Raw genomic sequence first — 491,331 nt, 5'->3', positions numbered from 1 at the left:
TAATCACTTCTGCCACACTGTCTTCATGTCAAAGACTCACTTAGTAGTTAATACATGGCCACAAATAATGAGCGGTTCAAATAGATCGGCTGGGGACTTGACCCTACAAATGACTCCATGAATGATGCCTGACCTGCCCCATAACAAGTTCTTTCTTAGTAGTCTCTCTCTCTTAATCTCCACACAAATATCTAACTGGACAGAGTGTAAGTGGCCTTACCTGACACTCTCAGTGTCAGAAACATCATAGTCTTGTTGTTCTACGTCCTCCAGGGACATCTCAGCTACAGCAGACGGGGCAAAGCCCGGGATGATCTCTCAAACTGAAAATAATGACTGTTTATGTGAACTGAACCATTTACAGTGGCTTGCGAAAGTATTCACCCCCCTTGGCATTTTCCCTATTTTGTTGCCTTATAACCTGGAATTAAAATAGATTTTTGCACTGTCAACTGTGGGACCTTAGGTATGTGCCTTTCCAAATCATGTCCTATCAATTGAATTTACCACAGGTGGACTCCAATCATGTTGTAGAAATACCTCAAGGATGATCAAGGGAAACAGGATGCACCGGTGCTCAATTTCGAGTCTCAAAGCAAAGGGTTTGAATACTTATGTAAATAAGGTATTTCTGTTTTTTTCCGTTTTAAATTGCAAAAATGTCTAAAAAACGTTTTTGCTTTGTCATTATAGGATATTGTGTGTAGATTGATGAGGAAAATGTTGTATGTAATCCATTTTAGAATAAGGCTGTAACGTAAAAAATGAAATGTGTAAAAAGTCAAGGGGTCTGAATACTTTCCAAATGCACTGAAGCAGTCTATAAGATATATCTTATTACAGTTTAGGCCTACCTTGTTATTTTCTTCCATCTGGCAATATCATATTAATGGATTAAATCTATTTAGTTTGTTTTGTTGCTAGTATTTTTATTAATTGTTTGAAAACACAAGTATTATCAACTTTCTGAAGGACAGCCAAGTTGATAGGCAACATAGAACCTACAGACAATTATGACATCATTAGAACACATGCACGTGTCACAAACACCTTTAGCCCAAAAAAGCAGTGTAGCAGTGCTGCCCAAGCTGGGGGCAATACACTTTTATTAGGCTTTTATTCAGATTCACAAACAATGCTCTACTTGAAGTCAATGAGTAAACATGTAGCAACATGGCTGAGCTTTAACGTGTAAGTAGAAGTTGACACTAACCATATGTATAATCCTAAAATGCTTGCCCTAAATACCTTGAACCCAGGTATGTCTCCTGCTATTTATTGTATCTTTCAAGTACATCTTATTACAGTTTAGGCCGATCTTATTATTTTCTTCCATCTAGCAATATCATTTTAAGGGCAAATACACACACATATGTTGTAGGCCAATGAACTCCATAGTTTTAATCAGAGTTTATAATAAGGAAGGGGAATTCTGTAACAGGTTATGACATCAAAGGTATGGCAGCTATGGAGAATCATTTTCAAAACAATGTCCAAAGCGGGAAATCATTGGATGTGATTCATTCGATTCTATGCAATTTCATCTTTGAGGACTGACATGGAAGCAACCATTACACAACCCTGAACTCAATAACCCCACCCCAGTTTCAGAAGAGATATCAAACCATATCTTGTCATTCTGTATTACATCCATCACAACTGGACAGTGATGGATGGCTATATGGAGCATCCTTGTCCATCATGTTCAGTGTGTTAGTGCTCTCACCACAGCGAGGCAGCAGAGTACCAGTTGAGGTAGGTGCAGGCAGAGCGTAGTAATTAAAGGCAGTGGTAGCCTATCCATCCCCATATCAACACCTGCAGCATCTCATGACACGCGCTCACACTCCCCCATTTACCACAACTTCCAAACTAACTGGACCTAAAACAATGTGTAACTTCGTGGCCATTCCAAGTCAGGATCACACCTAATACCAAATAGCTAGAGAGGATAAACCACAAATAAATTCATGTTTTGTAGGGGGGAGTTGACGATTATGTGGTGGTTGTTTCACTATCGATGATGAAATTGCATTAAATCAAAAGAGTCAGACCCAATGATTTACTGTTCGTAAGGACAGAGTGCCACTAGTAATATTGAACATTAAGTCGAAATGTAGCTAAGGGAGTTCAAGATCCAAGATCACATTTTCTTTCTATGGATTAGCCCATCTGTCAAGTGTTGGTTGTCCAGTAAAAAACTCAAACTTCGAATTAAGATTATCAATCAGATTCTGTGATCAATGTGAATCTGTGAACAGTCTTGTGAATCTTTACTAGAGTCCCCATTAGCTAACGCTATAACGTTAGCTAATCTTCCTGTGGTCCAACACCAATTGATAAGACATTACAAACATTTACAAATTAAGACTTTACAAACATTTAACAAGTAGACAATACAGACAATTAAAATACCTGACATTCAACATTCAGTTGATGCTTTGTAGGTGATGCAATAGCTGTAAACTATAGAGCTCGTGGCCAAGGTGAGTTAAGCGGCTAGAGTGGTTTCCTGTATGCCCATGCTGCACATAGCCCACCCCAATGCACTAGTTAGCCTAGTAAACCAGCCTATACACCGCGGGTAAATTGCCACTATTCACTGTTACAGTGGTCAGAGATCACAGCCAGAAGCCTACCACTACCAACGGGCTACAACTGTTCAGTATTGTTGTCTAATTTATGGACATCGTCTATGTGACTTTTTTTTAAATTATCAAGTAGGCCCAACACAGCTTCAGAAGATGTAGGTACATTTGACCAATATTCATGTATCCATTTTTCAGTTAGCATGGTCATGTTTCCTTTCACGTGAGAAATATTAACCAAAGCATCATTTTCCCTTGCTTATCTCCTTCAAAATACTGCAAGCTACAGAGCTATATAAATAATGACTTATTGGCATGATTCCATACCTTATTATTGACTTCAATTGGAGGTGCAATTCACTCCTTTTGACGAGTAGGTTTGGTCCTCATTTCCAGAGCAAATGTGCAACAGTTCTACACACACATATTTAACTGTTTGTTTTCATTACATCATCAGCTACCTTTGTTACATCACAAAGCCAGCTGGCTAAATCTGGCACATTTACAGAAATACAGTAGATTGTCCCTGTCAAATACATTTGATAAAAAATAAATGTCCAAAACAAACAGTGGTGGAAAAAGTCCTCAATCAGTCAGTTGCAAACAGTATGACTCAAGTAAATGTGAAAGTTGCCCAGTAAAATACTACTTGGGAAGTATTTGGTCTGAAATATTCTCAAGTATCAAAAGTAAAAATAATTTAGAAAATTAAGCAAAGCAGACAACACAATTGTATTGCTTTTTTTGAATGTAAGAATAGCCAGGGGCACACTCCAACACTTAGACATAATTTATAAACTAAGCATTTGTGTTTATTGAGTCTGCCAGATCAGAGGTAGGGGATGTTCTCTTGATAAGTGTGTGAATTGGACCATTTTCCTGTCATACAAAGCATTCAAAATGTACTTTTGGGTATCAGGGAAAGTGGATGGAGTCAAAAGTACATTTTTGTCCTTTATGAATGTACTGAAGTTGTCAAAAATATAAATAGTTAAAGTACAGATACCCCCAAAACGATTTAAATCATTTTTACTTAAGTACTTTGCACCACTGAAAACAAACCTTTTCTAATGTCTCTATATCACTGGCTTGCAGGGTTTTCACCATTGACCCTTCATGTAATGGTATCGAAGTTCAAGATCCATCTTGGCTTAATGTAGGTAACAAGTATTGAAGGTGTATAACTTCAACTTTTGTTAGTCAACGTTCACGTTCGTAATGATAGTTTATTACACTTGTCTGAGCAGTCAAACTGGTATGAAAAATATCCCATTCATAATAGAAAAGACAATGTTCAGAATACCTGGAGTGACAATTGATGGAAAGGGTTTACAGCATTACAAAAGTTTGATTAAAAACTGAATATTTATTCACCCACAATTTATTCTTGGCGCACTCTTCCAACTTGAAAATTAAGTTATGTTCAAGGATATTTAGATTTTTGTGGCTTAAAAATAGAGTACAAACTCAGTCTGTACATCACTTTAATATTAATAACCAATGTCAAGGCATCATGATACAGAGAAAGACATACAAATGCTACAGTCTACCAACATCAAATAAATGCTGATGATAGACATATTTATGCAAAAAACAGGGGGTAAATTAATTTAGATACAGTCACAAGCTCCAATCTGAATGGCAGCAGGGAGAATGGGCGAGGGGACGGTCTAAAGTTACACTGATACACATGTACCAAGGAAGGGCATGCTCTCTAAACCGGTACCTAGGAAAAAAATACAATGATCGCAGAGTGTACAATAACATTCAAACTTGCCATTTGACACCTATGAAGTAACTTTTACTATTTTTCAGGGGAACTGCCTGTTTGCTTCGAGTACCTAATTCCTCACCCCCGATAGTTTTCCAAAGACGGTTCACTTCACTCAATGTCGGCCATGCTAACATGCTACATTTTGTAAAGCATGTTTGAAAATTGAATGGCAAACGAGGAGAGTAAGGTGAAAGCAACACTTTGTTGTGGAAGGAGATATTGTATGAAGGTGGTGTGTTGTGTATGGAAGCTCCGTACCAGTAGACCCGTCCAAAGACATCCTTTCTCCAGACCCCAGGTCTTGCTCTCTCCTGACCTGTCTGGAGCAGGCGGAGAGCGTCTTCTCTCTCCTTCACCACTGTGTCTCTTCATGGACCTTTCAATCTGAGGACATAAGGGTTGTCTCAATTTCTGTGGACTGGAGTATCTGCATTCATATTTAAAGGTACTAGTTGGACCAATAACACTTCTCAAAAAGAGACCCATTGATAGCTGTCATTGACATTAATCCTTCCCCTTTGATATTCTTGTATTATTACCTATGCCCTACTAGACATATTTCCAGATGTTTAATAATGGAGAACCTGGTCAGATGTTTAATAATGATGACCCTGGTCAGATGTTTAATAATGATGACCCTGGTCAGATGTTTAATAATGATGACCCTGGTCAGATGTTTAATAATGGAGAACCTGGTCAGATGTTTAATAATGATGACCCTGGTCAGATGTTTAATAATGATGACCCTGGTCAGATGTTTAATAATGATGAACCTGGTCAGATGTTTAATAATGATGACCCTGGTCAGATGTTTAATAATGATGACCCTGGTCAGATGTTTAATAATGATGACCCTGGTCAGATGTTTAATAATGATGACCCTGGTCAGATGTTTAATAATAATGACCCTGGTCAGATGTTTAATAATGATGAACCTGGTCAGATGTTTAATAATGATGACCCTGGTCAGATGTTTAATAATGGAGAACCTGGTCAGATGTTTAATAATGATGAACCTGGTCAGATGTTTAATAATGATGACCCTGGTCAGATGTTTAATAATGATGACCCTGGTCAGATGTTTAATAATGATGACCCTGGTCAGATGTTTAATAATGATGACCCTGGTCAGATGTTTAATAATGATGAACCTGGTCAGATGTTTAATAATGATGACCCTGGTCAGATGTTTAATAATGATGACCCTGGTCAGATGTTTAATAATGGTGAACCTGGTCAGAAGTGCCGTGTCATCTACCTTCTTCAGTCGCTCTGGACTTGGCATCTGAATCCTTTGCCTTTTGGACTCCTGCTCAGTGGTAAGCAGCATGTTCTTCTCTTTCAGGAGCACATACCTGTGAGAACAGTTTAGTTCATGGATATTCATTCTGGAGGTCAGTGCTCTTCAATGAGCACTGTTACATGCGCACAATAATGCGATTGTGATAGGTTAATATAATAGTTCTTTAATGTTTACATGCTTTGCAAGAAGAACGATTTCCTTAATAATCCTGTTTACATGGACACATCTGAAATGAGGCTACCTGATGGGATTTTGACAAACGCAGAAAATCGCCAATCAAACGTTCTACCATGTTATTTTTGTGAAAACTATTTGATTCGGAGTTCGGACATAAAGTTGGCATGTGAAAACTATAAAATACATACTTTCAGTTTTTCCAAACACACTTCACTTCACATGGTGCTGACACATACACAGATCACATACACCGCTGGAAAGCAGATTAAGCTGTTTACATGTCCTAATAATTTGAAAGTTGAATCAGAAAACCAGGTGTTTTAATCAACTTATTTTATTCAATTATTTTACCTTTATTTAACCAGGCAAGTCAGTTAAGAACAAATTCTTATTTTCAATGATGGCCTAGGAACAGTGGGTTAACTGCCTGTTCAGGGGCAGAATGACAGATTTGTACCTTGTCAGCTCGGGGGTTTGAACTTGCAACCTTCCGGTTACTAGTCCAACGCTCTAACCACTAGGCTACCCGGACCTTACGCATATAAGCAGAGTAAGTTGTTACATGGCTAATGCCATACTCTGCCTACTGCCATAATCAGTTTAATATCAAATTATTAGTGTGCATGTAAACATACTTAGTGTCAACATCCACCACCTACCAGAGCTTGTGTAAGTCCTCATTACTTTTTGTTCTTAGTTGCTTGGCCATCCATGGTGCTCCTACAATTAATCATGAAAATAATCCATTTCATACTCAGTCCCTTAGTCGGAAGAAATTTATTCATTTTTAAAAAAAAAAAAAAAGCTTTGCTGATCAGATATACTGTCAAAAGGCTAACCTGACTCCCCAGTTTTCAGGTATGTCAAAACTCCTCAAGTCCTCTCCTGCTGATGGTTGTGTGCAGAGGCCGACACTGACGGACAAGGCCCACATGACAGTGCGAACTTGAGCTAAAAAGAGGAGATGTTAGCCTAACAGAGGGGACAACAGCAGATTTAGGTACTTGGTAAAATACATTTATCAGCATCCTCACCATTGCATTACATTACATTACAGACAGTGCCATGGTGGTGATAGCCCATGGTAATGACACACAGTTCCATTACATTACACATAAGAATCATTGAACGAAGGCATCTTCTGTACCTGGGAGTTTAGTTAAGAGCTGCTAAACTCAATCTAAACATTAACATGCATATCTTGTGGTACGGTTTTGGAAGTATATTGAACTATATCTTTCAAATCAACGATAAAAGATTTTCATAAAACAAAGATTACATTGATACATACCTTTTATAGGGTTAGGGTTCCCACACGGTCATATGTTACGTCATGTGTTTACAGACAGAAAACAGAGGGACCACATGTGCTAATTATCTATCTAACAGACACTGAACACCTGAGGACGGCTCATAATAAAGACTGGAATGGCGTGAATGGAATCAAACACATGGAAACCATGTGTTTGAGTTCGATACCATTCCATGAATGTCATTCCAGGCATTACTATGATTCCGTCCTCCTCAATTAAGGTGCCACCAACCTCCTGTGGTGTACAGTAAGTGCATATTTTGCATTTGTGAAATTATTTGGATGTGATATTAAAGTTAAGGGCTTTATGTTTTAGAACAATATCGCAATTGAGAATCAAATCACGTTTAGATCGAGTATTTGGTTGTTAGAAACGGTAGGCTTTAGATTCTTACCTGTGAGTATAAGACTGAGATTTGGTCAAAGTGAGAGCAGACTGTTGAGCTGATAAGGGTGTAGATATCCTAAAAGCGTTTTGAAACTGTCTGCAAAGTGTTAAAACACATCCTGTTGAGGTCACCGCATTGTTTGCTCTAATACTCTACCCAGGATGCATCATCAAAATAAGTAAACACACGTAAATACTTTTAGCAATTTTAATCGTGAACAAAAGCTAATAAAAAGCAACATATTGGAAATTAAATATTTACATAAATTCTTTACTTTGTTTTTCGCATATGTTTTCCCTTAGTACATATGGCTGCTTCGACTCTACATGGTCGAGCCAATCACAGAGGCGTCTGCCAATCTGCTTGCCCTCAGTAGCGATGGTGGGCATGAGTGTTCTTCGGTCTGCCGCTGCTTTTGCAGCCAGGCTAAATCCTCTAAAATCGGGGAATTCTGTGGTGAATTTGCTCAGCAGAACTGCACAACGCACAGATAAAGGTAAATGGTATTCCACGTTTCCAACATCTACAATTCCTTCTTTCGTGGTGGGCATTTCTTATTGTGACCTTGTAGCTAGTCCTGTGTGACTGGCTAACGTTAGCTTCCTGCTAACGTATTCTTATCGTTGCTAGTTGGCTAGCTAGCCATGGCATGACCTAGTTAGCCATCTTTCTCTCAAGTGTCTCCTCTTGCCAGCACTACAAACGACAACATACAAATGTAATTTTACTGATTGATTTTCATAGTTTTCAAACGACTTGTGATGCTCATGAACTTGACGTGTTGTTGACCTGCTTAGTGGACAAACGATAGCTGCTAAGCTAGCTAGCAGCCAAGCTAAATACACACAGCCTTGCTAGCACAACACACACCAAAACAACTGAATTTTCTTTCATCCAAGTGTCACAGTGATGACAGAATTTCATTTTTGACAACACTGAACAATAGTTAGCTAGTTGAATGGTAACTAACTAGCAACCTTTCCAACCTTTTCCTCTCTAGGTGCAGCAACACAGTAATGCAATGCTTTATATGCACACATAAATAATGTGTTGCCGTGTTTAACATCCCTGAAAACGTTGCTTTGCAGTGGCAGTCCGCTGGGGAAGCCATGGGAAGCAGATGTTTATCATCAAGCCCACTGGCTTCTATGACCGGAGGTTTCTGCAGTTATTGGTAAGTTTCTAGTTATTCAGACTAAAACTAGTTCTCAAACTCTAGGCACAATTTGATTGAGAGTAGCATTTGTCACTTGTGCAGAATACAACAGGTGTTGGTTGACCTTACCCTGAAATGCTTACTTACAAGCCCTTAGTTTTAAGAAAAATTCTGACTTCACTCTGCGGTTTTCAGCGGTTAGCTTCAGCCAAGACTGGCTCATGTGAACTACAATCCCGATGCTGTGTTATAACGTTTAGAAAAGTCAATCATCGGCTTTAGAAACAAATGGTCCTCAATTTTCGTCAGCGAGAAAGAATCTGTCAAATAAGAAACATTAGCAGTTCACAAATCCATACAGCTATGTGCCTCCATCTGACGAAAATACACTTACGCTTACATACAGGTGTTCGGAGCATGTTAGATAGCTATTTAGCATAGGTGGTCGCCTCTGTTGTCCGTAAACAAGCGCTGTAACATGGAGATATGGCTGTGTGGGAATACTAACTATATATAGTTGTGTATCAATTTGAGCCTTTTTTGTTTTTCCTTATGCTTCCAAAACTGTACCGCAAGCAGTGCGTGTTAATGTTCAGACCAAGCGTCAGGGCTCTTAATAAAACTCCCCCATACAGAAGATGCCTTCGTCCAACTACTCTTACGTGTAATGTAATGGAACTGTGAGTCATGATCAAGGACTGGAACTATCCTATTTACATCACTGTCCACAGCACTGAACCACTTCATTCACTAACTTATTCACCCCCCACTTTTCTTCCTAGAAATTCTATATCCTGCTTACTGGAATCCCAGTTGCGGTCTTTGTGACATCCGTGAATGTGTTTGTCGGTGAGTGTGTGTAGATATTTCCATTGTACAGAAATGTTCAATTTTTATATGGGACAGGGGTGATGATGAAGACACTGGCACTTTCAGTTCATGTTTATGGAGAAATATGGTAAAATATAAATTAACTTAAATATTTTATTCTGTTTTTTTAAGGTGAGGCTGAGCTGGCTGGAATTCCTGAAGGTTATGAGCCTGAGCATTGGGAGTACTACAAGGTACTACGATCCCACGGTTATATTCACTCATCACAATCCATGCCTTATTAGCAAATATCAGAAGTGACTAGTCATTCTATCAGAAAATGAAATGGCATCAGCTAGCCTTTAAATCTGAACAAAACATTCACATTGGAGATACCACTGGAGATTGCTTACAATAGGACTTGGGCAAAGTTGATTGTGAGTCCTATTGTTGTCCCTGTATTTGCAGCATCCTATCACCAGGTGGATCTCACGGACCTTCTATGACTCCCCAGTGAAAGACTATGAGAAAATGATGGCTCTGATCCAGATTGAGTCTGAGAAGGGTGAGATGAGGTGAGTGTCACACGGTAATAAGCTGCCACTGACTGCATAACCTGTATCTAATTGGTTTGCTGCCCTAACATTTAGGTCCTCTTGCAACATAGTGCTTGCATTCCTTAAGTTTTCTATTAACAAAAAATGGAAAGTAAAATATTAAAGAAAAGACTGTTGACAATACACATCTACAATCTGTACAAAGGATTTTTTGGCAAATTTAATGTTTTTGTACCTGCAGACTGAAACAGCTAGAGGTGCGTAAGCAGATGAGAACGAAGGGAGATGGACCTTGGTTCCACATTGAGACACTGGACAAGAATCTGATCGACAACAGCATCAAATCAACGCCTGACAATTAAACCAACCGGTCCAACCACCCAGTCTAAACTGTCAGTGCCACGTGTTGATGGTTCACTGTTTGTATATTATTTTCTTCATGACTAAAATAAAGTAAATGTCAATACTTTGAAAGGCTGTTTTTCATCTTTAGACATGTATTTTCTGTTAATGGGCTTCACAATTACAATTTGGTTTTGCCGGGGTGCGTTCATTTGGCTAAATGTTTTGCAACGGTACGTACTGAACGGCCCATTCTCTCGCAGTGATGCACAACTGTCTTTCAACTTTCTTTTGAGTTATTGCTCCCATTTGTTGTGATGAAATTACAATGTTCACCGACAGGTCGTTTATGCTTCCTCATAGCTAAAGAAAAGTGACGTTGTCATAACCAATGAATGTCTACTGGATGGCTGTGCTGTGAGGAATGTTTCTCCCTCATTCTGCATTGATATAGAAACAGTGAAAGATATGAAACGAAGTGAAGGCGCGATCATGTAATGATCGATACTCTCGGGACATTTGCTTTCACAACAATGCAGATCAGATAAGCCTTTTGAGCTGCATCCTTGGACTGATTACAGGAGTTGGGGTAAACTGAAATGACAGGAAACAGACTATGGTAAAAGTTTGCAAGCCAGAACGACTCAGATAGGCAGGAGCCTATCTGCTGTTTTCTGTAGTGTTAGGCAGATTGATGTACAAGTACACCCTACTGGACAGGGCGCTAGTCTATCGCGGGGCCTTACCCCGAGTCTAACGCAACCCGTTCACATCCTCTAAACTTAGTACAATATAAAAATGTGCCACAACAAATTATGTTTGGTGTAAATGCATGTAATTTGGTGTTAGTATAAGTGTCTAGACACATAGTAAACCTCCAGTGTGGGGATAATAGCATATGTATTTTGAAATACATTTCAGAATGAAATTGTTAAAGAATTATATATTTTAACCTATTCTGAGCCCAAAAATGCCAAATATATTACTCAACTCATTGGTGTGCATGGATGTCTCATGGTGGGGTATAGGTCACCGAGCACTTTCTGACCATTTCTACCATCAGCAAACATGGAAGTCAAAAAGGGATTCAATTCATAAGCAAAATATATATTTTTTAAATATTTTTTTACAGTTCCCACAAACTAAACATTCAATCAAAGAAACCCCAGGACATCAGACTAAACAACATTATCGTCAAAGACGTTTATTTGTAAATACATTCAGAATGGCTGGCCTTTCCCACCATGTTGCTTGTAGTAATAACAGGTTAAGTTACAAATACCTCGTTCACGTGCTAGTCAGAACTAGGAAACTCGATTACTTCACACTTATTAACTGGTTGTAATTCATCACGTACCGCGTTCAACGAATTAGCAAGTTGGAAAGTTCAGTTTCCTAGTTCCGACTAGCATTTGAAAGCAGTATTAAGACACTGGCTCGAATCTAAAGGTACACATACCACAGTGGGTGCGAGGCTATGGCTTTAAGGCCTCCCAAGGTCTCGCACTCACTGAAATTTGGTGGAGGATCGGTGATGATCTGGGGGTGCTTCAGCAAGGCTGGACTCGGGCAGATTTGTCTTTGTGAAGGATGCATGAATCAAGCCACGTACAAGGATGTCCTGGAAAAAAACTTGCTTCATTCTGCTCTGACAATGTTCCCCAACTCTGAGGATTGGTTGTTCCAGCAGGACAATGCTCCATGCCACAGAGCCAGGTCAATCAAGGTGTGGATGGAGGACCACCAGATCAAGACCCTGTCAAGGCCAGCCCAATCTCCAGACCTGAACCCCATTGAAAACCTCTGGAATGTGATCAAGAGGAAGATGGATGGTCACAAAGCATCAGACAAAGCCGAGCTGCTTGAATTTTTGCGCCAGCAGTGGCATAAAGTCACCCAACATCAATGTGAAAGACTGGTGGAGAGCATGCCAAGACGCATGAAAGCTGTGATTGAAAATCAGGGTTATTCCACCAAATATTGATTTCTGAACTCAAACTAAGTTAAAACATTAGTATTGTGTTGTTTAAAAAGGAATATTAACTTTTTTCTTTGCATTATTTGAGGTCTTACAAAACTGCATATTTTTTGTTATTTTGGCCAATTGTCATTTTCTGCAAATAAAGGCTCTACTCTACTCGACAGCATTTTTTATTTGGAATTTTGGAGAAATGTTGTCAGTAGTTTATAGAATAAAACAAACCTTTTCATTTTACCCAAACATATGCCTATGAATAGTAAAACCAGAGAAACGGATCATTTTGCATTTTCCAGAGTTGTATATAAAAAAAGAGAGCAGAGCAATGTGTGGGGATTTCTTCATATATTATTTTTTATATATATTGTTCCAGACAATTATTAAGATTTGAACATGTTTAATTAAGATCTGAGAAAGAGAGAATTCTGTAAAATGACTCACTCTCCAGGCTCCATTGAATTTACATCTACTTGATTTGCTCTAGGGGAGAGAGAGAGTGGATTTCTTAGATATTGTTTTATGTTTTTATAGAGCTGTATATTGGTCCAGGCTATATACTATGCAAGTCTCCATTGAGTTGCATTGGATTTGCTTATACAGAATATACTCTAGCGGGATGTGTGTGTGTGAGTGTGTCAAAGCGTGTGTGTGGATTTCTTTACATATTGTTTTTATATATACACTGAGTGTACAAAACATGCTCTTTCCATGACTGACCAGGTAAATCCAGGTGAAAGCTATGATCCCTTATTGATGTCACTTGTTAAATCCACTTCAATCAGAGTAGATGAAGGGGAGGAGACCGATTTAAAGAAGGATTTTTAACCCTTGAGACAATTGAAACATGGATTGTGTATGTGGGCCATTCAGAGGGTGAATGGGAAAGACAAAAGATTTAAGTGCCTTTGAACGGGGTACGGTAGTAGGTGCCAGGCACACCGTTTTGTTGCAAGAACTGCAACGGTGCTGGGTTTGCACGATCAAACAGGTTTCCAATGTGTATCAATAATGCTGCACCACCCAAAGGACATCCAGCCAACTTGACACAACTGTGGGAAGCATTAGAGTCAACATGGGCCAGCATCCCTGGGGAACGCTTTCAAACACCTTGTAGAGTCCATTCCCCAAAGAATTTAGGCTGTTCTGATGGCATGACGTGATTCATGAAATGTATAAAGAACAGTAACCCCTTGTGTCTAGAGACTAAATATAGTACAATATCACAAACTTACCTTGTTTATACACCCAATATTGATAAGATGCAGACTTGTGGTACAAAGATAGCATACATTTGAAAGCATTAATCTATGTAGAAAATTAGTTTTAGCACTTATTGTACTCTCAGTACCAACCCTGAAAAGTCACTGTGGTCAAATAAGCTGTTTTCCCTTCATAAAGAGTACACTACATGACCAAAAGTAAGTGGACACCTGCTTGTCAAACATCTCATTCCAAAATCATGGGCATTAATACGGAGTTGGTCTCCCCTTTGCTGCTATTTTTACCTTTTCTTATTTCACCTTTATTTAACCATGGAGGCCAGTTGAGAACAAGTTCTCATTCACAACTGCAACCTGGCCAAGATAAAGCAAAGCAGTGCGACACAAACAACAACACAGAGTTACACATGGAATAAACAATAACACAATAGAAAAAATCTGTATACAGTGTGTGCAAATGAGACTGCCACCAGACTGCCAGAGAACGGGTGTCCACTGCTCCATAGTCCACTGGTGGCAAGCCGACGCTTGGCATTGTGCACGGAGATCTTAGGCTTGTGTGAGGCTGCTCACCCATGGAACCCATTTCATGAAGATCCCGATGAACAGTTATTGTACTGATGTTGCTTCCAGAGGCAGTTTGGAACTCGGTAGTAAGTGTTGGAACCGAGGACAGATGATTTTTGCACGCTACGAGCTTCAGCACTCGGCGGTCCCATTCTGTGAGCTTGTGTGTCCTATCACTTCGCAGCTGAGCTATTGTTGCTCCTAGACGTTTCCACTTCACAATAACAGCATTTACAGTTGACCGGGGCAGGTTTAGCAGGGCAGAATTTTGACCAACTGGAAAGGTGTCGTCCTATGTTGGTGCCACGTTGAAAGTCACAGAGCTTTTCAGTAAGGCCATTCTACTGCCAATGTTTGTCTATGGAGATTGCATGGCTGTGTGCTCGATTTTATACACCTGTCTGCAACAGATGTGGCTGAAATAGCCAAATCCACTAATTTGAAAGGATGTCCACATACTTTTGTAAATATACTGTATGTAGTGTCGGCTATATCTGGACAAAAAGTAGACCTGTTGTTACAGTAACGCTTTTATCAGACCTCAGGATAAGACCCAGATGCAGACAGCTAGAGTCACAGATGTTTATTGACCCAAACAGGGGGCAAGCAAAAGACAGGTCAGAGGTCCAAGAAGGTACAGAACAGTAGGCAGGCTTGGAGTCAGGGCAGGCAGAATGGCCAGAATCAGGGAAACTAGGAAACAGAACTTGAGCATGCAGGGAGATGGGACAACACGCTGGTAAGACCTGACAAGACGACCTGGCAAAAGACAAACAGAGAACACAGGTATAAATACACTGGGGATAATGAGGAAGATGGGGGCCACCTGGAGGGGGTTGGAGACAAGCACAAAGACAGGTGAAACGGATAAGGGTGTGACAGCTGTTACCTATAGAATATAAAGTATTGTCTGAAATAATTTATTTATCTTACAAAAACTTGAAGCAAATTTGGATACATAGGCCTATGCAGCTTCTAAGTAGCCTAGTATGGACTTGAGCGTTTGGGCAAAATATGTCAAATTTATTTCACAATCATAAGGTAGCCCTACGCCTATAGCACAAGCGGTGCAATTTGTAGCCTTCTTCTTCTTCTTCTATGATATTCTGGTGGTCCGCAAACAAACGTTTAAAGTGCATGCCACCAACCAATTGTGCTATCAATCATGAGCTGTGTTCAAATACCCATACTAAAATACTGTATACTACATAATTCATGAGTAAATACTACATACTATTAGTTCATTTTAGTATACTGTAAAGAATGGGATCCTTTCAGTTGAGCGTACTAGCTCTTTGCCTGTCTACCGGAAGTTGATGCTGTTGCTATGCAACCTCTTGCTAGCTAGTTAGCATAACACATGACGAGTTAGACATTTTACGACTTCGGGTGTGTTCTTAAATTCAATATGGAGTGCCAGAGTGCGCTCGTAAATTCAGAGCATTGTCAGATTGTCCGTTTCACTCTCCGAGTGCACACTGGACACTCGGGCCGAGGAGTAGGGTTGATTTGAGCGTTCTGACCTTACAATGGCAGTCAAGCATCCAAGCTAATGTTGGCTAGCTTGCTAGCTACTTCCAGACACAAATGAGACCACTCTGACCATTTTACCCACCCTAGCAGAGCTGGTTAGGCAATTTTCATGTTATCCAGTGAGTTGGTGACTGTAACTGTGCTGCTGGCAAAAATGTAAGTACGCTTTTTTGCCAACCTTTACTGACACCAGCCATGTTCAACGGGTGTTGAGCACTTGTAAATTCATTATTCTGCACTCTGGTAGTCAGACGAGAGTGCTCTGAAATTGGAGTAGATAGCGAGAGCGAATTTAAGAAAGCACTCAAATGTCCATTGAGAACGCACAATGATATGCTATGTGGTTCGTAAGGACAGCGTAGCTAACAAATTGTCAGCCAACATAAAGTGTAAGGTAACTTATTTGAAAAGTCATTATTTGATTACATTGATCAACATGTTCTTAATATTTGTCATAATTAGTTAAAGCAATGAATTTGTATCTGCTGTTGTTGAACTTGGCTGCATATTTTCCGCCATTTTCTTAAAATCTGAAAACGATGTGAAACCACGCCCATTTCATGAAGAATTGCATTATGGGCCCTAAATTATGGAAATAGTGTCCTCTGCGTCTATACTTCATATTTTGGCGAATTTAGTACGACATCCGGGAACTTTTGGCATACTAACTATATCCATACTATGAACAATAAGCATACTATATACTCAATTCACGCCACAAATAGTATGGTTAGTGCTGTTAGTATGAGTATTGGAACACAACTATGGTCTTCCTAATTACGTACTACTAAGAAAATACAATTTAAAAACCAAATAAATCCCTACTAGTTTCTACCACACCCTCCCCTCCCCCAAAACCACTTCAAAAACCAATTGGTAGCCTAATCTAGCATTTCCATTTTAATTTGAACAGAGAATGGTCCTCAGAAAAACAGTGAGGGGTTTAGCCATTTGTATGGGTGGTTTTATCAATCAAGTGTGTGGGACCCCTCGTTTGAGTCAAACCGTTCAGTGCGTGACTGCGCCTACGGTAAATACAGCGTTATAATTCTTAAGCAACAGACATACGCAATTGGAAAGGAATTATTGATTACATGTTTATAGAGGATAGCTCTCGCATAAAATAAAAATGACTTCCCCCTCCGTTATGTTTTCAGCGTCATATCCCTCGCCGCTGGAGGAATGTCGAGACCGAATGATTTAAAAATAGCATCATCTCTCCTCTGACAGCCTTCTCTAGTGACTCCCTTAGCATTGTGGTGCGAGAAGCAGGAATGCGAAGATGGCTGCAGATTTAGGAGAGCTGCTTGTCCCTTATATGCCCACCATCAGAGTTCCCAGAGCAGGAGACAGGGTTTTCAAGAGCGAATGTGCCTTTTCCTACGATTCTCCCGTAAGTGTCTCCCCGTATAATGGGGTGTTTGTGTGTTCCAAGCTGTCCTTACTCATCCCGTAAACTGCCCTAACACACGTGAATAGCTGCGCAGTTTTGTGGCAGGATCTGGGGCTTCCATTGCCACCATTCTCTTGAGCTTGAGAAAAATAAATAATTAAATGTTGTTTACATCCCGTGGAATGGTATTTCCTTTGTGAAATTGTACTTGTTCACTGTGCGCCTGTCTACTGTTTTGTCAACGTAATTAATGACACCTACGTGGGGTTGGGCTGTGTTTTGGTGCATTACATTATTTTGTGTCCCCCCTTCTGCATTTTAGGCTACACACTCTTGAGTTCTTTCAGTGTGTTTTGTTGTTGTATTGAAAGCGTGACTCACCAGCCACATGTAAAATCACTAGAATAATGTTATATTGATATGGGAGCTATTTCTAATGGGGTTTTTTTGTATTAGAGAAAATAATGTCTTAGGTTTTTTGGGGGGTCCGGCATTTTATTTCAATGTGATTGACTTGCCATCTGCAACAACCGATGAACTGAAACGCACGCGCTATTACAAACTGTTGGGAGTTTGAGGTTACCATGTGTTGGGCTTTTAGGACCAACTACTCACACGTTTTTTTGATGAGGAAACATATTTTATAATCTATCATTGCTCAACTGAAACAATTTTAAAGGTGAGTGACTCAGCTGTCTGGAGTTCATCATGTCAGACTGAAGACTGACAAGTTGGTTATTTTTATCCCAGCGCGGTTGAAGCTTGTGTGTAACTCAGCGCTTTAAAGTGTCATCAGGGCCTATTGGCCTAATCCGAGCTGCAGATTTTGGTTAATATAGAGGGTTATTTGTGTTACACCTCCGTCGTTGAGTGTAGGAAAGAGAATCATGTAGGCCTGTGTAACGGATGTGAAATGGCTAGCTAGTTAGCGGTGTTCGCGCTAAATAGCGTTTCAATCGGTGACGTCACTTGCTCTAAGTCCTTGAAGTAATAGTTCCCCTTGCAGCGGCTTTTGTGGAGCGATGGGTAACGATGCTTCGTGGGTGACTGTTGTTGATGTGTGCAGAGGGTCCCTGGTTCGCGCCCGTGTATGGGCGAGGGGACGGTCTAAAGTTATACTGTTACACCTGTGCCTCGAAGGTTGAGTGTCAGTTGCTCAAGGCATAAATTACATGAACACGTGACATTACTTTGATACTCTGTGGCTGTTGCTGTTTTTTTTTTTGGTAGGCAATTACAGTTAAACTATTTGCAGTCTGCAAAAGCCGTACTGGAGTTTCACTGTTTCAAACATGAACCCATATTGTAGACATATTTCAGAAAATAACGTCCTAAATGCAAGACCACGTCTGCTTTAGTTTACATGAAAATCACATGAATTAAAATCAAATGATAGAATCCACCTGCCACAAGTGTGTGTGTCACTGGCAATGACATTGTATTGGCACAACCCTGCTAACAAATCCCAATATACTGGAAACTGACATCCTTTGCGCAGTCCTTTATTGACCCCAAACGTCATTACACCTTGGGAAAAACAATCATAATATAGAATGCAGACAAAACTGAGAAAATTGCAATTTCCATGTACTGCCCTTGTATCTCATTTATGAATGAGTTCTATCTGGTGAGTCACCATTAGAGACCCAAAGTAAGCACGCAGTAGGAACCCAAACATTGGTATTTTCGTGTGTGTGTGGGGAGATGCTTATCTGAATTTCAGATTGTTAAATCACCTCACTTGACATTGTTTTGACAAATACACATCATTGTTCCTTATACATGTGCTACCTCGTGTGTGTGTGTGTGTGTGTGTGTGTGTGTACCTTGCATGTTGTTCACCACATGTTGTTTTTGTTCACAGGAGTCTGAGGGAGGCTTGTATGTGTGTATGAACACATTCCTGGGCTTTGGCAGAGAACATGTGGAGAGACATTACCGTAAAACCGGACAGAGTGTTTACATGCTCCTCAAACGGCATGTCAAAGAGGTGAGGGGTCATACCATATGCTTCTATATTGGTCTACACACCGACAGTGCATAGTGTACGTACATTTGACAAATTATATTATTTAATAGTACATGGGACTTACATAGCACTTTTCAACCCAAAGTCGCTTTACAATAGTATTTATTTATATTTTTTAAATGTAACCTTTATTTAACTAGGCAAGTCAGTTAAGAACAAATTCTTATTTACAATGACTGCCAAACCCAGACGAAGCTGGGCCGCCCTATGGGACTCTCAATCACAGCCAGATGTAATACAGCCTGGATTCAAACCAAGGTCTGTAGTGATGCCTCTTGCACTGAGATGCAGTGTCTTCGACCGCTGCGCCACTCGGTAGCCCAATAGTAGAACCTAAAGAAAACACAGAGATCCAAAGCAAGACAACACTAAACTAATAGCAGGAAGAAACAAAAACATGAAACAAAATTAAAGGGAGGGGCTCAAGAATGGAAAGAACTTGTGATGTGTCAGTGTATGAGTGAGCGAGCGAGCGGTTTTGTGTGTGTGGGAGAGAGGGTGTGAGGGGGGGGGGGCTTCAAGGGATACTTCAGGAGTCTGATGAACTCGTGCATACCATTTGTATGCCTCTGTGCAGTTTGAAGGAAGTTGCTTACTAGTGCAATTTCTAACTAGCGTTATCGCAATGGCTTAAAGTCTATGGGTATCTGCTTTCAGTCACGTTAGCATTGGCTCGAAAAATGAGCTCTAACTTCCTTCATACTGGACACCGAGACATAAAACTGGTATCTACATGTTCATCTGACTCCATTTCCAAAATCCCAAAGTATCCCTTTAAGGCTAGGCAATGGTGAAGAGCTGGGGCTTATGGAGGGACTTAAAGATGGTGATGGACTCGGTCACAGATGGCTGGAGGGAGGGAGTTCCATACCTTTGGACTCAGTCACAGATGGCTGGAGGGAGGGAGTTCCAGAGCTTCGGACTCAGTCACAAATGGCTGGAAGGAGGGAGTTCCAGAGCTTTGGACTCAGTCACAGATGGCTGGAGGGAGGGAGTTCCAGACCTTTGGACTCAGTCACAGATGGCTGGAGGGAGGGAGTTCCAGGGCTTTGGACTCAGTCACAGATGGCTGGAGGGAGGGAGTTCCAGACCTTTGGCGCAACCCTGGAGAAGGCCCTGTCACAAAAGCTCTAGAGCTTGGACCTAGAATGAGACGGTAGTAATATTGTTGTGCCATGTTTATTTGTTCAGTTTGTGTGAACGATTTTCCCCTCTTTTCCCTGATTGTAAGTTTTATCAAATCAGTGACATATTGTTATTAGTTGCAAGTACATTAGACTTTGTGTGTTCAATTTTGGCACAAAACATTGAAGGAAAATATATTTTGAGCTGATAAGAGGCTGGCTTGTTTCAACTTCATATTCATCATCTCTAGCATCACCTCAACATCAACTTGTGAGAATTGTGCATTTCTATGTTTTGGAGACAAAAGGATGGAGAAAGAAACGTTTTTCAGAGGACATAGTCCGGAAACGCTATTGATATTTTCTGGTACTTTTCAGAAGATAATTTTATTTATTTATTATTTATGTTCACCAGATTATTTTATCACATTGAGACTTAAGGTTTCTTTCAACAGGGAGCACTGCATACACATAATTTAAAGAAATACTATATAAAATAAATATACAAAAATTACAAATACAGTGCCAGTCAAAAATGTGGATTTTACTATTTTCTACATTGTAGAATAATAGTGAAGACATCAAAACTATGAAATAGCACATATGGAATCATGCAGTAACCAAAAAAGTGTTGAACAAACCAAAATATATTTTACATTTGAGATTCTTCAAAGTAGACAGCCGTTTCCTTGATGACAGCTTTGCATACTCTTGGCATTCTCTCAACCAGCTTCATATGCTTAGCACTTGTTGGCTGCTTTTCCTTCACTCTCAGTTCAACTCATCCCAAACCATCTCAGTTGGGTTGAGGTCAGGTGATTGCGGAGGCCAGGTCATCTGATGCAGCACTCCATCACTCTCCTTCTTGGACAAATAGCCCTTACACAGCCTGGAGGTGTGTTTTGGGTCATTGTCATGTTGGAAAAACAAATGATAGTCCCACTAAGTGCAAACCAGATGGGATGGCGTATCGCTGCAGAATGCTGTGGTAGCCATGCTGGTTAAGTGTGCCTTGAATTCTAAATAAATCACTGACAGTGTCACCAGCAAAGCACCATCACACCACCTCCTCCATGCTTTACAGTGGAACCACACATACAGAGATCTACTCATGCAGAGACATCTACTCTGCGTCTCACAATAAATTTAAAAAAATGAAATATCACATTTACATAAGTATTCAGACCCTTTACTCAGTACTTTGTTGAAGCACCATGGGCAACGATTACAGCATCAACTCTTCTTCGGTATGACGCTACACGTTTTGGTGCACCTGCATTTGGGGAGTTCGTCCCATTCCTCTCTGCAGATCCTCTCAAGCTCTGTCAGGTTAGATGGGGAGTGTTGCTGCACAGCTTTTTCAGGTCTCTCAGAGATGTTCGATCGGTTTCAGGTCCGGACTCTGGCTGGGCCATTCAAGGACATTCAGAGACTTGTCTCGAAGCCACTCCTACGTTGTCTTGGCTGTGTGCTTAGGGTCGTTGTCCTGTTGCAAGGTTTCATCAATGATCTCTCTTTACATTGCTCTGTTCAACTTTGCCTCGATCCTGACTAGTCTCCCAGTCCCTGCCACTGGAAAACATCCCCACAGCATGATGCTGCCACCACCATGCTTCACCGTGGGGATGGTGCCAGGTTTCCTCCAGACATGACACTTGGCATTCAGGCCAGAGTTCAATCTTGTTTTTCATGGTCCGTCAGTCCTTTAGCTGCCTTTTGGCAAACTCCGCGCGGGTTGTCATGTGCCTTTTACTGAGGAGTGTCTTCCATCTGGCCACTACCATAAAGGCCTGATTGGTGGAGTGCTGCAGAGAAGGTTGTCCTTCTGGAAGGTTCTCCCATCTCCACAGAGGAACTCTGAGTGACCATTGGGTTCTTTGTCACCTCCCTGACCAAGGCCCTTCTCCCTCGATTGCTCAGTTTGGCCGGGCGGCCAGCTCTAGGAAGAGTCTTGATGGTTATAAACTTCATCCATTTAAGAATGACGGAGGCCACTGTGTTCTTGGGGACCTTCGATAATGCAGAATTATTTTTTGGTAGCCTTCCCCAGATCTGTGCCTTGACACAATCCTGTCTCGGAGCTCTACGGACAATTCCTTCAACCTCATGGCTTGGTTTTTGCTCTGACATGCTCTGCCACCTGTGGGACCTAATATAGACACTGTGCATTTCCAAATCATGTCCAATCAATTGAATTTAACACAGGTGGACCTCAATCAAGTTGCAGAGACATCTCAAGGATGATCAAGGGAAACAGGATGCACCTGAGCTCAATTTCAAGTCTCATAGCAAAGCGTCTGAATATTTATGTAAATAAGGTAGTGTTGTATATATATTTTTGTTTAATACATTTTCAAAAATCTCTAAACTTGTTTTTGCTTTGTCATTATGGGATATTGTGTGTAGGTTTCTGAGGAATTTTTTATTTATTTAATCTATTTTAGAATAAGACTGCAACGTAACAAAATGTGGAAAAGTCAAGAGGTCTGAATACTTTCCGATGGCACTGTATGTGGATTTTTCAGTAGGGCTGGAGAGCATGAATACAAAGTAGAACATTTTTGACGTTTCCCTTTTAACTAATGGTTTCTGTTCACTAATTAATTTGGAAGTTCCCTAACTTCAGATTTGTTTTGGTTCAACCATTTGTTTGGTGGTATGGCACTGACAGGTACACTGTAACCACAACATTTATGGTGAAATTTCAATTTAGTCAGTGATGGATCGTCAAATTAAATCAATGTTTATTCGTCATGTGCACAGCATACAGGGATTTCAGTGAATAATCTTTGAGTCATCTGCACTTTGCATAGGCCTATACAGTAGTAATAAGTTACAATTGCACAGTTGGGGTGGGAATACGAAGCCCTCAAGCCTGCACTCTAGGATGCGTTATTCAAATTATATTATTGTAATACTACAGATCCTGACACAAAAGCTTCAAAATAGGTAGCAACCTGCTTATTATTTATATGTTATCACTTATCATACCATCATGGCCACCTAATCATCCCCAGCTTACAATTGGCTCACTCATCCCTCTTCTCCCCTGTAACTATTCTACAGGTCGTTGCTGTAAATGAGAATGTGTTCTCAGTCAACTTACCTGGTAAAATAAGGGTAAAATAAAATATCACTCACTTGCCTGACAAATGTCACACCTGTTTTTGCCTGACAAATGGATCTAGCCAAGTAGATCTTCCCTACGTCTCCCAGCAACATAACAATCCAGATCAGAATGCTGTTCTCTGTTCTGTTTACAATCGATTAAGGAAACTGCATGTTCAGTTTAAAATAAAAACAACCTTAGCTGCCACCGTTTCCGTTCGGTCCTAATTGACCCCCAGATAAGTGCATCTATTTTCATGCCTGGATCTGTCCAGAAACAGCTGTCCTCATTCCACCGGCTCGTGTTTCTGTTGTTTTCCCATGATGCTAGTTAGTCCCAGAGTTCATTCTTCGTGTCTGTTCGATGTGTTGATGGGAGTCGGTCTGAACTCGATTTGGATCAGAAGGATCCAGTCAGTTCACAGTGAATGGTCTTGTAACCCTAGCATATTCACAGTCTACTGACTCTACTCTATGGAGTTTATTAAGGACATGCTTCCAGTATTTATTCATATACTGTTATATTTGACGTTTTGTCAGCCAGCACTAACTAGGCTGTTGTATTAGTGTTGGAAAAAAACGACTGTAAATATATCAAAACTGTTTTAGTATTCTAATTTATAAAGGTAACCATTTTGTATTTTAGAAAACTAGTAGTTTCATGGCTTGCTACCGCTGTCTTTGAGAATAGGCCATTTTTAAGAGATATATTTGCTTGATATATATAGCTTTATACGACATATTTTGCTCCGTTAATAACCTTTCTACCTGTTAACTTGTTTTCCACAGAAAGCCACAGGTGCCGCAGGAGGCGCCATCTCCAGAAGAAGAAATGGCAGAGTGTTCCTAGGTAAGCCTGATATTGTCCGGAAAATATCCTCATGGGGAGTTCCCCTTAAACTCAGTCTCCTTAATGGGTTATTTACAGTACAGTCACATTTAGTCTGTTTGTCAGCCCATCTTGAAGAGAAGGACAAGACTCTCCCATCCTTTACTATAGGCCTTCATTTCCCCCTTTCTAATGCGATTATTAGGGGAAATTGTCTGTCATCGTGTCATGCTGTTATTGTTTTTATTTGGTTATATGGTGTTTGCCCTACACTGGCCATACACTCTCTGGCCTAAAGTGACATATTCCCATGTCCAGAGCCCGAGGCCTGGCCCCCCGTTCCTTTCCTGCCAGGCAACTCTAAATTTAGCTAATTTATTCGTATATGCAGTTAGTAACCATTCTAAATCCAAAGTGCCACATGCCCGGCCTGGTCTACTCTCCTCCTACACGGGGGTTGGTTTACAGTGGGCCGCACCTGCCTGTCGCTCGGCTGGCCTCAGCTGTTGTGCCCCGTCATCTCCCCCGGCCATCGGCCACAATGACACGTGCAAGGGAGGGCCAGGTGGTGGATTCTCCTCTCGCGCTAGTGTTATTTAAATAATCAACGCTCGCTAGTTACCTCCCTTGTTTATCTGCCCCTGCAACGTTCCCTTACCCTCCATTCCCTTATCTCCCATTATCCACTTAAACCTGTGTAGCCGGCCACTTCAGTGCCCTGCCTCGGTGTAGCCTACATACCTAGAAGCACCAGGCTACAAGATTCACTCTCCCATTATTGGACATGCTGGATTGTTGTCTTTTCACTCTGCAGGCCTGGACACAGAGGTTCTTCCAACCTGATGTGAACTGTATCCTCCCTCCCTCCTTTCCAAATCTCCTCTCGACTTTGATGGCCATTGGAACCCAAGCTAAAGCTCAATGTTCTTTGGCATTTCCATACCAGTGACGATCTAATCAGTCAGCCAGCAGCCCACACGTCATCATGTAACCAGAGGCTTCTTAACAAAAGCCATAGAGGAGAGAGGACTAGGGTTGAAAAAGAGGGGGTCAATGTACGCAGTAACATTATCTGGCTACTTACTATATGACTCAACAATTCGTCATCAACTATTTTAAGGTTCTGGACATCGTAGAAACAATAGGGAACACAATTCATTTGACTCAAGGTTCTACAAGCGCTGTCTGAAAGTCCCAAATGCATTTCAAACATGTATTGACTTATCGTCAATTATGCCTTGATGAGTATTCTATTAAATTGATGACATTCTATTGTGAAATTGTTAAAGGAGGACTTCACATCCTACTACTCCTCAGTAGAACTCAACAGTTCAGCATAGAGAAGTCCAGAGCACACCGTGGGATTTTAACATACAGTAGTATTCACCTGACCCTAGACCTCATTAAACAATTGGATCTTTTGACCCTTGTTGACAATGGATATTTATATTACATTTGACCTCTGTTCTGCAGCTGTGACTTCTAACCCTAAACCTCAAGTCTGGGTTACCTCACTGGATGTATACTGTATCTTATCAAGCCAGCTAACATGGAAGCTCAAATATTCAAGAAATACATACACACCCCATTTATTATTGGATAACGCACCTTCTAACAAATCACATGATCTCAGAAATGCATTAGATCACCTGAAGCAACTACCATATTCTAATTGGATGCTTTTCCAGAATTGATGTGAGTATTTGATTCTGTCATCTCACTTTTTTCCTGTATAGCCAAGACAAATGCTCAGTGAAAGGCCAATCAAGTGTATGAATCATCAGTCACTGTTTCATGGGAACTGAATGCTGACGTCTGCTTCCTCTCTCTCAGATTTAGAACTGAACCGTGATTTTAACGGGGATGAGTATGAGTGTGAAGACGAGGCCAAGCTCGTCATATTCCCAGACCACTTCGAGATCCCCTTACCAAATATTGAGGAGTTGCCTGCACTGGTCAGTGAGTGTGTACCCATGCCCTCTGTGTGCCATGCATGCTGAATGGAAACAGTGGATCACGTACCACCCTTCTCGCCATTTGCCTTTTCCAGTGCAGTGCTTCCTTATCCTATTTTTCGTTTTTGTATGCCATAGGTATCCTGTGCTTCTCTTTTTTTGGGGGGGGGAGGCATCCTGTGTTAATGGTTTGTTAATCGCAGGGTCTAATTGTTGTGAAAGCCTTTGACTGCATGTGTACCACTGGTTGTGTTAACCATATGCCGATGTACATCTATTATAATGGGCAGGACAGTAGCTTAGTAGTAGTAGTAGTGACATCACAATCTGATCTGATTATTCTAACCAATGACCAGTCATCTTTTATTTGCATACATATCCTCCTACTTTGAACGGGTAAGTGTGGTAAGCTAGACGATACTATCAGCCAATCAGGACTGTGTATGTAATATATGTACATTTGTATTGATACGCCCACATGATCAAACCGAGCATTTCAATGGCAAAAGGAGGCTCGGGGTTATGTTAATAAATTATTTTCATGAAATAAACACACAGCGTGAGTTATGAGACGTATAGTGATGATTTAAAATAATAAGACTGCATGGGGGCTTTAAAAGTTACATTATTTGGTGTTATTAATCCTCTGTTACAGGCTTACTCCGCTATCGGTGCTAGTAAAATAGACATATCAGTGAGGAACTACAGTGATACTCTATTATATAATTATCTTAGTTTCAGGAACATATTTATTGTCTCTTTTCCTCACTGATCTAACTGGAATCAGGTTATCTATCCTCCTGTATGCACCACAGTCCTAGACCTGTTACCATAGCTACCCCCAGAAAAATCACAATGGAAAAAAATATATATTAAAAAGGAAATTAAAAAATATATATTTTTCTCAGAAAAGTAGTGCACTGGGCCATTAATAGTCCGGTAATAGGGGACAGATAGAGCCGTCTCCAACGCAAACAAAAATTGTCCCCCCCCCCCCCCATCAACAAAAACATTATCGGCACCCCCAAACTACTACTAGTCTTATGTCAGTGAAACACATCTCCTCAATCAGTAGATCTAATGGCTCCTGTGTGTCCTGTGACTCCCAGGTGACAATAGCCTGCGATGCCGCGCTCAACGCTGCGTCAGCCTACAAAAAGCAGGAGTCTGACTCCTGGGACGAGGAGATCCAGGTGTCCAAACACGCCAGGAGTCTCCGACAGCAGGACAACGGAGTGAGGATCCCACCCAGGTAACAGCCCACTGATTGGACTGACAAGAGTTACGCAATGATTTAGGAAACACCAATATTGTAGACATTGGCTTCAGAACAGCTGCCGTCTCGGTCAGCCTCTAGAGAATATGTATGTCTGCTGTGTCATATCATTTTGTGTTACTTATGCTCTTGTGTTGCTGCTAGTTTGTGGGTCCTCCTGTGTTTTTTGTATTGGGGGGGTCGTTCTGGGTTACTTGAGCTACTTGTGTGTCCCTCCACCTTACTTGTCGGATTCTGATCCCATTATAAGGAATCTCTCCTTTACCATGATCAAATGGTATATTCCAGTGGACAGACACTAAAAATAACCCCAAGCAGACAATAATCACAGATGGACACTAAATATAACCCCAAGCAGACAGCAATCACAGATGGACACTAAAAATAACCCCAAGCAGACAGCAATCACAGATAGATACTAAAAATAACCCCAAGCAGACAACAATCACAGATAGACACTAAAAATAACCCCAAGCAGACACTAAATAGAACCCCAAGCAGACAACAATCACAGATAGACACTAAAAATAACCCCAAGCAGACAACAATCACAGATAGACACTAAAAATAACCCCAAGCAGACACTAAATATAACCCCAAGCAGACAACAATCACAGATAGACACTAAAAATAACCCCAAGCAGACAGCAATCACAGATAGACACTAAAAATAACCCCAAGCAGACAGCAATCACAGATGGATACTAAAAATAACCCCAAGCAGACAACAATCACAGATAGACACAAAAAATAACCCCAAGCAGACAGCAATCACAGATAGACACTAAAAATAACCCCAAGCAGACACTAAATATAACCCCAAGCAGACAACAATCACAGATAGACACTAAAAATAACCCCAAGCAGACAACAATCACAGATAGACACTAAAAATAACCCCAAGCAGACACTAAATATAACCCCAAGCAGACAACAATCACAGATAGACACTAAAAATAACCCCAAGCAGACACTAAATATAACCCCAAGCAGACAACAATCACAGATAGACACTAAATATAACCCCAAGCAGACAACAATCACAGATAGACACTAAAAATAACCCCAAGCAGACACTAAATATAACCCCAAGCAGACAACAATCACAGATAGACACTAAATATAACCCCAAGCAGACAACAATCACAGATAGACACTAAATATAACCCCAAGCAGACAACAATCACAGATAGACACTAAATATAACCCCAAGCAGACAACAATCACAGATAGACACCCATGTGCAGCTGCATCACTCTGAGGTGAACAAAACATGATGGGACATACCAGAGCAACTCACCAGCTATTTTCTTAAGTGTCTGAAACCAAGTTACTCTGTAATGTATCTGAAGCCAAGTTACATTACGGAGTATCTTAGGTATCTGAAACCAAGTTACTCTGTAATGTATCTTTGGTATCTGAAGTCAAGTTACTCTGTAATGTATCTTAGGTATCTGAAACCAAGTTACTCTGTAATGTATCTTTGGTATCTGAAGTCAAGTTACTCTGTAATGTATCTTTGGTATCTGAAGTCAAGTTACTCTAACATTACAGAGGCTTTTGTGTAACATGGAGGTTACTCTTATTATGTACATGTAGCATTAAGAAGCACTAGCATTAAGATGCACTAGCATTAAGAAGCACTAGCATTAAGATGCACTAGCATTAAGATGCACTAGCATTAAGAAGCACTAGCATTAAGATGCACTAGCATTAAGAAGCACTAGCATTACGAAGCACTAGCATTAAGATGCACTAGCATTAAGAAGCACTAGCATTAAGAAGCACTAGCATTAAGAAGCACTAGCATTAAGATGCACTAGCATTAAGAAGCACTAGCATTAAAAGCACTAGCATTAAGAATCACTAGCATTAAGAAGCACTAGCATTAAGATGCACTAGCATTAAGGAGCACTAGCATTAAGAAGCACTAGCATTAGGATGCACTAGCATTAGGATGCACTAGCATTAAGAAGCACTAGCATTAAGATGCACTAGCATTAAGAAGCACTAGCATTAAGATGCACTAGCATTAAGAAGCACTAGCATTACGAAGCACTAGCATTAAGATGCACTAGCATTAAGAAGCACTAGCATTAAGAAGCACTAGCATTAAGAAGCACTAGCATTAAGATGCACTAGCATTAAGAAGCACTAGCATTAAAAGCACTAGCATTAAGAATCACTAGCATTAAGAAGCACTAGCATTAAGATGCACTAGCATTAAGGAGCACTAGCATTAAGAAGCACTAGCATTAGGATGCACTAGCATTAGGATGCACTAGCATTAAGAAGCACTAGCATTAAGATGCACTAGCATTAAGAAGCACTAGCATTAAGAAGCACTAGCATTAAGATGCACTAGCATTAAGAAGCACTAGCATTAAGATGCACTAGCATTAAGAAGCACAAGTATTAAGAAGCACTAGCATTAAGAAGCACTAGCATTAAGATGCACTAGCATTAAGAAGCACTAGCATTAAGATGCACTAGCATTAAGAAGCACTAGCATTAAGAAGCACTTGCATTAAGAAGCGCTAGCATTAAGATGCACTAGCATTAAGAAGCACTAGCATTAAGATGCACTAGCATTAAGAAGCACTTGCATTAAGAAGCACTAGCATTAAGATGCACTAGCATTAAGAAGCACTAGCATTACGAAGCACTAGCATTAAGAAGCACTAGCATTAAGATGCACTAGCATTAAGAAGCACTAGCATTAAAAGCACTAGCATTAAGAATCACTAGCATTAAGATGCACTAGCATTAAGGAGCACTAGCATTAAGAAGCACTAGCATTAGGATGCACTAGCATTAAGAAGCACTAGCATTAAGATGCACTAGCATTAAGAAGCACTAGCATTAAGAAGCACTAGCATTACGATGCACTAGCATTAAGAAGCACTAGAATTAAGAAGCACTAGCATTAGGATGCACTAGCATTAAGGAGCACTAGCATTAAGAAGCACTAGCATTAAGAATCACTAGCATTAAGAAGCACTAGCATTAAGAAGCACTAGCATTAAGATGCACTAGCATTAAGAAGCACTAGCATTAAGAAGCACTAGCATTAAGAAGCACTAGCATTAAGATGCACTAGCATTAAGAAGCACTAGCATTAAGAAGCACTTGCATTAAGAAGCACTAGCATTAAGATGCACTAGCATTAAGAAGCACTAGCATTAAGAAGCACTTGCATTAAGAAGCACTTGCATTAAGAAGCACTAGCATTAAGATGCACTAGCATTAAGAAGCACTAGCATTAAGATGCACTAGCATTAAGAAGCACTAGCATTAAGAAGCACTAGCATTAAGAAGCACTAGCATTAAGATGCACTAGCATTAAGAAGCACTAGCATTAAGAAGCACTTGCATTAAGAAGCACTTGCATTAAGAAGCACTAGCATTAAGATGCACTAGCATTAAGAAGCACTAGCATTAAGATGCACTAGCATTAAGAAGCACTAGCCTTAAGATGCACTAGCATTAAGATGCACTAGCTTTAAGATGCACTAGCATTAAGAAGCACTAGCATTAAGGAGTGTTTTACAATGAGAAACAGTAACACAAAAGTCTGTCTTACCCTGTTCTGGTCATGTCAATCAATTAACTCCAATGAGAGAGAATGCTTTTTGGCCATTCTTGAAGTAAAACGACACTTCAAGAAAAACGACACTGAACAAATGTAATAAGAGCTCATATATTATCATATCAACATGTGATATGACTCTGTGAATGTTTTCCCCTGTCCTTTCTCTCCTCTCAGTGGTTGGAAATGTCAGAAGTGTGAGATGAGAGAGAACCTGTGGCTGAACCTGACGGACGGAGCGGTGCTTTGTGGGAAGTGGTTCTTCGACGGTGCTGGAGGAAACGGCCACGCCCTGGACCACTACAAAGACACCAACTTCCCTCTGGCAGTCAAACTGGACAACATCACCGCAGATGGAGCAGGTCAGTACCCACTTCCTCTGGCAGTCAAACTGGACAACATCACTGCAGATGGAGCAGGTCAGTACCCACTTCCTCTGGCAGTCAAACTGGACAACATCACCGCAGATGGAGCAGGTCAGTACCCACTTCCTCTGGCAGTCAAACTGGACAACATCACCGCAGATGGAGCAGGTCAGTACCCACTTCCTCTGGCAGTCAAACTGGACAACATCACCGCAGATGGAGCAGGTCAGTACCCACTTCCTCTGGCAGTCAAACTGGACAACATCACCGCAGATGGAGCAGGTCAGTACCCACTTCCTCTGGCAGTTCAACTGGACATCAGAGCAGGTCAGTGACACATATTGGGCTTCCGTGCTTCTACACCTGCATTGCTTGCTGTTTGGGGTTTTAGGCTGGGTTTCTGTACAGCACTTTGTGACATCAGCTGATGTAAGAAGGGCTTTATAAGAAAATTTGATTGATTGATTAATATTGGGGAAAACATGCAACAATACATTGTAAATGCTGATGCATTCATCTAACACAATAACGCATCATATCTGGGTTAAACCTTTCCATTGGTAGAAGCATAGAGATCCTATTAAATTCATATTCTATCTATACAAGTAACAACCATCCTATTAATATGAAGAGGCCTTGGCCCTTGTTTTTTTGATGACCAGTAACAACCCCCGTTTCAGATATATATTCATTTGATGAAGAAGAAGCAGTCCTGGACCCTCACATATCCGAACACTTGCAACATTTTGGAATAGACATGCTACAGATGCAGCAGGTATAAGTCTCGCCATCGTTGTAGGAAAGATTGAGAAGCTCTCATTTTGTCTGTACTCTACCTTTTTCAATAATACGTAACATTTGTGATGTTCAGCACACTTTCAAACAGCCACTTCCATGTCACATAGATCAATGTAAGCCTAGAATAACATCAACCACGTCTAGATTAATGTGACCCCTTTATTTTGAACCTCTACTCCCTCATTTTGTTCCATTGGTCGAAATAGAATGGAACAGAAAATGGCCACCTCAACACAGACAACACAGAGAGTGTTCGGCCTCGGGTCAGCGAGTGGGAGGTGATCCAGGAGTCGGGCATGAAGCTGAAGGAGGTGTATGGCTCAGGTTTCACGGGCATCAAGAACTTGGGTAACAGCTGCTACCTGGGCACCACCATGCAGGTTCTTTTCAGCATCCCAGAGTTCCAGAGGGCGTGAGTATAACTAGCATATGGGAGGGGCGCGCGCGTGTGTGTGTGTGTGTGTGTGTGTGTGTGTGTGTGTGTGTGTGTGTGTGTGTGTGTGTGTGTGTGTGTGTGTGTGTGTGATATATATAGAGAGGGGGGCCTCTAGAATAGACCAGAGTAAACATACAAAGTCAGGACACTGCGGGGGTCATGTTCAGCCCTCCTACAACAAGACGAATATAGATGCTGATGACGGAAAACTGACTCATTTGACCTAAAGGTGTTATTACGTGGTGATTGCACAACAATACCTACAGTACTGAGAACAGCAGGCTAATACGAGTGGATGACTGTAGTATTCAATCTCATATTTTCCCTCTTTTACAGTAGCACTGAATGTACTGTCTGGCGTCTGTTTTTGAATCTCTAGGTATGTTGGAAATCTACAGAGGATCTATGACTACTCACCTCTTGACCCCACCACGGATTTCAGCACACAAATGTGAGTCAATACACAGTTTGCATAATGTTGCTTATCATCAGTACAGCGTTTTGACCAGGGATCTGGCCCGCGGGCCCGGGGAGGCTGAGTAAATTATAATGGACCTATACATTTTCGAATAACTGCCTTTGGCGAACTAAAAAAAATCAGCGTGGCCCTCCCACTGAATTTTTAAATCCCGATGTGGCCCTCGAGACAGAATGATCCCCTGGTCTTGTCTCACACCTCCAAACATCTGACCGGTTCACATAATTGCTGACTTGCCGCTAAAAGCCCCTCAATGCCAGCATAATATTTTCTAGCTACACTGTATATACACAAGTATGTGGACATAACTTCAAATTAGTCCATTCGTTGCTGACAGGTGTATAAAATTGAGAACACAGCCATGCAATCTCCACAGACAAACATTTGCAGTTGAATGGCCTTACTGAATAGCTCAGTGACGTGGCACCGTCAAAGGATGCCACCTTTCCAACATGTCAGTTTGTCAAATGTCTGCCCTGCTAGAGCTGCCCCGGTCAACTGTATGTGCTGTTTATTGTGTAGTGGAAATATCTAGGAGCAACATCGGCTCAGCCGCGAAGTAGTATACCACACAAGCTCACAGAACGGGAACGCTGAGTGCTGAAACTCATAGCACGTAAAAATCTAACTGTTCGTCGGGAGCTTTATGAAATGTGTTTCCATGGCCGAGAAGCCACACACAAGCCTCCTAAGATCACCATGCACAATGCCAAGCGTCGGCTGGAGTGGTGTAATGCTGGGCGCCATTTTCCTCTGGTGCAGTGGACACGTGTTCTCTGGAGTGATGCTGTAAATCATGCTTCACCATCTGGCAGTCCGACGGACGAATCTGGGTTTGGCGGATGCCAGGAGAAGCCTACCTGCCCCAATGCATATTGCCAACTGTAAAGTTTGGTGGATGAGGAATAATGGTATTTTTGGGGTGTTTCATGGTTCGGGCTAGGTCCCTTAGTTCCAGTGAAGGGAAGTCTTAATGCTACAGCGTTAACATGATCGTGTTAATGACCTTCACCATGTTAATCTGATGCAGATTGTCTCATAAATCAGGAAGTTGTTTACCACTGATGTTGCCCAATCCATTTTGTTCTTAGCAGCTGTTAGTAGTTAGAGTAGCCGTTACACTGCAAGCATGTGTAATATAGGTAATGTGTGTTTTGGTTGGTCAATCATTTCATTGCTTTCCTTTTGTGTGTGTTGATGGTGGAGACGGTATTGGCGAAGAGCTTTTGTTCTTAGCCAAGTTTTGACAGCTATTACAATGCTTTCTTGTGTATTAGGACAGGCACGCTATTACAATGCTTTCTTGTGTATTAGGACAGGCACGCTATTACAATGCTTTCTTGTGTATTAGGACAGGCACGCTATTACAATGCTATCTTGTGTATTAGGACAGGCACGCTATTACAATGCTTTCTTGTGTATTAGGACAGGCACGCTATTACAATGCTTTCTTGTGTATTAGGACAGGCACGCTATTACAATGCTTTCTTGTGTATTAGGACAGGCACGCTATTACAATGCTTTATTGTGTATTAGGACAGGCACGCTATTACAATGCTTTCTTGTGTATTAGGACAGGCACCCTATTACAATGCTTTCTTGTGTATTAGGACAGGCACGCTATTACAATGCTTTATTGTGTATTAGGACAGGCACGCTATTACAATGCTTTCTTGTGTATTAGGACAGGCACCCTATTACAATGCTTTCTTGTGTATTAGGACAGGCACGCTATTACAATGCTTTCTTGTGTATTAGGACAGGCATGCTATTACAATGCTTTCTTGTGTATTAGGACATGCACACTATTACAATGCTTTCTTGTGTATTAGGACAGGCACGCTATTACAATGCTTTCTTGTGTATTAGGACAGGCACGCTATTACAATGCTTTCTTGTGTATTAGGACAGGCACGCTATTACAATGCTTTCTTGTGTATTAGGACAGGCATGCTATTACAATGCTTTCTTGTGTATTAGGACAGGCACCCTATTACAATGCTTTCTTGTGTATTAGGACAGGCACCCTATTACAATGCTTTCTTGTGTATTAGGACAGGCACGCTATTACAATGCTTTCTTGTGTATTAGGACAGGCACCCTATTACAATGCTTTCTTGTGTATTAGGACAGGCACCCTATTACAATGCTTTCTTGTGTATTAGGACAGGCACCCTATTACAATGCTTTCTTGTGTATTAGGACAGGCACCCTATTACAATGCTTTCTTGTGTATTAGGACAGGCACCCTATTACAATGCTTTCTTGTGTATTAGGACAGGCACGCTATTACAATGCTTTCTTGTGTATTAGGACAGGCACCCTATTACAATGCTTTCTTGTGTATTAGGACAGGCACCCTATTACAATGCTTTCTTGTGTATTAGGACAGGCACCCTATTACAATGCTTTCTTGTGTATTAGGACAGGCACCCTATTACAATGCTTTCTTGTGTATTAGGACAGGCACGCTATTACAATGCTTTCTTGTGTATTAGGACAGGCACGCTATTACAATGCTTTCTTGTGTATTAGGACAGGTACCCTATTACAATGCTTTCTTGTGTATTAGGACAGGCACACTATTACAATGCTTTCTTGTGTATTAGGACAGGCACCCTATTACAATGCTTTCTTGTGTATTAGGACAGGCACCCTATTACAATGCTTTCTTGTGTATTAGGACAGGCACCCTATTACAATGCTTTCTTGTGTATTAGGACAGGCACCCTATTACAATGCTTTCTTGTGTATTAGGACAGGTACCATGGGTTAGCCAAGTTTGTCACTAGTTATATTGGTGTCCTTTTGTTTTTGTTTGTCTTCCAGGGCTAAACTGGGCCACGGACTTCTCTCAGGCCTGTACTCCAAACCACCAATGAAATCCGAGCTCATTGAACAGGTGATGAGAGAAGAATACAAGGTATTAGACTGGGCATGTCCAGCTCCTTATCTGGGAAAAATTACAAACGGGCAACTTGGGAGATCAGAACGTATTTCTTTTGTGTTGCCAGATAAGCAGGGGAAAGAACTGTCCTGTTCTTCTCCATTCATTATTCAGCTGCTAGATTTTCATCTAGTAATGCCAGTGTAATATAATGAGGAGTCTGCATTCAGGTTAGGGCCAGGTTTGGACACACCCAGACATCTGCGTGGAACACCGTTGCCTGGAGAATGGGGAAGGGAGGGGAGGGGACTTGTAGAAATATGAATTCTCTGTGGCAATATTCATTGTTGCTCATATTTTGAGTACCTTGTAGTTTTGACAGTGTGTTGCATGTCTTCAATTTCATAACCCAATATCTTTCCCAAATGATTTTGGGGTTGTAACTCTTAGTAGTATAACTAGTTCCATTAACGTGGACATTGTATTTTCTATTTATAGTATAAACTGAAGCTAACGTTTTGAGATTTGATTGTCTTAGATGCCCCATACATGCTGCAATAACAACCCAATTGTGTTACAAAGTATTGTCTATTCAGGTAGCAAATGTAGTGCCATTTTGACATTTTTCACTGCATAGATACTAGCTGCTGCATATCAACTTGTCTTGCATGAGCAGTGTGAATTGTTGCTAATCCAATCTGACCAATACAGTCCTGAATCCTGAAGTATTTAGTATACAGATTACAGACATACAGGGACACCTGCATTGCTTGCTGTTTGGGGTTTTAGGCTGGGTTTCTGTACAGCACTTTGAGATATCAGCTGATGTACCAAGGGCTATATAAATACATTTGATTTGATTTGACTACACTACAGCACCAACTGTTGTGCGATATATGATTCATCTAACACCCCCATGTAAAGACCCTCTGGATTTCCTGCAGATTGCATGTTTGTTTAGTGGGGAAAGGATCTTGAGGGTTACTGCCAGTATGCATGTTTGTTTAGTGGGGAAAGGATCTTGAGGGTTACTGCCAGTATGCATGTTTGTTTAGTGGGGAAAGGATCTTGAGGGTTACTGCCAGTATGCATGTTTGTTTAGTGGGGAAAGGATCTTGAGGGTTACTGCCAGTATGCATGTTTGTTTAGTGGGGAAAGGATCTTGAGGGTTACTGCCAGTATGCATGTTTGTTTAGTGGGGAAAGGATCTTGAGGGTTACTGCCAGTATGCATGTTTGTTTAGTGGGGAAAGGATCTTGAGGGTTACTGCCAGTATGCATGTTTGTTTAGTGGGGAAAGGATCTTGAGGGTTACTGCCAGTATGCATGTTTGTTTAGTGGGGAAAGGATCTTGAGGGTTACTGCCAGTATGCATGTTTGTTTAGTGGGGAAAGGATCTTGAGGGTTACTGCCAGTATGCATGTTTGTTTAGTGGGGAAAGGATCTTGAGGGTTACTGCCAGTATGCATGTTTGTTTAGTGGGGAAAGGATCTTGAGGGTTACTGCCAGTATGCATGTTTGTTTAGTGGGGAAAGGATCTTGAGGGTTACTGCCAGTATGCATGTTTGTTTAGTGGGGAAAGGATCTTGAGGGTTACTGCCAGTATGCATGTTTGTTTAGTGGGGAAAGGATCTTGAGGGTTACTGCCAGTATGCATGTTTGTTTAGTGGGGAAAGGATCTTGAGGGTTACTGCCAGTATGCATGTTTGTTTAGTGGGGAAAGGATCTTGAGGGTTACTGCCAGTATGCATGTTTGTTTAGTGGGGAAAGGATCTTGAGGGTTACTGCCAGTATGCATGTTTGTTTAGTGGGGAAAGGATCTTGAGGATTACTGCCAGTATGCATGTTTGTTTAGTGGGGAAAGGATCTTGAGGGTTACTGCCAGTATGCATGTTTGTTTAGTGGGGAAAGGATCTTGAGGGTTACTGCCAGTATGCATGTTTGTTTAGTGGGGAAAGGATCTTGAGGGTTACTGCCAGTATGCATGTTTGTTTAGTGGGGAAAGGATCTTGAGGGTTACTGCCAGTATGCATGTTTGTTTAGTGGGGAAAGGATCTTGAGGGTTACTGCCAGTATGCATGTTTGTTTAGTGGGGAAAGGATCTTGAGGGTTACTGCCAGTATGCATGTTTGTTTAGTGGGGAAAGGATCTTGAGGGTTACTGCCAGTATGCATGTTTGTTTAGTGGGGAAAGGATCTTGAGGATTACTGCCAGTATGCATGTTTGTTTAGTGGGGAAAGGATCTTGAGGGTTACTGCCAGTATGCATGTTTGTTTAGTGGGGAAAGGATCTTGAGGGTTACTGCCAGTATGAATGTTTGTTTAGTGGGGAAAGGATCTTGAGGGTTACTGCCAGTATGCATGTTTGTTTAGTGGGGAAAGGATCTTGAGGGTTACTGCCAGTATGCATGTTTGTTTAGTGGGGAAAGGATCTTGAGGATTACTGCCAGTATGCATGTTTGTTTAGTGGGGAAAGGATCTTGAGGGTTACTGCCAGTATGCATGTTTGTTTAGTGGGGAAAGGATCTTGAGGGTTACTGCCAGTATGCATGTTTGTTTAGTGGGGAAAGGATCTTGAGGGTTACTGCCAGTATGCATGTTTGTTTAGTGGGGAAAGGATCTTGAGGGTTACTGCCAGTATGCATGTTTGTTTAGTGGGGAAAGGATCTTGAGGGTTACTGCCAGTATGCATGTTTGTTTAGTGGGGAAAGGATCTTGAGGGTTACTGCCAGTATGCATGTTTGTTTAGTGGGGAAAGGATCTTGAGGGTTACTGCCAGTATGCATGTTTGTTTAGTGGGGAAAGGATCTTGAGGGTTACTGCCAGTATGCATGTTTGTTTAGTGGGGAAAGGATCTTGAGGATTACTGCCAGTATGCATGTTTGTTTAGTGGGGAAAGGATCTTGAGGGTTACTGCCAGTATGCATGTTTGTTTAGTGGGGAAAGGATCTTGAGGGTTACTGCCAGTATGAATGTTTGTTTAGTGGGGAAAGGATCTTGAGGGTTACTGCCAGTATGCATGTTTGTTTAGTGGGGAAAGGATCTTGAGGGTTACTGCCAGTATGCATGTTTGTTTAGTGGGGAAAGGATCTTGAGGGTTACTGCCAGTATGCATGTTTGTTTAGTGGGGAAAGGATCTTGAGGATTACTGCCAGTATGCATGTTTGTTTTGTGGGGAAAGGATCTTGAGGGTTACTGCCAGTATGCATGTTTGTTTAGTGGGGAAAGGATCTTGAGGGTTACTGCCAGTATGCATGTTTGTTTAGTGGGGAAAGGATCTTGAGGGTTACTGCCAGTATGCATGTTTGTTTAGTGGGGAAAGGATCTTGAGGGTTACTGCCAGTATGCATGTTTGTTTAGTGGGGAAAGGATCTTGAGGGTTACTGCCAGTATGCATGTTTGTTTAGTGGGGAAAGGATCTTGAGGGTTACTGCCAGTATGCATGTTTGTTTAGTGGGGAAAGGATCTTGAGGATTACTGCCAGTATGCATGTTTGTTTAGTGGGGAAAGGATCTTGAGGGTTACTGCCAGTATGCATGTTTGTTTAGTGGGGAAAGGATCTTGAGGGTTACTGCCAGTATGAATGTTTGTTTAGTGGGGAAAGGATCTTGAGGGTTACTGCCAGTATGCATGTTTGTTTAGTGGGGAAAGGATCTTGAGGGTTACTGCCAGTATGCATGTTTGTTTAGTGGGGAAAGGATCTTGAGGGTTACTGCCAGTATGCATGTTTGTTTAGTGGGGAAAGGATCTTGAGGATTACTGCCAGTATGCATGTTTGTTTAGTGGGGAAAGGATCTTGAGGGTTACTGCCAGTATGCATGTTTGTTTAGTGGGGAAAGGATCTTGAGGATTACTGCCAGTATGCATGTTTGTTTAGTGGGGAAAGGATCTTGAGGGTTACTGCCAGTATGCATGTTTGTTTAGTGGGGAAAGGATCTTGAGGGTTACTGCCAGTATGCATGTTTGTTTAGTGGGGAAAGGATCTTGAGGATTACTGCCAGTATGCATGTTTGTTTAGTGGGGAAAGGATCTTGAGGATTACTGCCAGTATGCATGTTTGTTTAGTGGGGAAAGGATCTTGAGGATTACTGCCAGTATGCATGTTTGTTTAGTGGGGAAAGGATCTTGAGGGTTACTGCCAGTATGAATGTTTGTTTTGTGGGGAAAGGATCTTGAGGGTTACTGCCAGTATGCATGTTTGTTTAGTGGGGAAAGGATCTTGAGGGTTACTGCCAGTATGAATGTTTGTTTTGTGGGGAAAGGATCTTGAGGGTTACTGCCAGTATGCATGTTTGTTTAGTGGGGAAAGGATCTTGAGGGTTACTGCCAGTATGCATGTTTGTTTAGTGGGGAAAGGATCTTGAGGGTTACTGCCAGTATGCATGTTTGTTTAGTGGGGAAAGGATCTTGAGGATTACTGCCAGTATGCATGTTTGTTTAGTGGGGAAAGGATCTTGAGGATTACTGCCAGTATGCATGTTTGTTTAGTGGGGAAAGGATCTTGAGGGTTACTGCCAGTATGCATGTTTGTTTAGTGGGGAAAGGATCTTGAGGATTACTGCCAGTATGCATGTTTGTTTAGTGGGGAAAGGATCTTGAGGGTTACTGCCAGTATGCATGTTTGTTTAGTGGGGAAAGGATCTTGAGGGTTACTGCCAGTATGCATGTTTGTTTAGTGGGGAAAGGATCTTGAGGATTACTGCCAGTATGCATGTTTGTTTAGTGGGGAAAGGATCTTGAGGATTACTGCCAGTATGCATGTTTGTTTAGTGGGGAAAGGATCTTGAGGATTACTGCCAGTATGCATGTTTGTTTAGTGGGGAAAGGATCTTGAGGGTTACTGCCAGTATGCATGTTTGTTTAGTGGGGAAAGGATCTTGAGGATTACTGCCAGTATGCATGTTTGTTTAGTGGGGAAAGGATCTTGAGGGTTACTGCCAGTATGCATGTTTGTTTAGTGGGGAAAGGATCTTGAGGATTACTGCCAGTATGAATGTTTGTTTTGTGGGGAAAGGATCTTGAGGGTTACTGCCAGTATGAATGTTTGTTTAGTGGGGAAAGGATCTTGAGGGTTACTGCCAGTATGCTTCCTTGTGCCCAGTGCCTCATTATGCACTGTGGCTGTAGAGCTGTCAGTGGGTTTAGGTACAGCACGGATTAGACATTACACTGTTGTCACCGCTCTCATAACCACAGAAATAGACAAGTTGTACTTGGTTTCTCATTGCAGCACCAGTCGAAGGGCATCTCTCCCAAGATGTTCAAAGCCATGGTCAGCAAGGGCCACCCCGAGTTCTCCTCCAACAGACAGCAAGACGCACACGAGTTCTTCCTGCACCTCATCAACCTGGTCGAGGTGTGTATGTGTGTATGGCTTCATATCAATAAGTAGTAGTGAGTTAACCTACTCGAAAGGCATGTAGGGGTGTATACAGTATACCATTGTTGCAGAGGTACAGCAATTGGCAAACAAATTCACTGGTGTTCAACAAAAGGCTCATAACCGTCAATTGTATCAATCAGCACTGGCTTTTCAGTTAGTACAGAATCTGCACTACAGTGTGTACTGGCTTTTCAGTTAGTACAGAATCTGCACTACAGATTATAGAGTGTGTACTGGCTTTTCAGTTAGTACAGAATCTGCACTACAGATTATAGAGTGTGTACTGGCTTTTCAGTTAGTACAGAATCTGCACTACAGATTATAGAGTGTGTACTGGCTTTTCAGTTAGTACAGAATCTGCACTACAGATTATAGAGTGTGTACTGGCTTTTCAGTTTGTACAGAATCTGCACTACAGATTATACAGAGTGTACTGGCTTTTCAGTTAGTACAGAATCTGCACTACAGATTATAGAGTGTGTACTGGCTTTTCAGTTAGTACAGAATCTGCACTACAGATTATAGAGTGTGTACTGGCTTTTCAGTTAGTACAGAATCTGCACTACAGATTATAGAGTGTGTACTGGCTTTTCAGTTAGTACAGAATCTGCACTACAGATTATAGAGTGTGTACTGGCTTTTCAGTTAGTACAGAATCTGCACTACAGATTATACAGAGTGTACTGGCTTTTCAGTTAGTACAGAATCTGCACTACAGATTATAGAGTGTGTACTGGCTTTTCAGTTAGTACAGAATCTGCACTACAGTGTGTACTGGTTTTTCAGTTAGTACAGAATCTGCACTACAGATTATAGAGTGTGTACTGGCTTTTCAGTTTGTACAGAATCTGCACTACAGATTATACAGAGTGTACTGGCTTTTCAGTTAGTACAGAATCTGCACTACAGATTATACAGAGTGTACTGGCTTTTCAGTTAGTACAGAATCTGCACTACAGATTATACAGAGTGTACTGGCTTTTCAGTTAGTACAGAATCTGCACTACAGTGTGTACTGGCTTTTCAGTTAGTACAGAATCTGCACTACAGTGTGTACTGGTTTTTCAGTTAGTACAGAATCTGCACTACAGATTATACAGAGTGTACTGGCTTTTCAGTTTGTACAGAATCTGCACTACAGAGTGTACTGGTTTTTCAGTTTGTATAGAATATACTGGAGGGGAGGAGGGACGGGACGATGTCCCCTCGGCCTGGCAGACACACTTGTGCTCTGAAGTGACTTTCTTAACCAGGTTACATTTAGACCTATCTATCTATCGGTTACACAGGCCTGATAATGCTTCCTATTTTGCTTGTTGTCCACACTTATACTCGAAACCTGCCATTTTCTCTGCTCTTGTCCTTGACGCAACAAAACAATTGATCCAAAATCATTTTACTAGACTTACTATGTATCGTTTATGTTTTAGTCATTTGTGGCGATGTTCTGAATAACAGATAATAAAAATAAAAAACTTGGAGCAGGAAGGTAATGTAAAGTAAGATGCTAAACAGGAGCTAACAAGCCTACTTCATGTTAATGTAAGTAAAAAAAATCAACAGTTTTCTCTCAGCTTCAGAACACCTTTTACGATCAGACGTTTCTTCCATGAATGTTAATAGAGTTGTATTATCTGTGGTGATATTCAGCTGTTCTTAACCTGCGTGGAGGAACTGAGTCGGTTGGACAGAGATGGGCGCACCCGAGTGGCGCAGCGGTCTATGGCACTGCATCTCAGTTCAAGAGGTGTCATTACAGTCCCTGGTTTGATTCCAGGCTGTTTCACAACCGGCCGTGATTGGGAGTCCCATAGGGCGGCGCACAATTGGCCCAGCGTCGTCCGGGTTTGGCCGGGGTAGGCCGTCGTTGTAAATAAGAATTAGTTCTTAACTGACTTGCCTAGTTAAATAAAGGTTAAATAAAGGTTCCATTTAAAAACATGTAAAAACTAATAGGCAGTCTTACAGTAGCCTTCCATCAGCATGTTTAGCCCTGGGTCTGCCTGCCAGACAGCCGGCTGGAATACTTCAATGGTGTTGGGAGTAAAATTATAACCTGAGTATTTCTGTAACTTCTTAGAATAGAAAAGCTGCTGCTTTGACACCCAATACGAGTCAAATGGTTTAATTCAAGACCCATTGCCCCATGAGTCCTCAAATTAACACAACAAACACATTTTAGTCCCCAGTAAACAGCTGCGTACCTCTTTCTGTTTCAGTTTGATATGTTTCCATCTGTCTTTCTTCAGGAGTTTTAACTGTATGTAATTGTACAGTAATCTGTACACCAGTATTTCCACTTGCACATCTATCACTCCAGTGTTCATTTGCTAAATTGTAATTACTTCGTTACTATGGCCTATTTATTGCCTTACCTCCTTACTTCGTTTGGACACATTGTATACATATTTTTCTATTGTGTTATTGACTGTACGTTTGTTTATGTGTAACTCTGTGTTGTTGTTTGTGTCGCACTGCTTTGCTTTATCTTGACCAGGTCGCAGTTGTAAATGAGAACTTGTTCTCAACTAGTCTACCTGGTTAAATAAAGATGAAATATAAGAAATAAATCTTGGCATGGTTCCTCTTGTGATAATTGAGGAGTGTATAAGTTGATGCATATTGTTTCTGTTCAAACATACATGCAATTAATGAAAGTCACAATATTCTCCTGATGTTCAAATGCGATTGAAACAGTTACATTTCCAAACCCTTTTTTAACTGGAAATTCAATAGCATAGCTTGATATCCAGTATATTCTCTCTTTCCTTCCTTCCCCTCGCTCTCTCTCTCTCCATCCTCACTCTCGCTCACTCTCTCCCTCCTTCCTCGCTCTCTCCCTCCTTCCTCGCTCTCTCCCTCCTTCCTCGCTCCCTCTCTCCTTCCTCGCTCTCTCCCTCCTTCCTCGCTCGCTCTCTCCTTCCTCACTCTCGCTCACTCTCTCCCTCCTTCCTCGCTCTCCTTCCTCGCTCTCTCCCTCCTTCCTCTCTCTCCCTCCTTCCTCGCTCTCTCCCTCCTTCCTTCGCTCTCTCTCCTTCCTCTCAATCGCTCTCTCTCCTTCCTTCCTCTCGCTCGCTTGCTCTCTCTCTCTCTCTCTCCTTCCTCTCTCCAGAGAAACAGTGCTGGCTCAGAGAACCCCAGTGATGTCTTCCGCTACCTGGTGGAGGAGCGTGTGCAGTGCTGCCAGACGCAGAAGGTGTGCTACAACCAGAAGGTGGACTACCTGATGCAGCTCCCGGCCCCCATGGAGGCTGCCTCCAACAGAGGTAAGGTCCCACCGGCAGCTGGCCCGGCCCCATGAGAACCAGCAGGGCTGCTTGCTTCCCCCCACGGCCCTCCTCTTCAAATGGCATGGAGGATCGATATCTCGGTATGCAATAGTGGGGTGGGTGTTTGTGTTTTTAAATGCTCAATACTGCCTAGTATAGATTCTAACACATAACTGATACCTCACTGTTGGGAAAACAAAGGCATTTCAAGATGTTCTATATAAAAATCTAATTTTATTTGTCACATGCGCCGAATACAACAGGTGTAGTAGACCTTACCGTGAAATGCTTACTTACAAGCCCTTAAATCTTTTTTTCAATTCTTGCCTAAAATGACACTCAAATCTAACTGCTTGTAGGTCAGGATCTGAAGCAAGGAAATGCATAATCTTCATACCATTTGAAAGGAAACACTTTGAAGTTTTTGGAAATGTGAAATTAATGTAGAGGAATATAACGCATTTGATCTGGTAAAAGATAATACAAAGAAAAAAACGTGCTTTTTTTCATCTTTGAAATGCAAGAGAAAGGCCAATATATGACTGAGGAATCTAGGGACAATTTAGATTTTGGCCACTAGATGGCAGCAGTGTATGTGCAAAGTTTTAGACTGATCCAATCTATTTCATTGCATTTCTATTCAAAATGTTGTATCCAGACTGCCCAAATGTGCCTAATTTGTTTATTAATACATTTTCAAGTTGATAATTGTGCACTCTCCTCAAACAATAGCATGTTATTCTTTCACTTTAATACCTACTGTAAATTGGACAGTGCAGTTAGATTAACAAGAATTTAAGCTTTCTGCACATATCAGATATGACTATGTCCTGTGAATTGTTTTTGTCACAACCTTATGCTAATCACATTAGCCTTCGTTAGCTCAACCGTCCTGCAGGGGACACACAAATCCTGTAGAGGTTTTAACCAACAATGTAGTTCAAGAAATAGAGTTAAGAAAATATTTACTAAATAAACGAAAGTTTTAAAAAATGTATAAAAAATAACCCAATAAAATAACAATAACAAGGCTATATACTGGGGGTACCGGAACTGAGTCATTGTGTGGGGGTACAGGTTTGTCGAGGTAATTTGTACAGGTAGGGGTGAAGTGACTATGCATAGATAATAAACGGTGAGTAGCAGCAGTGTAAAAACAAAGGGGGGGGGGGGGGGGGGTCAATGTAAATAGTCCGGGTGGCCATTTGATTAATTGTTCAGCAGTCTTATGGCTTGGGGGTAGAAGCTGTTAAGGAGCCTTTTGGTCCTTGACTACAATCACTAAAATCCAATCAGTCTGTCGACAACAACAGCATTTCAGTAGAGTTTGTTAAATAGCTTTGTGTTTGTGTGACAGAGGAGCTGATAGCGTATGAGGCCAAGCGAAGAGAGGCAGAGGAGAACATGAGAGCCCCTCCAGAGCCTGTGAGGGCCCGGATCCCCTTCACAGCGTGCCTGCAGGCCTTCACAGAGCCAGAGAACGTCCCCGACTTCTGGAGCTCAGCACTGCAGGCCAAGTCAGCTGGAGTCAAGTAAGAAAATGTCCTGGTCTAAGGCCTTGAAGAAAAGTCAATGCCACACACTATTGAACATTCCCTCAGTTTCAGCAGTGTGTGGGGATATTTCTTTCATGCCTTTGCTTTTTGTACCCTGCACCTGCAAGTTATTTTGCACTGTAACATACAGACAATTACATTGATAGAAGCCACAATCTATCTGCAATATTAAAGCTGATATATTGGTACATAGTATGTAAACTAGGAGGATTTTAAAAGTTTTTAATCTTTTTTAAGTTTTTAATCTTGTAAATTTGTGAAAGATATTTCTTCTTTAAAATATTTTTCTTTACTATTCTCCTCTTTCCAGGACTTCCCGTTTCGCCTCCTTCCCAGAGTATCTGGTAGTGCAGATTAAGAAATTCACATTTGGGGTTGACTGGGTTCCAAAGAAATTAGGTGAGTAAGAGAACTTGATGTCTCTCCACAAATGGTTTGTCTTGTCTGCATCCAAGATTTTCACTAGTACCAAGAGGATGCTGATTTATGTTTTAACTTTTGTGTCTACCCGTATTGTAAAATTATATTAAGGGATTTTATGGTTTTTCATTGAAGGCCTAGAATACACTCTCTCCTTGTAGCCTATTATTAAGTAAGTTCTGTGGATCCCCAGCAGAGGGCGCTGTCACAGTGTTTCTCTGAGGTCCACTGAGGACACAGACAAGACAGTCTGGATCCAAACTGAACTGAAGACTGATTTCATTAAGTAAAACGGAACTATTTAGTTTGGATCCAGGCTAGAAGACGATGCATTGCCCTGAGAAAAAACGGTTAGAGCTCTTGCTCTACCTGTGTTTTTTTTTAAATACTCCCAAATTAAAATGCAAAGGATTGAAGAAGGTTAACTATTTATAAGCAGGAGGTTACTCTTGCATCGTGCCATTGACAATTGAGACCTGTTTTTCATCTGTTTTTCATCTTACTCGACTGAAGTATTAAAAAAGTCTGGTTTCTTTGAGATTCGTGGCTCTTGATCTTATGATGTTTCCATGTGTTTAATATGAAGCTGAGTGCCGTGGTGCAGGGCTACCTGTACAGTACAGATGGAATATGCCTTGAACACCTACCTATGTTCTCTGATACTGATACACTACATCTTGTGTTTGGTACTGTGGCTCTAGTGGTGAACATGAAAGCTATCAGTTTGGTCATGTGTAATTCGCTGGAATCTTCATGCCCAAGTCCTCTCCAGTCTGGTTTTCTCCTCTTCCAGTCCATTCTGTAGTAGAATATCTGTGTTGCATTTATATGGACACACAACCAAAAACGTTTTGCAACAGAGAACTAAAATGATTATTGGACAAATTCCAGTAGTCCCTCCCTGTTTGTCCGTTTGGTGCCTTATGAACACATCCTAGTTGTTTGACCTCTGACCTACTGTTGTTCCACAGATCTGTCCATAGACGTACCAGACTTCCTGGACCTGTCTCGACTCCGGGGCACAGGGCTGCAGGCAGGAGAGGAAGAGCTCCCTGACCTCACCCCCCCAATCGTCCTGCCTGAAGACACCAGAGGTAAGGATCACTTTCAGGTGTGCCGGGTGGAAGCAGGCCTTGACTTTCTGACCAATGGTCTTGGTCCTAAAGGAAAGCTGGTGTTTGGGGCAAGCTAAATCTGTCACACGTTGTCATCCGTCTCACCAGACTCTTTGTAGTCGATGTGCTCAGTATGCCCGTCTACTCTCTTTGTGATCTTTATCTCCATTCTTCCTTCAGATTCGGTTGTTTTGGATGGATTTAGCAACAGTGCACTGTTAATATTTTAGCAGGTACCAGGCACATTATGTGCTGTACAGTCCTAAACCCCAAAACACTTGAAATGTGCTCCAGGCAAACAATAAAAATAACTCTGTAGTGCTCTGTTGTTGCAATGGCTGTCTTGTTGAAGATGCCTCAACCTTGTTGAGAATCTCTTAAGCTGAAAGTCCCCGACATCAGGCTCTAGAATTACTTAGAAAAATATCTATATGTTTACATGCCTTATTTGATTGATTTCCCACCGTTTTATAAGTCAGAAGACAGCCATCCAGACCTTGCTAGGACCTTGTAAACATCCTCTGTCGAATAAACGTGTATTTTCCTCCCTCTGGTGGTCAGCCTCATCATTACATCCATTTATATCACTTCACTGCAACGTTACGTCCAATGGGCGGTCATTATAAAAACATCTATCCAGCTTGAACGCTTTACATGGCAAAGACATGGCTGAATTTGTCTCGAGCAGGCAGATATAAATACACACAATGTTCATAGCTCTACGATGAAAGAATCTGATCTACACACTTCCTTAAACCTAAAATAACTAAGACATTTTTGTGTGGAAGTCAAACATTTTCGGAGGCAGACACATTGCATATGCTCAGAACGACAAAATGGAGCCCTTTAACTTAGCCTTTCTCTCCTTGTCTACAGGACGGCACGCTGTTGATTCAGACGTTCGTAAATGTAACAGATTTTGACCATCACTAATGTATGTTTGGGAAAGTAATAAAGAAGGTGAAATATCTTGGGTAGATGTTCCTAAAACAGATTTTAACTATATATGGACATAGTTATAAAGAATGGAAAAGCTTATTCATTAACAATGTTTTTTAAATTTCTTTATCTTAACATCATATCTGTATATATTGTATTATACTTTTATTGTGTACTAGATCATATGGGTTAAAAAGTTGTTTTCTCAGACATAAATAAACAATTCCAGGTGAAAGCCAAAGGTCATAGCTTTCTGGAGCGAGTACACTATTACATTAATAAAATATTGCCCTCTTGCTAGATGGATGACTTAAAACTGTCAGCTCAACTGATTTTAATCTGTGACTCAGGCTTTAAAAGTTCTAACTCTTTTATTTCAACAGACGAGTATAACCAAAAGATTGTCTTCCCCCCTACCTAAAGTGTTGCTTTTTTGGGGTAATGCCCAAGGGGACCCTAGAGGTGTTTTTCAATGGAGTGATTTTTGAAAACGTTCATATGAGATCTCGTCTTATGGACTTGTAGCTGAAAACTGAACAAAGCAGTTGGAGATTTGTTTTCTTGACTATCTTATATCCTATCTTTGAGGGAGGTGTCCGACCGTCCTACCTACATAATACAAATAGTGATTCACAATGTTGTTTATAAGGCTTTTGGGATTTATGTAGCCTTTGTCAGAGCAGCTTCAAAAATCATATATTAAACACCAGCCCATGTCCCTGGACCTGTATCAATAGATATTCATTACATTTCTGTCTCGGGACAACGCCTAAGGGCTTCTGATTGATTTGCAAGTTTATTTTTTTTAAAACCTTGAAATGCATCATTTCCCATCAATTAGCTTTACGGATTTAGCATTGATTTACCATACGGTACATCAGTTTTTAATAGAGAAAAAAAAACAGTACAAATAAGTTTACCGCCTTTGAGCTATAATAGTCAATACTTGTTTTCAGTGGCACAACATTTGCTATTAAAACTCAAGTGTGACCTGAATTGTAAGGACGCTGTTCAGGTCCCTGTTACCACATATTGAGAGAATTTATCTATTAGGTTTGATGCTGTATACTACACTGTTGGATTTAGCTAGTCAAAAATACATATTTATGTTGTACCTGGAAAATAATCACTTCTTCGCTTTACTTTTCAGATGACTCAATGAATTCCTCAGATTGTAAGTATTCCATCATACCCTTGTGTGTGTGTGTGTATATATATATATATATGTATATATATATGGTATCTAACCCAAAGCAAAGATTTACAACTAGGGAACAACTGTTATTCTGAGTTCTGCAGTAATGACGATATAAGGGAACAGCTGTTATTCTGAGTTCTGCAGTAATGACGATATAAGGGAACAACTGTTATTCTGAGTTCTGTAGTAATGACGATATAAGGGAACAGCTGTTATTCTGAGTTCTGCAGTAATGACGATATAAGGGAACAACTGTTATTCTGAGTTCTACAGTAATGACGATATAAGGGAACAACTGTTATTCTGAGTTCTGCAGTAATGACGATATAAGGGAACAACTGTTATTCTGAGTTCTGCAGTAATGACGATATAAGGGAACAACTGTTATTCTGAGTTCTGCAGTAATGACGATATAAGGGAACAACTGTTATTCTGAGTTCTGCAGTAATGACGATATAAGGGAACAACTGTTATTCTGAGTTCTGTAGTAATGACGATATAAGGGAACAACTGTTATTCTGAGTTCTACAGTAATGACGATATAAGGGAACAACTGTTATTCTGAGTTCTGCAGTAATGATGATATAAGGGAACAACTGTTATTCTGAGTTCTGCAGTAATGACGATATAAGGGAACAACTGTTATTCTGAGTTCTGCAGTAATGACGATATAAGGGAACAACTGTTATTCTGAGTTCTGCAGTAATGACGATATAAGGGAACAACTGTTATTCTGAGTTCTGCAGTAATGACGATATAAGGGAACAACTGTTATTCTTAGTTCTGCAGTAATGACGATATAAGGGAACAACTGTTATTCTGAGTTCTGCAGTAATGACGATATAAGGGAACAACTGTTATTCTGAGTTCTATAGTAATGACGATAATAGCCTGACGACACAAACCCAACAGCTGATGCAACCTCCTCGTAACTTGCCTACTCGCAAAAAATACAACTTTTTTTTGTGGGGCAGGTTGTTTATTGTTAGAGAGTTTTTGATTCGTAAGCTCTGGCTAAGATAGTGGTTGCTTTTTGCTTGTTCTCAGCCCCAGATATAGACGAGTCGGCGGCGATGCAGCTGGCGGAGATGGGCTTCCCTCTGGAGGCCTGTCGGAAGGCCGTTTACTACACAGGGAACATGGGCCCTGAAATGGCCTTCAACTGGATCATAGCCCACATGGAGGAGCCTGGTAAGAGCTAGGAGACCATCACACATAGACAGATCGTACCACATGGATGTTAATCTAGCCCGATTCCCCCAGCCTCTTCTGGGTATGGTGGGCGTGTGCAGTGCACCCACTGAAACATCACTGAAATGACATGTGTGTCAGAGCAGGAGACAGGCCAGTGTGCCAGAGGGATTGTGTGTGTGTGTGTGTGTGTGTGTGTGTGTGTGTGTGTGTGTGTCAGTGGTCCTTTGTGGCTGAGTTGTCAGGGAATACTTTGTCACCCTGATGCTCTGGCTCCTTAAGGGCTAATATCGTTGTATAATTCTCCATGGGTAATTCATAACCACATGCTGTAACTCTCTATTTGTTGCTTATACAAACAATGTAAAGAGATTGTTTTAATGTCCAATACTAAAGCGCTCAGGTAATCGTATTCTGCTTAAAATTAAGATGAATAGGTCACAAGACAGAAGGACACAAGTTTTGGAAACTTGACATAGACAGTTGGAAGAGAAGAAATGTCAATGTTATTCCTAGCAGGCGCAACGGTAATGAAAGCTGTGGTGATAGTTGTTTACCAACACACTCCTCGAGCTGTTTGACCTATCACAACTCTCACTTCCTTTACTTCCTTGTTTAGCATGGAGAGATATTATTAGACCAGGGATGAACTATCCGTTATTAGAAGTAACAAAAGAGACAAAACGCCAACATGGCCGTCCATTCTCATTCTTGTCCATTACTACTCTGCCAGGTATACTTACTGTTGATCATGAAAGCATAATTTAGGATATTTTAGCATATTTTAGGATATTTTAGGATTTTTTGTTTTAAACCTGTGTGGTGTTAAAGGGAAGGTTAACCTTTGATTTCGGGGGAGAAAACAGACAGAGATTAAAAATGTAATCTAATCTCCATAATAATTTTCATAATCACCACTGGACCAAAAGGTTTTCTTCCCGCCTCTGGGAAATAATCATCCTGTGTGCATGAAGAATGCTTATTTACCTAACATTTTGTTTTGAAGTGGGTTGAAAAAAAATAAATATATATATTTAAAAAAGCTATCCATGACTTAAATTCCTATTTTCATATTTACTTTCTAATGACACTTTTGTGTGAATAGTTTGTCCCTTCCTCATTACATTACACCAGTTCCCAGAAAGCTGTCATAAGATGACTAAATAGTTCCCTCCAGATTTTTTGTATTATGGGGTAAATTACTATTCCTGCGACTAGTTAGGTTTCCCCACCTAGGTGGGAATGGAGCATTACCATGGGTCTGTCGCAGCAACGACAACCTTTCTCACATAAACGACACCTTATTAGCAATCCTCTTTTTGTGAAATGACACTGTTCAAGCAAATAACAAGTTATCCTTTGGTAAACAAGAACCTTCAGATAACAACAACCTTCAGACAGAAAAACACAACATTCCGTGCGTGTTTTTTTCAGGCTTCATTACTTGTGTGTGTGTGTGTGTGTGTAGCTGTGTCCATTTGTTTGTTTAAGTTCTTCTAATTGACATGCTTCTGTTTTCAAGAATTTCTAAGTAAAAATGCTTTCCACAGGAACATGCCAGGGACATATTTACAAGACACAATGATTTTTCTTCAAAATATAAGAAATATTGAGTGTGTTTATGCATGCACAGTACACGTGCGGGAATGTACACGTGTTAGTGAGGTTTGTTTTAATAACAGTCTATTTATATGTATGTGGTTGAGAGCACACAGTCAACTTGCACAGGTGTGTGATAACTATGTAAATTAATTGGGCCCTCAACTGGTTCAAACTAGGGTATAACATGTTTATAGAGAATTGACGTCTCGCAAAGACGGGGTTGTATTGTAACTTTTTAAAGCTGCCACCTGTTGTTTTTTTATTTTCTTTCTTCCCCTTCCTAAATCTTTAACTGTTTTAGTCTTAAATCCTTAACTGCTCGTGTCGAATTGCTTTTAAATATGCATGAGTCACCAGCCAGCCTGATATGCTGCATTATGATGACCTCAGTATTAATGTTCTCCGAGATTTACTGGGACAGTCGTTTTCTGACTGTAAACTCTCCTCCTCCATCTGTCTTGTTCTGTTATAATCATATCAATCAGTCCTTTTAACTGGCCTTTGTTTGAATAGGCGATTACTTATTAGGATCAAAGATGATCTATAGATGGAAGGTCGGCGGAAGGAGACGAGGTCAGGTGGGACCATTCTAGCCAATGAGAGGTCAGATGAGCCTGTGAACAACAGACACACCTATGATATGTAGTCGTTTTTAATAAGTTGCAGAAATGCCACGTAAAGTCCACTTTTATACAAGTTTATTCGTAAAACATCCTAACCATTGCGAAACCTATATTCAAAGAAAAATAAGCCTGACCTACCAAATTAGCAATTACCAATTTTTTTACCAAATCCGACACTCATTATTGACCCCTCTCTCTCTCTCTGTCTTCTTCTCCAGACTTTGCTGAGCCCCTGGCCCTTCCTTCCTTCATGGAGCCAGGCCCCTCCATGGCCAGCCTGGGCCTGGCAGCCACCCCCCTGGACAACCAGCCTCCGGAGGAGAGCATCGCCATCCTCACGTCCATGGGCTTCCCCCGCCGCCACACAGTCCAGGCACTCAAAGCCACGGTCAGTGACTCTCTTTCTTCTCCTGCTGCTCACACACTCACTCTGGTGAAAACCACACAAACATATTGTCCTGGCCCAGGATGCGTTCAGTAGGCAGTAGTGCTTCGGTCGTTTTTAATGAAGCTTGTTCAAATGTGAGTTGGCATAATGTAGAGGTGTATGTATTGTATTCAGGAGTATGGACAATAAACAGGATCAAAATATGTCAATAATTGAAAGGGAGGGCTTTATCATGTTTTAGGTAGTTTCATTTCCCAAACATTGCTTAACCAATATATTCTATTTCTCCGTCTGATCTTGGGCTTGCTATTTCTATTTTAGACACATCGTGGCCCGAAATAGTGCCATTGATATGCTGCAGGAATGACGGGGAGTTGCTTTCTATAGTACCGAACCGTGCTGGAGTCAGGAGAACCTGAGAATCCTGCTCCCTGAGCTATAAACAACTTGACTGGCCAGCTTGTTGGCTGATATTTAGCCATTTTAATAACCCCTTCATGTTCTTGGTGGCTCCGAGATCCCTGTTCGACATTCTGTTTACAAATAGAGCAATGAGTCTAGCTATGCGCTTTCATCTTTTCAGTTCTATGAGTCAGATCGGGTGCATGTCATACGTGCAACTATAGCACAGTCATTTTGATGCGTTTGCTTGTGTGTTCCTTAAATGTACCTTTTTCATTTAAGCCAGGAAACAACTAATTTATTCAATTACGTTATGAATTGTATATCACCACAATATATATATATATATATATATATATATATCAGTAGAATTCCATTATAGTGGTTCTGTTTATTTTTGTCACCTTCCCTGTCAGCATTAAAACAGACCCTCTACCAAAACAGACCCCCTGATTTCCTTGTTTACCGTCCCTAACACCCCTAAACCCCTTGCCTTCCAGACTTTTCTCATAAAAAAAGCCCAGGGTCCTCGTGAGTGGAGTAGGGCTGTGAAACAGCAGAGGGTCTTCTAACAATATCCTATCATAATATCCGAGTGAGCAGGCAGGAAGTGTTCGACCTCACTGACCTGTCTGTCTGCCTGTCTGGGCATGGCCAGTAAGAGCAGGCAGCATCAGATCACACCCCACCCCCCCCCCCATGTGCTCTCAGCACTGGCGTCTGTTGTGAATGAATCACACCTCTATTCTGGATTAAAGGCTGAGGCTAATTGAGGGAGTTGACCATACATGGAGAATGAGAGCGGTGTTGGATTATTTATTTTGATGTTACCAATCTTGTTACATTTTGGTTTTGTAACTGTCAATCCTGTTGCATACTGGTGAAGCATGCCAGTCAATCCTGTTACATACTGGTGAAGCATGCCAGTCAATCCTGTTACATACTGGTGAAGCATGCCAGTCACAATTGTCCATCTTCTGAGAGTTTGAGAGAAGATTGAGGGGAGACAGGAAAACATACTCTACTGTATGTCCATAACACAAGGCCACTGATTATCAGATACAGTAATGAAAATGGTAATTACATGACAATTTAGCATACACTCTTTTAGAAAAAAAATAAAAACTAAAAAAAAACTAAAATGGTTCTTTGGCTATCCCCATAGGAGAACCCTTTGAATAACCCTGTTTGGTTCCAGGAAGAACCCGTTTGAGTTCCATGTAGAACCCTTTACACAGAGGGTTCTACATGGAATCCCAAGGGTTCTACCTGGAACCAAATAGGGTTCTCCTATGGAGCTAGTCGAAGAACACTTTTGGAAACCTTTTTTTTGTATTTATGATTTATGATTATACAATTATGACCTTTTATTTTCTTTGAAACAAGCAAGTTGGTTGTCATTTGTGTTGAATTGTTTACCAATACCAGAAAGTACTACTTATTACCAGTTAACACCAGCTGAAATAGGTCTGTGAAATAACATTTGTTGTTTCAGAACAACAACTTGGAGAGGGCTCTGGACTGGATCTTCACCCACCCGGAGAGGGAGGAGGAGGAGGAGGCTAGTGACGACCTTTTGGACATGTCTGACATCATGGAGCCCAACGACAACACCTTCTCCAACGCAAACACGAACAGCCACTCCACGCTGTCCCCAGACCAGGATGCCTCGGGCCCCCGGATCAAAGACGGACCCGGACGTGAGTGACTCTGCATGACCTCTGACCTCATACACTGATCTAAGATCAGCCCCACCCTCCGCAGTCCTGTCCATAACCATTATGAGCACAATGATAAAAGGGAGAAGAGTTCCACACATAGAGATGTGTCAGATGGAGTACAAAGTGAATGTTCTCTCACTGCTTGCTGAACAAAATCAGCCTTTCCCTAATTGTGAAGGGCGAATCTTTCACTTCCATTCTAACACCATTCTGTAAAAGGAAGGTAAGCGCACTGTTCTTTCATCACATTTTGGGTTTAAGATTTTAATTAAACTGAACATGTAAATTCATAGCATGTTAAATTCATAGCATGTTTGAGGAGACTCATGCTATGCAGGGTCTCAGCATTTTTTAAATTTTGAACTCGCAAATAGAAATCATGGACCACAGTCTTTCCAACTACCATCTACATGCTTTCAAGGTAAGAAAGACATCCCATAACACTAGAGATAGGATCAGATGAGGATTAAACACATCCCATAACACTAGAGATAGGATCAGATGAGGATTAAACACATCCCATAACACTGGAGATAGGATCAGATGAGGATTAAACACATCCCATAACACTAGAGATAGAATCAGGTGAGGATTAAACACATCCCATAACACTGGAGATAGGATCAGATGAGGATTAAAGACATCCCATAACACTGGAGATAGGATCAGGTGAGGATTAAACACATCCCATAACACTGGAGATAGGATCAGGTGAGGATTAAACACATCCCATAACACTGGAGATAGGATCAGGTGAGGATTAAACACATCCCATAACACTGGAGATAGGATCAGGTGAGGATTAAACACATCCCATAACACTGGAGATAGGATCAGATGAGGATTAAACACATCCCATAACACTGGAGATAGGATCAGATGAGGATTAAAGACATCCCATAACACTGGAGATAGGATCAGGTGAGGATTAAAGACATCCCATAACACTGGAGATAGGATCAGGTGAGGATTAAACACATCCCATAACACTAGAGATAGGATCAGATAATTGCTGAAAATGATAGTTGTGTTTTATGAGTCAGTTTTACAAGCTACTCCTTATGGCTATACTGTAGGCAAAATGTGTCTGTTCTGTTGACAAGGGAGTTGTAGTTGATTGATTTGACTTCCTGTTTTACAGGTTACGAGCTTTTTGCTTTCATCAGCCACATGGGAGCGTCCACTATGTCTGGTCGTTATGTATGTCATATCAAGAAGGAAGGAAGGTAAGTCCGTCACAGTTTACATACTCTCCATTGATCTCTGCTAGATGATTTTAAACCACAATCTCTTTCACAATGAAGGATTTCAAATGAGTGATTTAAACAGACTGTTTTCCCGAACTAGTCCTTTGGGACCACCAGCCGTTTGCATCATATTTGATCTATTCCAACACTAGCACTCCTGATTCAACTAATCAAGGGCATGATCATTAGTTGACGAGTTGAATCACGTTTGCTATATTTGGAGTCAATCAAGTATTATCTTTGCTTGACCAGTGATCCTCACAGACCAGTTTGGGAAACGCTGTCCTAAGAGACTGGTTAGATCATTTTGTAATCTACAATATGGCATGTAGAAATCAAGACGAAACTAAACGTATAAGATGAGGATTTAACACAATGTGTTACCTATGCTTTATTCTCCCCCCTACGTCAGATGGGTGATCTTCAATGACCATAAAGTGTGTTTGTCAGAAAGGCCTCCAAAAGACTTGGGCTACATCTACTTTTACCGTCGTCTGTCTAGCTGCTAGACCTACCCCCCCCCCCCCCCCCTTTACCGTCAGCTGTCTAGCTACTAGAACCCCCTCCACTCACCCCTCCAACCTTAGAGAACCACAGCCTGGAAAACAGAGGACAACAATGACATCAGTGGAAACCATGGAAACACCTCAGACCAGCCATGACACAAAGGAACCCACTCAACTCATCCAAGTCACTCAAGAGCAACAGGAAAATGCTTCCATACTTCAAGTGCAGTCAAAAAAAAGGGAAAGCAATGTGGGTATTTTTTGTATGTCACGGTGAAAATCGTGTGCTTTTGTGTATTGAAACATGTTATTTTGTCTACGGTGTTGGTACAGAGGGATGTGTGCAATTCTTGTTATTGGAGTGCTCTACACCTATAGTATTAGCCTATCAGATCGTGCTATTCATTTTCTATGCCTTCAGCTACTGTGCCAGTATTTTTATTAATGAAGTGCTACGTTTTATAAACGTGGAGCATGGTCCTGAAGTGGTCACGCATCACTGCCAGGAACTAAAACTCTCTGAAGCGAAACTCAACAAAAACATCACAATGCTGCTCAATGCTGCTAGGAGCTTTGCATGTACAGATGTAGGATCTTAATTTGACCACAGCAGGAAAATAATCCTGTAGCAACAGGAAATGTGAATTGTGTGGATTATAATTAATGGAAATTTTTGTAGGGGTTGATACATTTTTATTTAGGACAAATCATGATGAAAAAACGCATCATACTGTGTTTTGACAGTTCTAGATCTTGAAAGCTTGATCGCGGAAATACAAAACATTTTGGGAATGTATCAAATGTGGCGTAATGCAACGAATACTAAAACAGTTTTCTTAGTGATATTTTCCTTTAACGTGTGACGCAGGATAGAAACATAATGGCATTGAATGCAGAGAAATTGGCAGCATAAGCAAGTTTCAGAATAAGGAAACACATTTGAAAAAACGCTCTCGTCTATGATGAACACTTACACATGGGAACCCAGGAATATGTAATATCCTTATTGGAGAGTCCGATGTACGTACTGATGGTGTCATAATAGTCACATATCTGTCTGGTTTTGACTTGCATATGACATCCTGGTTTCTCTGGGATTCAGAGGAGAAACGGTAACAATTGGACGAATCAAGTTGAGTCAAGTTGATTTAATTTCCCACGAGAACAGAATGTTGTTTTTATTGAAATCTGAAAGCACTTTTCGAACAGATTATTTTATATCCTTGCTTTTAATTAACAGAGAAACAGAGCACTAGCATAGCAGCTACCTTGGCTCAAATACCACAAACTGATGTATTCGCTTCTCTTGAATGTGGTAAAAGCCGTGGGCTGAATGTGTTTTATTTTCAGACCATGTTGCGATTTACTCGTACCGTATTCATACCGTTGTTGCTTCACATATAATTCTACACATAAGTGAAACATGCCTTGGATTGCCGTTTTCCTCAGATCAGATTGGCCATGGTGACTAGCAATGCAGAATTGTTATTTTATTTTAATCTTTTAGATAAAAGGCCCACCCCAGTTTTGCATAATATCTAGAAATATTTTGTATACAGTATTCTAAGGAGATCCACTTTGGTTGCTCGCCTAATTTGATTAAATTTTTTTGTGGAAGGACAGACAACACACTAACTCATGAGGTAAACTTTTGCCCGTTATGGTAGTCCTTAAATGTTACCTAGTTTTGTATTCATATTCGATACTCCACCATCTTTTTAAATGCAGAATGGTATGCATCTGAACACATCCAACTTGTGTTACGTTATTATTATAGCAATATGCACTGGGATGGAATCTCATCTCTTGAGAATACACCATGTACTGTAGGTTGTGATCTACCGCTTGTTTCAGAATGCGTTCTCGTGCTTTTATGACGTGGTGCAGTCCTGAATGTATTCCTTATGGTGCTCACTGCAACCAAAACCTATCTTCAGCTTTAATGCTCAAATCTATCACATATCAAAGACCTCACTGACGCATAGTCACCAACCCTTGTGTATCTATTGATACTGTATTCACCATTTGCTCAAAGACTCTCTGCTCATGCACCGAGTCACTAGGATGTCTTCTTCTCCTGAGCCTATACAGCCACTCTATCAAAGACAGTTTGTCGGCAGGCGTAGTTGTACAAACAAAGTGTTGCCTACAGTTCATTACATATCGACAAGGTAGTGGAGTGCAATGTTACATATCAAAAACCCTCTCATATTTTTTTTTTCTTTCTAAGAATAATTACCTGGGACACTAGCCAATCAAATAATACTTACCTGGGGCACTATTCAAGCAAAATACTTACCTGGGGTACTATTCAATCAAAGAATACTTACCTGGGGCACTATTCAATCAAAATACTTACCTGGGGAACTAGCCAGTCAAAATACTTACCTGGGGTACTATTCAATCAAAGAATACTTACCTGGGGCACTATTCAATCAAAATACTTACCTGGGGAACTAGCCAATCAAAGAATACTTACCTGGGGCACTATTCAATCAAAATACTTACCTGGGGAACTAGCCAATCAAAGAATACTTACCTGGGGCACTATTCAATCAAAATACTTACCTGGGGAACTAGCCAATCAAAGAATACTTACCTGGGGCAGGTTTCTTGAAAAATTCAACATGATTTTTTTTGCATTTTAATACTTCTCAATTAAATTAAAGCACTCCACAACACGAAGGGTTTCAATGTGATATGAAAGAAACTAAAACTGCATAAAAAGTCAAACATACTTTCTTGCTGTGCAGGATGAATCATGTTTTTGGACCCACACCAGGAACCCAGAAAATGGTTTTGATTTACTAGAGCCTTTGGGAGAAGATTACAATTCCCCCTCTCCCTCAAGATCTCCCATCCTTGTCAGGACACTCCTTGATAATTTGCTGTTGTGTACTGCTGTGCAGTGGGGATTCTTCATGGTCTCTATGTAAGTCTTTGTGTTACTGCAATCTCCCTTCCACACGTGATTGTTTTTCTTATAGAGATAGAATGTATAGAGTGAATCCCTCCTCTTTTCCATGTAGATTGCCAAGGGTCCTAGTGGCCCTTTGTATAACCAGGCCTACTTCACTGCCGAAGGTATTTTTTATTTGACTAGGAAAGTCAGTTAAGAACAAATTCTTATTTTCAATGATGGCCTAGGAACAGTGGGTTAACTGCCTGTTCAGGGGCAGAACGACAGAGTTTTACCTCGTCAGCTCGGGGATTTGATCTTGCAACCTTCCAGTTACTAGTCTAACGCTCTAACCACTAGGCCACCTGCCTCCACATCTGATTGCTGAGGGAGGGTGTTCTATGCATTCTAGTTCTTTACATTTGTCCTCTACAGGGGCTCCTCCCACCTTGGCACTCATCCTCTTTTAGGCTGGCAGGGTGACCTCTCACCTTCTCGCTCTCCATTTACAGTGGATAGATTTGTTTTGTAGGATGTCTGGGGCTAGATTCTATCAGTTCTGCCTTAACCCGCAATAACCGACAACTGAATAGCAGTTTCATTGTTTTTATTTAGGCGATGTCGGAGGTGTAACTGCGTTGGCGCTGTCAAATCTGCAAACGTCTCCCGGCGTTAAACCGATCGTGGACATTGCCATTAGATGCACCGTGTCGCATTAGTAATAATCCGATGAATACTGGAATGTGTGTTGTAACCTACACCTCAATTAGGCTGATAGAAATCCGCATTATTCCATAATATGATTTTAAATTTGAGTCATTATTTCTATATAGCCTAGGCTTGCTTTCTCATTGTGAACTTTAACGCGAATGGGTGTGGCTTCGTGACAATGACCACACGAGCCGCTTGCTCACCGGTTTGCCAGCTCTGATACAGTTACACCTCCGACATGGCCAAAACGCCAGCTATGCAGTGTTGATCTGATTTTAAATCTAGGCCCTCGTCTTCTGCCTTTTTTTCCCCCCTTCAGCCCTCCATCATCTCTGTCTCTCCCTCTCCACCACTCGCTCTATCTCCCGAGGTTGTGAATGGTAACTAACGGTTCACCTTTTGTGTCACAAAACGCCTTCGTACTGTCCGCATGTGCACTAAAAGTTGACATTCAGTCATTTGGATTGTACAATTGTACTTGTGTGTTTTCTAATTTAACTAAATGGTCAATGGTACTTCGCCTGTTTTTACTCCTTTTCCTTTCTTTTGGCCAATTCTGTAGTTTTCATTACATACAGATTCCCCGAAGGGATTATTTAAAGTAGACTTTTGTAATGTATGTATTTATCCAAATATTGTTTGGGATATCACTATTGTAATGGAATATGTGAATACATGGTTATCACAACAATATATCTGCTGGTACTGTCAAATAAACTGCATATTTCTTGACATTTTGGACACTTGACACAGTGTATCATCAGTGAGAAACAAGCATGTTTATGGTTCATCATGATGACAATTCTTCAAGGGGTCCAATTTCTTGTTTTCTCCAGTTCTTTACTTCATAAACAGTAGAATAGCATGCATTTCATGTAAAATTTTTAACTGAGTACTGTTTTATTATAAATGAGGTGGTTGTGATTTAGTAGGAAAGGAGAGTTGCAGTATAAAGTACCAAACAATGTAATGCATACACGTTGGTAGACATGCAGTCGATGCGATGATAAAATATATATTAAAAAACAAATATAAAGAGACACTTTGAATATATTACAAGTTTATTTTAAAAGACAACTTTCATATCATATGTCTGAAAGGTGTTGATGCTTGACTAGTGTTTTAGGTACATCGGGAGAGTATTTATTATGCATTGTTGGTACACTGTAAAGTATTTAATTTTTTTTAAGGCATCAAAAATATTAATAGATCTATTCATACTTGTATATCAGCTATAGAAACAAACCAGAGTAAACCAGCAAGGTACAATGAAATGTATCGTACACGAGACACAGAGAAATTATTGAAAATTGTAGGACTTAATGCTATTACACTGAGCAGGAAGCGTTGTGGTCATTCAGTTGTATACACGCCTGAGAGGATCCGAAACCCTTTAGCCAAACGGTTGGCGTGTGGGCCGAGACCTGCACTCGGTAATCAGTTAGAGAGCACTACTTTTGGTTTCTCTCCAGATTCACTGCAAATGTTTTGTTATTGTATGTTGTGCACAATATACAATAGGTATGTTACATTTCATAAAATTAAGACGTTTTAAAAGTGGATTGGAAAAATATTGCTATGTAACATCATGCTATATTTTGTTTTTAGAATTAGGGGAAAGAAAAGCCCTGCATGCATGAAAATATAAGATCATTCAAAATAAAGCATAGAAGATCTAGCATGCATTCAACCTGGAGTATGTTGGGTGTAGCTAGGTCATCACACCTGAGAAGGTCAACTGTTCTAGAAAAGGTACTTTGTCATCGGGCATCCTAACTCAACACACATCAATATAAATTCTACAGTAATATATATATATATATATATATAGTTGGTAATCCAATAATTCAAAAACTGTTAAAAAAATAATTTAATCTTCTACATAACTACATTATGTTTGTTCAAAAAGCACAGGCTTACTAGACCATAAGAAATCAGAGTGATTTTGAAGAAATCACTTGATACAGTAAATCCTGGTTCAGCATTGTACTACAGTGTATATGCTGCTGACAGTAAAGGGCAACTAGGAGGCATGGGGACAGAAAACATTTTCTGTAAATTATGCACTTTGGAATAAAAACAATTCTGTTCTCAATACTATTTTCCATATAAATCTACAGTGTAGAGTTGTCAGCCGTCGTTCTATGACTCACTAAGACGTAGTCAATCATGATCGTTACAACTAGATCTCAACCGCCTTTGCTCGCTGGGTGGGAGTGAAGGAATATCATCTTGTTGGGGTAGTTGGGCAACAGACTAAATGAATGAATAAATGGAAGGATGCCATAACGTGTTGGCCCAGTTGCCTTTGACGTTGTACAGTCCGCAATGTGTTTTCTGGTCTTCAAAGCTAACCTCCTATGCAGATTGCCAGCAGCGTGCACATATGTGCTGTGTCTCTGCAGTTGGCTCTGGCTCCTTGATGTTTTCAACAGTGATTCCATACACAAAAGACTTCTCTGTTTTCCTCGTCTTGCGTTTGCTACTGGACTGTTCCAACCATTTCCCTGTGTGGAAAAATAATATTCATTACGTTTTCAGATCATTTGAGTGGAATAGATTCAATACAAAAAAATACTGAAATTCATCTGTTTTTCAATTACATTTACCCAGCAAGGGGACCACTCTGTAAACTTGAATTTGGGTATGGTGGCATAACAAGAACGTCTTTAGGATAAATTCAAAGTACATTTTCAGCAGATGGCAGTAGTAGAACATGAATCTGACATTACAGCCCCCCCACCACTCTCTACAAGCCAGCCTCAACCGAATGTGTGGAGATGAGTTTGAAATGAAATTAACCACCTTTTCACACACCAAGGTTACTAAACCTGAAGGCTTTGGCTAGTGTGAATGGCAGTTTCCATGTGTTCTCGTCTGCATGGAATTATTCGCCCCATTGACTTTCTTTCTAAATAACGTCTAATATATTTCTGCTAACGAGCCAAACCTTTCCCTAAATACCCATAAACTTAAATGGAGAATGAAAAGTTCTTAGTCATAAAGCAACAACTGGCCAATTTTTTGTTGTTGTTTTTTTGTTGTCTTCTGATAGATTTCCCCAATCCCCTTGGCTGATACAAACCATGCATGACATCAAAGCGGTACAATTTTTGGGAGATTAATTGTCATGGCGATGGTGTCTCTGCCAGACCCTGATAGCATTCTCTCAAAGCAAAGATAGACTTTTCCTTTTGGTCCATTGATTCAGGCAGGGCCATTGACTCAGGCAGGGACATTGTATAATTAAAAATGGCAGTATAAAACTTGACCTTTTGCATAGGATCCTTGAATCAAACACATTTGTTCGGTCGAACAGTAGGCCGGACAGGTTAGCATGCCAGTGCAATGCTACAGTACAGTGGTTGTCTTGCTACAGTACCGTGGTGGATATGATGGTGGCATGTGTTTTCCAGAGTGACTTGCAAACTAACATCTGTGACGCTTCTAGACTACTCAGCCATCTAGCGACTAAGCACACTACTCAGCCATCTAGCGACTAAGCACACTACTCAGCCATCTAGCGACTAAGCACACTACTCAGCCATCTAGCGACTAAGCACACTACTCAGCCATCTAGCGACTAAGCACACTACTCAGCCATCTAGCGACTAAGCACACTACTAAGCCATCTAGCGACTAAGCACACTTAAAGGGATAGTGTTTAGAGTAGAATTCTCTCATAGTAGGGATCTTGTAGAGTAGTAGTCTCTCATAAGAGGATATAGTTCTTTTGGCTTTATTTTAGGGGAATATTTTGGTAACACTTTGTTACTGTGTTTATGTATGACATTCATTAGTATAGCAAAGAACCTCCTACATAAAATGCTTGTATGGGAACATGTTGATATGTCAATGTGTGAACTAGGTAAAGCTGACGTTGACATTTTTTTAATTTTTTTTATTTTATTTAACCCTTATTTAACTAGGCAAGTCAGTGAGCTGACATGAGCTGATGTCATGTTTTATAACCTTTAACAAATTGACCTTTGTGCTGCCTTTGATAAACAATACAGCATATTACACATAAAGATTCTGTATTCTAGAAAAGAGTGTAAGGCCTCTAAAATCCATTCCCTACCACGCTTAATCCTTCGATTTAGTCATTAGTCATGTGACATGAGTGTATAGTTTTAAAGGTCATCCCAGCCATCACCACCAACATGAACAGATTCAACAGGAAGTGTTTTCTGACACGTGTGAAGTACATTACCAGCTCTGAGTGAAAAATACAGGTCCATCTTGTCCAGCTAATGTGTGCTTCTCTCAAACCAGTTAGGGTAAAGTGAAATGAGGAGCTGGAAACACCACAAAACGTGAAGAATTCGGAGGATGTCAGGTATTCGAGGAAGTCAAAAAATGAATCTGAAAATGGCTTACATTGGTTGCCATAAAAATAGTGTAAATCAATTTCGTTTTAGCATGCGTTTACGATAATGCTTTTACAATCTGTCTGTAAGAGGAAATTATCTGTTTGTTTTTCAAAGTGCAGAGTCCCAAGTAAGGAAAAAAAGTTCTTAGCTTTTAGGTTCAGGCAAGTGCCACCGAATCCATTTAGGAACATGCTTTAGTTTCCATGCAGTGTTGTTCCTCACAGAAAAGAGGATAAAAACCAACCCCCCCAAAAAAGAATATTGATTCTCTGCTGAAAACTGTCTCCGAGTCCCACGGCTTATGGTGTAGTCTTTATTGATTTTACTCACTAAATCCTTCCTTTAGGTCAGTGTGATAATCCGGACACTCTAAAAGTATCTGGATGAGGAAACCGTTCTTGTCAAACCTCAACACTGTTCAGCAAAAGCATTCTCAGTATTTCTCTTTCTCTCTCTTGCTCAGTTCCAATGAGTTAGTTTTAATTACTGTGTTCTCTAAGGCATTACTTGTACAGTCTTTGCCCGTCCTTGTGCTCTTCGGGGAAATCACAAATTGCAGTGCAAATCCATCGCAAAATAGACTCTTCGAGCACATGCAGTACTCAAGAAGACTGCAGAGGTACTGAGGAGTAGTAAAGATGTTGTAGTGCTCGCCAAAATAGACCACACACTCATCATTAACTGGACAAAACAGCTCTTTCCAACTGTACACTTTGGGTTTTTGGCATTTGGTAGGAGTGTAGAGACTCTTCTCCCAGGCCTGTTGATAGGAGTGTAGAGACTCTTCACCCAGGCCTGTTGATAGGAGTGTAGAGACTCTTCTCCCAGGCCTGTTGGTAGGAGTGTAGAGACTCTTCTCCCAGGCCTGTTGGTAGGAGTGTAGAGACTCTTCTCCCAGGCCTGTTGGTAGGAGAGAAGAGACTCGTCTCCAAGGCCTGTTGGTAGGAGAGAAGAGACTCGTCTCCAAGGCCTGTTGGTAGGAGAGTAGAGACTTGTCTCCAATGCCTGTTGGTAGGAGAGTAGAGACTTGTCTCCAAGGCCTGTTGGTAGGAGAGTAGAGACTTGTCTCCAAGGCCTGTTGGTAGGAGAGTAGAGACTTGTCTCCAAGGCCCATCTCCACTCACATGTCCAGGTTGAAGGCTTTCATGAGGAGGTCCAAGTCTCCGATGTTGGCTGCCTGGAAGAGCTCCGGCTGGTCCATCATGGAGAGGGCTATCCGCAGGGCGGCCCAGATGTTCCCCGACATGACCTGTTGCGAGAGCTGCTGACTACGGCTCTTCCTCTGCAGACTCAGGGCTGTTAGGAAGTTACTGGCCGCCTCCCTAAAAGACAAAGGGAAGGTTTGACCGTTGGAGAACCATGTGATTAGTTTGCTATCATGATGACCTACATTAAAGCGACTGTTACTAGGTTCAGGCCCGATGTGTTTGATAAGTTTTCAAACAGAGACTTTGCTGTTACTTGTAACATTATAGTTGGTTGAACTGTAAGAGATGGCATTATTAGGCTCAATGTGTCCCCACCTCACCTCACTCCACTGACTCCACCAGAGCAGAAACTCAAAGCCCTCTGCTGAGTTTAGAGAGCACCAGCTGGCTCTTAGTTAGACCCTTCTCCACCCCCACCCCCCCAACCCCCTGCTCACCCACCGGTGTGCTCCTAGGTTGATGCAGCTGATGCCCAGGTTGTAACGGGATCTAATGAAGCCCGGCTGGAGCTCCAGGGCTCGGGTGTAGGCCTCTACCGCCTCCTCGCTGCGGTCCCCGTTAGCCAGCGTGGCCCCCAGGCGGTTCCACAGCAGGTAGTCCTGGAGGGGTCATACAGTGGGTAGGAGTCAAAGCCGGAGGAACAGAATGGTGACATGTAGGATAGTGGTTGGTTTTGACATTTGGTTTCAGACAGTTTGCGGTCTGTGAACCCAGCCACTGTCGACTGAGATGTTTGTTGGAAGGTTAGTGGGGTGTGATTTTTTATTGTTTTCCATCAGATGCTACTGCTAATGCTTTAATTGTTGTGTACTGTAATGGGAAGTCCAATCAGAAAGGAACAGTGCCTGCTTTGGTAGAGAAGATTTGCAAATAAAATGAAGTAGAATTTTGTCTGCGATTAAAAACGGCATCCTTGGAATGTACACAATATAACATGTATGAGAGGAGTGCATCATTTGCGAGTTATTCCCCTGTATCTTTTGTGTGTTAATGACTGTAATGTAGGTACTGTGGTGTGATGGAGTTTTTACACACTTTTTATCACTCTGTGAAAACACACCCTGTGAAAAAAACACCCTGTGAAAACACACCCTGTGAAAAAAACACCCTGTGAAAACACACCCTGTGAAAAAAACACCCTGTGAAAACACACCCTGTGAAAAAAACACCCTGTGAAAACACACCCTGTGAAAAAAACACCCTGTGAAAAAAACACCCTGTGAAAAAACACCCTGTGAAAACTAAGCAAGGCTTAAGTTCCAAGGATCATTTGAGAATGGTTCGGTTACATCACTACGTCCGTCCTTGACTCCATGGTTGTGTGTGTCCCACCTGGGGGCAGATCAACATATACAGGGATACGGTGCAGCAAGCCTTTTGTGCGAAGCAGCAAGCTATCATGATCTCCACTTGTATTCAGCACTAAGTTATCAGCAGGGGAGAGGGCATTACCAAGTCAAATGTAGAGGGGGTGGATTTAGCAGCCACTGCTGTGGAACAGGGTTAAAGGATAGTGGTTGAAGCTGCACCAGGCAGATACTAGTGCAGGGGGGGGGGGGTGAATCAGATGGGAGTTCATGAAACTGGATTTCTCAGCTCAAAGCTCTCCAGTTTGGATGCAGTGTTTCAGTGTTGTGAGACAGTACGGTGCGTCTCAGTGAGATGCAGTGTTTCAGTGTTGTGAGACAGTACGGTGCGTCTCAGTGAGATGCAGTGTTTCAGTGTTGTGAGACAGTACGGTGCGGCTCAGTGAGATGCAGTGTTTCAGTGTTGTGAGACAGTACGGTGCGGCTCAGTGAGATGCAGTGTTTCAGTGTTGTGAGACAGTACAGTGCGTCTCAGTCAGATCGACAATCAGTGTTTTTGTGTTTACACTGCCGTCTTACCTCTGGCCGCACCGTCAAGGCAGCATTGAAGGCCTCCACAGCTTTGTTGAACTCTGCGCTAATGTTGAACAACACACCCAGGCCCGTCTGCAGGTCCGGGTCGGTGTCCCTGTTGTGCTGGGCTGCCTCCAGAAACAGATCCTTCACCTCAGGCAGTAGAGAGCTGTGGGCAGACACACTGGACTTAGAGTCTATAGAGAGTAGAGACACACTGGACCGAGATTCTATAGAGAGTAGAGACACACTGGACTGAGAGTCCATAGAGAGTAGAGACACACTGAACTAAGAGTAGAGCGCAGACACACTGGACTTAGAGTCTATAGAGAGTAGAGACACACTGGACCGAGATTCTATAGAGAGTAGAGACACACTGGACTGAGAGTCCATAGAGAGTAGAGACACACTGAACTAAGAGTAGAGCGCAGACACATTGGACTTAGAGTCTATAGAGAGTAGAGACACACTGGACTGAGAGTCTATAGAGAGTAGAGACACACTGGACTTAGAGTCTATAGAGAGTAGAGACACACTGGACTTAGTCTATAGAGAGTAGAGACACACTGGACTGAGAGTCTATAGAGAGTAGAGACACACTGGACTGAGAGTAGAGCGCAGACACCCTGGACTTAGAGTCTATAGAGAGTAGAGACACACTGGACTTAGAGTCTATAGAGAGTAGAGACACACTGGACTGAGAGTAGAGCGCAGACACACTGGACTGAGAGTCTATAGAGAGTAGAGACACTGGACTGAGAGTCTATAGAGAGTAGAGACACACTGGACTGAGAGTAGAGAGTAGACACACAGGACTGAGAGTAGAGAGTAGAGACACTAGACTGAGAGCAGAGAGTAGAGAGTAGAGACACACTGGACTGAGAGCAGAGACACTGACATGAGAGTAGAGACACACTGGACTGAGAGTAGAGACACACTGGACTGAGAGTAGAGAGTATGACTGAGAGCAGAGTGACTGAGAGCAGAGAGTAGAGAGTAGAGACACACTGGACTGAGAGCAGAGACACTGGACTGAGAGTAGAGACACACTGGACTGAGAGTAGAGACACACTGGACTGAGAGCAGAGAGTAGAGACACTGGACTGAGAGTAGAGACACACTGGACTGAGAGCAGAGAGTAGAGACACTGGACTGAGAATAGAGAGTAGAGACACTGGACTGAGAGTAGAGACACTGGACTTAGAGTAGAGAGTAGAGACACTGGACTGAGAGCAGAGAGTAGAGACACTGGACTGAGAGTAGAGACACCCTGGACTTAGAGTATAGAGTAGAAACACACTGGACTTAGAGTAGAGAGTAGAGACACTGGACTGAGAGTAGAGACACACTGGACTGAGAGTAGAGACACACTGGACTTAGAGTAGAGAGTAGAGACACACTGGATTTAGAGTAGAGACACACTGGACTGAGAGTAGAGAGTAGACACACACTGGACTGAGAGCAGAGAGTAGAGACACTGGACTGAGAGTAGAGAGTAGAGACGCACTGGACTGAGAGTATAGAGTAGAGACACACTGGACTGAGAGTAGAGCCACACTGGACTGAGAGTAGAGACACTGGACTGAGAGTAGAGACACTGGACTGAGAGTAGAGACACACTGGACTGAGAGTAGAGACACTGGACTGAGAGTAGAGAGTAGAGACACACTGGACTGAGAGTATAGAGTAGAGACACACTGGACTGAGAGTAGAGCCACACTGGACTGAGAGTAGAGACACTGGACTGAGAGTAGAGACACTGGACTGAGAGTAGAGACACTGGACTGAGAGTAGAGACACACTGGACTGAGAGTAGAGACACTGGACTGAGAGTAGAGACACACTGGACTGAGAGTAGAGAGTAGACACACAGGACTGAGAGTAGAGAGTAGAGACACTGGACTGAGAGCAGAGAGTAGAGACACTGGACTGAGAGTAGAGACACACTGGACTGAGAGTAGAGACACACTGGACTTAGAGTAGAGAGTAGAGACACTGGACTGAGAGTAGAGAGTAGAGACACACTGGACTGAGAGTAGAGACACCCTGGACTGAGAGTATAGAGTAGAGACACACTGGATTTAGAGTAGAGAGTAGAGACACACTGGATTTAGAGTAGAGACACACTGGACTTAGAGTATAGAGTAGAGACACACTGGACTGAGGGTAGAGCCACACTGGACTGAGAGTAGAGACACACTGGACTGAGAGTAGAGACACACTGGACTAAGAGTAGAGAGTAGAGACACTGGACTGAGAGTAGAGAGTAGAGACACTGGACTGAGAGCAGAGAGTAGAGACACTGGACTGAGAGTAGAGACACTGGACTGAGAGTAGAGACACACTGGACTGAGAGTAGAGACACACAGGACTGAGAGTAGAGACACACAGGACTGAGAGTAGAGACACCCTGGACTGAGAGTAGAGACACCCTTGTCTGAGAGTAGAGACACTGGTCTGAGAGTAGAGACACTGGACTGAGAGTAGAGACACACTGGACTGAGAGTAGATACACACTGGACTGAGAGTAGAGAGGAGAGACACTGGACTGAGAGTAGAGAGTAGAGACACTGGACTGAGAGCAGAGAGTAGAGACACTGGACTGAGAGTAGAGACACTGGACTGAGAGTAGAGACACACTGGACTGAGAGTAGAGACACACTGGACAGAGAGTAGAGACACACTGGACTGAGAGTAGAGACACACTGGACAGAGAGTAGAGACACACTGGACTGAGAGTAGAGACACACTGGACTGAGAGTAGAGACACACTGGACTGAGAGTAGAGACACCCTGGTCTGAGAGTAGAGACACTGGACTGAGAGTAGAGAGTAAAGACACTGGACTGAGAGCAGAGAGTAGAGACACTGGACTGAGAGTAGAGACACCCTGGTCTGAGAGTAGAGACACTGGACTGACTGAGAGTAAAGACACTGGACTGAGAGTAGAGACACTGTACTGAGAGTAGAGACACACTGGACTGAGAGTAGAGACACCCTGGACTGAGAGTAGAGACACACTGGACTGAGAGTAGAGACACACTGGACTGAGAGCAGAGACACACTGGACTGAGAGCAGAGAGTAGAGACACACTGGACTGAGAGCAGAGAGTAGAGACACACTGGACTGAGAGTAGAGAGTAGAGACACTGGACTGAGAGCAGAGAGTAGAGACACTGGACTGAGAGTAGAGACACACTGGACTGAGAGTAGAGACACACTGGACTGAGAGTAGAGACACACTGGACTGAGAGTAGAGACACCCTGGTCTGAGAGTAGCGACACACTGGACTGAGAGTAGAGACACTGGACTGAGAGTAGAGACACACTGGACTGAGAGTAGAGACACACTGGACTGAGAGTAAAGACACACAGGACTGAGAGTAGAGACACTGGACTGAGAGTAGAGACACACTGGACTGAGAGTAGAGACACGCTGGACAGAGAGTAGAGACACACTGGACTGAGAGTAAAGACACACAGGACTGAGAGTAGAGACACTGGACTGAGAGTAGAGACACACAGGACTGAGAGTAGAGCGTGAGAGAGAATCATTTTGTTATAAAAAGGCTACTAAGCTACCAAACTGCTAGGACAGAACTGACCTGGCTGCAACTTCAATTAGCACTGAAGTGAGAGGTGTGACAATTCTGGAGCCTAACAATGGCAGGAGAGTTTCACAGCGCCTCCCACCCAAATGCAGAGGCCTTTGAAGCCCCCATGGCTTGTCCCTGTAGAGAGGTCATTACAATACAGTCCAGCAACACTATTTGCTGACCGCTACAAAGAGGAGAACGTAAGCAACTTAATGTTCCACACAGACCATCCCATGGCATGGCACAGTGCTATAAGAGCACACTACCCCTATGTCAAGAGAGAGAGAGTACTGGCCCAGGGTGGAAACTCAAAATACTAGACATTGAGGAAATTAAAACAACCTCTGTCAATGTGTCTGGGACAGTAATGGTGCAGGGCATCCTCATGCAGTTCCAGCAGGACTTTTACGGGATCAAAGAGAAAGCACAGCAGGAAAAGCTCTCTCTCGGTGACGACTCCCCCACCCTCTTCAAACTGTCCTGCAGACAAGGATAGTCACACCCTAGGTCCCACAACTGCACTGCTCCTCCATCATTGAGAGGGATAAATTCACAGAGCTGGAGAGAGACATGGTGGAGCTCAGAGAGCTAGTCCACAAAATCCAGACAGAACAAACCCACAAAACAGACCAACACCCCCCTCAACAAGACCCGGCGGGCGGAAGGTGGAGATGGACGGCTGTCTGGGAGAGCTGGCTGCTCTACGGACTGAGGTGAGAGAACTTAGAGGCACACATGGCACTGAATGAAGAGGCGAGAAACCTGAGGTGTGACAGAGAGCAGGACACTCCCCCAGAGAATCCAGCAGAACAGCCCACCTCAGACCCGGACCACAACACAACAATGGGACACACAACACAGGACCCACCAACCCAACAGACCCCACCCCCTCCTAACAGCCCCCCTGTCAGCTCCCCTGATAGCTCTCTTGACAACGCACACACATCTACTGAGGACACACAAAAGCCAGAGATTGTGCTCCTCATTGACTCAAATGGCAAATACATTCGAGAGGATAAACTTTTTCCCAAACACAAGGCATGCCCTGGAGCTGTTGTCAGAGGACAGACTAGGGTCCCCCAGCCACATCATAATTAACACAGGCACAAATGACCTGAGGGCCCAGCAGGAAAGGGTGGCCACAGCACTCAAGGGAGTGATTGAAAAGGTTACCTCCAACCTGCTACCATGAAAAGACGTTCACTCTGCCACCATACAGTGTGTGAATGCAAGCATTTCACGAGACTGTGCCTCAAAACCCAATGTCTACCTGGCCCACCACCCTGGACTTGAACAGCCTTTATGACCAGGTCCACCTCTACAAAGCAGAAATCCCAACTTTTGCCAGGACCCTGAAGGACGTCACCCTAAACCGTAGCCATAGCACCTCACACAGGAGCAACAGAGCAACGGACGCCCCGCCCAGACCAGCCAGACCCCCTCCTGAAGAACCTGCATAGAGAGAACCCACGCCAAAAGGACCTACACCCAGACCACAGCATCACCAGCCACACCTCAACCAGCTAATAGGACACCAAACAAACCCTGGCAACACCCTATTCACACTATATTCACACCCTATTCACACTATAACCCCTATTACTAGCCTGTTCAACCTCTTTCATATCGTCTGAGATTCCCAAAGATTGGAAAGCTGCCGCGATCATCCCCCTCTTCAAAGGGGGAGACACTCTAGACACAAACTGCTACAGACCTATCCTACCCTGCCTTTCTAAGTTCTTCGAAAGCCAAGTTAACAAACAGATTACCAACCATTTCGAATCCCGCCGTACCTTCTCCGCTATGCAATCTGGTTTCAGAGCTGGTCAGGGGTGCACCTCAGCCACGTTCAAGGTCCTAAACGATATCATAACCGCCATCGATAAGAGACATTACTGTGCAGCCGTATTCATCGACCTGGCCAAGGCATTTCGACTCTGTCAATCACTACATTCTTATCGGCAGACTCGACAGCCTTGGTTTCTCAAATGAGTGCCTCACCTGGTTCACCAATTACTTCTCTGATAGAGTTCAGTGTGTCAAATTGGAGGGCCTATTGTCTGGACCTCTGGCAGTCTCTATGGGGATGCCACAGGGTTCAATTCTCGGGCCGACTCTCTTCTCTGTATACATCAATGATGTCGCTCTTGCTGCTGGTGATTCTCAAATCCACCTCTACACAGGCGACACCATTCTGTAAACTTCTGGCCCTTCTTTGGACACTGTTAACTCCTTCCGTTGCCTCCAACTGCTCTTAAATGCAAGTAAAACTAAATGCATGCTCTTCAACCGATCGCTGCCTGGTTCTGCCCGCCCGTCCCGAATCACTATTCTGGACGTTTCTGACTTAGAATATGTGGACAACTACGAATACCTAGGTGTCTGGTTAGACTGTAAACTCTCCTTCCAGACTCACATTAAGCATCTCCAATCCAAAATTAAATCTAGAATCGGCTTCCTATTTTGCAACAAAGCATCCTTCACTCATGCTGCCAAACATACCCTCGTAAAACTGACCATCCTACCGATCCTCGACTTCGGCAATGTCATTTACAAAATAGCCTCCAACACTCTACTCAACAAATTGGATGCAGTCTATCACAGTCCCATCCGTTTTGTCACCAAAGCCCCATATACTACTCACCATTGAGACCTGTACTCTCTCGTTGGCTGGCCCTCGCTTCATACTCGTCGCCAAACCCACTGGCTCCAGGTCATCAACAAGTCTCTGCTAGGTAAAGCCCCGCCTTATCTCAGCTCACTGGTCACCATAGCAGCACCCATCCGTAGCACGCGCTCCAGCAAGTATATCTCACTAGTCACCCCCAAAGTCAATTCCTCCTTTGGCAGCCTTTCCTTCCAGTTCTCTGCTGCCAATGACTGGAACGAACTGCAAAAATCACTGAAGCTGGAGACTCATATCTCCCTCACAAGCTTTAAGCACCAGCTGTCAGAGCAGCTCACAGATCCCTGCACCTGTACATAGCCCATCTGTAAATAACCCATCCAACTACCTCATCCCCATACTGTATTTATTTATCTTGCTCCTTTGCACCCCAGTATCTCTACTTGCACATTCATCTTCTGCACATCAATCATTCCAGTGTTTGTTTGGTATATTGTAATTACTTCGCCACCATGGCCTATTTATTGCCTTATACCTCCCTTATCTTACCTCATTTGCACTCACTGTATATAGACTTTTCTACTGTATTATTGACTATATGTTTTGTTTATTCCATGTGTAAGTCTGTGTTGTTGTATGTGTCGAACTGCTTTGCTTTATTCTTGGCCAGGTCGCAGTTGTAAATGAGAACTTGTTTTCAACTAGCCTACCTGGTTAAATAAAGGTGAAATAAAAAATAAATAAAAAAATTCAACCCCCTGACTCAATACAAATTATAATCACATTTGGCAGCGATTACAGCTATGAGTTGTTTGGATAATAGTCTCTAAGAGCTTTACACATCTGCATTGTACAGTATTTGCCCATTATTCTTTTTTTTAGTCTTCAAGTTCTGTCAACTTGCTTGTTGATCATTGCCTCCCTCAGACCTATGCCCCTTCTGCCCACCCCATGCCCCTCACCCCTGCAGCAAAGACCTCAACATGACAGCAGGACATATGCCCAGGCCGTGAGCAAAGCAAAAGGCCCAACCCCCACTATTACACCCACCCAACCCCCACTATTACACCCACCCAAGCCCCATCCTGCGACCTAAGAGGTATGTGACAGATGCTCAACATGCTCTGCTCACACCTACTGTGATGGTCCGGGGCCTAAACCACAAAACAACACAAGACACTATGGAACACAAAGCGTTTACTATCTCATCCTGGAATATATACAAGGTCTGAGGTCATCTGCCTTTGACCTAATGAGCAGGAACCCAGACTTCATCAAAGAAATTGGAAATACAGACATTGTCATCCTACAAGAAACATGTTATAAAGGAGCCGGACCCACTGGTTGCTCCCCAGAGAGCTGGTAGTCCCATCCACCAAACTACCAGGTGTGAAACAGGGAAGATTACTCAGGGGCTATGCTAATTTGTTATAGACCAGACCTAACCCTCTCTATTAAATTAGTCAAAACAGGAACATTTTATATTTGGAAATGAATAACGAAATTATCACAACAGAGAAATGTCCACGTGTGCTACCTATATCCCCACCCCCCCAATAGAATCCCCATACTTTAACAATGACAGCTTCTCCATCCTAGAGATCAACAATTTCCAGGCTCAGGGACATGTACTAGTCTGTGGTGACCTAAATTCCAGAACTGGACAAGAACCTGACACCCTCAGCACACAGGGGGACAGACACCTGCCTGGAGGTGGCAGCATTCCCTCCCCCTGATGCCCTCCTCGGCACAACTATGACAACATAACCAACAAAAAACGGGTCACAACTCCTGCAGCTCTGTCGGACGCTGGGTATGTACATAGTCAATGGTAGGTTCGAGGGGACTCCTACAGTAGGTACACCTATAGCTCATCTCTTGGCAGTAGTACTGTCGTATACTTTATCACTGACCTCAAACCCAGAGTCTCTCAAAGCGTTCACAGTCAGTCCACTGTCAGAGGGCAGCAAAATCACACTCCACTTCAACAGAGCTATGCTCAATCATGAGGCATCAAAGCCAAAGGAACTGAATAATATGAAGAAATGGTATAGATGGAAGGAAAATAATGGCAACAACAAATAGGCAACAACAAATTAAATCCCTTCTAAGAATTTTAAAAAGTATATATCCAACCCCCAGAGCCTACGCCTTCACTATGGTGAATCACTAAAACAATACACCTTCACTATGGTTAATCCCTAAAACAATATGCCTTCACTATGGTGAATCACTAGAACAATACACCTTCACTATGGTGAATCACTAAAACAATACACCTTCACTATGGTGAATCACTAAAACAATACACCTTCACTATGGTGAATCACTAAAACAATACACCTTCACTATGGTGAATCACTAAAACAATACACCTTCACTATGGTGAATCACTAAAACAATACACCTTCACTATGGTGAATCACTAAAACAATACACCTTCACTATGGTGAATCACTAAAACAGTACACCTTCACTATGGTGAATCACTAAAACAATACACCTTCACTATGGTGAATCACTAAAACAATACACCTTCACTATGGTGAATCACTAGAACAATACACCTTCACTAGGGTGAATCACTAAAACAATACACTTTCACTATGGTGAATCACTAAAACAATACACCTTCACTATGGTGGATCACTAAAACAATACACCTTCACTATGGTGAATCACTAAAACAATACGCCTTCACTATGGTGAATCACTAGAACAATACACCTTCACTATGGTGAATCACTAAAACAGTACACCTTCACTATGGTGAATCACTAAAACAGTACACCTTCACTATGGTGAATCACTAAAACAATACACCTTCACTATGGTGAATCACTAAAACAATACAGAAATACACTACTGAAGAAGAAGGAACAGCACTTTATAAATCTGTTCAATGTAATTGAAGAATCCATGAATCTAACCACTTCTGGGAAAATTGGAAAACTCAAAAAAAAAATGTATGGATAACCACTTCTCCAATCTTTTTGTCTCTATAACAAAACAAACAAACAGCAAAACTTAGAATCAACTATTAAAGACTACCAGAACACTCTGGATTCTCCAATTACATTGAATGAACTACAGGACAAAATACAAACCCTCCAACCCAAAAAGGCCTGTGGTATTTGGTATTTGGTATTTTATTAGGATCCCCATTAGCTGTTGCAAAAGCAGCAGCTACTCTTCCTGGGGTCCACACAAAACATAATACAGAATGACATAATACAGAACGACATAATACAGAACATCATTAGGCAAGAACAGCTCAAGGACAGAACTACATACATTTTTAAAAAGGCACACTTGGCCTACATATCAATGCATACACACAAACTATCTAGGTCAAATAGGGGAGAGGCGTTGTGCCGTGAGGTGTTGCTTTATCTGTTTTTGACACCAGTTTTGCTGTTTATTGGAGCAATATGAGATGGAAGGAAGTTCCATGCAATAAGGGCTCTATATAATACTGTACGTTTTCTTGAATTTGTTCTGGATTTAGGGACTATGAAAAGACCCCTGGTGGCATGTCTGGTGGGATAAGTGTGTGTGTGTCAGAGCTGTGTTTAAGGTACTCTGCAAAGAATTTGGGATTTTCAACACAATAATGTGTCTTATCAAAAGAAAAAGTGATGCAGTCAGTCTCTCCTCAACTCTGAGCCAAGAGAGTCTGGCATGCATAGTTTTATTATTAGCCCTCTGACTACAATTAAGAGCAAAACGTGCCGCTTTGTTCTGGGCCAGCTGCAGCTTAGCTAGGTATTTTGTTGCAGCACTGGGCCACACTATTGGACGATAATCAAGATTAGACAAAACTAGAGCCTGCAGAACTTGCTTTTTGGAGTGTGGTGTCAAAAAAGCAGAGCATCTCTTTATTACGGATAGATCTCTCAAATTAAACTGCCTGCTACTCGGGCCCAGAAGATATGATATGCATATAACTGGTATATTTGGATAGAAAACACTCTAAAGTATCCAAAACTGTTAAAATAGTGTCTGTGAGTATAACAGAACTGATTTGGCAGGCAAAAACCTAAGAAAATGTCATTCAGGAAGTCGTTTTTTGTTTTGTTTTGTAGTTTTCTATTCAATGCCATTACAGTATCCATTGAATTAGGACTCAAATTGCAGTTCCTATGCCTTCCACTAGATGTCAACAGTCTTTAGAAATTGTTTCAGGCTTGTATTCTGAAAAATGAGGGAGTAAGAGCAGTCTGAATGTGTGGACCCTGCCGTGTCACAGAGCTTTTTCATGCATAATCCTGAGAGCGTGCCTGTCTTGTTTACTTTTTATATTGACGACGTTATTGTCCGGTTGAAATATTAGCGATTATTTAGGCTAAAAACAACCTGAGGATTGAATATAAACATTGTTTGACATGTTTCTATGAACTTTACTGATACAATTTTGATTTTTTTGTCTGCCTGTTTTGACTGCGTTTGAGCCTGTGGATTACTGGAGAAAACGTGTGAACAAAACGGAGGTTTTTGGATATAATGAGACTTTATCGAGCAAAAGGAACATTTATTGAGTAAATGAATGTCTTCTGAGTGCAACCATATGAAGATCATCAAAGGTAAGGGATTAATTTTATCTCTATTTCTGACATGTGTAACTCTTCTACTTGGCTGGTTACTGTTTGTAATGATTTGTCTGCTGAGCTATGTTCTCAAATAATAGTAAGGTATGCTTTCGCCGTAAAGCATTTTTAAAAATCTGACACCGTGGTTGGATTCACAAGAAGTTAATCTTTAAACCTATGTAAAATATGTTTTGTTTTCTGAATTTTTATAATGAGTATTTCTGTATTTGAATTTGGCGCTCTGCAATCTCACTGACGCTAGCGTCCCACATACCCTAGAGAGGTTAATGAATGATTTGTACCAAATACAATGCTCTTAGTTTTAGAGATGTTCAGGACCAGTTTATTACTGGCCACCCATTCCAAAACAGACTACAACTCTTTGTTAAGGGTTTAAGTGACTTCATTTGCTGTGGATGCTGATGCGTATATGGGCACACATGCTTTGTTTAATGCCCGTGGCAGGTCATTGGTAAAAATAGAAAAGAGTAGGAGTGGCTATAGAGTCAGCTACCATCCTCAGTAGCTTTCCATCTAAGTTGTAAATGCCAGGAGGTTTGTCATTATTGATTGTTAACACAAATTTTCCACCTCTCCCATGCTAACTTTACAAAATTCAAACTTGCACTGCTTTTCTTTCATTATTAGTTTTTTTATACATGAATATAATTGCTCACTGTTTGTCGTGGGCATTTCCTGCCTAAGTTTGCCCACTTTGCCAATGAAATAATCATAAAAATAATTGGCAACATCAACTGGTTTTGTGATAAATAAGCCATCTGATTCGATGAAAGGTGGAGTTGAATTTGTGTTTCCATTTCTGTTTTTGTCCGATGTAACGCTGACCAGAATGAGCGTTTGGATATGTATACCAAACGCGCTAACAAAAGAAGGTATTTGGACAGAAATAACGGATATAATCGAACAAAACAAACATTTATTGTGGACCTGGGATTCCTGGAGTGCTTTCTGATGTAGATCATCAAAGGTAAGGGAATGTTTATCGTGTAATTTCTTGTTTATGTTGACATCATCGTTGCGGCTATTGGGATTTTTACTTCTGAGAGCCGTCTCAGATTATTGCATGGGTTTCTTTTTCCGTAAAGTTTTTTTGAAATCTAACACAGCGGTTGCATTAAGGAGAGGTATATCTATAATTCCATGTGTATAACTTGTATTATCATCTACATTTATGATGAGTATTTCTGTTGAATGATGTGGCTATGCAAAATCACTGGATGTTTTTGGAACTAGTGAATGTAACACGCCAATGTAAACTTATATTTTGATAAATATTAACTTTATCAAACAAAACATACATGTATTGTGTAACATGAAGTCCTATGAGTGTCATCTGATGAAGATGATCAAAGGTTAGTGATTCATTTTATCTCTATGTGTGGTTTTTGTGACTGGCTGGAAAATCTTTTGCTGGAAAAACTGTTGTGTTTTTCTGTGGCTATGTGGTGTCCTAACATAATTGTTTGTCGTGCTTTTGCTATAAAGCATATTTGAAATCGGACACTGTGGTGGGGTTAACAACGAGATTAGCTTTAATAGCTTTAAAATAGTATGAGATACATGTATGTTTGAGAAATTTTAATTATGAGATTTTTGATGTTTTGAAATTGGCGCCCTGCACTTTGTCGTCATATCGCTCCCGTTAACGGGATTGCAGCCATAAGTAGTTTTAACAGGTGCATGTTTATCAATAAATGGAAGAAGCAATTTCATAAATTCATCAAGTGCAGCGTCTGGATACTCCTCATTAATCACATCAGACAAACAAATATTTTTAACATCATCCCCATAAGAGTCACAGCAAAATCTTTTGTATGATCTCTTATACACTATTTTAGGCCCGGCTTTTGGCACTTTGGCTTTACTGGATTAGCCACTATATTGTGATCACTGCATCCAATGGGTACGGATATAAACTCAGCAAAAAAGAAATATCCTCTCACTGTCAACTGCGTTTATTTTCAGCAAACTTAACATGTGTAACTATTTGTATGAACATAAGATTCAACAACTGAGACATAAACTGAACAAGTTTCACAGACATGTGGCTAACAGAAATGGAATAATGTGTCCCTGAACAAAGGGGGGTCAAAATCAAAAGTAACAGTCAGTATCTGGTGTGGCCACCAGCTGCATTAAGTTCTGCAGTGCATCTCCTCATCATGGACTGCACCAGATTTGCCAGTTCTTGCTGTGAGATGTTACCCCACTCTTCCACCAAGGCACCTGCAAGATCCCGGACATTTCTGGAGGGAATGGCCCTAGCCCTCACCCTCCGATCCAACAGGTCCCAGACGTTCTCAATGGGATTGAGATCCGGGCTCTTCGCTGGCCATGTCGGAACACTGACATCCCTGTCTTGCAGGAAATCATGCACAGAACGAGCAGTATGTATATATATTCAGAGCCATATTCCTGTAATGCTTAGAGAAGATTTTATGTCAAGTGTTATTGAAGTGTTGTGGTTGCAGGTTCACTTGGCACATCTAAGAAGGTTCTTACTGTAACCAGTGCCTGAAGATGAAGATCTGTAAAGTTACTTGGATTTGTACATTATCTTTGAAAGACAGGGTCCTGAAAAAGGGACGTTTCCTTTTTTGCTGAGTTTAGCTTTAGAACAAAGTTACAGTATTAGTACAAATGTGATCGATACATGTGGATGATCTTGTTCCTGTAGTGTTTGTAAACACCCTGGTAGGTTGATTAATAACCTGAACCAGATTACAGGCACTGGTTACAGTAAGAATCTTCCTCTTGAGCGGACAGCTTGATGAAAACCAGTCAATATTCAGGTCCCCAAGAAAGTAGACCTCTCTGTTTAAATCACATACACGATCAAGCATTTCACACAAATTATTTAGATACTGACTGTTAGCACTTGGTGGCCTACAGCAAACCCCAAAAGAATAGGCTTTAGATGTGCCAAGTGAACCTGCAACCACAACACTTCAATAACACTTGACATAAGATCTTCTCTAAGCATTACAGGGATATGGCTCTGAATATATACAGTAACACCTTCCCCATAAGCATTTCTGTCTCTTCTATAAATATTATATCCTTGTATTACTACTGATGTATCATCAAATGAATGATCTAAGTGAGTCTCAGAAATTGCAAATATATGAATGTTATCTGATGTTAGCAAGTTATTGATTTCATGAACCTTATTTCTAAGGCTACATGTATTAATATGGGCTATTTCCAGCACTTTCCTGGGTAGCTTATCAGAGATAGACATAATATTGAAAAGAGCAGACAAAGCAAGATAAAAAAATATACAATCAGCAGTCCATTAATCAATTGGTGTGTGTGTGTGTGTGTGTGTGTGTGTGTGTGTGTGTGTGTGTGTGTGTGTGTGTGTGTGTGTGTGTGTGTGTGTGTGTGTGTGTGTGTGTGTGTGTGTGTGTGCTGAGGGGTTGAGACTACGAACCCATAGGCTTGGCTCTCTCATCCCTTTCAGGCTTCTGGGAGGGTGGACATTTCGTAGCAGATGTACGCAATTTCCCCACACGCTCTGGCAGCTCTCATGGCTGGGATCAGTTCTTTCCTTTCTGGCGCACAGCTTCAGGATAGTCCTCGTTGAGGAAGATATACGTTCCTCTCAAGTTCATGGCTCTTTCCAGAACAGCTACCTTGTCCTTGAACCTTGGGAAATTGACCACTATCGGCCTGGGCTGGTGGTGGGTTTTCCAGTCCTGTGGGCACGCTCCACCTCAATCCTCCTGTAGTCCATCATAAATTTCTCAGAGGTCATTTCCCTCACTTTGTCCTCATACTCCATCCAGGTCTCATGTGGAGATTCTGCAATTCCGTCCACAATCATGTTGTTTCGCCTTGATTGTCCCTCATATTCTGATTTATCTGTCATTGCTATCATGGAATCACAGACAGAACAGATGTCCTCTCGCAATGACTTATAGATTGCTGTCAACTTGCCGTCCTCCTGTTTCAACTCATCGAGCTGACCCTGGGAGAACTGCAAACTGTTCTTCAGGTCCTGGACCTCTCTGGTCAGGTCGTCCATTATTTTATTAGTAGAATCCACGAGTATTTGGACAAAACACTTTCAACTATTTTCTTGTTGTTGTAACAACTGCTTATAGGTATCTTTTTGTTTGTTTAAAAGATCCTTCACGTGTGATAGAGAGACACCACTGGCACTGTTCTTAACGGTACTCCCGCCAGCTTTAGTCGTGGTAGCAACGTTGGTTAGGCTGTTACTCCCCGCAGTTCCAGACAAGGCAGATCATGGGGAAAATTGAAAACAACAAACAGCAGGGATATAGACAGCCACAAACCCGGGACAATCTGCGGTTCCAGCCACAATGACTAACTTCGTTGCGGGCTGCATTCAAGAACACCTCGCTAGCTTGATGTCCAGCTAGCTAGCAGCTAGGCTAGCTTGATGTCCAGCTAGCTAGCAGCTAGGCTATCTGTGACGCCAAATAGCTCCTCAGACCCGTCCTTGGTCGGCAGGATCAATGGGAAGATACAAGCAGTCCCAACAACTGATGCCAACTGTGTCGCGGAATCCAACATAAGAAGCTAGGTAGCTACCAAGAACTTTCCAATATACTTCTAAACAACAAACTTTCCAACAAACTTTCCAAACAAACAAAACCAAGCTCTTCCTCGTTCCGCTTACAACAGGAAGTGACGATGATGTTCAAGACCAAAGGACAGATTTCCACCGGTTTAATGTCCATTGCTGTGGGGTTGATGGCATCTTAAATGAAATGATAAAATATACAGACCACAAATTCCAATTGGCTATACTTAAACTCTTTAACATCATCCTCAGCTCTGGCATATTCCCCAATATTTGGAACCAAGGACTGCTCACCCCATTCCACAAAAGTAGAGACAAATTTGATCACAATAACTACTATGGGATATGCGTCAACAGCAACCTTGGGAAAATCATCTGCATTATCATTAACAGCAGACTTGTCACGACTTCTACCGAAGTCGGTTCCTCTCTTTGTTTGGGCGGCGGTCAGCGTCACCGGTCGGCGTCACCGGTCTTCTAGCCATTGTCAATCCACTTTTCATTTTCCACTTGTTTTGTCTTGTTTTCCAACACACCTGGTTTTAATTTCCCTCATTAATTGTTGTGTGTTTAACCCTCTGTTCCCCCCATGTCTTTGTGTGTAATTGTTTGTTGTAAGTGCTTGTGCACATGTTTACTGGTGCGAGTCGGGTTTTGTACCCATGTTTGTTATTTCTTTATGCCGTTGGTTTTGCAATTAAACTGCTCCGGCTATTACCTAGTTCTGCTCTCCTGCGTCTGACTTCCCTGCCACCAGTTACACACCCCTTACAAGACTTGTACATTTCCGCAGTGAAAACAATGTACTGAACAAATGTCAAATTGCCATTTTACCAAATGACTGTACAACAGATCACGTTTTCACCCTGTATACCCTAATTGACAAGCAAACAAACCAAAACAAAGTCTTCTCATGCTTTGTGAGGACCTGCAATACAAATTGATAGAATGTGGTGTTGGGGGAAAAACATACGACATTATAAAATCCATGTACACAAAAAACAAGTGTGTGGTTAAAATTGGCAAACATATCTTCCCACAGGGCCGGGGGTGAGACAGGGATGCAGTTTAAGCCCCACCCTCTTCAACATATATATATATATATAAATGAATTGGCGAGGGCACTCGAACAGTCTGCAGCACCCGGCCTCACCCTACTAGAATATGAAGTCAAATGTCTACTGTTTGTTGATTATCTGGTGCTTCTGTCCCCAACCAAGGAGGGCCTACAGCAGCACCTAGATCTCCTGCACAGATTCTGTCAGACCTGGGTCCTGACAGTAAATTTCATTAAGACAAAAATAATGGTGTTCCAAAAAAGGTCCAGTTGCCAGGACCACAAATACAAATTCCACCTAGACACCGTTGCCCTAGAGCACACAAACAACTATACATACCTCGGCATAAACATCAGCGCCACAGGTAACTTACACAAAGCTGTGAATGAGCTGAGAGACAAGGCAAGAAGGGCCTTCTATGCCATCGAAAAGGAACATACAATTTGACATACCAATTAGGATCTGGCTAAAAATGATTGAATCAGTTATAGAACACATTGCCCTTCATGGTAGTGGGGTCTGGGATCCGCTCACCAATCAATAATTCACAAAATGGGACAAACACCAAATTGAGAATCTGCATGCAGAATTCTGCAAATTTATCCTCTGTTTACAACATAAAACACCAAATAATGCATGCAGAGCAGAAGTGGGCCGATACCAGTTAATGATCAAAATCCAGAAAAGAGTTGTTAAATTCTACAACCACCTAAAAGGAAGCAATTCCCAAAACTTCCATAACAAAGCCATCACCTACAGAGAAATCAACCTGGAGAAGAGTCCCCTAAGCAAGCTGGTCCTGGGGCTCTGTTCACCAACTCAAACAGACCCCACAGAGCCCCAGGACAGCAACACAATTAGACCCAACAGAGCAAACGAGAATGCTGTCTGGCCCTAAACAGAGAGTACACAGTGGCAGAATACCTGACCACTTTGACTGACCCAAAATTAAGGAAATCTTTGACTATGTACAGACTCAGTAAGCATAGCCTTGCTATTGAGAAAGGCCGCCAAAGGCAGACCGAGCTCTCAAGAGAAGACAGGCTATCTGCACACTGCCGACAAAATTAGGTGGAAACTGAGCTGCACTTCCTAACCTCCTGCCAAATGTATGACCATATTAGAGACACATATTTCCCTCAGATTACACAGACCCACAAAGAATTTGAAAACAAATCCAATTTTGATAAACTCCCATATCTATTGGGTGAAATACCACAGTGTGCCATCACAGCAGCAAGATTTGTGACCTGTTGCCACAAGAAAAGGGCAACCAGTGAAGAACAAACATCGTTGTAAATACAACCCATATTTATGCTTATTTATTTTCCCTTTTGTACTTTTAACTATTTGCACATCATAACAACACTGTATATAGACATAGTAAAACAAAATGTGAGTGTAATGTTTACTGTTAATCTTTTATTGTTAACTTGTGTTTATGATCTATTTCACTTGCTTTGGCAATGTAAACATATGTTTCCCATGCCAATGAAGGTCCTTAAATTGAAATTGAGAGAGAGAGAGCTCTCACTGTTGAGTAAAATATTTGATAAAGGCATGCCTTTCCTATAAAGGGGAGAATTCATGAACTGATAAAGTTATTTTCTCCTCATGTGACACCTAAAAGCACTACCTTTAAAGTAAAAAGGAAGGAGAACCCCTGAATTGCGGTTGTTTGACGATGAATACGTGAGAGCAAGCTTGCTTAAATCGGCAATAAAATGACACCCAGACCAGCTGTGCATGAAAGACCTTGAAATAACTTTTCCTTTCATCGATGACAGGGGTAATAGTCATTACACTGAAACAAATGAGTTTCTAAAACGGCCCGGCTAAAGATATCATAACTGAGTGTGCAACATAAAGCACACCATAGCATAAAATATGCATCAATGAGCCATTGTGTAATATTGTCACGGTGCTCAGCCTAAGAGACTGTAAAGGACAGAGAGATCGTGCCAGCCATTTGCTTAAAAAAAAGTAATGGTGTCAGATTTAGTGCTGTCCAATGAAGGGGCCTGACACTTACTCTAGGATGTCATGCTACTCCTGATTGGCCTGTATCTCTTCTCTTTCTCCACATTGTACAGTCATCCTGTAATGTTGTCCTACAAATGAGAATGCACTTACTTACACCTATGGGATCTATGCTAGTCCTATCCAGTCCGTACACCTATGGGATCTATGCTAGTCCTATCCAGTCCGTACACCTATGGGATCTATGCTAGTCCTATCCCGTCCTTACACCTATGGGATCTATGCTAGTCCTATCCAGTCCTTATAGTCTACCTCTCATATCTGCCCACAGTTGAGACACGAGACATCCTACGTTGGGAGCCCGGGGAGCCCGCCAGGTGGCTCTTGCCCTTCAGCAGGTGCTTGTACTTGGAGTTGTGACGGAGCCAGCGCAGCAACGCCTCGCATGCATCCTGCCTCATGCCCGTGTTGGTCAGGCTCACCGCCAGGGCCATGAGGGCTTGGAGGTTATTGGGGTGGAGCTCGAGACACCTGGAGATACAGAGAGAGGAGGCCAAGGGTGGGTTAAGGGTGGTAATTAGTACTTCAAAGGGTTTGACAGACACTAATTGGAACAGGGAACATCAGGAGGCACCTAATGATGCCTGGGGTCAGGTGGCAATGACCACTCACCCCAGATATATTGCCTTCAAAAGCATTTGTTCGTAGGAGTTACTTTGGTGCGTAGACTTGAAATTGCTGTTGCTACTGTTCACATTTAAAGTTAACCGTAGTGTCGCTGTTGCATCAGAGGAAAATAGCACTATGTTGGACAAACACTAAGGATTAGAGAGCACTCAGGGATGAGCCAAAAACAGATTTAGCTTTCATCAAGATAATGTTTCACTGAGATGTGTGACAGACTGACAGTCAATGCTTCAACTTCCTTAAAAGCTTGTAATGACGGGAAAACCAAATCATTTCTGTCAGACTTGCTACTGTGCCATGGGTCACTGGCTGCTATATAAAGTTTGTATACGATAGGTATGCTGTGCAAACGCTCCGTTCATCGTTTTAAGATAAAAATCTGCAACTATTTTTGTTGTTGTTGCCGTTATATGTTTTCCTCAGAGTTCTCTAATCCAGACAGGAATACACATCAACAATGGGCCTGCATTAACTGTCAGCTAAAACACATAATGGAAAATAGAAGCAGTGTAGCATTAATAATAGCAAAGTGCTGGATTTCAGGGGATTACAGTCATTCTGAGAAGATCATTTTTTTATTTTTTATTTATTTATTTATTTTTTTTGAATTTTACCCCTTTTTCTCCCCAATTTCGTAGTATCCAATTGTTGTAGTAGCTACTATCTTGTCTCATCGCTACAACTCCCGTACGGGCTCGGGAGAGACGAAGGTTGAAAGTCATGCGTCCTCCGATACACAACCAACCAAGCCGCTGCTTCTTTAACACAGCGCACATCCAACCCGGAAGCCAGCCGCACCAATGCGCCGGAGGAAACACCGTGCACCTGGCCACCTTGGCTAGCGTACACTGCGCCCAGCCCGCCACAGGAGTCGCTGGTGCGCGATGAGACAAGGACACCCCTACCGACCAAGCCCTCCCTAACCCGGGCGACGCTAGGCCCGGGTTAGGGAGGGCTTGGTCGGTAGGGGTGTCCTTGTCGCCCCACGGACCTCCCGGTCGCGGCCGGTTACGACAGAGCCTGGGTGCGAACCCAGGACTCTGATGGCACAGCTGGCGCTGCAGTACAGCTGAGAAGATCATTTAAAAGCTTACGTTTTAAACCATTGGTTTTAACACCAATAATTAATTAACTCAAAAACTGTTGATTTACTTTTAGTAAATCAACAGTTCTATTGTAGGTTAGAAAGATTTTGTTTAACAAGTAATATATATATATATATATATATATATATATATATATATATATATATATATATATATATATATATATATATATCTTTAAATATGTATAAAATTGTTGCCACCCCTGAATATTCTTAGAAATAAAAATTAACTAAATTAAATCTGCATTAACATTCCACTTTTTAAAATTAATCTAATTTTAAGGAACTGTATTGTGGCCTTCCATTGCTTCCTGTTTCACTGGGGTATAAAAATGAGGTAATGCAATTGTAAAATCTCTTTGTCAAATAACATCTAATTGTATTTGTCACATGCTCCAAATACAACTGGTGTAGACTTTATCGTGAAATGCTTATGAGCCTTTTCCAACGATGTAGAGTTTAAAATAATAATACAAATAAAATAGTAACACAAGGAATAAAATAAAATACACAAGAATGGAGCTATATACAGGAAGTACCAGTACCAGATCACTGTGGAGCTATATACAGGAAGTACCAGTACCAGATCACTGTGGAGCTATATACAGGAAGTACCAGTACCAGATCACTGTGGAGCTATATACAGGAAGTACCAGTACCAGATCACTGTGGAGCTATATACAGGAAGTACCAGTACCAGATCACTGTGGAGCTATATACAGGAAGTACCAGTACCAGATCACTGTGGAGCTATATACAGGAAGTACCAGTACCAGATCACTGTGGAGCTATATACAGGAAGTACCAGTACCAGATCACTGTGGAGCTATATACAGGAAGTACCAGTACCACATCACTGTGGAGCTATATACAGGAAGTACCAGTACCAGATCACTGTGGAGCTATATACAGGAAGTACCAGTACCAAACCACTGTGGAGCTATATACAGGAAGTACCAGTACCAGATCACTGTGGAGCTATATACAGGAAGTACCAGTACCAGATCACTGTGGAGCTATATACAGGAAGTACCAGTACCAGATCACTGTGGAGCTATATACAGGAAGTACCAGTACCAGATCACTGTGGAGCTATATACAGGAAGTACCAGTACCAGATCACTGTGGAGCTATATACAGGAAGTACCAGTACCAGTTCAATGTGCAGAGGTACAAGGTATTTGAGGTAGATATGTACATGAAGGCAGGGTAAAGTGACTAGGTATCAGGATAGATAATAATAAGGTATTTGAGGTAGATATGTACATGAAGGCAGGGTAAAGTGACTAGGCATCAGGATAGATAATAATAAGGTATTTGAGGTAGATACAGTATGTACATGAAGGTAGGGTAAAGTGACTAGGCCTCAGGATAGATAATAATACGAGTAAAATAAAGAACAGACTAGCAGCAGCAAGTGATTAGTGTAAAAAAGTGTATGTGAATGTGTTTGGGTTTTGTGTGGCAGTGTCAATGTAACTGTGTGTCTATGATCTATCCATCACAGAAAAAGAGAAGCGTTGAAGGGAAAATAACCACCTGGTGACCCGATCGTTTGTGTCCTTTCCCCTGGCCATCCAGACTAGGGGAGAATGGTCCGTGACCAGGGTGAAGTGGTAATACTTGCGAATGTCTAGTGCCCACTTCACCGCTAGACATTCTTTCTCAACAATAGAGTACTTTTTTTCTCTAGGTATCAGCTTTCGGCTGATGTACATGATGGGGTGCTCCTCCCCATCGTGTGTCTGGGACAGAAAAGCCCCTAGTCCCGTATCACATGCATCCGTCTGGACCACCATCGGCACCTGGAAATCGGGCGTTACGAGAATCGGATGGGAGCACAGCGCTTCCTTCAGACAGCTGAACGCCGCTTCTGTCTCGTCCGTCCATTTCACTGTTTTCGGGGGGCGGGCCCTGGTTAGATCGGTGAGGGGGGACGCTATAGCCGCAAAGTTGGGGATAAATCGGCTATAGTATCCTGCCAGTCCCAGGAAGGACTTGACCTGTGTCTTGGTGCATGGAACGGGCCAGTCACGTACCGCGTGAACCATCCTCTCCTGGGGCTTGACGTTCCTCCGTCCGATCAAATACCACAGGAACTCCACCTGTGGAGTCCACATTGAGTTGTCCCAGCTTCTCTATCACCTTGTATCACCTTGTGCCATGTTGCCAGGAACTTACTTTCGGCCGTGGGGATTAAGACCAACACCCTGTCTCCCACCTGGAATTCTCTGGGGCTGGGCTCCCCGATTGTAGACCTGGTCGGGTTGGGCCTTCTCCATATGTTCCCTCATGACTGGCCATATGGCTGTCATCCGCTCCCTCATCGTCTCTACGTGCTCTACCACACTGTGTAAAGGGGTTGGTTGGCCTTCCCACACCTCCTTGGCGAGGTCCAGTAGGCCGCGTGGCCTCCTCCCGTAGAGGAGTTTGAAAGAGGAAAACCCAGTGGAGGACTGGGGTACTTCTCGGATTGAGAACATTAGGTGGGGTAGTAGCTGGTCCCAGTTATTCCCGTTCTGCTCGATGACCTTCCGCAGCATTTTGTTTGAGCGTTTGAGCGTCCGGGCAGCTGCAACAGTAGTCTTCCACGGCCCTCCTCATCCCGAGGTAGTGGAACCGGGTGGCGATCCGTTCCCGGGTCTTCTCCATTCCCAGTTGTGCCCCAACAGGTGGGTGTGGGCCAGCTGAAGAATGGTTCCCATGTACCGTCGGGGCAGCAACAATACCTCTCGAAGTTCCCCCTGTTGGCATGACACCTGATACAAAAGGTTATTCTTGATTTGGAACTGGGGGTATCGCCAGTCACTCACCCCCGGAAGTAGCTGTCCATCCACTGCTATCACTTGGGATGCAGCGGCTTTCAAGTTCGGTACCTCCCACTGGGCCGTCCCGAATTGTCCACCTCAGTTGGTCCCCAGCAGGGGTCTAGACTGGCCCCTTGCAATCGAGGAGGGGGAGGCTGGGCTCCTCCTCCAATAGTCCCCCAGGGGGGTCAGGTTCCAATGCCCCTTCAACTCCGGACCCGTAGATACAGGTTGGTCAACCGGTTGCTTCCGGGCTGCACAGGCGATGGGTCATCCCCGTTCTCTTTTTCGGCCGGCTCGTATCTTTTTCTTCAGCTCGTGCCCCCATACAGCGGACAAACAGAGGACAATCCCGTCCCACTAAGAGAGGTACTGGCAACTCTGGTACTGCACCCACCATCATCTGGCAGCTCCCTTGTGGCATCACGATGTTGGTCCATACAGTTGGATACCGTTTTTTGTGTCACCGTGAACACAGGAAATGGACATCTCACTACCACGTTCGGTCTCCCAGTTCAGCAGGCTCGTGGTTACGAGCGTAACCATACTTCCGGAGTCTAATAGAGCTTCCGTGTCGTGTCCGTCAATCTTCTCTGGGACCATGGGTGCAGTTGATTCGTGGTGCATCCAACAGGAGGTGGCATAGTTCACGGCGTGACCCACCTCGCCTCCGGGGCTTGCTGATGTCATCGAATCCTCTCGAGCCGGGCAATTCCAGGCAATGTGCCCCCGGGCGGCACACTCAAAACATCTCCTTTGGTCCCCATCTACCTGGGGTCGTCGTTGACGGGTCGGCCCTTCCCCAGCCGTCTCCTTCCGAGCTTGCGGTCCTTTGACCCTGCCGACTGTCGGTTCGGGGTACACAGCGGTGGAGCTGTCTTTAAATCCCCTCGAACGGGTCGCCGACTCCCTGAGTGTTCTGATGCATCTCCACTGCTCCCAGGAGGAAGGTCTGGGGTGCGCATAGACTCGCTGCCCTCTTCATGTCGTGGGGTAGCGCCCGTAAGAAGCGATCCAGGACCACTTTGTCGAAGATGGGTACGTCGTTTAGGAGCCATATCCTGGTGATGCACAGTAGGTCGCTAATCTGGGCTCAGGGGGATTCATCGGGTACGAACCTCCAGTCGTTGAACAGTTGAGCCCGATGGGCCAGGCTTTACCCGTAGCGGCTGAGTATCTCCCGTTTGAGTCCGTCGTAGTTAGCCGCCTGTTCGTCGTTCAGGTCCCAATACGCCTTTTGGGCATTCTCAGAGAGGAACGGAGCCAGAAGACTTGTCTACTTCAGCCTTGGCCATCCTTCCCATAGCGCTGTCCGTTCAAACGTACAGAGGTATGTTTCGATGTCATCGTCGTCTGTTAGCTTGTTTAAAAACTGGTTGGAGAGCCCGTCGAGACCTGGCACATCCAGCAGATGGAGCCTTCGCCTCGTGAGGTATACTCCATCTGTCACCAGGCCTCGACGAGTTTCCGCCTGGTGGCTGACCTGCTGTACGCCACAGTACATACCCCAACCAGAAGCCATGGATTACAGGCAACATCCGTACTGAGTTAAAAGGTAGAGCTGTCGCTTTCAAGGACCTGGACTCTTACCCGGAAGCTTATAAGAAATCCTGCTATTCCCTCCAACGAACCATCAAACAGGCAAAGCGTTAATACAGGACTAAGATTGAATCCTACTACACCGGCTCCAACGCTCGTCGGATGTGGCAGGGTTTGCAAACTATTACAGACTACAAAGGGAAGCACAGCCGCGAGCTACCCAGTGACACGAGATTACCAGACAAGCTAAATCACTTCTATGCTCGCTTCGAGGCAAGTAACACTGAAGCATGCATGAGAGCATCAGCTGTTCCATACGACTGTGTGATCACGCTCTCCATAGCCGATGTGAGTAAGACCTTTAAACAGGTCAACATTCACAAGGTCGCAGGGCCAGACGGATTACCAGGACGTGTACTCCAAGCATGCGCTGACCAACTGGCAAGTGTCTTCAATTACATTTTAAACCCCCTCTGTCTGAGTCTGTAATACCAACATGTTTCAAGCAGACCACCATAGTCCCTGTGCTCAAGAACACTAAGGTAACCTGCCTAAATGACTACCGACCCGTAGCACTCACGTCTGTAGCCATGAAGTACTTTGAAAGGCTGGTCATGGCTCACATCAACACCGTTATCCCAGAAGCCCTAGACCCACTCAAATTTGCATACCGCATACCTACAGTTGAAGTCGGAAGTTTACATACACTTAGGTTGGAGTCATTAAAACTAGTTTTTCAACCACTCCACAAATGTCTTGTTAATTAACTTCTTAAGGCTGGGGGCAGTATTGAGTAGCTTGGATGAATAAGGTGCCCAGAGTAAACGGCCTGCTCCTCAGTCTCAGTTGCTAATATATGTATATTATTATTATTATCATTGGATAGAAAACACTCTGATGTTTCTAAAACTGTTTGAATGATGTCTGTGAGTATAACAGAACTCATATGGCAGGCAAAAACCTGAGAATAAATCAAAACAGGAAGTGAGAAATCTGAGGTTGGTAGATTTTCAACACAGTTCCAATTGAAATCCCATTGAGATATGAATGAAGTTGCACTTCCTAGGGCTTTCACTAGATGTCAACCGTCTATAGACATTTGAATGAGTCTTCTACTGTGTTGTGGGACTGAATAAGAGCAGAATGAGCCATGTGTCTGGCAGTCAGTCATTTCTTGGTCACGCGCATTCCACATGATATCCACTTGTGTTCCGTTGCTCCTCAAGACACAAAGGTATTCTCTGGTTGGAACTTTATTGAAGATTTATGATAAGAACATCCTAACGATTGATTCTTTACTTAGTTTGAAATGTTTCTTCAAACTGTAATATAACTTTTTGAAGTAACGCTAGACCAGAACGAGCGTTTGGATATGTATACTAAACGCGCTAACAAATGGAGGTATTTGGACATAAATAATGGACATTATCGAACAAAACAAACATTTAATGGGGACCTGGGATTCCGGAGAGTGCATTCTGAGGAAGATCATCAAAGGTAAGGGAATATTTATCATGTAATTTCTGGTTTCTGTTGACTCCAACATGGCGGCTAATTTGACTATTGTTCTGAGCGCCGTCTCAGATTATTGCATGGTTTGCTTTTTCCGTAAAGTTTTTTTGAAATCTGATACACCGGTTGCACTCTTGCTCCTACTTGAGATGCAGACGTCTCATCTAGACACCTGGAAATGCAAATGCGCTACGCTAAATGCTAAATGTACTCGTTAAAACTCAAACTTTCATTAAAACACACATGCAGGGTATTGAATTAAAGCTACACTCGTTGTGAATCTAGCCAACAAGTCAGATTTTTAAAATGCTTTTCGGCGAAAGCATGAGAAGCTATTATCTGATAGCATGCAACACCCCAATATACCTGAAGGGGACGTAAACAAAATAATTAGCGTAGCCGGCGCTACACAAAACGCAGAAATCAAATATAAAACATTCATTACCTTTGATGATGTCACACCCTGACCATAGTTTACTTTGTATGTTTCTATGTTTTGGTTGGTCAGGGTGTGATCTGAGTGGGCATTCTATGTTACATGTCTAGTTTGTCTAGTTCTATGTTCGGCCTGATATGGTTCTCAATCAGAGGCAGGTGTTCGTCATTGTCTCTGATTGGGAACCATATTTAGGTAGCCTGGGTTTCACTGTGTGTTGGTGGGTGATTGTTCCTGTTTTATTTTTATTTTTTTTATTTTTTATTTCACCTTTATTTAACCAGGTAGGCTAGTTGAGAACAAGTTCTCGTTTGCAACTGCGACCTGGCCAAGATAAGGCATAGCAGTGTGAACAGACAACACAGAGTTACACATGGAGTAAACAATTAACAAGTCAATAACACAGTAGAAAAAAAGGGGAGTCTATATATACATTGTGTGCAAAAGGCATGAGAAGGTAGGCAAATAATTACAATTATGCAGATTAACACTGGAGTGATAAATGATCAGATGGTTATGTACAGGTAGAGATATTGGTGTGCAAAAGAGCAGAAAAATAAATAAATAAAAACAGTATGGGGATGAGGTAGGTGAAAATGGGTGGGCTATTTACCAATAGACTATGTACAGCTGCAGCGATCGGTTAGCTGCTCAGATAGCAGATGTTTGAAGTTGGTGAGGGAGATAAAAGTCTCCAACTTCAGCGATTTTTGCAATTCGTTCCAATCACAGGCAGCAGAGAACTGGAACGAAAGGCGGCCAAATGAGGTGTTGGCTTTAGGGATGATCAGTGAGATACACCTGCTGGAGCGCGTGCTACGGATGGGTGTTGCCATCGTAACCAGTGAACTGAGATAAGGCGGAGCTTTACCTAGCATGGACTTGTAGATGACCTGGAGCCAGTGGGTCTGGCGACGAATATGTAGCGAGGGCCAGCCGACTAGAGCATACAAGTCGCAGTGGTGGGTGGTATAAGGTGGTTTAGTGACAAAACGGATGGCACTGTGATAAACTGCATCCAGTTTGCTGAGTAGAGTGTTGGAAGCAATTTTGTAGATGACATCGCCGAAGTCGAGGATCGGTAGGATAGTCAGTTTTACTAGGGTAAGTTTGGCGGCGTGAGTGAAGGAGGCTTTGTTGCGGAATAGAAAGCCGACTCTTGATTTGATTTTAGATTGGAGATGTTTGATATGGGTCTGGAAGGAGAGTTTAGAGTCTAGCCAGACACCTAGGTACTTATAGATGTCCACATATTCAAGGTCGGAACCATCCAGGGTGGTGATGCTGGTCAGGCGTGCGGGTGCAGGCAGCGAACGGTTGAAAAGCATGCATTTGGTTTTACTAGCGTTTAAGAGCAGTTGGAGGCCACGGAAGGAGTGCTGTATGGCATTGAAGCTCGTTTGGAGGTTAGATAGCACAGTGTCCAAGGACGGGACGGAAGTATATAGAATGGTGTCGTCTGCGTAGAGGTGGATCAGTGTGTTTTCACCAGATAGGCTGTTTAGGTTTTCATTACGTTCTTTATTTTGTAGTGTTTGTATTGATTCGTGTTTTACGTTTGTTTATTAAAACATGGATCGCAATCGACACGCTGCATTTTGGTCCGACTCTCCTTCTCATACGGAAAACCGTTACAGAATCACCCACCACCAACGGACCAAGCAGCGTGTCAACAGGCAGCAACAGCAGCGTAAAGAGGAATGGACATGGGAGGACATTATGGACAGCAGGAGTATGGACTATACTACTTGGGAGGAGATCGACAGGTGGGCGGCCGACCCAGGGAGAGTGCCGGAGCCCGCCTGGGATTCGCTGGAGCAGTGCGAGGAAGGTTATCGTAGAATGGAGGCGGTGAAAGCAGAGAGGCGCTGGTATGAGAAGGCAGCACGGCGACGCGGATGGAAGCCCGAGAGGCAGCCCCAAAAATTTCTTGGGGGGGGGCTAACAGGGAGTATGGCTACGCCAGGTAGGAGACCTGCGCAAACTCCCTGTGCTTACCGGGGGGCTAGAGAGACCGGACAGGCACCGTGTTATGCAGTGGTGCGCACGGTGTCTCCAGTGCGGGTGCATAGCCCGGTGCGGTATATTCCAGCTCCGTGTGTCGGCCGGGCTAGATTGAGCGTCGAGCCTAATGCCATGAAGCCGGCTCTACGCAGCTGGTCCCCAGTGCGTCTCCTTGGGCCGGCTTACATGGCACCAGCCTTGCGCTCGGTGTCTCCGGTTCGCCTGCATAGCCCAGTGCGGGCTATTCCACCTCACCGCACTGGCAGGGCGACCGTGAGCATTCAACCAGGTAAGGTTGGGCAGGCTCGGTGCTCAAGAGCTCCAGTGCGCCTGCACGGTCCGGTTTTTCCAGTACCACCTCCACACCCCAGCCCTCCGGTAGCAGCTCCCCGCACCAGGCTTCCTGTGCGTGTCCTCGGCCCAGTACCACCAGTGCCAGCACCACGCATCAGGCCTACAGTGCGCCTCGCCTGTTCAGCGCTGCCAGAGCCTTCCTCCTCTTCAGCGCTGTCGGAGTCTCCCGCCTGTTTAGCGCTGTTAGAGCCTTCCTTCTCTACAGCGCTGCCGGAGTCTCTCGCCTGTTCAGAACTGCCAGTTTGCAAGGAGCTGCCAGTTTGCAAGGAGCTGCCAGTTTGCAAGGAGCTGCCAGTTTGCAAGGAGCTGCCAGTTTGCAAGGAGCTGCCAGTCTGCAAGGAGCTGCCAGTCTGCAAGGAGCTGCCAGTCTGCAAGGAGCTGCCAGTCTGCAAGGAGCTGCCAGTCTGCATGGAGCTGCCAGTCTGCATGGAGCTGCCAGTCTGCATGGAGCTGCCAGTCTGCAAGGAGCTGCCAGTCTGCAAGGAGCTGCCAGTCTGCATAGAGCTGCCAGTCTGCATAGAGCTGCCAGTCTGCATAAACCTGCCAGTCTGCAAGGAGCTGCCAGCCTGCAAGGAGCCGCCAGAGCTGCCAGTCTGCAGGATGCCGCCAAAGCTGCCAGTCTGCAGGATGCCGCCAAAGCTGCCAGTCTGCAGGATGCCGCCAAAGCTGCCAGTCTGCAGGATGCCGCCAAAGCTGCCAGTCTGCAAGGAGCCGCCAGAGCTGCCAGTCTGCAAGGAGCCGCCAGAGCTGCCAGTCTGCAAGGAGCCGCCAGAGCCGCCAGTCAGCATGGAGCCGCCAGAGCCGCCAGTCAGCATGGAGCAGCCAGAGCCGCCAGTCAGCATGGAGCAGCCAGGGCCGCCAGTCAGCATGGAGCAGCCAGGGCCGCCAGTCAGCATGGAGCAGCCAGGGCCGCCAGTCAGCATGGAGCAGCCAGGGCCGCCAGGCAGCATGGAGCAGCCAGAGCAGCCAGTCAGCATGGAGCAGCCAGTCAGCATGGAGCAGCCAGAGCAGACAGTCAGCATGGAGCAGCCAGAGCAGCCAGTCAGCATGGAGCAGCCAGAGCTGCCAGTCAGCATGGAGCAGCCAGTCAGCATGGAGCAGCCAGAGCTGCCAGTCAGCATGGAGCAGTCAGTCAGCATGGAGCAGCCAGAGCTGCCAGTCTGCATGGAGCAGCCAGTCAGCATGGAGCAGCCAGAGCTGCCAGTCGACCAGACTCTTCCAGATCTGCCAGTCGACCAGACTCTTCCAGATCTGCCAGTCGACCAGACTCTTCCAGATCTGCCAGTCGACCAGACTCTTCCAGATCTGCCAGTCGACCAGACTCTTCCAGATCTGCCAGTCGACCAGACTCTTCCAGATCTGCCAGTCTACCAGACTCTTCCAGATCTGCCAGTCGACCATACTCTTCCAGATCTGCCAGTCGACCATACTCTTCCAGATCTGCCAGTCGACCAGACTCTTCCAGATCTGCCAGTCGACCAGACTCTTCCAGATCTGCCAGTCGACCAGACTCTTCCAGATCTGCCAGTCGACCATACTCTTCCAGATCTGCCAGTCGGCCAGACTCTGCCAGTCTGCCAGACTCTGCCAGATCTGCCAGTCGGCCAGGATCTGCCAGATCTGCCAGTCGGCCAGGATCTGCCAGATCTGCCAGTCGGCCAGGATCTGCCAGATCTGCCAGTCGGCCAGGATCTGCCAGATCTGCCAGTCGGCCAGGATCTGCCAGAACCGCCAGCCAGCCAGGATCTGCCGGATCCAACTACCTGCCTCAGCTTCCTCTCAGTGCTGAGCTTCCTCTCAGTGCTGAGCTTCCTCTCAGTGCTGAGCTTCCTCTCAGTGCTGAGCTACCCATCAGTCCCGAGCTACCTCTGTCCCGAGCTGTCCTTCTGTTCCGAGCTGCCCCTCTGTCCCGAGCTGTCATTTAGGAGGGTAACCTATCTAGGGACGCTAAGGAGGTGGACTAAGACTATTATGGAGTGGGGTCCACGTCCAGCGCCAGAGCCGCCACCGCGGACAGATGCCCACCCAGACCCTCCCCTATAGGTTCAGGTTTTGCGGCCGGAGTCCGCACCTTGGGGGGGGGGGGTACTGTCACACCCTGACCATAGTTTACTTTGTATGTTTCTATGTTTTGGTTGGTCAGGGTGTGATCTGAGTGGGCATTCTATGTTACATGTCTAGTTTGTCTAGTTCTATGTTCGGCCTGATATGGTTCTCAATCAGAGGCAGGTGTTCGTCATTGTCTCTGATTGGGAACCATATTTAGGTAGCCTGGGTTTCACTGTGTGTTGGTGGGTGATTGTTCCTGTCTATGTGTTTTCACCAGATAGGCTGTTTAGGTTTTCATTACGTTCTTTATTTTGTAGTGTTTGTATTGATTCGTGTTTTACGTTTGTTTATTAAAACATGGATCGCAATCGACACGCTGCATTTTGGTCCGACTCTCCTTCTCATACGGAAAACCGTTACAGATGATATTATTTGTTGGCACTCCTATATGTTCCATAAACATCACAATTGGGTCTTTTTCCCGATTAAATCCGTCCATGTATGCCCAAAATATCAATTTGTATAGCCTGTCTGGTTCAGGAAAAAAGCTCTCTTCCAACACGCAACGTAATTTTTTAAAATGATATAAGTTGCCTATATTCTTTGACAAAACACTTCAACCTACTTTTGTAACCCAACTTTAGGTATTTGTAAACGTTAATAAGCGATCAAATTGATCACTGGGCGATCTGTATTCAATAGCAGCTACTCAAGAAAACAATGTCCTTTTTCTCTCTTCCAAAATCGATTGCTGTATGCTGGACGGAATGAAGGATCTATTTGTCATTACACAGAGGATTTGTCAATGAAAATTACGTTTTTGGCTACATCGTGTGGAAGTTGTAGGAACTGCAAGCTCCCTGCTATATATTTTTGCTTGCCATACACAACTCAGAGACTGGCGGATTAATACTTTTCTGTGGTTTTTGTGACCAGGTTTTTCTGGGGATTTCGCTTGCTGTTCACGTTCTGTTATAGTCACAGACATTATTTAACCAGTTTTAGAAACTTCAGAGTGTTTTCTATCCACACATACTAATCATATGCATATACTATATTCCTGGCATGAGTAGCAGGACGCTGAAATTTTGCGCGATTTTTAACAGAATGTTCGAAAAAGGAGGGGGTAGACTGAAGAGGTTTTAAGGAGAGGTATATTTATAATTCCATGTGTATAACTTGTATTATCATCTACATTTATGATTAGTATTTCTGTTGAATCGATGTGGCTATGCAAAATCACTGGATGTTTTTAGAACTAGTGAACGTAATGTGCCAATGTAAACTCAGATTTTGATATAAATATGAACTTTATTAAACAAAACATACATGTGTTGTGTAACATGAAGTCCTATGAGTGTCATCTGATGAAGATCATCAAAGGTTAGTGATTAATTTTATCTCTAATTGTGCTTTTTGTGACTGGCTGGAAAAGCTTTGGCTGGAAAAATGGCTGTGTTTTTCTGTGGCTTGGTGGTGATCTAACATAATTGTTAGTGGTGCTTTTGCTGTAAAGCATATTTGAAATCGGACACTGCGGTGGGATTAACAACAAGATTACATTTAAAATGGTGTGAGATACATGTATGTTTGAGGAATTTTAATTATGAGATTTCTGTTGTTTTGAATTTGGCGTCCTGCACTTTCACTGGCTGTCATATCATCCCGTTAACGGGATTTCAGCCCTAAGTTAACAAACTATACTTTTCACAAGTTAGGACATCTACATTGTGCATAACACAAGTCACTTTTTCCAACAATTGTTTGCAGACAGATTATTTCACCTATAATTCACTGTATCACAATTCCAGCGGGTCAGATGTTTACATACACTAAGTTGACTGTGCCTTTAAACAGCTTGGAAAATTCCAGAAAATTATGTCATGACTTTAGAAGTTTCTGATAGGCTAATTGACATCATTTGAGTCAATTGGAGGTGTACCTGTGGATGTATTTCAAGGCCTACCTTCAAACTCAGTGCCTCTTTGCTTAAGATCATGGGAAAATCAAAAGAAATCAGCCAAGACCTCACACAAGTCTGGTTCATCCTTGGGAGCAATTTCCAAACACCTGAAGGTACCACGTTCATCTGTACAAAGAATAGTACACAGGTATAAACACCATGGGACCACGCACCTGTCATACTGCTCAGGAAGGAGACGTGTTCGGACTCCTAGAGATGAACGTACTTTGATGTGAAAAGTGCAAATCAATCCCAGAACAACAGCAAAGGATCTTGTGAAGATGCTGGAGGAAACAGGTACAAAAGTATCTACATCCACAGTAAAACGAGTCCTATATCGACATAACCTGAAAGGTCGCTCAGCAAGGAAGAAGCCACTGCTCCAAAACTGCCATAAAAAGCAAGACTACAGTTTGCAACTGCACATGGGGACAAAGTTTGTACTTTTTGGAGAAATGTCCTCTGGTCTGATGAAACAAAAATAGAACTGTTTGACCATAATGACCATCGTTATGTTTGGAGGAAAAAGGGGGAGGCTTGCAAGACGAAGAACACCATCCCAACCGTGAAGCACGGGGGTGGCAGCATCATGTTGTGGGGGTGCTTTGATGCAAAAGGAACTGGTGAGGAAAGAGGAAGGAAAACAATGTGGATATATTGAAGCAACATCTTAAGACATCAGTCAGGATGTTAAAGCTTGGTCGCAAATGGGTCTTCCAAATGGACATTGATTCCAGCATACTTCCAAAGTTGTGGCAAAATGGCTTAAGGACATCAAAGTCAAGGTATTGGAGTGGCCATCACAAAGCCCTGACCTCCATCCTATAGAAAATGTGTGGGCAGAACTGAAAAAGTTTGTGCGAGCAAGGAGGCCTACACACCTGACTCAGTTACACCAGCTCTGTCAGGAGGAATGTGCCAAAATTCACTCAACTTATTGTGGGAAGCTTGTGGAAAGCTACCCTAAGCATTTGACCCAAGTTAAGCATTTAAAGGCAATGCTATTAAATACTATTTGAGTGTATGTAAACTTCTGACCCACTGGGAATGTGATGAAATAATTAAAAGCTGAAATAAATCATTCTCTCTACTATTATTCTGACATTTCACATTCTTAAAATAAAGTGGTGATCCTAACTGACCTAAAACAGGGATTTTTTTACTAGGATTAAATCTCAGGAATTGTGAAAAACTGTTTAAATGTATTTGGCTAAGGTGTATGTAAACTTCTGACTTCAACTGTATGTGAGAATGCTATTCATTGACTACAGCTCAGTGTTCAACACCACAGTGCCCCCAAAGCTCATCATTAAGCTAAGTACCCTGGGACTAAACACCTCCCTCTGCAACTGGATCCTGGACTTCCTGATGGTCCGTCCCCAGGTGGTAAGGGTAGGTAACAACACATCTGCCACGCTCATCCTCAACACTAGGGCCTCCTTGCGTGCTCAGACCCCCCCCCCCCCTGTACTCGCCGTTCACTCATGACTGCATGGCCAGGCACGACTCCAACACCATCATTAAGTTTGCCGATGACACGGTAGGCCTGATCACCGTCAACGACGAGACAGCCTATAAGGAGGAGGTCAGAGACCTGGCCTTGTGGTCCCAGGACAACAACCTTTCCCTCATTGTGATCAAGACAAAGGAGATGATTGTGGACTACAGGAAAAGGAGTACAGTGCACGTCCCCATTCTCATTGACAGGGCTGTAGTGGAGCAGGTTGAGAGCTTCAAGTTCCTTGGTGTCCACATCACCAACAAACTAACATGGTCCAAGCACACCAAGACAGTTGTGAAGAGGGCACGACAAAACCTATTCCCCCTCAGGAGACTAAAAAGATTTGGTATGGGCCCTTGGATGCTTAAAAAATTCTACAGCTGCACCATCGTGAGCATCCTGATTGGTTGCATCACTGCCTGGTATGGCACCTGCTCGGCCTCCGACCGCAAGACACTACAGAGGGTAGTGCGTACGGCCCAGTACATCACTGGGGCCAAGCTTCCTGCCATCCAGGACCTCTATACCAGGCGGTGTCAGAGGAGGGCCCTAAAAATGGTCAGACTCCAGCCACCCTAGTCATAGACTGTTCTCTCTGCTACCACATGGCAAGCAGTACCGGAGCGCCAAGTCTAGGTCCAAGAGGCTTCTAAACAGCTTCTACCCCCAAGCCATAAGACTCCTGAACATCTAATCAAATGGCTTCCTAGACTATTTGCATTGTCCCCCCCTCATGTACGCTGCTGATACTCTCTGTTTATTATCTATGCATAGTCACTTTAATAACTCTACCCACATGTACATATTACCTCAATTACCTCGACTAACTGGTGCTCCCGCACATTGACTCTGTACCGGTACCTCCTGTATATAGCCTTGCTATTGTTATTTTATTGCTGCACATTAATTGTTTGTTTAAAAACGTTTTTTCTTTTTTTTTTTATCTTAAAACTACATTGTTGGTTAAGGGCTTGTAACTAAGCATTTCACTGTAAGGTGAACCTGTACACCTGTTGTATTCGGCGCATGTGGCAAATACAATTTGATTTGATTTGTTTAGGGCAACAATTAAGAAGTTTAAAACCCCTGGAACAGAGGTCAACATGCCTGGTATTGGATCCATGTGTGTCTTGTTCCTACGCATAGTGAGGAAGATGGTTTGGGAGGGAAAGAAAAATCTCAGGGCCAAAGTTTGGGTCACCAAGTCTACAATTAGACGCCACCTCCATGCCAATTTTCTCTTTGGAAGGGTCGCCATAAAGAGCCTTTGTTGAGAGCAACCAATACATGTAAGTGCCTGGAGTTTTCTGAACGGCATTGGCTCTTAGCATTGGTTCTAATCCATGGTCAGATGACATGAAAATAGAGCTATTTGGCCACGCACAGAAGTGGTGGGTTTGGCTTCGAAAGAAGAATGCATATGCCGAAAATAACCTCATATATACAGAAAAATATGTTGGTGGATCTTTGATGTTATGGGGCTATTTTGCTTCCAATGTTTCTGGGGCCCTTGTTAAGGTCAATGGCATTATGAATTTTTACCAAGTATCAGGACATTTTAGCCCAAAACTTAGTTGCATCTGCCAGGAGGCAGAGGCAACCAACTAAATCTTGCAATGAACAATGTGGAAATTTGAGCAAGTTGAGGTGACTAAACTGCTTGGAGTAACCCTGTTGATACAACAGTAGCTAGGAGGGGGAGAAGTCTGTCCATAATAAAGTGTTGCTCTGCCTTCTTACCAACACTATCAACAAAGTTGGTCCTACAGGTGCTAGTTTTATCATAGCTGGACTACTGTTCAGTCGTATGTTCAGGTGACACAAAGAGGGACTTAGGAAAATTACAATTGGCTCAGAACAGGGCAGCACAGACAGCCCTTAAAAATGTACACGTGGAGCTAACATTAATGATATGCATGTCAATCTCTCCTGGCTCAAAGTGGAGAGATTGACTTCATCACTACTTGTTTTTGTTGTAAGAAGTGTTGATAAGCTGAATTCACAGAGGTGTCTGTTTAAACTACTAGCACACAACTCCGAAACCCATGCATACTCCACAAGACATGACACCAGAGGTCTCTTCGCAGTCCCCAAGTCCAGAACGGACTATGGGAGGAGCACAGTACTATATAGAGCCATGACTACATGGAACTCTGTTCCACATCAGGTAACTGATGCAAGAAGTAGAACCAGATTAAAAAAACAGACAAAAATACACCTTATGGAACAGCTGGGACTGTGAAGAGACACACACAGGTACAGACACATGCATACGAACACAAACGCTAGCACACACACTAGGTACAGCTAATGGGGATCTCTTATAAATAAAAATACACATCTTTAATAGCTGTAGACAAAGCATGAAAAATACATATTTCAAGATGTCTGAAGGACCTGATAAATGTTTTAAACTAAAGAGAAGTGACATGCATGCATTGTATTGCTGTATTCGTGGTGGAGCCTATGGGACCACATTGGGCAATAACTCCTCCTTACCTCTGGAGGGAGACGATAGCTGCCTGCTCGTTTTCGTTCTCGGCCTGGGTGGTCCCCAACACTTGCCAAGCCTGGGGAGATAACAGGGAGCATTGAACAACAGGGTCATCACCTGGGTCTTCACCTGGGCTTACTACCCTCTCTAAGGAGAGACTTCGTTAGGAGAGATGGTGTGGTCTAGATGCAGAGCTCAGCTCTCTCTGAAAAATAGGATGGCTCACTGTCAGTCAGTGCTCTCAGTTCCGCTCACACAGCAGGTAAATAGATTGATTCTGCCGTTGGTAAAAACAAACAAACAGAACAGGCAGGAAGCATCATGCATCTCAAAAAATCTCTGCAATACAAACTTTTGTCTGAGGTTTGTGTGAAGTGAACTTAGGGCACGTCAAAATACAACGGCTGCAATAATAATCGCAAGGTGATTCGCTTTGAGGGGTTTGTCTTCTGACAGTGCTCTGCCATCCAAGTTAATTTAGGATTGTTGAGCCTCCCCTTCCCTCAGGTATTGGGAGTTCCTATTCAGATTAGGCATTCTTGTATTGTATCGTTCTAAAGAGCCAATAGAAATTAATGAGATAATGTTGCAGGGTACATGTCACTTTGGCAACGGATCACTTGAGACATCAAATGATAATTGAGGTCACGACTTCTCAGTCATTGGCAACCAACCAAATTCATTAGGTGTACCTAATGAGTCATGCTTAGTTATTGCTCGATGAATCAGGTTTGGGACGAACTGGAAAGTCATGGTTCAGCATTGTGGATGGTAGCTATTGGACTCCTCTTAGCTGGGGAACCCAACTTTGAATCTCCATACTCTCCGAGTAAATGTGCATTTAGACATCTACGAGTTCTAGCTGAATCTGCAATCCAAAACGACTAGATGTTTTGTCTAGTTTGTCATGTCTATTTAAAGTCAACAAATATGATCTATGTGCGTGCTGGTTTATTTTGTGAAATGACATTGATACTCAATTTTGTAGCACAACGATATAAATCAAGTCTTGAGGAAATTATCTACAAACTATCTAGAGGTCTCCGCAGCACAGATAAGCCACAAAACACGCTGGGAGGAATTTTAGAATCATATTAGTTCCATACACTGTGGGATAATCCTTTCCTTGGAATAACCGGCACAGTTATGAACAGTATATTTTACAGGATTCCCGAGTTCCGATTCTATTAATGCTCTCTGGTGATGTAAGATGTCGCCTCTGTTACGATTGAGATGAAATTAGCAGGAGAGAAAAAAACTGAGAAAATAGCTATTACTCAACACTTTGGGCAAATTGAAAATTCTCATTGGGAGATGAAGACTGGGTAGTTTTGATGCAGTAAACAGCTCTATTAATGGTATAACTCCCCAGTCCTCCACTAGCAATCAGCGTCGGCCACTTAGCGCTCAGTGAATATCCACCTCACGCATGATTTGTGAAGTTCTTTTTTTTATTTTTCATCAGAGCATGGTGTTGTCTGAACAGGCTGATTGGCAGTTGGTGCTAGTACATTATGGTACTGTGGGAAAGTCATGCTGGGAAAGTGTGTGTTTACGGTGCCTGCATCTCATCAGCCCCCTGTGCCTAGTCACCTCTGAGTCCTGGGGGTCCTGCAAGATGGCCCCCTCCAGTAGCAGCACAGCGTTGGGCAGGTCTCCCTCTTTGGACTTTCGAAGACCCTCCTCAAACGCGTTGGGCCAGTCCTTGTAGGGGTTGTCCATGTGGAAGTAGTAACCCTGTCACCAATAAAAAAAAAGTAAAAAAATAAAAAAAAGTTATTGGAGCATCACCAATGTAATCTCTCTGTTTTCAAATAAATGGCCGCGCTGAGCGACCGTCCTCTAGGGTGGAATATTTAAGCATACTCTCAGCATCAATTAATCTTTTCTAGCTTTCTGCTGAACATCAAACCTGGGCAAAAGTCCTGAGGGTTAGCTGTCTCGTTAAATGTTAAACTTTGCATCTTCAGACTGAAATTACCCTGGTGTGTTGTTGCCGAGTTCTGAACACGAGTTTTGAAACGGTTATTCCTCTTAGAACTTGTAGCATTGGGATCAATCAAAAAGTCTGATTATGTACAGTAGCTCAGGTATATCAAAGCTCCCATTGCACTAAAGTAAGCATATGCTTATGAGTGCCAAGTTTGAAACCATCTGGGTTAGCTATTGACCCCAATCGGGTTAAATCAGTAGATACTGTAGTGTATGTGCAGCACATGATCATCTCTAGATCATCGAGTTCATAGGCTTTGTTTCCCCTTCTTTAAGCAGAACATGTTCACATGAGACTCCCTAGTGGCACAGTGGTCTAAAAGCACTGCATCTCAGTGCAAGAGGTTCGAATCCAGACTGCATCACATCTGGCTGTGATTGGGTGTCCCATAGGGCGGCGTACAATTGGCCCAGCGTCGTCCGGGGTAGGCCGTCATTGTAAATAAGAATCTTAACGGACTTGCCTAGTTAAATAAAAATATGAAGGAAATAAATTATAAGCATCTTAACAGGGCATATGGACAGATGATAACGAGTTAAAAGGTGAGAACTGTAACCTTCTCGTGAGGCGACACACTGGAGGGGATCTGCGCCTGCTCGTTCTCCGTTAGCCAGTTCCGTCGTGCTAGCTCCTCCCACTCTGCTTGCATCTTGTCCCAGAACTCTGTGTCTGACTGTGGAGGGAGAGAGCGGCGGGAGGATTAGTACACAGAGGATTGCTAGCTTTGATACCTTGACTATGCTGAGGCCCCCTGCCATGGAAATGTCACATCCATCTCACTCATTTATCGGTGGTGTAACGTATGGACTTCTGATGACTCATCACTTGCACTCAAATGCCAAAAATTAGCTTGACCTTTCAGTTGATAGATTGATGTCTGAGAGGGTTATTATACAAAGCCCTAGACTCAACAAACAGCCACCTTGATTGGTGTTGTAACTATACTGAACAAAAATATAAACGCAACATATAGTGTTGGTCCCATATCTCATAAGCTAAAATAGAAGATCCTAGAAATATTCCATAAGCATAAAAAGCCTATTTCTCTCAAATGTTGTTTACATCCCTGTTAGTGAGCATCTCTCCTTTGCCAAGATAATCCATCCACCTGACAGGTGTGGCATATCAAGAAGCTGAATAAACAGCATGATCATTACACAAGTGCACCTTGTGATGGGTACAATAAAAGGCCACTCTAAAATGTGCAGTTTTGTCACACAACACAATGCCACAGATGTCTCAAGATTTGAGGGAACGTGCAATTGGCATGCTGACTGCAGGAATGTCCACTAGAGCTGTTGCCAGAGAATGTATTGTTAATTTCTCTACCATAAGCTGCCTCCAACGTCGTTTTAGAGAATTTGGCAGTACATCCAACCTGCCTCACAACCCCAGACCATGTGTAACCACGCCAGCACAGGACCTCCACATTCAGCTTCTTCACCTGAGGGATCGACTGAGACCATATAACCGGACAGCTGATGAAACTGTCGGTTTGCACAGTCGAAGAATTTCTGCACAAAGTATCAGAACCATCTCAGGGAAGCTCATCTATCTGCTTGCTCGTCGTCCTCACCAGGGTCTTGACATGACTGCAGTTTGGCGTCGTGACCGACTTCAGTGGGCAAATGCTCACATTCGATGGTCAATGGCATACTGGAGAAGGGTGCTCTTCACGGATTAATCCCGGTTTCAACTATACCGGTCAGATGGCAGACAACGTATTTGGCGCCGTGTGGGCAAGGGGTTTGCTGATGGTGGCAGTGGGGTTATGGTATGAGCAGGCATAAGTTACGGACAACAAACACAATTGCATTTTATCGATGGTAATTTGAATGCAAGAGATTCCATGACGAGATTCGGAGGCACATTGTCATGCCATTCGCCCGCTGCCATCACGTCATATTTCAGCATGATAATGCACAGCCCCATGTCGCAAGGATCTGTACACAATTCCGGGAAGCTGAACATTTCCCAGTTCTTCCATGTCCTGCATACTCACCAGACATGTCACCCATTGAGCATGTTTGGGATGCTCTGGATCGAAGTGTACGACGGCGTGTTCCAGTTCAGACAACTTCGCACAGCCATTGAAGAGGAATGGGACAACATTCCACAGGCCAAAATCAACAGCCTGGTCAACTCTATGTGAAGGAGATATGTTGTGCTGCATGAGGCAAATGGTCAAAAAAATCGCACCAGACACCAACTGTTTTTTTGATCCACGCAACTACTTAATTTTTTAAATTTATCTGTGACCAACAGATGCATATCTGTACTCCCAGTCATGTGAAATCCATAGATTAGGGCCTAATTAATTTATTTCAATTTACTGATTTCCTTACATGAACCGTAACTCAGTAAAATTGTTGCATGTTATAATTTTTGTTCAATGTTGATGATTTCTTGTTCAGTGTTAATGATTTCTTGTTCAGTGTTAATGATTTCTTGTTCAGTGTTGATGATTTCTTGTTCAGTGTTGATGATTTCTTGTTCAGTGTTGATGATTTCTTGTTCAGTGTTGATGATTTCTTGTTCAGTGTTGATGATTTCTTGTTTAGTGTTGAGGATTTCTTGTTCAGTGTTGATGATTTCTTGTTCAGTGTTGATGATTTCTTGTTCAGTGTTGAGGATTTCTTGTTCAGTGTTGAGGATTTATTGTTCAGTGTTGATGATTTCTTGTTCAGTGTTGATGATTTCTTGTTCAGTGTTGAGGATTTCTTGTTCAGTGTTGAGGATTTCTTGTTCAGTGTTGAGGATTTCTTGTTCAGTGTTGATGATTTCTTGTTCAGTGTTGAGGATTTCTTGTTCAGTGTTGATGATTTCTTGTTCAGTGTTGAGGATTTCTTGTTCAGTGTTGATGATTTTTGGTTCAGTGTTAATGATTTTTGGTTCAGTGTTGATGATTTCTTGTTCAGTGTTGATGATTTTTGGTTCAGTGTTAATGATTTTTGGTTCAGTGTTGATGATTTCTTGTTCAGTGTTGATGATTTTTGGTTCGGTGTTAATGATTTAGTTTTTGGTTCAGTGTTGATTATATTTGGTTCAGTGTTGATGATTTCTTGTTCAGTGTTGATGATTTCTTGTTCAGTGCTGATGCTGATTTTTTTTGCCTGCCTCTGTCCAAGCATGCAGGCCATGTCTATTAGAACTCACAGCTACGATACAGCCGAGACCAAAGACCTCAGTGTGTGTCACTGTCAATTACTCCATGGGCCAGTGAGCAAAGAGAGAAATCAAAGTGAGAACAATGACTGCTTTCAAAGAGTAAACGTTGCAGGCACCTCCAGAAACCAAACATTTTAATTGTATTTTGATGCATCTCTACTTGCCAAACAAATTCCTACTTAGACAAATTTTACACTTTAGGCTACTAGGTTGTTTTGTGATTCACTGCAGAGACTGATTATTTCATATCTTAAGTGGATTATTGCCCCTCTGTGCTTTGCCTTAAACTAGGTGGACAATTAAGGATAATTGGAAGACACCTGTGACCTCTACATGGAACCAGGTCAACAAGGCATGTGGCAAATGCCTCACTTACTGAACCAATGAAGAGGCAGCGGTGGGAGACGAAGAGCACTGTTAGCTTCATTAAAACTCAAGCTCTCAGCCTGAGAATTAGAGGCACTGTTGTTGTTTTTCATTCCCCGACATCAGATAGTTGTCATAGTGACTACACAGTGCTTGTTTTTGTACATGACTACACCTGGATTGGATTCTTCTTCATGTTCTATACAACACCAAGGCACACTACATTGTGTGCCTTTAACGGGCCACCTCGCAAATCTTTAGGAAAGACAGAAACATCCATAACAGTTATTGAGTGACGCTTGGATTGAAGTCTGGGGTGAGCAATAACATGACAAGGTGACAGTGAAGAACACACATCCTCTTTCCTTCCCTACTCTCTTCATCCTGACCCAGCTAGCAGGACTACAGTACTTCCTGTAAATAGCATCCTGGTTCTAGGTAGATGGCCCTGGCTATCACTGCAGACATAGGGGTGTATTCATTAGTCGCAGACCGTTACAGAATGTTTGGTCTGTTGCAAAACGTTTTGCGACCTATTTTTTTTTTACTCCAAACAGAAAATGTTTTGCAATTAAAACGAGAGTTTCTATTGGACAAATTCAGGCAGGTACCTCCCCGTTCTGCTTCTGTTTGGTTCCTGGAGTAAACGGTTTACGATGAAAAACATTTTGCAATGGTCTGAGACTAGTTAATACACCCCAGTTGTACTTTATGTTGTTGATGTTCCTGCTGCACGCTGCTGATCGCCACAATATAATTCTATTAGGCCCATGATTCTTAGCTGTCTCCCTGTCAACAAAAAGTCCAAATATAGAGTGGAGCTCAGCTGTATATGACAGTGCAGCATAAGTGGGTGCCTTGGCACCTCAGGGGGGATCGAGTGAGGTATGTGTGCATGTGCTAGTGTGTGTGTATGTGTCAGTGGGAGTGAGGAGGCATATGTGTGTGAGAGTCAGGAAGTGTGTATGAGAGTCAGGAAGTGTGTAAAGGAGGAAGGGGAGGTGGGTGGTCACAGCTCTGTTTCCTCTCTCCAGGTGTATGGCAGGCGTCCACCGGAGGTGAGCATCACCTCCTTAATTGGCTGCTCACGCTGAGACAAATTGCCTGTTAGATCATGAGGTGAAATCTCACTGGCTCTGGGAATGAAACAGGGGGGGGGGGGGGTAGTGGAGCTGGAGCTCTGTGTTTTGGGGGCTGGTAGTGGTATTGAGTTATTTACAGCATGACAGAGGCTTTTTGTAGAATTCAAGGTTTCTGTTAGTCTTTTATAGCTAGATACGGGTTGCTACCGATATGTTGCTATGGGAATGATCTGAACAGTCAAGTCAACCCATGGACGAATGTCAACCCACTAATGATCGTGGGGTGTGGCTCATTTCTGTTGTTACCGTACAGAAAATCTAAATAGCTTTGAGATGATAAACATTTTAGATCCACCAAGTGGCATCCAAAGACTTCAAAACAGTCGTAAATCTTTTTTTCTTTTTTCTTTTTACGGCCCATTAAAGGTGCTCTGGACAAGTTAGCTTCTCCTCAACTTCTCTATCAGCATGCTATCATAAACTGAGACAGAGTTATGAGTCATTTAACGGTCAAGATTATGTGACTAGAAAACTTTTTAATTTGATAAATGTTGATCGTGCATACAACCATACTTCATTCCTTGATTTCACAAGTACAGACCCGGGGTCATTTTATGATTAAAATTATAACATCTTTGAGAGAGGCAATTAGTGATACGGCAATATTTAATTCGGTGACAGTATCCCCGCAGATGCTTCATCCTAACGGACTCCGGAGCTAACAAAGCATGTACCTAGAGAAATACCTGCTATTGTGCACTAGTGTCCAATTACTGTTAATATCATCACAAAATCAGCCATGATGCCTGTGTGGAAACTGTAATTACGTTCTTCGATATTACTTTTATGGGTGACTGCACCAATTATTATATTTGCCACGATACTGAATGGCCCTCAATGGCAATGGCTCGACACGTGACAGTATGATGGTAGTCTGTGTAATCAAAACAAACTGTTGCCCCTTTTTTTTTAAACAAATTGTCAGAAAATCAAACACACTCACTCTGGTTACTTGAAATGTTTGCAACACAGACAAGGGTGTATTTTGTAGACAGATCCAGCATTCTCATTCATGAGATTGAGGAAGGTCATCTATATATCATGCATCAATGAAGCAAGCCCCTGCCTGTGACTCTAATTTGACAAAGATGAAGTTTAAATGTGAAATGCATTCAGTCTTGTTCTGTCTGCCTGACAAAACACGACAAAGCGGGATATAAATGAACTTGGGAGATTAATTTGTTACTTCATGAATAGATTATTGCCAGCAGTAATTATGGAGCCAGAGATAATACTTGTCCTTGGCCGGAACCGTCCGAGTTTGGAACGAAGAGACTTAAAGTTTGGACCTGAAATGCAATTAGGGCTTTCCCTTAGTCACGTGAGGCGATTTATACAGTAAAAATAGATTTGTATGTACAGTGGAGGCAATTTACTGGAAGAAAATCATTTCTGTCTCAGACATAATGTCAAATGTGATAGCTCTAAACATCTTAGTGCAGTATACCGTATTGGTTTTGGACGTCATCATCATGTTGGCAATTTTCTTTTCCAACATTATGAGACAAACGTTTGCTGGTTGTGCAATTATTTTTTTAAATAAGTATGGTTGGTAATGGAAGGAAACAGGAGTCAGGCAGACGTGGAGGTGCGGGGGCACTTTTCCTCCGATTGATGTGAGTGTTCTGTTTTAGATGGATGTGAGTGTTCTGTTTTAGATGGATGTGAGTGTTCTGTTTTAGATGGATGTGAGTGTTCTGTTTAAGATGGATGTGAGTGTTCTGTTTTAGATGGATGTGAGTGTTCTGTTTTAGATGGATGTGAGTGTTCTGTTTTAGATGGATGTGAGTGTTCTGTTTTAGATGGATGTGAGTGTTCTGTTTGAGATGGATGTGAGTGTTCTGTTTGAGATGGATGTGAGTGTTCTGTTTTAGATGGATGTGAGTGTTCTGTTTGAGATGGATGTGAGTGTTCTGTTTGAGATGGATGTGAGTGTTCTGTTTTAGATGGATGTGAGTGTTCTGTTTTAGAGTCATCGTGTTACACAACAGCGGCATGTAGCTACAGTATCTTTTAGTGTTTGATCCCTTATATGGCTCGAACAACAGACCCACAGTTGTATCCCTGGTGTGTCTGTCAAACCAAGGTTCTTGTGACAGCCGATAATGGGATTTTGCACATCAACGGAAGCATAAAGGTTCAGAAATGTATACCTCTTTGAAGAACATCAAACACACTATTTCAGACATGTAAATTGACTGATTTTATGGCTCGTTTTAGTCCATATTTGGCGGGCTGAACTCAATTCAAACGCCACAATGCACTTGATATCCAGTAAATGTATTCAAAAGCGTGATTTTACTGTTTTTCAAATATACATTTCCACACTATGAAGTTGCAGTAATACTGTGAAATTGTGAAAATTATGATAATGCACTTTTAGTGTATTGAACTGTTTGGGTTTTTTGGGGTGGGGTTTTTGAAAAGCCGGTATACGTTAATAGACCAATAACAAAAAAGAGCTTCCTATCCTCTCTGCCAATAACAGCTAGATTTTGTGACACATCCCTCCCATTAGGCTCCTCCAATTAGGTCTCTCTCTCAGACCACTTCCAGACGGTCCTAGAATTATTTTCCTAAGAACCTATTTGCTCACCAGACTGATCGTTATGGAGCACACCTGTCACCATCGTTACGCGCACCAGCGCGTCATCAGACTCACCTGGACTCCATCACTTCCCTGATTACCTTCCCTATATATGTCACTCCCTTTGGTTCCTTCCCTATATATGTCACTCCCTTTGGTTCCTTCCCTATATATGTCACTACCTTTGTTTCCTTCCCTATATCTGTCACTCCCTTTGGTTCCTTCCCTATATATGTCACTCCCTTTGGTTCCTTCCCTATATATGTCTCTCCCTTTGGTTCCTTCCCTATTTATGCCACTCCCTTTGGTTCCTTCCCTATATATGTCACTACCTTTGTTTCCCTCTCTATATCTGTCACTCCCTTTGGTTCCTTCCCTATTTATGCCACTCCCTTTGGTTCCTTCCCCAGGCATTATTGTTTCTGTTTCATGTCTGTGCGTTGTTCGTGTTTCTTGTTTTGTATTATGTTTCATTTATTAAATGATTCACTCCCTGAACTTGCTTCCCGACTGCAATTGAAAACAATTACAGTAAGGTACTTAATTGTTACCCAGAAATGATTTGATATTGAAATATAAACAGCTGCAAAGAACCTTTTAACCTACAGATTGCCCTATTTATTTTCGTGTTGTCTCATCATGTACTGTGCCTTCAGAAAGTATTCACACCCTTGACTTTTTCCACATTTTGTTGTGTTACAGACCAAATTTAAAATTGATTAAATTGAGATTGTGTCACTGATACACAATACCACACAATGTCACAGTAGAACGTTGTTTTTCGACATTTTTACAAATTAATTAAAAATGAAAATCTGAAATGTCTTGAGTCAATAAGTATTCAACCCCTTTGTTATGGCAAGCATAAATAAATTGAGAATTAAAAATGTGCTTAACAAGTGACACATTAAAGTTGCATGGACTCACTCTATGTGCATTAATAGTGGTACCCCATACATACAATTATCTGTAAGGTCCCTCAGTCGAGCAGTGAATTTCAAGCACAGATTCAACAACAAAGACCAGGGAGTTTTTCCAATGCTTCGCAAAGAAGGACACCTATTGGTAGATGGGTAAAAAAAAGAAGCAGATACTGAATATCCCTTTGAGCACGTTGACGTTACTGATTACACTTTGGATGGTGTCACTACAAAGACACAGGCGTTCTTCCTAACTCAGTTGCCGGAGAAGAGGGAAATCGGTCAGGGATTTCACCATGAGGCCAATGGTGATTTAAAAAACGTTAAAGAATTGAATGGCTGTGAATGGAGAGAACTGAAGATAGATCAACAGCATTGCAGTTACTCCACAATATACACCTGCATGTCAGAGTGAAATAAGGAAGCCTGAATACAAAGTGTTATGTTTGGGGCAAATCCAACACAGCACATCATTGAGTACCACTCTTCATATTTTCAAGCATGGTGGCGGCTGCATCATGTTATGGGTATGATTGTCATCAGCAAGGATTAGGGAGTTTTTTTGGGCATAAAAATAAACAGAATAGAGCTAAGCACAGACAAATTCTAGAGGAAAACCTGGTTCAGTCTGCTTTCCAACAGACACTGGGATATAAATTCACCTTTCAGAAAGACAATAACCTAAAACATACACTGGAGTCCAAATGTACACTGGAGTATCTTATCATGACGACATTGAATGTTCCTGAGTGGCCTAGTTACAGTTTTGACTTAAATAAGCTTTATAATCTATGGCGAGACTTGAAAATGGCTGTCTAGCAATGATCAACAAGCAAGTTGACAGAACTTGAAGAATAAAAAAAGAATATTGGGCAAATACTGTACAATGCAGATGTGTAAAGCTCTTGGAGACTATTCCCAAACGACTCATAGCTGTAATCGCTGCCAAATGTGATTCGAATTTGTATTGACTCAGGGGGTTGAATAATTATCTAATTAATATATATCAGTGTTTTAATTTCCATAATGACAAAATATATATAATAGTGTTTTTTTTCCATTTTGACATTTGACATGATTCAAATGATTACATCTTATTAAGTGTCTAGTAGTCTGGGTTCCTTGCAGTATACTCCAAAGAATATAATACTTTCTTCTTTTGATCTCACCTGGGGAGAAAAGACTGGAAAAACGACACTGTTAAAAGTATTTACTAATAGAACCCTAACAGCGGTGCATCTACAGTATGTGGGAGTTGTGTATATATACTACAGCAGTGTTTCCCAGCCCCCAGCACAGCACTTGTTTCATCTGCTCCAGTACTTGCACACCTGATTGTACTGGTTAACTTATCAATCATCGAGCGCAGTGGTGGGAAAAGTACCCAATTATCATACTTGAAAATGACTCAAGTAAAAGTGAAAGTCACCCAGTAAAATAGTACTTGAGTAAAAGTCTAAAAGTATTTGGTTTAAAAATACTTAAGTATCAAAAGTAAAAGTATAAATGGTTTAAAATTCCTTATATTAAGCAACTCTTTTTAATGTACAGATAGCCAGGGGAACACTCCAACACTCAGACATTATTTACAAACAAAGAATTTGTGTTTTGTGAGTCTGTTAGTCCGCCAGATCAGAGGCAATAGGGATTACCAGGGATGTTCTCTTCATTAGTATGTGAATTTGACCATTTTCCTGTCCTGCTAAGCATTAAAAATGTAACGAGTAATTTTGGGTGTCATGAGAAATGTATGGAGTAAAAAGTACATACTTTTCTTTAGGAATGTAGTGAAGTAAAAGAGTCAAAAATATAAAGAGTAAAGTACAGATTCCCCCCAAAAACTACTTAAGTAGAACTTTAAAGTATTTTTACTTTAGTACTTTAGACCACTGATCAAGCCCTTGATTATTAGAACACATCAAATAAGTGGGAGTACTATGGGAGAGGTTTAGGAAACCCTGTACTAGTCTATAGTCTACTAGAAGTGCTGCCTGCGGGGAAAAATCTAACAAAACTGTGGCTGTCGCTCATAAGCTTTGCCCAGAGGATTACATTCAAGGCCTAAAACGTATTTTTTGTATACCAGTCACTGTGGCAGGTAGATTAAAAAAAATCTACCAGCTACTCCAATTTTTTAACAGCCCAAAGATATGCTTTTGCCATTGTTACACAAAAAATAAGGATTATAATGCTTAGTAATATTTATAAAACAAGAAATGGATTACTAATAAGAAGTAATGTGGTTTATTGCTCGATTTAATTTAATATGTACTTTTTACCAAAATATCAGAGAAAAAAAATTCAGCTGCCCCTTTAAGGTTACCTTGGTAACAGGGCCACTCCAGTCCTCACTTGTGCCTGTTAGAATGTCACTAGTTGAGGCTGACAATGCCTCGTTTTGCTAAAGGAGGAAGCAAACTCAAACAATGAAAAGCACCCTAGCTTGTGAAAAAGAAATAGCCAAGAAACGCGAGGACTTTAGAAGACTTTTGAGTAAATTAGACCAACTTTTATGCCTGTACGCATTGCTTCAAAAAACATTTTTTAAGCATTTCACTCACAGCCCCCCAGACGGGCAGTGTTGCTGCGTGAGGTGGGATAGCTATAACGTTAGGATTCAGATTTCTTTGTGCTTTACCAGATATGAAACAAAATGGCAGAAATACTCTGAAAACAGCTACTGCAGCATTTATTAAGCTATAAATCACAACTTGCACTTGTGTGCACAAACTGGCACTGTAGAGCCCTGAGTGTGACCACCTGCCAACGGGGCTGGTGAATTAGTCATTCTTACCCACCAACGTGGCTGGTGAATTAGTCATTCTTACCCACCAATGTGGCTGGTGAATTAGTCATTCTTACCCACCAATGTGGCTGGTGAATTAGACATTCTTACCCACCAATGTGGCTGGTGAATTAGTCATTCTTACCCACCAATGTGGCTGGTGAATTAGACATTCTTACCCACCAACGTGGCTGGTGAATTAGACATTCTTACCCACCAATGTGGCTGGTGAATTAGACATTCTTACCCACCAATGTGGCTGGTGAATTAGACATTCTTACCCACCAATGTGGCTGGTGAATTAGTCATTCTTACCCACCAACGTGGCTGGTGAATTAGACATTCTTACCCACCAACGTGGCTGGTGAATTAGACATTCTTACCCACCAATGCCAAAATCTACCTGCATTTGGCTGGTGTTCATTTTAGGCCCTGATTACTGTACTGGGCTCCCGAGTGGCGCAGCGGTCTAAGCCACTCTACCTCAGTGCTTGAGGCGTCACTACAGACACCCTGGTTCAAATCCAGGCTGTTTCACATCCGGCTATGATTGGGTGTCCCATAGGGCAGCACCCAATTGGCCCAGCGTCGACCGGGTTTGGGCCGAGATAGGCCATCATTGTAAATAAGAATTTGTCCTTAACTGACTTGATAAAATAAATAAATAAGCTCATTATTTTGGACTAGCTCACCATCAATCAGCAAATGACTCAACCTGTAGTGCAGAATTGAGTGATTCATGACCTTTTATAGTACATACAGTATAGGGCTCCACTCCAGCCGATGCTACGCATTGCACATGGTGATCTTAGGCTTGTGTGCGGCTGCTCGGCCATGGAAAACCGTTCCATTAAGCTCCCGATGAACAGTTCTTGTGCTGACGTTGCTTCCAGAGGCAGTTTGGAACTCTATAGGGAGTGTTGCAACGAGGACAGACAATTTTTACGCATTGCACGCTTCAGCACTCGGCGGTCTCGTTCTGTGAGCTCGTGTGGCCTTCCACTTCACGGCTGAGCCGTTCTTGAGCCTAAACGTTTCCACTTCACAATAACACTACTTACAGTTGACTGGGGAAGCTCTAGTAGAGCAGAAATGTGATGGACTAACTTGTTGGAAAGGTGGCATCCTATGACGGTGCCACGTTGAAAGTCACTGAGCTCTTCAATAAGGCCATTCTACTGCCAATGTTTGTCTATGGAGATTGCATGGCCGTGTGCTCGATTTTTTTTTATTTTTTTTACACCTGTCAGCAATGGGTGTAACTGAAATCCACACATTTGAAGGGGTGTCCACATACTTTTGCGAATGTAACAGGAAGCAAACTATCAGAGGTGAATTCCAATGGGTCTATCTTATCATTGATTCAATAGTTGTGTGTTCCTATGGGTCTAACATAATTGATGCAATAGTTGTGTGTTCCTATGGGTCTATCTTATCATTGATTCAATAGTTGTGTGTTCCTATGGGTCTATCTTATCATTGATTCAATAGTTGTGTGTACCATGAGCTCAAGGGTTGGCCTATCAAAGCACAGAGCACCTGCAGTTAAATGGTCGGCATGGAGATGAATTGTAGGTGCTTCGATGTTGGCATATTTAGATCGTTCTCAGTCACACAATCGTAATAACATTCGGGAGCACAGGACCATGTATGACACATTCATCCATCTGATAACCGGTACGCTCTTCAGAGTGAGAGATAATTTTCATACTCAACTTCCTCTGTAACTTTCTAGAAATTTCTCTGTACCAAAACGACAGTAATCACCCTCCAAACCAAAAGTGCCTCAGGGAAAATCAAGCGGTGAAAAGGTGAGGCTGTCCCCTGCAGCTTTAATCAAATACTCGGCCCACAGTGACCTTGATCCGGTCTTTTATCAGAGCTGTGATTCCGCTATCTCTGACTCACAGCAAAACACTGTTCCTCAGAGCAGGAGTTAACCTGGTGGCTTTGTAGCTTGCAGCCGGCTCTTTATTTAATAAGACAGGGGTGCCTTCATTGGCTCAATGTGATTGCCACCGTCCCCAAACAGCTTCAACGTCACGGCACAACCCTCCCCTGTAGACGTCTCTTTATCACCCTCTGTCCTAATTAAGCATCTGAAGGGCTCTGCTTTTCAGCCCATTATCCTTTTATCATCCCTTTTAATGGTTTTAATGTGAAACGCATGGAAGCCACAACTACTCATCTCTCCTATTATTTTAAAATGCATGATATTTTAGGACATAATTCCTTGGTGTCTTTGCTCTGTCTTTTGATAAATTCCAGACATTTGGCAATTAAACTAATTGAATAGATTGGCAGCTAGCCTGTGTGACGGAGAGGTATTAGTTTGAGCCATCTCCTTCCATTTGTCAATAAGTATGAATGCATGCATATGCTCGGCAATTTAAGGGGAGTGATCTGTGATTACAGGGACCGATATCGACAGTCCAAGCCAGAATTGCTGACCGAGCCAAAAGTGTCTCAGGCCGCCAATTGACGCTCCGGGATACTGTTACCAATCGATCCAACATTTGTCCGGGTGCATCTCCAAATATCATCACTTCTCGGAATTACCTGCCCTGAGGCAAGCACTTGTATACTTATCCATGTGATTTGAGAGCCTGGGACTTATGGCTCAGAGTCTCCAACAAGACATCATTAACTCCGACATCACTCACATTGGGAAGTGATCCCTAAGTGGGACAAGAGCTCCTTTTTGGGGAGGACACTTTCTCATTGTATTCCTATCTTTACTCCATTAGTCATTGACCTTCCCAGATACGTCCGTGTGTAACATCGTACTGTAGCCTTCAGTACAGCACATGTAACGCGATAGGCCCCAGGTCTCTCACATCCGTCAAAACGGGAGCACTACTTACACCTTCTCTAAGAGAATAGTGGAGATACAAATGCCTTTATAAAGTATCCTGACCCCTTGACTTATTCAACATTATGTTGTGTTACAGCCTGAATTCGCCCATCTACACACAATACCCCATAATGAGAAAGTGAAAACATGTTTTTAGACATTTTAGCAAATTTATTGAAAATGAAATAGAGAAATATCTCCTTTACATAAGTATTCACACCAATTTGCACTCCAAATTGAGCTCAGGTGCATCCACTTCCATTTGATCATCCTTGAGATGTCACTAGAACTTGATTGGTGTCCACCTGTGGCCAATTCACTTGATTGGACATGATTTAGAAAGAAATACATTTAAGGTTCCACAGTTAACAGTGCATGTCAGAGCAGAAACTATACCCTAAAGTCCGAGGAACTGTCAATAGATCTCTGAGATTGTAAAGAGGGATATATCTGGGTATAATAAAATGTCTAGAGTGTTGAAAGTTTCCAAGAGCACAGTGGTCTCCATCATTGGGAAATTGAAAAAATATGAAACTACCTTGACTCTGCTTAGGAGCTGGCCGTCCGACCTAACTGAGCAACCGGGCAAGAAGGACCTAGGTCAGGGAGTTGAACAAGAACCCAATGACCACTCTGACAGAACTACAGAATTCCATAGCTGAGATGGGAGAACCTGCCAGAAGGACAACAGTCTCTACAGAACTTGTCAAGTTAAATAAAGGTTAAATAAAAATACAAAATTAAACTTCACCAATCTGGGCTTTATGGGAGAGTGGCCAAATGGAAGCCACTCATGAGAAAAAGGCACAGTTATCACACGTCTAGCACCATCCCTGTTCAGAAGCATGGTGATGGCAGCATCATGCTATGTGGATGCTTTTCAGTGGAAGGGACTGGGAGACTGGTACAGATAGAGCGAACAATGATTGGAGCCAAATACAGGAAAATCCATGATGAGAACCTGCTTCAGTGCAAACGACCGTAGACTGGGGGCGAAGATTTACATTCCAACAGGACAATGACCCCAAGCATACAGCCTGAGCAACGCTGGAATGGCATCAGAACAAGAATGTGAAAGAGTGGCCCAGCCAAAGCCCAGACTTGAATCCCATTGAAAGTCTGTGGAAAGACTTGAAGATTGCTGATCACTGCCGCTCTCCATCTAACTTAACAGAGCTCGAGAAAATCTGCAAGGTAGAATGGGAGAAAATCCTCAAATCCAGATGTGTGAAGCTGATACAGACATACCCAAGATGACTCAAAGCTGTAATCACCGCCAAAGGTGCTTCTACACTCAACAAAAATATAAACGCAACATGTAAAGTGTTGGTCCCATGTTTCATGAGCTGCACTAAAAAAATCCCAGAAATGTTCCAAAAGCTTATTTTTCTCAATTGTTTTACACAAATGTGTTTACATCCCTGTTAGTGAGCATTTCTCCTTTGCCAAGATAATCCATACACCTAACAGGTGTGGCATATCAAAAAGCTGATTAAACAGCATGATCATTACACAGGTGCACTTTGTGCTGGGGACAATAAAAGGCCACTTTAAAATGTGCACACAACACAATGCCACAAGTTTTGAGGGAGCGTGCAATTGGCACGCTGACTGCAAGAATATCCACCAGAGCTGTTGCCAGAGAATGTATTGTTAATTTCTCTACCATAAGCGGCCTCCAATGTCGTTTTAAAGAATTTGGCAGTACGTCCAACCTGCCTCACAACACCAGACCATGTGTAACCACGCCAGCACAGGACCTCCACATTCAGCTTCTTCACCTGAGGGATCGACTGAGACCATATCCGGACAGCTGATGAAACTGTCGGTTTGCACAGTCGAAGAATTTCTGCACAAAGTATCAGAACCATCTCAGGGAAGCTCATCTATCTGCTTGCTCGTCGTCCTCACCAGGGTCTTGACATGACTGCAGTTTGGCGTCGTGACCGACTTCAGTGGGCAAATGCTCACGTTCGATGGTCAATGGCATACTGGAGAAGGGTGCTCTTCACGGATTAATCCCGGTTTCAACTATACCGGTCAGATGGCGGACAACGTATTTGGCGCCTTGTGGGCAAGGGGTTTGCTGATGGTGGCAGTGGGGTTATGGTATGAGCAGGCATAAGTTACGGACAACAAACACAATTGCATTTTATCGATGGCAATTTGAATGCACAGAGATTCCATGTCCAACCTGCCTCACAACACCAGACCATGTGTAACCACGCCAGCACAGGACCTCCACATTCAGCTTCTTCACCTGAGGGATCGACTGAGTGGGTGTGATTTTTTTTACTGATTTCGATATTCAATTATTCCATTGCTGAGGCACTAATTCCAATCACAGAATCGCAATCGCCTTCTATTATTGCTCTGAGTCAATGGAATTTGAATTGCATCATTCCCTCAGTACTATTTTCCCATAACAATATCTGGATCTCTCTCTTGAATTAAAGCTGTTTGCAATGGTGTCTCTTCATACCATTGTAGAGCATATCTGTTTTCACCAGACAGACAGCCTTCAAAGGTGAAAACTCATCAATGGACCAAATGAGCATGAGTTTTGAACCAAAATGTATTATTCAAAGCCTGATACGTACTCAGAGACATTTCCATGTTTCATATAATTGCAGCCTATTTGGTCACTGATGGGACCACTAGCTTTGTTCTCCTAATTCTCAATGGATGGGAGCACCACAGCTGAAGAGCTCCTATAATCACATAGTCCTATGATGAATCTACCTAGCTATATCTAATTACGGTGACTGTGCCTCCCCTGCTGTTTTACCTGATATGTCTGGCTCCACAATGGCTGACCCATTTACTTTCCTATTGTTAGATGGTGGAAACTCCCATGACCTCGAGCTGGTGCATTTAGTATGGACTATAATGCTGATAGCGAGTGTCATTGGGAGCGAGGTAGCACACAATCACAACGGAGATAATTTTGCACAGAGATAATCAATCAAAAATAAATCAACCTAAAAGCAGCTTCAAGTAGACAGTGTTATTATACCAACGATGATCAAAGACGGTAAGGATAATGGCCTTGAACAGCGAAGTCGGAAAGTGATATTAGAAACTGTCTCATGGACGTATTTGTCGCTAACGATGGAGTTCAACTTAGTTCTCAGACTTATTGCAGTTTGTGAGATCACTGTAGCTTATTGGTTTAAACCTCAATGACTTGAACCAATCAGCATCAACCTGTATCTGTAGGACAGAAGGGCTGCATTTCAATAGTTTCAAGTGGATTTTTCTCCCTGTCTCATCTGCACTGACCTGTGGACAGAAGCAATATGGTAGATGGATGGCTACTTAAAGTTGTCTAACTGCCCAGTTCTATCACAGCAGCTCTAAATGAAGAGGAGACAAACTATTGAGATTCACCTGAGGGTTAAGAAGCTCTACTCTTTGAGTGTGACCGGCGAGGTTTGACACCCAACATCCGTCACACCATAAGACTGTGTTAGCCCACTGTGCTAAAGTCTAAGCATTAGCTCTGGGAAGTCTTCGCATCTCAGGCAAAGTAACTCAGGCAAATCACATGAAGCAGTACCTTCAATGTGTGCTTCTGCTATATTATGATTACACCTTGTTGTCTCCATCTTCAGGAAAAATTCAAGAGTGAAATACTTGAATGGCCCAGGTGCAGTTGACTGACCTTATACAGATAAGGTGTCCGAAATCTCTCTCCGCTTACCTCGACATAGGGCTGTTATGGTGACCGTATTACGGCCAGTCACCAGTCATGACCGCAGTCAAATTCCATGTGACTGTTGAGTTACAGTAACTAAACTTCTCCAAAACTGCACTGATGCAGCTGATGGTCATTAGAGGCCTACCAAACTTGTTAACTACCAGTCGCTAACTGCCTGGTACTCAGTGGTCTATTGTCCCTCTAATCACTCTGACATCAATGCTAATGCTTTCGAAAATCTAATTAAACACTTCATGAGAGCCCAATGAGCCCATGTTGCGCAACATTTCTATTGGCTATGCAATTGCGTGAGAAAACAGAGTGATGGCCTCTACTAAAAAGAGGAGGATCCCATCAGCTTTCTATAGGCTAGGCCTACTATATTTATTTCTCAACTTTCCTAATCGTAACGTATTTCCTCCGCTTCGTCTGAAGAGGTGTAGCAAGGATCGGACCAATACGCAGTGTAGTAAGTGTCCATGTTTTAGTAGAAAAGACTGAACATGACACAAATACAAAATAACAACATGAAATGCAACCGAAACAGTCCCGTGTGGCACAAACACTGACACAGGAAACAATCACCAACAAAATACCCAAAGAATATGGCTGCCTAAATATGGTTCCCAATCAGAGACAATGATAAACACCTGCCTCTAATTGAGAACCAATCTAGACAACCATAGACCTACATAAACACCTAGATGGAAACAACCCCATAAATCTACAAAAAACCCTAGACAGTACAAACACCCTATATGAGACAAAAACACACATGTCACACCCTGACCTAACCAAAATAATAAAGAAAACAAAGAATACTAAGGTCAGGGCGTGACACTAATATTTAGCACCTTGCTTTGCTTTGCAGCTGGAGTAGCCTACCGGGCTACCTGTCCTCCATTCGCTATTCAAGTGCATACGAATGATGTATGTTTTTACCCGACCGCTCTGAAAGGTGCATGATAATGGCCCATTCAAAATGAAAACTCATTTCACACTTATATTATTTAGTATACTGTAAAAACAAGATTAGATTGAGAATAGTCTGGGTGAAAATATGATCAATTGTGAATTATGCCCAGAGTGTGCAGTCTGAGGCAAGAAACAGCGTATGCATTTGTTTGCAACTTTTTCAAATCATAGTCGCATGCATTATGTTAATTTGTGAATTTTTTATTGAACCTTTATTTAACTAGGCAAGTCAGTTTAGAACAAATTATTATTTACAATGACGGCCTACACTGGCAAAACCCAGACGATGCTGGGCCAATTGTGCGCCGCCCTATGGGACTCCCAATCACGGCCGGATGTGATACAGCCTGGATGTAGCCTAGTCCATAGGCCTATATGTTTTGCTAGGGTTTGCATCAAAACTAAAGTGGCCAAATACTGTAACTCTAAGCATAGCCTATAGGCCTGGGACTCCTGGAACAGGGTTGGAGACATGTGTTTTTACAAGCCCAGTCATTGTGCAATCGCTTGTGAAAACAGTGATGTCCTCTATTAAAAAGAGGAGGGTTCCAGTCCAGTCATTGTGCAATCGCTTGTGAAAACAGAGTGATGCCCTCTATTAAAAAGAGGAGGGTTCCAGTCCAGTCATTGTGCAATCGCGTGTGAAAACAGAGGTTTGACTGGCCACTATTTAAAAGAGGTTCACAGATTTCTTGTGCTGCTATTTTTATTGCTAAATTCTTAATCCAATGAGCCCCACGTGACGCCTTTTAAACAATGGAATGTATTTATTTCTTATGCATCCACAATTAGTCTGTGTGATTAACGGGAGGCTGAGCTAGAGTGGTGTTTGTGAGACAAGGGCGGATACCGCTGGAGCCCGGGGCCAGGTCTTTTTACAAAAACGGCTGTAGAGTCCGAATGGTTTGAGCCACAATCTATTAAAACCTATCTATGAAAAGCTGAGACTCTCACGAACAAATGTGACATGTATGTCGCTCACAAACTAGACAAGAGTCGCTAGAAGGTAAGGGGTTCATCTACACAGAAGATCACAGGTAATCCATGGACATTGTGTCTATAATACTGTAATAAGCTCACATAGTTGCTGTCACAAACTCCACACAGTCGTCACTGAGTAGTTGGATATTAATTTCCCACTGAGTAAATCATTGATGTACTTACAGCGTCATATACATTTTGCTTTGTTTTTGCTTTGGCTCGCCTTATTGTTGCATTGACATTTGTCAATAAAACTCATGAATACAACTGTTTATGTCAAATTGTTTTGTGTTCTACTTGTAGCCCTGGTTGTCCTGAAAAGAACATGGTAAAGCACTTCATTATGAGGCTAAATATAAGGACTGATCAGGCAGATAAATAAAAAGCCCCTTTTTTCCCCCTGGGGTCTCGGGACTGATAGGGACTGATAGGGTTCAACTTAAGCACATTAATCTGCTTTACAACTGGCGTAGCTTACCTGGCATATTCAAAACGTAACCGTGGGAACCGCTTCCTCCATTTGCTATTCGAGGCTACAGATTATTATTATTTTTTTGTGAGCCATTCTAAATCAAAAATCATTCCACACATATATTAGGCTATATGTAAAGAATATATTACATTTAGAATTGTCTGTTGGGTGGGAATCTTATAAAATGCTTGTTGAATTGTGAATGAGAGACTGATGTAAGTGTGTGAAGCCTGCGTAGGAAACAGAGCAGATCAAATACAGGCCTGTCATGCAAAATGTTTCAAATCATAATTGGAGTCGCATCATGCAGCCTTACAATTTATTAGTAATCAAAACATATAGCCTGAGGTTTTTAAAACTAACGTTGCATAAATAACTCTAATTAAGCATAGGAGAACCTGTTTCAAGTTATCACTATGTAAACAGCTTAACGCAGAATAGCAGAATGTGTGCCATCCCTTGGAAATCATTTTGTAAAAATAATGCAACAGGAATTATAAGCAAATCTTGCCTGCTACATAAAAAATAAAAAACTTTACTTAAATGAACTAGTGTATCCCACAGCCATATGACATAGCCAGATCAGGGCCTAACAGAAGGACATCTCAGAGTATACTATTCTGCTACATGAACTAGTGTATCCCACAGCCATATGGCATAGCCAGATCAGGGCCTAACAGAAGGACATCTCAGAGTATACTATTCTGCTACATGAACTAGTGTATCCCACAGCCATATGACATAGCCAGATCAGGGCCTAACAGAAGGACATCTCAGAGTATACTATTCTGCTACATGAACTAGTGTATCCCACAGCCATATGACATAGCCAGATCAGGGCCTAACAGAAGGACATCTCAGAGTATACTATTCTGCTACATGAACTAGTGTATCCCACAGCCATATGGCATAGCCAGATCAGGGCCTAACAGAAGGACATCTCAGAGTATACTATTCTGCTACATGAACTAGTGTATCCCACAGCCATATGGCATAGCCAGATCAGGGCCTAACAGAAGGACATCTCAGAGTATACTATTCTGCTACATGAACTAGTGTATCCCACAGCCATATGACATAGCCAGATCAGGGCCTAACAGAAGGACATCTCAGAGTATACTATTCTGCTACATGAACTAGTGTATCCCACAGCCATATGGCATAGCCAGATCAGGGCCTAACAGAAGGACATCTCAGAGTATACTATTCTGCTACATGAACTAGTGTATCCCACAGCCATATGGCATAGCCAGATCAGGGCCTAACAGAAGGACATCTCAGAGTATACTATTCTGCTACATGAACTAGTGTATCCCACAGCCATATGACATAGCCAGATCAGGGCCTAACAGAAGGACATCTCAGAGTATACTATTCTGCTACATGAACTAGTGTATCCCACAGCCATATGGCATAGCCAGATCAGGGCCTAACAGAAGGACATCTCAGAGTATACTATTCTGCTACATGAACTAGTGTATCCCACAGCCATATGGCATAGCCAGATCAGGTCCTAACATAAGGACATCTCAGAGTATACTATTCTGCTGCATAAACTAGTGTATCCCACAGCCATATGGCATAGCCAGATCAGGGCCTAACAGAAGGACATCTCAGAGTATACTATTCTGCTACATGAACTAGTGTATCCCACAGCCATATGGCATAGCCAGATCAGGGCCTAACATAAGGACGACTCAGTATGCTATTCTGTTCTTCTGAAATAGGCTACGTCATAATGTTTCTTTAGACCTGCTTAAAATAAATCATGGCTTTATTGTGACGGTGTAGGCCAGGGGTAGGTAACCATGGTTCTGGAGTGCCTCATGCACTTCATGTTTTACTTTTTTTTTTTGTTGTTGTTGAATTTAGTCAATAACTGAGCTGATCAATTAGCTCAGTTGATCAGGTGTGGTTTGTAGTTGGAACAAAATCCTGCAGTAACTGTGGCACTCCAGGAACAGTGTTGCCTATCCCTGATATAGGCTATATTAAAATGGATGTATTAGACTTTTTAAAATGTAGATGTTCCAAAAGTCTGCATCGGTGGCTTGTAGACTATGCGTGGAAGCCCAGAGATGCTAAACGTATTTATGTTAATTTATGTTAATGTTACCTTTGCATGGCAGTTACCGGCTGATAAAATTTCATGACCGCCACTGCCCTAGCTCGACAGCTGCCTTGGTATGCTCAAACTCAATCCCCCTCCTCTTACCTTCACAGCTGCCTTGGCTCGCTCAAACTCAATCCCCCTCCTCTTATCTCCACAGCTGCCTTGGTGGGCTCAAACTCAATCCCCCTCCTCTTATCTCCACAGCTGCCTTGGAATGCTCAAACTCAATCCCCCTCCTCTTATCTCCACAGCTGCCTTGGTGGGCTCAAACTCAAACCCCCTCCTCTTACCTTCACAGCTGCCTTGGCTCGCTCAAACTCAATCCCCATCCTCTTATCTCCACAGCTGCCTTGGAATGCTCAAACTCAATCCCCCTCCTCTTATCTCCACAGCTGCCTTGGTGGGCTCAAACTCAATCCCCCTCCTCTTATCTCCACAGCTGCCTTGGTGGGCTCAAACTCAAACCCCCTCTTATCTCAACAGCTGCCTTGGCTCGCTCAAACTCAATCCCCCTCCTCTTACCTCCACAGCTGCTTTGGCTCGCTCAAACTCTTCCTCCAGGGACTGGTTTCTGGACAGGAGGGCACCGCCACCGAACCGCTCTTTACTCAAACGGCCCTGTCACACACACACACACACACACACACACACACACACACACACACACACACACACACACACACACACACACACACACACACACACACACACAGAGCCAGGCAAAAGGAGAGGAGACAGACAGACAGAGAGGGGTGCAGGGTCAGCCATCTCTGCCTTCCCCGGGGAGGGGTAAATACCTCTGCCTCGGCAAAGCCTTTGACATGCTCATAACCCTGAAATGTGCTGATGGTAGCATTGTTATAGCATCTGACAATGCCTCATGCTGCTTTTGAAAAGAAGTGGACTAGTTTGCATTTCTACATGTGTTGTACTTTGTGTATATGTATACGTGTTTTGTGACTGCGCAACATATCTAGCAAAACTGGTACCAAATATTAATTGTGCTGAAATAGCGTAATGTGTTTGGATGTAGTGCATTACTAGAGTAACTGGTGATGTTTGTAGCCTAAGGCTAGGGAATCAATTATGAAGACCAAGGAATTAAAATGAAGTACATGTTCCATACAGGGAGACATTTTGTAGCTCTCAGGTAGAACGCAAGTCAGTGGCCTCCCACTTCCACAGCTGCCTGGTTGTCACATTCTGATGACTAATCTGTTCTGTAAAACCCGGTGTCAGCTCAGCCATTACCTGTAACATTCCATGTTCCATTTCCATAGCTGGCCATTAGAAGGACACGATTTATGCGAGGTCTAATTGAAGTTGGCTTATCTATAGATATTAGATATTAGACATTAATGGCCTCCAGAGAATTAGCTTCCCCCCGCTTAATGTTGCCTACTACGTCATGCGATTTAAAATGGTAAAAAGGAAAAAAACTTTAAAAACGTGCAGTGTCTAAAGTTTGTTTCCCAGCTTTCCAAGCAGTTCTACATGCTGTTGTGTGCAAAATGTCAAGGCCCAGTGGTACAGGAAAGCTGTAGGGAGGTGTGAAGGATTTTAGTCGGTTTTAGTCTTTTTTCATATATAGCCAAGTTATCATTACCCATTGTATTTATTCATTGCAATATCATCTTTCTATTTTTCTCTCTGTGTTAATCGGAACGGGACCGTAAGTAAGCATTTCACTGTTAGTTTACGAAACACCTGTTGTTTACGAAGCATGTGACAAATAAATGTTTTATTTATTTTTGATTTGACATCATTCCTCTGTCAACCTATTGCGTGCGTGACCACCTGCCAGGTAAAGGAAACCAAAGCCGCTGTTTACAGTATCGCTGTCGTTGACTTACAATGGTTCCCCTGGGGTGAAACAAATGTAGCGTTTGTTTGAGTATAACTCCCCATCTTCTGTGGCCATCTTTAATCCAAAATCAATTATTTAGAGGTTGCTTAGCCGGTCTCTGTGAGATACACTGTGGGCTTGAATGGGCTCAGAGTAAGGCTACTGAATTACTCATGATCTATTCATCTAATAATGGTCGGATAGTAACAGGAGTCTCAGGCTAACCTGTATAGAGACCACGGCCACTGAGGAGGGAAGCGCTCAACATTTGGACCTCAGAGCACCACAAAGGAACAATTTAAAACGCCTCTCGGTTGAACTACTTTTGTCATCCAAAACGTTACCCTTGTTGTGAACCATCAACACATATTTCTTCTGTTTTTGGATTCTGTGGTGATGTTGTCTGTTCAGTGCAAATGTCTTTTGATATTATAGGAAAGGATGCGTAGAGGGGCTTACATGTCTTCCACTAATATACTGTCTGTTGAGCTGTAATGGAAGAATATGAGGTGTTAGCACAAGATGGCGGGTTAAAACACGGTCACATCACAGGGATCCAGTACAGTGACTGGAATTATGGTTTGCATGCGTCTCAATTAGGGTTACAAAGGGAGGCCATGTTACTGGTAACTTTAGAAATGTACCAGTAAACTACAGATTATTATATATTTTTTTACTTTGAAGGATTTTTAGTAATTTTCATAACATGTAAAATATACAAAAATAATAAAATACAATGTTTTAAACATGAAAAATAGATGTAAAACATTATCCTTGATATAACCCATCAACTTAGTGAATACTATTATATTTTGTACACATTTTTATTTATTTTATTATGTGATATGTCATATGTTTGTTGTAAATGTCATGGTGCTGAACTGGTGGAAGTTGTGAAAAAAATTCAATCGTTGGAAGAGTTGCAGAGTTAATTGCAAATGATGTCATTGTTGATTCAAAGATTGTTTCATTAATTAGGCTATTTTCTCTTGAGCCATATGGTCTATCCACTAGAAACTCGTGAAAAATACACAGATATACACTACCGTTCAAAAGTTTGGAGTCACTTAGAAATGTCCTTGTTTTTGAAAGAAAAGCACATTTTTGTCCATTAAAATTACATCAAATTGATCAGAAATACAGTGTAGACATTGTTAATGTTTTAAATGACTATTGTAGCTGGAAACAGCTGATTTTTTAATGGAAAATCTACTCCATCACTCCTGTGTTTCAATGGCACGTTGTGTTAGGTAATCCAAGTGTATCATTTTAAAAGGCTAATTGATCATTAGAAAACCCTTTTGCAATTATGTTAGCACAACTAAAAGCTGTTGTCCTGATTAAAGAAGCAATAAAACGGGCCTTCTTTAGACTAGTTGAGTATCTGGAGAATCAGCATTTGTGGGTTCGATTACAGGCTCAAAATGGCCAGAAACAAAGCACTTTCTTCTGAAACTCGTCAGTCTATTCTTGTTCTGAGAAATTAAGGCTATTCCATGCCAGAAATTGCCAAGAAACTGAAGATCTCGTACAACGCTGTGTACTTCTCCCTTCACAGAACAGCGCAAACTGGCTCTAACCAGAATAGAAAGAGGGGTGGGATGCCCCAGTGCACAACTGAGCAAGAGGACAAGTACATTAGAGTGTCTAGTTTGAGAAATAGACACCTCACAAGTCCTCAACTGGCTTTATTAAATAGCACCCGCAAACACCAGTCTAAACGTCAACAGTGAAGAGGCCATTCCGGGATGCTGGCCTAGGCAGAGTTGCAAAGAAAAAGCCATATCTCAGACTGGCCAATAAAAATTAAAGATGGGCAAAATAACACAGACACTGGACAGAGGAAGATTGGAAAAAGGTGTTATGGACAGGCAAATCTAAGTTTGAGGTGTCGGATCACAAAGAAGAACATTCGTGAGATGCAGAAAAAATGAAAAGATGCTGGAGGAGTGCTTGACGCCGTCTGTCAAGAATGGTGGAGGCAATGTGATGGTCTGGGGGTGCTTTGATGGTGGTAAAGTGGGAGATTTGTACAGGGTAAAAGGGATCTTGAAGAAGGAAGGCTATCACTCCATTTTGCAACGCCATGCCATACCCTGTGGACAGCACTTAATTGGAGCCAATTTCCTCCTACAACAGGACAATGACCCAAAGCACAGCTCCAAACTATGCAGCTTGACCGTATGGTATGTAAGACGTGCTTCAGGAAGCATGAGGTGAAGTCTCTTCAGATTACCTCAACAAATTGACAACTAGAATACCAATGGTCTGCAAGGCTGTAATTGCTGCAAATGGAGGATTCTTTGACGAAAGCAAAGTTTGAAGGACACAATTATTATTTCAATTAAAAATCATTATTTATAACCTTATCAACATCTTGACTATATTTCCTATTCATTTTGCAACTCATTTCATGTGTGTTTTCATGGAAAACAAGGACATTTCTAAGTGACCCCAAACTTTTGAACGGTAGTAAAAATATTTATAACAAAATAGAAAGGTACATTTCCAGAAGAAAATGTGGTGTGCTTGCTAGCTTGTTTTAAAGTATGTATGGTTGTTAAATAGGTTATAGTAGTGGTAGTGACTGCAGTAGTAATGGTGGTGACTGGTTATAGTTGAAAAAGTAGGTAAATGGAAAGATTGATTGATTGGTTGATCGGTTGATTGGATAGGATAAGACAGGATAGTATGAAACATGTAAAAGTGGGTTTGGTGTTTCTAGTTACTGTTTGTGAATTATTTTATGCAAATTTGTGCACATTTATATAGTTATAGTTTTGAAGAATTTGACGTTAGGATAGCCTGACCATGAGAAAGTTGGTTTTGTGTCTCTAGCTTGGATATTTTATGCAGATTTGAAATGGTTATAGTAATAAAAAAAACATAACTGGCATAAAAAAAATCGGAATGCAAGGAACATCTCAACGTTGGTTTGACGTTGATAGCTTAAACGATCCAAATCGAATCCAAATACCAAATACCTCCCAAATACCTCCCAATCAAGCCTATGGAGCTTTTATGAACATTTAAAATGATTATAGTTCAAAAAGTATACAAATTCAGAATGCAAGCAATCTAATCTGAATGCAAGCAATTTGAACATCTCAACTTTGGTTTGGTGTTGATAGTTTAAACAGTTTAAGAGGAGAAACGTGCCAAAATGTTCAACCTGGACTCAGGGTTAGACATAACATAGTAAATGTAAATCTATCTCCTCCATTTAGTATAATATGTTACGTTTTGTATGGTATGTATTCATTTATGGATGTCCATTATCTGTTTCGTATGATACTGTATGTTTCCGAATGACAATTTGTACGATATATTACAAATTGAAATTCTTACAATATGTTAAGAATTTGCAATACATATGATGTTACGAATTCCAATTAAGCTAATGTTAGCTAGGTGGTTAACGTTAGCTAGGCTAGGGGTTAGGGTTAAGGTTAAGGTTAACTAAGAAGTTGCAAAGTAGTTAAAAAAGAGAAAATAGTTGCAGAGTGGCTAACATGCTAAAGTTGTCCGTGGTGAGATTCGAACCCGAAACCTTTGGGTTGTTCATATAATATGTTCATATAATAAAGTAAACTTCTGTCTTATGTAACCATACCAAACATAGCATATCACACCAATATGAGTGTATTGTATTTACTTTTACTATGTTACAACTAGCGTATGAGACCAGGCTGAAATTTTCCCCATGTAAATCAATGGCCCTTTTATTGTCATTGAAATGCATTGGGAGCTCATTTAAATATTGTTGTAGTACAAAAAGTATAAATACTGTCAAAAATATTTTCTCAAGGAATCTAAGCTGGGGCAGTCTGCACATTTGAAAGTTGTTTTCATGTTAATAGCCTGAGTCGTTTAATAGCTAGAGCAGGCAGAATAATAATAATAATAATAAGTAGTAGTATGTAAGAAATATAGTTGCGTTGTGTTTTGCCTTCAGCAAGCACATTAATCGATTTTTTTTATATTAATTCATTTCTTAAAAAGTTATTCAAGTATAAATTACAAACTTGACGTATTCATTTCCAAAATGACCCAAATTGCAGGTAAATTGCAGGTTGTTTTACAACCCTAGTACCAATCAACTTCCATCAAACAAAGTAGAATCCTCTCAACATGTCACAAAGAAGCCTAAGACACTTCTAATCAAAACAATACACTTTTTAGGTAAAAAGCTTTCAACTTCAAAGGACTGTTGATTTCAAGTGCAGACGGAAGAGACAATAATGGCCTGACTCAGCAATGACTACTCAGGACTCAAAGGCCAAGGCACTTACTTGAAATGCTAGAGCTGGCTCGGCCTCTGCTATGGTATTTACTTCCAAAGAGCTCTTGGAGGGTGGCTCTGATTGCGTTTTGCAGTCTATGGACCTAAAGAGAAAGGACAGAAAGGACAGTTGAATCAATGACACATGCATTAATTACTCCCCAAACACGATTAAGTCAGAGCACTTTACTTTCTTCAGCTTTCTTGATGATGCTTCAACAGCGTGCAGACCTTCTGAAAGGCTCTTTATTTCCAATGTACTGGTTGTTCTGGGGTTTGTCTTTATAGCGACCGACTGCTCTTAAGCAATGGGCTGCACTACACTAGATGAATTGAATGAGTGTTTTTTGGTTACCTTTTCTGTGATAATGACCATTTCCAATACCACCTGCAGTATATACAGTAAGGCAGACATCTAGTGAATAGGGAGGGGATGTCCTTTAGATGACCGGCGGGTGCCTGACTACCGTCATTAGAATAGCTATGATTGTGGCCCCACTTAGGTAAAAATATTCTCTCATACTTTGAACTACTTCACAATTCAAGTGAATTAAAGTGAAGAGCGATATTGAAGTGGTGAGTAGAGCAGAGTTTCCCAACTCCGGTCCTCCAGTACCTCCAACCCACATGTTGTTGTATCCCCGGACAAACACACCTGATTCAACTTTGATGATTAGTTGACAAGTAGAATCAGCTGTTCTTGTCCGGGGCCATAACAAAAATATGTATTTTTGGGGTTACTGGATGACCGGAGTTGGGAACCACTGGTGTAGAGTATAGTGCAAAGACACAGCAACTTACCAGATTTGTAACTGACATAGATGTAACAGGTGCATGAAGGTTACTTACCACAGAAGTTCACTGGAGGAGTTTTTCGATGAACCCCGTCTCTCCAATTTCCACTTTCTGCTGCTGTTTCGTTCAGTGTGGACATTGAGCTCCTCCCATTTCTCCAAAGGAGAGGCAATGTTGACTGAAAAGAGCAATCACAGAGAAATCAGTTTAACAGCAGGGTACAAGCTAAATAAAATAAAATTGCCAACTGGACAGATCCATGACAGAGACATGTGTTTTTCTTGTAAATGACACCCAGGGTTATTATGAAACTCTATGTCATTAATTAATCAAACTAAGCATTGTCTGACTTGCTACGCATTGTTAGAACTCAGTTGAAGAGTAAAAGGCTTTAACCTCCTCAACTTGCTAATGGGAAACTAATCGTCTGTTACCTCTTAATCTATTTTAAGATGATCTGTTCATTACTTACTGCCTGATCCTCCTTCGGATGATCTTGAACATGAACAAGGTCAACTCCTTTGGACTTCATAAGGTCAACTCCTTTGGACTTCATAAGGGAAACTTTTCAATGTGGCAAGGTTGTTTAAGCGTTTAGGAGACTGGGGACGTGAGGTTAATACCATTCCTGGTTTAATGTTATGAAAATGGCAATGAGTTATGCTCTAGATATTAGGTAGTCATGATGACATGATACAAAGTAAATTCTGCATAACTATTGGCTGTAAGAGATCATCCTTTAAACCTGCACCTAAGTGTTCATCTACACAGCTGTTTGTTTAGTCATACTTGAAAGTGACAATGGCCACTAAACATGATGAGGGACATAGTTGTGGTCCAACAGTCAGTTTAGATCATTATAGTCGGGCAAACCAAAAATGTATCCTGACAAGCGCCATCGAGAGTTTATAGTCAATCCCTCATACATGACATGAGGAATCACTATAAATTGACAATAGTTTCAGTGGTAAACCATCTGGGTAGAAAGAGCAGACGCTCTGAGCTATCCAATCAGGACCAAGAATACTGCTACTGGTAAACCATTTTGGTAGAAAGAGCAGACGCTCTGAGCTATCCAATCAGGACCAAGACTACTGCTACTGGTAAACCATTTTGGTAGAAAGAGCAGACGCTCTGAGCTATCCAATCAGGACCAAGACTACTGATACTGGTAAACCGTCTTGGTAGACAGAGCAGACGCTCTGAGCTATCCAATCAGGACCAAGACTACTGCTACTGGTAAACGATTTTGGTAGAAAGAGCAGACGCTCTGAGCTATCCAATCAGGACCAAGACTACTGCTACTGGTAAACCATTTTGGTAGAAAGAGCAGACGCTCTGAGCTATCCAATCAGGACCAAGACTACTGCTACTGGTAAACCATTTTGGTAGAAAGAGCAGATGCTCTGAGCTATCCAATCAGGACCAAGACTACTGCTACTGGTAAACCATTTTGGTAGAAAGAGCAGACGCTCTGAGCTATCCAATCAGGACCAAGACTACTGATACTGGTAAACCGTCTTGGTAGACAGAGCAGACGCTCTGAGCTATCCAATCAGGACCAAGACTACTGCTACTGGTAAACGATTTTGGTAGAAAGAGCAGACGGTCTGAGCTATCCAATCAGGACCAAGACTACTGCTACTGGTAAACCATTTTGGTAGAAAGAGCAGACGCTCTGAGCTATCCAATCAGGACCAAGACTACTGCTACTGGTAAACTATCTTGGTCGAAAGAGCAGATGCTCTGAGCTATCCAACCAGGACCAAGACTACTGCTACTGGTAAAACTCTCTCCGCAGACGCTGTGAGTAAGGCCTTTAAACAGGTCAACATTCACAAGGCCGCAGGGCCAGACGGATTACCAGGACGTGTACTCTGAGGTTGTGCTGACCAACTGGCAAGTGTCTTCACTGCCTTCACTGGCAAGTGTCTTCACTGGACCCTATTCCAACTAAACTACTGAAAGAGCTGCTTCCTGTGCTTGGCCCTCCTATGTTGAACATAATAAACGGCTCTCTATCCACCGGATGTGTACCAAACTCACTAAAAGTGGCAGTAATAAAGCCTCTCTTGAAAAAGCCAAACCTTGACCCAGAAAATATAAAAAACTATCGGCCTATATTGAATCTTCCATTCCTCTCAAAAATTGTAAAAAAGGCTGTTGCGCAACAACTCACTGCCTTCCTGAAGACAAACAATGTATACGAAATGCTTCAGTCTGGTTTTAGACCCCATCATAGCACTGAGACGGCACTTGTGAAGGTGGTAAATTACATTTTAATGGCATCGGACCGAGGCTCTGCATCTGTCCTTGTGCTCCTAGACCTTAGTGCTGCTTTTGATACCATAGATCACCACATTCTTTTGGAGAGATTGGAAACCCAAATTGGTCTACACGGACAAGTTCTGGCCTGGTTTAGATCTTATCTGTCGGAAAGATATCAGTTTGTCTCTGTGAATAGTTTGTCCTCTGACAAATCAACTGTAAATTTCGGTGTTCCTCAAGGTTCCGTTTTAGGACCACTATTGTTTTCACTATATATTTTACCTCTTGGGGATGTTATTCGAAAACATAATGTTAACTTTCACTGATATGCGGATGACACACAGCTGTACATTTCAATGAAACATGGTGAAGCCCCAAAATTGCCCTTGCTAGAAGAATGTGTTTCAGACATAAGGAAGTGGATGGCTGCAAACTTTCTACTTTTAAACTCGGACAAAACAGAGATGCTTGTTCTAGGTCCCAAGAAACAAAGAGATCTTCTGTTGAATCTGACAATTAATTTTAATGGTTGTACAGTTGTCTCAAATAAAACTGTGAAGGACCTCGGCGTTACTCTGGACCCTGATCTCTCTTTTGAAGAACATATCAAGACCATTTCAAGGACAGCTTTTTTCCATCTACGTAACATTGCAAAAATCAGAAACTTTCTGTCCAAAAATGATGCAGAAAAATGAATCCATGCTTTTGTCACTTCTAGATTAGACTACTGCAATGCTCTACTTTCCGGCTACCCGGATAAAGCACTAAATAAACTTCAATTAGTGCTAAATACGGCTGCTAGAATCCTGACTAGAACCAAAAAAAATGATCATATTACTCCAGTGCTAGCCTATCTACACTGGCTTCCTGTCAAAGCAAGGGCTGATTTCAAGGTTTTACTGCTAACCTACAAAGCATTACATGGGCTTGCTCCTACCTATCTCTCTGATTTGGTCCTGCCGTACATACCTACACGTACGCTACGGTCACAAGACGCAGGCCTCCTAATTGTCCCTAGAATTTCTAAGCAAACAGCTGGAGGCAGGGCTTTCTCCTATAGAGCTCCATTTTTATGGAACGGTCTGCCTACCCATGTCAGAGACGCAAACTCGGTCTCAACCTTTAAGTCTCTACTGAAGACTCATCTCTTCAGTGGGTCATATGATTGAGTGTAGTCTGGCCCAGGAGTGGGAGGGTGAACGGAAAGGCTCTGGAGCAACGAACCGCCCTTGCTGTCTCTGCCTGGCCGGTTCCCCTCTTTCCACTGGGATTCTCTGCCTCTAACCCTATTACAGGGGCTGAGTCACTGGCTTACTGGGGCTCTCTCATGCCGTCCCTGGAGGGGGTGCGTCACCTGAGTGGGTTGAGTCACTGATGTGGTCATCCTGTCTGGGTTGGCACCCCCCCCCCCCCCTTCCTTGGGTTGTGCCGTGGCGGAGGTCTTTGTGGGCTATACTCAGCCTTGTCTCAGGATGGTAAGTTGGTGGTTGAAGATATCCCTCTAGTGGTGTGGGGGCTGTGCTTTGGCAAAGTGGGTGGGGTTATATCCTTCCTGTTTGGCCCTGTCCGGGGGTGTCCTCGGAATGGGCCACAGTGTCTCCTGACCCCTCCTGTCTCAGCCTCCAGTATTTATGCTGCAGTAGTAGTTTATGTGTCGGGGGCTAGGGTCAGTTTGTTATATCTGGAGTACTTCTCCTGTCCTATTCGGTGTCCTGTGTGAATCTAGGTGTGCGTTCTCTAATTCTCTCCTTCTCTCTTTCTCTCTCTCGGAGGACCTGAGCCCTAGGACCATGCCCCAGGACTACCTGACATGATGACTCCTTGCTGTCCCCAGTCCACCTGGCTGTGCTGCTGCTCCAGTTTCAACTGTTCTGCCTTAATATTATTCGACCATGCTGGTCATTTATGAACATTTGAACATCTTGGCCATGTTCTGTTATAATCTCCACCCGGCACAGCCAGAAGAAGACTGGCCATCCCACATATGCTCTCTCTAATTCTCTCTTTCTTTCTCTCTCTCGGAGGACCTAAGCCCTAGGACCATGCCCCAGGAATACCTGACATGATGACTCCTTGCTGTCCCCAGTCCACCTGACTGTGCTGCTGCTTCAGTTTCAACTGTTCTGCCTTATTATTATTCGACCATGCTGGTCATTTATGAACATTTGAACATCTTGACCATGTTTTGTTATAATCTCCACCCGGCACAGCCAGAAGAGGACTGGCCACCCCACATAGCCTGGTTCCTCTCTAGGTTTCTTCCTAGGTTTTGGCCTTTCTAGGGAGTTTTTCCTAGCCACCGTGCTTCTACACCTGCATTGCTTGCTGTTTGGGGTTTTAGGCTGGGTTTCTGTACAGCACTTTGAGATATCAGCTGATGTACGAAGGGCTATATAAATAAATTTGATTTGATTCGATTTTTTGATTTTCAACCTCTCCCAGTCTGTAATAACAACATGTTTCAAGCAGACCACCATAGTCCCTGTGCCCAAGAACACTAACGTAACCTGCCTAAATTACTACCAACCCCAGTGTACCTGAGTCAAGTGACACTCTTTCAGGAGTGTGGGGACAGGGGACAGTCTGCTCTACATCCACCTGGATCAGCTCGGTCTCGTCCGTCGTCTTTTTCCAGTGAGGCATGTTCTTAGGCCCGTCACCACGTGACAACAGAGGGCTCTTCTTGTCCTGCTTGCTGTTCCTTCTCTCTCCGGGCTCGCTGAGGTCCAATAGGTCCAATGTGGAGGACAGAACTGGAGGGAGAAATCATACTATTTTGAACAAAAATATAAACGCAACATGTAAAGTGTTGGTCCCATGTTTCATGAGCTGAAATATTAAGAGCCCAGAAATTTTCTGTACACAGAAAAAGCTTATTTCTCTCAAATATTGTTCACAAATTTGTTTACATCCCTGTTAGTGAGCATTTATCCTAATCCATCAACCTGACAGGTGTGGCATATCAAGAAGCTGGTTAAATTATGATCATTACACATGTGCACGTTGTGTGGGGACAATAAAAGCACACTCTAAAATGTGAATTTTTTTCACACAACACATCTGCCACAGATGTATCAAGTTTTGCGGGTGTGTGCAATTAGCATGCTGACTGCAGGAATGTCCACCAGAGCTGTTGCCAGAGAATTTAATGTTCATTTCTCTACCATAAGCCGCCTCCAATGTTGTTTAGAGAATTTGGCAGTACGTCCAACCTGCCTCAAAACCGCAGACCACATGTAACCACGTCAGCCCAGGACCTCAGGCTTCTTCACCTGAGGGATCATCTGAGACCAGCCAACCGGACAGCTGATGAAACTGAGGAGTATTTCTATCTGTAATAAAGCCCTTTTGTGGGGAAAAACTCATTCTGATTGGCTGAGCCATACTCCCCAGTGGGAGGGCCTGGCTCCCAAGTGGGTGGGCCTATGCCCTCCCAGGCCAATCCATGGCTGAGCACCTGCCCAGTCATGTGGAATCCATAGTTTAGGGCTTAATTAATTAATTTCAATTGACTGATTTCCTTATATGAACTGTAACTCAATAAAATCGTTGAAATTGTTGCTTTTATATCTTTGTTCAGTATAGTTTAGCTTCTTGGTAGATCAGTTCAAATCTTTGCTTTACAGAGACTCATCTTCCTTAAAGCAGTCAAGACAAACCTAATTAACATTCCTCAACAGACTTGTGACTCTGAAATTAGTGACTCAAGGAGGGAATTATTACGAGACATAATTCTTCACGTCATTTTTGATTTACACGCATTTTTTATTTGCAACTCTGGTAAACAATCAGTAACAGTTTTACCTCACATTTCTCTGCACATTGTTGAGTGAATACCTTGTCAAGGGTATTACTTCCATCGGTTGCCCCCTGGTTAGGTACTTCCAGGAGTTTCTCTACCTCACTGAAGATCTAAGTATACTTTGATGGCCAGACTGGGGACAGCTAAGGCAGCCTTGGCGGAGCTTTTCTGTTTGGTAAATTAAGCAATTTAATCCCAGACCATCAGACCGGCAAGGACAAGGACAGGGACCCTTTTTTTAATGGTAAAGACTTTTTTTGTCCATGTTCATTTAACCACTAGTAGCCTGTAGTAACCACTAGCCTGTAGTATGAGAATGAAAACGCCCTTCCCGCCTTAATAATGATGTCTTGATAGTCAGGTTTCATTTTGATAAAGGTAGCGGCGGCAGGTAGTCTAACGGTTAACAGCGTTGGGCCAGTAACCGAAAGGGCGCTGGTTTGAATCCCCGAACCAACTAGGTGAAAAAGCAGTCTGTGGCCTTGTGCAAGGCACTTAACCCTAATTGCTCTGGATAAGAGCGTCTACTAAAATTGTAATAGTTTAATTAACTACCAAGTCAAGGGGCATCTCAGATGCAAACTCAATTTATTGGAGTAAATTAATTTACATTGTGAGTATATTACCATGTTGAGTTATTTAACCCTTGTTTTACCAGGTAAGTTGACTGAGAACACATTCTCATTTACAGCAATAGTTACAGGGGATAGGAGGGGGATAAATGAGCCAATTTTAAACTGAGGATGATTAGGTGGCCATGATGGTATGAAGGCCAGATTGGGAATGGGATCTTTAGAGAACACAGAGGGTCAGGACACCCGTTTAATGTCCCATCCGAAAGACGGCTATTTAAAAAAAATAAAGTACCTTAATTTAACTAGGAAAGTCAGGTAAGAACAAATTCTTATTTACAATGACTGCCTACTGGGGAACAGTGGGTTATAACTGCCTTGTTCAGGGGCAGAACAACAGATTTCTACCTTGTCAGCTCAGGGATTTGATATAGCAACCTTTCAGTTATTAGCCCAACGCTCTAACCACTAGGCTACCTGCATAGATAGATTTAACAGATGAAAACAAATAAAGGCTAGTTTATTGTCAGGTGCTGAATTGCAGTGTGTGAAGAACACTTAATCATGTCCGTGTCGTTCCTTTTGTAAATGCACAATTTTGTGTATTAAACTGTGGCTTTTTTTTGCATTTGTTAAACCTAGTTTGTTAGCGTAAAAGTGTGAGAGAGTATAAAACGCTATCTTAATACAGTCATACATGTTCTTATTTACGTTTCTGCTCTTTTGCTCACCAGTATTTCTACTTGCACATCATCATCTGCTCATTTATCACTCCAGTGTTAATTTGCTAAATTATAATTACTTCGCTACTATGGCCTATTTATTGCCTACCTCCTCATGCCATTTGCACACACTGTATATAGATATTTTTTTCTATTGTATTATTGACTGTATGTTTGTTTATTCCATGTAACTCTGTGTTGTTGTTTGTGTTGCACTGCTTTGCGTTATCTTGGCCAGGTCGCAGTTGTAAATGAGAACTTGTTCTCAACTAGCTTACCTGTAAGAGCTAGCATTATATTGCTGTGATTTCCCTCACCATACAACTGGGCTCCTGAGTGGTGCAGCGGTCTAAGGCAATGCATCTCAGTGCAAGAGGCTACACTACAGTCCCTGGTTTAAATCCAGGCTATATCACATCTGGCTATGATTGGGAGTCACGTAGGACCTTGCACAATTGACCCAGTGTTGTTGGGGTAGGCTGTCATTGTAAATAAGAATTTGTTTTTAAACTGACTTGCCTAGTTAAATAAAGGATAAATTACAGACATGTTCAGCCTCTGCTGTGTGCACACATATCTCTGTAAATAACAGTGTGTGTGAAGAACACATAATAATGTCTGAGTAGGTCCTTTTGTAAATAACACACTGCTGTTTTATGATAAACGAACGGGATGCTCCTCTGAATGTTATCTGAAGGTAATTAGTGTGTGCTGCTTCTTGATATCTCTGTGCTCCTCAAATTAGGAATGCAATTAGAAATCAGAGGAAGCGCTTGTGGGAGATGGAGACGTCGCCTGAAGTGTTATCTGTGTCAGGAGAAAAGCCATGTCCTGAAAGAAACCAAGATGGTTGACCTTGAGTCTACTTGAGATGACCTTGAGGCTACTTGAGATGATGAGGTTGTCTCCAAATAGTCTTGCCAGCTGGAAGGCATATTTGACGTGTATTGTGTGTATGTCATACGAAGGATAGTATACCGTTTCTATCGTAGCGTTCTGAGCTTCGCTATTGAGTCATTGAAGTGATTGAGTCCACATTGTCATGGACATGTTAAAGTTTATATTTCAGTTGTTGACATGGTCTGTTGGATTTTGTGGTCAGTTCACTTTTAGTGAAGATACTGTGTACATTCTATCTGAACACATAATATCTCACAGTTACAGGTACAACGTTCTTTATTGCAGTTTATTGTGGTCAGGTAAAGTCATGTTTGTGCAAATCGTTTTTCAAAATGTGTAATAATATCCACATGGCAGTCATTGACACTGAAATACAGTACATGGATATTGCATTGATAAATAGACAATAAAACACAAGTTAAAAATATAAGTGAAAAACATGACAATATTTACATCATTAACGTTTGGGGATACTCAAGAGAACAATGAATGGAGTCTCAGTGGATCTTTCGCAAGATAGGGTTTTTCTTCTTCTAGCCTATTGGAAATAAAATTGTCCATTGGTATTGTCAAGAGTTGAGAATTTGTGTTAGACTTTTGTATCGTGACAGCTCAACCTGTGGATATTACTGACAAGCGAGTCACTGTTGTTTCCTATGTTTCACTCTCTACGGCGCCACTGACCTTCGGTTGGGAGCCGATCGTCTAAATGACTAATTTTAAATCATCCCAATCTACTCTGTGTGACTACACAGCAGGGAATCAGACCGCCGTAACTCCTGACATTAGCTAGAACAACTGACAGAAAAAAAAGCCCATGCTTTTAGTTACAGTACTTTCCTCGACACACTAACAACAGAATGAACTGGCCGTGTCTGTATACTTAATCATTTCAGACACTGAGACTGAAAACGAGCAGAAGGCGGTGGCCTCTCACCTTATTGGATCAAACAGTAGGTTCTGACAGTAGGCAGGACAAGGTTCATCTATAAACTACCCCTTTATAGAGATGACCTCCATTTAATCGTTTTTTAGTTTGTTGTTTTTTTGACTGTTGTCGTTGTTGTTTAAGGTCTAAATTAATAACGTGGTAAAAACTGAATTGGTAATCTGCTACATGAGCTTCGTTCTGTGACTGTGTCCATACGGCTACCGTGCAACATTGCTGCGATATGTTGTCAGAACTTTGTATTATGCATTGAGTAGAGTAAATGTTGATGACCACGCTGAAACAATAATACAAGTCCCCTGATGTAACTTTAAAGTAATCCTCTATGACATGAACTTTAGTCAACTTATATCCCTTTCACATACAGACCCTGTTACCCAAAAACAGATATGGGGTCTGTGAAAATGGAGCTCTGTTTTCCAGGTCAATTCATTAACAGTTCCATTGTTAATTTTATTTATTTCACCTTTATTTAACCAGGTAGGCTAGTTGAGAACAAGTTCTCATTTACAACTGCGACCTGGCCAAGATAAAGCAAAGCAGTGCGATTAAAACAACAACACAGAGTTACACATGGAATAAACAAAACATACAGTCAATAACACAATAGAAAAATCTATACATAGTGTGTGCAAATTAAGTGAGGAGGTAAGGCAATAAATAAGTCATAGTGGCTAAGTAATTACAATTTAGCATTAACACTGGAGTGATAGATGTGCTGATGAGGATGTGCAGTAGAGATACTGGTGAGTAAAAGAGCAGAAAAAAAAACTAAATAGGGGGGGGATGAGGTAGGTAGTTTGGGCTATTTACAGATGGGCTGTGTACAGCTGCAGCGATCGGTATGCTGCTCTGACAGCTGATGCTTGAAGTTAGTGAGGGGATTTAACAGCTCTCTTATTTGAATTGCAAACAGCCCCCCCCCCCCATGGTTAAACAAAACACACCACCCCTCACAAATTTCTGGTTCAAACTGATATGTATAAAAGGGGGTATACATGCAAGAAAGTTGTAAATAAGGGTCTGTTTGAAAGGGGGTCATATCAACATGGCTTTATTGTTATTATTATTATTATGTCTGAAATAGGTCATCATGTTATGAAACGCCAATGGCCAATGCATGAAGCGGCTACTACAGCCGTCGGGGCTGGGTAGACAGAGAGGAGAGGGAGGTCAGTGGAGGTACCTGCTGTGTTCGAAGTCACTAGGCGGGCAGCGCCATGGCACTTGGTCTCACAGAGAAAGTCGTCGATGGAGGGGCTTAGCAGGGGGCGGCTCTCTTGTTGCTCACTCACCAGCTGCAAGTGCAAACAGACGACACTGCTTAAAATCACACACAAAATATGCCTTTTTGGCCCTTTTCCTGGAAATGTCAACGTGACCGAGACATTATGATAACAAGTAGTGATGTGTAACTTCATTGGCCATTTCAAACAGTGCATCATGTAATTCAAACAAAGTGATGACACAACCTGACGTGACCTACCAATCCCCCACTAGTTCATGAGTGTTCTGTTTAACCCTTTAAGTGTTGACCACATACATGTCATTCAATAATTCCATCCAAACGTCTGGTGCGCGTCAACAAGCGCCTGCGTAGCCAGGTGCTAAAATAGAACGTGATTGTATTTTTTACACTTGATGCGCTGCAAGTCCCGCCTCTCCCATCTCCTCATTGGTTATTAGGAGCATATAGAGTACCCATGTGGGTTATTGGAAGATGAACTGAGGTCCACACTCCAGTCCAGTTGGTGGTGGTAATGCACCTTAAAGTTGGTTGCCAACTGCTATATAAAGTCCACAGAAGAAGAAGACTGAAGGAGGAGAGATTACTAGAAATTAACTCGGTTTCCCCTTTCATCTGTGTATTAATTGTCAGAGTAGAGAACTCACAATTTTGTGTGACTCAAAATGTGTCAAAATTCTACAAAGATCCAGAAAAAATGACATTTTTTCCCCAGTAAAATAACAACCTAATGTTTATATCCCAGGACAAATGATCTAGCAACAGCAAGCTAGCTAGCTAAATGTCCATGAATGTTTAATGCATTTCGACTTGTCCCCAAATTAATATAGTTGGTTCAGAGTTTGTTTTGATATTTCAACTTGAGTCTCCTGAACGTGTCTGGACAAAATCAATATGCGTGCGATGGCAAACTCATATGCTCTGTCTAGTCAGCATGTTAGGCTCAGTTGAATGTTAGCTTTGTGAATCCTTCATCTGCCTCTCCCAGTGTTCTATCTAGACTAGCTGAGGAGTCTAACCTCTCCCAGTGTTCTATCCAGACTAGCTGAGGAGTCTAACCTCTCCCAGTGTTCTATCCAGACTAGCTGAGGAGTCTAACCTCTCCCGGTGTTCTATCCAGACTAGCTGAGGAGTCTAACCTCTCCCAGTGTTCTATCCAGACTAGCTGAGGAGACTAACCCTTCCCAGTGTCCTATCCAGTCTAGCTGAGGAGACTAACCTTTCCCAGTGTCCTATCCAGACTAGCCGAGGAGACTAATCTTTCCCAGTGTTCTATTCAGACTAGCTGAGGAGTCTAACCTCTCCCAGTGTTCTATCCAGACTAGCTGAGGAGTCTAACCTCTCCCGGTGTTCTATCCAGACTAGCTGAGGAGTCTAACCTATCCCAGTGTTCTATTCAGACTAGCTGAGGAGACTATTCTCTCCCAGTGTTCTATCCAGACTAGCCGAGGAGACTAACCTCTCCCAGTGTCCTATCCAGACTAGCTGAGGAGACTAATCTTTCCCAGTGTTCTATTCAGACTAGCTGAGGAGACTAATCTCTCCCAGTGTTCTATCCAGACTAGCTGAGGAGACTAACCTTTCCCAGTGTACTATCCAAACTAGCTGTGACTAGCTGAGGAAGAGACTTACTGGGTGTGTCCCCAAGTGTAATTGCTCAGCCATTAGCAGTTGTTTATCTCAGTTCCCAAACACATGCTGAAGTTAATCACCTTGCCTGTGAGGCATCCTGGACTGTCACTGTAGGTTTGCCAACACTGCTGTGGCATAGGTTACATCCCATCCATTATAATTACCCCTGAAGTAATTGCTCTAGTGACAAAAAAGATTCAAAATATGGATTTGTTTTGATATAAAAATAGCCCCACCATCATTATTGTCTGCTTGTACAATGCTGTCGAAGAGGAAACATGACATTTGCCATCCCTGATCTCCAGAGCAATTTTTTTTCAGGCAGAAACTTAATGATACAAAAGCTGAATAACAGATGCACATCCAGGTGTGTTCAGCAGGTGCTGGAGTTATAGGTGAACTCATGAAAAATAAACAGGACAATGCCACACACTGCTGCTCATGCTCCCAGGTGATTTTTATTATAACAATGTTTTGTTCTTCATCAAGCATCCATATCCCAGCTGGGGTTGGAAGGCCCTATACATAGGGGCTGTGCTCAGTGACATCACTTCCTGAAGCAGGAAGTAAAAACATATAACATAGGTTCACAATATCAACATTCAATATATAAAAATATATAATCATACATGAAGAATGTGATCGATATTTACAGTCAAAAGTTTGAACATACCTACTCATTCAAGTGTTTTTCTTTATTTTTTCTATTTTCTACATTGTAGAATAATAGTGAAGACATCAAAACTATGAAATAACACATGGAATCATGTAGTAACCAAAGAAGTGTTAAACAAACCAAAATCTATTTTATATTTGAGATTCTTCAAAATAGCCACCTTTGCCTTGATGACAGCTCTGCACACTCTTGGCATTCTCTCAACAAGCTTCACGAGGAATGCTTTTCCAACAGTCTTGAAGGAGTTTGCACATATACTGAGCACTTGTTGGCTGCTTTTCATTCACTCTGTGGTCCAACTCATCCCAAACCATCTAAATTGGGTTGAGGTCAGGTGATTGTGGAAGCCAGGTCATCTGATGCAGCACTCCATCACTCTCCTTGGTCAAATAACCCTTACACAGCCTGGAGGTGTGTTTTGGGTCATTGTCCTGTTGGAAAAAAAATGATAGTCCCAATAATCGCAAACCCGATGGGATGGCATATCCCTACAGAATGCGGTGGTAGCCATGCTGGTTAAGTGTACCTTGAATTCTAAATAAATCGCTGACAGTGTCACCAGCAAAGCACCCCCACACCATCACACCTCCTCCTCCATGCTTCACGTTTGGAACCACACATGCAGAGATAATCCGTTCACCCACTCTGCGTCTCACAAATACATGGCGGTTGGAACCAAAAATCTCCAATTTGGACTCCAGACCAAAGGACAAATTTCCACTGTCTAATGTCAATTGCTCGTGTTTCCTGGCCTAAGCAAGTCTCTTCTTCTTATTGGTGTCCTTTAGTAGTCGTTTCTTTGCAGCAATTCGACCATGAATGCCTGATTCACACAGTCTCCTCTGAACAGTTGATGTTGAGATGTGCCTGTTACTTGAACTCTGTGAAGCATTTATTTGGGATACAATTTCTGAGGCTGGTAACTCTAATGAACTTATCCTCTGCAGCAGAGGTAACTCTGGGTCTTCCTTTCCTACGGCGGTCCTCATGAGAGCCAGTTTCATCATAGCGCGTGATGGTTTTTGCGACTGCACTTGAAAAAAACGTTCAAAGTTCTTGACATTTTTCGTATTGACTGAGCTTCATGTCTTAAAGTAATGATGGACTGTCGTTACTCTTTGCTTATTTGAGCTGTTCTTGCCATAATATGGACTTGGTCTTTTACCAAATAGGGCTAGCTCTGTATACCCCCCTACCTTGTCACCACACAACTGATTGGCTCAAACGCATTAAGAATGAAATAAATTTCACAAATTAACTTTTAAGAAGGCACACCTGTTAATGGAAATGCATTCCAGGTGACTACCTCATGATGCTGGTTAAGAGAATGCCAAGAGTGTGCAAAGCTGTCATCAAGGTGAAGGGTGGCTATTTGAATCTCAAATATGAAATATTTTTTGGTTACTACATGTGTTATTTCATAGTTTTGATGTCTTCACTATTATTTGGCAATGTAGAAAATTGTAAAAAGAAAGAAAAACACTTGAATGAGTAGGTGTGGTCTGAAACTATTGACAGGTATTGTGTGTGTATATATATACCGTTGAAGTCTGAAGTTTACATACACTTAGGTTGGAGTCATTAATACACCACACATTTCTTGTTAACAAACTATAGTTTTGGCAAGTTGGTTAGGACATCTACTTTGCACATGACACAAGTAATTTTTCCAAAAATTGTTTATAGACAGATTATTTCACTTATAATTCACTGTATCACAATTCCAGGGTCAGAAGTTAACATACACTAAGCTGACTGTGCCTTTAAACAGCTCGGAAAATTCCAGAAAATGATGTTATGGCTTTAGAAGCTTCTGATAGGCTAATTGACATAATTTGAGTCAATTGGAGGTGTACCTGTGGATGTATTTCAAGGCCAACCTTCAAACTCAGTGCCTCTTTGCTTGACACCATGGGAAAATCAGCCAAGACCTCAGAAAAATAATTGTAGACCTCCACAAGTCTGGGTCATCCTTGGGAACAATTTCCAAACGCCTGAAGGTTCATCTGTACAAACAATAGTACACAAGTATAAACACCATGGGACCATGCAGCCATCATACCGCTCAGGAAGGAGACGCGTTCGGTCTCCTGGAGATGAACGTACTTGGGTGCGAAAAGTGCAAATCAATCCCAGAACAACAGCAAAGAATCTTGTGAAGATGCTGGAGGAAACAGGTACAAAAGTATCTATATCCACAGTAAAATGAGTCCTATATCGACATAACTTGAAAGGCCGCTCAGCAGGGAAGAAGCCACTGCTCCAAAACCACCATAAAAAAGCCAGACTACGGTTTGCAACTGCACATGGGGACAAAGATCGTACTTTTTGGAGAAATGTCCTCTGGTCTGATGAAACAAAAATAGAACTGTTTGGCCATAATGACCATCATTATGTTTGGAGGAAAAAGGGGGAGGCTTGCAAGCTTAAGAACACCATCCCAACCGTGAAGCACGGGGGTGGCAGCATTATGTTGTGGGGGTGCTTATCTGCAGGACAGACTGGTGCACTTCACAAAATAGATGGCATCACGAGGGAGGAAAATTATGTGGATATATTGAAGCAACATCTCAAGACATCAGTCAGGAAGTTAAAGCTTGGTCGCAAATGGGTCTTCCAAATGGCAAGCATACTTCCAAAGTTGTGGCATCAAAGTCAAGGTATTGGAATGGCCATCACAAAGCCCTGACCTCAATCCTATAGAACATTTGTGGGCAGAACTGAAAAAGTTTGTGCGAGCAAGGAGGCCTACAAACCTGACTCAGTTACACCAGCAGTGTCAGGAGGAATGGGCCAAAATTCACTCAACTTTTTGTGGAAAGCTTGTGGAAGGCTACCTGAAACATTTGACTCATGTTGAACAATTTAAAGGCAATGCTACCAAATACTAATTGAGTGTATGTAAACTTCTGACCCACTGGGAATGTGATGAAAGAAATAAAAGCTGAAGTAAATAATTCTCTCTACTACTATTCTGACATTTCACATTCTTAAAATAAAGTGTTGATCCTAACTGACCTAAGACGGGGAATTTTTACCAGGATGAAATGTCAGGAATTGTGAAAAACTGAGTTTAAATGTATTTGGCTAAGGTGTATGTAAACATCCGACTTCAACTGTGTGTATATATATATATATATATATATATATATATATATATATAAATGATAGACAATTTTCAATTAGGGTAAAAACAAGAGACTAGTTTGGACATTTTGGAACTTTAAAAACGTTTTTAAGTCAAACTCCTCGTTAAGGCCAAGAGTAGATAATGTGTTGAGCCGGTGGATCCAGAAAGATTCCCTTTGAAGAAGTTTCCCCTCCCTGTGTGACATCTTGAAGATTTCTATTCCAATGCATCCCAGAGAGCTAATAGGATGTGAGAATCTTAATGATGGCACTAAAATATGTATTACTAGCCATGAGGTTGCACACAGCCTGCCATACGCTTGATATGAAAGGTGATGCCCACGGCTTCATGATCCGTCTGTATGTGCTCAATGTGTGGCTCTAACAATAACAGATGTTCCCGCAACTATATTTTCTGGGAAATAATGATGTGGCTGTTTATTAGCCATTACGGCCAAATTGAAAACAAAAACTTTTAACCCTTTTTAGACAACTTGGACATTATCCAATTATGGTTACGGTTATGAAAAATGTCACATACGTTTGTTTACATTTTACAGTGCCTTGCGAAAGTATTCGGCCCCCTTGAACTTTGCGACCTTTTGCCACATTTCAGGCTTCAAACATAAAGATATAAAACTGTATTTTTTTGTGAAGAATCAACAACAAGTGGGACACAATCATGAAGTGGAACGACATTTATTGGATATTTCAAACTTTTTTAACAAATCAAAAACTGAAAAATTGGGCGTGCAAAATTATTCAGCCCCCTTAAGTTAATACTTTGTAGCGCCACCTTTTGCTGCGATTACAGCTGTAAGTCGCTTGGGGTATGTCTCTATCAGTTTTGCACATCGAGAGACTGACATTTTTTCCCATTCCTCCTTGCAAAACAGCTCGAGCTCAGTGAGGTTGGATGGAGAGCATTTGTGAACAGCAGTTTTCAGTTCTTTCCACAGATTCTCGATTGGATTCAGGTCTGGACTTTGACTTGGCCATTCTAACACCTGGATATGTTTATTTTTGAACCATTCCATTGTAGATTTTGCTTTATGTTTTGGATCATTGTCTTGTTGGAAGACAAATCTCCGTCACAGTCTCAGGTCTTTTGCAGACTCCATCAGGTTTTCTTCCAGAATGGTCCTGTATTTGGCTCCATCCATCTTCCCATCAATTTTAACCATCTTCCCTGTCCCTGCTGAAGAAAAGCAGGCCCAAACCATGATGCTGCCACCACCATGTTTGACAGTGGGGATGGTGTGTTCAGGGTGATGAGCTGTGTTGCTTTTACGCCAAACATAACGTTTTGCATTGTTGCCAAATAGTTCAATTTTGGTTTCATCTGACCAGAGCACCTTCTTCCACATGTTTGGTGTGTCTCCCAGGTGGCTTGTGGCAAACTTTAAACAACACTTTTTTATGGATATCTTTAAGAAATGGCTTTCTTCTTGCCACTCTTCCATAAAGGCCAGATTTGTGCAATATACGACTGATTGTTGTCCTATGTACAGAGTCTCCCACCTCAGCTGTAGATCTCTGCAGTTCATCCAGAGTCATCATGGGCCTCTTGGCTGCATCTCTGATCAGTCTTCTCCTTGTATGAGCTGAAAGTTTAGAGGGACGGCCAGGTCTTGGTAGATTTGCAGTGGTCTGATACTCCTTCCATTTCAATATTATCGCTTGCACAGTGCTCCTTGGGATGTTTAAAGCTTGGGAAATTGTTTTGTATCCAAATCCGGCTTTAAACTTCTTCACAACAGTATCTCGGACCTGCCTGGTGTGTTCCTTGTTCTTCATGATGCTCTCTGCGCTTTTAACGGACCTCTGAGACTATCACAGTGCAGGTGCATTTATACGGAGACTTGATTACACACAGGTGGATTGTATTTATCATCATTAGTCATTTAGGTCAACATTGGATCATTCAGAGATCCTCACTGAACTTCTGGAGAGAGTTTGCTGCACTGAAAGTAAAGGGGCTGAATAATTTTGCACGCCCAATTTTTCAGTTTTTGATTTGTTAAAAAAGTTTGAAATATCCAATAAATGTCGTTCTACTTCATGATTGTGTCCCACTTGTTGTTGATTCTTCACAAAAAAATACAGTTTTATATCTTTATGTTTGAAGCCTGAAATGTGGCAAAAGTTCGCAAAGTTCAAGGGGGCCGAATACTTTCGCAAGGCACTGTATGTTTGCTGGGGAGAACCATTTGAGTTCAAAGATGCTGGAACTGTAATAGCTACTCTATTTCACCCTCTAAACCTCAAAGCGTATCTTCCTACAGTATATTTGCAAGCAGAATATGGGCCCTTAATGAGAAAAGTGAATCATTTCGGAGCCCCCGTCACTTAATTAGATGATCTCCACTTATTCAATTAAAAAAGGCGCCTCTCTTTTGGCAAAAATATAAAAAGATTGCTGACATTAATGGGAATTATTAAAGGGACAGACCTCATCCGGGAAATGACAACCGATGGCTCAGAGAAGCACTGAGAGAAGCCCTGCCGGGCCATTATAGACATGCGGGACACAGAATAACAAACTGCTCTGTTTATTGCTTATTCATCATTATAAACTCGGTGGTTCGAGCCCTGAATGCTGATTGGCTGGTTTATCAGGTTGCCATTCCTGTAATATAACAATGTTGGGTGAATCAGTGCTACCTCAGGCCATGCAAGAGTTACATTCTTGTTATGTCACCAGTAAGCTCCTGATGAAATCAAGTGGACATTTTTCAAATATCAAACTTTAAGCTTAATGTAGGCAATGGCTAGCGAAGTAATCGCACAAGCAATCACAACATACTGTTAAACAGATTTCAAAATGGCAGGCATTTCATCCCTCTCTCTGGTATTGTCAGTTTGATCATAGTTTGTTCCCGTGTTCATCGAAGAGAGAAGAGAGAAGCAGTCTCTTAACATTTCATTCATTCACCATTGTCATTATTGTTGGTCAGACCACCAGTGTATTTCCATGTCCTGACCCTGTGAGTGACATATACAGGGTGGTCCTAAGGCAGGGTTGTCAAATTCTTTCCATGGAGGGCGTAGTGTCTGCTGGTTTTTGTCTTTTTCCTTTTAATTAAGACCTAGATAACCGGGTGAGTGGAGCTTCTAACCTTAATTGATCAATTACGTTTGACACGTGTCCTACACTAAAAAAAACGAGTGTTCTTCTAAGATCCTGAAAGACCCCCAAAAGGTTATTTCAAGAACCCCATAGGAGGTGGGGGTCATCAAGTTGGCTCAAATCTTTCTAGAACAGAAAATGGACACAATTCAATGGATATCGATCAACAAAGAGGTTAAAAAATGTTGGCTATAAGAATATGTTGGCTATAAGAATATGTTGGCTATAAGAATATGTTGGCTATAAGAATATGTTGGCTATAAGAATAGGTTGGATATAAGAATAGGTTGGATATAAGAATATGTTGAAGGCTAGCTGTTTTGTGTTCAGATGACTGAACTGCTCACTTTTGTGTCAGTGTCTGCAGGTATACAGACGAGGAGGCATACAAAGGTATGTCAATTGGTATTGGTATGTTATGCAGATCACATGTACCATCCTCCTCCCTGCCTTCTTCAATGAATATCCCATAGGCCTCTACATTATGTGGTATGTGCATTAAAACCATACAGGCTTTTTCGTTAACATTTTCCACAAAATCTAAAGTGTGAACACTGTTGTGTGCATGTTTTGTTAATCATCTGTATACTTACTATTTTTGGGGTGGGGATTCACAGACTTCCCTACACCTCTGATGAATATAACTGTCCAATCAACATGCACTGTAAAATCATTCTGGCTATGGATACGGAGAACATCAACACATTAACATTAACACACCAGAGGATATACACATTGGACTTGGGGCTCTGCTGGGAGTTTACCTCATATTTAGAATGTTTAATTGTGCTTTGCCACTAAAATCATAATATACACTGACAATTTAAAAAATGGTGCTATTGTTGTTTTATGTGTATTATTATTATTATTAATCATAAGGGAGGGGTTAGTTAAAAAATGTACCCCAAAAGGTTCTTAAAAAGGTTATTTGAGGATCCATTAAAAGGGGTTCTTTGAAGAAGGAGAAGGGGTTCCCCATCAGTTTCAATGTGAAGAACCCCTAAAGAATACTCCAGAAACCTTTTCTTTTTAGAGTGTAGTGTGTCCATGATGGAAGCTATTGGAAAGATGTGTCCATCATGGAGACCCTGGGACATCCCTGTAGATGTCACTCACACAGTCAGGTGAAGGCTAGCGGCACATGTAAATACACTGTGCACACATCGTAGGAAGCCCTTCGAGACCCGGGATATAAAGGCCAATGGCAAATTTAAATCCATTCAAAGTTTAAATTCCATTCATGGACGCATGTGCCTGTGTGACTTTTGACAACACTTTCAACTTTGCCGACGGTGATCAGTGGGGAACATCTGTCGGTGAATAACAATTTATTTCCGTCACATTTGCGTAATGTTCACAGAGGACAAGCATTATGTGATGCATTGTGGAGAGACGGCTTGTGAAACTCCATGATGTTCACGTGATGATAGCCCATAAAGGTAGTCTTCCTTCAATGCCTCCCATCTATTTAGCGTCAAATAAGACAAATTGCGGTGCCAGGATGCAGGCCAAAAACCTTGTCTGTAGACGAGTGTGCGTCGTGAGGTGGATCATCACTAACTGTAGCTCTTAATGGGATTCCTAACCCTTCCTTTCCCTTGACAGAATAGTGTAATTTAAGGTCAGTTTTCACACAGAGGGGTTTCGCAATTAAATTCCCTGACATTTTGAATTGATGAGATAACATACCAATTATGAACTAATTGGATATGGGGTCTCCCTCACACTACTGAATTATATTGTGCTACGTTTTATGGGTTAAGTACGTAGCCTATTGAGCCATAAAGAGATAAATAATTGACATCACTAAGAGCCCTATTGAATGAAAGTTGGTAACTAACTTTCCAGTATGAAGGGGTTTTCTTGCTCGGCACACATGCACGTTGGACACATTCACACAGTGCAACAAAAATAATCCAAATGTCTTATCGATTCAAGAAAATGCTTTCGTACATATTTTATTTCTTATTTCTATTTAATATGTGTTTTTGTTCTACCTTCTGTTATTTTTGTGTGCTACATTGATATCTATTACTGCATTGTTGGGTTTAGAGCTTACCAAGAAAGGTATTTCACAGTACTTGTGCACATGACGTTAAAACTGGAAACTTTTATTCAGGAACCTGGTTAAGCCTATTCCTTTTTCATATTCAGCTTCAAGTTTTATCTCTATATATACGGGATACACATGGATACACCAGTGGAGGCTACCTGACATGTTGACTCCTTGCTGTCCCCAGTCCACCTGACCGTGCTGCTGCTCCAGTTTCAACTGTTCTGCCTTATTATTATTCGACCATGCTGGTCATTTATGAACATTTGAACATCTTGGCCATGTTCTGCTATAATCTCCACCCGGCACAGCCAGAAGAGGACTGGCCACCCCACATAGCCTGGTTCCTCTCTAGGTTTCTTCCTAGGTTTTGGCCTTTCTGGGGAGTTTTTCCTAGCCACCGTGCTTCTACACCTGCATTGCTTGCTGTTTGGGGTTTTAGGCTGGGTTTTTGTACAGCACTTTGAGATATCAGCTGATGTACGAAGGGCTATATAAATAAATTTGATTTGATTTGATTTTATTTGCTGAGGGGAGGATGGCTCATAATAACGACTGGAATGAAATAAATGGTATTCACTCCATTCCAGTTATAATACTCCCTTCCAGCCTTTATTATGAGCTGTCCCTCCCCTCAGCAGCCATCCATCCTCCAACGAAATGCTTACTTGCAGGTTCCTTCTCAACAATGCCACATCAATAACAGATAATACAATATAAGAATATGAACATAAAGTAAAAGGCTCAGTAGAAAATAAAATAAACATTTTGGCATAATTACAATGCAGGAAGGCAACAATTAATAGTGCAATGTTAACACGTGTTTTGTGGAAGTGGGATTGGGGGGAAAGTATTTAAATTATTAAGTATTTAGCCCTCCCAGAGTCTGGAAGCAGCAGCAGATGGGCGAGTGAGCGAGTGAGCGAGTGAGTGAGTGAGTGAGTGAGTGAGTGAGTGAGTGCATGTGCGGAGAATCAGAGCATGGAGGTCAGTCCAGTTCAAGTGTTCAGCAGTCTGATGGCTTGTAGATAGAAACTGTCTCTGAGCCTGTTGGTGTCAGACCTCATGCTGCGATACCGTCTGCTCGACGATAAGGGAGAGAGCAGCTCGTGGCTGGGGTGTGTTGGGGTCCTTGATGATGCTGCGGGCCTTCCTGAGATACCGGTTCGTGTAGATGTCCTGGATGGGTGGGAACACGGTCCCAGTGATGTACTGGGCCATCTTCACCACCCACTGGAGGGCCTTGCGGTCGTGGACGGAGCAATTGCCATACCGGGCCGTGATGCAACTGGTCAGGACGCTCTCGATGGTGCAGCGGTAGTATTTGGAGAGGACCTGGGGTGGCATACCGAATTTCTTCAGACGCCTTAAGAAGTAGAGATGCTGCTGCGCCCTCTTGACAAGAGTGGTGGTGTTGTTGGTCCATGACAAGTCCTCTGTGATGTGGACGCAGAGGAATTTAAACCTGCTGACTCTCTTTACTGCAGTCCCTTTGATGTGGATCGGGGCATGTTCCCTCCTCTGCCTTCTGAAGTCAACAATCAACCAATGTTTGGCTGGCGTTAAGGGAGAGGTTGTTGTTCTGGCACAACAATGCCAGTTCACTTAAAATGCAGTTTTAAGAAAATATTTACTAAATAAACTAAAGTTTTTAAAAAAGAGAGTAAAAATAAAATAACAATAACAAGGCTATACGGAGGTACCGGTACTGAGTCAATGCAAGGTAATATGTACATGTACATAGGGATAAAGTGACTATGCATAGATAATACACAGCGAGTAGCAGCAGCATAAAAAGGGGGAGGGGGGTCAATGCAAATAGTCCGGTTAGCCATTTGATTAGCTGTTCAGCAGCCTTATGGCTTGGGGGTAGAAGCTGTTAAGAAGCCTTTTGGACTGAGACTTGGTGCTCCAATACCGATTGTTGTGTGTTAGCAGAGAGAACAGTCTATGACAAGGTTACTGGAGTCTTTGGCTATTTTTAAGGCTTTTCTCTGACACCGCCTGGTACAGAGGTCCTGGATGGCAGGAAGCTTTCCCCAGTGATGTACTGGGCTGTACGCACTACCCTTTGTAGCTCCTTGCGGTCGGAGGCCGAGCAGTTGCCATACCAGGCGGGGATGCAACCAGTCGGGATGCTCTCGATGGTGCAGCTGTAGAACATTTTAAGGATCTAAGGACCCATGCCAAATCTTCTCAGTCTCCTGAGAATATGCGTTGTTGTGCCCTCTTCACAACTGTCTTGATGTGTTTGAACCATGATAGTGAACCATAATGTGGACACCAAGGAACTTGAAGCTCTCAACCTGCTCCACTACAGCCCCGTTGATGAATGAGGGCGTGCTCAGCCTTCCTTTTCCTGTAGTCCACAATCATCTCCTTTGTCTTGATCACATTGAGGGAGAGGTTGTTGTCCTGGCACCATACTGACAGGTCTCTGACCTCCTCCCTATAGGCTGTCTCATCGTTCTCGGTAATCAGGTCTACCACCGCTGTGTCGTCTAGAAACTTAATGATGGTGTTGGAGTCCTGCTTGGCCATGCAGTCATGAGTGAACAGGGAGTGCAGGAGGGGACTAAGCATGCACTGCTGAGGGGCCCCCGAATTGAAGATCAGTGTGGCAGATGTGTTGTTACCTACCCTTACCACCGCGGGGCAGCCCATCAGAAAGTCCAAGATCCAGTTTCAAAGGAAGTTATTTAGTCCCAGGTTCCTTAGCTTAGTGATGAGCTTTGAAGGCACTATGGTGTTGAACACTGAGCTGTCATCAATTAACAGCATTCTCACGTAGTGTTCTTTTTGTCCAGGTGGGAAAGGGCAGAGTGGAGTGCAATAGAGATTGCGTAATCTGTCGATCTGTTCGTGCGGTATGCACGGGTTTCTGGGATGATGCTGTGTACAGTGCCTTGCGAAAGTATTCGGCCCCCTTGAACTTTGCGACCTTTTGCCACATTTCAGGCTTCAAACATAAAGATATAAAACTGTATTTTTTTGTGAAGAATCAACAACAAGTGGGACACAATCATGAAGTGGAACGACATTTATTGGATATTTCAAACTTTTTTAACAAATCAAAAACGGAAAAATTGGGCGTGCAAAATTATTCAGCCCCTTTACTTTCAGTGCAGCAAACTCTCTCCAGAAGTTCAGTGAGGATCTCTGAATGATCCAATGTTGACCTAAATGACTAATGATGATAAATACAATCCACCTGTGTGTAATCAAGTCTCCGTATAAATGCACCTGCACTGTGATAGTCTCAGAGGTCCGTTAAAAGCGCAGAGAGCATCATGAAGAACAAGGAACACACCAGGCAGGTCCGAGATACGGTTGTGAAGAAGTTTAAAGCCGGATTTGGATACAAAAAGATTTCCCAAGCTTTAAACATCCCAAGGAGCACTGTGCAAGCGATAATATTGAAATGGAAGGAGTATCAGACCACTGCAAATCTACCAAGACCTGGCCGCCCCTCTAAACTTTCAGCTCATACAAGGAGAAGACTGATCAGAGATGCAGCCAAGAGGCCCATGATCACTCTGGATGAACTGCAGAGATCTACAGCTGAGGTGGGAGACTCTGTAGAGTGGCAAGAAGAAAGCCATTTCTTAAAGATATCCATAAAAAAGTGTTGTTTAAAGTTTGCCACAAGCCACCTGGGAGACACACCAAACATGTGGAAGAAGGTGCTCTGGTCAGATGAAACCAAAATTGAACTTTTTGGCAACAATGCAAAACGTTATGTTTGGCGTAAAAGCAACACAGCCCATCACCCTGAACACACCATCCCCACTGTCAAACATGGTGGTGGCAGCATCATGGTTTGGGCCTGCTTTTCTTCAGCAGGGACAGGTAAGATGGTTAAAATTGATGGGAAGATGGATGGAGCCAAATACAGGACCATTTTGGAAGAAAACCTGATGGAGTCTGCAAAAGACCTGAGACTGGGGCGGAGATTTGTCTTCCAACAAGACAATGATCCAAAACATAAAGCAAAATCTACAATGGAATGGTTCAAAAATAAACATATCCAGGTGTTAGAATGGCCAAGTCAAAGTCCAGACCTGAATCCAATCGAGAATCTGTGGAAAGAACTGAAAACTGCTGTTCACAAATGCTCTCCATCCAACCTCACTGAGCTCGAGCTGTTTTGCAAGGAGGAATGGGAAAAAATGTCAGTCTCTCGATGTGCAAAACTGATAGAGACATACCCCAAGACTTACAGCTGTAATCGCAGCAAAAGGTGGCGCTACAAAGTATTAACTTAAGGGGGCTGAATAATTTTGCACGCCCAATTTTTCAGTATTTGATTTGTTAAAAAAGTTTGAAATATCCAATAAATGTCGTTCCACTTCATGATTGTGTCCCACTTGTTGTTGATTCTTCACAAAAAAATACAGTTTTATATCTTTATGTTTGAAGCCTGAAATGTGGCAAAAGGTCGCAAAGTTCAAGGGGGCTGAATACTTTCGCAAGGCACTGTATGTGAGCCATGACCAGCCTTTCAAAGCACTTCATGGCTACAGATGTGAGTACTACGGTTGGTAGTCATTTAGGAAGGTTACCTTGGTTTTCTTAGGTACAGGAACTATGGTGGTCTGTTTGAAACATGTAGGTATTACACACTTGGTCAGGGACAGGTTGAAAATGTCAGTGAAGAAACTTGCCAGTTTATCAGCGCATACTCTGAGTACACATCCTGGTAATGCGTCTGGCCCTGTGGCCTTGTTAATGTTGACCTGTTTAAAGGTCTTACTCACGGAGAGAGTGATCAGACAGTCATCCGGAACAGCTGGTGCTCCTCATGCATGCTTCAGTGTTGTTTGCCTCAAAGTGCATAAAAGTAATTTAGCTCGTCTGGTATGCTTGTGTCACTGGGCAGCACGTGGCTGCGCTTCCCTTTGTAGTCTGTAATAGTTTGCAGGCCCTGCCACATCCGACGAGCATCGGAGCCGGTGTAGTAGGATTCAATCTCAGTCCTGTATTGACGCTTTGCCTGTTTGATGGTTTGTCGGAGGGCATAGAGGGATTTCTTATAAGCGTCCAGGTTAGAGTCCCTCTCCTTGAAAGCGGCAGCTCTACCCTTTAGCTCAGTGCGGATGTTGCCTGTAATCCATGGCTTCTGGTTGGGGTATGTACGTACGGTCACTGTGGGGACAACGTCATCGATGCTCTTATTGATGAAGCTGATGACTGATGTGGTATACTCCTCAATACCATTGGAAGAATCCCAACATATATTCCAGTCTGTGCTAGCAAAACAGTCCTGTAGCTTAGCATCTGTGTAATCTGACCACTTCTGTATTGAGCGAGTCACTGGTATGTCCTGATAAAAGTTTTTGTTTGTAAGCATGAATCAGGAGGATAGAATTATTGTCTGATTTGCCAAATGGAAGTGAGGGAGAGGTTTGTCTCTGTGTATGGAGTAAAGGTGGTCTACTAGAGTTGTTTTTCCTCTGGTTGCACATGTGACATGTTAGTAGAAATTAGGTTAAACGGATTTAAGTTTCTCTGCATTAAAGTCCCCGGCCACTAGAGCGCCGCCTCTGGATGAGCATTTTCTTGTTTGCTTATGGCCTTATACCGCTTGTTGAGTGTGTTGAGGTCTGAGAGCCAGCATTGATTTGTGGTGGTAAATAGACAGCTATGAAAAATATAGATGAAAACTCTCTTGGTAAAAAGTGTGTTCTACAGCTTATCATGAGATACTCTACCTCAGGCAAGCAAAACCTCGAGACTTCCTTAATATTAGATTTTGCGCACCAGCTGTTATTGAGAAATAGACATAGACCGCCACCCCTCATCTTACCAGAAGTGTTCTGTCTTGCCAATGCAGGGAAAACCCAGCCAACTGTATGTCTTTGTTCAGCCACAACTCGGTGAACCACAAGATATATCAGTTGGTCAGATAGTCTTGAATGGAGCTCATCCAATTTATTCTCCAATGATTGCGCGTTGGCCAATAGGACGGATGGTAGAGGCATTAACCACTCGCCGACCAATTCTCACAAGGCACCCGGACGTGTGTCCGCTATATTGGTGTCTCGCTTTCATGCGAATGACAGGGATTTGGGCCTGGTCCGGTATCAGCATTAAATATTTTGAAAAAATAAAGAAAAAATATTTGTGCAGTTCGAGGTGAGTAATCACTGTTCTGATATCCAGAAGCTTTTTTCGGTCATAAGAGACTATGGCAGAAACATTATGTACAAAAAACACACAAATTTGCACAATTGGTTAGGAGCCCGTAAAACGCCAGCCATCTCCTCCAGCGCTATTTGAATTGAACAGTTAATAAACCATCGTTGCACGGAGTCTGCAAAGCACTTACTGTAATTGCCAAAGGAATAACTACAAATAATGATCTTGGTTAACCCTTTTTTTCATAACATGATAGAGACCTCCACATCTTCCTTGCTAATCATCCATCGGTTAATAAGGACAGACAATCCATCCAATTATCTGTAGTGTACAGAGTCTCGGGACGCTACCAGGTAACAGTGGAAAGGCCAATTATAGGTTTACTGTCCTGGCTCAAACTGAAACACGAGGGATTTTGGCCACATTCGCCCTCCCAAACCTCTCTCTTTGCGTCGAGGTGGAGGAGGCTACCATTTTTCAGCATATCACTTTGTACCTTTTTTGCTTGCTGATCCTGTGCAAAGGACATTGCAACTTTGTTTACAAGTGCTCAAGGGGTAATCCTGAAAGGATGTAATGGAAAAACCTCAGCTAATTGCGCCACCTGAGCATGACTCCAAGAGATCTCTTAGATGCTGTTGTCAAGGGAACCCTGAACCGGTTAAACCCATAGGAGGTGGGGGGTTGTGAGTGTGTTCAAACCATTGTGGGAGAAGAGACCATTCCTTTGTCTTTTCTGATATGTCTATTTATGTCTAGCGCTGTACGGAGAACCACTTAACTGGAAGCTAAAGGAGTGCTAGCTAGATATTTCTGATCTGATGTTCCAGCATAACAAACGTCAAAGGCAGCAAAGATGTGCTCTACGGAGCAGCCCTGCCTCATTATGCTGTAATCTCTTGGTGAGGAGGGACATCCCAGTCAGCCTTAGGATACTAACATACTGTACATTAGAACATCTTGTTCCTTGTTTGTAACCATTGTCTGCTCTGAATCTTTGTTAAGTTAGCGTGATCCTGCTAGCTCCTCGTCAGTAGGCCTTTTAAAAAGCCAAAATGTGCAACTTTGGGAGTCAAATATGTGTCCTCTGCCACAACCTGAGGGACAACCAGTGAAAAGTGCAATGCAATGTAATGTCATATAATATTTGCCGTTTTGTTTTGGCTTTCATACCACGTCATGAGGCTTCTCAGTCATGTTGAGACTGGCTTACTACTGTTGCTTTAATGTATTGTTATTCTCATTTCTATGCTTTGGTATTCATTTTTTATGTTGATATCCTAGGGACAGATGCATTCACCAACACCCTACTGTTTGAGCTTTCACACGGATGATATTTTGTTTTATTATCATGCTCATTATATTAGAGCATAATTGTTGCTATACCTAAAAAGATTACCATTGTAATAGAAAACTATGGATCATTGTCCATTCCCAAAGTCATTCATAATTTCTATAAGATTATAAGGGCTATACTGCACTGTAAGCCATTAGCCACTTTGCCTATTGTCTAGCATGAGTGTATGTGACTGTTAGCTATTTGCCTATTGTCTAGCATGAGTATATGTGACAGTTAGCTATTTGCCTATTGTCTAGCATGAGTATATGTGACAGTTAGCTATTTGCCTATTGTCTAGCGTGAGTATATACAGTATGTGGCAGTTAGCTATTTGCCTATTGTCTAGCGTGAGTACATACAGTATGTGACAGTTAGCTATTTGCCTATTGTCTAGCGTGAGTATATACAATATGTGACAGTTAGCTATTTGCCTATTGTCTAGCGTGAGTATATACAGTATGTGACAGTTAGCTATTTGCCTATTGTCTAGCGTGAGTATATACAGTATGTGACAGTTAGCTATTTGCCTATTGTCTAGCGTGAGTATATACAATATGTGACAGTTAGCTATTTGCCTATTGTCTAGCGTGAGCATATACAGTATGTGGCAGTTAGCTATTTGCCTATTGTCTAGTGTGAGTATATACAGTATGTGACAGTTAGCTATTTGCCCATTGTCTAGCATGAGTATATGTGACAGTTAGCTATTTGCCTATTGTCTAGCATGAGTATATGTGACCGTTAGCTATTTGCCTATTGTCTAGCACGAGTATGTGACAGTTAGATATTTACCTATTGTCTAGCATGAGAATATACAGTATGCGACAGTTAGCTATTTGCCTATTGTCTAGCATGAGTATGTGACAGTTAGCTATTTGCCTATTGTCTAGCATGAGTATATACTGTACAGTATGTGACAGTTAGCTATTTGCCTATTGTCTAGCATGAGTATATACTGTACAGTATGTGACAGTTAGCTATTTGCCTATTGTCTAGCATGAGTATATACTGTACAGTTTGTGACAGTTAGCTATTTGCCTATTGTCTAGCATGAGTATATACTGTACAGTATGTGACAGTTAGCTATTTGCCTATTGTCTAGCATGAGTGTATGTGACTGTTAGCTATTTGCCTATTGTCTAGCATGAGTATATGTGACTGTTAGCTATTTGCCTATTGTCTAGCATGAGTATATACTGTACAGTATGTGACAGTTAGCTATTTGCATATTGTCTAGCATGAGTATATACTGTACAGTATGTGACAGTTAGCTATTTGCCTATTGTCTAGCATGAGTGTATGTGACTGTTAGCTATTTGCCTATTGTCTAGCATGAGTATATGTGACAGTTAGCTATTTGCCTATTGTCTAGCATGAGTATATGTGACCGTTAGCTATTTGCCTATTGTCTAGCATGAGTATATGTGACTGTTAGCTATTTGCCTATTGTCTAGCATGAGTATATGTGACCGTTAGCTATTTGCCTTTTGTCTAGCACGAGTATATGTGACAGTTAGCTATTTGCCTATTGTCTAGCATGAGTATATGTGACCGTTAGCTATTTGCCTTTTGTCTAGCACGAGTATATGTGACAGTTAGCTATTTGCCTATTGTCTAGCATGAGTGTATGTGACAGTTAGCTATTTGCCTATTGTCTAGCATGAGTGTATGTGACAGTTAGCTATTTGCCTATTGTCTAGCATGAGTATATGTGACCGTTAGCTCTCCATGAGTGTATTGAATGGTATATTGCCTTGTGTAATCTACTACCCTATTTGTGTTTTTGACCTATGTCTGCTATTTGAAATGTACTTTTTATTGGACTGGAATCTCTGTGACCTTTTAGGGCCTTTTGACTACTTTACATCTGTGTTTCACAGAGCTATCGACCTCCCTAATAGACCAGTGAGACTTTTAATGTACATCTAAATAGTGTTGTGCTCCAACTAGAGCCATATAAAAACATAGCAGTTATGGACCTCACAATATGAGAGCCATACCTGTCTGCAAATTGTTTTAGTTACAAATCATATAATATAAATCATATGGGCTAGTTAATTATGGATCGTAAATACATCCACAAATCCAGACTTTTACTTTGGAGGGAACAGTTCAGGCATAAAATATACACTGCCTGCTTGCTGAAAAACAATGCTGATTGAACAGCAGCTTGCAGTGTGTGTGTGTGTGTGTGCATGCATGCGTGCGTGTGCGGTGCGTGCGTGTGTGATAGTGAACGTGTGTGTGTGTGTATATGTGTGTGTGTGACAGTGTTTGAGCTCAAGAACACATTGAATGGGTGGAGGGTGCACTCTTATGCAAGACATCTTATAGATGCATTGTTTACCGATGCTACAAAGTTGGCAATTGATCCGTGTCACTGTAGGTCATCTGAAAAGAATGGTGCTGCCAGTATGCAGAATAGAATAGACCTCTGTGTTTGTCTGAGGAAAGCAGCATTCAGCTCCTCTCCTGAACACCGGAGTATCTAGAAAGGGAATAAGGCCAATGCTGTAAAGGTCAAATCTTTATCACGAACCTTGTGGAAGGACTGCGGAACTACATTCTCTGACCTTATGGAAGGACTGAGGAACTACTTTCTGTGACCTTGTGGAAGGACTGCGGAACTACATTCTCTGACCTTGTGGAAGGACTGAGGAACTACTTTCTGTGACCTTGTGGAAGGACTGCGGAACTACATTCTCTGACCTTGTGGAAGGACTGAGGAACTACTTTCTGTGACCTTGTGGAAGGACTGAGGAACTACATTCTCTGACCTTGTGGAAGGACTGAGGAACTACTTTCTGTGACCTTGTGGAAGGACTGCGGAACTACATTCTCTGACCTTGTGGAAGGACTGAGGAACTACTTTCTGTGACCTTGTGGAAGGACTGCGGAACTACATTCTCTGACCTTGTGGAAGGACTGAGGAACTACTTTCTGTGACCTTGTGGAAGGACTGAGGAACTACATTCTCTGACCTTGTGGAAGGACTGAGGAACTACTTTCTGTGACCTTGTGGAAGGACTGCGGAACTACATTCTCTGACCTTGTGGAAAGACTGAGGAACTACTTTCTGTGACCTTGTGGAAGCATTGCGGAACTACTTTCTCTGACTTTGTAGAAGGACTGCGGAACTACTTTCTCTGACCTTGTGGAAGGACCGAGGAACTACTTTCACTGACCTTGTGGAAGGACTGAGGAACTACTTTCTGTGACCTAGTGAAAGGACTGAGGAGCTACTTTCATAAAATTTACAAATTCACCCTCTGCCCCTATTCTTTTTTTTTTTTTTACATTGATTAAGATGTTGCATCCTACTTTGCGACATGGCATATGTTGTGTCCTGTGTGTTAGCAGTCTAGTCACATCTTTCCATTTACTTCTCAGACTAGTGAAGGTAGGCAGTTTCCTGCTCATTTAATGCACACGTCTGTTTTTTTATGTAGTTGCTTATCTACGTCCAGATATGCACCAGATCCCAGTCTGATTACGGAATGAGACAGCAAGAATGTTGGCTTAATTTAAGGCTCAGGAAGCTAAAAATGGCAGCTGTTTTAAACTATTTTAAAGAATGAAAAGTTAACTCACAGAAGTAAAAAGGACAGAAAGAGGCCTTGTCTAACAAAAGACAGTCAGCAAACACAGCATTGTTAACTGAACTTTCTGATAGTACTAGTATTTGAATACAAAGAAGCACATGATAAACATATTTGTTGTGTTGCGCAATAGAGTGCTTTGCTGGTTGGGATTAAAAATAAAAAGATCAAAATCCTTCTCTTCAATATATAATTATTAAAAAAACACATTATGGTATTTTATGAAACAACTTAGCATATTGAAGCCTACAGAGCCCATTTTATAACTTTAACATCAGAACATCACTATACTGTCACCACAGCACAGAAATACACACACATGCACGGACACACACACACACACACACACACACACACACACACACACACACACACACACACACACACACACACACACACACACACACACACACACACACACACACACACACACATCAAGTACTTTTCATTTATATCAAGCACAGAAAACAGAAGCGTACAATAGCATCTGCTATAACCATACGATCCACATATTGCTTCAAAGCAACACCGAAAAGCACACTGACAATCAACTGCATCTACAAGAATAGATGGCTTAATTATGTCCTAGCCTAATGTGATGCTGCAAGGTAATGCATTATGGAATTGCATACACATTAGGAAAGTTTAGCTGCTTATGAGGTGTAAAAATCTGCCTTTTCCTAAACTGCATTGGATATGGGCTAAACATTTTGCTGATATAGAACCTAATTTCTAATTATTCTAAGACTACTTGATTGGGTAGATTCACTTGGCAATATGAAGTCCTTCTGCTAAGACTACCTGATTGGGTAGATTCACTTAGTAATATGAAGTCATTCTGCTAAGACTACCTGATTGGATAGATTCACTTAGTAAAATGAAGCCATTCTGCTAAGACTACCTGATTGGGTAGATTCACTTAGTAATATGAAGTCATTCTGCTAAGACTACCTGATTGGATAGATTCACTTAGTAAAATGAAGTCATTCTGCTAAGACTACCTGATTGGGTAGATTCACTTAGTAATATGAAGTCATTCTGCTAAGACTACCTGATTGGGTAGATTCACTTAGTAATATGAAGTCATTCTGCTAAGACTACCTGATTGGGTAGATTCACTTAGTAATATGAAGTCATTCTGCTAAGACTACCTGATTGGGTAGATTCACTTAGTAAAATGAAGCCATTCTGCTAAGACTACCTGATTGGGTAGATTCACTTGGTAATGTGACAGTAAAAGCCCACTAAGGTACACCTGAGGAACTCTCACTATCAATTCCTGCACTACATTGATAAGGTGTTGCTGCTGCAACAGGTACAAGTTACAGCGCATATAATTTAAATACATCAATGAAATGGCATTTAGATAAAATGTCATTCCTGGCTACAGCTGAAATACTGGCTGGTTATTAGTTGGTGATTTGGAATGTAACATGCATTTTATACCACATAGAGCAGCTGAAAAATTAAATAAAATCAATGTTGTTGCTTTTTGCTGTCGTGAGGTTATTGATGTGTGAGAAGGGGTCGAGCTAGGCTCAAGAGTGGAGGGTAGATACGGGATGCTTAAAGCATTGCCATTGATTTTATCATCACCAAAAATAGGAAAATTCAGTTGAGGTGGTGAGAGGGATAGGAGATGTTCGGAGGGGTTGCGATGGTTCTGCCCACCTTGGTTGTCACCGTGAGGAGGGGTTTCACTTCTGAAGACGCCTTACTGGGTATCTCCTTCAGGACCATGGCAACAGTCTTATCTGCAGCCCTAGAATCTCTCCCCTATAACAAGTGAAATCAACAATGACTCGTGTCAGGACAATTGGATCAGTCAATGTTTTTGCCCTCTAGGGCATCTTACCAACTTTACTTTATGATGATGGAATTATATAATAGGCTATGGTGAGCTATCTAGGAAAAAACAGCAACATTGATTGAAAACAAACCCACAAGACTATAACAATGGCTATGGAGGGGTTACTATACACAGAGAAGCATGGTCTCTTGCAGTGGAGGCTACTCAGAGGAGGAAGGGGAGGACCATCCTGCTCAGTGAATTTCATAAAAACTAAAACATTTACAAATTTAAAAGTTATCCTTTTTAGACATTATACTAAATATAAAACACACTGTTTTGGAATGAAGGTCTACAATAGCCTCAACAGCACTCTGTAGGGTAGCAACATGGTGTAGCCGGAGGACAGCTAGCTTCCATCCTCCTCTGGGTACATTGACTTCAATACAAAACCTTGGAGGTCATGGTTCTCACACCCTTCCATAGACTTACACAGTAATTATGACAACTTCAAAGGGATGTCCTCCAACCTATCAGAGCTCTTGCAGCATAAACTGTCATCTTGTCCACTCAATCAAAGGATCAGAGAATGAATCTAGTACTGAAAGTATAAGCTACAGCTATCTAGCACTGCAGTGCATGAATTGTGGTGAGTAGTTGACTCAAAGAAAAACAATAGTTGAACAGTTTTAAATAAATTAATTTCTTCAAAATTAAGGAGAACCATGGGAGAAATAGAGAGTTTATCATTTGTTTTCCAGTTTCACTTACATAGCTAGCAAAGGCAGCTAGATAGTTTAGCCTACTCAAACACCCAGCTCAAACAGAGGAATGCTATATTAGCTTGCTGGCTATGATTATCCAACACAAAACTGGAACTCTTCCAAGTCAGGTAAGCTTTTGGTTTTACTAATTTATTGCCATCGGGGCTTGCCGATGTAACTGCTAAACTGCTTACTGACTATACACTGGAACTGTACTGCAGGATTGTAGAGGGTTTACTAACGTGTTAGTTCTATTAACTATGTTGACTATGGCGTTACTTTAGCTAATATGGTGACAACGATGTAGGCTGTGTGCAGTGGTTATGATATGGTTTTGCGTCCAAAGTTTTTTTTCGCCTGGTCACATACAGCTCATGTGTTGTGCATTGAAGTCCACAAACGAAGAGAAACGGGGAGAGGAGGAGAGCGCATGGATGCGAGAAGGAATACAATGTGGCTGCTATGAAAGTGAACTGTGTTTGTGTGTGATCACGGGTGTATTTATTCCACTGATTCTGTTGAAAAACATTTCTTAAAACGGAAGCAAACAGAACAAAACGGGGATAAACGTACCTGAATTTGTCCAATACAAACTCTCGTTTGCAAGTATTGGTCTAATGATCAAGGCTGTATTTAATGTGTCACTGTCTGTCACCTCAAACCTTTCTCTCGACCTGTGTGCACCTACAGTGTACACTTTCATTCATAGGCTAGGTTGTAGCAACCTCTTGAAAATTTGAGTATCATGTAGTAGCCTAAACCTATCGATGTTACATTGAACTGGGTGAATGGAATATGAACAACAGGCGTCAGGTTACCTAGTGGTCAGTAACCAAAAGGTTGCTGGATGGTATCCCAGATCTGACATGGTAAAAATCTGTTTTTCTGCCCTTGAACAAGGCAGTTAACCCCGGGCGCCGTGGATGTCAATTAAAGCAGCCCTCCGTACCTCCCAGAGGGGTTGGGTTAAATGCGGAAGACACATTTCAGTTGAAGGCATTCAGTTGTACAACCGACTAGTTATCCCCCTTTCCCCAATATGCTCTAATAGAAATAAGGCCATGCTAATAAAAAATAAAATGTCCTCCCTCATCTTAAATGGCACTGACTGCCACTGGTCTCTTGTTACCTTCAGCAGTTTGATCAGATATAGCTACCATCTCTAATGATGACGAGTGGACAATACAGTAGGAATGTGCTAGTCAGTCTCTCATTGTTTAGAATTATCTAGGCTGGGTGATGAACTATACACATGTCTACTGGATGACTGCCAAGGGGACATAGGGCCATACTGGAAAGTAGCAGTCACGTTTCAGCGTGACCTCATACCGTGACTGTCCCTCGCCTTATTACAAGGCTGAAATTGATTTCAAAAGCCCATTGTTATCCTGATTCTAGACCGTAAAACCATAAACAATCTGGCAAAATAAATACATTGTTTTCACAGTACTCAACTGATATTTAAGATGGGCTCATATCACCAGTAGATGTATTGTTGGAGAAATATGAAGGTTCTGGCTATATAAAGGTGACCTACCCTAAACATTGAACATGAATAGCAGAACATTTGTAGTGCATTCATGTTACCAGCATTTCACATACTGTATGTACAGTCATGGCCAAAAGTTTTGAGAATGACACAAATATACATTTTCACAAAGTGTGCTGCCTCAGTTTGTATGATGGCAATTTGCATATACTCCAGAATGTTATGAAGAGTGATCAGATGAATTGCAATTAATTGCAAAGTCCCTCTTTGCCATGCAAATTAACTGAATCCCCCCAAAACATTTTCACTGCATTTCAGCCATGCCACAAAAGGACCAGCTGACATCATGTCAGTGATTCTCTAGTTAACACAGGTGTGAGTGTTGACGAGGACATGGCTGGAGATCACTCTGTCATGCTGATTGAGTTCGAATAACAGACTGGAAGCTTCACAAGGAGAGTGGTGCTTAGAATCATTGTTCTTTCTCTGTCAGCCATGGTTACCTGCAAGGAAACATGTGCCGTCATCATTGCTTTGCACAAAAAGGGCTTCACAGGCAAGGATATTGCTGCCAGTAAGATTGCACCTAAATCAACCATCAGATCATCAATAACTTCAGGTAGAGCGGTTCAACTGTTGTGAAGAAGGCTTCAGGGCGCCCAAGAAAGTCCAGCAAGTGCAAGGACCATCCCCTAAAGTTGATTCAGCTGCGGGATCGGGGCACCATCAGTACAGAGCTTGCTCAGGAATGACAGCAGGCAGGTGTGAGTGCATCTTACTTTTGGAGGACGGCCTGGTGTCAAGAAGGGCAGCAAAGAAGCCACTTCTCTCCGGGAAAAACATCAGGGACAGACTGATATTCTGCAAAAGGTACAGGGATTGGACTGCTGAGGACCGGGGGTAAAGTCATATTCTCTGATGAATCCCCTTTCCGATTGTTTGGGGCATCTGGAAAAAAGCTTGTCCGGAGAAGACAAGGTGAGTGCTACCATCAGTCCTGTGTCATGCAACAGTAAAGCATCCTGAGACCATTCATGTGTGGGGTTGCTTCTCAGCCAAGGGAGTGGGCTCACTCACAATTTTGCTTAAGAACACAGCCATGAATAAAGAATGGTAACAACACATCCTCCGAGAGCAACTTCTCCCAACCATCCAGGAACAGTTTGGTGACGAACAATGCCTTATCCAGCATGATGGAGCACCTTGCCATAAGGCAAAAGTGATAACTAAGTGGCTCGGGGAACAAAACATTTTGGGTCCATGGCCAGGAAACTCCCCAGACCTTAATCCCATTGAGAACTTGTGGTCAATCCTCAAGAGGCGGGTGGACAAACAAAAACACACAAATTCTGACGAACTCCAAGCATTGATTATGCAAGAATGGGCTGCCATCAGTCAGGATGTGGCCCAGAAGTTAATTGACAGCATGCCAGGGCGGATTGCAGAGGCCTTGAAAAAGAAGGGTCAACACTGCAAATATTGACTCTTTGCATCAACTTCATGTAATTGTCAATAAAAGCCTTTGACACTTATGAAATGCTTGTAATTATACTTCAGTATTCAATAGTAACATCTGACAAAAATATCTAAAGACAGTGAAGCAGCAAACTTTGTGAAAATTAATATTCGTGTCATTCTCAAATATTTTGGCCACAACTGTACAGTGTAATCTGTCATGGTATGCGTGAAGGGCTGTAGGAAGTCAGGCGCAGGAGAGCAGATAATTGGTCGCAAAACGGAGCCTTTTATTTGGCGAACCAAAAACACACGGCACAAACGGACACGGAAAAACAATACGGGTTGAACATAACCCAGCGCAACCAGCCTAACGTGCGCATACATGAAAACAGATAAACAATACCACACAAAGACATGGGGGAAACAGAGGGTTAAATACACAACACATAATGAGGGGAATGAGAACCAGGTGTGTGGTGAAACGAGACATTACAAATGGAAAATTAAAAACATTTTTAAAAAGCCTTCTTTGGCTCAATCTGTGTTTCCACTAATCTTTTGAGTGGCTAGTGTATCAAGAAAAATGTCTGCAGGCGAAGGAGGAGTGAGTTGTAGTTGTATGCTGCGAAATATGTCCAAGAAACTGTGGATCGTGTTTTGGGAAGGATTGTCTTTGATGTGTGTTGTGTGCTAGGTCAAGGTGTAGGTTTCTGTGGATCGTGTTTGGGAAGGATTGTCTTTGATGTGTGTTGTGTGCTAGGTCAAGGTGTAGGTTTCTGTGGATCGTGTTTTGGGAAGGATTGTCTTTGATGTGTGTTGTGTGCTAGGTCAAGGTGTAGGTTTCTGTGGATCGTGTTTTGGGAAGGATTGTCTTTGATGTGTGTTGTGTGCTAGGTCAAGGTGTAGGTTTCTGTGGATCGTGTTTTGGGAAGGATTGTCTTTGATGTGTGTTGTGTGCTAGGTCAAGGTGTAGGTTTCTGTGGATCGTGTTTTGGGAAGGATTGTCTTTGATGTGTGTTGTGTGCTAGGTCAAGGTGTAGGTTTCTGTGGATCGTGTTTTGGGAAGGATTGTCTTTGATGTGTGTTGTGTGCTAGGTCAAGGTGTAGGTTTCTGTGGATCGTGTTTTGGGAAGGATTGTCTTTGTTGTGTGCTAGGTCAAGGTATAGGTTTCTGTGGATCGTGTTTGGGAAGGATTGTCTTTGATGTGTGTTGTGTGCTAGGTCAAGGTGTAGGTTTCTGTGGATCGTGTTTTGGGAAGGATTGTCTTTGATGTGTGTTGTGTGCTAGGTCAAGGTGTAGGTTTCTGTGGATCGTGTTTGGGAAGGATTGTCTTTGATGTGGGTTGTGTGCTAGGTCAAGGTGTAGGTTTCTGTGGATCGTGTTTTGGGAAGGATTGTCTTTGATGTGTGTTGTGTGCTAGGTCAAGGTGTAGGTTTCTGTGGATCGTGTTTTGGGAAGGATTGTCTTTGATGTGTGTTGTGTGCTAGGTCAAGGTGTAGGTTTCTGTGGATCGTGTTTGGGAAGGATTGTCTTTGATGTGGGTTGTGTGCTAGGTCAAGGTGTAGGTTTCTGTGGATCGTGTTTTGGGAAGGATTGTCTTTGATGTGTGTTGTGTGCTAGGTCAAGGTGTAGGTTTCTGTGGATCGTGTTTTGGGAAGGATTGTCTTTGATGTGTGTTGTGTGCTAGGTCAAGGTGTAGGTTTATGTGGATCGTGTTTTGGGAAGGATTGTCTTTGATGTGTGTTGTGTGCTAGGTCAAGGTGTAGGTTTCTGTGGATCGTGTTTTGGGAAGGATTGTCTTTGTTGTGTGCTAGGTCAAGGTATAGGTTTCTGTGGATCGTGTTTGGGAAGGATTGTCTTTGATGTGTGTTGTGTGCTAGGTCAAGGTGTAGGTTTCTGTGGATCGTGTTTTGGGAAGGATTGTCTTTGATGTGTGTTGTGTGCTAGGTCAAGGTATAGGTTTCTGTGGATCGTGTTTGGGAAGGATTGTCTTTGATGTGTGTTGTGTGCTAGGTCAAGGTATAGGTTTCTGTGGATCGTGTTTTGGGAAGGATTGTCTTTGATGTGTGTTGTGTGCTAGGTCAAGGTATAGGTTTCTGTGGATCGTATTTTGGGAAGGATTGTCTTTGATGTGTGTTGTGTGCTAGGTCAAGGTGTAGGTTTCTGTGGATCGTGTTTTGGGAAGGATTGTCTTTGATGTGTGTTGTGTGCTAGGTCAAGGTGTAGGTTTCTGTGGATCGTGTTTTGGGAAGGATTGTCTTTGATGTGTGTTGTGTGCTAGGTCAAGGTGTAGGTTTCTGTGGATCGTGTTTTGGGAAGGATTGTCTTTGATGTGTGTTGTGTGCTAGGTCAAGGTGTAGGTTTCTGTGGATCGTGTTTTGGGAAGGATTGTCTTTGATGTGTGTTGTGTGCTAGGTCAAGGTGTAGGTTTCTGTGGATCGTGTTTGGGAAGGATTGTCTTTGATGTGGGTTGTGTGCTAGGTCAAGGTGTAGGTTTCTGTGGATCGTGTTTTGGGAAGGATTGTCTTTGATGTGTGTTGTGTGCTAGGTCAAGGTGTAGGTTTCTGTGGATCGTGTTTTGGGAAGGATTGTCTTTGATGTGTGTTGTGTGCTAGGTCAAGGTGTAGGTTTCTGTGGATCGTGTTTTGGGAAGGATTGTCTTTGATGTGTGTTGTGTGCTAGGTCAAGGTGTAGGTTTCTGTGGATCGTGTTTTGGGAAGGATTGTCTTTGATGTGTGTTGTGTGCTAGGTCAAGGTGTAGGTTTCTGTGGATCTTGTTTTGGGAAGGATTGTCTTTGTTGTGTGCTAGGTCAAGGTATAGGTTTCTGTGGATCGTGTTTGGGAAGGATTGTCTTTGATGTGTGTTGTGTGCTAGGTCAAGGTGTAGGTTTCTGTGGATCGTGTTTTGGGAAGGATTGTCTTTGATGTGTGTTGTGTGCTAGGTCAAGGTATAGGTTTCTGTGGATCGTGTTTGGGAAGGATTGTCTTTGATGTGTGTTGTGTGCTAGGTCAAGGTATAGGTTTCTGTGGATCGTGTTTTGGGAAGGATTGTCTTTGATGTGTGTTGTGTGCTAGGTCAAGGTGTAGGTTTCTGTGGATCGTGTTTTGGGAAGGATTGTCTTTGATGTGTGTTGTGTGCTAGGTCAAGGTGTAGGTTTCTGTGGATCGTGTTTTGGGAAGGATTGTCTTTGATGTGTGTTGTGTGCTAGGTCAAGGTGTAGGTTTCTGTGGATCGTGTTTTGGGAAGGATTGTCTATGATGTGTGTTGTGTGCTAGGTCAAGGTGTAGGTTTCTGTGGATCGTGTTTTGGGAAGGATTGTCTTTGTTGTGTGCTAGGTCAAGGTATAGGTTTCTGTGGATCGTGTTTGGGAAGGATTGTCTTTGATGTGTGTTGTGTGCTAGGTCAAGGTGTAGGTTTCTGTGGATCGTGTTTTGGGAAGGATTGTCTTTGATGTGTGTTGTGTGCTAGGTCAAGGTATAGGTTTCTGTGGATCGTGTTTGGGAAGGATTGTCTTTGATGTGTGTTGTGTGCTAGGTCAAGGTATAGGTTTCTGTGGATCGTGTTTTGGGAAGGATTGTCTTTGATGTGTGTTGTGTGCTAGGTCAAGGTATAGGTTTCTGTGGATCGTGTTTTGGGAAGGATTGTCTTTGATGTGTGTTGTGTGCTAGGTCAAGGTGTAGGTTTCTGTGGATCGTGTTTTGGGAAGGATTGTCTTTGATGTGTGTTGTGTGCTAGGTCAAGGTGTAGGTTTCTGTGGATCGTGTTTGGGAAGGATTGTCTTTGATGTGTGTTGTTTGCTAGGTCAAGGTATAGGTTTCTGTGGATCGTGTTTGGGAAGGATTGTCTTTGATGTGTGTTGTGTGCTAGGTCAAGGTGTAGGTTTCTGTGGATCGTGTTTTGGGAAGGATTGTCTTTGATGTGTGTTGTGTGCTAGGGCAAGGTGTAAGTTTCTGTGGATCGTGTTTGGGAAGGATTGTCTTTGATGTGGGTTGTGTGCTAGGTCAAGGTATAGGTTTCTGTGGATCGTGTTTGGGAAGGATTGTCTTTGATGTGTGTTGTGTGCTAGGTCAAGGTGTAGGTTTCTGTGGATCGTGTTTTGGGAAGGATTGTCTTTGATGTGGGTTGTGTGCTAGGTCAAGGTGTAGGTTTCTGTGGATCGTGTTTGGGAAGGATTGTCTTTGATGTGTGTTGTGTGCTAGGTCAAGGTGTAGGTTTCTGTGGATCGTGTTTTGGGAAGGATTGTCTTTGATGTGTGTTGTGTGCTAGGTCAAGGTGTAGGTTTCTGTGGATCGTGTTTCGGGAAGGATTGTCTTTGATGTGTGTTGTGTGCTAGGTCAAGGTGTAGGTTTCTGTGGATCGTGTTTTGGGAAGGATTGTCTTTGATGTGTGTTGTGTGCTAGGTCAAGGTATAGGTTTCTGTGGATCGTGTTTTGGGAAGGATTGTCTTTGATGTGTGTTGTGTGCTAGGTCAAGGTGTAGGTTTCTGTGGATCGTGTTTGGGAAGGATTGTCTTTGATGTGTGTTGTGTGCTAGGTCAAGGTGTAGGTTTCTGTGGATCGTGTTTTGGGAAGTATTGTCTTTGATGTGTGTTGTGTGCTAGGTCAAGGTATAGGTTTCTGTGGATCGTGTTTTGGGAAGGATTGTCTTTTATGTGTGTTGTGTGCTAGGTCAAGGTATAGGTTTCTGTGGATCGTGTTTGGGAAGGATTGTCTTTGATGTGGGTTGTGTGCTAGGTCAAGGTATAGGTTTCTGTGGATCTTGTTTTGGGAAGGATTGTCTTTGTTGTGTGCTAGGTCAAGGTGTAGGTTTCTGTGGATCGTGTTTTGGGAAGGATTGTCTTTGATGTGTGTTGTGTGCTAGCTCAAGGTATAGGTTTCTGTGGATCGTGTTTGGGAAGGATTGTCTTTGATGTGTGTTGTGTGCTAGGTCAAGGTATAGGTTTCTGTGGATCGTGTTTTGGGAAGGATTGTCTTTGATGTGTGTTGTGTGCTAGGTCAAGGTGTAGGTTTCTGTGGATCGTGTTTTGGGAAGGATTGTCTTTGATGTGTGTTGTGTGCTAGGTCAAGGTATAGGTTTCTGTGGATCGTGTTTTGGGAAGGATTGTCTTTGATGTGTGTTGTGTGCTAGGTCAAGGTGTAGGTTTCTGTGGATCGTGTTTTGGGAAGGATTGTCTTTGATGTGTGTTGTGTGCTAGGTCAAGGTGTAGGTTTCTGTGGATCGTGTTTTGGGAAGGATTGTCTTTGATGTGTGTTGTGTGCTAGGTCAAGGTGTAGGTTTCTGTGGATCGTGTTTGGGAAGGATTGTCTTTGATGTGTGTTGTGTGCTAGGGCAAGGTGTAAGTTTCTGTGGATCGTGTTTGGGAAGGATTGTCTTTGATGTGGGTTGTGTGCTAGGTCAAGGTATAGGTTTCGTGGATCGTGTTTGGGAAGGATTGTCTTTGATGTGGGTTGAGTGCTAGGTCAAGGTATAGGTTTCTGTGGAACGTGTTTGGGAAGGATTGTCTTTGATGTGTGTTGTGTGCTAGGTCAAGGTGTAGGTTTCTGTGGATCGTGTTTTGGGAAGGATTGTCTTTGATGTGTGTTGTGTGCTAGGTCAAGGTATAGGTTTCTGTGGATCGTGTTTGGGAAGGATTGTCTTTGATGTGTGTTGTGTGCTAGGTCAAGGTATAGGTTTCTGTGGATCGTGTTTTGGGAAGGATTGTCTTTGATGTGTGTTGTGTGCTAGGTCAAGGTGTAGGTTTCTGTGGATCGTGTTTGGGAAGGATTGTCTTTGATGTGTGTTGTGTGCTAGGTCAAGGTGTAGGTTTCTGTGGATCGTGTTTTGGGAAGGATTGTCTTTGATGTGTGTTGTGTGCTAGGTCAAGGTATAGGTTTCTGTGGATCGTGTTTGGGAAGGATTGTCTTTGATGTGTGTTGTGTGCTAGGTCAAGGTGTAGGTTTCTGTGGATCGTGTTTTGGGAAGGATTGTCTTTGATGTGTGTTGTGTGCTAGGTCAAGGTGTAGGTTTCTGTGGATCGTGTTTTGGGAAGGATTGTCTTTGATGTGTGTTGTGTGCTAGGTCAAGGTATAGGTTTCTGTGGATCGTGTTTTGGGAAGGATTGTCTTTGATGTGTGTTGTGTGCTAGGTCAAGGTATAGGTTTCTGTGGATCGTGTTTTGGGAAGGATTGTCTTTGATGTGTGTTGTGTGCTAGGTCAAGGTGTAGGTTTCTGTGGATCGTGTTTTGGGAAGGATTGTCTTTGATGTGTGTTGTGTGCTAGGTCAAGGTGTAGGTTTCTGTGGATCGTGTTTTGGGAAGGATTGTCTTTGATGTGTGTTGTGTGCTAGGTCAAGGTGTAGGTTTCTGTGGATCGTGTTTGGGAAGGATTGTCTTTGATGTGTGTTGTGTGCTAGGTCAAGGTTTAGGTTTCTGTGGATCGTGTTTGGGAAGGATTGTCTTTGATGTGTGTTGTGTGCTAGGTCAAGGTGTAGGTTTCTGTGGATCGTGTTTTGGGAAGGATTGTCTTTGATGTGTGTTGTGTGCTAGGTCAAGGTGTAGGTTTCTGTGGATCGTGTTTCGGGAAGGATTGTCTTTGATGTGTGTTGTGTGCTAGGTCAAGGTGTAGGTTTCTGTGGATCGTGTTTTGGGAAGGATTGTCTTTGATGTGTGTTGTGTGCTAGGTCAAGGTGTAGGTTTCTGTGGATCGTGTTTGGGAAGGATTGTCTTTGATGTGTGTTGTGTGCTAGGTCAAGGTGTAGGTTTCTGTGGATCGTGTTTTGGGAAGTATTGTCTTTGATGTGTGTTGTGTGCTAGGTCAAGGTGTAGGTTTCTGTGGATCGTGTTTTGGGAAGGATTGTCTTTGATGTGTGTTGTGTGCTAGGTCAAGGTGTAGGTTTCTGTGGATCGTGTTTTGGGAAGGATTGTCTTTGATGTGTGTTGTGTGCTAGGTCAAGGTGTAGGTTTCTGTGGATCGTGTTTTGGGAAGGATTGTCTTTGATGTGTGTTGTGTGCTAGGTCAAGGTGTAGGTTTCTGTGGATCGTGTTTTGGGAAGGATTGTCTTTGATGTGTGTTGTGTGCTAGGCCAAGGTGTAGGTTTCTGTGGATCGTGTTTGGGAAGGATTGTCTTTGATGTGTGTTGTGTGCTAGGTCAAGGTGTAGGTTTCTGTGGATCGTGTTTTGGGAAGGATTGTCTTTGATGTGTGTTGTGTGCTAGGGCAAGGTGTAAGTTTCTGTGGATCGTGTTTGGGAAGGATTGTCTTTGATGTGGGTTGTGTGCTAGGTCAAGGTATAGGTTTCTGTGGATCGTGTTTTGGGAAGGATTGTCTTTGATGTGTGTTGTGTGCTAGGTCAAGGTGTAGGTTTCTGTGGATCGTGTTTTGGGAAGGATTGTCTTTGATGTGTGTTGTGTGCTAGGTCAAGGTGTAGGTTTCTGTGGATCGTGTTTGGGAAGGATTGTCTTTGATGTGTGTTGTGTGCTAGGTCAAGGTGTAGGTTTCTGTGGATCGTGTTTGGGAAGGATTGTCTTTGATGTGTGTTGTGTGCTAGGTCAAGGTGTAGGTTTCTTTGTGTTTGACATAAATTCACATTTCGGTCAGATTTGGATTTACATCCCAGGTGACGAGAAAACTTAGCTTTATGCTTATACTTCAACTTTTTGTCTATTATCAACACAGCTAAGTAGCGTAAACAGCAGAATCTCGAATAACTCATTATGAAAATACTCTTGACTTGATTGTGCTGAAAATAGGTGGTATAGGTAAAACAGTGGCTTTTATCCCTTCTCTGTGGGGTGTGCAGAATGTGGGGGAAAATAGCTGAAATAGCTTCGAAATATGATGGTGATCATAAACAAGGGGGACCACAAAGCCCTCAATTAGTTAGAGAAAGTTTATTATTTTTCATAAACTTTCAATGACAAATCAGAGAGGTAATTTATCAAACCATATTCACCTAGAAACTACAGGTTTATTATAGCAGCATGGCCTCAGAGCCATACGAAACATACTTTATGTATTTCTGAGCAACTCCAAGATATATGATACCCACTAATGGTCTAGTTGCTTTAGACAGAATGAAGGTAGGGAGGTTTGTTGGGGAGGTTTGTTGGGGAGGATGGTTGGGCATAATCCACGACTGTTTAGCAGTCCAAAGGTTGCATGTTCGAGTGGCATCGGGCACAACTGTAGCATTAAAGCTAACCCTTTCCTATCCCTTAACCCAATTCACCTCAAACCTAATGTTATCTGTCGCATAATTTAAATCACATTTGATTGGTCACATACACATATTTAGCAGATGTTATTGCGGGTGTAGCGAAATGCTTGTGTTCCTAGCTCCAATAGTGCAGTAGTATCTAACAGTTCACAACAATACACACAAATCAAAAAGTAAAAGAATGGAATTCAGAAATATATAAATATTAGATTGAGCACTGTCGGAGTGGCATTGACTAAAATACAGTAGAATAGAATACAGTATATACACATGAGATGAGTAAAGCAGTATGTAAACATTATTTAAATGTTATTAAAGGGACCGGTGTTCCATTATTAAAGTGACCAGTGATTCCATGTCTATGTATATAGGGCAGCAGCCTCTAAGGTGCAGGGTTGAGTAACCGGGTGGAAGCCGGCTAGTGATGGCTATTTAACAGTCTGATGGCCTTGAGATAGAAGCTGTTTTTCAGTCTCTTGGTCCCAGCTTTGATGCACATGTACTGACCTCGCCTTCTGAATGATAGCAGGGTGAACAGGCCATGAACAGGCCATGGTGGTTGATGTACTTGATGATCTTTTTGGCCTTCCTGTGACATTGGGTGCTGTATGTGTCTTGGAGGGTAGGTAGTTTGCCCCTGATGATGTGTTGGGCAGACCGCACCACCCTCTGGAGAGCTCTGCGATTGAGGGCGGTGCAGTTGCCGTACCAGGTGGTGATACAGCCCGACAGAATACTCTCAATTGTGCATCTGAATAAGTTTGTGAAGGTTTTAGGGGCAAAGCAACATTTCTTCAGTCTCCTGAGATTGAAGAGGCGCTGTTGCGCCTTCTTCACCACACTGTCGGTGTGGGTGGACCATTTCAGAACCTCATTGATCTGTACACTGAGAAACTTGAAGCTTTCCACCTTCTCCACTGCAGTCCTGTCGATGTGGATAGGGGCATGCTCCCTCTGCTGTTTCCTGAAGTCCACAATCAGCTCCTGTGTTTATGTTGACATTGAGTGAGAGGTTATTTTACTGGCACCACTCTCCCATGGCACTCACCTAGTCTCTGTGGGCTGTCTTGTCATTGCTGGTAATCATGCCTACTACTGTTGTGTCGTTTGAGGCGTGCGTGGCAACGAAGTCATGGGGGAACAGGGAGTACAGGAGGGGACTGAGCATGCACCCTTGTGGGGCCCCTGTGTTGAGGAACAGCGAAGTGGGGGTGTTGTTTCCTACCTTCACCACCTGGGGGGCGGCCCGTCAGGAAGTTAAGAACCCAGTTGCACAGGACAGGGTTCAGACCCAGGGACCCAAGCTTAATGATGAGCTTGGAGGGTACTATGGTGTTGAATGCTGCGCTATAGCCAATGAACAGCATTCTTACATAGGTATTCCTCTTATCCAGATGGGACATATTTAGCAGATGTTATTGCTGCTGTAGCGAAATGCTACATGAATTCACCTAACCTTTGTTATTTTCTACTAATCTTTTACATAAATTATAACAATTTTTTTTATCTGCCCCATGTGGGATTAAAATGTACAACCATTGAACTGAGCCAACTGTTTTAGCAGACTGCATCACCAATCAGTCATAGCAGTTGGGAAAAAATAAGAGTTGACATGACCACCACTGTCATGTATTTCTTGTTACTATGGATTTAGCTACTCCTCTGACGAGGAGGAGTAGTAAGGATCGGAGAACCAAAGCGCAGCGTGATGTGAATACATTCTTTTAATGTAAGACGAAATACAGTACACTAAACAAACAAAATAACAAAACCACCATGACTGCTATCAACACAGCGTGCAAACATGCAACATCCATAGACCTAGATAATCACCCACAAAATACTCAAGGAATATGGCTGCCTAAATATGGTTCCCAATCAGAGACAACAATAAACAGCTGCCTCTAATTGAGAACCAATCTAGGCAACCATAGACATACAAAACCCTTAGACTGGTTACAACCCCATAAACAAACAAAAGCCCTAGACAGGACGAAAACATATAATCACCCATGTCACACCCTGACCTAACCAAAATAATAAAGAAAACAAAGAATACTAAGGTCAGGGCGTGACAACTAATATTAACGTAATATGCTCATACACAGTAGTTTACATGTTTTTGTTTTTGTTTGTAAAAGCACATAGATCTGTATGAAACGGCAAGCAAAAAACATTGAATTTTGTCATATGCGGAAATGTGCCTTACTGCCTTTTGATTTTCGTGTAACGTCAGTAATCTAGTAAAGGAAACATCATGCGAAATATATTGGCACGCTGTCACCTGCTTTTACAGTAAGCCTTGAAGTGGCACCACCCAGCACATGTAGAAGGGAGTGGATTTCATACCGAAACCCCCCCTTGCGATGACAAAGAGCTAGATTTGCTACTGAAAGACCAACATATATCACTTTTGCAACGAACTGTCGAAATGAAGACCAGAATTGACGTGTTTCACTATAACTAAGCCTAAAACATCTGTTTTTTGATGGGTTTTTTTTTCTTTCTCATGAAAGTTACTCTTTAAAGTAAAATTACATCTCCTGCTAATTACTGCCAATATTTTAATCAAAAGATTAGGTGTCCTTGGTGGCTGAGTAAATAAACGTTTCTGTTAGTTTCGTTACCAAGTTAATGCATTTACAATCCCCTGGTCACCAATCCCCTGGTCACCAATCCCCTGGTCACCAATCCCCTGTTCACCAATCCCCTGGTCATCAATCCCCTGTTCACCAATCCCCTGGTCACCAATCCCCTGTTCACCAATCCCCTGGTCACCAAGACTGGTCATGCAGAGAGCATCATGAAGAACAAGGAACACACCAGGCAGGTCCAAGATACTGTTGTGAAGAAGTTTAAAGCCGGATTTGGATACAAAACGATTTCCCAAGCTTTAAACATCCCAAGGAGCACTGTGCAAGCGATAATATTGAAATGGAAGGAGTATCAGACCACTGCAAATCTACCAAGACCTGGCCATCCCTCTAAACGTTCAGCTCATACAAGGAGAAGACTGATCAGAGATGCAGCCAAGAGGCCCATGATCACTCTGGATGAACTGCAGAGATCTACAGCTGAGGTGGGAGACTCTGTCCATAGGACAACAATCAGTCATATATTGCACAAATCTGGCCTTTATGGAAGAGTGGCAAGAAGAAAGCCATTTCTTAAAGATATCCATAAAAAGTGTTGTTTAAAGTTTGCCACAAGCCACCTGGGAGACACACCAAACATGTGGAAGAAGGTGCTCTGGTCAGATGAAACCAAAATTGAACTTTCTGGCAACAATGCAAAACGTTATGTTTGGCGTAAAAGCAACACAGCTGAACACACCATCCCCACTGTCAAACATGGTGGTGGAGCATCATGGTTTGGGCCTGCTTTTCTTCAGCAGGGACAGGGAAGATGGTTAAAATTGATGGGAAGATGGATGGAGCCAAATACAGGACCATTCTGGAAGAAAACCTGATGGAGTCTGCAAAAGACCTGAGACTGGGATGGAGATTTGTCTTCCAACAAGACAATGATCCAAAACATAAAGCAAAATCTACAATGGAATGGTTAAAAAATAAACATATCCAGGTGTTAGAATGGCCAAGTCAAAGTCCAGACCTGAATCCAATCGAGAATCTGTGGAAAGAACTGAAAACTGCTGTTCACAAATGCTCTCCATCCAACCTCACTGAGCTCAAGCTGTTTTGCAAGGAGGAATGGGAAAAAATGTCAGTCTCTCGATGTGCAAAACTGATAGAGACATACCCCAAGCGACTTACAGCTGTAATCGCAGCAAAAGGTGGCGCTACAAAGTATTAACTTAAGGGGGCTGAATAATTTTGCACGCCCAATTTTTCAGTTTTTGATTTGTTAAAAAAGTTTGAAATATCCAATAAATGTCGTTCCACTTCATGATTGTGTCCCACTTGTTGTTGATTCTTCACAAAAAAATACAGTTTTATATCTTTATGTTTGAAGCCTGAAATGTGGCAAAAGGTCGCAAAGTTCAAGGGGGCCGAATACTTTCGCAAGGCACTGTATATTTATGTTTTCAATCAACATTGGAGAAGAACTATAGTTTACGTGTTATCAACATTCTAAGCCAATCCCGTCTGTTTTGCCCCATAGTTGTGCAAGCTAAACAACCAACCCGTCTGTGACGCTGTTTGATGGATCTCTAGACTTGCTCCTGACCCCTGTTTGATGCATCTCTAGACTTGCTCCTGACCCCTGTTTGATGGATCTCTAGACTTGCTCCTGACCCCTGTTTGATGGATCTCTAGACTTGCTCCTGACCCCTGTTTGATGGATCTCAAGACTTGCTCCTGACCCCTGTTTGATGGATCTCTAGACTTGCTCCTGACCCCTGTTTGATGGATCTCTAGACTTGCTCCTGACCCCTGTTTGATGGATCTCTAGACTTGCTCCTGACCCCTGTTTGATGCATCTCTACGAGAGGTCTGACGATTAATCGGAATGGCCGATTTCAAGTTTTCATAACAATCAGAAATCGGTATTTTTGGGCGCCGATTTGATGATTTAATTTAAAAAAATTATATATATATATTTTATACCTTTATTTAACTAGGCAAGTCAGTTAAGAACACATTCTTACTTTCAATGACGGCCTAGGAATGGTGGGTTAACTGCCTCGTTCAGGGGCAGAACGACAGATTTTCACCTTGTCAGCTCGGGGGATCCAACCTTGCAACCTTACAGTTAACTAGTCAACGCAATAACGACCTGCCTCTCTCTCGTTGCACTCCAAAGGAGACTGCCTGTTACGTGAATGCAGTAAGCCAAGGTAAGTTGCTAGCTAGCATTAAACTTATCTTATAAAAAACAATCAATCATAATCACTAGTTAACTACACATGGTTGATGATATTACTAGATATTATCTAGCGTGTCCTGCGTTGCATATAATCTGACTGAGCATACAAGCATACAAGCATCTAAATATCTGACTGAACGGTGGTAGGCAGAAGAAGGAGCTTAAACATTAATTCAAACAGCACTTTCGCGCGTTCTGCCAGCAGCTCTTCGTTGTGCGTCAAGCATCGCGCTGTTTATGACTTCAAGCCTATCATCTCCCGAGATGAGGCTGGTGTAACCGAAGTGAAATGGCTAGCTAGTCAATGCTAATAGCATTTCAAACGTCACTCGCTCTGAGCCTTCTAGTAGTTGTTCCCCTTGCTCTGCATGGGTAACGCTGCTTCGATGGTGGCTGTTGTCGTTGTGTTGCTGGTTCGAGCCCAGGTAGGAGTGAGGAGAGGGACGGAAGCTATACTGTTACACTGGCAATACTAAAGTGCCTATAAGAACATCCAATAGTCAAAGGTTAATGAAATACAAATGATATAGAGGGAAATAATCCTATAATAACTACAACCTAAAACTTACCTGGGAATATTGAAGACTCATGTTAAAAGGAACTACCAGCTTTCATATGTTCTTATGTTCTGAGCAAGGAACTGAAACGTTAGCTTTGTTACATAGCACATGTTGCACTTTTACTTTCTTCTCCAACACTTTGGTTTTTTAATTATTTAAACCAAATTGAACATGTTTCATTATTTACTTGAGGCTAAATTGATTTTATTGATGTATTATATTAAGTTAAAATAAGTGTTCATTCAGTATTGTTGTTATTGTCATTATTACAAATAAATAAATAAAAATCAGTATCGGCTTTTTTGGTCCTCCAATAATCGGTATCGGCGTTGAAAAATCATAATCGGTCGACCTCTAATCTCTAGACTTGCTCCTGACAGCTCCTCACCTCAATCTATCAGATTCCCGCAGAGACTTAAAAAAACTGCCATGTGGAAATAGCTAGGATTCTCAGCAGACTGAAAATGACCCGGGGTTGAGATAAACACACGACTCAATTTAGTTGAGAGGGAGCGTCAAGGCGTGAGCGGGATGCTTTAAGGCGTAGTTAGTGATTTGTGTGGAGCAGAGACCGATGCAGAGGGGAATGTCCCCGCTGAGCTGAAAAGCTCAGCTGCCAAGTGGGGACCTGATTCATTCCCGGAGTCCCTCCAAATGGGGACCGTTGCAACCAGGTATCCCAGCAACATATCCTCACGCACACATACACTTGGACATGCACACATGGGCAATGCAGCCAGTTTTATCTCAATATCAAATCATTTCTGGGTAACAATTAAGTACCTTAGTGTGATTGTTTTCAATTAAAATGGTCAAAAATAAAGAAAAATAACTTCTTAGCAAAGAGACATTTCTCAAGAAATGATTTTGCTAGGACTGTTTGGGAGTGGTCTGAGTTATTGGCAGAGAGGTTTGGAACACTTTCTAAATTACCGCCCGGTGATGTCATCCCACCAAAACAGGCTGAAATTTAAGGCAGTCTTTTCAAACACTAAAAGGACGTTATCATTTCCACAATTTCGTAGTATTTTTCCAACTTCATAGTGTGAAGAATAAAAATAGGATGGCACTCCTGTGAATAAACTTAAATAAACATGTTTTTTATTGCTGCACGAACGTTTGGGGGTAAGAGCCCTTCTTCAGCGTGCATATGAGGCAATGTTAGGACAGCCTTACAGGCTACACACAGGTAGCCATAACTATAGATTCACAGTCAGTATTGGTCCAAATAAGAGTTCCCAGCAGGGAGAGCTATGGGGGAAAGTATGAAATATTTAAGATGAAATATTTACAAAAAACACACAAAGATACACTATGATGTCATTATAGCCTAAATATTAGGAAGGTATTTTCGGTCTATATATTTATAGATGGCCCCATGTTGGAAGACCAAACTCCAATCGTCCACATGGCTGGCTGCATTTTGCTACCAAGGGAAACTTTGGGAAGATTGCCCATTATTTAGTTTTTCTAAGGACACAGAAAACTGAGGCAGTGGGAAAACGTATTCAAGAAAGGCTACCTGGGACGGCAGGTAGCCTAGTGGTTAGAGCATTAGGCCAGACAACGTAGACATCTGTTGTTCTGCCCCTGAACAAGGCAGTTAACCCACTGTTCCCCAGTAGGCTGTCATTGTAAATAAGAATTTGTTCTTAACTGACTTGCCTAGTTAAATAAAGGTTCAAAATAAATATATTTTGAAAGTGATAAAAAAAGATGTATTATTAGCCAGCTAGCTTGCTACAGACACTTAGTGCGCAGGCTGACTCAAATGAGCTACGAACAAAATGTTGGATAGTTACCGTTAGCTAACTTTACATACGTGAATTAAATATCACCAGATTGCTAACTTCATATTAGCTAGTAAGCTATCTTCATGTATTTATCATTGTAACTCTAAATGCATTTATAGCTAGGTAGCTAGCTAACAGCCATGGAAGAGTGTGAAAGGATTAGCTAGCAGGTCCAGCTGTCAGGGAAGGGAGAGGGCAGGTACCTATGTGGGAGGACATTATGAAACTATTCTCCAGTTCCAGTCCCTAGCGAGAAAAACAGAGGACCGAAAGATATAGCAACATAATATTCAGGGCTGTCTAAGTTGAGTATAATGCTGCCTGTTTCTTTGTGATGTTTTCTGTCCTCAGATACAGAGAGCTGTCAAACCCTGTCTGCAGATGAAAAGGTCCCAAAGAATGTCCCAAGAGAATAAGGGTACATCCTTGTATACCATAGATTATATGTGTACCTAGGTATGCAAATTCTGTGAACAAAAATACAGTTTAAAAGTCACACACAATTTTTTATTTACCTTCATTTAACTAGGCAAGTCAGTTAAGAACAAATTCTTATTTTTGGGTGTGCAGGGTTCTGTTCCAGCCCAGCACGAACACACCTGATTCAATGTATCAAATCTAATGAGTTAATAATCAAGTGTGCTATTGCTGGACTGGAACAGAAGTCTGCTCCCCCAGTAGATCAGTGATCAGTGGAGCGAGGTTGGCCACCTCTGGGTATTCATAGCCTACGTGTTATTAAAATGACTAGCCTTTTACACATGCGTTAGCTTACTTGTACACTGTGAAATGAATATGAAATAGTGTTGATTCTTTGAAGTTAAGTGTTTAAACTTGTTTTAATTGTTAACTTAACTATTATTGAAGATGAACTGGTGTTAATGTTGATTAATCACAGATCACAATCCTGCGATAAAGAGGCGAAGGGAATCTGTCTCTAATTTGTCTGTGTTTCTGTGTTGTATTCTCAAATGAACATTACCTTTTTGTTCAGTCATACGCTCTCCAATTAGTTTTATTTGATTGTCACTATTTTTTTCAGGATATCAGCCATGTGAACCCATTTTGCAGTTGATAATGGCATGCAACGCCAGTGCAGCCATAGGCCTACAGCGGTGTTTCCCAACTCCGGACCTCCAGTACCTCCAACCCACATGTTGTTGTAGCCCCGGACAAACACACCTGATTCAACTCACTGAAGGCCTGATGATTAGTTGACAAGTTGAATCAGATGTGAGTTGGGAACCACTGGCCTACAGTATGATGGCATTAGCCTTATGAGCATTTGCAATGCACCCCTTGACATTGTGCACCTGAACCAGAGAATAGCTTAACTCACACATTGTTTAGATATTGTTCAGTTATAAGTTTTCAATTTAAAAACCATACCAGTAGACAATGTATATGAGGCTAATCATTATACTGGATTTTGTACATGCCTTGTTATGACATAATTTTTTGGGGGTACAAATCCAACCATTGTAATATAGGTGGTGAAATGTCTGGATCCTTAGCATAAAACACGCCTGCTCCCGCTCTCTCCCCCCTGGCACTTGGGGGCGCCAGGCTGCCCTGCATTACGCACTCCTGTCACCATCATTACTGTCACGCCCTGATCTTAGAGATCCTTATTATTCTCTATATTTGGTTAGGTCAGGGTGTGACTCCGGTGGGAAAGTCTATGTTGTCTATTTCTTTGTGTTTGGCTGAGTGTGGTTCCCAATCAGAGGCAGCTGTCTATCGTTGTCTCTGATTGGGGAGCATATATAAGTTGTCATTTTCCTTTTGGGTTTTGTGGGATCTTGTTTTCTGTTTAGTTTCTTAGCCTTACTGTGAACTCTGCACTTTACATTTTTTTGTCTTTGTTATTTCGTTTTGGTGTCATCAATAAAATTACGATGTACGCCTACCACCCTGTGCCTTGGTCCACTCTTCCTTCTACAAATGAGAGCCGTTACAATCACGCACACCTGCATTCCCTCGTCACGCGCATCAGCGATGCATTGGACTCACCTGGACTGAGATCACCTGTTTTATTACCCCCCTATATCTGTCTGTTCCCCAGCTCCGGTCCCGGCTTCTGCATTAATTGTCTTACGTCTGTGTATTACCCGGTTCTGACGCTATTCCTGTCCTGTTCCATGTCTGTTCCGGAGCACCAAGTCTAGGACCAAAAGGCTCCTTAACAGCTTCTACCCCCAAGCCATAAGACTGCTGAACAATTAATCAAATGGCCACCCAGACTATTTACATAACCCCCCCCCCCCCCCCCCCCCTTGTTTTTACACTGCTGCTACTAGCTGTTTATTATCTATGCATAGTCACTTCACCCCTACCTGTACAAATTACCTCGACTAACCTGTACCCCCACACATTGACTCGGTACCGGTACACCCAGTATATAACCTCATTATTGTTATTTTAATGTTACTTTTTATTATATTTTACTTTACTTTATTTGGTAAATATTTTCTTAACTATTTCTTTAACTGCGTTGTTGGTTAAGTAAGCATTTCACTTTAAGGTCTACTACACCTGTTGTATTTGGCGCATGTGACTAATAACATTTGATTTGACTCTCATTGGTGTCACCAATGGTGTTTTATGATTGCGGGGAATCTGTAAACATATTTCCTCAACCGTTGTCTTTCCTGCGTTGTTAGAGCAGCCAAATACTCTACAGAAAATAACCGTGGTGATGAATCAACTGGACTGCTCAAAAAAATAAAGGGAACACTTAAACAACACATTGTAACTCCAAGCCAATCACACTTCTGTGAAATCAAACTGTCCACTTAGGAAGCAACACTGATTGACAATACATTTCACATGCTGTTGTGCAAATGAAATAGACAACAGGTGGAAATTATAGGCAATTAGCAAGACACCGCCAATAAAGGAGTGGTTCTGAAGGTGGGGACCACAGACCACTTCTCAGTTCCTATGCTTTCTGGCTGATGTTTAGGTCACTTTTGAAGCTGGCGGTGCTTTCACTCTAGTGGTAGCATGAGAGTCTACAACCCACACAAGTGGCTCAGGTAGTGCAGCTCATCCAGGATGACACATCAATGCGAGTTGTGGCAAGAAAGTTTGCTGTGTCTGTCAGCGTAGTGTCCAGAGCATGGAGGCGCTACCAGGAGACAGGCCAGTACATCAAGAGACGTGGAGGAGGCCGTAGGAGGGCAACAACCCAGCAGCAGGACCGCTACCTCCGCCTTTGTGCAAGGAGGAGCAGAGGAGCACTGCCAGAGCCCTGCAAAATGACCTCCAGCAGGCCACAAATGTGCATGTGTCTGCTCAAACGGTCAGAAACAGACTCCATGAGGGTGGTATGAGGGCCCGACGTCCACAGGTGGGGGTTGTGCTTACAGCCCAACACCGTGCAGGACGTTTGGCATTTGCCAGAGAACACCAAGATTGGCAAATTTGCCACTGGCGCCCTGTGCTCTTCACAGATGAAAGCAGGTTCACACTGAGCACATGTGACAGACGTGACAGAGTCTGGAGACGCCGTGGAGAACGTTCTGCTGCCTGCAACATCCTCCAGCATGACCGGTTTGGCGGTGGGTCATGGTGTGTGGTGGCATTTCTTTGGGGGGCCGCACAGCCCTCCATGTGCTTGCCAGAGGTAGCCTGACTGCCATTAGGTACAGAGATGAGATCCTCAGACCCCTTGTGAGACCATATGCTGGTGCGGTTGGCCCTGGGTTCCTCCTAATGCAAGACAATGCTAGACCTCATGTGGCTGGAGTGTGTCAGCAGTTCCTGCAAGCGGAAGGCATTGATACAATGGACTGGCCCACCCGTTCCCCAGACCTGAATCCAATTGAGCACATCTGGAACATCATGTCTCGCTCCATCCACCAACGCCACGTTGCACCCCAGACTGTCCAGGAGTTGGCGGATGCTTTAGTCCAGGTCTGGGAGGAGATCCCTCAGGAGACCATCCGCCACCTCATCAAGAGCATGCCCAGGCGTTGTAGGGAGGTCATCCAGGCACGTAGAGGCCACACACACCACTGAGCCTCATTTTGACTTGTTTTAAGGACATTACATCAAAGTTGGATCAGCCTGTAGTGTGGTTTTCCACTTTAATTTTGAATGTGACTCCAAATCCAGACCTCCATTGGTTGATAAATTGTATTTCCATTGATAATTTTTGTGTGATTTTGTTGTCAGCACATTCAACTATGTAAAGAAAAAAGTATTTAATAAGAATATTTCATTCATTCAGATCTAGGATGTGTTATTTTAGTGTTCCCTTTATTTTTTTGAGCAGTGTAGTTTTAGGCACTGTTATCATGCAGTGTGGGATAGTCACTAGGCTGTTGTTGTCAGAAGAATTAATGCAGCGTTCTTCCAACATGGCCGCCAGGAGGCATCGTTTATCAACTGCAAGCCTGCTATAGTTTTTACAAAAAAAACAAGAAAAGGGAACATTCCTCATTGAGACCTGCTGGGGCACTATATCCAATATGACTGGCTTTGGATGAGTCATTTATCCCTATTTCCTCCTCTACGTGGGGCCTTCTCCAATCCAATTCCCATGTAGCGTAAGGCACTTAGTTCATGATTATGAAATGCCTGGCAACAGGTGATTTTTCATTGTGGTTGCGAATGGAGCTCTTATGCTCACAAATCCTTTTCTTAAGTTCACATTTGGTTTTACACACATAATAAATGTTACAGGAGCACTCAAGGAGATATACAACATTTTGGGCATTACAGGTTGTTCTACATCAAACCTTTATCCTCTCACCTGAATGGGGATGGATAAGAGAGTTTCCTCTGATCATAACAGTGGACAGTGCGTCATCAGGAATGATAGAGATAAAATGCAATGCTTTTTTCTTAGGCAAATCTGACCTTACTAAGCAATCCCTTCAATTTGAGGGTCTCTTATAGCAAAACCCTGCGGGGGATTCAAATGCTTTACCAAAACGGGGGTTGTTGTGTAATATGTGCTAATGTCTACTTCCTTGATTGACCTTGACATTGGCCTGTAAGTGGAAACCAAAGTTGAGTCTAAACGTTTTGACTGCACAGAGTTTTTGCGCGCCAGACTCATAGGCACCCTTCCAGTCTATTAACGCTACATTGGGTTCCAATAGTCATATTTGGCCTGAAATTGCGGTGAGGTGAGGTGGCTTCATGACGATGGCTATTAAGTTTGATCTTAAGTTATGATTTCATGAACTTTGAGGGAGTTAATTTCCTTTTTTTTAAAAAGAGTGACAACTGAAAGAAAAATATAACATAAATGAATTGTATTGGGGTGTTGGGGGTTATCATCACATCATTGACACATCTGTCAGACCACCTTTTTGATGTGTCCATGTACAGCACTAAAAGCTCAGTCTAAAGATCTTCAGCATTGGACAAATGTCTCCAGACAGATAAGGGGCCCATTAAACCTTTATACCGATCAAGCCTGACTTACAACCTGCCTTTTGCCACTGGACAGTTATAAAAGCCCAGTACAAATGATTGCCCCTTGCACAACTGCTCATCGTCTGGGAGTACCTTATGTCCCTCCTCAAGCTCCCAGAGTGGTTTATAAAGACTTTCATCTGCAGTTAAAATGACGGCGTTCTGGACGGCTGTCGTTTTGCAAGATCTGGCCCAACTTTGCTATTTTGTGATTATTTTGTCGTTTATTTTCACGAAATGTATCTGTTATTATTTCTTACAACTGACAAGAACGTTTGAACATCAGATCAGCAGTTACTTTCCTCAATTCCGACTTTGACTCATCTGCCTAGGGCTCTTTCTGTAATTCCGACACAATTTTTTGGCTCCCCAATAGGAATTGCCGACGTTACAGAGGCAAGAGAGGGGGGATCCTGGTGAAAGCTAACCACCTCCGTCAGCCGGCTTCATTAGGAAATGCATCGGCGACATTGTCCTCAAAAGGAAGGTTTTCTGCTTCCCCAATCAAAAGCCCTGGATTAACACAGAGGTTGTAGCTAAACTAAAGGACAGGGCTCCTACAGACAACCCTGAGGCTACGGCCGAGGACAGGAATAAGTACAAGAAGTCTCAATATGACCTACGCAGAGTCATCAAATGAGCAAAAGGACAATATACTGTAGGTATAAGGTGGAATCCACGCTACACATGCTTCGATGCCCGCCGCCACGTGCCAGGGGTAACAGTCCATTACGGATGACAAAAGTAGACCCAACCGATCTAATCTGCCCAACGACACCTTTCCACTAGATGAACTCAACGCTCTTTATGCACGCTTTGACAACAACAACATCGTGCCGGGTATGAGGGGCGTCACCGACCCAGAAGATTGGCTGATCTCGCTATCTTTAACTAAGTCAACACCCGCAAGTCAGCGGAGCCAGATGGTATTCCAGGGAGCGTTTTCAGAGCATGTGCAAAACAGTTGGCAGACTTATTCATGGTAATTTTCAACGTCTCCTTGTCCCAGTTTGTAATCCCAACATGTTTTAAGATGACCACCATCATTCCTGTTCCCAAGAACTCTAAGGCTTCGTGCCACAATGACTACCACCCTGTATCCCTCACTTCTGTAATCATGAAGTGCTTTGAGAGGCTGGTTATGGCACACATAAACTCCACCATGCCAGACACACTAGACCCACTGCAATTTACATACCGCCCCAACAGATCCATAGACGACGCAATCTCAATTGCACTCCACACTGCCCTCACTCACCTAGAGGAATACCTTTGCGAGAATGCTGTTCATTGATTACAGCTCAGCTTTCAACACCATAGTCCCCTCCAAGCTTGTCACCAAGCTTAGGGCCCTGGGACTGAACACATCCTTCTGCAACTGGAACCTGGACTTCGTTATGGGCCGACCACAGGTGGTAAGGGTAGGCAACATCACCTCCACGGTGACCCTCAACACAGGGGCCCCACAGGGGAGTGTGCTTAGTTCCCTCATGTACTCCCTGTTCACCCACGACTACATGGTAATGCACGATTCCAACATCATCATCAAGTTTGCTGATGACATGACCATGGTAGGGCTAATCACCGGCAACGATGAGACAGCCTACAGGGAGGAGGTCAGTGACCTGGCTGTGTGTTGCCAGAACAACAACCTCACCCTCAACATCAGTAAGACCAAGGAAATGGTTGTGGACTACAGGAAACAGGGGTGGCGAGCACGCCCCCATCCACTTCGATGGGGTGGCAGTGGAGCAGATAGACAGCTTCAAATTCCTCCGTGTCCAAACCACTAAAGTCTTAAAATGGTCCAAACAAACACGCACATTCATGAAGAAGTCGCGACAGTGCCTCTTTCCCCTCGGGAGGTTGAAAAAGTTTGGCATGGGCCCTCAAATCCTCAAAAAGTTCTACAGTTGTACCATTGAGAGCAGCTTGGCTGGCTGCATCACTGCTTGGTATGGCAATAGCCCTGCGCTCGATCGCATGGAGCTACAGAGGGTGGTGCAGACCCCAGTACTTCACTGGGACCGAGCTCCCTGCCATCCAGGACCTCTATATCAGGCGGTGTGAAAGGAAGGCCTGGAAAATCGTTAAAGACTCCAGCCACCCAAGCCAGACTGTTCTCTCTGCTTCCGCACGGCAAGCGCACGGCAAGCATCAAGTCTGAAACCAACAGGCTCCTGAACAGCTTCTATACCCAAGCCATAAGACTGCTAAAAAACTAACTAAGAGCTAACAAAATGACTACACAGACTATCTGAGTTGACCCTTGTGTGTATATATATATATTTTTTATTTATTTGCACACACACACACACACACACACACACACACACACACACACACACACACACACACACACACACACACACACACACACACACACACACACACACACACACACATACACACACAAACACTCCATCATCTGCTCACTTACCCATAATATGCTCATACATATATACTGACTGTACACAGCCGCACACCCAATCACATACAAGCTACTGCTACTCTGTTTATCTTATATCCTGTTGCCTAATCACCATACACATCTACCTCCATCACTCCACTGCACATTGTAAATATGGTATAGGAACTGACTGACCCTGTATATAGCCTCTTACTTTCTTGTGCTCCTCTTATTTTTATATTTTGTGTGTTTTTTTTCTACCTTGTTATTTGTAGCGCTACATTGCTATTGATTACTGCGCTGTTGGGTTTGTAACTTACAAGAAAGGCATTTCACAGTACTTGTGCACGTGACATTAAAACGTGATACTTGTCAAATAATCGTCTAACCAATAACAGCACCTCAAACTAAAAGCAGCTGCAAACAGCTGTTGTTTGATATCATAGAAGCGAAACTGAACCGAACTGAATTAGTTCAGCTGCAATAAAGCATTCTTGTATTGCAATGCGGGGCCTTCTGCAGTTGATTACATGCTAAATTATCTCAATTTAATTCCAATTACAACAATATTCTCTCTTTCACAACAGTATGGAAGTGTTTTTGCTCATCTTTAAATCATTTCAATAATTCTAATTTTCTTCTCAGCTACAATGCACTTCAGGCTTCTGAACTAATTAAGAGTCGTGGGAGATTAAGGCAGAATTGGCTGTTTTGAATTCAGTCTCATCTCACATCTCATGAAAATATTAGAAGCAGTCGTAACTAAACCAAATAACTCTCTGTGAGTGATGTTTGGACTACAACAGCTTGTGATGTTTGGACTACAACAGCTTGGCAAAATTGAAAGGGCTCTTTCTGGGGGCTAAAGACAATAGGTTGCTTTACCTATAATCTAGAATCATGTGGTCATTTTGTTTTCACCTACAAAATTAAAGCGAAGTGTTAAATGGCCAACATGTGAAAGACACACCTAAAGGTGATGATGCGATCTAGCCAACTTTACTCATCCCTGGTTATCTACTGTACTGGCTACTCTACATGACCACAATCCTATACATCCTCTATACATTCTGCTATTTCCTGTTATTCTGTTAATCCTATCCAATCAAAACAAATTGCATTTGTCACATGCGCCGAATACAACAGGTGTGGACCTTACAGTGAAATGCTTACTTACAAGACCTTAACGAACAATGCAGTTTTAAGAAGAAAAAAAGTGTTGAATAAAAAAAAGATAAATACAAAATAACTGTACAGTCATTTTTACGACCTACTCCATTAATTAAAACCTCTTGGGGCAGAATTTCCACTTTTGGATAAATAGCGTGCCCAATTTCAACTTCCTGCTACTCATGCCAAGAATAGTATTCATAGATTTGGATAGAAAACACTCTGAAGTTTCTAAAACTGTTTGAATCATGTCTGTGAGTATAACAGAACTTATGTAGCAGGCAAAACCCAGAGGACTAACTGTTCAGATTATTATCTTTTTTGCCTCTCTGTTCCCTGACTTGTTATTGCCAAGGGATATTTCTTAGGAACCTGTTTTCAGTTCCCACCGCTTCCACTGGATGTCACCAGTCTTTGGAATTTGGTTGAGGTTATTTCTTTGTGCAATGAAGAAGTAGGCCAACTCGGAACTGGGTACACTTTTGTGAGTTGCGCAAGACGTGAAAAGTGGTGCTGGTTTGTTTTCTTTCCTGTATTGAACACAGATTGCCCCGTCTACAATTTGATCGATTATTAACGTTTAAAAATACCTAAAGTTGTATTACAAAAGTAGTTTGAAATATTGTGGCAAAGTTTAAAGCCAACTTTTGAAATATTTTGTAGTGACGTTTTTTGTAAGCTGTTTTTTTCTGGATCAAACGCACTTTATAAATGGACATTTTGGATATATATGGACGGAATTAATCGACCAAAAGGACCAATTGTGATGTTTATGGGACATATTGGAGTGCCAACAAAAGAAGCTCGTCAAAGGTAATGAATGTTTTATATTTTATTTCAGTGTTTTGTGTAGCGCCTGCAGGGTTGAAATATGCTAACTCCTTTGTTTACTGCTGGTGCAGATGGTGCAGGCTATCAGATAATAGCTTCTTATGCTTTCGCCGAAAAGCATTTTTTAAATCTAACATGTTGGCTGGATTCACAACGAGTGTAGCTTTAATTGAGTATCTTACATGTGTGATTTAATGAAAGTTTGAATTTTATAGTATTTTATTTGAATCTGACGCTCTGCATTTTCCCTGGCAATTGGCCAGTTGAGACATTTGCGTCCCGCCTCTCCCTAACTATTTTTTTAAACCAGTAATCTGTATATAACTGTTTGTCCACCAGGACTACCTTTTCATGCTGCTAGGACGGGAAGTCTGTGTGGGTTAAAACTTTGGTGCTGTGTTAAATTCCCTCAGTCAACAGAAGTTTTTTTTTAGGCGATTTGCTAATAGTTTGTGTACACATACAGAACTTAACCATTTAAGGCCATGCTGAACATAGTGTATATAACGTGAGGGGGATAGAATGTCATCCAGCATCATCCTTGGAGGATCAAATGTCAGCGGTATCACTATGAAGACAGATGGGGGAAGGATGAGGATGAGCTTATGAAATTGATCCCCACCATTTCTGCTTAAATGTGTTTGATGTGTTGTCCTGAAATGAACCAGCTCTACCTTAATGAAACTATGGAATTTATTTGCTGCCAACAAGCAAAGATAAAATCATTTGAAAGCAGCATAGGACAAAATGTTTCTCAGATATGCTTTTAATGGGGACAGAAAAGGCTCGTTATAGCTTGTCTCAAGGGTAGGTGCTGTTTTGTAATGGTTGGATTCTTACTATAAAGGCCAACTTCAGTCTTGGCCCCATAGACAAAACTCAAGGCTTTGATGAAAGAGCTAGATATAAACAACCCCTTGCTGGAGGTGCATTCAGGGACAACATTATACTGCGTTTGCTCCAAATCCCTATAATTCCACTGCTACGTAACTAAATATTTCACTATGGAGAGGACCTGCACATGTATAGTGGACACAACAGTGAAGTGACCTTTTCTCAGTGGGACGGTCCAGTAATGCTATATAATGAATGGGACGTTGGGAGAAACCTGTCCTTTTAGGCTTCAGGCTGCTGCAGGTTGTTAAACCTGTCCCTGTAGACTAGAGGCTGCTGCAGGTTGGTAAACATGTCCCTGTAGACTAGAGGCTGCTGCAGGTTGGTAAGCCTGTCCCTGTAGACTAGAGGCTGCTGCAGGTTGGTAAACATGTCCCTGTAGACTAGAGGCTGCTGCAGGTTGGTAAACCTGTCCCTGTAGACTAGAGGCTGCTGCAGGTTGATAAACCTGTCCCTGTAAACTAGAGGCTGCTGCAGGTTGGTAGACCTGTTCCTGTAGACTAGAGGCTGCTGCAGGCTGATAATATGTCCCTGTAGACTAGAGGCTACTGCAGGCTGATAATATGTCCTTGTAGGATAGAGGCTGCTGCAGGTTGTTAAACCTGTCCCTGTAGACTAGAGGCTGCTGCAGGTTGGTAAACCTGTCCCTGTAGACTAGAGGCTGCTGCAGGCTGATAATATGTCCCTGTAGACTAGAGGCTGCTGCAGGTTGGTAACCTGTCCCTGTAGACTAGAGGCTGCTGCAGGTTGTTAAACCTGTCCCTGTAGACTAGAGGCTGCTGCAGGTTGGTAAACCTGTCTCTGTAGACTAGAGGCTGCTGCAGGTTGGTAAACCTGTCCCTGTAGACTAGAGGCTGCTGCAGGCTGATAATATGTCCCTGTAGGCTAGAGGCTGCTGCAGGATGGTAAAGACATGATGAAGCTAGACAGCAGCATACCACCAGCAGCATACCACCCTGCATACCACTGCTGGCTTGCTGGCTTGCTTCTGAAGCTAAGCAGGGTTTGTCCTGGTCAGTCCCTGGATGGGAGACCAGATGCTGCTGGAAGTGGTGTTGGAGGGCCATTAGGAGATAATCTTTCCTCTGGTCTAAAAAATATCCCAATCCCCCAGGGCAGTGATTGGGGACACTGTCCTGTGTAGGGTGCCGTCTTGCGGATGGGACGTTAAACGGGTGTCCTGACTCTCTGAGGTCATTAAAGATCCCATGGCACTTATTGTAAGAGTGGGTGTGTTAACCCCTGTGTCCTGGCTAAATTCCCAATCTGGCCATCAAACTATCACGGTCAACTAATAATCCCCAGTTTACAATTGTCTCATTCATCCCCCTCCTCTCCCCTGTAACTATTCCCCAGGTTGTTGCTGCAAATGAGAACGTGTTCTCAGTCAACTTACCTGGTAAAATAACGGACAGTCCCTGCCAGGTTATTATACCCCTTAGTCCCAGGAAGCAAGCTCAGGAATACTGTCGGGCAGAGACAGTACTACATGGGCTGAGATACTGGCTGTTCTTTGCTATGATGGTGTCTCAACAACGGTGAAGGGTTGTTTAACATGAACAAAGAAAAGCGTTATATCACACTGCATCCACGGACAGGAAGAATCCAAGTTATAGTGTCGCTAGTCACGGCAGAATGATGTACCGTTGGGCCATACTTGGCATAGCTTCTGATCTAAATAGCATATTCAGGACGAGTCACTGATAGCAAAGCGCCAGTCTGACCTTCTAAAGGCCGTTTACCATACAGCAAGGGCTTTCCAAAAAAGGTGACATCACTCAGACAATGGTAGCATCCTCCCCTACGAGCCAGTCCAGAGGATAGGCTTTCCTCCTGGGCATCCTCCTATTTAAGTCGATCCATGTCACTAATGATAGGTCAAGCATTTTGTCCCCACTTTTCGGGTCCAAGAGATTATTTTGCTGTCAGCCTGGCAAGAAAATGAACAGCTTGTAAGCGAACGGCCAACCAATCACAGCGCCTCCCCAGCAGTATAAACGATTTAGAATGCAGTGTGGGCAAAATAAACACTGCCTAAAGTAATTGGTATCAATGATTTAAGCCATTTTAACACCCCCCCCCCCCCCCCCTTTGAAATCTTTAAATAAATGCTCACAGTGTTAACTATGATGAACGATTTTAATACTTGTATAATGATTCTCTGTAGTAAGCACATAGCCATTAACAACAACTAAGAAATAAACCATCAGTGTTTGTCCTCAATGGTTCTTCTCTCCATTAATCATATGATGTAACTGACAAAACAAAGTCCTAATTAAAAATCTTCATCACGATGAGTTATAATTGCAGGTGTATAACTCCTTTAGGAAGCCAGTATGATGACCAGCGCAGGAAGGGAGACTGATCTATTGCGCCATTAGACCATGCCTTAGCATGCAAAGCCGATACACAGAAGATGATGCCATACCTGATATTTGTTACAAACCTGTCCTGAATTGCAAAGTCACTGTTCTTTGTAAAGTAAGTTTTGAAAACTGAATTAAATGGATTATTCAACCATTGTGGGGACCGTTGTGGGGATACTGGTTAGCCCAACGCACCAACATCTTTGTATCTTTGAGAGATAGTCATGTCAGGGGTTGAATGACTTTGATCCCCATCTTCATGTGTAGCAGAGCTACTGTATATTTTAAAACAACAACAACAACAACATCAACAACGTCAACATCAACAACAATAAAATCAACAACAACAACAACATCAACAACAACAAAATCAACAAGAACAACATCAACAACATCAACAACAAAATCAACAACATCAACAACAACATCGACAACAACAACAAAATCAACAACAACAAAATCAACAACAGCAACAACATCAACAACATCAACATCATCAACAACAAAATCAACAACAGCAACAACATCAACAACATCAACAACAACAAAATCAACAACAACAAAAACAAAAACATTAACAACAACAAAATCAACAACACCAACAACATCAACAAAATCACCAACAACATCAACAACAATATCAACAACAACAGCACAGACAAAACTAAAAAGAAAACTCTGAGGTGAAATGAAGGGACCAAGGACAACTATGGTCTTCATTTACATGTTGGGTGTACCAGACAATCTGCAGGGCCCACTTAGAATGAAACCTTTCATCTGGGTGCATCAAGAGACATTCTACCTGAGGCACAGCAGAGCTCCTGCGGTTTGAGAGGCAAAACATTCAAGCTTAAAAAACAACAACCCAAAACTCAGACGCACTAAGATCATTCTACCCTGCACCATTAGCAATCTCCCCCACCGCTGAAATGCATTTGCCAGAGGGTCACGGAAAGCCTCTAGTTATGTGAATGCAGCTTCAATTCAGCTTTCTTGGGCTTTGTGTTCACAACATAACGAGAAATCTATCTATATTTCTTTTTTTTCTTCCTTCCATTTCTTCTGAGGGCTAGAATACGAAACAGTTCACCTCAGTGTGCCTGAAAAGGACACAGTCTTACAGCCGTAATCACCTTGCAGACTGTTAAATAGCCATCACTAGCCGGCTACCACCCGGTTACTCAACCCTGCACTTTAGAGGTTGCTGCCCCATATACATAGACATGGAATAATGTTAATAATGTCACTTTAATAATGCTTACATACTGCTTTACTCATCTCATATGTATATACTGTATTCTATTCTACTGTACTTTAGTCAATGCCACTCTGACATTGCTCGATCTAATATTTATATATTTCTTAATTCCATTATTTTACTTTTAGATTTGTGTGTATTGTTGTGAACTGTTAGATACTACTGCACTGTTGGAGCTAGGAACACAAGCATTTAGCTACACCCGCAATAATTTGATTTGAATCACCACAAAGACAAGGGAGGATTCCAATGCCTGGCAAAGAAGTGCACCTAAAAAAGCAGACATTGAATATTCCTTTGAGCATGGTGAAGTTATTAATTACACTTTGGATGTTGTATCAATACATCCAGTCACGGCAAAGATACAGGCGTCCTTCCTAACTCAGTTGCCGGAGAGGAAGGAAACCTCTCAGGGATTTCACCATGAGGAAAATGGTGACTTTAAAACAGTTGCAGAGTTTAATGGCTGTGAAAACTGAGGATGGATCAACAACATTGTAGTTACTCCACAATACTAACCTAATTGACAGAGTGAAAAGAAGGAATCCTGTACAGAATAAAAATATTCCAAAACAGTTTGCAACAAGGCAGTAAAGTAAAACTGCAAAAAATGTGGCAAAGCAATTCACTTTATCTTTTAAATACATAGTGTTATGTTTGGGGCAAATCCAAAACAACACATTACTGAGTACCGCTCTCCATATTTTCAAGCATAGTGATGGCTGCTTCATGTTATGGGTATGCTTGTAGTAGTTAAGGACTGTGGAGTTTTTCAGGATAAAAAAGAAACGGAATGGAGCTAAGCACAGGCATTACGGAGAATTGATTGTAGGCTAGTAACAAAATAATCGCTATTTAATCCATTTTTAATTCAGGCTGTAGCACAATAAAATGTGGGGAAAAGTCAAGGGGTATGAATACTTTCTAAAGGCACTGTAGCTCCTCCTGTGACATTAAGTGTTCTAAGCTAGTTCTTGTGTTTTGCTAATGAGTATTGATGACAGAGGAAATTGTATCCCATTGCCCCAACACACTTCCAAAACAATTATTGAAACTTCCTTCACAAGTGTCTCCATAAGTGTCAAATATAACCTCTGGCGCTCAGTGCGGAAGGATCTGGAAGTAAACGCTTAGCAGGTTAGTCCCGGGAGACATTTTCTGGCAGATGAACACTTAATTAACTGGAATGCGATTTGGCAAAGAAAATAGGATTTTCTGAGGTTGTTAATGCAGTCGTAGAGTAGTCTGCGTTAGAGATATTGCTTCTCTATTTCCAGTCATAATTGCATATATGGACACTCCATTGTAAAGTGATATGGTACAGGCTGGACATACTGGTTTGTGGTATAAGACATGCATGGTGGAGATATGGATTCACAAGTAATTCAACTGTCAATCAAACATTCTTGTCCTGTCACTTTGATACAATGCACTTCCTCGTATGTTGTAAGTAAGTGTCTTGCGTTCATATCCTCCCCTATGAACAAACTATGTTAAATAACAATTATCTCACCGCATGCTCAACTCTATAATACGAAAGCTTTGGGGATGACTGACATTTTTATTTTGTCATATCATAACATCAAAATGCTTGTCACATTGTTCATATCAAAGCCGATGTACGAAATGGATTTGGAAATGTAGACAACAAAGTCACCCCACTGGGCACAGACATCAATTCAACATCTATACCACATTGGTTCCAAGTAATTTCATTGAAATGACGTGGAAATAACGTTGATTCAACCTTTGGGTGACCAGTGCGATGGCGTTGACACTGTCTCCCACACTGTCTCCCATTGTTACAAATGCACTTTGCTGGGTTTACTCTTCTATTTTCTTCTCTCTCTCAATCCCCCCCCCACCCCTCTCTCTCTCTCTCTCTCTCTAACCTTTATTTTAACAAGGAACACACTAGCAAGACAACATGGTTAGGGGAGCAATACAAAGACAACATGGTTGGGGGAGCAATACAAAGACAACATGGTTGGGGGAGCAACACAAAGACAACATGGTTAGGGGAACAACACAAAGACAACATGGTTAGGGGAACAACACAAAGACAACATGGTTAGGGGAAAAACACAAAGACAACATGGTTAGGGGAACAACACAAAGACAACATGGTTAGGGGAACAACACAAAGACAACATGGTTAGGGGAACAACACAAAGACAACATGGTTAGGGGAGTAACACAAAGACAACATGGTTAGGGGAACAACACAAAGACACCATGGTTAGGGGAGTAACACAAAGACAACATGGTTAGGGGAACAATACAAAGACAACATGGTTAGGGGAACAACACAAAGACAACATGGTTAGGCGAACAACACAAAGACAACATGGTTAGGGGAACAACACAAAGACAACATGGTTAGGGGAGTAACACAAAGACAACATGGTTAGGGGAACAACACAAAGACAACATGGTTAGGGGAGTAACACAAAGACAACATGGTTAGGGGAACAATACAAAGACAACATGGTTAGGGGAACAACACAAAGACAACATGGTTAGGGGAACAACACAAAGACAACATGGTTAGGGGAACAACACAAAGACAACATGGTTAGGGGAGTAACACAAAGACAACATGGTTAGGGGAACAACACAAAGACAACATGGTTAGGGGAACAACACAAAGACAACATGGTTAGGGGAACAACACAAAGACAACATGGTTAGGGGAGTAACACAAAGACAACATGGTTAGGGGAACAACACAATGACAACATGGTTAGGGGAACAACACAAAGACAACATGGTTAGGGGAACAACACAAAGACAACATGGTTAGGGGAGTAACACAAAGACAACATGGTTAGGGGAGCAACACAATGACAACATGGTTAGGGGAGCAACACAAAGACAACATGGTTAGGGGAACAACATAAAGACAACATGGTTAGGGGAACAACACAAAGACAACATGGTTAGGGGAACAACACAAAGACAACATGGTTAGGGGAACAACACAAAGACAATGATAACATGGTTAGGGGAACAACACAAAGACAACATGGTTAGGGGAGTAACACAATGACAACATGGTTAGGGGAGCAACACAAAGACAACATGGTTAGGGGAACAACACAATGACAACATGGTTAGGGGAGCAACACAACGACAACATGGTTAGGGGAGCAACACAAAGACAACATGGTTAGGGGAACAATACAATGACAACATGGTTAGGGGAGCAACACAATGACAACATGGTTAGGGGAGTAACACAATGACAACATGGTTAGGGGAGTAACACAATGACAACATGGTTAGGGGAGCAACACAATGACAACATGGTTAGGGGAGTAACACAAAGACAACATGGTTAGGGGAACAACACAAAGACAACATGGTTAGGGGAACAACACAAAGACAACATGGTTAGGGGAACAACACAAAGACAACATGGTTAGGGGAGTAACACAAAGACAACATGGTTAGGGGAACAACACAAAGACAACATGGTTAGGGGAACAACACAAAGACAACATGGTTAGGGGAACAACACAAAGACAACATGGTTAGGGGAACAACACAAAGACAACATGGTTAGGGGAACAACACAATGACAACATGGTTAGGGGAGTAACACAAAGACAACATGGTTAGGGGAACAACACAAAGACAACATGGTTAGGGGAACAACACAAAGACAACATGGTTAGGGGAACAACACAAAGACAACATGGTTAGGGGAGCAACACAAAGACAACATGGTTAGGGGAGTAACACAAAGACAACATGGTTAGGGGAACAACACAAAGACAACATGGTTAGGGGAACAACACAAAGACAACATGGTTAGGGGAACAACACAAAGACAACATGGTTAGGGGAACAACACAAAGACAACATGGTTAGGGGAACAATACAAAGACAACATGGTTGGGGGAGCAACACAAAGACAACATGGTTGGGGGAGCAACACAAAGACAACATGGTTAGGGGAACAACACAAAGACAACATGGTTAGGGGAAAAACACAAAGACAACATGGTTAGGGGAACAACACAAAGACAACATGGTTAGGGGAGCAACACAATGACAACATGGTTAGGGGAACAACACAAAGACAACATGGTTAGGGGAGCAACACAATGACAACATGGTTGGGGGAACAACACAAAGACAACATGGTTAGGGGAGCAACACAATGACAACATGGTTAGGGGAACAACACAAAGACAACATGGTTGGGGGAGTAACACAAAGACAACATGGTTGGGGGAGTAACACAATGACAACATGGTTAGGGGAGCAACACAATGACAACATGGTTAGGGGAACAACACAAAGACAACATGGTTAGGGGAGCAACACAATGACAACATGGTTGGGGGAACAACACAAAGACAACATGGTTAGGGGAGCAACACAATGACAACATGGTTAGGGGAACAACACAAAGACAACATGGTTGGGGGAGTAACACAAAGACAACATGGTTGGGGGAGTAACACAATGACAACATGGTTAGGGGAACAACACAAAGACAACATGGTTAGGGGAGCAACACAATGACAACATGGTTAGGGGAACAACACAAAGACAACATGGTTGGGGGAGCAATACAAAGACAACATGGTTGGGGGAGTAACACAAAGACAACATGGTTAGGGGAACAACACAAAGACAACATGGTTGGGGGAGTAACACAAAGACAACATGGTTGGGGGAGTAACACAAAGACAACATGGTTAGGGGAACAACACAAAGACAACATGGTTAGGGGAACAACACAAAGACAACATGGTTAGGGGAACAACACAAAGACAACATGGTTACGGGAACAACACAAAGACAACATGGTTAGGGGAACAACACAAAGACAACATGGTTAGGGGAACAACACAAAGACAACATGGTTAGGGGAACAACACAAAGACAACATGGTTAGGGGAACAACACAAAGACAACATGGTTAGGGGAACAACACAAAGACAACATGGTTAGGGGAACAACACAAAGACAACATGGTTAGGGGAGTAACACAAAGACAACATGGTTAGGGGAGTAACACAAAGTTTTGGTGTCGCTCATGGAAGGGGGTCACTGTATGTATATGGTTGTGATGTGTGGTTGCCCCACCTAGCTATCTTAACATACATGCACTAACTGAAATTCGCTCTGGATAAGAGAGTCTGCTCAATGACTCAAATTTAAAAGTAAATGGCACAACAAAAACAATGAACACTTCCCCTGTGAGAACATGGGCTGACTTGGTTTAGTCTGGTCTCATAGAGTAGACGTGATATAGTAAACATAAATTAGATTAGTAGTGTATGTTACATTTCATAAGGTTATTTAAGACAGAATGTTACCTAAGGCAAAAATGAAAAGAAGGTGGTTTTTCTGGGTGGATGGGTAGGCGTATAATGCGAATATCTAGCAACCCAAATGTTACGTTAAGTTAAGTTAAGTTTAGCATTTTAGTTCATTAGCAACATTTCAACTACTTACTACTTTTTAGCTAATTTGCAACTACTCCTAACTCTAATCTTTATCCCTAACCCTAACCTCTAGATTAGCTAATGTTAGCTACCTAGCTAACGTTGAAATATCATACTTATTCACAAATTTGTAACATTGCAATTCGTACAAATTGCAATTCATAACACATCATAAGACATGGATGATGGACATCCACAAATTAATACATAACATATACATGTACAATATCATACTGAAGGGAGACAGATATATGTTACGTCTACCCCTGAGTCCAGGTTGTTTAACAATAACCATCCTATAGCAACTTCAAATACAACCTACTTTGGACTAGCACTATAAGTATTTATATTGTATCATGCACTTATCCACCTATTCTTAAATGCTGCCTGTGTTTCTTAATCAGATAAGAGACAAACCCCGGTCCAATTTCCTTCATTCTACCTCCTCTCTTGTTGGACCTCCTGTGGTCTCCAATCAGAGCTGAACGTGGGCTGAGATTGTGCTGTAACTCCAGATCCCTGCTGCTAGGACCAGCAATAACACAACCTGTCAGGCAAGGCTTGTAAAACTTAACCACTCTTATTTGTCGCCCAGTTCTAAACCGTCACCATCTATAGCTAATCTGATTGGTATGTGAGGAAAGAGAATGGAACAGGACAGAACTGACCAGAACTACAACAACGGGCCATAAATTGATGCTGGCTTTCTAGACACGACAACAAGGTTTCGCCAGGTGAAGAAATAAAGCTGGTTGGTCAAGCTTTGTCTCCTGGGTTGAACCATTTGTAATGTTGACCACTATTGCAGGTACTAAAAATGTCTCCCCCCCCCCCCCCCACTTTATACAGAACCTATGGTACAGTCCAACATCAGACCAAGTCCCCATTAAAAACATAATGTCAAATACTATTTGAGGTATGCTTGATTTAACTTGGAGTTTGCACTTTGGAACAATTCCATTCCTTTCATTGTGCAGGGCAGACTAAAAATAAAGTACACATCAAAAGTGAGTGAGTGAGAGAAGCAAGACATCATCTTGGGAGGAGTGAAGAATGAAGAGAAGATGGCGGGGGGGGGGGGTGTTGGATACAGTTACTGTAGCACACAAACCTTCTGCCTTCTCCACGCTCGCCTCCCTTTAATCAATGTTTCCCATATCACTCCTTGAACAACCTCAAGGTCTCTGGCATTTCTACCTCCATTTACCTGCCCATTATTAACGGGCGCAATAAAAGAGGGCATTCAGCACATTTTAGAGGCTTCCTGCCCAGAGTCTTCCTGCCCAGAGTCTTCCTGCCCTGAGTCTTCCTGCCCTGAGTCTTCCTCCCCAGAGTCTCCCTGCCCGGAGTCTTCCTGCCCAGAGTCTTCCTCCCCAGAGTCTTCCTGCCCAGGCTGCAGTTTCTAATGAGGAAGGATGGCAGAGTAGAGTGCTCTGCTGGGAGGATCCCCTCTACGAGCCGTGCTGGGGGTAGCCTGATTACTCTTGGCTTGAGTCAGAAATGACAATTCATTCTCATCAGAGAATGAGACCTCGCCTCTTCTACTGTCCTAGATCCGTGCAGCAGAACAGTCTCTCAGTCCCACTATAGAAAGATCCATGCAGCAGAACAGTCTCTCAGTCCCACTATAGAAAGGCTTAGTTATGTGCTTATCCATATGGAAGCCTATGCAATCGTTTAAGGGTGCACATGTCTGTAGGCCTTAAAAAGGATTCTCACACTACTGAGCCAAACCAAGTGGTGCTGAGCTGGCCTTGTTCTGAGCTGGCCTTGTTCTGAGCTGGCCTTGTTCTGAGCTGGCCTTGTTCTGAGCTGGCCTTGTGCTGAGCTGGCCTTGTTCTGAGCTGGCCTTGTGCTGAGCTGGCCTTGTTCTGAGCTGGCCTTGTGCTGAGCTGGCCTTGTGCTGAGCTGGCCTTGTTCTGAGCTGGACTTGTTCTGAGCTGGCCTTGTTCTGAGCTGGCCTTGTTCTGAGCTGGCCTTGTGCTGAGCTGGCCTTGTTCTGAGCTGGACTTGTTCTGAGCTGGCCTTGTTCTGAGCTGGCCACATCCATCATAGTCGCTGGAGCCGTGCTGAAAAGGGCCCATGTGAAACGGAAAATACCAGAGCCAGCAACGTTTGGTTTAGGTTGGTTTCAGGGTTGAGTCAAATGGTCGTCCAACATTATGAAGGATGTTATGCGTGTGGAAAGATGAGCCATGCTCGCCAGCCTCAATGTACGAAAAAGAGATGCTCCCATCAAAGTTGTCAGTTGATCTAATGTAATATGATGACAGAGTGGTTTTCCCAATACAGTCACTGGCAGTTACCGCTGAATGTGATATGGACAATAAGAGACAGTGAAGCCAGTACGATATAATATATATCCTCAATGGGTCCAATCTTCACAAGAGGGTACGTTCTCATCTATTGTAACAAACCTGAAATCATTTGTTTTCATTTGGATCCTTCTCTCCGTGCAAGGACATCCGTCAGCTGCTCAGGTTCAAGCTTTCCCTGGGCTGAAATAGCACTATCTTCATTGTCCCTTGTTCCTGACGTCAACAGAAATCGTATATACTGTATATCAGCCAACCGGAGAGAGAAGCATAATCTGTCAATCAAAAGTGCTATAGCGATTCATGACAGACTTAGTTGTTTACTTCAAGACTTTGCAGTCTTATTATGAGACTGACTAACTTGATAAGCAATTGCTCAATTTACTGTCAGATCACATACCATTCAAGTTGTTCTTTTAACTCATTGAACTTTGTTGAATAGGGGTGCTCGCAATAATCCTTGCTAATTAAAGATGAAAAATGAGTTGAGAAAACCCTTAATGGCTATGATCCGTTTAAAATAAATCTCCTCAAAGACTTCTTGTGTAGTTGTGATATGATATCCCTACCACAATCAACAACAGACACCCTCAGTGTGACGCCAGAACAGTTGACTTCAATACCCCTGTGATTGTGTCTTAATTATGTCCTCCCCACACACACTCACACTCACACACACTCTCTCACACACACACACACACACACACACACACACACACACACACACACACACACACACACACACACACACACACACACACACACACACACACACACACACACACACACACACACACACACACACACACACACACATACAATGCTCCCGGGGGACAGTAGTGTGAGTCACCTGCTGTAATCAGGTTGCCCAGACACAGGCCCTCATGGCCCTTGTTACCTTGACTGACTTTGGCCAATGAAAACATCTGAGAAAGGCATCGGCAGAGGAGGGGCAGGGGAATTAGGTTTTGTGCTAGCATCAGCCTCCCTGGGCTTAGGGGTGATTCTCTGCCTCTGTCTCGCTCTTGTTCTTGTTCCACACCTTAATAGATGACGGTGAGGAGGATCCTGCTGTGTAAACAAGATGGATTGCTGCTTATAGTTTATTGTGTTGGCTGTGTCCTTTGCAATGATAAACAACTAATGTCAATGAGTGTATATATACAGCCTTATATATACAGCCAGGTCCAAAATGATTGGCACCCTTTGTAGTCAATTAACCATTTCTTTGTAGATGTTGATGTGTGCTTGGGGTTATTGTCTCACTGGAAGATCCACTTGCGGCCAAGTTTCAGCCTCCTGGCAGAGGCAACCAGAATTCTGGCGAGAATGTCCTGGTACTGAGTAAAGTTTATGATGCCGTTGACCTTAACAAGGACCTCAGGACCAGTGGAAACAAAATAGCCCCATATCATCAAAGATCCACCACCATATTTTACAGTACATATGGGGTTATTTTCTGCGTATGATTGCTATTTTTGACACCAACCCAACCAACCCAACAAATGTAGTCTGTTTGTCAAGCATCTCATCCAAGGCAGGCTATCTGAACTGATGCCTATTTGGGTTGATTCTGTCAGCAGAATCAGGCCAACAGGCTTTTGGACCACCACCACACAGACAGATCCAAGTGATTAAGTAAACACTTTGAGAAGCCAATAAGTCAAATGCTGAACACCAGGTATAAATAACTGTCTTCAGCCTCTTTGTTCTCCCTCCCTCTCTCTCTGACTGCCTGACTGACGGACGATATAAATAGCAAGTCATTTAACTGTTGAGAAAAACTCACACAGCTTCTTTCATTCCATATAATAAATAAAGATTGTTTTGATGACCCTGCCATGACCCTGTAAGTATACTGTACAAAAGTATAAACGCAACAACGATTTTACTGAGTTACAGATCATATAAGGAAATCTGTCCATTGAAATAAATTCATTAGGCCCTAATCTATAGACTTCACATGACTGGGCAGGGGTGCAGCCATGGGTGGGCCTCGGAGGTCATAGGCCCACCCACTGGGGAGCCAGGCCCAACCAATCAGCATGAGTTTTTCCCCACAAAAGGGCTTTATTACAGACAGAACTTCTGCTCAGTTTCATCATCTGTCGAGGGTGGCTGGTCTCAGACGATCCCGCAGGTGAAGAAGCGGAGGTCCTTGGCTGGCTTAGTTACATGTGTTATTTGGTTGTGAGGCCGGTTGGACGTACTGCCATATTCTCTAAAACTTGAGACATCTGTGGCATTGTGTTGTGCGACAAAACATTTTAGAGTGCCCTTTTTATTGTCCCCAGCACAAGGTGCACCTGGGTAATGATGATGCTGTTTAATCAGCTTGTTGATATGCCACACCTGTCAGGTGGTTGGATTATTTTGGCAAAAGGAGAAAAGCTCACTAACAGGGTTGTGAACAAATTTGTGCTCAACATTTGAGAGAAATATGCTTTTTGTGCGTATGGAACATTTCTGGGATCTTTTATTTCAGCTCATGAAACATGGGACCAACACTTTACATGTTGCGTTTATATTTTTGTTCAGTATAGATAGACAATGTTATAAAGCTACTTTTCCTTCTATCAATCTTGTACATTCTTTACGCCCATTGGGAACCATTAAAACATCATTGTGCACTTTTGGTTGCTCATGTTTCCAGAGCTTTTGAAGAGTCAGGATTCAGTGAGTTCATATTCCACTCTCTCAGGCTGCCATGTCAGTCATTCAACTTGGAAAAGTGGATGACATTCACTTCCTTGACTTTCATTTGCAATGCTATTCAACATTTCACAGGCATTGGATTGAACAGTGAAGAAATGGCAGTTAATAGTTAATAGTGTGGCTCCCTGCCGTGAACATTTACAACAGAATGACTTCCCTGGAGTTTCATTAAAGACACTGTACAGTTACTCACTGCATGGGCTGCAAAATAACTTGCCGTTAAAGCAGTACGAAATACAGCCGGCTATGAAGAGTTTTGCATGATCCATCACTCATCTTACCGGCTGTATTTCTGCCTGCTTGAAGAGCGAATAGCTCAGATACACATGAAAACATGGAACACTGCTCAGAGATGCACAAAAATGATATAACATTCAAAATGGCTGCATCTTAACTTTTTAATTTAAAAAATATTTGTATTTAGTCTTTATTTAACTTTATCATGCCTGTCTCTCTGATGGCTCTCCATAACTCTTGCCAATGGAAAATAAGTTGTTGTCTCAGCAGCCAAAGTGAGGCTAATTCATACATCATTAACTATGTATTAGCACGTTAGCCAGCACACCATTAGCATCTCATGTAATTATGCTAATCTATTAAAATCTCACCCCCTGGCAAATTTACCTACAGTTCCACTTACATGGCTGATGTTCCATGCCAGATTATACAGGGACGTGCTGAGCACAGTAAATGGCTCTTGACCAAGCATTAGCATGTCATTTCAGAGAGGCATTTAGCAACAACCTGCCAGGGCTTTCCTGCCTTACCGTTTAAAATAGCAGGGAAACATGGTGGGGACGGCATTTTGTATTTAGTCGAAAGACGAGGAGCCCTTCCGTGTTTTATCGATAGGCGCTTCCAATTACATTTTACTGTGAAGATTGTGGAAGAAACGGAGAACGTTAATAAGGTGACAACTGATATGCATTGAAGACACAGCAGGATCCATGTGTCTAGGATTTCACGATAGCTTTCAGGTGTTCAGCCAATTCCTCAATCCTGTTTTTAAAACTTCTCTGTCATCTATTCTATTACTAAAGAGTCCGATCACAACGAGTGTCTTGGAATTGATGTGGACTATTATCCATCACTGTTCTTAATGAGCAAAACATCGGAAGAGACAGTACTGTGGCACAATCAGTCCAGGGAGAGAAACTCAACTTGAGGAGTGAGTGAATTATGATTTAGGACAAGGCGCACTCCAAGGCTGTTAGCTCGCTCTGCTGGTTTTTGATGGAGAATGATGGTACTGAAGCAGCAGGTAGCCTGGCGGTTAAGTGCGTTGGGTCAGTAACTGAAAGGTTGCTGGTTCGAATCCCAAAGCCAACTAGGTGAAAATTCTATCTATGCCCTTGAGCAAAGCACTTAACCCTAAATGCTCCTGTAAGTTCATAATGGAAAGGCGATTTTCCAGAACTGGTCATCACCAGTGGATTGGACTAGAGGCTCTTCAGCAACTGGTCATCACCAGTGGATTGGACTAGAGGCTCTTCAGCAACTGGTCATCACCAGTGGATTGGACTAGAGGCTCTTCAGCAACTGGTCATCACCAGTGGATTGGACTAGAGGCTCTTCAGCCATGATTAGATGGGCGCTGAGGCCCAGTGACTATGCTGTGAGACGCACCCAATCACGTCATCTGTCTTCATTCCCAACATATTTGGGGCGGCAGGCAACCTAGTGGTTAGAGCGTTGGACTGGTAACCGAAAGGTTGCAAGATTGAATCCCTGAGCTGACAAGGTAAAAATCTGTCGTTCTGCCCCTGAACAAGGCAGTTAACCCACTGTTCCTAGACCGTCATTGAAAATAAGAATTTGTTCTTAACTGACTTGCCTAGTTAAATAAAAAAAATATTCCCATCTGGCTAGTAGATTGGAGTGCTTACGCAGGCAGCTCTCTGCTAGCCCCTTGGGCAGAGTTCATTTGTCGAGCGGCTTGTACGTAAACTAGGGCTGTCAACAAATTATTATTTTTGTTGCGAGTTCATCGTAGGATTTGCAAATTCAGAATTTACTCAAATTGAGCTGCAATTAAAGATTTTTTTTATACAAAAATATTGATGCCTTGATTTTGTCCAAAGTAAGGTTTAGAAAAATCTGGTAAATTGATGAAGCACACTTTCTTTAACCTCAATGTGACCTTGTTTTGACATCGCATTGTTGTTTTTAGCTGTAGACATTGTGCATTTTTAACACTTTCAGACAAAGCGATTCATCACAATAAAAATAAAGTGTGCACGCAAATGACAAAATAGTTAACTTGAATTACCATAATTAACTTTGACAGCCCTCAAGTAAACACATGAAGAGTGCTGGCTATTTCATACTTTAGATGTTCATTGAAGAGGTGACAACTTCCTGTCTGATGGTTCACTTTAGGAAAAAAAAACTAAAATAAGAGGAAGCTGACACTAGCTCAATGGAAATAGCTGGTATAATCTCAAACGAAGTTAAAGGCATTAACAAGTCCCTTTCATAGACGCCAAAACTTTAATCAAATAAAACATATTACAGTGTTTTGGAAAGAGCAGGAGGCAGGATAAGGTGATGAAAAGGTTCAGTGCATGTTTATTTTTTTCAAGATGCGCGGTACTGCCTTTTAATTGCTAATTACTCAAGAGTTTACATCATAATCTCAACTGCCTGTCAAGCGTATCAGAGGCACTATCTCAGCGTGGATATGGAAGATGGGCATTACTAAGTAATAGACTGGGCTGCTGTTGTTTCTCTATAAATACTACCAGTCATCTCTGACAAGAGGACTGCTTGCCAGGGCTAAGGTCGTGACTGACCTTTCCATGGCAGCTTCTCAAACAACCCAGGGATATATCAAAGCTGGAGAATAGTCTTTAATTGACATGATATGGTGCAGGGCAGAGAGAGAGACAAGCCAGTAGGAAGTAGGAAATGACGAGATGAAACCTAGAGAGGTTATAGCTAGATGAAACATGGACAGGAAATGACAAGATGGAACCTGGACAGGAAATGACAAGATGGAACCTGGACAGGAAATGACAAGATGGAACCTGGACAGGAAATGACAAGATGAAACCTGGACAGGAAATGACAAGATGGAACCTGGACAGGAAATGACAAGATGGAACCTGGACAGGAAATGACAAGATGGAACCTGGACAGGAAATAACAAGATGGAACCTGGACAGGAAATGACAAGATGAAACCTGGACAGGAAATGACAATATGAAACCTGGACAGGAAATGACAAGATGAAACCTGGACAGGAAATGACAAGATGAAACCTGGACAGGAAATGACAAGATGGAACCTGGACAGGAAATGACAAGATGGAACCTGGACAGGTTATGGCTAGATGAAACCTGGACAGGAAATGACCAGATGGAACCTGGACAGGTCATGGCTAGATGAAACCTGGACAGGAAATGACAAGATGGAACCTGGACAGGAAATGACAAGATGGAACCTGGACAGGAAATGACAAGATGAAACCTGGACAGGAAATTACAGGAAATTACAAGTTGAAACCTGGACAGGTTATGACCAAATGAAACCTGGACAGGAAATGACAAGAAGAAACCTGGACAGGTTATTACCAAATGAAACCTGGACAGGAAATGACAAGTTGAAACCTGGACAGGTTATGGCTAGATGAAAACTGGACAGGAAATGACAAGTTGAAACCTGGACAGGTTATGGCTAGATGAAACCTGGACAGGAAATGACAAGATGAAACCTGGACAGGAAATGACAAGTTGAAACCTGGACAGGAAATGGATAGATGAAACCTGGACAGGAAATGACAAGTTGAAACCTGGACAGGAAATGGATAGATGAAACCTGGACAGGAAATGACACGTTGAAACCTGGACAGGAAATGGATAGATGAAACCTGGACAGGAAATGACACGTTGAAACCTGGACAGGAAATAGATAGATGAAACCTGGAGAGGTTATGCTCTTGAGGAGAGTCCTCTGCATGCTAGGTCAAACTAACCATCTGGTTCATAACATCTTCTGAAAACACTTTTCTAGCTTTTTTGTCATGTTTTTAGTAAGTCGAAATGTAAGAAAAGAATGAAAACAGAAGTAGTGTAGATTGGATTTGCATGTAGAATAATGATAGCTACAGTGCTATAATGTTACTGTACTACTACTAAACGATGGTTGTATTCACCCGTCTTTTTCTCTTGTTGAGGCGACAGAACATAGTGAGACGTAATGAGATGACAGCATATTTGGTGTTGTAATATGCAAACAGGATTGTCTTCCGGTGAGTGCTTGAGTGCCGAAGGTGAAAGGACTACTCAGATGGCATTGTGGGATCAATTTAGAAAATGTCATTATGGAGTCCTCGGGTATAACCATGTTTCCCTGCCTCACTGCACCCAATTGTGTTAAAACGTTTATCCATGACCTTTTAATTCAACTACTTTCAGTGGGTTCTCCCTCAGCAATAAGGAATTTGTGTGTGCCAGCTCTCAGCATCCACTTCACTGGCTGCTGGTATGCCTGAGTTATCCATCCTAGCCATGCATCCTCTACTCTAAGCTGTAACAAGACAGTGTTTCAGTTCAGTTCCACCCTCCTACGTCCTTCAGATGAAACTCACTGAACATATCTTCCAGAGTTCACCTGTACTAGTCAGAATCAAATCAAATCCAATGTTATTGGTCACATACACATGGTTAACTGGAACCCAAAACGTTCCTCCTATGGGGACAGCCGAAGAACCCTTTAGGAACCCTTTTTTTCTAATGAGTGAGTGTTAGGAATGTTTTTTTTTTTAAATGGAACCCCCACAACAGTAACCAGAAATGTGTTGAGCACCTCTGTTTGTAGACAAACATACAATGTGTATTGTTTTCCTCAAATTATTTTAGATCTTATGAACTCATTTTTCCTTTTACAATCACATATATTTCAGTAAATGAGCAGTAGGTACAAGTAATCAGAAACGGACACACTTTAATCTACGAGAAATCATCAACTGCCCGATTCAGGCCCGGAAAAATTGCGAACCCAGTTTGTGACTTACAGCTCTGGTGAAGAAGTCAGGAGAAAACCAACAGCTGTTAAACTGCTCTTGAAGCCTCAATAGACGTTTGTGATCAGCACAAAAGGGTTATTCGGCCGTCCCCATAGGAGAAACTTTTTGGGTTGCAGGTAGAACACTTTTTGGTTCCAGGTAGAACTGTCTGTTGAAAGGGTTCCACATGGAACTCAAAAGGGTTCTACCTGGAACCAGAAATGGTTCTTCAAAGGGTTCTCCTATGTGGACAGGTGAAGAACCATTTTAGGTTCTAAATAATTAATAATATTAATTAATTAATAATTAATAATATTTTAGGTTCTAAATAAATTTTCTGAGAGTGCAGAAATAGTTTATCAGATTAGCATCAATTTTTTGGCCCATCTCTTTTTAACTTTGTAAGCCTTCACAGGTAACAAACAAAGAACAAGCTTATGGATGATACATCTTCGTATAGAGATTTACATGGCTGTCTCTTCTAATTTGCTGAGGACACCTCTTTCACAATAAATGGGCTCAACTAGCGAAAACAAACTGCTTCAGCAAGCAGTATCCTGGGGAAACTGAGGCATCATGGGACGTGACGGAACAAGCTGGGCAGTAGGTGGAACCTGGTGATAACAGTACCAAACAAGGCCACAGATAGGCCAGATGTCTGTGTGTGTGTGTGTGTGTGTGTGTGTGTGTGTGTGTGTGTGTGTGTGTGTGTGTGTGTGTGTGTGTGTGTGTGTGTGTGTGTGTGTGTGTGTGTGTGTGTGTGTGTGGAACTGTAATACACATCACAACAGCACACACAATTAACCGCTTTTCCTCACTCACCCTCCTCTCTTCGTTTCTCTCTCTCTTCGTTTCTCTCTCTATTTGTCTCTCTCTCTGTCTCTCTCTCTCTATTTGTCTCTCTCTCTTCGTGTCTCTCTCTCTCTGTCTCTCTCTCTATTTGTCTCTCTCTTTGTTTCTCTCTCTCTCTGTCTCTCTCTCTATTTGTCTCTCTCTCTCTCTGTCTCTCTTTGTCTCTCTCTGTCTCTCTCTGTCTCTCTCTCTATTTGTCTCTCTCTTTGTCTCTCTCTCTCTATTTCTCTCTCTCTCTTCGTTTCTCTCTCTCTCTGTCTCTCTCTCTATTTGTCTCTCTCTCTCTCTTTGTCTCTCTCTATTTGTCGCTCTCTCTTTGTCTCTCTCTCTCTATTTGTCTCTCTTTCTTTGTTTCTCTCTCTCTCTCTATGTCTCTCTCTCTATTTGTCTTTCTCTCTTTGTCTCTCTCTCTCTCTATTTGTCTCTCTCTCTTCGTTTCTCTCTCTCTCTGTCTCTCTCTCTCTCTTCGTTTCTCTCTCTCTCTGTCTCTCTCTATTTGTCTCTCTCTCTCTATTTGTCTCTCTCTCTCTTCGTTTCTCTCTCTCTCTGTCTCTCTATTTGTCTCTCTCTCTCTCTTTCTATTTGTCTCTCTCTCGTTGTCTCTCTCTCTCTTTGTCTCTCTCTCTTTGTCTCGCTCTCTGTCTCTCTCTTTGTCTATTTGTCTCGCTCTGTCTCTCTCTCTTTGTCTCGCTCTGTCTCTCTCTATTTGTCTCGCTCTCTCTCTCTCTATTTGTCTCGCTCTGTCTCTCTCTCTTTGTCTCTCTCTTTGTTTCTCTCTCTCTGTCTCTCTCTCTATTAGTCTCTCTCTCTTTGTCTCTCTCTCTTTGTCTCTCTCTCTCTTTGTCTCTCTCTCTCTTTGTCTCTCTCTTTGTCTCGCTCTCTGTCTCTCTCTGTGTCTATTTGTCTCGCTCTGTCTCTCTCTCTTTGTCTTTTTGTCTCTCTCTCTTTGTCTTTTTGTCTCTCTCTCTTTGTCTCTCTCTGTCTCTCTCTCTTTGTCTCTCTCTAATTTGTCTTTCTCTCTCTCTCTTTGTCTCTCTCTCTCTATCTCTTTGTCTCTCTCTCTCTCTCTCTTTGTCTCTCTCTGTCTCTCTCTCTTTGTCTTTTTGTCTCTCTATCTTTGTCTTTCTCTCTCTCTCTTTGTCTCTCTCTCTCTCTATCGCTCTCAATTTGTCTCTCTCTCTCTGTCTCTTTGTCTCTCTCTCATTGTGTCTCTCTCTTTGTCTTTCTCCCTCTCTCACACACACAAACACACTAAATTATTCTCTATTCCAAATGTATTTTGTCAAGTCAGTGCGGAGATCATTCTTTGCCAAGTCATCATTATGTTTTATTTCATGCCACAACACTCCTTAAACAAGGAACAATGAATACTTATTAATATTGATTACAGACCACAAAACCTCTCCTTGTGCCAGAGAAAAGAGCAAACGGATTAAAACCTTGGTGTCAACAAACTGAGCATTCTCAGTCAGTCCATTTATCAGAGTTTACACCAAGAATTTATAAATAAAATGGACTTTTAAATAAAGTTTGGCCATCGGTTTTGTGTATCAAAATGTAAAAGTTGATAAAGTTACCGATAAAAGCCATGCCTCCCTTTTTAAAGCAACAAAACATGGTGGATGGAAAAAGAAAATGTATCTGGGTAAAATACAAATGTTGAATATGTATAACACACACACACACACACACACACACACACACACACACACACACCACACACACCACACACACACACACACCACACCCACACACACACACACACACACACACACACACACCACACACACACACACACACACACACATACACACACGCACACCACACACACACACACACACACACACACACACACACACACACACACACACACCACACACACCACACACACCACACACACACCACACACACACACACACACACACACACACACACACCACACACGCACACCACACACACACACACACACACACACACACACACACACACACACACCACACACACACACACACCACACACACACACACACACACACACACACACACACACACACACACACACACACACACACACACACACACACACACACACACCACACACACCACACACACATACACACACAGAGAGAGAGAGAGAGAGACTGGGCTTACACTTTCCCCACATGTTTTCAATAATAATACTATATAATCTAAACAAACAACACATAAAAACACACATCAACTATTGTCATCAATTTGCTGCATCAAAGCCCTGGTCTTTGGACTGGATATGATAAGCTGTTACATAATCAGCCTTCATCTTTTAAACATCAAAACATTATATCACACACATCCTTTGGCTCATAGCATTGACCTGGCATATAGCTGCAGCTGGTAGGATGAGAGCCCGCAGCTGTATCAGTCTAATCACTTCGTTTCAGGTGGCTGTGAGGATTCAAAGGGAAACACGCACCAGAATGGACCAAAATAGAGACACAAGCTGGCGTCCTCCGTTACCTGCGAGTCGACGGCAAAAACCAGTTGTTCTGCATCCTGGCCCTCTGTGATGAATGATGGTGACAGAGAAAAGTGAATGGACAGTAATGCCCTGACCAACATCACTGTCTGTTGGACCAGAGGAGAGTAATGCCCTGACCAACATCACTGTCTGTTAGACCAGAGGAGAGTAATGCCCTGACCAACATCACTGTCTGTTGGACCAGAGGAGAGTAATGCCCTGACCAACATCACTGTCTGTTAGACCAGAGGAGAGTAATGCCCTGACCAACATCACTGTCTGTTGGACCAGAGGAGAGCAATGCCCTGACCAACATCACTGTCTGTCGGACCAGAGGAGAGTAATGCCCTGACCAACATCACTGTCTGTTAGATCAGAGGAGAGTAATGCCCTGACCAACATCACTGTCTGTTGGACCAGAGGAGAGTAATGCCCTGACCAACATCACTGTCTGTTAGACCAGAGGAGAGTAATGCCCTGACCAACATCACTGCCTGTTAGACCAGAGGAGAGTAATGCCCTGACCAACATCACTGTCTGTTGGACCAGAGGAGAGTAATGCTCGGACCAACATCACTGTCTGTTAGACCAGAGGAGAGTAATGCCCTGACCAACATCACTGTCTGTTGGATCAGAGGAAAGTAATGCCCTGACCAACATCACAGTCTGTTAGACCAGAGGAGAGTAATGCCCTGACCAACATCACAGTCTGTTAGACCAATGCCCTGACCAACATCACTGTCTGTTAGACCTGAGGAGAGTAATGCCCTGACCAACATCACAGTCTGTTAGACCAGAAGAGAGTAATGCCCTGACCAACATCACAGTCTGTTAGACCAGAGGAGAGTAATGCCCTGACGAACATCACTGTCTGTTGGATCAGAGGAGAGTAATGCATTGACCAACATCACAGTCTCTTAGACCAGAGGACAGAAATGCCCTGACCAACATCACTGTCTGTTGGACCAGAGGAGAGTAATGCTCGGACCAACATCACTGTCTGTTAGACCAGAAGAGAGTAATGCCCTGACCAACATCACTGTCTGTTGGATCAGAGGAAAGTAATGCCCTGACCAACATCACTGTCTGTTAGACCAGAGGAGAGTAATGCCCTGACCAACATCACTGTCTGTCGGACCAGAGGAGAGTAATGCCCTGACCAACATCACTGTCTGTTGGACCAGAGGAGAGTAATGCCCTGACCAACATCACTGTCTGTTAGACCAGAGGAGAGTAATGCCCTGACCAACATCACTGTCTGTTGGACCAGAGGAGAGTAATGCCCTGACCAACATCACTGTCTGTTAGACCAGAGGAGAGTAATGCCCTGACCAACATCACTGCCTGTTAGACCAGAGGAGAGTAATGCCCTGACCAACATCACTGTCTGTTGGACCAGAGGAGAGTAATGCCCTGACCAACATCACTGTCTGTTAGACCAGAGGAGAGTAATGCCCTGACCAACATCACTGTCTGTTAGACCAGAGGAGAGTAATGCTCGGACCAACATCACTGTCTGTTAGACCAGAGGAGAGTAATGCCCTGACCAACATCACAGTCTGTTAGACCAGAGGAGAGTAATGCCCTGACCAACATCACAGTCTGTTAGACCAGAGGAGAGTAATGCCCTGACCAACATCACAGTCTGTTAGACCAGAGGAGAGTAATGCCCTGACCAACATCACTGTCTGTTGGATCAGAGGAGAGTAATGCCCTGACCAACATCACAGTCTGTTAGACCAGAGGACAGTAATGCCCTGACCAACATCACAGTCTGTTAGACCAGAGGAGAGTAATGCCCTGACCAACATCACAGTCTGTTAGACCAGAGGAGAGTAATGCCCTGACCAACATCACAGTCTGTTAGACCAGAGGAGAGTAATGCCCTGACCAACATCACTGTCTGTTGGATCAGAGGAGAGTAATGCCTTGACCAACATCACAGTCTGTTGGATCAGAGGACAGAAATGCCCTGACCAACATCACAGTCTGTTAGACCAGAGGAGGGTAATGCCCTGACCAACATCACAGTCTGTTAGACCAGAGGAGAGTAATGCCCAGACCAACATCACTGTCTGTTAGACCAGAGGAGAGTAATGCTCTGACCAACATCACAGTCTGTTAGAGCAGAGGACAGTAATGCCCTGACCAACATCACAGTCTGTTAGACCAGAGGAGAGTAATGCCCTGATCAACATCACAGTCTGTTAGACCAATGCCCTGACCAACATCACTGTCTGTTAGACCAGAGGAGAGTAATGCCCTGACCAACATCACAGTCTGTTAGACCAGAGGACAGTAATGCCCTGACCAACATCACAGTCTGTTAGACCAGAGGAGAGTAATGCCCTGACCAACATCACAGTCTGTTAGACCAGAGGATAGTAATGCCCTGACCAACATCACAGTCTGTTAGACCAGAGGAAAGTAATGCCCTGACCAACATCACAGTCTGTTAGACCAGAGGACAGAAATGCCCTGACCAACATCACAGTCTGTTACACCAGAGGAGGGTAATGCCCTGACCAACATCACAGTCTGTTAGACCAGAGGAGAGTAATGCCCTGACCAACATCACAGTCTGTTAGACCAGAGGAGAGTAATGCCCTGACCAACATCACTGTCTGTTGGATCAGAGGAGAGTAATGCCCTGACCAACATCACAGTCTGTTAGACCAGAGGACAGTAATGCCCTGACCAACATCACAGTCTGTTAGACCAGAGGAGAGTAATGCCCTGACCAACATCACAGTCTGTTAGACCAGAGGAGAGTAATGCCCTGACCAACATCACAGTCTGTTAGACCAGAGGAGAGTAATGCCCTGACCAACATCACTGTCTGTTGGATCAGAGGAGAGTAATGCCTTGACCAACATCACAGTCTGTTAGACCAGAGGACAGAAATGCCCTGACCAACATCACAGTCTGTTAGACCAGAGGAGGGTAATGCCCTGACCAACATCACAGTCTGTTAGACCAGAGGAGAGTAATGCCCAGACCAACATCACTGTCTGTTAGACCAGAGGAGAGTAATGCTCTGACCAACATCACAGTCTGTTAGAGCAGAGGACAGTAATGCCCTGACCAACATCACAGTCTGTTAGACCAGAGGAGAGTAATGCCCTGATCAACATCACAGTCTGTTAGACCAATGCCCTGACCAACATCACTGTCTGTTAGACCAGAGGACAGTAATGCCCTGACCAACATCACAGTCTGTTAGACCAATGCCCTGACCAACATCACTGTCTATTAGACCAGAGGAGAGTAATGCCCTGACCAACATCACTGTCTGTTAGACCAGAGGACAGTAATTCCCTGACCAACATCACAGTATGTTAGACCAGAGGAGAGTAATGCCCTGACCAACATCACAGTCTGTTAGACCAGAGGAGAGTAATGCCCTGACCAACATCACAGTCTGTTAGACCAATGCCCTGACCAACATCACTGTCTATTAGACCAGAGGAGAGTAATGCCCTGACCAACATCACTGTCTGTTAGACCAGAGGACAGTAATTCCCTGACCAACATCACAGTATGTTAGACCAGAGGAGAGTAATGCCCTGACCAACATCACTGTCTATTAGACCAGAGGAGAGTAATGCCCTGACCAACATCACTGTCTGTTAGACCAGAGGACAGTAATTCCCTGACCAACATCACAGTATGTTAGACCAGAGGAGAGTAATGCCCTGACCAACATCACAGTCTGTTAGACCAGAGGAGAGTAATGCCCTGACCAACATCACTGTCTGTTGGACCAGAGGAGAGTAATGCCCTGACCAACATCACTGTCTGTTAGACCAGAGGAGAGTAATGCCCTGACCAACATCACTGCCTGTTAGACCAGAGGAGAGTAATGCCCTGACCAACATCACTGTCTGTTGGACCAGAGGAGAGTAATGCTCGGACCAACATCACTGTCTGTTAGACCAGAGGAGAGTAATGCCCTGACCAACATCACTGTCTGTTGGATCAGAGGAAAGTAATGCCCTGACCAACATCACAGTCTGTTAGACCAGAGGAGAGTAATGCCCTGACCAACATCACAGTCTGTTAGACCAATGCCCTGACCAACATCACTGTCTGTTAGACCTGAGGAGAGTAATGCCCTGACCAACATCACAGTCTGTTAGACCAGAGGAGAGTAATGCCCTGACCAACATCACAGTCTGTTAGACCAGAGGAGAGTAATGCCCTGACGAACATCACTGTCTGTTGGATCAGAGGAGAGTAATGCATTGACCAACATCACAGTCTCTTAGACCAGAGGACAGAAATGCCCTGACCAACATCACTGTCTGTTGGACCAGAGGAGAGTAATGCTCGGACCAACATCACTGTCTGTTAGACCAGAAGAGAGTAATGCCCTGACCAACATCACTGTCTGTTGGATCAGAGGAAAGTAATGCCCTGACCAACATCACTGTCTGTTAGACCAGAGGAGAGTAATGCCCTGACCAACATCACTGTCTGTCGGACCAGAGGAGAGTAATGCCCTGACCAACATCACTGTCTGTTGGACCAGAGGAGAGTAATGCCCTGACCAACATCACTGTCTGTTAGACCAGAGGAGAGTAATGCCCTGACCAACATCACTGTCTGTTGGACCAGAGGAGAGTAATGCCCTGACCAACATCACTGTCTGTTAGACCAGAGGAGAGTAATGCCCTGACCAACATCACTGCCTGTTAGACCAGAGGAGAGTAATGCCCTGACCAACATCACTGTCTGTTGGACCAGAGGAGAGTAATGCCCTGACCAACATCACTGTCTGTTAGACCAGAGGAGAGTAATGCCCTGACCAACATCACTGTCTGTTAGACCAGAGGAGAGTAATGCTCGGACCAACATCACTGTCTGTTAGACCAGAGGAGAGTAATGCCCTGACCAACATCACAGTCTGTTAGACCAGAGGAGAGTAATGCCCTGACCAACATCACAGTCTGTTAGACCAGAGGACAGTAATGCCCTGACCAACATCACTGTCTGTTAGACCAGAGGACAGTAATGCCCTGACCAACATCACTGTCTGTTAGACCAATGCCCTGACCGACATCACTGTTTGTTGGATAAGAGGAGAGTAACGCCCTGACCAACATCACTGTCTGTTAGACCAATGCCCTGACCAACATCACTGTCTGTTGGATCAGAGGAGAGTAATGCCCTGACCAACATCACAGTATGTTAGACCAGAGGAGAGTAATGCCCTGACCAACATCACAGTCTGTTAGACCAGAGGAGAGTAATGCCCTGACCAACATCACAGTCTGTTAGACCAGAGGAGAGTAATGCCCTGACCAACATCACTGTCTGTTGGATCAGAGGAGAGTAATGCCCTGACCAACATCACAGTCTGTTAGACCAGAGGACAGTAATGCCCTGACCAACATCACAGTCTGTTAGACCAGAGGAGAGTAATGCCCTGACCAACATCACAGTCTGTTAGACCAGAGGATAGTAATGCCCTGACCAACATCACAGTCTGTTAGACCAGAGGAGAGTAATGCCCTGACCAACATCACAGTCTGTTAGACCAGAGGACAGAAATGCCCTGACCAACATCACAGTCTGTTACACCAGAGGAGGGTAATGCCCTGACCAACATCACAGTCTGTTAGACCAGAGGAGAGTAATGCCCTGACCAACATCACAGTCTGTTAGACCAGAGGAGAGTAATGCCCTGACCAACATCACTGTCTGTTGGATCAGAGGAGAGTAATGCCCTGACCAACATCACAGTCTGTTAGACCAGAGGACAGTAATGCCCTGACCAACATCACAGTCTGTTAGACCAGAGGAGAGTAATGCCCTGACCAACATCACAGTCTGTTAGACCAGAGGAGAGTAATGCCCTGACCAACATCACAGTCTGTTAGACCAGAGGAGAGTAATGCCCTGACCAACATCACTGTCTGTTGGATCAGAGGAGAGTAATGCCTTGACCAACATCACAGTCTGTTAGACCAGAGGACAGAAATGCCCTGACCAACATTACAGTCTGTTAGACCAGAGGAGGGTAATGCCCTGACCAACATCACAGTCTGTTAGACCAGAGGAGAGTAATGCCCAGACCAACATCACTGTCTGTTAGACCAGAGGAGAGTAATGCTCTGACCAACATCACAGTCTGTTAGAGCAGAGGACAGTAATGCCCTGACCAACATCACAGTCTGTTAGACCAGAGGAGAGTAATGCCCTGATCAACATCACAGTCTGTTAGACCAATGCCCTGACCAACATCACTGTCTGTTAGACCAGAGGAGAGTAATGCCCTGACCAACATCACAGTCTGTTAGACCAATGCCCTGACCAACATCACTGTCTATTAGACCAGAGGAGAGTAATGCCCTGACCAACATCACTGTCTGTTAGACCAGAGGAGAGTAATGTCCTGACCAACATCACAGTCTGTTAGACCAATGCCCTGACCAACATCACTGTCTGTTGGATCAGAGGAGAGTAATGCCCTGACCAACATCACTGTCTGTTAGACCAGAGGAGAGTAATGCCCTGACCAACATCACTGTCTGTTAGACCAGAGGAGAGTAATGCCCTGACCAACATCACAGTCTGTTAAACCAATGCCCTGACCAACATCACTGTCTGTTGGATCAGAGGAGAGTAATGCCCTGACCAACATCACTGTCTGTTAGACCAGAGGACAGTAATGCCCTGACCAACATCACAGTATGTTAGACCAGAGGAGAGTAATGCCCTGACCAACATCACAGTCTGTTAGACCAGAGGAGAGTAATGCCCTGACCAACATCACAGTCTGTTAGACCAGAGGAGAGTAATGCCCTGACCAACATCACAGTCTGTTAGACCAGAGGAGAGTAATGCCCTGACCAACATCACTGTCTGTTAGACCAGAGGAGAGTAATGCCCTGACCAACATCACTGTCTGTTGGACCAGAGGAGAGCAATGCCCTGACCAACATCACAGTCTGTTAGACCAGAGGACAGTAATGCCCTGACCAACATCACAGTCTGTTAGACCAGAGGAGAGTAATGCCTTGACCAACATCACAGTCTGTTAGACCAGAGGAGAGTAATGCCCTGACCAACATCACAGTCTGTTAGACCAATGCCCTGACCAACATCACTGTCAGTTGGACCAGAGGAGAGTAATGCCCTGACCAACATCACTGTCTGTTAGACCAGAGGAGAGTAATGCCCTGACCAACATCACTGTCTGTTAGACCAGAGGAGAGTAATGCCCTGACCAACATCACAGTTTGTTAGACCAATGCCCTGACCAACATCACAGTCTGTTAGACCAATGCCCTGACCAACATCACTGTCTGTTAGACCAGAGGAGAGTAATGCCCTGACCAACATCACTGTCTGTTAGACCAGAGGAGAGTAATGCCCTGACCAACATCACAGTCTGTTAGACCAATGCCCTGACCAACATCACTGTCTGTTAGACCAGAGGAGAGTAATGCCCTGACCAACATCACAGTCTGTTAGACCAATGCCCTGACCAACATCACTGTCTGTTAGACCAGAGGAGAGTAATGCCCTGACCAACATCACTGTCAGTTGGACCAGAGGAGAGTAATGCCCTGACCAACATCACTGTCTGTTAGACCAGAGGAGAGTAATGCCCCGACCAACATCACAGTCTGTTAGACCAGAGGAGAGTAATGCCCTGACCAACATCACTGTCAGTTGGACCAGAGGAGAGTAATGCCCTGACCAACATCACTGTCAGTTGGACCAGAGGAGAGTAATGCCCTGACCAACATCACAGTCTGTTAGACCAATGCCCTGACCAACATCACTGTCTGTTAGACCAGAGGAGAGTAATGCCCAGACCAACATCACTGTCAGTTGGACCAGAGGAGAGTAATGCCCTGACCAACATCACTGTCTGTTAGACCAGAGGAGAGTAATGCCCTGACCAACATCACTGTCTGTTAGACCAGAGGAGAGTAATGCCCTGACCAACATCACTGTCTGTTAGACCAGAGGAGAGTAATGCCCTGACCAACACCACAGTCTGTTAGACCAGTGGAGAGTAATGCCCTGACCAACATCACTGTCAGTTGGACCAGAGGAGAGTAATGCCCTGACCAACATCACTGTCTGTTAGACCAGAGGAGAGTAATGCCCTGACCAACATCACAGTCTGTTAGACCAATGCCCTGACCAACATCACTGTCTGTTAGACCAGAGGAGAGTAATGCCCTGACCAACATCACTGTCAGTTGGACCAGAGGAGAGTAATGCCCTGACCAACATCACTGTCTGTTAGACCAGAGGAGAGTAATGCCCCGACCAACATCACAGTCTGTTAGACCAGAGGAGAGTAATGCCCTGACCAACATCACTGTCAGTTGGACCAGAGGAGAGTAATGCCCTGACCAACATCACTGTCAGTTGGACCAGAGGAGAGTAATGCCCTGACCAACATCACAGTCTGTTAGACCAATGCCCTGACCAACATCACTGTCTGTTAGACCAGAGGAGAGTAATGCCCAGACCAACATCACTGTCAGTTGGACCAGAGGAGAGTAATGCCCTGACCAACATCACTGTCTGTTAGACCAGAGGAGAGTAATGCCCTGACCAACATCACTGTCTGTTAGACCAGAGGAGAGTAATGCCCTGACCAACATCACTGTCTGTTAGACCAGAGGAGAGTAATGCCCTGACCAACACCACAGTCTGTTAGACCAGTGGAGAGTAATGCCCTGACCAACATCACTGTCAGTTGGACCAGAGGAGAGTAATGCCCTGACCAACATCACTGTCAGTTGGACCAGAGGAGAGTAATGCCCTGACCAACATCAGTTGGTCTGTTTTTTATTGTCATGTGCACTAGTACAGTGAAATCTCTTTGTTGGACCAGAAGGAGATTGCCAAAAGTCTTGATAAAGAGGGAGAGTTTGGCGTGAGGACCAAAGTCCTGATAAAGAGGGATAGTTTGGCCTGAGGACCAAAGTCTTAAAGAGTGTTACTTTCTATCTACACTTCAAGAGAGTCCTGTTGGCGGCTGATTGGAAGGTCTCCACAGTGTCATCCCACACACCCCTTCCTCTCTCTCTCTGTCTGTCTGTCTCTCACTTTTTCATTCTGTCCATGTGTGTGGGTGTGGGCTCAGCATGCAAAGCCTGCGGCTGCATCTTTCATGCATCGCTAGCTGGAAGAGGAGACGGGGGACGTCTCCTCTTTGACCCCTCCCCCTCATGCCCACTGCTGTACCCTCCCTGTCAGCTGATACAGGAATATTAATCATACAGGCACCACCTGACCCCAGGACAGTCCCTACACCCACTCACTCACTCACTCACTCACTCACTCACTCACTCACTCACTCACTCACTCAAAGCAGACACTTCAAAACACAGACACAGCCAACAGCAGCAGATGGGGACCGAGGGGAGTGTTTGGAGGGCAGAATGGGACCAACATGAGCGTTTGGAGGGCAGATGGGAGTGTTTGGAGGGCAGATGGAGACCGAGGGGAGTGTTTGGAGGGCAGAATGGGACCAACATGAGCGTTTGGAGGGCAGATGGGAGTGTTTGGAGGGCAGATGCGGACGAAGGGGAGCATTTGGAGGGCAAATGGGGTGAGGGCATTTCCCTGCTAACTACAGGGTTTAAAGCCTCCTTCCTTTGGGCTTCTCAGCTGGCACTCAGCTGGCATAACGTTGATATTTTAATAATATGGCCCACCTGTCTGGTCCAGGTATATACAGCCCTCTGAATATGGCCCATCTGTCTGGTCCAGGTATATACCTCCCTCTGAATATGGCCCATCTGTCTGGTCCAGGTATATACCTCCCTCTGAATATAGCCCATCTGTCTGGTCCAGGTATATACCTCCCTCTGAATATGGCCCATCTGTCTGGTCCAGGTATATACCCCCCTCTGAATATGGCCCATCTGTCTGGTCCAGGTATATACAGCCCTCTGAATATGGCGTATCTGTCTGGTCCAGGTATATACCCCCCTCTGAATATGGCCCATCTGTCTGGTCCAGGTATATACAGCCCTCTGAATATGGCCCATCTGTCTGGTCCAGGTATATACAGCCCTCTGAATATGGCGTATCTGTCTGATCCAGGTATATACAGCCCTCTGAATATGGCCCATCTGTCTGGTCCAGGTATATACAGCCCTCTGAATATGACATACCTGTCTGGTCCAGGTATATACAGCCCTCTGAATATGACATACCTGTCTGGTCCAGGTATATACAGCCCTCTGAATATGACATACCTGTCTGGTCCAGGTATATACAGCCCTCTGAATATGGCGTATCTGTCTGTTCCAGGTATATACAGCCCTCTGAATATGACATACCTGTCTGGTCCAGGTATATACAGCCCTCTGAATATGGCGTATCTGTCTGTTCCAGGTATATACCCCCCTCTGAATATGGCCCATCTGTCTGGTCCATGTATATACAGCCCTCTGAATATGGCCCATCTGTCTGGTCCAGGTATATACAGCCCTCTGAATATGGCCCATCTGTCTGGTCCAGGTATATACAGGTATATACAGCCCTCTGAATATGGATTATCTGTCCTAGATATATACCCCCCTCTGAATATGGCATATCTGTCTGGTCCAGGTATATACCTCCCTCTGAATATGGCGTATCTGTCCCAGGTATATACCTGGTCCACTGTAGGTTGCCTAACCCATAATGGCTGCAGCAGAAATCATTTAGTGGAGTTGGTATTTCTATAAGTGCTACTCCCACCACTCCTGCCCTCGCCAACCAGCGCCACCGTACAATAAGCACCAGAACATACAGTATACAGTCTGCTCCAAAATGATTAGCACCCTTGATAAAGATGAGGGGGGAAAAAATACTGAAAAATAATACTATTGGGCCCCAGGACTTGAGGAAGCAAAATAGCCCCATATCATCAAAGATCCACCACTATATTTTACAGTAAGTATGGGGTTATTTTCTGCATATGCATCTTTCTATTGACGCCAAACCCACCACTGGTGTGCGTAGCCAAAGAGCTCTGTTTTCATGTCATCTGACCATAGCACCAGTTCCAATGACATTTAGCAAACTTCAGGCATTTAGATTTGTTGGATGACATGAAAAAATAGCTTTTTGGCCGCTCTCACACCAGTGGTGGGTTTGGCTTCGAAAGAAGTGACTGACATGGCAGCCTGAGAGAGTGGAATGTGAACTCACTGAATCCTGACTCTTCAAACGTTCTGGAAACACAAGCAACGAAAATGCATCGCTAAGTACACAATGATGTTTTAATGGATCCCAATGGGCATAAACAACGTACAAGATTGATAGAAGGAAAAGTAGCTTGATAACATAGCCTACGTTGACTATTTTCATGACTCAACAGTATTTTTATTTAAACTAGGCTACATTATGAAGATATGTTTTCAAATAAGGTATTTTTTTAAGGTCTGAAGTGCAATTTATGAACAAATTAATTAATTAATTTCAAAAGAGGAAAATGCCTTTAGGTGGTGACATTGAACATAAATCTAAAAGTGAATTGTGAGAGAGCAGTCTGATTGTAAGGCAAATGGTGCTTCTCATAGCATTTTATGTAAAATGGCTCACAGTTCCATCATGAATGAAAGCACAGCCAACGCAAATGATTGGTTCTGTGTGGAAGACATGATGCTAAAAGCATATGAATGGCAGGGTCATCAAAACAGGGTCATCAAAACAGGGTCATCAAAACAATCTTTATTTATTATATGGAATGAAAGAAGCTGTGTGAGTTTTTCTCAACAGTTAAATGACTTGCTATTTATATCGTCCGTCAGTCAGGCAGTCAGAGAGAGAGGGAGGGAGAACAAAGAGGCTAAAGACAGTTATTTATACCTGGTGTTCAGCATTTGACTTATTGGCTTCTCAAAGTGTTTACTTAATCACTTGGATCTGTCTGTGTGGTGGTGGTCCAAAAGCCTGTTGGCCTGATTCTGCTGACAGAATCAACCCAAATAGGCATCAGTTCAGATAGCCTGCCTTGGATGAGATGCTTGACAAACAGACTATATTTGTTGAATGACATGAAAATGAAGCTCTTTGGCCACGCACACCAGTGGTGGTTTTGGCGTCAAAAATAGCAATCATACGCAGACAATAACCCCATAACTAATGTAAAATGATGGTGGTGGATCTTTGATGTTTGCTTCCACTGGTCCTGAGGCCCTGAGGCCCCTGGTCCTGAGGCCCTGAGGCCCCTGGTCCTGAGGCCCTGAGGCCCCTGGTCCTGAGGCCCTGAGGCCCCTGGTCCTGAGGCCCTGAGGCCCCTGGTCCTGAGGCCCTGAGGCCCCTGGTCCTGAGGTCAACGGCATCATAAACTTTACCCAGTACCACAACATTTTAGGGGACCGTCCACAAGCGCAAGACAAAGGACATTCTCTCCAATCTCATGAAACATTTTATAAAAATGATCCGTGCTGTTATCCTCACAAGGTTGAGGTATTAAAAGGTTTTGAAAACAGGGATGCCAATCATCTTTTTGAGAGAAAAAAATATTACCTGTTTAAACAAAAATGTATTTCTCTGAGCAATTGTATTAGTATAAAATTAAATAAAACAAAAACAACAAAATTATATTATGATTATACCGTCTTTGTTATTCATTGTTATCAAGCGAGCCAATCATTATGGACCTGGCTGTATCTTGAAGTAACAATAATTGGCCATAGAAGTACAATGTGACAACAAAATGAATGTGCAGGGAACCACCTCTGAATTTACAATAATCCTTTTAGATTCCCTCTCCTGACCCATTATTTCTCATTCCGAGAGCATTTCGGGGTGATGAATGCCCTTTAAATAGTCTCACAACAGGGACTCCATCCTGCCAGCTCTATGCATCTGGAGCCTAAAATTTCCCACCAATCGTTTTTGAGATGTGTCTCTCTATGTCGAGGAGCCTCACTTGACACACCGTTTGTCAAATTCCAATATCAATTGATATAATTTCCTCCGTCACTTTCTCCATGAAGACACTTTTTTTCCCCCCTCCATCATATTTAGATTCAGTCACTAACAGTAGCCTAGAATGGGGTAGCTTATAGTAACGTCACAGAAGACCCCCTTTTCAACACTACAACGTTACATAACAGGGAGCTTGGTGTCGTAAAACAAGCCTTTCAATTTCAACTGGGGAAGAAATGACCCACAACAGAGTCTGTTTGTTGTCTCATCTCCTTTAATCAACAGACTGTTTTCTTCTTTTTCCAGAACAGCCGGATTCTGCTCATTAGCACGAGGAAGGGCGTGTAGCAGCAGAATGTGTTCCTTATCATTACTGTTGATCACCACGATGCTTATGAGAGGCCTCTGATTGGTGTGTGAAGAGCCATTGTTAATGACACGATAAGACTGTAAGCGGTTTGCCAGCTTTTTGCCTGTAATTATCTGCAATGATCGCAGGCTCTTGGAGATAGCCATTGTGCTAGGTGTGGGGGTGGAACAAAGAGGTTAAGTTCGGCCGAGTCTAGAGGAAGGGATGGAAAGGTTCAAATTCAAAGGTTGAATATCTTTGTTCAGGAATTCATCTTCCACCATTAAAAGAGAGATCGGCTGTATGGATTATAGAGAAAATGTACAGAATGTACGGTGAAAATGTACAGAATGTACAGTACATTTGTTGATATGCTCCTGTGCCAGAGTTTTTGAAAGTGTCTTTGACTGTTAATTGAAACGGTACTGTCCTCCTAATTTCAGCTACGCTTTCTTACTGTAGCCCTCCCCTTCTCCAGCCACTCTTTCTTACTGTAGCCCTCCCCTTCTCCAGCCACTCTTTCTTACTGTAGCCCTCCCCTTCTCCAGCCACTCTTTCTTACTGTAGTCTTCCCCTTCTCCAGCCACTCTTTCTTACTGTAGTCTTCCCCTTCTCCAGCCACTCTTTCTTACTGTAGTCTTCCCCTTCTCCAGCCACTCTTTCTTACTGTAGTCTTCCCCTTCTCCAGCCACTCTTTCTTACTGTAGCCCTCCCCTTCTCTAGCCACTCTTTCTTACTGTAGCCCTCCCCTTCTCCAAAACAGCTTTTGCCATATGAAAGAAGCATTATACAAGCACTCTCCAGTCACTTTAAATGAAACTCCCTACATGTGAAGTCGCCCTCACATCTGACACTGCGGGGAAACAGGAAGTGATAAATATTTGTTTATCAACACATCTCCTCGCTCTAACCCTTAGTCCCCAAATGACAGGACACATGTTCTCCTCTCGCGGCTGAGGAGCCCGGTTCTGGGGCTAATTAACTCCCTACTGCTGGGGCTGACTTTTATGAATGGGGCGCTCAGGGAGATGGATGAGCTAGCATTCCACCCGCTCCCAGAGAGGCAGCAGTGCTGAGGTCTGGCCTAGTTTTCTGGAATGAGATGGGCTGGGTGGCTCTGGGGAATCACCTGCGTTGGTAAAACAAGCTAGCGTACGCACAAAGGCCTAACTAAAGGTCTACATTTTATCACTACTGTATGCTATCTGCAGAGCTGAGTTAATTCAGCTTAAATGGTGGACGTCGACATTATGAGCTCATTTCCCATGACCTAATCCAGCCTCTTTATCGGAGATGTGTGCCTTGAATTCTAAATAAATCACTGACCGTGTCACCAGCAAAGCACCCCCACACCATCCCACCTCCTCCACCATGCTTCACGGTGCGAACCACACATGCGGAGATCATTCGTTCACCTACTCTGCGTCTCACAAAGACACAGAGGTTGGAATCAAAAATCTCCAGTGGACAGATTTCCACTGGTTTAATGTCCATTGCTCATGTTTCTTGGCCCAAACAAGTCTCTTCTTATTATTGGTGTCCTTTAATAGTGGTTTCTTTGCAGCAATTCAACCATGAAATCCTGATACACACAGTCTCCTCTGAACAGTTGATGTTGAGATGTGTCTGTTACTTGAACTCTGTAAAAAAAAATTGGTATGCAATTTCTGAGGCTGGTAACTCTAATGAACTTGTCCTCTGCAGCAGAGGTAACTCTGGGTCTTCCTTTCCTGTAGCGGTCCACATGAGAGCCAGTTTCATCATAGCGCTTGATGGTTTTTCAAATCAAATCAAATCAAACTGTATTTGTCACATGCGCTGAATACAACAAGTACAGACCTTACTGTGAAATTCTTACTTACAAGCCCTTAATCAACAGTGCAGTTCAAGAAGAGTTAAGAAAATATTTAAAAAATAAACTAAAATAAAAAATAATAAAAAGTAATAGAATAAAATTACAATAACGAGGCTATATACAGGAGTACCGGTACCGAGTACATATTAGTCAAGGTCATTTGTACATGTAGGTAGGGGTGAAGAAACTATGCACAGATAACAAACAGCGAGTAGCAGCAGTGTATGAAGAAAATGGAGGGAGGGGGGATTTCAATGTCAATAGTCCGGTGGCCATTTTAGTAATTGTTCAGCAGTCTTACGGCTTGCGGGTAGAAGCTGTTAAGGAGCCTTTTGGTCCTAGACTTTGCGCTCCGGTACTGCTTGCCATGTGGTAGCAGAGAGAACAGTCTATGACTCGGGTGACTGGAGTCTCTGACAATTTTTGTGGCTTTCCTCTGACACTGCCTATTATATAGGTCCTGGATGGCAGGAAGCTTGGCCCCAGTGATGTACTGGGCCATACGCACTATTCTCTGTAGCACCTTACGGTCAGATGCTGAGCAGTTGCCATACCAGGCGGTGATGCAACCGGTCAGGATGCTCTCGATGGTGCAGCGGTAGATCTTTTTGAGGATCTGGGGACCCATGCCAAATCTTTTCAGTCTCCTGAGGGGGAAAGGGTGTTGTCGTGCCCTCTTCACGATGTTTGGACCATGATAGTTCGTTGGTGATGTGGACACCAAGGAATGTGAAACTCTCAACCAGTTCCACTACAGCCACGTCAATGTTAATGGGGGCCTGTTCGGCCTGCCTTTTCCTGTAGTCCACGATCAGCTCCTTTGTCTTGCTCACATTGAGGGAGAGGTTGTTGTCCTGGCACCACACTGCAAATGCACTTGAAGAAATGTTCAAAGTTCTTTACATTTTCTAAATTGACTGACCTTCATGTCTTAAAGTAAAGATGGACTGTCGTTTCTCTTTGCTTATTTGAGCTGTTCTCAGGAAAATAATATGGACTTGGTCTTGACTGCCTTGTTCAGGGGCAGAACAATAGATTTTTACCTTGTCAGCTCAGGGATTCGATCTTGCAAACTTTCATTTACTAGTCCAACGCGCTAACCACTAGGCTCCCGTCATACCATTTACTTTCGAACTGACTGGAGTGGCCAATACCTCTTCATTGATGACATACAGTGTAAGAAGTGGAGTTCTTGAACGTGCCCCTGTGGGCCCTGTCAGTCCCCTGCTGTAGTGGATCAGAATCAAAAAACTTGTTTTTTTGCTTCTTTCAAGGGATACCTTTACACTGTGAAGTCTGTGTTACATACGCAGAGGTTTATGCAGGCTCATTGGACAAAAACGTTATATTACTTCTGTCTTTACTGAGTCTAGGTTGGTAGTCCATGAGAAAGTCTTCAGTCTTCCTATTTCTTCTTTAGCAATATTCTTCTTACTGGACAGCAGATTCAAATAACCTCTTCAAGCCCTTAAAACATGTGCATGGTCGTGTCTGTGCTTCCATTTTAGTGATTAGTAAAGCACATTTCAACAAATAATTGTTGAAGTGTATTTTTTTGTGTCCAGTTGGCTTTGAGTTTTAACCTGGGTTTTGCATTGCATTTGTGGCCTGAAGAGGCAAACAAATCAGAATCAACTCACTCAAAAGAGCAAAGTAACTCCCTCGTTTGTCATGATATCAATTTCGCATCCTCCGAACCTAAGGAGAAAATTTAAATCTCTAAACGAGTTTACGAGGACCTCCAACGGTAGAGTGCTTAATTAAAATAATATCCTACACCTCTTTCATCATTTTAACACTCAAGACTTTTGTCAGTGAATGTAATAAAATACGCTATAACAGTTATTGTGAAAGATGATCTCCTTTCAATCTCTGGAATCTAACATGAGCATTGCCCACTGTGAAAATGATACCCCCCTGACAGAGTAGGCGTGCTAAAATTGACAGATGGGACATTGTTTCAAGCGTTATCTATCCATCTCTCACTCTACAATATCCTTCTCAAATCCCTCATTGCAATGTATTTCCGAAACAGTGAAATGGCAGAAAATGCTATGACATTTCTGTCTGTTTACACAATGAGTGGATCAATCTAATGTCCTTGAAACAGCAAATCAACGTGTTCATCAACCGCGGACCAATAATCTCGCTGATCCTCCAATGATTTCTGCTCATTATGAGATGAAATAGCTCTCTACTAGCCATGTGCTTCTACTATACCTCTTGCGGAGGCTACGGTGGTAACCTTTGAGGACAACAGCGGCATCGAAAGCGGTTTAGTAAATCAACCAGTCAGTCAGGTACTCTACCTCAGGGTCGTGTTCATAAACAATGCTGCTACGGAAACCGAAAGTGCATTTAAAAAAAAAAAAAATTATTCAAAGACTTTACTGAACATGCCCCAGAAGTGGTCTTGGTTGGTAACATCGCATGGACAAAAACAATAAGTATGACAATAAACGCACAATGTTTTCCTAACTGGCTTTTCTGAAGCTTTGACTGTCTTCAAGTGGCTCAGCTGGTTGGCATTTTCTTCCAACACCGAAGTAGTCTGTTTGATTCTTGCTTGCGACTCATATACTGAACATACTTGTACACTGAAGTAGTCTGTTTGATTCTTGCTTGCGACTCATATACTGAATATACTCATATACTGAAGTAGTCTGTTTGATTCTTGCTTGCGACTCATATACTGAATATACTCATATACTGAAGTAGTCTGTTTGATTCTTGCTTGCGACTCATATACTGAATATACTCATATACTGAATATACTCATATACTGAAGTAGTCTGTTTGATTCTTGCTTGTGACTCATATACTGAATATACTCATATACTGAAGTAGTCTGTTTGATTCTTGCTTGCGACTCATATACTGAATATACTCATATACTGAAGTAGTCTGTTTGATTCTTGCTTGCGACTCATATACTGAATATACTCATATACTGAAGTAGTCTGTTTGATTCTTGCTTGCGACTCATATACTGAATATACTCATATACTGAAGTAGTCTGTTTGATTCTTGCTTGCGACTCATATACTGAATGTACTCATATACTGAAGTAGTCTGTTTGATTCTTGCTTGCGACTCATATACTGAAAATACTCATATACTGAAGTAGTCTGTTTGATTCTTGCTTGCGACTCATATACTGAATATACTCATATACTGAAGTAGTCTGTTTGATTCTTGCTTGCGACTCATATACTGAATATACTCATATACTGAATATACTCATATACTGAAGTAGTCTGTTTGATTCTTGCTTGCGACTCATATACTGAATATACTCATATACTGAAGTAGTCTGTTTGATTCTTGCTTGCGACTCATATACTGAATATACTCATATACTGAAGTAGTCTGTTTGATTCTTGCTTGCGACTCATATACTGAATATACTCATATACTGAAGTAGTCTGTTTGATTCTTGCTTGCGACTCATATACTGAATATACTCATATACTGAAGTAGTCTGTTTGATTCTTGCTTGCGACTCATATACTGAATGTACTCATATACTGAAGTAGTCTGTTTGATTCTTGCTTGCGACTCATATACTGAAAATACTCATATGCTGAAATAGTCTGTTTGATTCTTGCTTGCGACTCATATACTAAATGTACTCATATACTGAAGTAGTCTGTTTGATTCTTGCTTGCGACTCATATACTGAATATACTCATATACTGAATATACTCATATACTGAAGTAGTCTGTTTGATTCTTGCTTGCGACTCATATACTGAATATACTTGTATACTGAAGTAGTCTGTTTGATTCTTGCTTGCGACTCATATACTGAATATACTCATATACTGAAGTAGTCTGTTTGATTCTTGCTTGCGACTCATATACTGAATATTATTATTGAATTGCTATAAACGCTTCTGTCATCTCTCTAAACACACATCTGAGCAGACTGCTGCTAGTGTTATTAGGAGAGTCTACCACTGCAACATGATCCAGCTCTAAATGGCTGTGGTCTTTAGTTCAGGTTGGGAAGTCCCCTAGAATGCCTCTGCGCCCAGGTGTTTCAATCAGGCATGGGTCCTTCAAAGGAAGACATGTGGTGCCGTTAATTCCATTCACATGGTCACATCACACAGAACCTTCACTTGCAAGGTGAGCAGAGGAGGCTGCTTTCATGTATTGTAGACCCACACACACACACGCACACACACACACACACACACACACACACACACACACACACACACACACACACACACACACACACACACACGCACGCACACGCACACACCCACATCTAAAAGGGAGCCCCAGATGAACTGCAGCTCATCTCCTAGTGTAATACATTCTCACAATCACTGTCAGCGCCAAGCACACTTAGTGTACTAAAGGAAATGAGGAAGAGCGACGGGCTCTCGTGCTAAAACAGCATATCAGTGGGGTCTTATCATGTGAATTTATGATACCGGGGCATGGAATAAAACAACACAAAACAACACCAAACAGTGAGGAAATTTAACATGCAATTTAAACTAGCAAATTCTTTCTCTTAACAATCTGACTAAGAAAAGGGTGTTGGTGATAGAACGGATCTTCCTTATTCTCGCTGAAGTCTGCTTTCCAGTAAACAAACGCCCCTAAAACCCTAAAACGCTCTTCCCAGTCAGGGGTTAGATGACAGTGACCCACGGGAGAACAACCAGGGATTAGATGCCAGTGGCCCACAGGAGAACAGCCAGGGGTTAGGTGACAGTAACCCACATAGAGAACTACCAGGGATTAGATGACAGTAGCCCACATAGAGAACTACCAGAGATTAGATGACAGTGACCCACATAGAGAACTACCAGGGATTAGATGACAGTGGCCCACAGGAGAACAAACAGGGGTTAGGTGACAGTAACCCACATAGAGAACTACCAGGGATTAGATGACAGTAGCCCACATAGAGAACTACCAGGGATTAGATGACAGTAACCCACATAGAGAACTACCAGGGATTAGATGACAGTAACCCACATAGAGGACTACCAGGGGTTAGATGACTGTAACCCACATAGAGAACTACCAGGGATTAGATGACAGTAACCCACATAGAGAACTACCAGGGATTAGATGACAGTAACCCACATAGAGAACTACCAGGGATTAGATGACAGTAGCCCACATAGAGAACTACCAGGGATTAGATGACAGTAACCCACATAGAGAACTACCAGGGATTAGATGACAGTAACCCACATAGAGAACTACCAGGGATTAGATGACAGTAACCCACATAGAGAACTACCAGAGATTAGATGACAGTAACCCACATAGAGAACTACCAGGGATTAGATGACAGTAACCCACATAGAGAACTACCAGGGATTAGATGACAGTAACCCACATAGAGAACTACCAGGGATTAGATGACAGTAACCCACATAGAGAACTACCAGGGATTAGATGACAGTAACCCACATAGAGAACTACCAGGGGTTAGAATGTGGCAGGTAGCCTTTCGGTTAGAGCTTTAGGCCAGTAACTGAAAGGTCATTGGTTTGAATTTACCTACATTCTTCTAATCCGTGTCTGTTCTCATGTGGGTCACTGTCTTCCAATCCCTGGCTGTTTTCCTGTGGGTCACTGTCATCTAATCCCTGTCTGTTCTCCTGTGGGTCACTGTCATCTAATCCCTGTCTGTTCTCCTGTGCGTCACTGTTTTATAATCCCTGTCTGTTCTCCTGTGGGTCACTGTTTTATAATCCGTGTCTGTTCTCCTGTGGGCCACTGTCTTCTAATCCCTGGCTGTTCTCCTGTGGGCCACTGTCATCTAATCCCTGGCTGTTCTCCTGTGGGTCACTGTCATCTGATCCCTGTCTGTTCTCCTGTGGGTCACTGTCATCTGATCCCTGTCTGTTCTCCTGTGGGTCACTGTCATCTGATCCCTGTCTGTTCTCCTGTGGGTCACTGTCTTCTAATCCCTGGCTGTTCTCCTGTGGGCCACTGTCTTCTAATCCCTGGCTGTTCTCCTGTGGGCCACTGTCATCTAATCCCTGGCTGTTCTCCTGTGGGTCACTGTCATCTAATCCCTGTCTGTTCTCCTGTGGGTCACTGTTTTATAATCTGTGTCTGTTCTCCTGTGGGCCACTGTCTTCTAATCCCTGGCTGTTCTCCTGTGGGCCACTGTCATCTAATCCCTGGCTGTTCTCCTGTGGGTCACTGTCATCTGATCCCTGTCTGTTCTCCTGTGGGTCACTGTCATCTGATCCCTGTCTGTTCTCCTGTGGGTCACTGTCTTCTAATCCCTGGCTGTTCTCCTGTGGGCCACTGTCATCTGATCCCTGTCTGTTCTCCTGTGGGTCAGGGGTTAGAAGACAGTGACCCACAGCACTGGCTGACAGGCTTCTGGTTCTGTCCAGCCAGAAACCATCTGATTCAAATCATTACTCTACTTCCTGGAATAGGCAGTGAAAGTAAATGGGTTTAATCAAGAGTATAATTATTTATGTTTGGGAGTGTTCCGTGGCCGTCTGAGAGTAAAGCCTCTAGACCTTGTCTTAACACCTCAGGAAACAGGGATGTCTATTGTAGAAAAGGCTAATTAAAAACACATTTGTTTTTCCATAGTATGAGTAAAACATGATACTCATTACACCACCCACAACACCAGACTATCACATTACACCACCCACAATAAAACGTTGGCGTGGCGTTCTGCATTAGCATCGAACAGCCCCCGTGATATGCAGCTGTTCAGGGAAGCTAGAAACCATTATACACAGGCAGTTAGAAAAGCCAAGGCTAGCTTTTTCAAGCAGAAATTTGTTTCCTGCAACACTAACTCAAAAAAGTTCTGGGACACTGTAAAGTCCATGGAGAATAAGAACCCCTCCTCCCAGCTGCCCACTGCACTGAAGATAGGAAACACTGTCACCACTGATAAATCCACCATAATTGAGAATTTCAATAAGCGTTTTTCTACGGCTGGCCATGCTTTCCACCTGGCTACTCCTACCCCGATCAACAGCATTGCACCCCCCACAACAACTCGCCCAAGCCTTCCCCATTTCTCCTTCTCCCAAATCTGCTCAGCTGATGTTCTGAATGAGCTGCAAAATCTGGACCCCTACAAATCAGCCGGGCTAGACAATCTGGACCCTTTCTTTCTAAAATTATCTGCCAAAATTGTTGCCACCCCTATTACTAGCCTGTTCAACCTCTCTTTCGTGTCGTCTGAGATTCCCAAAGATTGGAAAGCAGCTGCGGTCATCCCCCTCTTCAAAGGGGGTGACACTCTTGACCCAAACTGCTACAGACCTATATCTATCCTACCATGCCTTTCTAAGGTCTTCGAAAGCCAAGTCAACAAACAGATTACCGACCATTTCGAATCTCACCATACCTTCTCTGCTATGCAATCTGGTTTCAGAGCTGGTCATGGGTGCACCTCAGCCACGCTCAAGGTCCTAAATGATATCTTAACCGCCATCGATAAGAAACATTACTGTGCAGCCGTATTCATTGATCTGGCCAAGGCTTTCGACTCTGTCAATCACCACATCCTCATCGGCAGACTCGACAGCCTTGGTTTCTCAAATGATTGCCTCGCCTGGTTCACCAACAACTTCTCTGATAGAGTTCAGTGTGTCAAATCGGAGGGTCTGCTGTCCGGACCTCTGGCAGTCTCTATGGGGGTGCCACAGGGTTCAATTCTTGGACCGACTCTCTTCTCTGTATACATCAATGAGGTCGCTCTTGCTGCTGGTGAGTCTCTAATCCACCTCTATGCAGACGACACCATTCTGTATACTTCTGGCCCTTCTTTGGATACTGTGTTAACAACCCTCCAGGCAAGCTTCAATGCCATACAACTCTCCTTCCATGGCCTCCAATTGCTCTTAAATACAAGTAAAACTAAATGCATGCTCTTCAACCGATCGCTACCTGTACCTACCCGCCTGTCCAACATTACTACTCTGGACGGCTCCGACTTAGAATACGTGGACAACTACAAATACTTAGGTGTCTGGTTAGACTGTAAACTCTCCTTCCAGACCCATATCAAACATCTCCAATCCAAAGTTAAATCTAGAATTGGCTTCCTATTTCGCAACAAAGCATCCTTCACTCATGCTGCCAAACATACCCTTGTAAAACTGACCATCCTACCAATCCTCGACTTTGGCGATGTCATTTACAAAATAGCCTCCAATACCCTACTCAACAAATTGGATGCAGTCTATCACAGTGCAATCCGTTTTGTCACCAAAGCCCCATATACTACCCACCATTGCGACCTGTACGCTCTCGTTGGCTGGCCCTCGCTTCATACTCGTCGCCAAACCCACTGGCTCCATGTCATCTACAAGACCCAGCTAGGTAAAGTCCCCCCTTATCTCAGCTCGCTGGTCACCATTGCATCTCCCACCTGTAGCACACGCTCCAGCAGGTATATCTCTCTAGTCACCCCCAAAACCAATTCTTTCTTTGGCCGCCTCTCCTTCCAGTTCTCTGCTGCCAATGAAAGAACTACAAAAATCTCTGAAACTGGAAACACTTATCTCCCTCACTAGCTTTAAGCACCAACTGTCAGAGCAGCTCACAGATTACTGCACCTGTACATAGCCCACCTATAATTTAGCCCAAACAACTACCTCTTTCCCTACTGTATTTTATTTATTTATTTATTTTGCTCCTTTGCACCCCCATTATTTTTATTTCTACTTTGCACATTCTCCCATTGCAAATCTACCATTCCAGTGTTTTACTTGCTATATTGTATCTACTTTGCCACCATGGCCTTTTTGCCTTTACCTCCCTTATCTCACCTCATTTGCTCACATCGTATATAGACTTGTTTATACTGTATTATTGACTGTATGTTTGTTTTACTCCATGTGTAACTCTGTGTCGTTGTATGTGTCGAACTGCTTTGCTTTATTCTTGGCCAGGTCGCAGTTGTAAATGAGAACTTGTTCTCAACTTGCCTACCTGGTTAAATAAAGGTGAAATAAAAAATAAAATAAAAAAACACTATTACTTTACACCACTCACAACACCAGACTATCACATTACACCACCCACAACACCAGACTATCACATTACACCACCCACAACACCAGACTATCACATTACACCACCCACAACACCAGACTATCACATTACACCACCCACAATAAAACACTATCACATTACACCACCCACAACACCAGACTATCACATTACACCACCCACAACACCAGACTATCACATTACACCACCCACAATAAAACACTATTACTTTATACAACCCACAACACCACACTATTACAGTACACCACCCACAACACCACACTATTACATTACACCACACTATTACTTTACACCACCCACAACACCACACTATTACATTACACCACCCACAACACCACACTATTACATTACACCACCCACAACACCACACTATTACATTACACCACACTATTACTTTACACCACCCACAACACCACACTATTACATTACACCACCCACAACACCACATTATTACATTACACCACCCATAACACCACACTATTACATTATACCACCCACAACACCACACTATTACATTACACCACCCACAACACCACACTATTACATTACACCACCCATAACACCACACTATTACATTACACCACCCACAACACCACACTATTACATTACACCACCCACAACACCACACTATTATATTACACCACCCACTCACAACACCACACTATTACATTACACCACCCACAAAAAAACTCTATTACTTTATACAACCCACAACACCACACTATTACATTACACCACACTATTACGTTACACCACCCACAACACCGCACTATTACATTACACCACACTATTACATTACACCACCCACAACACCACACTATTACATAACACCACACAATTACATTACACCACCCACAACACCACACTATTACATTACACCACACTATCACATTACACCACCCACAACACCACACTATTATATTACACCACCCACAACACCACACTATTACAGTACACCACCCACAACACCACACTATTACATAACACCACACTATTACATTACACCACCCACAACACCACACTATTACATTACACCACACTATCACATTACACCACCCACAACACCACACTATTACAGTACACCACCCACAACACCACACTATTACAGTACACCGGAGTCTGATAGTTGGAAGAGGAAATCCGATGAGATACTTGTATGGAAGAACAGTGTGTCCCAGAGAAGAGGCAGTCTTAAGTTTTTAGTAGTGAGAAACAACATTGCAACAGTGCGCTAGGGTCCGTTTCCGTAGGGTATGAATCAGCCTTAACGGGCAGCGGCAATGCAATGGAGACCACCTCCGAAACACAAGCACACACTAACCTGCTAAAATAAAGAAAAACAATGGGAAAGGAAAATGCTAATGGCCAAGTCTTTAAAACACTACAACACAAGCTGTATCAAATCAGTGACCTACTTAAATACAGTACTGTACCAGTGAAGGAGATTTAGTGGCAGAGATAAGAGACAAGCCCTTCAAGAAAGCCATACTACTGTACCTGTAACGAACCTTATAGAGGAACGAATAAGACAATCTATCAATGTACAAACCTTAGAGAGGAACGAATAAGACAATCTATCAATGTACAAACCTTAGAGAGGAACAAATAAGACAACCTATCAATGTACAAACCTTAGAGAGGAACGAATAAGACAACCTATCAATGTACAAACCTTAGAGAGGAATGAATAAGACAATCTATCAATGTACAAACCTTAGAGAGGAACGAATAAGACAACCTATCAATGTACAAACCTTAGAGAGGAACGAATAAGACAACCTATCAATGTACAAACCTTAGAGAGGAACGAATAAGACAATCTATCAATGTACAAACCTTAGAGAGGAACGAATAAGACAACCTATCAATGTACAAACCTTAGAGAGGAACGAATAAGACAACCTATCAATGTACAAACCTTAGAGAGGAACGAATAAGACAACCTATCAATGTACAAACCTCAGAGAGGAACGAATAAGACAACCTATCAATGTACAAACCTTAGAGAGGAACGAATAAGACAATCTATCAATGTAATGAACCGTACAGAGGAACGAATAAGACAATCTATCAAACCATTGCTATATCAAACCATTGCTTGATATGACTAGACGAGACAATGTCTCTCCATTGTGCCATAGGATCTAACTACAATCAGGCATCTATGGTCAGACAATCCCTAAGGTCCTATGTTTTGTAATTGCATGATCATGTTGTCCAGCAGAGCAAGTATGCTGATTGGTGTTGAAGACATGAACGTATACAGTGATTCGCTTCCTTAATAAAATCCACTGTATCTTTGTTATAATAAACGCCAAGAAAAGCTGCCGGCAAGTCTACATTGTGAAGTCTGAACATTATGGTTTGCTGTCCAAAGGAATGATGGCATAGCAGTCCATGCAGAAGAAGAATGCTTTAATGTCCAGTTACTTAGGGAGGAATGGAAATTCCTTCTTTTTTTTTGGAGCCCAACCCTCGAGACACAGTTCAGCGCCTCTGGATCAGTCGAAGGGGAATTGACAGTTTATTAACTCCTCATATGAAACAAACAGGCAATACTTAATATCAGTTCAAATAAAATCACATTTCTAGATAATTTTTCAAAACCAACTTCATAGGTTTTAAAAATAGGTTATATTTGACAAATAATTCCATGGCGTACAGTAAGATATTGCTGGCAGAATAGATGGATGCAGTTCAATGCATGATTAATATAATTCACCAAATTCATTTCTTGGTAGTCCAAAAAATTATTATTATCAGGTTGTGAATCACAGCTGGCCTGTTACATTGTTTGGGTGTTCGGGACGCACTGTTTTTAGTTTCAAACAAAAATGGATGACTGTAACTAAGGCTAGGAATGTCGATCACAGCAAGCAACACAACAGTGTACAGCTTACACTCGGTTTGTTGTTTTTATGAAATAGTGTTCATTAAATAGTTTTCAATCATAGCTAAAGTTTGTATTGCTGTTAATTTTCATCTGGGACTGCAAGTTTGCGTCCCAGATTTCTCTTAAGTTGCAGTTAGCTGCTGGCAGAGTCCTGTTAAGTAGTAGTTAGCTGCTAGCCATCATGAAAATGGAGCAGGCTAGCGCTAGCAGTGCTAGCCCACTGGTGTTTTTATCCAAGGCTGGGAATAAATGCTTCAGGTGTGAGATGATTTTCACATATTCACAGGATGAGGATAAGGTGGAACTGGACAATTGACAGGGATTTGTCTGCCCTAAATGCACTACCATCAAGTATCTTAGTGAAGAGATCCTCTGACTGTTAGCTTGGCTGGGAGAAAAGGAAAACCTGCTTTCTAAGTACCCCGACCTTGCTGTAACCCAGGCAAACTGAATCTCAGTTTTAAATGCCTCCTATAGCAAAGATGTTGAGTCGGAAGGCGTTGATCTGTTACAATCCAACGGACAGATGTTAAACTCAACTCCGCGGCCCCATGGGAGACTGGACACTCGCAATGCGTAGCAGATCAGGGAGGCAGTCTGGCCACCCATCTATCCGAGAAAATCCGATCCAGCTATCAAACAGGTTTGCCCCGCTAGAGACGGACCTACCAGCCCCAGATGTATAGGATCCTGGGTGTATACCAACAGCCAGTGTCCGCCCAGTGGCACCCTCCCTCACAACCACTGCATTTCAGCAGGTTGTTTCCCCCATGGGATTCCATCACTATCACGTTCAATGTGGGCAGCTCGATGAGGAGAGATTTTGGCCTGCCTATGGTCTGTGGACCGACCAAGGTCCACTGTCACCCAGTCAGCTGATACTTTGCTCGAAACGAGTACCTGAACAAACTTGGCAATGACAGGAATGTCTCTTTTTGTGACAACTTTGATTTGCTGTGGGAAGAACCAGCACTTTTTTAAAACAGACAGGATTCACCCTAACCACAGGGGTCCAAGGAATATTTCCAGCAACATCAAACTGTTTAAGAGACTGACAGACAGTGTCTGGTAGTGCTCCAGTACTCCCTGTCAGAATAAACAACAGAGGACATGGAAACCATATCAACTCCTATAGAAATAACACTACTGTTATTGTGAGTAACCTAGTTTATATTCCTTTAATTCCACCTTCTAGTGAGTTTATACAAACTGTCATCTCCTACCATTCTGATAGATTTGAGACTGGCAGAAAAAAATTGTTGTAACGTTAATAATTTGATTGCTAGTCCATTAGGCAGATGCCCCAGGGACAGAGTGGCCCACACTCATTGATATGGCACATTTAAATGTTAGAGCAATCACAGGTAAAACCTTTCTTGTGAATGACCTCATTACCTAGAGCAAAAGTTGATTGCATGATTGCATGTTTCTCACTGAAACATGGCTGTCTTCAGACTGTAATGTCGTTCTTATTGTGCATCCTGTTTCTATTGATCATCCTTGAGATGTTTCTACAGGAGTCCACCTGTGGTAGATTCAATTGATTGGACATGATTTGGAGAGGCACACATATGTCTACATAAGGTCCTATAGTGCATGACAGTGCATGTCAGAGCATGCTCTGAGACAGGATTGTGCCGAGGCACAGATCTGGGGAAAGGTACCAAAACATTTCTGTGGCATTGAAGGTCTGCAAGAACACAGTGGCCTCCATCATTCTTAAATGGAAGAAGTTTGGAACCACCAAGACTCTTCCTAGAGCTGGCCGACCCGGCCAAACTGAGCAAGGGGCTTGGTCAGTGAGGTGACCAAGTACCAGATGGTCACTCTGACAGAGCTCCAGAGTTCCTCTGTGGAGATGGGAGAACCTTCCAGAAGGACAACCATCTATCTCTGCAGCACTCCACCAATCAGGATTTTCTGGTAAAGTGGCCAGATGGAATCCACTCCTCAGTAAAAGGCACATGACAGCCCACTTGAAGTTTGCCAAAAGGCACCTAAAGAACTCTCAGACCATGAGAAACAAAATTCTCCAGTCTGATGAAACCGAGATTGAACTCTTTGACCTGAATGCAAAGCTTCACTTCTGGAGTAAACCTGGCACCATACCTACGGTGCTACCTACCTTACTATAATTCCCAAACATTATATGAATTTATGAAAAAGTGCAAAGGACCATATCTAAGTGCTTGCTTATCAGATAATGTAAAAAGACAAACAAAAAAAAGATTTTCTTCCTGGGGGTGTATATGAGCTGATATTAAGTTGCTAAAATGCTGTCAGATCCACTTTAAGATTACCTTGCTCAAGGCAGGAGATACCATCTAGGATACTGATGCCAACAACCCTCCGGTTGGTTGCCTGTTATACTCTCTACCAGATTTGTTCTTCATTGCAGCTCACTCCTCACCAGACCTGAGATTCAAACTGTCAACCCATTGACTGCTGACTCATCTCTCTATACCTCTAGGCTACCTGCCAACTGTCTGTAACATTCTCCTTACAGAATATTGTAGAAATGTATTTGAAAAATCACATTCAGAGAAACATTTGCAAATACCTCAGAGCTTTTCTGAAATGGATGAGCAGTTTTGCTGAGTCTGCACATTTGACAATTCTGTATGTTGCTGGTTAGTGGTGCTGTATGTTGCTGGTTAGTGGTGCTGTATGTTGATGGTTAGTGGTGCTGTATGTTGCTGGTTAGGGGCGGTGTATGTTGATGGTTAGTGGTGCTGTATGTTGATGGTTAGTGGTGCTGTATGTTGCTGGTTAGTGGTGCTGTATGTTACTGGTTAGGGGTGCTGTATGTTACTGGTTAGTGGTGCTGTATGTTGCTGGTTAGTGGTGCTGTATATTGCTGGTTAGGAGTGCTGTATGTTTATGGTTAATGGTGCTGTATGTTGATGTTAGGGGTGCTGTATGTTACTGGTTAGGGGTGAGTATGTTGCTGGTTAGTGGGGCTGTACATTGCTGGTTAGGGGTGCTGTATGTTGCTGGTTAGTGGTGCTGTATGGTGCTGGTTAGGAGTGTTGTTTGTTGCTGGTTATGGGTGCTGTACGTTGCTGGTTAGTGGTGCTGTACATTGCTGGTTAGGGGTGCTGTATGTTGCTGGTTAGTGGGCTGTATGTTGATGGTTAGTGGTGCTGTATGTTGATGGTTAGTGGTGCTCTATGTTGATGGTTAGTGGTGCTGTATATTGATGGTTAGTGGTGCTGTATGTTACTGGTTAGGGGTGCTGTATGTTACTGGTTAGTGGTGCTGTATGTTGCTGGTTAGGGGTGCTGTATATTGCTGGTTAGGAGTGCTGTATGTTTATGGTTAATGGTGCTGTATGTTGCTGGTTAGGGGTGCTGTATGTTACTGGTTAGGGGTGAGTATGTTGCTGGTTAGTGGTGCTGTATGTTGATGGTTAGGGGTGCTGTATGTTGCTGGTTAGTGGTGCTGTATGTTACTGGTTAGGGGTGCTGTATGTTACTGGTTAGTGGTGCTGTATGTTGCTGGTTAGTGGTGCTGTATATTGCTGGTTAGGAGTGCTGTATGTTTATGGTTAATGGTGCTGTATGTTGCTGGTTAGGGGTGCTGTATGTTGATGTTAGGGGTGCTGTATGTTACTGATTAGGGGTGAGTATGTTGCTGGTTAGGGGTGCTGTACATTGCTGGTTAGGGGTGCTGTATGTTGCTGGTTAGTGGTGCTGTATGGTGCTGGTTAGGAGTGTTGTTTGTTGCTGGTTAGTGGTGCTGTACATTGCTGGTTAGTGGTGCTGTACATTGCTGGTTAGTGGTGCTGTATGTTGCTGGTTAGTGGGCTGTATGTTGCTGGTTAGGGGTGCTGTATGTTGCTGGTTAGGGGTGCTGTATGTTGCTGGTTAGGGGGCTGTATGTTGCTGGTTAGGGGTGCTGTATGTTGCTGGTTAGGGGTGCTGTATGTTGCTGGTTAGGGGTGGTGTATGTTGCTGGTTAGGGGTGCTGTATCTGGCTGGTTAGGGGTGCTGTATCTGGCTGGTTAGGGGTGCTGTACGTTGCTGGTTAGCGGTGCTGTATGTTGCTGGTTAGTGGTGGTTTGCCGGAGGTTCTTGGGGAAACATTGAAAGCATGTTTTGTACTCTGATTAATTATTTGATAAAACAATTTTATTCTTATCTAACAACCTTATCTAACTATTCCCAAGTGTAGCTTTCAAAGTATTTGGATGAGTTTCAAAGAGCATACACACTACGCTCATTGTTATACACAGCATAAAATTGGTAGACCGCACAGTTTTAGTCCAATGACACATGGCAGACACTACTCTCTGAAAGAGGTGTTTCCCAGATGTGGTGGGAGATGGAATGGCGTATGTACTGTAAGCCCTATTGTTGACCTGGCAGTTTAGAACAAATAATCAGGATTAGAGAGATGTGGAGGGAGATAGAATGGAGTATGTAAGCCCTATTGTTGATCTGACTGTTTCAATAATCAGGATTAGAAAGATGGGCAGAAGGTGGGACAGAATTTCTATCAGATTTCTGCCCGGCAATTATGTTTGAGCCAACCGATGAGATTACTCAGACAGTATCCAATGGTGTACACTGGGCCAAAATAAAGAACAGGATGGCGTTATGACATCTATACAACACCAAGATATTAAATCCCCAACATTGTCTCGTTGGCATATCACCACAACCCTGGTTTATTTATGAAAATAATAATCTGTTTTACAAAGGCATAATAACAACCAGGTACATTAAAATGATAATGCCCTCGAAGCCGGTGTTTGGAGGACATATTGGTAAGGGTGTTTTTTTTAAATCACATTTATACAACGGTTTAGCAACACATTCAAATAAGGATTGACATATCTTCATTAAAAACTGTATTTTAATGAAATTATTCATTCTGTTTTATCCTTCCACGAGATATAGTCTCGACACATCTAGGGTTGCAGCCCAAGCCGGCGGGTCGTTCATTCGATCAGTTAGGTTTCCAGAGATGCAACCCAGTCGATGTATTTTTATTCTATATCTATGGACGTGACCTGATTGTTCGTTCTAAATGTACCGTTGCCATGCTGGCTGGCAATGTTCTTATCACCTTGCTTGCTAGCTAGCCAGCCAACTTTGGCTAACACAGTCACGACAACCAGTGCAGCCAGAATAACAGAGAAGTAGCTTTGTTTGCATTTGTTTACGCTGTTTTCCAGTGACATTTATTTGGAAACATCCATAACAGTGAGCTAATGATGCGCGATTTCTCCGGGCATAGAACATTTGCTCTCTCGCCTGGACACTGTTCCGAAGAGCTAGCCAACTACACAGCAGACACAATCACCTCCAACGGATGCTGGAAAGACAGTAAACTAGCTGCATTTCATTTCTTTTGACCTGTTTGAACATTGCTCTGTATATACAGTATGCATGCAAATTTTGGTGATTCATGATTTCCACTGGCTGAGAAAAGCTGCCTGCCTGACTCATCCCGACACGTTCATTACTAGGGGACATCTGGAGATTGAATTTCAATATTGAAACAATGTTGCAAATGTTGGAGAGACATTCAGCAAAGTTTATATAAATCTACGCTGATGAAAACCAAACACTAGTCTAAAAGAAATGGGAGATAATGTCCAGGTTTTATTTTTTAAAGAGGACATCAAGTTTATAAATTGCCTGGTTGGGCTAATGAGATAGTGGACTGCGCAGTGAGATGGAACAGTAAATTGGCATTTCAACGTCATAGCCCTAGCCAGTGGTAACTTGTGGAATAGACACCGGCTGGAAAACGGTTTAAACCAATTAGCATCCAGGATTAGAACCACCCATTGTATAAAGGCATAATAACAACCAGGTACATAGACATAATAACAACCAGGTACATAGACATAATAACAACCAGGTACATAGACATGATAACAACCAGGTACATAGACATAATAACAACCAGGTACATAGACATAATAACAACCAGGTACATAGACATGATAACAACCAGGTACATAGACATAATAACAACCAGGTACATAGACATGATAACAACCAGGTACATAGACATAATAACAACCAGGTACATAGGCATAATAACAACCAGGTACATAGACATAATAACAACCAGGTACTGTATACGAGGGAGTGGAGAGCCAAATGAAGAAAAAAACTATGAGAAATGAGAAGGGAGATGGGGCTTCTTTGTCTGCTCACCCGTTGTAATAAGCCAATGCATTCACACAACTCTGAGAGAGTGGTCGCATTGATTTGCTATGATATCAATTTAAAGGGAAGGTAGACGATAGCTCTGACTAGAAAACCCATTGAAAGGTCCCGCGCTGCTGCAGTAACTTGAAAAAGCATAGCAATCATTGTAATCTTTTTAAGATTCTGAGCTTCAGAATGCAGACAGCACAAGAAAATGATTTATTGAAAGTCTCAAGACACTGTTCAGAGGTCACATCCATTCTATGAATGGTTAAAGGAAAATACAGCCGGTATGATGCATTTTGCAACAAATTATGCAAAACGATGCATCATCTGATTCAAAATGCACCATACTGGCTGTATTTCCATATTTTGAAAGTGTTAGATCTTGAAAACGTAATTGCTGACACGCAAAACACTTTTGTATATCAACAATGGACTAATGAAACAAATACCAAAATATCATTTTTTGGGGGGTGTAATTTTCCTTTAATAGAGTTGAAGTGACCTCTTGACAGGGTCTTGAGACTTACAATAAAACAAATCCTGGCCTGTATGAACTTATATCTAGTTAGAAGGCTGTGAGGCACAGTGTCCAACTGAATATGTGTCCAAGACTTGGCTGTCAAGCTAACCGTTATAAAAATACACTCATCCACATCCTTCCATGACAGAAATGTAGTCCACATGAAGATAACGTACAGACAGATCACTAAGTTCTGGTTATGTTTACAGTACAGTATGCTGTAGTGTGCAGTTCGCTTCTTAACAAAGGAATAAACAGCATAGACTTGAAATTGGCTTCAAGGAGAAAGGTGTCGTCACTGTCAAGATAAATGCCTCCCTTTACACAAGCTGAGTGATGCAGTTGAGAGCCCCATCACTGACAGAGAAAGCGTCCGGTTTGCATCGACTGAACATTTGCAGATAAAACAACATGGAAAATGTATTATCAAGTATTGCTTACTTGTTATGATCTACAAGCAAAGCCAGAGACAAATGTTTTCCAGACATAAGACGGGGACACTTAGGAAGTTTCAGCTAACCAAAATTAAATCATCAGTAATTGTAAATGCTTGGTTATTTGTCCAATTTATGGGGCTGTGTTATTGGAAACAAAGATCAGATTTTTAAAATCGGGGAAAAAAATCTCTCCAGTACTGACACACCTACCCCCTCTTTCATGCACACGGATGCGAAGCGTATACACATGCGAGCACACACAGAGACAGACAGACAGACAGACACACACACACACACACACACACACACACACACACACACACACACACACACACACAGACAGACAGACAGACAGACAGACAGACAGACAGACAGACAGACAGACAGACAGACAGACAGACAGACAGACAGACAGACAGACAGACAGACAGACAGACACACACACACACACACAGAGACAGACGTGTACAGGAAATGGAGGCCAGAAAAACATTCATCAGATATTCAAAGGATGCTCAATACAGAAAAATGACAGTCATTATTGCAGCTTGGATTCACACTCTCCATTCGTAGTATATTACAGTTCTGGAAAGGTGTTCTATCTAATCAAATAGATTCAAATGTATCTATAATTAAATGTTACAATACATTGTTTGACAGTTTTTAATAAGCTCAGCCTGGAGAGGCCTTTGGTACATAAACAAGTTTATAAAAGTGGTTGTTTGGATCCTAGATGGTGATTGGACAAGCAGCATTCCAAGCTGTGCTGTATTGGCCGTCACTGGCACACTATGCCTGCTAACAGTTCCCTCTGAAAATGATCACTGTGCCTCCATAGGAATGTAATGTTCATGTTGCTGTCCAAATCATCTGTTGTATTTATCTCAACTCACTCATTATTTCCCCTGGCTTCCAGCCTAGCATTTAGTTTGGTACAGTGGGGGTTAATATAAGACTAGCATTTAGTTTGGTACAGCGGGGGTTAATATAAGCCTTGCAGTCTCCTCTCTGACCTCGGAAACAATGTTCACTTTTGAATTTCGAACAAAGCCATTTATTTACCTGTGACTGTATTCATGAGACAACACCACCTCGCGTACCTTATTGCTTAAATAAGTGTTGTGTAATGAATTGGTTGTATAATGAATTTAATCAGTGGAGGCTCCTCAGAGAGGGGAGGGGAAGACCATCCTCCTCAGTGAATTTCATAGAAATAGTGAAACAATTTTTAAAAGTATCCTTTTTAGTTAAAACTATATTAAATACTGTATATTCACATGTCATTAAATAATCGATTAAAACACACTGTTTTGCAATGAAGGTCTACAGTAGCCTCAACAGCACTCTGTAGGACAGCACCATGATGAAGCCGGAGGACTGCTAGCTTCTGTCCTCCTCTTGGTACATTGACTTCAATACAAAACCTAGGAGGCTCATGGTTCTCACCACAGACTTACACAGTAATTATGACAACTCCAACCTATCAGAACTCTTGCAGTATGAACTGAATGTTGTCGACCCAATAAAAGGATCAGAAAATGAATATAGTACTAAAAACACAAGCTACAGCTATCTAGCACTGCAGTGCATACAATGTGGTGAGTAGTTGACTCAAAAAGCGAGATAGGCAATAGTTTAACAGTTTTGAACAAATTAATTTCTTCAAAAATGAAGGAGAAGCAAGAGAGAGAGCACCTGACTCTAACAGAGAGGGATGCTACGTTAGCTAGCTGGCTATGGCTATCAAACACTAGAACTCTTCCAAGTCATGGTAAGCTTTTGGTTTTATTAATATTTTGCCACTGGGGCCCGCCGGTTTAACTGCTAAACAGCTTGCTGTTCACTGCACTGCATGATTATAGCGGGTTTATTAAACTTCTTATGGCTGTGGGCAGTATTGAGTAGCTTGGATGAATAAGGTGCCCAGAGTAAACTACCTGCTACTCAAGCCCAGAAGCTACGATATGCATATTATTAGTAGATTTGGATAGAAAACACTCTGAAGTTTCTAAAACTGTTTGAATGATGTATGTGAGTATAACTGAACTCATATGGCAGGCAAAAACCTGAGATCCAACCAGGAAGTGGGAAATCTGAGGTTTGTAGGTTTGCCTATCCAATATACAGTGTCTATGGGGTCATCTATTCCACTAGATGTCAACAGTCTTTAAAACCTTGTTTTATGCTTCTACTGTGGAGGATGAGGGAATGAGAGAAGATTAGTCAGGGGTCTGGCAGAGAGCCACGAGTTCACTCAGGCGCGCCCCCTTGAGAGGTAGCTGCGTTCCTTTTCGTTTCTAAAGACAAAGGAATTACCGGTTGAAACGTTATTGAAGATTTATGTTAAAAACATCCTAAAGATTGATTCTATACATCGTTTGACATGTTTCTACTAACTGTAGTGGAATTTTTTTACTTTTCGTCTGGCCTACGCGTCATGAATTTGGATTTTTGAACTAAACGCCTGAACAAAAAGGAGGTATTTGGACATAAATTATGGACTTTATCGAACAAAACAAACATTTATTGTGGAACTTGGATTCCTGGGAGTGCATTCTGATGAAGATCATCAAAGGTAAGTGAATATTTATAATGCTATTTCTGACTTCTGTTGACTCCACAACATGGTGGGTATCTGTATGGCTTGCTTTTGTGTCTGAGCGCCGTACTCAGATTATTGCATGGTGTGCTTTTTCCGTAAAGTTTAAAAAAAATCTGTCACAGCGTTTGCATTAAGGAGAAGTTTATCTAAAGTTCCATGTAAAACACATGTATCTTTTATCAATGTTTATTATGAGTATTTCTGTAAATTGATGTGGCTCTCTGCAAAATCACCGGATGTTTTGGAGGCAAAACATTACTGAACATAACGCGCCAATGTAAACTAAGATTTTTGGATATAAATATGAACTTTATCGAACAAAACATACATGTATTGTGTAACATGAAGTCCTATGAGTGTCATCTGATGAAGATCATCAAAGGTTAGTGATTAATTTTTATCTCTATTTCTGCTTTTAGTGACTCCTTTCTTTGGCTGAAAAAATTGCTATGTTTTTCTGTGACTAGGTATTGACCTAACATAATAAGATGGTGTGCTTTCGTCGTAAAGCCTTTTTGAAATCGGACACTGTGGTGGGATTAACAACAGGTTTATCTTTAAAAGGGTGTAAAATACTTGTATGTTTGAGGAATTTTAATTATGAGATTTCTGTTGTTTGAATTTGGCGCCCTGTACTTTCACTGACTGTTGTCAAGTCGATCCAGTTAACGTGTTCTCAGCCGTAAGAAGTTAACGTGTTAGTTCTAATAGATAGCTATGTTAACTATGACGTATTAGTTAATACGGTGTCATCGATTTAGGCTGTGTGTAGCGGTTAGCGGTTATGGTATGAAGGTTTGGATTGGAAGTTTTTTTTTGCCTGGTCACAGACAGCTGTTGTAATGTGCACTGAAGTCCACAAGCAAAGGGAAAAGGTGAGAAGAGAAGAGCGCGTAGATGCGAGAAGAAATTATAGAACGAGTAAATGATCATACTGTTTGTATGTGGCTGAACTGTGTTTGCGGTGATCAGGGGTATATTCATTCCACCAATTCTGTTGAAAAACGTTTCTTAAATGGAAGTAAATGGAACAAAACGGGCACTATATTTAATATAGTTCTGAATTTGTCCAATAGAAACTCTTGATTGCAACTGTTGGACTAATGACTACACCTTAGATCAATCAGCTAGACGCAGGCAATAGTGTGTAAGGCAGTATTGAATGTGTCACTGTCTGTCACCTTGATTAGAAAATATATATATATCTCGACCTGTGCACCTACGTTGTAAACCTTAATTCGTAGGCTAGGTTGCAACCTCATGATGGGTATAGGGAAAATGTTAGTATCATGTAGTAGCCTAAATCTATCGATGTTACATTGAGCTGGGTGAATGGAATATGAATGACAGTCATCCAAATATGCTTTAATAGAAATAAGGCCATGCTCATTCATTTTTTTTTACGATCTCCATCATCTTAAATGGCACCGACCACCACTGATTTGAATCCATGAATCAATTATTTATCTAATCAACAAAATCTCGACAAGTCATCAATCTTGGTACAGCTTGTCTTCAAGAGGTTTTATATTGTGATTTGTCATTTTACTGACAAAAAGATTACCATGAAAGGGATGGGACATAGGTTTGGTAACAGTATGACATTCATTCATTGAAAGTGTACTTTTGATTACTTTCATGATATGTTTATTTATTTGAGCACTCTTATAGATATCATGACTACTGTACTACGGTTTCACTGTTTCAAACTCACTGAATTGTATGAGGGCAGAGCTCTCTTGAGGTCAAATGAACTTTTATCATATGTCGAGCATTTGAATGATAATACTTTTGATTGTGGATCATATAAATGTCATAAATAAACTATTCAACTTGAGCAAAGAATATCTTCCCAAAGAATTTGACATCAGATTCCTGTATCTCCCATGCCATTGTTTCCAGTCACGTCGACATAATTGGAACGCTTATTTGACTTTTTTGTGGGCGCAATTATGTTTACATGCAGGAACATGGGCTACTCTGGGGACAGAATTTTATCTCAAATAGAAACCAAGCTGTCGAGACAAAGGTGGTCGTCAAGGTTAAACTATAGGCACCGCAAGTGCCCTGTATCAAGGCGGTGCTCTACATTATTCAATAAAAACGCACATCAAACATAAAAGAGGTTCTAATGTACGTCCCGGAAGTCAAAGATTGCCAACGTGACACTGACTATGAATTGTTTCTTGTTTATTTAAATAGCGCTGCATTTTCTGAAGCAGCAGTTGAAGTGATCATATCATTATCGGAGAGCGCGAGTCACTACAGTCTGTGATGGGACAAAATAAACAGACCCTGTCGCGTTGCTATAAAACATAGGTCCTACGGCCAATTGACAGTTATTTTTACAGTCACGACACCACAGTGGTCATCGTCTAATTGTCTCCTAGTATTCCATTATTAGGCTACCTCATATTCCCTATGTAGAAACGTCCTTGGCATGAACTAGGCTACATGATAAATCCCCTTCTACAGAGTTGACATGTAAGCTATTCAACATCACCCTCATATACACATATAATGTATTTATATTTCAAAAGAACAAAACCTCTTACCTGCAAATGACCCTGGTACATATTGAGCTTGAAGTCAATTCCTGATTCTGCGACGATGGATTTTTAAGCTACTTTAAGGCTCGCAATACAGATACAGTAAGCGACACTGGGAGTGTCCATACGTACGAAGAGTTCTGGAACAAGAGGCAGAATGTTTCAATTCGCTCAGAAGTGCAGGCTCCAATTGAGTCTTTGAATGTTACGCCAAGGAAAGGAGCTGTCCTCGCTTAAGGTGCAGAAACGTAAGTGTTTTTGTCATGTATTTTTTTGCCGGTATTTGAAAGGTAGCCAGGCGACAGCACGGGAGAGATAAGTGCACTACCAGAACCCACTTCAATGCGAGGCGCCCAGAAATCTTCACGGCGCTGCCAAAAGCTTCTGGGTCCTCGGCTTCGGATGGACAACAATTCAGTTAGTCAAGTAAAATCTCCCGTGTTATGTCTTCATTGTGCACACTACCGCTCTCCGCCTCTCGACCGTGGCTTAATAATTGTTTTGACGCTTCTTATAGTGCACTCCTCTCTCCTGCTTTTACCAACCTTCCTCATCTGGGCGCCGCTGGAGCCGCCTCCTGGATTCACGTGCTCTGAAGTAGGAGCAAGTTGAAATTGGGGGCAATTCTGACATTTGGAGCTTGTTTCAGGCGGTGTGCTGCAGGTATTACTATATATTCTGTAGGTATAGGCTAGAGTATGTTTTGGCGCCTACTTATCTATATTTTAAGGTTTATATGAAGCCTTATAATAACTGTTTGCCATCTTGCTGTAGCTGGAAACCAATGAATGCACTGCAATTGGCCTAAACGAACTGGTTGCGTGTGCCCTGAGTCTGTACTATAATTCCAACTCCTTGTCACGTCATGCCAAACCTTTGGTTAATAATTTATATATATATATTGGGCCGACATTATTCTGCTATACTGTACATTGTCCAATTAGTTCTAGTATGAAGGATTACATAACTCGATGTATGCAAATCGGATGATTCTCTTCAAGGTAATCTTGATGATGTAAACTACAGAGTGGAATAAGGCATGCTAGTGCACCGTGATGTTTATCTCTTGGCCAATTAAGAAGTAAGGCAGGATGCTTATTTAACGAGACACGTAGTGATAATGGGGAATCAGTAGCTTAATTACAGTGCAGCACATGGAGTAACAATAATATAATCAACATGAAACAAGAACAACATATGTTTGCAAGAAATTGTAGTGAATTGTTTGACCAATTATAATTGTTGTAGAGTAACAGTGAATGATACCAAAATCTCCGCGTCTTTCGGGTTTGGCCGGGGTAGACCGTCATTGTAAATATGATTTTGTTCTTAACTGACTTGCCTAGTTAAATAAAGGTTAAATAAAAAATATTTAAAACATGTTTTTTTAAAAATATGCCACATATGTAATGTCATTGATATCAGCTACTCTGCTATATGATCACGTGTAAATATCTTTCTCTATAATATACTACATGAGACAGTATAACACCAATAACGCAAATTAACACTTGTTATGCGAACCTGTAAAAACACAATTATGTTGTCAGATGTGGGATCTGTTAATTTAATTTAATTTATAACAGGGTTTGCCAATATTCTTTAAATATTGTTACAACCAAAATCTCTCGTGGACAGAGCTAACTAAACATAATTGTTGCTGTAGAATATGTTGGGAATTACTGGGATGTTCGGGATAAGAGCAGGGGTTGTTGAGGTGTTTAGGTTTTTAGTTACTGGTTATTTGGACAAATCACGATTTCTCATGTGTTAGCGTCTTTCAAATTTCGAAATGGGAGGGGACATTCGGCCCATATACTTGACCCTATCTTGGAAAGATAAAGGGTGCTCATGGACCAAGCCGCCATGGACCAGAACCAAGCTGCCATGGACCGGAACCCAGACACTAGAACCAGAACCCAGCCACCATGGACCTGAACCCAGCCACCACGGACCAGAACCCATCTGACATGGACCAGAACCCAGCCAGCAGCAGCCATGGACCAGAACACAGCCGACATGGACCAGAACCCAGCCGCCATGGACCAGAACCCAGCCGCCATGCGCCAGAACCCAGCCGCCATGTGCCAGAACCCAGCTGCCATGGACCAGAGTCCATCCGACATGGACCAGAACCCAGCCACCATCCACCATAGACCAGAACCCAGACGCCATAGACCAGAGCTCATCTGACATGGACCAGAACACAGCCACCAGGCACCATAGACCAGAACCCAGAACCCAGCCACCATGGACCAGAACCCAGCCGCCATGGACCAGAACACAGCCGCCATGGACCAGAACCCAGCCGCCATGTGCCAGAACCCAGCTGCCATGGACCAGAGCCCATCCGACATGGACCAGAACCCAGCCACCAGCCACCATAGACCAGAACCCAGCCGCCATGGACCAGAGCTCATCTGACATGGACCAGAACACAGCCACCAGGCACCATAGACCAGAACCCAGCCACCATGGACCAGAACCCAGCCGCCAAGGACCAGAACCCAGCCGCCAAGGACCAGAACCCAGCCGCCATGTGCCAGAACACAGTTGCCTGCCTCCATGTGCCAGAACCCAGCAGCCATGGTCCAAAACCCAGCCGCCACAGACTAGAACCCAGTCACCATGACCAGAACCAAGCCACCATGGACCAGAACCCAGCTGTAATGGACCAGAACCCAGTCACCATGACCAGAACCAAGCCACCATGGACCAGAACCCAGTCACCATGACCAGAACCCAGTCACCATGGACCAGAACCCAGCTGCCATGGACCAGAACCCAGCCACCATGGACCAGAACCCAGTCACCATGACCAGAACCCAGTCACCATGGACCAGAACCCAGCTGCCATGGACCAGAACCCAGCCACCATGGACCAGAACCCAGCCACCATGGACCAGAACCAAGCCACCATGGACCAGAACCCAGCCACCATGGACCAGAACCAAGCCACCATGGATCAGAACCCAGCCACTGTGGATCATGCAGGGAGAATCAAATGATTACACCTGCTCTGTATTGCTTGCTTGGAATTGATTAAATAAATTCACTCTAATGTATTTCAATGGATTCTTTCATATTCCCTCGTGTGTATTTTTATCAATCAATATTGATAGCGCATTAATGTTGGCGTGATCCTAGGGTAGCGAACAGGTACATGCTGGTGTCTGATTCTATTTCAAGGCCCCATTGGGCCATGGTCCCGCATTCCCCCATCTCTATGTTCTGACAGGCAGTGTGGCTAACTAATAATTAAGGGCAGATAAGTGGAATTGTTGTTGTGTACTGTGGGCCAAACAGTCAGTGCAGTGTGATTTGAAAAACAAATTAATAGAATGAATTGGAGATAATATTTATGTGGAGCGACCATCGGAGCTGAAAATATGAGCTGCTAGAAGCTATTCTTGCATAAGGCTGAAAATGATTGGGCAAACTTCTTGGACATAAGTGATGCAAAGGTGGATTGGGTTGATTGCTCAGTCTGCATGTATTCCAAGGTCCTACTGATATTTATGCTGCAGTAGTTTATGTGTTGGGGGGGCTAGGGTTAGTCTATTATATCTGGACTATTTCTCCTGTCTTATCCAGTGTCCTGTGTGAATTTAAGTACGCTCCCTCTTATTCTCTCTCTCTTTCTCTCTAATTCTCTCTTTCTCTCGGAGGACCTGAGCCCTAGGACCATGCCTCAGGACTACCTGGCCTGATGACTCCTTGCTGTCCCCAGTCCACCTGGTCGTGCTGCTGCTCCAGTTTCAGCTGTTCTGCTTGCGGCTATGGAACCCTGACCTGTTCACCGGACGTGCTACAGTACCTTGTCCCGGACCTGCTGTTTTCGACTCTCTCGCTCTACGGCACCTGCTGTCAATTCAATTCAATTCAAGGGCTTTATTGGCATGGGAAACATGTGTTAACATTGCCAAAGTGAATATATAAAGTGAAATAAACAATAAAAATTAACAGTAAACATTACACATACAGAAGTTTCAAAACAATAAAGACATTACAAATGTCATATTATATATATATATACAGTGTTTTAACAATGTACAAATGGTTAAAGGACACTTTCAGAGTCTCTAACTCTGAATGATCGGCTATGAAAAGCCAACTGAAAGTTAATCTCAAAGGCCATGGATAGTCAACGTGGGACATCTACTCCTGAGGTGCTGACCTGTTGCACCCTCTACAACCACTGTGATTATTATTGACCGTTCTACGAACGTTTGAACATCTTGGACATGTACTGTTATAATCTCCAACTGGCAAAGCCAGAAGAGGACTGGCCAACCCTCAGAGCCTGGTTCCTCTCTAGGTTTTCTCCTAGGTTCCTGCCTTTCTAGGGAGTTTTTCCTAGCCGCCATGCATCTACATCTGCATTGCTTGCTGTTTAGGGGTTTTAGCCTGGGTTTCTGTATAGCACTTTGTGACATCGGCTGATGTAAAAAGGGCTTTATAAATACATTTTATTGAAGTTTGATTGATATACATATCTTGCATTTGAGGAGGATTAATTTCAGGTTGATTAATTTACTTCAGTTTGATTCATTTACTTCAGTTTGATTCATTTATTTCAGGTTGATTCATTTACTTCATTTTGATTCATTGATTTCATTAAGAATCAGCTCAAAAGGCTACCTCACTTTTGAAATAGGTGTGTGTTACTCAAATGTCTTGCGTAACTTTCCCATAATTGTTTTAGTATCTATGTGTGATTTAGGGGAAAAGTTCTAGTTTGTCAATTAATCAAACTGAAGTAAATAAATCAGTTATCACATAGAAATCACCCCTTAACGATTCATCTCATTACAAGGTAGAAACACAGCTGTGTCAAGGGGATTTAACGTTAGGTAGGCAGCAGCAAGATGATAGTGCATGAAAGGACTCTTGTCTCTATCAATTACTATGTTGACTCAATACATCACTTGCCCGAAGCGCTCTGAGCTGAATAATCCACCTATCAAAGACCACATCAGACTCTGCATTCATTGAACATCATGGTTTTTGATGCTGGACTCAGGAAGTGCTCGCCTATTGTTGTGATGTCCTGTAGGTCACAGGATCCATTGCTGTTTCAATACACACCATATGGCAAATACAACACCGGTGACATCATAGCGTACCATAATTAATTTACAGTGCATTTGGGGAAGTATTCAGACCCCTTCCCTTTTTCCACATTTTGTTACGTTACAGCATTTTCCTAAAATGTATTAATTTATTTATTTTCCTCATCAACCTACACACAATACCCCATAATGACAAAGCAAAAATATGTTTTTGGACATTTTTGCAAATTCATTAAAAACAAAAAACAGAAATACCTTATTTACACCTTTTGCTATGAGACTCGAAATTGAGCTCAGGTACATCCTGTTTCCATTGATTATCTTTGCATTGTTTCTACAACATTATTGGAGTCCACCTGTGGTAAATTCAATTGATTGGACATGATTTAGAAAGGCACACACCTGTCTATATAAGGTCCCACAGTTGACAGTGCATATCAGAGCAGAAATCAAGCCATGAGGTCGAAGGAATTGTCCATAGAGCTCTGAGAGAGGATTGTGCCGAGGCACAGATTTGGGGAAGGGTACCAAAAAATGTCTGCTGCATTGAAGGTCCCCAAAAACACAGTGACCTCCATCATTCTTAAATGGAAGAAGTTTGGAACCACCATGATTCTTCCTAGATCTGGCAGCCCAGCCAAACGGGATAATCTGGGAAAATGGCCTTTGTTAGGAAGGTGACCGAGAACCCGATGGTCACTCTGACAGAGCCCCAGAGTTCCTCTGTGGAGATGGGAGAACCTTCCAGAAGGACAACAATCTCTTCAGCACTTCAACAATCAGGCCTTTATGTTAGTGTGGCCAGACGGAAGCCACTTCTCAGTAAAGGCATATGACAGCCTGCTTGGAGTTTGCCAAAAGGCACCTAAAGGACTCTCAGACCATGAGAAACCTGATTCTCTGGTCTGATGAAGCAAAGATTGAACTCTTTGGCCTGAATGCCAGCGTCACCTCTGAAGGAAACCTGGCATCATCCCTACAGTGAAGCATGGTGGTGGCAATATCATGCTGTGGGGATGTTTTTCAGCGGCAGGGACTGGGAGAGTAGTCATGCTTGAGGGAAAGATGAACGGAGCAAAGTACAGAGAGATCCTTGATGAAAACCTGCTTGGGGCAAAGGTTCACCTTCCAACAGGACAATGACCCTAAGCACACAGCCAGGACAACGCAGGAGTGGCTTCGGGACAAGTTTCTGAATGTCCTTGAGTGGCCCAGCCAGAGCCCGGACTTGAACCCAAATTAACATCTCTGGAGAAACCTGAAAATAGCTGTGCAGCTACGCTCCCCCATCCAATCTGACAGAGCTTGAGAGGATCTGCGGAGAAGAATGGGAGAAACTCCCCAAATACAGGTGTGCCACAATACCCCATAACTACATCACAATGTAGCGTCATACCCAAGAAGACCCAGATGCTGTAATTGCTGCTAAAGGTGCTTCAACAAAGTCCTGAGTAATGGGTCTGAAGAGTTATGTAAATGTGAAATTTCAGTTTTTTATTTGTAATAAATGTGCTAACATTTCTAAAACCCTGTTTTTACTTTGGAGTATTGTGATGTCATTATGGAGTATTGTGATGTCATTATGGGGTATTGTGATGTCATTATGGGGTATTGTGATGTCATTATGGGGTATTGTGATGTAGTTATGGGGTATTGTGATGTAGTTATGGGGTATTGTGATGTAGTTATGGGGTATTGTGATGTAGTTATGGGGTATTGTGATGTAGTTATGGGGTATTGTGATGTAGTTATGGGGTATTGTGATGTAGTTATGGGGTATTGTGATGTCATTATGGGGTATTGTGATGTAGTTATGGGGTATTGTGATGTAGTTATGGGGTATTGTGATGTAGTTATGGGGTATTGTGATGTAGTTATGGGGTATTGTGATGTAGTTATGGGGTATTGTGATGTAGTTATGGGGTATTGTGATGTCATTATGGGGTATTGTGATGTAGTTATGGGGTATTGTGATGTAGTTATGGGGTATTGTGATGTCATTATGGGGTATTGTGATGTAGTTATGGGGTATTGTGATGTCATTATGGGGTATTGTGATGTAGTTATGGGGTATTGTGATGTAGTTATGGGGTATTGTGATGTCATTATGGGGTATTGTGATGTAGTTATGGGGTATTGTGATGTCATTATGGGGTATTGTGATGTAGTTATGGGGTATTGTGATGTCATTATGGGGTATTGTAATGTAGTTATGGGGTATTGTGATGTCATTATGGGGTATTGTGATGTAGTTATGGGGTATTGTGATGTCATTATGGGGTATTGTGATGTAGTTATGGGGTATTGTGATGTAGTTATGGGGTATTGTGATGTAGTTATGGGGTATTGTGATGTAGTTATGGGGTATTGTGATGTCATTATGGGGTATTGTGATGTAGTTATGGGGTATTGTGATGTAGTTATGGGGTATTGTGATGTCATTATGGGGTATTGTGATGTAGTTATGGGGTATTGTGATGTAGTTATGGGGTATTGTGATGTCATTATGGGGTATTGTGATGTAGTTATGGGGTATTGTGATGTCATTATGGGGTATTGTGATGTAGTTATGGGGTATTGTGATGTAGTTATGGGGTATTGTGATGTAGTTATGGGGTATTGTGATGTAGTTATGGGGTATTGTGATGTCATTATGGGGTATTGTGATGTCATTATGGGGTATTGTGATGTCATTATGGGGTATTGTGATGTAGTTATGGGGTATTGTGATGTCATTATGGGGTATTGTGATGTAGTTATGGGGTATTGTGATGTAGTTATGGGGTATTGTGATGTATTTATGGGGTATTGTGATGTAGTTATGGGGTATTGTGTGTAGATTGATGAGGGGAAAAAAACAATGTAATCCATTTTAAAATAAGGCTGTAAACGTAACAAAATGTGGGAAAAGTCAACGGCTTTAAATGCTTTCCGAATGCACTCTATCACATGTCATTCAACATAATTGGATCACGGGTGGCCATTTACAGAAATAGCTACCAAGGATTAGGGTTTAACATCTAATAATGTATGAGAAATATTATAATCATGACCAAATACATCAACCTTTCACACTGCAGTGTCATTAATGAAGTCAAGACTTAGCCAGTCAATTGAAAGGTTATTAATATGAAGCAAGAATAGAATGGCTGGCAGATGGGGGGGAATCCATCATTGATATAAATACACCTAGTTTCAATGTGATGAATATGGCCAATTAAAAATGCAAAACTCCTATTATATCCTCAAGTTCTATTGGGTGGAAAGCTGTGGTGTGGTCTGACTGTTTTTTCTTAACTAAGTTGAACTAAGTTTGTTCATTATATGACGTACACCTGCAAAGCCTAGGGTACAGTCCACACTGCCCTTTACTGTGCACATGGGACTAAACGTGTGAATTGAGTAGGAGTAAATTATTGCTAGTTCATGCATAACTACACCAATTGCTACTTTTCAAATGCAAAACAGCTGCTGTGCATCTCCCAGGTGGGTGCTACATTGATGGAAACATTTAGTCATCCACACAACATTTTTTGGGATTAATATAATCCATTCAGAATGACACTGCATGTTCCTATAGGTCCAGACATCTTCTCTGACGAAATAAACACTCCCTGCTATTTTTGACATGATGGTGGTTGGCACACATCATCCACTCGACAGTGTTGCAGATGCCCACTTGTTGCACGAACACAAGCAAAAGGTTCAGAGGATTTCAACCCATCAACACACTCCTGTATTCTGCTTGTTAATGGATAGGAAATAGCTCTCACCTTGGCTCCTCCACCACATAAACCGCCATCCCTCTCGGTTGTTTTTATGCTTTCCCGCCAGCGAGGGGTACCGACCCTGAGCAAGCACTTTCTGGAGGGTGGATGAGAAAACTAGGGTTTTGACAAACAAACCAATCAGAAGACAGATGGGAGTAAAGATTATTTGTCTTTCCTTGTAGTCATCAAGCACAAATTAGGGGAGATATTTGAAATTCCTTCAGATATATATATATATATATATATATATATATATATATATATATATATAAATAAATAAAATAGACAAAGGATTTCATCATAAAGGTGCAAACAAATGAAACACACTGAAATTTGGATTTAATTGATATGGATTTTTTTCTATTTATATAAAAAACACATAAAAATGAAGAACATCTGTAGTAATGTCACTTTTTAATTTTAAAGATTTGTTCCTTTAAGATTGATCTGTGTATCATATGGGTGAGCGACAACGGTAGAAATTGAATGGCGATGCTACTCCATTAAAGTATTTCAGATAAGTGCTATTTCCTTTATTTGCGCGGCTAAAACAGACCGATTTGGAGGACAGTCAGTCAGTTGTGTCCCACCGACATTGAATCTGATGTGACCCTGGGTGATAGTGACAATGAGGTCATAGAGCAGGAAAACACTATAGCTATACAGAGTCAACCAATCAGTATTCTAGCTATACATAGTCAACCAATCAGTATTCTAGCTATACAGAGTCAACCAATCAGTATTCTAGCTATACAGAGTCAACCAATCAGTATTCTAGCTATACAGAGTCAACCAATGAGTATTCTAGCTATACAGAGTCAACCAATGAGTATTCTATCTACACAGAGTCAACCAATGAGTATTCTATCTACACAGAGTCAACCAATGAGTATTCTATCTACACAGAGTCAACCAATGAGTATTCTATCTACACAGAGTCAACCAATGAGTATTCTATCTACACAGAGTCAACCAATGAGTATTCTATCTACACAGAGTCAACCAATGAGTATTCTATTTACACAGAGTCAACCAATGAGTATTCTATCTACACAGAGTCAACCAATGAGTATTCTATCTACACAGAGTCAACCAATGAGTATTCTATCTACACAGAGTCAACCAATGAGTATTCTATCTACACAGAGTCAACCAATGAGTATTCTAGCTATACAAAGTCAACCAATGAGTATTCTAGCTATACAGAGTCAAGCAATGAGTATTCTAGCTATACAGAGTCAACCAATGAGTATTCTAGCTATACAGTCAACCAATGAGTATTCTAGCTATACAGAGTCAACCAATGAGTATTCTAGCTATACAGAGTCAACCAATGAGTATTCTAGCTATACAGAGTCAACCAATGAGTATTCTATCTACACAGAGTCAACCAATGAGTATTCTAGCTATACATAGTCAACCAATGAGTATTCTAGCTACACTGAGTCAACCAATGAGTATTCTAGCTACACAGTCAACCAATGAGTATTCTAGCTACACTTTCTATTTATCTTGTCTATATTTTGTCTATATTGTCTATATTTTGAGTATATACACAGCAACAACTTGCATTAAAGGCATACTTTAGTCATGCCACCACATCAACGACCTTCGACCAACCAACTATAGCTTGCCTGCCAGTGTCACATGCAGAAAGTCACAGAATGAAAACTTAGTCACACCATCGCCTTCTCACGATCCCCACTAATCCATCTAACATTGGACTATTGCACTGTCTAAATATTTAATACCCCGACGACATGTCCACAAAGGAAGCTGGACTCTTTAAATATTAAGTCTATACAGTTGTTCTCCCAGCTTCATTACTGGGGTATGTACACGCCAACTCATTCATCATTCATGGGTCTCAAGAATTCCTTCAGATGAAGACAGACATGCAGAAATCTTCCCATTCATATCTTATGCAAATATAACATGTTTGTATTAGGAATAGATTAACCAAACCAAGAATAATCATATGCATTTGTGATGTGTTTTCAACACTGCCGAAATGAGTGAACACTGTGGTACTGTATAGTGTTACTGTATAGTGGTACTGTATAGTGGTACTGTATAGTGTTACTGTATAGTGGTACTGTATAGTGTTACTGTATAGTGGTACTGTATAGTGGTACTGTATAGTGTTACTGTATAGTGGTACTGTATAGTGGTACTGTATTTGGCGAACGGTACAAATGGTAGTCTATGTTTGATTCTCACATCTCACATATTCTCACATACTTTTAGCTATATAGACCTAGGCTTTTTTAAACTATTTTAGATAATTGAAAATTGCCAATAATGATTGCTGATCCGTTTACTATTAGACATAATATTGATTCCCTTAACAAGAATGATTTCTGATCCGTTTAGTATTAGACATATTGAGCCCGGAATAATACAAGGGGTCCGTCTCCATGTTCTGAAGATACAGTATGTAGTGTAGCAAAGAACATATTGGATGGGAGGACGGCTAGCTAGTTAATGGTACGCGCTAGTGGTGTTCAATTGGTGACGTGAAGTAGTTGTTTCCCTTGCTCTGCAAGGAGCTATAGGAAACGACGGCAAGACACTACAGAGGGTAGTGCGCACGGCCCGGTACATCACTGGGGTCGAGCTCCCTGCCATCCAGGACCTCTAGACCAGGCGGGGTCAGCGACTCCAGCCATCCGGGACCTCTAGACCAGGCGGGGTCAGCAACTCCAACCATCCAGGACCTCAAGACCAGGCGGAGTCAGCGACTCCAGCCATCCAGGACCTCTAGACCAGGCGGGGTCAGCGACTCCAGCCATCCAGGACCTCTAGACCAGGCGGGGTCAGCGACTCCAGCCATCCAGGACCTCTAGACCAGGCTCTGCTACTAAACAGCAACCAACAAGTCTGTAACCAACAGGACGTTGAACAGCTTCTATCCTCAAGCCATAAGACAGCTAAATAGTTAGTTAAATAGTTAACCAAATAGCTACCCGGACTATCTGCATTGACTCTTTTTGTACCAACTCTTTTGACTCATCACATGTGCTGCTGGTGCTCCTGTTTATTATCTATCCTGGTGCCTAGTCACTTCATTCCTACCTACAGTATATGTACATATCTACCTCAATTACCTCGTCCCCCTGCACATCGACTCGGTACTGTGTGTATAGCCATGTTATTACCTCGTCCTCCTGCACATTGACTCAGTACTGGTACCTCGTGTATATAGCCATGTTATTACCTCGTCCTCCTGCACATTGACTCAGTACTGGTACCTCGTGTATATAGCCATGTTATTACCTCGTCCTCCTGTACATTGACTCAGTACTGGTACCTGTGTATATAGCCATGTTATTACCTCGTCCTCCTGCACATTGACTCAGTACTGGTACCTTGTGTATGTAGCCATGTTATTACCTCGTCCTCCTACACATTGACTCAGTACTGGTACCTCGTGTATATAGCCATGTTATTACCTCGTCCTCCTGCACATTGACTCAGTACTGGTACCTCGTGTATGTAGCCATGTTATTACCTCGTCCTCCTGCACATTGACTCAGTACTGGTACCTCGTGTATGTAGCCATGTTATTACCTCGTCCTCCTGCACATTGACTCAGTACTGGTACCTCGTGTATGTAGCCATGTTATTACCTCGTCCTCCTGCACATTGACTCAGTACTGGTACCTCGTGTATATAGCCATGTTATTACCTCGTCCTCCTGCACATTGACTCAGTACTGGTACCTTGTGTATGTAGCCATGTTATTACCTCGTCCTCCTGCACATTGAATCAGTACTGATACCTTGTGTATGTAGCCATGTTATTACCTCGTCCTCCTGCACATTGACTCAGTACTGATACCTTGTGTATGTAGCCATGTTATTACCTCGTCCTCCTGCACATTGACTCAGTACTGGTACCTCGTGTATATAGCCATGTTATTACCTCGTCCTCCTGCACATTGACTCAGTACTGGTACCTCGTGTATATAGCCATGTTATTACCTCGTCCTCCTGCACATTGACTCAGTACTGATACCTTGTGTATGTAGCCATGTTATTACCTCGTCCTCCTGCACATTGACTCAGTACTGGTACCTTGTGTATATAGCCATGTTATTACCTCGTCCTCCTGCACATTGACTCAGTACTGGTACCTCGTGTATATAGCCATGTTATTACCTCGTCCTCCTGCACATTGACTCAGTACTGGTACCTCGTGTATATAGCCATGTTATTACCTCGTCCTCCTGCACATTGACTCAGTACTGGTACCTCGTGTATATAGCCATGTTATTACCTCGTCCTCCTGTACATTGACTCAGTACTGGTACCTGTGTATATAGCCATGTTATTACCTCGTCCTCCTGCACATTGACTCAGTACTGGTACCTCGTGTATATAGCCATGTTATTACCATGTCCTCCTGCACATTGACTCAGTACTGGTACCTCGTGTATGTAGCCATGTTATTACCTCGTCCTCCTGCACATTGACTCAGTACTGGTACCTCGTGTATGTAGCCATGTTATTACCTCGTCCTCCTGCACATTGACTCAGTACTGGTACCTCGTGTATATAGCCATGTTATTACCTCGTCCTCCTGCACATTGACTCAGTACTGGTACCTCGTGTATATAGCCATGTTATTACCTCGTCCTCCTGTACATTGACTCAGTACTGGTACCTGTGTATATAGCCATGTTATTACCTCGTCCTCCTGCACATTGACTCAGTACTGGTACCTCGTGTATGTAGCCATGTTATTACCTCGTCCTCCTGCACATTGACTCAGTACTGGTACCTCGTGTATGTAGCCATGTTATTACCTCGTCCTCCTGCACATTGACTCAGTACTGGTACCTCGTGTATGTAGCCATGTTATTACCTCGTCCTCCTGCACATTGACTCAGTACTGGTACCTCGTGTATGTAGCCATGTTATTACCTCGTCCTCCTGCACATTGACTCAGTACTGGTACCTCGTGTATATAGCCATGTTATTACCTCGTCCTCCTGCACATTGACTCAGTACTGGTACCTTGTGTATGTAGCCATGTTATTACCTCGTCCTCCTGCACATTGAATCAGTACTGATACCTTGTGTATGTAGCCATGTTATTACCTCGTACTCCTGCACATTGACTCAGTACTGATACCTTGTGTATGTAGCCATGTTATTACCTCGTCCTCCTGCACATTGACTCAGTACTGGTACCTCGTGTATATAGCCATGTTATTACCTCGTCCTCCTGCACATTGACTCAGTACTGGTACCTCGTGTATATAGCCATGTTATTACCTCGTCCTCCTGCACATTGACTCAGTACTGATACCTTGTGTATGTAGCCATGTTATTACCTCGTCCTCCTGCACATTGACTCAGTACTGGTACCTTGTGTATATAGCCATGTTATTACCTCGTCCTCCTGCACATTGACTCAGTACTGGTACCTCGTGTATATAGCCATGTTATTACCTCGTCCTCCTGCACATTGACTCAGTACTGGTACCTCGTGTATATAGCCATGTTATTACCTCGTCCTCCTGCACATTGACTCAGTACTGATACCTTGTGTATGTAGCCATGTTATTACCTCGTCCTCCTGCACATTGACTCAGTACTGGTACCTCGTGTATATAGCCATGTTATTACCTCGTCCTCCTGCACATTGACTCAGTACTGGTACCTCGTGTATATAGCCATGTTATTACCTCGTCCTCCTACACATTGACTCAGTACTGGTACCTTGTGTATGTAGCCTAGTTCTGGTACCTTGAGTATGTAGCCTAGTCTAACACCTGTTGTTGGGAAGGACCCGTAACTAGGCATTTCACTGTTAGTCTACACCTGTTGTTGGGAAGGACCCGTAACTAGGCATTTCACTGTTAGTCTACACCTGTTGTTTGCAAAGCATGTGACAACTACAATTAGATTTTGATTTCATGTTGAGGGTCCCTGGTTCGAGCACAGGTCTGGGCAAGGAGAGGGACGGAAGCAATACTGTTGCACTCACACACTATCTATCAATGCAATGGTGAGGCCTACTACCTCATTCACCTCTGATTATTTAAATGACTACCTATGACAAGTACAACAATGGGAATGAAAAGAGCCCCTGGAAAAGGGCATGCCGTGTATGTTACCATGCAACACATTATCAGATTAAACTGGAATCGACCATTCATGCAAAACAAACAACACTTTCACTTGCATTGTTAGAATAGACAGAACCGCGTATCACTTTGAATTGATTTACTTCTACTTTTAGTTCATTAACAAGGGGAAGGTGCCACTGAAATCATAGCTATGGGAGTTTAACAAATACTAGAATTAAAGAATAGTTCACCCACAAATAATGTAGTAAAAAAATTTTTTTTTACTAATGTTTTTTGCAGACTGCAGTATGGTATACTGTAGTATTTACTAAAGGGTTTTTGTTTTATTGTATTTGACATAGAAGCAGCGGGGCTTTCTCCTCGAGGAGACCTACGGGAGAATACAAAAATGTCCCATAACTTTCAGGTAGGTAGGTAGGACCTGGTTCTGAACAGAGAGTTCAGAGCTTCAGTTCTTTTCTATAACCTGTAGGTAGGTAGGACCTGGTTCTGAACAGAGAGTTCAGAGCTTCAGTTCTTTTCTATAACCTGTAGGTAGGTAGGACCTGGTTCTGAACAGAGAGTTCAGAGCTTCAGTTCTTTTCTATAACCTGTAGGTAGGTAGGACCTGGTTCTGAACAGAGAGTTCAGAGCTTCAGTTCTTTTCTATAACCTGTAGGTAGGTAGGACCTGGTTCTGAACAGAGAGTTCAGAGCTTCAGTTATTTTCTATAACCTGTAGGTAGGTAGGACCTGGTTCTGAACAGAGAGTTCAGAGCTTCAGTTCTTTTCTATAACCTGTAGGTAGGTAGGTCTGGGATCTGAACGGAGAGTTCAGGACCTGTAGGGAACACAATATATGGTCTATACTTGGCATGTGGGTTTCTCACTTACATGTGGCACAAATTTCAATATGGCGGAGGGGAATGGGCAGGTTGTATGCACATTAGATACTGCAGTATTTACTAAAGTTAAAGACAATTTAGTGTTTTTGTGGACTGTAGTGTTTTTGTGGACATTTCTGTAGTAATTACTAGAGTGTACCTTTGTGGATAATACTGTAGTATTCACTATAGTATTATACGTATGCTACAAAATTCTATACGAAGTACTACACATGATCGGGGGATACTACAGTGTGTAGTATAGTAATGTACCGTATACTACAGTTTACTACAGCATTATATAATAAGTACTGTAGTATTTTATAGTAAACTATAGTATTTTTCTATGTGGGTGGGTCAAATTCCTCTTACTTAGAGGTGGGTCTGTGGGCTAGCAGTGACAGCATCCACAATAATATATGAGAAAGTTTCAGCTTGCAATGCAGCTTTGCTAACAACGACCATGGATTACACTATTTATTTTAACATTATATTATTTATTATAACTATTTATATTATATTTATTATAACAATGCTAATCATGCTAACGCCCAGCTGTAAACAAAAGTTTTTAAAAAACTGATTATTGTGGATGCTTTCACTACTGGCCTACAGACACAACTGAAGGTAAAATGAATTTGAAATATCATTTTGGGATGAAGTACCCCCTCTAAATGTATGCCTTATTCATTAGAAGGGTCAACCAAACCTGACATCCTATTCAGTGTCTCTCTACCTGCTATGGTGTCCCTTGGAGCACTGTGTACATTAACCTTTCCCTGGTGTGGGTTAAATCAGGGTCACACAGAGGGATTCTTGGTAGTCTTAAACAAATTTACTTTGAAGCAAAATTATATGTAGCTGAAAACGGGCAGGAAACAGGTGGTTTTAATAAAGAACAAATAGGAGGAGCGTACATAACACGAGGGAAAACAATAGCACCTAGTGACTGAAGGCAACTGAGGGCAAATAAAGGGCAGTAATCAGGGAGAAAATGATGAGCTGTGTGCAATTATGGTTGTCAGGTGTGTGCAATGATGCTTGTCAGGTGTGTGCAATGATGGTTGTCAGGTGTGCGCAATGATGGTTGCCGGGCGTGCGCAATGATGGTTGTCAGGTGTGTGCAATGATGGTTGCCGGGCGTGCGCAATGATGGTTGTCAGGTGTGCGCAATGATGGTTGCCTGCCCGGACCGGTGTTTAGTAGACCGGCAACATGGAGCGGCTGGAGGGAGGGAGCAGGTGTAGGCATGTCAGTATACATCTCACACACATGGTTATGGGCTTAAATAAAATAATTGTACCACCTCCTCCTGGTCACGGCTGGCTGCGACACAGCCTGGGAGCAAACCCAGGTCTGTAGTGACACCTCTAGCACTGCGATGCAGTGCCTTAGACCGCTGCGCCACTCTGGGTGAACCCCGATGTTACACTTTATATACCATCATGGAAGACTGAAACATAACAAAAACTGTTTGGCATAGAAACACCGGATTTCAAACCCCAAAAAACATTCTACACACTGGGCCAAAGAGGGCACTTTAGGGTCACTAACTGCAGAAAAGATCTGACTCCACCTAATGCATTCACATACTAGTAGGACCACTCTAGAGAACTGAATGGAATAAAATGAAAAGGGAGAGAGGGAAGGACCCAGACAGTGGGAGGGAGGGAAGGACACAGACAGAGGGAGAGAGGGAAGGACACAGACAGAGGGAGAGAAGGAAGGACACAGACAGAGAGAGAGAGAGGGAAAGACACAGACAGAGGGAGAGAAGGAAGGACACAGACAGAGGGAGAGAAGGAAGGACACAGACAGAGGGAGAGAGGGAAGGACACAGACAGAGGGAGAGAGGGAAGGACATAGAGTGGTGGAGAGAGAGAAGGACACAGAGCGATGGAAAGAGGGAAGGACACAAACAGAGGGAGAGAAGGAAGGACACAGAGTGATGGAGAGAGGGAAGGATACAGAGTGACGGAGAGAGGGAAGGATACAGAGTGACAGAGAGAGGAAGAGAAAAACTGGGAGAGATAGATAAAGAGACAGAGTGATGGAGAGAGGGAAGAGAGAAACTGGGAGAGATAGCTAAAGAGACAGAGTGATGGAGAGAGGGAAGAGAGAAACTGGGAGAGATAGATAAAGAGCCAGAGTGATGGAGTGAGGGGGTTGTGGGTGATGACAGAACGATAGGTGGGGAGAGGGAGAGAGAAAGAGAGGTTGACAAAGAGAGGGAGAGAGAAAGAGAGGTTGACAAAGAGAGGGAGAGAGAAAGAGAAGAAAACGAGAGGGAATGAAAGAGGGGGATGAAGAAAGGATTAAATGGCAAGAAACAGAGAGAGAGAGACAGTCCTCATGCATCATTGCTGTTTCCTCACTGGACCCCATACTGTAATCCTGTCTGTGGCTGTCAGCAGGGAGAGCCAATCACAGTGGAGCTGTCACATTGTCTCGCTTCCCTGACCTCCCCACCAGCACTGTCACAGAGGGATAATTAGTTTGGGTAGACTTAGCCCTCCCATACACACACACATACACACATCTTGCGATACCCTATATACACACATACAGTTTGTGGGCAGAGCACAACAAGGTAGTCACACACAAACACACGCGCGTGAGCGCAAACGCGCACATAAGATGTCGAAAACAAACTGAAGGTAGACACAGTGTAGACAACTTGACATTCCTTCAAACGCACACACACACACACACACACACACACACACACACACACACACACAACCACACACACACACACACACACACACACACACACAACCACACACACACACACACACACACACACACACACACGGTGGTTTGACTCCATCTATTTTCTCGAAGGAAATGACTTCTATACAATGCCATTGTTTTCCTTAAAAGAGCATTAATCAATGGGAGGTTGAGGCTCAGTAAATGAAACTATACAGATGGTTGCAAACCCATACTGTATTGTTTCAGTTCATTGACTTCCCATTCATTCTTGTCAAATGATGATTGAATTGAGTTTGGGCTCAGTGTTAATTTAGTCTACAATAACTTATGACGAAAAATATGTGTCAACGACCTATTTTTCCGGATGAAAAATAAAGAGGATAACGAGATTACATTTTTTTTTTTTTAAACTGCAACAAACGAGTTTTCATTTTAGTTTACCAAAATGTGAGGAGAATTCCACGTGAGATTAATGGACATTCAATTTGACATTCATCTATTTCATCCAATCATAAGCATGCATGCCTTTGTAGAATATGAAATGCTATCCTCTCATTGGCAGAATTAACATCTTTCAGTTGCACAGTCTAATTCAGCTGATCTGCCCAGCTCTGCCAAACAGCTCCCTGGCGGTTACTTCAGACACTCAGCAAGCTTTTGAACTGATGTGCAGTCAGAACACTTCAATTGTAACTCAAAACAATGATGATTACTCTCTCTCTCTCTTACTTCTCATGTAAGCTGTTTTTGCTTATTGTTGCAGTGTTATTCATCTGTGTTGCTGCTCTCTCAGTTGTTTTTTTCGGGTTGGAAATATCACTGCTTTTTGTTGAATATTAGAAATGCAGTAATATTTCTGACAATGTGTCACTTTTTAAGGAATTTACCTCCATTACTAGTGAAATAAAGATTAAATTAAAATGTATTTGTATTTTTTTTTAATTATCTATTTTTTACTTAACACTTATTTTTCTTAAAAATGCATTGTTGGTTAAGGGCTTGGCAGGAAGCATTTCACTGTAAGGTACATCGGCGCATGTGACAAATAACATTTGATTTGATCCCAATATTATGATTGGGAGAAAAGAGCTATGTGCCTAAATGATTTCACCTGATTTCACCAAGGTTTTGTAGTCAACATGATAAATCATAGTTTGCATTGGTTACAATCTGCCATAATAGCAATGTGCCAGGTATAGTAAAGGAAAAAGGTATTTGATCCCCTGCTGATTTTGTACGTTTGCCCACTGACAAAGAAATTATTATTTCCCTCATTAAAATGCAAATCAATTTATAACATTTTTGACATGTGTTTTTCTGGATTGTTTTGTTGTTGTTCTGTCTCTCACTGTTCAAATAAACCTGCTATTAAAATTATAGACTGATCATTTCTTTGTCAGTGGGCAAACGTACAAAACCAGCAGGGGATCAAATACTTTTTCCCCTCACTGTATATGAGGAGATAATAGGCCTAGCTGGACAAGACTATCTTAATGTGCACATGATGGACATTACAGGTAAATATATAGAATTTCGTGAGAAAAAAATGCACTAACTATTATGTGACTAAAATGACTGTGGCTAAAACTTGACTAAAGTTGTCTAGAGTTTTAGTCGACTGATAATAACTCAAACTAAGAAGGACGAATTGACTCAGATGGGACTAAGACAAAACTACATCTAAAATAGCTGCCAAAATTAGCACTGTTTGTGCTTACGGTGACAGTGCTCAAATCAACCGAAATTCTACAAAAACCTCCTGCTTGAAATCATCACAGAAAATACATATTTTATACTGCTTGTTTAGTACAATGAAATGAAAAAAAAGCTGTAAAAAAATCTTCACAACAAAATAACTTTTTTGAGATCTCATATGATTTAGAGTGCATGCCGTCATCCCCAATGACATTTCTTACCTCAACCCATGACTAGTTAAATAAAGGTTAAATAAAATTAAAAAAATAAAAAAATCCCGACTTTGATGGTTCATAAATTCCATGAATGGAAAGGAAACATCAGGCAGCAGAAATGAGCATATGCCACAGTGTTAATGAACTTTGAAATTACAGTGAGTGTCCAGGGCCATCCATTATGCTAACAGCTCCCCCTCTAGCCCAGAGCCGGCCATATCCATCCCCATTACGGTCTCTCCAGGGTGGGCCTCATTAACCAGGCTTCCACCAAGACCAGGGTCATGTCATGCCTTGCCTTATTAATGGCTTCAACTGTGAGTCAATGGACGATCGGTGAGTCAATGGACGATCAACTTTTGTCCTCCTCCCGCCACAAATTGGTATAGATGGTTAGGGGTTGGCATTGGTGGGATGATTTAGTGTGGGGAATGGGACGACAAGCCAAGTCAATGGCTGAGATGGAGAGTTTCTTGAGGAAGGCCTAAAAGAGTCTTCATCTTCATAGATTGTTTTTATTTATTTTACAAGGCAAGTCAGTTAAGAACAAATTCTTATTTTCAATGACAGCCTAGGAACAGTGGCTAATGTGGAATTTGACTGCCATCATGGCTCATGACCGCCGGTGTGGCGGTAATATGTTACCGTGATAGCCCAGGGTGCAGTGAATGCATTATGAATGTATTGATGATGTCCAAGTGTTATAATGTCAAAATAAGCCAATTAAATGTTAGATATCACCAACAAAGAACCTGACTCAAACCTATGATGTATAAGATCCTCATTGATTCAACCAGACCAGAGTCTATGATCCAAAGTTGTGTAATTCAGACAGCAATGGATTGTTCCCTGTGAAGCAGCAATGGATTGTTCCCTGGGAAGCAGAGCAGCATGGTTAAGTGAAATAGAGCCAAACCTGGATTACTCATCCGTCAATATTAGTCCGATGAAACAAGTGTTCAAAGCAGTAATTAATGAGGCCAAGGCTGCATCCTAAACTGAACCCTATTCCATTCATAGTGCACTACCTGTACTCCTTGTTTTGGAGCTACTCTGGTCGAAAGTAGTGCACTTTAAAGGGATTATAGTGCCATTTGGGATGCAGACAAAGACACAGCAGTTATTTATAGACATGAGTAGGACAGATTGGAGGTGACAGATCAGATTCCTTCTAGATGCAATTCAAGCCTGATTGGAAAAAGGTAATAGATATACATTTGTATTATTGAATCTGATGTGCACCCCAAGGGGAACATAATGAATGTTCAGCAATGGGGGTAGATAAGCACACATGTACTATTCATGGTGGGGTGGGGGGGTGGGGGGTAATTAAACACATGTTAGGTGTATTATATTAATTTAATTGTACTAAACCCCTCCCAGCAAATCACTCCCTGCATGTAACACAATGTGAGACAACACCAGATGAAGCGTTATGCCAGAGTACCTAATTAAAATGTACAATGTTTGGTACGTACTGGAGGAGGAAGGATTGCTCCATCTTGCTTTGGGGCAAGAGCGGTGTATTTAGGATAGAAGGGAATTAAGCGATTTTGATAATTGTTTGCATGTTTTCAGAGTGCCCAATGCCCTGTCAAAGTGGCTTCCTGTTCCACTCATCTTACTAGTATTGTTTTCAGAACAACAGGCCTGAACAGTGAAAGGACACACGAGACGAGATGTCCACAGTGAGGGAATGTCGTGTCTGAGACTCAGAGGTGGATTTATCTTCTAGTACAGTTGTAGTACATCTGTATGAAGGAGCGCCGTGAAAACCCATTTCATGACATCATCTCTTTTATCTGTGACTTCCAGTAGTATAAACAAATCTGGAGTTGCTCAACAGACAAACAGGAACCATTTTTACTGTCAAAGAAACAAAGACTCCACTGCAAACTTTAGAGGAAGTAATTGAAGAGAGTTACATCATCTGATGTTCTAAGCTCACCCCAAGAAAGATAGCTGCGAAAACAAAAACAAGCCTATCAAAAACGACATTATTCATTTAATAACCTCATACTCTTTTGTTAAATTCTAGAATCTTTAGCCGGTTTTCCGCCCTCCACGGTGAAGTTGATGGGATGTACTGTATCACAACCCCACTCACTCTGGCAGCTTGCTGATGTCGTGTCAGGTCAGACCAACCACAACACTATCCCACGCTAACCCCTGACCCCTCACCCACAACCATCTGGCTACTGTCCATCCAAATTAACAATGGGAGTTTTTCACATGGTGTGTGTGTGTGTGCGTGTGTGTGTGTGTGTGTGTGTGTGTGTGCGCGTGCGCGTGTGTGTGCGTGCGTGCGTGCGCGCCCGTATGTGTGTGTGTGTGTGTGTGTGTGTGCAAGGTTGCGTGTGAGTCCACCAGTGTTAGAGTGTGCCAGCCATGTTACTGCCCTGTGGGTGGATTACCTTTGTGGGTGGATTACCTCTGTGGGTGGATTACCTTTGTGGGTGGATTACTTTTGTGGGTGGATTACCTTTGTGGGTGGATTACCTTTGTGGGTGGATTACTTTTGTGGGTGGATTACCTTTGTGGGTGGATTACCTTTGTGGGTGGATTACTTTTGTGGGTGGATTGCCTTTGTGGGTGGATTACTTTTGTGGGTGGATTACCTTTGTGGGTGGATTACTTTTGTGGGTAGATTACCTTTGTGGGTGGATTACTTTTGTGGGTAGATTACCTTTGTGGGTAGATTACCTTTGTGAGTGGATTACCTTTGTGGGTAGATTACCTTTGTCACAGACCTGTGAGTGGATTACCTTCGCTCCCCCTTCCCACCTATGGACTCTTTCTATGACAAAATTCCTCAAATCTGTGCACACATGGAAGGAGAGGAGATTTTGTAGAAATATGTTTGAAAAAGAAGATATGGTCATTTCCATGTAAAAAAAGGACCAATGTGCACTGACATGTAAAATGACCCCTGAGCACCAACATGTAAAGTTCATAGGAGCATCAAATGAAAGCAAAGAGTCTATATTTTTGAGAAATTAAGACATATATACATTTTTCAACAATTTTCCATCCTTAAATGTTTAACATTACGAAGAAGCAAAGGCTTTGAATAAAACAGATGGAAAAGGAAAATAGAAAACGTCTACCAGAAACAGTCTACAAAGGTATTAGAAATACACTATATATACAAAAGTACAGCGCCTTGGAAAAGTATTCACCCCCCTTGGCATTTTTCCTATTTTGTTGCATTACAACCTGTAATTCAAATGGATTTTTATTTGGATTTCATGTAATGGACATACACAAAATAGTGAAATAAATAAAAAAAACTTGTTAAAAAAATAAATAATTAAACTCAAATGGAAAAGTGGTGCGTGTATATGTATTCACCCCCTTTGTTATGAAGCCCCTAAATAAGATCTGGTGCAACCAATTACCTTCAGAAGTCACATAATTAGTTAAATAAAGTCCACCTGTGTGCAATCTAAGTGTCACATGATCTGTCACATGAGCTCAGTATATACAGTGGGGAGAACAAGTATTTGATACACTGCCGATTTTGCAGGTTTTCCTACTTACAAAGCATGTAGAGGTCTGTCATTTTTATCATAGGTACACTTCAACTGTGAGAGACGGAATCTAAAACAAAAATCCAGAAAATCACATTATATGATTTTTAAGTAATTAATTTGCATTTTATTGCATGACATAAGTACCAACCAGTAAGAATTCCGGCTCTCACAGACCTGTTGGTTTTTCTTTAAGAAGCCCTCCTGTTCTCCACTCATTACCTGTATTAACTGCACCTGTTTAAACTCGTTACCTGTATAAAAGACACCTGTCCACACACTCAATCAAACAGACTCCAACCTCTCCACAATGGCCAAGACCAGAGAGCTGTGTAAGGACATCAGGGATACAATTGTAGACCTGCACAAGGCTGGGATGGGCTACAGGACAATAGGCAAGAAGCTTGGTGAGAAGGCAACAACTGTTGGCGCAATTATTAGAAAATGGAAGAAGTTCAAGATGATGGTCAATCACCCTCGGTCTGGGTCTCCATTCAAGATCTCACCTCGTGGGGCATCAATGATCATGAGGAAGGTGAGGGATCAGCCCAGAACTACATGCCAGGACCTGGTCAATGACCTGAAGAGAGCTGGGACCGCAGTATCAAAGAAAACCATTAGTAACACACTATCCAATCATGGATTAAAATCCTCTGCTCAAGGCAGCGCATGTCCCGCATGTCCCATCTGAAGTTTGCCAATGACCATCTGGATGATCCAGAGGAGGAATGGGAGAAGGTCATGTGGTCTGATGAGACAAAAATATAGCTTTTTGGTCTAAACTCCACTCGCCGTGTTTGGAGGAAGAAGAAGGATGAGTACAACCCCAAGAACACCATCCCAACCGTGAAGCATGGAGGTGGAAACATCATTCTTTGGGATGCTTTTCTGCAAAGGTGGACAGGACGACTGCACCGTATTGAGGGGAGGATGGATGGGGCCATGTATTGTGAGATCTTGGCCAACAACCTCCTTCCCTCAGTAAGAGCATTGAAGATGGGTCGTGGCTGGGTCTTCCAGCATTACAACGACCCGAAACACACAGCCGGGGCAACTAAGGAGTGGCTCCGTAAGAAGCATCTCAAGGTCCTGGATTGGCCTAGCTGGTCTCCAGACCTGAACCCAATAGAAAATCTTTGGAGGGAGCTGAAAGTCCGTATTGCCCAGCGACAGCCCCAAAACCTGAAGGATCTGGAGAAGGTCTGTATGGAGGAGTGGGCCAAAATCCTTGCTGCAGTGTGTGCAAACCTGGTCAAGAACTACAGTAAACGTATGATCTCTGTAATTGCAAACAAATGTTTCTGTACCAAATATTAAATTCTGCTTTCTGATGTATCAAATACTTATGTCATGCAATAAAATGCAAATTAATTACTTAAAATCATACAATGTGATTTTCTGGATTTTTGTTTTAGATTCCGTCTCTCACAGTTGAAGTGTACCTATGATAAAAAATGACAGACCTCTACATGCTTTGTAAGTAGGAAAACCTGCAAAATCGGCAGTGTATCAAATACTTGTTCTCCCCACTGTATACACCTGTTCTGAAAGGCCCCAGAGTCTGCAACACCACTAAGCACGGGCAATACCAAGAAAGTGGCACCATGAAGAACAAGGAGCTCTCCAAACAGGTCAGGGACAAAGTTGTGGAGAAGTACAAATCAGGGTTGGGTTTTAAAAAAATACCAGAAACTTTCAAAATCCCACGGAGCACCCTAAATCCATTTTTAAAAATGGAAAGAATATGGCACCGCAACAAACCTGTCAAGAGAGGGCCGCCCACCAAAATTGACTGACCTGTCAAGGAAGGCATTAATCAGAGAGGGAACAAAGAGACCAAAGATAACCCTGAAGGAGCTGCAAAGCTCCACTGAGGAGATTGGAGTATCTGTCCATAAGACCACTTTCAGCCGTACACTCCACAGAGCTGGGCTTTACTGAAGAGTGCCAGAAAAAAAAGGCATTGGTTAAAGAAAAAAATAAGAAAACACGCTTGGTGTTCACCAAAAGGCATGTGGGAGACTCCCCAAACATATGGAAGAAGGTTCTCTGGTTAGATGAGACAGAAAATAGGCTTTTTGGCCATCAAGGAAAACGCTATGTCTGGCACAAACCCAACACCTCTCATCCCCCCGAGAATACCATCCCCACAGTGACGCACGGTGGTGGCAGCATCATGCTGTGAGTATGTTTTTCATCAGCAGGGACTGGGAAACTGGTCTGAATTGAAGGAATGATGGATGGTGCTAAATACAGGGAGATTCTTGAGGGAAACCTGTTTCAGTCTTCAAAAGATTTGAGACTGGGACAGAGGTTCACCTTCCAGCAGGACAATGACTCCAAGCATACTGCTAAAGCAACACTTAAGTGGTTTAAGGGGAAAATTTTAAATGTCTTGGAATGACCTAGTCAAAGCCCAGACCTCAATCCAATTGAGAATCTGTGGTATAATTTAAAGATTGCTGTACACCAGCAGAACCCATCTAACTTGAAGGAGCTGGAGCAGTTTTGCCTTGAAGAATGGACAAAAATCCCAGTGGCTAGATGTGCCAAACTTATAGAGACATACTGTACCCCAATAGACTTCAGCTGTAATTGCTGCAAAGGTGGCTCTATAAGAATTTACTTTGGGGGGGGGGGGTGAATAGTTATGCACGCTGAAGTTTTCAGTTTTTTTTGTCTTATTTCTTGTTTATTTCGCAAAATATTTTGCCTCTTCAAAGTGGTAGGCATGCTGTGTCAATCAAATGATACAATCCCCCCCAAAATCTATTTTAATTCCAAGATGTAAGGCAACAAAATAGGACAAATGCCAAGGGGGGTGAATACTTTCGCAAGCCACTGTATGTGGACACCCATTCAAATTAGTGGATTTGGCTATTTCAGCCACACCCGTTGCTGACAGGTGTATAAAATCGAGAACACAGCCATGCAATTTCCATAGACAAACATTGGCAGTAGAATGGCCTTATTGATGTGCTCAGTGACTTTCAACATGGCACTGTCATAGGATGCCACCTTTCCAACAAGTCAGTTTGTCAAATTTCTGCCCTGCTAGAGCTGCCCCGGTCAAATGTAAATGCTGTTATAGTGAAGTGGAAATGTCTAGGAGCAACAGCGGCTCAACCGCAAAGTGTTAGGCCACACAAGCTCACAGAACGGGACCGGCGAGTGCTGAAATCATTGTAGTCACAAACCACAGTTGGGTTCACAAGTTAGGTATTTTGGTATTTTATTAGAATCCCCATTAGCTGTTGCAAAAGCAGCAGCTACTCTTCCGGGGGTCCACACAAAACATGAAACATAATACAGAATGACATAATACAGAACATCAATAGACAAGAACAGATCAAGGACAGAACTAGCCTACAGCACAGTACAGTACAGCACAGTACAGGACAACACAGTAAAGAAAAGTATAGTTCAGTAGAGTACAGCACAGAATAGTACAGGACAGTAAAGACAAGTATAGTTCAGTAGAGTACAGCACAGAATAGTACAGGACAGTAAAGACAAGTATAGTTCAGTAGAGTACAGCACAGAATAGTACAGGACAGGAAAGAAAAGTATAGTTCAGTAGAGTACAGCACAGAATAGTACAGGACAGGAAAGACAAGTATAGTTCAGTAGAGTACAGCACAGAATAGTACAGGACAGGAAAGAAAAGTATCTTCAGAAAGTATTCGTACCCCTTGACTTATTCCATATTTTGTCATGTTGTTGTATGACAGCCTGAATTCAAAATGGATTAAATTGATTTATTTTCTCACCCATCTACACACAATATCCCACAATGCCAAAATGAAAACATGCTTTTAGAATGTTAGCATATTTATTGAAAATGAAATACAGAAATATCTAATTTAAGTAAGTATTCACATCCCTGAGTCAATACATGTTAGAAACACCTTTGTCAGCGATTACAGCTGTGAGTCTTTCTGGGTAAGTCTCTAAGAGCTTTGCACACCTGGGATGTACAATATTTGCATATTATTATTTTCAAAATGCTTCAAGCTCTGTCAGGTTGGTTGTTGATCATTGCTAGACAGCCATCTGCAAGTCTTGCCATAGATTCTCACGCCGATTTCAGTGAAAACTGAAACTAGGTCACTCAGGAACATTCAATGTCATCTTGGTAAGCAACTCCAGTGTAGATATGGCCTTGTCTTTTAGGCTATTGTCCTGCTGAAAGGTGAATTTGTCTCCCAGTGTCTGTTGGAAAGCAGACTGAAGCAGGTTTTCCTCTAGGATTTTGCCTGTGCTTAGCTCCATTCTGTTTATTTTTATTTAAAAAAAACTCCCTAGTCCTTGCCGATGACAATAATACCCAAATATGCAAAGGAAGATTATTTCATATTTATATCTTTGTGTATCTATTTAGGATACATCACCATTAATTGAATTACATTCATTTCCATAATTATACACTTCTGTGTAGTACAGATCAGGGACTTATGATGAAATTCCGTTACCGTAATTCCGTTACCAGGTGTAAATTCACTTCACTTACTGTAATTCATTAACCAAATAAGAATTTTTCAAAGTCACTGTGTCATGTCATAGCTGATACCCCATTTTTTCTGCAGACAGCGTAGAATCTTATTCCGGAGCAGATATTTATGTTGTTTTTTTAAAACGTAGATGTAACTGATGTGAAATGGCTAGCTGGTCAGCGGGGTGCGCTAATAGCGTTTCAATTGGTGATGTCACTCGCTCTGAGACCTTGAAGTAGTTGTTCCCCTTGTTCTGCAAGGGCCGTGGCTTTTCTGGAGCGATGGTAACAATGCTTCGAGGGTGGCTGTTGTCAATGTGTGCAGAGGGTTCAAGCCCAGGTAGGGAGGGAAGCAAAACTGTTACATAGACACATAAAAAACGGAGGGAAATTCTGTTACCATCTGCACAGTTCTTCCAGAAAATGTTCAGTGTAAATTGTTAAACGTAATCCTAGTGCATAGAGTTGTACGGTTTGTTTTGAAATCAATGGTTTTTGTTTGGCATATATTTTAAGTGAAAAATCTCAGCACAAAAGTCTCAGCGCAATTCTGCTACGGTGGAATTGCCTATGTGTCTTACTTCCTGTGTGCCTCAAGCAAAACGGATTTGAAATGTAACCCACTTAAGGTAGATTCAGTGCTGGGCTTTGACGAAAGTGCAAATGATCTTGTCCTCATTTGCGTTCTGCTATAGGTATACCTTACTGTAGCCCCCAAGTGAAATGTTTATCACCAAGTGTGAATGTGCAGTTGATAGTGCGAGCTTGAATTTGATGCAGTCATACAGACAGTTGTTTGTCACAATTTCCCAAAATGCCCCAACAGCTCTTTTTTTGTTGATAACCACTGCTTTGCAAGCAAACAATGGAAGGACATACAGTACAATCTCAGAAACCATTCAGAACAATGGTCATTATAAAAACACAATCTGACATGCAAAGCTTGTACCACGTTTTCATTAAAACACAACACAATCTGACACCATCAAAGCTTGTACCACGTTTTCATTAAAACACAACACAATCTGACACCATCAAAGCTTGTACCACGTTTTCATTAAAACACAACACAATCTGACACCATCAAAGCTTGTACCACGTTTTCATTAAAACACAACACAATCTGACATGCAAAGCTTGTACCACGTTTTCATTAAAACACAACACAATCTGACACCATCAAAGCTTGTACCACGTTTTCATTAAAACACAACACAATCTGACACCATCAAAGCTCGTATCAACTTTCCATAAAAACACAAAACAATCTGTGTCACGCCTGCTCCCACACTTCCCCCTAGCGCTCGAGGTCGTCAGGCTCCCCAGCATTGCGCACTCCTGCCACCATCATTACGCACACCTGCCTTCCTTTCGTCACACGCATATTAGACTCACCTGGACTCAATCACCTCTGTCATTACCTTCCCTATATCTGTCTGGTTCCCCGCTCTGTTCCCTGCTTCTGCATTGATTTTCATATGTCCTTGTATACTCGTGTGCTGACCCTGTTCCTGTCTTGTTTCTTGTCTGTTCCTTATTAAATGTTGTCTCCCCGTACCTGCTTCTCATCTCCAGCGTCGGCCTTTACAATCTGACATGCAACGCTCGTATCAATTTTTCATATGAAGTGAATATCATCTCAACGGTTGTGTGATACAGTCTTTCAAAATAAAACCATCTGAGATATCATGTCATTGCCATAAACATAAATAAACATGTGGATCCAATAATAGCCTTTAAATACAGTATCTGTGTCAGATATGAGTTGTTGATCCAGGCATGTAATATTAGTAGACTGATGTAATACATGATATATCAAATCAAATCAAATCAAATCAAATCAAATGTATTTATATAGCCCTTCGTACATCAGCTGATATCTCAAAGTGCTGTACAGAAACCCAGCCTAAAACCCCAAACAGCAAGCAATGCAGGTGTAGAAGCACGGTGGCTAGGAAAAACTCCCTAGAAAGGCCAAAACCTAGGAAGAAACCTAGAGAGGAACCAGGCTATGTGGGGTGGCCAGTCCTCTTCTGGCTGTGCCGGGTGGAGATTATAACAAAACATGGTCAAGATGTTCAAATGTTCATAAATGACCAGCATGGTCGAATAATAATAAGGCAGAACAGTTGAAACTGGAGCAGCAGCACAGTCAGGTGGACTGGGGACAGCAAGGAGTCATCATGTCAGGTATTCCTGGGGCATGGTCCTAGGGCTCAGGTCCTCCGAGAGAGAGAAAGAAAGAGAGAATTAGAGAGAGCATATGTGGGATGGCCAGTCCTCTTCTGGCTGTGCCGGGTGGAGATTATAACAGAACATGGCCAAGATGTTCAAATGTTCATAAATGACCAGCATGGTCGAATAATATTAAGGCAGAACAGTTGAAACTGGAGCAGCAGCACAGCCAGGTGGACTGGGGACAGCAAGGAGTCATCATGTCAGGTGAATGAAATTATCATTAGTACGATGAGCACAATCAGTGAGAGTGATGTACCAGTAGTGTGTATTGGAGGTACTCAGATGGGCTGCGATGACATCAGAGGAGATAGATTATGAATAAGTCATCTGGGCATGAAGTTCACTGCAGCTTCTGCGTGCTGCCCTGACCCATGCATCCACCAGCAATGACACATTCCACTGTAGGCAGATATGTATTGGTAATGTTCATGTGATTTCATGCACTGGCTGCATACCAGTCTTCTCACAGATGATATATAAAAAAAAATTAAAAATGAAATATAAAAAAAATGGCACCCTATTTCCTATAGTCTCTGGTTAAAAGCAGTGCACTACAAAGGGAATCAGGTGCCATTTGGGACGCAACCCATATGAAAGGAGCAAAGATAGAGCAGGTAAATCAGGTTGTTACCACGGTACCTGAGGTTGTTACCATGGTACCTGAGGTTGTTACCTGAGGTTGTTACCATGGTACCTGAGGTTGTTACCATGGTACCTGAGGTTGTTACCATGGTACCTGAGGTTGTTACCATGGTACCTGAGGTTGTTATCATGGTACCTGAGGTTGTTACAGTACCATGGTACCTAAGGTTGTTAACATGGTACCTGAGGTTGACAGCATGGTACCTGAGGTTGTTAACATGGTACCTGAGGTTGTCAGCATGGTACCTGAGGTTGTTACCATGGTACCTGAGGTTGTTACCATGGTACCTGAGGTTGTTAACATGGTACCTGAGGTTGTTACCATGGTACCTGAGGTTGTTAACATGGTACCTGAGGTTGTTACCATGGTACCTGAGGTTGACAACATGGTACCTGAGGTTGACAACATGGTACTTGAGGTTGACAACACGGTACCTGAGGTTGACAACACGGTACTTGAGGTTGACAACACGGTACTTGAGGTTGACAACATGGTACCTGAGATTCTGTCGTGTAAAGAAAGCCTGCTGATCTAGACGTAAACATTAGATCACTCGCAATGTATTATTCTGTCACGTTAATATGAGGATGATTCAACTGACTGTGTCCCAAATTGCACCCTATTCCCTATATAGTGCACTACGTTGGACCCTTGCCCATATAGCTCTGGTAAAAAGTTGTGCACTATGAATAGCATGCCATTTGGAACGCATCCGTAGTCTTAGGCAGCTGTCATGGAACGACTGTTTTAATTGGCTCATTATATAGAGCGCTCTGTTCCTTCAATGCTATCCCCTTCACCGCTATATATTATTTACTGCATTAGCATGTCAAGAACCATACAAGGAAGTCAAGCTCTGTGCAACCCTCAAAATTGAACTCTAGCCTACAGTATACTCGATTGACTACGCACGCCACACTTAATACCCTGTCACCCCTGTGTACCTACTACACTGAATATGTTTACTTGCACACTAATAATTCAATATTAAACTGATTACGGCACTGGGCCGAGTATGGCATTTTTTATTTGTATCCTTTATTTAACTAGGCAAGTCAGTGAAGAACAAATTCTTATTTACAATGATGGCCTACCTCGGCCAAACCCGGACGACGCTGGGACAATTGTGCACAGCCCTTTGGGACTCCCAATCACTGCTGGTTGTGATACAGCCTGGATCAGGCATCGGTCATGTAAACACTTTATTTTACTTATCTTTGCCGGCGTAAGGTCATAATCGAATTAAGGATACACCCAATTTAAAAAAAACTGGTTTTCTGAACAATCTTAAGAATTATTAGAACACTTTAATCAGAGTACCAACTGTGTATTTGATCTGCTGCAGGTGCTAGCACGAGCAGCGCTAGCTAACTTCTTTTGCGCGAGTGAAGTGAGTTCGGAAAAACGTAAAATATCCATCTTAGAAATAGTTTTCACATACCAACTTTATATGTCCGAACTCAGGATCAAATATGCTTCCCAAAAACAACACGGTCACTGTGGTAGAACGTTTATTGTGATTGGCCATTTTTTGCATTTATCAACGTCCCATCAGGTAGCCTGATTTCAGATGTGTCCATGTAAACAGGATTATTAGGAAAATCATTCTTCTTGCAAAGCATGTCAACATTTAAATCAAACTGTTATGTTAATCTGACTATTCACAATAATCGTATTATTGTGTGCATGTGACCATACTCACTATGTCTAGTGTGCCTAACATTCTGTTTAGAGTTGAAGTGTAGCAATTGAGGAGGGAACAGCTGGCAAGGGAATTGAACCAGTAACAACTATTTTACATGGACAGGTGTTCCCCTGTACCATAAGAGCCCAGGGACTTCACAATATGTCTCTGAATATGAGTGCGGATCTAGGATCAGTTTGACAGTTTAGATCATAAGGAATTAAGTTTAAATTGACATAAGGTACTGATCCTAAATCAACATCCCTACTCTGACATGCTTTATGAAAACAAGCTCAGACAGAGACTGTAGTCACTTCCATACAGGGAGCCTACTGTAAGTTTCATTCCAGTCACCTCTCTTAGGTGACTCAGCAATGCACAGGCTAATTCGGATGCCACCCACAACAGTCAAACCAAGTTGATCCCTTCATTGCACAATCTGGGAATTAGAATGCGTGCTGGAGGGGACTCCCATGCATTACCTACTAATTGCATCGCATCTCCCCCCCCCCCCCCCCCCCCCCCCTCAATGCTTGGGATGCGTTAGCAGCCAATTACCGGTGACCTTCTCTCTTTAGCAGCCAATTACGGGTGACTTTCTGTGAACTTTGAACTCACCTCATCGGAAAAGATTTGAAAACACGGGGTTTCTGTTTTAGCTCACGCTACAAAACAGGGTTTACAGTGATTTCATTTTGATCCTCTGTCAGTCACAGAAGTCGACTGGTAATGACTCAGGTATTTGTGTGTGTCCTTGTGGGGCTTTTGTCAGTCAGATACCAATATACTCTGCGTATTTTCAAACACAAACAATTCAGGCAGTCTTCTCATAGTTTTTCACTCAAAAAAGATAACAAAATCAATCCCAATAATCCAAGGATAAGCGTATTGGTGATTTTAGATACCAGTTCCTCTCGCAGCAGGGGGCAAGCTTGAATTGAGTTGAATATACAGCATCTGTCCCACTTCCTGTGTATCTTTCAGTCTGAGCTGAAGAAACAATGAGGTGTGTTACAAAGGCAAAAACACACCGATGCCATTCAAATGTCAATAATGATACACTGTGCTGTAACATTTTGTGGTGAGACTGAGGCATTCTCTGCCATAGGAGAACAATGTGACAAAGTGCCGAATGCAATCCAAGGAGATGCTGGTGCCATGTGAATTTATAGAAAAATCCAAAATTATTACCATCCCAAAAACATTGGCAACCTTGTCCTATTGCTTCTGCAGGGAGGCCGCCGTTCCGCTCAGTTCTTTCCCAACAAGCCTCTGGGGAGAAAGCGTGACAAATTCCCCCCTCAAAAACAGGAGGCCGCTGGCTGTTGTCTGCAGATAGAGAAAGGGCTGTTTATATGATCATTGTCTCTCTTAACAACTTATCTAGTAGGTTCATTCAAACAATTGTCCGGGGTTCTTCTGGGGCCCATGATTTCACAGTGGACCACAATGCCTTTATGGATATGTGCTATTAGAAAATACATAATTGCACAGTCATGTCAGCTCATTCCATGTCATCTCCCAATCTAATTGTGTTGGTTTAATTCACTTATACTCGTTGTCATTACAGCTGCACAGCATTGTGTATTTCTATGGCCTGGTAGGTAAGGACCTTTAATGAAATGCCTGAATTGTATTACAGGGAACTCTGAAATGCTAATCTCTTTGGCAACAGACCAATAGCTGCACAAACAGACCGACAGACAATTGGATTAATCAGCATCTGTCCCTGACTACAGCATTAAATAGGCTTTTTTTAATTTATTTTTTTACAAATCTTATCACTGTGCAATGAGAGCTCCCTTTCTTTTGTGTAGAGTGACACATTTACATTTGAGTCATTTAGTAGACAATTTACCCAGAGCGATTAGGATTAAGTGCCTCTCACAAGGGAACATTAACAGATTTTTCACATCGTCATCTCAGGGATTTGAACCAGCGACCTTTCAGTTACTGGTCCGACACACTTAACCCGCTAGGCTACCTGCACCCCTTATTCCCTATGTAGTGGGAGCCATAGGGATCTGGTCTAAAAGAGTGTGCCATGTAAGGAGTGGGGTGCTATTTGAAACAGAGGAAAGTGGTGAGTGATTAATATCTTCTCAGTGCTAGAAGGGGTGTTACAAACACAATCTGCGCTATTTACATTTACAGTGAGCTCCAAAAGTATTGGGTCATTGACACATTTATTGTTGTTTTGGCTCTGTATTCCAGCACTTAGGATTTGAAATGATACAATGACTGAGGTTAAATTGCAGTAAGACTGTCAGCTTCAATTTGAGAGTATTTTCATCCATATTGGGTGAACCGTTTAGAAATTACAGCACTTTTTGTACACAGCCCTCATTTTAGGGGAACAAAAGTATTGGGACAAATTCACTTACAGTGAATTCGGAAAGTATTCAGACCCCTTCACTTTTTCCACATTGTGTTACGTTACAGCCTTATTCTCAAATTGATATTTAAAAAAAAAAATACAAAGCAAAAACAGGTTTTTAGACATTTTAAAACATGTATTAACAAAAATAAAATATGACATGTACATAAGTATTCAGACCCTTTACACAGTACTTTGTTGAAGTACCTTTGGCAGTGATTACAGTCTCGAGTCGTCTTGGATATGACGCTACAAGCTTGGCACAATTGTATTTGGGGAGTTTCTCCCATTCTTCTCTGCAGATCCTCTCATTCTGTCAGGTTGGATGGGGAATGTTACTGCACAGCTAATTTCAGGTCTCTCCAGAGATGTTTGACCAGGTTGAAGTCCAAGCTCTGGCCGGTCCACTCAAGGACATTTAGAGACTTGTCCCAAAGCCAATCCTGCATTGTCTTGGCTGTGTGCTTAGGGTTGTTGTCCTGTTGGAAGGTGAACCTTCGCCCCAGTCTGAGGTCCTATGCACTCTGGAGCAGGTTTTCTTCAAGGATCTCTCTGTACTTTGCTCAGTTCATCTTTCCCTCAATCCTGACTAGTCTCCCAGTCCCTGCCACTGAAAAACATCCCCACAGCATGATGCTGCCACCACCATGCTTCACCGTAGGGATGGTGCCAGGTTTCCTCCAGACGTGACGCTTGGCATTCAGGCCAAAGAGTTCAATATTGGTTTCATCAGAACAGAGAGACTTGTTTCTCATGGTGTGAAACTCCTTTAGGTGCCTTTTGGCAAACTCCAAGCTGGCCACTCTACCATAAAGGCCTGGTTTGTGGAGTGGGGAAGAGATTGTTGTTCTTCTGGAAGGTTCTCCCATCTCCACAGAGGAACTCTGGAGCTCTGTTAGAGTGACAATCAGGTTCTTGGTCAACTCCCTGACCAAGGCTCTTCTCTCCTGATTGCTCAGTTTGGCCGGGCGGCCAGCCCTAGGAAGAGTCTTGGTTGTTCTTCCATTTAATAATGATGGAGGCCACTGTTCTTGGGGACCTTGACATGTTACCCTTCCCCAGATCTGTGCCTCGACACAATCCTGTCTTGGATCTCTATGGACAATTCCTTCAACCCGATGGCTTGGTTTTTGCTCTGACATGCACTTTCAACTGTGGGAAACTTATATAGACAGGTTCCAAATCATGTCCAATCAATTGAATTTACCACAGGTGGACTCCAATCAAGTTGTAGAAACATCTCAAGGATGATCAATGGAAACAGAATGCACCTGAGCTCAATTAAAATTCTCATAGCAAATGGATCTCATTGTATAACACGTGATGTTGTCAAAAAAAACATCCACATAGCAATCATATGTTATAAGTCTATATAAATCTATAGATTTTTTTTTTATCTGAATGGAACACGTTAGGTGTCCAGGATATTGCATTTCTGATCACTCTGTAACCGGGTGTAATTTGCCCAATACTATGCATGTGTATCCATTGCATTACACCTTTTTTTAAATGTGGAGATGTATTGTCTTTTACTTTCTAATACATGGGTAAAATGAATATGTGGTGTTTTCTGTCTGGACTGCATTGAAAACAGGTATATTTGGGGGAGAAGTGTCTGGTGTTTAGACTTGGTAACAGGATTCTATCTGTTTTTTTTCTATTTCTCTTGATTTGTTTGTCTTTCAATGCAGTGCACCCAGTTTGTGACCGAACTCAAGAATGGAACCCTGACAAAGTAAACCTTCAATTAGAGCTGGCAGGTCGGAGACTTGACAACAAGCGAGAGAGAGGATAGACTGGTCTCGTCTCGCCTAACAGTTACAAATGAAAGAGCTGAGCTGTGAAACAGTGATCCATCCCCTTAGATTCCACTTCCTGTGGCACAACCAGAAGTACAATAAAGAACCTCCCCATTTTTGATCTCGCTTGTAGTCCCCCGTGGATATCACTACGCCAAGGGGTCTCTAATGCCTGCGGCAGATAGCCTAGTGGTTAGAGCGTTGGGCACGTAACCGAAAGGTTGCTGGATCTAATCTCCTGAGCAAGGCAGTTATTCTTTTTAAGCAGCTGGTGTCTTTTTTTTATATTGAGGAATATTTCACTTTCTCTGGTCATAGAAGTAACAACATCAGTAGTTGACTTGGGCAGGAGCTCACCAGAGCTGAGTACCGGCACCTCAAATATTCTACTGCTTGATCTCTAGCGCCTCAAAAGTAATTCAACAAATGCTCTATTACCAGTGTGATCATATACCATTTTTTTTTTATATATAATTTCTAAATTATCTGAGAAGAACAACATTGGCAGGGCAATGAATGTATAGCCAATATGCAGTGATAATATATTGGGCCTATAGCCTACTGCACTAACCTCATTGCTACAGAACTGTTTTTAATTGGTTAATGTTGAATAGGCGTAGTTTTTTTTTTAAAGTCATGTTTTAAACAAATCACAGGGGTAGATCTCGGCTTGCATTTTGACTCAGAAAAGGTTGGTGACCATTGTATTAGCCTCATGACAAAATTTGTATAATAGCATTATAAAATATTCATTTTTTTTTGCTGATACCTTCCACCCTCCAACCACCCCCCAAAAAAGGGGAAGTTTTATATTGCTATTTTACACCTTTTGTCATGAGGCTGAGAGAAAATGTAGCAGTTTTAAAGCTAATTTCCTGTAATTCTACACTTTTTGCCATGGGGCAGAGAGAAAAATACCCTGTGGCCCCAAATGCAGTAGTCCGACCCTGAATAGCAGTAAAGACAAGAGTATAATACCAGCCATGTCATTTACATCAAGCCATTATCTAGACAGTGTAATTGTTTCTGAGTTGTCCTACTCCAAGTTGAAGAGCCCAATTTCCCTTTATATTGCCACTTACCGTGACCGCCCCAGCGTGAGGTCAACCCTAAATCCGCCCTGATACCACAAGCAGAACTCCTTTAAAACATTGAGTGAACACAGTCACATTCCACATTTGGCCACTAGCAAGGTTTTTCACCTGGATCAATGAGTCCTCATGGGTCAAGTGACTCTCACTCTGAGGTAGTGGACTGTTAATCTCTTTGGGCTCATATTCAGTTTTCACTGCTATGTACTCTCGCGATTAACAACCCTAACCACAATAAACAGCCATTTTGAGAATGAGAATAGTAGAAAATGTCATGGTGCCGCGTTAACACAGGCAGCCCAATGCTGATCTTTTGCCGAATTATTGGCAAAAGATCTGATCATCTGAAAGGCCAATTAGTGGCGAAAATATCAGATTTGGGTTGCTTGTGTAAACATAGCCATGATGTCATCCACATCAGAGAGCTGAGACCGGTATAATCAGATATCGGTCTCTCTTTCACATCATTTGTAAACATCTTCCACAGCATTCTTTTTTCCCTCTAATTTTTAAGGACATGACCTTCTGGAAGAAGTATCTTTCCGACTGACATTTCATTTCTGATGAGTAATTAAACAGTTGTCAGAATCCCAAGAAGCTGTGTGGTTCTGGCCTGATGTTGCCTACTCGCGGGGAATTGAAAACCCCAGGCGTCTAGACTCCTGGGAGCTCTCATTTTGGAAGACTGAAGAACCGGGGTTTTGATTATGGAAGTCCTTTTAGTACAAGTGTTTTCTTCAGTTTTCACACGACATATTGTCCTGCCACAGGAGCATTCTTCATTTCCACCCCACCAAATGTGCTATTGAATGTTTTGATGCAGTTACAGTCAACCCTATGTGTATTGGCTGCAACAGTGAAGCTAAAATATTCAATTTGGCTCTATACTCCAGCATGTTGGCTTTGAGATTGAATGTTTCATATTCGGCGACAGTACAAAATGACACTTTTTATTTGAGGGTATTTTCATGCATACTCTATCTGTTTTACTGTTTAGAAATGAAAGTACAGTACTTGGTCCCATATTCCTAGCACGCAATTATTACATCAAGCTTGTGACTCTACAAACCTGTTGGATGCATTTGCAGTTTGTTTTGGTTGTGTTTTGCCCAATAGGAACTGAATGGTGAATAATGTCTTGTGTCATTTTGGAGTCATTTTTATTGTAAGTAAGAATAGAAGATGAATAATCATGAATGAATCGCAAACAATGATGAGTGACAATGTTACGGAGGCACAAGCTGATCATAACTCTCCAAAAATTGCTAACCTCCCCTGTTATTGGTATTGGTGAGAGGTTAGGTTTTGTTGTCGCCTCTGTATCATCCTCACTCTCAACTAGACTGCACTGAGCTTCCTGGTTATACATTTAGACAAATACTCTGAATTCTTCCCAATCATTGGTCATGTCATCGGATGACTGCTCTGTAATCATTCTGATCCAGGCTGTATCACATCCGGCCGTGATTGGGAGTCCCATACGTAGGTGCACAATTGGCCCAGGGTAGGCCATCATTCTAAATAATAATTTGTTCTTAACTGACTTGCCTAGTTAAACATTTTTTTTAACAAAAAGACAGTGGCCTCATGTAAGAGGTGTCCCTCCTCCAGAGCCTAACGCTCAAGGTCCTAAATGACATCATAACCGCCATCGATAAGAGACATTACTGCGCAGCCGTATTCATCGACCTAGCCAAGTTTTTCGTCTCTGTCATTCACCACATTCTTATTGGCAGACTCGACAGCCTTGGTTTCTCAAATTATTGCCTCGCCTGGTTTACCAACTACTTCTCTGATAGAGTTCAGTGTGTCAAATCGGAGGGCCTGTTGTCCGGGACCTCTGGCAGTCTCTATGGGGGTGCCACATGGTTCAATCCTCGGGCCGACTCTCTTCTCTGTATACATCAATGATGTTGCTCTTGCTGCTGGTGATTCTCTGATACACCTCTACGCAGACGACACCATTCTGTATACTTCTGGCCCCTCTTTGGACACTGTGTTAACTAACCTCCAGACGAGCTTCAATGCCATACAACTCTCCTTCCGTGGCCTCCAACTGCTCTTAAACGCAAGTAAAACTAAATGCATGCTATTCAACCGATCACTACCTGCACCTGCTCGCCCGTCCAGCATCCCTACTCTGGACGGTTCTGACTTAGAATACGTGGACAACTACAAATACCTAGGTGTCTGGTTCGACTGTAAACTCTCCTTCCAGACTCACATTAAGCATCTCCAATACAAAATTTAATCTAGAATCGGCTTCCTATATCGCAACAAAGCATCCTTCACTCATGATGCCAAACATACCCTCGTAAAACTGACCATCCTACCGATCCTCGACTTTGGTCACCCCCAAAGCCAATTCCTCCTTTGGTCGTCTTTCCTTCCAGTTCTCTGCTGCCAATGACTGGAACGAACTACAAAAATCTCTGAAACTGGAAACACTTATCTCCCTCACTAGCTTTAAGCACCAGCTGTCAGAGCAGCTCACAGATTACTGCACCTGTACATAGCCCATCTATAATTTAGCCCAAACAACTACCTCTTTCCCTACTGTATTTATTTATTTTGCTCCTTTGCACCCCATTATTTATATTTCTACTTTGCACATTCTTCCACTGCAAATCTACCATTCCAGTGTTTTACTTGCTATATTGTACTTACTTCGCCACCATGGCCTTTTTTTGCCTTTACCTCCATTATCTCACCTCATTTGATCACATTGTATATAGACTTACTTTTCTACTGTATTATTAACTGTGTGTTTTGTTTATTCCATGTGTTATTGTATGTGTCGAACTGCTTTGCTTTATCTTGGCCAGGTCGCAGTTGCAAATGAGAACTTGTTCTCAACTAGTCTACCTGGTTAAATAAAGGTGTTCTCAACTAGCCTACCTGGTTAAATAAAGGTGTTCTCAACTAGCCTACCTGGTTAAATAAAGGTGTTCTCAACTAGCCTACCTGGTTAAATAAAGGTGAAATAAATAAAAATGTAAAATACAAATGTAAGACGTGTCCCTCCTCCAGAGCCTCATGTAAGACGTGTCCCTCCTCCAGAGCCTCATGTAAGACGTGTCCCTCCTCCAGAGCCTCATGTAAGACGTGTCCCTCCTCCAGAGCCTCATGTAAGACGTGTCCCTCCTCCAGAGCCTCATGTAAGACGTGTCCCTCCTCCAGAGCCTCATGTAAGACGTGTCCCTCCTCCAGAGCCTCATGTAAGACGTGTCCCTCCTCCAGAGCCTCATGTAAGACGTGTCCCTCCTCCAGAGCCTCATGTAAGACGTGTCCCTCCTCCAGAGCCTCATGTAAGACGTGTCCGTCCTCCAGAGCCTGAAATCTGATTTCAACAAAGTCAGCTATCACTCTGCCATCGCCCAGCCTTCTGTGCACACACCTGTCCTTTAATAAAGGTATGTTTTAAAGCTCAAACCTGCCCATTGAGGAACATACTGTATAGCTGTGGGCATGGTTTATTGTAGTAAAATGACAGACTGTGATAGCGGTCAATACAGTTACAGGTTCACTATCTAAATCTGTTTGATGGTGACTGAACGCTTGGTTCCCAGCCACCTGCCGTCCCTCTGTCCCCTGCAAGCGCAGCATCACAAAGACAGGTGTGGAGCGACAATGTGAATTCACAGACGAGGCCGGAGATATCTTCATCAGCAGCACCCTGTGTTTGTGTGTGTCTGTGTGTGGGTGCGTGCGTGCGTGCGTGTGTGCGTGCGTGCGCACGTGCGTGTGTGTGTGTGTGTGTGTGTGTGTGCGTGTGTGTGTGTGCGTGTGTGTGTGTGTGTATGTGTGTGTGTGCGTGTGTGCGTGTGTGTGTATGTGTGTGTGTGTGTACACGTCCCTGCAGCAGTATGATATAATCAGCCAGATTTGCCATCAAAGGTTATTCAGTAGATGAGACTATCTGGATTGCTCAGAACATTTCTGAGGCTGTTTTATAACACTGAGCATGATGTGACAGAACGGTTTTTAGCTGAATTGTGTTCTGGACAGAATGATTCTTTTAACTCAAAGTGTTCTGGACAGAAAAGCTATTTTAACTCAAAGTGTTCTGGACAGAATGGTTCTTTAAGCTCAGTAGCAAGTAGCACATTGCAGTGAGTGTACATATGCTAAGACTGGGATGGAAAACAGACAGTTACTCACAGAGATCTTTTACCATTAAGACTGGGCTGGAAAACAGACAGTTACTCACAGAGATCTTTTACCATTAAGACTGGGCTGGAAAACAGACAGTCCCTTACAGAGATCTTTTACCATTAAGACTCGGCTGGAAAACAGACAGTTACTCACAGAGATCTTTTACCATTAAGACTCGGCTGGAAAACAGACAGTTACTCACAGAGATCTTTTACCATTAAGACTGGGCTGGAAAACAGACAGTCCCTTACAGAGATATTTTACCATTAAGACTCGGCTGGAAAACAGACAGTTACTCACAGAGATCTTTTACCATTAAGACTGGGCTGGAAAACAGACAGTTACTCACAGAGATCTTTTACCATTAAGACTGGGCTGGAAAACAGACAGTTACTCACAGAGATCTTTTACCATTAAGACTGGGCTGGAAAACAGACAGTTACTCACAGAGATCTTTTACCATTAAGACTGGGCTGGAAAACAGACAGTTACTCACAGAGATCTTTTACCATTAAGACTGGGCTGGAAAACAGACAGTTACTCACAGAGATCTTTTACCATTAAGACTGGGCTGGAAAACAGACAGTTACTCACAGAGATCTTTTACCATTAAGACTGGGCTGGAAAACAGACAGTTACTCACAGAGATCTTTTACCATTAAGACTGGGCTGGAAAACAGACAGTTACTCACAGAGATCTTTTACCATTAAGACTGGGCTGGAAAACAGACAGTTACTCACAGAGATCTTTTACCATTAAGACTGGGCTGGAAAACAGACAGTTACTCACAGAGATCTTTAAATAAGGTCTCTTACCTTTTTTTTGTTGTTGCCAGAAATATGTTGGGGTCCAAGCCGAGCGAAACGGGTCATAAAGTCAGGTCGCTCTCATCTGGGTCACGGCACCAAATGTTGTGGAAAACTCGATCCAAAGATTTAGGCAAAGACTAATTTAATGTATAATAGCGATTTAATACAAGCAGCTGCAAGGTAGATCCGTCTCTGATCTCAGTCAGGGAAGGAGCTTGAAGGGTAAAAGGTTCCATGTCCCTTTAAAATCAGATTGTAAAGGACCTAAACTTTTCAGTAGTTTGTATGTGGAATAGGCCCTACTGTTTTCATTGTGCAAGCAACATCAAGTGTAGGTATTCTGCTTGATTGCAATCTGACAGAAGTGTGAAACCATATGTATTTGGCATAAGTTGTGTTGTTGTGGCCTATGTCAAGCAAATCCACTTTGTTATATGTTGTGTATGTGTGATATCTGTATTTGGGGAACTGTGGAATACAATAAATTCAGTAATTGTTTGTCTGACAGATGTGGTTTTCTATCTATATTCCACTTAATAAGTAATAATAAGTAAATATTACTGTGTACTGAATTGGAGTCAGCCATCATTAGTTCCTGTTTAAATATCAGTGTCAGCTACATACCACATATCTGCTGACTATTTTAGTCCCTTAACAGCTGTTTCATCATGACACTTCCTCAAGTATGAAAGGATGCTATTTTAGAGTCCAAAATATGCAATCTACCAGATCACACAAATCCACCAAAAAACAAAATCATATTTGACAGAACAATGCAATAACAACTTTTCGCAAAAGAAAACCGGGAGTGACGTTTTTATGAAACATAAAAAATAATGTTGCCGTTAAGAAAATAGCATTCTAAAAGTTTTACACGGTGAAGTAGATTGATAAAAACCTGTGTTGGTCTGTCAGCGGCAGTAATTCAGTAATTATCATTAAAAAAAAATGGGTCTCTGTAAAAGTAAAAACAGCAGCTATTTTTCAGCCAAACTATTTTTCCCTCTTGTGGTCATGCAGATCTCGGTAGAAGAACAATTATTTCCCATTGTTTTCGTACAGTAGCAGTGTCACAGATCTCATTAGTCAGACGTGTGTGATCTCGACCTCAGCTTTGCTTTGGTCTCCACACCATTTGAAAAACGAAATCGTGTTTTCCTAACAGACTCAGTCTGGTTAAAAAAACATTGAGGTCAGATTACTTTCAATGACTGTTGCAGTTGAACATCTGGTGATTAATGCTGCAGGTGCTAGCGCCCCTAATGGCTAAACCCAGTTTGACCATAACAACCTAACTAACAATTAAAAGGATTGGTTTTGTTAGGCTCTAAGGTCCAGAGTTGTTCCTGGCCAGGTCACATGGTCGGGACAAAACCCCTAACCCTTATCATAGCCAATACTGAGAGTCATCATTTTTTAATTGAACCCTCATTTGTCAATTAAAAACAATTCATAATTTACAAAGTCGACTATAGAGTCGACTTTGCTACCATGTTGTTGTCATGTTGTGTTGCTACCATGTTGTGTTGTCATGTGTTGCTGCCATGCTACGTTGTTGTCTTAGGTCTCTCTTTATGCAGTGTTGTGTTGTCTCTCTTGTCGTGATGTGTGTTTTGTCCTATATTTGTATTTAATTAATTTGTATTTTAATCCCAGTCCCCATCCCCGCAGGAGGACTTTTGCCTTTTGGTAGGCCGTCATTGTAAATAAGAATTTGTTCTTAACTGACTTGCCTAGTTAAACAAAGGTTAAATAAATATATTTAAATAAATAAATAGAGAGCCCCTGGTAGCAGTGACTGAGAGAGGGGCACGTAGCCAGGCAGAAATTTGACCTCAGGTGCCACTGTGGCACAGAAGAATCAGGCATTGACAATGGAGGCTCCCAGGAGGAGATGTATATGCCAGGTGCCAAGCTCCTACTGATTTCCCACTCTCCAGACAAGGCACCCCTCGGGCCAGGGGAAGATGGCATCTCTGAGCAAGCTGCTGCAGAGCGGCTCTCTGAGAACTAGAGGGCAGCAGTGGCACGAGGACAGAGCCAGCAGTGGGAACAAACTACTGTTGTTGAGTCAGTATATATATATAATATATCCCTGAGTGTAAAAGTGTGTATACTACCATTTCAGTTATCATTTTTTACTTCACACGGCAACAGAGCTTGTATTAAAATTCTAGCCGCATAACCCCTCTTGAGGTAAGAAAACATTTAAATTGCGTTAACACATTTTCTGGTTTCTGAAAACTATCCGTTTAACATGAGCTAGTAGGAAGAGTAAAACAGAAGGGATGAGCTTCGATCTGCAGCTGAGAATAAGTTTCTGGTTGTTTCCAGGCCTATCACTGATATGTGTCTGTGTTTTATAATTTCGTATTTATTCACTCTAGGTAAGGAGCCAGCAATATTCTGCTTCCCGACGGCAGCCATCTTTCAGCACTCATTATTTCTTTAGCTATAATGAGCTCCTCTTAATTTTATGGCCTCTTATGTTCTCTCACAAAGACATTTTCACATACAATTATTTGTTCCTTCAAGAATAATCTAATATTTTTTAATTTTTTAAAGCAGATTATTTCTTGTGGAGAATAAAAACCTTGTGATGCAAAGCCACAGGAGAGGACAGGTTGAGAGCACAAAAGATAACTAGGAATTGAGGTTGACTGAGAGCAGGAATTCATATTTGAACGCCACGACTCAAAGTTTCTCTCAGGCACTATGCAAAGTTATTTATTGTGACAAGTAGGGTCTTGTGACAAGTAGGGTCTTGTGACAGTTGCATATAAGGACACGCCAGTTGTCCTTCTTGTACTTGCTGGATGTTAATTGCCTTGTCAGCCTATCTTCCAGCCTAAATCTACATCTCTAGAAAATGTGAGATCGACAATATCAAGCACCTCCAATTGTTGTTGTCAGAGAGGAAGAGGCTAAGCGAGACATTTCACTCTCGACAACATCTGTCCAAAATAACCCCAATGTATTTTTATGGGCTTATTTTGGACCTAAGCTTGTTGCCTGCCTTCCTGCCTTTGGGACAACGATTTCCATTGTTCGAGGCTGAGACATGAGCATCTCATCATTATATATAGATCTCTGTTGTTGTGTAAAGTCAAAATGGCTATTTCCTTATGCGACGCAGGCTGGCATAATTGACTATTTATCTTCACAAGAGGCACTTCTAAGGGGATCCATGTAAGCAGCTGCATCTGGACTGCTCAGACTAGGTCATCGCATCTGATTACATTTGAACGTCCTTTGCATTGTTTTCTTCAGCTCTGCCCTCTGCCACTTAATCTCTTGAGGATAGCTGTTTTGGATTGGACATCAAGGTAATTTTGTCACTTACAAGAACGTGTCTGACGTGCTGTGCGATCCAAACAAGCTATAACTACCTAGAGATTGGTGTAGACATTTTGGAAGGACAACGGAACCCTGTAAAGATATATCAATTTAAAGGTTTCTGAAGTGACAAATACTCCATTCTCTTGCTGATTGGTCAGAGTGGGCTTGACCTTTTCAAATGTATTGGTCACCCATCAACTCTAATCATGTCATATCAAATCAATTACCGCCTTAAAGGCACAATATCTATCATTCATTGCGCAATCACAATTCCTTCACTCTTACCCTTACTAATTGACATGGTATTATTTGCTATAACTAATATGCTAGCTTCTTACAAGTACAGCATAACCTCTCAGCCCAAAACCATAAGCCTGAACACCTGATCAGCTTGATTTCTCTAAATACTTTGGATAGACATGTGACATGTGACTTACATAAAGTCTCTCCTCAAGTTCCCAGAAGGCTTACAATGCAGCTAGACGAGTCTAACATATGTTTGATTGACAAGAACCCTATTACTCATATAATGTTACGTGTGGTTTTTCTCACCTTTACTGACATCCAAGCGTAAGGCATTATGATGCAGTTATAATGCGTCGTAAGACTAATCATGGGCAATATATACTCATAATGAGCATCCTTTATTATTTATCAAAGTCATCTCACAATGATCCGGGTTTAAATAAACAGTATGTTTGACACAATTGAAAATGCCATACATAGAGAGACATGACATGGCCAAATGACGCAGATGCTACGCTACAGGACTGTTTTGCTAGCACAGACTGGAATATGTTCCAGGATTCATCCAATGGAATTGAGGAGTATACCACCTCAGTCACCAGCTTCATCAATGAGTGCATCGACGATGTCATCCCCACAGTGACCGTACGTACATATCCCAACCAGAAGCCATGGATTACAGGCAACATCCGCATCGAGCTAAAGGCTAGAGCTGCCGGTTTCAAGGAGCGGGACACTAATCCTAAACCTTTATTTAACTAGGCAAGTCAGTTAAGAACAAATTCTTATTTTCAATGACGGCCTAGGAACAGTGGGTTAACTGCCTGTCCAGGGGAAGAACGACAGACGACCTTGTCAGCTCGGGGGTTTGAACTTGCAACCTTCCGGTTACTAGATTTTCCCATGATGTCAAGCAAAGAGGCACTGAAGGTAGGCCTTGAAATATATCCACAGGTACATCTCTAATTTACTCAAATGATGTCAATTAGCCTATCAGAAGCTTCTAAAGCCATGACATAATTGTCTGGAATTTTCCAAGCTGTTTAAAGGCACAGTCAACGTAGTGTACGTAAACTTCTGACCCACTGGAATTGAGATACAGTGAATTATAAGTGAAAAAATCTGTCTGTAAACAATTGTTGGAAAAATTACTTGTGTCATGCACAAAGTACATGCCCTAACCGACTTGCCTTAACAAGTAATATGTGGAGTGGTTCAAAAACGAGTTTTAATGACTCCAACCTATGTAAACTTCCGACTTCAACTGTATATTTATACTCCGGACTTTTAGATTTGTGTGTATTGTTGTGTATTGTTAGATATTTCTACACCCGCATTAACATCTGCTAAATATGTGTATGCGACCAATACAATTTTATTTCAGTTGATTGCGTTCCCAACGTTAATATTCTTGATCTGAGTTCTACCCGCGCCTGTCTTTCTGTGAAAGAGTAGAATAATGATTCAGGTATGCTTGTTATTTTTTCCTGCTTTCCCGGGTTGGCCTCGTTGCAGTGCCTCTTAATTAACTGAAGACGATGTGGGCGATGAAACTATGGAAAGCCATTCATTTCCAATGGAAGATAAGTGAAGTGGAATGGGGACCGTTGGCCGGACCAAGCATTTGCGAGGGTCGTGAACAGTGCGGGACTAAAGTTGGGGAAATCTGAACTTTATGCAAATACACTGCAACGTTGCGGCGTGCTTAACCAATCGAAGCTCACTATAGCTTCCAGCCCCTACTGGATTGGCTGTTGATACCTAGCACTACCTAGCTTGATTTCTAGCTTGAATACAAGGGCTAGTTAAAACGCACTGTTAGCAGAGCTGTCATTCACCACTCTGTCCAGTCAGATGACTGGCTATACAGTAGCAAGGGCTCGGGCTACTGTTGTCAGGACAGGTTAAAATAAAATGGACGATATGGAATGGACAATCACAACTGTCCAGGAGTTTCATCCCTTTGTCATGGACAGTGGTTTCAAGTTTGTATCCATCAAAGTTCATCACAGCGAAAAAGAAAACACTTCGCATTTCCCACTGTGTAAACACATTGCAAATGGGCTCACAATAACTCCTGATAAAGCTGGGAAGATGATATTCAGAGCTTAAATAGAAAATTGGAATCAGGACTAATAAAGCTAATACAATAGCCTGTTTTACAAATGCTGGGCCTAACACATGGATGGGCGTTCATAAAATTCTGTTGTGTCTGACATGGTAGGCTACACCCAAGTAAGCATGTTTTTTTATCGCTGCATCACTGAATACATTATAAAGGCTTGTATAAGGAGAACCTGTCCGGAGAACCTGTTGGTTAGGATTTTTGTTTCAGTTCCAGCCCAGCTGGCACATTTGGTTCATTGGTTTTTGGTCTCGCATTGGTTCTGGGAATGTAGCCATGAGTTTCCTGACCGGTAAAACTGAAAGATTTTTAAAAACGTTCTGAGAATGGAAGTGAACATTTTGCCTGTTCTGGGAACATTCATTTCTAGGTTCCAGGGAGGTTCTGAGCATGTTTTACTATGGTTTCCTGAAAGTTTTTCTGGGAAGAAAAGCAGCCAACAAATGCTCAGCATATGCGGGGGCTCCTTCAAGACTGTTGGAAAAGCATTCCAGGTGAAGCTGGTTGAGAGAATGCCAAGAGTGTGCAAAGCTGTCATCAAGGAAAAATATATAAATATATTTTGATTTGTTTAACACTTTTTTGCTTACTACATGACTCCATATGTTATTTCATAGTTTTTTTGTCTTCACTATTATTCTGCAATGTAAAACCCTGTAAAGAGTAGGTGTGTCTAAACTTTTGAATGGTACTGTATATCAGCACAACCTCCAAAAGGATCACATTCAAATAAGTGTCATACCCTTTTGACATGTATTGCATGTTAAAGTTGCAATATGTAACTTTTTGGTCGACCCAACAAAATTCAAATAGAAATGTCAGGTATAGATCTGTCATTCTTATTGAAAGCAATTTTAAGAAGCACATAGAGCTGTGCTCTAGAGGAGATCTGCATGGAGGAATGGGCCAAAATACCAGCAACAGTGTGTGAAAGCCTTGTGAAGCCTGCCCTTCAAAAATAAAAGAGTGCAATTATATTTCGAAATTAGCAGGTACATCCTCTTTGTCGCGTGCGCATAGACTGATGATACTAAAACTCCAAATTCTTCCTCGTTTGGGAAGAAACAAGCCTGAAACCTTGAACAAAGACTGTTGACATCTAGTGGAAGCCATAGGAATTGCAATCTGGGAGCTGGATTTGGATATGACCCTATATGTTCCATTGGAAGAGCATGGGCTCTCAAATTGTTTTTATTGCCGGTTGGTTTTTCTTTGGGTTTTCTCCTACCATATCTATTGTGTTATAGTCTCATACATTATTTTAATATTTCTACAAATGTCAAAGTGCTTTCTATCCAATGGTACCATTTATATGCATATCCTGGCTTCTAGGCCTGAGTAACAGTCAGTTTACTTTGGGCACATCAGTCAGTCAGAAATTCAAAAAAGGACCCAAGCCTGAAGAGGTTTAATGACTCTTGATAGCCTAGTGTTGAATATCAAACATAAATGTGCATCACATTGTTTCCTTGGGCATTTTACAGATTGGAAGTCTCCATGTGCTGGCTCCATGCATGATTCTGTGAACACATACACATATTGTCTATAGTCTGTTCTATTACCAATGGCAGTTAGGATAGGTGATATCTGACACACAAACAGGTACTATGTTGAAGTTTGAACAGGTCAGATAAAAACCTACCCAAATATGGTCTCCCCATCAAACGACTGAGGCTGCCGTCTGGCAATAGAATCTCCTGTCCATCTGGAGAAATAAGCAGAGTTGAAGCAGAGTTGATCAGTGACACATGGAATGAAAGGGGGAGACACTCGCGACCCAAACTGTTATAGTCCTATATCCATCCTGCCCTCACCAACCATTTAGAATCCCACCGTACCTTCTCCGCTGTGCAATCTGGTTTACGAGCTGATCACGGGTGCACCTCAGACACGCTCAAGGTCCTAAACAACATCATAACCGCCATCGATAAAAGACAGTACTGTGCATCCGCCTTCATCGACCTGGCCAAGGCTTTCGACTCTGTCAATCACCGCATTCTTATCGGCAGACTCAATAGCCTTGGCTTCTCAAATGACTGCCTCACCTGGTTCACCAACCACTTCTCAGATAGATTTCAGTGTGTCAAATTGGAGGACCTGTTGTCCGGACCTCTGGCAAGCTCTATGGGGATGCCACAGGGTTCAATTCTCGGACTGACTCTTTTCTCAGTTTATATCAATGATGTCGCTCTTGCTGCTGGTGATTCTCTGATCCACCTCTACGCAGACAACACCATTCTGTATACATCTGGCCCTTCTTTTTACACTGTGCTAACTAACCTCCAGAAGAGCTTCAACGCCATACAACACTCCTTCCGTGGCCTCCAACTGCGTTTAAATGCTAGTAAAACTCTTCAACCGATTGCTGCCCGCACCCTCCCGCCTGACTAGCATCACTACTCTGGACGGTTCTGACCTAGAATATGTGGACCAATACAAATACCTAGGTGTCTGGTTAGGCTGTAAACTCTTCCTCCAGTCTCACATTAAGCATCTGGAGTCGTATATCTCCCTCTCTAACTTTAAGCATCAGCTGTCTGAGCAGCTTACCGATCACTGTACCTGTACATAGCCAATCTGTAAATAGCACACGGACTACCTCATCCCCATATTATTACTTACCCTCTTGCTCTTTTGCATCCCGGTATCTCTAATTGCACATCATCATCTGCACATCTATCACTTCAGTATTAATGCAAAGTTTGATTATTTTCGCCTCTATGTCTTATTTATTGCCCAGCTCCCTACTCTTCTACATTTGCACACACTGTACATAGATCTTTCTATTTTCCTTTTCTTTTGTGTTATTGACTGTACGTTTGTTTATGTGTAACTCTGTGTTGTTCTTGTCGCACTGCTTTGCTTTATCTTGGCCAGGTCGCAGTTGTAAATGAGAACTTGTTCTCGACAGGCCAACCTGGTTAAATAAAAGTTACATAAAAATAAACATATAAAATAAAAAACAAAAAGAGTGTTGATATTACTGTTCTGTATTATTAGCAATCACCTCAACGTGGGTGTGTTGAGAGGATGTGTTGAGTGGGTGTGTTGAGTGGGTGTGTTGAGTGGCTGTGTTGAGGGGGTGTGTTGAGAGGATGTGTTGAGAGGATGTGTTGAGTGGGTGTGTTGAGGGGGTGTGTTGAGAGGATGTGTTGAGAGGATGTGTTGAGTGGGTGTGTTGAGTGGGTGTGTTGAGTGGCTGTGTTGAGGGGGTGTGTTGAGAGGATGTGTTGAGTGGGTGTGTTGAGGGGGTGTGTTGAGAGGATGTGTTGAGTGGGTGTGTTGAGGGGGTGTGTTGAGAGGATGTGTTGAGTGGGTGTGTTGAGGGGGTGTGTTGAGTGGGTGTGTTGAGTGGGTGTGTTGAGGGGGTGTGTTGAGAGGATGTGTTGAGTGGGTGTGTTGAGGGGGTGTGTTGAGAGGATGTGTTGAGTGGGTGTGTTGAGGGGGTGTGTTGAGTGGGTGTGTTGAGTGGGTGTGTTGAGAGGATGTGTTGAGTGGGTGTGTTGAGTGGGTGTGTTGAGAGGATGTGTTGAGTGGGTGTGTTGAGTGGGTGTGTTGAGGGGGTGTGTTGAGAGGATGTGTTGAGTGGGTGTGTTGAGGGGGTGTGTTGAGAGGATGTGTTGAGTGGGTGTGTTGAGGGGGTGTGTTGAGAGGATGTGTTGAGTGGGTGTGTTGAGGGGGTGTGTTGAGTGGGTGTGTTGAGTGGGTGTGTTGAGGGGGTGTGTTGAGAGGATGTGTTGAGTGGGTGTGTTGAGGGGGTGTGTTGAGAGGATGTGTTGAGTGGGTGTGTTGAGGGGGTGTGTTGAGAGGATGTGTTGAGTGGGTGTGTTGAGGGGGTGTGTTGAGAGGATGTGTTGAGTGGGTGTGTTGAGTGGGTGTGTTGAGAGGATGTGTTGAGTGGGTGTGTTGAGGGGGTGTGTTGAGAGGATGTGTTGAGTGGGTGTGTTGAGGGGGTGTGTTGAGAGGATGTGTTGAGTGGGTGTGTTGAGTGGGTGTGTTGAGAGGATGTGTTGAGTGGGTGTGTTGAGGGGGTGTGTTGAGAGGATGTGTTGAGTGGGTGTGTTGAGTGGGTGTGTTGAGGGGATGTGTTGAGTGGGTGTGTTGAGGGGATGTGTTGAGTGGGTGTGTTGAGTGCCAGGTTTCGGTGCATCTCATGAATCTGTGAACACATTCACACACAGTCACTGTTCTATTACCAATGGCAGTTAGGATAGGGGATATCTGACACACAAACAGGTTCCATGTTGAAGGTCAGACTAAACCTACCTAATTCTGTTCTCCCCAATCGACGTCCAGGCAAGAGGTGAGAATGGAGGTGAGGTCTTTGCCAGAGCCTCATTGATGGGCATAGCAGTGTAGGCCAGCTCCTGGCCCTTCATCAAATACTGATTGGTCACACACACACACACAGTGATCAGGCTGGTTCCGCTAGGCTAGGTTATACCCTGGACATTATATGCATCTAAGAAGTAGAAAATAGACAACAAATAATGTCAGTTTACAAGAATAATGATTTGACAATTGGGTTACCACATGTATCAAAGTAATGAAGTGGGTTACCTCAATATAATAGCCATATCTTGAAAAACCAAAGTTCCAAAGACTGGACCTAAAATTGTGTATAAGCGATCCTGCAAGAGCTTGTGCAATGTTTCCTATGTCGAAGATGTGAAACATATTTGTTGGTCTAATGTGTGTAATGAGGAACAACCTGACGCTGCACTTGAAGCATTTACTAAACTGGTTATTCCGGTTACTGGTAGGAATACACGCATCAGGAAACTTACTGCCAAAGCCACATGGATAGATGATGAATTGAAAAACTGTATGGCTGAGAGGGATGAGGCAAAGAGAATAGCAAATCAGACTAGACAACACAGAAGACTGGTAAACATACAGTAAAGGAGAAATCACATAATTACACTGAATAAAAATAATTAACTGTTCTATGGAGCAGAGAAATTATATAAAGAATGGTAGTAAAAGCTCTGGAGTACTTTAAATGAAATTGTAGTGTAGCGGCCGTCGTCGGTGGAAGAAGGTGAGGACCAAAGCGCAGAGTGGTACGTGTTCATGATGATATTTATTTAAACTCAGAACACTAAACAAAATAACAATGTTACGGTTTTCTTCTGGTGAAAGAGAGGCGGACCAAAACACAGCGTGGTAATTTATAAACATCTTTAATAAAGACGATAACGTGAACAGTATACTTATACAAAACAAGAAACCGTGGCAAACCGAAAACAGTCCTAACTGGTGCAAAACACAGAGACAGGAACAATCACCCACGAAATACCCAAAGAATATGGCTGCCTAAATATGGTTCCCAATCAGAGACAACGATAAACACCTGCCTCTGATTGAGAACCACTCTAGGCAACCATAGACTTACCTAGAATACTATAACACAACCCCATTAATCTACAAAACCGCTAGACAAGACAAACACATAATCACCCATGTCACACCCTGGCCTAACCACAATAGTAAAGAAAACACAAAATACTAAGGCCAGGGCGTGACAAACAAAGAGAACGAAACAAAACCGAAACAGTTCTGTAAGGTGACAACACACACTAGACAGAAAATAAACACCCACAAAACACAGGTGGAAAAAGGCTACCTAAGTATGATTCTCAATCAGAGACAACTAACGACACCTGCCTCTGATTGAGAACCATACCAGGCCAAATGCAAAATACAACATAGAAAACGGAACATAGACAAACCCACCCAACTCACGCCCTGACCATACTAAAACAAAGACGTAATAAAATAACTAAGGTCAGAACGTGACATCTAGGCAAAATAAGCAACAAGCTAAGCTCAATCTCTAATTGATCACATTCACTCTTCACATGTGCAAACACCAATTGTGTAAATGTTCACTTTGCAATCAGAATTTTGGTGTGGATAAAAAGGCCCCAGGTGAGTAATTCTGTGTTTGTAGAACAATGGAAGCAAACTTGGCAGAGAGAAGTGGAGGTAGAGGTAGAGGTGGAGGCGGAGGCGGAGGCGAAGGCGGAAGCGAAGGCGGAGGAAGAGGTGGAGGCGAAGGTGGAGGATGAGGTGGAGGTGGAGGTGGAGGTGGAGGTGAAGGCGGAGGAAGAGGCGAAGGCAGAGGCGAAGGTGGAGGAAGAGGTGAAAGTGGAGGAAGAGGTGGAGGCGAAGGTGGAGGCGAAGGTGGAGGAAGGGGTGGAGCGAAGGTGGAGGCGAAGGTGGAGGCGAAGGCAGAGACGGAGGCGGAGGTGGAGGTGGAGGAAGAGGTGGAGGAAGAGGTGAAGGAAGAGGTGGAGGCGAAGGTGGAGGCGAAGTTGGAGGTGAAGGTGGAGGTGAAGGTGGAGGAAAAGGTGAAGGTGGAGGAAGAGATGGAGGTGGAGGCGAAGGTGGAGGCGGAGGCGAAGTCGAAGGTGGAGGAAGAGGCGGAGGTGAAGGTGGAGGAAGAGGTGGAGGTGAAGTTGGAGGTGAAGAGGGAGGTGAGGGTGGAGGCGAAGGTGGAGGCGGAGGTGAAGGCGGAGGTGAAGGTGGAGGCGAAGGTGGAGGCGAAGGTGGAGGTGGAGGTGGAGGCGAAGGTGGAGGCTAAGGTGGAGGTGGAGGAAGAGGCGAAGACGGAGGCGAAGGCGGAGGAAGAGGTGAAGGTGGAGGAAGAGGTGGAGGCGAAGGTGGAGGTGGAGGCAAAGGTGGAGGTGGAGGCAAAGGTGGAGGTGGAGGCAAAGGTGGAGGTGGAGGCAAAGGTGGAGGTGGAGGCAAAGGTGGAGGTGGAGGCGAAGGTGGAGGAAGAGGCGAAGGCGGAGGCGAAGGCGGAGGAAGAGGTGGAGGTGAAGTTGGAGGTGAAGAGGGAGGTGAGGGTGGAGGCGAAGGTGGAGGCGGAGGTGAAGGCGGAGGTGAAGGTGGAGGCGAAGGTGGAGGCGAAGGTGGAGGTGGAGGTGGAGGCGAAGGTGGAGGCTAAGGTGGAGGTGGAGGAAGAGGCGAAGACGGAGGCGAAGGCGGAGGAAGAGGTGAAGGTGGAGGAAGAGGTGGAGGCGAAGGTGGAGGTGGAGGCAAAGGTGGAGGCAAAGGTGGAGGTGGAGGCAAAGGTGGAGGTGGAGGCAAAGGTGGAGGTGGAGGCAAAGGTGGAGGTGGAGGCGAAGGTGGAGGAAGAGGCGAAGGCGGAGGCGAAGGCGGAGGAAGAGGTGAAGGTGGAGGAAGTGGTGGAGGCGAAGGTGGAGGTGAAGGCAAAAGTGGAGGTGGAGGCAAAGGTGGAGGTGGAGGCAAAGGTGGAGGTGGAGGCGAAGGTGGAGGTGGAGGCGAAGGTGGAGGTGAAGGTGGAGGAGGAGGTGGAGGCGGAGGAGGAGGTGGAGGCAAAGGTGGAGGCGGAGGCGGAGGTGGAGGTGGAGGAAGAGGCGGAGGTGGAGGTGGAGGCGTAGGCAAAGGCAAAGATGGAGGCGGAGGCGGAGGCAGAGGTGGAGTTAGAGGTGGAGGTAGATCAAGAACAAGGAGAGTAATCTCTGATGAAATCCGGGTGACTGTGGTGTACCTTGCGGTCAACCACGGGTTGACCTTGAGAGAGGCTGGGCAGAGAGTCCAGGCCAATCTGAGCCGCTTCACCGTAGCATCCATCATTTGAACGTTCCAAAATGAGAATATGTACGTACTGTAGACATTGGACTTATCTACTACTTTTACTACGTGACAGTAATGCAACGTAAAGCACAGTAAAAACTGTAGACTCCAATACATGATATTAAGGAAAACAAAGTAATGTATGAAATTGGGAGCTATACTACTTTGTAACATGTTTATCTTGTATACTGTATTACTGTACTGTATGCTATTTTGTTTTTGCAGAACTGAACAATGATTACGATGTGGTGGTAGAATGTGTCTATTTACAGACTAACAGGAGGCTGCCATTGTGCAAATGGTAGTTGAAAATAATGCCATAAAACTGCAAGAAATCCAACAACAGATTAGTGAAAACCCTGCCATCTTTCATAACATCAGAGTGAACTTATCAACCATAGCCCGCATCCTTCAGAAACACCATCTCCGGGGTGAAGCAAATCTGTCCCATTTGAAAGTAATTCCCAAAGAGTGAAGGATAAACGGTACGAATATGTGCAAGTAAGTACTGTGCTGTATTACACTCCTGAAACATTAGAGACTCATTGATGTTGCCGGTGAACTTTACTATACAGTAATTACTGTATGTACTGTCATTTCAGAGAATTATGGAGTTGGATGCAAGTCCCATCCCCCAGAAACTCATATTCATAGATGAGGCTGGATTCAATTCAACAAAGACAAGGACGAGGAGAGGAAGGAACATCCTTGGTCAACGAGGTACCAGGCCAGCGCGGTGAAAATATCACCATATGCACAGCTATGAGCCACAATGGGGTCCTCCACCGCTATGCCGCCCTTGGACCATACAACACTGCCCATATCCTTAATTTCCTGAACACCTTACATGAGAATCTTTTTCAGCCAGAGCAGAGAGGGCCAGGTGATCCTGAGCTGCAAATGTATGTTCTAACTTGGGACAACGTGAGTTTCCATTTGGCTGCTCAGGTCCGCAACTGGTATCCATGACCATCCCAGGTTAAAAATTCTCTATCTCGCACCACATTCCTCATTTCTCAACCCCATTGAGGAGTTGTTTTCAGCATGGCAGTGGAAGGAGTATGATCCCAACCCCATTGAGGAGTTGTTTTCAGCATGGCAGTGGAAGGAGTATGATCCCAACCCCATTGAGGAGTTGTTTTCAGCATGGCAGTGGAAGGAGTATGATCCCAACCCCATTGAGGAGTTGTTTTCAGCATGGCAGTGGAAGGAGTATGATCCCAACCCCATTGAGGAGTTGTTTTCAGCATGGCAGTGGAAGGAGTATGATCCCAACCCCATTGAGGAGTTGTTTTCAGCATGGCAGTGGAAGGAGTATGATCCCAACCCCATTGAGGAGTTGTTTTCAGCATGGCAGTGGAAGGAGTATGATCCCAACCCCATTGAGGAGTTGTTTTCAGCATGGCAGTGGAAGGAGTATGATCCCAACCCCATTGAGGAGTTGTTTTCAGCATGGCAGTGGAAGGTGTATGATCACAAACCCCATGAACGTATGGCTCTTCTCCAGGCAATGGAGGAGGCCTGTGGTGTGTGATAGAAAAATTACATATTTACATGATTTTAAAAAATATTAATAGTTAATGCTTATATACTTAACAAATAGTAGGACATTTCTGTTCTGTTTAATTCTGTGTTTCTGTAAAGAGGTGGTTTACACTCTAGCTTCCTGCAGTTAGTCTGGGCGAATGGTCAAGGAAATGAGTTTTGACTTGGTGACTTGGTGATAAAAACCTAAAGCTGGCATTCCATGTACAAGATGTGGCGTGTGTGAGCCGAGATAGAGAGAGCCTGGAAGACTTTAGAACAACGCCTCATTGTCTCATGTCGTGTCTTTACTATCATTAAATGAAGACTTTTAGTTTTTATTAAAGATTCTCTGTAAATAGTATTACGCGATTAAATGGATTAATCATGTAACTGTAATTAACTAGGAAGTCGGGGGGACCAAGGACAAATATTCAGATTACAAAGTTATCTTTTCCTAAAATAACTTGTCTTAAATCATTTATTTATTACTAACTAAGTAATTCACAGAAATGCATAAACAAACAGTAAATATGGTTACAAGAAATGATAGGAGAATGTGCCCTAGTGGGCTAAACCGGCATGGCGGCTTGTTAGACAAAAGGGAAGTGGGGATCGACTAAGAAGTCACTACAGAGTGATAATTATAACAATTGAAATGCTAATCCTTGGCACGTGAACGCTCACTCATTCGGGAACAATTGCAATCAATATATATATTTACACTCAGTGTGCCGTTTTGATCGCTGGTGAAAAGTTTGTTTCCGTTGGAGAGTTTCGTCCTCTCTCTCTCTCTCTCTCTCTCTCTCTCTCTCTCTCTCTCTCTCTCTCTCTCTCTCTCTGTTAGAGGGGATAGTTCAGAGTGACATTCATTCATTTGTTATAGAATGGGTGTATCGGCGGTTGTCATTCTTCGCGTTCAATGATACCGAATTCCTAGCTGCAGACTAGTAATTAATATCAAAGACTTGTTCTTATTCTGTCGGTATCGATAGTATAAGAGTTTAACCATGTGGTATGGTTAAAAGATTCAGCAATGGTTTACAACCTTTGTCCTCTCCTAATGGAGAAAAACATGGTCTGGTGATAATTTCTCAAAGTTGGGTTTTATTCAGAATTGCAGAAAAGGGCTGTCCCAGGATGCCTGACCCTAACTGGGCTCAGGGGCTGTCCCAGGATGTCTGACCCTAACTGGGCTCAGGGGCGGTCCTCTGATTTAGTTAACTCCAATTCCCTTTTTGAGTTTTCCTTCATTAAACAGTCCAAAATCACATTGTAAAATTGTGTAAACAGTATTATACTCACTCATTCATCTTACACAACAATTAGATGTAAACCTCATATCTGAGGCTATTATATAAACAGCGTTATGGTAATGTGGCCACACCGTCTCCCAAGTTGTAACAAACGGACCAGTTCGTAGCTGGATTCTTCACCGATATTCTATACTTTCTCCGGAACATGAAATTTGTTCGGACCTCGAGTTCTGTGAGGTGGAAGAAATTCCCCTGTTCTCTATGAAAATGTACTCTCTCTATACTGTGTGTCCATGATCCTCAGGAATTTACGACGTCTCTCCTACCACAGCAACCTAGTTGAAGGATGGGGCTCACCACACCCAAAGAGGGCAATGTCATGACACTCATCATCCTGGCATCTGAGAAACTAAGCGGCTTGGAAGTTAAACAAGATCTCATGCAGATATAACCAGCAGTTGGACAAAGGTGGCTTCTGGCAGGGGTTGTAAACCAGCCTTTGTAGATCCTATATAATATCTGTTTTTTCATTTTCAGTTAGGCTACTCAGCCCAACAGTCAAGACTGTTGAGTTGACTGGTTTCATTATTGCAATAATTAATCAATATTGAATAAAGATGATTGTTTGAAGAAATGGTATCTCTAACTTGAATAGAATATTCCACCACAGGTGACATTCCAGCAGAGTTCTGTCAGGGGTGGATGCGTCATGCCAGAAGATATTTCCCCCGCTGTCTGGCCGAGGAGAGTATCACCTGTGATGTTGATGAAAAGCTGTGGCCCGGAACAAAACAACAGACATCACTGATTTTGTTTCTTGGCTTATGATTGAGATTTTACTGTATTTTGACAGTTTCTTTATCTATTCTGTGCAATGGATCTAACATACAGTACTGTGGTATAAATAGGCCTATTTTTCTTCCGTTGCGTATTGTTAATAATTGGATATGTAGGAGGGTGAGCCGGTCAAGGATCGATTCAGACAAGGTGGTCTATTGTATGACAAGTGACAGTTTAATTATGAGTAAAGATATCTGGTACAACGTATACGGGCCATTTCATTCGGTTCTTAAGGAACCAGCAGAAAAGAAGCGCAGATAACAGAGTGCACATGTCTCATATACAGAACAGAAAGTAGGTTGATTCTAGAAGATCGGGTCTTCGGGTTGGTTCAGGCTGAGGTGTAGTCTTCTTGGATTGGCCCTGTTGGGCCGTCCGTCATCCCTCTGAGTCTTGTTCTTTGTCACACAATGTTCAGCTAAAAAGGAGATTAGGTGTGTGCGCTGTCCTCAGTCACACAATGTTCGGCTAGAAAGGAGATTAGGTGTGTGCGCTGGTTTCTGCAAGTCAAGGCTGTCTCTTCCTCCCAATGTGTGGGTGTATGTCTTATCTGTGTGTCCTCGGCAGTTAGTGTGTGTAATGTGTGTGTGCTGTGTGTGTGGGTGTGGGAGCTATCCTGTATGGGACCTAACATGTTTTACTGTGAAAATACGTTGTCTCAGTTATAGCAATGTAATAGCAGTAGGCTGGTCACCTGCATAAGAAATAGCACTTCCTTACAAATCCCTCTCTTCACGTCTCCCCAGAGACGTGACACAACCTAACTATATCCAGACACAAAAATAAAACTTTTCCCAGAAGGAAAAGTTTTGTGATTCCCTCTCTTCACATCTCCTAAGAGATGTGACATAAACTAGGCTAACAATTACAAAGTTTAAAATACCTTCATGTTCTCCATTCGATCCCACTATGTACTAGATTGGCTACCAGCCACCTAGGAACTTGCAACCCTCATGTCAAAAGAGAACAACAGCTCATTCAAAAACAGAACAAAAGAAAATGATGTGAAATTTAAGCCCCCCTTTTTGACACCCACTAGGGTGTCACTCATTATCCCTTATTTCAGCAGTCATAGCATTTCATGAAAAGAAAAAACAAAACCTAGTAGGCACTCTCAATCTCATCCTCAAATTCGGGCAGGTCATTAGCAAGCAGAGGAAACATCTGGGAAAGGGGGGAAGGGTCAATAGCTCTAGAGATAACCCTAGTGGTGAGGGAACGGATACATGGAATGCAACAGCATCCACAGAGAACCAAAATGGCCGCGAACACCGAAATGGAGACCAAAATGGAGGAGACCAGGGTTTTATATTTACCAAAGGCACTCATCCAGGAGTCCCACATTGAGGTATCAATCCCAGAATGAGATTTCATTTTACCATTAAGAGTCCTCAAACCTTCTAGGGCTACGGTCAAGCTACCATCACTAGCAGTGTTATTAGGGATGAAAGTACAACACTGTTCACCAAACACAATGCAAGCTCCACCTTTCTCTGCCGGTAGCATATCCACTGCAATGCGATTCTGGAATGTATTCTATCCACATTTTTATTAACAGTGCACCACCAACAAATGGAGGACTCAAACCCAGCTGCCACCTGATCCACCAACTTGTACTCGTCAGGAACTCCCCTTGGGACTCCAATGGCGTCTATGTACGTCGGATCACCACTAGATGGGGTGGTGGCACGCCTGGAACGTCCCCTCCAATATTCAGGGTTCACCCTCTGGACCCTAAGGATGAGGTCTCCAGCCTCTGTAGGGTAGATAGAAACAGGCAAAAGGAGAGTAACAAGTGCACAGCTTCCAGTAGTATTGGAGGGTAATTTATCAAACAGGACAGTGTTGCCACACCACCACCTCACATCTGCTCTGGATATTGGCCTGAAACTCCCAACAATGTTGATTGTATCCAGACACCAATTCCCAGGAACCTGTCCCACATTAGTACCGCCTCCCGTCATTTTGACACAGGTGAAATGTACCCTGGCAACCTTGTTGGAAAACAATGGTTTCCTAGCAGTAGATTTAGTCATGGGATAGACAGCATCCCAGGCAGAGCAATTACAACTGGGGTTATCCATAGTCATTAATGGGATTAAACATGTTAGAGTCACATCTGTAACAGACTTCTTAAAACACGGTATGATGCAAGCAGCACAACACATCAATAATACAAATACAAGAATTAGGGTCAGAAATCCAGTAACCACCATACCAGTGTACTTACCAAACCAGGCTCCCAACCAAAAGAACAGTCCAGACTCCTCCACCCCCGCCATGGTCCTCATCTCAGCAGATAGTGCACCAAGCCCATTAAAGGCCTTAGCTATACCACCATCTGGAGTGGTGTTATTAGGAATATACGTGCAACATTGTTCACCGAACATCTTGCAGACTGTCTGGCAACCCTAGATGTGGCCTCAAGCTGTTCAGACAGACCAGTGAGTGCATCACGGGGGTAATTCACAAAACGCTGTTGATTATAGTAGATATAACTGATCCATGCAGTCTGTCTAGCATCCACTATGGCTGGACCTATAATAGGTAGTAAGTGCCAGAGTCCATCATTCCTACCCAAGGCCTGAAACTCATGAGGAACCCCCACTGGCACTCCCAACAGGTTAGTGTGTATGTCAACTACATCTTCTGTCCATGGAGCACTACATCTATGTCTCCCATGGGATGGAATGTTTTCAGGTCCCCTGGATACAGAACCCAACAGCTGTTCAGAAGTAACATCAACAATGGTCAGTGGAATTATCAAACTGGTCAGAGCACACGTACCTTGCCAGTCTCCTCTAAGAATGGGTCTCAGTACTCTTTTGGGTCCACATATTCACCACACATCAGCCAGACCACTAGTTTGGTTTAGGCCTGTAACTGGCCAAGTGGCATAAATGGTTATGTTACTGCTGCAATCAGCTTCAGGCAATCTCCCATAGTCCATGCCACTACCTGTACCCGTGATGCAACTGTAATTGCCCCCATATGCCTTAACACCCCAAGGGGCCCGATGAGGAGGTACTGTAGGAAACACAAGGCTCAAAGAGGAGCAGAGGGTTGAATTGGGCTGAACCTGGTAAAAACCTCTCAGAATACACAACCACCCCTCTCCTTCTCCTATAGCAAATGGGTGTGTAGCCAGAACAAGTCTAGCATGACTACAAATAGTGCAGTCCTTTCTTCTCATGGTTTTAGCTGTGTACCTCATATAAGACAGCCACAAATTGTCCCTACCATCAAAACCAGTCTCAGTGCCTAATTGATCAATAGCTGTGTAGTCTCTAACATTAATTACCTGAATGGGATTTTTTAACACAGTGGTGGTAGGTGGCAGGTTCGGTCCAGGGGTGGTAGAGGAGTGTGTCTGGCCCTGGTTCGTCTGGGACCTCTGGTTTTGGCAGCTCCCTAATAGAAAACACATCCATCGTGTCTGTCCCGGTCCTTTGTAGTCCGAGGGTGTAAGTGCCTGCATCAGAGAGCTTAATAGTTTTGATGGTTAGTAGGATTTCATCACCTTTACAAAGTTCAACAGTGCTCCCAGGTTTTCCCCATATGATCGAAAACCTATCCACCTTTGTGGGATCCCCTATGCTATAAGAATACCCTCTTCTCCAATCCTAGAATTGTCCCAAGTTGGTTATCATGTAATCCCCATATGGACACCCTCCCCCATTACACAGGTACACTGACACTCCTGTAAAGCCCCACCCTCTCCCAGAGAACACATCACTAGCAAGAGCCAGACACATCTTCACTTCTATGAACAAAAACAGGGGTGACAGGACAGGGAGGGTTACTTCATTCGAGAGATGGCCCCCGGAATCCTGTTAATTCCAGTTCTCCTCTCGAACACTGTTTATTGTTCGACAGTGTCATGTGTCCTACCCTCCCCCGTGCGATATGAATCCGGGTAGCTCTTTCAGCTAGCTGTCACCAGGAGTCCTTGTATGGTCCCCCCAACAAGCCTCTGGGACTGGATTGAGTGACTTCACCTGTAGTTCACCTGTAATGCATAAAATCCTGGACATACAGGCTTGGTTAACAAACAGTTTCTCATATGTTTTATCTGATTATATCTTTAGTTTCTTATCCAGTTCGCCCCATCCTATCCTAGACCACAATTTACCCATCCCCCTTTTGATACCTGGCTCTGCCCAGGTAACAACCTTACCTACTCTAAATAATGACTTAGGTAAGATTAGTATATTATCCTTCTGTTCTGACATTATCATGTAGGAGCGCCCCTTTCATTTTCCACATGTCCAATTATCCCTTTTGTCTCCACTCAGTAACTGTTATCTACACATTCTGTTATCTTTGCTCGTCCTGGCTCCCTTTTCAAACTTCTCCTCTCTGCTCTCCAACCTTCAAGGTCTCTGCAGTGCAGGGGAGGGCTCTTCTGTCTGCCTTTTCCCCTTATCTGTCTGTAGCTCGTTTTCTCATGTTTCCAAATTTGAACTAAATGTCTCACTGTTTGGCTTTATCTAAACTCATGGATTTTTTTTTTTTTTTTTTTAGAAAAACATGTCTATGGTGGCACTTTCTAAAGTCCTTATATAGGTTAATTAAACCCCACTATAATTAATTTACCTTAAAAATAAAAATAAAAACAAACCGTATTACCCATGACCACAAATTAAATATTCAAATGGCACCCCCTATATACAGGTGTTAAAACCAAACACAAATATCTAAATTTCTTCCCTGCCCTGTTGGCTCAAAATATGTCCCAAATACTTAACATGAGTCTACCATAAATAAAACTTATCCTAGCTAAATTTTCACACCACGTTCATCAGAGAAAATATATTGACACTATAATGTAAATTTCACTGCATTTTTGTATTAAATTACCTTAATATCAGTATTACAAATTACCCTAGATTCTCCATCCAAATGGCTTTCCAATGAGGCTGATCAGACCACAAAGGAAAGTTACAATGGAGGTCATAAGTCATACCACCTTCCCTGTGTTTGATTACCAATTTCAAACCAGTTGTAACTTTAGTTAACGTCAACCTGCTCCGCCACAGGAGTGCCATCTGATGCACTGTCCAGCTAGACCAGTCAGGACCAGTCTCTGCCACTAAATTCTTCCACGTCCATTTATTATACCCCCCTTCTGTCATGTACCACACTGATCTAGACCAACTGATTGCATGAGTACCATAACCGCCACCTGGGCTTCCAATAACACCCCAGGTAAGTATAACAGTGGTAGTAGCGTTAGGCGGGATACACAGAGTAGCTGACCTAATCAATTCTGCAGTACACTCAAAGTCATTATTCTGAACTTGACGTTTAGACAGAACATGCGTATCCGAGAATATTGAAGCATTGGTGATGTTTAGCTGGGTAGTCTGTTCCTGGTCAGTGATTATACGCTGGGCTGCCCATATCATTACTCCCAATGTCAAAACAACATTGACTATAATTAGGACAAACAATGGGCCAGAACAACCCAGTCTTTCCCATGGTCTCCTAGCCCTTCTAGCCCATGGTGCTACTCTAGTGTCCCTATCATCTGAGGATGGGAGTCTCCTCCACATGATCAGACGGGAGGGATGTCAGAATTTGAATTCGAATTGGATGTGAGTAAATCACTTCTTACTTCAGCCAGAGTTCTGGCAGGGGTTGGGGCTGGTGTACAATGTGTCAGGTGGTGCCAAGGTGCGCCTAATTTACCTTTGACCTGGACTGAGTGTGAAGTAACCTCCTTCACTTCGTACGGTCCAGTCCACCTGGGATCAGCCCACTTTCTCTTGTGGACCTTGATCCTTTGGATATACTTAGCCCGTCACTGGCTCGTGCCAGTGATGTATTCTTAGGAGACACTATTACTCGTACTCTGTCTTAACTCAGAGCCTCTCCGTCATATATCCAGAATTTTAAACAATAATGTTTTAATGATTAAACACGAGCCACCAATTCAGGAAATGATTATCAACATAAACTATGTTTTAACAATTTGGATAATAGATTTTTTTTTTTTTTTTTTGAATTTAGGAAATACTTTGCTCACAATAATTTTAAATAATGGTAATAATATCAGGGACTTGTGAAACGCCGTTTACATTTAGTCTATAGTCAACACACAAATATTATTACGTGGACATAGTTTTAAACACAATTGTTCAATTAGAACATCTTATTCTATGACATCACACATTAGTACATTTATCACATTCATTCTGGCCACAACACAAAGCGGACTTTTCAGTCCAACATATCTTAATCATACATTAATCTATTGTAGACACCTCACCGGACACTACCAGCTATTGGATTTTAACCTCACCGGACACTACCGGCTGGCTATTGGTTCTATCTAAAACACTAATTGGATTTATCTTTTGCAGATGAATGATCGAATCATACTCAGATGTTAATGATAAAACTGATCACGCCCTTTTTCAGACGCCCGAACGAATATCACTTATACATAGAATATAATCCTGGTCACATCAATACTCAATAATAGACCACCTTACCAGACACAGCTGGACCGGTCACTAGCCGGACTATCGGTGAAAATCTATCCTAGACTATATTATTTATTCCTTACTGGTGTCTGCCACCAGACCGTTCACAGCCGGACTATCAGAATATTCTATTAATATTAGGTCTACTACTAAATATCCCTTACCGGTGTCTGCCACCGGACCGTTCTCATGCCGGACTATCAGAATATTCTAACTACTACTCATCCCTTACCGGTGTCTGCCACCGGACCGTTCTCATGCCGGACTATCGGGATATTCTAATTACCACATATGTTTACTTCACTGTCAATTTCAAGTCCATTATTTACGTAAAATTTACACAAAAATTCTTACCCACACTCGGTACTACTGATCGTAATTTGGTATGACTATTCGACAATATGCAAAGTTTGATAAAACAGGTTTTGCTTACCTTATTTTGTGGTCGACCAGAGATCAGTTTCCCGAGTTGAGCAGAATTGTTGTCCACCCCCGAATGGTTTTCACCTGTCCTCCGGGAACCGTCCTTTCACCAACTCGCCCCCTCACACCCACATCAACCACTCTGGACTGGGTCGTTAGTAAACCATCCTCTGCTACCAAGTTTCTGTTAATAATTGGATATGTAGGAGGGTGAGCCGGTCAAGGATCGATTCAGACAAGGTGGTCTATTGTATGACAAGTGACAGTTTAATTATGAGTAAAGATATCTGGTACAACGTATACGGGCCATTTCATTCGGTTCTTAAGGAACCAGCAGAAAAGAAGCGCAGATAACAGAGTGCACATGTCTCATATACAGAACAGAAAGTAGGTTGATTCTAGAAGATCGGGTCTTCGGGTTGGTTCAGGCTGAGGTGTAGTCTTCTTGGATTGGCCCTGTTGGGCCGTCCGTCATCCCTCTGAGTCTTGTTCTTTGTCACACAATGTTCAGCTAAAAAGGAGATTAGGTGTGTGCGCTGTCCTCAGTCACACAATGTTCGGCTAGAAAGGAGATTAGGTGTGTGCGCTGGTTTCTGCAAGTCAAGGCTGTCTCTTCCTCCCAATGTGTGGGTGTATGTCTTATCTGTGTGTCCTCGGCAGTTAGTGTGTGTAATGTGTGTGTGCTGTGTGTGTGGGTGTGGGAGCTATCCTGTATGGGACCTAACATGTTTTACTGTGAAAATACGTTGTCTCAGTTATAGCAATGTAATAGCAGTAGGCTGGTCACCTGCATAAGAAATAGCACTTCCTTACAGTATGCAAAATATATTCTTTACACAGAAATAGGTTCAGATAGTAGATGCAGGACTCCCAAACGAGCTAAATGCCCTTTATGCTCGCTTTGAGGGTATATAATACAGTGCCTTGTGTGAAAGCCCCCATTTTTTCCGGTTGACTGTGTGATCTCCCTCTCTGTGTCAGATGTGAACCAAGTTTTTAAACAGGTTAACAATCAAACGGAATACCAGGGCGAGTTGTCAAAGCATGCGCAGACCACCGGCAAGTGTGTTCACGGACATGTTCCATCTGTCCTTGTCCAAGTTTGTAATCCCAACATGTTTCAAACTGATCACCATTGTCCCTCTTCCCATGAGCTTCCCAAGAAATCCAAGGTTTGTATCATTCACTACTAAAGTTGCCAAATAACTAAATCTAGCTGGCTTGAGCGTAAAAGCCTGTATTATAGAACCTGTTTCAAACGATCACGTTTACACAAGACATAGCCACTTGATATGCGCACTTGTACCGAAATGGGAAAAATATAATTTTTATTTTATTCAGTGAAATTCAATTATATTCTTATTATAAAATCATATACAATAATGGCACGGGACTGCTAAATGAACAAGCCTACAGCCTATGGCATGGTGTATAGCCAGAGAACGTACACTAGGCCAAGTCATATTCTGTTCTTCTGAAACGTATTTTCTTCATATCATAATGTTTCTTTAGACCTGCCTAAAATAAATAATGGATTTATTGGGATGGTGTATGTTAAACTGATTTATTAGACTTTTTAAAATGTAGACGTTCCAAAGGCAAGCACCAGCGGCTTGTATTCGTCCTGTATGCGTGGAGGCATGGAGATGCTAAATGTGTTTATGTTAATTAACGGTCATTTATCGTGAGACTGGCAGTCTTTTGCATGACAATAACCGTCTGACAAAATGTCACGACCGCCACAGCCCTAGGAATGGGCCCTTGGATCCTCAAACAGTTATACAGTTGCACCATTGAGAGCATCTTGACTGGCTGGATCACCACTTGGTATGGCAAATGCACCACCTTTGACCACAATGCACTACAGAGGAGGAAAGACTTCAGCCACCCAAGCCACAGACTAACTGTTCACTCCGCTACCATCTGGCAAACGGTACAGTAGCATCAGTTTTCGCACAAACAGGCTCCCAGACAGCTTCTACCCCCAAGCCATAAGAATGCTAAATGGTAAATCAATGTTACCCAAACTTTCTGCTCAGACCCTATCTGGCACGGACCCTACGCACACTCACTAGACTGTATGCAGTGCCTTCAGTAAGTATTCACACCTATTTCCACATTTTTTTGTGTTAAAAAGTAGGATTAAAATTATTAAACAGACAAAACATCTAGACCAAACACTCACTCCCTGAACTTGCTTTCCGACTCTCAGCGCACGTCGTTACAGAATGACACCTCACCTAAGGGAATGATCAAGGAGTGTATATTGTTTTGTGTGTCAGTGGGAATGACGTCGGGTCCGGGAGCTTCTACAGGCTCTCATGCCTCAGACAGATTGGCAGGCTCACCTGCCTCCACCAGTTTGTCGGGCTTTCATGCCTCAGACAGATTGCCAGGCTCACCTGCCTCCGCCAGTTCGTCAGGCTCTCATGCCTCAGCTGGATCGCCAGTCTCCCCTGCCTCTGCCAGTTCGTCAGGCTCTCATGCCTCAGACAGATCGCCAGGCTTCCCTGCCTCCACCAGTTTGTCAGGCTCTCATGCCTCAGACAGATCGCCAGTCTCCCCTGCTTCCACCGGCTCGACAGGCTCTCATGCCTCAGCCAGTCTGTCAGGTTCCCACGCCCCAGCCGGCGACAGGTTCCCGCGCATCAGCAGGGGTGACCGGTCCGCTCCTGATCCCCGGGATCGTCCCTTTGGTTGGCGTCCTGTGGCTGGAGCCGAAAGCGCCGGGGAGGGTGTACCATCACGTATGCTCTCTCCGGCGCTCTAGGTCACCATGCTCCATTGTCTCAGCCGGACTGACAGATTTCCTGCGCCTCAGCAGAGGTGACCGGTCCGCTCCTGATCCCAGGGATCATCATTTTGGTCGGCGTCGCGGCCGGTGCCGCGCATCAGGGAGGGGGTACTGTCACGTGTGCGCTCTCTCCGTCCTCTAGGTCACCAGGCTGCTCGTTATGGCGCACACCTATCACCATAGTTACGCACACCTGCGTGTCGTCAGACACACCTGGACTCCTTCACTTCCCTGATTACCTTCCCTATATATGTCACTCCCTTTGGTTCCTTCCCCAGGCGTCACTGTTTATTTTTCATGTCTGTGCGTTGTTCGTGTTTCTTGTTTTGTATTATGTTACCTTTATTTATTATAACACTCACTCTCTGAACTTGCTTCCTGACTCTAGGCGCACGTCGTTACAATTCAACACCCTGAGTCAATACATGTTAGAATCATCTTAGGTAGCGTTTACCATTGCTAGTCTTTTTGGGTAAGTCTCTCAGAGCTTTGCAAACCTGGATTGTACAATATTTGCCCATTATTCTTCAAGCTCTGTCAAGTCGGTTGTTGATCATTGCTAGACAGCCATTTTTATGTCTTGCCATAGATTTTCAAGACAATTTAATAAGTCAGAACTGTAACTAGGTCACCCAGTGAACTTTCAAAATCTTCTTGGTAACTAACATGTATAATTGGCCTTAGGTTTTAGGTTAATGTCCTGCTGAAAGGTGGATTTTTCTCCCAGTGTCTGTTAGAATGTAGAATGCTCCTGGTTTTCCTCTAGGATTTTGCATGTGCTTAGCTCCATTCCTTTTCTTTTTATCTGAAAAACTCCCTTGCCGATGACAAGAATACCCATAACATGAATGTCATGCTTGAAAATTTGAAGAGAGCTACTCAGTGATATGTTGTGTTTGATTTGCCCAAACATAATGCTTTGTATTCTGGACAAAAAGTACATTTCTTTCCCGCAATTCTTTGCACTATTACTTTATTGCCTTATTGCAAACAGGATACATGTTTTGGAATATTTGTGTTCTGTACAGGCTTCCTCCTTTTCCACTGTCATTTAGTATTGTGGAGTAACTACAATGTTGTTGATCCATCCTCAGTTTTCTCTCCACAGCTATTTAACTCTGTAACTGGTTTAAAATAACCATTGGCCTCATGGTTAAATCCCTGAGTGGTTTCCTTTCTCTCTGGCAACTGAGTTAAGCTTATACCTTTTCTGTGACTAGGTGTATTGTCATGTATTGTCATATTATGTCTTGTTCCTGTTCTTTCTCTTCACTTCGTCTCCCTCTGCTGGTCGTATTAGGTTACCTTCTCTTCCTCTCCTTCTCCCAGCTGTTCCTCATCTTCTCTAAACTACCTCGTTCACCCTTTTCCCACCTGTTCCTTTTTTCCCTCTGATTAGGTCTCTATTTCTCTCTCTGTTCCTGCTGCTGTCTTTGTCAGATTCTCGTTTGAGTTTCTCATGCCAGAACCAAACTATCGTCTCGTTTGCTTCACCCTTGTCCTGTCCTGTCGGAATCTGCCTGTTCATCTGATGCTACGTGTGATCAGGTACCTCTGTCCTCTACGACCCGCGCCTACCCAGAGAGACCAGCAGTCTGTCGCCGCTAACCCAGCTATTCTCCTCTGCTGCTAAGAAGGGGACTCTAACCCAGCTATTCTCCTCTGCTGCTAGAAGGGGGACTCTTCTGTAAATATCAGAAGGACTTTATGATTCATTTATCGCCCTCTCTGCGGGTTGTCTATTTTGCCATTATATACATCTGAAGAGGATCTATGTTTTCCCTGTGTTTTGACATTAAAGGACTCTGTTTTTGTTAAACCGCTTTTGGGTCCTCACTCACGTGCATAACAGAAGAATCTGACCAAGAATGGACCCAGCGACTTCGGATCCTCTCCACTCAGCCGTCGAGATCCAGGGAGCGATGCTAGGCAGACACGAGCAGGAATTGTCTGCTGCTCGACATGCCGTTGAGACCCTGGCCGCCCAAGTCTCCGACCTCACAGAACAGATTCACCATCTCCGCCTCGATCCACCGGCCACTTCCAGGGCTTTCGAATCTCCGGAGCCCAGAATCAATAACCCGCCGTGTTACTCTGGGGAGCCCACTGAATGCCGCTCGTTCCTCACCCAGTGTGATATTGTGTTTTCTCTCCAGCCCAACACTTACTCCAGGAGCACAGCTCGTATCGCCTACGTCATATCTCTCCTTACTGGACGGGCTCGTGAGTGGGGCACGGCAATCTGGGAGGCGAGGGCTGAGTGTACTAACCAGTATCAGGACTTTAAGGAGGAGATGATACGGGTTTTTGATCGTTCTGTTTTTGGGGAGGAAGCTTCCAGGGTCCTGTCTTCCCTATGTCAAGGTAATCGATCCATAACAGATTACTCTATTGAGTTTCGCACTCTTGCTGCCTCCAGTGACTGGAACGAGCCGGCTTTGCTCGCTCGTTTTCTGGAGGGTCTCCGCGCGGAGGTAAAGGATGAGATTCTCTCCCGGGAGGTTCCTTCCAGCGTGGATTCCTTGATTGAACTCGCTATTCGCATAGAGCGACGGGTTGATCTTCGTCACCGAGCTCGTGGAAAGGAGCTTGCGTTCTCCGTTGCCCCCCTCTCCGCATCACTACCATCTTCCTCCGCCGGCTCGGGTGCTGAGCCTATGCAGCTGGGGGGTATCCGCATCTCGACTAAGGAGAGGGAACGGAGAATCACCAACCGCCTCTGTCTCTATTGCGGTTCCGCTGGTCATTTTGTCACTTCATGTCCAGTAAAAGCCAGAGCTCATCAGTAAGCGGAGGGCTACTGGTGAGCGCTACTACTCTGGTCTCTCCTTCAAGATCCTGCACTACCTTGTCGGTCCATCTACGCTGGGCCGGTTCGTCAGCTTCCTGCAGTGCCTTGATAGACTCTGGGGCGGAGGGCTGTTTTATGGACGAGACCTGGGCTCGGGAACATGACATTCCTCTCAGACAGTTAAGGGAGCCCACGGCCTTGTTCTCTCCCCAGGATTCAGCGTGAGACGCTACCTTTAACCCTCACTGTCTCTGGTAATCATAGCGAAACCCTTTCTTTTTTAATTTTTCGTTCACCTTTTACACCTGTTGTTTTGGGCCATCCCTGGCTAGTTTGTCATAATCCTTCTATTAATTGGTCTAGTAATTCTATCCTCTCCTGGAACGTCTCTTGTCATGTGAAATGTTTAATGTCTGCTATCCCTCCTGTTTCCTCTGTCTCTTCTTCACAGGAGGAGCCTGGTGATTTGACCGGGGTGCCGGAGGAATATCACGATCTGCGCACGGTGTTCAGTCGGTCCAGGGCCACCTCTCTTCCTCCGCACCGGTCGTATGATTGTAGTATTGATCTCCTTCCGGGAACCACTCCCCCCCGGGGTAGACTATACTCTCTGTCGGCTCCCGAACGTAAGGCTCTCAAAGATTATTTGTCTGTAGCTCTTGACGCCGGTACCATAGTCCCCTCCTCCTCTCCCGCCGGAGCGGGTTTTTTTTTGTTAAGAAGAAGGACGGGTCCCTGCGCCCCTGCATAGATTATCGAGGGCTGAATGACATAACAGTGAAGAATCGTTATCCGCTCCCTCTTATGTCTTCAGCCTTCGAGATCCTGCAGGGAGCCAGGTTTTTCACTAAGTTGGACCTTCGTAACGCTTACCATCTCGTGCGCATCAGGGAGGGGGACGAGTGGAAAACGGCATTTAACACTCCGTTAGGGCACTTTGAATACCGGGTTCTTCCTTTCGGCCTCGCTAACGCTCCAGCTGTCTTTCAGGCATTAGTCAATGACGTCCTGAGAGACATGCTGAACATCTTTGTTTTCGTTTACCTTGACGATATCCTGATTTTTTCACCGTCACTCCAGATTCATGTTCAGCACGTTCGACGTGTCCTCCAGCGCCTTTTAGAGAATTGTCTTTTTGTGAAGGCTGAGAAGTGCACTTTTCATGTCACTGTCACATTTCTCGGTTCTGTTATTTCCGCTGAAGGCATTAAGATGGATCCCGCTAAGGTCCAAGCTGTCATTGATTGGCCCGTTCCTAAGTCACGCGTCGAGCTGCAGCGCTTTCTCGGCTTTGCGAATTTCTATCGTCGTTTCATCCGTAATTTCGGTCAGGTGGCAGCTCCTCTCACAGCCCTTACTTCTGTCAAGACGTGCTTTAAGTGGTCCGTTTCCGCCCAGAGAGCTTTTGATCTCCTCAAGAATCGTTTTACATCCGCTCCTATCCTTGTTACACCTGACGTCTCTAGACAGTTCGTTGTCGAGGTTGACGCGTCAGAGGTGGGCGTGGGAGCCATTCTTTATCAGCGCTCCCTCTCTGACAACAAGGTCCACCCTTGCGCGTATTTTTCTCATCGCCTGTCGCCGTCGAAACGTAACTATGATGTGGGAAACCGCGAACTGCTTGCCATCCACTTAGCCCTAGGCGAATGGCGACAGTGGTTGGAGGGGGCGACCGTTCCTTTTGTCGTTTGGACTGACCATAGGAACCTTGAGTACATCCGTTCTGCCAAACGACTTAATGCGCGTCAGGCTCGTTGGGCGCTGTTTTTCGTTCGTTTCGAGTTCGTAATTTCTTATCGTTCGGGCTCTAAGAACACCAAGCCTGATGCTTTATCTCGTCTCTTCAGTTCTTCAGTAGCCTCCACTGACCCCGAGGGGATTCTCCCTGAGGGGCGTGTTGTCGGGTTGACTGTCTGGGGAATTGATAGGCAGGTAAAGCAAGCACTCACTCACACTCCGTCGCCGCGCGCTTGTCCTAGGAACCTTCTTTTCGTTCCCGTTCCTACTCGTCTGGCCGTTCTTCAGTGGGCTCACTCTGCCAAGTTAGCCGGCCACCCCGGCGTTCGAGGTACGCTTGCTTCCATTCGCCAGCGTTTTTGGTGGCCCACTCGGGAGCATGACACGCGTCGTTTCGTGGCTGCTTGTTCGGTCTGCGCGCAGACTAAGTCCGGTAACTCCCCTCCTGCCGGCCGTCTCAGACCGCTTCCCATTCCCTCTCGACCGTGGTCTCACATCGCCTTAGATTTTATCACCGGACTGCCTTCGTCAGCGGGGAAGACTGTTATTCTTACGGTTGTCGATAGGTTCTCTAAGGCGGCTCATTTTATTCCCCTCGCTAAGCTCCCTTCTGCTAAAGAGACGGCACAAATCATCATCGAGAATGTTTTCAGAATTCATGGCCTTCCGTCAGACGTCGTTTCGGACAGGGGTCCGCAATTCACGTCTCAATTTTGGAGGGAGTTTTGCCGTTTGATTGGGGCTTCCGTCAGTCTCTCTTCCGGCTTTCACCCCCCTTCTAACGGTCAAGCAGAACGGGCCAATCAGACTATTGGTCGCATCTTACGCAGTCTTTCTTTTCGTAACCCTGCGTCTTGGTCAGAACAGCTCCCCAGGGCAGAATACGCCCACAACTCGCTTCCTTCGTCTGCGACCGGGCTATCTCCTTTTCAGAGTAGCCTCGGGTACCAGCCTCCGCTGTTCTCGTCTCAGTTCGCCGAGTCCAGCGTCCCCTCCGCTCAGGCTTTTGTCCAACGTTGCGAGCGCACCTGGAAGAGGGTCAGGTCTGCACTTTGCCGTTATAGGGCGCAGACTGTGAGAGCCGCTAATAAGCGTAGAACTAAGAGTCCTAGATATTGTCGCGGTCAGAGAGTTTGGCTCTCCACTCAGAACCTTCCCCTTAAGACAGCTTCTCGCAAGTTGACCCCGCGGTTCATTGGTCCATTCCGTATTTCTCAGATCATTAATCCTGTCGCAGTGCGACTTCTTCTTCCGCGATATCTTCGTCGCGTCCACCCGGTCTTCCATGTCTCCTGTGTTAAGCCCGTTCTTCGCGCCCCCGCTCGTCTTTCCCCCCCCCCCCATCCTTGTCGAGGGCGCACCTATCTACCAAACTATCGTCTCGTTTGCTTCACCCTTGTCCTGTCCTGTCGGAATCTGCCTGTTCATCTGATGCTACGTGTGATCAGGTACCTCTGTCCTCTACGACCCGCGCCTACCCAGAGAGACCAGCAGTTTGTCGCCGCTAACCCAGCTATTCTCCTCTGCTGCTAAGAAGGGGACTCTAACCCAGCTATTCTCCTCTGCTGCTAGAAGGGGGACTCTTCTGTAAATATCAGAAGGACTTTATGATTCATTTATCGCCCTCTCTGCGGGTTGTCTATTTTGCCATTATATACATCGGAAGAGGATCTATGTTTTCCCTGTGTTTTGACATTAAAGGACTCTGTTTTTGTTAAACCGCTTTTGGGTCCTCACTCACGTGCATAACATGTATAGTTACAACATCCAAAGTTTAATCATTTCACAATGCTCAAAGGGATATTCAATGTCTGCTTTTTATCAATAGGTGCCCTTCTTTGCGAGACATTGGAAAACATCCCCAGACTTTGTCGTTGAATCTGTGCTCGACTGAGGGACCTTACAGATACAGTGCCTTGCGAAAGTATTCGGCCCCCTTGAACTTTGCGACCTTTTGCCACATTTCAGGCTTCAAACATAAAGATATAAAACTGTATTTTTTTGTGAAGAATCAACAACAAGTGGGACACAATCATGAAGTGGAACGACATTTATTGGATATTTCAAACTTTTTTAACAAATCAAAAACTGAAAAATTGGGCGTGCAAAATTATTCAGCCCCTTTACTTTCAGTGCAGCAAACTCTCTCCAGAAGTTCAGTGAGGATCTCTGAATGATCCAATGTTGACCTAAATGACTAATGATGATAAATACAATCCACCTGTGTGTAATCAAGTCTCCGTATAAATGCACCTGCACTGTGATAGTCTCAGAGGTCCGTTAAAAGCGCAGAGAGCATCATGAAGAACAAGGAACACACCAGGCAGGTCCGAGATACTGTTGTGAAGAAGTTTAAAGCCGGATTTGGATACAAAAAGATTTCCCAAGCTTTAAACATCCCAAGGAGCACTGTGCAAGCGATAATATTGAAATGGAAGGAGTATCAGACCACTGCAAATCTACCAAGACCTGGCCGTCCCTCTAAACTTTCAGCTCATACAAGGAGAAGACTGATCAGAGATGCAGCCAAGAGACCCATGATCACTCTGGATGAACTGCAGAGATCTACAGCTGTGGTGGGAGACTCTGTCCATAGGACAACAATCAGTCGTATATTGCACAAATCTGGCCTTTATGGAAGAGTGGCAAGAAGAAAGACATTTCTTAAAGATATCCAGAAAAAGTGTTGTTTAAAGTTTGCCACAAGCCACCTGGGAGACACACCAAACATGTGGAAGAAGGTGCTCTAGTCAGATGAAACCAAAATTGAACTTTTTAGCAACAATGCAAAACGGTATGTTTGGCGTAAAAGCAACACAGCTCATCACCCTGAACACACCATCCCCACTGTCAAACATGGTGGTGGCAGCATCATGGTTTGGGCCTGCTTTTCTTCAGCAGGGACAGGGAAGATGGTTAAAATTGATGGGAAGATGGGTGGAGCCAAATACAGGACCATTCTGGAAGAAAACCTGATGGAGTCTGCAAAAGACCTGAGACTGGGACGGAGATTTGTTTTCCAACAAGACAATGATCCAAAACATAAAGCAAAATCTACAATGGAATGGTTCAAAAATAAACATATCCAGGTGTTAGAATGGCTAAGTCAAAGTCCAGACCTGAATCCAATCGAGAATCTGTGGAAAGAACTGAAAACTGCTGTTCACAAATGCTCTCCATCCAACCTCACTGAGCTCGAGCTGTTTTGCAAGGAGGAATGGGAAAAAATTTCAGTCTCTCGATGTGCAAAACTGATAGAGACATACCCCAAGCGACTTACAGCTGTAATCGGAGCAAAAGGTGGCGCTACAAAGTATTAACTTAAGGGGGCTGAATAATTTTGCACGCCCAATTTTTCAGTTTTTGATTTGTTAAAAAAGTTTGAAATATCCAATAAATGTCGTTCCACTTCATGATTGTGTCCCACTTGTTGTTGATTCTTCACAAAAAAATACAGTTTTATATCTTTATGTTTGAAGCCTGAAATGTGGCAAAAGGTCGCAAAGTTCAAGGGGGCCGAATACTTTCGCAAGGCACTGTATGTGATATGTTACATTATACGTGTGGGGTACGGAGATGGGGTGAGTAGTCATTCAAAAATCATGTTAAACTCCATTAATGCACACAGAGTTAGTCCATGCAACTTATTAATATCTGACTTGTTTAGCGTTTTTGTTACTCCTGAACTTATTTAAGCTTTCCATAACAAAGGGATTGAATACTTATTGATTCAAGACATTTCAGCTTTTCATTTTTTATGAAATTGTAAAAATGTCTTAAAACCTCTTAAGGATCGGACCCTTTTTTTCTGTTTTTTTCCTAAAATGACAGACCCAAATCTAACTGCCTGTAGCTCAGGACCTGAAGCAAGGATATGCATATTCTTGATACCATTTCTAAGGAAACACTGAAGCTTGTGTAACTGTGGAATTAATGTTACAGTATATAACACATTAGATGCAAGAGAAAAGCCATAATGTACTATTATGGCGCAATTTAGATTTTGGCCACTAGATGGTAGCAGTGTAAGTGCAAAGTTTTAGACTGATTCTACTAACCATTGTATTTCTGTTCAAAATGTTGTATCAAGACTGCCCAAATGTGCCTAATTGGTTTATTAATACATTTTAAAGTTCATAACTGTGCACTCTCCCATAGAGGTTAACATAATTCCACTTTGACACCATGGCGTATTGTGTGTAGATCAGTGACACAAAATGGAAATGCAATCCATACCCATGGGATCCAAAAGGGTTTTTTAAATCCTCTGTCCATAGGTGCTTTTTGGCAAATTTGAGTCAACTTTTCGGACGACATGGGTCCCATTATGTCTGGCGAACACTGCATTCCACAGTAAAAACCTCATACCAACGGTCCAGCATAGTGGTGGTAGTGTGATGGTTTGGGGATGTTTTGTTCCCTCAGGACCTGTATGACAGCAGGTAGCCTAAGGGCGGCATGTAGCCTAGTGGTTAGGGTGGCATGTAGCCTAGTGGTTAGAGCGTCTGGCCAGTAACCAAAAGGTTGCTAGATTGAATCCCTGAGCTGACAAGTGTCGTGGAAATTTCCTGTATTTACCAAATCATGAGAGCAAACCACACACAAGTCAGAGTTATCATAAAGTCCATCTTTAATTATATGAGCTCCATCACAACCCTGTGACTCTCAGATCAATTCAGTGTCTATAAATGAATTCTCTGAGAGTCCTTACACATTGCAACTGAGATCCTTTATAGCAAAGACACACATAGCCAGACAGCACAAACCATAAATTATCGTTCAGCTTTGTCTCCTAAACTATGTTATTTTCTCGCTCTCAGAACCATTAAACAAATCCTCATATCAACAGGCATATATCAAATCCACCCCTCCTTGACAAGATCCCAGAGACACATTGACTGGCACACAGACATTGTGGAGCCAAGAGATACACGCTTGACCTCTCCCCTCTCTGCGGCCCAAGTAACTTAGTCCTGACAGAGAACAGATGACTGCAACCCGGCCACAGTATTATACAAAAATAACATTCTGATGAGAAGTAACTTACACACATATAATGAATATAAAACATCTCACCTATGTTACCAACTAATTCTGATTATTCCCCAACACAAGGTAAATCTGTCATTCAGCCCCTGAAAAAGGCAGTTAACCCACTGTTCCAAGGCCGTCATTGTACGTAAGAATTTGTTCTTGACTGACTTGCCTAGTTAAATAAAGGTTTAAAAAAATGTTTTGCCTTTATAGAAGGAACCATGAGTTCTGCTCTGTATCGGAGAATATCCATCCGTGAGCTGAAGAGCAGCTGGGTCATGCAGCAAGACAATGATTCAAAACACACAATCAAGTCTTCATGAAAAATGGCTAAAAAGTAACACATTTTAAGGTTTGGAATGGCCTAGTCAAAGTCCAGACCTAATCCCAATTGAGATGTTGTGGCAGCACTTGAAACGAACAGTTCATGTTAGAAAACCCACAAATGTCACAGTTCTACATGGACGAGTGGGCCAGAATTCCTCTACAGTGACGTGAGAGACTGATCAATAACTACAGGAAGCATTTGATCACAGTCATTGCAGCTAAAGGTGGCACAACCAGTTGTTGAACGGAAGTGGGCAAATAGTTTTTCACACAGGGGAATTGGGTGTTGCATAACTTTAAATAAATATTTGTTATTCATAAACTCAGGTTTCCTTTATCTAATATTAGGTTTTGGTTGAAGATCTGATAACATTCAAAATTATGCACAAATAGAGAAAATCTGAAAGGGGGAAAAGGCTTTTTCACGGCTCTGTATATCAGCATATATAGCCAGTATATTTGATTTTATTTGCACTTTTTGTTTCTACTCATACTCACAGGACTGTACACACTCACTCACGGACACTCCGACACACACAGACTTCAACACTCACTTAATTTGCTCAAACACACATAACATACACACACATTCATACTGACTCTACACACACGCATGCACACTCATATACAATCATCCTTTACACTGCTGCTACTCTCTTTATCATATATCCTGATGCCTAGTTACCTTACCCCTACACCTATCTACCTCTACCACTCCAGTATCCCTGCACATTGTTAATATGGTACTGGAACTGGCCCTGGAGCTGACCCTGGAGCTGACCCTGGAACTGACCCTGGAACTGACCCTTTATATAGCTTCTTACTTTCTTGTGTTCTTCTTATTTCTATTTATTATGTGTGTTTCTTTTCAACCTTGTTATTTGTAGCGCTACATTGCTATTGATTACTGCATTGTTGGGTTTGTAACTTACAAGAAAGGCATTTCACAGTACTTGTGCACGTGACGTTAAAACTCGAAACATAATTTTCTAAACGTGGCTTGGTCTTTTGAGATATTCATTAACGCTGGTATGGCAGAAGCACACTTTTGAGAACAGCCATAATGATGACACTACGCTGTCGTTGTAATGATGCATCTATTAATGTACCTAAAAAATGAGCTCTTGCATAGCATGACATGAATGCGCTATAGATATGCTATGGATATATTTAATTAACCTTCAATAATGTGGCTGGGACCTGTTATGACACGTCCATGAAACGCCTATAGATGTGTCATAAATGCGTTATGGATATGTAGTCAAAGTAAATTGTTACCAAATATTTTGCCGATAATGTGGGCATTTTGATCGTCCTTATTAAAAGAAGGAAATGAGAAAATAAATAAATAAATAAAAACTGCCTGTCTCCTGCCTGTCTCCTGCCTGTCTCTTGTCTATCTCCTGCCTGTCTCTTGCCTGTATCCTACCTGCCTCTTGCCTGTCTCTTGCCTGTTTCTTGCCTGTCTCTTGCTTGTGTCTGTGGCTATTGGAGCTAGAGATATCCTTGTTTTTTTTTATTTATATATTGGGCAAACACATTTGATTTTTTTTGTATGTATGTACGCAACCTCCAAAATTATCCCATTTTAATACGTTTTATACCCTTTTGAAATGTATTACATGTTAAAGGAGCGCAGACCTTCAAAATTCCGACTCAGTACAAACCCTTGGTACACACACACACACACACATGTAAACTGCCTCTATTAACGCTATGTTTGCTTCTGCTGCCAGAAAAGTAATCTGAACTATACAAGGAAGAAGGAAGAAATTTAAAATCTACACAGAGAACCTGTCTGTTAACATTCTGGTTTCAGTGCCAGTAATTCACCTTGCCCTTGGAAACAATGTACTGCATGTTGCAGTTATTCAAGATTGTAAAGACATTGGCTAATCCTTTACTTGAGAAATGAACAAATACCAGTTTTACGCCTAGAACTTCCCATTGTTCTATATAGAACCTTTCGGTTCTTTGGTCAAAATGTAAGAACTCTTTTCAGAAGAAGATTCAAATCATTGATGGTTCAGGTAAAAAAAATATATATATTTAGGGGTTCCATATATGAACCCTTTTTGGTTCTCTATTGGTTCTTCTGTATGCTCCAAAAGTATTGGGACAATGACACTGTACTCCAGCACTTTGGATTTGAAATAATACAATGACTATGAGGTTAACATGCAGGCTGTCAACTTTAATTTGAGGGTATTTTCATCCATATCGGGTGAACCGTTTAGAAATTACAGCACTTTTTGTCCATAGTCCCCTTTAGGGGACCTAAAGTATTGGGACAAATTCACTTATTTGTGTATTCAAGTAGTACAAATGTAACTATTTGGTCACATATTCATAGCACACAATGACTACATCAAGCTTATGACTACAAACTTGTTGGATGCATTTGCTGTTTGTTTTGGTTGTGTTTCAGAATATTTTGTGCCCAATAGAAATTAATAATAAATAATGTATTGTCATTTTGGAGTCACTTTCATTGTGAATAAAAAATATATTATATTTCTAAACACTTCTACATTAATGTGGATGCTATCCTGAATGAATCGTGAATAATGATGAGTGAGATATTTAGACGCACAAATATCATACACCCCAAGACATGCTAACCTCTCACCATTACAATAACAGGGGAGGTTAGTATATAGTTGATAGTTGTGCCTCTGTAACTTTCTCAATCGTCATTATTCACGATTCATTCAGGATTATTGTATAATTTCAAATCCAAAATGCTGGATTACAGAGCCAAAACTAGAAAAAAAAATAGTTGTCCCAATTCTTTTGGAGCTCACTGTACGTAGCACCTTTGTTTCGATGGGACAATTAACATTGAATTCCACATGCCCGTGCAACGTCTCTCCCAATGTTTTAATCACAGGTGAAAAGAGAGAAGGAGGTATCAGATTTCTAGATGACCAGACCACTCCCACTTTCAACCAGTATAATACGACACAGACCTGCAAAAAAAATTAAACAGACACTGAAATAAATACGTTTGTTTGTGTTGCTAACGAACCCTTCTCTACTGCCCACATTCACAATGCTTTATTTGATTCTCTTTGTTGGAACGTTCGTCCTGTCCTCGGGGCAATTCACGAGTAAGTAGCCACTTCTGAATCCTATTTTTTGTGTAGTCAATATATATCAATGTAGGTTTGTTGGTATGTTGAGATTCAATCAAGGCTATTGTGTCTTATCTAGCGAGCCTATACACCGTGTTTTATTGGTCGAAGTGAGCTTCACAAAAAAATCGCTTTGTAGGAATTATGACCCAAATTGTGTTAATTGATAGCTATTTAATGACTTTTGTCCAGTTGTTGTGCACGTTAAACTGGTAATTGGTTGCAGACAATGAAGATTATTTTAACAATGAACGTTGACGTAATCTTATCATCAAATAAGGTGTGTACACATCTATGATATGCTTCTGATATGACGCACAAACCGATCTTTCAATCTACATTGGAATCTTTGTCAGGTTTGAGCATATCTGAATTGCTTACATTATGGAAATACGTTGTTAAACATAGGCTAAATACTATTCGCGCTGATATAGGGGCTAGACCTAGTGTAAATTGCAGTCTGGACATGGACATGCCAAACGTAGTCAATAAACAAGATTAAATTCCCTAGGTTATTGATAAGGCCTAACAATACACTGTATAATTCCAATCAAATTCTAATTAAAACCCCAAACAACTTGTTATAAATATAGTTACAGGCACCGTGATTACTCCCGCGGGTGTAGGCATATAATACAGACAAAGCTATTGAGACTATGAAGGGTTTTACACACATCCAACTTTTCACAGGAGCTGGATAAATATCCAATATAACGAGTAAGGGGGAACATCCACTGACCGGTATACCACTCGCAAATGTCATGTTTTATAAACATCATGGAACCGTCTTACAGATCATATTTGCACTTCTCCGGGAATAGCAGACTAAATAAACCCATGGAAGGTGAATCTTTCTAAAAAATAAATTAAAAAATGTATCAAATTAAAACGATCAGTTTTTTTAAACAACAATCATGTTTATATGGCTGAGGCTACGTAGGCCATCATTGTAATTTGTTCTTAATTGACTTGCCTAGATAAATAAAAGTAAATACATTAAAACAGAGTTTTCGACGCCCCTCTGGAAACGTATTTCTCAAAACTAACACCCTGACTACACTGCTGGCGCTCGTCAACGGAGCATCTGCGTTACCAAGGGCTAAAATAGAAATCAGCTCTATTTGTGACGCAGATCACGCTGCGAGTCCTGCCTCTTCCATCTTCTCATTGGTTCATAGAAGCAGATACCCAAGTGCCATCTCCTTCTTTGGTTATACCCACGTGGGTGCTTGAAAGACAAACTGTGTTGTTGTTGTAATACTATGAAAGTTTAGATGCATCACCATATAAGTTCAAAGAGGAAAAAGCCTGAAAGGAGGAGAGATGACTAGAAATTATTCGGTTGACCATTTTATGTGTGGATTAATTGTCAGAGTAGAGGACCTTGTGCATTTCAGGTAAAATAACAACTCAATGTTTATATCCCAGGACAAATTAGCTAGCAACAGCAAGCTAGCTAAATAGGACAAATTAGCTAGCAAGTGCAAGCTAGCTAGCTAAATTGCCATAAATGTTTAATGCTTTTCGACCTGTCCCCAAATTAATGTAATTGGTTCAGAGTTTGTTTTGATATTTTAACCTGCGTGTCGTGATCGCGTTTGGTGTGGGGGGACAAAATACATTTACGCACGATGGCGCACGCGCGCAGCCGGTTTGGGTTCTGTGTTAGTGCACTGAGCAGCAGCTGAAATGACTCTCGTTCCATGAGCATAAGGCACTCGGTGCACACATAGACCTAAGGGCTCTTCTATTCACTGAATATAGATGATTAAATAGCAGACAGTAACCCTACAATAGGTCTAGTTATAACAACAATATAATCTCTTTTTTTTTTATTGGCTTCAATGTGGAAACATCCATCTACACACGTTTCAGTCTCATTTTGAAAATGCTCTGCATGTTTGAGCCATGGACAGTTGGACGTTGCCCAAACGTTATAATAAGATTCACCTACTATCACTGTGGTTATGGCCTGTTAGTGACTTTGCCACGAGAAAGGTAAACAAACTAACAGGCCAATAGCCATGGCAACAAGCGGATTCAGCACCAAGGAATTACCGCGATTTAACAGTTAGGTCCTAAAGCTTGAAAGTGTAAGATGCCATTTTTTTAAAGAAAATTATGAAGGAAAAACAATATGCATTCTAATAAGCAATTCCTAAACAGACTTTCTACAGTCACTGACACCTTTCATTCTATTGTAATAACTTGACCTAAACAGACTTGCTACAGTCACTGACACCTTTCATTGAATTGTAATAACTTGACCTAGACAGACTTGCTACAGTCACTGACACCTTTCATTGAATTGTAATAACTTGACCTAAACAGACTTGCTACAGTCACTGACACCTTTCATTGAATTGTAATAACTTGACCTAGACAGACTTGCTACAGTCACTGACACCTTTCATTGAATTGTAATAACTTGACCTAAACAGACTTGCTACAGTCACTGACACCTTTCATTGAATTGTAATAACTTGACCTAGACAGACTTGCTACAGTCACTGACACCTTTCATTCTATTGTAATAACTTGACCTAAACAGACTTGCTACAGTCACTGACACCTTTCATTCAAGTGTAATAACTTGACCTAGAAAGACTTCCTACAGTCATTGACACATTTCATTAAATAGGCATCGCACATAGACCTAATGAGTCCAAACGTTTCACAGAAGTTGCAGGGACAAAAAGGATGTCCAATATAAAGAAAACACGTGAATGCCTGTTTTGCTGCTTGTGATATTTAATAAAACATTGGTTAAAGGCTACTGATTAACCTACTCTGTGCGTCTGCTGGCAAGATCAATACCAAAACCACTTGTGTTACTGCCAAGACCAGCTTTTGGTGAGTCTTAAATATCAACAGTAGCGCTGCTTGAAATTGGCACATTGGCCAACGTTTTTAAGGACACACCTCAAATATGTCCAAGATAGCTGATATAAGTCAGGTAAATTGGCGCCAGGGTTGTAAAAGCCAGCGCTCTGATATTTTCTAAATTGAAATTAGCCAAAGAGTGTGCGTTTGACACTAGCGCCGCCTTAACACTGGGCTCCCGAGTGGCACAGCGGTCTAAGACACTGCATCTCAGTGCTAGAGGCATCACTACAGACCCCCTGGTGCAGCAGTCTAAGGCACTGCATCTCAGTGCTAGAGGCATCACTACCGTTGCAGGCCGTCATTGTAAATAAGAATTTGTTCTTAACTGACTTGCCTAGTTAAATAAAGGTTACATTTTTATTTTATTAAAAACGCCAGGCAATCATAGAGCCTTATATGTGTTGTTCAGAACCTAAATTAAATGTCAACTTTTTTTCTAGTCAACTTGTGGTGGTAGAGACGCAAGCTTGTTTGCATTCAGTCAAACAGCATCCACTGTTGCAATGACATGACTGTTACAGTCGTCCGTTTTTGTTATTACAGCATTAACTTATTATTGGACATTCAGGCTATATTTCCTGTGGCAACACATCCTCCACTCTATTCAAAGTCCACAGCATTGCAAACATTTGGGATTGAGTGGTAAACACCAAGTCTTTCACAAAATTGTGCAACAGGCTGTACATTTGTTTAATCAGCATTGATGATAATCTGTTTTTGCTACATCAATTCTTTCTTCACAACCACAACAGCTAGCCCATCGTTTACAACATCAACCACAAGTTCCATAACCTTAACTGCTAACCCGTTGTTGGCACCGTCAACCACAACACCTACAACCACAACTACTGCCCCTGGGGATACAACTACTGCCCCTGGGGATACAACTACTGCCCCTGGGGATACAACTACTGCCCCATGGGATACAACTACTGCCCCATGGGATACAACTACTGCCCCATGGGATACAACTACTGCCCCTGAGGAAATAACAACCACAACTGTTATCGCGGATTTTACAACAACACCCACAGCTGGTGTCCCAGAGGATTCAACAACACCCACAGCCGTTCAACCAACAACAATTCCTACAGCAGGTACGTGGGAATTTAGTTTTTATGTCAAATGTACATTGTGGGCCAAATGTGACTAACAAATTTTGCTTGCCATCAACTTAGTTCATTCTTAATATAGATGTTATTAGGCCAAAGTGATTTACAGTACTAAGATACAGCCCAGATGTTATTGTATTCAATTCCATTTACTTCCTGAGCATGGCATGCAATTCTTTCTGTCTGTGATCTTAACAATCCTAGCCCTTTTGAACATTCCCAGTCATCGTCATGTTATTCATGTACAGTACCAGTCAAAAGTCTGAACACACCTACTCATTCAAGGGTTTTTCTTTATATTTTTTTTTACTATTTTCTACGTTGTAGAATAGTGAAGACATCAAAACTATGAAATAACACATATGGAACCATGTATCAAATGAAACTTTGTGTGTGATATGCGCCGAATACAACCAGTGAAATGCTTTACTTACAATCCCTTAACCAACAATGCAGTTCAAGAAAGAGTTAAGGAAATATTTACCAAATAAACTAAAGTAAAGAATTATAAAAAGTAACACAAAATAACAATAACGAGGCTATATACGGGGTTACTGGGTCTATGTGCTGGGGTAGAGGTTAGTCAAGGTTTTTGTACATGTAGTCTAGGTAGAGGTAAAGAGCAACAGTGGCTCCTTAACAGCTTCTACCCACAAGCCATAAGACTGCTGAACAACTAATCAAATGGCCACTCAGACTATTTACATTGACCCCCCCCCCCTTCACACTTGCTATTCGCTGTTGTAGTTACCTAAAAGGTGTTAAACAAATCGAAATATGTTTTATATTTGAGATTCTTCAAAGTAGCCAGACTTTTGCCTAGATGACAACTTTGCACACTCTTGGCATTCTCGAAACCAGCTTCCCTTGGAATGTTTTTCCAACCGTCTTGAAGGAGTTTCCACATATGCTGAGCACTTGCCTGCTTTTCCTTCACTCTGGTCCAACTCATCCCAAACCATCACAATTGGGTTGAGATCAAATCAACGTTTATTTGTCACGTGCGCCGAATACAACAGTAAAAAGACAGTGAAATACAGTAGTGAGGCTGAATACAGTAGTGAGGCTATAACAATAGGGAGGCTACATACAGACACAGGTTAGTCAGGCTGATTGAGGTAGTATGTACATGTAGATATGGTTAAAGTGACTATGCATATATGATGAACAGATAGTACCAGTAGCATAAAGAGGGGATGGCAGGACACAATGCAGATAGCCCGGTTAGCCAATGTGCGGGAGCACTCGTTGGTAGGGCCAATTGAGATAGTATGTACAGTGGGGCAAAAAAGTATTTAGTCAGCCACCAATTGTGCAAGGTCTCCCACTTAAAAAGATGAGAGAGGCCTGTAATTTTCATCATAGGTACACTTCAACTATGACAGATAAAATGAGGGGAAAAAATCCAGAAAATCACATTGTAGGATTTTTAATGAATTCATTTGCAAATGATGGTGGAAAATAAGTATTTGGTCAATAACAAAAGTTTATCTCAATACTTTGTTATATACCCTTTGTTGGCAATGACAGAGGTCAAATGTTTTCTGTAAATCTTCACAAGGTTTTCACACACTGTTGCTGGTATTTTGGCCCATTCCTCCATGCAGATCTCCTCTAGAGCAGTGATGTTTTGGGGCTATTGCTGGGCAACACAGACTTTCAACTCCCTCCAAAGATTTTCTATGGGGTTGAGATCTGGAGACTGGCTAGGCCACTCCAGGACCTTGAAATGTTTCTTACGAAGCCACTCCTTCGTTGCCCGGGCGGTGTGTTTGGGATCATTGACATGCTGAAAGACCCAGCCACGTTTCATCTTCAATGCCCTTGCTGATGGAAGGAGGTTTTCACTCAAAATCTTACGATACATGTCCCCATTCATTCTTTCCTTTACACGGATCAATCGTCCTGGTCCCTTTGCATAAAAACAGCCCCAAAGCATGATGTTTCCACCCCCATGCTTCACAGTAGGTATGGTGTTCTTTGGATGCAACTCAGCATTTTTTTGTCCACCAAACACGACGAGTTGAGTTTTTACCAAAAAGTTATATTTTGGTTTCATCTGACCATATGACATTCTCCCAATCTTCTTCTGGATCATCCAAATGCTCTCTAGCAAACTTCAGACGGGCCTGGACATGTACTAGCTTAAGCAGGGGGACACGTCTGGCACTGCAATATTACTTTAGTGCCTTGTTGCTAACAGGATGCATGTTTTGGAATATTTTTATTATGTACAGGCTTCCTTCTTTTCAGTCTATTATTTAGGTTAGTTTTGTGGAGTAACTACACTGTTGTTGATCCATCCTCAGTTTTCTCCTATGACGGCCATTAAACTCTGTAACTGTTTTAAATTCACCATTTTCCTCATGGTGAAATCCCTGAGCGGTTTCCTTCCTCTCCGGCAACTGAGTTAGAAAAGACGCCTGTATCTAACTAGTGACTGGGTGTATTGCGGCACCATCCAAAGTGTAATTAATTACTTCTCCATGTTAAAAGGGATATTCAATTGTACCCATCTACCAATAGGTGCTCTTCTTTGCGAGGCATTGGAAAACCTCCCTGGTCTTTGTTGTTGAATCTGTGTTTTAAATGTACTGCTCGACTAACGGACCTTACAGATAATTGTATGTGTGGGGTACAGAGATGAGAGTCATTCAAAAATCATGTTAAACACTACTATTGCACGCAGAGTGAGTCCATCCAACTGATTATGTGACTTGATCAGCAGATTTTTACACCTGAATTTATGTAGGCCATAACAAAGGAATTTAATACTTATTGACTCAAGACATTTCAGCTTTTATTTTTTATTCATTTGTAAAAATGTATAATTCCACTTTGACATTACGGGGTGTTGTGTGTGTGTGTGTGTGTGTAAGCCGATTACAATAAATCTCAATTGAATCCATTGTAAATGTAGGCTGTAACGCAACAACACGTGAGTCTGAATACTTCCTGAAGGCACCGTACAAGGGAAAAATCACAGCGTTGCAGAAATGTAAAGTACATATTCCCTGAACATTGACCTTAACTATTTATGTCTCATCACTTCCATCTTCCTCAGACCTGACCACATTTGCACATGCAATGGTGAATTTATCCAGCTACGAAAATCTGGATAGCGATGCAATCGTTTCAAACATTGAGGAGGTATGTTGGCAATCTGTCTGTCTTCCCTCTGTCTGTCGTCCCTCTGTCTGTCAGTCAGGTTGTTATCAATTCAGAATTGAATGCTTGATAAATTCCAATTCCTTTTGTAATGTGGAAATCAAAATAGTAAACAGGATGAATAATTGGAATTAATAAAAATGTATTTGAAAATTCCAACGTTACGGTAAATGGATAAACTGTAAATCTATAGATTCCAGGTTCTGCTGGTGACTTTCCCAAGATAATCTGTAGATCTCCCACTGAATGTGTAAAGAGAAGCCTTTTGAACAGTGGTAGGCTAATGCAGGCAGATATTATCATGTATGTGCGTGCAAGATTACATTTTTGGGCCATCTTGGTTATTTTAGATCAATACAAAGCGATAGGTTAGATCCACCCAGGACAAGGACCTTCTTTTGTGGGTTTTTTTAATCAGTTTTCTGCTTGCATGTGTTAGATTAATTAATTTTTTGTTTTCGATTTTGCTCACAAGAGTTAGCTATGGGGCATGCAGAGGAGCCTTGCTGGTGGAGAGTTTTGGTGAGAACTTGACACGAGAGCTAAAGCAACATGATTGATAGTGTTGGTTTGACCTAGATAAAATCCCAAAGTTACTTATTTGGCCCAAAATGTAACTTTGCCCCATACACACAGACCCATGCTACTATCTGCCTGCATAAAATCCTACTGATGTTCAAAAGGCCTCTTTACACATTTATCAAACATCTTTGTCTATATGATAAATCTATAGATTCCCCTGTAAATGTGTAGATGAACCAATAAGATGGGGATCTATACATATACAGTGAGGGAAAAAAGTATTTGATCACTGACAAAGAAATGATCCGTCTATAATTTTAATGGTAGGTGTATTTGAACAGTGAGAGACAGAATAACAACAACAAAAAATCCAGAAAAACGCATGTCAAAAATGTTATAAATTGATTTGCATTTTAATGAGGGAAATAAGTATTTGACCCCTCTGCAAAACATGACTTACTACTTGGTGGCAAAATCCTTGTTGGCAATCACAGAGGTCAGACCGTTCTTGTAGATGGCCACCAGGTTTGCACACATCTCAGGAGGGATTTTGTCCCACTCCTCTTTGCAGATCTTCTGCAAGTCATTAAGGTTTCGAGGCTGACGTTTGGCAACTCGAACCTTTAGCTCCCTCCACAGATTTTCTATGGGATTAAGGTCGGGAGACTGGCTAGGCCACTCCAGGACCTTAATGTGCTTCTTCTTGAGCCACTCCTTTGTTGCCTTGGCCATGTGTTTTGGGTCATTGTCATGCTGGATTACCCATCCACGACCCATTTTCAATGCCCTGGCTGAGGGAAGGAGGTTCTCACTCAAGATTTGATGGTACATGGCCCCGACCATCGTCCCTTTGATGCGGTGTCCCCTTAGCAGAAAAACACCCCCAAAGCATAATGTTTCCACCTCCATGTTTGACGGTGGGTAAGGTGTTCTTGGGGTCATAGGCAGCATTCCTCCTCCTCCAAACACGTTGAGTTGATGCCAAAGAGATCCATTTTGGTCTCATCTGACCACAACACTTTCACCCAGTTGTCCTCTGAATCATTCAGATCTTCATTGGCAAACTTCAGACGGGCATGTATATGTGCTTTCTTGAGCAGGGGGACCTTGCGGGCGCTGCAGGATTTCAGTCCTTCACAGCGTAGTGTGTTACCAATTGGTTTCTTGGTGACTATGGTCCTAGCTGCCTTGAGATCATTGACAAGATCCTCCCGTGTAGTTCTGGGCTGATTCCTCACCGTTCTCATGATCATTGCAACTCCATTAGGTGAGATCTTGCATGGAGCCCCAGGCCGAGGGAGATGGACAGTTCTTTTGTGTTTCTTCCATTTGCGAATAATCGCACCGACTGTTGTCACCTCACCAAGTTGCTTGGCGATGGTCTTGTAGCCCATTCCAGCCTTGTGTAGGTCTACAATATTGTCCCTGACATCCTTGGAGAGCTCTTTGGTCTTGGCCATGGTGGAGAGTTTGGAATCTGATTGATTGATTGCTTCTGTGGACAGGTGTCTTTTATATAGGTAACAAACTGAGATTAGGAGCACTCCCTTTAAGAGTGTGCTCCAAATCTCAGCTCGTTACCTGTATAAAAGACACCTGGGAGCCAGAAATCTTTTTGATTGAGAGGGGGTCAAATACTTATTTCCCTCATTAAAATGCAAATCAATTTATAACATTTTTGATGTGTTTTTCTGGATTTTTTTGTTGTTATTCTGTCTCTCACTGTTCAAATAAACCTGCCATTAAAATTATAGACGGATCATTTCTTTGTCAGTGGGCAAACGTACAGAATCAGCAGGGGATCAAATACTTTTTTCCCTCACTGTACAGGTAATTCCATTTGATTTATTGTTTTTACACATTTACAGTAACATACATAAATGTATTTCTTGTATTTCAGTTCTTGAAGCACATCAGCAATAATGCCCTTGGACCTCTGAAGATAACAGTGAACCGTTTCACAAAATGTAGCGGCGCCCAGTGTGGAGACCAGCAACCCTCTACTACCCCTCAACCCACCACTGGCCCTCAAACCTCCCCTGACACTCAACCCTCTACTACCCCTGAACTCTTCGTTGACACTCAACCCACCACTGGCCCTCAAACCTCCCCTGACACTCAACCCTCTACTACCCCTGAACTCTTCGTTGACACTCAACCCACCACTGGCCCTCAAACCTCCCCTGACACTCAACCCTCTACTACCCCTGAACTCTTCGTTGACACTCAACCCTCTACTACCCCTCAATTCTTCCCTGACACTCAAACCTCCACTGGCCCTCAACCCACATTTACATAGATACCGTTCTGGTTTCATAATCACCACTGATTCATCAGACATCTGTATAGCCTACTTGTTGATTTGTTAACTTGTCAATAATTTGAAATGGAGTGGGGTAAATTGAAATGTAGGTACATAAATATATGTCATACAAGTTCATACTCTAACTTTGAAGGAATAGCTATGGTTTTTAAAAGTCAGTGATATTGGTAACACTTTCCATTGAGGTATCCTTTAAGTGAGTTGTAAAAAGGTATATGAATACTTCAACATCAACCGTACTGACTGGGATTAGGATATGTATTTTACTGTATGACAGGGACTGGTAGATATTGCAATCAACAAGTTTAAATCAATCATGTGGAAATATCTCCATTGACCCTGAACTTGGATGTAGTAATTCAAAGACTTTGGCTTTGTGAAGATTGAAACTGCTTTTTCTATAAAGTATGGCAGACTATTTAGAAATATGTTGTTTTTTTTTAGCTAAATATTTTGTAGCTTTTTTATTCTGTTATTTTCATTACTTTTTAAGATGTATTCTTTGTTTTCCTTTGTCAGGTTGGGCCCCTCTCAATCAAACCTGTTCTCAGCCCCATTGTTATTTATTGAAGCTTTATTTAACTAGGCAAGTCAGTTAAGCACAAATTCTTATTTACAATGACAGCCTACCCCTGCCAAATCCGGACGACACTGGGCCAATTGTGCGCAGCCCTATGGGACTCCCAATCCCAGACGAATGGGATACAGGCCTGGAATCAAATCAGGGTCTGCAGTGACACCTCTTGCATTGAGCTGTAGTGCCTTAGACTGCTGCGCCACTCGGGAGCCCAATTGTGGTATGTTAGGTTGTGATCCTCTCAATCAAACCTGTTTTTCAACCCCATTGTGGTATGTTAGATTGGGTCCCTCTCAATCAAACCTGTTTCTAGGTTCAGACAAAACAACTTTCTTCTTGTGCTCATTTGGAATCATTGATAAAAAATAACATGCCAAATCATCTCTTATGTTGATTATATTGCTAACTGACTTGATTTAAAATTACTTTCAGATGATGTGGGCATGACATGCTGTGTGGTTGATTGACTTTTTTTTAATGCATTTGTTGGCAGTGGCTAGTTTAAAGGGGGCCTGAACATACTGATTTCACCTCGGTCTTCCTCCTCATTAAGTAAAATGCATTTTCATTTTGCGGGTGTGGTTTGATGTGGGTGTGTTATGTTCACTATATAAAATAATATAAAAAATGTGATTTGTATTTGTTTTGCCTCTTGGACCCCCTATAGGGGCAGTAGGTAGCTATAGGGGCGGTAGGTAGCTATAGGGGCGGCAGGTAGCTATAGGGGCGGCAGGTAGCTATAGGGGCGGCAGGTAGCTATAGGGGCGGCAGGTAGCTATAGGGGCGGCAGGTAGCTATAGGGGCGGCAGGTAGCCTAGTGGTTAGTGTTGGGAAAGGTTACTCAAACAAATCCCTGAGCTGACAAGGTAAAAAATATGTTGTTCTGCTCCTGAGCAAAGCAGTTAACCCACTGTTCCCCGGGTGCCGAAGACATGAATGTTGATTAAGGCAGCCCCCCCGCACCTCTTCAGAGGGGTTGGATCAATTCAGAAGACACATTTCAGTTGTACAACTGACTAGGTATCCCCCCTTTTACAGACTTGGGCCCAGAACCTGACTCACACAATTGACCAGTCACATGTATTTATAATGGAATAAAAACATATGGAAATATTAATCAGCTACCCAATCAAGGCAGGGCCACCCCAGTTACCCAATGTGGGTCATCCTCCCCCCATCTGACGATTAGCAGAGTGGCACAAGGCAGCGGCAGGTAGCCTAGTGGTTAGAGCGTAGGTGAAAATCTGTCATTCTACCCCTAAACAAGGCTGACCCCCCATGGGCCTGGGCTCAGGGTCTTCAGCCCCGGTAAGCACCTGCATTAATCCGGCCTTGGACATGTGGGCATGATTGAAATCCCATACCCAACTATCAAACCCAACCAGGAAATCGGCATACCAATAGACATACCTATGCCACACTTCCATTTCAGTGATCTCCACCCTGAATGAATAGTTGGGTGAATAGCATGCTATTCTCATGCGTAAGTTCAAGGTGTTATAGAATGCGTTTTTGTTGGTAGGTCACTCTGATAGGCCTACATTATGCTCCAATAGCCAGAGTAGTCTACTTGGCCACTGTCTACAACTGTAACTTAAAGTGGGTACAACCTCAGTGGTCACAGTAAACGTTTGCCAGAAGTTGCACAGAATGCTCATAGCGTTCAAGTTTCCAAGACCATAAAATGTGCTGACGAAAATGAGAGGGAACATTGGTTAACAGATACATAGATGTAGAGGTTGTCCGTCAGAAACAAAGTAGTGTGTTTGTACTTAGAACAGTTGTTTTGGAGTGGGCATTTTACTGTTTTATGTCAATGCTGTATAAGACTACATAAAATATTTATATACTGTAGGGTATAAACATATGTAGGGCATCGTGACTCTATATGTAATGCCTATCAATGCTTTATGAAAGCTACATACAACCACAAAGTGAAGTGTTACTGGAGGTTGCATCAGTATTGATACAGAGCTTACTGTTTTCTGATAGTTTGGATAGACACCAACAATGTGCAGCCAAAATGTTTTCTGATGTTTTTTAAGTTACGCAAAGTATCTCCTCTAGTTTCTCTTTGGCTCCAACGCAGCTAAACTTAAGATCTGAAGGAAAATGTGTTTGATTGACAAGAAGGAAACTACAAAATGTATCTGACTTGTTCAGATCCAGGCCAGGATTCACACTGCTCTGCACTGCGTAGACGTTACATTGCACTTGACTTTGAAAATACATTTACATGACGTTCGTGGCGGTCACATTCACGGTAAACTGTGCGAGAGAAATTACATATTTACCTTATTTGTTTGATATTAATAGTTAACTATTCATATTTAACAAATAGTAAGACATTTCTGTTCTATTAAAGCTGTGTTTTTGTAAAGGGATGGTTTACACTCTAGCTTCCTGCAGTTAGTGTAGGCAGATGGTTGTTTATTTAAATAGGCAAGTCAGTTAAGAACAAATTCTTATTTACAATGACAGCCTACTGGAGAACAGTGGGTTAACTGCCTTGTCCAGGGGCAGAACAACCGATTTTTACCTTGTCAGCTCAGGGATTCAATCCAGCAACCTTTCAGTTACTGGCCCAACGCTCTAACCAGTAGGCTACCTTAGGACATTGGTTTTACTAGAGATAGCTTGAGCTGACAAGTGATCTATGACTTGGTGATAAAAACCTACAGCTGGCATTCCATAGATAAGCTGTAGGGTGTGTGACCCGAGATAGAGATAGCATGGAGGTGTAGAACAAACCCTTATAGTTCCTAATCATCCTGGCATCTTGGAAACTCAGCCGGGGTGGGGTTAAAACAGCATCAGGTGCAGATAACCACCAGATGAACCTAAGATGGCTTATGATACCACCCGATCTGTATGCGAGGGGCCATGGCTAAGCATTTTTAGGTCTCCTATATAAGATCTCTGTTTTTTTTTTTCATTATCAGGGAACTTTCGGTCCAACCCTTAAGAGTGTGAGGTCGACAGTTTCATTATTGCAATAATAATTAATCGATATTAAATAAAGATGATTGTTTAAAAAGATGACAAAGTCTTTCTCACTTGATTAGAATCTTCCACGACAAAACGCTGGGGATTTCTGCTCGTACGTAAATTACCTTTTAAAAGTCAAGTCCAGTGTGCTGTCAGCACAATGCAGTTTGATTGATTCCCGGCCCCAGGCAGTCTTTCGATCAGCTTTCCGTGGCCCTACGAATACAGACCCATTTGATTAGTTCACAATTGATACCACCGCATGAAGATGTGTTATATATATATATATATATTTACACACTATAATATGGGAATAATACTTTGAAATTGTGAAAATTAGGATAATGCCCTTTTAGTGTAAGAGCTGTTTGAAAAGATGGCCTGAAATTTCAGCCTGTTTTGGCCATCCATGGTGACATCACTATGCGGTAAATTAGTTAATAGACCAATAGAGTTCTAAACCTCTCTGCCAATAACAGCTAAGTTTCAATGTTCCACTCCCAGACAGTCCTAGCAAAATTCTTGCTTGAGAAATTGACCCTTGCTAACAAGCTATTGTTTCTTTTTTAACATTTTAATTGAAAATAATTGCAGGAAGGTACAGTATGGTAATTGTTACTCAGAAATGATTTGATATTGAGATTAAAATGGCTGCATTGAACCTTTAAAGACTCTGTCACACACACACACAGTGCGACAGACAGGGCTATTGGAAAACATGTGGCAAGGCAGTATTTTCCACAACACTTTTCAATCATTTTAATAAAATAACGACGCAAAGCGTTAAAAACAGTGCTGTTTTTTTTTTCTCTCGATTTGCCTCATGATTTGTCAACTCGCACACAATTTCTCTGTCCTTCACATCAGAGTGCTACTGCATGTTCTTTGCCCGTCTTCAGATTCACGGAAATCGCAAGGCAAGGCAAGGCAAGGCAAGGCAAGGCCCGCTCCCCGTTTTCCTCCGGCATTTATTTAGCATGGAAGATAACACATCCCTCCCGACAGACACAAACAACAACTCTTAAATGTAGCCGCCTATACCCCTAAACACTAGTGATCTGACATGCTGTATTGCATGGAAAGACAATATTTTTCTGTCTGATCAACTGTCAGCTACTAACAACAGCAGCTGCATACAGTAGCTTAGCCTACTATGCACCCTGTCTCTCTGGCCAGGGTAAACAAAGCAGTGAGGTAGTCATTCAACAATCATGTTAAACACTATTATTGAACACAGTGAGTCCATGCAACTTGTTAAACAAATGTTTACTCCTGAACTTATTTAGGCTTGCCATAACAAAGGGGTTGAATACTTATTCACTGAAGACATTTCAGCTTTTCATTTTTTATTCATTTGTACATGGGGTATTGTGTGTCGACCAGTGACAAAACATGTCATACATTTTACATTTATTAAAACATTTTAAGGTTCCGCCCCTTCTTTTCAATTCTCGCCTAAAATGACAGACCCAAATCTAACTGCCTGTAGCTCAGGACCTGAAGCAAGGATATGCATATTCTTGGTACCATTTGAAAGGAAACACTTTGAAGTTTTTGAAATGTGAATGGAATGTAGGAGAATATAACACATTAGATCTGGTAAAAGATAATACAAAGACATTTTTTTTACCATCTTTGAAATGCAAGAGAAAGGCCATAATATATTATTCCAGCCCAGGTGCAATTTAGATTTTGGCAGTGTATGTGCAAAGTTTTATACTGATCCAACGAACCATTGTATTTCTGTTCAAAATTTTCTATCAAGTCTGCCCAAATGTGCCTTATTTGTTTATTAATAACTTTTCATGTTCAAAATTGTGCACTCTCAAACAATAGCATGGTATTCCTTCACTGTAATAGCTACTGTAAATTGGACAGTGCAGTTAGATTAACAAGAAGTTAAGCTTTCTGCCAATATCAGATATGTCTATGTCCTGGGAAATTGTCTTGTTACTTACAACCTCATGCTAATCACATTAGCCTACTTTAGCTCAACCGTCCAATGTGAATACTTTCTGAAGACACTATACTTGCCAAACAGGAAGAAATTATTGTAATTCCAGGTTCAAGTCAAGTGTTAACATTTAATCTCTAACAAAATGGAAATTCTCTTGCTCAGATTGCAATACGTGACCTAACAGAAAGTTGCATGCACATATTGAAGGATTTAAAAAAAAAAAAAATTCTGTCTTACAATTTTGGCAGAACTTTCAACCTGTTTAGAACTGCATGCTCTTCGTATTTCATCGCTTTGCTATGAATCAAATTTTTTGGGGGGGAGAATGCCAAGAGTGTGCAAAGCTGTCATCAAGGCAAAGGGTAGCTACTTTAAAGAATCTCAAATATAAAATATATTTTGATTTGTTTAACACTTTTTGTTGGTTAATAAAAAGAAACGTCCCTTTTTCAGGACCCTGTCTTTCAAAGATAATTCGTAAAAATCCAAATAACTTCACAGATCTTCATTGTAAAGGGTTTAAACACCGTTTCCCATTCTTGTTCAATGAACCATAAACAGTTCATGAACATGCACCTGTGGAACGGCCGTTAAGACACTAACAGCTTACAGACGGTAGGCAATTAAGGTCACAGTTATGAAAACGTAGGATACTAAAGAGGGCTTTATACTGACTCTGAAAAACACCAAAGAAAGATGCCCAGGGTCACTGCTCATCTTCGTGAAAGTGCCTTAGGCATGTTGCAAGGAGACATGAGGACTGCACATGTAACAACACCTGTACAGGATCGGTACATCTGAAACATCACACCTGCGGGACAGGTACAGGATGGCAACAACAGCTGCCCAAGTTACACCAGGAACACACAATCCCTCTTTCAGTGCTCAGACTGTCCGCAACAGGCTGAGAGAGGCTGGACTGAAGGCTCGTAGACCTGTTTTAAGGCAGGTCCTCACCAAACAATGTCGCCTATGGGCACAAACCAGACAGGACTGGCAAAAAGTGCTCTTCTCTGATGAGTCACGGTTTTGTCTCACCAGGGGTGATGGTCGGATTCGCATTCGTCAAAGGAATGAGCGTTACACCGAGGCCTGTACTCTGGGGTGGGATCGATTTGGAGGTGGAGGGTCAGTCATGGTCTGGGGCGGTGTGTCACAGCGTCATCGGACTGAGCTTGTTGTCATTGCAGACAACCTCAACACTGTGCGTTACAGGGAAGACATCCTCCTCCCTCATGTGGTACCCTTCTTGCAGGCTCATCCTGACATGACCCTCCAGCATGACAATGCCACCAGCCATACTGCTCGTTCTGTGAGTGATTTCCTGCAAGACAGGAATGTCAGTGTTCTGTCATGGCCAGCGAAGAGCCCGGATCTCAATCCCGTTGAGCACGTCTGGAACCTGTTGGATCGGAGGGTGAGGGCTAGGGCTATTCCCCCCAGAAATGTCCAGGAACTTGCAGATGCCTTGGTGGAAGAGTGGGGTAACATCTCACAGCAAGAACTGGCAAATCTGGTGCAGTCCATGAGGAGGAGATGCACTGCAGTACTTAATACAGCTGGTGGCCACATCAGATACTGACTGTTACTTTAGATTTTGCCCCCCCCCCCCCCCCTCCCTTGTTCAGGGACACATTATTCCATTTCTGTTAGTCACATGTCTGGAAGTTGTTCAGTTTATGTCTCAGTTGTTGAATCTTGTTATGTTCATACAAATATCTACACATGTTAAGTTTGCTGTAAATAAGCGCAGTTGACAGTGAGAGGACGTTTTTGTTGTTGCTGAGTTTACATGATTCCATATGTGTTAATTCATAGTACAATAATAGTGAAGACATCAAAACTATGTAAAAATAGTAAATATAAAGAAAAACCCTGGAATGAGTAGGTGTGTCCAAACTTTTGACTGGTACTGTACTTCCCACTGTCGAACAGACCCTTGGCTCACTAGCTATAGCGAAGTTCTTCAGCAATCTCGATGTGAACATGGGCTTCTTTCAGGTCCCGCTAGCTGAGAAGTTAAGCTAACAACCTTCATCACACCTTTCAGACGTTACTCCTATCGGCATTGCTTCAGAACCTGAACACTTCCAGAATAGAAAGGTGACAGAGGTAACTGAAGGCCTGAATATGTGGTCTTTCACATGGATGATGTGTTAGTCTGGGGCCAAACACAAGATGAGCATGATGCAAGACTTCATCCCGCATTGCAGAAGATGGAAAATGGGCGGTGTAACTCTGAACATTAACAAATGGGACCTGTCAAAGCAGGAAGTTAAGTTCCTGGGCCACATTATCTCGGACAAAGGAATACAGCCCAACCCGACGAAGACAGAGGCTGTCAATGAGATGGCAAAGCCATACAATGTCAACTAGCTGCAGAGTTTCCTAGGAATGGTGAACCAGCTGGGAAAGTTCATCCCCCAGTTAACTGAAAAGGACAAACCTCTCAGAGACCTACTCTCAAAGAAAAAACACTAGTACTGAGAGGCCAACCAAGTCAGAGCCTTCAAAGAGCTTAAGGAGGAGATGACATCCACACCTGTTGTAGCCCTGTACAACCCAAACAAAGAGATCAAGTTGTCAGCCAAGCATCTTCCTAAGGACTAGGAGGGGTGCTGCTGCAAAAGTGGAGCAAGGAATGGAGACCCGTTGCCTGCGCTTCCCTGTCTCTCACACCAACCAAGCATAGATACGCTCAATTGGATAAATAAGCTCTGTGACTGATATGGGAATGTAAAAGATTTATAGACTTTCGCATTGGTCAACACTTTCAGTTGGAAACTGACCACCTTTCCTGAGCCTTCTGGGGAACCAACCCTTGGACAGCCTTCCCCCACAAATCCAGCGCTTCAGGGTGAGACTGATGAGATACTCGATTGCTCATGTTGCTGGAAAGAGTCTGTGTCACACCCTGATCTGTTTCACCTGTCTTTGTGTTTGTCTCGAACCCCCTCCGTGTGTCGCCCATCTCCCTCATTATCCCCAGTGTATTTATACCTGTGGTCTATGTTTGTCTGTTGCCAGTTTGTCTTGTCAGGTCTTAGCAAGTTCTGTTTCCTAGTTTCCCCAGTTCTGACCATTCTGCCTGACCCCGACCCCGAGCCTGCCTGCCGTTCTGTACCTGCCTGACTCTAAACCGTTTACGAACCTCTGCCTGTCCTGACCCCGAGCCTGCCTGCTGCTCTGAACCTTATTGACTATGCCCTGGATTATGGACGTCTGCCTGCCTTTGACTGTCTTTTGCCTGCCCCCTGTTTGGGTCAATAAACATGTGACTATAGCTGTCTGCATCTGGGTCTTATCCTGAGTTCTGATACTGTGGACCACAGACACACTGTCACGTGCACCAGTCAACATCAAAGATATGTGGTGGTAGAGTAGTGGCATGAGGGCACACACTTCATGCATTGTGAAATCTGTTTTTTGTATTGTATATAACTTCCTTAATGGGGATCCATAATAAATATAAATACAAATACAGAGCTAGTGCTGTAGAAAAGGAGCTCATCGGATGGATGCCATCATGGAACAGCTTCCTGTGAGTGTTTCCTAAATTGACAATCTGAGAGAACAACTCAAAGCCAACAATGTTCAGCGGATGGACCACTGAAACTATACTGGGCAAAGCACGCTTTTCTCACAGTGCACAGCTGTCTCCTGTTGAAAGGAACAACGCTTGTTATTTCATCAGCTTTACAAAACAATATCCTCACCAAGCTGCACAAAGGTCATCAAGGTGTGGTCAAGTGCAGAGAACGCACACGACAAGCTGTGTGGTGGCCTGCAATTGAACAAACTTGTGATTAACTGCAGGACATGCATTAAAGAGCGCACAAACCACACAGAACCACTCGTACAATCACAGCTTCCAGACAGACCGTGGCAAATAATGGGAGAGCACTTGTTCACTCTGAAAAGCACCACCTACCTGATAGCAGTGGACTACTTCTCAAGGTATGAGGAAATTACAAACATGTCAATAAAAAGTCTGAGACGTCGTTTTCCATCTGAAGTCTATCTTCGCCCACCATGAGATACATGAGGTCCTCTTTTTTTTTTTTTTTTACCTTTATTTAACCAGGTAAGCTAGTTGAGAACAAGTTCTCATTTACAACTGCGACCTGGCCAAGATAAAGCAAAGCAGTCGACACAAAAAACAACACAGAGTTACACATGGAATAAACAAACATACAGTCAATAATACAGTAGAAAAAAGTCTATATACAGTGTGTGCAAATGAGGTAGGATAAGGGAGGTAAAGGCAATAAATAGGCTATAGTGGCGAAATAATTACAATATAGCAATTAAACACTGAAGTTATAGATGTGCAGAAGTTGAGTGTGCAAGTAGAGATACTAAAATATATAACAGTATGGGGATGAGGCAGTTGGATGGGCTATTTACAGATGGGCTATGTACAGGTGCCGTGATCTGTGAGCTGCTCTGACAGCTGGTGCTTCAAGTTACTGAGGGAGATATGAGTCTCCAGCTTCAGTGATTTTTGCAGTTCGTTCCAGGTTATTGACAATGGGCCTCAGTTCTCCAGAAGAACCCTTTTTCTACTTCACTGGAGAACGGATTGGATTTTGCAATGTCCACACTTCCCGCAAAGCAACGGAGAGTTATAAAGCACCATTCAGACGGAGAAGAACCTGCTCAAGAAATCAACCCTTATCTTTCTTTGCTGGCCTATCGGTCAACTCCACTGCTGACGGGGTGACAGCTTCATGCCACAGCGCCAAGTCTCCCATCACTGCTTGACCCATCACTCCCAAACACAGCAGCTGTGGAAAATGAGAGAAGGAGTGCGGATCAGCAACTCCTCAACAAGCGTCACAGAGTCAGCGACCTCAGCAGACTCCCACCTGGAAAACAAGTGTTGGTGAATGACTCAAAAGTCACAGGAACAGTGCTGAACAAGCAGCACCACGATCCTATATGATGGAAATTCCCCACGGGACTGTCTGCAGCTACAAACATCATCTCATCCCTATGGATGGACCTGAGAACAACAACGCTACGCAGGAGAAGATTCAAGTGTCTTCACCACTCCAACACACTGCGTCGTCAGCACCACCAAGGTCATCCTGGATGTACCTGCTACACCCAGAACAGGGTCTGGTTGAGTAACAGTTAAACCTCAAATACTTTTACTGGACAAAGAAAAGTAAAAAATAAAGCCAAAACAACAGCTGTAAAGTTGTTACAGTTGTAATTTCCCTGTAGGATAGATTTGTGTTAAAAGAAATGAGGGATGCATTTTAGTTAAAGTTTACAGAAAATATTTTATGTTTATGACTATGTTGAAATGTTCCAGAAGAACTTGTCAGGAAGGCAAAATAATCCCTTTAGGTCTGTTTAGACTCCTGAGTGGCGCAGCGGTCTAAGGCAGTACATTTCAGGGCAAGAGGTGTCCACTACAGTCCCTGTTTCGAATCCAGGAAGTCGTGCAATTTTACATCTAACTAACTATGTTTGGTGCAGTATTTGTCAATTAAAAAATGTGCATGAAAACGAGTCTTCTCTCGTTGAACGACAACAAAGACTTTACTGAAGAATCCCTACTGTTGACCAAACACCGACGAAGGGGCGTAGACTTCGGGTACCGACTTGCCTCAAGAAAAATATTGTGTGCCCGAACAACCAACAAAACCTATTCCAAACTGTTTTGACTGGGAAGCATGCGGATGCCTTAAAGGTATTCCTGGAAAGTCTCTTGATAAATAGACTCAAGGGATTCTGGACTCTAGCGACCAGGTCAAATTGTGGCACCTGCATTGTTTATGAATGTCTCTAGTCTGCAGAAATCGTCCACTTTGATGTTGACCCTCCTGCACGAAATTGTGTGTATGATCACACTTTCCCCAATGCTTTGATAAAATATAATTTTGCTGGTCTAGGAAATGTGGCCTTCTCAAATCACTAGCAGCAAGGACTGACAGCCCATGGGGAGAGAGGCTGCAATTCAGTCTCGCTTTGTAGCGTACTTACATTTAAAGATCATTTCCAATCATTTCCAATTGAGCTGGCATACTGTATGCATACTGCAGCATTTACCGTGAATGTGATCCCCGAGAACGTGGGAACATTGCCTTTAAAAGATTGTTGACAAACAATGGAATAGAACGCTCAGATGTTGAGTTCTGATGGGGTAAGGTAGTTGTAAAAGCTTGAGGCATTTATAAGTTATATTCTTCATGAATCAATTGCTATATAGCCTATCATTCATTTAAAAACCCAGAAATTTACATACCAATTCCAAACTGTAGCTTTTTCTGGCTCAGTGCTAACTACTACATCAACAGCCATATAGTGTATTTCCAGTAGTAACACATCATTACTGTCTGTGATGTGCGAGATGCCTTGCTTAAGATTGATGTTTTAAAAAATCCACCGGGGCTGATGTGCTTGATCCATTTCTGCTGCAGCTGTCTGCCCACCTGATTGCTGAATCATTAACCTATATTTTTAACCTGATGATTATATCTGGTACTATCCCCAAGGTTTGGAAGGTGGCCCATGTACTCCCCATTCACAAAGGGGATGACTCTTGTGACCTAAAAAAATGATAAATTAGCTTATTATTTGTATCATTTATTTTATTGTCTTTTTTGCTCATCTTAATCAAGGGATCCAATCATTTGGATCCCACTGTACATCCTAATATATTTCTTGTATTTCAGTTCTTGAAGCAAATAAGCAATAATGCCCTTGGACCTCTGAAGATAACAGTGAACCGTTTCACAAAATGTAGCGGCGCCCAGTGTGGAGACCAGCAACCCTCTACTACCCCTCAACCCACCACTGGCCCTCAAATCTTCCCTGACACTCAACCCTCTACTACCCCTGAACTCTTCCTTGACACTCAACCCTCCACTGGCCCTCAAACCTTCCCTGACACTCAGCCCACCACTGGCCCTCAACCCTCCCCTGACACTCAGCCCACCACTAGCCCTCAAACCTTCCCTGACACTCAACCCTCTACTACCCCTCAACCCTCCCCTGACACTCAGCCCACCACTAGCCCTCAAACCTTCCCTGACACTCAACCCTCTACTACCCCTCAACTCTTCCCTGACACTCAACCCTCCACTGGCCCTCAAACCTTCCCTGACACTCAACCCTCCACTGGCCCTCAAACCTTCCCTGACACTCAACCCTCTACTACCCCTCAACTCTTCCCTGACACTCAACCCTCCCTTGACACTCAACCCTCTACTACCCCTCAACCCTCCACTGGCCCTCAAACCTCCCCTGACACTCAACTCTCCACTGGCCCTCAAACCTTCCCTGACACTCAACCCTCTACTACCCCTCAACCCTCCACTGCCCTCAAACCTCCCTTGACACTAACACCTCTACTACCACTCAACCCACCACTGGCCCTCAAACCTTCACTGAGACTCAACCCTCTACTACCCCTCAACCCACCACTGACCCTCTAACCTTCCCTGACACTCAACCCTCTACTACCCCTCAACGCTCCCCTGACACTCAACCCTCTACTACCCCTCAACCCTCCCCTGACACTCAACCCTCTACTACCCCTCAACCCTCCCCTGACACTCAACCCTCTACTACCCCTCAACCCTCCCCTGACACTCAGCCCACCACTGGCCCTCAAACCCCAGTGTGGAGACCAGCAACAACCCTGCACTAGCCCTCAGCCCACCACTGGCCCTCAAACCCCAGTGTGGAGACCATGAACAACCCTGCACTAGCCCTCAACTCACCACTGGCCCTCAAACCCCAGTGTGGAGACCAGGAACAACCCTGCACTAGCCCTCAACTCACCACTGGCCCTCAAACCCCCAGTGTGGAGACCAAGAACAACCCTGCACTAGCCCTCAGCCCACCACTGTCCCTCAAACCCCAGTGTGGAGACCATGAACAACCCTGCACTAGCCCTCAACTCACCACTGGCCCTCAAACCCCAGTGTGGAGACCAGGAACAACCCTGCACTAGCCCTCAGCCCACCACTGTCCCTCAAACCCCAGTGTGGAGACCATGAACAACCCTGCACTAGCCCTCAACTCACCACTGGCCCTCAAACCCCAGTGTGGAGACCAGCAACAACCCTGCACTAGCCCTCAACTCACCACTGTCCCTCAAACCCCAGTGTGGAGACCAGGAACAACCCTGCACTAGCCCTCAACTCACCACTGGCCCTCAAACCCCAGTGTGGAGACCAGGAACAACCCTGTACTAGCCCTCAACTCACCACTGACCCTCAAACCCCAGTGTGGAGACCAGGAACAACCCTGCACTGGCCCTCAACTCACCACTGGCCCTCAAACCCCAGTGTGGAGACCAGGAACAACCCTGCACTAGCCCTCAACCCACCACTGGCCCTCAAACCCCAGTGTGGAGACCAGGAGCAACCCTGCACTAGCCCTCAACTCACCACACCCCCCACTTCCCATCCAGTCACCTGTCCAGTTTCATAATATTCACTGGTTTATTAGAAAACTGTATAGCTTACTTGTTGACTGTTAACTTCGAAAGGCAACTTGAAATGTAGGTATATAAATATATGTCAAGCAAATGCGTACTCTACCTTTATAAAAGGAATAACTATGATATTTAAAGTAAGTGTTATTGGTAACAGTTCATAAACAATTAATTAACAGTATTGGATTGGATTTGGTAATGTTCTGGTAATGTACAGCCTGCTGGTCACCCTAGCAGCACCCACCTGTGGTACGTGCTCCAGCAGGTATCTCTCTCTGGTCACCCCCAAAACCAATTCTTCCTTTGGCCGCCTCTCCTTCCAGTTCTCTGCTGCCAATGACTGGAACGAACTACAAAAATCTCTGAAACTGGAAACACTTATCTCACTCACTAGCTTTAAGCACCAGCTGTCAGAGCAGCTCACAGCTTACTGCACCTGTACATAGCCCACCTATAATTTAGCCCAAACAACTACCTCTTCCCCTACTGTATTTATTTATTTTGCTCCTTTGCACCCCATTATTTCTATCTCTACTTTGCACATTCTTCCACTGCAAATCTACAATTCCAGTGTTTTACTTGCTATATCGTATTTACTTTGCCACCATGGCCTTTTTTGCCTCTACCTCCCTTATCTCACCTCATTTGCTCACATTGTATATAGACTTATTTTTCTACTGTATTATTGACTGTATGTTTGTTTTACTCCATGTGTAACTTGTGTTTACTCCATGTGTAACTTGTGTGTAACTTGTGTTGTTGTATGTGTCAAACTGCTTTGCTTTATCCTGGCCAGGTCGCAATTGTAAATGAGAACTTGTTCTCAACTTGCCTACCTGGTTAAATAAAGGTGTTCTCAACTAGCCTACCTGGTTAAATAAAGGTGTTCTCAACTAGCCTACCTGGTTAAATAAAGGTTAAATAAAATAAATAAAAATGACAGGGACTGATAGATATTGTAATCAACAAGTTTAGATTAATATGGGGAAATATCTCCATAGACCCTGAACTTGGATGTTGTAAATAAAAGGCTCTGCTTTGTGAAGATTTAAACCACTTTTTTCTATAAATGATTGCAGACTTTTTAGAAAATGTTCATTTTTAGCTAAATATTTCTAGCTTTTATTATTTTTATTTCAATACTTTTTAAAGATATATTCTTTGTATTTTTATTATTTATTTAAATCAGTAGTAGTAAGTACAGCACATAAAAACTAAAATGAGATGCCCAGTGTACATGGTAAACATTGCCATCTGGTGGCAACATAGAGATTATGGCTGATAACAAACCTGTTACGAAACCACATTGGGTAACGTGTCAATAAAAACATGTTTCATGGCGTTTCTGATCACATTAGCATATTTCGGGGTGTGGTTTGCGCACAGCTCTTTTTTGGGCAACTATGAGTGAGAGTGCCATTCCAGTTTACCTGATGTGTTGTGTTACGCTACTAAAACGCTATGGCCTTTTACAGTGGTTACTGTCATAGTTACAATACATTTGGAACGTATTAAGACCCCTTGGCTTTTTCTAAAAGGGATTAAGTTGTTTTTTTACCTCAGGGATCTACAGATAGTACCCCAAAATGACAAAGGAAAAACAGGTTTTCTGAAGTTGTCAGTATTCTTTTTTTAAATATCAGAAGTATTTATCAGAGGTATTTATTTACAGAAGTATTCAGACCCTTTACTCAGTACTTTGTTGAAGCACCTTTGGCAGCGATTACAGCCTCGAGTCTTCTTGAGTATGATGCAGCAAGCTTGGCACACCTGTATTTGGGGAGTTTCTCCCATTCTTCTCTGTAGATCCTCTCAAGTTCAGTCAGGTTGGATGGGGAGTGTCGCTGCACAGCTATTTTCAGGTCTCTCCAGAGATATCAAATCAAATTTTATTGGTCACATACACGTGATAAGCAGATGTTATTGCGGGTGTAGCGAAATGCTTGTGCTTCTAGCTCCGACAGTGCAGTAATATCTAACAAGTAATATCTAACAAATTACACAACATATACACAACATATACCCAGTATACACAAATCTAAGTAAGAATGAATTAAGACTATATACATATGGACAAGTGATGTCAGTAGGAATTAATTAAGATGTTCAATCAGGTTCAAGTCTGAGCTCTGACTAGGCCACTCAAGGACATTCAGAGACTTGTCCCGAAGCCACTCGACCGTTCTCTTCACTTTGTGCTTACAGTCGTTCTCCTGTTGGAAGGTGAACCTTAGGACCATCAGACTGGGGCAAAGAGCTCTGGAGCAGGTTTTCATCAAGGATCTCTCTGTACTTTGCTCCGTTCATCTTTCCCTCAATCCTGACTAGTCTCCCAGTCCCTGCCGCTGAAAAACATCCCCACAACATGATGCTGCCACCACCATGCTCTACCGTAGGGATGGTGCCAGGTTTCCTTCAGACGTGACGCTTGGCATTCAGGCCAAAGAGTTCAATCTTGAGAGAATCTTGTTTCTCATGGTCTGAAAGTTTTTAGGGGCCTTTTGGCAAACTCCAAGTGGGCTGTCATGTGCCTTTTACTAAGGAGTAGCTTCCGTCTGGGCACTCTACCACAAAGGCCTGATTGGTGGAGTGCTGCAGAGATGGTTGTCCTTCTGGAAGGTTCTCCCATCTTCACAGAGGCACTCTGGAGCTCTGTTAGAGTGACCATCGGGTTCATGGTCACCTCCCTGACCAAGGCCCTTCGCCCCTGATTGCTCAGTTTGGCCGGGCAGACAGCTCTAGGAAGAGTCTTGGTGGTGGTACCCGCAAAATAGTACCCGCAAAACACGAGTCTCAACGTCAACAGTGAATAGGCGACTAATCTCAGACTGGCCAATAAAAGGAAAAGATTAAGATGAGCAAAAGAGCATTGACACTGGACAGAGGAACTCTGCCTAGAAGGCCAGCATCCCGGAGTCGCCTCTTCCCTGTTGACGTTGAGACTTGTGTTTTGCGGGTACTATTTAATGAAGCTGCCAGTTAAGGACTTGTGAGGCGTCTGTTTCTCAAACTAGACACTCTAATGTACTTGTCCTCTTGCTCAGTTGTGCACCAGGGCCTCCCACTCCTCTATCTATTCTGGTTAGGGCCAGTTTGCACTGTTCTGTGAAGGGAGTCAAACACAGCGTTGTACCAGAACTTCAGTTTCTTGGCAATTTCTTGCATGGAATAGCCTTAATTTCTCAGAACAATAATAGACTGACGAGTTTCAGAAGAAAGTTATTTATTTCTGGCCATTTTGAGTCTGTAATCGAACTCACAAATGATGATGCTCCAGATACTCAACTAGTCTAAAGAAGGCTAGTTTTATTGCTTCTTTAATCAGAACAACCGTTTTCAGCTGTGCTAACATAATTGCAAAAGGGTTTTCTAATGAAACAAAAAACTTGCAGAGGGTTTTCTAATAATCAATTAGCCTTTTAAAATTACAACGTGCCATTGGAACACAGGAGTGATTGTTGCTGATAATGGGCCTCTGTACGCCTATGTAGATAGTCCATAAAAAATCTGTCGTTTCCAGCAACAATAGTCATTTACAACATTATTAACAATGTCTACACTGTATTCTGATCAATTTGATGTTATTTTATTGTACAAAAAATTTGCTTTTCTTTCCAAAACAAGGACATTTCTAAGTGACCCCAAACTTTTGAATGGTAGTGTACATACATTTACATATGCATACAGTACCAATCAAAAGTTTGGACACGTCTTCTCCTTCAAGGGTTTTTCTTTATTTTCAAAACTATGAAATAACACATATGGAATCATGTGGTAACCAAAAGAGTGTTAAACAAATCAAAATATTTTACCGGTCAAAAGTTTTAGAACAGCTACTCATTCAAGGGTTTTTCTTTATATGTACTATTTTCTACACACGTATAATAATAGTGAAGACATCAAAACTATGCAATAACACATATGGAACCATGTAGTAATCAAACAAGTGTTAAACAAATCTAAATATATTTTATATTTGAGATTCTTCAAAGTAGCCACCTTTTGCCTTGATAACAGCTTTGCACACTCTTGGCATTCTCTCATCCACCTGGAATGCTTTTCCAACAGTCTTGAAGGAGTTCCCACATATGCTGAGCACTTGTTGGCTGCTTTTCCTTCACTCTGCGGTCCAACTCATCCCAAACCATCTCAATTGGGTTGAGGTTGGGTGATTATGGAGGCCAGGTCATCTGATGCAGCACTCCATCAGTCTCCTTCTTGGTCAAATAGCCCTTACCCAGCCTGGAGGTGTGTTTTGGGTCATTGTCCTGTTGAAAAACAAACGATAATCCCACCTTGCGCAAACTAAATGGGATGATGTATCATTGCAGAATGCTGTAGTAGCCATGCTGGTTAAGTGTGTCTTGAATTCTAAATAAATCACCAACCGTGTCATCAGCAAAGCACCATCACACCTCCTCCATGCTTCACAGTGGGAAACACACATGCGGAGATCATCCGTTCACCTACTCTGCGTCTCACAAAGACATGGAGGTTGGAACCAAAAATCTCAAATTTAAACTCATCAGACAAAAGGACAGATTTCCACCAGTCTAATGTCCATTGCTCATGTTTCTTGGCCCAAGCAAGTCTCTTCTTATTATTGGTGTCTTTTAGTAGTGGTTTCTTTGCAGCAATTTGACCCTGAAGGCCTGATTCACGCAGTCTCCTCTGAACAGTTGATGTTGAGATGTGTCTGTTACTTGAACTCTGTGAAGCATTTATTTGGGCTGAAATCTGATGGGCAGTTTTAACTCTAATGAACTTATCCTCTGCAGCAGAGGTAACTCTGGGTCTTCCTTTCCTTTGACGGTTCTCAGTTTCATCATAGCGCTGGAAGGTTTTTGCGGCTGCACTTGAAGAAACTTCCAAAGTTCTTGACATTTTCAGAATTGACTTACCTTCATGTCTTAAAGTAATGATGGACTGTCGTTTCTCTTTGCTAATTTGAGCTGTTCTTGCCATAATATGGACTTGGTCTTTTACCAAATAGGTAGGGGTGGTATATCTTCTGTATACCACCCCTACCTTGTCACAACTGATTGGCTCAAATGCATTAAGAAGGAAATATTATATTTAGATATGTTTAACACTTTTTTGGTTACTACATGATTCCATATGTGTTATTTCATAGTTTTGATGTCTTCACTATTATTCTACAATGTAGACAATAGTAGAAATAAAGAAAAAGCCTTGAATGAGTAGGTGTGTTCAAACTTTTGACTGGTGCTGTATATACAGTGCCTTGCGAAAGTATTCGGCCCCCTTGAACTTTGCAACCTTTTGCCACATTTCAGGCTTCAAACATAAAGATATAAAACTGTATTTTTCTGTGAAGAATCAACAACAAGTGGGACACAATCATGAAGTGGAACCACATTTATTGGATATTTCAAACTTTTTTAACAAATCAAAAACTGAAAAATTGGGCGTGCAAAATTATTCAGCCCCCTTAAGTTAATACTTTGTAGCGCCACCTTTTGCTGCGATTACAGCTGTAAGTCGCTTGGGGTATGTCTCTATCAGTTTTGCACATCGAGAGACTGAATTTTTTTCCCATTCCTCCTTGCAAAACAGCTCGAGCTCAGTGAGGTTGGATGGAGAGCATTTGTGAACAGCAGTTTTCAGTTCTTTCCACAGATTCTCGATTGGATTCAGGTCTGGACTTTGACTTGGCCATTCTAACACCTGGATATGTTTATTTTTGAACCATTCCATTGTAGATTTTGCTTTATGTTTTGGATCATTGTCTTGTTGGAAGACAAATCTCCGTCCCAGTCTCAGGTCTTTTGCAGACTCCATCAGGTTTTCTTCCAGAATGGTCCTGTATTTGGCTCCATCCATCTTCCCATCAATTTTAACCATCTTCCCTGTCCCTGCTGAAGAAAAGCAGGCCCAAACCATGATGCTGCCACCACCATGTTTGACAGTGGGGATGGTGTATTCAGGGTGATGAGCTGTGTTGCTTTTACGCCAAACATAACGTTTTGCATTGTTGCCAAAAAGTTCAATTTTGGTTTCATCTGACCAGATGTTTGGTGTGTCTCCCAGGTGGCTTGTGGCAAACTTTAAACGACACTTTTTATGGATAGCTTTAAGAAATGGCTTTCTTCTTGCCACTCTTCCATAAAGGCCAGATTTGTGCAATATACGACTGATTGTTGTCCTATGGACAGAGTCTCCCACCTCAGCTGTAGATCTCTGCAGTTCATCCAGAGTGATCATGGGCCTCTTGGCTGCATCTCTGATCAGTCTTCTCCTTGTATGAGCTGAAAGTTTAGAGGGACGGCCAGGTCTTGGTAGATTTGCAGTGGTCTGATACTCCTTCCATTTCAATATTATCGCTTGCACAGTGCTCCTTGGGATGTTTAAAGCTTGGGAAATCTTTTTGTATCCAAATCCGGCTTTAAACTTCTTCACAACAGTATCTCGGACCTGCCTGGTGTGTTCCTTGTTCTTGATCATGCTCTCTGCGCTTTTGACGGACCTCTGAGACTATCACAGTGCAGGTGCATTTATACGGAGACTTGATTACACACAGGTGGATTGTATTTATCATCATTAGTCATTTAGGTCAACATTGGATCATTCAGAGATCCTCACTGAACTTCTGGAGAGAGTTTGCTGCACTGAAAGTAAAGGGGCTGAATAATTTTGCACACCCAATTTTTCAGTTTTTGATTTGTTAAAAAAGTTTGAAATATCCCATAAATGTGGTTCCACTTCATGATTGTGTCCCACTTGTTGTTGATTCTTCACAAAAAAATACAGTTTTATATCTTTATGTTTGAAGCCTGAAATGTGGCAAAAGGTCGCAAAGTTCAAGGGGGCCGAATACTTTCGCAAGGCACTGTATATCTTCAGCCATTCCTGGACCTGTGACCAAAAACAAGCTACATATGGACAGTACCAAAATAAATGATCTCATGACTTTGTCTCTTCACAGCACAATATTCAGAGCTGGGAAGGTTGTATCCCTCATATATATATATATAACATTCTAATGGTTGCAATAACTTTGTATAATAATTTTAATTGAAAAATGATATGTTTTGAATCCAGCGTCGTTTTGCATATCAGTTCATAAACCATGTGCCATGCAACATCGAAAATCTCTTCCCAGCTTTTTTGCAATCTATATGGCACAGCTGTCCATTTTTTGGTCCTTAAATGAAACTGGTATATTTATTGATCACAATTTTCTTTAAACAATGTTGGTCTTTAATGCCAACAGACAAGCTCCTTACTTTTCTCCCTTCCTCTCCCTGCCTCTTCCATTTATTGCAGTAATACTGCAATTAGTTGGTTGTAATTCTGTGTAGAGCAGACATTTCCATATATTTTTGTTAGCTGCGTGTGTGACATAACTCCACCAGTCATATTTATGATAGAATTTACAAAGTTTATACATTTAAAATAAATAAAAAATATAATGCATTTTTATCAATTGGTATATTTGAGTTCAACCTCAATATTTGTTTTATTATTTGTTCTGTCTTTTATGGTGGATTAAACTGAAATTGCAACCAACTTTCTATGGCTTGTTTAAAAACATAACTATATTTTGGAGATTATTTAATTTTCAAATAATCGAAAGTGAGGCCATTCTTGAACATGGGGTGAGACATTCTTACCAATTACTAAGTATAACTTTTATATGACTGACACCTTTAATGAGAGGTCTTAATGCTTTAATATTTCATCATTTCTGTCCTTCGAATTCATATTCATATTCATTGCCATTCCAAATAAAATGGAATATTCTTTGCTCAAATAATTTTAAAAACAGGTTGCTAGGTGTAGGCAAGGTCATAAACAAATAGGTGAAACTGGGATATGACTAAAGAGTTAATCCAGGTGATTTTCCCACAAATAGACAGGTATTTTCCATTCCAGGGTAGCAAGATCTTATCTATTTTTGTATTGGTATTGGTGTGAGATCATTTCTTTCTTTCGGGATATGTATACCGCGTATGTCCACAACTCCGTCAGACCATTTTATTAGTGAATTACCAGGTAATGTAAAAGTTACAATTTTTAGTGATCCAGTAAGTAATATTTATCATAATTTGGTTTTAATCCAGAGTTTAGAAAAAGTATCTAGATCCTCTATGAGGCTGTGGAGGGATCCAAATTGTGGATTTAAAAGAAAACATGAATCATCAGCGTCCAATGACACCTTTGTTTTTAATCCCTGGATTTCTAGCCCCTTGATATTATTGTTGGATCTGATTTTAACAGCTATCATTTAGATGGCAATAATAAATTGATATGCCGATAGTGGACAGCCTTGTTTTACTCCTTTTGACAGTTTAAAACTTTCTGAGAAGTAGCCATTATTTACTATTTTACACCTAGGGTTACTATACATAACCTTAACCCATTTAATAAGCGATTCTACAAAAATGAAATATACATGGAAATTAATTTCATGAAATCGACATACAAATACACAAACACAACACACTATAATACATGCAGTTTGGAAAACTAGAAAGAGTACCCCAGTCACATATTTTCAAAGTATCTGCGGCTTACGGCCTGGCCTATTGTCTGGCTTACACTGTCTGGCCTACTGTCTGGCCTACTGTCTGGCCTACTGTCTGGCCTACTGTCTGGCCTACTGTCCGACCATGTATTTGTATATGGCTGTACTGTTAAAGAAGTTCAAAGAAGAAAATAGAGCTACACCACAACCATAAAACTAAATATCCGTAAATTGTCCCTGACAAGGATTATTCTGATTAACTTAATATGGACAGTATTAGGCAGTGATGTAAAAGTTGCAGGGCCTTAAATGAGTTAGTTGTAGGCTCAATTAACTTATTATATGATTTGGCCAAATACTGATGAGCAATAATGAACATTTTCCATTATATTTCTTACCCTCTGTCTAAGGGCTTCCCAGAGGTTCCCTCTGTCAAATGGCTTCCCAGAGTTATCCTCTGCCAAATGGCTTCCCAGAGGTACCCTCTGCCAAATGGCTTCCCAGAGGTACCCTCTGTCAAATGGCTTCCCAGAGGTACCCTCTGTCAATGGGCTTCCCAGAGGTACCCTCTGTCAAAGGGCTTCCCAGAGGTACCCTCTGTGAAAGGGCTTCCCAGAGGTACCCTCTGTCGAAGGGCTTCCCAGAGTTATCCTCTGTCAAAGGGCTTCCCAGAGTTACCCTCTGCCAAAGAGTTTCCCAGAGGTACCCTCTGTGAAAGAGCTTCCCAGAGGAACCCTCTGTGAAAGGGCTTCCCAGAGATACTGATACATTGAATCCTATGCCCAGCGTGTTAAACTAATCTTCTCAGGAAACAAGTACATTTCTGAATATGTCACATCCAATAACCTTTGCCCAGTTTCATAGTTTTTCTTCGAATTCTTAGAATTTGGATGATCGTTCAAAACGATTTTCCCAGTCGAAGCTCGTTTTTTACCAGAGTTCCCAGTTTTCTTGGACACACTGAAGTCGGAGATTTACAAGTTGCCAGTTGTTTTGAACGCGACATCATATGTTGCATACATCAACCAATAACCATTCATCATAGACTGACAGAATGAAATAACATGTGGTTAGCTGATACGTAAAATACATATCCAGACGTTGTAAGATCTGGCAGGATTCAGCAACGCCTGGGCAGAGGAAGGTGCCCAGTGTCTCGCCACCATCTGCTGCAGATGAAACAGGTTAGTTGAAAAATAACTTTGCCTACCTTCAGAAATCACTCATTCCTTTGCTGGACCAACTTCCTTTGCTGGACCAACTTCCTTTACTGGACCAACTTCCTTTACTGGACCAACTTCCTTTGCCGGACCAACTTCCTTTACTGGACCAACTTCCTTTGCCGGACCAACTTCCTTTGCCGGACCAACTTCCTTTGCTGGACCAACTTCTTTTGCTGGACTAACTTCCTTTGCTGGACCAACTTCCTTTACTGGACCAACTTCCTTTACTGGACCAACTTCCTTTGCTGGACCAACTTCCTTTGCTGGACCAACTTCCTTTGCTGGACCAACTTCCTTTACTGGACCAACTTCCTTTACTGAACAATCTTTGAGGAAGAACTGGGACTACAATCAGATAATGAACAAAAAAACATTACCACTAGGTCTGAAAAACTATTTCTGCAGACGTGAAATAAATGTTTAAATCAGAAAGACCTCTCAAACCACTTCACCTTATCCACCACTTGGTGATGCATAGCAACCATATTGTGCCAGAACGTTCACTACACATCAGCTATCAGGGTGGAGAGGTGTGTTATAACACATGGGCGTTTGTGTCCTCTTTTTGAATGTACTCCTCAATCTTTGTTGTTGTCTTAGCATGACCTTGTGCTATCTATGCCTGACTGTACTGTGATACCCTGCCTTTAGATTTGGTCCTGTAGCACCTTATTGTACCTAACCACTGTTCACTCTAAAAGGAATGTAGTCTGCACTGTCGGACAACATACACCAAATAAACTGTATGCACACTAAGGTATGACACGTTCAATTGTAAAGCCCCAATCTACCACTCTAGACTTCTCAAGTCAGTCTTTAGTACTAACGTCATCGTCCTTTGTTGTCCTCACATCCCAATCAAACTATGTTTTCAAAAGCATTCAGGTGGCGCAACTTTCACTGGGGACACGTCGGGTAGGCTGTTTGGAGTTTGGCGCCCCTTGACAGCATTTATGCGCTCAGCTGCTACAGACCGGATCATACGTCAACATGACTTAAGCCTCAATCAGTTTGTCTCTTTACCCCAGTTTATCAACAGTGCGAATGAACCCATGCCACCGATTGGATGCTGGAAAACATCGGACACAAGCTTGACACCAAGGCAGTTTGGATGCAGAAAGGGAAGGTCGACGACAGATTCCTTGGTCAGCCTGCTAGACATGAACTCCACTGAGGCAAGCAAGACCATCTGCACTATAATAACAACAGATTGCCAACGCCTTCAAACAAAGTTGACCATACAGTGGTAACAAAGTGCATGATTCAGCTATGAATCAAAGAGTCCATTATCCCCTGAGTCTGTAGCGTCATCTCCAACAGGAAGCAGAGGATGAGGTATTAAGGTACCCTCTCATCGTGGCAAGTTGCAACAGCTGACCTGTTGAGACGCTTCTTAAGCCGTTTTCACATTTGCAATTTGAAGTGACTAAAATAAAATTAAAATGCATACGCAATTCGTATCTGTTCTTTTTCCTGCAGTCTGAACATGCAAAAAGGAATCTGATATTTTGGGCCACATTTCAAATCACCTTCTCAGGTGGTTTTAAATTATACAAATCTGATTCCTGGTCATGTGAACCGTGTCTGAATGTTCAAATCTGATTCCTGGTCATGTGAACCGTGTCTGAATGTTCAAATCTGATTCCTGGTCATGTGAACCGTGTCTGAATGATCAAATCTGATTCCTGGTCATGTGAACCGTGTCTGAATGTTCAAATCTGATTCCTGGCCATGTGAACCGTGTCTGAATGTTCAAATCTGATTCCTGGTCATGTGAACCGTGTCTGAATGATCAAATCTGATTCCTGGTCATGTGAACCGTGTCTGAATGATCAAATCTGATTCCTGGTCATGTGAACCGTGTCTGAATGTTCAAATCTGATTCCTGGTCATGTGAACCGTGTCTGAATGTTCAAATCTGATTCCTGGTCATGTGAACCGTGTCTGAATGTTCAAATCTGATTGATTTGCCCTCAAGTGGTTTTTAGAGTTATTTGGCATATCTTGTTGCCAATTTGTGAAGAACATGTGGTAGGTAGCTAACTAGCTTGTTAATTAATTAGTGAATGTTCCAGAAAACTAAACAGATACCTAGGTATTTTCTTAAAACTGCATTTTTGGTTAAGGGCTTGTACGTAAGCATTTCACTGTAATGTCTACACCTGTCTATTCGGCGCATGTGACAAATAAAATTTGATTTGAGATAGTTGACTACTGTGGCTAGCCAAAAAAATGACTTGTTTTGGAAGTTGGATTATTTTATCATTTAAAGCTTTAAAAATGTTCTAACACTTGATGTTGAACATTCAGAGCAACTGGGAAACGTCCGTGGCAGACATTGTTGTCACCTTAGAAGTCATGTGGCAAGCCGAGTAATCAGAAGCACGAGCTCCACCACCAATCAGCCTACACCACTGCGGCACACACCCCTCGTTACTATGACAACTAGTGTAGCCATGTCAGCAAATTACTGCTGTCTGAACACACACATCTGATTTGGTCACTTGTAACTTGCTGTTTTGGACAGTCAGTATTCAAAAACGGATTTACAAGAAATACATGATTTCAGCATTATGGCCTGTAGTGTGAACAAGGCTTTAGACCAGGCCTGGGCAATTCCAGTCTTCGGGGGCTTGATTGGTTTCACATGTTTCCCCCCCATCCCTACTAAACACACCTGATTTAAGCTAACTGCATTTTTAAGGGAAGATTGTGTTCAACGTGTTCTAGAACAGATGCACTACTAGGTCAATGTGCACTCCATGCAGTTCAACCCAAACAAGTGCAAAGTCCTGCATATTTTCTTTACAAACAACCCACACCCCTTTGGAACCCCTGTACCTAAATGGACACACTGCAAACAACATCTGATATTTAACTGCTGGGACCCTGGAGCAAAGATGTCCAGGTTGACCAGCAGGTGGAGTCCTTGGTGAAAAAGGGGATCCAGAAGGTCCTTGTGGTTCTCTGTGGCTCAGTAGCATGACACATTCAACGCCAGGATCGTGGGTTCGATTCCCACTGGGGCTACCCATTCAGAAAATGTGTGCACAGATGCTTTCGGATAAAAGCGTCAACTAAATTGCATATATTTATTACTTTATATATATATTTGTGCTGCGCCGTCTCAAGTGTTTCAGTGTCAACAGACCCGGCCTGGTGGCCATCTTCACCACCAACTTTAGGTCTGTACTACAATATGGTGCCCAGGCATGGCACTCCTATTTCACCTCAACCATGACTGCACAATTGAGAGTGAATACAGAAGCGTGCATGCTGGAATATTCTTGGACCATGATACAGCAGCTACATGTCAAAACACTCAACCTCTGGCCATCCTCTCCTCCAGTCTGACAACAGGAACCTCTTACCGCAACCAAACATCACAACCTCTGGCCATCGTCTCCTCCAGTCTGACAACAGGAACCTCGTACCACAACCAAACATCACAACCTCTGAATGAAAATGACACCTATCAAAGCAAGAACTGAATGATCTCTAAGATCATCCATCCCCAACATCAGGGATAGGCAACACTGTTCCTGGAGTGCTGCAGCTACTGCAGGATTTAGTTCCAACTACAAACCACACCTGATCAACTGAGCTAATTGATCAGTTCAGTGATTGCCTTAATTCAACACACCTGGTCTTCCAGGTCGGTTAAATCAAAAACATGGCCAGGGTTTCCTACCCCTGACTTACATGAACGCCAACTCCAAACAACATCCACAACAATAGTTCCCTAAATGTATGTTGCATGTATGTTTTTTATTTATTTATCAGAATTCAATTGTATTCTGCCAAGTGAATTAATTAACTAGAACTAGTCCTGTCTAACAGATATGTCACTGTAATTTTAGCTATGAATTTGCCACGAGTCACAGCATACCGATTTTTTTTCTAGATTGCTTGTCATCAGGACACCATATGAGGAGGTCAAGGCTCCCTTGCTCACAATATGAGCGGGTCAACAACGTTATGATAATGGCCTTCAACTTCTACCAATGTCTTTTTAGCTATCGTAAACACAGAATTTAGGTAGAGAAGGAAGGCAGGGGGCTCGAGTGTTTATTTCACGAGTGTAAACAATCGGCTTGTGAAATCGCCCAGTGTGAAGGCTACTATCAGGTCATGTTGTGCAGTGTGCTTTGAATTTGAGGCACAGATCCCAGTGCATAGTGTGAGATGCTGCCACCATTTCAGATTGGTGAAATTGTACTTAACATACTTAGCTTTAACATACTGTAGATCTTTACTCTTCTGAGCCTCTTCTTCAAGTGCCCCCTCTTGACGAGCCTCCTCTCTACTTGGCTCCTGAATTGCTTCATAGAGAGGGAAATATTATTAGATACAAATGTAATTGATCAGATACATCATGCAACATATATACAATTTCAGGTTTTAATAGTAATAGTAATGCTATCACACTACACACACCGAGGAATCAGTCTTACCTTACGATGACATTGCAAGTGCAGATATTGCTCTTGCCTTAAAGCCAAGCCAAAGTATGACCTGTGGTCAGCATCCCAACCCTGCCTATAATAACTATCCTCGTACCTGTAGCTGTGTTGTATATGTATTATATAGCATTCCTACCTGCAACAGCTCTCAGTATATCCAATACCATTCAAAAGTTTGGGGTCACTTCAAAAAATGTATTTTTTTTCTGCAAGAAAAGCAAATTAAAATAACATTAAAATAACATCAAATTGATCAGATATACAGTGTATACATTGTTAATGTTGTAAATCACTGTTGTAGCTGGAAATGGCTGATTTTCAATGGAATATCTACATAGGCGTACAGAGGCCCATTATCAGTAACCATCACTCCTGTGTTCCAATGGCACATTATGTTAGCTAATCCAAGTTTATCGTTTTAAAAGGCTAATTGATCATTGGAAAACCCTTTTGCAATTACGATGGCACAACTGAAAACTGTTGTTCTGATTAAAGAAGCAATAAAAAGGGCCTTCTTTAGACTAGTTGAGTATGTCACGCCCTGACCTGAGTATTCTTTGTTTTCTTTATTGTTTTGGTTAGGTCAGGGTGTGACATGGGTGATATATGTGTTTTTGTACTGTCTAGGGCTTTTGTAGGTTTATGGGGTTGTTTATCATCTAGGTGTTTATATATGTCTATGGTTGCCTAGATTGGTTCTCAATTAGAGGCAGGTGTTTATCGTTGTCTCTGATTGGGAACCATATTTAGGCAGCCATCTTCTTTGGGTATTTCGTGGGTTATTGTCTATGTCTAGTTGCCTGTGTCTGCACGTTTGTAGTATAGCGTCACGGTCGTTTTTGTAGTTTGTTTAGTGTCCGTCTTTATTAAAATATAATATGTATTCAATTCACGCTGCGCCTTAGTCTACTCCATACGACGGACGTGACAGAATTACCCACCTTAAAAGGACCAAGCAGCGTGAATGGGAGGAACAGCGCTTAATGGAGAAATGGACCCGGGAGAAGGACGAATGGGTAACAACCTGGGAGGAGATTGAGAGTTGGTCGATTGATCCAGGGAGAGTGCCAGAGCCTGCATGGGATTCTTTGGAACAGTGTGAGGAGGGATACGGGAGAATGGAGGAGCAGCGAAGATATAAGGGTACACGGCTAGCACGGAAGCCCGAGAGGCAGCCCCAATAAAGTTTTGGGGGGAGCACACGAGGAGATTGGCTAAGTCAGGTAGGAGACCTGAGCCAACTCCTCGTGCTTACCGTGTAACTGGTCAGGCACCGTGTTATGCAGAGATGCGCATGGTGTCTCCAGTGCGCATTTCTAGCCTGGTGTGCTATATTCCAGGTCCTCGCATTGGCCGGGCTAGAATGAGCATCCAGCCAGGAAGGGTTGTGTCAGCTTTACACTCCAGACCTCCCGTACACCTCCACAGCCCAGTACGTCCTGTGCCTGCTCCCTGCACTCACCCTGAGGTGCGTGTACCCAGCCCAGTACCACCAGTGCCAACACCACGCACCAGGCTTCCTGTGTGTCTCCAGAGCCCTGCACGCCCTGTTCTTCTCCCCGCACTTGCCCTGAGGTGCGTGTCTCCAGCCCGGTACCACCAGTGCCGGCACCACGTACCAGGCCACCAGTGTGCCTCCAGGATCCAGTACTGTTCCTGCTCCTCGCACTCGCCCTGAGGTGCGTGTCTCCAGCCCGGTACCACCAGTGCCGGCACCACGCACGAGGCCACCAGTGCGCCTCCAGGGTCCAGTACTCCCTGTTCCTCCTCCCCGCACTCGCCCTGAGGTGCGTGTCCTCGGCCCAGTACCACCAGTGCCGGCACCACGTACCAGGCCACCAGTGCGCCTCCAGGATCCAGTACTGTTCCTGCTCCTCGCACTCGCCCTGAGGTGCGTGTCTCCAGCCTGGTACCACCAGTGCCTCCAGGGTCCAGTACTCCCTGTTCCTCCTCCCCGCACTCGCCCTGAGGTGCGTGTCCTCGGCCCAGTACCACCAGTGCCGGCACCACGCACCAGGCCTACAGTGCGCCTCGCCAGTCCAGAGCATCCGGCAACAGTACCCAGTCCAGAGCGTACTGTTGTAACCAGCTTTGTATAGCTTGTTTAAGAAAGGGCGATACTTTAACCAAAATGTCCAAAATCAATTAGTTGGAAATTAGATATTGTAATCTGTATAAAGGCCATTTTTGAACAAAATATGAGCCTTTCTTAACAATCTACTGGAGAACCATTTTGGGTTTAAGTATAACTTATGGATGAGTGAAGCTTTTAATGAGAGGTTTAAAGCTTTAATATTTAATCATTTTAGCCCCCTAAACTCATGTTCATTTTATAAATTGGCACGTTTAATTTTGTCTGGCTTAGAATTTCCAAAGAAAATTAAATCTTTTTTTTGCTCATATGATTTAAAAAACGAGTCATCTAGAGTAGGCCGTGCCATTAGTAAGTAAGCTGTGATAGGACCAAAGAGTTAATCAATGTGATTTTTCCATAAATAGACAAGCATTTATCGCTCCATGGTTGCAGAATCTTATCTATTTTTGCAAACTTTCTATAGAAATGAATTGTGGTAAATTCATTTATATTTTTTGAGATGTAAATACCAAGTATATCTACTTCACCATCCACCCGTTTTATTGGTAAACTACAAGGTAGTGTAAACACTGTCTTTTTTAACGATCCAATACGTAATGTGGTACGCTTGTCATAATTAGATTTTAATCCAGAGAGGCTAGACGTGAGCTGGGCGTGATCCCAATGCTGCCACCAGTGTAGCGGAAGAAAGTGAAAGCTGCAACAAGGACTCTAACAGCCATTGCCATGAAAAGCCTACTAGGCCTCTGGGCAGTAGGCCTATAATACCGTGTTACAATAGCCTAAGTATATAACATGATTGACACAACTGTAAAAATCATAAAGAAATGGCCTTAGAAGTGCCGTAAGTGTAATTTAGAAGAGCGTATATGTCTCAAGTGCCAAGTCATAAAATATACAAGCGCCACAACAATAGTTGACACTTTCACAGTAAATAAATGATAAATCTGAGTGACTGACCAAAGCTAACATAAACTGCTCAGTCATTGAACTTTAGACATGCTGATTAGTTGTTGACAGGAGGCAGTTTCACTTCGTTTGAGATTTATACCATTGACATTCAGATTATCATCATTGGGAAGTTTTGGGATATATTTTACATTTACCATTATTGTTATTAACATTATTTTAATTTATCAGTGGGATCGCAATAAGTTTGATAATTTGTGTAAACAGAACTAACCTCTTTTTATAGGGCAAGAAGTAACTCAGGGACAATAAATTATCTTGGACCAAAGAGTGCCACATGCACACCTAAACGGACTGAAAGATGTTTTATTTCAAAAGTGTATTAGAAAATGGACACAGTATGAATTCAGCTATTTTGGCCATAGTGTGGAGATGGTCTGGTCAAGGTCAATCGCCTTACAACCTATTTCCACAGAATAACACAAACTCTGTCACAAACTCATTCATTATTAAAAAGTAAACAGCAGATATGAAAAGTTAGCACTACCTGTGATGTTTCTCTTTGACCCTGGATCCTTTTGACTGGCAAAGTTAGTTGGTGGACCAGAGTCTAGGTTTGGGAGGACAGAAACTTCAGAAGGCCTAGACACGGAGTTGTTTCCCTCACGTGCGACATATCTCTCTTCAGTTGTCCATTCTGCAGACAAGCCTGTTGGATATCAGGGTAATATGTACATGTAGGTCGAGGTAAAGTGACTATGCATAGATAATAAACAGAGACTAGCAGCAGCAGCATACAAAAGGGGGTCAATGCAAATAATACAATAACCTGTTTAACTGCATTGATATGGCTTAGTTTGTTTATTTGTTTGTTTGGTCTAAAAAAACTATTTTGTCAAACTAGTCATCTTCGTATTAGTCCCACCACTATTTCAAAAAGGAATCCAGCCCTTTAAGGACTTGCTCCTCTTTTGAGTTGCAGACAAAAGGTAGCTGAAATTACACCCTTTGCAAAAAAAGCTCTGGCCCTTCAGGTATTTTAACTCTATACTCACAATGCCACATCACATTGTGACTGTTGTTGTGACTGTAGTCTCTCAATTGCTACATTTACAATTCTGCTCACCAACATGAGCAGAGAGCAGGCCAATTGGGCCTTTAACAATAGACTCCAGGCCATTTTTGTTGTTGGTCAACTACTTTCCCTTCTACTCTTCAGGACCTATTCTGTGGCAGCAGTAGGTAAGGAATTCAGAGAATTATGTTGATTTGTATTCAAGCTACAATTGAGACTAATATTGTGATTAATAACAGTTGTAAACAGACAAACTGCCATTGGTTGCCATTAATACATTTATGATACAAATTACCTAACTATGCATGACAGACCACTGTTAAGTATTTTGAAATTGGATTCATACTGGTCTAATGTCATTGAGCTGTGCATAATGCCGTCCTATCAGTCCTTTCATAAGAGCAAATCGTTTAAAAAAATGTTTTTTAAAGAGAGTATGTTGTACTGGACATATAACTTAATCAGTATAATGATGATTTGATCAGATTTGGTATAGAACAAATTCACTTCTCCATCTCAGAAACCACTCCAGTTCACCAATTTCTGAACAAAGGATCAACATTACCGGTCATAATAGTTTCTTTTCAGCCTATATTCATAAAAGAAAAGAACATGAATAGCCACCATCTCAATGTTACATTGAACAATGACAACAAGACCTGCTTTAGAAATTATATCCGGTCAAACTACTCCAAACAAATGTTCCTGATACTACTGATAGATCCTGCTAGCTCACAGGGCTAGTCTGATACTACTGATAGACCCTGCTAGCTCATAGGACTAGCCTGATACTACTGATAGATCCTGCTAGCTCACAGAGCTAGTCTGATACTACTGATAGACCCTGCTAGCTCATAGGACTAGCCCGATACTACTGATAGATCCTGCTAGCTCACAGGACTAGCCTGATACTACTGATAGATCCTGCTAGCTCATAGGACTAGCCTGATACTACTGATAGATCCTGCTAGCTCACAGGGCTAGTCTGATACTACTGATAGACCCTGCTAGCTCATAGGACTAGCCTGATACTACTGATAGATCCTGCTAGCTCACAGAGCTAGTCTGATACTACTGATAGACCCTGCTAGCTCATAGGACTAGCCCGATACTACTGATAGATCCTGCTAGCTCACAGGACTAGCCTGATACTACTGATAGATCCTGCTAGCTCATAGGACTAGCCTGATACTACTGATAGATCCTGCTAGCTCACAGGGCTAGCCTGATACTACTGATAGACCCTGCTAGCTCATAGGACTAGCCTGATACTACTGATAGATCCTGCTAGCTCACAGAGCTAGTCTGATACTACTGATAGACCCTGCTAGCTCATAGGACTAGCCCGATACTACTGATAGATCCTGCTAGCTCACAGGGCTAGTCTGATACTACTGATAGATCCTGCTAGCTCATAGGACTAGCCTGATACTACTGATAGATCCTGCTAGCTCATAGGACTAGCTTGATACTACTGATAGACCCTGCTAGCTCACAGGACTAGCCTGATACTACTGATAGATCCTGCTAGCTCACAGGACTAGCCAGATACTACTGATAGATCCTGCTAGCTCACAGGACTGGCCTGATACTGCTGATAGACCCTGCTAGCTCACAGGACTAGCCTGATACTGCTGATGGACCCTGCTAGCTAACAGGACTAGCCTGATACTACTGATAGACCCTGCTAGCTCATAGGACTAGCCCGATACTACTGATAGATCCTGCTAGCTCACAGGACTAGCCTGATACTACTGATAGATCCTGCTAGCTCACAGGGCTAGTCTGATACTACTGATAGACCCTGCTAGCTCATAGGACTAGCCTGATACTACTGATAGATCCTGCTAGCTCACAGGGCTAGTCTGATACTACTGATAGACCCTGCTAGCTCATAGGACTAGCCTGATACTACTGATAGATCCTGCTAGCTCACAGAGCTAGTCTGATACTACTGATAGACCCTGCTAGCTCATAGGACTAGCCCAATACTACTGATAGATCCTGCTAGCTCACAGGACTAGCCTGATACTACTGATAGATCCTGCTAGCTCATAGGACTAGCCTGATACTACTGATAGATCCTGCTAGCTCACAGGGCTAGTCTGATACTACTGATAGACCCTGCTAGCTCATAGGACTAGCCTGATACTACTGATAGATCCTGCTAGCTCACAGAGCTAGTCTGATACTACTGATAGACCCTGCTAGCTCATAGGACTAGCCCGATACTACTGATAGATCCTGCTAGCTCACAGGACTAGCCTGATACTACTGATAGATCCTGCTAGCTCATAGGACTAGCCTGATACTACTGATAGATCCTGCTAGCTCACAGGGCTAGCCTGATACTACTGATAGACCCTGCTAGCTCATAGGACTAGCCTGATACTACTGATAGATCCTGCTAGCTCACAGAGCTAGTCTGATACTACTGATAGACCCTGCTAGCTCATAGGACTAGCCCGATACTACTGATAGATCCTGCTAGCTCACAGGACTAGCCTGATACTACTGATAGATCCTGCTAGCTCATAGGACTAGCCTGGTACTACTGATAGATCCTGCTAGCTCATAGGACTAGCTTGATACTACTGATAGACCCTGCTAGCTCACAGGACTAGCCTGATACTACTGATAGATCCTGCTAGCTCACAGGACTAGCCAGATACTACTGATAGATCCTGCTAGCTCACAGGACTGGCCTGATACTGCTGATAGACCCTGCTAGCTCACAGGACTAGCCTGATACTGCTGATGGACCCTGCTAGCTAACAGGACTAGCCTGATACTACTGATAGACCCTGCTAGCTCATAGGACTAGCCCGATACTACTGATAGATCCTGCTAGCTCACAGGACTAGCCTGATACTACTGATAGATCCTGCTAGCTCATAGGACTAGCCTGATACTACTGATAGATCCTGCTAGCTCACAGGGCTAGTCTGATACTACTGATAGACCCTGCTAGCTCATAGGACTAGCCTGATACTACTGATAGATCCTGCTAGCTCACAGGGCTAGTCTGATACTACTGATAGACCCTGCTAGCTCATAGGACTAGCCTGATACTACTGATAGATCCTGCTAGCTCACAGAGCTAGTCTGATACTACTGATAGACCCTGCTAGCTCATAGGACTAGCCCGATACTACTGATAGATCCTGCTAGCTCACAGGACTAGCCTGATACTACTGATAGATCCTGCTAGCTCATAGGACTAGCCTGATACTACTGATAGATCCTGCTAGCTCACAGGGCTAGTCTGATACTACTGATAGACCCTGCTAGCTCATAGGACTAGCCTGATACTACTGATAGATCCTGCTAGCTCACAGAGCTAGTCTGATACTACTGATAGACCCTGCTAGCTCATAGGACTAGCCCGATACTACTGATAGATCCTGCTAGGTCACAGGACTAGCCTGATACTACTGATAGATCCTGCTAGCTCATAGGACTAGCCTGATACTACTGATAGATCCTGCTAGCTCACAGGGCTAGCCTGATACTACTGATAGATCCTGCTAGCTCACAGGGCTAGCCTGATACTACTGATAGACCCTGCTAGCTCATAGGACTAGCCTGATACTACTGATAGATCCTGCTAGCTCACAGAGCTAGTCTGATACTACTGATAGACCCTGCTAGCTCATAGGACTAGCCTGATACTACTGATAGATCCTGCTAGCTCATAGGACTAGCTTGATACTACTGATAGACCCTGCTAGCTCACAGGACTAGCCTGATACTACTGATAGATCCTGCTAGCTCACAGGACTAGCCAGATACTACTGATAGATCCTGCTAGCTCACAGGACTGGCCTGATACTGCTGATAGACCCTGCTAGCTCACAGGACTAGCCTGATACTGCTGATGGACCCTGCTAGCTAACAGGACTAGCCTGATACTACTGATACACTCTGCTAGCTCACAGGACTAGCCTGATACTACTGATAGACCCTGCTAGCTCACAGGACTAGCCTGATACTGCTGATGGACCCTGCTAGCTCACAGGACTGTCCTGGGTGGAGCACACGCAGAGGGTCAACTGAGGGGCAAAAACTCACATTGGAACCATCAATGTCAACAGGTTACCATGCCACCTGCTCACTGGGACAGATTTACATAGTATAAATACTAAGTACACTTGTTATTTGTCAGAGGAAGTGAATCATGAAATGTAAAACAAAAGTTGAAATGAAGAGGTACAATATAACGGATCGGTTCATGATTTTTTTTGTGTGTTTTATTCTTTTTGCAAACTCCCTGGTAATTAGTATAGTTTCTGGCAACATTGAAACCATATAAAGCTATTTTGACTGGAAATCTGAAACTGAAATACACCATTTATTGGCCCAGCGTAGTCTGAGTTTGGCCGGTGTAGGATGTCATTGTAAATAAGAATGTATTCTTAACTGACTTGCCAAGTTAAATAAAGGTTAAATAAAATAAACAGTTAATCAAATGGCTTCCCGGACTATTTGCATTGACCACCTTTTGTATGCTGCAGCTGCTAGTCTCTGTTTATTATCTATGCATAGTCACTTTACCTCGAGCTACATGTACATATTACCCTGATATCCAACAGGCTTGTCTGCAGAATGGACAACTGAAGAGAGATATGTCGCACGTGAGGGAAACAACTCTGTGTCTAGGTCTTCTGAAGTTTCTGTCCTCCCAAACCTAGACTCTGGTCCACCAACTAACTTTGCCAGTCAAAAGGATCCAGGGTCAAAGAGAAACATCACAGGTAGTGCTAACTTTTCATATCTGCTGTTTACTTTTTAATAATGAACGAGTTTGTGACAGAGTTTGTGTTATTCTGTGGAAATAGGTTGTAAGGCGATTGACCTTGACCAGACCGTCTCCACACTATGGCCAAAATAGCTGAATTCATACTGTGTCCATTTTCTAATACACTTTAGAAATAAAAACATCTTTCAGTCCGTTTAGGTGTGCATGTGGCACTCTTTGGTCCAAGAGAATTCATTGTCCCTGAGTTACTTCTTGCCCTATACAAAGAGGTTAGTTCTGTTTACACAAATGACCAAACTTTATGCGATCATACTGATACTGATACTGTAAAACAAAAAATTGTTAATAACAATAATGGTAAATGTAAAATACCCCAAAACATCCCAATGATGATAATCTGAATGTCAACAGTATAAATCTCAAACAAAGTGAAACGGCCTCCTGTCAACCATTAATCAGCAAGTCTAAAGTTCAATGACTGAGCAGTTTATGTTAGCTTTGGGCAGTCACTCAGGTTTATCATTCATTTATTGTAAAAGAGTCAACTATTGTGGCGCTTGTATATTTTATGGCTTGACACTTAAAAGAGCCATATAAGCTCTTGTAAAGAAAGCCATAATCAATACATTAATAATGTTATCAGAGATTGTGGCTAGTTACAAGGTTTAGGATTCAGTTAGGGTTATTCACACTGAAAAGGCACACAATAGATTAAGAAACACAATGTAGCAAGCAAGCAAAAAAACACTAATACTCAGAGTGCATTAACAACAAAGTAACAGCAGGACACACTATGGATTAACTGGGGATTAATGATACTGTAATAACATAGGCATAGTCAACTGTGTTTGTATACTCAAGTTGTGTTCATAAGTAACTTCATGATCTCTCTGTTCTTTTTGAGAAGCCAGTTCTCTACAGTCTTGGAGAGAACAGAGGGGTGCTTTCCCTGCGAATACTGGGAATAAGAAAGAGTGACCTCTGACCACTGTGATTGCATCACATCATGGATTCTTCTGAACCTCTCCACCTGAAGATGCAGACCCCCTTCAATTCTTTATACTCTGGTGTCTTCTTGTTTATTTATAGTCTATCTCTGTAGTGCTGTCAATATTACTCTCAAATTGGTTTATTTGCCTGTTATATCAGATGTATTAAAAATGAACTTCATTATGATGAAACATTTTACGGTATATTTGTTGGCTCAAAAAACAAGACAACACCGCCCATAAGACTGGCTAACCAATAGCAATAGGCATAGAGTCTTTAATCCCACCCTTTCTTCCGGTGCCTCTTTCCTTAAGCGCTTTGGAAGTTTCTTATGTACACATTTTATGTTTGTGCATGGAGCTCCCAAGTACAATAGTCCGTGTAAATAAAACGTATCTTTTGACGTTTTTTAAACTCTTTGGAGCGTGGTCTGAGCGGTGTGCGTTGTCTTGTAGCTAAATACTAAAGAGCAAAGAGGGCGATTTATTATGGCTTGTCCGATCTATCCAAAGGACACACCGCAGCCCACAGAGGACATCGAATTTCAGCAAGTACTGCGTCAAATTGGAGGTAAAGAGAATATATACTTAGTAAGTGATACTGTCAAATCGGATGAGGAGGACGAAGCCAGTGGGATATTAAAGGAGTTCATTCAGGACATGTTTCATAGCGGGCGCACTGAAAACCTTGGCACGAGCCATACCAACAACAACACTAACGGTCAGATTTATTCCTCTCCAAATAGTCAAGGGGATACTACAAGCGAAAATATTGGGACATGCGAAACAGTAAACAACTGCAAGACTTTGCCTCAAGCCCAGGGGAACGAAATACCTCTGTCAACGAGGCCAAAGGATTTAGTATTGAGTGCCAAGTCTATGGGAGAGGATAAAGGACCACCGAGGCTCAATGGGAACGTCCAAAAGACCAAAACCTCAAGCATGAACAGTTGTAGAGGAAAGCGAATAATAGACTATCCTATTATAATATTCATATTTAGACAGGAGTTTTTCAGTGGCAGTGCAAACGCAATTTGCCTGAAAGAAATTCTGAAGGATGTTAGGTCACGTGCGAAACGTGGCGGTGTCCGCCCAGCACTAGTCGGGTTAATACGCTCAACAGGTGTGAGCAACGAGACTCGTGAATCAGTGGGATTTCTGGAGGGCCTGCTTCGTTCGGTGTTTCGGAAACATCCACCAGAAGCCATCTGGGCAGGGCATTTCATTCCCAAGACAGAGGATAGGATGCTGGCCATCAAGAAATACGCCTGCAAAGCCATCTATTCGGCCCAATCCTCAGGTGAAATACACATTTTCAGATGTTTGTGGTTTGTAAACCATGGTCAGTTATTTTATGCACCGTTTCATAGGCCTAATGAATTGTTTGTACTTTTATCATTTTTATAATCTTAACAAATGTTTGGCAGTAGGCATATAGCCTATTTAGTTCAGTTCATGACACACATAAGACTGGGGACATTTTTCATGCATTCGATATTCTCACAGGCTAGCTGACTTCAGAACAAAATAAACATTCATTAAGCAATCTGCCCCATAGATTTGCTGCCAAATGTTCATGCTCATTATTGCCTTTGCAGATAATTCTGAGGAAAGAGGGAACATGTTTTTAAGGCCATTCCAATGTTTGCCTTGGCCTAGAAGACACAACAGCCAGGCCAACAACACTTCAGCAAACAGGCAAAGAGGTATAACAGACGTTGTCTCTCTTCCCATTCCACTTTCCATGTACGTCCTTGGTGGTAAATAGGGTAGATAACAGTTCAATGTTGTTGTTTTTCAGGTGACGCTGCTAGTGCAGAGGAAGGGATCCCTCTGAAGACGGGTGTTTTGTCCGCTGGACCCCAGGCAGAGTCCGACTGTGGTGTAACCAAAAAGGACAGTCATGATGACACTCGTGGGTCATGATTTCCCATGTCCAACTGTGGACAATACTCAAACGTTGGTCTCAAGGAACATTGGTGTCTGTACATGTCACATGTCTGGCACATTGGCCTTACAATCGGTCAGAGAAGAGTTGATACATTAGCCTGTGATTATGAACAATTTGAATTTAGCGATAACTCAAGTTACGCAACTTAATACATTTAGTGTACATGCGTATCTTGTGAGGTTACTCTGTTACATAACCATCCATGTATGATGTCACTTTAAATAATTGTCATGTAATATCTGCTTTTGTTGTTACAAAGAGCTCATCTTGAATTGTAAAACAACAATGAAAAAATGTGTGACCAACAAACACACTATGACCATTTACCATTTACTCGGTAAGTGTGATGTGATGCTGTTTTCAAACGAAACACAATACCTTGCTCTTGTTAAAGCTTTTAGAATTGATTTGTTTATTTGTTATTTTCTTTTGCTTGACTTCAATTAACATTCAGCAACTAGTGAGTTTGAATGTTTTTTAAAACAATATAGATTTAATAGGCGCAATGAGAAAGAGTTAGAAACAATTAGAAAGTCCAAAATGTGTGCCTTAGAAATTCAGTCGGCACAAAAAAAATGTTGGGTAAAAAAACAACCCAGTCCTGGATATAAAAAACAACCCAGTCCTGGATATAAAAAACAACCCAGCCCTGGATAAAAAAACAACAACCCAGCCCTGTGTAAAAAAACAAAAGCAACCCAGCCCTGTGTAAAAAATAAAAAACAACCCAGCCCTGTGTAAAAAAACAACAACAACCCAGCCCTGTGTAAAAAATAAAAAACAACCCAGCCCTGTGTAAAAAACAAAAGCAACCCAGCCCTGTGTAAAAAATAAAAAACAACCCAGCCCTGTGTAAAAAAACAACAACAACCCAGCCCTGTGTAAAAAATAAAAAACAACCCAGCCCTGTGTAATTTTTTTTTTTAAAACAGCCCTGTGTATAAAAAACAACAACCCAGCCATGGATAGAAAACAACAACCCAGCCCTGGATATAAAAAACAACAACCCAGCCCTGGATATAAAAAACAACAACCCAGCCCTGGGTATAAAACAACAACCCAGCCCTGGATATAAAAACAAAACCAACCCAGCCCTGTGTAAAAAAACAAAAACCCAGCCCAGCCCTGTGTAAAAAAACAACAACAACAACCCAGCCCTGGGTAAAAAAAACAACAACCTAGCCCTGGGTAAAAAACAACAACAACCCAGCCCTGGGTAAAAACAACAACAACCCAGCCCTGGATATAAAAAACAACAACCCAGCCCTGGATATAAAAAACAACAACCCAGCCCTGGATATAAAAAACAACAACCCAGCCCTGGATATAAAAAACAACAACCCAGCCCTGGGTAAAAAAAACAACAACAACCCAGCCCTGGGTAAAAAAACAAAACAACAACCCAGCCCTGGGTATAAAAAACAACAACCCAGCCCTGGGTAAAAAAACAAAACAACCCAGCCCTGGGTATAAAAAACAACAACCCAGCCATGGATATAAAAAACAACAACCCAGCCATGGGTATAAAAAACAACAACCCAGCCCTGGGTAAATAATGGACAGAACAAACGTTGAGTTATATTTGACCCAGCCAGTTGGGACACTTAGTTGGGTTATTGAGCTTTGATCCACCGGGTCAGATCAGAAGACTGGAGATGTGGATTAGTAGGGAAGTGGCTTTCAGATAGTTATTTTTGGCCAGCTGTGAGAGTAAATGTAATTCTGGTTAATCTGTTTTGTTGTATTGTCAACGCATGATAAGGTTGAGTACTGACACTTCGGTAGCTTAATGATGTTTACCCAAGTTGAGTTCCTCAAGTGCCTATGTGTATCCCAATGTTGGGATAGTTACCACTTTGTTATGATATTTAAATAATAATGTTATTAATTGTATATAAAAATATGTAATGTGCAAAAATATTTAAGGCAAATTTATATTTGCAGTGTACAAACATCACGATGAACAGGAATAAAGTTTACTTTCATGGCTGTCCAAAAATACTTATCTGAAAGCCACGCCCCCAATAACACCCATCTGATGGGTAAACCAAGCATAAAAGTGAATAAAAACCCAATAGATGGTTAAATTAATCGAAAAGTGTGGCCTATTGGGGGAATTATTTTGGGCCTTTTGTGAGAGTAAATGTCATTCATGTTCATCATTTTTTTTTTAACCTTTATTTAACTAGGCAAGTCGGTTAAGAACACATTCTTATTTACAATGACAGCCTTTTACATTTTTAATTTAACCTTTATTTAACCAGTTAGGCCAGTCGAGAACAAGTTCTCTTTTACAAATGCGTCCTGGCCAAGTTAAAGCAAAGCAGTATGACAAAAACAACAACACAGAGTTACACATGGGATAAACAAACGTACAGTCAATAACACAATGGAAAATATGTATACAGTGTGTGCAAATGAAGTAAGGCACTAAATAGGCCATAGTGGCGAAGTAATTACAATTTAGCAATTAACACTGGAGTGATTGATGTTCAGATGAGGATGTGCAAGTAGAAATACTGGTGTACAACCGGGGAACAGTGGGTAAACTGCCTTGTTCAGGGGCAGAACAACATATTTTTTACCTTGTCAGCTCAGGGATTCGATCCAGCAACCTTTCGGTTACTGGCCCAACGCTCTAACCATTAGGCTACCTGCCGCCCCATTGTTAAGTTTGTACACTGCAAATTTCAATTTTCCTTAATATTTTTGCACATGACATGTTTTTATATAAAATGTATAACATTATTTAAATATAACAAAGTGGTAAATATCCCAACATTGCGATACGCATAGGCACTTAAGGAACTCATACTCTTGTGTAAGCCTTATTAAAGCTACAAAAGTGTCAGTGCCCAACCTTAACATGTGTTGACAATACAACAGAACAGAATAATAAGAATGACATTTACTCTCACAGGTGGCCAAAAATAACTATCTGAAAGCCACTTCCCTACTAAGCCACATCTCCAGTCTTCTGATCTGACCCAGTGGATCAAAGCTCAATGACTCAAAATCAACAACCCAATTTTTTTAACCCAGCATTTGTTTTTTTGTAATGACAATAGCAGTTGCACTAATCCAACCATAATCCAATGGGTTATGGGTTTACTTTAACTTGTATTTAGATTTGAAACTAAAGGATTGTATAATTGCACTGTATATAGTTTGTATATGTATTGCTACATTATATTTCTTGTACGCCTCATTCACTGTTTTAATACAATTAATTTATAGTTTTGAAGCCGCTGCTTGTTATTGAACCAATGGAGTAAAACGACATTATTGCTTCAGGGGCCTTTTATTGCAGGTTCACTAGGGTCATCCACTATAGTAGTTGACTCCCGGGATGTTCCTCTGCCCAGGTTTGTTTCGTTTGCAGCCTTATTCTTATTCTAAAAATTCCTCATCAATCTACACACAATACCCTATAATGACAAAGCGAAAAATGTTTTTTAGACAGTTTTGCAAATGTATTAACAATAAAAAACATGAATACCTTAATTACATAAGTATTCAGACCCTTTGCTATGAGACTCGAAATTGAGCTCAGATAAATTGTGTTTACATTGATCATAAACATTGGGATGTTTCTACAACATGATTGGAGGTAAATTCAATTGATTGGACATGATTTGGAATGGCACACACCTGTCTATATAAGGTCCCACAGTTGACAGTGAATGTCAGAGCTAAAACCAAGCCATGAGGTTGAAGGAATTGTCCGTAGAACTCAGAGACGAGATTGTGTGGAGGCACAGTGTCACGTTCTGACCTTAGTTCCTTTGTTTTGTCTTTGTTTTTGTATGGTCAAGGTGTGAGTTGGGGTGGGCAGTCTATGTTGGTTTTTCTATGTTGGTTTTTGTGTTCGGCCTAGTATGGTTCTCAATCAGAGGCAGGTGTCGTTAGTTGTCTCTGATTGAGAATCATACTTAGGTAGCCTTTTTCCACCTGGGTTTTGTGGGTGTTTATTTCCTGTTTAGTGTTTTGTAATTCACCTTACGGGACTGTTCGTTTGTTGTTTTTGTTCAGTGTTCATTTTTTGCTTCATTCAATTATGGACACTTACCACGCTGCGTTTTGGTCCTCAGAAGAGGAGGATGAGATCCCTTACACACAGATCTAGGGAAAGGTACCAAAACATGTCTGCAGCACTGAAGGTCCCCAAGAACTCATTCTTAAATGGAAGAAGTTTGGAACCACCGATAATGCAATGTTCCCATCATCATTTTTTCTAAAGAAAAATCCACCCCTCTCGAACGGATAAAAATGTTGTCTCCTATAACTGCCATTTCCGTTGCCCATGTCGCAAATAATTATTTTTGCGACATTGCTTTTTATCGAAACCTGCCTAACATGATGACAAAACCGGCTCCGAGCGTGCATCCGTGTGGGCCATCTTGCGCATGTTGCTTTGTCTATCCCACCAGACACGTTCAAGACATGCAGGTTAAAATACCAAAACAGCTGTGAAACAACTACTGTATATTCATTTGGGGAGAAACAAATCTAATTATATTTGTCACATGCGCCGAATACAACAGGTTACCTTACCGCAAAATGCTTACTTACAAGCCCTTAAGCAAGAAAAAATAAATACAAAATAAAGTAAAAAAAAGAATTATGTAACATAACAATAACGAGGCTATATACATGTGTACCAGTATTGAGTCAATATGCGGGGTACAGTCGTGTCACGGTAATTAGGGTAATATGTACATGTAGGTAGAGGTAAAGTGACTATGCATAGATAATAACCAGAGAGCAGCAGCAGCATAAAAAAGGGGTCGGGGCAAATAGTCCGGGAAGCCATTTGATTAACTGTTTATTATATTTAACCTTTATTTAACTTGGCAAGTCAGTTAAGAATACATTCTTATTTACAATGACGGCCTACCAAAAGGCAAAAGGCCTCCTGCGGGGACGGGGCTGGAATTAAATTAATAAAATAAAAAAATATATAGGACAAATGACACATCACGACAAGAGAGACACCACAACACTACATAAAGAGAGACCTACAACATAGCATGGCAACACAGCATGGCCGCAACACATGAAAACACAGCATGGTAGCATCACAACATGACAACAACATGGTAGCAACACAACATGGTAGTACCACAAAACATGGTACAGACATTATTGGGCACAGACAACAGTACAAAGGGCAAGAAGGTAGAGACAACAATACATCACACAAAGCATCCACAACTGTCAGTAAGAGTGTCCATTATTGAGTCTTTGAATGAAGAGATAAAACGGTCCAGTTTGAGTGTTTCTTGCCGATCGTTCCAGCCGCTAGCTGCAGCGAACTGAAAAGATGAGCGACCCAGAGATGTGTGTGCTTTGGGGACCTTTAACAGAATGTGACTGGTGTTGTATGTGGAGGATGAGGGCTGCAGTAGATATCTCAGATAGGGGGGAGTGAGGCCTAAGAGGGTTAAGCAGTCTTACAGCTTGGCAGTAGAAGCTGTTCAGGAGCCTTTTTGACCTAGACTTTATACGGTTAGCTGATACTTTAAATACCTATCCAGGCATTGTAAGAACTGGCATGCGTCCCACCGCCTTGGCCGAGGAAAGCACCGGCTGTCTGCAGTCTACTTCTAGTTTCATGCAAAAAAAATTGCACCAAACATCTTAGCTATATGTAAAATTGTGCGACTAAGAACTCCTTGGCAATAACGTCAAAAAATAATTACAGATATCTTGATTATATTAGACAAAGATTATGGATATACTGACAAGATACATTTCTCTCTGCCCTAACAATGGGAGTCATTGTCCTCGAAAGAGGGAACAGAGGGCTGTCTAGCTCTTGCCTATCCTTTCTTTGGATTGGTGGATACATGTCAGTATTGTAATTCTTTTTTGAATATTCGATTATAGATGTTGACGTCAACTGCCTGGTTTCAATGGAGAGAGATGCTATGCTGCTAACTTCATACCATGATTATGCATAGCCAACTTAAGACAACGCCGATATAAAGTGATTTTTCTCAAAGTTGCCAGGATGTAACGTTCCCTACTTATATCAATACACTAGTAACAACTTTATCATTGTGAAACTTCTATTCGATCAAATTAACCTCACGTAGCAAATAACATGCTGACCACACCGCTCGTGTCGCGTGTGTGAGCGTTGCAAAATAAATTTGCACATACATGTTATTCAATCATGGCACCCACACTGCTCGCGCGCGCCAACGAGCGTCCGCGTTGCCAGGCGCTAAAATAGAAGTTGCTTCTATTTGTGATGCAGAACGCGATGCAAGTCCTGCCTCTCCCATCTCCTCATTGGCTTTTAGAAGCATAAGCCCACGTGCCATCTTCTCATTGGTTATACCCACGTGGGTGATTGAAAGATGAACTGAGGTTGGTTGGCCGTTGTGTTAATAAACCTTAGATGCCAGTCGCCATATGAAGTCGCAAGAAGAAAAGCCTGGAAGGAGGAGAGATGACTAGAAAGGATTTGGTTGACCATTTTATGTGTGGATTAATTGTCGGAGTAGAGGACCTTGTGCATTTCAGGTAAAATAACCACTTAATGTTTTTATCCCAGGACAAATTAGCTAGCAACAGCAAGCTAGCTAACTAAATATGACAAATTAGCTAGCAACTGCAAGCTAGCTAGCTAAATTGTCATAAATGTTTAATGCCTTTTGACCTGTCCCCAAATTAATATAATTGGTTCAGAGTTTGTTTTGATATTTCAACCTGCGTGTCGTGATCGCGTTTGGTGTTGGGGGACAAAATAAATGTGCGCAAGATGGCGCACGCGGATGCACGTGTGTGTCCAGTATGGATGTCATGCGGAAATAGATTTTTACAAGTGCGAGCAGTGTGGGTGCAATGATTGAATAACATGTATGTGTACGTACATTTATTTTGCAACCCTCGCCCACGTGACGGGAGCGGTGTGGTCAGCGTGTAAGCCATTCATTTTTGTTGTTGATCAAATTCGACACTCTCTTTGACCTACATTCAAAAACTCCTCGCTTGGTGGGCGAAACAACAAAAACACACCACCTGCTGGAGGGATACAGATTTTCTGCCGAGTTGGGCCTTTCGCTTCCTCTTCCTCTGTTTTATTGTTTCTTCTTCAGTGGATTTTTTTATGACGATTGGCAACCAACTTTAAGCTGCATTGTTGCCATGAACTGGACTGGAGTGTGGATCAAAGACAGAGAAGGTCTAAATCCTACCCAATATTCTTGTCTCTCTCTCTCTCTCTAAGGAAACTAAATACATAATTAAATACTACATCCCCTGAAGATTTCCCCAGCAGTTCACTTAATGTTGGCTCTTCAACCCATTACTCCTCATATCTAATAACAAACACCAAATAAAAAGACTGACATAGGAATACGTTGCATTATTATTGACAATCATACACAGACGAGGTGTGCCCTCCCATATTTCTTCCTCTGTTTTAGATTAATTTAGACTATTTTGAGGAAGTGTTACTGGCTATGTTGTTGCTGTGGTGGGTCAAAAGGGACAAACAACAGTAATATTGCAGATTTTTTCCCTCGTTCTTCAAGCTAATGTCATTAAGGAGTATGCGAGCACAGACATTCGAGTCGCAAAGGAGCGAACTGAACCTATGTATGTGGACACCTTTACTCAATACAATGGAATCACTTGTGAGCGGTGCTCTTATCTCATATTTCTTACCACATCCTCCACATTTTCATTCTCATGTCTAACTGCTACATGTGTACCCTGTAATTACTCATGTGTCACGGTCGTCCTCCTCTTCATCTGAAGAGGAGAGGCGAGATGGATCGGAAGACCAAAATGCGGCGTGGTAAGTGTCCATGGTAAATCTTTAATCAAGAAAGTACTGAACACTGAAAACTATACAAAACAATAAACGACCGTGAAGCTACAAAATAGACCTGTGCTGACACAAGCCACTGACATAGACAATCACCCACAAACAAACAGTGCAACCCAGGCTACCTAAGTATGATTCTCAATCAGAGACAACTAATGACACCTGCCTCTGATTGAGAACCATACTAGGCCGAAACATAGAAATGCCCCAAAACATAGAAAAACAAACATAGACTGCCCACCCAACTCACGCCCTGACCATACTAAATAAATACAAAACAAAGGAAATAAAGGTCAGAACGTGACATCATGGGTCTATAATTAATAATTGATGTGAATTCACTGCCATTATTTCTGACTCTACTTTCTGACTCTTCGGTGGGGTTTAGAGGCAGATTTCCTTCCAATGTTATGGTGCATTACTGCCAACTATTGTACTGGAGTTTGGGACAGAGACAGATAAACTAAATCCTACCTGCCAGCCCTGTTTCTCTTAAAATTGATAACACCATTTTTTAGAGACTATGTATTGACGTTCTACTCAATACACTCTTTAAACTAATTTCCTGTATCCCCTTCTCCCTCATACTAGATCTCAGCCTCTCTCTTTCCCTCTGATAATGCCCACACTGTGGCAATACATGCTCCACTGTCTCTGTTTCCTGGCAATAATCACACTTTCCTGTTGGATGCTTTCCTATCGCATTTAAAGTCTTATTCAACCGGCTGTGTCCCACCCTTAATCTACTGGCTGTGTCCCACCCTTAATCTACTGGCTGTGTCCCACCCTTAATCTACTGTCTGTGTCCCACCCTTAATCTACTGGCTGTGTCCCACCCTTAATCTACTGGCTGTGTCCCACCCTTAATCTACTGGCTGTGTCCCACCCTTAATCTTGTAAAAAATAGCCTCCTCTGTTCTGTCCCTTTCTTCCGTCTTCCCCTCCCCGACTTTCCTCTGTACTTGAACTAAATGCCGTCCCTTAGTATCTCTATTCCACTGCTCCTGCCATCTCTACACCATCACTGTCCATATCAGGCTTTTTTGCCTCTTCCTTGCTCATTGAAACTACAGCCTTAACATCCCCACTACTAAGTGGTTGTTTAGCCAGTACTTCAACTGACTCATTCCCCTCCAGTCCCACATGGGCTGGGACCCATGTAAATCTGATCTGTATACCCATCTATGTAATCCTGCCATGGGTTTGTAGCGCGTCATAAAGCAGGTCTTGTCTGCTATGTGAACTAAATGACTGCAGACTCATCAACACTGCACATGAATCAGAGCAAATAACTATTCTGTCTGGATTGACTTCATCCACCCACTGCAAGGCCAACAGTATGGCCACCACCTCTGTCATGTATACAGCCAGACGATCTGTAATACATTTCTTGATTTCCACCCCACATTCCTGCACCACAAATGCTAACCCAGTACGTCCTGTCCTTGGATCTCTTGAATCTGTGTAAATGGCCATAAAATCCAGATACACAGTAGGCAGACATCTCTTAAACAAATCAGATGGATCAACACCCTCCCTATCTTTCTGTAGTCTCTCCAGATGGATCAACACCCTCCCTATCTTTCTGTAGTCTCTCCAACTCTTCTAGATCAACTACTGGAGATGGGAGGAGCCATGGAGGATGTACAGGTATAGCTACCATTAGACTAAACTCCCTTCCATACAGCCCCATTTCCTTCGCCTGGGTATTACCCAACTACCCAAAACTTGTGTTCTGTCCTCGCTCATGATCCCACTATGCCTGTAAAATGCCTTTCACAGGATGAGACACCCCATGTCCCTGTAGGTTGACCCAATAATTCATTGCCAGCTGCTGTCTCATAATCTGCAATGGCATATCTCCCATCTCCACCTGTAGTGCAGACACTAGGGATGTCCGAAACACCCCACTACATATTCTGACTCCTTGCCCCTGATTGACATCTAGCCTTTCTAATGAGGTCTGGGCTGCCGAACCATAACCTATACTGCCATAGTCTATTACAGATCGGATCAATACAACATACATGGTCCTCAATGAGGAACGAACAGCCCCCCCACTCCTTCCCCATCAGACAGCACATCACATTTATCACCTTCTTACACTTTTCAGGTGTCAGTCTAGTGTTAAAGTACACCCCAAGGAACCTGAAGGCCCCCACCCTCTCCAGGTTTCTCCCATATACAGTTGATGTCGGAAGTTTACATACACCTAGGTTGGAGTCATTAAAACTTGTTTTTCAACCACTCCAAAAATGTCTTGTTAACAAACAATAGTTTCGGCAAGTTGGTTAGGACATCTACTTTGTGCATGACACAAGTCATTTTTCCAACAATTGTTTACAGACAGATTATTCCACTTATAATTCAACTCACAATTACAGTGGATCAGAAGTTTACATACACTCAGTTGACTGTGCCTTTAAACAGCTTGGAAAATTCCAGAAATTGATGTCATTGCTTTAAAGCTTCTGATAGGCTAATTGACATCATTTGAGTCAATTGGAGGTGTACCTGTGGATGTATTTTAAGGCCTACCTTCCAACTCAGTGCAGCTTTGCTTGACATCATGGGAAAATCAAAAGAAATCAGCCAAGACATCAGAAAAAAAATAGTAGACCTCCACACGTCTGGTTCATCCTTGGGAGCAATTTCCAAACGCCTGAAGATACCGCATTCATCTGTACAAACAATAGTACGCAAGTATAAACACCATGGGACTACACAGCCGTCATATCGCTCAGGAAGGAGACGCGTTCTGTCTACTAGGGATGAACGTACTTTGGTGCGAAAAGTGCAAATCAATCTCAGAACAACAGCAAAGGACCTTGTAAAGATGCTGGAGGAAACAGGTACAAAAGTATCTATATCCACAGAAAAACGAGTCCTAACCTGAAAGGCCGCTCAGCAAGGAAGAAGCCACTGCTCCAAAAACCGCCAAAAAAAGCCGGACTACGGTTTGCAACTGCACATGGGGACAAAGATTGTACTTTTTGGAGAAATGTCCTCTGGTCTGATATAGAACTGTTTACCCATAATAGAAAATAGAACTGTTTGGCCACAATGACCATCGCTATGTTTGGAGGAAAAAGGGGGAGGCTTGCAAGCCGAAGGACACCATCCCAACCGTGAATCACAGGGGTGGCAGCATCATGTTGTGGGGGTGCTTTGCTGCAGGAGGGACTGGTGCACTTCACAAAATAGATGACATCATGAGGGATGAAAATTAGGTGGATATAACCAACATCTCAAGACATCAGTCAGGGAGTTAAAGCTTGCTCGCAAATGGGTCTTCCAAATGGACAATGACCGCAAGCATACTACCAAAGTTGTGGCAAAATGGCTTAAGGACAACAAAGTCAAAGTATTGGACTGGCCATCTCAAAGCCTTGACCTCAATCCCATAGAAAATTTGTTGGCAGAACCGAAAAACAGTGTGCGAGCAAGGAGGCCTACAAACCTGACTCCGTTACACCAGCTCTGTCAGGAGGAATGGGCCAGAATTCACCTAACTTATTGTGGGAAGCTTGTGAAAGGCTACCCGAAACGTTTGATCAAAGTTAAACAGTTTAAAGGGAATGCTACCAAATACTAATTGAGTGCATGTAAACTTCTGACCCACTGGCAATGTGATGAAAGAAATTAAAGCTGAAATAAATAATTCTCTCTACTATTATTCTGACGTTTCACATTCTTAAAATATAGTGGTGATCCTAACTGACCTAAGACAAGGAATTTTTACTAGGATTAAATGTCAGGAATTGTGAAAACCTGAGTTTAGATGTACTTGACTAAGGTGTATGTAAACTTCCGACAGTAAAAACTGTTGAGAAGCCTTTTTGTCCTAGACTTGGCACTCTGGTACCGCTTGCCATGAGGTAGTAGAAAGAACAGTCTATGACTGGGGTGGCTGGGGTCTTTGACAATTTTTAGGGCCTTCCTCTGACACCGCCTGGTGTAGAGGTCCTGGACGGCAGGCAGCTTAGCCCCAGTGATGTACTGGGCCGTCAGCACTTCCTCTGTAGTGCCTTGCGGTCGGAGGCCGAGAAATTGCCGTACCAGGCAGTGATGCAACCATGCTCTCGATGTTGCAGCTGTAGAACCTTTTGAGGATCTGAGGACCCATGCCAAATCTTTTTAGTTTCCTGAGGGGGAATAGGCTTTGTCGTGCCCTCTTCACGACTGTCTTGGTGTATTTGGACCATTCTAGTTTGTTGGTGATGTGGACACCAAGGAACTTGAAGCTCTCAACCTGCTCCACTACAGCCCCGTCGATGAGAATGGGGGCGTGCTCGGTCCTCCTTTTCCTGTAGTCCCCAATCATCTCCTTAGTCTTGGTTACGTTGAGGGATAGGTTGTTATTCTGGCACCACCCGGCCAGGTCTCTGACCTCCTCCCTGTAGGCTGTCTCATCATTGTCGGTGATCAGGCCTACCACTGTTGTGTTGTCTGCAAACTTAATGATGGTGTTGGAGTCGTGCCTGGCCATGCAGTCGTGGGTGAAGAGGGAGTACAGGAGGGGACTGAGCATGCATCCCTGGGGGGCTCTAGTGTTGAGGATCAACGTGGCAGATGTGTTGCTACCTACCCTCACCACCTGGGGGCGGCCCGTCAGGAAGTCCACAATCCAGTTGCAGAGGGAAGTGTTTAGTCCCAGGATCCTTAGTGATGAGCTTTGAGGGTTCTATGGTGTTGAACGCTGAGCTGTAGTCAATGAATAGCATTCTCACATAGGTGTTCCTATTGTCCTGGTGGGAAATGGCAGTGTGGAGTGCAATAGAGATTGCATCATCTGTGGATCTGTTTGGGCGGTATGCAAATTGGAGTGGGTCTAGGGTTTCTGGGATAATGGTGTTGATGTGAGCCATTACCAGCCTTTCAAAACACTTCATGGCTACGGACATGAGGGCTACGCGTCTGTAGTCATTTAGGCAGGTTGCCTTCGTGTTCTTGGGCACAGGGACTATGGTAGACTGCTTGAAACATGATGGTATTACAGACTCAATCAGGGACATGTTGAAAATATCAGTGAAGACACCTGCCAGTTGGTCAGCACATGCCCGGAGCACACGTCCTGGTAATCCGTCTGGCCCCGCAGCCTTGTGAATGTTGACCTGTTTAAAGGTCTTACTCACGTCGGCTACGGAGAGCGTGATCACACAGTCGTCCGGAACAGCTGATGCTCTCATGCATGCCTCAGTGTTTCTTGCCTCGAAGCGAGCATAGAAGTGATTTAGCTCATCTGGTAGGCTTGTGTCACTGGGCAGCTCACGGCTGTGCTTCCCCTTGTAGTCTGTAATAGTTTGCAAGCCCTGCCACATAAGACGAGCGTTGGAGCCGGTGTAGTACTATTCAATCTTAGCCCTGTATTGACGCTTTGCCTGTTTGATGGTTCGCCTGAGGGCATAGCTGGATTTCTCATACGCTTCCAGGCTAGGGTCCCGCACCTTGAAAGCGATAACTGTACCCTTCAGCTCAGTGCGAATGTTGCCTGTAATCCATGGCTTCTGGTTGGGGTATGTACGTACAGTCTCTGTGGGGACGACGTCCTCGATGCACTTATTGATAAAGCCAGTGACTGATGTGGTGTACTCCTCAATGCCATCTGAAGAATCCCAGAACATGTTCCAGTTTGTACTAGCAAAACAGTCCTGTAGTTTAGCATCTGCTTCATCTGACCACTTTTTTATAGACCGAGTCACTGGTGCTTCCTGCTTTAATTTTTGCTTGTAAGCAGGAATCAGGAAGATATAATTGTGGTCAGATTTACCAAATGGAGGGCGAGGGAGAGCTTTGTAAATGTATCTGTGTGTGGAGTACAGGTGGTTGCACATTTAACATGTTGATAGAAATTAGGTAGAACTGATTTAAGTTTCCCTGCATTAAAGTCTCCGGCCACTACGAGCGCCGGAGCGGTTTTCTGTTTGCTTATTTCCTTATACAACTGAGTGCGGTCCTAGTGCCAGCATCTGTCTGTGGTGGTAAATAAACAGCCGCAAAAGTATAGCTGAAAACTCTCTAGGCAAGTCGTGTGGTCTGCAATTTATCACAAGACACTCTACCTCAGGCGAGCAAAATATAGAGACTTCCTTAGATTTCGTGCACCAGCTGTTGTTTACAAATATGCACAGACCACCCCCCCTCTTCTTACCGTAGTGTGCTGTTCTATCCTGCCAATGCAGCATATATCCCGCTAGCTGAATATCCATGTCATCATTCAGCCACGATTCCGTGAAACATAAGATATTACAGTTTTTGATGTCCCATTGGTAGATATTAGTGATCGTATCTCGTCTAATTTATTGTCCAATGATTGCACGTTGGCGAGTAATATTGATGGTAACGGCAGCTTCCCAATCGCCTTCTGCAGATCCTTACGAGGTACCCCGCTCTGTGTCCTCTGTACCTGCGTCTCTTCCTCTTGCAAATAACAGGGATGTTGGCATTGTCAGGTGTTCGGAGAATGTCCTGTGCGTCCTGCTTGTTGAAGAAAAAATCTTTGTCTAATCTGAGGTGAGTGATCGCTGTCCTGATATCCAGAAGCTCTTCTTACATTCATGTGATGTTAAAGCTATTCGGCAGTAGCTTGTTGGCCTCGCTGGGTCCTTCCCTGGCTTCTGGCTTGTTGGTCTCGCTGGGTCCTTTCCTGGCTTCCGGATTGTTGGCCTCGCTGGGTCCTTCCCTGGCTTCCGGCTTGTTGGTCTCGCTGGATCCTTCCATGGCTTCCGGATTGGTACCATTACTGCCTCCTTTCAGCTGCCTGGTAGTTTCCCCTCCTCCCACAATCTGTACATCAATACCTTATCCAGTGCCTCAACACTAAGATGGGCCAACATAACATTGCACACCTTGTCTTTCCCAGGTGAAGTTAACCCATCCTTACCTATTGCCCTTTTCATCTCTGCCATGGTAAATGGTGCATTCAATGCATAATTTACATCCTTCCTCCTATCCAGCACTCCAGGGTGCTCCTCTCTCATTCTCTCTCTCCCCATTCTCTGAAAAAGTTGCTAAGCTATGCACTTTGACAAATGCTTTGGCCATCATCTCTGCCTTCTCCTCATCTGTTACTGCCATATCCTCCTCACTCGTCAACACTGGATAGTCCCACTCCCTTCTGACCCCACTCATCCTCTTAATCATCCACCACAATTTCCCCACAGGTGTCGCCCTTCCAAGAACCGATGCCAAGGTTCTCCTCACCAGAGCCTGCTTATACTGAATCAGATGTTGGAAGTTACACATCCTTTTCAGTACTCCAAATGCCCCGTTCCTACTTCTCAGCATTGCCCCACACTCCTCCGTCCACCATGGGACTGCTTTCCTCCTCCTCCTCCCTGAACTCTTAGGTATCGCCTCAGTAGCTGCCACCACTAAAGCTGTTCTCACCCAGTTATTCATACTATCCACATCCCTTCTCATATCCACCCGAGCCATCACCTGCTCACTCAGCTCCTGAAACTGATCCCACTTTGCCCTTCCAAACACCCACCTGCCTACTCCATCCACTGACACCTCCTCCTCCCTCCAGCCTACTGTGCATACTATGGGGTAATGATCACTCCCTACTGTCGACTCCTCCCATAACTCCCACACACAGATTCCTGCCATCGCACTAGATACCAGAGTGAGGTCCAAGGCAGACTCTTTCCCTGTGGCTAAATCAATCCTGGTCCCTCGTCCATCATTCAGACACACCAGGTCCTTTGGCCATTTCCATCCATCCGTTTGCCCCCCCAGAGAGTGTTGTGGGCATTAAAATCCCCACACCACATTACCTTACTTCTATCCTGGCCCTCCAACCTCTCCAGCACTTTTAGGTTCAATATCTGACTAGGATTATCTACTGAACAAAAATATAAATGAAACACGCAACAATTTCAAAGACTTTATTGAGTTACAATTCATATAAGGAAATCAGTTCATTTAAATTAATTAATTAGGCCCTGATCTATGGATTTCACGTGACTGGGCAGGGGCGCAGTCATGGGTGGACCTGGGAGGGCACAGGCCCACCCACTGGGGAGCCAGGCTCAGCCAATCACATTGAGTTTTTCCCCACTAAAGGGCTTTATTACAGACATAAATACTCCTCAGTTTCAAGTTTACCTCTTTAGAGCTAACACTCACAGGCAATCCTGTTATCACCCCTTTAATCCACTGCTTGAATGGTGCAGACAGAGGTTGCCTCGCTTCTAGTCCTTAGGAAACTTGCAGTATTTTGTTTTTATTGCTGCACTGCCGGAACTAGAAGCATACCCACAATAACATATGTTAAACACAAGTATGTGACCAATACAATTTGATTTAAAACTGTTGCTCTCCTCAAACTTCCTTTTCTACTTAATCCCCGCCGCCATGAACCTCTTGCTCCCATTCAAACCCCTGCTCAACTTCTCTACTGCTTTTGTTTTGTTTTCTCTTTCCTACTCCCTTCTCCATCACAATTGCCTACAATCTCTGACCCAGTCACAGCCGTGCCGACCCGCCGCCAGTTTGATTGTTTGCTTACTCCCTTTCAACCCGAAAGACTGATACGTAAAGCAAAAGTGCTAGCGCCAGCACCGTACCAAGCGGATACTCCCTTCGTATAAACAAAGATCTCCAACCGACACAACTCCGATATGTATTATGTTATTACTGTGTCCAAAATACCACAGTCGAATGCAGTTTCAAAGCTGTAATATTTTTTCTGTAAGGGGCGCTAGGGGGCAGAAAAACAACGTGTGTAGGACAGGTAAAATAACTGATTCATTCGAGACTGGCAGAATAGAAGCCGGTTTGTGGATAAAAAAATGAATACCGAAATGATGTTTTAAATATTCTAGCTAAGAAGACAAAATATACAGCCCATTACAATTATTTTATTCATCACTTTTCCTACCCCTATCCAAGAATCAGGATGAGATTAAATAATTGACAATGACGACGAGCTGTAATTTCATCAGGCACTATCTAGGTATACCTAACTATGAGTTTTTGGAAAGGGGGCTTTCATTATTGAACCAAAAATATTTTTCAACAGACAAGTGTCCCGCTGTTGTGGACAACTGACACATCTACTGTACTTTCAAGGTGTTGATGTTTTATAATTTCATTGTCACTAACTGAAACGGTATAACCTGGGTTCGTGGAGTTAAGAGGGGGAGAATAAAGAACCAACCATGATAACGTCTGCCGGTAAGCAGTAACATACTAGCAAATGTCAGCGTTTTGTAAAAGATTGCTAACGGTAGCAAGCTAGCATCCATTGATTTAGCTGAGTCACATAGCTAACAAGCTAGCTAACTAGCTATCTACCCAGTTTACAGACTTTTAAAACTCACAGTTAGCTAATTTAGCTGCTGTACGTTAACAAATGTTAGCTAGTTACCTATGTGGCTGGATAACAACTTTATTCCTATCATATTGTTTCATGTCTATAGTCGCCATTAACGTTAGTCGTTGGACAATGACGTTAGCCAGATGGCTAGCTAACATTAGCTAGGAATTTACCGACCGCGTTGGTTAGCTGCTGACGTTACCTAGCTGTGCCCTGGCAAACTAACGTAGTTAGCTAGTTTATAATGTAATATTTTCATAGCCCGGTAAACGGGCGGCATGTAGCCCGGCGGCTAGGATTTCTAGTCACTCCTGCGCCTAGTAGCAGTGTTGGGCCAGTAACCGAAAGGTAGCTGGGTCGAATCCCCGAGCCGACAACGTTTAAATCTGCCCCTGGTCAAACTCGGAAGGGAAGGGAAAGGGGAGACGTAGTCCAGTTATTAAATTGAAATGTGTCGATTAAGACACCTCTGATTTCCGAGGGGTTGGGTTAAATGCGGAAGACACATTTCAGTTGAATGTATTCAGTTATACAACTGACAAGATCTTTCCCTTTCGAGTTTGACCTGTTTAAGCTTCACATGAAACTTTTCTATGTCAGTTATAAATGAGAAGGTTAACGTTTTCTGTCTCACCTAGCTAGCTACGTTACAAAGACTGAAGTGCATCAGGTTTCACACACACATCAGGGTTTATCCATGATGTTGAAACTGACTACACATCATTTGATTTTTAGCTGGAATCATCTCACTGCTGGATGAGGAGGAGCCCCAACTCAAGGTATCATGAACTTAAGCTTGTTATCCAGTGAGAATACACCAGTGGTCACCAACCATTGACCTAGAGAAGACGAAAAGCCTTGTACAATAACATTAAAGACTATCATAAGTAGCTAGTTAGTGGAAGCAGTCGTTAGTGCTGGACAGTAGCTCTCCTGGACCATGTTTGGTGACCACTAACATTCCTATTGACTTGGCAATGATTATTCTTGACTATTGTTTGCGTAAAGTGTCTTAACATTTGTTTAAAAAATTTGCTTGTAGGAGTTTGCTCTGCACAAGCTGAACTCCATTGTCAATGACTTCTGGGCTGAGATATCGGGATCTGTTGACAAAATGTAAGTTTTTAAACAACGGGAAAAAAGCCACAAATATTTACATGGTCAGTTTAAATTGGCAATATGTCACTTTTTGGGCAACCTGACCAAATTCACTTAACGTTCTGTTTTTGCTTATTTTAAATTTCGGTTTAGTACACCAGCTTCAAACAGCTGATAAAAACAATATTTTTGGTTATGTAAAGTATTTTTCACAGCAGATTAGATGATACATTGATTCTCTACACTATAGGTAACTTAGTTTGTCACAAACTCAAATTAGGCAAACATATTTAGTTTAAGCAATCAGGAAATGGCGGAGCGATTTTTGCATAGTGCAACTTTAATTAGAATAAAGAAATTACTCAAGGGGGAAAGAAATAAAAATTGTTCTCTCCTCACAGCGAGGTTCTGTATGAAGATGAGACATTTCGGAGCAGGGCGTTTGCTGCCTTGGTGGCTTCCAAAGTGTTCTACCACCTCGGGGCGTTTGATGAGTCGTTGAACTACGCTCTGGGTGCAGGAGACCTTTTCAATGTCACAGACGACACTGAATATGTGGAGACCATTATCGGTGAGTGATGTTACAACTGCATGTTTTGGTATCCACAAGTACTCCATCTTAGTACTGACATCAAGGGCTTCTAATGCTGATCCATAGGCTTACCTTTTTAGTTACATTACACATAGTCACCTCCAACAATGTTAAATTTATGTATACCCACTGTTAGATATCAACACACTGATGCATGCCACTAATCATGGCAATTGATTATTCCACAGCGGTATACAGTAGTTCTTTGATGACCTCTGGTCTTTTCCCCCGTAGCCAAATGCATTGATCACTACACCAAGCAGCGGGTGGAGAACGCCGAGCTTCCTGAGGACGAGGAGAAGAAGAGCATCGACCCCCGGCTGGAGGGCATCGTCAACAAGATGTTCCTGCGTTGTCTGGGCGACCATAAGTACAAGCAGGCCATCGGCATTGCCTTGGAGACTCGACGCCTGGACATCTTCGAGAAGACTATCCTTGAATCGGTCAGTGGCTCCCGGGTCGTCTTCTGAACACATTCTGTTTTGGTTCCACAGATTGTTTAATTTGGCGCAACTTCTACTTAATGTTATAAATAAAACAATTAGCTTAATGAAAATCCACAGATCCACGACTTTTGGTTTAGCCTACATTTTATTTAAATGTTTTTTGTTGTGGTTTAAAACAACAAAACATTCAGTAACAACTTACATTTTATGTTGAGATCCTAACCCTCTTCCTTTTTGTCTTGTACAGAATGACGTTAGTGGCCTACTGGCCTACAGCCTGAAGGTCTGCATGTCACTAATGCAGAACAAGAAGTTCCGCAACGAGGTCCTCCGAGTGCTGGTCAAGCTCTACATGAATCTGGAGAAGCCTGACTTCATCAACGTTTGCCAGGTAACGGGGAGAAAGCACACTTCAAATTGGGCTCTGATTTTTAAAATATCCATTCAGCTGCTTGCAGTTTGGTGCGATGGTTATCTGATTTCACAATCTGAAACAGTACCATCCTGATCCAGTGGAATTACATAATCATTCAATAGCGAATTTCTTTGAAAATAAACAGTCACATGCACATGTTACTGTTAGGGGGGGGTGAGAAACTGTGCATAATGAAATGAAAAGATCCACTAAATATTGTTCACCTTAAATCTAACGATGCTTCTGTCTGAGGTGGATCTTTATCAGGTTGCATGTGCCCAAACCCACACGTGTTACCAGCAGAGGCAGTCACTTTGAGGCTTGACTACAGACTATTGCTCTTCATTCCCCCTCACCCCACCTGAATCTCTTTTTGATTACTGCAATTCAGCTTTTAGCTGCAAATATGTACAATATCAAATAAACCCATCTTACTAATACGAGGAAGGAACCACTTGACCACCATGCATCACACTCAAACTGTCTCTCCTCCTTCTCTTTCTCCTCCACAGTGCCTGATCTTCCTGGACGACCCACAGGCGGTGAGCGACATCCTGGAGAAGCTGGTGAAGGAAGACAACCTGCTGATGGCCTACCAAATCTGCTTCGACCTGTACGAGAGTGCCAGCCAGCAGTTCCTCTCCTCCGTCATCCAGAACCTGCGCACCGTGGGCACGCCCATCCCTGCCGTGCCTGGCTCCACCAACACAGGCACTGTGCCCATCCCAGACAAAGACAGGTGCGTGAGGATGAGGGTGTAGTCACAGGGTGAGATGGGTAGGTTGGGAAAAGATGATGGGAAAATGTGAATGAAATGTAGTAAGATCGGTGTAGGTGAATTATCTTGACACATCACAGGTAACCTACTGTGATACAAAGTTGATTTAGCCAATATGTTTTAAAAAATGTCTCAGTGACGCCATGGAGACGGACGACAAGGCCAGCAGCTCCCCTGCAGGAAAAGCTGCAGACAGTGTGAGTAGCTCTACTTGGTTCTTCTTTATGGCCATGCAGAGAAGCTGTCCATTTTATATAACTGTTCTTGTCACCCAAATGAATGGGCCTTCCCTTCCTTTGCTTGCATAGAAGGACGAGCCTAAGGACCAGAACGCGAAGATGATCAAAATTCTCAGTGGAGAAATGGCTATCGAATTTCATCTGCAGTTCCTCATCCGGAACAACAACACAGACTTAATGATTCTCAAGAACACAAAGGTAAAGGATGCCATTATGAGTATTAAACAGGCTATGTATTGCATGTGACATAGGCATATGACATGTACTGCATTATAAAAAAAAAAAAGGCTTTCACAATTATTTTTGTTGTTGCTTTGTCTACCTAATCCAGGATGCAGTCCGAAATTCAGTGTGTCACACAGCCACGGTCATAGCCAACTCCTTCATGCATACGGGGACCACAAGTGACCAGTTCCTCAGGTATAGCCACTATACTATATCATCACCAGCTATAGCATAAACACATAGAGAATATCACTTTCTGTTTCGCCAGCACACTTCATAACATACCCTCCAGGAAGTCGTATTTATATATATAAAAAAAAAAAATATATATATATATATATATTTCGTTGTGTTGGTGGTAATGTGGTACATTCTATTGGTGTGAGGCAGACCTGGCTTCTGAGTATTTTCAAATAATGTGGCTGAAATCAACTACTTCTACTGGAAGTATTTCAAATAATTCCTATAAATAGTCTACTATTATTTCCAAATGCATTATTTTAAATACTCCTAGGACCTGTGTTCAAATGCATCGAAGTACTTATTTGAATTTGTATGTACTCTGTATTAAATAACATTTTCTAATAAATGCTTATACTTTCCAATTATACTTTCCAAATACATTCCAATATTCAACTACTTATATTTTCTCCCCAAAAATATTTTAATATTATTTAAATAATCAAAATAGTTTTTGGCTGAAGCCTGGTGTGGGGATATAAAGGGTTAATGCTGTGTTTGGCTGTGTGATGAGATTGTATTCATTCTTTCAACAGAGAGAACTTGGAATGGCTTGCAAGAGCCACCAACTGGGCCAAGTTCACAGCCACAGCCAGTCTTGGCGTCATTCACAAGGTAAACTTTAGCGGAAACTATTTAAAACATAAAAGGATATCTCTGGTTTTCTGATAAAAAAAATATATATATATATATTTATTTATTTATTTAAAAAAAGTTTCGCTGAATAATCTGCATATTTTCAGGGTCACGAGAAAGAGGCACTGCAGTTGATGGCCACTTATCTGCCCAAAGACACCTCACCCGGATCAGCCTACCAGGAGGGAGGTGGCCTGTATGCCCTCGGGCTAATCCACGCCAACCACGGGGGGGACATCATCGACTACCTGCTCAGTCAGCTCAAGAACGCCAGCAACGACGTGAGTGGCAACATGCAGACACGTCACATTTCCCTTAATCAATTCCAAATCAACCCATATCCCCCACCCCTTTGGTTACTTAGATTTGATCGGATGTGTGTGTAAAGGCATCTGCATGATACCCAGCCGAAACAGTTCAGAACAGTTTGTGCATATATTATAAACAATTTGACACGTTTTTTTTTTTAAATTGAGAACATCAAACATTTTTGATGTACAATTGCGTGACTAAGATCTCCTCGGCAAAAACATGACAATTAATTTATTGAGTTTCTTGAATTGATTTCTTGAGTTCTCTTCGATGAATTCTGACTATTTTGAGGAAGTGTCTACTGGCTACAGCATCTCAAGATGGACAAACATTGGCACTTTTTTCTAGTTTTTCAAGCGTAGGTCTTTTTTAAGGGAGTAAGCGAACACACTCGTTCGGTTCCGGCTAGGCGCCAGTCAAACTGAAGCATGCTGATGCATTAAGCAATACGGAGATAATTCCAACGAAGCCCATCAGGGGGATATCATGTTACATTTGAGTTGAAATCAAAGTTATATTCGTGTCTGTGATAGCTGTTTTGGTTTGCTTTGTTTCCTCCCACAGATTGTCCGTCACGGGGGAGGTCTGGGCCTGGGATTGGCTGCTTTGGGTACAGCCAGGCAGGATGTGTACGATCTGCTCAAGTCTAACCTGTACCAGGACGATGCAGTCACAGGTACACGACCCTGAACAGACAGTGAGGCATTTGGTGCTAGTCGAGTTCAAATTTAGCCAACTATTATACACTGAACAAAAATATAAAAGCAACAATTCAAAAGGTTTTACTGAGTTATAGTTCCTATAAGGAAATCAGTCAATTGAAATAAATTCGGTAGGCCCTAATCTATGGATGTCACACGACTGGGAGTACAGATAAGTTTGTTTTTTTAAATGGTAGGGGTGTGGATCAGGAAACAGGTCGGGATCATGCCGTGCGACATCTCCTTTGCGTGTAGTTCATCAGGCTGATTGTGGAATGTTGTCCCACTCCTCTTCAATGGCTGGGTGAAGTTGCTGGATATTGGTCGGAACTGGAACATGCTGTTGTACACGTTGATCCAGAGCATCCCAAACATGCTCAATGAGCGACATGTCTGAGTATGCAGGACATTTTCAGCTTCCAGGAATTCTGTACAGATCCTTGTGACATGGGACTGTGCTTTATCATGCTGAAACATGAAGTGATGGTGGCAGATGAATGACATGACAATAGGTCATGGTATCGCTGTCTGTTCAAATTTCCATCGATAAAATGGAATTGTTTGTTGTCCATAGATTATGCCGCCTGCCCATACCGTAACCCCACCGCCACCATGGGGCACTCTGTTCACAACCGTGACCTCAGCAAACCGCTCGCCCACACGACACCATGCAAATGGTCGCGGTTGTGAGGCGAGTTGGATGTACTACCAAATTCTCTAAAACTACTTTGGAGTCTGCTTATGGTAGAGATTTGAGCATTAACATTCTCTGGCAACAGCTCTGATGGACATTCTTGCAGTCAACATGCCAATTGCACACTACCTCAAAATATGAGACATCTGTGGCATTATGGTGTGACAAAACTGTGCATTTTAGAGTGGTCTTTTATTGTCCCCAGCACAAGGTGAACCTGTGTAATGGTCATGCTGTTTAATCAGCTTCTTTTTATGCCACACCTATCAGGTGGATGGATTATATTGGCAAAGGAGAAATGCTCCCTAACAGGGGTGTAAACACAATTTGAGAGAAATAAGTGTTTTTTTGCATATGGAATATTTTATTTCAGCTCATGAAACATGGGATCAACACTTTACGTTTATATTTTTGTTCAGCCCTTAGAGTTAAACACATCTTGACATATTTGCATCTGTTGATATACAGTAAGCTTGCAACAAAAACGGCATTGATTGTGCAATTTAAAAGAGATCAGTGATACTAGCAAAATCAACTCTGTGCTGCCAGTTGTTCAGATTTAGAAAGGACTTTTCTTTGGTGCCATTATGCGGTGCTCATGTTTTTACCCTCTGTTCACAGGCGAGGCAGCAGGACTGGCCCTGGGGCTCGTCATGCTGGGCTCCAAGTCTGCCCAGGCCATCGAGGACATGGTGGGCTACGCCCAGGAGACTCAGCATGAGAAGATCCTGCGCGGCCTGGCCGTGGGCATCGCCATGGTGATGTACGGACGCATGGAGGAGGCAGACACGCTCATCGAGAGCCTCTGCAGGGACAAGGTAACAATGGGACTTGGAAATGCATTCACATGTACTAGGACTGACCCCATTTATTTTGTTTGGTCGTTAGGCTGTTTGACCGATATTTCTTTAGCAGTCGCAAGTATTTTGAGTTTTATTTTATTTTCTTCTTTTGATTCACGCTGGTCTCAGTGGACTAATCCATTGTGGAGTCCACTGGGTCATCACTCTAAGATGTGAAATTGTAAAAATAATAGTGCAACACTACTACAGCTAATATACTGTGTAAATAAGGCTCTTTATCCAGTGTTGGATATGGTCTCTGTCTGTGGTTCTGAAACATAATCTTCAGTGCGCCATAGAATTGGCATTTTTCCCTACGTTGCTATGTGCATAATGGCAAAATTTACCAGCATATTGCGAACAATGCCTTAACCCTATTCGTAAGGGATTAGATTTACATTCATTCGTTCATGCCATCACGCAGAATGAGACATGAAATGCAATCAAGCATTTTTGTTTTAACATTAAATGACAAAGGGAGCTTTGAATAATTGGCCTAAACAATAAACTGCAATTCATGAATGCATGCAATAGTCTGCTGTAATAAAGACTTAGATAGCTGTGTGTGTGTGTGTATATAGATGTGTGTGTGTGTGTGTGTGTATATAGATGTGTGTGTGTGTGTGTATATAGATGTGTGTGTATTATATGTTTTTCCCTGGTAGAACAGTACATTTAATTAGTGTTTACACTGTTCCAAATGGTAAAAAATAAAGAGTATATTCTCACGCAAAGCTTGCACCTATACCCTCCTTAATCTCCAGTAGTTTCCACAACTAGGTCATATGTCTTCCACACATCTGACTTCCCCTTTCCCTCCTGAGCAACCAGTAAACATCCACCCTTTTTGAGTTTCTTTTTCACGTCCTCCGCATTCGTTTTGCAGTCGACATTACTGTGTTCGGAGTTTGTTATAACCAATTTATTGATGTGATTATGATAAGGCTATAGGTTGGCCCTATTGGTCACGTGCATGCTATGATTACATGTAGGGCTGGGCGATATGACGATATATATATATCGTGTGACGATAGAAAAACGTCTATCGTTTCATATTATGCTCTGTCGTTTATTTCGTTGTCGCAAATCGCACTCTTTGCGGTAATGTTTTCCGTCAATTGGACAACGCTTTGCGTGAACTTTGCAACACAAATAAACATAGAGGAGAGTGAACGTGACACGGAGCTCATACCTAACAGAGGGGCTACTTCGGTCGCATGGTCTCGGTTTGGATATGAAAAGTCTGACAAGGAACCGTCCTCTGCAAAATATTCCGCAGGCCGGCCCCAACAACAGGCTCAAACACCACTAACCTCCTTTACCATGTGAAACAGGCCGGCCCCGACAACAGGCTCAAACACCACTAACCTCCTTTACCATGTGAAACAGGCCGGCCCCAACAACAGGCTCAAACACCACTAACCTCCTTTACCATGTGAAACAGGCCGGCCCCAACAACAGGCTCAAACACCACTAACCTCCTTTACCATGTGAAACAGGCCGGCCCCAACAACAGGCTCAAACACCACTAACCTCCTTTACCATGTGAAACAGGCCGGCCCCGACAACAGGCTCAAACACCACTAACCTCCTTTACCATGTGAAACAGGCCGGCCCCGACAACAGGCTCAAACACCACTAACCTCCTTTACCATGTGAAACAGGCCGGCCCCGACAACGGGCTCAAACACCACTAACCTCCTTTACCATGTGAAACAGGCCGGCCCCGACAACGGGCTCAAACACCACTAACCTCCTTTACCATGTGAAACAGGCCGGCCCCGACAACGGGCTCAAACACCACTAACCTCCTTTACCATGTGAAACAGGCCGGCCCCAACAACAGGCTCAAACACCACTAACCTCCTTTACCATGTGAAACAGGCCGGCCCAAACAACAGGCTCAAACACCACTAACCTCCTTTACCACCTACGCAAGAATCATGTGAAACATTTCGGAGAGAGTCTACGGATGAGACCCAGAGTGCTCAAAACAAACCCTCGACTCAGACGTTGCAAGAGGCTTTTGCCCGCGGCACACCTTTACATGTGGGCATTTTATGTAAACTATTCATTGAATTTACAGAAAATGTACTATATCGTGATATGTATCGTTATCGGGATGTGAGATTTTGACCATATCGCCCTGCTCTAATTACATGTTTCACATAAAGAGAGCAAGGATTGAGGGGAAAGGTTTTCCTAAATAAATTAGGGATTTTGATAATGTTTCAGTCAAACAAGTAAAACTACATGGCTGAAATTGTAGCAGCTTCAGCACAGGCAGTGCGATTAAACACTTGCTGTGGTGCCTTTTCGCTGGAGTAGGGAGGAGAGACAACGTCTGCCAGTCACACAGGCACTCGCTGTCACTTGTTTTAACACTCTTGAGTAATTTGTAACTTTCATCAACCCATATGCTTATGTAGACAAGCTCAGTGCGTATGTAGTTGATTTTATTCAACTGCATAATATGGGAATTTTTAAAAAACATTTAGATCAATCGATTGGTTGAAAGAACAGGACTACTCTCGGGCGACCCCCAAAAAATGTTTTCTCGGGACCACCCTAACACACACTAGTTCGCTATGCCTGCCGTGGGGATGGGTTCCGCTATGCCTGCCGTGGGGATGGGTTCCGCTATGCCTGCCGTGGGGATGGGTTCCGCTATGCCTGCCGTGGGGATGGGTTCCGCTATGCCTGCCGTGGGGATGGGTTCCGCTATGCCTGCCGTGGGGATGGGTTCCGCTATGCCTGCCGTGGGGATGGGTTCCGCTATGCGTTGTAGGGTGCGGAAACTCACCTCATCCCCTACTACCAATATATTGACCTTCATTCCTTTAATTTCTTGGCTATGCAACCATGACTGTTAACCTTGTTGCCTATTGTGGGTGTTTTTTATTCTTTCCAGCCTGTAGTCATCCGTTTCAATTTACTGCGACAATGAGTACCTGTCCTGAACCGTAGTATGAATGATACATGCAGTACCCATACTTAAATGTGTTCTTTGTTAAATAAGAGGTATACCTTTTGTTGACCATACATTGTTTCCATGACTACCTACTAGGGTTGCAAAATCTGGGAACTTTCAATAAATTCCCTGGTTTTCCAGAAATCCCGATTTCCTGCTTATTCCCTCCTGATTACGGGAATTATCCAACTGGGATTTCGGGAATACCGAATAATGTTGCAACCTTACTGCTGCAGACTCTTCTCTTAGCTAAGGCTCTGTGTTCCACCACTGCGTTTGTTGTAGGACCCCATCCTGCGCCGCTCCGGAATGTACACAGTGGGCATGGCCTACTGTGGCTCCGGGAACAACAAGGCCATCAGACGCCTGCTGCATGTGGCTGTAAGTATTCTCCTTCCTCACGCAGAACACGGACAACCAGGAATCAGAGTAGGGATAGTCAAGCTGTGAATTATTGGAATTGGGAGTATGGTTATGACAGACAAGAGTATACCTCACAGTAAATGAAAATGTGTTGGTATGTTAAACGCCGTAATGAAATACATTCCTGGGTAGTACAGGAAGCCCTGATAGATTCATTAATGTTACTGGGGCAGATGGTTGAGTTGGTATTCATACAGATGGCAGCCTGCACAAGCTAAAGATGTTAAGAGCTTTTTATGAACAAGTATAGGCTTTCCCCAAATCTTTGATATCTGGGCAGATTGGGAGTTTGGTGTTTGGGCAGGAAAATGGTTATTAGTAGCTGTTATCTCCTTGCCCTACTGTATTTTTTTTCTTCTGCTATTAATACATTGTTCTCTACCTGTCAGGTAAGTGACGTGAACGATGATGTCAGAAGGGCAGCGGTGGAGTCCATTGGATTCATCATGTTCAGGTAAGGCCTTATTCAACCCTGTATCCCCTATGTAATCCCCTTTCCGCCCAGCAGAGGTCCCCCTACTTTCCAGCCTCTTAGTCCACTGCTAGTCTCTTAGCCCAAGCTAACTGATCAATCAGCTCCTACATGTATACACAAAGACTGCATTCCTCTCATAGCCCGGGCATCATTTCCAAATGATTTTGGAGTATGTCTTCAGATGGGTGTTGTTGGCAGTTTATGTAGCCTCCCTCCCCTCATCCTGATCGTTAAAACAAACAGTGAGAGAGATTTCTTCCGCCTAGACCTCAGATAAATAGATGGGGCTTTTCCACTCCTGATTGCCACCGGGGCTGTTACCCATCTTTGGCCCTGAGGTTAACCCACATTTCCAAGTTCCATGTTTTCCCCATCAAGAATTGGGTTTTCGCAAGTTCTCACCAAAGCCTGTGGAATTTTCACCCCTGAAGAATTTGTTGTCTGAACACTGTTTGGGGTTTTAAGTAACCACCAAGGGCATGCAGTAGGGTTAACCTTTAGCCCAGATGGAGCTCTGGGCTGATTTGCGTTTTCTTATATGCTGAATTGTTTATGTAAGCGCTAGTGCTGGGCGATTATGGCCAAAATATCATATCACTGTATATATATTTTTTTTTAATAAGAAAATTATGTATGATGGTATTTGACCATTTTTGTTTTTAAGTAAGGAAATTTCTTAATTTGCTTTATAAATAGTGCATGACCTCAGGGTGGTAACGCATACATTCTAAGTGATTTCAACGGGTCTCCATTCTGATTTTTGTTTTCTACTGTTCAATTCAACTTCAACCCACACTATTTTGTGGCCATTTTTCATAAATTCATTTCATTTGAGTATTTCCACACTGCCACTGCCATGCACGATATGGGCAAATAATCTAAACCTTATTTTGAATCAAATGTTAATTGTTTCCTAGGGGACCCTTTAATCTTTGGCTACATTGTCTGTTTTCTGCTTTATGTAGCTAGCATATATTAATGCCTCTTGTATTCCTCTTTGATGTGGAAGGTACTGTTGCACAAACAACATGCTGATTTAGGTCTACACCACCACTGGTATTATCAGGCTGTATAATTAATTATGTTTGCTCTGACTCAGTACATTTATTAGATAGCTCCCTAGCGATTAGCATTAGCAGCTAACAATATTTTGGCCCAACTTGCTAAGAAAAGACAAACTAGCTGTTTGCAGATGTAAGCAATACAAACTACTAGTGTAATAATAGAACGCTACTGGATTTATATGAAGAAGCAAAGTGAAAACAGCATTGTTGTCATCAACATTGCTGCATGTGCTGCATTGACCATGCAGAGAGAACGCAAGTGTCTCATTTTCTAGGAACAACAAATGCGCTCCTTGAGTGACGGGGGCGGGGCTAGGTCTGTGTGGAAGGGCAGCATGTAGAGAGATGACTCAAATGGCAAAGTAAACTATAAAAATGGACGTTTAACACTGCGTATGACATTTAACAAACCAATTAAATAAAATACAGTTTTAGAAGGTAAAGTAAAAACCCAAACCGGTCCGTGCATTAATACCAGTATATCTATTAAAAAAAATACGGTATACCGCCCACCCCTTGGGCTCAGAATGCCTCAGAAATTCAAAATTGTTGAATTGAAGTAATAAACAGGATGCAGAATTGCTATTTGAATGAAAGGAAATAGAATTGCCTCTTCGATATTAGGAGTAGTCTATACAAATACACAGCTTGTACATAACATCAACCATGTCGTTATTTATATGTATGTATGTAAATACAATTGTTGAAACAATTTTTAGATTTTCAAGAAAAACTCAATTCATGCTCAAGGAAAACAAAACCTATGTGTGAATATTCTAAGTTATTATATTTCATTATTCACTTAGACCTGCTCAGGTACTTTGGAAAATAGTAAGTATTTGTGCTCGATGTGTCAGTTTGTAGTTCATACATGCATAATCTATGAGCAAATTTACTTTCTTACCTCAATTAGCCACCAAATCCCTAGGTTAAAATGGACTGTTTTCTAGAAGTTGTGTGATGCCATTTTCCCTACCTTTACCCTCATGTGGGGGTTTGAGTGACAGCTAGCAAGACCCAGACACAGTAGAGCGAGAGAGCAATGATGTTGTGCACATGTGACGTAGTACGCCATTTTCAGGGACCACTTTTGGCTCAGGCACTATTTTCAAAAGTACCAGAAACAACTGCATTGGACCTTAGATATTCTCTATCTCAATATCAAATCATTTCTGGGTAACAATTAACTGCAATAAGTAAATTTTTGGGTGATCTGACCAAATTCACATAGAAAAGTGAGTTATAGATCTACTGCGTCTAAGACTTGCTTTCAGATCTGTTCTATGTGCACTATTTCTATGCTTCCCATTCAGTTTTTTTTTTTTTTTCGTCGAACTATCGGTTTTGTACACCAGCTTCAAACAGCTGAAAATACAACATTTTTGGTGCGGTATTTCACAGCGGTTTAGATGGTACAATGATTCTCTACATTACATTTTCCTTGTTTTTGTCACACAAACTGAAATTATGCGAACTATTAGAATTTTAGCAACCAGGAAATGGCGTAGCAATTTCTTCATGTTGCACCTTTTTTTGAGTTCCTTACTGTGATTGTTTTATATTTAAGTGTTCAAAAAATTGCTTCTTAGCATAGACCAATTTCTCATTCAAGAATTTTAGGTCTGTCTGGGAGTGATCTGCGTGGGGATAGGAAAACGATCTGTTATTGCCAGAGGTTTGGAACTCTCTTTTCTTATTGGTCTGTTAACCAATTAACACCTGGTGATGTCACTAGGCAGGCCAAAACTCCATCGCTCTGTAGTGTGATAGACGCTCTGCTGTGTGTGTTTGCGCAATGCCACCGAGTGCCATAAGTCAGTTGGCAGCCACTGATCGATAAGCAGGATGTTTGCCACTTCCTCTGTCCTCTCAGACCTTATTTACTTTTCACAATGAGGGAATGTCTTTTCAAACAGCTCTTACGCCCTTTTAGTGTATCATAATGTTCACAATTTCAGTGTTATTCCAACCTCATGGTATGGAAATATATATGAAACACAGGTAAATCTAGTTTTTGACTGCGCTGGGCCTTGTAAATTCTGTTCAAAATAGGGAAAATACCCTCAAGTTAACCCTGAGGCCTTCAAAAAATAAAGACAAACAAATTAAATGTTTTGATAGTGAGAGCAATCATCCCATACGTTTTAAATGGGTTGTCTACATTTGTAAACAGAGAAATAAAAGCCTACTATTTTTTGGGGGGGGGGGGGGGGGGTGTATAATGGTGACGATTAGTAGTTCTAAGCACATCGGGCTATACACTCTGAGTGATATTCTCCAGGAGTCAATAGGTTTACATTTATACCCCAAAAAGTACAATATCTTTGTACCAATCACGGATCGTGGCTTTAGAATATAAAACACAATATATAAGGTAGGGTCTAATATAAGTATTATTTGTTAAGAAAATCTAATTGGCTATTCTAAGCACTAAGGTTCAAATAGAATGTTTCTGCAGAAAAGTGATATTCTTTGGTGTCTGTGCGTGTCACCTGTCATTCAATGAAACACATATTCAATGACTGAGTGGAATTTTTTTAATTGAATCAAATTAAATTCTACTTCCTGTCATTCAAATTCTACATCCTGTGGGGGTGTAGACAATTTGAATTTCAAGTCAAGAGTTGAATGGGATTCTATTCCAAAATTCTGAATTGAGCTCAACCCTGGTAAGCGCTGGGTATCATTTGTCGTTTGAAAAACCAACACAGTTAAATTGTTTTTGAAAGTGTGCTTAAGTTTCAGCAATGTGAGAATTTGTTTCATGTCCAAGTTAAATCTATGGAACATGAATAATCTTTGAACCACCCTTGTTTTGGTCTGTGCAATGGTTTCAGTAGTCTCTTGTCATTTTTAAATGCTATTCATGATCAAAGATATGACACTTTTGGAAGTGATTTTACTCTTCAGAAAGCATAGCCTAACCTACATTGATCAGCTGCAAACTATCCCTCACTTTCCTAGTGTTGGCACTCTTGAGTGATCCTGTGATTGGTTTGCATCAACATGACATAGTGATCAGCATCTCATCAAATGGATGACAGAATTTAGGTTAACTTTTAGCTGAGAGGATACAATTACTTCCTGGCTCCTTTACAGGTAGTTCAGTGTCTGAGGACGTTGGCTCCATGTCATCCTCCCGAGCCACATTATTGTTTTTCGGTCTGTTTACGGAGGCTTATCACTCATTCTCTGACGTGAATTTACCCATCAGGCAGCACTGCAGCATTAAACGGCACTGAGCCAAGCAGAGGAAAATGGAGGGACTATTTTAAGCCCAAAAAAGGCTATGCGATATTCACATGATCAATTGACTGTTAGATAAACCTAGTGTAAATCCTTCCTCTGTTTAGAGATCCTCCTGAGCGGCAACCATTCAGTTGAGCTCCCACTCCCCCCATGGCTTCCAGGCCCCCTTACAGTCTTGGGAAACCAGGACGTGGTGCTCAGAGCTGCTTTCTCTGAGTGGGTCAAAGGTCAGAGTGAACTGGCGTCTCTCACTCCCCAACTGCTTCGAAAGGGCATGGGTATATTCCTCCCCACCGTCTAGTCTCATGATGGCAGAAATATGCATTGGAATTTGTAAATGAACCAAACATGGGCTCTCTCATTACATTTCTGGCCATGTGGTACATCCTTGGGACTTATTATTATAGATTTTATGCTGTGGACTAATTTGGTACACTCACCATAAAAATACAAGTAAATGTTTTAGGTTTATATAAAGTCAATTGTTTTTTACGTCACTTAATTCACTGGTACGGAGAATGAATCAAAATGCCCTTTTTATTGCCCCTCATAAAGCGATCATGTCCCTACGCACTTAACGTTCAGGATTCAGCCTCGTCGTAGTCGTTGTTTGTGACGATGAACTCCGAGCACCGTGGTTTATGGTGTGTTTATTTTGGCTCTCGTGTCCCGTTAGCTTTGCTTCATTACCACCCCATCAAGGAGACACTATATAAACTCTGATGAAAGTGAAACAGTAGATCGGCCGTTGCGGCCGCAAAACACATATTTTCAGAGAAAAAGACGTGTTTAAAATAAGATGACTTGCTTTCAAGATCCTCTTAAGAACTGTAAAAAAGGACACAGCTTTTCTTTAAGCCAAGCACAGTTTTTATACATTTCTGAACCATCACACATTCATTCGTAGGCTATACATTTTCTATTTGACAAGCTTCCCATTTGCAAAGGTTTTGTCTGTTGAATGTGTATATATATAAACATCCAAGTGGATTATTATAACACTTTGGGGAAAATAGGTCTTGTGACTTTTCATAACATCTGTTCGCATCTGTTCACAGTTTATAAAAACACTTACCAAAACATTGCCGTTAAAATGGGTGGCATTTATAGTGTATTCCTTCAGAACTCTGTGTGATGTGGAGGCTGAATGTCTAGTTTATGTGGGAGGAGTGTTTGTCCTTTCAATTGGTAAGCATGTCATCTCCTCCATGGAAATTGTCCATAGCAGACCACCAAATAGCCCAAGGTGACATGGGTAGCATGGGAATACACATTGTATCCACTTGAGTGTTTCCAGACCGTCTATGTCTTCGATGCGCCTATTTGCTGTCTCATTTTATTCCTAATGTTCAGCAATCTCTGTATAGAATCGGAGGGCCTCTTCTTTCTCGCCAAAGTGTTTGACAGAGATCGGCATCTCCTTTCGTTTCGCCCTTGAGAGCACACTGTTTTCTTTTAATAGCACCGAATCCACAGAAGTGATGCTCAAGGAAGGTGTCTTGTCACCTGAACCCCTGGACAACTCGAGCCTGGTCTTGTCTTTTTCACATGACTTTCTGGTTCTAATTATTTCCTTTTGCACTACACATAACTGACATGCTCTTTGGGTTTGCAATCCTCATTCTCTGTAAGGAGCAGAGTGTCCAGTAGAACGCCAGCAGAGGACTCCATGGGTGCTTGCCGTCGCCTCGGCGGGCTCTGATAGCACACCGGCCCGATGCCGTTCTTCATCCCACGCTTCACGAACAGCTTGGAGTTTTCCGCCACAGATGAACGGAAGGAGATCCGTGTCAGATTCCTGCAGCCATGCTGTTCCCTAGATTGCCTGGCTGGCGTGTTAGTGGTGCTGCTGTAGTTACAAGTGATGTAGCGTGTGAAGGCCTGGCGGAAGGTCTTGTTGAAGAGGGTGTAGACCAGCGGGTTGATGCCTGATGACACGTAGCCCACCCACACGAAGATCTCCATCAGACGGCCGATCACATGGACGTCGCAGCTGGCGCACAGCACAGAGGTGATGTTGGTGATGAAGAATGGGCACCACATGACCACAAAAAGAAGGAAGACTATGCCCAGCACCTTGGAGGCACGCTGCTCATTGGTCAGGTTCTGCATCGACTTCTTGCCTATGGTGGACATGCGACGGATGGGGATCTCGTCACCTATGATTGGGTTGGCGGGAGAAATGGATTTTCCTGGCAGTTTCTCAGTTGTGGGAGAAGCCGCAGACTGCTCCCTCTGGAAGACTGAGGCGACGGTTGGGCGAGTGAAGCGTTGGGTCACCTTTGACCTGAGCAGAAAGGCTTTCTTGCGCAGCACCTGGATGGTGAGCAGGTAGATGACCATCATGATAGTCAAAGGGATGAAAAAAGCTGTCATGGAGCCAAACATGATGAATTCTCGGAAGCTGTCTGGTTTCAGTAGGCAGGTGTGGTTGCTGTTAAAGGTGACATTGTTGGGAAGATGGTAGTTTCTCAGCCCCTTGATGGGAATGGGAATTGCGATACCTGTGTGAGAGAGAGAGAAGTTTGGTCAGTCAAATCATCAATCCAAACTTTGTCTCTACACAGTGTTAGATGGGAAGACTAACAACTTTGGTTGTTTGGGATTTAAATGTGTTATGGGAGTAGAGACAGGATCTTCTCACAGCCAGTGGACTTTATGCTGATTTTCTTTTTGCTTTTATTATAGCACATGAAATCTTCACATCTGCTTTTCCTTTTTGATGTTGCCAGAGTATAACTCTGTTTTAAAGCTTCAGGCTTTCACGACTGAGGATAGCAGAGGTAGCGCAAAGGGTCATTCTGGGACTTCTGGAAGTTCTCATTCTTTGCTTAAAAATCAAATAAACAAATCATATATTACCAGCTATAATACAGTGACCGTGAGCACTACACCCTGGACGAAGAGACCCTTCTACTGTCGTGGCGGCGTCTAAGTGCTGCTCGCGTAACTCTTAAGCAAGCGTCTGGTTTTGCTCACCGAAAGAAAGTCAATGTGTCGAACCTTAGCCCCGAGGTGAAAACTGAGAGCGTGCTGTTGTGAACGAGTCTGAACGCCCTATGAATTCCATTAACCTGCTAGTAAGCATGTCCGTTGGATGGTGTATACCATGTGTATCCTGTACATGTGACTAATAAAACTGGAAACTTGATTAATGCCAGGCTGAACTCTGCCAAGTCCTCACACCAGTCGCCTAAATGCTTCAGCCAGAGGAACCGTCATGGCTAACGATGTTAACTAGAATAGGGGTGTTAAATTTAATTTCATACTGGAAAGCATATATATATATATATATATATATATATATATATATATATATATATATATATATATTTTATTTTAAAAAAAATCAATGCAAACCAGTGTCCTTATTTACCACAGTATTAACAATACACTCTGTGGACAAGAAGTAATAAGAAGCCCAACAATCAGAAAAATAAAACCAATGTTTATGTCTCGAACTGTCTTATTGGACTGTGTCAAATGACCAATTTGAGTATAGACTTATGATTGGGCCAAATACAGGAAACCAGTTTGTCTGACATTCCGTCGTATGAAACACGTTCTGTGTGAAGAGGATTCCAGTGGTTCTGCTGCTCCATCTCCCTCTTGTTTATGGACCAAGGGTATGGTCCTTAGCTTTATCTCTTACCCCTTATCCTCTTCAGTCCAAATGTCCTTTTGTCTCGTAACCTAATTTTACTGAAAAATACCAGAGGCTCTTTAGTGTTGCTTTACTATTCAGTTTTGTAAAATTGCAGATTTCGATCTGTTCTGCAGTGCACATTTTATGCTTATTGTGAAGAGTCAAGTGGTTACTGGTCCAGGAGTCCTCAAATAAGGTTGTGGTTTGAATGCTTGGTTTTGTCTTGAATGTTATTTTGGCTTAAACTTTTCTGAAAAACAAATCTGTGATCCATAGCGTTGTAGCAACATTGTAAAGCCGTTGTACTGCTCAAAGATACAATTGCAAAAAATAACGCGCGCGAAGCCTTGAGGTTTCACCAAGCTCATCACAAGGGCAGTGATGTGAAATTCATTTCCTTCCTGGGGGCATACTCGATCATTTAAACCTCCCTTTTTTTAATTTGATGCCGTTTTTGTGTAAATCTCTCCGGCTCATTAACTGTTTACCCACAGGTCCCCTTGACTGCTAACACTATGATAATGTGTAAGTCGGGGTTAAGTTTAAGGGAGGTACTGTATGTAAACGTTTTTATACAGCTTTTATTGCATCCTGCTTTTCTGAGGCATGTCACAGGCGCCCGGGGAATTGAACCGCAATGTCATAGCGTAAAGAAACTTGTTCAAACAACACATTGGAGAATGCTCCTGATATCAACACAGGACAACAAAAAAGAAGAAAGAAACCGAGCAGCTTACCAATAGATATGAACCACACCACTGCTATCTTGGCCATGGCTTTGGCCCTGGACTTATACTGGCTGTGCTGAATGGGCTTCTTGATGGCGATGTAGCGGTCCAGTGAGATGGCACACAGGTGCATGATGGACGCTGTGGAGAACAGGACGTCCAGGAAGAGCCAGATTGGACAGAGAAACTCCGGAAGAGGCCATCCGGAATCTGAGAAATGGACAGATGATGGGAAGCATTGGATTGTTAGCTGCTCTCGTAGGCCAATACAGAACCATTTGAAATGTAAACCATGCTTTTCTAGACAAATTCTCAAACTTCATTACTATGGTGCCAAATCTTTTTTCTTTCTTTTTTTACCCTGAGAAGAGCCTATTTAGATTTTAGTTTCTAAGTCATTGTAAAAATCATCATAATAGCCATTCAAGTCATTTATTACCATCTGCACTGAACAAAAATATAAGATGTAAAAGTGTATGAGCTGAAATAGAAGAACCCAGAAATGTTCCATATGTGCAAAAAAGCTTATTTCTCTCAATTGTGTGCACAAATTTGATTATATCCATGTTAGTGAGCATTTCTCCAGTGATGTGAAGTACTTACCCCCCCCCCAAAAAAAAACTACTTAAGAAAAAAATATTATCTGTTTAACTTTTACTCCACTATATTCCTAAAGATAATAATGTACTTTTACTCCATACGTTTTCCCTGACACCCAGAAGTACTTGTTAAGTTTTGAATGCTTAGCCTTAGCAGGACAGAAAAATGTGGTCTAACAGACATGCTTATCAACAGAACCTCCCTGGTCATCCCTACTGCCTCTAAACTGGCAGACTCACTAGACGGGTGCTTCGTCAGAGCGTGCCCCTGGCTATCCGTAAATAAATAACTAAAATGTGTCCATCTGCTTTGCTCAATATACGGAAGTTTAACTGATTTTATACTTTTAGTTTTTAGTTTTGATACTTAAGTGTGTGCATATATAAAACAAAATACTTTTAGACTTTTACTCAAGTAGTATTTTACTGGGTAGGCGACATCTTTTAATAGAAAATTAATCATTACTTTTACTCAAGTATGACAATTGGGTAATTTTTCCACCACTGCATTTCTCCTTTGCCAAGATAATCCATCCACCTGACAGGTGTGGAATATCAACAAGCTGATTAAACAGCATGATCATTACACAGGTGCACCCTGTGCTGGGGACAAAAAGCCATTCAAATTTGCAGTTCTGTCACACAACACAATACCACAGATGTCTTAAGTTTTGAGGTAGTGTGCGATTGGCATGCTGACTGTAGGAATGTCCATCTGAGCTGTTGCCAGAGAATGTTAATTTCTCTACCGTAAGCCGCCTACAACGTCATTTTAGAGAATTTGGCAGTACGTCCAACCGGTCTTGCAACCGTAACCACGCCAGCCCAGGACCTCCACATCTGGCTTCTTCACCTGCGAGATCGTCTAAGACCAGCGACCCGGACAACTGAGGAGTATTTCTGTCTGTAATAAAGCCCTTTTGTGGTGAAAAACTAATTGTGATTGGCTGGCCCTGGCTCGGCCCCTGACCAGTCGTGAAATCCGTAGGTTAGTGTTTAATTCATTTATTTCAATGAACTGATTTCCTTATGATTTGTAACTCAGAAAAATCGTTGAAATTGTTGCGTTTTATAATGTCAAGGACTGCATGGGCTGTGTGTGTGTGTGGGAGAGGAATAGAGATTTGTCAAAGATGCCAAAATTAAAGGTGGAAATGTAGGATATTTTTCTAATAGGAAATGAAGTGTGAAGATGTTGGACATTTATTCATGCTGTTTCTCTTAATTTGGTGGCCTATGGCGCAGGTGTTTTATGTTCTTTAATTCCTGAGGAGGAAGTAGCCCATTTGGAAAAAGGGTCAAATTTCTGATTAGTCCCATTTTGTCCAGCAAACCTTTTGCATTCTAAACAGAACTTGTGTTGTGGACATCAGTGACATCACCAGCTAATGATTTAAAACCAGCTCTGATGTTAAGAATTCTGTTTTATTTTAGTAAATAATTAATTTACTGCCGAGAAATGCTTCTTATGACTCTTTGTATGGAGCTGAAAGCGCTATGTAGATGTGTTCTGCCCCCTTCTCGCCATACGTGTTTGTTTATTTTGGGTCCTGGGTGTGAAATTGTCCCATAATTGTGTGTTGGAAAGGTTCTTGAATGATTTTTCTTGTTAACCTGTTTTGCTGATGGCTTGTAATGTCATAATTCAAGCATTAGTGGATGTTTTATTTTTTTTGTTAACAAGTATTACTTTTAATATTTGTATATACATATTAAACTATAAAATAAATACACATTTGATCACAATATTTTAGTGTCCTCCCTGTTCTAGATGTGCCCTATGAATGTAGTGGGCATTCATTATGTTGGGGGTCTACTGCTCACCATTTCAGGGGCTTTGTTCAGCTCCTCGTCTACTGCTCACCATTTCAGGGGCTTTGTTCAGCTCCTCGTCTACTGCTCACCATTTCAGGGGCTTTGTTCAGCTCCTCGTCTACTGCTCACCATTTCAGGGGCTTTGTTCAGCTCCTCGTCTACTGCTCACCATTTCAGGGGCTTTGTTCAGCTCCTCGTCTACTGCTCACCATTTCAGGGGCGTTGTTCAGCTCCTCGTCTACTGCTCACCATTTCAGGGGCTTTGTTCAGCTCCTCGTCTACTGCTCACCATTTCAGGGGCTTTGTTCAGCTCCTCGTCTACTGCTCACCATTTCAGGGGCTTTGTTCAGCTCCTCGTCTACTGCGCCCCATTTCAGGGGCTTTGTTCAGCTCCTCGTCTACTGCGCCCCATTTCAGGGGCTTTGTTCAGCTCCTCGTCTACTGCTCACCATTTCAGGGGCTTTGTTCAGCTCCTCGTCTACTGCGCCCCATTTCAGGGGCTTTGTTCAGCTCCTCGTCTACTGCTCACCATTTCAGGGGCTTTGTTCAGCTCCTCGTCTACTGCTCACCATTTCAGGGGCTTTGTTCAGCTCCTCGTCTACTGCTCACCATTTCAGGGGCTTTGTTCAGCTCCTCGTCTACTGCTCACCATTTCAGGGGCTTTGTTCAGCTCCTCGTCTACTGCTCACCATTTCAGGGGCTTTGTTCAGCTCCTCGTCTACTGCTCACCATTTCAGGGGCTTTGTTCAGCTCCTCGTCTACTGCTCACCATTTCAGGGGCTTTGTTCAGCTCCTCGTCTACTGCTCACCATTTCAGGGGCTTTGTTCAGCTCCTCGTCTACTGCGCCCCATTTCAGGGGCTTTGTTCAGCTCCTCGTCTACTGCGCCCCATTTCAGGGGCTTTGTTCAGCTCCTCGTCTACTGCTCACCATTTCAGGGGCTTTGTTCAGCTCCTCGTCTACTGCGCCCCATTTCAGGGGCTTTGTTCAGCTCCTCGTCTACTGCGCCCCATTTCAGGGGCTTTGTTCAGCTCCTCGTCTACTGCTCACCATTTCAGGGGCTTTGTTCAGCTCCTCGTCTACTGCTCACCATTTCAGGGGCTTTGTTCAGCTCCATGCACCACTTGCCTTTTCTCTTTTTTTCATTTAGAAATATTTTCTGTGGGATATTTATACTTTGATAGGTAGGCTACTTTCTAAGAGTATATATACTTTTTTGTGGGCCCCTTCCTTCGATGGGAATAATACTCAACAAATTCTACATGTGAGGATATTGTGTGCTTATACCAGATTTTAAAAATCTGTTTGCTGGTAAAGTTTCTGATATATAAGTGTTGCCAAGGCTACAGAGGTGTCCATCCAAGGCCACATTTCTAAGACAAATGTGTGAAGTCATTGCAGTACACCAGCTTCAAGAGCGAGAAAGAGAATTCTATGAAAACCGAGCTACCAACCTCTAGGGGTGAGGTCACCATTCCAGAGTTGTGGAAAAAGCCGAGTTGGGCTCAAAATAAAAACTACGCTGAGATCGCTGTCTTGGTGAAGTGCTGTGTCTGAGTAGTATTATTGTCATTATGTAAATCATGATTATTGCTTATTTTTTTGAAAATGTCCCCGTTCCAGCAAATACCGGGGTGTAAACGATCTGACCTGAGTCATTGATGTCTGTCAGGCTCTGATTATACAAGACATGCCCACAGTTCTTAAGGGCCTCCATACTTTAATATGAGAATCCTTTTTTTCTTCTGTAAGAATAACTGATCCTAAATCTGGTAAAAGCTCATCTAGACCTCACAATTGTTTTATAGTCTCTATGTATGATATATACAGTGCCTTTGGAAAGTATTCAGACCCCTTGACGTTGGCCACATTCTGTTACGTTACAGCGTTATACTAAAATTGATGAAGGGGAAAAAAAACTATTTAAATCAATCTACACCCTAATGACACAATACCCCAAAGGCAAAACCACAGGTTTTTAGAAATGTTTGCCAACTTATTAAAAAATAAAACTGCTATCACATTTACATAAGTATTCAAACGCTTTCCTCAGTACTTTGTTCAAGCAGCGATTACAGCCTCAAGTCTTCTTGGGTTTGACGCTACAAGCTTGGCACACCTGTATTTGGGGAGTTTCTCCCATTCTTCTCTGCAGATCCTCTCAAGCGCTGTCAGGTTGGATGGGGAGCGTTGCTGCACAGCTATTTTCAGGTCTCCCACAGCATGATGCTGCCACCACCATGCTTCACTGTAGGGATGGTGCCAGGTTTCTTCCAGACGTGACGCTTGGCATTCAGGCCAAAGAGTTTAATCTTGTTTTCATCAGAACAGAGAATCTTGTTGCTCATGGTCTGAGAGTCTTTAGGCGCCTTTTGGCAAACTCCAAGCGGGCTGTAGTGCCTTTTTACTGAGGAGTGGCTTCCGTCTGGCCACTCTACCATAAAGGCCTGATTGGTGGAGTGCTGCAGAGATGGTTGTCCTTCTGGAAGGTTCTCCCATCTCCACAGAGTAACTCTTGAGCTCTGTCAGTGACCATCAGGTTCTTGGTCACCTCCCTGACCAAGGCCCTTCTCCCCCGATTGCTCAGTTTGGCCGGGCGGCCAGCTTAAGGAAGAGTCTTGGTGGTTCCAAACTTCTTCCATTTAAAAATGGAGGCCACTGTGTTCTTGGGGACCTTCAATGCTGCAAAAATATTTTGGTACCCTTTCCTAGATCTTTGCCTCATCACAACCCTGCCTCTGAGTTCTACGGACAATTCCTTTGACCTCATGGCTTGGTTTTTGCTCTGACATGCATTGTCAACTGTGGGACCTTATGATGTGTGCTTGTCCAAATAATGTCCAATCAATTGAATTTACCACAGGTGGACTCCAATCAAGTTGTAGAAAAGTGCCAAGGATGATCAATGGAAACAGGATGCACATGAGCTCAATTTCGAGTCTCATGGCAATGTGTCTAAATACTTAGGTAAATAAGCTATTTCTGTTTTATTTTTAAGAAATTGGCCAACATTTCTACAGCTGCTTTGTCATTATGGCAGCCTTATTCTAAAATGTAACAATGTGGAAAATGTCAAGGGGTCTGAATACTCTCCGAAGGCACTGTAGATAAGGGGTGTCTCAATCATTATGCAGGTTTTTCCTTTTGAGACCAAGAACCAGCTGAGGGGAGTTCTTTACTAATTAATGACCTTAAATTATCAATCAAGTACAAGGGTGGAGCGAAAACCCGGGGACACTCGGCACTCCGTGGAATTTGATTGGCAATCGATGTCCCACAGATGAAAATAATTATTGTTTTGACGGATTTAACAACAGCCCTTCTAGAGTTTTCTATTCTGCACCGACGTTAATTCATACGTTGTTTTTTTCTCGTTATAAAGCTCTCTGCCAGAGCACTAAATGGATCGCTTGGCGGTTTTGTTTACATTTTTAAATGAGGCATGTTTTTGACTTAATGACATTCCGGGGTTCTCAAAATGAATTATGGGGAAGTTTAGGCTAAAAGACAGCGCTGGTTGAAACGTAGATCTAAACCTAGGCCCTACCAGGTGTGTGTGTGTGTGTGTGTGTGTGTGTGTGTGTGGAGAGACTGGGTGAGTCTGGGGTCTAAGCTTGTCTTGCAAAAGAGTGACCCCTCCCTGAAACAGTCTTAAGCTCATTAGTGAAGAAGGGTAAGAATGTTCCGTCGTCATCCTCTTATGGCCTGGTGGGCTATTTCGTGAAATCTTAATTCTACTCTTCATTCTGATTATAGAACAATGAACACGTTTTCTGCACTGTCTTATGCCACGGCCCAAATATATTGAGGTAAACATTTATCTGTCCGTCATGTAAACACTTCTAATGGTGCTTCCTCGTAAATATGGCGCTATGGTTAGTGCATCCCCCTCCCCTCCCGAATCCTTCAAATAGCTTTTCTTAATTGTTCTCCCAAGCCTTAGTCAGCTGTATGTTTTTAGTTTAGCACTGTAGTCAGTCTACAGTTCAGCCGTTAAACATTTGGAACCATGTCATTTTTCAAGGTGTTGACTGTAAAAGCCTTACATTCATCTGCTGGGCAGATGTGAAAGGGGCCCTCAGGACTTCTTTTACAGCTCTTATCGAAATGAATTGCACACTAGACATGTCCTCCTCCAGTAAAATGTTTAATTTTGGAAGAAGGTCTAATTATGATTGGGCTCACTAACTCATTCATATTGGAAAGGTCTAATTATGATTGGGCTCACTAACTCATTAATATTGGATGTTTGAGGTGATCATGGGAAGTTCGTCTTTAAAAAAAAAAAAAATTAGTGACTGATCTTTTCAACTCCGTTGACTCCAAAATAATCTTAGTTCATTAGATTCAGTAAGGACTACCCTACTGATGAACGATGAACTAAAAACTCAAAACTAAAAAGAATCATGATTCTACAAGCCTCACGTTCACCATAGGGGGGCTTATTGGATCTGTAATTTTGTTACTGAGACATATAAAAGTGTGACTCAATGTCCATTTTGTGATTGCTAGGCATACAAATACAGTTATTTATTGATACCATCTGGAATGAGGTCTTGTTGTCTGCCGCAACCGAAATGGATAGTGAACGACACTTGGCGGGAAGCAGTTGCTTGACTGCTGAGAGAGATTAGCACTATCGTTTGCGAACTGCAGCCATTTTTTTTTTCCTGGATCAAGAAGTGACTTAGGTGGTGGGCGTGGCTGGGGTGTTTCAGATGGCGTGGCAACATTTTAGACGCCCCAATTTGGTTGGTGTAGAGTTTTTTTGTTTTTTTTTTCCCATTTTTTAAAATTTTATTTAAGCTGATTTCTTGCAATTCTACACATTTCTGAGATTTATTTTCCGTTGCTGTTTTTAAAGCTAGATTCCTGCCATACTATGCATTTTGCCATGGCTAACGCTGTTATTTTGCTCAACCTAACAATTAATACTGCATTGTTTTCGGACATTTCAATTTTCCCTGACTGTCTAGCTTTTATTCTGGTGATTGGTTAGTTATCAAAGATGATATTATGTACAAATATATAGGTTCATTTTATCTTTTGTACATATTTTATCTGGTTTTAGTTAAGTTTACACTGAAAGCATTTTTCCATTTAATAAAATAAACCGATAGCTAGCTATCTTTTTTAAAAATTTTATTTTATTTTTTAAACACTGCTTGGACCTGAAAACGCTGAGGTGGCCCGTCCAATAATTATTATGTCAGAAACATCCCTGTTGTCCTTCGATAGCGGTCAATAATTAATTAATTGCATTCATTTGTGCACCTTGCAATCAGTAGTTCTAAACATGTATTTTTCTTCTCTATGCTGCAGCACAATCTAGAGTAGCGCGTATTAATGCTGCTCTTTTCATTTCGGCCAGCGGGGCAAACATACGACAAAATAAATGTTCAAGTTACTCGGTGGGGATTCAACTCTTTGGTCGGTAAAAGAGTCAACCGCACGTCACTAGTTTGAGGCAATAGCTACTCCCGGTTAGTCTGAAACTTCTCCTTCAGCCAGGGTTTGGGATGGAGAGGAGATCCACCCAGGCAGACACAGAAGAAAGTGGATAAATGGTCAAAAAACAAAGTAGCTATTACTTTCTCTTGTTTATTTTAAGCAAGTAGTTGTTGTGGTTTATTGGGAATTTAGAGAGTCTAGTGTTTAGTGGAGGTGATATATTAGTGGTGACAATACTGTAGCTACAACATCTTGTCTCTGTCCTCTGGTAAATTTCAGGTGGTATTTGGAAGTTAACACTAATTCCCTCTCTCGCCGTTTGCCTGCACACACTGTTCTTAGAGCTGCATGCCTTAACTGCCGAGTGGCTCTAAAGGGGCCCCCCCCTTGCTGTGTGCTCGGTCTCCAGCCAGTAGAGAAATGACATCTGCCCCTGCACAAACGTACCTTGCGTCCATTCAGACATGGAACTCTGTGCGAACTTACATGTGCGCACACGTATACACACAGCCCCCCTCCCACTGAACATGGGCTACTACTCCTCGGAAGCCTCTGGCTCTTATTTATGTGATCACATGGCCTTGACTTTGATCCTCTCCTTCCCCGCCGTCTAGGCCTGATCCTCTCCTTCCCCTTCGTCTAGGCCTGATCCTCTCCTTCCCCTCCGTCTAGGCCTGATCCTCCCCTTCCCCTCCGTCTAGGCCTGATCCTCTCCTTCCCCTCCGTCTAGGCCTGATCCTCTCCTTCCCCTCCGTCTAGGCCTGATCCCCTCCTTCTCCTCCGTCTAGGCCTGATCCCCTCCTTCTCCTCCGTCTAGGCCTGATCCCCTCCTTCCCCTCCGTCTAGGCCTGATCCCCTCCTTCCCCTCCGTCTAGGCCTGATCCCCTCCTTCCCCTCCGTCTAGGCCTGATCCCCTCCTTCCCCTCCGTCTAGGCCTGATCCCCTCCTTCCCCTCCGTCTAGGCCTGATCCCCTCCTTCCCCTCCGTCTAGGCCTGATCCCCTCCTTCCCCTCCGTCTAGGCCTGATCCCCTCCTTCCCCTTCGTCTAGTCCTGATCCCCTCCTTCCCCTTCGTCTAGGCCTGATCCCCTCCCTCTCCTCCGTCTAGGCCTGATCCCCTCCCTCTCCTCCGTCTAGGCCTGATCCTCTCCTTCCCCTCCGTCTAGGCCTGATCCTCTCCTCCCCCTCCGTCTAGGCCTGATCCTCTCCTCCGTCTAGGCCTGATCCTCCCCTCCGTCTAGGCCTGATCCTCCCCTTCCCCTCCGTCTAGGCCTGATCCTCTCCTTCCCCTCCGCCTAGGCCTGATCCTCTCCTCCGTCTAGGCCTGATCCTCTCCTCCGTCTAGGCCTGATCCTCTCCTCCGTCTAGGCCTGATCCTCTCCTCCGTCTAGGCCTGATCCTCTCCTCCGTCTAGGCCTGATCCCCTCCTTCCCCTCCGTCTAGGCCTGATCCCCTCCTTCCCCTCCGTCTAGGCCTGATCCCCTCCTTCCCCTCCGTCTAGGCCTGATCCCCTCCTTCCCCTTCGTCTAGTCCTGATCCCCTCCTTCCCCTTCGTCTAGGCCTGATCCCCTCCCTCTCCTCCGTCTAGGCCTGATCCCCTCCCTCTCCTCCGTCTAGGCCTGATCCTCTCCTTCCCCTCCGTCTAGGCCTGATCCTCTCCTCCCCCTCCGTCTAGGCCTGATCCTCTCCTCCGTCTAGGCCTGATCCTCCCCTTCCCCTCCGTCTAGGCCTGATCCTCTCCTCCGTCTAGGCCTGATCCTCTCCTCCGTCTAGGCCTGATCCTCTCCTCCGTCTAGGCCTGATCCCCTCCTTCTCCTCCTCCGTCTAGGCCTGATGGACGTCATTAAGGTCTGATGGAAGGATGGAGCCCCCCCCCCCCCCCCCCCCACTATACAGTTAGCCTCGTGCCCACTGTTTGCACGGCACATATGGTTCTTATACAAAGATGGTGCCTGTTTTCTGAAAGCATGACTTGAAATCAGATTCCTGCCAAGCACAGTCGAGGTGGGGTGTGTGTGTGTCACAGGGCCATTTACTCCAACAGAATGAATGAGGAGTAGTGGCTCGACTATAAATTCTGTGTCAGGAGAAAGAGGACTCTGCTAGAGAGGGGGGTTTTAATTTTGCGCTTTGAAACACAGCTGCATTTGTGGGGCGGCAGGTAGCCTAGTGGTTAGAGGGGGGCGGCAGGTAGCCTAGTGGTTAGAGGGGGGCGGCAGGTAGCCTAGTGGTTAGAGGGGGGCGGCAGGTAGCCTAGTGGTTAGAGGGGGGCAGCAGGTAGCCTAGTGGTTAGAGGGGGGCGGCAGGTAGCCTAGTGGTTAGTGTTGGGCCAGTAACCGAAAGGTTGCTAGATCGAATCCCCAAGTTGACAGGGTAAAAATCTGTCGTTCTGCCTCTGAACAAGGCAGTTAACCCACTGTTCCCCAGTAGGTTGTCATTGTAAATAACAATTTGTTCTTGCCTAGTTAAACAAAGGTTAAATAAATAAATTGTAAAGCTACGTCACTTAATGGTATCGAATGCAAATCTTTTCAGTTCGCTCTCATATCTGTATTTTTCCCTGGCGACCTACGTGAGTGTGCGACCCGAGGGAGAGGTTGGTTTGTGATTGGAAAGTCGTTTGTAGAAGTCATGCAGAAATTGGGTCATCGTGATCATTGCTACCTGATGTGAATGTGCCTCTGCTGTGATTACACAGCCAAAGGAAGTACCTTGTTTATTGTCCACTGTCTTGTGTTTTTGCCATCTGCTATTAATTTGTTTATACTGTAGCTGGCGGAGATTCAGCAGCATCTCTCGTTGTGTCCGAACTCTGCTGTTCTTGAATTATTATATTATGAATATGCTTATTTTATTTTTTTTGCTCGGTTGTTCAGTTAACAAAAGAAGGTGGCAATTCTTGTCATCGAATGCTAGATCTGCTAGATTAAATTAAAATGCTGTGGCTTACCTACTGAGGTGGATATCTGCTTTGCAATGCACATTTACAGGTGTTTCTCTGGTCTCAACTGACAGCAGCTTTATAATCGCGGCTCCATGGGAACTGGGGCGACCCAAGTGCAATTTAGACCTGATCGATGGGAGCCAAGCTAAACACGAGTAAGAGGCCAGCCTTTGTGCTTGAATCAGCTGCTGTGTTGGGGCCAAAAAAATAATCATTCAAATTGATGTTGAGGCAATCATGGTGTTGCAGTTCTATGAACTGTTCACACTTGTAGGATCAGTACCTTTTTAGTATCAGCTGTGGTTGGGTTGTATACAGTTGTTCATACCTAAATCCTGTACCATCCTGGGGTATACAGTATTATCGTCAGTGCAAACTAGTGGACATTTTATTTTTAAAAAATGTAACAATAAATACATTTTATGCTTTTTTTTTTAAATGCACGCGAACGTAAACCAATTGCGAAGACAGACACCCCCAGCACATAAAGTTGTACAATTAACTCAAAGTTTTTCTGCACACAGAAAACAAATATCAAACAACAAGAATGTTGATCCGGGAGAGGATTGATTGTCTCTGCTGTAACCAAGAAACTTGATCTTGACATCTAGACACTTGGTTCGTAAACCAAATGCATAGCTGGAGAGAATTTATTTGGCGCGTCTGTAGATATTTCGCTGGAAACCATTAGTAGGATCCTCACAAAAGTTTCCATGTGCTCTTTGAGCCAGTCATGCTGTTTTATGTTGAATGGCTTCTTAATTTCTCCTGTTGCATATTTCTTTTTATTAGGAACGCCATCTGCTTTATCTATTGACACAAGTTGACTGCGGGTATTTATTTTAAAAGAACCAATTGAACATTTTTGTGAGGTGTAAATCATACAGTATTCCTGCCCAACCCTAGTATCAGCAGGGTCTTGAGTTACAATTGGTTGAATGAAGGTATCAATGAAGGGGTCCTTTCTGATGGCAAGGCAAGAGGTCAACCGTGTGGAGGTGACTTACTGTAGAGCACAGTGATGAGGGCAATGGGCATCACCAGGAGTCCCACTAGCAGGTCGGCCACCGCCAGGGACATCAGGAAGTAGTTGGTGGCATTTTGCAGCTTCCTCTCCAGCGACACTGCCAGGATGACCAGGATGTTGCCCCCAATGGTGGGGATGATGACCATAATGATGAGCAATGCGGCCCAGCGTAGCTGAGCACCAGCCACCTCCCCGGACCCCGAACCGTTGACCGCCAGCGGGGGTGCCTCTGGCTGGGACATGCTGCTGTGGGGAGGACGGCTGGGTTGGGCGCGGGTCGGGGCTCTGCTCTGGCTGGTTCAGGGGGCTTGGTCAGCATGGTCACAGGGTCCTGCGAGCAGGGGCAGGGGTGGGTGGAGGGCAGCTTAGGTCCAGTACACAGGGCGGTGGCTCATACCGGGTGCACCGTATAAACCAAAAGGACCACTTCACAATCAAAAAAGCCCAGCAGCTCCAAAACTTAACATGTCGCCTCAAAACGTGTTCAAGGCAGTAATCTAAGCACAGAATGTACCTCCACAGGAAAAGGGGGTGTTAGGTCAAGAGTTGGTTGTCTGACTCGTAATCCGGGCGCCGTTGTCTTCTGGTTTGTGTACGCTCTAGAACAGGCCAGTTTCTACTAAAAGTTTTAGAAGGAAACAAAAGTGACAATGTTAAACCCCTTGGACATTAGTTTCAGTGTGAAGACCTCTAATGATGAGTGACATTTATCATAACAAATGTCATGGGTTTTTCCTCCACAGTCATTAGTATTGTTTCTAGACCAAGGAAACAGCTATTGGCTGTAATCACTGCTTGCTTGCGCGCTTAACTCGGGCATGTTTTTCTACATGTTTTTTTGTGTGTGTGTAAAATTTTTTTTTAATCAAGTGCGTATATGGTCGTTCTGGGTCTCTTTGTGTAGTGGTTTGAACATTTTATTGTCAAACAAAATTGTTAACACGTAAGGTTAAACGATTGCATGTCATAAAAACATTGCTACAAGTATTTCTTGAACTAATGTTTAAATTATGCATGGTTCGGTTTTGAACATACAATTTTAATAAAGCTTTTGCATTTCACTTTTGAAAGCAATTTTATTTGTAAAAAATAATTTCCTTAATTTTCCCCTATTGGTTTGTAGTGTAAATAGTTACTCGTAACACATCTAGCTTATTCACTGCATATCATAGTGGTTTAAGTCTGTGGCACTAGGGTAATTATGATTCCCCATCCATTTTTATAGAACAAAGTTATGCAAACGCAAGCATATTTGGTCATTTATTTAATTAACAATAATATTACATTCAATATTGTCACAATCTCTAAATCGCTTATACATGTTATTTCCATGCCATCATTAATTATAACTCATACATTTTTTTATTTTATCTTCCTTTAAAGTTAACTGTCTGACATTAAAATCAAGCACAGCTCAGAAGTTCTCAGACTTTTTGATCAAAAACATTAACCATTTCCTGTAGATTTGACTGATTTTTATTTTAGAATGATTAACAAATAGTTTGTCTTTCTTACCTTCATCAAAGGCAACAGCCCTTGTGTTCTCCTGTTTGGTTTGTCCTGTACATTTGTATCGCCTTCTGAGCTGCTATAATCCACATTTTTTTTTCAATCGTGCAAAACCAGTGCTGTTCATCACCAAACAACTCGATCCTCAAACTCCTTCAATGACTGCTTTTTTTCCCTTCTTGTCCCTGATCATGTTTTTATAACTTAGAACTCCTCCAAAATCTAAAAATGTCACAGGCAGCCCTCCCCTTGTGAAAATATTTGCCTAATATTATCTCACTTTGGTGCATTCCATCTGTAGGAAATTCCTTTGTCCCGCTTGTTGGATGAGCCCCCGGTTTCGATTCGCATCACCTACCGCGATCACAGGTTGAAAACTTTCAGATGTCCTGTCTTCCCCCCTTCTCGCACTCCGTCTCTCACTCCCCCATACTGCTTCTCCATCCCCCTCGCTCCCTCCTATCTCGCTCTCTCTTACCACCTCACTTATCCATGAGTCAGGCTAGGGAGAAGACAGATGAATGTCTCAGAGCTGGCCAAATGCCGATGTTTCTGGGAGGCAATTTCCTTCAACACAGCCGACTTACTGTTTATGTTTGTCTCTTTCTGTTCTCTCCTCCAGTAGGGGCTGGGGATGGTGGTTGGAGGAGGAGAGAGTTTTTAGTTGTGTAGGTTAAATGTTGCTTCACGTGTCCTGTTGAAACAGCATTATCACTTTTTCTTTAGATAATAACTAAAAACGCATTTTCCGGATGATGGTTATATAAGAAATTGCAGAGCCAAGTTCTTTTTGACTCCCTTTCCGTGCCTGTACAGGGGGTTATGTTTGGCATCTCAAATCTTGCTTATCTTGACAGCCTAACCACCCCCGGCCAAGTCGGAGCAATTGTCTTTTGATTAGAACAAAAGCCAAAGGTCACCCCCCTCCTCGCCTGATTCCTATGTGAATAACTTGGATGCTCCTGATCCTCTGATGTTAGGAGTTGCCCAGGGACTTCCTGCTAGCGCCTCACATCTGTTTTCTACCTTTCTGCATTAACGCTGCGGATGCTACTTGAAAAATTATTTAAATACAATTTGATTGAACATTCCGCTGACTTAGATTTTACGACAATGACATGTCCAATTCTTCGTATCTTCTAGCTAGACAGGATAGCAATGGACATGATTTCACTCATGTTTAAGTCTGTAGTCATTTCTAATTGGAGTGGGATTCATGGAGTACAGAGAAGTCCTGCAAAATGTTCTTATGTCTCTGTATGGAAAGAAACACTGCTTTTCATGACTAATTTGGATCGAGTGGAATGATGAAGTGAATCATATTGACTTTTTGGCAGTGTATGTATGAACTGGTATTGGTTTGATTAGCCTTAGTGTTTCCCTGCTTCCTACGTGTGCCACTGTGCTGGGCATCTCTGGCGGCTGAGTGGAAGGGACATGATGGATTGAGCTGGTGCGCTGTGCTTTTTAATTATTATTAGTTTTTAAATTCCGCGTCGGACACCATCAGGTGTAGGGGTTGCATTAAATACGGAAGACACATTTTCGATTGAAAGCAATTGTACAATTGACTAGGTGTTTTTATTTTTTAACTTTTATTTAACTAGGCAACTCAAATTCTTATTTACAATGACGGCCTAGGAACAGTGGGTTAACTGCCTTGTTCAGAGGCAGATTTTTTTTTATTTTTTATTTTACCTTGTCAGCTCTGGGATTCGATCCACCAACCTTTCGGTTACTGGCCTAACGCTCTACCCACTAGGCTACCTGCCGCCTCTCGGAGCAGTGTTTATTAACTCCAAATGTTATCGAATCAAAGTTTATTGGTTGTGTACACAGATTTGCAGATATTGCAGGTGCAGTCAATGCTTGTGTTTGTAGCTCAAACAGTGGAGAAATATCTAGAAATACAATAATACACACAATCCAAAAAAGTAGCTAGAAACAGGGCAACCGTGTCTGTCGGCACCATCTTGTCCATTTATATTGCTACGGTAGCAAAGCAAAACACATATTCAACCTCAAGACATGGCATTTCATGGACATTTAGCTAGTTCGCTGTTGCTAATTTGTCCTGGGAGATGAACATTGGTTTGTTATTTTACCTGAAATGCAGATGGTCCTTTTTTCTTCTTTTTTTTGGTTGCTGGATCTTTGTAGAATTTTTTTTGTTTTGTTGTTGTTATACATTACCGACACCAACTAGTGTGGATCTCGTTCATCTTTCAATCACCCACGTGGGTATATGCTCGTAAAACCAATGAGGGGATGGGGGAAAGGGCGGGACTTGACGCAGTGCGTCAAGCGTATAAAATAGAACCAAGAAATGATTGAATGACATGTATGTGTACATTTATTTAGAAAAACGGCCAGTTTGGTCGGTATGTAAGGGGCTTAATGTAGTGTCTGATTACAGCTAGCGACTCTACTTGGATTACATTTTAAAGATGCACTATACCGAAATCGCTCCGCCAGGTTGCTAAAATTCTAATACTTGGCTTAATTTCAGTTTGTGACAAAACCAGCAAGGATAGTGCAGAGAATCATTGTACCATCAAACCGCAGTGAAATATTTTCCATAACCAAAAATATAGTATTTTCAGCTGTTGGAAGCTGGTGTACAAAAGTAAAAGACGTAAAAACTCAACTTTTTAAAATGGGAATCATAGAAAAGTGCACGTAGAACTGACCTACCACTCCTTAGACTTCCTTTCAATGAGAATGGCATATCTGTAACACACATTTCTATGTGAAATGTGCAGTTGGTTTGACACTACTAGTTTAAATTGGTTTTAAAATGAAGACGGCCTGTTTTTGGTTTTGAAGGACTATGGTTTGAGCAGTAGCACAACCGTAATAATGTGTACAACGTGTTCAGTGTCCGGCAAAAGGGATCCATATTCCTCTGGGCTTTCTTTCTTAAGCCGCTTGATAATTATCACGTCCTCCTGGCCTCTTCACGCCATCAAACCGATGAGGTTTTCTCTGAGAAACAGAAAGGACCTCTTTTGAATTGCAGGGACGCGTCATATTTTCTGGTTGAGCTGCGCTATTTTGACTTTTTTTTTTGTGAGTTAGTGGCATGAGAGTCATGGAGAGGGATTTGCGACGTTGATGATTATGCTTGTTTTTTTGGAAAAGGCTGAGGGGTCTTTTTTTTTTATTATAGAGGATTGGTTTACCGCCTATCGTTTTTTTGGGTGAATGACGATTAAAACCTAACTGACAGACTCTCAATGACCATTACGGAGAATGGAACCTTTCTGGGAAACCTGAAGGCATATGGTAATATCCTCATCGGTTTCACTGTCCGTGCCGTGGCAGTGTTGGTCTTATCCAACTGCCTTTTTACAGCATAGCAGGCTGGATAACACGCTCAATATAATGCTGCTGACCTCATCCCATAGTGGCTGTTTGCCTCTGTCTCGACAGATTCCCTAATTCAAGACATTACCATGGGCTATGCTGTAATACATTTCCAGTGTTGATAATGTAGCACACATTGTAGTGATTTGAGTAAGAAGTGAATGTGAAGTCACCACTACTTCTGATGAAATCCCTCGTTCTCAGGCAGTATTGTTCCTGACCAGTCGTAATTGCGTTCCCTTTTTTTTGGTGACCAAATATGAGTAATACATGTTTAATTTAGCTGACCGGTTTGGCAGGAATTTTCACTGAAAGACACACTGGAACACATTGCACAGGCTACAACAGGCGACTCATTTGCATTGCAGTAACACATTCTCATTTACAGCAACGACCTGGGGAATAGTTACGGGGGGGGGGGTGAATGAGCCAATTGGAAGCTGAGGATGATTAGGTGGATGGAACAAAGCCAGTATCACTTCCTCAAAATAGTCTGAATGAATCCAATGAAATCTGTAATTAATTAGGATTTTTTTTTTTTTTACGAGGATGTTTTAGTCGCTAAATTTTTACATCTAGCTAAGGCCGCGGTTCCCAAACTAGGGGTCGTATGAAAATGGGGTTGCGGGAGAATTTCCAAAATAACGAACGTTTTTATATATCATCGTTGTATCTTAAAATCATTGTAATGTGGTTCATCTTAAAAATGTAAATGAGAAGTATTAAAATCTAAAAGATCAATTCAATCGGTTCCCTTAGATTGTGGGCAAAGGCCGTGACTGTGGCTCTTGAATCGAAATGGTTCAAGTGCGGCCTTTCGAACTGTCTTGTGACCGAGTGCTGCATATAAAGCATTCACAGGTGTTTTGGTTCCTGCCTCGAAGGGAATAAATACCCTGCAGTCTCACTCAGACCATTAAAACTCACAGTACCCTTCGGCAGCTCATATCTGTGTGACGCTGGATTCATCAGTGCTCTCGTCTGCATTAAAACCAAATATCGATTTAGGTGGGATGTGACCGCAAGAGGTGAGGTTCACGCTGTTGACCCCATGCTGACCCCATGCCCCCTCACTTTGAGAAGCTCTGACATGCATCAAACACACCCATCTCATCAGTGGTGGTGAGATGAGACATTGTCAGACTCATTTGCAATTGACTGTCATAGCCCCACATTAAAAGAATGTATCGTTAGTTAAGAAAATCAGAAATACTGTTAGAATGTTTTGTAATTGACTGCCATAGCCCTGGGGGAAAAAAAATAAGAAAAAAAAATGTATATAAAAATGAAACATTGGCCGTTAATTGCATTTTTTAAAAATCTGTGGTTCCGGAAGAATTTTTACATCAAAATGGGTTTGTGGACAACAAAAGTTTGGGAACCCCTGAGCTGAGGTGTTTGATGCACTGTTTCTCTCAAGTATAACCAAAGACAGATCCTCTGGGTAGGTCTCTCACTGTATTCTGCAGTAGGATTGGAAAGAGCTCAATCACCGAAGCTGTGTATCCTGTGTTCGTGAACAACCCTAAATCATGACGAACTCACTTACAAAACTCTGTTTTGGACGAGACTGACTTTATGACCAAAATGATCCTCTTTACACTTTGTAGTCAATTTTGATAGTAGAATAAATGTTTCTGATTTAATATCGATGCCACAGAGGCTGTTTTCTATCAGATGATACGTTGTTTATTGACTTCAGTTGCTCTTTAAAGAACCTAAATTTGTCCCAGAGCCACTTGCTCCACTTTACTCTTAGAATAGAGCCCATTTAAATTCACTTTAAATCTCAAGCGCCTAATGGCAAATGGCCCTTACCCTAACGACACTTTGAGCCTTAAGTAAAGATGAGGTTAGGGTCCAAAATCTACATCCCACCCTGCTCTTACCTCTATTTTCTCACCCCATACTCCTGTTAGGGTGCTATTGAGGGGAGGAGGAGGGGGTTAACTATAATTACGTTGTGTAAATTGTTTAAAGAAACCATCTTGACACAGCTGCAGGCCTGGGAGAGTTTGTTTAAGGTCTTGGTTCAAAATGAACATGTGAAGAGTTTCCTCAAAATGAGACGGTTGGACCTGTGGAAACCAGGGAAATGTGAGGAGGGAAGAAACCCTGGCATTTACATGTAAAACACGATGGTCGAAGGTAGTGGATTGGGAAGGTTAGACCGAAATATTCACTTACACTGGCAGTGTTTAGACTTGAGGTAACATTCTGCCAAATTACACCGTAAGTTGCCATGGGGCACAGTTTTTTTTCTGCCAACGTCCCATCACCTAAATGGTGTTCTTGATCATAATTTTTTAAATATAAAAATCATTATTAACAGTGCCTGTTGGACGGGCGTTATGTTTGAGCGTGCCTGTTCTTTTTCTAAGACTAAAGGATTTTGACAAATGTAGTAGGCTAGTTAAGAGGACAGTCTCCTCCTGCTGTATGTTTTAATTGTCTTGGCTCAATTTTCGCTTCAGTCAGCAAAGAAATAACTATTTATGATAAGCAAGAGATAAAAAAAAAAAAAAATGTTGCTCTAGACCTGTGCCATTATACTTCAAGTCAAAGATTTCAATCTTGCAAAATGGTTAAGCATAAGGTGTTTCTCTTCATACAGCAGCAGCCCCGGATACAATTCATCAAGACTTGAGGAGGTGTCAGACCTATAAATCATTGCCCCTTTTCACACCCCCCCCCTCCCCAAGTTCCCCCCTCCCTCCCCAAGTTCCCCCCCTCCCTCTATCACCGGTTCTGTTGCTGTAATCCCTTTGTTGTGCTGTAGCTTTGAGCCACCTGTCACCTGAACAATTATTCTGTAATGATATTAAAGCCTTGGACTAGGTCCAATTGGATTCATTCCTATGACCCGCAATGTTGACACAACCCCAGTCTCTTCAAAAATGGTCAAAAAAAGTGAATAATGATTTATATTAGTTATAGATGTTGTATTAACCATGTTTACATTGTATCTGTACAAGAGGCAAGACTGCAGACCCTAACAATGAGCGTAAATGAATAACCTATTGACTGTATGTTTGTTTGTGTAACTCTGTTGTTTTTGTCGCACTGCTTTGCTTTATCTTGGCCAGGCCGCAGTTGTAAATGAGAACTTGTTCTCAACTGGCCTACCTGGTTAAATAAAGGTGAAATAAATAAATAAAAGATAACCATGTCTCTTTCTTTCTCGTTCTGTCTGTCTCTATAGGACCCCAGAGCAATGCCCCAGTGTGGTGTCTCTCCTGTCAGAGAGCTACAACCCCCATGTGCGCTGCGGAGCCGCCATGGCCTTGGGCATCTGCTGTGCCGGGACAGGCAACAAGGTAAGTGCCCCTCTTTTCCTTATCCCACCCTACCGCGCTCCCGTCCTCACTTCTCTGTGAACAAGCTGCCAACTTCATTGTTCAGTCCAAAATAAACACTTCTTAATGCAGCCTCGTGATTCTGAGATAATCAAAAGGGTCTATGCAATATTGGGAAAGCTCCTTCTAGCCAGCTCCTCCCAGCTCCGAGCCTGCCCCGACGGCTCCGAGCCTGCCCCGACGGCTCCGAGCCTGCCCCGACGGCTCCGAGTCTGCCACACCATGCGTGTAGCAAAACAAACGGATACCACTGTTTCCTACCTAGGAAGCTGCCCCCCGGAGGAATTTCTAGCAGCTGTTAGTGTCTATCAGACTGAATAAAGTGTCAGGACTCTGAGGAAACCGCTCTGCTAGAAACCAGTCAGTATCTGGTGTGACCACCATTTGCCTCATTCAGTGCGACACACCTCCTTCTCACAGAGTTGGTCAGGCTGTTGATCGTAGCCTAAGGAATGTTGTCCCACTTCTATTCAATGTCTGTGCGAAGTTGCTGGATTTCAGCGGGAACTGAAACACGTTGTCGTACACGTCGATCCAGAGTGTAATAAATGAAATACAATGCCTGAGATACATTTGATATATCGCGCAGTTTGGTTGTCATATTGCCACTGGGCTGTACCCTGTCGGCCAGGCAAGGACATTGTGGTCAGGGATAGAGAGGGGGCGGGGAGGGAGAAGACACTGCTGCCAGGCCCAGAACTGCTTAATGATGTGGACTGGTCACTCTCAGTGCCCGAAGCCCAAACAGTCACAGCCCATTTCACTCGGGCCTTGGTGCCCAGAGGGGAGAACGTTCTAGACCTACACTGGACTGGGCCAGACCAGGACTCCAGTCTTCACACAGCCAGTCCTCCAGTACGTTTAGTTCCGTCCTTTGGTGAGTGGAATGGTGTTGTGGCTGGAGAAGTGGGTCAGCTAGCTATTACATATGGAGCTAATACTCTCTGTCATCATTTATACATCCTGGGGGTTTGGATATTTTTGTTATTGCCCTGTAATTTGGGTTCTTGCTGACTGGTATTGGGTAAAAACATGTTGAGGAAAGCGAGTTGGATTGGAACCTATTTCACGCTCCCTATCCGTCAATACAAAGGTGTCATGAACATTTATGCGACGTGCAATTTTTTGGGTTTTGATGAATTGGGTAGAAAATGCACTCTGCGTGAGAAGCCACTTTTTTAAATTTTATTTACAAGCCTCGTGTAAACATTCAAATGATTTAATTCTTCTGAGTGACTATGCAGTCCTTTTCATGTTTGACATTAGCTATTCTATACATTTCAAATAGGCAAGTAATAGCAGCCGTTTTTTTGTTTGACTCAATCAATATATTTAAACCTCTTGACAGTGTAGAACTTTCATCAAGCCCGATGGAGTGATGTCACCCTTCAGTACTACTGAGGCCCCTGTATGCCATGTTCTGTATCAGCCAGCTCTGCTGATTGAACTTAACATTAAATACTCTCAATTGAAACCTCAACCGACTACGGTAGAGGTTGTTGGACCCGTTTTGAAATGGACCTGGGGCTTTCCCACCCGAACACGATATGCATAAATGATTGTTTAAAAAAAATATAGAGACCTGTTCCAAACGGACCCGAGGACAACTAGGCTGGTTCCGTATAGACCTGGTTGGATCCAGACTCAATCCAAGGTGAGGGAAGCAGTAGACAAGTACATTTGTAAGCTACTTTATTAACCAGAGCCGATGAAGCGCAAGAGGGAAACTCTAGCAGGCGGAGGAATGGCCTTGCGGTGTGTTTACTGTGAGCAATTGGCACGGGGAGGGAGATTCAGAGAGACGTCAATCCACGCTAAAACAAACTGAAGAAAATATCAAGCATACCAAGCCGACTCATTTCTAGCTTGTCATAGCTCGATTATTTATCATAAAATATGATTACGTTAATACCCGTCTTGACTGCATCAAGACGATTTTAGAAGCAAGTTAGCTAAACTAGCTAGCTAGGCTAATTGAGACTTCATGCGCTTCCTCCTTGTCCTACAGTTGCAAATAACAACTCCATTCAGATTATTAAGTAGCAACCTACCTGTTGGCTCTTGGTTGTTGTAGCCTATTTTTCTCATTACCTTTTTTTTAATTCCATAGTTTTAATTCCGTTTTACGTTGATTATTTTGTAGTTGTATTTATTATGGATCCCCATTAGTTCCTGCCAAGGCAGCAGCTACTTTTCCTGGAGTTTATTATGGATCCCCATTAGTTCCTGCCGAGGCAGCAGCTACTCTTCCTGGAGTTTATTATGGATCCCCATTAGTTCCTGCCGAGGCAGCAGCTACTCTTCCTGGAGTTTATTATGGATCCCCGTTAGTTCCTGCCGAGGCAGCAGCTACTCTTCCTGGAGTTTATTATGGATCCCCGTTAGTTCCTGCCGAGGCAGCAGCTACTCTTCCTGGAGTTTATTATGGATCCCCATTAGTTCCTGCCGAGGCAGCAGCTACTCTTCCTGGAGTTTATTATGGATCCCCATTAGTTCCTGCCGAGGCAGCAGCTACTCTTCCTGGAGTTTATTATGGATCCCCGTTAGTTCCTGCCGAGGCAGCAGCTACTCTTCCTGGAGTTTATTATGGATCCCCGTTAGTTCCTGCCGAGGCAGCAGCTACTCTTCCTGGAGTTTATTATGGATCCCCGTTAGTTCCTGCCGAGGCAGCAGCTACTCTTCCTGGAGTTTATTATGATCCCCATTAGTTCCTGCCGAGGCAGCAGCTACTTTTCCTGGGGTTTATTATGGATCCCCATCAGTTCCTGCCGAGGCAGCAGCTACTCTTCCTGGGGTTTATTATGGATCCCCATTAGTTCCTGCCGAGGCAGCGCAGCTACTCTTCCTGGGGTTTATTATGGATCCCCATTAGTTCCTGCCGAGGCAGCAGCTACTCTTCCTGGAGTTTATTATGGATCCCCATTAGTTCCTGCCAAGGCAGCAGCTACTCTTCCTGGGGTCCGGCAGAATTAAGGCAGTTATACAATTTTAAAAACGTTACAATACGTTAATTACAGAATTCACAACAGGAATTTGTGAACAGCAGTTTTCAGTACTTTCCACAGATTCTCGATTGGATTCAGGTCTGGACTTTGACTTGGCCATTCTAACACCTGGATATGTTTATTTTTGAACCATTCCATTGTAGATTTTGCCTTATGTTTTGGATCATTGTCTTGTTGGAAGACAAATCTCCGTCCCAGTCTCAGGTCTTTTGCAGACTCCATCAGGTTTTCTTCCAGAATGGTCCTGTATTTGGCTCCATCCATCTTCCCATCAATTTTAACCATCTTCCCTGTCCCTGCTGAAAAAAAACAGGCCCAAACCATGATGCTGCCACCACCATGTTTTACAGTGGGGATGTTGTGTTCAGGGTGATGAGCTGTGTTGCTTTTATGCCAAACATAACGTCTTGCATTGTTGCCAAAAAGTTCAATTTTGGTTTCATCTGACCAGAGCACCTTCTTCCACATGTTTGGTGTGTCTCCCAGGTGGCTTGTGGCAAACTTTAACCAACACTTTTTATGGATATCTTTAAGAAATGGCTTTCTTCTTGCCACTCTTCCATAAAGGCCAGATTTGTGCAATATACGACTGATTGTTGTCCTATGGACAGAGTCTCCCACCTCAGCTGTAGATCTCTGCAGTTCATCCAGAGTGATCATGGGCCTCTTGGCTGCATCTCTGATCAGTCTTCTCCTTGTATGAGCTGAAAGTTTAGAGGGACGGCCAGGTCTTGGTAGATTTGCAGTGGTCTGATACTCCTTCCATTTCAATATTATCGCTTGCACAGTGCTCCTTGGGATGTTTAAAGCTTGGGAAATCTTTTTGTATCCAAATCCGGCTTTAACTTACTTCTACCCCCTCCTTTTTCGAACATTCTGTTAAAAATCGCGCAACTTTTCAGCGTCCTGCTACTCATGCCAGGAATATAGTATATGCATATGATTAGTATGTGTGGATAGAAAACACTCTGAAGTTTCTAAAACTGGTTAAATCACGGCTGTGACTATAACAGATCGTGTGTTTCATTGAAAAACGCAAGAAAAACTGCTCTCTGAAAGCTAAAAATAATTTCCATAAGTCACTTTCATGGGTTGTTAAAAGGGGACAAAATTTAATATCGACCTGCATGCAATTCATACAAATTCCACACGATGTCGCCATTGTCGTCATTTTCAATTGAATTTTTTGTTGGAAAATCCAACTATCTGGATTCCGTTTCTTCCGGTCTCCACTAGGATCTTTTCAATGTGGACATTGGCAGCCATTGATTTGCAGACGAGGAGCTATTGAATATACATCGCCCTGTAATCATTTTGATAGATTATAAACGTTTACTAATACCTAAAGTTGGATTACAAAAGGATTTCGAAGTGTTTTGTGAAAGTTTATCGTCAACTTTTTTAATTTAAAAAAATGACGCAGCGTTTAAAAACAATGTTTTTTTCTGAATGACACAGCTTCCATAGAAAGCTATTTTGGGTATATATGGACCGATTTAAACGAAAAAAAGACCCAATAGTGATGTTTATGGGGCATATAGGAGTGCCAAGAAAGAAGCTCGTCAAAGGTAATGAATGTTTTATATTTTATTTCTGCGTTTTGTGCAGCGCCGGATAAGCAAAGTCTTTGTTTACGTCGCATTCAGGCATTTTGAGGTGTTGCATGCTATCAGATAATAGCTTCTCATGCTTTCGCCGAAAAGCATTTTAAAAATCTGACTTGTTGGCTAGGTTCAAAACGAGTGTAGCTTTAATTCAATACCCTGCTTGTGAATTTTGATCAAGGTTTGAGTTTTAACGAGTACATTTAGCATTTAGCGTAGCGCATTTGCATTTCCAGGTGCCTAGTTGAGACATATGTGTCTCAAGTAGAATCAAGAAGTTAAACTTCTTCACAACAGTATCTCGGACCTGCCTGGTGTGTTTAACGGACCTCAGACTATCACAGTGCAGGTGCATTTATACGGAGACTTGATTACACACAGGTGGATTGTATTTATCATCATTAGTCATTTAGGTCAACATTGGATCATTCAGAGATCCTCACTGAACTTCTGGAGAGAGTTTGCTGCACTGAAAGTAAAGGGGCTGAATAATTTTGCACGCCCAATTTTTCAGTTTTTGATTTGTTAAAAAAGTTTGAAATATCCAATAAATGTCGTTCCACTTCATGATTGTGTCCCACTTGTTGTTGATTCTTCACAAAAAAATACAGTTTTATATCTTTGTTTGAAGCCTGAAATGTGGCAAAAGGTCGCAAAGTTCAAGGGGGGCGAATACTTTCGCAAGGCACTGTATCTACAACACACTGTGTGCCCTCAGACCCAGACTCCACTACCACATATCTACAACACACTGTGTGCCTTCAGGCCCATACTCCACTACCACATATCTACAACACACTGTGTGCCCTCAGGCCCAGACTCCACTACCACATATCTACCACACACTGTGTGCCCTCAGGCCCAGACTCCACTACCACATATCTACAACACACTGTGTGCCCTCAGGCCCAGACTCCACTACCACATATCTACAACACACTGTGTGCCCTCAGGCCCAGACTCCACTACCACATATCTAGAACACACTGTGTGCCCTCAGGCCCAGACTCCACTACCACATATCTACAACACACTGTGTGCCCTCAGGCCCAGACTCCACTACCACATATCTACAACACACTGTGTGCCCTCAGGCCCATACTCCACTACCACATATCTACAACACACTGTGTGCCCTCAGGCCCATACTCCACTACCACATATTTACAACACAAAATCCATGTGCATGTCTGTGTATAGTGGTAGCCAGGGCTCTACCAGTGCCCCTCCTACGCCATCGCTCCCCGCACGCCACAGCTCTCCTCTCTGCTTGCCGTGGCAAAGATTCTAAAACCAAAGATAACAGATTCTGAGTTGTTAAAGCCTTTTGTTTTGTAGTTTTCAGGGGGCGGCATGGTAGCCTAGTGGTTAGAGCGTTGGACTAGTAACCGGAAGGTTGCAAGTTCAAAACCCCGAGCTGACGAGGTACAAATCTGTCGTTCTGCCCCTGAACAGGCAGTTAACCCACTGTTCCTAGGTTGTTATTGAAAATAAGAATTTGTTCTTAACTGACTTTCCTAGTTAAATAAAGGTAAAATAAATAAAAAAATAAAATAAAATATGCAGGGTGTAAATAAATAAATAAATAATTTTAAGGACAATAAGGTTTCAGTCTATGAATCCGATAGAGATTTGAAGTGATTGTAGGCCTCATCTTGGATCCTCACTGCTGAATGCTAAGGTTTTTCCTGGCACAGCTGAGCCCATCTCCGGTAAGATTTCCAAGCGGTTGAGCTAGCACCCTCTGCCTGCGCTTAACTCTTAATACCCAGAAGTGCGCTGGTCCAATCACTAGGCCAGAGGTTTCTGAGCCAGGCTGAGAGAGTTCACCGTTGACCTTCCCGAGCCTCTTCTCCCTTAAGGAGCTGGGGCTTATACTCTGGCAGTACTGCACTCATACTTAGGGAATATCACCAAACTTCTATTTACTTACTGTAAGCGACTCAGCACGATAACCTTTAGGTTACCTCATCTTTAGGGTGTCCTAGTTGTTAGTTTAATTTGTGTATTTTATTGTCATTGACAAGTTATATTTTCCTTTTTCCCTTTTCAGGAGGCCATCAACCTGCTGGAACCTATGACCAACGACCCAGTGAACTACGTGAGACAGGGTGCCCTCATCTCCTCTGCCCTCATCATGATCCAGCAGACCGAGGTCACCTGTCCCAAGGTGGGTGTATGAGAAACAGCCCATCTCATTCACAGCCCACATTTACCAGAGAAACAGCCCATCTCATTCACAGCCCACATTTACCAGAGAAACAGCCTACATTTACCAGAGAAACAGCCCACATTTGCCAGAGAAACAGCCCATCTCATTCACAGCCCACATTTACCAGAGAAACAGCCCATCTCATTCACAGCCCACATTTACCAGAGAAACAGCCCATCTCATTCACAGCCCACATTTACCAGAGAAACAGCCCACATTTACCAGAGAAACAGCCCATCTCATTCACAGCCCACATTTACCAGAGAAACAGCCCACATTTACCAGAGAAATTGGCCACCAGTAACTTTGTTATTCAGACTAAAATATCTTGAAGTTGATTGGCAAATCTGTTTTAAATGTGATTCTAGCCTATAGAAAGGTTCTCTATTTTGAGTCCAGTCCTCTTCTTCAAATCAAATCTTCTCTCCTGATGAATCCTAACCCCCGTGGAGGCTCTAGGTTCTAACCAAAAGCTGTCTAAGTGTTTTGAACTTTCAGCTGAGTGTTGATGGGACTCAGTGCCTAATATGACCACAGCTTTATACCAAGTACAAGGAGGGAGCGAGAAAAGGTGGGGAGGCTTGCTAAAAAAATAGCTGTTCTCTCTCTCTCCCTCTCTCTCTCTCTCTCTCTCTCTCTCTCTCTCTCTCCATTTTGCACAACAAGCTCTGTCACAGCTGTTTTAAGAAATGCCAGACCCATTTTCAAGCATCATCTGGTCATGGCCTGTAACGTTACAGCAACAGGCTTGGGGCGGTGCGAGAGATTGTTCACGAGAGACTGGTTTTTAAACTAGAAACAGCAGGAGGCACTACACTTGTTCAAGAGAGACTGGTTTTAAAGCTGCAGTATGTCACTGCAGTATGTTATAGAGCTGTCATTCTCTTTGAAAGGAAGTCTAAGAAGCAGCAGATCTGTTCTATGTGCCCCGCAGGTGGATCACTTCCGTCACATTTTAATCTCCCTTTACATATGTTACATGGTCACACATAGTGGTAGTGTTTTAGCCATATGACCTTTTGTTATTATAGATTGTATGTGCCGCTGTTCTCCAAATAGTGAAGCCAATACATAGCCGGTCTCTCAGGAAAAATTGAGTTAGAGAAACATAAGGATTTCTAGAGTCAAATAGACTTGAGTTAGTCCTTACCTTCCACCAACAGTGGCTCTCGTCAAAGGGTTTTAACCTGTTTTTAATATTATTAGGGGTGGGGGGGGGAAGGGCTTGTAGGCCCTGGCGTGCTCATTGACTTCGAATCAAAGCAGAATAAATGTTTAACATATTTCATTTAATAAGAATGTTAGATTTGTAATGTGGAGACCCACTAAAAGAACTGAACAATGGGAGGTAGTCTTCGTGTTTTTATTTGTTGTTTTCCCGACACGCAGGTGAACCAGTTCCGGCAGCTCTACTCCAAGGTCATCAACGACAAGCACGATGACGTCATGGCCAAGTTCGGGGCCATCCTGGCCCAGGGCATCCTGGATGCAGGTCAGTGTGTGGTGACACGTGGAGTCACAGGGGTTGGATTTCTTTAGAAGACAAGTGGGTGTATTCTGCTGTTAAGGGGAGGTGTGTCTGCGTACGTGTGTGGATTACAGGAAGTCCCAGCCCTCCCCCAGGGCTTGACCCCACCCCCGCCCCCTCTGTGATTTTTCCCAACTGCTTCCTCTGAAAGCGATCATGTTATGATGCATTAGCGCCTGGCGGGTCAGCAATGTCAACAGCCACATGACTTGTGATTACTGTTAGTCTGACGGCCTCGTGTGTGTGTGTGTGTGTGTGTGTGTGTGGTACTTGTTCTTGTACTGTAGCAGTGTTTATTTTTGTTCCCATAATGCTTTCAGCCGATCTTTGTCACTATAGCGACAGTCGAGACCAAACTGGGAGCCCTCGTTCTCCTGCCAAGATGAACTGCAGAGTCCCCCCCCCCCCCCCTCCCTGTTTTCCGTCGTGTGAAACCGCCCAGACAAAATCTTTAGTATGGGGTCATTGTAAGATGGCACACGGAGGCTCTCTCCTCTCCCTTTACTACCCTTAACAACTGTCAGGCCACTGCTACCTGATACACATCCGTGTTTTGAGACGGCCTGGAAGGCAGGGTGTTGAGTAACGTCAGGAAGGCAGCTTCCTCCCAAAGAACCATCACTTCACTTCTAGTGTACCACTAGATTTCAGATAAGGTGATGGGGAGTATTAGTCTTTAGTTATAAGTGGGGTTGTGATTTTTGGGGCAGTTGGATAATCATATGAAATGTGACAGACAGGGTTCCGTTTCTCATGATCTCTGGTGTTCATTACCGAAGGTTTAGCATTCAGAAGCAGCTCTCGCAAACAACCACACGCCCAAGGGTTCCCTCTCTCTCTGGACGTTCCCCCTCTCTCTCTCTCTCTGGATGTCCCCCCCCCCCCCCCCCCCCCCCTCTGGACTTTCCCTCTCTCTCTCTCTCTCTCTCTCTCTCTCTCTCTCTCTCTCTGGGTGTTCCCCCTCTCTCTCTCTCTCTCTGGACGTTCCCCCTCTGGACGTTCCCCCTCTCTCTCTCTCTCTCTGGATGCCCCTCCCCTCTGGACGTTCCCTCTCTCTCTCTGGACGTTCTCCCTCTCTCTTTCTCTCTCTCTCTGGACGTTCTCCCTCTCTCTTTCTCTCTCTCTAGGGACGTTCCCTCTCTCTCTTTCTCTCTCTCTAGGGACGTTCCCACCCTCTCTCTAGGGATGTCTCCCCCCCCCCCCTCTCTAGGGACGTCCCCCCCCCCCTCTCTAGGGACGTTCCCCCCCTCTCTCTAGGGATGTCCTCTCTCCCCCTCTTTCTCTCTCTCCGGACATTCCCCCCCCTCTCTCTCCGGACGTTCTCGCTCTCCGGACATTCTCCTCTCTCTCTCTCCCCCCCCCCCCCCCCTTCTCTCTCTCTCTCCGGACGTTCTCGCTGTCCGGACATTCCCCTCTCTCTCTCTCTCTCTCCGGAAGTTCTCGCTCTCCCCCCCCCTCTCTCTCTCTCCCTCTCTCCCCCCCCCTCTCTCTCCAGACGTTCTCGCTCTCCGGACATTCCCCCCTCTCTCTCTCTCTCTCCCCCTCTCTCTCTCTCCGGACGTTCTCACTCTCCGGACATTCCCCTCTCTCTCTCTCCGGACGTTCTCACTCTCCGGACGTTCCCCTCTCTCTCCCTCCCCCTCTTTCTCCGGACGTTCTCGCTCTCCGGACGTTCCCCTCTCTCTCCCTCCCCCGCCTCTCTCCGGACGTTCTCTCTCTCCGGACAATCCCCCCCTCTCTCTCCGGACGTTCTCGCTCTCCGGACATTCCCCTCTCTCTCTCTCTCTCTCTCTCTCTCTCTCTCTCTCTCTCTCTCTCTCTCTCTCTCTCTCTCTCTCTCTCGGACGTTCTCGCTCTCCGGACATTCCCCTCTCTCTCTCCCCCTCTCTCCGGACGTTCTCACTCTCCGGACATTCTCCTCTCTCTCTCCCTCTCTCTCTCTCTCTCTCTCCCTCTCTCTCTCTCTCTCCCCCTCTCTCGCTCTCCGGACGTTCTCGCTCTCCGGACATTCCTCTCTCTCTCTCGCTCTCGCTCGCTCTCCGGACGTTCTCGCTCTCCGGACGTTCCCCTCTCTCTCTCTCTCCGGACGTTCTCGCTCTCCGGACCTTCTCGCTCTCCGGACCTTCTCGCTCTCCGGACGTTCCCCTCTCTCTCCGGACGTTCTCGCTCTCCCCCTCCCCCTCTCTCTCTCCAGACGTTCTCGCTCTCCCCCTCTCTCTCCGGACGTTCTCACTCTCCGGACGTTCTCACTCTCCGGACATTCCCCTCTTTCTCCCTCCCCCTCTTTCTCCGGACGTTCTCGCTCTCCGGACATTCCCCTCTCTCTCCCTCCCCCCCCTCTCTCCGTACGTTCTCGCTCTCCGGACATTCCCCCCTCTCTCTCTCTCTCTCTCCGGACGTTCCCCCTCCCGCTCTCCAGATGTTCCCCTCTCTCTCTCTTCCCCTCTTTCTCTCTCTCTAGACCTTAAAAAAATATACACGTTTTATCATTTAGCAGACATTCTATAGCCTTTAAAAAATACATATATTTTATCATTTAGACATTCTTATCAAGTGCGACAGAAATCCCTCAGCTCTGTTGTGCCGAAGGACCTTATGCCATCACGGAAAAATGCTAGTTGATCTCGGAATTACATAACACCTTGGATTCTGGGAAAGGATGTCCCCTTCCCCAGGAATACAAATTTAACTGCCACAAAGTAGGTTGACAAAAACGACAGGAAGTTTAAAGGTCCCCCCCCCCCCCCAGTAAATTGCACACTGCTGTCAAGCTGCATCTCAAGTTTTAAGAGGCCGTGTGTGTGTGTGTGTGCGCTCTCATTGTGGCGCAGCAACTAGAATCTGTGAGTCACTCTGGCAGCCAGTAAATCAATTTGTTCGGGGCATTAGGAGCCCATTTCAGCCGTCAAAATAAAGTTATCAAATCACCCAGAAGTCATCATTGTAATTACCAGCCCAGTCAACTGGGCTGCGGGTAGGGCTGTTTAAATGAAAAACGGCCCGTGATTCAACCACCATTGTCTGATCTGATTTCACATTGGAAACATTTCCAGCTGTCTCTGCTGTTATAATGTATTTTAATCAAAGGGTTCCTCCTTAGTAACTCTGGCTTTGAAGGGAGTTTTTACAATGTTTGTATGAGGATTGGGGAAGGACCTCCCAACTGATTCCAATCCCCTTTTCATCCATCCTGTCACTCCTCTGCAACCCTCTTCCTCCCACTCCCTAGCTCCCTTCATCCTCTTCTCCCTAGCGGTCTCCCAGAGGGCAAAAGAGGCCTATTGTTCTACTTGTCTGCATCCTAGCCCTTGACCCCTTTTGTACACTGGACAAGGCTTTATTACCTCACACTAGCCATGCCACATTGTTTTACCGCCATTTTGTTATTTAAAAAATATATAAAAAATCTTACGTTTAAAGGTCATAAATGATCTAAAGGAAATTAAAGTGGGGTCCTTGGCCTGGGATTAGGAGTAATCACGATGATTTAGTGAAATGGATGGCTTTGTCAGTGTAGTATGTTAGTTAATTAACCCCTCATTATTCACTTCTTGTTTGTGGCTGCGTGCCCGACCCTATTCCCTTCATAGTGTATTTATTTTGGCCAAAGTACCCTTAGGGACGCAGCCTTTATAAGCATGACAGTATAACAGTATAACATCATATCATGCCATAATGTGTACCAAAGTGATAATGAGATTTGAGCGTTATAATGGAAGCAATACATATCAAAGTGAAATGTCAAAACTCTCTACTTCCCTGTGCCCTTCTTTGTGTGCAGGTGGTCGTAACGTCACCATCTCCCTGCAGTCGAGGACGGGCCACACCCACATGCCCTCAGTGGTGGGCCTGCTGGTGTTCACCCAGTTCTGGTTCTGGTTCCCCCTCTCCCACTTCCTCTCCCTGGCCTTCACCCCCACCGCCATCATCGGACTCAACAAGGACCTCAAGGTAAACATCACACCCCACTGTATCCATGTCATTCCCACCTCACTGTATCCATGTCATTCCCACTGTATCCATGTCATTCCCACTGTATCCATGTCATTCACACCTCACTGTATCCATGTCATTCACACCTCACTGTATCCATGTCATTCCCACTCCACTGTATCCATGTCATTCCCACCCCACTGTATCCATGTCATTCACACCTCACTGTATCCATGTCATTCCCACTCCACTGTATCCATGTCATTCCCACTGTATCCATGTCATTCCCACTGTATCCATGTCATTCCCACTGTATCCATGTCATTCACACCTCACTGTATCCATGTCATTCCCACTCCACTGTATCCATGTCATTCCCACTCCACTGTATCCATGTCATTCCCACCTCACTGTATCCATGTCATTCACACCTCACTGTATCCATGTCATTCACACCTCACTGTATCCATGTCATTCACACCTCACTGTATCCATGTCATTCACACCTCACTGTATCCATGTCATTCACACCTCACTGTATCCATGTCATTCACACCCCACTGTATCCATGTCATTCACACCCCACTGTATCCATGTCATTCCCACCCCACTGAATCCATGTCATTCCCACCCCACTGTATCCATGTCATTCCCACTGTATCCATGTCATTCCCACTGTATCCATTTCATTCCCACTGTATCCATGTCATTCCTACTCCACTGTATCCATGTCATTCCTACTCCACTGTATCCATGTCATTCCCACTGTATCCATGTCATTCCCACTGTATCCATGTCATTCCCACTGTATCCATGTCATTTCCACTGTATCCATGTCATTCCCACTGTATCCATGTCATTCCCACTCCACTGTATCCATGTCATTCCCACTCCACTGTATCCATGTCATTCCCACCCCACTGTATCCATGTCATTCCCACCCCACTGTAACCATGTCATTCCCACTCCACTGTATACATGTCATTCCCACTCCACTGTATCCATGTCATTCCCACTGTATCCATGTCATTCCCACTCCACTGTATCCATGTCATTCCCACCCCACTGTATCCATGTCATTCCCACCCCACTGTATCCATGTCATTCCCACTCCACTGTATCCATGTCATTCCCACTCCACTGTATCCATGTCATTCCCACTCCACTGTATCCATGTCATTCCCACTCCACTGTATCCATGTCATTCCCACTCTACTGTATCCATGTCATTCCCACTCCACTGTATCCATGTCATTCCCACTCCACTGTATCCATGTCATTCCCACTCCACTGTATCCATGTCATTCCCACCTCACTGTATCCATGTCATTCACACCTCACTGTATCCATGTCATTCACACCTCACTGTATCCATGTCATTCACACCTCACTGTATCCATGTCATTCACACCTCACTGTATCCATGTCATTCACACCTCACTGTATCCATGTCATTCACACCCCACTGTATCCATGTCATTCACACCCCACTGTATCCATGTCATTCCCACCCCACTGAATCCATGTCATTCCCACCCCACTGTATCCATGTCATTCCCACTGTATCCATGTCATTCCCACTGTATCCATTTCATTCCCACTGTATCCATGTCATTCCTACTCCACTGTATCCATGTCATTCCTACTCCACTGTATCCATGTCATTCCCACTGTATCCATGTCATTCCCACTGTATCCATGTCATTCCCACTGTATCCATGTCATTTCCACTGTATCCATGTCATTCCCACTGTGTCCATGTCATTCCCACTGTATCCATGTCATTCCCACTCCACTGTATCCATGTCATTCCCACTCCACTGTATCCATGTCATTCCCACCCCACTGTATCCATGTCATTCCCACTCCACTGTATCCATGTCATTCCCACTCCACTGTATCCATGTCATTCCCACTCCACTGTATCCATGTCATTCCCACTCCACTGTATCCATGTCATTCCCACTCCACTGTATCCATGTCATTCCCACTCTACTGTATCCATGTCATTCCCACTCCACTGTATCCATGTCATTCCCACTCCACTGTATCCATGTCATTCCCACTCCACTGTATCCATGTCATTCCCACTCTACTGTATCCATGTCATTCCCACTCCACTGTATCCATGTCATTCACACCCCACTGTATCCCTGTCATTCCCACCCCATCCATGTCATTCCCACTTCACTGTATCCATGTCATTCCCACCCTACTGTATCCATGTCATCCCCACTGTATCCATGCCAGACTATTCTCTCAGCTGTTGTCTTCCCTGTCCAGATGCCCAAGGTGCAGTACCGCTCCAACTGCAAGCCTTCCACCTTCGCCTACCCTCCGGCCCTGGAGGTACCCAAGGAGAAAGAGAAGGAGAAGGTGAGAGTCCCTCAATAGTAGACGTTCACCCCGTTTTAATGGACTGAAGTCGCCTTCGCAGCTTCTCACGGTCATCCTGAATGAAGTGTCCTCAGCCAAGATCCATTTATTGTTATTAGAGTCCCTTTTGAACTCTCATTTCCATTTTGTCAGTCTGAGACCATGTTATTTTGGCCACTCAGTCTTGGCTCATTGTAGAACATGGGTACATTTTAATAACGTAATATAAAAAAACACAGCAGATATTTTTGAGAGGTTTTGTCATTGTCCCTCAGTGCCTTGTTTTTTTACTGTGCCAACACCCCCTTCATTTAGTCTCTCTCTCTTCCTCCATTATAGGTGTCTACTGCTGTTCTTTCCATCACAGCCAAAGCTAAGAAGAAGGAGAAAGAGAAGGAGAAGAAGGAGAAAGAGGAGGAGAAGATGGAAGTAGTGAGTGTATGAACACAATCATTTCATAGGACGGCCAGCCTCATAGAGACCACTTTCTATTTTATATAATTTAAAAAAAATAGTTTTTCTTCAAATTAAGTCTTGCTTTTTATGTAGATGTTTTTTAACCTTCCTCAAGCAGGAATCCTGTAGCCCCTGTCCCAAACAACAGATCTTTGCTCGTATTGACCAGCCTATTGAGGAATGATCTGTGTAATTGGTCGTGAGGAACTAATGGTTCAAAGACCTGAAAACAGTCTCCCTTAACATCTCGAACCTCTGCAGTCTGCAACTTCCGCCACTAATATTTCACTCAGTATCCCACAAAGCTTCTTATGTCTGATGTCCAGGCACACAGACACCTGCAGAGGAGACCATTTCAAAGGTAAGAAAACCATCAATGAAATGAGTCAACTCTCCCATTTTTTTTATAAAGTAGCAGTTCCAAATCAAATTTTAATTGTCACATGCGCCAAATACAACAACCTTTTACAGTGAAATTCTTACTTACAAGCCCTTAACCAACCATGCAGAGAGAATAATTTTCTCAGGAAATCTTGAGTGAACTCTCTAGCTGAAATCTAATTAGCGTAATAATAAAATGCCCATCAATCCATCAGTTTAAACTAGAGAAATACGTTGTTTTTTTGCATGAGCATCGCGTTAAGTCCTCCACATCCGCCAATGACGGCCTTCTGAGGTGAAAGGTGACCGAGCTACAGCGGTGTTGTCAGACCATGAGACATCCCGAAAATCAGTCTTCTCACGAAAACGTCTGTATTGTCCGAACGGTTTGGCCTTGAAACTAATATGACCACATGAAAATACGTCAAATAAAATGAATGGATAACAAATGTTTAAAACAGACACTTCAGAACAAACTTCCTTTAGATTTTTTTTGGGGGGGCGGGGGGGAAACTATCTTTTGTTCCATGTAGCGAATCTGTTATTCCATGTGTTTGTATCGGCTAAAAGGCCAAAAATATATTTTTATTCAAATAAAAACTTTTTTATACTTCGAGGGGTCTTAGAATTTAAAATCAGGAAATGAAGTGTCGTCGTCCCCCCCCCCCGCTGCCCCCCAGGGCTTAGACTCTTATGGGTTAACGTAGCAGTTCTTAAGAAATATGAGTGAACTAGGCCTTTTTAAAATATCAGTTCTCAGGAAATGAGTGAAGTATCCCTTTAAGGAGCAGCTATCTGCCAGCCCTGGCAAGGTCCCCCAGCCCCCCCTCCACTGATGTGACCAAGTTATCCATGAAGCACACGGCTGGAATACATACCATTACTGACAGCCTCTCTCAACCCAGTGCCAGTATTGCTTTCAGTGGGATGTTGACTGCTGGGCGTAATCGCTGTGTTTGATGGCGTCCACCATGCTAGATTTCACGTCCTCGTTGAGGGATGGCTCTGCGATCTCAGGCAAAGTTGGATCCGCTCAGTTTGATTGATTGGACTTGGTGTCATCGAGGTTAACGGGAAGGAGGGAGTATTTTAACCCCCAGTTATATCAGTTTGTTCGTTTTAACCAAAGGCATTGGACAGTGGAGATTTTTTTATTCTCTCACACAAACACTGTGTGGAAGTGTTGTTTTTAGTTGAGACACACACACACACACACACACACACACGTAGACAAACAGGACTGCTGATAAAAGTCATTGCACACCTATGGTCCAGTTTTCAGCCTAGCGTCAGATGCTGCAGGGCCTTGTGGTAGCAGCAGGGAGACCTGGGCAAGGGACAGATAGGAGGCAGGGAGAGCCTGACAAATCACTGGCCACCAAGTGCAAGACAACCAATAAGGAGTGTGTCACCCATCTCCAGATTAACACGTCTTCCAGAGTGGTGGTGTCAGGAAACATATGAAATGAAGACTCACTTTATTCCGAGGTGACCCTTACTGCCATCGTCATATTTTTATCATCCAATGCATTGCGGACTCACTGAGTCGTGGGTTTTCATCAGGAAAAGGGAGGGAAAACGCTTAACATTGTATTTGTTAAATTCTCAGGAGGTACAGGAGGCTGAGAAAGAAAAGAAAGATGAGGAGAAAGAGAAGGAGAAAGAGAAGGAGAAGGAGAAGAAGAAAGAACCCGAGCCCAACTTCCAGCTGATGGAGAACCCAGCCAGAGTGATGCCCGCCCAGCTCAAAGTGCTCAACATGCCCGAGACGTGCCGCTACCAGCCCTTCAAACCGGTACGTACGGTTGGTGTGTGAGTCTGTGAACGCGTGACTTTTTTAAAGTGCGTTTCTGGTAGAGATGTGACACACAAAAAAAAAAATAATAACCGGGGTTTTAAAAAAATCATAAAATGGCGTGAATTCACAATTCAGATGTGGTCCTGCTTATGACCGCTAGGGGGCAGAGCAGTTCAATCTACTGCTGTCCTGGCTACCTAGTAGACAGAGCGGTTCAATCTACTGCAGTCCTGGCTACCTACCAGACAGAGCGGTTCAATCTACTGCAGTCCTGGCTACCTAGTAGACAGAGCGGTTCAATCTACTGCAGTCCTGGCTACCTAGTAGACAGAACAGTTCAATCTACTGCTGTCCTGGCTACCTAGTAGACAGAGCAGTTCAATCTACTGCTGTCCTGGCTACCTAGTAGACAGAGCGGTTCAATCTACTGCTGTCCTGGCTACCTACCAGACAGAGCGGTTCAATCTACTGCAGTCCTGGCTACCTACCAGACAGAGCGGTTCAATCTACTGCAGTCCTGGCTACCTACCAGACAGAGCAGTTCAATCTACTGCTGTCCTGGCTACCTACCAGACAGAGCGGTTCAATCTACTGCAGTCCTGGCTACCTACCAGACAGAGCGGTTCAATCTACTGCAGTCCTGGCTACCTAGTAGACAGAGCGGTTCAATCTACTGCAGTCCTGGCTACCTAGTAGACAGAGCAGTTCAATCTACTGCTGTCCTGGCTACCTAGTAGACAGAGCAGTTCAATCTACTGCTGTCCTGGCTACCTACCAGACAGAGCAGTTCAATCTACTGCAGTCCTGGCTACCTACCAGACAGAGCAGTTCAATCTACTGCTGTCCTGGCTACCTAGTAGACAGAGCAGTTCAATCTACTGCTGTCCTGGCTACCTAGTAGACAGAGCAGTTCAATCTACTGCTGTCCTGGCTACCTAGTAGACAGAGCAGTTCAATCTACTGCTGTCCTGGCTACCTACCAGACAGAGCAGTTCAATCTACTGCTGTCCTGGCTACCTACCAGACAGAGCAGTTCAATCTACTGCTGTCCTGGCTACCTACCAGACAGAGCAGTTCAATCTACTGCTGTCCTGGCTACCTACCAGACAGAGCAGTTCAATCTACTGCTGTCCTGGCTACCTACCAGACAGAGCAGTTCAATCTACTGCTGTCCTGGCTACCTAGTAGACTGAACTGCTCTATCTACTCCAGTCCTGGCTACCTAGTAGACAGAGCAGTTCAATCTACTACTGTCCTGGCTACCTACCAGACAGAGCAGTTCAATCTACTGCTGTCCTGGCTACCTAGTAGACAGAGCAGTTCAATCTACTGCTGTCCTGGCTACCTAGTAGACAGCACTCACCTTACTGCTGTCCCCACCCACTCAGCAACGATGGTAGTTAATGCCATTTCAGGTTCTCTGCTGTGTTCCTCTCCATGTGCTCGGTTGTCAGTAGTACATTGGACTTCATTTCCCACTTCTCATCAATGTGATGGCTTGTTGCAGTAATGTATGGCGGAGTGTTCATAGACATTCAACCATCTGTTGTTATGTTGTTTGAGAACTCGCGCTTTATACTTGCATAGCGATCATTATACAATTTTTCATCCAGGGTCATCTTGTAGTCTGGTCTAGTTCTAGTCATGCCATCAGGGCAGTGAAGCCAACATACTCTACCATTGACAATGGCCGCATATCAACTGCAATCATTTCTTTCTTTTTTTAATTCTTCCAATTGGTTGTTAGTTAGTCTTGTCTCATGGCTGCAACTCCAATACGGATTCGGGAGAGGCGAAGCTCGAGAGCCGCGCGTCCTCCGAAACACAACCCAGCCAAGCCGCACTGCTTCTTAACACAACGGCCGCTTAACCCAGAAGCCAGCCGCAACAATGTGTCGGAGGAAACACCGTACACCCGGCGCGACCGTGTCAGCGTGCACTGCACCCGGGCCGCCACAGGAGTCGATAGTGTGCAATGGGACAAGGACATCACTGCAAAAAACTGTTTACAAATGTTTAAAAAAAGACAAAACAGAAATATCACATTTCCAGAAGTATTCAGACCCTTTCCTCGGTACCTTGTTGAAGCACCTTTGGCAGCGATTACAGCCTCGAGTCTTCTTGGGTATGACGCTACACGCTTGGTACACCTGTATTTGGAGAGTTTCTCCCATTCCACTCTACAGATACTCTCAAACTCTGTCAGGTTGAATGGGGAGCATCGCTGCACAGATATTTTCAGGTCTCTCCAGAGATGTTCAAATGGGTTCAAGTCCGGGCTCTGGCTGGGCCACTCATGGACATTCAGAGACTTGTCCCGAAGTCACTCCTGTGTTGTCTTGGCTGTGTGCTCCGTGTCGTTGTTCTGTTGGAAGGTGAACCGTCGCGCCAGTCTGAGAACCTGCTCCAGAGCGCTCAGGACTTCATCAAGGATCTCTCTGTACTTTGTTCATTTTTCCCTCGTTCCTGAATCTCCCAGTCCCTGCCACTGAAAAACATCCCCACAGCAAGATGCTGCCACCACCATGCTTCAACATAGGGATGGTGCCAGGTTTCCTCCAGACGTGACACTTGACATTCAGGCCAAAGAGTTCAATCTTGGTTTCATCAGACCAGAGAATCTTGTTTCTCATGGTCTGAGATTCCTTTAGGTGCCTTTTGGCAAACTCCAAGCGGGCTGTCATGTGCCTTTTTACTGAGGAGTGGCTTCCGTCTGCCCACTCTACTACCATGAAGGCCTGATTTGGTGGAGTGCTGTAGAGATGGTTGTCCTTCTGGAAGGTTCTCCCATCTCCACAGAAGAACTATTGCTTATTTTGGCTGGGCAGCCAGCTCTGGGAAAAGTATTGGTGGTTATAAACTTCTTCCATTTAAGAAGGATGGAGACCATCATGTTCTTGTGGACTTTCAATACTGCAGAATTGTTTTTGGTACCCTTCTCCAGATCTGTTCCTCGACACATCCCGTCTCGGAGCGCTACGGTCAAGTCCTTCGACCTCATGGCTTTGTCTATGCTCTGACATGCACTGTCAACTGTGGGATCTTATATAGACCGGTGTGTGCCTTTCCAAATCATGTCCAATCAATTGAATTTACCACAGGTGGACTCCAATCAAGTTGTAGAAACATCTCAAGGATGATCAATGGAAACAGGATGCACCTGAACTCAATTTCGAGTCTCATGGCAAAGGGTCTGAATACTTATGTAAATAATGAATGTGCAAACGTTTTGAAAATCCAGTTTCTGCTTTGTCATTATGGGCCATTGTGTGTAAATTGAGGATTTTATTTAATCAATTTTAGAATGAGGCTGTAACGTAATGACATGTGGAGAAAGTCGAGGGGGTCTGAATACTTCCCGAATGCACTGTATCCGTGGCAAATGATTTGAAAGATGTTTATCTTCTATTGACAGAATTGTTGCATTACGCATGTTTTATTTATCTTAGCCTTGATGATTGATGATGTTCCAGACCGGTTGACGGTAGTTTTTGTGATAACTGCAATGCCATTTTTTAAATTTGGTCAAAAATAAAGATTTTCGGTTCGTTTTTTTTTTTTTTTTAGCTTTTGGATCCAGCGTTGGAGCTGTCATCAGTCATCTTTTTTTCGTCTTTCCAACCAAGCCCCGGTTGTATCCACGGTGTCTTACAGTTGCCTGAGAATAAGCCACTCTGGCCCGGCGCAAAATGTTGACAGCTTTCCACAGTAAATAACATGAGATATGCAGTCACCCACACACTTATCCTAATCCCACTCCTATAAAGAGGACTATCGTTTGGTTACATGTCAAATCAACACGCATCGAGCTGAGAGCAATGCATCATGGGTCATATCATATGACACTTGAGTGTTTTTGCTCTTGTCTGTATTCTAAAACTATTCGGGTTTTTTTTTAAGGCGGTGTTTTAACACGAAGTGAAGCATTGTTGTGGGGCCAGGGTATGCCTCCCACCTCCCCTTCTATATTGTGATGATTCCATTTCACCTATTCCGTAGAAGGCAATCCGAGCACACAGCAACTGTTCCAAAGGTCTTGTAGTGTGGTCTGTGTGTAAATTAGTGTTACTTAGCTGCCCAGAGATAATGTAGGAGGAAAAATCTAGTCTGGGCAGTACTCACCATACCTGATGCTTTAGTCTGGACCTGACCATACCTCTAAATTATTTACAGTGATAACCAAGCTGCATGATGTACTGTACAACCACTACAAGGGCAATGTTGCTCACAGAGTATGACGAGACAACCAACTAATTTGGGGAGGTAGACGAGGTGTTGTGTAATATGACACCCGCACCACCCCCAGAAAATTTACAAACTTTTTTTTTTTAAAGACACCCATCATGTCCGTGTCCCTCATGTCCGTGTCCCTTATCTGTCTCCAGCTGCACACCGGCGGCATTATCATCATGAAGGACACCAGCGAGGAAGAGGAGGAGCTGGTGGAGCCTGTCTCTGCCCACGGCCCCAAGATCGAGGAGGAGGAACAGGAGCCCGAGGCCCCCGAGTCCTTCGAGTACGTTGACGAATGAACGCTGTCCAAGCAAAAAGGTATGTGTCCTGCACCAGTGTTTTCCACAGGATGGATCTGGGTACAATTGATGGTTTGCAGATAAAAACAAATTGAATGGGTTCACTCTGAAAGTGAGGGTTTTTGCTTAGAAACAAGTTTTGTTTCAGCAAATGCTGTAGATAGTGCTGAACACGTTGTATCCCCAGCCTAGGGGTAAATATAGAGACCATTTCCTCACGCTTTGTGCGAGAACTCAAACCTTCAGGATCAAGCAACCTGAATATTCAGCATCGCCTTGTAATTATACAGGCAACAGTCTCAGAGTGGCTATGTCACATTGATGGTTCAGAGAGAGGTAATGGTACAGTGTGCAGGTCTTTGGAGTCTTGTTCCCATGTCTAACCTGGCTCGCGTTCATCAGTGCCTATGGAATGTAAACCGTGCTGCCGTCGCCAAACCCCCCCCCCCCCGAGGGCAAACCCTCCATCTGTAATTGCACGGTATAGAGAACCGAGCAAGATTGTTTTGTCATTTTTGGCCATCAGCACAATGTTATGTTTGTCTTGGTCCTCATTTTATCCCCCAGGGTTGTACATACAGTATGTATGTTAAAAAAGATTAAAGTTTAGATATTGTCATGCCCTTTGGGATCAGAAATGCTCCTGCTCTTCAAGTACGATGATTTCAAAAACACACCACTGTGGTCAATATTTTAAAAAAAATCTCTTAAACTGTCCAATGTTTCCAGAGATCTAGTTGAAATAGTTTTCCTTCCAATAAAATGGTAATTGATTATGTTAAAAAGCAGCTTTTCTGTGTTGGAATGTTGTGGGTGTAATATATTTTTATATTTTATATATTATTTTTCTACAATTTCTGCTTTGGTCACACGAGTATATGACGAGTCGTCAACATTATTTGGGTACGAGTTAACAGAGTATTAACTTTTTAAAAGTAAGATTTTTTGCTGCACAGTTACTTTAATGACAGTTACGATAATTTAAAAGTTCATTGTCATTTAATAAACATTTGAATATAGATATGCCCAATAAACAAAACATTCCTGTAAAAAATGTTTTTTATGAATTATGGGTATTTTGTGATCAAACACAGAGCCTGGTCAGGTGGTATCCTAACCGCTCTGTCCTTTTCCTTCCACAGGTGACGTTACCAGGCTTCTACAGGAAGAATCTTCACATCCCAGCATGCACCTCTTTGTCTACTCCCCCTTACTTATTTTACATGCTCCTTCCCTGTCATGGCCCCCTTTGTCAGACAGGGAATGTTTGACATTCTCTTGTTAAATGGTATCATTTTCTGTCAGTACAATAAAATGAAAAAGTGGAGCTAATGTGCTTATTTTTTTTCCTGCATGTGCTGTGTGTACATAGTGGAATCCCCCTAATCATACACGTTTAGGATGGTTTACATTCTCTCCAGTGTTTCATCACAGCCTGGCCACCAGCCTGCTATTATTCTGCCCAGTCTAGTTTACACAAAACACAGTGAACGGTCTCCTCATCACACTGCTGAAGTCTCCTTACCATACCCAGGGCTTGAACACACACTCACATTGAATGCACAAGGGGCAATACACTCTTAGACATACACGTCAGATTTAAACAAATAAATAAAAGATCAATGTTGACATCTCAACAGACGTTTTAGTCTTTGGCTGCGAAGTGCGAACCGTTACCGGAGAACTAGATGAGGATGTTCCACATTGAGTTTAAGTGACACAGGGGGTTAGTTTCCCAAGTTGGGTTCGGTTGTTTAGGAAAGCCTGTGGAATGCCAGTTGGGGTTATGGAGCTAACGTTTGAAAATGTAACATTAGAAGCAACTGTTCTTAATACTTTAAGGTCGTTAGTGTTTTAATATGTGCCCTGTTCATTCCATTACCATCTGGGGGAAAGAGGAGTTTACATGAAATGCTGCTTGGCAAGAATTAACAAAGCAAGTGGGGCGACGTGAAGCCTCCATAGAATGTGTTGCATGTCGGAAAACAATTAACTAACTTCATTTTATGTCGCTACAAACGTTTGACCTCAGCTATTTTGGGAGAGAGAGAAGTGTGCTTCACTGCTTGAAAACAATCCATGGTTATTCCTCCTCACTATAGTCCTTTCTACCTCAGCTATTTAGTAACACTAACCCATGCAGCTGTGGTCTATCACCACAACGTGTTAAACAAAGTTCAAGAAATACAGCCCTGGTTGGTTAAGTCTACTGTGCACCTGAAAACAAGCTTCTTTTCCCCCCTTACGTGATGCCCCTACAATGGGGGGGGGGGGGGGAATAAACAAGAAAGTATGTCACTCCAACTTCCTGCTTGTCAGGGGAGCATTTCAATGCTCCTAATCAAATTAAATGTGGTTATATGAACCAGCTACTGTATCATTGAGTGCATGCAGAAAATGTTAATGTACAGTGCCTTCGGAAAGCATTCAGACCCCTTGAGTTTTTCCACATTTTATTACGTTGCAGCCTCATTCTAAAATTGATTAAAAATGTTTCCTTATCAATCTACTAACAATAATCCATAATGAGAAAGCAAAAACAGGTTTTTAGAAATGTTAGCAAATGTATTAACTTTTTTTTTTTTAATCACATTTACGTAAGTATTCAGACCTGTTACTCAGTACTTTGTTGCTGCACAGCTATTTTCAGGTCTCTTCAGAGATGTTCAAACGGGTTCAAGTCTGTGCTCTGGCTGGGCCACTCAAGGACATTGAGACTTGTCCCTAAGCCACTCCTGCGTTGTCTTGGCTGTGTGCTTAGGGTCATTGTCCTGTTGGAAGGTGAACCTATGCCCCAGTCTGAGGTCCTGACTGCTCTGGAGCAGGTTTTCATGTTTTCATCAAGGATCTCTGTGCTTTCCTTTGTTCATCTTTCCGTCGATCCTGACTAGTCTCCCAGTTCTTGACGCTGAAAAACATCCCCACAGCAAGATGCTGCCACCACCATGCTTTAACATAGGGATGGTGCTAGGTTTCCTCCAGATGTGATGCTTGGCATTCAGGCCAAAGAGTTCAATCTTGGTTTTATCAGACAGAAGAATCTTGTTTCTCATGGTCTGAGTCCTTTAGGTGCCTTTTGTCAAACTCTGTGCCGGCTGTCATGTGCCTTTTTACTGAGGAGTGGCTTCCGTCTGGCCACTCTACCATAAAGCCCTGATTGGTGGAGTGCTGCAGAGATATGTCTTTGTGGAGATGGTAGAACCTTCCAGAGAGGAACTCTGGAGCTCTGTCAGAGTGACCATTGGGTTCTTGGTCACCTCCTTGACCAAGGCCCATCTCCCCTGATTACTCAGTTTGATGGGGGACACTGTGTTCTTGGGGACCTTCAATGCTGCAGACATTTTGGTATCCTTCCCCAGATCTGTGCCTCGACACAATCCTGTCTCGGAGCTCTACTGACAATTCCTTCAACCTCATGGCTTGGTTTTTGCTCTGACATGACCTGTCAACTGTGGAACCTTATATAGACAGGTGTGTATCTTTCCAAATCATCTCCAATCAATTGAATTTACGACAGGTGGACTCCAAGTTGTAGAAACATCTCAAGGATGATCAATGGTAACAGGATGCACCTGAGCTCAATTTTGAGTCTCAGCGCAAAGGGTCTGAATACTTATGTAAATAAGCTATTTCTGTTTTTTTATTTCTAAAAACATCTTTTCACTTTGTTATTTTGGGGTATTGTGTGTAGATTGAGGATTTATTTAATCCATTTTAGAATAAGGCTGTAACAGAACAAAATGTGGAAAAAGTCAAGGGGCCTGAATACTCCAGGTCGCAGTTGTAAATGAAAACTTGTTCTCAACTGGCCTACCTGATTAAATAAAGGTGAAAAAATAAACAATGCTTTCCGAATGCATTTTACCCAACCAAGCTCCAGTATCTGTGTGTTAGAGATGTCGTCTCCTCTTTCACATCCAGGAAGCTCAGATTCAAACTCCCATTAGACTGCTCTGCAAGCGTTATGTCAAAATATGTTAATTACTGACCCAATATGGAGTTTCGCTAAGTAGCCATCTTTTATTTACTCCCGTTACGGCCGGTATGTACTTACAAAAAAAATCTAAATATTAGTTTTTACAAGCAACCTAAAAAGTGTCTATTCAGCACCTCCAATGACAACAGCTCAATACGTTGGAGGTGCTGAAGAGACATTTTTTTCAGTTGCTTGTACATTTTTATTTAGACTTTTTTTTGGAAGTACATACAGTGCCTTGCGAAAGTATTCGGCCCCCTTGAACTTTGCGACCTTTTGCCACATTTCAGGCTTCAAACATAAAGATATAAAACTGTATTTTTTTGTGAAGAATCAACAAGTGGGACACAATCATGAAGTGGAACGACATTTATTGGATATTTCAAACTTTTTTAACAAATCAAAAACTGAAAAATTGGGCGTGCAAAATTATTCAGCCCCTTTACTTTCAGTGCAGCAAACTCTCTCCAGAAGTTCAGTGAGGATCTCTGAATGATCCAATGTTGACCTAAATGACTAATGATGATAAATACAATCCACCTGTGTGTAATCAAGTCTCCGTATAAATGCACCTGCACTGTGATAGTCTCAGAGGTCCGTTAAAAGCGCAGAGAGCATCATGAAGAACAAGGAACACACCAGGCAGGTCCGAGATACTGTTGTGAATAAGTTTAAAGCCGGATTTGGATACAAAAAGATTTCCCAAGCTTTAAACATCCCAATGAGCACTGTGCAAGCGATAATATTGAAATGGAAGGAGTATCAGACCACTGCAAATCTACCAAGACCTGGCCGTCCCTCTAAACTTTCAGCTCATACAAGGAGAAGACTGATCAGAGATGCAGGCAAGAGGCCCATGATCACTCTGGATGAACTGCAGAGATCTACAGCTGAGGTGGGAGACTCTGTCCATAGGACAACAATCAGTCGTATATTGCACAAATCTGGCCTTTATGGAAGAGTGGCAAGAAGAAAGCCATTTCTTAAAGATATCCATAAAAAGTGTTGTTTAAAGTTTGGCGCAAGCCACCTGGGAGACACACCAAACATGTGGAAGAAGGTGCTCTGGTCAGATGAAACCAAAATTGAACTTTTTGGCAACAATGCAAGACGTTATGTTTGGCATAAAAGCAACACAGCTCATCACCCTGAACACAACATCCCCACTGTAAAACATGGTGGTGGCAGCATCATGGTTTGGGCCTGTTTTTTTTCAGCAGGGACAGGGAAGATGGTTAAAATTGATGGGAAGATGGATGGAGCCAAATACAGGACCATTCTGGAAGAAAACCTGATGGAGTCTGCAAAAGACCTGAGACTGGGACGGAGATTTGTCTTCCAACAAGACAATGATCCAAAACATAAAGCAAAATCTACAATGGAATGGTTCAAAAATAAACATATCCAGGTGTTAGAATGGCCAAGTCAAAGTCCAGACCTGAATCTAATCGAGAATCTGTGGAAAGAACTGAAAACTGCTGTTCACAAATGCTCTCCATCCAACCTCACTGAGCTCGAGCTGTTTTGCAAGGAGGAATGGGAAAAAAATTCAGTCTCTCGATGTGAAAAACTGATAGAGACATACCCCAAGCGACTTACAGCTGTAATCGCAGCAAAAGGTGGCGCTACAAAGTATTAACTTAAGGGGGCTGAATAATTTTGCACGGCCAATTTTTCAGTTTTTGATTTGTTAAAAAAGTTTGAAATATCCAATAAATGTCGTTCCACTTCATGATTGTGTCCCACTTGTTGTTGATTCTTCACAAAAAAATACAGTTTTATATCTTTATGTTTGAAGCCTGAAATGTGGCAAAAGGTCGCAAAGTTCAAGGGGGCCGAATACTTTCGCAAGGCACTGTACAAGAGTAAATGAAAATAGTTGCTCAGTGAAACTCCATATTTGGTGAGGTAACAAACTTATTTTGGTATAACGCTTGCATAGCTGTCTGAGAGTTTGAATCTGAGCTTCCTGGGTGTTGGAAAGGTGACACGTCACACTGGAACAACTGAACCTCAAACATGCCACAGGAAGTTGTAACAGCCTGTAGTCCCCAACTGACACGAGGAAATGTTTAGTCATACTCTGAGCCTCCCTTCTCCACCCTGTTTCCCAAAGGAGATGAGATGACCGCCCATGTTTCCCTTCCCGTATGTCTGTTCTATGCGGGTGGGATATTGTAGATTTCTGGGGGGAAAAAGTGGAAAATCTGAATTCCTGGAAGAACCTTGTAAATCTGAAATAGTTCACCTTGTCTTTGTTTATTTTGCCTCAGCTTTTCTCCTCTTCAACATGCCATCCTTGGCACTCACTTATCTGACCAAGTAATTTAACAGAGTAATGAGATGTTGGCACACGCACCCTTTCCATCATCAGCAGCATTGGTTCTTTATGACCCCAGTACTGACAAATGGAATAATTCTATAGGTAACCAACTCTAACCATGGCCTTATTCTGTGACCTGAACCTGTCATGTAACCTTAAATTCTAAAACACAAACTTGTCTTCATGAATCAATATCTGGCGCAACATCAGTTCTAAAATTGGTGAGCTGTGATGTAGTTGGTGTTAGAAGCGAAACTCCTCGACGTCATTTCCCAACGGGGACAATATGCCCAACACCATACAAGGCGAAAAGTTACTCCTGATGTGGCGTCCAGCCAGTCCGAGCCGTGAACCCTGGGGAGCAGTTCTGGCCAGGCGGTAGACTGGCGCCTCCAGTGCCGTTTCAGCATACTGATGAATGAGAGAAGGAACCAGCATACCTTTGGCGCTCTCGCCCGTGGAGTCACCGTCTGTTGGAAACGCTGGTGTCGATGAAATGACTGCAGCTCAACAGCTCTCATGTTGTTTAGGTAAACAAGCAGTCCCACCGGGTCAGGATGGGCCAATAGAATCGTCGGAGGGGATGGTTGTTAAATTGATTGTGTGGCTATGGAGCTGAAGGCAGGGTTAAGGCCCCAGCGTGTTTGCTTGACTTATAGGCCAGCGAGTGACATGCAGGCGGTCCATGGGACTCTGGACAGGGCAGACTGTTTTGACTCCTCAATGAGACTTGAGATCTAACGGGTGGGATGTTGTGCATCTAGGCTGATGTCCAAAATCCTAGTATCTCTGAACTAAAAGGCAGGGTACATCAGTCAGACCTCCCATTGAGACGAGCATCATCTAGGAAAATATGAAGAGACAATCTATTGGGTCGTGATGATATGATTAATATGCTGTGGTTTGTTTTCATGCCTCCGTGATATGATTAATATGCTGTGGTTTTGTTTGTTTGCCTCTGTCGCAATTTCTTCTGAAGTGCTTGACAAATGTTATTTTCAAATATACTAAATTGAGCTTTTTTCTCCCCCGGTTACAATCAACTAGTGCAGCTGAGTTCAGAACTCTTCCTTAATCCATTACATTGGAGAATGGAAGAAATGTTTGGCTATATTAAAAATAAATATGTCCAATGTACAATTGCAGAGAAATACTGTACCAATGACATGAGTCTAGTTTGCATCACAAGAGTAGCTGCTCTTACGCGACCTAGCTTTCTTGTGTTTTACATGAATGGCTGTATGTTTGATTCGTATGTTTGATTCCAGTCACCCTCCGCAATAGGAGTCCTATTGCTTTTGCAGGTGGTTAGGTTCTGTTCAGCAAGGTTTTTGGAACATCAAAGCTTCTGCGACCGCTGATTTAAACACCTCAAATGTCCTCTTCTGTCAACCTCAGACATATTGGGTTTCAGCTCTCGGAGGGCTGACACAACCACCAGTGTGGAAGATGAGGCAGTCTAGGGGTATTTTATTAGGATCCCCATTAGCTATTGCGAAAGCAGCAGCTACTCTTCCTAACAAATCTCACAGAAGTATGGAAGCCATAATGTCATACACTTCCATAAAGGTGTAATGGTAATAGCTAATTGACCCAAAGGAGGGATGTCAGTATGGCTAGACTAGCCATTCTTCACTCTCTCCAGCTTTGGTTCCCCACACCTGGCAGAGAGGGGTGTTCTGTGGCCCTCTGAACAGCTGAAGGCCAGACCTGTGATGGTGAGGACTTCATTTTCCTATACGGGTCGTTCCACTGGAAAGGCTGACCGCTGGCTGCTCATCGGGTGTGGAGGACAGGCCTCCAGGGAGCCCTCTCTCACCCCCCCCCCCACCCCCCCCCACCCCCACCCCCCAATATAGTCTCCTCTAAAGGGGAGGGGCTACAGGGCCAGCCCATTCTGGGAACCAGGGCTAGAGACATAAACAGCAGAACTGCAGAAGGAAGTAGCAAGTAAGAGGAGGGGTGGAAGGGAAGGTATAGTACCTGACACGTCTTACACTTTTACACCCCCCCCTGGATGTGTGGAGGAGGATGGAGGATTTGCGGTGTGAAAGAATGCCTGTAACACTGTGCCTATTCATTCTGGCCATCCATTCATCATCAGCATTTAGAAAATACAGGCAGGACTGTTTTGGATTCTTTGCACAAGTAGTTCCAAAGTATGAAACCCAAGCCATTCTTTCAGAGTGAACTCATGAGTGGTCTACCCATTAGTGTTGTTAGCTCGTTGAGCTGTGGGACTGGAGAGTTAGAGGGTGAGGGCAAAATGAGGGCTACCGCTAATGAGGTGGATACATCAAGGTTTGAGAGGGAGGAACCGTTGTATCCTGCCAAGCCATTGTCCATGTGGCCTCAGTCTCTGCCTCTTTGTCCAGTAGATTAAGTTATTACCTTGACATGTGACAGTTGCCATTCTCCTGCTGGCTTAGGAGCTTCCTTTTTTGCATGTTTTAAGAGCAAAAGTCAGTTTAGGCGTCTGCAATGTTGTATACGATTACAAGATGGCAACATAACTAGAGGACTGATCCTAAGGCCTTATTTTGCTATGGTTACCAGTGAGCTGAGAGAAGGCGGGGCTTTACCTAGCAAAGACTTATAGATGACCTGGGTGGGTAGATGTAGACGTCCCCTCCGGGGACCACATCCCCCCCCCCCTCCAGGGACTACATCTACTCCCTCCAGGGACAACATCTACCCCCTCCCCCTCTAGGGACTACATCTACCCCCCCCCTCCAGGGACAACATCTACCCCCTCCAGGGACTACATCTACTCCCTCCCCCTCTAGGGACAACATCTACCCCCTCCAGGGACTACATCTACTCCCTCCCCCTCTAGGGACTACATCTACCCCCCCCCCCTCCAGGGACAACATCTACCCCCTCCAGGGACTACATCTACTCCCTCCAGGGACAACATCTACCCCCTCCCCCTCCAGGGACTACATCTACTCCCTCCAGGGACAACATCTACCCCCTTCAGGGACAACATCTACCCCCTCCCCCCCTCCAGAAACAACATCTACCCCCTCCAGGGACTACATCTACTCCCTCCAGGGACAACATCTACCCCCCCCCCCTCCAGGGACTACATCTACTCCCTCCAGGGACAACATCTACCCCCTTCAGGGACAACATCTACCCCCTCCCCCCCTCCAGGGACAACATCTACCCCCTCCAGGGACTACATCTACTCCCTCCAGGGACAACATCTACCCCCTCCCCCTCCAGGGACAACATCTACCCCCTCCCCCTCTAGGGACTACATCTACCCCCCCCCCCCTCCAGGGACAACATCTACCCCCTCCAGGGACTACATCTACTCCCTCCCCCTCTAGGGACAACATCTACCCCCTCCAGGGACTACATCTACTCCCTCCCCCTCTAGGGACTACATCTACCCCCCCCCCTCCAGGGACAACATCTACCCCCTCCAGGGACTACATCTACTCCCTCCAGGGACAACATCTACCCCCTCCCCCTCCAGGGACTACATCTACTCCCTCCAGGGACAACATCTACCCCCTTCAGGGACAACATCTACCCCCTCCCCCCCTCCAGGGACAACATCTACCCCCTCCAGGGACTACATCTACTCCCTCCAGGGACAACATCTACCCCCTCCCCCTCCAGGGACAACATCTACCCCCTCCCCCTCTAGGGACTACATCTACCCCCCCCCCTCCAGGGACAACATCTACCCCCTCCAGGGACTACATCTACTCCCTCCCCCTCTAGGGACAACATCTACCCCCTCCAGGGACTACATCTACTCCCTCCCCCTCTAGGGACTACATCTACCCCCCCCCCCCCCCCTCCAGGGACAACATCTACCCCCTCCAGGGACTACATCTACTCCCTCCAGGGACAACATCTACCCCCTCCCCCTCCAGGGACTACATCTACTCCCTCCAGGGACAACATCTACCCCCTTCAGGGACAACATCTACCCCCTCCCCCCCTCCAGGGACAACATCTACCCCCTCCAGGGACTACATCTACTCCCTCCAGGGACAACATCTACCCCCTCCCCCTCCAGGGACTACATCTACTCCCTCCAGGGGCCACATCTACCCCCTTCAGGGACAACATCTACCCCCTCCCCCCCTCCAGGGACAACATCTACCCCCTCCAGGGACTACATCTACCCCCTCCAGGGACAACATCTACCCCCTCCAGGGACAACATCTACCCCCTCCCCCTCTAGGGACTACATCTACCCCCCCCCCCCTCCAGGGACAACATCTACCCCCTCCAGGGACAACATATACCCCCTCCCCCTCTAGGGACAACATCTACCCCCTCCAGGGACTACATCTACCCCCTCCAGGGACAACATCTACCCCTCCAGGGACAACATCTACCCCCTCCAGGGACAACATATACCCCCTCCCCCTCTAGGGACAACATCTACCCCCTCCAGGGACTACATCTACCCCCTCCAGGGACAACATCTACCCCTCCAGGGACTACATCTACCCCCTCCAGGGACAACATCTACTTCCTCCAGGGACTACATCTACCCCATCCCCCTCAAGGGACTACCCCCCCCCCCCTAGGGACTACATCTACTCCCCCCTCCAGGGACATCATCTACCCCCCCTCCCCCTCCAGGGTAGATGTAGTCCTGGGAGTCTCAGTGTACCGAGACCCTTGGACGTTGCGGCTAGTGACATTAATGGAGCTTGGCCTCTTTGCGTTTGTGCACATTTCTCTTTTATAGAGGGGAAACGTCTCCAGCAGCGGCACTCTGCCTCTCTGCAGGGGAGTCCACCACAGACTTCCCAGAAAAAAGGCCAGGATCCAGGCCCTGTGGCTGGGTACAGACTGGACAGTTGAGCCTTTACCACCACGACCAGTCTGGAGCTCGACAGGTACAGGCTGACTCCGCGTCTATAGGATCTTAAATAGCAGAGTCAGGCCTTCAGGAGTCAGGCCTACACTGCAGATGTTTTCCATTGCCAATAGCAGTTACTGTATGTGACCAGGGTAGGAGTTTTGTGATGTGGCCCAGGACAATGCTTTGAAACAGACTAAACATGTCCGCTGTGAAGACCATAGCTCATGAAAGGACTAGAGGACTGGATGCCTTACATTTTTGCACCAGGAGAAATAAACAGTGTAATTATTGAGTGGGTGACACACCATCAGGGACGTATGTTCAATTTACAATATGAGGAGCTCTCTTAAGCCCTGGTTAAACTTGGTGCTAATGCTCTAAGGCCCTGTTTATACCTGGTTCTAACATGCATCTTTTGTCCTGATCTTGTCCACATTCTGATTGTGCCCACATTTTCAGACAGGTGTAGATGATTAAAATACACATTGTGATCAGATCTTCCTGACCACCTCCTGAGGTAGTCAGGCACGCAAGTGTCAATGGACCATTTTGATGCCATAAGTCAATGATGATTTAATGTGGCTGAAAATATATATAATTATGAAAGAATATCTTTCAAATAGTTTACATACAGGGAGGGACAATAAAATCTGGTCACAATGCAGACCATGTCTAGCATTGGGCTAGTAACCGAAAGGTCGCTCGTGGATTTTTTAAAACATTTTTAATCTGACGTTCTGCCCTTAAGGAAGGCAGTTAGCCCCCGACGATAACTGCTCCCCGATGACGTGAATGTTGATTAAGGCAGCCCCCCGCACAGCTCTGATTGAGGGTTGGTGAAAGAAAATGTTTGCTTTTCTAATGACCAATTTCTATGCTCATACAAGTGACTGTTTGAACAAATCTTCACCATCAGTATCTGCATTTTGGCAGTATGCACAGACCCTTATTTTGAGAATGAAAGATCTGTTTAAAATCAAATCAAATTTTGTGTTTCTAGCTCCAACAGTGCAGTAATATCTAATACACAAATATAAGTAAAGGAATTAGAGAGAAGAAGTGTTGTGAGGTGTTGGTCGGTCACATGAATGAACGATAAGCTATGAATGAACCAGTATTGGTCGGTCACATGAATGAACGATAAGCTATGACTGAACGATCAGCTATGAATGAACCAGTATTGGTCGGTCACATGAGTGAACGATAAGTTAAATCGTGCAAATATAACTTGTCTGCAGTATATTCGAGAACTAACCAGACCAGAAAAGCTCACTTCAGACTGGTATTTTATGCATCTAAGTTTGACTGTGACCTCTCCAGCATGCTAATACAGAATCATTTAAGTTTGACTGTGACCTCTCCAGCATGCTGTTAATACAGAATCATTTAAATTTGACAGTGTCCCTTTGTAGAATTTCCACAACAGGTTAAATGCATTCGGTTGTGCAACTAATTAGGTATCTCTTTTCCCTTCCCGAAAATGTGGGCACAATCTGAATGTGGACAACGGATGCATGTTAGCCCCAGGTACAAACGCGGCTTGTGTTGGAGCAACGAGGTGATCCATAGGGAAAGGAAGAATAGCTTCTCTGTGTCATCACAGCTGTGAGCACAGCGAAAGAATGGCTGGAGAGGCTCAGACACACATGCATTGTTTGTATACTGAACATAAACACAACATGTAAAGTGTCCAACGGAGCTGTTGCCAGACAATTTAATGTTAATTTCTCTACCACAAGCCCCCGCCTCACAACCGCAGACCGTGTAACCACGCCAGCCCAGGCAGGACCTCCACATCCGGCTTCTTCGCCTGAGGGGTGCAATTCAGTCTGTCATAAAGCCCTTTTGTGGGGAAAAAAAATATTCTGATTGATTGGGTGGGCCGGCCTATGCCCCTCCACCAGTCATGTGAAATCCATAGATTAGGACCTAATGAATTTCAATTGACTGATTTCATTCTATGAACTGTAACTCAGTCAAATCTTCAAAATTGTTGCATGTTGTGTTTACATTTTTGTTCAGTATATTTGGCAGCCTTCTATGAAGTAGAAACAGCAATCCATCATGAGGTAAGCACTCTGCATGGAAGAGTGGACAACATTTCTCAGAAGGATCAGATAACATCTATGCGTCAGGGATAAAATGAGGACGCCAATTTTTGTGTATAAGAGTAAAGCCCTTAAAGGGATACTTCAAGATTTTGGGAGTGAAGCCCTTTGTCTACTTTCCCAGAGTCAGATGAACTCTGCGTGCAGTTTAAAGTTGCTAACTAGGGTTAGCGCAATGACAATGTCTATGGTAACTGCTACCATACTAGTAGATACAATAGACTAAAAGTTATTGCGCTAGTTAGAGGTAGTTTCGGGAGTCAATTATAACTTCATACTGGATGCAGACAAAAATTGTATTATTGCCAAAATAGTGAAGTATCCCTTTAATTAATGTAATAAAACAGACAATCAGAACGGAAAATTGCTTTATAAAATCAATACAACAAAACAGTTCAACATTCAGCAAGAAATTCAGTCCATGATTTGCAGTAAATGTAATATAGTCCTTAATTATATCGATAATATGCATATCTGAGTGGTATAGGGAGACAATGTTATCTTGTAATTGTCTTTTTTTATATTATCAGCATTTACAAGCGCATATTTAATGATTCAAGTACCACTACTTTAGATTTAACTTATGCATAGTCAAAAGCTGTACAAGATCTGTATCACATGTTGTATTTAAGAATAGCCCAGTTTATAACTGGTGCTAACAAAACAATTAAAAAAACACTGATCAGATCTTCCTGACCACCTACAGAAGTAGTTGGGACAAATTAATTGGTTGGATGAAAGCTCAGTGGGCAGAGTTTCCAAGTTAGAGTTCAATAAAATTCAAGAAAGGAAAATCCCTAGTTACACATTTCATTTACATGTGATATAATCATTTTTATTTTACGTTATAGACCAATATTGATGCCTTCGGTCCATGGTGGCCCATGTCAATGATTTGAGGGTGGATTTAAATGGTTTGACAATCCAGATCGGTTTACAAAGACCTCCTCCAGAAGTGGTAAGGAGGATCTGATCACAATCAGTTGCTTTAATCATCTACACCCATCTAAAAATGTGGGCACAATCAGAATGTGGACCAGATCAGGACAAAAGGCAAATGATAGCACCAGGTATAAACAGGGCTTGAGAGCATTAGCACCAAGTATAACCAGGGCTTAAGACAGCTCCTCATATTGTAAATGCAATGACACAGTAGTACGTATCCAGGAAGGTGGTACATGCTCGTTAGTGTTTCTAATACACTACTACACTAATAAACAAGGTATATTTTATAGAAGTCGTTTTTTGCCATCCAATGAACAGGATGCTATAATACTGTTTAAAATAGTGAGACGTCAGGAAAAAGGGGATACTACAATATGGGGACCTAAATTCAAACATGCATGTACAGAAAGAGCCTAACATGTCATCTTCTCTCTTTTTAACAGTCATTGTTTCCGGTCTAAAACAAGATTGAATATGAAATTATACTTTAAAACATAAGGCTCGTCTTCCTCACACACCAAAAAAAATAAACGGATTACCCTCCTTCAGATCTTAAAAATCACAAAACAAAAGTATTGCCTCATCAAAAAAAATGTCAAAACAGCAAAATACCCACAATCAACATTTATGCATGAGCCACATTAAGGGGTTTTCAACAGTAACGGAAGAGTGACTAACCTACACCTCAGCGACATGAGCACTTCACACCAACGTTTCACCGTACTAAACAGTGTTGCCGAGGAAGTGGGTGGCCAGCCATTAACATTAACTTTCATTTTTAACATACAACAGATAAATGCTGTGAAAACACACTATAGCTAAAATCACAAAAAGGTGCTGCTTATTTATCAACAAAAACACCACATTGAATTGGGACGAGATAAGCAAATTGATAGCACAAATAAAATGTTTATTTTTATTTTTTATATATATTTTAAAAAATATCTACATGTAAAAAGCCTACTAAACCTCAAGACACGATGAGTGGTCTATTTGGTTTATATGAATTCAGAAACAACAATTACGATTCGACTCGATTTTTGTTTATCGTTATGTTTTGAACCAAACTGTCACATTTTATATAAAGCATAATACTGTACCATTCAGGTTCAAATGTGAACTGTTTTACCAACTGGGCACCAGTCCAGAGTCTCATAAAACATTGTTTAGGTTCACAATCCTGAGCCATCCAGCCTCAATGAAATGTATACATTTTTAACTTTAAAATGTACAATTTTAGACCCATTCAAACCAATTAAAAGTGATATACCACTTCACCATTGAGGTTCAGGTGAAACAGACCCTCCAATACTCGTGCTGAGTACAGCACTGACCAGGAAAAAGCCCAGACGGCTTCCACAGACTTCCAGGTCGTCTCCCTCCCTCATGGCCTCTGCTGCGAGTCATACTGCTGGTAGCGGTTCAGCTTCTCCGGATCGTTTGAAGCCATCTGGGAAAAATCCTGGAAAATGTCTTGGTAGGTTTCATCTCCTGCAAGGACAAAGTAAACCATTACAGTGTAAGTACGACTCGGTAATACTAGGAGTAATACTATCAGACACTTAAAGAATAAAACTAGTTGGTACTGTAGAATAAAACTAGTTGGTATTGTAGAATAAAACTATTTGGTACTGTAGAATAAAACTATTTGGTACTGTAGAATAAAACTAGTTGGTATTGTAGAATAAAACTAGTTGGTATTGTAGAATAAAACTAGTTGGTACTGTAGAATAAAACTAGTTGGTATTGTAGAATAAAACTAGTTGGTACTGTAGAATAAATGCAAGCTTGCAAAAGGAAGATTTTCAAGAGCTCAGACTTTTGTCACAGACACACATAATACAGGTAAGATAGGAAGGTTTATTTTATTGCCAAAGGTTTGAAGAAGGAGTGAAAGAAATATAAATGTGGCCATACCTTAAAGCGCCACTGTGAGGCAGTAGAGAGAAACAGCATTATGCAGAGGAAGATGTAACAATGAAAGAAGAAGCAGCCCAATGTTTGAGGAGTGTGCAGGCCTAAAGCAGTACTAAGGCAAGGAGCCCCACTCTTTGCAGTGAATTGTGATGTGGAAGAAAAAAAGATGCCCACAAGATTAGTTTTGTTACCAACTGTATTGTATTTAAAGTGCAGGATTTATGTACAAAAATACAGCTGTGTTGGACTCAGCATCCCAAAGAAACGAGAGAACAGAAGAAAGGCACAAACTCCAGGGAGAGAGAAAGAGTACAGGACAAAGTGATAGACAGAGAGAGAAGCAATGAGAGAGAGAGACACTGAGACAAGCAATGAGAGAATAAGAGTGCAACAAGTAACTGAGCAGACAGCATCGTTCCATTGGATCCCTTCCCTACAACACATTCATACACTTCAGGTTTGTACACTAACAAAATGTAAAACATTGTCTTTGTAGAAAACACTACTGTATCCCCAACTACTACAACTGTCTGTTGTTGACTTCAAGGTAATAACAGGCAAATATCGCTCACATTGGATTTAAATCATGACAGAAAACGGTACATGAACAGCCGTATTAAAATCAACTATTCTTCTCGTTACAGGTCCAAGAATCTATGGGTCATTGACTGAATCTACACCGAGTATACAAAATCATGCTCTTTCCATGACACTGACCAGGTGAAAGCTATGATCCCTTATTGACGTGACTTGTTAAATCCATTTCAAATCAGTGTAGATGAAGGCGAAGAGACGGGTTAAAGAAGGATTTTTAAGCCTTGAGACATGGATTGTGTTTGTGTGCTATTCAGAGGGTGAATGTGCAAGACAAAATATTTATGTGCCTTTGAACGGGGGGGGGGGGGGGGGGGGTATGATAGTAGGTGCTGCTGGGTTGTTCACGCTCAACAGTTTCCCGTGTGTATCAAGAATGGTTCACCACCAAAGAACATCCAGCCAACTTGACAACTGTGCATTGGAGTCAACATGGGCCAGCATCCCTGTGGAACGCTTTCGACACCTTGTAGAGTCTATGCCCTGACGGGAAAAGGGGAGGAACTCAATATTAGGAAGGTGGAAGGTGTTCCAAAAGTTTGGAATACTCAATGACCAAACACTTTTGAAGTGGAGGAACTATATCCAGTAGAACTACATTAAGTCCAAAGAACAGCATGCTGGGGTCACCTCCCTGTCAAACTCTACATTTATATTCCACTCACTCAGAGTGAAGTGGGGGATTTCTAAATGGAGCACTCCCTCCAGTGGCCACACGAGGTAATTGGACCAGTTGTTTCCTCACCCCGTCAGACCCACTACAAACTAGTTGTTTCCTCAGTGTCAGACCCAATACAAACTAGCCTTAGACTAGACTTTTCAGGAACAGCACTATTGGGCAATCATTAAAATCGCTATATTTAAACTGATATTCAAATCTCCTCTGTGCATCACCACTGGCTGGTGTCAGAGCAAGACTCCATGGTGCATGAGACCACCATGGACATAATGAA

At 42.8% G+C, this 491,331-nt stretch overlaps 8 protein-coding genes, 1 long non-coding RNA gene and 1 pseudogene across 13 annotated transcripts in view; 5 read left to right on the top strand and 5 right to left on the bottom strand.

Annotated features, from left to right (window-relative positions):
• The window catches only part of LOC139414368 (protein ANKUB1-like), a 6,341-nt pseudogene extending 6,062 nt beyond the window's left edge, over window positions 1–279 (bottom strand).
• Window positions 280–3,973: 3,694 nt separating this feature from the next.
• LOC139418861 (large ribosomal subunit protein uL29m-like) lies at window positions 3,974–7,678 on the bottom strand. Its single transcript, XM_071168654.1, has 6 exons — window positions 7,550–7,678; window positions 6,682–6,814; window positions 6,502–6,562; window positions 5,621–5,717; window positions 4,621–4,746; window positions 3,974–4,314 (listed from the first exon to the last, which is right to left on the bottom strand). The coding sequence occupies exons 3-6, from the start codon at window positions 6,549–6,551 to the stop codon at window positions 4,303–4,305; spliced, it is 285 nt and encodes a 94-aa protein (XP_071024755.1). The 5' UTR covers window positions 6,552–6,562; window positions 6,682–6,814; window positions 7,550–7,678; the 3' UTR covers window positions 3,974–4,302.
• Window positions 7,679–7,681: 3 nt separating this feature from the next.
• Window positions 7,682–10,540, top strand: LOC139418793 (NADH dehydrogenase [ubiquinone] 1 beta subcomplex subunit 5, mitochondrial-like). Its single transcript, XM_071168544.1, has 6 exons — window positions 7,682–8,039; window positions 8,632–8,717; window positions 9,482–9,548; window positions 9,702–9,763; window positions 9,978–10,084; window positions 10,308–10,540. Exons 1-6 carry the CDS (start codon window positions 7,832–7,834, stop codon window positions 10,426–10,428), a joined length of 651 nt encoding a protein of 216 aa, XP_071024645.1. The 5' UTR covers window positions 7,682–7,831; the 3' UTR covers window positions 10,429–10,540.
• Window positions 10,541–16,951: 6,411 nt separating this feature from the next.
• Window positions 16,952–59,135, top strand: LOC139418726 (ubiquitin carboxyl-terminal hydrolase 13-like). Its single transcript, XM_071168421.1, has 21 exons — window positions 16,952–17,099; window positions 18,964–19,089; window positions 24,150–24,210; window positions 26,023–26,144; window positions 27,254–27,396; window positions 31,187–31,371; window positions 32,055–32,149; window positions 32,379–32,584; window positions 32,988–33,059; window positions 35,916–36,009; window positions 41,202–41,327; window positions 44,467–44,620; window positions 45,981–46,155; window positions 46,490–46,578; window positions 47,571–47,693; window positions 49,804–49,827; window positions 50,899–51,042; window positions 53,486–53,655; window positions 55,553–55,757; window positions 56,920–57,004; window positions 57,438–59,135. Exons 1-21 carry the CDS (start codon window positions 16,989–16,991, stop codon window positions 57,532–57,534), a joined length of 2,607 nt encoding a protein of 868 aa, XP_071024522.1. The 5' UTR covers window positions 16,952–16,988; the 3' UTR covers window positions 57,535–59,135.
• A 3,927-nt stretch (window positions 59,136–63,062) lies between these two features.
• Window positions 63,063–262,342, bottom strand: LOC139414968 (PEX5-related protein-like). The gene is made up of 16 exons (XM_071162650.1): window positions 262,011–262,342; window positions 170,280–170,384; window positions 146,853–146,964; window positions 141,259–141,474; window positions 136,508–136,631; window positions 135,669–135,762; window positions 131,836–131,865; window positions 130,053–130,148; window positions 108,024–108,140; window positions 107,068–107,211; window positions 105,480–105,550; window positions 87,336–87,554; window positions 68,609–68,771; window positions 67,164–67,321; window positions 65,355–66,836; window positions 63,063–63,648 (listed from the first exon to the last, which is right to left on the bottom strand). Exons 1-15 carry the CDS (start codon window positions 262,029–262,031, stop codon window positions 66,635–66,637), a joined length of 1,872 nt encoding a protein of 623 aa, XP_071018751.1. The 5' UTR covers window positions 262,032–262,342; the 3' UTR covers window positions 63,063–63,648; window positions 65,355–66,634.
• Window positions 262,343–344,738: 82,396 nt separating this feature from the next.
• Window positions 344,739–356,133, top strand: LOC139418670 (uncharacterized). The gene is made up of 4 exons (XR_011635345.1): window positions 344,739–344,888; window positions 348,551–348,895; window positions 351,975–352,060; window positions 354,501–356,133. It is a non-coding gene; the product is annotated as an uncharacterized lncRNA (long non-coding RNA).
• A 37,095-nt stretch (window positions 356,134–393,228) lies between these two features.
• LOC139418593 (uncharacterized) lies at window positions 393,229–396,408 on the top strand. Its single transcript, XM_071168222.1, has 3 exons — window positions 393,229–394,201; window positions 394,500–394,607; window positions 394,703–396,408. The coding sequence occupies exons 1-3, from the start codon at window positions 393,391–393,393 to the stop codon at window positions 394,825–394,827; spliced, it is 1,044 nt and encodes a 347-aa protein (XP_071024323.1). The 5' UTR covers window positions 393,229–393,390; the 3' UTR covers window positions 394,828–396,408.
• A 15,258-nt stretch (window positions 396,409–411,666) lies between these two features.
• LOC139418408 (proteasome 26S subunit, non-ATPase 1) lies at window positions 411,667–475,008 on the top strand. 4 transcript variants are annotated; one of them, XM_071168025.1, is made up of 25 exons: window positions 411,667–411,872; window positions 412,750–412,793; window positions 413,057–413,130; window positions 413,514–413,683; window positions 413,939–414,147; window positions 414,398–414,541; window positions 415,078–415,304; window positions 415,480–415,540; window positions 415,652–415,780; window positions 415,914–416,002; window positions 416,584–416,662; window positions 416,791–416,964; window positions 417,560–417,671; window positions 419,012–419,208; window positions 422,489–422,584; window positions 423,016–423,080; window positions 451,700–451,814; window positions 458,516–458,632; window positions 460,064–460,166; window positions 463,984–464,153; window positions 466,419–466,511; window positions 466,851–466,943; window positions 468,958–469,143; window positions 473,532–473,697; window positions 474,821–475,008. In XM_071168025.1, exons 1-24 carry the CDS (start codon window positions 411,857–411,859, stop codon window positions 473,676–473,678), a joined length of 2,910 nt encoding a protein of 969 aa, XP_071024126.1. In that variant the 5' UTR covers window positions 411,667–411,856; the 3' UTR covers window positions 473,679–473,697; window positions 474,821–475,008. The 4 variants fall into 4 exon arrangements, with proteins under 4 accessions (XP_071024126.1, XP_071024206.1, XP_071024039.1 ...); XM_071168105.1 differs by having other exon boundaries at window positions 411,679–411,872; window positions 415,655–415,780; XM_071167938.1 differs by having other exon boundaries at window positions 411,679–411,872; window positions 415,655–415,780; window positions 466,851–466,949.
• Window positions 428,996–445,275, bottom strand: LOC139414966 (5-hydroxytryptamine receptor 2B-like). The gene is made up of 4 exons (XM_071162635.1): window positions 445,138–445,275; window positions 443,603–444,241; window positions 431,798–431,998; window positions 428,996–429,918 (listed from the first exon to the last, which is right to left on the bottom strand). Exons 2-4 carry the CDS (start codon window positions 443,862–443,864, stop codon window positions 428,996–428,998), a joined length of 1,386 nt encoding a protein of 461 aa, XP_071018736.1. The 5' UTR covers window positions 443,865–444,241; window positions 445,138–445,275.
• A 12,268-nt stretch (window positions 475,009–487,276) lies between the features above and the next one.
• LOC139418279 (arf-GAP with coiled-coil, ANK repeat and PH domain-containing protein 2-like) overlaps window positions 487,277–491,331 on the bottom strand; it is a 71,782-nt gene continuing 67,727 nt past the window's right edge. For both annotated transcript variants that reach the window (XM_071167663.1, XM_071167738.1), the window contains exon 23: window positions 487,277–489,358. In XM_071167663.1, coding sequence (XP_071023764.1) covers window positions 489,252–489,358 — 107 coding nt within the window. In that variant the 3' untranslated portion in view covers window positions 487,277–489,251. The remainder of the gene's footprint in view (window positions 489,359–491,331) is intronic.

This window comes from Oncorhynchus clarkii, chromosome 1, assembly GCF_045791955.1.
Source record: "Oncorhynchus clarkii lewisi isolate Uvic-CL-2024 chromosome 1, UVic_Ocla_1.0, whole genome shotgun sequence".
NCBI classification, from domain to species: Eukaryota; Metazoa; Chordata; class Actinopteri; order Salmoniformes; family Salmonidae; genus Oncorhynchus; species Oncorhynchus clarkii.
Note: the sequence above shows the minus strand (reverse complement) of the source record. Positions and strands in the feature narration are given on the sequence as shown.

What these genes read in the sequence shown, in the direction of transcription:
- LOC139418593 (XM_071168222.1), top strand. Translation starts at nt 393,391, where the DNA reads ATGGCTTGTCCGATCTATCCAAAGGACACACCGCAGCCCACAGAGGAC. An exon ending in CTATTCGGCCCAATCCTCAG is followed by an intron (nt 394,202 to 394,499) that starts GTGAAATACACA and finishes TTGCCTTTGCAG; the next exon opens with ATAATTCTGAGGAAAGAGGG. An exon ending in TTCAGCAAACAGGCAAAGAG is followed by an intron (nt 394,608 to 394,702) that starts GTATAACAGACG and finishes GTTGTTTTTCAG; the next exon opens with GTGACGCTGCTAGTGCAGAG.
- LOC139418793 (XM_071168544.1), top strand. Translation starts at nt 7,832, where the DNA reads ATGTTTTCCCTTAGTACATATGGCTGCTTCGACTCTACATGGTCGAGC. An exon ending in TGCACAACGCACAGATAAAG is followed by an intron (nt 8,040 to 8,631) that starts GTAAATGGTATT and finishes GTTGCTTTGCAG; the next exon opens with TGGCAGTCCGCTGGGGAAGC. An exon ending in GGAGGTTTCTGCAGTTATTG is followed by an intron (nt 8,718 to 9,481) that starts GTAAGTTTCTAG and finishes TTTTCTTCCTAG; the next exon opens with AAATTCTATATCCTGCTTAC.
- LOC139414966 (XM_071162635.1), bottom strand. Translation starts at nt 443,864, where the DNA reads ATGTCCCAGCCAGAGGCACCCCCGCTGGCGGTCAACGGTTCGGGGTCC. An exon ending in CCTCATCACTGTGCTCTACA is followed by an intron (nt 431,999 to 443,602) that starts GTAAGTCACCTC and finishes TCCATTTCTCAG; the next exon opens with ATTCCGGATGGCCTCTTCCG. An exon ending in GGTGTGGTTCATATCTATTG is followed by an intron (nt 429,919 to 431,797) that starts GTAAGCTGCTCG and finishes TCTCTCACACAG; the next exon opens with GTATCGCAATTCCCATTCCC.
- LOC139418408 (XM_071167848.1), top strand. An exon ending in AGAAGACTATCCTTGAATCG is followed by an intron (nt 414,148 to 414,397) that starts GTCAGTGGCTCC and finishes TGTCTTGTACAG; the next exon opens with AATGACGTTAGTGGCCTACT. An exon ending in TCAAGAACGCCAGCAACGAC is followed by an intron (nt 416,965 to 417,559) that starts GTGAGTGGCAAC and finishes TTCCTCCCACAG; the next exon opens with ATTGTCCGTCACGGGGGAGG.
- LOC139418726 (XM_071168421.1), top strand. Translation starts at nt 16,989, where the DNA reads ATGGCTGCAGATTTAGGAGAGCTGCTTGTCCCTTATATGCCCACCATC. An exon ending in TCAAACGGCATGTCAAAGAG is followed by an intron (nt 19,090 to 24,149) that starts GTGAGGGGTCAT and finishes TGTTTTCCACAG; the next exon opens with AAAGCCACAGGTGCCGCAGG. An exon ending in GCCAAGTCAGCTGGAGTCAA is followed by an intron (nt 46,156 to 46,489) that starts GTAAGAAAATGT and finishes TCCTCTTTCCAG; the next exon opens with GACTTCCCGTTTCGCCTCCT.
- LOC139418861 (XM_071168654.1), bottom strand. Translation starts at nt 6,551, where the DNA reads ATGGCCAAGCAACTAAGAACAAAAAGTAATGAGGACTTACACAAGCTC. An exon ending in GAGGACTTACACAAGCTCTG is followed by an intron (nt 5,718 to 6,501) that starts GTAGGTGGTGGA and finishes CTGTTCTCACAG; the next exon opens with GTATGTGCTCCTGAAAGAGA. An exon ending in GTCCAGAGCGACTGAAGAAG is followed by an intron (nt 4,747 to 5,620) that starts GTAGATGACACG and finishes TTATGTCCTCAG; the next exon opens with ATTGAAAGGTCCATGAAGAG.
- LOC139414968 (XM_071162650.1), bottom strand. Translation starts at nt 262,031, where the DNA reads ATGTACCAGGGTCATTTGCAG. An exon ending in TGTACCAGGGTCATTTGCAG is followed by an intron (nt 170,385 to 262,010) that starts GTAAGAGGTTTT and finishes CACTTGTTATAG; the next exon opens with GGGAGAGATTCTAGGGCTGC. An exon ending in GAGCCAAAGCAGCTGTGGAG is followed by an intron (nt 108,141 to 130,052) that starts GTAAGAGGAGGG and finishes CTCCCTCCACAG; the next exon opens with TCAGACACAGAGTTCTGGGA.